This window comes from Sus scrofa, chromosome 3 (assembly GCF_000003025.6).
Source record: "Sus scrofa isolate TJ Tabasco breed Duroc chromosome 3, Sscrofa11.1, whole genome shotgun sequence".
NCBI classification, from domain to species: Eukaryota; Metazoa; Chordata; class Mammalia; order Artiodactyla; family Suidae; genus Sus; species Sus scrofa.
In genome coordinates this window covers 27,523,218-28,099,933 of record NC_010445.4, presented here as the reverse complement: position 1 = coordinate 28,099,933, position 576,716 = coordinate 27,523,218, and the positions used below count along the sequence as shown (strand labels likewise).

Genomic DNA, 576,716 nt, shown 5'->3' with positions numbered 1-576,716 from the left:
GGTGACAGATTCTCCAAAGTTGGCAAGCACACCAGCTGACAGGAATATGAACCAGCCTGCTCACCTGTCAGGTGGCAATAGGAAAACTGAGGGTTCGTCCCAGGCAGGGCTGTCAGCAGCCAGCATAGGGCCTTCCTCCTGTCTACGGCATGACATGGAGACTCAGCCACCAGGGCTTTTCCAGGAGGTGACAGTTCCCTGAGCTGATTACATCTACCTTGTGGAGCTAATATCCTCCCACTCCAAATGGACTTGGTTTGACCCGGACCAGCTGACTGTGATCTCCTGGAGACAGGTTGCTAGGGAGACACAGATGCAAAGCAGGCACCCAGGACGCCTTGGCTGTAGCTCTGCATGGAGGTCCAGATGTCCAGCTCATATCCCCATCTCTCTGTTTGGAAGATGTCCTCACCTCTAAAGTTGGAGGGGCCCTTAAAAGCAGAGCTGATGCTCACTGACATTCACTGGGGTGGAAGCACTTCCACACCACAGCAAATAGCTTCATCTCTCTCTGCCACCCACGCTTCCCACCTCCTCATGGTCCAGCATCTAAAGAGTTAATGCCTAGTCCAGCAGGGGGGGATCCAGGGTCTGCTCCCACTCCTTACTCTGATCCTCAGCATCCCTGCCACAGGGCTGTCATGTGTGGGAAACATCTGCCACGAGAAGCTGATCCTTAAGGTCTGAAGTACTGGGGACAGAGGAGGGTGAGTGTGGCAAGGTTGGCCTTGAAAGATCCAAAGCTAAGAAGGGTTTCAAGTGCTTGCCTTTGCGGGGCGAGGGCTGGACTGGGAGGGGAGCTGGAGCAAGAGAGCTTTGTTTTTCACTTCACTTTTTTTTTTTTTTTTTTAAATAACCAGCTTGTATTGGTTTGAAAAAATCATTTTAAATTCTTGAAAAAAAAATCAGAGCTAGAAACAATTTCCCTAGAGATGTTAACATAACAGTTAACAATAATTAATGCTATTTACTAATTTATATCAACGGTTCACTGTATTTCACCTAATTCATTTCTAATTCTCACTACAACCCAGGGTGACTGAGTCTTGGCTTGCTCAGGACTTTCCTGGTTTTAGCACTGAAAGTGTCATGTCCCTGGGAGCCCCCAGGCCCAGGCAAGCCTAATGGGATGACTGATGACCCCATCACAACCCCAAAAGGCAGTCATTACCACTTAGTGTGTTTTAGAGAGGAGAAAACTGGAACTCCAAAGCTCCTGTAACTTGCGTAATGATCACATAGCTAGTTAGTGCTAGACACAGTTAAGGCTCACACAGCTAGTTAGTGGTGGAAACAGTTAAGAGTCATAATGCTAGTTAATGGCAGACATAGTTAAAGGCACACTACTAATTTAGTGATAGAGCTTGGATTTGAACCAGGCACTTCCTGATTCCCAAACCTGTGCTTTATTTGTTATACTACATCATATGGAGCCCTTGGGCTGAAAAGACTTTAGGGTCACATGTCCAACCCCCTTGTTTGTAGATGGGGAACTTGGCCCCATAGTGGCAAAATGACCTTCACAAGGTCACACAGTGAGTTAATTTTGTATTTTGAAGGGACCAGTGGGCTGGAAGTTAGGGGAGATTTATGCCATGGCAGGCACCCATTAGGATTCCTGCCAGTTGGCTTTGAGAAGAGCGTGTCTCAAATCTCACACCTCGATGGAGGAGGATTGGCACTGGCAAGGTGGGTGTCTGGGGCCAGGGGCCTGTGCCCAGGGGTGGGGCTGGGGTGGAGGGAGAGGCTGCTTCTCTTTATAATTTACATATGCGGGCAGCAACAGCCTGGGGGAAAATAACCCAAACAAACTCTCAAAGGCTGTTTTGGACTTAATCCCAGGATTGGAAGCAAGATAAATAAGATAAAGTTGGTATGCCTCTAAGGTTGAGCGATCCTATCACTATTGCATTTGAAATATTCATGAGGGGAAGGGAGGTATAAGAAACAGTTACAGAAACATATTCTGCTTTGAAAAGGCAGAATTCAAAGGCATGAAAAATGAATCAGGGGAAACTAATTTGGGGGCGAAGGGGGAGAGGTGGGCTGCTGGGAGGACAATTATTGCCCAGAAGGAGTAAGGAAGGTGACGTGGAGATGTTTCAGCCTGGGCTGTGATCAGAATTCTCTCTCCTGCCTGGAATATTTGAAATGTCAATCGTCTCATATATCATTTGAAGTCAACACTTGGTTGCAAAATGGATGGGTCTAGTGAGAATTCAAAAGCAGGGTGGGGTGAGGGGGTATAAGATGGGGCAGGTGGTGCTGGGTGGGAGAAATGGAGAAAAATTAGCAAAGTGAACTAAATCCTGTAAATTATGGACGAATTTCTGGTCTCTGGAAAGGGGTCTATAGAGGAGCAAGATGACAAGAGGGAGGAATATCTAAACCTGGCTCTGCCAGAAATTTCTGCAATTGCTTGCACAACCCTAAGCCTCTATCTCTCTCTTTGTAAAGCCAGGGGGTTGTGTTAGATGCTCACTGGGTCACTTCACTCCAGAATTTAGGGGCTTTGATTTTGGGTGTGCATAGTGATGAAGGGTAGCTTATAGCAAAATGGTTGTGTATACATCAGTGGGTGGTGGGACGTAGTGCTTTTGGGTAATGGCCAGGCTGTTGGCTGAGCCCCTTGTCTGCACCATGCCAGTGAGTCCAGTGGGGTTTGGCCCATTTTAAAAGCAAGTCCTTGCAGTGTTGATTGGTGCAGCAGTTCTAGGGGAGGATCTGGCACTAAAGCATATGATGTCTGCATAGCCTCCGTGGACCAGCCCCATCACCATCTCTTAGGAACTTGAAAGAACTTTAAGTTCGCATATCTCATTCGAGAACCCCTGAGTCCAAATCTGCCTTTTAACAAGATCCCTGGGTGAATCACGTGCATGGTAACATATGAGTGGTATTATCCCAAGAGAGTGGCACTGTCTGCTCCTGGATTGACACCCCAGAGAAAGTTTTACAAATGAATGTTCAAGGAGGTGGCTTTGTGGTGGGGAGTTGGAAGCAATTGAGGTACCCGCCAGAAGGGGAAGATATAAATGAAACACAGTAGATGTACACTGTGGAACACTACCATGTTACAGTTAAAGAATAGATCTGATGTATACACTGCACTGTGGATAGATCTTAGAAAGTGCTGAGGGAAAAACATAAGGAGCAGACTCAGTTATATAGCATGACTTTTTTTATTGGTTAAAAATGCACTACACACAAGCAAGCATGATATATTTAAAACTCCATAAGGGCAGATGTCTATGTTTGTTTATTTTTTCACCACTGTATACCTGGCATACAGTAAGCACTCAACATTAGATGAACAGGTGCACTTTACAAGGATATGAATACATTCAAGAGAAAGGGAATATATATAGTGAGAGAGGATTTTGTTCTCTGTGAGGGCACAATGCTAGCAACTGAGGAGTAATTCGCTCAACCTTTTGCATCTGGCATGGAATGTAAGCTCAGACTCACATGAGAGGGATGCTGGCCAGGCTAGGTTCCATCCCCAGGGTTTGTCTCACTCACTTGGCTGTGCAGCCTTTGGCCTGTCCCAGGTCCTGCTTGCTCATCTTTGGCTTGCCCTCTTCCTGCTTTATCACTGAGGCTTTAGTCTGTTTGTTCCTATAGAAAGAGACTCTCCAAAGAATCTGACCCAAAGAATACAAAGAATCTGATATGTGTATCACCTCACTTACCCTTATAACACCGGACTGGTGGTTCTCAACTGGGAACAATTTTCCCCCACCCCAGGAGACATTTTTTTTTTTTTCTGCTGTACCAACAGCATGAGGAAGTTCCCAGGCTAAGGATCAAACCCATGCATAGCAGTGAACCTGTGCCACAGTAGTAAACAACAGCAGATCCTTAACCTGCTGCACCACAAGAGAACTCCAAGAGACATTTTTGAATGCCATGCCTTGGTGGGGATGGTGCTACAGGCGTCTAGTATGTAGGGGTCAAGGATGCTTCTAAACAGTCTATAATGCACAGGACGCCCCACAGCAGAGAATGATGAGGTCAAACATACCAATAGTGAGTGATGAGAAGCCATGCCCTATAGTTTGGTTGCTCTCCTCGCTCCATTTTTAAGGTGAGGAAACAGGCATGGAGAGGTTTGGAATTCCTTGCAAGGTCCCATAACTGGTGAGCCATGGAGGTAGGATATAAACCAAGTGAGGCTGGCTCCAGAGCCCCTGCTCCTACCCACGGTACATGATGGATTTTCAGAAGTAACCCAAACAGAGATGGAACTCCTTCACTCAGTTATGCTACAGCCAAGGGTGACCAGCTGTCCCAGTTTGCCCAGCGCTGAGTGGAGTCCCAGGATATGAGGCTCTTGGTGCTCAAGCTGGGATGGATGGCCACCTTAGTACCATCCAGGTTCTGTAGGCTTCTGAGCTTGAGACCTGATCACAATAATCAGTCTTTTGGGTTCATGCCATGTGCTGATCACTACTGATAGAAGGACCAAAACTCCTGTCCCAAGTTCACATAGTGGTTAAGGCCAACTTTACTCCTGTCCTAAAAATATTGATCTGTTAGGCCCTTAAATCAGCAAGTTTCCAGGTAGATCAGAATTCATCCTTAGAGGATTTCGAGGTTCATTTTAGAACTATATCAGTAGGGATAGGGTGGTAGAGAAAAAAAAATTCCACTGTTTGATGGAAAGGTCAGAGTTCCCGTTGCTTAACCTCTCTGGGCTTCAGTGACTTCATTGCAAAATGAGTCCATGATGGGAGCCACAGTTATGAGTAGTTACCTTGTACCAGGTGCTGTGTTTTTGAGGTGTTTACACATGGGCATCATAAAGTTATCTCATTTGATCCTCAACACTGGGAGTGGGTAGCTCCTTGGGTTAAGTGGCAAGCCCAAGGAGGCAGCTGGTGAGTGACAGAGTGAGGATGTAAACCCAGATGGCCGTACTCCTAAGACCACGCTTTTATAGCTATGTAACGTCATCTCCCAGGGCTGTTTTGGAGAGATGGGAAAATATGCCAATTAGGGCCGAAAAACAGGAGGTGGTCTCAAGGGCAGCACATTAAGTGTGTTTGCAAAGGCATGTGTTTTCTCCCTCACCTAGGATCCCTGAAGCATTCCTTGCTCCCCAACACCTACACAAAGGGTCACCATCGCCAGACCTCTCCCTCCAGCTTGAACACCTCACTGGCTCCCTGCCCCCAGCAGCATGTGTTTGATGTGATCAGTGGATCTGAAGTATGGCTCAGGCCCCAGGAACCTTCGTCTTTCATGGGGAAGTGGAGCTCCAGCCTCCCAGCAGCAGCTGGCCTGTCTGTTCTCAGCCCTGCTATATGAGTCTGGCTTGCACTGCAGGATTTGTGTGTCAGCTTCAAAAGCGCCTGAGGCTGCGTCCACCCAGTGAGGGTCCTTGATGTGGTGCTGTGGTTTACTGAGGCTTCCAAGGACAGGAGTCTGCTGGGAAGTCGACAGGCTGATTTTCTTCTTGTCTGCAGCGGAGTACCACGTTCTTGCATGCCAATCATTCCCAGAATAGAAGTGGCTGCTGTTTACTGAGCACTTATTCTGTGCCAGGCATCATGCAGAGAGCATTTCCCACAGAATGCTTCACTCCTTTTCCCAGGCCACTGGTTCTCCTTACCCTGCTTTACTTTGTCTTCTTTCCATAGCTAGGAACTGTGTTCCAAAAACCTTGAAAAGGGCCTGGCAAATGTCATTACTCAATACCTGTTGAATGAATAAATGAGTGATAAGTATGTGTTAGGCTCTATGCTAAGCCTGTTGTATACATTATTTCATTTAAATCTCATAATAATTCTAGGAGATAGGCACAATTTTTATCCCCAAGTAACAAAGGAGAAACTATACTCAGAGAGGCCAAATAACTCCCCCCAAACACGGAGCAAGAATGCAAAGTTAATTCTTTCTCCACATGCTACACCATTGTTCTATACTAGTGCCCATATGTGGAGGTTTACTTTCAGTATTTACACATTTATATCTCCATGTCACATACACAGATATTTATTCTACATAATACATACATGTGTAATATGTATACATAAACATGTGTAAATGTATCAGTCACCTATAGCTGTGTAACAAGCAACCACAGAAACTCAGTGGGTTATACAAATAAGCATTTATTTCTTCTGGATAGGTCTGTGGTTTGGCTGGGGAGAATCTGCTTTAGGCTGTAGGTTGCATTCAGGTCTGATTGCTACATTTTCTTCTGAGGCCCAAGCTGGAGAGGCAGGTTTCCTGGTGAAAGTTGGCAGCTTCTGAAGGAGGAACAAAAATAATTGATGCTTTTTAAGGCCTAAGCTGGAAACTGGTCCTCTGTCACTTCTGCCCATGTGCACTGGCCAAAGCAAGCCCAACTTTAATGGGGCAGGGAATTAGATTCCTCCCATGGTGGAGGGATTGGGGAGGAGTAAATATTTGCTGAACAATAGCACACACCAGCACATTGTATTTTCATTATATATGAATGTGTCTGGATGTTTTTTTTGCTCCCATGAACCCAGCTTCCACAAAGAGCTCTATTACGCTCCTTGCTTTTACTGGGCATTTAATTTCCTTGTTTGAAAAATGGGATACAAATGACTAAATTCTGTTCAGAATTAACTTTTGCTGTTTATTTGAGTTAAGCTAACACCCACTCAAGCTCCCACATGTAATAAAGCAACATGAATGTGGACTGGGTGTTGAGCCCTTCAGCCAGATTTGCTGGCTTGTCATGATGACCTGGTTGATTTTGAGAAGCCTCTCTGAGCCTCTGTTTCCTATTCTGTGAAATGGGGTTGGAACAAGCACCAATGGCACAGAGCGCTGGGAGAATTAAGCAGTAGGAGGCATCTACTTAAAATCTTAGGGCAGTGCCTGGCTCTAGAAGGTACCCAATCATTATTAGTAATTAATATTAATACAATTCTTGCAGTGAAACAGACAAGACAGTATTCTAATGCTATTCAATTATCCCAGCCTGTCCCCTGCTGGTTCCAGCCTATATTCCTCTGACCTGGTGTCTTTCCCCAATTATGAGCTCATTCTTTCCTTCTAGACTTGGCCTTAGGGTTTGGTCTCCCTGCTTTGCTCAAAACTCTCTCCCTATAGAACTGTCTGGACTGATTGATTTAATGCTTCCTTGGCTTCCCGGCCAGGTGAGACCCTTGGAGCACAGGGTGGGCCCCAATCCAGTACTCCCAGTTTGTCAGGGCATCACAGGCTGATTGTGAATTTCAATGAGAGAATGGGTTATGGGGGAACCTTCAGATGCCCACAGATAGGAGTAGGGAGTTTGTGAGCTGGGGAGTGAGGGGTGGGATTCTTTTCACCAGCACTCCTCCGGGAGCTGTCAAGCTTCGAATCTTTGCAGTTTAGGCAGTCTGTTTGTAATGGTCTCAAGAAAATCCATTCTGCCTACAAATGTGGTGACCTTTAATTTTTTTTTTTTTCAGAATTTTCCAAGATGCACATTGACTCTTCTGTCAGCGTGGAAGGCTCTAATGCTGCCTGGGGCACTTAGATTGCATTTGCCAATCGCTGACTGCTGTAGCCAATTTGTTCCTGATCTCAAGGTCGATTTTGAATAATTTTAGCTGGGCTAAGTCTCTTGCATTGAATAACTTAGAAACTATTAAGGTAGAGGTTGTGGGGGGCGGTATGGAGCTGTTTCACTTTTGTAGATGTTCTTTCATTTTGGTAAAAGAGAAGGGTCCCATTCATGGACGAGGCGACCTCAAAGGAGAGAGGCTTGGACACAAACCAGGTACCTTGATATGCCAGATATTGTACTGGGCACTTCACACACACTAGTTATTTAATCACCTTGTGCAGTGAGCCTGACACTCCCCATGATACTGGCAAAGAAACTGAGGCTATTCACTTTGCAAGGATGGGACCCGGTCTGATTCCAAAGCTCAAGTTCTGCCCTTATTAGTGTCCAGCGCCTACCAGAATACAGCGGGTGTGCAGGGTTATGCTGCCTCCCCATCTATTGCCTTCTCCTTTGGATTAGCCCCTCTAGGTCTGCTGCTTGTCTGGCTCACCTTTGTCTCCCCAGTGGGGCTCCGTGCCTGGCGTGGGGTTGGCATCCCAGCTGTTCCCTGATCCCATGATTCGGTCCTGTAGAAGTGCCATGGTTCTGCCCGGGCCTTTGTCTTTGCCTTGGAATTGCCCCAGTTTGAATCTCTGTGAGTTGTGTGACAGGTGGGCTCCTTAGAAGCCCGAAACACGGATTTGGGTGGGTGTGGCTTATTGTGGGAGGGCCCTGGGGGAAGGGACATGAGAGGAAGATGGCGAAAGAGAAAGAGCTCATGGCGGCAGCCTGGATTTATGTCCTTCCCTGCCACCTTGGAATGTTGAGTTTTACCCTCAAGATGGTTATTAGGAGGTGTGATTTTGGGACGAGGTCATGAGGGTGGAGCCCTCATATTGGGATTAGTGCTCTAATAAAAGAGGCCCCAGACAGCTCTTTTGTCCCTTCCTCCACGTTAGGATATGGCTAGAAGACAGCCATTTATGAACCAGACACGAGTCTGCTGGTTCTTGGATCTTGGACTTTCCAGCCTCCAGAACTGTGGGAAATGCAATCTATTGTTTCAGCCACGCAGTCTACAGTACTTTGTTATAGCAACCTGAGCTGACTAAGACACTCAGCAACGATGGGGTCTCGGGTCAAGTCCAGCCTTGGCCTGACCCTATAGGGAGCTCTGGAGTGTAAACTGTATTGTAGACCTGGCTCTGCCTTGAGGCAAGAGGACTGGAATTTGTACCCCCTCCTCCTCCCCCAGCCCTCCATATAAGTTAGTCACTGGTGGTCCCAAAATGGGATGGAGTGGGGTAGGGGTGGGTGATGGTATAACTCCCCTGGTGTGATAGCTTCTGTCAGCCAAGGAGAATTCTTTGCAGAAAGTGTCAGTATAAGCCAGTAGGGACAGACTGTCAAAGGCTGAGGGATGGATGGGTTGGCTGGTAAAGGGAATCTGGGCAAGGCTCCAGGAGCAGCCATAACATTATGTAACCTTTCTGTACCTCAGTTTTCCTCATCTATAAAATGGGAATGCTGATAAAACCTATCTCGAGCATTGGTGTGAGGAGTAAATGAAATAGCAGCATTTATATTACTGGCATAATATGCGCAGCACTAGCTTTGCCCAAATTGAGAGCTCAACAAGCTGTTATTATTACTGGCATTTGTGAAACAACAGCAATTAATGGTCACTCAATATCTCATTTAATCTTTTTTTTTTTTTTTTTTTTTTTTTTTTAGGACCAAACTCATGGCATATGGAAGTTCCCAGGCTAGGGGTCCAATAGGAGCTGCAGCTGCTGGCCTGTGCCACAGACATAGCAATACCAGATATGAGACTCATCTGTGACCTATACCATAGCTCACAGCAATGCTGGATCCTTAACCCACTGAGCGAGGCCAGGGATTGAACCCGCATCCTCATGGATACTAGTCATGTTCATTACAGCTGAGCTACAGTGGAAACTCCCAATATCTCATTTAATCTTCAGAACTTTTCAAAAATTTTTACTTATTTTTATTTTTTATTGAGGTGTAATTGACATATAACATAGCAATTCAAGATCTGTATACATTGTAAAATGGTCACCATAGTGAGTCTAGTTAACATCTATCATCCTACACAGATATGAAATATTTTTTCTTGTGATGTGGACTTTTAAGATACACTCTCTTAGCAACTTTCAAAGATGCAATATAGTATTTATTTTATTTTATTTGGCTTTTTGGCTTTAAGGACCGCACCTGCGGCTTATGGAGGTTCCCAGGCTAGGGGTCCGATCAGAGGTGTAGCTGTTGGCCTACGCCAGAGCTACAGCAATGTAGGATCTGAGCCGTGTCTGCAACCTACACCACAGTTCATGGCAACACCAGATCCTTAACCCACTGAGCGAGGCCAGGGATCTCATGGATACTAATTGGGTTCATTAACTACTGAGCCATGACGTCAACTCCAAAGATGCAATTCAGTATTAATCACTACAGTCACTCCACTGTGCCTTACATCCCTATGACATTTATCTTATAACTGGGAGTTTGTACCTTTTGACCATCTTCACTCATTTTACCCATCTCCTCTGGTGACCATCAGTCTGTTCTCTGTGTCTATGAGCTTTATTTGTTTCTGGTTTTGGTTTGGGTTTGTTAGATTCCACACGAAAGTGAGACCAGGCAATATTTGTCTTTCTCTGCCTGACCCATTTCTGTTAGCATTAATACCTTCAAGGTCCATCCTTATCCTTGATGAACTCTTATGAGGTAAGTTTCACTTCTATTCTATTTTATAGATTCTGCAGACCAAATGTTTGTGTCTCCTCTGCTAAATTTATAGATTGAAATCGTAACCCCTAAGGTGACGGAGGTAGTAGGAGGTGGGGCCTCTGGGAGGTGAGAGTAGAGCCCTCTTATTGGGGTTAGAGCCCTTGTAAAAGGATCCCCTTCCACCATGTGAGGACAGAGTTAGGATGTGCTGTCGATGAGCCAGGAAATGGGCTTTCATCAGATACTGCATCTGCTGGCGTCTTGATCTTGGATTTCCCAACCTCCAGAACTGGTGGTTATTTATAAGCCACCAGTCTATGCTACACAGCAGCCTGAACAGACTAAGTCACTAGATATGGAAACTGAGACACAGTGAAATGAAGTATCTGACTGAGGTGACACAGCTCGAAAGTGGCAGGGCTGGGATTGCAATTCAGGCTGCTAAGCCCCAGAGCTCCCAGGGAAGCTGTCCTCGGAGCCTGACTCTTCTGATCATGGGGCATCTGTTCTTGTCACTCCCGATTCCTTGAATTTGCCTCTTCTCTCTTGTCTCTGAGCTTTTGCGTATTGTATTTTCTGTGCTGGAAGCACTTCTCCTCCTTTGGCCTGATCTGCCCTGGTCATCCTTTGCGTCTGAGCTTAGATTTGGCCTCTTCCAGGATGTGCTCCAGACGGGCTCCTCCACTTGTACTCTCCTCAGTGCAAACATCTATTAGGATGCACTGCAATTGCTTGGTCACTTGTCTGTCCCCCTGACTAGACTGTCAGTCCAAAGCGGTGGAGATTTTACCTGTCTCGTGTATCGCTATAACTCCAGACCCTAGCATTTTGTCTGGCACGTAGGAATACTTGATAAAAATTTACTTAATGACTAAATGAGCACTCCAGAGTCAGAATGGAATACATTGGAGGCTTACAAAAGTTATTGTCCTATTGAATTAAGACTACATGGACTAAATTCTCTCTGGGATAGTTTTATAATCAAGTCTACAGGCTGGCCTGGCTAGAGTCTGCCAGGGTCCAAGGACAAAGCCCCCCACTCCATAGAACCATTGCCCTTGCCTGGGAGATTCCAGGAGTTAATACGAGGTTCCTGTGTAGTAGCCAAGAGTTCTTTAGAGACTCTTCTGACATTTTTATTTAATCACTGCTCAGTTCTTTTATTTAAAGTAATGCTTTTTTTCCCCTTTTCATTATGAATGCAGGAGAATCACATTGCTACAAATTTGGGGAACATAGAAAAGAAACCTACCCATTATCATTTGGTAGGTACATTTCTTTGGAGTCCTCCCCTTCTCCAAACATATGCTTTCTTTATTTCTTTTTTTTATTAAACATTCTTGCAACCATTCTAGAAATAAAATTTTGTATCCTGCTCCTTTTTTTTTCACTTAGCAAAATGAGATTTTTCCAAGTTTAATTACATAGCTTTAAAAATAACCATCACCATTTTTTTCCTTATTTTTCTCCCCTTTTAAATTTTTTATCAAAGTAATATGTGCACATAGTAAGAAGTCAAAGAACAGAAGGGCCTTTAATGAAAGCAGCAGTTCCTGGCCCCTTCTCTCCTCTCTCCCCTCCCCAAGTCCTGTTTCTCAGAGGCAACTGCTTGAAATGTTGTTTCCATTTTCAGGTCTTCTGTGTTTATCTCTGTAACTCCAAATAAGATGCTTATGCAGCTATTTTTTGATTTATCAATTTAAGACATTTTCTATTGACTCTGTGCCATAGAAGATGAGGATTCAGCTTACTGACGTTGTCCCTCCCCTCCTTCTTCTCTCTCTCCTCATGTTTTACTTGCATAAAGTGGTATATGCTCGTGGACAGTCATGCCAACAGGATGAAAGCATCCCTCTTACCCTAACACTTCAGGCTTCACCTGGCCTGGTTCCCGATTACCTGTGTGTCCATGACTGGAGTTTATAAAATGGCTGTGAACTTTCTGGCATTCCACCATTGAGAACTGGGCTCTGTCTCCCCTCCTGTGAACCCGGGCTGGCCTGTGACTGCTTTGACCAACAGAACACCATTGAAATGGTCCCACACTGGTTCTGGTCCTAGTCTTTAAGTAACTGGGCAGTTTCTATTTCTAGCTTCTTGGAACTCTTGTCTTAAAGCCCTGAGCCACTGTGGAAGAAGTCCAATGACCCTGCTGGAGAGACATGTGGGGAGGCCCTGAATGACACAGAGAGGGAAAAGGGTCCCGCTGAGCCCAGCTTCCAGCTGTCCCCACCAAGGCACCCGGCATGTCACTGAAGCCTGTTTGGAACCTTCAGAGTACCCAAAGGTCAGCTGAATTCCACTGAGGGACCCCCAGTGGATAGCATGTGGAGTTAATTTCCTACCTGCTTGCATTCCTGACCCTCAAAATTGTGAGCTATAACAACCATGGTTGTTGTTTTAACCCTGTAAGTTTCTCAATGAACCAGAGCAGTACCCTTATAGGGTTACCCCAGGAGTCACAGATTTGGGCAGAAGTTCTCTCCACCTAGCAATAGAGTCCAGTAGAAAGTGTATACACTGATGCTTTATGGGCTGAGAAAGCCCAAGGAAGGAGGAAGGAGGGAAGGAGGGAAGTGAAGCAGGAAAGGAGAGAAAGGAAATGCCAGGTGGTGCATATTACAGAATGGCCACAGCCTTACAGAAACACAGCCTGTCCCATGGGCCACCTCTGGGGAGGTTCTATAGAATGACTGCATCTCAGAATGGCCTGTACTGAGGTGGGAAGGACAAGTCCTTTGCCTGCCAGCTCCCTCCTGCCTCCTTTCTTTCATTGGTGAAAGTTTGTCCCACCCTGTTTTTATCACCCAGCCCCTCCTAGCAGCTGCTGGGGAATCTAGAACCTTTGGGAATTGGTGGATGTGCTGGAGGCCAGCCCTTGCTCCCATCCAGGGTAGGCTGAATAATTTTTGATCGGACGCCAGTCATTGTGAATTTTACCCTGTTGGCTGTTGGGGTAATTTTGTGCTTGGAACTGGCCTAGATCTGAGGACCCAACATTGAACAAAACAAAGATGCCTGCTTTGTTGAACTTTCATATTAGTGTGGGAAGACAATCAGGAAAAAATAAGCATAATTCATGTTTGCTATTATTATTATTGTGTTACATTCCCATCTTTATGAATACCTACTCCAAACAATTGCGATTTTTAGTGGTTGCATAACATTTGATTGAATGGTTTTATCACTGTTTAATGACACATTTCCCTGTTCATGGTTATTCAGATTACTTTCTCCAGTTGGAACTATCTGGTAGCTTAGAGGCTTAGGCTTCTAAGTTCAACAGACAGAGGCTGAGTTCATTCTGAAGTCCACTGGGGAGTAGCTACTCCTATACCTGGGACCACGGGTTGATCTTTCTTGTCCTGTGAACTGGAATTGCTGTGGATTGGACCATCTGACTTGCTGTGCCCCTTCAGCAAAAGAGATGATGGGCGATTTTAGGATGGCAGGAAGGATCTTACACACCTCCTTCCACAGTCTCCAGCTCTTTCACTACACTTGTACCCCAATATCCAATCAGTCACCCAGACCTAGAGTCAAGGTTTCAATATCTCTTGAGTCTATGTTTTCCCCTCTGTTCTCATGCTTTGACCTTCATTTGGGCTTCTGTTACTTTTTGCCTGTCGGTTTTGAATATTTTAGGGCGACACTCAAGGCATATGGAGGTTCCCAGGCTAGGGGTCAAATTGGAGCTACAGCTGCCAGCCTACACCACAGCCACAGCAACGCAGGATCCGAGCTGCATCTGTGACCTACACCATGGCTCATGGCAACGCCGGATCCTTAACCCACTGAATGAGGCCAGGGATCAAACCTGCAACCTCATGGTTCCTAGTTGGATTCATTTCCACTGTGCCACAACGGGAACTCCTGAATTGAACTTCTTGTTTCCAATTCCATTGATGTCCAGTTTCTAGTAATAATTATGTTATTTGCGTTGGAGAATGTGGCAGACGCCTTTGGTACCTTGCTCACATCCACTGGGTGCTCACTGTTTCTACCGCAGGCACCTGCAACAATTGGCCTTCTTGAGTGAGGAAATGTAGAGAAGTCCCCACCCAGGAGAGGATACCCCACCCACTGACGGGGGTTGTCCTGCCTTCCTCACCTTTAAGGCGAGCCTGCTCTGTGCTGGTTCCCAGTCCCAGTGGGACTGAGCTCCACTTGTCCATATTAACCTGTGCATCACACTCCGGATCTGCCCCTTCCCCTTCCCTGTCTCACTTCCCCTCTCCCATACCAGTGTTTTCTGGGATTGCTTCCCAGATAAGCCATGTGCTTTCCACTCTTCTCTTAGGATATACTTCTGAGGAAACCCATCTAAGGCCATTGAAGTCTGCCAAGAGCCCTGAGGATGTATATATAACACAGGGGAATCCTACCTGGTGTTGATATGTGGTGAAGCAAGACTTCCCTGAGCAATGTCTCTTCTGACCTGAGACATGAAGGATGAGCAGAATTAGCTAGCAAAGCAGGCACAGGGAGAATAGCAGAGAAGAATGTTCCAGGCCTAGGGAAGAACATGTGTGAATGTCCTGGGGCAGGAATGCTAGCATGGCTGGGGTGCAGAGAACCATGCTGGGATCATGTAAAGGTGAATTTGGGTCCCTGCCTTTACATCTCTTTCCCTTTCATTTCAGTTCTCTGTCTATATGTTTTTTTGAATCCTGCTGTGGTCTGGCTTCATTTAAATGCATCTGAAATGAAATCTCTAATGTTAACAGTGTTGTCAGATGCGAAGGCCTCATTTCTCTTTGGTTCTTTTTCACAGAATGCTATCTATGAATTTCAGGGGAGGATATGAGGATTTTGATTGTTTTGATTTTTTTTTTTTTGGTATGACCACATTATGTTAATTTCCCCATTGTCTTAGGGTATGAGAACATAAAAGCAATAACTCTTTTATATGAAGACTGAATGTGCGGAGAGGTTGTCATGGAAACCAGGGGAAATATTCACATTGGCTTGAGTAAATTGAATAACCCCCGTTAAAAGATTGAACATGGAACTTATTTACCCAATTGTGTGGTGTTTGGAAGAGATGAGAAAATCAACATGATAAATGAGATTTTTTTTTGTGGGGGGTGCTGTTGGAGGAGTGAGGGTGAAGAGGATGAATGAATGCTTGGGATGTGTTATTTTTAAAAATATTTATTCGCCCTCTCCTTCCAAAGGCTGTGTTTCTGTTGCTAAATGGGCGTGGGGTCATGGGGTGGTAGAGGCAGGGTCCAGGGGTAATGGCTGTGAGATCGCTCCTGGGAAAGGAAACCTTAGGTGCTGCATCACACTGGAGCCAGAGCCCGGGTCGAACTGCCCCTTCGGAAGTCATGGTCAGAGCCGTTGCTTGGATGTGAATGTTTTCAGCATTTCCCCCTTTGCTTTTGGCAGGGTTATTTACTGTGTTTCAAGTTGATTTAAAAAAAAAAATACTGGTTCTGTTGCTTTTTATTTTTTAAAGCAAATTCTTCAGCTCTTCCCAAATAACTCCTTAAAAATGGTTGCGGAAGACAGGTGAGGAAGCAGAGTTGGGGACACACTCACTCCTGACTATAGTGGCAGGAAGCCCTCTGAGCCCAGGGCGCAGTGTCCTGGAGGTGCTTATGGACCAAGGGGGTTATGACCTCTGGGTTTGTACCAGGCCAACTTGGAGAGCAGGTCCTGGGCTCCAGGAGACTCTGATGGCTGTTTTTCAGGGCCACTTTGATGTTGCATCTGTAAGTCTCACTCTGGGAAATGATTTTAAGAGGCGGGTTTCTCATTAGCAGCTTCCACCCCAAGGCACCGTAGTCCTGCCTCCTCATGACATCTTTCTCCTCGCAGTCTGCTCTGCCACCATGTCTGGGAGTAGGTAATGCAGAGCTCATGGTGGTAGGCCAATTGAAAACTAGGCCACAGTGATTTTTCTGCCTGGAACCACACCATCTATGTTTGGGCTGCGGTAACAAATTACCCTAGATTGGGTAGCTCGTAAACAGCAGGCTTATTTCTCAACTGTTCTGGAGGTGGGAAGTCCCAGACCAGAGTGCCAGCACGGCTGGGTGCTGGTGAGTGTCCTCTTCTGGGTTCTAGACTGCTGGCTTCTTGCTCTGTCCTCACATGGTGGCAAGAGTGTGAGAGAATTCTCCGGGGTCCCTTTTTTCATTTATTTAGATATATTTCAAATAAAAACTGTATATATTTAAGGTGTGTAACATGATTTGATGCACATACACGTAGTGAAATGATTATGATAGTCAAGGTAATTGACATAGTTCACATAGTTGTTTTGTTTTGTTTTGTTTTCTTGTTTTTTTTTTTTGTTTTTGTTTTGATGCATGTGTGCGGTGAGTGCACCTGAATTCTACTCTCAGCCTATTTCCAGTGTTCAATACCGTTTTATTAACTACAGTCATCATGCCTCTACATTAGCTCTCTAGACTTATTCATCCTACATAACCATAGGGTCGTAACCCTTGACCACCATCTCCCCATTTCCCCTACCCCTCTAGCCCCTGGTTACCAAAATCCTTTGAAAATGATGACACAAATTAAATTTGATATTCACAAAGGATCCTTCTCTGGTATTGTCCTTCTTTGCTTTGATGGGTTTAGAAAACAGAAGCCCAGAGAAATGAGGTGACTCATTTAGGGTCATGCACCTTGGATACGGCAAAATCAGAACCAGAACTTGGGTCTCTGATTCCTCATGAAGTACTTTTTTATTCTGTCTCAGGAAGCCCCTGGAACCCGTCTTCCCTGGTGAGGAAGTCCCCAGTATGCTACTTATCTATTCTGAGTAAATCTGACCAAAGCTCCCACATAAGGCATTTATTTTAGCATTGTTTAATTAGAAAAAATTGGAAAGACCCTGAATGTTCAACTAGAGAGGAATGGATGATACTTATGATTCTTTCATATAGTGGAATATTATGGATGATAAATAATATACACAATGACATAAGATGGCACATATATCCGATATCAAATGGAGAAAGAAAGCAAAACGACAACCTTGTAAATTAAAAGCACTAAACAAAAAAAGAAAACACACACAGAATAACAGTTGTCTCTGAATAGTATGTCAGTTCATATCCTCTGAGAAGCAGAAGGCAAAACAGGGATTAGTCGTGCAAGAAATTTATCTGAGAAGAGCCTGGGGAGGAAATGGGGAGGGCAGGGAGGGTAGGGAGAGCCTTCAGGCCGTGATGGAGATCTGACACCTGTTTTCACAAGAGGGGGAGAAGAAAGAAGTTTAGCTCGGTTTTGAGAACGTTTTAGCTGGGCTAATAGAGAGTTCTTGAGACAAAGTTGCCTGTTGGACAAATCCAGCACTGGACTAGAATAGCCTGGTTCTAATACTCTTGTTGTGCTCAGCCATTGGCTGGGAAAAGCCAGGGGAAGTGTGGTTTGGCATGAATACCTCGGTGGATCTGAAAGTGCAGCAGCTGTAGACTGCTGATCAGCTTGGCTCGTGAGAGTAGGGTTCCTCTGAGGGAAGATCTGAGCAGGGAACCACTATGGCTTCAGCTACTGTTGCATTATTATAGTAGAAGCATTTGGTGAAGGCACATCACAATGATCTTGAGAAGATTTAATCTTTGAGCTGACTCCTGCCTCCCCAAAATACAGGCTCATCTCATTAGCATCCATGCTTTCCTTTCATGTGTCCAGCGAAGGCGTGATGAATCATTTGGACAGGCAGAAGGGGCCTGTCCATCCATCTCCCACGACAGGAAATTGTAACAGCTGCCCCCAAAATGAATGGAAGGACTTTGCCAAGTTAATCTTCTCTGATTTACTGCCTGCACCGTATCCATTTTAGAAGAGACACTTAGTAGTGTTAATGGTCTAATTTTTTTTAGAAAGTGATTTTTCGATGAGCATGGCTGCAGAGGAAGGTAATTAAGGTCAGGAAAGGAACCTGAACCCCTTATATGCGGTTTTGAGTTCTCGCTAAATACTGTATGGTTCAAGGCTCCGAGGGAAGGGACTTGCTAAACACTGGATAGCCTTCACCTAAACCAATGCCTGGCACACAGTAAATACTCAATACTTTGTTTATTAATAGTTAAAAGGAAAGCAAATAGTATGTAGAATCTTAGGTACCTCCAAGTCAGCAAACATCAACTGAAGGTTTACTGTGTTTGGTCCTGCTCAGCAGTGAAGCTGCCTACCCTTTACCCACAAAAAGGCTTGTGATGGTTAATTTCATGCGTTGACTTGACTGAGCCATGGGGTACCCAGATTAAACACTATTCTAGTGAATCTGTGAGGGTGTTTTTAATGAGATTAGCATTTGAATCAGTGGACTTAAGTAAATTGCCCTTCCCCATGTGGGTGGGCAGCACTCAATCCACTGAGAGCCTGGAGAGAACAAAAGGCAGGAGAAGGAGGGGTTCACTCCTTTCCGCCTCACTGCTTGTGCTGGAACATCTCATCTCATCTCCTATCCCTGACCAGGATCTAAACCATCAGCTCCCCTGGATCTCAGGCCTTTGGACTTGGACTGAATTATCCCACTATCTTTCCTGGGTGTCCAGCTCACAGACAGTGGATTGTGGGACTTCTCAGCCTCCATAATCATGTGAGCCAATTCCTCATGAGAAATCTCAATCTCTCTCTCTCTGTCAGGAGATTTCTCACGAGGGATTGCAAATCTGTAATGTATGTGTAGTATTGATTCTAGTTCTCTGCAGACCCCTGCCTAATACAGGGATCTAGAAATTGTTTTTCTTTGTGGCCTTCCTCTTGTACCATATCACCTTGTCATTTCTTCAGGATCTGATATCAACTGTTCTTGAAATCCAGCCCAGCTTCTTGAGTTTGGTAGTTTTCCACTTGCACTACCTTCCCTGGACATCAAGATCTCCAAGCATAGACATGGGACCAACCTAAATGTCCATTGACAGATGAGTGGATTAAGATGTGGTATATATACATAGTGGAATACTACCCAACCATAAAAAATAATGAAATAATGTCATTTGCAGCAACATGGGTGCAACTAGAGATTCTCATACTAAGTGAAGTAAGTCAGGAAGAGAAAGACAAATACCACATGATATCACTTATATGTAGAATCTAAAATGTGGCAAAGGAGTTCCTGTTGTGGCTGAGCAGTAAAGAACCTGACTGGTATCCATGAGGATGTAGGTTCAGTCCCTAGCCCCACTCAGTAAGTTAAGGATCTGGCGTTGCCTTGAGCTGTGGTATAGATCACAGATGCAGGTTGGATTTGTGGCTATGGCTTATGTTGGTAGCTGCAGCTTGGATTCGACCCCTAGCCTGGGAAATTCCATATGCTGTGTGTGTGGCCCTAAAAAGACCAAAAAAAAATGTGGCACATATGAACCTACCTATAGAACAGAAGTAGACTCACAGACATAGAGAACAGACTTGTGGTTGCCCAGGGGGAGGGGGGGGGATGGACTGGAAGTTTGGAGTTAGTAGATGCAAACTATTCTGTTTCAGTGAGACCCTACTGTATAGCACAGGGAACTATATCCAATCTCTTGGTATAGAAAGTGATGGAAGAGAACATGAGAAAAAGAATATATATATATATATATGTATGACTGGGTCATTTTGCTGTATAGTAGAAATTGACAGATCTTTGTAAATCAACTATAATGTAATAATAAAAAAAGATCTCCAAGCATAGTTCCAGGCATTTGGTATACAACTCTGAATAAGCCAATGTTCAGATCATCTACTGCTGCAGAAACATGACCTGCTCACATGGTAGCTGGAAACAAATATTTGATATTATCTCTCAAGACTCTGTATTGACTGAGAAGTAGATGGTTCTTATTTCACATCTCTCACGTGGTGGCTGGGCTGGAGTCATCTAAGTCTTCACTGGGCTGCTGGTACAAGACGGCTCAAACGCATGTCTGGCAGTTGATGCTGGCTCTTGGCTAAGAGCTGTCAGTTGGTGTCATTGCCTGGGGCACCTTCCTGTGGCCTCTCCATGCAATCTGGGATTCTCATAGCAAAGTGGATGGGTTTCAAGAGTGTTCCAAGAGACAGGACGCAGCAACTGACCATCTCTTAAAACCTGGATCAGAAACTGGAACAGGGTGATTTCCACTATATTCTATAGGTCAAAACAGTCCCAGAATTCAAGATCAAGGGAGAGGAGGTAGGTCCCATCTTTTAATAAGAGGCGTATCAGTATGTGTGGCTGCTAGAAAATAACCACGGATTGTCTCTACTGCTAAGGAGTGCAGGGTTAATATAGAGACAATGATGATGGTGATAGAGTTAATACAGAGATAGTAGGCTGAACAATGGCATGCCAGCAATATCGGGTTGTAATTCCTGGAACTTGTAAATATTACTTGATGAGGAACAAGAGTCTTTGCAGATGTGACTAATTTAAGGGTCTTGAAATGGGGGGGGGATTATTTCAGATTGTCCAAGTGGGCCCTAAATCCAATCCCAAGTGTCCTTAAAAGAGGAGAGCAGAGGGAGATTGCATACACAAAATAGGAGAAGGCAGTGTGAAGACAGAGACAGAGACTGAGTGATGCAGCCACAAGCCAGGGACTACTTACAGCCACCAGAAGCTGAAGAGGCAAGAAGCAGATCCTCTCCCAGAACCTCTGATGGGAGCATAGCCCTGCTGACACCTTAATTTCAGCTCCATGGTACTGATATCAGCCTTCTGACCTCTGCAACTAGGAGAGAAAAAATGTCTGCCATTTTAAACCAGGTTTGAGGGAATTTGTTACAGCCACCTCAGGAAATTAATACAAAACCAGTCAATGACAAGAGAGTGTGAAGAGGGTTATAAAAGATAGGCATAGGAGAGACCTGAGACCTCGCCCAATGGGGAGAGAAGTGGGCAGGAAACGCTTCTTTAAGATCTGACTCTGGGAGTTCCCATGTCGCACAGTGGTTTAAGGATCCAGCGTTGTCACTGCAGTGGCTGGGGTTGCTGCTATGATGTAGGTTCAATACCTGGCCTGGGAACTTCCACGTGCTGTGGGCGTGGCCAAAAAGAAAAAAAAAAAACACAAGATCTGACTGTGAATCCCTAGGAAGTGAGTGTGGCACAAGGCAGGTGGATGAGGTCTGGAACCACGCTTTTCTGTTGGAATCTCAACTCTGCTAGATGTGGATTAAGGTTGGGGTGAGATTTCAGTGAGTAAATTGAAACTATTAAATACTTGACACACAGCGAGCCCTTAAAAAAGTGCTAGTTGTTATTATTATCATTATTTCCTCTGGGATTTGCTGAAGGATACTGCTCTTCTGATGCAGAATTTTGTTCCTATTTTAGCTATGATTTATGTCTGCTTCTGGCTATGTTTTCAGATTACTTCCCTTTCTGAGTTTTACACTGCCCAGTTCATTGCCAAGGTAACTCTGCCACTGTCAAGGAAGACCAAATAATTGTCACCCACGGGGTCAAGGCTTAGGACATGCTCTTCATCTATTTTTCTAGCATTCTAGACTTTATCTCTGCAGTGAGTCAAATCCTCAGGAATCTAAGCATCAGATCTTCAGGAAATCCTTCACTTGATATTCCCTTGACTTTTTCTTTCTTGTCATGAAGCATGACATATCTACACTTGTTATAAGTGTACAAATCATAAGTGGGTAGCTCGATATGTTTTTGCATATATATGTATATACATGCACACATATATGCATGTATATAGCCATGTAACCACCATCCCAATCTAGAACATTTTAAGCTCCCCAGAAAGCTTCCTTGAGCCCCTTTCCAGTCAATATCTCTCAAAGAGAACTGCTCTTCTAACTTCTTTCACTTAATGAATTTGCCTGTTTTTGAACTGCCTTAAATGGAGTCAAACTTGATGCACTCTTTTGTGCAACACATTTCTGAGATTCACTCATGTTGTGGCCATACTTCACTTTTAGTTGTGTATCTTTCCAATGCAACAACAAATCACAGTTGATAGACATTTGTGTTGTTATCATTTAATGGTAATTGCAAATAAAACTGGACTACTTTCTTATGGTAAGTCTTTTGGTGCATGCATGCACTAATTCCTATTATACATATACTCAGGAGTGAATTTGTTGGGTTACAGGGAATATATGAATAATTATATTAGATGTAGCCAGTTTTCCAAGGTCTACACTTTCACCAGCAGTGGTTCCCTGCCTCATTGTGGACACTTGATATTGACAGCCAACTTACCCAGCACCATTTACTGAAAATAACATCCCTTCTCACTGAGTCACAGTGGTGTTTTTGTCACATATTTTCTGGCTCTCCTCTTCTGTTCCATTGTCTGCCCTTGTGCCACTATATTGTCTTAATTATTTTAGCTTTGTAATAAATATTGATATATGGTAGTGTAAGTCTGTAGCTTTGTTTTTCTTCATGATGGCCTTGGCTATTTTTGGCTCTTAGCATCTTCGTATAAATTTTAGACTCGTTCTGTTAATTTCTCAAATAAAAAAAGAAAAAGGTCCTGCTGGGATTTTGAGTGGGATGGCATTGATGCTATAGACAGAAGAATTTCTGTCTGAACAATATTGTTTTCCAATTAACGAACTCTCTGTTACTTGTAGCCGTTAATTTCAGTCTTTAATTTCTCTCAACAGTATTTTGTGTTTTACAGTACCTGACCTGGCTGTCACCTGGGTTCGTTTTTTGGATTAAATGGTAAGATTAATGGATGGACATAACCTTTATGAACTATAAAATGCTATGCTCATTATTAACCAGGAGAAGAACACATTTCCATTTGGCTTTAATAAGGGCCCCCCACATCCCCCTTCAATTTTCTCTGATGACTCTGTATTGTATAATCAAGCTACTATGCTGTCTAAAGCCTCTAAGATCTCCCCTGAATATCCAAGTCTCTCTGGGCTTATTCTGCATGACTCTTGTGCATCCTCAGAAAAGACTGACCTTTTCTATTTTACCTTTCTTACTGAAAGTTGCCCTCCATTATTTAAATCCACTGACCCATGCATTCATCCACTGAAACAACATTTATTGAGTACATACTGTTGGGTATGTGTTGGTTGTCTACCCAAGAGCCATCCCCCCTTTTTCCTTGCTGAGAGTACCCTTTTGTTCATGCATCAGTTGGCTATACACCCAGGGAAGAGGAGCTCTTTCCTTACCCTGGTCTCAGGGCATGGACCTCAATTGGCCTGAGCCAGGTATGCTCATCTCTTTCCCTTTAGCAGTGACTGGCTTTGCATTGTCATGTTCTGTCCTTGGCAATGAGCTATAAGGAACAGAAAACCCCTAATGCTCTGGTATCATTGAATTAACCTGCCTCGACCACCAAAAACCAAAAAGCCTGGGTTTTTTGTGGAAGATATAATAAACCTGGGTCAGTGTCATTTAAGTCACTTTTAGTTCTGCTCCATTACTTGCAGCCAAAAGTGCCCTGAACAGCTAATCTTCTTAGTTTGGGTTCTCACTGAAACAGCCCCTGAGGTAAGGATTTGGGCGGAAGTGGTCTGTTAGGCTAGGCAAGATAGGAAAAAGGAGAGGGTCAGAAAGGGAAGGGAGCTTATGAAAGTTCATTATCAAGGTAATTACCACTGTTGGGTGTCAAACCAGTGTTAATCTCTCTAGTTAACTCTGGAAAATGGGAAAGAACAGGCATTTGTAGGCTCCAGTCCATGGCAAATCTGGCTTGCCACCTGTTTTTATAGATAAAATTTTGATGGAACACATTTACACCAATTCATTAATGTATTTATTGTCCATGGTTCCGTGTGCACTACAACAGCAGAACTGAGGCTGTAACAAACCGTGTGGCCCATAAAATCTAAAATATTTACTGTCTGGTCTGTGGTGTAAGAATTTTGCTGACTCTACTAGTGTAGGACATGCACTTTAGAGTGATCTTACCTGAGGAGCAGAGGAGCTGGGGTATGTATACAGCTGTCCATTGAGTCTTACCCCAAGGGGTATGTTAATTCCCCAGATTCTGACTTACCACGTGCACGGGCAGACCATTGGTGGGGTCTGCTTCAAGCAAAGAGATGTGGATATTGGCTATTGGTACTTGGGCACATGTGGACCCTAATGGTAAGATCCAACATGCACAGTGCCCCAACAGGGCTGGCCCCACTAATGCGTGTACATCAAGGATGGCTGAGAAATGTGCCCAACCTCCAGCTCCTCATGGGCCCAAGGCAAGGTTGGAAACTGCCAAGCATCTTATGACAAAGGAGAGTAATCTGGATGTCTGTCAGGATCCTCTTGCTCCTCAAAGATCTAGGTAAAACTTGCTCCAGCTAATTCCTGCTCACTCAGGGATGGGAGTCTTTTCAAGGTCCCCTCTGCCTCTGGCTCTGTGCTCCCCACGCTCTGTCTGTTTCACCCCCTACCCCATGAGCCCAGACACAGAACTTGGCCTCTTCCAAAATGCCTGCTGGGAACTGACTCACATTGCATGTTCATGGGACTATTGAAGACTGGGGGACTCAGGACGGAGAGATTTTCTGCCTCACACACATGCTTCTAGATTCTTCTTTTCTCTCTTCAACTCTGCCCCTCCCCCTGTTCCCATAGGGCTCCAAAATCTCCCCCCTTTGGTTATGCAGATCATTTCTCTTCACAGCTTTCACCTCCAAATTTCCTTTGCTAGATGCCTCTAGAGCCTCAGCAGAGCAGGGGACTCATCTTTGATCAAGTGCGAAAAAGGACCCAAGAAACAATCCAAATTATTTTTTGTGTTTTTCCTCCAAACCAAAACATGCATCTTATTTACAGCATCAGGTGAGGGTCCCCCCCTTTGGAAACATTTTCCTGCATTCTGCGATTCTGCCAAATCCTCTAAGTTTCATCTGTTCTTTGCCGGTGAGTTTCCAGGCTCATACATACAGTCAAGTGATTTGGAAGGTATCTCTGTCTTACTTTCTAAAAGAGAGACTGTGTGTCTTACCCCATGTGATGTTAGATCTGTGGATCATGATAGCATCACACTGGGTCAACTCTTTGGAAGAACTCTGCTTCACTTTCATGATAGCTAATTAAACAGGGCATCTAAAGACAATTCCTTTCATATAAAGGTTCCCAAGAGTTTAGATCTTTGCTTTAATTTTTTTGGGGGGGTAATAGTTGGAGTATAAGTGAAAATTGATTAATACTAAAGAAACTGAATAAGATTCAGCAAATTCTGCATGTGAATTGTGCTCAGAAAAATCTCACCAGCCAAGTATCCACAAGGGTCCCTGGGTTCTCCTCCCACAAGGAAAATTCCAGGTCAGTTTCACCCCCTGTATGCACATGGAAAGTTCAGGAATTTGATTTTGATTTTATAAAAATTGTTCATTTTCGGAGTTGCCTGGTAGCCTAGTGATTAAGAATTCAGTGTTCACTGCTGTGGTGCAGGTTTGATCCCTGACCTGGGAACTTTCACTTGCTGTGGGTGCAGTCAAAAAAAAAAAGTTGTTCTTTTTCATTCCTCTCAAATGATCTGATTTTTTTCTTAGCTCATTTAAAAGTAAAAATGGAAAGGTTAGACAATTTAAATATTTTAAATATATTTGTATTCATTTCCATGAAGTCACTTAACCCTCCCAGACTGGTGTCACAGTTTTGTCTTCCAACCCATCTTGTGTCTCCACTGTACGTTTTCCACATTTAAAATGAAATATTGCTTTTAATTGGTTCCCTAGACTTTAGAGAGAAATCTCTCTCTCTTTTAAGTCAGAGAATCAAAGAATGTCTCTTGCAGGCTTTGAAATCAAGTTGAATTACTGAAAAACAATGGGAGTCAGGAACTTGAGTTTATTTTATTTATTTTACTTTATTTGTTATTTTTTCCCAGCTATATTGAGGTTTCATTGACAAGTAACATTGTGTCAATTTAAGGCATACAGTGTGATGATTTGACCTACTTGCATCTTGTGAAATGATTATCACAATAAGGTTAACTAACACATCCATCACCTCACATAGCTCCCGTGTGTGTGCATGTGTGCATGTGTGTAAACTTTTATGATCTTCTCTCTTAGCAGCTTTCAACTGTATAGTACAACATTGTTAACTCTAATCACCATGCTGTACGTTAGATCCCCAGAATTTTCTTTTTTCTTTTCTTTTTTTTTTTGTCTTTGTAGGGCCACACCTGTGGCATATGGAGGTTCCCAGCCTAGGTGTCGAATCAGAGCTGTAGCTGCCGGCCTAGGCCACAGCCACAGCAATGCCAGATCTGAGCCTCGTCTGTGACCTACACCACAGCTCACAGCAACGCTGGATCCTTAACCCACTGCGTGACGCCAGGAATCAAAACTGTCTCCTCATGGATGCTAGTTGGATTCGTTTCTGCTGAGCCATGATGGGAACTCCAGATCCCTAGAATTTATTCATCTCGTAACTGGAAATTTGTATCCTTTGACCAACATCTCCCTATTTCCCCCATCCCTCAGGGCCTGGTAACCAGAAATCTATTCTCTGTTTCTATGAGTTTGAATTTTTTAGAGTCCACATATAAGTGATATCATTTGTCCTTCTTTGCCTGAAATATTTTATTTAGCGCAGTGTCCTCAAGTTCCATTCATGTGGTTGCAAATGGCTGGATTTCCTTCCTTTTTATGGCTGGATAGTATTCCATCACATATAAATATATTCTTTATCCATTCACCCCTAGATGGACGCTTAGGTTGTTTCCATATCTTGCTTTTGTAAATAATGCTGCAGTGAACACGGGCGTGCAGCCTGAGTTTAAAATAAGCACCTTAGACAGGACTGGTTACGTTATTTGTAAGGCCCTGAGCGAAATGAAAACATAGGGGCTCCTTGTTAAAAATTATTAGGAATTTCCAGACACTGGTAGCAGAGTGAGGCCCTCTGAGCACAGGGCTGTGTGTAATTGCTGGTCCTGCAAACAAGCTGGCATTGACCTCAGGAAATTGCTTTGTGATCCAGGTTTTGAAAAACTCTGCCTCAGGTTCCCTGGCTTGTGACATAGACATGAATAAAGAAATTATAACTGGTATTAAGTAGGGAATTTGGTTTTGCTGCTTTATGCGAATAAAACATGGGAGACTTTTTGAATGACTTTTCCCCAACTCTTATTTATGTTGTATATTTGCATATTTCTACACTCAAGTAGTTTTACCTCCCAGGGGACATTTGGAAATGTCTGGGGACGGTTTTGTTTGTCATAACGGGGGTTGGGGGTGGCTCCTACTGCCTTCTGGTTGGTAGAACCCAAGGATACCATTAAACATCCTGCAGTGTACAGAACAGCCTCCCAGTAGGGAATTCTCTGGCCCCCAAATAGTGCCAAGGCTGAGAACTTGGGCTGTCCATTATGTATACCTGGCTTGTACCCACTCTCAGGATGTGAAATAAGAGGCCTAGGGAGGCTAAGGATTTTATTCATTATTTCTTTGTAATAAAAAATAAATCCATCTTGTTCCAGGAAGGAACAGTCAGTATGATTTCTAAAGATACATACAGCATAACATAAAAATAACCAGGGCATCAGTGGAAGTGTGTTTTCAAGGACGCTCTGTAGACTGAGGACAAATATTCAGGCTTTAGTTTGTTCGGTGAGGTTAGCCTTGTGCACTGGGCCAAGTCACCCTCCTTTTAGTGGTGTCTTGTCTCCTTCCTGATTTAGAAAAGCCAAACCCACATGCTGTCATGAAAAATACCTTCTAGAAGCTGCCGGGTAATTGGGTGATATTTCTGGATTTGTCTCCCTGTCTAATGTACATCAGTTAAACTTTTGACTCTTCAGTGCTTTCTGGAGAAAGTAATAATCGGAAACTAAATCGACTTGGTTCTCTTCTCCCCCTTTGCCCCATATTTGTAAAGATTAATCTTCAGTATCTATGAGCGCTGGGTGCTTTGCGGAAACTGCAGCCGCTTTATCAATATCAACCTGGCCTCCATTGATCAAACCCTCATTTAGGCGCTTGCTGCGTCTGCTGGAAACAGCCCAGGGATGAGGGGGAAGGGAAAGGGCCCCTTCAGGAGGCCACCTTGCTTTAGTGTTTCTGCTGTTTTCTGTGATGATCTTGCATGGCACTGGTCAGCACGGTCACTTGGAGAGGGGCCTGTAGGCTGGTGCTGTGGGAGGCACCGGGAATAAAACTGACAGCGACAAAGACGAATAGAGCAGTGGTTGAACTGTCCTGGCTGGATTGTTTTTCTTCTTTGTTTCCCACACTGGATTCCCTTAGCTCGTGTCTGTGATCTGTGGTGGGCCTGCAAATAAAAGTGATGCATCTCCATTTCGTTAGAGGAGTTTGTGTGTATTCAGAGGTAAAATGTATAAATGAGGTCGTGGTTGTATTTGTCTTTCTGTGTCTGGCATTTTCTATTAGGGTACTGTTCTACAGGTGTCTCCCAGCCATCACAAATGGCAGGATTTCCTTCCCTTTTAAGCCTGAGAAATAATCCACTGTTTGTGTGTGTATCCATCCCTCCCTCCCTCCCTCCAGCATTTTCTTTTTTTTTTTTTTTTTTTTTGTCTTTTTGCCTTTTCTTGGGCTGCTCCCGCAGCACATGGAGGTTCCCAGGCTAGGGGTCTAATCGGAGCTGTAGCCACCAGCCTACGCTAGAGCCACAGCGGCGCGGGATCTGAGCTACATCTGCAATCTACACCACAGCTCACGGCAACGCTGGATCCTTAACCCACTGAGCAAGGCCAGAGAATGAACCCACAACTTCATGGTTCCTAGTCGGATTCATTTCCGCTGCGCCACGACAGGAACTCCCTGCATTTTCTTTATCCATTCATCTATCAATAGACTTTTTGGTTGTTTCCATGTCTCAGAATACAGCAAGGTATCTCTCCAAGATCTTGATTTCAATTCCTTTGGATAAATAGCTAGAGGTAGATCATATGGTGGCGCTATTTTTAGCTTTTTAAGAAATCTCCATGCTGTCTCCCATACTGGCTGAACCAATTTACAGTCCCACCAACAGTGTACAATTATCCCTTTTTCTTTATATTCTCACCAACACTTGTTATCTTTTGTTTTATTCATTTATTTTTTAAAAATAACGGCTGTTCTAACAAGTGTGATGTGCCATCTCATTGTGGGTTTGATTTACGTTTCCCTGATGCTGAATCATGTTGAGCACCTTTTCCTATGCTTGGTGGCCCTTTGTTTGTCTTCCTTGGAGAAATGTCTGTTCAGGTCATTGCCCATTTAAAGAATAGGTTATTTGCATTTTTACTGCTGAGTTGTATGAGTTCCTTTGTATCTAACTACTGTACTGTATACTTAAAATTTGCTAAGAGGAGGGATTTTCAGTGTCCCTACTATGCAAAATAATAACAATGATTATAATAAAGGAGATGGGAGGACACCTTGGGAGGAGATGGCTATGTTTATGGTCTTGATGGTGGTGACACTTTAGCAGGAGTGTACTTATTCCCAAACTCATCAAGTTGTACATTAAATATGCGTAGCTTTTCACATGCTTTAACAAAGCAATACAATGTTTCTCATTTTGAGGCCACTACTATATATTGGATACTTTACATAAATTAACTCTAATTTTTCTTCCCTTGTAATGGCTAAGGATTAGTAAGGTATCATTGCAATGGAAGGATACTGTTTCTTCATTTTGATCTCTAAAACCCTGCTCCATGGGACCCCTCATCACTTACTAGCTTCTTTTTATCCACTTAATTCTAGCCACATTGAACTTCTTCCTGTTGTTTGAATTGACTTTGCTCACTGTGCCTTTGGGTCTTTGCATGTGTTTTTGCTCTGGGCTTAGGACATTCAACATTCACCCACTCACCCTACCAATATCTCGTGTAGGACAACATCGCACATGCTTGTAAATACTGGAAAACTCTACTATAATGGCTTGAATGCAGGGTTTTATTGGCTCAAATAACAATAAGCTCAGTGGTAGACAGGCCACAGTTGGTAGAGTGAGTCAGAGATCCCACTTGGGACCCCGGCTTCCTCACCTTCCTGCTCTGCCATGGTTACACAACGGCTGCTTCACTTCCAGTTATCACATCAGCAGGCCCGGAAGCTCATGAAGGACAAAAAGCCAAAAGGCTCAAGGTACATTCTGCCTTCCTTTCCCTGGTTGGAACTGTGTCAGGTGGCCAGCTCCAGCTGCAAGAGATGCTAGAAAAGGAAAGTTTTCAGTTGGATAAATTATCATCCCCCCCAAGAAGAAAAACAAAACAACAACAGCAACAAGATCATCATTCGATGAATAAACACGATGGAGGAAATAGAGATTGAGGAGGCAATTCCCTCGCATCCATCAGTGATCAGCGTAGATGCTATTCAGTCTTTCCTGAACCCTAAGACTGACTGCGGAATGTATAGGCATTGGGTGATCTCATTGATGGCACTGAAGTTACATGAAATTGTGATTATGTTTGCCTATGTGTATTCCTTACTGGATTGAACGCTCCAGGAGAAGAGGGACCTGGCGCTGATATCCAGCGTAGTTCTCCATGGGTAGTGATTCAAAATGAATACCTGTTGAATAAATGAAAGTAGCTGCTATTTTGCCCACATTACAGTTGACACATTGAGCTTTAGAGAGATGAAATGCCTTGCCCAAGGTAACAGTATTTATTTATTAATTCATTCATTCAGTAATGTTTACTCTGTACCTACTATGTGTTTATCGTGTACCTCCTATGTTCCAGACATTTCATCAGTGAACAAAGGAGATATTCATACCTTTTGGGTCCATTACCCTAACATTTTATTATGAAAAATTTCAAATGTATAGCAGAATCGAATCATTTTCACAAGGGATACACTTACTACCTAGATTTACCATTTCTTGGGAAAGTTTTATTCCAGTGGAGGAAGACAGACAATGAGCAATAAATAAAAATAAACTACATAGCATTGTAGAAGGTGGTAACTGCTATGGAAAATATGGAGCAAGTAAAGGGATTTGGGGCATACAGGTGGTTGTGGGGGTGGCCAGATTTGGCCACAATGAGGTGGTGACATTTGTGCGAAGACATATGTATATCCGAGAGAAAAGCACTTCCAGGCAGAGGGAAAATCCAGTGCAAAGGTCCTAAGGTAAGAGCCTTGTGTTTAAGGGAGAACAAGGAGGACTGTGTGGCTGGAGGGAAGTGAGGGAGGAGGAGAGTGGTTGCTGAGGTCAGCATGGGAGGAGCAGCTTTGGGGGAAAGATCAGAAACTCAGTTTTGAACATGTTGTGCTTGAACTTGGATTTAGATCCCAGTTCCACCAACCCTTCCCATTTTGTCATCTCTGCTGACCAAGTGATAAGAAGGTCCAGGGCACAAGCCTGCAGGGCTGTAGAGAAACTTCAGTTTTCATGGCAGACTGGCGACCACTGATGTGGCAGGCAGAAGTGCGTTGGATTGAGTAATTTCACATGTGATGATTGTCTTTGTCTCAAGTAGGAAAGACCTAGCCTCATGACGAACAAGCATGTGCTTTGAAGTTAGGCAGGGCAGTTGATTCAAGTCCTGGCTCTGCTGTTTATTAGCTGAGTTACTTTGGGTGAGGGCCTTAACCTCTTGAACCTCATTTTCTTCATCTGTAAAATGGCAGCAATATATCCCTCCTCCAGAGGGAAGGATCAAAGGAGCTAATGCATGTATGTGCCTAGCTTGGTGCTGGCCCACAGGGATAGTGATGGCGGTGGAATGGGAGAATTCCAAAGGGAGCCACAGAGAGGGTGGGGCTGCTGCAGGGAAACACACATTCTCCCCATCTTCACACACACAGCGGTGCCTGGAGGAGCTCAGATACCTTGTTTGTTCCAGAAAATCCTAGGGAGGCCTCTCCCACAGGGACTGCAGAGTGAGTCCTCAGCAACCTAGGCTGACTTTCCAGCATCCTAGGACTTGACATTTTCCAGCTACCAGTCTTTGCAGGTATCTTTCCTGTTCCTTGATGCCTGGATATCTGTTCCTTTAGGGCCCAACTCAAATTTTACCTCCTTAAAAGTTCTTTTGTTACTGTTCTAGTCTATAGGATGGTCTGTCTTGTCCAGCAACCTGCTGCACTTCTTGCTGGGACTCAGACACAGAAAGGCCAACACTTTTGGGTAAGGTGGGGGGCAGGGCAGTAGCCACCTCTTGGAATGGTGGCAGGGATCAATACGAGATGGCTCTCTTGAGACACCTCTGTCAGTTGCGGCACCCTCAAGCCAACGTGGTTTTCTTTGTTTTCATTTGCTTTCTTGACGAGTCCTCTATGATTTCCAAACTGTCCCAGAGGAAATAGAGCTGTGACTGTTGTCCCATAGTTAAACACAGGTGATTTTATATACCCTTGGTAGTCCTATCACACTGCCAGGCATCACCGTCCTCTATCCATGCAAGTGATTTGGCACTTGCTATGGATGCTTGACATTCAAATACTGCCTCCTCCTTTGAATTATATTTTGTATCTTGGATTAGAGTGTAAATCCCTTGAGGGCAGGACATGGGGTCCATTCTAACCCAGCAGAAGTTCCATAAAGTCTTTTGAACGTTGTCAACCTCCCTAGAGTTTGGAATCCAGACAGCTCCCTGGAGAGCTAAAAAACCCAGCCTTGAAGCAACCCTACTCCACTTCCATCCTGATGGAGAGAAAAGCAATAAATTCTTGATGGCCAAGAGTCAGCTCTCTTTGTTTCTTCCCAGAAATGCTATTGATGATGGCTGGGAAAGTCATTTGTCTTTTTATCTTTCCCTTGGCAGGGTCTAATTACTCAGAGCCCCCAGAAATGCAGGGGGCAGTATTCAGAGGCCAGCATGCAGGTGGGGTTTGATCCATGACAGTATGATTAGAGCTTAAATAAAGAAAATTGGGTGGGATCACATGTCCAGGCCTCAGCCCTCACTTTAACTCAGGTGGTCCTTGAGCAGCTTTGTTTGGGCAAGCCTTGAAATCAAGATGCTCTCTGCAAAGCACCACAATGTTATTGACCTATTTGACTTGAAATAACCAAATTTTGTAATCGATTATATGCCAGGTTGGATACCACATTACTTTAGATTCTAGTATAGATTAAGTAGAAGTTGATGCCAAGGTTTAAAGAAAAATCAATGGGAGAGAAACATTTTTTTAACTGTTAAAATTTATGTATCTATTTAAAACACTTTTACTTTAAGGATCTATTCATTCTTACAGCCACCCATTCATGCATATATTTGTTTAACAAGGTTTAAAAATTATTTATTTATTTATTTTTATTTTTTGTCTTTCTGTCTTTTCGAGGGCTGCACCCATGGCATGTGGAGGTTCCCAGGCTAGGAGCTGTAGCTGCTGGCCTACACCATAGCCACAGCAACATGGGATCCGAGCTGCGGCTGCGACCTACACCACAGCTCACAGCAGTGCTGGATCTTTAACCCACTGAGGCCAGAGATCGAACCCACCACCTCATGGTTCCCAGTCGGATTCGTTAACCCCTGAGCCACAATGGGAACTCCTAAAATTATTTTTACACTGCTATTTATTTTAACATAAGTATTATATACAGCTCAAGATTTGAAAGCTATGAGAGATTGTAGAGTAAAAAGTTGTTTCCACTCCCACCCTTGTCTCAGACACTGTTCCCGCCCAGTAATGATGACCAGTATGGATAGTTTTCTATGTTACCTTTTTAGAAATATTCTATACTTGGAAATATATATCCATGCATCTCTTACCATCATCTATCCATCTATCCATCGATCCATCCATCCATCCCTCCAACCTTTTAGCTATCCTCCATCCATTTATCCATCCATCCATTCATCCATCCATCCATCCATCCATCCATCCATCCATCCTTCCCTCCATCCATCCCTCCATCCCTCCATCCCTCCATCCATCTGGCCATCCATCAATTCATCTAACTTTTTTTTTTTTTTAGGAATGAGGAAAAGGCAGCCATTATTTGATTTTAGATGGTAAACCATGTTCCATTGATCCAATGGAAAAGAGTTGGAGCCCCTGTCCTTGCTATTTAACCAGCCACACACACCAAGGCTGTAGTGTTGGGATGTCAAAGATCTGTCAGGGAAAACTGGGTATTTTTAAAACAGCTCCATGCAACTATTCAGATTTTATTCTGGTCTGGCCATATGGTTTTGTGTTTGATTCTGAGGGACAGGATAACTTGCAATGAATGAATAGAGAGAAATCAAAAGTGAGAGAGTGAGGTGCCATGGAAAGGGTGATTGGAATCAGTATTCTTAGACCCAGCCCTCATTAAGAACCATATGATGAGGTTATTTAACTTCTTGGCATCAATTTTCCTATCTGTGAAATAGGGATCTGTCTGTCTGTCTGTCTGTCTATCTATCTATCTATCTATCCATCTATCTCCTCCTTTGCAGGTTAAAGGCTATCGTAATTCCTAGATATAGTCAGTGTTCGTATCATGACTCTGCTATCAACATTATTAAGCACATGTGAGTCCCTTGTATTTTACAAGAAACTGAGATCTTTAGGTTGGCGATTTAAGATAGGGTATGACACAGTCAGAAGGTTGGCTGCAAAAAGTGCATGATGCAGGGCAGGGACGTGGGGTGTGGAATTTAGGGATGGCAGATGATATCTTCCAGTTTGAGTGGGATGGCTGCTGAGCTGCAAAGCTACTGGGGAACCTCAATTCTCTTATAGCAAGAGCCCTCATTCCCTGCAGTGTTCCTGTACAGCCTGGGAGAAATCTTCCTGTGCCTCTGCCTCTGGGCTGGATCATGGTCGCACTGCTGGCAGCCTCACCTTCCACCCACTCTCCCAGTTGCATCTGCTGAAGGTTTCTCATATGCTGATGTTGCCATTTTACTCCTTTGGTTAAAAGACCCCGTCGCTTTCAGGACAAAGTTAAATTCCTTAGCACACTGAACATCTGCTCTGGTCTAAATGTTTGTGTCCCCCTAAAATTCATGTGTTGAAGCTGAATTCCCAGTGTGATGGTATTAGGAGGTGGGCTTCTGGGAGATGATTAGGTCGTGAGGGAGGAGCCTTCCTGAATGGGATTAGTGCCCTTATAATGGAGGGCTCAGGGAGTTCTGTCACCCCTTCCTCCACATGGGGACACAATGAGAAGACGGCCCTCTGTGACTCAGGAAGTAGATCCTCACCAGACACCAAATCTGCTGGCACCTGGATCTGGGACTTTCCAACCTCCAAAAATGTGAGCAATGAATGTTTGTCGTTTCAGTCACTCAGTCTGTGGTTATATTTGTTACAGCAGCCCAAGCAGACTAAGACGCCTTCACCAGGAGACTCTTTCTAACTTCTCCCACCTCGGTTTTATCTACTTCTCTGTGTGCACCTAAGTTTTGAGGTTTGGTACCTTGTATGCACTGTGCTCTCTCCCTGCATCCCTCTTCCCTGTCTTCATTCAGTGCCCTCCCGTTCTTCCTTTAAGGCTCAGCCCGGACACCCCTCCTGCAAGGTTTCCATGATTCTTTAAGACCAGCACCTGGTCTCAGGTGACTTGATGGGGCACAGTGGATGCCTCCATACATCTCTTTCCATGAAGAGCTCACGGGGGAGAGGAGAGGCCAGAAGGTGAGAGTTGGGGCTAGGGGGGGTCTTATAAATCTGCCAGGGTGGGCGCTGAACCAGCAATATTCACAGGCTCTTGTCCTGTAGTAATCCCTCAGGTGGTGAGGCTTGGTGAGCCTTGTTAAGCAAATACTGAGAAATCTAGGTTTTTTGTCAGGGTTATTCCTGTCCTAGTTGATAGAGGATAGAGGATGGACAGCCATGGCATTTTAATTTAGTGTACTTTTGTTGTTTCTTTATGTCTTTATTGGGATTTTTAAATGAGATTTTAAAAAAAGATAGTGATAGGACTGGCTCTGACCTTCTCTCTGGACCTGGTGTTTCATTATTTTGTTTTCAGATTATTATGTCAAGTTTATTATTAGAATAAACTTACATTTAATTATTTTTATAGAAATTAATGTAAAACCCAGTGCAGTTTTAAAAAAATATTTATAATATTAAAAAAATTTAAATCGAAGTGTAGTTGCTGTATAATACTATGTTACAGGTACACAAGATAGTGATTCATAATTTTCACAATGTCATACTCCATTTATAGTTACTGTACAATATTTGCTATATCCCCATGTTGTGCAGTATATCCTTATAGCTTATTCTATACATAATAGTTTGTATCTCTTAGTCTCCTACCCCTATATTGCCCTTCTCCCTTCCATCTCCCCACTAGTAACCACTACTTGGTTCTCATGGTGGAATTTTTCATGGCATATAAAGTTTAAAAAATATTTTTCTAATTTTGAAATAACTTTAGATTTATAGAGAAATTGCATTTATAGTACAGAGAGTTCCCCTAATGTTATCCTCTTATGTTTCTGTGGTCCATTTGATGCAATTCCACCAACATTGCAATTTAACTAAATTCCAGATTTTGTGTGGATTTCATCGGTTTTTCTACAAATGTCATTTTTTCTGTTCAGGATCCAATCTAGAGGCCCGCATTGCATTTAGTCTCATGTCTTTTTAATCTCCTCTGGTCTGTGACCAAAGACAGAATTTCTCTATCTTCCCTTGTTTTTCATGATCTCCATAGTTTTGAGGAGTGCTAGACAGGTATTTTGTAGAATTGGACTTGGTGATTTTAACCAAGATTTGATCCCTCACTAGTCACACCCATAAAAGCCTCTTCTGGACATTTCAGATGAGTCTGCTGTCATCTGGTGCCCTGGAAAACAGGAGAGACCCCTTGTAGAGACAAAGATCTCACAAGTTCAGGTGTTTTCTCCAGAGGTGATTTTGCCTGCAGGCTCATCACAAAGTCAGATGAGACTCTGGCCAAGGCCAAGGTAGCAGAATCTGTGCTTAAAAAATTCCAGATTTACTTCCTTGCCATGGGAGGCTGAGTTCCAAATCCTAGCCTGTGTGCAGTCTGCTTCACCAAATAATGAGGCACTGGGTGCTTTTTAAGGCAGCTGACCTTTGGAGCAAATTATCCAAGGAAATCTGATTAGCTAGTTCACTGGGTTCCTGCAAAATGGATCTCGGTGTATTTCTGCAGCAGAAATGTCAGCATAATTGGAGTTCCTGGAGCTCAAAGAGCTTCTTTCTCATTGTTTCCATCCTTTGGAGAGAGAGAGAGAGAGGAAAAACAAAACAAAACAAAACAAAACAAACAAAAAAAAACAAACCCAAACAAACAAAACTCAAGCCCCCAAAGAATTATTCTTTGACTTATATTCTTTGTTTTGCACATGGTTCAGAAGCTGCTTCTGGCTGTATTTACAACTTTATTAATCATGGGAACAGCCCAAACATCATTTAAACAAACAAGCCAGAAAAAAAAAAAAAGAAAATCCATCCCCTAATAGATGATGTGAGCTTAATAGAGATGGCCCAGCCAAAGACCTTAAATAAATAAACTGACTTTAATTTGAGGGAAAGAGCATGGGGTGGTAATTACTCGAGGCTGTGTGCCATGCGATGTAACCAAATTCGAAACTCACTAATTTCATTATTTTAATGGAAGTCTGCATCCCATTCATTAGGCTGACATATGACCAGCCATTAGTAACAGTTCATTTCTAAAGCTATGGCGGAGAAAGGGTGATTGGAAATGAGTGAGGGCCAGGCCTGGTGGAAGTTGACAGTGCTCGGAAGGGAACGTTTGGATGGGATTTGTGGAAGGGGCAGGGAGCACAGGAGGAAGATTGCTGATTTGGATGGAGGCAGAAAACCATAGAGTCAAAATACAGACTGTGGATCCAGAGAGACCCAGTTTCAAGTTCTGGGTCTGCCACATACCAGCTGTGTGACCTTGGGCAGGTTACATCCTCTCTCTGAGCTTAATTTTTCTCATCTGTGAATTGAGGGTAATAGTGGTTCCTACCTCATAGAGTTGCTTGAGATGATTCAATAAGGTAGTTGTTTACAGGGCTTAGTTTAGGGCTTGGCCCATAGTAAGCCTTTTTCTTTTTTTAAATTGAAATATAATTGATTTACAATATTATGTTAGTTTCCGGTGTACAGCAAAGTGATTCAGTATGTATATATATACATACATACATATTCTTTTTCATGTTGTTTTCATTATAGGTTATTATAAGATATTGAATACAGTTTCCTATGCTATGCAATAGGGCCTTGTTGCTTTTCTATTTTATATATAATAGTTTGTATCTGCTAATCCCAAACTCCTAATTTATCCATCTCTCTTTTCCCCTTTCATAACCATAAAATTGTTTTCTATATCTGTGAGTCTATTTCTGTTTTGTAAATAAGTTCATCTGGATCCTTTTAAATTTTTTTAATTAAAACTTTTTTATTAGAGTATAGTTGATTTACAGTGTTGTGTCAATTTCTGCTGTAAAGCATAGTGACCCAGTCATACATATGTATACATTCTTTTTTTCATATTACCTTCCATCATGGTCTATCCCAAAAGACTGGATAGAGTTCCTTTTTTTAGATTCTACATATAAGTGATATCATATGATACACACACACACACACACACACACACACACACACACACACACACACATACATACACTATATATGCATATATAACACATCTTCTTTATCCAGTCATCTGTTGAAGGACACTTAGGTTGCTTCTATGTCTTGGTTGTTGTAAATAGTGCTGCCGTGAACATAGGGGTGCCTGTATCTTTTTGAATTAGAGTTTTCTCTGCATATATGACTAGGAGTGGGATTGCTGAATCTTTATGGTAACTCTGTTTTTAGTTTTTAAAGGAACCTCCATACTGTTCTTCATTGTGGCAGTACCAATTTACATTCCCACCAGCAGTGTAGGAGGGTTCTCTTTTCTCCATGCCCTCGCCAGCATTTATTATTATTTGTAGACTTTTTAATGATGGCCATTCTAACTGGTGTGAGATCCATACTTCGTTTTAGTTTTGATTTGCATTTCTCTGATAATTAGCGATGTTGGACACAGTTTCATGTGGCACGTAACAAGCTTTTAGTAAGTGGTAGCAAATGATGAAGATGATGATGCTCTTATTAGATAACAATGTTTTAGGGCTAGAAGATTTTGCTGAGGGAGAAACTGAGACTGATAGGGGAGGGTAAAGTAAGTTGTTCAAGTTCACCCATAACCCAGATTCCTGATTCCCAGTATAATGCTCTTAAAACACATTTTTTATTATTTCAATTTTGAATAGACAATTTATCCAATGATTCAAAAATTTAGAAATCGGAATATGTCAGTGTATCCAGTGAAAGTCGTCCTCCTACTTCTGACACCCCCACTGATAGCTGTTGCAATCAATTTCTTCTTAATCTTTGTGGAATTTCAGGCATATATAAGTAAGTGTTTAACTGGGACAAAGATCATAATGACTCATAACTAACCAGCTTTATATATTATATATACTATGCTGTATTAGTGGAGGATGGCTAGCATTTATTGAGTGTTTACTATGCATCTGGCACTGTGCTTACTGCTTCCCATAAACCAGTCCACTTACACCTCAGGACGATTCTGTGACGAACTCTTGTTATCCTCACTTAATGGATAAGGAAAGTTGAGTACCTTGTGCAGTGAAACACAGCTAGTATGTGGCGGAGTTTTTATTTGAACTGAGGTAGCCTGTCTGTGAAGGCTCCTCTGATCCCATTTCCTGATCTTTTTGATCCTTGCTTTGTGGGGAATGGGGAAACATTTATCCCTCAGAGCAGTCAGCTCCTTTCATAGCTCAGTGAGATCAAGTTTAGCTTCCTCATATCCTAGGCAGACACTATTCCAATCTGAAAGATTCAAGGACACTTCCTGGTCAGCTTCTCCTAAAAAGGTCCAAGACTTATGCTGTGTGACGAGTACCAAATCAGATGAAGATTTTAATCTTTATGCAAAGAATGGATACACTGCCCAAACAACTTCACTCTTGATTAAAGATACCCAAGATTCATCCCCTGAAAGTTGTATATTTCCTTAGGATCTTGGGAAAGTTTAAATAAGAATCCACTAAAAAGGAAGCTCTGTGAGGACAGGGATTTTTGTTTTCTTCGCTATTGTTAACACCAGTGATTTAAAAATGCCTGGCACCATAGGAAGCACTCATGCTAAATAAAGACATGGACAAATGCATGGATTCAAGAAAAAAAGACTGCCACAGAGTCCTTAGAGCTTTTATTGTTTTTGTTGCCATAGGAACCACACAATATTCCACCAAGCATGACACCACTCACAACCCATTTGCACGTGGTAGGAGAAAAAGGGACAGTTTTTCAGTTGGGGTATTTAGATTGGAGGGGTCTCTGATTCAGAATTCAGAGAGTGAGGTGGCTTGTTCTGCTTGAGACGCTCTTGGTGTTTGCTAATTCTTGGCATTTACTCATAAGTGTGGAAGAATTTGAGATTTACTTAGACATCTTGGCATGCAATGCCAATCTCTAAATTCCTAAATTTATTTACCAGTTAGGGGAAGCATATTCCCAGCCATAATTTTATTTACAAAGGGCTCTAATCTGGTGTGAAGTCTGAAGGCATGTTTGTTTAACAAGTTACCCAATTAGCCTGCAAGAAAAGAACAAAGGAAAGTCATTATGCAGATGTATGCCCATTCAAAGCCGTTGTTGCTTTTAAGATGCTTTCTTTGCAGTGAAGAAGGAGAGATTCCAAGTCTGAAAATTTTCTGTCTCTGCTGTGTTTACTGCTGATTCTCTTCTAATATTAGATCACAAATGATTAATAATATTGAGTTTCAATACTTAGACTTGTCCATTTTTTTTCAATCTAAAAGCATATAATTATAGATTATTTTAAAATCTGGAAAGGTAAATCAATCATGAGCCATATTCTAACCCATCCACAAACTCTTTGATCTATTTCTTTGAGTATTTTTCTATACACATACTTGTATTTTATGTATTTGTAATCCTAGTGCACACACAATTGTGAGTATTGCATGTTCCACCTATGGCATATTACAATTATTTTGACTTTTATTATGAAACTCAAACATATAGAAAAGAACATAAAATAGTGTAATAAACCAAACATAGTCATCATTCAGTATTAGCACTCTTTGTTATATTTCTTTTATTTGTGTGTTTTTCCTAAAATGTTTGAAAATAAATAACACACTTCATGATATTTAATTTTAAGTCTGTGGTTCTCAACTAGGGTGATTTTGACCTCTTCAGGAGTATTCGGAAATGTCTGGAGACATTTTTGGTTGTCACAAGAGGAATGCCCACATAGAGGGTAGAGCCCAGGGTTACCACTAAATGTCCTACAATGCACAGGGCAGCACCGTCACCCCAATAGAGAATTATCTTTTCCCAAATACTAGTTAGCGCTGAGGTTGAAAAACTTTGCCCTAAATTACTGATAATGCATTTTCTAAAATGTAAATTTCTACATAACCACATATCACCATCAGTTCTAACAAAGTTAAACATAATTCCTTAAAATCATCTAATTATGAGTGTGTATTTCCCCAGAATTCCCCTAGAAGGTCTTTTACAGCTGGTTATTGCAAACATTTTCTTTTTATTAGCACTCTTTATCTCATTCCAAATGACTGTAGAATAGTCTATTGAGTGCATTTGCCAAAATTTATTCAAAACACCCATTATTTGGGGGCATCAGTTTTGCTTCTAGGTTTTAAGGAACGATTTATGTAAATAACAACAGTTTTCTTCTTTTCAAACTTCATGCCTTTTGTTTTTATTTTTTTGCTTGTCTTTTGTCCTGGCTAAGGACGTTTAGTAAATATTGAATATAAATATTGAAATATTTAATGGATATTAAACGGTGATGAGAGTGGTCATCCTTGCCTTGTTCCTGATTTTATGAGAAAAATCTTTAATGTTTTACTATTAATTATGATATTAACTATGTTTTTCGTGGGTGTACTTTTATCATATTGAAGACATTGCTTTCTCTTCCTAGTTACTAGGTGTTTTTTATCGTAAAAGATTGGTGATTTTTGTCAAATGCTTTTTTCTGCATATTTTGAGATAATCAAATAATTTCTCTTTTATTCTGTTAGTGTGAGAAATTACAATGGTTGATTTTCGTGTTAAACTAAGCTTGCTTTCTTGGGAATAAAACCTACTTGGTCATACTTTCTATATATTGCTGGATTCAATTTGCTAATATTTAGCTTAAAATTTTTGTGTCTGTGTCCATGAGAGATATTGGTCTGCTATTATTTTCCCTTGTAATACTTTTGTCAGACTTTGGTATCAGGGTTATTACTGGCCTTATAGATTAAGATGGGAAGTGATACTTCCTCCTCCATTTTCAGAGTTTGTATGGAATTGATTATATTTCTCCCTTAAATATTTTGTAGAGTTCACTTGTGAAGTTCACATATACTTGAAGTTTTGTTTTTCGTGGAAAGGTTTTTGTTACAAATTCAATTTCTTTATTAGATACAGTGTTTTTCCTTTGTCTTCAGAGTTGATAATTTGTAGTTTTAACTAATTAAAATTAGTTGTTGAATTATTGTCATAATGTTTTAATAGTTCCTTATTTTTTAAAATATCTGTAGAATCTGTAATGATGTTCAATTTTCATTCTTGATGTTGATAATTCATGTTTTCTCTCTTTTTTTGGTTATTGTTAAGACTCTGTATTTACACTTTAATTTCAGTATTTTCTTTTTTTCTATTTATTTTAGGTTCTTCTACTTGATTTCCTTAAATGAAGAGTAGATAATCAATTTTATACCTTTCTTTTATACTTCTTTAAATAAATCTTTTAAGCTATAAATTTCCCTCTAAGAACTACTTTAGCTATATCCCACAAATTTTGATATGTTGCATTTTCATTATTATTCAGTACAAAGTATTTTCTAACTTCTTTTGTGATTTCTTCTTTAATTCATGGATTATTTGGGAAAGTGTTGTTTTATTTCCCATTACTTGAGGGATTTCTAGATATCTCATCATTAATGATTTCTACTTTCATTCTATTGTGTTCCTCTGAATGATTTCATTCTTTTATATTAATTAAAACTTGTTATATGACTCAAAATATGGTCTATTTTGTTGACCGTTCCATGCATACCTGAAAATAATGTGTTTTCTGTGGTATCCTATACTGCTTTGTCAATTTGGTTGATAGAGCTTTTCAAATTTTCTTTATCTTTTCTGAGTATTTTGTCTGCATGTTATATCAACTGCTGGGAGAAGATATACATTTTCCAACTAGGATTGTGATTCTGTTTATTTCTCCTTTAAGTCTACCAAATCATAGTTTTAGAACTATGCAGTTAGGTGAATGTACATATTTGTCATTGTTTTGTCTTCTTTATGAACTGATCCTTTTATCACTTTGATAGATCCTTCTGAACCTCCAGTAATGTGCTTTACCTTAAAGTCTGCTTTGTTTGCTTTAACACAGTCGTAGCATATTTCTTAATTTTATTGCTTTTGTGGTGTGTTTTTGCATCTTTTTATCCTTTTACTTTCTACCTGTCTATATCTGCATAATAAAATTGTTTCTTGGAGTTTCCATCATGGTTCAGTGGAAATGAATATGACTAGCATCCATGAGGGTGCAGGTTCAATCCCTGACCTTGCTCGGTGGGTTAAGGATCTGGCATCGCCATGAGCTGTGGTGTAGGTCACAGATGCAGCTTGGATCCTGCGTTGCTGTGGCTGTGGCATAGGCTGGTGGCTACAGCTCTGATTTGACCCCTAGCCTGGGAACCTCTATATGCCATGGGTACAGCCCTAAAAAGACAAAAGATAAAAAAAATTCTTTCTTGAAAACAGTGTATTTCATCTTGCTTTTTGTATTCAACTAGACAATCTCTGCATTTGATTTCAGTGTTTATTCCATGTACATTTAATGTAACTAGTAAAATGGTTAGTTGTGCCTCCCATCTTGGTATTTGTTTTATATTTATTTTATTTGCTCTTGACGCCTTTGTTCATGCTTGTCTTTTTTGGGAAAATTTTATGTTTTTTAATATTACATTTTATCTCCTGTGTGGATAATGAATTTATACTTCTCATGGTAACTTTTAAAGTTGCTGTAGAGATTACAATATACATCTTCATGCCATAAAGTAATATTTAACTACTTCACAGAGCGTGTAAAAACCATGCTCTAGTATAATTATGTTCTTGTTGTCTTGTATTTTATTTATTTATTTATTTAGGTATTTATGTATTTATGTATTTATTTATTTATTTATTTTAGGGCCACACCAGTGGCATATAGAAGATCCTAGGCTAGGGACTGAATTGGAGTTGTAGCTGCTGGCCTACACCACAGCCACAGCAATGCAGGTTCTGAGCCACACCACAGCTGATGGCAACACTGGATCCTTAACTCACTAACTGAGCCCAAGGATTGAACCTGCATCTTCATGGATACTAGTCAGGTTCGTTACTGCTGAGCCGTCATGGGAATTCCTATCTTCTATTCTGAAGTGACATAGCCATAAATCCCATAATACACTGTAGTTGTTTTTGATCTATATAGTCAATAGTCATTTAAAAATTTGAGAAAATATAGAAATAAAAATAAAGCCCCCCCCAAAGTATTTTCCATTTATACAAATATTTATCATTTCCAATGCTCTGGTGGTTTTATCTTGTCTCTCTGCCCTGCTTAACTCTATCCCCACATTTCAGGAAGCAGCTGTCTTGCATTTAATGTGGAGGTTCCATTTGTTTCAGGAGACACTCTTTCAGCTCTAGTTTTGATTTACTATCCCTGAGTATTGGTGAAGTCCTATCAGAAAGTGTTCAAATATGGATGGAAACTTGTTCTGCGACTGGGGATCCTTGGGATTCTAATATGTCATGCTAGCCTACAAATGGCCATTACTAACTTGGAGGAGTTTGGCTGTTTCCTCCTGTTTCATCTCCTGCTATTCTTTCTCCCGTAGTTCTAAATCCTCTTTTAGAATAATCAGTGGTAAATCCTCTTTTAGAATAATACTCACTTTCTGGAGTTCCTGTTGTGGCTCAGCGGAAATCAATCTGCCTAGTATCCCTGAGAATGCAGGTTTGATACCTGGCCTTGCTCAGTGGGTTAAGGATCTGGAGTTGCTGGGAGCTGTGGTGTATGTTGTAGATGTGGCTCAGATCTGGTGTTGCTGTGGCTGTGGCATAGACCAACAGCTACAGCTCCGATTCGACCCCTCATCTGGGAACCTCCATATGCTGCAGGTACAGCCCTAAAAAGACAAAACAAACAAACACCCCCCCTTCACTTTCTGGAATTCAGTTCATTTGGTTTTATCTGTGTCCTTAGCTCACTGAAGAGCTTTTAAAAACTGATTTTATAGCTTATCTGGCTTTATTTTGTTATTTGGATCAGAATGGCATTCTATGGTAACTTTCTATTTCTGAACTGAAAATAGAATGCCAACTTCATTAAAGATATGTATAAAGTTTTAAAATATTTATGATAACTTTCTTAGCATAGATTCTAGATGGTGGATACTGGGTTAAAATAGCTACAGATTTTCACAGTTCTTAATAAAATGTGGTCCTACATGGAAGCAACCTAAATACCCATTGACAGAGGAATGGATAAAGTAGATGTGGTACATATATATGATGGAATATTACTTAGCCATAAAAAGAACAAAATAATGTCATTTGTAGCAACATGGATGGACCTAGAGATTATCATACTAAGTGAATAAGACAAAGACAAAGATCATCATCATATGATATCACTTTTATGTGGATTCTAATAAAACTGATATGAAATGACTCATTTATAAACAGAAACAAACTCACCGATTTCAAAATCAAACTTATGGTTACCAAAGGGAAAACTGTTGCAGGGGAGGAATAGATTGGTAGGATGAGATTAATATATATGCATTAATACATACAAAATAGAAAACTAACAAAGACCTATGGTATAACACAGGGAGGTCTACTCAATGTTCTGTAAAATCCTGGTATAGGAAAAAAGAATGGATATGTGTATATGTGTAACTAATTCACTTTGCTGTACACCTGAAACTAATACAGCATTATAAATCAACTATACCTCAATAATATTAAAAAATAGGAGGTCCCATTGTGGCTAAGCAGGGAGAATCCAGCTAGTATCCATGAGGATGTGGGTTTGATCCCTGGCCCCATTCAGTGGGTTAAGGATCCAGCGTTGCCGTGAGCTGTGGTGTAGGTTGCAGGCATGGCTCAAATCTGGTGTTGCTGTGGCTGTGGCATAGGCTGGCAGCTGTAGCTCTAATTTGACCCCCTAGCCTGGGAACCATAAGCCACAGGTGCGGCCCTAAAAAAAGACAAAAAATCAATAAATAAAAAATAAAATGTTTTATTACTTAAAAAAAGGAAGCCATAGGAGTTCCTGTCGTGGCTCAGTGGTTAACAAATCCGACTAGGAACCATGAGGTTGTGGGTTCGATCCCTGGCCTTGCTCAGTGGGTTAAGGATCTGGCGTTGCCCTGAGCTGTGGTGTAGGTTGCAGATGTGGCTCTGATCCCACATTGCTGTGGCTGTGGCGTAGGCCGGCAGCTACAGCTCCGATTCAACCCCTAGCCTGGGAATCTCCATATGCCACAGAAGCGGCCCTAGAAATGGCAAGAATAAAAAAAAAAAAAAAAAAAAAAAAAAAAGGAAGCCATATTAATTTTCGATGAATGAGAATAACCATTTGGCTTCATAAGCTCTGAGCATTAGAATTCATTTTATTTTGCTGACTTATTGGGCAAAAATATTTTCATGGATTCCACATCTTTAATTTCAAATATTATGAAGAATCAAATCTTATGTTCATTTTTTTTTTTTTTTTTGTCTTTTGTCTTTTTGTCTTTTTGTTGTTGTTGTTGTTGCTATTTCTTGGGCCGCTCCCACGGCATATGGAGGTTCCCAGGCTAGGGGTTGAATCGGAGCTGTAGCCACCGGCCTACGCCAGAGGCACAGCAACGCAGGATCCGAGCCGCGTCTGCAACCTACACCACAGCTCACGGCAACGCCGGATCCTCAACCCACTGAGCAAGGGCAGGGACCGAACCCGCAACCTCATGGTTCCTAGTCGGATTCGTTAACCACTGCGCCATGACGGGAACTCCTTATGTTCATTTTTTAATGAAACTGATCTTATGTGAAGATTAAGTGAATCTATCAAGCGTCAGAATGGTTTGAGCAAGTATTAATAACGGCTACCATTTATTGAGTACTTATTTTGAGAAAAAGTGGCAGTTTGATCCTCAGAGTTACTTGTGAGGAAAGTATCATTTGATTTCTTCTTATGAGGATCTACTCCTTATACAGGAGGAAACAAAGGCTCAGATATGGTGAGACAGGATTAAACCCAGGGTGATCTGAGTCCAAATCCTCAGTCAACAACACAACTTTGATATGATTTATATGATATTTGAACCCAACCAGTATTGTTATTTGTATTAGTCAGCTGTTGCTACAATAATGCTGCGCAATAAACAACTCTTGAACTCAGATGTAAAACAGTAGCATTTATTTCCATTCATCTGCAGATCAGCTGTGGCAGTTCTGCTTCAGAATTCCTCAGAAGTCCCTTCTTAATCATTCATTCATTGAAGAAAAACATGTTGGATTCTTCTTTTTTCCACAGGCTCTCTTCTGGGCTCTGAGGAAACAGCAGTGAACAAAAAGGACACAAATTCTACCCTCATGGAACTTCTATTTTGGTGGGGGAAGACAGACAATAAACACATAACATAGACTCCACAGTATGGAAGATGCTGATAATTTCTAATTAAAGAAGTAAAGCAGGGGAAGAGGATGAGATGGGCTGTCAGGTAGAGGTGGGGGTTGCTATGGCAACGTGTTTTCTCCTGTTACCCCACTTCTCAGCATGCTGCCCAGCTTCAGCTTTTCTGTTCATTTTTGTGATGCAGAGCTGTTTAGCTACCTCCTTATTTCACTGTCTTCTTCTAAACTATGCCCTGGGGGGGCCCTCAAATTTCATAACTAAAGCTGCCTATCAAAGTATTTTGCTAAAGAAAATATATTTTGTCTGGAGAGAAATAGTGTCTCTCCCTTAGGGGCAGAAGCAGTACAGTCAGTAGTAGTTTTAAATGGCATTTTTTTCTTTGTCACTCATGATTGAGCTCTCTTCTTTATTTAAAGTTGGGGATCAGAGGTGAAGATGTGTAGGGAACTTACTAAGAAAAGGAAAGTGGTATTTGAAAGGCAACTACTAGGTGTTAGATCTTGTGCAAGCAGATGTCTTTTCAATAATGCTTGAATTGCACGTTATTAGTCCCATGTTCCTAATGAAGTACATCGGAAAATTAATCTGTCCCTTGTCACATGCAAGCTGCTGGTGCAGGATTTGATTCCTAAGTTTGCCGCCAACCTGCCTCAGCTCCCCCAACCACCTTTCTGTTCCTTTGGACTGTGTGAGAGATGCTTATTTTCTAAGTATTGTGTCTAGATCTGGGATGCTCACTTTGTGGTCCTGGGTCTCTTTCCCATCTCATTGTTAGTCTGTATGGTATGGACCCACTGCTGCCTCCAGTGATGGGAGGAGGCAGTCAGGGCTGGGGGAAATGAAAGAGTTCCCAGGGCGCCAGGAGAATGAATGAATTCCACTGATCTTGTTTAGTTCCTTGTGGGATCATCCATCATGATTTAACAACCTGAATCCCAGGGTAGCTACAGGCATGCTTCCTGCCCAAAGCCACAGATGCAGTGAAATTGAGGCCTGAAAACGGATGCATTTTTCTGTTAATATTACCTGTATCATGCCCATTATACTATATTATATAGTTTATTATCATATAATTTAGACTCCCTTCTGCTCTACTGCCATTTGCTTATAAGAAATCTTGGCTTTCCTCATTCTTTTGTTATTCACTAAGGAGGATAATTCTCTGGATGGAATGTAAGCAAATATTTGTTCAGGGTCCACTGTGTGCACAACAAACAGGGGATACAGAAAAGATCTGATTTTGTTCTTGTCCTCAGGAAACTTATCGTCCCATTGTTTTACTTGATTTATTTTTAGGTATTTTAATGCAATATTTAAAACAAACAAAAGGATATGTATATAAAGCATGTAAACTGTAAAGCATATTAATATAACGAGAACCCATGAAATGACTGCTAAAGTTATCGATACTACTGGATCTTCTTGGGTATTATTTACCTTTCTCACCTGCATTCCAATCAGAAATCCATTATTCTGTTTTTGGGTCTATCATTCCCTTGCCTTGTGATGACACATTTATTATATGTATTACCATATGTATTTGGTTTTGCTTGCTTTTGAACTTTATAAAAACAGTATTATAAGTAACATTTGAAATTTGCCTTTTTCATTCAAATTTGGCTTTCATTCCAATGTGGCTTCTAAGATTTACCCCATATTTTCTACACTTCTTTTCTCTCCCTTTCTTTGATGTTTTTGGTTTTTGTTTTGTTTTCATATTGTGTTCTCCCCTTATCACAATTTAAACATTCCAAAGTTTAAAGCTTCAAAATTCCAAAATAAAACCTTCCAAATTCTAATGCACCAAAAATTTTGTCTCTTCTTTCTTACTCTTCCCTTGATATTTTACTGTGAAGACCTAACAAAATTGAAGATAAATAAATATCTTAACTCCTTCCAAATAATATAAGAAATCAACCGTGTTTTAATGCCAGTAACTTCCTCCTGACTTAAATGTCAGTATTGTCAATTGCTTCAATTTCCTCTGATTTTTTTTTTTTTTTTTTTTGTCTTTTGTCTTTTTTTTTTGTTGTTGTTGTTGTTGTTGCTATTTCTTGGGCCGCTCCCTCGGCATATGGAGGTTCCCAGGCTAGGGGTTGAAACGGAGCTGTAGCCACCGGCCTACACCAGAGCCACAGCAACGCGGGATCCGAGCCGCGTCTGTAACCTACACCACAGCTCACGGCAACGCCGGATCGTTAACCCGCTGAGCAAGGGCAGGGACCGAACCCGCAACCTCATGGTTCCTAGTCGGATTTGTTAACCACTGCGCCACGAGGGGAACTCCCCAATTTCCTCTGATTTTTAAACCTCACAAGTTGGTATCATTAATATTTCATTCAGATGTAGATAAATACAGATTTTTCCTATCAGTTTAAGAGTTATTTGCTAACTGTTCATTTCTTCTTGTAACCTGAGACCTTCCTTTGGGGCCATTTTTCTTTTCCATTTCCTTTAGAATTCTTTTCGTGAAGCTCTATTGGTAGTAAACTCTCTCTGCCTTTTGTTTATATGGAAATATCATCATCTCACATTCATTCTTTTTTTTTTTTTTTTTGGTTTTAGGGCCGCACTCATGGCATGTGGAAGTTCCCAGGCTAGGGGTTGAATCAGAGCTGGAGCTGCAGCTACTGGCCTATACACAGCAATGCAGGATCTGAGCCATGTCTGTGAACTACACCACAGCTCACAGCAATGCTGGATCCCTGACCCACTGAGCAAGGCCAGGGATCGAACCCACATCCTCAAGGAAACTAGTCGGATTTGTTTGTACTGTGCCATAGTGGGAACTCCTCACACTCATTCTTAAAAGATAGTTTTGCCTGTGAACAGCTATAGAATGATGGTTGTTCTCTTTTAGAATTCTGAAGATATTAGTCCAGAGCCTTCTGACTTACATTGCTGTGGCTAAAAATTCAGTTTATGATTTCAATATTGTTGGTTACACTTAATCTTAGCCAAAAGGCCGAGAAGCGATTCAATATTGTTGTTTAGAAGATAATCTGCCTTTTTACTATTAGCTCGTCTATCTTTGATGTTCTGTAGTATTATTGTAGTATGTCTAGGTTTGGATTTCTTTTTATTAATTTTGCTTATATATATTGTGTTTTTGTCTCTGAGGCTTTATATATTTTATCATTTTTGTAAAATTCTCATTCATTATCACTTCAAATATTATCTGCTATCAATGTCTCTGTTCTCCAGTCCTGGGCCTTCAATTAGACATGTCTTAAATAGTCTTTCTCTTTCTACCCTCTATATAGAAACCTGTGTAGAGGTTAAATTAAAAAAATTTTTTTTAGTAGAAAGGCTCACCTCTCTATTTAGTATATAATAGGGTAACTTCTATTTAAGAGTTTTTATCTTCTTGTCTATTCGTGTTGCACTCTGAGTAATTTCTTCAGGTATATCTTCAAGTTTTAGCTTTCTTTACTGCTATTTTAAAATCTGAATTCAGTTTTTACTTTGAGCAATTGAGTATTCTATTCATAAAATTTTTATTTGGTTCTTTTTCAACTACACCCAGTCAGTTTTGATAATCTTTGATAACTTTCTAATTTTTTCTAATTCCCTATTTTATTTCTTTTTTAAACACAATTATTGTATATTACACATCTGGTTGTTTCTCTGTTTCTACTATCTGAAGTCAGTATTGTTAAAAGTATGTTATATATTCTTTCTGCTGATCCTCACTCATCATGGCTTATTTCCTGGTGGCCTTTGAGTGAGTTCATAGAGGTTTAATATTTACGGAAACCCTAAGGGCCTAGGTAGGAAGTTCTTTACAGTGAGAACGTTTGCATTTGCTTTAGCTTGAGCCTGGAGAGTACTTTGCCTCCCCCCCCCTTTTTTTTTTGGCTTTTTAGGGCCTCACCCACAGCATATGGAGGTTCCCAGGCTCAGGGTTAAATCAGAGCTACAGCTGCCTGCCTACACCACAGCCACAGCAATGTCAATTCTGAGCCATGTTTACGACGTATACCACAGCTCACAGCAACGCCAGATCTTTAACCCACTGAGCAAGGCCAGGGATCGAACCTGTGTCCTCATGGATGCTAGTCAGATTCATTAATCACTGAGCCATGACAGGAACTCCTACTTTGCCTCCCTTTAAGAGCACTGGCCTAAGGTAGGGTTCTCAGATTTTTATGCCTTGCCATAGTCACTGATTGGTTGTCATTTTAGTAATAATCATTTCTTACTTTTTAAAGCCACACATGGTCTTGGATGTTGCACAAACATTTATTTCTAACCTTCCCAGTAACACTGTCACCCATGTCACTGGTGGAGGAGATAAAGGCTCAGCACGGTTGGGAATGCTGCCTTTGTCCTGCGCATCCATGTAATCTCTGCTCGTCCGCATTGCTCTCTTCCTTCCACACATACCTCAAGTGCAGCCTCCTCAGAGACACCATCCTGTAGACACAGAGATGGACATAGGTTCTCATTCCCATGTGTTCTCATAACCATTTGGACCCACTGTTACAGCATTCAACCCATTTCATGGATGAAGCATCTATAGTCATTCACGAGTATTTGGGAGAATGGGCCAAACATTTATGTGAGTGTCAGGGAACTGATATTGTCAATGTGTGCTCCAAAGACCCCTCAAAAGTCTCTTCCTCATTGGGTCTGCCCTGTCTTCCAGTTACCTCAGGTAAACAATCTTTTAAGAGGGATTTTGTTCAGAGATTGCACTTGGAGTGTTTTTAGTGAGTCACCCTGGCTCTTCATGAAGTTCTTTGCACTTTTATAAACCAGATCTTTGATATTTTATTGACCTATGTTGTTTCTGTATCATGTTTAAAGAGATCTTCAGGGGGTGTTCTCATTGTGGCTCAGTGGAACAAACTCAGCTAATATCCCTGAAGATGTGGGTTTGATCCCTGGCCTTGCTCAGTGGGTTAAGGATTGGCATTGCCATGAGCTGTGGTGTAGGTTGCAGACATGGCTTGGATCCCGCATTGCTGTGGCAGTGGCATAGGCCAGCAGTTGCAGCTCTGATTCAATCCCTAGCTTGGGAACTCCATATGCTGCAGGTGTAGCTCTAAAAAAAGATCTTCAGGGAATTCCTTTATTTTTACCTCTTTTATATGTTGATAGAAATAAGCATTTCCACAACAGTTCAAGAACAAGTACTGTCACATATTTATTTATTGTTTCCAAATTAAATAAAAATTGCTTGAGTTGTCACCATCAGAATTGGCCAGAAGTCCTGTGTTACCTTACTGAGCTTTTCCTTGACCGTGGATCATCCAAGAATCCCAGGATTCTTGGACAAATCCCCAACTAACATCATTCTCAGTGGTGAAAAACTGAAAGCCTTTTTCTCTAAGACCAGCGTTCTTATCTAGTTAAGAAAAGAGGTCCTCATTACGTGTACTTCCGAGTAGGGAGAAGCTTTTTTTATCAGCCTGTTATTGTTCCTTCCTCCTGCAGATGGTGCTGTTGAACCCTGATCCTGTACCACTGGGCTGCCTTGCCATGCAGCCTGATAACTCTTTGAGTAACCTTTGACTCACTGGGGTCTCCCAGCTACAGCTCTTGGAACAAAATTCTTTCTTTCATATGTCGGTCCTTCTTTTTCAAGGATTCTCCCCTCAAGAAGTCCTGTTCCAGATCAGGTTTGTGTATCCATTCACCATTCGTCCCACAACTCCTGTGCCTTAGGATGATCAATTTAGGGCCAGACCGTTTTTATTTAACTCTGTGAAAGAGAAAAAGAACTTAATTTGGTTCCTTTCCTGGACAGCAGAGATTTACTGCCTCTAAATTAAAAAAAAAATATGCAGTGAAAAAGGAAATATTAGACCTGAGATCCACAAAAAGGGCAGCCATCCTTTGAGTCATTGAGTTCTAATTATATCCTGGCATCTCATTTCTTCCTATTCCTCTTAGTAGTAGAACCTCCCAAGCCTTAGTTGAATGCATGATGTTCCAGGTGGAGACTACATTTCCCAACTTCTGAAAGTTGCATGGGCATGTGACTAAGTTATGGCCAATGGAATATGAACAGAAGTGATATGTGTAGCTTCAAGCCACATCATTTTTTTTTTTTTTGTCTTTTTAGGGCTGCACATGTGGCATATGGAGGTTCCCAGGCTAGGGGTCGAATCAAAGCTATAGCTGCCAGCCTACGCCGCAGCCACAGCAACACCAGCTCTGAGCCACGTCTGCAAACTACACCACAGCTCATGGCACCACCAGATCCTTAACTCACTGAGCGATGCCAGGGGTCAAACCCTCATCCTCATGAATACTAGTTGGGTTCATTACCACAGAGCCACAACAGGAACTCCAAGTGTAACTTGGTCCCCTTGCGGTACAGTGGAAAGAAAAAAAAAAAAAGAAAAAAAGATATATAAGAGAAAAAAGAAAATGTAGAGGTCAGAGAGAAGAGAAATAGAAAGAAAGGAGAGAGGGAGGGAGGGGGAAGAGGGAGAAAAGAAGGAAGGAAAGAAAGAAAGAGGAGTTCCCATCGTGGCGCAGTGGTTAACGAATCCGACTAGGAACCATGAGGTTGCGGGTTCGGTCCCTGCCCTTGCTCAGTGGGTTGATGATCCGGCGTTGCCGTGAGCTGTGGTGTAGGTTGCAGACACGGCTCGGATCCCACGTTGCTGTGGCTCTGGCGTGGGCCAGTGGCTACAGCTCTGATTGGACCCCTAGCCTGGGAACCTCCATATGCTGCGGGAGCGGCCCAAGAGACAGCAAAAAAAAAAAAAAAAAAAAAAAAAAAAAGGAAGGAAGGAAGGAAGAAAGAAAGGAAGGAAGGGATCATCTAACCTGGAGAAAAAGAATAAGTAGAGAGATGGAGGTTTAGAATGCATCAATGCATACTTATGTGTGCATTTTTTTTCAAATAAAAGCATGAAAACATATTTCTAAAAAGATTAAAAAAAAAAAAAAGGAAAATCTTTGCATTCTGTCCTCCACCTTTCTTTAGGCTGGAATTTGATGGGTTTCTGGTAAGCCTGCTTCATTCAACCATGTGGATGAGGATAATACTCCAGAAGAAATAAGAGCAATAATATTGAAGAAACCTGGGTCTACGGATAATTTCAAAGGGCAGATGAACCTTGACAGCCCCACACTGTTTACCTCTGGACCCATATGTGAAAGAGAAATAGATCCACACCCCATTTGAGCCACTTTGTTTTGGGGTCTCTTGTTCCATCAGCTCAGCCAGTGTCCCAACCAAGTGACACTGGTGGGTGGGATTGGAGAGCATGTAATCTCTACCTCTCCAGTAAGCCAACCTTACTTTAGGGCAAACAAGAGGACTTTCATGTACTTCTCTTGATAAAGCAGCAACAAGCAAACACAAGTGGGACACTGGACTGCATGTTATTTGGGGCTCTGAAGCCTGTCTATCAAATGAAAAGAGGAAGAGGGATATAGAGTGAATCATAATCACAAATGCACAGAGGGCAGCCTCATCTGGATAGCATCCTGGTGTGGTAGGGAAAGGATGGGCTTTAGAGCTGATATTTTAGGGCTCATATCCTGTCTCTACCACTTAGTTGTGCAAGTCATGACTTCGTAACATGCAAGATGGGACTTGCAGAGTCCCATATTATGTACTTGTCGTAGGAATTAAACAAAAAATATATTTAAAGTTGTTGATACAGATCTGTTAAAAATTAGGTGTTAAATGAAAATAAGTTTCCTTCTGGCCTCTTCATCATTGCATCAAGCTGAGTCTTTAAGACTCTATATGAACTGACCCAGTTTTTACCTCCTCAGTTTTATCTTGGACCACCTTTCCCTTGCCCATGACTCTATGATTCTCCCAAACCCATGACTAGCCTCCTTTCAGTATTGTGATGACTCTAGTTCTTTCCTGCCTCTGAGTCTTCTTACTTTCTTTTCCTCCCACTTGCAAGCTCTTGTCATTCTCCTATATCAGAGGACCCCCCCGCCACTAAGGCCACCATACCTAAAACAGCCCCTTAATCATTGTGCAGGAGGATAACGACCTCCCAAGGATGCCCCCATCCGAATCCCTGGAACCTGCAGCCATGTTAGGTTTCATGGCAAAGGGGAATTAAAGTTGCAGGTAGAACCAAGGTTACTAATCTCCCTCAACTAGGGAGGCAGTTTTGGAGTATCTAGTTGGGGTGAGTATCTAGTTGACAAGAGCCCTTAAAAGTGAAAGAGGGAGTCAGAAGAGAGGCAGAGAAAGAAGTGTGACAATGGAAGCAGGATTGGAGAGATGCTGTTGCTGCCTTTGGGGATGGAGGAAGGGGCCATGAGCCGAGGAATGCTGGAGGCCTCTAGAGACTGCCAAAGGCAGGGGAATGAATTCTCTCCTAGGGCCTCTGGATGGAAGACAGTCCTGCTAACACCTTGAACTTAACCTTGTGTGCCCCATGTTGGACTTGAAATACAGAACTATAAGATAATACATTTGTGTTGTTTTCTGCCACTAAATCTGTGGTATGTTGTTACAGCAGCCATAGGAAACTAAAACCAGCATATTCCAGCCCAGCCTTAGCCCTCTAACACATCATCCATTTTATTTCCATCCCAGCACTCATCACAGTCTATAATCATCTCTAACTGTTCATTGGAAGACTCCAGTCAAATGTGCGTTTTACAAAGACAAAAATGTAGTTGATCTCATTCACCAGATCACCTAATAGATTCAATGTTTGATGAATGAATGTACAAATGAAAAAAAGTGCATGGGGCCTCTGGAACCCATTTTCCTCATCCATAGGGCTTCTTGTTTCAGGAGGGATATTTGGCATTTCTGAGAGTGCATGGGAGATCAAAGGTGATTATGGAGGGGACCATGCAGCAGGAAAAGCAGACCCAGAATTCTAACTGCTGGCCAAACCAAGCCCTAAAAGTCAAGTCTGTTTAGGAGGGAGGCAGGATGGAGGAGATTAAACCCAGCCTATTTTTAAAGCTCTTTCCCCAGCCTACTTTTAATCAGCTGTAAGTCTTTAGTGACCATCAGGGAGGATCTGAACGTTCCATGTGCTGCCTCTTCTCAGGAAAACTCAGTCTGGGACACTCCAGGTTCTGACTAGTATCTTCAACACTTGTGCTCATTCACAGTGAGACCCACGGCCCTCTGCCATCGCAGGAGCGTGTGTTTGTTTAATTAGGGCGCCGAGTACAGCCTCATCCGGTGGCAGATGTTGCCATGTGTAATATAATAAATAAAAGTCTTTATAGGACCCAGCAGGCAGTGGAGCCTTCAGTTAGCAGATGGCGAAATATTAAACTGGCAGAGCAATAACTTCACCGCCAGAATCAGCTGGTCCCTGCCCAGATTTGCTCCGACATGAATCAACTTCATATAGGATGTGTCACTCAGCTGCAGATTCATACCCTCACCTGCCCTCCTCCCTTTCCCTGCTAGCACATTCTTTCCTTGGCATCCCATTATTAAAGTCAGCTTCCTGGGGAGTGGAATCTTGTAACCCCATTAGCTGGTCGATGAGAGGAGCTGACTGGGTTGGACTGTAGGGTTCCTTTATAGAGGAAGGAAATGCAATAAACCTGGTGGATGTCCTCCAGTGCCAGTTTCTGCTTGGCTACCAATTAGCCAGACAGACTGTTCCTGGCCCCTGAGCCCTTGTGGTGCAGGAGGGTGATCCTACTTGGCTCCAGGAGTCCTTCTGTTTAGGGCAGGAGGGACAGGTCAATGGCTAAATGAGCTCAAGGGAACACCAGTGAATTGGGAAAAAAGCAGACCTTTTTGGTCTGAAGAAGGATTGATCGACATCTATGCCATTGCTGCAGGGGTACAGAGTGGGCCATTGGACTTGTTTACCAAACACCAGATTACACTGCTCCTGTTTGGGGAGGGTTTGCTGAGGCCCAGTCAGGACTCCACATATGGGCTTTGCAGGAGCCATGCTCTTCCCTCTTCACCACAACGCCCTGAGGTGGCAATAACAGACCTTCTGGCACTTTCCGTATGCCAGGCCCTGTTCTAAGAGGTTGATGTACCTTAATCCACTTAACCCTCCCAACATTAAGCCTTAGACTAATTTCTCACATGGGAAACCGAGGCTCTGAGAGGTGAAATGATTTGTTCAAGATCACAGGGCTAGTAGATGTCAGAGCTGGGATGCCACCCAGCTCTGTCTAAACTGGGAAGTGATGTTCTTAGCAGCTGCACTAACCTTGACTCCAGGAGACTTGAAAGTAAACTTTGACAGAAGATGGTGAATACGTAGGCAAAATACAACCCAGAACGTGGGCCAGAGAGCTATAGTAGGAAAGAGGACATGGCCCTGACATTTGTTGACATTTACTAAAATAGACTTGTCTACTTTTTGACAGGTATTTGAAAGAGAGTCTCTCCTTTAATCCTTATAAGCAACCATTTGAGGCAGCGATTATTATAATCTAACGTTACTTAGGAAAAAACTGGGATGAGAAGGATGATCCGACCTGTCCATGGCTGCACAACTACTAAGGAGAGGGGCCTAGGTTGAGATAGCATCTGCCTGCACAAAGTTCTTGCCTTATTCCCTCAACAGTTTTTCTTTTCTTTTTAGGGCTGTGCATGTGGCATATGGAAGTTCCCAGGCTAGGGGCTGAATCAGAGCTGCAGCCGAGGCCTACGCCACAGCCATAGCAACGCTAGATCCAAGCTGTGTCTGCAACCTATACCACAGCTCACAGCAACACCAGATCCTTAAACCACTGAGCGAGGCCAGGGATCAACCCTACATCCTCACAGATACTAGTCAGGTTCTTAACCCACTGAGTCACAATGGGAACTCCCCTCAAGAGTTTTTCAATATCCTCTTGAAAGAGGATTTGGAGATGTGAAGATAGAAACAAGGATAAGGCATTCTAGGCAGGGGAATTGTGTGAGCAAAGGCCTGGCCTGTGTGGACAATAGGGTGTGTGTGTGTGTGTGAGAGAGAGAGAGAGAGAGAGAAAGAGAGAGAGGGAAAGGGAGAGGGGGAGGGGGAGAGGGAGATTGGAGAAATAGGGCCAACTGCTGGAGGCAGGCAATCATAATCCTCCTGTCCAAAGACAATCATTAACACCGGGTGTATTTCCTCACAATCATTCATACAGACATACACAACACACATGCATTCCTGTCTCTTGTTTATGTAATTGAAATCATATTGGATAGATAATTTCACATTCCAGTTTTCTACTCTCATAAAATTAGTACCAATTTCTCACATCATTAAGCCTCTTTGTAAAAATGTATACATATGGGAAAACCCCTCAAAATAACAGTAAGGGGGAAAAAAGCAGGATCCAAATTCATAAATTTGATATGCTTTCAGTTGTATTAGATAAACACACACTCTTGCATGAAGGTTCATACACTGAAAAAAATGCCTCACAGAATGGAAGACATCCTTCAAAATGTTAATAGAGGCTGTCTCTGGGGGTGAGTTTTATTTTCTTCTTGGCATCTTCCTGTACTTTCCACATTTTCAATAATGAATTTTTATAATGAGAAAATTTTGTATATCTACATAATATTTCAATATATGACTTACCATCATTTATTTAATTATTGTCCTGTTGAGGACATTTGGATAATTTCTACATTTTTATAATTATAAGTAATGCTGCATTAAATATTCATTTATTTGTTCAACAAATATTTGAGGGTCTGTTATACACTGTATATTCTGGTGCATATATCTGCTCATGTTATTTAATTCCTATCATTTCAGTTTAGAGGAAACAGAAGAGCAAAGAAATCACTAAGCTAGCTGGGGGCAGAGGTGGGTCTGTGTATTCAGATCTTTCAAATCTGAAGCTTTACCTTTGCTAAGGTCACCTCCCCCTAACTTCTAGTCCTCCTTCTACAGAATAGTGGCAATTCAGGAGAGGCACTTTGGGTGTATTGAGTCATGAATCTTCTTTCTCCTCCTGTAGATTTATTGAGCCATAAATGACATATAACATTGTGTAAGTTTAAGGGGTACTATTTGATAATTTGATATCTGTATATGTGGTAAACTAATTTGATTAAGACAGTAATGTTAGTTGACACCTCCATCACCTCACAAAGTTACCCTTTCATTGTGCAGTGATGAGAACATTTAAGATTTCCTTAGTAGCTTACAATGCAGTCCCGTCAACTATAGTCTCCAGGCTGAATACTAGATCTCCAGAACTTCCTCATAACTGTACCCTTTGACCAACATCTCCCCATTTCACCCACCTCCCATCCCCCGGAAATCCCATTCTACCCTCTATTTATATGAATTTGGCTTCTTTGCATTTCGATTTTTAGGTTTTTTAAAAAATAGATATCAGTGAGGTTATATAGTATTTGTCTTTCTTTGTCTGGCTAATTCCACTTGGCATAATGTCCTCCAGGTTCATCTATGTTGTCACAAGTAGCAGGGTTTCCTTCCTTTTCATGGATGTGTGCGTGTGCATGTGTGTGTGTGTGTGTGTGTGTGTGTGTGTGTGTTACATTTTCTTTATCCATTCATCTATTGATGGACACTTAGGTTGCTTCCATGTCTTGGCTATTGTGAATAGCGCTTCCATGAACATGGGGGTGTGGATATCTCTCTGAGATCCTGTTTTCATTTTCTTTGGATATACACCCAGAAGTGAGACTGCTGGATCATAGGGGTAGTTCTTTTCTTTTCTTTTCTTTTTTTTTAAAGTTTTTGAGGAACCTCCAAACTGTTTTCCATAGTGGCTACATCAATTTACATTCCCACCAACGGTGCATGATGGTTCTCTTTTCTCCACCTCCTTGCCCGCACATGTTCTCCCTTGTCTTTTTGAGGATAGCCATTCTGACTGGCATGAGGTAATAATAGATCTCCTTGAATAATGTGTAATATAGTAACTACCTATTTCCTGCCTCACTGCCTGGTGGCTTCCTTCTTGTACATGCACTAGCAAGCCCATGTGTGTGTCAGAGTCTGTGCCCTTAAACCAGGAACACTTATTCTCATGGGAAGTTGTTCTTCTGCTGATTGCTGTACTTTCCACTGTGCCCACTGTAGGTGTGGCTTTGTGACTCCAGGTCTATCTGATTGAGATGGTTCTTACTCTCCAGCTTGGTGCCATTTGCAATGACACATTTGAAGCCCAGCTCAAATGTCACCTCCTCTCTGAAGTTTCCTAGATGCCCTCCAACAAAATTCACAGCTCTCTTTATGTTTCCTTAGTGCTTTGTTTATGGCCCCATTAAAGATCTACCATGGCTGTTGATGTACTTCCTTGTCTCATATAATAGGTGATTAGCTCTTTAAGGTCAGGGATTATCTGTTATCTACTTCACTACCTTGTCCATCTTGCTTCTGTTTTTTAAACTAGCCACTTCCCTCTATCTCCACTGCTACTACCCCTGGAATTCTGCACTAGTGTCCAAATGGGCCTCCTTGCTTCTGCTCTTGTACCCTTTACAGTCCATTTTCTACACAGCAGTGAAAAGGATCCTTTGAAATCACAAATCAGATGTGCCCGATACCTCAACAAGGTCTGGCCCCTGCCTGCCTCTCTGACATCATTCCACTTAACTCCCTCTCTTACTTACTGGGTTCTACTCTGTCTGATCTCCCCCAAATCACTTTTTAAAAATTACATCATTCTGTGTGAAATTTACATCATTGCCCAGCAAATGTTTACTTCCTTCTGGATGGAGTGGATGGAGTTTATTGAGTTTTCCCTTGAAAACTTGACCATATGACTCATTTTGGTCAATTGGTTATTAGTGGGTGTGACATGGCAGAGGCTGAAATAGGATGGAGTTGTTAGGCTTGCACTCTCCATGGCCATGGCAGCAGTGGGCCCTGAGTAACCTCCTGGTCCCTAGGAATGAAAGATGTATAACATGGACCTGGACTGACCTGATGGCCTGGAGCCAAGCCTTGCCTGGATCAGCCAAACCCAGGCTGAACCATAGATGCATGCTTGTCACTGGAAGCCACTGGTTGTGTGCCACACAGCACAGCCGTGGCATAGTAGATCCATGCATCCTATTCTTTTGCTTTTGGAATTCTGTCTTTTCTCATTGGGGCATAGTTTCCATTTTGCCTACTCTGTGACGCCAGTACTTAGCATACAGTAAATGACAAATAAATCCTTCTTGAATGACTGGCTACCCCAGGATGCTTAGCACAATACCTGTACCCATCAGTGTTTGCTGAATGGAGTCACTGAACCATCCAAATTAGTTTGTGTTGCGTCCTGACAAATATATCTTTAAACTCAAGTTGGCACATGGGCCGAAAATGGTTTGTGGTAACACTTCTCTCCCCTTTCCCACTCTCCCACCACACAAAAGATCCTCTTTGTGAGGTTACACACTCGGAAAACAGATGATGTGTCAACTCAGTAATTTAAATCGTGAATCTGTACTTGCTTAAAGATGAACTTGTTTGGAAGAAAAATGAGAAAAAGACTTGTGACCGTCCAACAGAATCCCCGGATAAGGGCATCAATTCTGGTTCTTGGCAGGTCCAGCACACATAATAAAAGAAAACTGCTGAAGTCAGCAGCAGAGAGAAGCCACACTTTTTATTTTCACAAACACAGTTTTGGGGATGGTAATCATATCTATTAGCAAGGGTGACAACACTGTGGGCCTGGCAGAAAAATGAGCTCTCCCACATTGCAAAATGAGCAAAGTGGAGATCGATAAATCATAAAATTAGTTGAGACATCATCTATCTTTTGCGGCTTTCCCTTTATTCCCGCCACGGTCCCTCAGGACACTAATTCATTTATTGCATTTTATCGTTGAGAAAACACGTCAAGGTTTGGAGGCTGCTTTCAGTTAGGGGAGCAGGGGCAATAATGTGTGTCATTAATTAGGCAAGATTGGGAGTCTCAATCCAAACTCCAGTCTCCACTGACTTCCATAAATTGAGTTTTAGGGCTGCTTCTGTGTCTTGTATTACTTCATCAAAAAGGAGTGTTATTGAAATATGCCCTGAGAGGGAGAGCGAGAGGGGCATGTCTGCTTACTCTCAAGAAGCAATAAATTTCAGGGCAAACCAGGTGATAAGCCAGATGCAATCTGAGTTGTCTAAAGATTCGTTCTGTTATCTGTATGTAATTGAAGTAAATGCGGGAATCTGGAGGATATGGAGCTTGAAGTACCTACGTGTGTCATCTAGTGGCCATGTTCTTGATTCTAAGACATACTCTGAGCAGATTTTTCTGGTAAAATCATGTTGATTTTTCATTTGGTGTGTGTGCGTTGAATGTAGGATTGTGACTTCATCAAAGGAATCCCTGAATGAAGGAAACAGGGTAGTTATTAGATTCAATGCCACAGTTACCGATTGCTGCCTATTAAACTGCCCCAAACTTAGTGAGTTAAGACTACTTTATTATTGGTATGATTCTGGAGATTTGCTTGGCTCAGCTGGCGAAGCTGCTCCACCTGACATTAGCCAGAGCTGTGGTCACGTGGCAACTTGACACGGCTGGGGTACCAACATGACTTGCTCACAGAGCTGATGACTTGGTGCTAGATGTTGGCTGGGAGCTCAACTAGGGAGCCTCAGTTCTCCTCCATGTGTCTTCCTAGATGGCTTGGGCTTCTCCCAGCATGGCAGCTGGTTTTAATGGGCAGGGAGTGAAGGTGAAGGTTGCCAATTCTCCTAAGGCTCGGAAGACTTGGCTTGTAACTTCCATCACATTCCATTGCCCATAGCTGGTAGTAATTCCAGCCCAGGCTAAAGGAGAGGGGAAATAACCCTACTTCTTCATGTGAAGAATGGCATGCATGTTGGGGGCCACCTTTGGAAATTAGGAACACAGTGGACTCTGGTGTAAAGTCTAACATAGACCCATCTTTGTTGTGGTCCTTTTGTGAATCAAAACAATAACTTTCTTTTCTTCTGTGTGCAAGGAATCTGAGCTTTGCTAAGCAATGAAGACATTTTTGCTAGAAGGGAAAGGGCTTGTGCTCTGAAAAAAAAGAGTGGTCAGTGGTTTCTAAAAGCTTGTGGTAAACTTCTCTGGCTCCTTGGTGCTCATTCCCAACCTCCACCCCCACTCAAGGGATACCCTCTGACTCTCCCTTCTCCGTAAATGCCACCATCATCCACTTAGCTGTTCAGATCCTTAACCCTGTAGTCATCTTTGCCTTTTTCTTTCTCCTATATTCCACATCCAATTCACCAGCAAATGGCCAAGGTCCACCCACAAGCCTTCTGTCTGCTTCTGCCCCTCTTCAGTGCTACTCCCTAAGCCAAGCCAGCATCTCATTTCCCTTGGAGCTGTTATCACTGGTCCTCTTGCTTTACCTCTTCTTGCCCTGTTCCATCTATTCTCCATGTATCAGGGAGAGTAATCTTTAGACTAAATGTAATCAGATGATGTCACTCCCCAGCTTAGACTCTCTCAAGTCCTCCCATCATAAACAAAACCTGCGCCACTCGCCGTGATCTACAAAAGCCTTTGTGATTTGGCCCTTGCATACTCTCTCAGCTCGTCCCCTGATCTTCTCCCTCTCGCCGCGCCAGCCTTCTTGCTGCTGTTTTAGCACACCATGGTCATTTGCACCTTCAGTTTACTCTGAAAAGCATTGGATCTGATGCTGCGTCACAGACAGACCCTGCTGTCATGGAGCTTTCAGAGAAGGAAGACAGCACACCAGTCAACATGGGGTTAAATGTCAAGCTAGTGCGCAGTGAGATGGTAAATAAAGTGGGGTAAAGGGATGGAGAGTGATGGGAGGTGAGGGAAGGCTTCTCTGAGGAGGTGCCTTTGAGCAAAGATCTGAATAAATGAATCATGCAGGTATCTGGGGGCAAATGGGGCAGAGAGAGGAGCTATTTCAAAGGCTCCAAGGTGGGCAGATACCTGGAGAGCAGGGAAATGGTGACTAAAATCATAAAACGCGTTGCAGTAGATGCTTGTGTTTAAATATGAAAGGCATGCAGCTGAGGCTGTGATGAGTTCTTTGTAGGGTGTCCACAAGGAGGGCGCTTCCGTTCAGGGAAGAACTCTGAGGCATGGCGTTCAAATGGACTGTTTATTGGCTGAATTGACAGGACCTATCCTCAGTTTTCCTTCTGCTCTGCCTGTGGCCTCCTGGAGTTAGATTCAGCACCTGAGGCTCTGCCAACATGATTTCCCTGGAAGAGCAGAGTCACATTATGAGGGTAAAATGCCAGTCCTGCCAATGGATGATGACATCTTTGTGTCCCTGTTAACACTTCTTAAGGGAATAGAAGAATTGCAAGTTCCCATTCTCGTTTTGTCCCCTCCATTCCCCAGCCCCCTCCACCCTCCCAAGAATGTCTATCAGAAAGCTTGTGGGATCCGGGCTCAGATGGACTTGAATTTGAATTACACCATGATTTTTATGTGGGATTTTGGTGAGAAGTTGCTGAAACCCGAATTAGATGGGGGTCCATGGTGATGGTTCTCAGATTTAGGTTATTTATGCCCACTATTGTAGCTCTTTTTGCTTTATTTTTGTACAAAATAAGAATGGTATTAAGAAGGTGTCCTGGGAGTTCGCACTGCGGCTTAGTGGATTAAGAACCAGACTAGTATCCATGAGGATGTGGGGTTGATCCCTGGCCTCGCTCAGTGGGTTAAGGATCCAATGCTACTGCAAGCTATGGTATAGGTCTCAGATGTGGCTCAGATCTGGTGTTGCTGTGGCTGCAGTGTAGGCTAGCAGCTGCAGCTCTGATTTGACCCCTAGCCTGGGAACTTCCATATGCCAAGGGTACAGCCCTAAAAAGAAAAGAAAAAAAAAAAGAAGGTATCCTGATGTAGTTCCCATTGTGGCTCAGCAGGTTAAGGACCCACATTGTCTCTGTAAGGATGGGGGCGATTCGATCCCTAGCCTTGCCCAGTGGGTTTAGGAGCCGGCATTGCTGTAAGCTATGGTATAGGTTGCATATGTGGCTCAGATCTGGTGTTGCACCAATTTGACACCTGGCCCGGGAACTTCCATATGCCTCAGGTGTGGCCCTAAAAAGAAAAAAAAAAGAGGAAGAAGAAGAAGAAGGTATCCTGAGAGCTGAGAGCACTGGGCACTGGGGGTACAAAGAAGGGGTGCTGGTGAGTGGTTGTCCTGGGGGACAAGGAGGATATTCTATTGCTGATATACGATAGTGGTCCTGGGACACTGTGATAATAAAAACCAGATGAGCTTTAGCTGCTTCTCCCCACTCCTTATTTCATAATGCATATTCATTCATATGCCATTCAGCATGTCTCAAAGATTTTATAAAACAAACCTTGTATTTTGGAATAATTTTAGATGTACAGAAAAGTTGTGAAGATAACACAGGGAATTCCCTTATTTATCCTTCATTCTGTTTCCCCTAATATTAGCATCTTGCGCAACCATGATACATTTGCCATAACTAAGAAGTTAAATATCAGTACAATACTCTTAACTAAACAATAGACTCCATTCATATTTCAGCAGTTTTCCCCAATGTCCTTTTTGGGGACCCAGGATCGAATCCAGAACACTGCATTGCATTTATTTTTATTTTTTTGTCTTTTGTCCTTTTTAGGGTCACACCCACAGCATATAGAGGTTCCCAGGCTAGGTCTAATCGGAGCTACACCTGCCGGCCTATGCCACAGCCACAGCAACACCAAATCCGAGCTGTGTCTGTGACCTACACCACAGCTCACAGCAACGCAGGATCCTTAACCCACTGAGCAAGGCCAGGGGTTGAACTTACAACCTCATGGTTCCTAGTCAGATTTGTTTCTGTTGCACCATGACAGGAATTCCTGCATTGCATTTAGTACATAGTTTTACTATTGTTTTTAAAGTTCTCTACAGACGGTGCTTCTGCTTGGCTGCATCTGGTGGGGTGGACCACTCCCACACTCTTTTCTTGGTCCTTCCTTCCATTCTTTGCCTCATTGAAAAAAGTTCTTTTTTTCCTTTTCCTTTTTTTGGGGGGCCGCACCCATGCGGTGTATGGAAGGTCCCAGGCTAGGGGTCCAATCGGAGCTGCAGCCACCGGCCGATAGCCACATCAACGTGGGATCCGAACTGCATCTGCAACCCACCCCATAGCTCACAGCAGCAACACTGGATCCCCAACCCACTGAACAAGGCCAGGGATAGAACCTGTGTCCTCATAGATACTAGTTGGGTTCATTACCACTGAGCCACAGTGGAAATTCCTTTTTTTTTTTCTTAATGGCTGCACCTTGGCATATGGAAGTTCCTGGGTCAGGGATTGAATCTGAGTTGCAGCTGCAACACCAGATCCTTTAACCTACTATTCTGGGCTGGGGATTGAATACATGCCTCTGTAGCGACCTGAGCCACTGCAGTCATATTCTTAGCCCACTGTGCCACAGAGGGAACTCCTCCATTGTTTCATATTTCTAACATAAACAAATACATTCATCTCTTTCCTATACAGAATCATGTACTACTCTTTTCTGAATATTGCTAATTTCATCCAAAAGATGATAAACTGGAGACTACTTCTTTTTGGACACAATGATCTTCCTCATTCTTTTAGTATGATTTCATGGCACTCTTTTGGGTGGATGTACCATGGTTTTTTCAACCGTTTCCGTAATGATGGACATTTGGGTTGTTTCTATCGATTGGGTATTATAATACTACAGTGAATCAACTGTGGTTCTCTTAGGGAAAACGAGAGACTGGGAGGGAGAAAGTGATAATTCCTTTGAAAACATAAAGAAAGGAACTGAAGTACTTGCCTCTTCTGTGGAAACCTAGGGACCCCTAAAACTTACCTTTCCTTTTTCCTAAGGGATGTCCCTCTGTGATGGCCTTGACTGGGAGGCAGGCTTTGAAGATGCAGCCTTGGTGATAAGCAAGGGATCCTATAAAGGAGGCATCAAGATTTGCACTTGTAACCGTTGCTAGGGAAAAATTATGCCAGCTCAGGAAATGGACTCTAGTCAATAAGGCCTTCAGTGCAAATATTCTCTTGGAATAATTTATTAACTCCCTGCAGACCTTGTGGTCAGGCACAATTAGAATCTTCTCCCACAGGGGCTGCCTGCCATTTAACAGACTGGGGCTATGGCCTGCAATATAAAATTGATGAGTCCCGGGGGCCATCTGTGAATGGAGGTGGGTGAAGATGGGATGGAGGAAACACCTTATGTAGGGGAAAGAGCCAGGGCTGTGCAGGTGGACGTACCTGGGTTCAAATCTTTGCTTATTTAAAAATTTTTTTTTCTGGTGTCCTTTGGGAAATACTCTTTACCTCTTTGAGCCTCAGTTTCTCCATCTGTTAGATAAGGGTAAGGATTTTTGTGAGGTTTAAGTGAGCTAAAATATATAAAGCTCTTAGCACAACGTACACAATAAATGTCAGGTAATTAGTCTGGGAAGAAGTTTCAGTTCCATGGGGTAGAAGCATGGAACCAGTTTTTCAATCCTATTATCAACTATCTCTACCCCACTGGGTGGCAGATCCTGTAACTTTCTTACTACCTTCAGCTATTAACAATCTCGGTCAGGTCCAGTTTAAACTTCTTAATTTCAGATCCAGTAGAAAGTTTTCTTCCTTTCCAATGGCAGGGACCTGAAGAGGTGGGAGGAGGGCGTTTAGATATGTTGAGGTGGGGAGGAAGGGGAGGAAAAGGGGACATTGGTTACTTAACTTGTCAAGGCTGTAGCCACAGTGTGGCACTTCTCATCTGGCATTAGCCTAAGTGATGCCAGGTCTGTTTGTGGTTCAAGACTTCTGAAAATGAGGTGGCCATGCCATTGGTGGTGGGCATTGTTTCAACTTCACCTGTGTCCTGTCTGCCATAGCCGTTGATTCCAGAACAATAGGACAATTCCCACTTGATGTCTTGTTACAGCATCCATGATAACAAAGTAGGTGATGGTGGTGAGGATGAAGTGAGAGAGCATAGCTATTAGCACAGTAGGTCCTCTCACCTCTGTTCCCCATTCCACCTCGTGGAGGCTCCATCTGACCAGTCCATTCTGAATTCATAGCCAAATGATAAGAACTCACATTCATTAATCACTGACTATGTGCCAGGAGCTGTGCCAAGTACCTTATATAAGCCTTACATTTTTCAATCCTAACAACAGTCCTAAGGTAGGTAAATATTACATCCATTGTATAGTTAAGACAGCTGAGGCTCAGATGGGTTAAATGCTTCCCCAAGGCCACACAGCACATAAGTGGCAGCGCTGCAGTAGAAATCTGGGCCTGCCTAACTCCATTGTCCATACCTTTAATCATTCTGTTGCATGAAGAATTGAGAGAGCATCAGTGTAGATGGGGGCCAGCCCTTTTAATTTATGAGCAGTCAAGGCAGAGATCCCAGGCCTGTCACCCAATGGAGGTTAGGACAGGAATTATCTCTCTGAGTTGGAAGTGGAGCCATGTGCAAGGCCGAGAGATCAAGAGACCTCTTGGACCTGTTGCTGAGGAGTTTGAGGTAGTTGAAAAGAACCCAACCTCATGGAAAGGTAGATACCCTATTGGAGCTAAGACTGGGAAATCGGACTCTGTGTTATCTGTTTTAGGTCCTCTGGAAGATGGAGGGCATTTAGAGCATCTGAATCTATAGCCCATCCAATTTAATCAGTTGATTGTCTAGTTTTACCTGAATGTTGACTTTGGTTCATTCCAGCATTTAGCTGAAATGCTTTGGGTTGGTTATGATCCCATCAAATGCCGACTGACACATTTTCTTCATGTGTCATTAGGTGCCTAGCTCTGTGATGGTCCCTTATGGGGACATGTGGTCTGTCATCAAGGAATTATTGCCTAGTTGGGGGAAGTCTTGATATGGGACAATTTACTCTATCTTAGCCCTGAAAACTGTTGCTTATATTTCCTTCTTTATGTTTTCCATGCTTTGGTTTTACCCCTTCACTTTGCATCTGGGAGATGTTTTAGCTTGCTAGTGCCAGGAATGTCACATAACAAACATATGACAATAAACATATACTTAGCTTGTGCATCTGGGGGATGGCTGGGGAGGCTCTGCTGAACTCACCTGGGCTTGCTTATGCAACTGTAGGCCAATAGGGGATTTGATGAGCTAGGCCAGGCTTAGCTGGGTGGTTCTGCTGCAGGTTGCAGAACTATGGGTTCTTGAGTCAGGCTGAGTCCACATAGTCCACATATCTCACCCTGTTTGGAGCAAGGGCCTGGCTGGGACATGTCCTTATGGTGATGGCAGAGACACAGGAAGGCCCATCCAGCTGCACAAGCCCATCTAAACTCCTGCTTGCATCTTGTCTATTTTTATCCCATTGACCAAAGACAGTCACATGGCCAAACCCAAACTCAAGGAGTGGGGAGAAACCAAGTTATGTGACAAGAGAAGGAGGTAGGGAGGAGAGAAAAACTCAGAGGGGGCTGTAAAAAATAGTCATGCAGGAGTTCCCGTTGTGGCACAGTGGTTAACGAATCTGATTAGGAACCATGAGGTTGTGGGTTCGATCCCTGGCCTCGCTCAGTGGGTTAAGGATCCGGCGTTGACATGAGCTGTGGTGTAGGTTGCAGACGTGGCTGGGATCCCACATTGCTGTGGCTCTGGTGTAGTCTGACAGCTACAGCTCCGATTCGACCCCTAGCCTGGGAACCTCCATATGTCAAAAAGAACCTCCATATGGCAAAAAAAAAAAAAAAAAAAAAGAAAGAAAAAATAGTCATGCAATCTCCTGGTGTCCTGATGCTGCCGAGGTTGCCTACTTTACTCCCAGTGCCTATCATGTCTCAGCATCAGAGAAAGCTGTGCTTCATTTGAGCAACTGAGGTATTTTTATTGAGTGGATGCCATGCATCTCATGCTTCCCTCTTTGCTATGGCCAACAGGAAACCCAGAGTCCAGTTTCAGCTCATCTCTATTTTATGGCTAGAATGACCATTCCTGATGCTTACCTGATCCCAGTCCACATATAGCTTCATCTTATCTTCTTCTGAGACACCTTCACTTTTTAATTTTATCCTGTTGTATTGCATAGTTTTTCATTAGCACTTGCAATTATTTTTTTTAATGAAGTGAGTATAAGCGAATACAGCTGAATGCCAGATGAGTGGTAGGAATATATAATCCATTCCTCTATTGTGTGGCAGGCTTTGTACCTGGTACTGAGGTTTGTGATTGGATCTTACACATTCTGTGCCCTTGAAGAACTCACAGGACAATAGGCTGTATTAAGGTTTCTCAATATCAGCACTGTTGACATTTTAGGCTGGGTAATTCTTTGTGTGTGTGTGTGTGTGTGTGTGTGGTGTGTGTGTGTGTGACTGTCTTGTACTGTAGGATGTTCAGCAGCATCCCTGAACTCTTCCCATCAAATAATAGTAGTACCTCCCCACCCCTAGTTGTGACAAATAAAAGTATCTCCAGATTTGCTCAGTCTCCCCTGGGAAGCATAGTCACTGGTGGTTGAAAAGCTCTGGTGTGTGTATGTGACCTACACACACACACACACACACACACACACACACACACACACACACAATTGTAGGAGGTTGGGAGCCCAAGGAAAGTTTGCCAGAGGAGGTGATACTGGAGTGCAGGCTTGGGGGCTAATTGCAGGAGCCAAATGAAGGACAAGGGAGAGGTCATTTCTGTGACATGCGGGAGCAGTTGTTAGTGGAGCTGTATGGGGCTGTGCAGGAACAGTGAGAGATGAAGTCAGAGATGCAGGCAGAGCCTGGCCCTAAAGGCATGGTCTTGGCTGTGACACGGATCTTGGATGAATTTTATTGTATAGGTCAGTGCTTCTCAACTTTCAGGATGTCTGAGAAGGTACACTTGTTTAAATGCAGGTTCCTGGTGCCTATCTCAGGAATTTTAATCCAGGATGATTGGATATTATGAATCATGCTATTGTGGATATTTGTGTACACGTTTTTACACACATGGGTGTTTTGAATTCTCCTGGATATGTACATAAGAGTGGAATTGCTGGGTCATGTGGTTAACTGTATGCTTAACCTTTGGAGGAACTACCGGCTCTGTTTTTCCGAAGCAACTGCACTGTTTACATTCCCGTCAGTACCGTACGAGGCTTCCGATTTCTGTGTATCTTCACTTACACTTATTGTTGCTTGTGTTTTTATTATATCCATTCCAGTTGGTGTGAAGTGGTATCTCATTGTGTCTTCCCTGATTTTAATGACATTGAGCATTTTCTCATGTGCTTGTTGGAGAGCAGTGTGTTGTAGCAAAGCTTCCCTACATTGTTCTCATGTGTGGGCAGAGTTGTGAACAACCTGTGTTGAGGGAAAAAAAGAGGTGCTTGTGGAGAGTGTAGTTGGGATGTGCTTCCTGGGGAAAGGTGAGTATCCTAGAGAGGTTAGACTAGCAGTGGTACCTGCTGAAAGCATGAGTTCCCCTGGAAGCCCCTGCAGGAGGGACTAGAGAGAGAAAAGCTGGTAAGCAGAGAGTCCAGACAGGAGGCTCATGCAGGAGGTAGTGGAGGGGGCCTAACTGGGGAGAGAAGAGGGAGGCATGTAAAGAGGGGGCTGGATGGAGGGACATGGAGAATGGACTTCAGGATAATGACGTACTGGAGGTCAGAGGAGACGCTAGAGAAAGGAAGGAATGGTGAGATTTGAATTTGTTCCACTTTAGTGGCAGAAACAGGGAATCCATTTGGGGAAGGCGGTGAGGGTGGGTCAGATCTGGAATAGGAGCAGAGAAGAAGTGGGGACTTGAACAGGGTAAGTCCCGGATATGTCCCCTTACCCTCTCTGAATTGGGGGTGACAATCTTTTGTTGCAGGGTGCTTCTGGGGATTAAGTGAAATAATTGATACAGGCTGGAAAGCTAGAGTACCTTGTTCATTCAACTAATGTATTATCTTGTTTTATTATTTATATTTTGTTCTCTCCTACAAGACTATCTTATTTATCTTTATAACTGTCTCACATGTTCGTGTAACCTCAGGGCCAGAGTTAGTTTCCTTCCCGTCCCCTAGTAACAGCTGATCACTCACTGTGGGCCAGGTGTTGTATGTATTGGATATATTCCCTCCGCTCCTAACACCCTTGCGAGGTTCCCATCCCTGGTTTACAGAGGAGTAAAGGAAGCTCTCTGGAGATACTTGTCTGTGGGCTAAGCCAATCTGTGGTGCAGTGGGGAAGGGAATAAAAGTTTTTTGATCCTATGTTATATGCCACCTTATGTAGATTTTCTTAACTTAATCCTCCCGTTACTCAGTGAAATGGGCATGGTTGTCCCCATTTTGCATATAAGGGACCGTATTGCCTAAGATCCCACAGTTAGGGAAGCGGCAGGGTCTGACCGCAAAGCCAGGGAGCTTGTTGCCTCTCCTTAGACCTTCAGCCAGTGAGACAAAGGGGATGGGGAAGGGAAGGGTCTGAAAGAGCACACAGGATGGGTGTTTGCAGTGCCTCCCTCTGCACCTAGATGGCGCTCAAGGCACAGCTTCCAGAACACACCTGGGGCTCCAGTCTACCTTTGGTAAACAGTCAGCTGGTTTTATGCAACAATTTATGGTAAGGAAAGGAAGAGGCTAAGAAAATTTGTTTGGCCTCTGTATTGTTTTTGTTTCTGTTTGTAAAATGAATCTATTACCTCTAAGCCTGCAGTTCATTTTCGTAGCTATGTCAGCCTAACGTGCTGGCAAAACTCCAGGAGTTGGGTAGGGAGGGCACAGGCCTGTTGAGACATTTCAAGCAAAAAATAAAGTGAAATGGCCCAATCATGGAAAGCCCCTCTCCTGACCTTCTCATCAAAGTTGCCATGGTTTGTGGATGTCAGCAAATTCCCCCCCCGGAAAACAGGGCCTCTGCCAGTCAGAAGGGAGAATATTGCCAGAGGTGGAAAGAGTCTCGCTTTTGGTATCTGACCCCTCATTTTGTGGGTCTAGAAGATGGATGGCTAAGTCATGGGTCCACATTCAGGTCTTTTGTGCAGTTTTGCTCACCCTATTCTTCTTTTCTCTCTGTTTAAAGAATTAAGTATCTGTTGCCTAGATTTTTTTTTTTTTTCCCCTGGTTTGGGTGGTACCACAGGGAGGGGGAGAATAGGGGGCAGCCTGAGTGGAGTGGAAAGTTAGGGGGCTAAAAGGGGCGTGAAGCTTCAGGTCAACACAGAAAGGACTTGCCTGGCCGGATGGAGAGGTAGCGTGGCTGGATTGTCAGCTGCTGAGACCCATATTCAAAGGAGGAGTAGGACTATTCTGAGAAATTGAGTCTCGTCATCTTTCCTTCCAGTTTTCTCTTCATGATTATTTTAAAGTCTAATGGTGGAAATTCTCTTCATACACATTGCGGATTTGGATACTAACTCTAAATCCCCCGCTCTCCCTATCCCCCATGTTAAAAAAAGCAAAAAGCTTTGGCCACTAGGGAGCTTCCCGTTGTAAAATGGGAAGCTTTGGCGTCCTGTTGGAGTCCAAACAGCTAAAAATTGTGCAGAACCAAGTGAATTGTATAGACGCATTTCCCCTTGGTCTTCATTTCTTGTCGAGTATATTTTCCCTGGCTTTGTCTTTTAATTACATTTTCCAATTTTATTGTGTTGTGTTCCTTCTCTGAAGCTGCCTCAAGTCCTTTGTGAAATGAATAAAAATGCTTTTGTAGTGGGGCATTGTGGCTGACTGAGCTGGGGTCTAGATGCTTTTACTGTGAGCACTGCTTCCCCCGCCTCTGTCCCCTGCCAGGCCCTCGGGTTTTTATTGTGGGAAGGAGGGAGCCCTCTTCTTGGCCTGAGGTCCCATGATTAGAGGAACAGAGATAGACAGCTGTTTTTCATGGGAGAGCTGGTGATATCCTAGGTAAAGTGAAATGGCCAGAAGTTGACAGAACTCTCAGAGGGACTTTATATGGTTGTGAGACATCAAACAAAGCAGCTTCAGGGCCTGAGTGGCAACTGATGACACAGGGTTAGTGAGAAGGCTGTTCTCCCAGGCTCTGCAGGGGAACTTACTATTTGCTGTTTTCAGGCAACTCAACAGACTGGAAGCTTTGGGGCATCTGGAATAATCTGCTAGCTAAAACAGCAACAGGGCTTCCCTCAATCTGCAGGCAACTTTGTGCCTGAGGAGCTGTCAAAGTGCTTGGGGGACTCTGATGGTTAGAGGCAGATGGACACATCTCAGAGGCTCTTCAAGTCAACTAGAGACTTGACTTGGGGGGAGGGTGCTAATTTCTGCAAACCACCCAGGTAAACAGTGTGTATGCCTTCATCATTTGTGTATAGAAGAAAGTATGACTAGATTGTCAGGACCTATCAACATTAGAAATGCACATCTCTGTTAATCCAGCAATTCTACTTGGAATCTATCCTGTGGAAATGTCCAGGGGGGTGTGGAATAACATAGGTTCAAGATGTTCATTACAGTATTGTTTGTAATAGAGACAAAGTGGGAGTAACCTAAATGTCCATCAATAAGGGAGACATAGTTATGGTGCTATTGAGTGCTATGTAGCTGTTGCAAAGATAAGAAACGTTTATATGTGCTAACATGGAAATCTCCTAAACATACCAAGTTTAAATAAACTATCTGTATATATAAAACTATATATGATGTCTCTATAATTACATATAAAACTATATGGGTAGCTATATGTATCACTATATATACACATATGTATAACCACACACACACTCATGTATATAGTATGTACATGTGACTTTATGTACAATAAATATCCCCTCCCCAAAGGAAGGCATCTGTGCTTGTAGATTGGCTGTGTGACGTGACTAAGGATTACAGAAAGCCTTTGCCTGTGCTCAGGATCATAGTCAAAATATTTGACCACCTCTTGAGCATGAGCACTGACTCATCTTAATGGATGCTGGGACAGGTTCTGTAGACCCCTTGCTGTGCCAGGTATTAACTCTTTTGTTCTTGCATTATGGGAGGTGGAAGTCTGGGAGATCCCAAGGGTAGTTGCTGACTAACTACTATAGAAAGATGTCAGTAACCAATATGACCACACAGATGCTCTTGGTTAAGTATCAGCCTTGCCGTTGGTAGTCGTATTTTAAAAATTCTGATAAAAGTGAAACGGGCTTCTTATACTCTGCTTTTTGAGTGGCCATCTGTGAAATGGCTTCTGGAAGTTGCTGGATTCTGACTTATGGACTCACTGCTTTGGGAACTGAATCCCTGCCCTGGATCTGACACTGCTCATGAGCCCTGCTGTATCACAAGCTTTAAGAGAACTAACCCCATCCTGCAGAAAACCTGGTATAATTAGCCGTTAATAAACAGAGCCCAGTGTCCCCACAGTGCAAATTGTTTCCGTATTGATCTCCACCTGCATTGTCAGCACTCTGAAAAGATTGAACTTTAAGTGCTTAATTCAGTCCTATTCAACCAATAATTTTGGTTTTGTCCTCCAAACAAAAGCACCCTTGTTTAGTCTTCTTTTTTCCTCCCACAAATAGTAAAATCAATCCATTTCCCTCTCTTCCCCCGCCCAAACCTAGTCTGCCCCTTTAATCAATATATTTTGAAATGTCAATGTATTCCTGGGTGAGGAGCTAGAAGGATCTGGGGAGGGGAAGGAGCTGATGGGAAGACAGCTTCAGCATCTCCAGGCCAGCAGGTTGCCTTTAAATTCTTTCAAGGTAAATCCCCTCTTGTGTGAAATCTCTGGGCGTCCATACATGCATACGTGTTGTAGGGCCTGGCCTTTTTGGTGTAGTTGGTACGAGTATATGTCCGACATTTGCAGTTTTGCTTCACGACCTTAAAACCAAACTGCTAAGCTCTCTGCTTTTTAAAAGTTACCAAGTAAACTGTGTGGGAGTCATGCTCACTCTCACCCCATCCCAGATCACTTGTCCTGATTCCCACCTTTTCCATGAAGCTGTATTGATAGGGGGCTTGAAGGGAATAGGGAATGTGGAGGGGGAGAGACTCAGAGCTGGTTTGTTGGATAAGCCAGAGATGAACCAGCCAACCAGAGGTTGACTTCTCCAATTGAAGAATTTAATAATGTTCCTGAAGAATAGGTTTGGACAAGTTGTCAGAGGTCATTGTTTGGAGGAAGAGGAATTAACATTGAGTGTCTATACTATGTGCCAATAATTTTATAAGTAGTATTTTTTTTAATGGCTGCACATGCAGCACATGGAAGTTCCCAGGCCAGGGATCTAATCTGAGCTGCAGCTGTGACCTATGCCACAGCTATGGCAATGCTGGATCCTTAACCCACTATGCCAGGCCTGGGATCTAACCCATGCCAACACAGAGACAAAGCCTGATTCCTTAATCTGCTGAGGCACAGTGGGAACTCCTACAAATAGTATTTTTAATGATCACAATGAATCTTTCCCCATTTCAGAGATGAGGAAATAAATGGGGACTCAGTGAATTGCCTTCAGATCACAGAGAAGGGAAATACCACAACTGTAAAGGCACTGTGCCTTTCTGACTCCAAACCCAAAGTGTGTGCGTGAGTATGCATATGAGACCCCACGTGCATCATTTGCCTCCTCCAAAAAAAGAACGAAATAGTACCTCCTCAAAGAGTGGCTAAAAGGATTGGACGAGTCATGCCTAAAAAGTGTTTAGTTATATTAAGCATTTAGAAATAGCTGGTATTATTATCATCATTACAATTACTCCCCTGATATGCATAAAACATTTGTTTTTAGAAAATTTCTGGTATCCGTACATTTGCAAAACCTTAATTTTTTCCCTTGATTTTTATTCTTTTAAAAATGTTTTTTTCTTTTATTTATTTATTTATTTATATTTAAGACTTGTTTATTTGTGGGTTTTTTGGTCTGTTTGAACTCTTTTTAAAAAAATTTTGATTTCCCCAATACATTATTTTTTTTCCTACTACGTAGCATAGTGACCCTGTTACACATACATGTATACATTCTTTTTTCTCACATTATCATGCTTCATCATAAGTGACTAGACATAGTTCCCAGTGCTACACAGCAGGATCTCATTGCTAATCCATTCCATAGGCAATAGTCTGCATCTATTAACCCCAAGATCTCAATCCATCCCACTCCCTCCCCCTCCCCCTTGGCAACCACAATTCTATTCTGCAAGTCCATGATTTTATTTTCTGTGGAAAGGTTCATTTGTGCCATATATTAGATTCCAGAGATAAGTGATATCATATAGTATTTGTCTTTCTCTTTCTGATTTACTTTGCTCAGTATGAGAATCCCTAGTTCCATCCATGTTGCTGCAAATGACATTATTTCATTCTTTTTTATGGCTGGGTAGTATTCCATTGTGTATCCTTTTATTTTTTTATTTGATTTTTATTCTTAAAATATGTCTGACATTGGAAATAAATAAGGTGGAATCTCTCCCTCAAGGAGATGACAATCTGATTTTGGGAGAATAGAGAGAGAAGAAAAAAAGATAAATAACAATCCTGTGACATACTTATTATAGAAGGAATATGCTAGAAGGAGCACAAAGGAAGGTCACCTTATATAACCTGGAGAGGGGATATCAGAAAAGGTCTGTAGGGGGACTTGAATTCATGAAAGATGATGATTAGGTTTTAGCTAGGTAGTTAAGGAGTGGATAGGAGTTTGGGACACAAGAAGCAGCATATTCTAAGGTATGGGAGTGTGAAAGGCATGTGAGGGATGCAGCTTGTTGTGAAGGGTGTTGCTGATAAATGGCCAGAGATAGGGCTGGGTAGGTAGGCAGGGCTAGATCATGGTGGGCCTTCCTGGCTAAAGAGCAGAGACTTTATTTTAGATGCTTTGTGAGTTCTTAAAGGTTTTTAAACAGGACAGTGGCAGATTCAGAGTCATGTTTCAGAAGATGACTTTGTGGTGTGTGGGGGAGGCTTCCCTGGGGAAGACTGGAAGGAGTGAGGCCATATCAAAGGCTGCCGTAGTGTCCTGGAAGGGATACTCTGAGCCCTGAGTATAAGCACAATCAGCTATGAATGGAGAAAGATGGGATGGGAGAGCCCTCCAGACCTGGAATCCTGAAGAATTAGAGACAAATTGGGTGTGGAGGGAGAAGAAGTCTAGAATGGTTCTAGTTTGGGTGGTTGGTGGAGGCTTTGATCAAGAAAAGGAGACAGGTATGTTTTTACAGAAAGACGGAAGGTTAGGTTTCAGACACTTGGAGAGTTTAGGTACATAGGGCATCCAAGTGGAGATGAGAGGATCTACAGTGCCTCCCTCTGTGAGGAGCACAGCAATTGGCAATCGATAGATGATTAATATTTGTTGAGGGAATGAGTAGGTGGCTAAAACCATAATGTGGATGAGATTGTCCAGTAGAAACATGAGTCAAGCAGGGTGAAGAGGAAAGGGTCCTGGAGGAACATTAATCACTCCATAGATATCAAATAATGAATTAAGAGAAGCTTGAAATTCAGAAGTCATGAGCATATCAATCAAGAGAAGAAGATTAAATGTATGGTGAAGGGTCATTTTCAGCCCTGATATTTACCTATACAATTTGTAGACAAGCTAATCTTTTTCTTTCTTAGAAATAATAGCCAACATTCATTGAGTATTTGCTGTGTGCTGGACCCGTTGTCAAGGGGTTTACCGGTATTTCTTAACTTACAACCTGCTGCCAGGCAGGTGCTATGTCTATTCCTTTTCTAGAGATGAATAAACTTGAATGTTTGGAAACATTAAGTAATTGCTCACGTCCTGTAGCTTGTATGCAGTGGACTTGAGATTCAAACCCAGGTCTGGCTGACTCAGCCAAGAATCTTCATCACTCTTTTGTCTCCTAAATTTCTAGTCATTAAAACAATCAAGGTTGAACATATCAGGCTGTGCACAAGGTGCTTTGTCTCTTGAGACTATCAGATCAAGAGACTAGTACTGTTTTGGAGGAATGTGGGATGTATAAGTTGTTCCACTGATGTTGTATATCTTTGGGTTTTTCCCAGGTGCTTTATCTGCCATCTGTCTCTCCTCATCTCTTATGACATTAAGTTAATGGCTTTTGAGAAGCTGCCAGCTTTGGTGGAGGGTGCTCAGTTTCCTAATCATGGCCTGGAGGACTTTTCTCCACCTGAATGAGCATTTAGATAAAGGGTAAGCCAGTCCCAAGGTCAAGTGGATGAACAGATTCTTTAGTTGGCTTGTGAAGACCAATTAATAATGGTAGATGAATGGATTCAATTAAATGCTTTCACTGATCTAGGTCCAATGGAGGTGTGATAAATTCCCAAATGGGGTGAGGGACCTATCTGGTTTAAACATATCATCGCAAGATGATTATCTGGCTTTGGTAGCTTCAGAGCAGCTCCTTCAAGGATCACAAAGAAGAAGGTCTACCAGTACTCTTGTTCATTTATTTTTTTTGAGCAGCTTGTTTGCCTCAATTCCCATCCATTGTAGTGGTAAAAGCATAGTCTTTAGAGTCAGGCAGACATAGTTTTGACTTCTAGCCCTGCTTCTTGCTAAACGCATGGACTTAGGGAATGATCTTCACTTCTCTGAACCTCACTTTTATTATCTGAAAAATGGGGCCAATAGAACTTTCCCTGCCATACCCTTCTTTTGGATATGAAATGAGATAGCACATTTAAGGTGCTCATCAGGTACTGTGAAAGTGCTCAGTATGCAGAGGCCCTTTTCCTGAAGGAAATGGAGGGTATACCCACTAGATAATCTATAGCTGGATACTTATTCCATTGCTTCTAGGCATTTTTGTATTTTCGTCCAAATAACATCTGGTATTAAAATGGCCCTCATGTTGTCACTGTGTTGTAAAAGTAATCAGAAATTGTCCAAGAAATTCAGATGTCACGACTACTTGTAAACCATTGCTTTTAACAAAGTTCCAGAACTCTTGATAGAGCCCAGGACAAATTCTTCCATATTATTTATAGCACAGAATCATATAAGCTGGATTCCAGGTTAAATGAAGAGCACCTCTCCCCCCTGGGAAAAAGTCATACTTGATGCAAAATGACATTCACAGGCTCACACTGACTGCAGTGAGGAGGCACAATACTTCCTGGAACCTCTGCTGGTCATTCTACGTGTCTTGAACATTTTGGATGCTGGTCACCTCCCACAAGTTGATTTCCAAGCAGCTCCAAAGCTCAGGATGTGTGATGTGATGGGCACCTGTGGGGCCAAAACAAGCACAGGTCTTTGCAGGATGACATGGAAGAGTGGGTCACAATTTGACAAGAACTCTGCAGAATGTTTTGTCATAGAAGCTTGGACTGTCAGAGTAGGAGGTGCAGAAGGTGCAAGAGGCCCAGAATTTAGAAACAAGGCATACTCTGTTGTTAAAACATAAAATTAATAAGTATTGGATCAGAGGAAAGAAATGCAAAGTCACGTAACAACAACAGCAGAAATTACATGTAATGTATACTACGTGCTTTGTGCTGTTCTAGGCTGGGGGTTCAACTACATTTGGGAAAACATTCTAATTGGGGTGAATGGACAATAAGTAAAGTAAATATGCACATTATATTGCTATGAGGAGATAGTGAGTGTCAATGTGAAAAATAAAGCAGATACAGAATGCAGGGTGGGGGCGGGGGGATGTAATTTCAAGTTGGTGGTTATGGAGGGTTTCAACAACCAATACTGAGCAAGACACACTTTTATAACCTGAGAAGGCCAGGAAGAGGGAACCCCAAAGTGCCCAGGCATGGAGGCAGGAACATTCCTGGCATGTTCAAATAAAGGCAAAAGGGCCGCTATAGTTGGAATGGAGCAAAGTTCAGGTAGGACCAAGGTGATGGGAAATGAAGGCAGAGAGCTAAAACACCAGAGATTCCAGGGACCACCACGTTGATACTTAGCCCATTGAAGAACATATTGTCATCACCATCCTTCTTATTCTCTGTCTTTTCTTTGCTCTGACATTTTCTAGGCACTTTGACAAGCAGATGACCTGGAGGGTCTTCTTAGCCCTCACAACACCATTTTGAGGCAGATCATTTATCATTCGTATTGCACATACAAGAAATCAAGGTTCAGGGAGGTTAACTAACTTTAAAAGGTTGCACAGCTCCATGGCAAAGGCTCAGCATTTTTTCTGTCATGCTATCTGGCCTCCATTTCCAAAGCAATGTTTATTTGTGTCGCATCTTCCAGCCTTCGCTCATAGCTCTTCACATATGAGCATCCAAGAAGCTCTTGTGTATTCCTGTCAATTCCTTTTTTTTTTTTGTAATGATTTTTAATTTTTTTTTTCATTATAGCAGGTTTACAGTATTCTGTCAATTTCCTACTGTACAGCATGGTGACCCAGTTACACATACATGTATACATTCTTTTTTCTCACATTACCATGCTCTATCATAAGTGACTAGATATAGTTCCCAGTGCTTTACAGCAGGATCACATTACTTATCCATTCCAAAGGCAATAGTCTGCATCTATTAACCCCAAGTTCCCAATCCATCCTGCTCCCTCCCCCTCCCCCTTGGACTTATATGCTGAGAACTATAAAACATTAATCAAGGAAATTAAAGAAGATGCAAAGAAACGGAAAGATATTCCATGTTCCTGGGTTGGAAAAATTAATATGTAAAAATGGCCATACTACCCAAAGCAATCTACAGATTCATTGCAATCCCTATCAAATTACCCATGACATTTTTCACAGAACTACAACAAACAATCCAAAAATTTATATGGAACCACAAAAGATCCAGAATTGCCAAAGCAATTCTGAGGAACACAAACAAAGCAAGAGGCATAACTCCCAGACTTCAGGCAATATTACAAAGCCACAGTCATCAATATAGTATGGTACTGGTTTCTGTCAATTGCTTTTGATGCTTCATCTTCCTTTGCATTGGGAGTGGTACAGATGGAATGGGCAGATGGTTTCTTTGGGACTCCCTGTTCTGGATTGCATGTATGTCTCCTTTAAATTCCTATGTTGAAGCCCCAACCCCTGAAGGTATGATACAAAGAGGTGGAGCCTTTAGGAGATAATTAGGTTTAGTTGAGGTCTCATTAGGTTTAGTGAGGGTAGAGACTCCACAATGGGATTAGTGCCCTTTTAAGAAGAGGAAGAAACCAGAACTCTCTCACTGTCTTTTGAGGATATAGCAAAACAGCCATCTGTAGACCTCATCAGAACCTGAGCAAGTTGGCACCTTGCTCTTGGACCTCCAGCCTCAGAACTTGAGAAATAAATTCCCATTGTCTAAGCCACCCTGTCCATATATTTTTGTTATAGCAGCCTGAGTGGACTGAGACACTTCCATTCATTTTGCACGTTATTTCCTTCTCGAGTTGTGATGTAGGACCTTGTTCATAGCATTGACCTTCCCCACATGCTTGCTGGTTCTTGATTGTTAAATCATCTTCCATAACCAAATTCTCCTATGGAGAGTGTTCCCTACTATTTTTTTTTTTTTTGAGAATTGCTACCTAGTTATGAATAACTATTTTCAAGTTTTCTCCTTTCTCTTTTGCTAGTTTGCAGAGGCAGGATTTACCTGGTGTCCGTTGCTGCCCACAGAGCAGTCTTTCTCAGTTTAACAAAAGCTGCTGTGGTCAGGACTTTAGGCACTCAGCCACTCCTGGTTCTTTCTCCTTCTGGTGGGGAGTTGCATTTCTCGGCCCCTTGGCCTTAGGTTGGGTCCTGCGAGTAGAAGTGATGCTGCCGCTTCTAGGCAGAGACATTCAATTCCTGATGTGAGGTCCTCAGGGCATTTTTTCCTGATTGAGGCAAACCCTGAAGCATCTGTTGAGCTGGAGGTTCTGTGAGCTCCATGAACATTGAGCCACCACACAAAGGACAGTGGTTACTGTCCTGGAAAGCTGCCAAGCTTGAAGAAATAACTTCTGTTGTATTGCAGTTCTGTGATTTTGGTGTTTGTGTGTGTTATTCCTGTAGTGTCACCTAGACTCTACTCATCAACACATCTTTTTCTGCAAGACCAGGTTGGAGTCAGGCAATACCTTGATTTTTACCCAGTAGCATAGTTCAAGGATAGGAGTCAAAGTTTACAGGCAGACAGACTTGTGTTGTATAACCTCAGGCAAATGACTTTATCTTTCTGCATTTTCTGTTTTCTTTTCTGTAAATTGAAGAGACTTATACCTACCTTCTAGGGTAGTTGCGAGAATAAAATGTAGTAACACATGCAACGTAGATGGCATGCAGTAGGCGTTTAATGAATGCTTGTTTTCTTTCTCCTTTCCCGCACATAAACTCAAAGATTATGTACCCATTTTTTTCTAAGGATTCCACTACTTGCTCATCAACCAGTGTTTCCTTGTTGCCAGGATTTAGTGCCAAGTAACCATCTCCCTTGTTGCTTCCTCTGACTTCTGAAAGATGAAATTGTCAGCAAGGCAAGGCAAAGATTGATCAGATGAGACGCCCAGCAGATGTCCAGAGAGTCTGAGTCCCCACTGCTGCTCCATCCTGCCTCTGTGCCAGTTTTGTAATCTGTATTAGGAAAACATGGTCTGCTTGATTGCTCTGTAATAGACTTTCACAACATTAGCACTGGCTTCTCTTTCTTCTAGTTCTCTACAATATTTGTTTTCATTTCCAATTTTCACTCAGTTCAGTTAGAAGCTTGTTTTGATTTGGGCACTGAGCTAGGTATGGGGCATACAGAGGTGGATTAGGGTGTAGCTACTGCCTGCAGGAAAGTCACTTAGGTGAGGGGGACAGATATGTTAGCCAAACCTACCTGTCCACCCACCTACCAATCAAGGAAGAGAATGAGAGCCCAAATACTGTGACAGCTACAGAAATGTAAGCAAGTACATGATACAGAGAAAGGACTAGGGAGGAACCGATGGATTCCACTGGGTCTAGGAGTGGGAGAAGGGTGAAGAAGTCTTTCAAAAGATTATGTTTCAGCAGGGTTTTGATGGGTGAATAGGAGTTCACTAAGATGATGATGGAAGAACATTTGGGAAAGAGAAACAGCCATTGCATTTTATGTTCTTGCCTCCTTTGTCAAAGATTAATTGACCATGGTGTCAGGGTTTATTTCTGAGTTCTCTATTCTGTTCCATTGGTCTGTATGTCTGTTTTGGTACCAGTACCATGCTGGGAAACCTGGACAGCTGCATGCAAATCAATGAAACTAGAACACACCCTCACACCATGCACGAAAATAAACTCAAAATGGATTAAAGACTTAAATATAAGACAAGACACCATCAAACTCCTGGAAGAGAACACAGGCAAAACATTCTCTGATATCAACCTTATGAATATCTTCTCAGGTCAGTCTCCCAAAGCAACAGAAATAAGAGCAAAAATAAACCCGCGGGACCTAATCAAACCGACAAGCTTTTACACAGCAAAGGAAACCAAAAAGAAAACAAAAAGACAACCTACAGAATGGGAGAAACTAGTTTCAAATGATACAACTGACAAGGGCTTAATCTCTAGAATATACAAGCAACTTAAACAACTCAACAGCAAAAAAAGCCAACAACCCAATGGAAAAATGGGCAAAGGACCTGAATAGACATTTCTCCAAGGAAGATATACAGATGGCCAACAAGGACATGAAAAAATGGTCAACATCCCTGATGATTAGAGAAGTGCCAATCAAAACTACCTTGAGATACCACCTCACACCAGTCAGAATGGCCATCATTAAGAAGTCCACAAATAACAAGTGCTGGAGGGGCTGTGGAGAAAAGGGAAGCCTCCTGCACTGTTGGTGGGAATGTAAGCTAGTACAACCACTGTGCAGAACAGTATGAAGGTACCTTAGAAATCGATACATAGAACTACCACATGACCCCACAATCCCACTCTTGGGCATGTATCCAGACAAAACTTTCCTTAACAAAGACACATGCACCCGCATGTTCATTGCAGCTCTATTCACAATAGCCAGGACATGGAAACAACCCAAATGTCCATCGACAGGCGATTGGATTAGGAAGATGTGGTATAGAAACACAATGGACTACTACTCAGCCATAAAAAAGAATGACATAATGCCATGTGCAGCAACATGTTTGGAACCCGAGACTCTCATACTGAGTGAAGTATGTCAGAAAGAGAAAGACAAATATGCTATGACATCACTCATAACTGGTATCTAATATGCTGCACAAATGAACCTTTCCACGGAAAAGAAAATCATGGACTTGGAGAATAGACTTGTGGTTGCCCAGAGGGCGGGGGAGAGAGTGTGAGGGATTGGGAGCTTGGGGTCGACAGATGCAAACTATTGCTTTTGGAATGGATTTACAATGAGATCCTGCTGTGTAGCACTGAGAACTATGTCTAGATGCTTACAATGGAACATGACAATAGGAGAAAAAATTGTGTATACATGTATGTGTAACTGGGTCCCCATGCTGTACAGTGGGAAAAAAAAAATGTGTGTTAGGGGAAATAACAACAAAAATAAATTAAAAAAAAGATTTTTAAAAAATCTTAAAAAAAAAAAAAGAAACATCCATTGCAAAGGTACAGTGATATGAGACCTGAATAGTTTGGGGCAATATATTAGATTTGATGTTTAGCAGAGCATAAAGCTCAAAGTGGGAAGTGGTAGATGAGGAAGAAGTTTTCGTGAGGCAGGCCAATAGGGAGAGTACATATTCTTGAGTATATGGTATTTATTAGAACTGTTTCTCTATGAGATTTATCCTTTATTGCTTCATACTAGCCATGCACTCCAGTTAATAAGATTGTCTTTGTTGCCCTGCCTGATAATGTTGGGTGGTTAGCCCTCATGGTTCTGGATGGAGTAGAGGGTTCTTGAAATATGCTGAGAAGAGCATGGCTTCAGGATAAAGGCAGGCTTGGGCTCAAACCTGACCGTGTGTTTTTTAGTCACATATTCTTGTACCTGAGATGTCCGTTGCCTCCTCGGCAGAGGGGGAAAATCATGCCTGACTCACTGGGCATCAGTGAGGATTAAAATGAAAGAAATACCCAGCCCAGGACTTGGTGTCCACTGGGTACTCAATACAGCTCCCAGTTGGAGAAATCAGGTATTTGTGTTTGGCAGTTGCATTAAGCTCATAAAGAAATAGCTGAAAATTGTTACAATTGATTTTTCAAAATACAATTATGCTTTTTTTTCATTTTTGAGAAAAGTTCTTGGTTTTCTCAAAGAAAAAACCATGACAAACCTTTCAGTGCCCTCAAAGGAGGAAAACAAACCTGCAAAATAAAAAAGAAGCTTGAAACAATATGACATTTCTGTTGTATCAAACCTCAAACGTCTTACCTTGAGATTATTTTGGTAAATCCATTTACATTTTTTACTCCCCCCTCCCTGTCCCCAAATGTCATGTGTTAGAACCTACTGCTATTTTGACGTCTCCATTGTGATATTTATTTTAAGCCATCAGTAGAGTTTTAAATATCTCAGCAGTGAACTCTGGCCTTTAAGGAAGGCGAACTAATTATTTTCCAATCCATTCTGTAAAGCAAGCTTCTGGCATTTGTTTCCTGGCAGCTTAGAAAGGAAATGTGAAGCTGGTGGCTTTTTAAGGAAGAGGATGTGCAGTCGGACAGGAGCTCAGAAACTTGGGATCTAAAGTCTTCTTGTCCACCACATTTCAAGAGGAAGCCCTGATATTCCTGGAGAACTGCTGGCCAGGGTTTCACACAGATGGTTTTGCAGTTGACACAGGCAAAACAAAAGCAATGGTAATGGATGGGATAAAGGTTATTGTCACAGATGTCAAGGGCCAACTGAAGTCTTATACAATCATTTTATGGTTCCAACAACTCTGCAAAGTAGGGACTTTTAGTCTGCTTTTGCAGTGTGGAAACTAAGTCTCCAAGAAGTTAAGTCTTATTCAAGGTCACAGGGCCAGGAAGTTGAGGACTTTTTTTTTTTTTTAACCCCTTAACACCAGTGTGATCTTAACCACTTAACCACTTGGCTCTGCTGCCTGGGCAGTCTTTAGTCTTTATGCTGTGTGACCTTGGGCAACTCACCTAACCTCTCCGAGCATCTCAGTTTCTTCTTCCATCAGACAGGGGTAACAATATTTATCTTAGTTGTGACAAACAAATATACTTACTGAGGAGGAAGTATCTAGAGAAAATAAGTGAAACATTGTAAGTAATTGGGTCTGAGTACACTGACTTCTATGTCTCATGGTTATACACCACCGCCCATCCCCGCTTAGCTCTGTCCTGTCCCATATCTGGTTCTCAGCTTCCCGTCATAGCTGGTTCCCCCTTGGACAACAGTACATATCCCTCATCCTCTTTATCTTTTCTGACCTCCTCATCTCTGACTTCTGTTCCTCCCTACAGGGTTCCCTGATTCCTGAAGTTCCTTCTTTGAGATATTGTAAGTTTCCTGGCAGACATTTCAGGGCACATAGAAGAGAGACCACTCATCAGCCTGGGGGTTTAGTAGAGCTTCCTAAAGGAGCTGACTCTTGGGGGACAAAGAGGATTTGGGTAAGAGGAGAGAAGAGAGGGAAGAGGGCTTTGCTGGCTTGTGCAGAGGCAGAGCATGTTCTGCGACCCACAAATCCAATGGATATGGGTGGAATGTTGGTATTGTTTGTTAAAATGTTATTTGCTAATAATAGGTGAAATGGGCAGCATAGTGACACAGAAAGACCGTGGACTTTGGAGTCAGATAGACATTATGGAAGTCATTTATTCTCTCTGAACCTCAGTTTCACCTGTGAGGTGGGGGAAAAGCATCCATGGCTCATAGGACTGCTGTGAAAATGAAATGAGACAGAATTTGTGAAGTGATGACTGGAGCAGGCTCAGTATGTGCAAGCTTTTTTTTTTTTTTTTTTTTTTTTTTTTAATGGCTGTGCCCTCAGGATATGGAAGTTCCCAGGCCAGGAATTGAATCCCAGCCACAGTTGTGACCTATGCCACAACTGTGGCAATGCTGGATCCTTTAACCCACTGCACCAGGCAGGGGATTGAACCCACACTTCCACAGGGACCTGAACCATTGCAGTAGGATTCTTAACCTAGTATACCACAGTGGGAACTCCTAAGTTCTTGTTTTGCTGACTCTTCTGTGAGTTAATCCTCACTGCTCATGGAGGCCCACCTTTGCTGATGGCAGCCAGGGATGGGTGAGTTATCTAAGCAGAAAGCTGCCAATGTCAGCCACAGTTCTAGTTAGCTCACCGCTCCTGCCACCCCGGGAGAGGCTGCTTTGCCATGTCCCTGTCATGGAGGTGGGAGTTTGCTTCCATGGCAGGGAAGATGGAGAACATGCGGATGCAGGGAGCACTTTGTTTCTTTAGACTCACTTCTGTCAAAATCATGGGGGGTTATTATAGGCTTATTGGATATAATAAGAATTCAGGCTTTACACATCTCTTTATCTACAGCCCTTGACCATCCCCTCAAGACTTCACCCTTTGCCTGCTACACTGTATGCCTCACAAGTTCAAGTATCTTTGTTGACTTTGTATCCCAAGAGCCTAGGACAGTGCCAGGGGCAGAGTAGGGACTCAGTCATTTTGCTGAAAGAATAAATGCACAACTGCCTCCCAAACTCTTTCTCTTATTTGCCTTCAAGGTGGAGTTGGGTACATCATGTGCTGTCCCATCCTATTATTTTTTTCTTCATTTGCATGTGCCCGTTTTGCTGTATCATTAGCATAGAGCAACCAGGAGTGGAGTTCCATGACATACAGAGATCCAGGAATTTCTCATTTACTTCCTGCCTCATTTGGTCAAACTTGACCTGAGTTCTTGGCCCATGTTTGTCTTGTGGTTCAAGAATGCAAGAATGCACATGTGCTGAGGTGCTTGGTCAGAGTGCTCCCAGGGACCACTGACTCATGTCTGAGCCTTTGATTCAATGACTCAGCATGCTCTCAAGCTACTAGCCCAAATGGAGAGATTTCTTTCCATCTAATAAAGGATCAATGTAATTTTCGAATTAATATTATTGATGGTTCCAGTAGCAAAAGTCCTTCCCCTTTCCCACCCCGAGAAATGGAGTCAGGTCATCAGGCACCAAGCATCTCCTGTGTTCATTGGGAAAGGGCACTCACCGTCTATTTTCTTTCCCTCTCCATCTTTCACTGGCATCAGTGGTCTTCAGATACACAAATATGTATATGAAACATATCCATATGTCTAACTGTGCCTGTGTCTTGAAAACTCTCCTGTCTAGCATTTTAAAATTAAAAACAATTGAAAAGATAGGAGTTCCCATTGTGGTTCAGTGATTAATGAATCTGACTAGGAACCATGAGGTTGTAGGTTCGGTCCGTGACCTCGCTCAGTGGGTTAAGGATCTGGCATTGCCGTGAGCTGTCATATAGGTGGCAGACACAGCTCAGATCCCACATCGCTATGGTTCTGATGTAGGCTGGAGGCTACAGCTCCGATTAGACCCCTAGCCTGGGAACCTCCATGTGCTACAGGTGTGGCCCTGGAAAAGACAAAATGACACACACACACACAAAGAAAAGATAGTAGCTGTACTTCCCTCAGAAACTTCATTTTGCTTTTCCTATTTGACACAACATGACCTTTTCTTTTGAAAGGGATATTCCAAGTTAGAAGCCAAAGTATGGGTCAGCACCACCATGATAAAAATAATAACTGGCAAAAAAGAATTTCAGAGAGAATTAGCGGATGCAGGCTGTCTGCCCGTGTTTTGCTATTAATTACCACTCTGCCATCCCTCATTCTGAAGGACTAACTCACTTTTGGCTGAGCTTCAATTTATAATATGAGGTTGATGATCAGACACAAGCTTCACCCAAAGTAAAGACATCAAGAGAAATGACTCTGATGGCTGAAGCTGGCCGTGATGGAGAGCAAAGAAATGGGAGCTTCAGGAATGCCGTGTGGAATCTCCACTGGCTTTCTGTTTTCATTTCACAATCAATAGAGCCATGAATGAGAGAGAAATATGTTGGTTACATTACTTTACAACAGCCTGGCAAAAATATAATTTCTTATTGATTAATTTCCCATTGAAGCCAAGGTCTGTGGATAAAAGAAAATTGACTGCTGAAAATTCTAAAATAAAGAAAGTAAATGAGCGAAGATGTTTAAATTTTTAAAGGAGAGAAAAGGGTATAATCGATATACCCAAATCAGCCACTTATAAAGTACTGCTGCAATGAGATCTGAGTTGTTCTTAATCTGATTGACTTGCTTTCGTTTGCTCCAGTATTTTAAAAATACGAAATACACTGACCAGTTTTGCTTTCTGAATGTCTTTCTATGTTTCAGGTACTATGAAAAGTGAGGAAGTGTAGGAGTTAACATTATTCCTGGAAATTAGGTAGGGGGTTTGTATGAGGTCATGACTCTTTGAGGTTACAAGCAATGGAAATCTGATGCAAGCTAGGTCCTACATTAGAAGTGCTTTTCCCCTAGGAAAAGGAATATCAATCACTTCCTTTTTCCTTTTGGAGAAATACCTTGGGAGGCATTTGGAAATGACCAGGGGCCTTTTGGGTTGTCACAACTTTGGGCTGAGGATGGCTGTTGACTTCTAGTGAGTAGAAGCCAGGGGAGCTGCTAAACATCCGCCAATGCATAGGACAGCCCCCATCCAGCCAAAAAGTCAATAGTTCTGGGGTTGAGAAGTTCTGGTTTACCATAAGAAAAAAAGTAAAATCTATTGGCCCATAACTGAAAAATCCAGGATAGATCTATTTGGACCCAGATGTTCCAAGCATGTCATCTGAAGCATCTTCTTCTCTCTGACCTGCTACTTTCCCTGTGAGCTTCATTCCTGGGAAGGTTTTTCTCCCTCAGAGTCACAAGATGGGACCTGGCAGCTCAATGCTACTATCTGCTCAGAGTCTCTAGTGAAAAAAGAGCTCATCTTTCTCAGTGGTCTCCTTAGGAATCCTGAGATTGGCTCTCCTTTGGCTCACCTTTGTCACATAGTCCATGAACCACTTACCCTGGGGTCTGGATATACTGACTGAGTTTTGGGAGACATACCTATGCCTGATGCTGGAGCTGGGGTTTGGCTTGACCCTTCTAAACCTTTTGGACTGAGAGGGTGGCAAGGTATTCCTCCAAAAGGAAAAATGAAGTGATTGATATTCATGGAATAATGGAGAATAGATGCCAAACAGCCAAGCAACAGATGTCCACTGTGTTTATTTTTGGAGGAAATTCAGAGGGGTGATGGTACAGGGGACACCAGGACCCCTCTCCTCCATCCCTCTTCTTCCCTGTCATCCACGATAAGTTATTTTTAATATTCCTATGATAGTCTTTCTATCTCTCTTAATACTCATGCTACCTTATAATAAACTTACTTATTTACATATTCATCTGTTTTCCTAAACCATGAAGTTCTAGATACAAGGATTATATCTAATTCATTTCATGTCTCCAATACTTTGCTCAAGGGCGAGCACCTAGTAGGTTAAACTAAAACTTTTTTCCATAAAGAAAGAGTAAAGGAGAGCTAAAAAAGTCAATTTGGACTTATTAGACTATTGATTATTCATTAATCAAATGTTTATTGAGAATCTATGTGCCCGACACACCATTAAGCCTGGAGACATGGCAAGAAACATGTGGGGTGTAATGTAGGGCACATGTAGGGTATAATATCTGGTCAGGTGGCAGCCACTGGACAAGTGATCAAAAGTGGAATGCATGCTGCCGAGGAGAAGTTCTGAAAGCTATGGGAAGCAGGGCATGGGTCCACCTTAGAGTGGGACTCTGTGGAAATGACACTTGAAGGGGGCGTGGGAGGTGAGTGAGAGCTTGCTTTGCAAAAAGTGGGTGGAAGAGCTTTCTGTGCAGAGGGAACGGCCTGTGCAAAGGCCTTGAGAAGTAGAGGGGCACACGGTCATGGTTATTATGATCTGTTTGCAAATGGGGTTTGCATTTCAGATCGAATTTAAGGAATGTTGGTCTCAGTTCTCCACTTCTGTAAGTCCTTAGCCAGCAATTGTTTAACTTAAAGGAGCAGAAACTCATTCAAAAAATTAAAATGAATAGAAAGTTTTATTGTCAAGACACAAAAAGTTTTCAGGAAATCCACCATAAGAGCTGGACCTCATGGGACATGGAATGTACTTAGCCTGCCATTCCCTTCATCTTGCTCTCTGGGGCTCATCTCTGCACATCTGTTCCACAGTATCCTCTCTGTAGGCTGGCGTCCACTGTTGGGAGCTCAGGTTTTTCTCTTGATTGCTTTCCATTTGCTCAGGGTTCTGGCTCTTCCTCTTCCTACTTCTAACACCTTCTACCCAAATCAACCTTCATCTCCATTTCAAATTTCCAAGCATAAGAATCTGATAGGCCCAGACGATGGTAGGTGGAAACAACTAAGATACAGAAAGTTGGACAAACATTGCTACAGATGTTATTTTTGTGAAATATTAGTTACCTAACATGTCTGGGTTCCAGCCCCAGGGGAAATAATACACCAAGTTAATAGTCTCAGGTCTCACCCCATTATCCTTCTTATTCCGATTACTCCAGCCATGCTGGTATTCTGGCTTCTCAAACATACAGCTTTTGCACATGCTGTTTGCTCTGCCAGAAATGCTCTTCTCTCCTACTCTTTATGTGGTTAAGCTTTATTATCCTTCAGGCCTTAGCATAGACATCGTTTTCTGAGAGAGAACCTTTCTGACTCCCTGAACAGCTTCACCCTCTTTCTTCTGGTTCATGGAACTCTGTCCTTTCCTCCTAGCTTTTTATCAGAATTTGCAGTTTAATAAGTTTTGTACACTTATTCTTCCCAGACTGTTAACTCTTTAAAGGAGAGGAGTCACATCTGCTTGGGATCTGGGAGATGTCCAATAATCACTGGTTAAATTGGTAAAGTAAATGAAATTATCAGAGGGACTTCCCCTTGAAAATTTTGTTTACAAAGAGTAAAATCTTAAGCTACTGTTTAAGATGGATGCATCTTTGGAGAAGGAGAACACCTCAAGTGGGAACAACTATGGTATTTGATGAAGATGCTAAATTGAAGATATCCAAATAGAACTCACATGAGTTAGGAAGATTCAGTCTCTGCGCCCAGGTTTTTTTCTTCTATTGTTTTAGGATTATTCAGAGGACCAACTTTTTCCAAAATTTTGGCAAAGAGAAGGGAAACTAACAATGGTCAAGCTGTGTGAGGCTCTTTGTAAACACCATCTCATTCAGTTTTCTCGACAACCCAGTAACATGGGTGATTCACCTTCTAAATAGTCTCCTTCAACTTCCATTCCAGCATCTGTCAACTGTGCCATCTCTACTGCAGAGGCTGAAAACCTAAAAAGAACATTCACAAGACTCCTTTGCAGCTAGGATCCTGGCTGTGACTCAGGTTTTGCAAATCAGATGCATCCTGTGAGTCTTGAATTCAGAACTGAGTTAGAGGGGAGAAAGGCATAATGCAGCCCACCTTGCTGGTGAATCACTGCAGAGTCACAGTGGTTCAATAGCCATTAGCTCCCTGAGTTGGTAAATTCTTGTAGCAATGGTAGCAGTTTTCCCAGTCATCATAGAGGTAGGGAGATTTGGGTGGCAGGGAGTTGTTCCTGGAAGCTCTGACTCTGAATGGTTCTCCTGGTTCTCTAACTCAACTTACACCTCGTAATACATTCCTTTCTGCTTAAAGTAGCTGGAGTGTTTCTGTTGTCTGCAACTGAGCACCACCTAAAACACTAGGTTTCTTGTACTCTGCCATCTCTCTCATTTAACAAATGGAGGACCCGAGGTCTGAGGATTGGGGTTCAAATGACCCGACTCAGGTTTGATAGCAGGTTAAGTGGCAGAGAACTTGAAAACAGACTGACTTTTACCAGTTGCCTATCTTCAGTGTTACCACTCACTTATTTTCTCTGGGCTGCGTTTCTCTCTTCTTTATTCCAATATCCTTTTCCCACAGAATGTTTTGTTCCAGACATATGGGGTCTGGCTGTCATATTCATTCCAAGGCCTTAGGAGAGTGATAGAACCCTTCCCAGGTGTCTCTGTATCTTTCAGAGGACCATGGGGACAGTGTGATACTGAGCCCTGACATGGCATGACTCACAAGTGGAATCCCAGACACCATGGCAACTGCTTTGGGGGGAGGTGAGGAGGCAAGGAAAAAAGCTGGGATGGGAGAGAGGGCAAAGGAGGTGAGAAAAGTAACTTGGGCTCTCATCTCTTAATTGTACTGGCCTGATTTCCTTGAGGCATGTGTTAATCTTCCCAATTTGCTGAAAGGAGCTTGTCCCAGGTGGTAAGCTTCCTAAAGCTTTGGATTTAAGTTTATAAGCCAGTTGGAGCACCCACCTCTTCTGACCCACTCCCAAGAGCTCTCCTTTCAGATTTTAGACATGCCAGCTAATTCCTTTCTATAGATTTGCCTGGCTTTATTAGGAGTAATGGTATCAAGGGTGTTTTTCTTTATAGACATTACAATTAGTAATTGTTTTGAAGGGCAATTGCTGTTAAACTACTTATTTTTTCTTTTCCTGGAGGACAGGACAATTTCCAAGACTGATTATTACACAATTGAAATTCCATGTCTCCCAGAGGTAGATTTTTATAGCAGTTGGTGGAAGCAAAATCCTCTTTTTTATTTTTCCATTACACATTCAGATGCAGACACAGAAACAGACACACACACAGACACACACATACACACACATTCTGGGGAAGAGAAGCGGAAAAATAAAGCCTCCACTGAGTGTTTGACAGCTTTTATAGACAGTTGCCTGGCTCTCTGGCTAATGGGATAGATGATAAATGCTCCCGAGATGCCATTTCAGTCAATTAATTAGTTAATGTTTAAAGATGGAAAGTGTCATGTAGATAGAGAACATTATACTTCTCTTAATAAAAAAGACTTAAAGTAAAAAAAAAAAAAAGAATGAGAGAATAGTGCAAGTTTTGCCTTTGAATTCTTAATTCCCCTCTCTGATTCTGTAGCCAGTCACAGTGGTAAGTACCTCCCTGTTGTCAGGTCACCTCCATAAAGTTCTTTCTTTGGGTCAGAAAATTTCAGTACAGTAAGCATGATGAGGTGAGTGATTTTTTTTTTCTTTTAAATGTAATGAGGGTAGGAAGAACTGGAGCTGGGTTTGTTGTTTGGGGCCCCAAAGCTGGGTTAGAGCAATTCCTAAAGTAGTCACACTCTGGAAGGGCTGGCAGATGAGGGTTCAGCATGCAGGCACTTGTTTAAGATGCTCCAAGCTTCAAGATCTAGAAAGTAAAAGTTAAACCTTTCTTATGAGGCTTTTGAGCTGGAAACAAGAAGGCGAGTAAAGGATGGGATGTTTGGGTGAGTGTTAACTGAAATGCAGATGGGAGTATAAGCAGTGGTGTTGATAAAAGGAGAGGGTCACAGAAAATGGTTACCATTGGGTCTGAAGGACCCAATTCCCATGATTTTTGTACCGCTGGCTTCCATGCTGGGTGGGCAGTCACTTTGGTGAGAATGTTGGGGGTGAGGGCAGACAGCCCATCTCAAATACATGTTCATCCAATCCATCCACTCCCAACCATCCTAGAGAGATGCCTGCATCACCCAGTCTACTGCTTGCACCTCATCTGCCTGTTGAGAGGATCGGAAGAAAGGGAGTGCATCTGAGAAGCACAGACACAATGGTTTCTTGAAATTCCATTCAAACCAGTTTTGAGAAGATAGCAGTGTTTGATGTGAAGACGCATCCCTGGTATGACATACTCATGATTGTGGGCTAATAAAAGACTTTTTCTTTTCTCATCACAGCTGCTCAGACATTTTTCATTAACAGAAGTTGGAAAACAATCGATTAAAGCATAATCTCCTGTCTTCACACACAGTAGCTAGTGGTGATAGAGATTTCAGAATCTGGAGTTAAACAGGTCTGTGGTCGAAGTCTGGCTATCCCTTGCTAGCTGTGTGAACTTCTGGTTTCCTTATCTGCCCGGAACCTCAACTTCCTCATCTGCAAATGAGGAGCATAGGAGAATTTATCTTGGGAGGATTGGAGAGAAAGTTATTTATTCTTTCCTTCCACAAACATTTATTGAGCTTCTATGATATGGCGGGCATGTACTGGCATGTTGGTCTCACAAGAGTAAGACAGGAGAGTTCCCTGCCTTCATGAAGTTTATATCCTCATGAGGAGACAGATGGTAATTGAGTAAGTTAGTTAAGATGGTGATGGACTCTGAAGAAAATACAGTAAAGGAACCAATCAATCAATGGAAAAATGGGCAAAAGACTTGAATAGACATTTCTCCAAAGAAGATATACAGATGGCCAACAAACACATGAAAAATGCTCAACATCACTGATTATAAGAGAAATGCAAATCAAAACTATCATGAGATACCACCTTACACCAGTCAGAATGGCCATCATTCATAAATCCACAAATAACAAGTGCTGGAGGGGCTGTGGAGAAAAGGGAACCCTCCTGCACTGCTGGTGGGAATGTAAACTGGTACAGCCACTATGGAGAACAGTTTGGAGATACCTTAGAAATCTATACATAGAACTTCCATATGACCCTGCAATCCCACTCTTGGGCATCTATCCGGACAAAACTCTACTTAAAAGAGACACATGCACCCGCATGTTCATTGCAGCACTATTCACAATAGCCAGGACATGGAAACAACCCAAATGTCCATCGACAGATGATTGGATTCGGAAGAAGTGGTATATATACACAATGGAATACTACTCAGCCATAAAAAAGAATGACATAATGCCATTTGCAGCAACATGGATGGAGCTAGAGAATCTCATACTGAGTGAAATGAGCCAGAAAGACAAAGACAAATACCATATGATATCACTTATAACTGGAATCTAATATCCAGCACAAATGAACATCTCCTCAGAAAAGAAAATCATGGACTTGGAGAAAAGACTTGTGGCTGCCTGATGGGAGGGGGAGAGAGTGGGAGGGATCGGGAGCTTGGGCTTATCAGACACAACTTAGAATAGATTTACAAGGAGATCCTGCTGAGTAGCATTGAGAACTATGTCTAGATACTCATGTTGCAACAGAACAAAGGGTGGGGGAAAAACTGTAATTGTAATATATACATGTAAGGATAACCTGACCCCCTTGCTGTACAGTGGGAAAATAAAAAAAAAAAAAAGAAAATACAGTAAAGGAACATAATGGAGAATGGTCAGGCATGGAAGGTGGGCAGCTTTCTGAGATGTCACTGCATTGAGAAATACGGGGTGACAAGGAGTGAGCCACACAAAGATCAGGAGAAAAGCATTGTTGGAAGAGGGCACAGCAAGCTCAAATTTAAGTGATGTGGGGGCCTGGGCAGAGATGAAATCAAAAAGGTAGGCAGGGGCTAGATCATATAGGGCCTCAGAAGTTATGATCAGGAGCAAAAATGCATTCTCAATCCAGTGCCTGGTACAGTTAGCACCCAGTAATTTGTTTCTTTAATTCCTTTCCCTTAAAATGGGGTTGAATTTCAGTTAAGGTATCAAATTCCCATTCTGGCTTCTTCCTCCTCTACAGCTGAAAGGATCTGTTAGTTTAATAACAAGATTTCATGTTTCTCACAATGCCGTGACCATGAGGAGGAGTCCAGTAAGAGTTCCATGTGTCTCAGAGGGAAGGGGAATGGGATCCAAGAAGCTCAGGAGACTATGAGTACACACTGAGTAGATAGAATATGAGACATTAACCTAACAGGCTTGGATTTAGACATCTGTTAAAGAGTCTCTACCATGTGAATTGGAATACAGCTTACATGAGGTGGACTTCAAGAATCCGGAACCCTCAAATAACCAGAATATGTACTCTATTCTTGGCTTAGAGGAAAAGGGTGAAGACAAAGATTATGATGATAGCAAATCATTTTTAAAATACAGTGCCACACTTCAAAAATCTCTGCCAATTCATCCTAATTTCTAAAACCATCTTTAGTCCTCTGGCCTGCCTGATGCTCATCTCTCTCAGAGAGCCACAATTTCTTCGTGGGGACAGCAAATTTTATCTACGGTGAATGGTGATGTGGGTTAACCTATTGATTCTCTTTCTAAGCAATAAGGGAGGAAATAAATGGCATTTTCAGTTTTATCTCTCAGCTAACCACGAGGAAAAACCCAAACAAACAAATAATAACACGAAAAACAAATGTATGCTGAATCCTGGTTAATCAAGTTTTTGTTGCTGTTGGCAGATAAAAGCTGAGCAGATTTCTTCCAGATTTCATGCAAAGTAGGGCTGGAGTCTTCTGTAATTTTGCTATTAGGACCAAAAGAAGAAATCACATCAATCAGAGATAATATCCTTGGGCTTCCCAGAGGGCTATGAAAGGAAGAGTGAACTCTCTGTTGGTCTGGAGTGGCAGAGAGTGACCATCCAACAGAAGAATCGAACAGATGGGATGAGGTGTCAGTGTGAAACTGATATGTACCCTGGTGATAGAAAAGAGGAAGCTGCTTAGAAAGTGACACAGAGGATGCATAGGGTAGAGATCTTGCTGAGAACTGAAGGCCTGCTATACCCTTGATGTGGCATCTGGAGAATGACAGAGTATAGGGAGACATTTGGCCAAAATCTCACAGCTGAAACAATTAACAAATAAATTCTTTACTTTAATAAACATTCTATACCAGATATTATGCTTATGTGATAAAATTAAGAAATATATCACGACTTTCCTCTCCTCAAGGTCTGCCCTTAAGGTGATGAGCCAGGGAGACATGGGAGAGGCAGGGGATGTTGATGATTAAATTCAGGGATATGAGAACCGTGACAGAGGGGATACAAGGTCTATGACCTGGGGATTCAGAAATGGCTTTTCGGAAAAGATGTCTGGGATGGAATATTTTCTAATTATAGAAGTACACTTGATCCTTGAACAATGCAGGGCTTAGGGGTGCTGACTCTTGCACAGTTGAAAGTCCACACGTGGAGTTCCTGTCGTGGTTAAGTAGTAACGAACCCTACTAGTATCCACGAGGATGGGGGTGCAATCCCTGGCCTCGTTCAGTGGGTTAAAGATCTGGCATTGCCACAAACTGTGGTGTAGGTTGCAGATGTGGCTTGGATCCTGCGTTGCTGTGGCTGTGGTGTAGGCTGGCAGCTACAAATCTGATTCGACCCCTAGCCTGGAGACTTCCATATGCCACGGGTTGATTCAATCAACCATCCAATGTGTAGTACCATATCATGTATTTAGTGAAAAAAAAGTGGGCCTGCAGTTTAAACAAACCCATGTTGTTCAAGGATCAACCGTATTACATGTTTTCTTATGTTGAGATCCTATATAAGTTGTTTCTTACCACATTAAAAAAAACACCCCCAAATCCAGAGGCTTAACACAAATTTATTATCTCACAGTTTTTTGGGGTCAAGAGTCTGGCTGTGAGTTAGTGGGATCCTCTGCCTCATGGTTTTGCACAAGGCTGCAATCAAACTTTGGCTCATGGTCTCATCTGAACACTCAGTTGAGAAAGTATCTATTTCTTTTTTTTTTTTTTGCTATTTCTTGGGCCGCTCCTGCGGCATATGGAGGTTCCCAGGCTAGGGGCTGAATCGGAGCTGCAGCCACCAGCCTACGCCAGAGCCACAGCAATGCAGGATCCGAGCCGCGTCTGCAACCTACACCACAGCTCACGGCAACGCCGGATCGTTAACCCACTGAGCAAGGGCAGGGACCGAACCCGCAACCTCATGGTTCCTAGTCGGATTCGTTAACCACTGCGCCACGACGGGAACTCCCAAAAGTATCTATTTCTAAGCTGCCTTAGTGATTGTTGCAGCACTGAGTTCTTTGCTCCTTGCCACGTGGGTGTCTTCCACATGACAGCTTGCATGCAAAATGGGAGGACAATACGGAGAGTCTGCCAGCAAGATATGAGTCATACTCTTTTCTAACCTAATTATGGAAACAACACCCATCACCTGTGACTTAGAAGCAAGTCACACTCCAGGGAGGGGACTGTACTGGGGCATGTGTAAGGATTACATAAGGAGATGGAGCTTGTTGGAGGCACTATCAGAAGCTGTATATCACAGATACCAGAAGCAGTTCCTGAAATAGGACTCTTGAACTGATCTACTAGAGGAAGTGTTTCCAGGAAAAACACAAAGACATATGTGATACCAAGCAGAGTCCTGCAGAGGAGAACTTTGGCTCAATTTCCAAGAGATTTTGGAGTTACCCCATCAGGGACAAGGGAATTGTACTATTTATACCCTGAACCTACCACTCTTTGGCTAATGGCTGCTTTGGAGGTGGCATAAATTCCCAGGAACTTGTGGTTCTCCCTACATGGAGAGAAAGTGGGTGTCAGTGGCCCAAGGCTGTTGGGAGTGAAAGCACATGGAGAGCTGGTTTGCGTGAAGATGTCCAAGAGATCCTAGGGGATGTGGGAGAGTGGTGATAGCATCTGCCACTCATGTTCATTCTAAAAAATTGTGAAAATATAGGGAAGTATCAAGAACAGATAGTTCTGTAGGAGTAGCTGCTCATGGGAATGAATCATAAAGGTTGAGTAGGAATGAATTCAGGCAAAGGAGATGGGGAGGAATGATGTAGGCTGTGGAGGTGAGTGAGCATAGCACATTATAGTAACACTAAGTAGGTTAAAAACAGAGAGATTCTAAATAAAGCATAAGGTAGGGATCTATGGGCCACAGATGGGCTTTGTCTGGCCTACACAGTGTTTAGAATTTTTGAGCCAATGTCAAAAAATGACAGATGCTGAAAAAAAAAACCACACACACACGCAAAAAAAAACCCTTGGTTTCCTGATTCTCCTGAAAATGAGGAAGAGCTTGCAATACTGAGTCTTTCCTGCTGGGAAAAGATGGTGGACCAATAAAAGTGCTGAGTTTTTAAGTTGGGGTATGCCCTTGTGGTCCTCTCCAGGCCCAGCACTGTCACCTGCATCCCTGCAGATCTTTGAGGTTGGGACCCCCGATCTGAATGTGTCAAGGGAACAGTGGAAGGTGAGGTCGGCAAGAGCTAAATACTTCAGGTCCTCAAACATCATGCTGAGGACTGAGAAAGATGTCCCGGGGGCACTGGGGAGCCACTGATGGTTTTAAATATCAGGATGACATCATGATCACCCCTTGGCCCCGCTGACATACCAAATCAGATCTGGGAATCGGCTGTTACCTAGATTAAACTTGTAAAATGGACCTCAGGATGTTCAGAATTAGGTTAATTATAATCTTTGTTCATGGCACACTGTCATCATTTCTCTGAGTGAATCTCTTATTTTATTTTAATTGATTAAATATTGAACGATTTAATAAATGGCTTTGCAATTACCATCCAGCTTGGGTGCTATAATGCTGACAATAGCTCCATTCTATTCCTATCTCATCCATTAGTGGGATTCTGTTCTCTTTGCTTGTTCCATAACCATTCCCCATCATAGTAACCCGGTAAAGGATAGATGAGACTAGGAGTCACCTAGTCCATCTTTTTAAAATAATCTTTCTATCCAGTCATGGGAAATTCTCTACTTCAGCAAGCAGCCATTTCTAGTCATTAGAAAGTTGGTTCTGTCCACTGTTTCCTGCTGTGCTGTCTGTTAACTTCTTCCATTTCACCTGGAATCCGGTAAACATAATCTTTATTCAACATGTATTGAGCACTTCCCTTGGATAAGGCACTGTAGGGAATACAAAGTGGTTAAGACAAGGTTTTCTGCCCCAGCAGAGTTTATAGTTTAGTAGAGGAGATAAGACAAATACACAAATAATTATAATGCAATGTCAAGAGTGTCCTGTACTCTAAGAGAAGAACAAGCAAACTGTTATTGGAATTCAAAGAGAGGGACAAGAGATTAATTCCAGGTAGAGGAGTTTGGAAAACCTCATGGAGGAGGTAGCAGTTGGGCTGTGCCTTGATGGGAGGCAGAGATAATGATTTTGCAAATTAGGGAAAGATGGTAGGATTGAGCTATCTGGGGAGAGGGAACAGCATGGGCAAAGTCATGGATGTGGAGGAGCACAGGGGTGCTGGATCGTAGGGAAATGATTATGGGTATAGATTCTCAGTGGCCAGGAATCTGGATGTAGAAGTCAAAGGTTGAGATCACTGCAAGGGGACTGAGGCTACAGGTTTTAAGGTATAAATTGTCTCCCTGACAATATTCCCTCACCTTTTATTCAGCTTTACCAATTCTTCCCCATCCATCTCCTCCTTCAGGAAGCCTTCTATGCCTCCACAGGTTAGTTTGGGTACCTCCCCAAGTACTTCAAAATCTCGGTAGGTTTACCTCTGTCTTAGGCTTCAATTCTGTCCTATCCTGTCATTGTGTATTTATGTCTTGATCTCCTCCATTAGGTCAGAGAGGTTTAGGGCTAGAATCATGACTTCTGTTCCACCATATCATGCACACTTAGCACAGTGCTTTGGCATATGGTAGGTATTCAGTGTATAATGTCAAGTGAGTTGATGCTTCCTATTCTGGTCTTATTGCTATGTCTTTCCTTCCTATCCTGCCCATTTGACTTAGAATGTGTGTTTGGTTCCTTCTACTTTGCCCTCAGCTGTCACTCAAAGTCTTTACTTTGCCTTCTTCTGAGAATATTTTCATTTTATGTATTACCTATGGACTTATTCTTTCATACTAGCCCATCCTGCAAAGACACAATTTGGACAAATACCATTTATTCAGCTAGTTTGCTCTGCTTTGATCCCTAATATATGGTCCCTTGGGCATTGTTTTTAATTAAGCTGTTATTTATTGAATGCCTACTACATGCCAAGAATACATGATGAGGGCAGCTCACTGATGCCGCTGGTTTGACCCAAATTTGGCTACATCTCTGAATATCTCCAGAAGAACTAAGAGGCTGGAGAAAGTGGCAAATTCCTATGGAGAAGAGAGGTCTCACGTGTCAACCAGATTAATTTATCCAGGGCCACAATTAAATGAGCGTTTGGGTCCATCAAGCGAGTCCTGATGGCAGCTACCTCTGATCATCAGGAATCTATTTGGGCTCCTACGGGGGGAATGAGAGATTGTAATTCTGAAGTGGAACAGAAAGAAAGGTAATTGGATCAATGGGCTGTTAATGATGCTATTGAGCAGCTTTCAGTCGGAGCCACGTTGTGGATGGGGCTGGCCGCAGAGAACCTGGCCACGCTGCGTGAATGCCCAACTTTGACACAAAGCCTTCTGAACATTGTAAAGTGTTTTCTGTATGCATGATTTCATATAATTTGTTATAATCCTCCTTGGCTAGAGATGGAGTTTTAGGGTGTCAAGGCAGGCTTGCCAGACAATTGGCTGTGTGTCTGGGGAGGGGAAGAAAGATCCTCATGGATATTCGTGCTTTACAGGGTGGTTGTGGGCATCATATGACTTTGTGTCTGTTGCTGTGTGGTTTCTGATGGGAGAGGAGTGTGAAGTGAGCCGAGTGCCTCTCCACAGGGGGGTGACCAAGTAAGTTACTCTGCAGGTACCTATTCATGGACTAGTCCATGCCCATCCCAGAGAGGGAAGAAGTGCTCCCTCAGGTGGCTTGGAGGGCTTTATGCAAGGAATTGATGTGTATAATATCCCATCTCTACAAAATAGACAGTGACCACCCATGCTCATTTAGTCTATATGTTGTCTAGGAGTGAATCGGGATGGAGAATATATGGAAGATCACAGACAGGGCTCCTTATATAGGGATTTCGGCCAGGACAGGTCACGGGGCAGGGGTGAGAATGGGAGGGGGCAGGGCAAAAAAAAAGCCAAAAATGATAAAGAAATAAAAGGGCTCTCTTTCACACACATATGTGTGGATATATGCGTAAGGCAAAATAATTGAAAAAATGATAAACAAAGGACTCAAGTGACATTTTTGTTCATGTAACATGAATTAGTGACAAACTGTGCTGGGCATGGGTGATGCAATGTTTAGACCCAGGACCTACCCTTTAGAAAGCACTTTATAAATCTATCAAAGTGCAATACAAACTAGAGTGATTTTTCAATCCTGACTGCACATTAGAGTCACTGCAGGAGCTTCCAAAAAACTTGACGCCCAGATCCACACCCTAGACTAATTAAATCTGAACCCAGAGTTTGGGCATGTGAATTTTAAAAATCTCCCATGATAAGAGAGTTGAGAACCACTGTCATAGGACCTGAAATATGGTACCTTAAGACATGTTATCCTGGTCCAAAATATCTATTAATAACTCTAGGCTAGCCTTTTCAAAGCTTGTGTTTATTTAACAAAATGCTAAAGCTTTTAGAGGAAAACCTCTAAAGCGGTATTGACCCTGGGGAGGTGGTCCTTAAATGTCTGTACCTGCTGTCATTCCAAGACTACTGAGCTAAAGGGGGACCAGAGGGGTGCTAAAGCCTGGATGGAGACCAAGAAGGGGGTGGTCTGACCTCACAGCCCCTCCCCGTGGGCTTCAAGTCCCTGCCATCTGCTGAAGCTCTTTTTTTTCTTGGCTTCATGGCATTCAGATAAAAGCAACACCACTTTGGCCTGCTGAAGCCATGCGGTTCTGGAATTAATTGGGGGCACTCCCTCCTCTAAGATGTTGGCACTTCCTAATGAATTGTTTTCTCACATAAAAATATACACTCAAGTCGCTTAAGGAGACTCAACAGGTGGAGCCCAATAATTACGGATCTCTGCAGGAAGAGCAGCAGCTGGTCCCCTGTAATAGCGCCATTAATCAGCCCCACCTGCGCAGGGAAGGGGAGGCACCCATCATGACATCAGCCCGGAGGACCTGGCCATCCTCTCCTCAGGATTTTCACTGTCTCATGTTTCAGGGCTGAGAAAGGGGAGGGGCAGGACCAGGCAACAGTGAGACCCTTTGGTTTTGTATTTATTTATTTTTAAATTTTTTAAATTTAAGTTTATATATATATATATTTTTTTTTTATTTTATTTTCCCACTGTACAGCAAGGGGATCAAGTTATCCTTACATGTATACATTACAATTACATTTTTTCCCCCACCCTTTGTTCTGTTGCAACATGAGTATCTAGACAAAGTTCTCAATGCTACTCAGCAGGATCTCCTTATAAATCTATTCTCAGTTGTGTCTGATAAGCCCAAGCTCCCATCCCTCCCCCTCACTCCCCCTCCCATCAGGCAGCCACAAGTCTTTTCTCCAAGCAACAGATGATTGGATTCGGAAGATGAGGTATATAAACACAATGGAATACTACTCAGCCATAAAAAAGAATGACATAATGCCATTTGCAGCAACATGGATGGAACTAGAGAATCTCATACTGAGTGAAATGAGCCAGAAAGACAAAGACAAATACCATATGATATCACTTATAACTGGAATCTAATATCCAGCACAAATGAACATCTCCTCAGAAAAGAAAATCATGGACTTGGAGAAAAGACTTGAGGCCCTTTGGGTGAAAAATGCAGGATAGTCTTTCAAGATGGAAGAGGCAAGGGCTGTGGGCCCATTGAGTCTCAAATTCCTGGAACATCCCTTCTGTGAGATTTTATTTGTCAAAGTAAACAAATTACATAGCCAGCTCAGAGTCAAGAAGATGGAGAAGTAGACTCCTCGCCTTTAAGGGAAGAGCAGCAAAGTGGCATTACAAAGGGGTGTGTGTTTAGGGATACCACTGCTTACTCTAGTCATCACTATAGCTCTGATTTGACTCTCAAGCACTATCAAGACCAATCATCACCATCTCCTAGTCCACATAGCAGTCCTTGCAGCAATTCAGAACAGGTAGACCTGTGAGGGATATGGCTCTACCAACATGGACTTGATGTGACTAATGGTGGGTCAGTGGGAGAAGCAACCTGCAAAATCCCAGAGATTCTCACATGCTTATAACTTGTATTTCCATATTTCCATAGAATTTCAACCTTCCCTCATCCTTTTCCCTTCTTTTGACCCATCCACTATGTCCCTAGGGTGTTTACATCAGCCCTGGTTAGTCCCACACTTCGGCCTATTTCTATGCCACTATTAGTCATGCCCCCATCTTTCTGTCTTAACACATTATCATGACACAAGGACCGGTTACCTTGGGGCTGGGCAGGCCCTTTTTGGTGATAGCCCATTGATTTCTTCCAGTTGTGTTTAGCTGTTATCCTTCTCCAATCCAAATCTTACAAACAAATAAATTCATATTCCATGATTTCCTCTAGATACCTGTTGGTGTTAAACCAACTAATATGATTTTACATTGTTTTGGTATTTTTGGTATTTTCCTCAGGTGTTAGGCCTGTCTACTTAAGAAGTACTGTTTTGGTATTTTCCTTAGGTGTTAGGTCTGTCTGCTTAAAAAGTACTGCTGAACCTGAAAACCCTGATCTCCTTTAGATCTTTATTCAAAAATTGCTTTCCAATGAGCCCTTCCCTGACTCTACTATTTAAAAATGGAATTCCTCTCTGCCAGTCCCAGTCTCCTCCCTTATTATTTTTTCTTTTCACAGCACTTAACACTAACAACCATTCTATGTGTTACCCTTATTGTTTTTAGTCTGTCTCTCTTCTTATAGGATGTAAGTAAGCTCCATGAAGGTAGGGAATGTTTGTCTGTTTTGGTCAACTGTTATATTCTCAGCGCCTAGAATGGTGCCTGACCCGTAGTAGATACTCAACACATTTATTTACTGTGTGAATGGGTAAATCACCTCTCTCCATCTCTATTTATCTCTATCTCTGTTTGTCCTTATCTAATTCTGTCTATATCTGTCTATCTCCATCCATCCATCATCCATCCATCCATCCATCCATCCATCCACCCAACCATCCAGTGAGTCTGCTTGATTAGCACACGAGCATGGCTGAAATTATGTTCAGAAGAATGGATGACTAGGGGCACATCAATTAATATTAGAGAGTTTCTGAGGCTTTGCAGGATTCTTGTTCTTGCTGAGCATCTATCTTTGAGGTGAGGAAAGTCTGTGGTGAACCTAAAGGCAATTCTTCAGCTGAACAGGGTCCAGGTCCTTCTAGATCTGAGAGGTATCATTAGGGAGCAAAGACTCTTTCATGCCTGAAACTTTCAAAAAGTGAAACTGCAAACATTAGAGAATGTCTTTTTTTAATCTGGGAAGCTTTGGAGCTGGGGGGCTGGGAGGTCATTGCAGGAGGGTGAGAATCGTTCCATCTTTAGATTATCCTTGAGGGGATTTGTGAGTTCTTCTTTGCCCCTCTGTACTTCTGTTTCTAAACATTTGCTGAGGATTTTTTTTTTTTTTTTTGGTGACCTTTAGTTGTCATACAGTGAAGCAGAGGTGAGAGAAAAATACATTCAGGTCAGTTTGCTGAGGGCAGTGCTGGCCTAATGTGAGGAAAGGGGAGGGATATCCACTCTGTCTCCCTGTCACTGGTGGCCATCATCTGCCTCATGGGGCTGCAGTGGGAGCATTCACAGGGTTTCTTTTGCCTGTGGTTGCAGCCCCAAGAGCAGCTGCAGCAGAATACACATGGCTACATCAGGTCAAACCATTGTTTTGTTTGACTCCTATAGTGTTGATTTGATTTGATTTTCTCTTTTGGACTACAGGCACAGGGCATATCCACATTGGTCTGTGCAGAGCTCCAGGCTAAGGAGGAGCTAACACAGCAGGCCTGAGGTTGTCATCTTTAGAAGGGGTTGCTTTGGCATCAAGGACCTTGGCTTTTGGACTATTCCCTACCATCAATAAGGCTTTTTTGTCCACCTGGGACACTGAGTATCTGCTTCCTTTTTTGCTTCCTTTTTTGGAGCCTAGAATTTCAATTTGTAACCAGCCTCCATTCACCTCCCCTAAACTTTGAGTCTTAAGTGGGCTTCCCTGGGCAGAAACACTGCACACATGTTGCTGAATTGAGAGGACGGAGTATGTTCAGTGTGATCCCTGGGGTTGGGGAGAAATGGGGAGATACTCGGAGGTTGTGCATGGATTCCTCCAGCCCTCCAGCCCTCGCCTGATAGAGCTTTTCCCCCTTGTGATAAACTATAGCCAAGAGCACAGTTGCCTCTCAGTCCTAGGGGCTGGTCTTCGTAGTGCATCACCGAATATGTCTCTTATTTTATTTATTTGTCTTCAGGCTCATTTGCTTTTATTGCAGCACCTCACTCACATTCATCTACATTCACTATCCTTAAGGGGCTACCATTTTGTGCTTAATGTATATTTTGTTTGTGCTCTTGCAGCATGCGTATTGTGTATATGTGTGTATATATGTGTATATATGTGTGCATGTTTTCCAACTTCACTGAGATGTAACATTGTGTAAGTTTAAGTGTACAACACGTTGATTTGATACACTTTCATATTCCAAAATGATTCCTACTCTAGTTTTAGCTAACTCCTCTGTCATGTCACTTAATTACCATTTCTTTTTTGTTGTGAGAACATTTATTTATTTTTAATGTGTTTTTTATTTTTTATTTTATTATTATTATTATTATTATTATTATTATTATTATTGGTCTTTTCTAGGGCCGCACCTGTGGCATATGGAGGTTCCCAGGCTAGGGGTCTAATTGGAGCTGTAGCTGCCAGCCTACGCCAGAGCCACAGCAACTCAGGATCCGAGCCGCGTCTGACCTACACCACAGCTCACGGCAATGCCAGATCCTTACCCACTGAGCGAGGCTGGGGATCGAACCTGCAAACTTATGGTTCCTAGCTGGATTCGTTAACCACTGCTCCATGACAGGAACTCTGAGAGAACATTTATGATCTACTCTCTTAGCAAATTTCTTTTTTTCTTTTTTATTATTATTAAAGTATAGTTGATTTACAATGTTTCATCAAGTTCTATTGTACAACAAAGTGACCCAATCACACACACTTCCCTGTGCTGTATAGTAGGATCCAGTTGCCCATCCATTCCAAATATAAGTTTCCATCAACCCCCCCCCTTGCCCCCGCCAATGCCCATCCGTCCCAGTTCCTCTCCTTTCCCCCTTGGGAACCCCAAGTCTGCTCTTATTGGCCATGATCTGTTTCTGTTTTTTGTTTGTTTTTTTTAGATAGGATCATCTGTTCCACATTTTAGATTCTACAAATAAGTGATATCATGTGGTATTTGTCTTTTTCTTTATGGCTTACTTCACTTAGTATGAGAGTCTCTAGATCCATCAATGTTGCTGCAAATGTCATTAGTTTGGTTTTTTTTGGTTGAGTAATATTCCGTTGTACATATGTACATCTTAATCCATCCATCTGTCAATGGACATTTAGGTTGCTTCCATGTCTTGGCTATTGTGAAAAATGCTGCAATGAACACAGGGGTGCATGTATCTTTTCAATGAAAGTTTTGCCCAGATATATGCCCAGGAGTGGGATTACTGGGTCATATTATAGTTCTATGTTTAGTTTTTTGAGGAACCTCCATACTGTTTTCCATAGTGGTTGTGCCAATTTACATTCCCACCAACAGTGCAGGAGGGTTCCCTTTTCTGCACACCCCCTCCAGCATTTGTTATTTGTTGACTTGTTAATGATGGCCATTCTGACTGGTGTGAGGTGGTACCTCATTGTAGTTTTGATTTACATTTCTCTGATAATTAGTGATGTTGACCATTTTTTCATGTGCCTGTTGGCCATCTGTATATCTTCTTTGGAGAAATGTCTATTCAGGTCTTCTGTCCATTTTTCAGTTAGGTTGTTGTTTTTTTTGTTGTTGTTGTTCTTGAGTTGTGTAAGTTATTAATATTTTAGTTTGTATTTCTGTGCATACAAATACATTTTGGCATCTCTTTGTTTATGATTAATGTTTTTTGGGTGAACTGTGTTACCTTACAGCAGGGCTTCTCAACCTTGGTTGGCACTGTTGACTTTTGGGGAAGGATGATTTGTTGCAGGGGGCAGAGTAGACTGTCCTGTGCACTGTAGAATGTTTAACACCATCCCAGACCTCTACCCACTAGATGCCAGTGGCATTGTGCCCCTAGTTGTAGCAGCCTAAAATGTCTCTAGACATTGCCAAATGTCCTTTGGTGGCAGGGGGCAAAACTGCCCTGGTTGGGAGTCAGTGCTGTCAAGGGACCAGTGTGAAGCAGACACTAGTTAAAGATAAAATATCCAGTGGTATTTAAGGATAGTGGAGTTTGAGGAGCATAAGAATTGGAGAATTGTTACATTTTCAGACCTAACTAGCTCCGACTGGCATCAAGATCTGGAGTTGCAGTCTCCCACATTTTACTTATCTCCCCATTACCCATAGATTTTTGTCTTAGAGATTTTCAGCTTGAGAGCCAGGCAAAGTTGGTTTACAGTGACACTCAAGAGGGCAACAATGGATTGAGAAGGCCACGTTGGTGGGAAATCCCCAGAGTGGCCAACCAGAGGGATATTCCAGCTATTGGTGAGGATAAATGAAAAAGCTGTAGGTGGAGCTGCAGTGCCTATCATTAGAGCCAAGATGGACCATTGAGTCTGAAGCTGGGTGGATTGATTGAGAAGCCTGAAATAGGGCTGGGAACATGGTGCTGTATCTTAAGAGTATGGGACACTTGCTTCTGAGGATGTGAGATGCACCACTGGACTTCTGGTCTCTTCCCTGAACACAAGGTTGTTTCTGCCTCAAGGCCTCTGTGTGTGGTATTCCTGCTGACCCATGTTCTTCCTTCCGTGTTCAAGGAAGCCAGGTCCTTCTCATCATTTAGGACCTGGCTTAAATATCACTATGAACCACCCTATTGCTTATTGCCATATCCCCAGCTCTACAACTGTGTTGACTAGATTATGAATTTACCGTGTTGATCATTTTGTAGATGAAAAAAACGTTTCAGAGAGCTTAAGAAACTTTTAAGGTCACACAGCCATTAAGTGGAAAAGCTGGGATTTGAATTCAGAACTGTATCAAGTCATGCACTTGTCATTACACTATACTCAACCTCTATCTGTGAAATGGGATGATAACTCTTGTTCACATTAGCAAATATTCAACTAGGAGTCTTGCAATGCCCTAGAAGCTGGGTACAGTGGGGAAGAAGAAGATAAGGCCCTGGCGTCACTGAACCCCACAGTCTAGTTGGATTGATTAACTCACGAGAAGATAATTTCCATAAAGTGATAAATCCTGTGATGGGAGATGCACCTGGTGAGTAGGAAGGAGTTGGCTGGGTTTCAAGAGTAGGGAATGATGGAGAGGGCTCTTCTAGGAAGAGAGGTATTGCACGTGAGAAGAACCTGGTGACTCTGAGGAGCTGAAAGAAGTTCTAGGGTCACTGGGTGGGAGGGAAACTATTGAGGGGGTAGGGGTCCAGGAGATAAGAACTCTAGGGACAGCAAATTTGAACTTTACCCTAAGGCACCAATCTGTATCAGTGACTCAGGTGGGCTATTGTAGACATCTGGGGTTAGGGTTTTTTCTTGGTGGATCTTGTTTGACTTGGTAACCCAGGCACCCAGCATAGGTTTTGATGTACTTTATTAGCCTGGTGGCCACACTGGGATAGCCATAGGAGTGGAATTAATTAACTAATCATTTAAGCAAGTAACTAACCAATTAATTGATTAAAGAATTAGGTATTGAGTGATTAATATGTATCAGACACTGCTCTAGGTGATTGGGGAGGCAGCCTTGAATGAAAAGTAAAATCCCTGCATTCACATGTCATGAGTATTACTTTGGGGAAGAGAGTAAGTAGTTGAGTAAAATGTGTGGAGTGTTGGAGTGCTGTGGAAGAATAAAGACAGAAGGGTGAGATAACAAATGCACGAGGAGAGGGGCTTACAGAACTAGATAGAGTGAGAGCAAAGTTCGCACTGAGAAGGTGACATCTGAGCAGAGTCCAAAGGGAAGTTGGGTAGAGAGCAAGTACACATGACCTTGAAGCATCCTCAACATGTCTGAAAAACATAAGGAGGCCTGTTGAGCTGCACTGTCGTGAGCCCAGGGATGAGTCTTAGGAGATGAGGTAAGACAGGAAGAAGCCAAGTGCACCGTCTCTGTAACTTGAAGGTGAGCATCCCCAACCCCCCTGGAAATTGGAATAAAGTTGTCCAGGCCTTGGACTGTCAGATGGAGCAACTGGTGCTGATTGGCTGGTGTTAATTATATGTCTTCAGCTCAAGTTCCCAGGCAGGGTGGCTTAACTTAGATTAAGTCTTTGATTTAATACAAGGTTTGTGTCCCATGTGCTTAAGGATATGGCTTGATTTAAATGTTGAATCTATAAACCAACCTTCCAGTTGGGGGTTTTCTTTTAATCTTTCAATTAGATCTAAAGATGCTAACTCTATTTGCAAAGGGATAGGTACTGTTGCACCTCAAGGACTTTTGCGTCTATACAGATGGTCCAAAGGGGATGCAGTTGATTTGGGCTAGCCTTAGAAGCAGCCCTAACTGTTTTGGGGTAGCTCTCTCCCTTGCAATATACACTATATACCTACAGGAGAACAGAAGAACTGCAAAGGAGAACTTTAAAAGAGGGAAAGCAGGAACATAGAGCTCAGTGTTCTGACATAACTGTCCATTGTTTTTTTTGTTTGTTTGTTTTGTGGCTCAGTGGTTAACGAATCTGACTAGGAACCATAAGGTTTTGGGTTCGATCCCTAGCCTTGCTCAGTGGGTTAAGGATCTGGCGTTGCAGTGAGCTGTGGTATAGGTTGCAAAAGCAGCTCGGATCCCACATTGCTGTGGCTCTGGCTTAGGCTGGTGGCTACAACTCCGATTAGACCCCTAGCCTGGGAACCTCCATATGCCGTGGGTGTGGCCCTAGAAAAGGCAAAAAAGAAAAAAAAAAAAAGGAATAGGAGATTAGGAAGAGATACCTCCAGGTTTGTCCATTTAGTCATTCAGAGGACATTTATGGGACATGCCAGGCACTATTCTGGGTGTTGGGGACATGTCAGTGAACAAAGTAGACAAAAACCTTGACTTTATAGGACTTGCATTTCAGTGGGGTTGTGGAAGAGAGAAAATAAAAAAAAAAATTTTTAATATGTTAGATGGTGGTAAATGCTATGAATAAAATTAAAACAGAGCCAGGGCATGTGTTGGGGTTCTGATTTAAAATAGGGTGACCAATTTTTTTGTTATAAAGAAAATTACTGGAAAAATTGGCGAGCTCTGAGTACACTTTGTACATTAAGATAATAGTATTAAGTCAAAATAAATTTCCTGACTTTATAGTTATCTAAGAAAATGATTTTGGTCTTAGGAAGTACACACTGAAGTGTTTAGGGGTAAGGGAATATTATGACCCCAACTCACTCTAGAATGGTTCAGAAAAAAAATACAGATATGTGTATACAGAGAGAAGATGATATAACTAGTGTGGTAAAGTGTTGACTATTTGGGGGAACTAGGTGAAAGGGTATATGAGCCTTCTTTATACAAATCCTACAACTTTCCTGTTAGTATAAAATTATTTCCAAACCAAAAGAATTTTACAAAATTAAGCAAGCCAAGTGGTTGGAGGTGGGGGCATCATAGTTTCCCCTGCTCATCTCCCACCACTCTGCTCCCCCTTGTTCTAACACCGTAAGGCTTCCCAACTTCCATATGACCCTCTTTTCTTTTCTTTTAAAAAATTTTTTTTTTAATTTTTATTTCCCCCAACACACTTTTTTTCCCACTGTACAGCACGGGGACCCAGTTACACATACATGTATACACAATTTTTTCTCCTATTGTCATGTTCCATTGTAAGCATCTAGACATAGTTCTCAGTGCTACACAGCAGGATCTCATTGTAAATCCATTCCAAAAGCAATAGTTTTCATCTGTCGACCCCAAGCTCCCAATCCCTCACACTCTCTCCCCCGCCCTCTGGGCAACCACAAGTCTATTCTCCAAGTCCATGATTTTCTTTTCCGTGGAAAGGTTCATTTGTGCAGCATATTAGATACCAGTTATGAGTGATGTCATAGCATATTTGTCTTTCTCTTTCTGACATACTTCACTCAGTATGAGAGTCTCGGGTTCCAAACATGTTGCTGCACATGGCATTATGTCATTCTTTTTTATGGCTGAGTAGTAGTCCATTGTGTTTCTATACCACATCTTCCTAATCCAATCGTCTGTCGATGGACATTTGGGTTGTTTCCATGTCCTGGCTATTGTGAATAGAGCTGCAATGAACATGCGGGTGCATGTGTCTTTGTTAAGGAAAGCTTTGTCTGGATACATGCCCAAGAGTGGGATTGCGGGGTCATGTGGTAGTTCTATGTATCGATTTCTAAGGTACCTCCATACTGTTCTGCACAGTGGTTGTACTAGCTTACATTCCCACCAACAGTGCAGGAGGCTTCCCTTTTCTCCACAGCCCCTCCAGCACTTGTTATTTGTGGACTTCTTAATGATGGCCATTCTGACTGGTGTGAGGTGGTATCTCAAGGTAGTTTTGATTGGCACTTCTCTAATCATCAGGGATGTTGACCATTTTTTCATGTCCTTGTTGGCCATCTGTATATCTTCCTTGGAGAAATGTCTATTCAGGTCCTTTGCCCATTTTTTCCATTGGGTTGTTGGCTTTTTTTGCTGTTGAGTTGTTTAAGTTGCTTGTATATTCTAGAGATTAAGCCCTTGTCAGTTGTATCATTTGAAACTAGTTTCTCCCATTCTGTAGGTTGTCTTTTTGTTTTCTTTTTGGTTTCCTTTGCTGTGTAAAAGCTTGTCGGTTTGATTAGGTCCCACGGGTTTATTTTTGCTCTTATTTCTGTTGCTTTGGGAGACTGACCTGAGAAGATATTCATAAGGTTGATAACAGAGAATGTTTTGCCTGTGTTCTCTTCCAGGAGTTTGATGGTGTCTTGTCTTATATTTAAGTCTTTAATCCATTTTGAGTTTATTTTCGTGCATGGTGTGAGGGTGTGTTCTAGTTTCATTGATTTGCATGCAGCTGTCCAGGTTTCCCAGCAATTCTTGCTGAATAGACTGTCTTTTTCCCATTTTATGTTCTTGCCTCCTTTGTCAATGATTAATTGACCATGGTGTCAGGGTTTATTTCTACGTTCTGTATTCCGTTCCATTTGTCTGTATGTCTGTTTTGGTACCAGTACCACACTGTCTTGATGACTGTGGCTTTGTAATATTGCTTGAAGTCTGGAAGAGTTATGCCTCCTGCTTGGCTTTTTTTCTCAGTTTTGCTTTGGCAATTCTGTTTTTTTTTTTTTTTTTTGTGGTTCCGTATAAATTTTTGGATTGTTTGTTGTAGTTCTGTGGAAAATGTCATGGGTAATTTGATAGAGATTGCATTGAATCTGTAGATTGATTTGGTAAGTATGGCCATTTTTACAATATTAATTTTTCCAACCCAGGAACATGGAATATCTTTCCATTTCTTTACATCTTCTTTAATTTCCTTGATTAATGTTTTATAGTTCTCAGCATATAAGTCCTTTACCTCCTTGGTCAGGTGTATTCCCAGGTATTTGATTTTTTGTGGTACAATTTTAAAGGGTATTGTATTTCTATATTCCTTTTCTAATATTTCATTGTTAGTATACAGAAATGTGTCTGATTTTTTTTTTTTTTTTTTTTGTCTTTTTGCCATTTCTTGGGCCGCTCCCTCGGTATATGGAGGTTCCCAGGCTAGGGGTCCAATCGGAGCTATAGCCACCAGCCCACGCCAGAGCCACAGCAACACGGGATCCGAGCCGCGTCTGCAACCTACACCACAGGTCACGGCAACGCCGGATCGTTAACCCACTGAGCAAGGGCAGGGACCGAACCCACAACCTCATGGTTCCTAGTCGAATTCATTAATCACTGCGCCACGACGGGAACTCCTGATTTTTGAATGTTCATCTTATATCCTGCTACTTTGCTGAATTTGTTGGGGTTGAGTCCTTAGGGTTTTCTATGTATAGTATCATGTCATCTGAATACAGTGACAGTTTTATCTCTTGTCTTCCTATTTGGATGCCTTTTATTTCTTTTGTTTGTCTGGTTGCTGTGACTAGGACTTCCAATACTGTGTTGTATAACAGTGGTGAGAGCAGGCATCCCTGTCTTGTTCCAGATTGTAGTGGGAAGGCTTTTAGTTTTTCTCCATTGAGTATTATATTTGCTGTGGGTTTGTCATAAATGGCTTTGATTATGTTAAGGAATATTCCTTGTATACCTACTTTGGTGAGAGTTTTTATCATAAATGGGTGTTGGACTTTGTCAAATGCTTTTTCTGCATCTATTGAGATGATCATATGGTTTTTGACTTTTCTTTTGTTAATGTGGTGAATGGCGTTGATAGATTTGCATATGCTGAACCACGCTCTTTTCTTCTCCCTCCATCCTCATCAAACCTGGTCTTGCACAGCTTTCTGCCTTTGTTTCCTGTCCCCCCCGCCCATAAACTCCCATTCGTTCTTTAAAATCCTCATCTGTGAAAACTTCTTGTCCACTCCCGTGATCTCCAGAGAGAATAAATAACCCCTTCCTCTGTATCTTGTTTTTCCTAACATTGTTGCATGGGAAACACATTTACTCTTTTTATTTTGGTGTAAGTGTTAGAGTGAGAAAGGGCTATGGGCTTGGGGCTGAAGTAAATAGAGGCAGGGAGTCCGGAACGTTCAGGCTTCAAACAGGTTTACTGACCAGCAAATGGCCAGGAGCACTGAAAGAAGGCTCAGGCCTCCCTGGTGTTGGGGGTAGTAGGTTTTATAGGGGCTTGTGGCTGAAGTAACCAGTGTCAGGGGTAGCGTCATGCTACGTGGGAGGGGTAGGAAGAGAGGATGCCAAAGTTCCAAGATAGGGTCACGGGAAGGGTAGGAGGAGAGGGCGAGAATGTTCCAAGATAGGGTGTGGGTTGAAGATTAACAAAGTCAAAATGTAGGGCAGTCATCATCCTGGAACGCTCAGTTTTTAGTAAGATAAGGGGGTCAGTGGTTTGAGGGGTTTAATCTGGCTCTAAGAGTAAGTTATTCACCTTTTCACTTTGACTGTGGGTGCCATGGATCTTTTAAGGCTGGTCTCATTCATCTTTCTATCCTCAGCCTATCTTGGTGCCCGGTCAGAGTAGAAGCTCAGCAGAACACTGTTGAAATGAACTCAGGGTCTAATTACAGCAGAGAAGTTTGGGGAGAGGAGGGCACAGTAACGGAGGGGATCCTGATGGAACAGCCCTGCGCTCCGCTCAGTCAGCAGAAACTCCTCTCTGTGGAGATAGACAACGACGCGTCTGCAGTCAAGGTGACGCTGTTCAAGGAATCCTACAGGGCAGGGAGACATCATCTGCAGACCATTTACATCCAGGAACTGGCTGACAGGGATTTGGTGCACAGAGGGTTGGGAGAGTAATGGCGGCAAGATAATAGATAGAATTATGACTGAGGTTGTTCTAAAAATAAATGGTAGTGGGATGTTGGCCAGTTAGCCTTTTTCATTAAAACATCAAGACTCCTTTTGTCCATGGTCTCTGTCAAGTTTCTTGCCATGCTGAACTCAAAGTCAGAGGAGCTCAGGACCAAACAGAAGCTCAGTGGTTATTAGTCTAAAGCTCATGGAATGCTTGCACCCCTCATTACTTTGATGCCCCAGTTTTAAGCTCAGGAGGAATGCAACCTGGAACGTTAACCTTCCAAGTGGAATGTGGAATACAAAATTGTTAACAGACCTACTTCTGTCTCACTGGGTGCCCTGGGAACAGATATTCTTTGTTGTACATGACAGTTTTTCGTCCATGTAGCTATCCATACAGGTCTAGCAAGGCTCTTCCTTAAAGCTTGGAGACTTGGGCACAAATTGGGGCAGAGTGGAGTCATGTGGGGTCTGTGGGAATCTGCTGACGAGGGAGCAGAAGAAAGTGTTGTGGAATAGAAGAGCGGGTGGGTAAAAGAAAGAATGGGTCTTGGAGACAGATAGTTCTGAGCTTGAGTCACAGCCCAGCCCCTCACCAGTTATGAGACCTCAAGCAAGTCACTTGGTCCTCTCTGACCCTCCGTGTCCTCCACACCTGTGAAAGAGAGATGATCATCATGCTCATGCCTAAAGGGTCCTTGTGAGGATTAAGTGGATTTGTGCCCAGAAGGTGCTTAGTGTAGTGCCTGACACATAGTAAGTGCTCAGTAAATGTAGTTAATAATGATATAGTAAAAATTATTAAAAATAAAAAGAATATATCTCATCTTCACATGTGCACTGAGCACTTCAGGATAGGGATTGTGTCTGTTTTACCTGTGATATCTCACACCTTCTACAAGGGCTGATGTAGAGAAGGTGCTTGACAAATGCATTTTTTTTTTTTTAAGGGCTACACCCATGGTGTATGGACGTTCCCAGGCTGGGGTCAAATTGGAGCTGCAGCTGCCGGCCTACACTACAGCCACAGATCTGAGGTACATCTGTAACCTACACCACAGCTCATGGCAACACTGGATCCTTAACCCACTGAGTGAGGCCAGGGATCGAACTCGTGTCCTCATGGATACTAGTCGGGTTCCTTACCGCTGAGCCATGATGGGAACTCCCATGAATGCATTTCTTTCTTTTCTTTTTTTTTTTAGTGAGTATTATTTTTTCCATTATGGTTGGTTTACAGTGTCCTGCCAATTTTCTACTGTATAGCAAAGTCACCCAGTCACACACACACGCATTATACATATATATATTCTTTTTCTCACATTATCCTCCATCATGCTCCATCACAAGTGACTAGATATAGTTCCCTGTGTTCTACAGCAGGATCTCATTGCTTCTCCATTCCAAAGGCAATAGTTTGCATCCACTAACCTCAGACTCCCAGTCCATCCCACTCCCTCCCCCTCCCCCTTGGCAACCACCAGTCTGTTCTCCAAGTCCATGAGTTTCTTTTCTGTGGAAAGGTTCATTTGTACCATATATTAGATTCCAGCTATAAGTGATATCATATGGTATTTGTCTTTCTCTTTCTGACTTACTTTACTTAGTATGAGAGTCTCTGGTTCCATCCAGGTTGCTGCAAATGGCATTATTTTGTTCTTTTTAATGGCTTGTGTATATGTACCACATCTTCTTAATCCATTCATCTGTTGATGGACATTTAGGTGGTTTCCATGTCTTGGCTATTGTGAATAGTGCTGCAGTGAACATACTTTTTCAAGGAAAGTTTTGTCTGGATATATGCCCAAGAGTGGGATTTCTGGGTCATATTGTATGTAGTTCTTATATTTAGTTTTCTGAATGAATGCATTTCTTGAACTGAGTTAGACCCGCCATCCTTGTAGCCCAGATTTTGTCTTCAGAGAGGGCACTGGGTCTGTTTGGTTCACAGTTGTATTATGAGCACCTAGCATGGCAGCTGTCACATAGGAGGCACTTAAACATTTGTTAATAAAATGAATGAGTGAAAGGGGCAGTAAACATGGTTTCTTTTCTTTTTTTTTGTCTTTTTGCCATTTCTTGGGCCGCTTCCGCGGCATATGGAGGTTCCCAGGCTAGGGGTCGAATCGGAGCTGTAGCTACTGGCCTACGCCAGAGCCACAGCAACGCAAGATCCGAGCCGCGTCTGCAACCTACACCACAGCTCACGGCAACGCCGGATCGTTAACCCACTGAGCAAGGCCAGGGATCGAATCCGCAACGTCATGGTTCCTAGTCGGATTTGTTAACCACTGCGCCACGACAGGAACTCCAAACATGGTTTCTGAGAAGTGTCCCTCCATAGAAATGCCACATGCATGCTCCAAAGACCAGGCAATTCTGCTGGCCACTTTGGTGTATATTTCACCACTTCTGTATAAATATGTACCATTGTATAAACATAATTTACCTACATGTACACAGTAAATATTGTGGAAGATTGTCACCAGCAGTTTCCTGGGGGTGGGAACAATCACCTTTTCTCTCCACTTATCTATGAATTGATAGTTCGAGGATAAGTTCATGTTACTTTGGTAATTAAAACACTAAATAGAATAAAGAAATAAAATGTCTATTTGTGGGTCACCATGCTGTACAGTAGAAAAAATATATAAATAAATGATAAAAATAAAATAAAATGTCGATTTGCACAAATAAAGGAAGAAGAAGAGATTGAAGATGAGGAAGAAGAAAGAGGAGCAGAATTAGTGGGTTTTTTAGAAAGAGAAATGTCAAGCACAGGTACAGCCACCTTTGGCCAAGCATTTTGTCCCTCGCAAACCTCAGATGTTAACCTCCTGTCCTGAAGGGTGCACTGTCCCTTCTTTGTACACCTTTAAAAGGCTAGGTCATACAGAAAAAGAGTGAAGTGGGCACATTTTCACATTTAAAGGGCAGTGTTGTGTTTGGGATGATGGTAACAATGAGAGCAGCTACCAATTATGAACATTCGCAGTATACAGAAGAGTATAATTAGGAAAAATTTTGCAACTGGACAGATTTGGGTCAGAATGCCAGCTCTATCACTTGCTACTTTGAAAAGTTATTTTGCTTCCTAAGCCCCAGAATTCTAATCTGTAAAAGGGGTCTAATACATACTACTCCCTGCATTGCTGAGGGGATTTAGTGAAGGAGTGTTTCCACATAGCCTGGTTCTTGGCACATGATAAAGAGCCTGGATAGCCATTCTTACAATGATGATAATGGTATTAGATGGTACAGATTGTCCATCAGCTATCACTCACATGTCTCCTACCTGTGCAAAGATTTATCATGAGACCTTGTTTTCAAGTTCTCAAATGCTTTTCTGGAAAGGACGTGTGCTGTTTTAAAAATGGTCTTCTCAAGAGGTCCCAACTTGGTAATCCTATGCATTTGGTAAACATAGGAACTTATGGTCAGTTTTACTGACCCACTCTTCTCTAATTCCTCTTAAATCTACTGTTTTAAAATCTATTCAATCATTTTCTTCGGCAATCAATGGCTATCTCTGGTTCTTGGATTTCAACTCATCCTGGCCTCCTTTGTGGCCTCTCTAGTATTTTGGTTTCTCCCAAAGTTGTCAAAGTCCAGGTCTTTGATGGCAGTTCCATGGACAGAGACACGAATTGTGATATTTTGTATCTCTTATGAGCTGCTTATTTATTCAGCTTAATAATATGTGTTCTTTCATTTTTGTGCTTTTTTTTTTTTTTTTTTTTTTTTTGCTTTTCAGGGCCACACCTGCGGCATATGGAAGTTTCCAGGTTAGGGGTCCTTTCAGAGCTGCAGCTGCCGGCCTACACCACAGCCACAGCAATGACAGAGCTAAGCCATGTCTGTGACCTACACTGCAGCTCAAAGCAATGCTGGATCCTTAATCCACTGAGGAAGGCCAGGGATTGAACCCACATCCTCATGGACACTAGTTGGGTTCTTAACCCACTGAGCCACAACAGGAACTCCACTCTTAATTTTTTTTTTTTTTAATTAAAGATATGGTCTTGCACGCATTTGTAATCTTCTCTTTTATCTGAGGGGATAACTGTTGTTTTGCTACCCAGTCTTTTCTCCTGGTACCTGCTTTTCTTCTGGAACAACATGTTTCAGATGGTGTTGAATCTACCATGGGCTCTAGGTTTGCTCTGTATCCCAGGCTGGCCAATCAGAGCATTGCATTCTCTTGATGCCAGTGATTGGTTCAGAGACAAGCTTGTGATCCAATCTGTTAGGAAGAGGCAGAAGCTCCTTTCTTCTAGAACTGCCTGTCATGACAGTGAAGTGAGCCTAGGCTTTTGGGAGTCACTACATGGCCCAAATTTTGAAGCCACACAGTGGAGGGCTGCACCAAGAGAGAGAAAGTAAGCCTTTCTGCAGGTGAACCTCAGAAGCAAGCTGTTCATGAAGTTAGTCCTTTCCCAGGGTTTTTCTGGGGTGGGGGGGTGTTAGTTTTTTTTGTTTTGTCTTTTGTTTTTCTGTTTTTTTTTTTTTTTTTTTTTTTTTTTTTTGCTTTTTAGGGATGCACCCGTAGCATACGGAGATTTCCAGGCTAAGGGTCGAATCAAAGCTACAGCTGCCAGCCTACACCACAGCCACAGTAACGCCAGATCTGAGCCTCATCTGCGACCTACACCACAGCTCACAGCAACATCTGCTCTTTAACCCACTGAGTGAGGCCAGAGATCGAACCCACAACCTCATGGTTCCTAGTCAGATTTGTTTCTGCTGCACCAAGATGGAAACTGCCCCCAGGGTTTTTCTTGGCTGCTCTGTGAGTGATCTTATCTGTGAGGACACACTATTTCATGCTGATAAGCCACCCTGACTCTTCAGCAGCTCCCTCTGGCTTTAATCCTATTAATAAACCTGTCGTCTGGCCTCTGAGGATATGCCCTTTATATCTTGCCCGTTAAGGCTGAAGCAAACAGCTTTTCCTAGCATTCTACCACAACTCAGTTTTATTACAAAACTCTGTTCTCTTTTGGAGAAATAGACTTGATGCTCATGATTTCAATCACCAAGGTCTTGCTGGCCAAATGGCTCATCTAGGATTTTTATGGGGCTCTAGTGATTCTACCAGATTGTGGATGTTGCAGGCCAAGGAGGAATTAACATAGGGCCACCCCCTCTTATGTGTAAACGCTGTGCTGGGCACATACCAGACACTTACATTCATAAGTGTGTATTGTTATTCCATGTTTCAGGTGAGGAAACCAAGTTCAGGGACATGAAGCAAAAGACTCAAGGACACAGGTTTGCAAGATGCAGAATGTCAGAATTTAAACCCAGGCCTGTGAGGTTCCAGGGTCTCAGCTCAGAATATGCCTGTCCACTGGGCAAGATGGAGGAATCTGATCTGTTATGGAGAGGATGGAGAGACTGAGTGGACAAACCCTGAGGGGGTCCCATGGCTACCAAACCAGGGTCCACACTTATAAGAGAGCGCCTGAGACTTGACCGTGGGAAGAAAGGAGCAGTTGAAGGCACCTGGACAACAGGGCTGCATGTTGCTCTGAGTCATAATTTGTCGCCGGCTAAGCTCGCCATTTAATTCACTCATTCACAAAAATTTACTGAGCTTCTTCCTGTGTGCTGGAAGTGTTGGGGTGCTGAGAAAACAGGAAGAGTCCCTGCTATTTTGGAGCATATATAATACTGTATTAATAATCATTATAATCATAGCAACCAACAGTCATTGAGCACTTAAATGTTAGGCGCTGTTTTAATTACTTTACGTATATTAATACCTTCAATCTTAACAATCACCCTATAAGGCAAGTACTATTATTACTGCTGTTTTACAGCTGGCCTGTGAGAGGCTCTGTGGGCTCCAGGACCTGTGACTATTGGCTTCCATAGTCTATAATCTGATCCACTGGACCCCTGTTTCCTTGTGTTGGCCACTGGCCATTTTCCTCAACTTCTTTCAGTAGCTTTTGGTAACTTCCAGTTTCATTTACAGTGGGTTGTGTTCTTAATTGTTCTCACAGGCATTTCTTAAAGAGTCTGCTTTTAAAATGTAAAACATTTAATTGGCCTCTGTGGTGAAAAGGCAGGCACCTGCATTTTGTAGAAAGTCATCTGTATGCAAATTACAAAACAGCTTCCTAGTCCTTCTGCTCTGTGGGCTTCAGGGGTGCCTAGAGACCCACTCTTGGTTTCATGGCTGACCCTTCCTGGCTCCTGTGACCCAAGATATTGATTTGGCATCTGTTGACTTGCTCGGTTCAGTATGACACATTTTTCTTTCCTTTCCTTCTAAGTGGGGTTGACCAAGACACGTGAAACAAGGAACCTGGCCTGGAGAAGTCTAGTCTAGCTGTTGAGACAGGACATACCCAGGACAAAATACTGAGATTATCACAGCAACACATAATTAAGTACTAAATATTTGCATTAAGGATCACCAGACGCTACAGAAGTTCAGAGAAGGGAAAGAGCATGGATTTCGTGAAGGAGGGAGATGAGTTAGGCTTTGAAAGATTTGGTAGGTAGATGTAAAAAGGGAGGTCATTCCCGGCAGGAGCCTCGCAAGAGCAAAGGTGGGGGGAATGGCTCGACCTCTTAAAAACATAGAGGAGATTGGATTCCCTGGAGCATAGGGTTATAGCTGTCTTCTGAAAGGTGAAAAGTTTTCAGAACCGACTGTGAAAGGAAAATCAAAATAGAGGCGATGTTGGTAAGTGAAGATGTTGCTCTCTTAAGATGGAGCTGGGAGGCCACTGAGGAAATGGACTTATGCATGTCTCAGCCCAGATGGAATCTGATCTTTTGACCGCTTATTGTCTTAATGCAGGCATTCAGAACATCTGCCAGAAACTCCAGATGCTTATCAGACCCTTGCCCTAAAATAACTGATGACAGCCTATATACTTGTCAGACCCTTACCCTAAATAACGCATGACAGCCTATCCCTTAAGGACAGATATTTCCTTTCTTGTGTCGGGGTCGATCATAATTCTTGAACAGCCTTGTGGCTTTTGCTCTGACTCTTTCTCTTTCCTGGAAGATTTTTTCAGTTTTACCCAAATCTGTGTCTCCTGAATCGCATTCTTAAGACCCCAGATAAAGCTCTTTGTTCCTTGCAGCCTCAATACCGATGATCGTTTGACACAACACTCAGCAACAACGGATCTAATGTTGAAGTGTTTATATGTGCAAAGCACCATTTAGACTCTCTCTTTTGATCTTCAAAACATTAGGTGAAGTAGGTACAATCTTCTCTGTACTTAGTGGAAAATGAAGCTCAGAAAGCTGATGTAACTTGGCCAACGTAACCACAGAAGTAACAAAGCTGAGGTTTGAACTCAGGCAGGCCAACCTTGACTTCCAGGCTCTGGACACCTATGTTATATTCCTCATACTGTTAACTGTTCTTCCCCCAAAGGCTCAGAGGGGTTAAGTTACCTCTTTTTGATTGCAGACAACAGAAGCCACTTGCTAGTTAAAGCAGGAAGGAATTTATCAAAGGCAATGAGGGGGCACACAGACTCTCTCAATGGGCCAGAGGTTCGGCCTGCCAGGAACTTCCATGCAGGGCTGGTCTTTAAAGACCACACTTTTGCTGTCTCTGGGCATGGGCACCATGCTCATGTTACTGAGTCTGAACATTGCCCTGATGCCCCAAGTGCCAGCTGCTGCCACTGCCACCACTGCCAGAAAGATGGACTCTGCTTCTTCACAGTGCTGTTTTCTGAACTGATGTGTTTCATGAGCGTACCCAATCCTCAGCAAACTGACCAAGTCATTCTTCTGGCTTCTCTTTTGGAGAGGAACGACTTGTAAAGCCTGAATTCCCCTAACATAGGAAAAGTTGTTGTCTCCAAAGTGCTAGGCAGCTGGAAAACATGACAGTTTTCTACAATGTTAGTAAATGTGGAGCTAGTGACTAGCTCTGGGTCAATCTAGCCCAAGACTATGGCTCCTAAGTAACGGTCTATGGTCTGTGGCTGGGCTGGCTGAGAAGGGTCACCCAGGAAGTCTAAAAAATACAGAGTCCCAGACCTCTCCTCCAGAGGTTCTGATTCAGTGATTCAGTGAGTCAGAGCAAGGCCTGGGAATATGCATTTCCCAGAACTCTTTACACGATTCTGATGTGTAGTGTAGCCAGGTTCAGAAGTTAATGACATTCTCAGTGACACTTTTTGCTAATTCCAAGGAGATACTTAACATATTAAAGCTACAGTTCCCCACTGAGGGGGATTTTGCCCCTGAGGGAACATTTGGCAATAACTGGGGATATTTTTGGTTGTCACATCTCAGGGATAATTACTGGCATCCAGTGGGTAGAGGCCAGGGATGCTGCTGAACATCCTATAGTGTACAGGCCAGGCTCTGAATGTCATTCGTGTATGAAAAGGTGCTCACTTCTGCTGAGATCCTACAGCATCATTCTCTCCAGAGGTGTTATGTTCCCACCGAGACAGAATGGCTTGTGAGACTTTGGAGATGCCAGTCCCTCTTTAAATCTTGACCATTTATAACCCCCTACGCTCATGTCAGAAAGGGAAGTTTCCAAAGCAATGTCACTGTGACCACTTGGTCACCTCTATTCTCTGGATTTTAAATTTTACTTGCTCTAACTATGACTCAGATCTTGGTAAAAGCCCAGGAAAAGTGTCACTGCTGGACCAGTCCCTGGCTCTCTTGCCCTAAAGGTTCAAGAAGGTGGCATAGTGTAGTGGTTTTGAGCATGGTCTTTAAAGGGAGACCTTAGTTAGAAGCCTAGCTCTCCTGCCTACCCTTCTCAGGCAAGTTACTTAGCTTCCCTAAAACCCTGCTTCTTCCTCCGTAAAATGGAGTTCATGGTGATGCTTCTGTCCCTGAGTTGTGGAGAGGGTGGAATGAGACAGTCACGTGTCTCACTCAGTTCTTGCTGCAGTAACTCTGTGTTACAAACACCCTCATAATTTCAGTGGTGAATCATAACAAGCAACTGTGGTGATTAATTTTGTCTTCTTCCTGGTGTGTCTGTAATGGTGTTTCTGGATGAGATGAATGTTTGAAAGGGTTCAACTGGTTTGGGTGCACCTCTTCCAATCAGTTGGAGGCCTGATTAGAACATAAAGGCTGAGCAAGAAGGAACTTTGCTGCCTGGCTGCATGACCTGGGACATTGTTATTCTCCTGTCTTTGGACAGAAACTCCCACTGTTGGCTCTCCTGGTTCTCAAGCCTTTGGACCATACAGCTATATCTCCTATTGTTTCTGCTTCTCTGGAGAACCATGATTGATACAGCATCTGTCTCCTGCCCTTGTACCTGCGGATTGACTGTGATTGGGCTGATCAAGTGTGGGCTTGCCTCCAACACTGTGGGTTGGGCCAGGTCTGTGCCACATCTCTCATTCTCCCTGGACCAGCAGCTACTCAAGCTATGTTCTTTACAGGGTGAGAGGCAGGCCTACAAGAGGGCAACCATGCCAGTACATTTCAGGCTTTTGCTTATGTCAACATTTGATCCCACTGGCCAAAGAAAAGTGACATGGCCAAGCCTGGAATTGATGGAGCTGAGGAGTATACCCTGTCCACAGTAAGGAGAGAGGAATGGTAATCCAAATCATCACTCATGCATGGTGAGGGCTCCACAAACATGTTTTGTTGTCCTTGATACTGTGAGTCATTACTATGCTGGCTCAGTCTCTGTTCTTCACCAGCATGGTGCTCCGACCCCTAGTTGGTCCATGTGTGGATTAGCTTCAACCTCTTGTTTGTGAACCTGTCTCAGATCTGTTCACCTGGCCCTCCCAGGGGGCCTAAGTTTCCTCGTCTGTTCCTACTCGTTTAGCTGTGTTAATAAGCAGCTCACTCTCTGTTACTGCCTGACATCACTGCCCAATAGCCCTGCACACTAGGCTTCTGTATGGTAGGTGCAGCTGACTTGAATTCACTGAAAATTTCCTGTTGGTCTCTGACTCTCTTTGCTGCTTGTCTTCATCCCCACCCCTTCCTTCTAGAATCTGGTCAACCAGTAAACCTGTTTCAGTGGGTCCAGCCTTCAGGAGTCTCTTCTCAGCATTCTTATTCTGTTCCCCAACTTGGTTGGGTGAGCTCTGATTCTGTAAGGTGGCTTGCTCTCATCTGCACATTGACACAAATGCATGGACAAGGGTCTAAACACACACAGGGTGTTCCACGGGTGCACAGGCAATGTTTGTTGATATTGGGGTTTAAAAATGGTTTATATCTCTCATTTGTTGGAGACAGAATGTCCCCATAGATTGTGAAGCAACATAGCACAGTGGTTGGGCACATAGACTTTAGAGCAAGTGTTCTCAGTCTTGGCTGCACATCGTAACTGATGGGACATTTAGAAAGTACTGGTGCCTGAGTCTTGCATCCAAGGATTCAGATTTAATTGGTCTGGGGTGTAGCCTGCACATCAGGATTTTTAAATCCTTCTCGTACAGTTCTGACGTGCGGTCAAGGTGGGAAAGTACCATGTTAGAGAAGGTCAAAATTTATTCTTAGACTTTGGCTTTGCACTTACCAAAGTTACAGTTTGGTCAAATCACTTAGCCTGTCAGAGGCTAATGCCCTCGCATGTAGAACAAGGGTAATAGTATGCATTTCATCGAGTTATGTAACATGGAATGAAATAGCCAGAGAACAAGCATTCAGCATCATTTTCTTTTAAAATGGAGGTTGAGGAGTCCCCTGGTGGCTCAGTGGGTAAAGGATCTGTGGCATTGGTTTGACCCCTGGCCTGAGAATATCTGCATGAGCAGGCATGGCTAAAAAAACAAAAACAAAACAAACAAACAAAAAAACAACACAAACAAAAAATTAGGTTCATTAATGAAAACTTGGGCAATATAGAAAATGAGGGGAAAAACCCACTCTGAGTCCTATTCTAGCAACTTTTCACGTATTGCCTTTAGTTCTTGCCTTTTTCACATTGCACATATTTTTGTTTAGCTTTTAACCAAGGTTGCAAACATCCTGAAATATAACTTCTACTTGCTTTTCTTCATTCAACTTTTAATGTGATGAGGTAATAACTACTGTTTCACTAAATCTGCTGAGGGTTCAGAATTCTGAATATCTCACAAAGCAAAGTGGGTCTCTCAGATTGAGAGTCATGGAGAATTGCTGGTCTGTCTTAATTTTCTTGGTGAAAGTTGGTCCCTGTGCAGCCCTTTAGCACGCTCTAGAGCCCTGTGTCCAGGGAGTGACCCTCAGGGCACGTGCTCCAGTCTGAACTGCCTTTTCATCTGGAAGATCCTGCTGCTCTTCACATCACAGGGCAGAGCTGGTGCTATCTTTAGCAGGGATTAAACTTTATTATTGCTAGGATGAGAGCATCTCCTGCCGGTTGTGACAGTGCAGGGATGTCTGCGTTCACCCCATTCTGTCAACAACCCAGTTGCTCTTCCAGGCCCCGGGGCTCACACCCTTCATTTCCAATTACACAGACACTCTCCTGACTCAGGGCAGAAAGAGGCAGCCCTATTTTCCATCCAGTTGCACTCATCTATAAACCTAGGCCTTCTGGAATCTCAGGGCTGCTGCAGAGGCAGTCTCAGGCATGGAGAAGCGAGGTCTTGGGATCTAGCAGCTCTGATTTTGAATCCAAAATTTGCAGTTTCCTTTATGATTGACTTTTAGTGAGTTATATGACCTTGCCCCATCACATGTGGCAACTCTGAGTGGAGGGATTAACGTGAAAACTAGTCCAAAGGGCTCTGGTGGGGGTGTACCTAGGACCACCTCATGGATAACACTGTCTCATTTAAGCCTCCCAACAATGATATGAAATAGCTATTATTAGCCCCATTTTGTAAGAGAGGAAACTGAAGCACAGAAAGGTTAAATAATTTGTCCAAAAATGCATATTTAGGAATAATATCTAAGGTTGGTGTCAACTCTGATTTTGGTGCTGCCAGCCCTCTTAGGATCTCCAGGAAGCTGAAGCTCCTTGGAGAAACTAACAGTGCAACCACAGCAGGAGTGGGTCTGTCCATCGGTAAGTCTAGAGATGCTTCATCTCCTTGTTCAGTTGCCTTTCTTCCCACATGTGTGCCTGCTGCTTTGATGACCTCCTCCAGCCAGCCTGAGGCTGCAGCTCTGTCCTTTCTCATTCACACTGAAGGGTGAGCTGACACGGGAATATTTTAAAGGTGCCTCAGCCAGGAAGGCCATGCTGTCTATCACACTTAGAGAGCAACAATGATGATGCTTCCCAGGAGAGCCATGGCAGGACCAGAAGCCCTTAACAGCCCAGATCCTGCCTTTAAAGCAGGTTCACCAGCAGTTGCCCAACTTGCAAAGGAAAACAGCCCCTGGCTCCTGTCTGAGGGCAAGACATGGCTTTGGTCTTTCTTTTCCAAGTGGAGGTTGAATGAATGGAAGTGACAGTGTCCACCAGAAATGGCAGCTCTGACTTACAGGTTTTGAGTTGGCTGGGAGTTCTGTTCTTGACCGGTTTGGACAAAGTGCTTTCGAAGGTGTTACTGGAAAGCATCCCAACAAGAATGGGGCTGTGACGCCTCAGATGAATTACCTATATGTTCCGGAATCTCAAGAGCTCCTGGAGGGTGAGACCACCATGCCTGGCAGATGGGAAAATACTGTTACTTGATTGGGAGGCTTCTGGTGTGGACCCCATAGGCACCTCCCTATGGTGTGAGTTGTGGGCCATGGAAATAAATGGTATATTGCTGGAGCCTAATATACCATTTATTTAATTTTTTAAACACACAATAGATTGTGCCCTACTAATAACCCTCATGGCTGCCCATTACCCTTAGGGTCAAGTCCAGAATATCTTGTTTGGTTTTCTGAGCTTAGGTTTGCCCAGAAGTGGGTCAATGAGATAACAGATGTGAGAATAGTCATTTATTTGGAAAAGATCTCAGGAAACAGCCAGACAGGGTATGGAATTGAAACATGGAGGGGAAAGCAACCAACAAAGTCACTATCAATTGGAGTGGCCCTGGGCAATTGGAGGGTGGTCTTCCCTTGGTGTTCCAGGGAAGGGTGTAGAACATGCACTGCAGAGTTTTCTGTCCACAGAGGTGAGGGATATGGGGTATTTATCCTCCAACTGTGGTCAGTCATTGATTGGGGGCTTCCGGGGTGGGAGTGGGGAAGCATGAATTCACTGAAACTTCTATCCTGCTGAGGGTGGGGTCACAGTGGGACTCAGACCCAGAGATGGCTCTCAGGCAAAGTGGTGTTGGTGCTGTCTTGGAGGCCAGCAGTCTTGCCTTGAAGAAGGGATATAAGTGGGGCTCCAATAGCATCTACCATGCCATCCACGGTCTGGCTCAACTATGTCAGTTCCATACCACACAACCCCTTACACAACCCCCATTCTACATACACATAGAACCCACAACTCCCTCCCACACAACCTACCATCTCCTGCATAACCCCAAACACACAAACACATGAGCTACAACACACACAATCCTCAATAACACACACAGCCCTCAACCCATCACACGACTTCCACAACCCACAATACACAGTCATATAAACACACACACACACACACACACACACACACACACACACACACATGCACACAACCCCTCACAACCTACAACTATATTATTACTCTATTTTATAGATGTGGAAAGTAAGGCTCACAGGGTTATCTGAGGGTAGACCTTCACTCTCTGGCCTGTTGGGACCAGACCCTGGATCTCCCCTTCCTGCTCAGGCATATTCCCCATTCACCCCATGAGAACAGGTGTGGATGCCCTTATAGCACTGGCCTTGGTGGGGATTCATGGCTGGTTCAGTAATGCTGCTGATTCTCAAACTATTTTCCCTTGTCTTTTCTTTTCTTTTTCTTTTTTCTTTTTTGGCTTTTTAGGGCCACACCCACAGCATATGGAAGTTCCCAGGCTAGGGGTCAAATAAGAGCTGCAGCCACCAGCCTGCACCACAACTGCAGTAAGGAGGGATCCCATCCAGGTCTGCAACCTACACCATAGCTCATGGCAGTGCCGGACCCTTCACCCACTGAGTGAGGCCAGGGATCAGACCCACATCCTAATGGATACTAGCTGGGTTTGTAACTGCTAAGCCACAATGGGAACTCGCTGTTTTTTAAAAAACTTCCTGTTTTTAAAAAAATATCTTGTTAAAGTAGAAAACCAATATATGCTTTTCTCCTCAAATATTTTTGGAAAAGGCCTTGAAAACAAGTTTAAAAAAATTTCATTTCAGTTTTTGACCAAAGCAGAGTTTTTGGCCCTAAGTTTTCTTTATCTGTAAAATAAAGGAGTTGGAATAGGTCAGAAGTCTTCACTGTGGGTCTGTGACACTCCATGGATGAGCTTTTGGGGATCTGTGAATCTTTGGAAATTTATGCAAAAAATTACATGTATACGCACTTTTTTTTTTTCTCCTGGAAAAAGGATTTATAACTTTTTCAGATTTTTATAGTTCTGTGACCTCAAAATGTTTCTCAGTCATTCAACATATTCCTTAAGGCTCTTCTGGAGGAATTGTGTTAAAATCTTTATGAAATATCAGCAGGTACCATAAACCTGAGGACCAAGAATTATTTTTTAAAAGTTGCAGTAGGAGAATGAGAAGGAGGTGGTATGTCTTGTATATTTTATAGCCAACATTCAATAGTCTAGTTAACTGAGATTTTAGCTATTAACACACAATGCTGGAGAGAGTTTATTTTCATCCACTTCTGGGGCAGGGGGTGGGGAGTATCAGTTGACCCAATCCTTTGGGGAAAGAGTTTGACAGAATGTATGAGGAACTCTAAAATGTTCGTATCTTAAGATCATCTTGGTAGATCCCTAAAAATATTTGATAAAACCTGATATCAATTATTGATAATAGGACCAATGAAATCTGAAGATGCATTTTAAAAATATAACCCCTCAAGTTTATACCTAACCAATAGTCAACCAATATTATGTCTGTAGATGTGAAGAGACACATCTACAGTGTTAGGAACAAACTACTCTCCTCCGTGTTTAGGAACAAACTACTCTCTCTTGTTGTTATTTACAAGTGCCCAGGAATTGCTTGCCAATGCAATTACAGAAGAAAATGAACTAAGAAGATACATATTGAAACGAACATGGAAAAATAGTTGTTACTTAAAATAACAGGAATGTCTACATAGAAAATCTCATAGAATCAACTAAAAACTACTAAAAGTAATAAAATAATTCAATAGTTTGAAATTTATCTTTTCTTTACCAGTGATAACTGGGCGGAAGATATCATCATTAAAGAGATTGCACTGGAGTTCCTTTTGTGGCTCAGTGGGTTATGAACCTGACAGGTATCCGTGAGGAAGTGGGTTCAATCCCTGGACTCACTCAGTGGGTTAATGATCTGGCATTGCCGTAAGCTGTGGTTTAGGTCACAGATGCGGCTTAGATCATACATTGCTATGGCTGTGGTGCAGGCTGTCAGCTGCAGCTCTGAGTTAACCCCTACTCTGGGAACTTCCATGCCACAGGTGTGGCCCTAAAAAGCGCAAAAAAAAAAAAAATTACTGATAGTGGTCACCAAGTATATAAGCCACCTGAAGTAGATGATTGATATGTGGGACACTTTAACATATATTTGTAAAATATACTTTAAATGTTGTAAAAGACTACTAGATGTGTTCTAGAATGGGATGCCAGGATTTCTAGACAAATCCTATTAGTCTATGAACTTAACATTAATCTATAAACTTAACATAAATTTTTAAATTTTTTGAAAAATTTTCCATTTGTGGCATATGGAAGTTCCTGGGCCAGGGACTGAATCTGAGCTGCAGCTGTAGCAGTGCTGGATCCTTTAACTCACTGTGCTGGGCCAGAGATTGAACCCGCACCTCTGCAGTGACCCAAGCTGCTTCATTTGGATTCTTAACCCATTGTGCCACGGTGGGAACTCCATAAACTTGACATAAATTTTTATGTGACAGAAATGATTTTAAATTTCATCTGTATGAATAAATAAGTGAGGACATTAAGTTCCACGGGTAGGGTTTTTTTTTTTTTTTTGGTCTACATTTGAATCTACATTTTCTATAACAGGCATTTTTTATTCAGTGATACTCAGCACTTATTTTTAGAAAATCATGGAAAATAGGAAGTGAGTGGACATGCTGAGTTCCTGCTGTCTTTGTGTTTGTAGCAGAGTGGGGGGTCTCAGTGTGACCTCATATCTTCTCATATATTTCTGGAGAATTTCTAGAAATCACCTGGATAAAGGTTGCGATGCTCCTGAAATAGGCATCATTTACACAGAGGGGGTCCTCTTAGGCTTAGTCACCTGCCTCACCCTCATCATCTCCCACAAAGTTACCCAAGAGTTGCACACAGGGAAATGTAGCTCATCTCTGGGTCTGGCCACTGGCAACCAGACTCTGGGGATCTGGAGGCAGGGGCAGTGGACAATGGTGAGCTTTTGCTTTGTTTTATTCCTCTCATCTCTTCTCTAGGATGGTATTGGGTTCTATGACTTAAGGAGAGATTTAGGCGTGCAGTGACCTAGTGATGTTAGATTTCAGGGCAAGGGAAGGCTGCCTGATATTCTATGTAATAATGACCTCAGCACTTCAGAGTCAAAAATATCACAGAATTCCAACTCTGAAAATGTTCTAAGACATCTAGACCCATTTTGTATTTGTTTCTGCTGTAGCATTCATTCGGTGTTTTGAACACCTTCAGTATCACCCTAAGTATGATGCTGTGCAATTTACCTTTTTTTTTTTTTTTTTTTTTTTTGGTTTGTAGGGCCACACCTGCAGCATATGGAGGTTCCCAGGCTAGGGGCTGAATCAGAGCTGCAGCTGCTGGCCTATACCACAGCCATAGCAGCGGGGGTATCCCAGCCACATCTGCGACCTACACCACAGCTCATAGCAATTCCGGATCCTTAACCCACTGATCGAGGCCAGGGATTGAACCCTCATGGATACTAGTCCGATTCGTTTCCACTGTGCCACAATGGGAACTCCAACACTTTTTTCAATTTTATTTTTCCCTTACTGGAATGCAGACCATACAGGCAGGAAACTCGTCCACCACAGATTTTTCAGTGATGTAGGTAGTGCCTGGCATGTTCTGGGCCATTAGTGGATATATATTGGATGAGTAGAAATGAAAAAAAAAATAGTCACTATCCCCAGAAAGTCACAGTTAAGTGAGGGAAAGAAGAGGAATATAAAAATACTACCATGCAAGGTGATAATTTTCTAGTGAAGTTGTGTACATGTGCAAGGAAATATAAGATGAATTTCTGCAGGGGAGTTCTGAGGCCTTACCAAGAAGGTGGTGCTTGATTTGACTTTTTTTTAAATGTACACATATTTGTTAGATAAGTAATGTACAGGAGGGCATTCTAGGACAAAAACTGTTATGGGCTGAACGGTATCTCCCCCAAACTCATGTATTGAAGATTTAACAGCTGGTACCTCAGCATGTGACTGTATCTAGGGTCCTTAAAGGTAATTCAGGTTAAATGAAGTCAACAGGGTGAGCTCTAGTTCAGTATGACTGGTGTCCTTATTAGAAGAGGAAACTTAGAGCCAGGTACACGCCTGGAGGGAAGACCAGGTAAGGACACAGGGAGAAGATGGTCCACTATAAGCCAAGGAGACAGGCCTCAGAAGGAACTGACTTGGTGTCACCTTGATCTTGGGTTTCTAGCCTCCAGACGGTGAGAAGATATATTTCTATGCATGACTCAGTACCCAGCCTGTGGTACTTTGTTATGGCAGTTCTAGCAGACTCATACAAGGTGGATAGCATGTGTAAGGGTGTGGGCAAGGGCATGCTTCCTCCAGGGACTCCAGGTTTTTTGGTAGAATGATACTACATGGTTCTAGAAAGACGGCTGGCTGGTAAAGAGGAAGGGCAGAGGGTGTCAGGCTCCTATGGCTACATGAATGAAACAGGCCTAGTGTAGGACAGTAGGGAGGGCTGGAGCCTGTGGTGAACTGGGGAGCACAGGCACCATCTCAAGGGGCAGATGCGTGTTGATTCTGGCTGATTGCTCCCAGGTGGGAATGGGGGGCCATATGTTGCTACAGTGCCCCTTTTTCAAGACAAGTCAGAAATCTGAATTTTTATGTATAATTTTGTGATTTTTAAAAGTTTTCAATTGATATATACATGTATACAAATATATGTATATATATTTTTTGGCCGCGCCCATGGCAAGCAGAAGTTCCCAGGCCAGGGACCAACTTGAGCCATAGAAGTGACCTGAGCCACAGCAGTGACAATGTCAGATCCTTAACCCTCTGTACCACCAGGGAACTCCTGCAATTAGTATTTTAAACTCTGTGTGTGGGCCACAAAAGATTATACACATATATAGGCTAGATGAAGCCCATGGGCTGCCAATCTGTAATCCCTGAAATGGCTAAGGGTTTATTCATAAAGGATGTTTGATATATATGACAAGGAATTTTAATTTCTCCTCTTTGGCAGGGGGAACAGTTGGTGAATCTTGAGTGAGATAAGTAACTTGAACTCACACTGGCCCTGGAGGTTTAGGGCAGAGCTAGGCAGTTTTTTTTAAAGGGCCAGATGGTAAATATTTTTTACTTTGTGGGCCACATGGTTTCTTGAAAGTACCCCACTCTGACAGTGTAGCATGAAAACAGTCATGGACAATATGTAAGCAAATGGGCCTGGCTGCCTTCCAAAAAACATTTATAGAAGCAGATGGTGGGCCAGATTTGGTCTGTGAGCTGCCATTTGCCGATCCCTGGTTCAGAGGGCTGGAGACTGGAACCGAGGGCTGGTGGTGGTGGGGGAAGAGTTCAAAAAATAGCCTAGGGTTGAGAGGAGCTGAGGCTGCGGTCATGGCAATGGAGAGGCTAGGAGAGATTCAAGAGCTACTGAGCAGGTAACATTGTCAAGACTGGCCGACTGATGAGTCCATGAGGGAGAGAGAAAAAGAACCTTAGACAATGCACAGGTTTCTGGCTGGACCAAGGGACTCGGTTTGAACCCCTTGTCGGGGAGGAAGACATTTCCTTCTACCCTTCTAGGTTCTCCTGGCTGGTCTAAGGATTAAACTGACATGAGACAGATTAACAGGAGAAAATCAAACAGTTTACTAACACGCATACATAGGAGACACCCAGGAGAACCGAGTCACTCGCCAAATGGCCTAAACCCTCCCCTTAAATACCATCTTCAGCTAAAGGCAAAAGAGGATGTTGGAATAGTGGTTTGGGACCTTTATGGGGAGGAAGGCAATTGACATGAAGTGGAAATAGAGGTGTTTGTGAACAAATGTTTGCTGGGCTGTACAGACATGGAAGAACACAGAGAGGAATTTTCACAGGCTTTGCTCCACACCTATTTCCTACTCCAGTGACCTAGGTGATGCTCCCTTCCTAAAACAGGTCCTCCAACCACATTCTTTAGGCAGCTAGGAAGAAGGTCAGATTTCTTCCTGAGTCTTTTGGACCTTGATTGTTTTCAGCTCCAAATAATCGGGGTACTAAAGACACATTTTGGGGTCAGATTTTGCTCCTCTACACCCTCTAGTGTCCACCACCTCCCAAGTCATCCCATTCCACTGTGGGGTGACCATGATGAATCCTCTCTTCCTCTGGACCCTAACCTATACTTCTTAGATCACAGAATTGTCCTGCTCTGCTGCTCCAGCTAAAATGGAAAACTTCCTTCTGTTCGGTGCTGAAGCCATGAGAAAGTCGAGTGTGTATTTTCTTCAGGTTATTATAGAGTCTCTGGCCCCTGGTCTTGGGATATGAAAATGGATCTCCAAACAATTAGAGTAACAAGGCACTCTGTGGGGATCAGGACATACTAGAACTTGGGATGCCAATTACCAAATCTCTGTAGGTCCCCACTTTCCGGAACAGTGGGAAAATTGTACTAAATTGTGCTCTGAGCAGAGATGGCACGGCCTGGCCAGAAGGGCATCCACCAGGCTCCAGTTCGTGCCTGCCAAGCCAGGAGCCCACTTTGATGTGCTCCATACGGCCCCTGGAGCCACCACAGGACATCGGGAGCTGCTGGACTCTCTCTCTTTTCTCCGCCAGAGCCCACAGATGCCCCGTGGAAGCAAGAGTGCTGAGGAGGGCGATCACCAGACCTGTTACCGAGCTAATGAATTCTGCTCACAGGTTTCCGGCGTCTGCTGCAGCTGCTGCTGAGAGGTGTGTGCAAAACGGTCCCTGGGCACTTAACAGGGAGAGGAGGAAAGGATGAACGGCCTGGTGTGCAGGGGGCTGGGCTGCCTCTGACTGTGAGGAAAGTGACAGAACAGGACTTTGAGAGAGTGGCCCTGGAGGAATCTATGTGGGTCAGACCATGTTTATTTTGAGGCTCAGGAGGCCTGGTGCTGCAGCCAGAGATGAACAAGACCTTGACAATCCAGGAGACTGATAAGGAAGGTCCAGAGTGGGAGGAAGGAGGCTCACACACTGGGCCCAGGCACATGTTTCACCCCAAAGCCGGGTATTATTAGGCTAGCACCCCAAAGCTGGGTATTATTAGGAATGCAATGTAATTAAGCTTGAGTATTATAAGCGCTTGACTTCATTTTGTGGTTTCCTTCCTTTGTTTTCTCTTCTACCTAATTTTCTCCCTCTTGAAATATTGTATTTTTTGTTGGGGGTAGATTGGATAAATCTAAATTGAGGTCTGGGAGTGTGGGTCTGTACACAATTGTCTGTGCATTGGTTGATTTTGCAGAGGGAAGGATTCTTCAACGAGGAAGTTTTGGGTACTGTGGCTGCATGAGAGATTCAAGATCCTCTGAGGGCTCCTATGATGCTGTGATCTGCTTCTGAGACCCACTCCATGGGCTAGGTGGGCTCTCAGGAGAACTGAGGTTCTTTGTGCAAGCTGAAGGTGGCCTTCTGAGAATTGATGCTCAGGCAGTTGGGCTGAGGGCCAACGTGACAAAGTACAGCGCCCTCTACTGGCAGATTTCAGGTTGGTTCCAACACAAGGACCCGGGAACAGGATTCCCATACCATTCAGCTTCCCAGGGATTTTAGGTAAGGCTGTTATGTCAGCGATAAGGAACCTTTCCTCCCTTTCCTGGGAGGAGAGCTAAGCACCAACCCCACCTCCCCTTACAGACAGACTAGTCCACCAACCAGCACCTGTTGACTGAGTCCAGTGGCGGTGAGGTGGGGCGGGGGGAGGGGGGGCTTCCTTTGTGCTTCTAGGGGGCAATCAGGAGCTGGCCAGAGAGATAGGGAATCAAACCTAAATCCAGATAATGGAACAGCTCAAGCAGTCCACTCTGAGGTAGGGAGAAGGTTTTGTGGTGGAGGAGGTCAGCTGTTGGTCTGGGACTTGTAGTGTAGATAGAGTTCAGATAGATGGATGGAGGATCACTCCAGGTGGGAGCACAACATAAGCGAAGACATTTGGGGTGGGGGCAATGAGGAAACTGGCCCAGTGGAGGCCCGAGTTTCCTGTTCAGGTGGACAGGGGGCTTCTCCCTCCATGCATGCTCTGTCCCATGCGACTTTGCAGCTCCTTGAACTAACAGAATGGAGTCTATTTCCCTGCCTCTGAACTGCGTGTTGGCCATGTGGACAGCTTCGGCCCATAGAACAAAGTGAGAGCTACTGCATGTCAGTTCCAAGCCTAAGCCTTAAGAGGCCTCCTCCATTTTGCCTGCTCTCATTTCTCTGCCATCACCATGAGAAGCATATACTTTGGCTAGTCTGCCAGAGCTAGAGGAGGGTGAAACACACATGGAGCAGGACCAGCTACCTCAACCAAGCCCAGATGAAATCAGCCAGCTAGGTTGAGCCTACATCAGTTGAACTGCAGATGCATGAGCTATATAAATTCTTATTGTTGCACTCCACTGGGATTTTGCGGTTGTTACACCACAGTAAGCAGTATTGTAGCCCTAGTTAACAGATAGAAGAGTGAAGGAATTTGTTGGCATCTCCCAATTCTGAAAGGAGGCACTTGCTTCTAAAGTCTGTGTGTACACATTTGGGGCTATTTATATTAGCTTGTTTTTCCCTCTAGTAAAACTTTCCCAGAGGGCTGAATTGATTTCCCCAAGGTCACACAAGTTAGCAGCAGAATCAGGGCTAAGAGAGAGAACATCTCTTACCTCCAGGTCAGAGTCCACTGCACCACCTGACCTTCCTGGTCTGTATTCACGCAGAGTATGGCATGGAGGTCGGGAAAACTTTTCCTTGCAGGTTGGCAAGGTCTTCGGGTTTCAGCAGGCACCGATGCTTCAGCTATTATCCAGATTGATGTGGCCATTTGCCATAACATTTAGCAACCTCTCTATCAAATAAATGGCCAGAGAGTCTCCTGACACTTCCAGTATAAAAGAAAGAGGAGCCATATTCTATAGCTTTACGAGGTTGCCTGAACAAGACCCATTAAAGGGATCATTGTGAGTTGAGGCTCTGGGGCTGAATCGGTGGTGTTTCTTTGCCTCACATGCCTTCAGAGTTTGCTCTGAGTGATTCTGTAGGATAAGGGGGACAGGGACAGCCACCCACAGCTGGGCAAAGTGGGACTTTGCTGGCCAGGAAGGACTACAGCTATGAAATCGTGGGCTAGCTAGAGAGGGCCTCTTTATAGAGAGCCCATTAAATAATTCTCCTAGGTTTAAATTTGAGAGTGGGAGAGGGACAATTTTGCAAACAATTTAGCCATGTATAACCAAATACCATCAGGATCATTATCTTAAGGCATTACTTACTTTTAAATTGCTGGTGCTGCTGCATTTTGCCTTATGGTAGGATTCTCCTTTTGGAGTTAAAGATGCCTAGTAACAATTCGAGTTTTCATTTGACATTGGAATGATCTAATATGAAATGTGCATAATAACCGCATGCCAGAAAGACATAAAAATTTAAAAGAGGTTGAGAGAGAGAGAGAGAGAGAGAGAGAGTGTGTGTGTGTGTGTGTATGTGTGTGTGTGTGATGCTGGTGGTGAGGCTGGAACTGGTGGGAGGCAGGTATAGTTTGGAAAATCTGACTCCAAAGAGCTAAAAAAATTGGAAATAATTCCCCGTCTCGATTCTACAACCTTAGAAGCCTCTTGATTCTCAAGTGGCAGAGTGAGAAACTATGGAGGAACTGAAGGACTCTCTCGTACATTCTTGCTATTCAAAGTGTTGTCTACACACCAACAGCAATGGTGTCACCTGGGTGCTTGTTAGGAATGCAGGATCTCACTTCCCACCTCAGCCCTGCCCTGCTGAATCAGAATCGGCCTTTAACAAGATCTCCAGATGATTCGTGTGCATAATAAAGTTTGAGGAGCTCTGTCTTACAAGACCAGGAGGTAGAGGGGGAGGTGGAAAAGATCTGGCTAGTTTTGACAGTGTATATTACAAGGGCTTGCCTGGTCTGTCAGTGTGCCATGGACTTCAGGGCTGGAAGATTTAGACTTCTATCCTGGTGCCCCTCTGTGCCTTGGGAGCATCCCTTGGCCTTGGCCTTTTAGAGCCCCACCATCCGCATACATTCAATGGGGTTAGTAGGATGTAGCACGCAGTATTCTATGCAGATTAAGAGAGTGTAAGTAAAGAATCTGGCACAAACCTGAGGGTCTATATTTGTAATTCTGTTCTTCTCCTAAGACACTGAGACACCTTTTTGAATAGGTGAGCAACTAGGAGGCAGTTCAATGGCAAAAGATAACCAAAATCTATTGAGCACTTCCTATGTGCCAGGCACACGGTGTTCACTAAGAGATTTTAGCCTGGAGACAGGCTGCCTGGGGCAAAGCCTGCTATGAGCCAATAGGCTAGTTATATAACCTCTCCATGCCTCAGTTTCCTCATCCATAGCATGGGGTTGATAATACTGCCTATTTCTTTGCGAGTGTTATATAAGTACAGTCATCCCCCAGCATCCCCAGGGGGATTGGTTCCCAGCACCTACTGTGAATGTAAGATCCTCAGATGCTCAGCTGACTTTTGTAAAGTGGTACAGTATTTGCATATAACCTGCAAACATGCTCCTGTCTACTTTAAATTACCTCTAGATGACTTATAGTACCTAATGCAATGTAAATGTTATATAAATCATTGTAAATATAATATGAATGCTATATAAATAGTTGCCATTGTACAGCAAATTCAAATTTTGCTTTTTGGAACCTTCTGGAATTAAAAAATTTTTGATTGATTGAAATCCTCAGATGCAGAACCCACAAATACATAGGTCTGACCGTAATACATACATGTTCAGTGCTTAGTGAAGAGCCTGGTATCTAATGAGTACTGAACAAATTGCTACTTTAAGACACTTATTTAACCCTCGCTGCAGTCCCTGAAGGAGAGCATCATTTTCCTTATTCCATAGTTGAAGAACTGTGAGGCTAAGGAAGTTGCCTAGGGCCACGTGGCTGGGAAATGGTGGAGCCAAGATTTGAACCCACATCTCTCGATGTCAGAGACCATCTATCTCATCAAATCATAGGGCTGTTCTGCTAACATTAAGAGGTCAGAAGAGCAACCCCTGCATCCAGACCAGCTGCCTCAGAATTTGCTCTTGGTTTCCTTCCCCTATGGGGTCAAGGCAAAACCAATGGCATTGGAAGAAATCAGAGTACGAGCCCCAGGAATTGGAAGGACAGACTCTCAAAGTGCTTGTGCTGATATTTAACACGTCCCTTTGAAACACCCTGCTCATAACCTGTCAAGGGCAATTTGGAGACGTGCTCCTGGAGGAGAGTGTTGGCTGCACTTTGATACTGTCCTTTCTATTATATATACAGCGACAGCTACACAGACTCACCCTGGACATGACTGTTTTGTTGTTTGTTTTTTTTTTTTTTGGCTGTACTCATGGCATGTAGAAATTCCTAGGCCAGGAATTGAACCCATGCCACAGTTGCAGCCTGAGCCATAGTTGCAGCCTGCACCACAGTTGCAGCAATGCCGGATCCTTAACCCACTGCACCACAGGGGAACTTCCTGGACGTGACTTATTTATGGGGCAGCCCAGCCTCAGCTGAGCTAGCCTTTGGTGCTCATGGTAAACTGCACTAGCAGAAGGGCATGCATAACTTGGGGGGGGGGTGTTAATTGCTCTTTTGTGTGTTTGTTAAAAAGAAGGGATTTTCCAGTTACCACTGGAGTGAGAGAAACATTTTAAATTAAAATTTCAGATTAAAATAAAGAAAGAACTTGTGCTAGATTAGAAACCAAGTGTCTTGGGTTCCATGTAGCCTAGTGTACCTTTCAGATTCCAATCCTGTCTCTGCCTCTTAAGAGCTGAGTGATCTTGGGTGAGCTGCTTTACTTGTCTGAGCCTCGGTTTCTTTATTGGTAAGACTGGCATTATGATGTTCTGGGAAGATTTTGCATGAGATATCGCATGTAAAGAAGTTAGTGCGAAACCTGGTACGTAGTAGATGCCTAATGTACATTTGCTATTATTAATGACAGTTGCAGAACTGGCTTTGTGACCTGGGGTAAGTTAATTTCTCTAAATGGCTTACTTTTTAAACATGAGAAGGTGGGGTAAGATTATTTTTAGATTCCTTCTAAATCATTCTTTGCATATTTTTATTAGATTCCTTCATGAACAGGAGAAAGAATACATCTGAATGGACTCCATTGCTGCATCTATCTATCTATCTATCTATCTATCTATCTATCTATCTATCTATCTATCTATCTATATCTATTGTCTATCTATAATCAGCCTACCTATCATTTATTGATATCAGATGCCCATTCCATAAAGACTAAGAAATAGGAGGAAAGATTTTAAAACATTCCCGTTTCTTGAGACCAAGCAGAATGTAAGCTTGCCATTTGTGTGGTTTGTGGGCAAAGCATTTTTTTTTTTAACTTGTTACAGCCTGTATAAGCACAGCAAAGATCTTGGTCTTGGCCTAATTGCTGGATATATCATGATTGTCTGACTTTTTCTCCCTGTCTTTGTTAATGGTTTGAAAGGAGTGGACTAAGTTTAATGAAATCCATCTTACTCTGAAATTGCCTCACAAAATATCTAAAGTCTAGGTTTTTACCCTTAGACCAACATCTTGAAATAAAATAGTTATTAATAATACTTTTATGGGAGGCATGTTGTCTGAAATATTTTAATGGGTTTTGATGACATTTTTTCTGTAAGGTCTAATGGAGAGATGTAATTTCCATGAGTAATAGTTATCCGACTATTATTATGCTCTCTAGGAAGGAGAGATGGAAGGAAGAAGAGAGGAGAGAGAGAGAATGAGAGCACAACTCAACACTGAGAGCCTGTTGTTATAAATGAGAGTAATTGTTCCTTACATTTGAATACTCTGTAATATCCGACAATAAAGTATGTAATATATAATATGTTATATAATAATATAATAACACACAACCTTTCTTATTTTATCCTCACAGCCACTTGGCAAAAACGACATTTTCCCATCATACAGGAGGCTCTGCCAAATACACCTCTGGTTCCCACCCACTTTTCTGGACCCCAAGTTCATTGTTTAAACTGTAACACAGCCCTCCTAGCATATACCCGGTGTGACATTTACATCCTATTTCTCCCACCCTCTCTCCCCACCCCCTTGTGCTCTGCAGGTGTTGAGAAGTGGCTGATTTGGGGGACAGAGTATCCACATTAACTGGGAAGTGCTCCAGAAGATGTACCCTTCTGGCTCATTTTCAGAAAGTTGGAACCCACTTTATTCTAAAACCCCATAGGGGAAAAAAAAATCTTTTGATTCAGAGAGCACTCTAAGATCTTATGAGGCCTGAGCATCTTGTGGCTAAGAGCATCAACTGTTCTTTTAAAAATCTGAGAAACCTTTCTGCTTGTTTTGAGTTCCCTAGTTGCTCGTATTCTGAATAAGCAGATGTTTGCTGAACTAACGCCTCGCTCAGAGTAAATACTCTCATATTGTAGAGGAAGCCTCTTCACTTTCTGTGTTTCCCTTGTGCTTTTCGGTTTCTTGCTGTGTTGGCATATGTATTAGTCTAGAGCAGTGCCACTTATTAATTAATTGATTATCTAATTTAGTCAACTGTATTAAGCAGGAGGATTTATGACTAAAGTCTCTGAGATAAGGTGTCGTGGCCTGCCCACGTCTTGGGTGGAAGATCAGAGGTGCCGACAGCAGCTCCCTCAGTTTAGGGGAACGAGCCTGGAGGCTCTTAGTTCCAACACAGCACCTCTGGAACTCTAACCAGGATTTCCAGGGCTGTGAGTTTTGGCTGTCTGCTCACCTACCTCCTCCAGAGATGCTGGAAGGAGGAAAAGGGAGGAGGAGGAGAAAGACTAAGATAGAGCTGGAGATACAGAGAAAGAAGAAGGAGGAGGAGGGCGCTGGGGAGGAGGAGGAGGAGAGGAAGGGGGATAGGGGTGGGGGGAGGAGAAGAGGAAGGGGGGAAGGAAATGGGGGGGGAGAGGAAGGGGAGGAGAAGGGTGGGCAGATGTGTGCAGGACAAGGACGCGTAGCATTTCCTCCTCAGCTTCCCCAAAGCCCTTTGTCCTTGCAACTGGCTGTCCTGCTTTGCATTCACAGCAGGTCTGTTTACAGGACTTTCTGTGCAGAGAGAAGGTAGATTTTATGCAGCATTTATATCTCTGCTGTGTGAGGGTAGTTCTAGGTGGATGTAAGTTGTGTAAATAAATTTGCTCATCACTTTAACTGCAAGTGAAGGAGTATATTAGTATATTTCCTGAACAAAATTGCCTCTGTCTCCCATTCTCCCTCCCTTTTTTGGGGGTAAGGCTTATATTTGTTTGCTTGCCTGTTTATTTGGTCAGTCTGTCGGTCTGTTAATCTGGGATAAAGGAAATAGAGAGGGTGCAAGAGGCTTTGAATTCTGCTTCCTAAAGGAAATAAATGTTAAGCCTAAAGAGCATTTTGGGAAATGTAGAGAAGGGCATTCTCGTCTTCAACACACGGAGGGGCTGTGCCTGCATCATCAAGAAACAAAGATGCTGTGGGGCTCAATTGGCAGCCAGAGGAGGAAGAGAGGCTGCACAGGTAGATTTCCCAGAGGCCCTTGACTCTGAATTCTAGTGATCAATGTGGAGCCTCCTGTAGTCTCTCTGAACGTCACTATTCATTCGGCCAACCTCACAGGAAATGAGAGGGTGATTGCTTGTATTAAGGCAGCATCTCCTGACATGCAGGATGCTCTGGGGTGGTTCCTGGGTGAACTTCAAAAACTTTCAGTTTTATGTTTATTTTAATGACTGTTAAGAGACAAAGTATAGCTGGCACATTGAACTCGTGTTCTGAGTAATAATATAAAGTTTCCTCTTAAAATAAATTAAATTAAAATGTAAAGTCTATTTGAAGAGAAAAAGTAAGCAAATAATAGGGCAGCCAATGTACCAATAGGACAGAAAACTGTGGAGGCAGTAGTAATTCCTGGGTTTAGGGAATCGGCTGCAGGCTGTCTTAGAGATGTGCCTGGCCTCTGCTTCTGCTGTAGAAGCTAAAAGTTAATTATTGCTTTCTGTGATCCCTGGAGGATGCAGTGTGAGCCCTCAACCTAAGTTCAACCAAAAACCTTTTCCTTCTTAGGACCTCGAATCCAGAGCTACCGACACAAAGGCACGGGCTGTGGGGAGGCAGAGGCACTCTTACTGGGCTCTTCTTGGGGTGAGATGTTAGCTGCAATTTCGGCCATCTGCTTTCCCTTGATTCCTTCCCATTTTCAAAGTCTAATTTTCTGTTTCCTCTGTGTGAGCTGTTGGGTACTCTTCTGACATCCCTTTCCTATTTAACTTAAATAGAGTCCACTTCTGTTGTTGATAACTTGGAACCTTTTGGCTGGCCCACTGATCCTGGGTAGAAGGTGGTCTACCCAGAGCTTATAGCACAGATTCTGGACTCTGGATATATGGGTTCAAATTCAGGATCTACTACTGACTAGCTGTGGGCTGTTAGACAGATTCCTTTTTCAACTTCTGCTTACCCATCTGTAAAGTGGGGATTATAACAGTGTCCATGTCAGAGAAGTGAAATGAGATGAACATCTAAAATTGAGTCTGTCGCAGAGCAGGCTACCTATTACAACGACCTGTTTGAGATCATAGAGGGACAAGAAAAATAAACTGCAGATGCTTTGTGCCCACTCTTTTGTTTTGTTTATCAGCTATTGTCTATTTCCTTTCAGGAGGACTTTACGTGGGAAGGGATTTTTGCCTGGCCCGCTGATCCATCCCAAATGCCTAGAATAGTGCACAGCACAGAGCAGGAGCTCCATAGATTCATGTGAAAGAATGAGTGCATGAAACAGTATTGGCCTTATATTTTTTTTGGTCACACCCATGGCATGCAGAAGTTCCCAGGCCTGGGATCAAATCTGCATCACAGCAGTAACAATGCCCGATCCTTAGCTGCTAGGCCGCCAGGGAACTCTGGGATTAGTCTTAATTTTAAATCTCCCTCTTTAACTCTGCTTTTGGATTTTGGGGTGGGAGAAGCTAATGTCTGGAGGAGAACAGGAATTCAGGCCAGCCAGCTTTAATTAAAACAGACACTCTTTGGGAATGGGGACAGTTCCTCTTCCCCTTCCTTCTGTGCCTGTCTTCTTTCTTCCCTTCAGATCCATCTTCTCTGGAGTTATTCCATCTTCCTTTCTCGCTCTGTGTTCCAGTCACTCAGCAGGACTTGGTGCTTACTCTGGAGGTCTGCCATCGGGGTCTTGAGGTAGCTGAACGAAGAGACAAACCAACATGCAAATCTCTTATTTAGGGAAGAGTCTTTTCCTAAGCTGGGCAAAGCTGCCTAGTTTATTCTCTGGAATAGAATTTATGCAAATGAGGCTGTTGTCAGAGTGATTAGAAACATGAATTCTGGCAGCGGACAAACCTGGTTTTTCATCTTTCTACCACGCCCTAGTGTGGCAACTGTTGGGAATTCCTTTCATCCCTTTAATGCCTTGGCCTTCACATATGCAGAACAGGAATAATAGTGGTACCCACCCTCCTAGGGAAGTGATGAGTACTGACTGTGATGATGCAGCTCTGGGTGGTCCTGGTACTGTGGGCTGATTGAGACAATGGAGGGAGGAAAGTATTGTTGATATTAATATCTTTCTCATCATTCACCCCTTTCTGAGGACTTGGGGAAAGTGTTTATATTTCCAATGGTCAAACGCATCTTGGGGAGTTCATTTTTTATTTTTTCGGACAATTTTAGAGAGAGAAGAATTTCGATGTCTTTTTCCTTCCCACTCCAGGTAATCATTTTGTTACTTTTATTTGTGTTGACTCTTTTCTGTGACCCTCCCTGCCCCGCCCATTTTTGATATAAGGGAGCTTTCTTATCCAATTAAAGCATCCCTGACCTAAGGCTTTGTCAGCAGCAAAATGACATGCTTATCTGTGTTATTCAATAGGAATCCTCAGGGGAGCTCCTGTGTGGCTCAGCGGAAACAAATCCAACTAGGAACCATGAGGTTGTGGGGTTCGATCCCTGACCTCGCTCAGTGAGTTAAGGATCTGGTGTTGCCATGAGTTATGGTGTAGGTCACAGACGTGGCTTGGATCTGGCATTGCTGTGGCTCTGGCGTAGGCCGGCAGCTATAGCTCTGATTAGACCCCTAGCCTGGGAACCTCCATATGCCTCGGGTGTGGCCCTAAAAAGACAAAAGACAAAAAAAAAAAAAAAAAAAAAAAAAGGAATCCTCAGCTTCTGGGGGAAATCTGATGATTCCATTTTTCATACCTAGGAATGAGGGTAGGCAATGAGCAAAAGCCTTTAGGAATCATAGAAAACTGGCTTAACTCTTTCTGGCCAAGGGTAGGCACAGTATCCTACGAGGTCTTGCTGATGTGGGGCTCTGGCTGTGCTCCTGGCTAGAACTTCATTTCACTCTGTTCTCTGCTTTCTTCTCTCTATTGTTTCCAGCTCCGCCCCCCATGCTTTTTCCATTTGCAAAATGACATTATGCTTCTCCTACTCAGGGCATTTTTGTATTCTCATACCTCTGCCTTGAGTGATTTACCCTAATTTTCTCCCTTTGATTAGTTGACTTCTGTGCATCCTTCAGATATCATCCTACAATCACATTCTCCCAAGTATCGTTTTGGTATCGTGAGAAGGGCATAAACTAGCACCAAACAAATTAAGCAAAGGACAAAGACTAATTCTGATGGAGACCAAAATATCACCCTTGTTGAACTGCAAAAGCTTCTGTTGGATAATATGGCTCATTCCTATGGTTGAGTGAGATTCATAATACTAAATGCAGAATTAGCTAAGCTCACAGACAGCGCTGAACCTCATAGGCCCCCATTGGTAAGCCTGCCTCTGTAATACCTAAACATGTAAAACTTAAATACCAAATACACAGGCAACAAAGAAACATAGATAATATGGGTTACATCAAATTCAAAAACTTTTATGCATCAAAAAACACTAGCAACAGAGTGAAAGGCAATCCATGCAAAAGATAATTTATTTGCAAACCATATATTTGATGAGTTAATATCTAGAATGTATAATAAATTCCTGTAACTCAACAACCAACAAACAACCTGATTTAATAAATGGGCAATAGACATTTCTCCACAAAAGATACACGACTAGTCCCCTAAGCATGTGAAAAGCTGCTCACCATCATTAGGGAAATGCAAATCAAGACCCCAATGAGGTGATACTCGATGCTCATTAGAATGGCTGTTATCAAAAGGAGAAATTAAGTGTTGGTGAGTCTGTGGGGAAATTGGAACTCTTGTGCACTGCTGGTAGTCATGTAAAATAGTACAACCAGTACGGAAAACAATATGATAGTTCCTCAAAAAATTAAAAATATAATTGCCACATGGTTCCGCAGTTCCATTTCTGGGTTATATATCCTCCAAAATTGAAAGCAGGAACTCAAACCAATATTTGAGCACTCACTTTCAGAGCAGCATTATCTGCAATAGCCAAAAGAGGGAAACAACCCAAGTGTCCATCGATGGCTGAATGGCTAAGAAAATGTGATATATACATGCGATGACATATTTTTCAGCCTTAAAAAGACAGGGAATTCTGACACCTCCTACGACATGGATGTACCTTGAGGATATTATGCAAAGTAAAGTAAGCTAGTCACAAAAAGGCAAATACTGTGTGATTCCTCTTATAGGAGCTATCTAAAATAGTCAGACTCGTAAAGACAGGAAGTGGAGTGGTGACATAAAGTTTATGTCAAACTCATAAGACGGGAAGTGGAGTGGTGGTTGTAAGGGTCTGGTGGGGAGGGGAGAAAGGAGACTTATTCAATGGGGACAAAGTTTCAGTCTGGGGAGATGAAAGAGTTCTGGAGATAGATGGTGATGATGGTTGCATGAGAATGTGAAGGTACTTGATGCCACTGAATTGTACAGTGGAAAATGGTCAAAATGGTAAATTTAATATCATCCACATTTTCCCCAAAATCAAAAGAAAACTTAAGCTTGGAGGAGCAACCCAACCAGATGTTTCTGCCATGGCTGCCTCCTAAGAGAAAGGAGAAGGAAACTTAGCAACAGTTGTCTCCCTAACTCACTAGTAGGGGAGGGGGACAAAAGGCAGGAGTCTCACCACTTGGGGAGTGACATAGGGCTGGAGAAGAAGCATCACCCCAACACCGTCCTGAAATCAGGATTTAATCAGTTTTCCCAATTTTTGCACAGAACCCCATGTATTTCTTGAGTGCCTCTCATCTCAGATCATAACTGTATTTCAGTTTGTGTCATCATTTAGTACGTATCCCTATTATTAGGTTGAAGCATATGAAATTGCCACTCTTTAGAAGTGAACCATGGTTGATTATCGGCAATCTCACATGGTTCTGTACTCAATAGAAAGTAAGCACCAGAAGGCAGAGACTGGGTCTGGTTTAGATAATTCATTCTACATGCAGGGCTTAGCACAGAGCTGGCATAATGTAGATACTTATGAAATTATTATCCTCATAAACATAACTCTTTACTGAATGAATGGAATGGATGTCCCCATCAAATATACTAAATTAAAAGATGGAAAGCTTTAATTCTTTTGAAAAAGAAATAGAGTGAAATGCCTCATGTGAATACCAATGTCATAATATTTAATAGTCAAATATATGAGTTATCACTCACCTATCCTGATTTTGTTGTCTCGACTAATAGAAAATAATAGAAGTAAAATAAATATCACTTTTTGGAATATGTAGGAATGAATGTTTTAGTGAATGGATAAGAGTCTGTCTCTGATTATTAGCTTGCTTTAAGGAATAACCACTCATTTCATCAAACAGGATTGGGGCTGACCTTCTTGTTCCCCAACATCCACCATGTTAAGTCTCAAGCGAGGATTGAAACCAATTCTGCTGGAATCCATACCCAAATACTTGTCCCTCTCCCTCTGTATCTTTGTCTTCTCCCATTGTGCCTGTTTTAATTTGAATTCAGTATTGCCTTTCTTTCCCTCTAATGTATTTCACTTGGGCTGATTTTTAAAAAGCAATATCTCAAGCTTCGGGGAGGTAGAGAAGGCACGTGCCTCACTGACCCTTACTTGCATTTCACAGGATCGCAGAGTTGAATTTGTCTCTCTCTCTCCTCTTATTTTCCTATTGCCTCACCCTGTACCCTGTCATTTGGATACAAAGTTTCTTTCTAGAAATGGAATTCTATTTCCATGGTTTTTTTCCTCATAGTTTATGTAGAGATGCAGAATAGCGTAATGGGGAAAAGTGTAAGCTTTGGAATTAGGCTGGGCATACCACTAAGAGCTACATGACTGTTGACCAGTTACCTAAGTTCTGTGCCTTAGTTTCCTGATTTCTGAAAGGAAGGTTAAAGATGCAAACTATTGCCTTTGGAATGGATAAACAATGAGAACCTGCTGTATAGCACTGGGAACTCTATCTAATCACTTATGATGGAGCCTGATAATGTGAGAAAAAAGAATGTGTACATGTATGTTTGACTGGGTCACCTTGCTGTACAGTAGAAAATTGACAGAACACTGTAATCCAGCTGTATGGAAAAAGTAAAAATCATTATAAAAATAAAATGAAGGTTAAATGGTTTAATATGCACAAAGTATAACAGGTTCTGGACTACAATTAAAGCTCTAGCAGTCTTAGTTGTTATTAATATCATCATTAGTAATATTATGAAAATTTTTGTATGAGTGAAGTCTCTCAGAAAGGATTTCTAGGAAATCAGAGGCCAAAAATAAAGAAAGAAAAAGAAAGAAAATACAGTCAACCAAAGTATCAAAGGGTTGTTTTGTTTTGAAATTGGTTCTAAGACAGAGGAGGCAGGGAGCAAATCTGAACATCAGTGGCAGGAAAAGGTGGTGGAAAATAAAGCGAGGAGAAGCTTAGTTACATGTGCTGCTGTACGGTACGAAGAGGGTCAGCAAGGTGCACTATTTCTCCAACACTTCAAAGCTGTAGATATTGCTTTTTAAAAATGGACTCAATTTTAAATAGCATGGGGAAAAATGACACCGAATCCAAATTAAAACAGGCAAATTGAAGGAGAAAATTCTGGGGATATGGGCAGGAGCACGCCTCCTGAGAGGGAGAAAGCATAAGACTTGGCGTGCCACAGGGCTGCACCAAAAGATTGTGGGATGGATTTGTTGAATCACAGCAAATTAGCATGTGGAATTTGGGAGCTCAGAGCTTATGGGCAAAAGTTGACATAACCCATCTCCAACAGAAACGTTTCCACCTCGGAAATGAGGTGGCACAGCGCCATCAGGTCCCACTCCAAGATTCTAAGACATCAGAGGGATTGTGGCTTCAGTGTGATACATGGAGATCCCTGGAGATACAGAAGGGAAGTTGCACAGCAATATCCCAGATCACCTTGAAGACTGCATGACACTCTGAGCCAGATGAAATATGGCTGAATCTTCTTAATAATAACAGTGCAAATGATGATAATGATAAGCCATTTCTATAGGCCAGGCAGTGCTGTAAGCGATTCCAGTGTATAAACAACCCTGAGACTCCGGTACCACTCTTAGTCTAATATTTCAGATGAAATCTTTTGTGGCAGAAGAAACCTAAGATGACCCTGGGTATAATGCCCTGGACAGGGCCTTCCCCTTTAGTGTAGAAGGACCCACGCCTTGACTCTAGCCAGTAGGATATGGGGCACAGGTGATGGATGAGGTGTCACTTCCTAGATGAAGCCATGTTATGTGGCAAGGGGGATGGCATGTCACTCCCTTAATTACGTTATTTATCTACATCCACACCTCTGTCTGTCTATATAGATTCTGATAGGTAGACAGTTAGTTTATACCTACATGACTCTGAGAGGCGTCATCTGCAAGTTCCTGTTAGCTTGGAAGAAACAAGCCACTATGAGTTCTACAGATACATGAAAATGAATTCTGTCGACAACATGAATGAGCTTGGAAGCTGATTCTGCTCTAGAGGTGTCCTCAAACCTCTAGATGAAAACATAGCCTAGTGAGACCCTGAGCATAGGGGCCCGCTCACCGTGTCCAGACTCCTGGCTCATGGACACTGTGAGATAATAAATGTGTAAGCTGTTTTAAGCTGCTAAGTGTATGGTAATTTGTTACACAGTAATAAAAAACAAATACATCTTTTGTCAAAGGATTAGAGCAATGAACTAAGTTCTATGATTCTGATAATCCATCCGTCATCTCCCAAGAGGCCCAAACCAGAGTAGAGTAAGTGAAAATAAGATTTGAGGCCCCCTCCTTCTCTGGAACTACCTTTGTCTCTTAAAAATCTCTATGGTTCCCTTGATGCCTCTGAGACATTCTGAGCTCCTTATCCTAGTTGGTTAGTTCATCCAGTTGCACTCAGTTCTTTACCATCATACCCAGTAGAACTCTTGATCATTTCTTTGTGACTCCCACTGAAATACAAGCTCAGTGAAGGTGGGGACCTGTATCTGGCATCTTCAGCATCTAGCCCAGTGCATGGTTCCATAAATATGTGTTAAAAGAAAATATGAATGTGTGAATGAGCAAATAACTAACTGATGGACACTGCCAATAAAGGCATTATAGCCCCTTGATTAAGAGTAGAAATCAAGACATTATGCAACATGCCTATGATATGACGATGAGACAGACTGGGGCCCAGGACCTGGGACCCTTTACTGCAGTGCTGCACCTGGGCAAATGCCTCCCTCTTGAGCAACAGAATACAAAGAAACCATAAGAATCTAAAAAATCACATACATATGAAGTTGGGGAAAATTATGAACAAGATATCAAAAGGCCACACCTCAACTGTCACTTCTAAGGTGCTGGGAGCTAAAAACAGGGTACTACTCAGGATCCCTGCACACAGAACCTCCAAGAGTGTGGGCAGACCAGCCTAGTCATCCTTTCAGTCTGACCCACTGACCTGCCCTGACCCTCACCCCACTGAAGAAACCAGCTCACACACACCCCCAACCCCGACCCCAAAGCAAGCAAGGGAAATTGTTGTTTTGTTTTTGATCCCTCATGCTATATAGCACAAGTCCCTATAAGGTCTTGCCCACATTCCTCTACTGGCTTCTTACCAATTTCTGTTGATTAAAGAGTCCAAGAACCCAGGTCTGTAACATACTAGAAAGTGGTATAGATCAGGGATCTGCAAAGTATGGTCCACTGGTCAAATCCAGTCCATCACCCATACTTGTATCAACCGCATGATGATGATAGTTTTTACATTTTGAAGTGGTTGGAAAAAAAAAATTACAATGTGTGCAAATTATAGGAAGTTCAGTTGCTGGTGTCCATAAGTAAAGTTTTATTGGCATACGGCCATGCCAGTTTGTTTACCTGTTGTCTAGTGGCCGCTTTTATGCCACAGTAGTGGTTGAGTGGTTGTAACAAAGACCATATGGCCTGGAAAGTTTACTACATTTGCTGTCTAGCCCTTTACAGAAAAGTTGCCTCTGGAGTCAATCTGTATGGATTCCAAATGCCAGCTTATTCCTCTGTTAGAATATCACTTAATTTTTTTTTTGGTTTTTGGTTTCTCATCTGTAAAATGGAGATTAAGTTTTACCTAACTCTTAATACAGTGGTGGTAATCACTCACAATGTAAAATTCTGGAGCACAAAGGCAGAATGAAATGCTTATGAGTCCACCCAAGAGCTCTGGAGTAAGTGACTTGTTCTCTCCGGTCAGCTCTCGTCCATCCCAACAAAGCTTGATCACAGTTTTCTCAAACTTTAGTGTGTCTAACAGTGGTTCTGCAGCTCTGAGGTAGTGGCTTCTTCTTCCTTTATTATTATTATTTGCTTTTTATGGCTGCACCTGTGGCACATGGAAGTTCCCAGGCCAGGGGTTGAATCTGAGCTATAGCTGCTGGCCTACACCATAGCCACAGCAACACTGGATCCAAGCTGTGTCTGCAACCTACACCACAGATCTTGGCAACGCTGGATCCTTAACCCACTGAGTGAGGCCAGGGATTGAACTTGCATCCTCATGGATATTAGGTTTGTTACTGCTAAACCACAATGGGAACACCCTCATTGTCTTTATTTTAATATATCAGGGAATTAAGCCTTAAAGAGGTTAAATGGCTTGTCCAAGTCCAGACAGCTTATAGAGGCAATGCCAGATGCCTAGGAAACCAGTTTCAAGTATGGGTTTTTTGTTTGTTTGTTTGTTTTTATCTTTTTTTATCTTTTCTGTGGCATATGGAGGTTCCCAGGCTAGGAGTTGAATCGGAGATGCAACTGCAGGTCTACACCACAGCCATAGCAACACAGGATCCAAGCTGAGTTTGTGACCTACATCGTAGCTCATGGCAACATGGGATCCTTAACCCACAGAGTGAGACCAGGGATCGAACCCTCATCCTTATGGATCCCAGTTGGATCCACTGAGCCAGGACAGGAACTCTGGCTTCTTCTTCCTTTAAAAGCACTCCAGATGATTCTGATAAAGTGGTCTTTGGCCCCTACTTTGAGAAAGTTTAACTGAGATGTAATTGACTTTCAAATTTTGTGAGTTCAACCACAGGTAGACAGAGATTGGCTTTTGCTAGTGTTCCTTCCTTGTGACTGGTGACCCTAAATGTGATACAGCCCAATCAGAGAGTCCACCTTGTATAATCATAGAACCAGTTAGCCTCAGGGGTCTTGTGAGCCAGGGTGTTGGAAGTCTAGCTATTGGGCTTTCAGGTCAGATGAATGTGCAGTCAATGGTCTGTACATCAAGCAACCTGTTCCAGGCATAGCACAGTGTCCTTGTGGTCTTTGGAAATGATAATTAATGCCTCCTGGTCTCTATAGTCTTCTTCAAAAAGGTCCTCAGAAGAAAAGTTTTGCTGAAGCAATGACCACTGGCTTCCATAAAGAGTCCCATCCAAGGGCCAGACTCTCACTTCTGGAGCTAAAACAGTAAGTGAAAGAGGCTATAAACTTCAAAATAAAAGATTCCTTGGCCTCAGGCAGGGAGGCATTATATATCTTGCTGAGAACTTGAAATGCTGGTTAAACTCATTATTTGCTGTTCAAGACTCTCCTCTTGCAGTTTTCATCCTTTGTTAAATTTATAATCTCTAAATCCTTAGCCAAGATCCAAGCCTTTAGGGAGAAAGCAGCCAGAAGATTTAAAACTTATCCTGTCCCCAGGGATGTTAATGGTGAAATAGAGTTTGGTAATACGTTCTTAATTGTCACCATAAATCAACATCGTACAATATGTTAAGTTTGCCCATGTAAATTGCCGATTGGAGAGGAAAATGCTTTGGAGACAGCTGTAACTTTGATTAGACAAGTGGCCTGTCTCTGGGGATGTGGCCCAATAAACATACTAATTCACTCCCGAATACCTGCCATGCTCTTTATCCTCTGATAAAGTACTCTGCTGGCTGGGGGAAGAAGTGTTGAGTGTTGCAGTTTCAACACACAGAGAGAAGGGCATTTTTGCCCCGGGCTAGAGTTTTTCACTGAGATCTTCTGTACCTTAGGGATTGTCCCTTTAAATGTGTCCTCTGGAATATGTTGGCTGGCTTATGCAGTCTTTGAGTGTTTCTCCAAGGAAACATCAATTATTTTTTTCTTTGCATGTGTTTCCTTTCCAAGTAATTCATTCATCAAACATTTGCTGCATACCTATTACATGCACTGTCTTGGCCTGCAGCTATAGCAGAGAACAAGATAGAAAAGAACCCTACACTTAGGGGGCTTATAATCCAGAGGAAGATGACAACTTACCTTTACAAATATCAGGCCCTTTTGGGTTGGATGGTTTAAAAGGTCTTGTCCCTGTTAGCAAATCAAACTTGCGCCCACTAGCCCACTTCACATTGTGGTGAAGGAAAGTACTCCGTTTATTGCAGGACACCAAGCAAGGAGAATGGGCAGCTCATGCTTAAAAGACCCAAACTCCCCAATAGATTTCAAGGAAGGAGTTTTAAAGACAGTGTGAGGGAGAGGGCTGCTGGGTGTGTGATCATCTTGTGCACAGTTCTCTGATTGTTTGGCATCAAGGTGAAGTTTTAAGCATCTTCAACTTTCTGGTTTCAACTGCTCTTGGGTCTATGGGCTTGTAGTCAGCAGTTTTCATCTGGTGGAGGTCTGCTTCCTGTAAAAACAACTTAGGAATGTGTGTCAGGCTTTATCTCTATCTTTCAGAGAACTGGGAGTTCACTGATTCTGCTATGCGGCAGATATATAGTCTAAACTGTTACCAGTTTCCTGGCCCAACAACTATTCTTTGTTTCTACATCTTAATACTTCCTAATCATTAACTCTTGAGCCAGCCTTTTGAGACTGAAAGGAGGCCTGGGAGACTAAAGCCAAAGCCTTTTACTTCAAATGACAGGGACACAGGCCTGTATACAGTTTCATCCAAAGAGTTCAAATCTGAAGCTAGACCTATAGGGAAGGAAGTAGCCAGCCACAATCCAGGGGAAGAGTAGTAGAGGTCAAGGTAAACCAAGGACAGGGGCCCTAAGGAATGAGATTGGCATATTTGATATACAACGAAAAGGCAAAAGTGGCTGAAGTATATCAGTAAGAGGGACAGTGCAAAGAGATGAGATTGGAGAGAGGGTCAAGGGTCAAATCGTAGGCGATGGACTGTATTATCCTAAGCATGAAAACGAGACCTTACAGGTTTTAGTGACATGATGTAGTTTTAATTTTAAAATCTATTCTGCAGAGAATAGCCTGTAGCAGGGCAAGTGTGGAAGCTGGGAGGTCAATGAGAAGACTCTGTAAGTTTTCCAGGTGAGAGATGACAACCAGAATGAGAGGGATGGAGAGAGGATGATGGATTTGGGGGAGTAAGTGGACTGGCAGTGGAAGGTTGAGAGAGTGAAGGAATTAAGAGGGACGTTTTAGTTTTGGGCTTGAGTGACTGGATGCATGGTGCCATTTACTGAAATGGGAAAGCAACAATTTATTTTTGTTTGGGGTTTTGTCTAGGGGATAGGAACTCAACAGTTCTGTTTCGGGCTGGTTAAATTGGAGGTGACTAGGAGACATTGAAATAGGGCTGTTGAAGCTCAGGTCATAAATGAGCCTGGAGCTCGAGGGACAGGTAAAGGGACAGAGTGAAAACCATTATGGGTGATTTGAAAGGCTCCCAGCTGAAGGACAAAAAAAGGACAGCTTCCGTTAGAATAGATTTTTATTATTCTAGGTGATTAGCCAAGCCCCCACCTCTTAGGCACATTGAGCAAGTAAGCAAATAGACTATTGAAGGCCCCAAATTCAGGCTCCCCCCACTGGTCTATCTAGCATCTTGTGTTTTTTCATGGTATTTTCAATATGCAAATTACTGATTTCTTTTATTCAACAAATATTTTTTGAACACCCGCTATATACTAGACACTGCACTGAGCTTTTGGAAGAATGTGTGTATATGTATATTTGAATATACTATATTAATGTAATGACATATAGTCTTATATATAGCAGGTCAAGATGACACATGTAGGGGTCCCTGCCATCTTGATCTGCTTTGTCAACTAAATTGCAGTTACCTTAGGGAGTATTTTTATAAGGTTCAAGAGACCAAGATTTTGATCCTGACCCTCAAGCTTGCTAGTGCTATATTCTTAAATTGAATTTGTTTTTTAATGTTATCATACAGTGAAAGTGATTTTTCTTTTTTTGGTATATAGTTCCATGAACTCTAACACAAGTATGTGTTCATATAACCATCAGCACAGTCAGGATATAGAACAGTTTCTACCCCCGGAAATTCCGTTTTCTAATCCCCCTCGACCCCCACACCTGAGTAATCTCACTGTAAGGGTCAGGGAGTTGTATTAAGTTATTTCTGCATTCTCTCCCACATCTCAGACTCTCTGATCTATGATCCCTGGTGTTTGGTTCATGTGGAAAAGGCCACAAAACGTGCGCCACTTGAATGAGAGGAGAAATACAAGAAGCAGCTGAATGTAGGAAAATACATTGAACAGGAATAGTGGTGGCTTCAGAGAGGAGAGGAAAAAAGAATGAATGTAGGCACTGCTCACCTAGAATATATGCTTGCTCTGATGGAAGGGCTGCATTTCACCCCTGTGCTCTCACCCAGAAAAGCAGGGCCTAGAAATGGGTTGGCCTGCATAAAGCGGTGAAGCCATACATGCACAAAGGTAGCAAGGTACCCCCAGGAGGAGGAGACCCCAAAGTTATTGAGACTAAGTTTCTACCTTCCATGAAATGAGCTCTGGAAATAAAAAGTAAGTTTAGTGTGAAAACTTATGACATATGCTCATCTTATGTGGACTCTGATTTTTACCCAAGAGAAAGAATAACTTCAGAGGGAAATATTAATTCCTTGTGGTTGATTATGAACCTGCTGAAGCAGGGAGTGGAAATACACATAGTTACAAGGTTGTCAAGTAAACTTCTGAGGCTGAGAGCTGCATGAAGTTATCAAAAGGGCCTTTCCACTAATACCTGAGACATAGAGAAGGGAGAAAGAAAGCAGAGGTACCGTTACCAGGCTTGTTTGTGGTGCTGAGCCAAGCACACCAAGGACATGGGTCGCAAGCCAGCCTTTCGCCTTTTTCCTTCTCAGGCTCCTTTCCCTGAATTGTATGGCACATTAAACTCAAACAATAACATCTTTCAGAATCCACGATGCATCATTAAATAAGTTAAGGAGCTAATTAAAGGGGGGCCCTGTCTCCCTGGTTTCATTGTACTAAATCACCTGTGCCCCATTTCAGCAAGTGTTTCCAGGCCAGAAATTTGCCCACAAAATGATCTCACATTAGTCCGGCATGTTGGGTTTCATTTCCTCTTATGCAATTATCTAGTAGTAATTGGAGAAGGCATTACAGTAGAATAAATACTTGAACATAAATTAAATGACGTTGGAGTCACACTTGGGCTGAAGAGAGGTGCATGTGTCATGAATTAAAGTCTTGAGAGCACAAAGCATCCTTTTCTGGAAGTTGTCCATTCTCTTCTGGAGGCATGGGATTCTCATTATTGCATATCCTCTTTTTATAAGTGAAATGCAGATAATGAAAAGGTCAGATCATCTGCTGAAATTTAAAAGAAGTTGGCAGCAAAGTCAAGGTGTCACCAGGGGAGTTTTAATTGTCTGATGATAGGCTTCACAAGGTGGCCTTTTGTGGGATGGGGGGCCGGGAGGGGGTAGATTTATCAACGTTCAGAACCTCCCAGGCTTGGAAACTTTCTTTCCTTTTCCTTTTCTTTTCTTTTTGGCCATGCCCAAGGCATGTGGAAATTCCTAGGTCAGGGAACCAGCAAGCCACAGCAGTGACAATGCTGGGTCCTTAACCCACTGAGCCACCAGGGAACTCTGAAACTTTCTACATCAGTACAGAGGAACAGAATATTCTCTCTTAGGGAAAGAGTGTGATTCAATCATGCTTGCAGACATAGAGAAAATACACAATTGCCAACACATTCATTTAAAAGGAGGAAATATGGCAGCCTGGAGGCAGGGTCTTTGCATTTAGTTGCAGAGAAATTTCCCTGCATAAATCCAGGGGGTACCATTCATATTGGGGTTTTTGCCTGGAGTACACTTTTGTTTCCTGGACAAAGCCTTGTACTCTATAAGGCAAGCAGCTACTTGGTTTTATAGATGAAGAAACAAAGGCCAAGATAAATTGGTAATATAGTTAAGAAATAGTGGCAGAACTTGGGCTCAAACCCAGGTCTTCTAGTTCCTAGTCAGTCTCACCTCTTACTTCATGTTGACATTTTAGGTTACATCTCATATGACTCCACTTACGTAACATTTTTTAAATGACATTATTTTAGAAAGAGAGGAGCCATGGTTTAGACATGGGGAGGTTTGTGGGTGGGGGGTGAGGTGAATGTAATTATAAAAGGCCAACCTGAGGTGATGGAAATGTTATGTATTTTTTTTTTTTTTTGGCCACACCTGCAGCATGTAGAAGTTCCTGGGCTAGCGATCGAACCCTCTCTATAGTTGTGACCTGTGACACAACTGTGGCACATGGGATCCTTAACTTGCTGTGCCACAGGGGAACTTCTAGAAATGTTCTGTATCTTGATGTGGATACATGGGGTAAAATTGTATACAGCTAAGTACACACACCCACACCTACCCCCTCCCACACACAAATGGGTATAGATGACAATGTGGAAATCTGAATGAGACCAGTAGATTTTGTCACTATCATTGTCCTGGTTATGATATCATACTATAGTTTTGCAAAATGTTACCGCTGGAAAAAACTGAGCAAAGGGCACACATGGTACTTCTTATAACTGCACAGCTACAGTTACCTTGATAAAGTTTTAATTAAAAGATATATGAACTAGAATTCAATATAACAACAGAGGTAAATCCCAACTTAAAGGGATTTAAAAGTACTGTCTACTTTTCTCAATTTATTTGAAAATTTCTTAACAATACAGTGGGTTTTTTTTTAATGAAACTTTTCAAACATACACATAGAAAACTAGAAAATACAATATAATAAACACCCATTTACCTGTCACCTGACATTTGTTAGTATTTTGTCATATTTTTCTAGATCATTTTAAAGTAAATACAGATATCACACTTCACTCCTAAATATGCAAATCTCCATCTCCAAAATGTAAGATCACTTTCCTTTATAACCACAATATCTTTATCACACCTCACAAAATGAGTATTGATTTCTTAATACCATATAATGTTGGTTCTTGTTCAAATTTCTCCAATTTTCTCAAATTGTATTTTATAATTATTATTTTTAAACCAGGGTCCAAGCAAAGAATAATGAGTTGTGTTTGGTTTTTATGTTCCTTACAACTCTATAAAGCTAGTGTCCATGTTCATACATTGATTACAGTATCTTTAATAACCTAAGCCTTGGGATGGCTATATTTTTGGCAACAGTGCTCCACAAGACTGTGTCACAGAGTTCTTGTTAACACTGCCTTGTCTTTGTAGGGTGCTCTGTATCTCATGAGTTTATTATCTCATTTTATTCTTTTTGCAACACTGGATGCCCCAGTTTTCCCAATTACAGACTTGAGATAATATTAACTTTCATTTCAGATAAGTAACTAATGAGGTGCTCCTTATTATCCTCAATTTGCAGATGGAGGAAACTGAGTGTAGAAAAGTTGTGGCTCTCTCAACGTCACCATTAGTGGCAGAACCAGACCCAGTGGTTCAGTCATCCTACTGTGCCAGTGCCAAGGACCACACAAGAAAAGAAAGACACCACACTGTACTTGAAAGTGCGGCAGGCTTTCTTCTCTTGCCACCAAAGGCAGAAACGGGGTTTACCCAACACTACTAGAGAGCTGGAGGGCTGGGTTCCATCCTCATCTCTGCTCTGACCCACTGTATCTGCGGATGCTGCTGGCCCCCCGCCCATATCCCTTTGGTTCTCACCACTTCTGGGGAGGCCGGCTTAATTGTCAACTGCCAGCGCCTAAGTCTCTTTGCTTGAGGGCTCTGTGTGGTCACTGGAGGCTACTTTGCCCTGCTCATGGGAGGCTAGAAGGACTGGAAAGTTAGTACCCCAGGAGGAGCCTCCAACTGATGATGATTGAAAGCTGGGGAACAAATACACCACCCTCAGGTGTCTCCATGTGTTGATTCCAAACGGCATATTCTGCCCAGTCCCAGGCACACCTGGTGGCCAAGCCTCCACTGCCATTGGTAACTTATCTGCCACCACACCCTTTGTGTTGGTTCCCTTCCCATCCCTCTCTCACTTCTCTTTGCACTACTCATGTGTTCATGGATCACCTCCTAATAAATCATGTGCACTCAAATCCTTCCTTCAGGGGGAACCCAAGTGAAGACACTTCCCTAAATCTTTGATTTGATCCATCAGGAGATGTGGCTATTGTTCTCTTGGGCACACAATTCACGTAGACTCATTACGAAAATGATTTGGGGAGTTCCCGTCGTGGCTCAGTAGAGACAAATCTGACTGGCATCCATGAGGATGCAGGTTAAGGATCTGGCATTGCTGTGAGCTGTGGTGTAGGTCATAGTCTCGGCTCGGATCTGGTGATGCAGTGGCTGTGGCATAGGCTGGCGGCTACAGCTCCGATTTGCCACCTAGCCTGAGAACCTCCATATGCCATGGGTGCAGCCCTAAAAAGACAAAAAGAAAAAATGATTTGGGATGAAGAAAAGATGGAGAACCCAGGATGAAATGTTTTCTCCTACGCTTGAAAGCTAAACAACCTGGGTTATAGTGAGTTATCCATGGTCAGATCTTTTTTCGAAGGAGAATGAGATTCCCTAAGGCTAGGACACCCTTAAAAGATATTTCACCATATCCGTTAGGAGAGGCCTATAAATTCTAGGGCCTCTCCTTGATTTGGGGAACTTTGCAAGCACAATATTCCTTTTTTTTTTTTTTTTCCTAGGGAAAAAAGCTTGCATAAAATTCTGCTTTTAATTAACAACATGTAGTTACATTAACATTGGTTCATTAGGTAGAGTGAGAGCTTCTACTGACGGCAGCTTTCAAAGGGAGAAAGTACACATCTGATCTCTGTTGTCTAGAAAGCATCATTTCTCAAGCAGCTTAGTAGAGGTAAGGCTGAGCAGATTTATTTAGATCGTTAACCTTGGGAAATAAAACTAGAGCCTAGTGCAGGGTTTGTAAAACGGCTGCCTTGCCCACACTGGGGTGCTTTGCTTTTCAGCAGAAAAGAGCAAATGATGGAAGAGGCAGGGCATTCGATAGTGTATTGCTGCCCGGAGGGCTTTGGAGGGTACAGGTCCCCCTGCGGCTTTATTTTCCTCTTCCTGGAGCTGGTTGGGGTTTTCTGTGGATTTGAACACGTCCCTTCTATGCTCAGACGTGCCTCTCTCTCCTTGGCTTGGGATGGTTTATTGGCCAGTCTGTGCAAAAATGCCACAGCAAGGATTTCTGACTATGGCAACAGGGTGGCAATTTAATAATCAGAAATCCCAGGCAGATCCACACAAAAGGGAAATAAAGAGTGCAAATAGACAAGGGGTTATTTGGCCTTTCCCAGGAGAGGCAGCAGTTGTGGGGGTGGCACTGTAGGTCTAGGGGGATAGCCACAGCTCAAGTGTATTACTTCATTGTCTCGTACGTGCTCAGAATGTTAAAGTCTGATATTTTAAATGCGTATTTTTTAAACTTTTGGAATAATTTTATATTTGCTGGAAATTTGTCGAGATGGTGCAAATCATTCCTGGATACCCCTTCCCCAGAGTCCTTTATTGCTGGCATCTTACGTTGTCATGGCACTTTTGTCAAATCGAAGAAACCATCATGAGAGCATTACTGTTGGCCAAACTCCAGACTTTGTTTAGGTATCACCAGTTTGTCTAGTAGTCTCTCTTTGTTTTTCATGACCTTGAGAGTTTTTAAGAGTCCTGGTCTGTCCCTTGATTAGGGTTTTTCTGGATTTGACACAATGTGAAGGATTTGGAGAAGGACACAGCAGACCGGCGTGCCCCTCTCGTTCTGTCGTGTTGGGGATACACGCACCATCAACATGACGTTAACCTGGTCACCAGAGTCTGATCTTTAAATATCTGTTTTCCATTTCAAGGGCAGGGACATGGCTGGTGCAAATGCTCTTTTAGGATGGGGGCTGGTGGTTAAAGTTGAGTCAAACATCACATTTCTTGAAGAAAATGGGGATAGCAGATCTGGGGCAATGAAGCTAATTCGATGAGAACTAAGATGACTCCATTCTACTTCTGGCCATCATGGATCCACTGGAAGCAGCTAGATAACTGGGCAAAATAGATGAAATAACCATTTTCCAAAACCGGATTTTGAATGTCCATAGAGACTTCGTGTGTAATACTCAAAAACTGGAAAAACCCAAATATCTCTCCACGTGTGATTGAATAAATGAGTAGTGGTGGATCCATATGGTGGAATACTCCTCAGCCACAAAAAAAGAACAAACTACCAGAACGTGCAACACAACTTGGTGAAGCTCTGCATCACTCCGAGTGAGAGAAGCCAGGCACAAAGGAACACACACTGAATCCATTCAAAGTTCAATCCCAAAACAGGAAAGCTAATCTATGGTGACAGTACTGACCAGGAACGGGCACCAGGGTGTTTGATTGGGATGGTGGTTGCATGATTATATATGTTTGTCACAATTTGTCATGAATACATTTTATTGTACATACACTATATCTTCATGATGCTGATGTAAAAAGAAAAGTAAAATAAATAAGGACAGAGTCGAGAAAGTAGATTTAAGTCTAAGGTTTAAAGAGAGGAGAGGGGATGACAATGGGAGCAGGAAGGCAGGTGAGAATGGGAGCGAGTCAAAGGCAGGATGGAAAGAGGAAGAGGGAAGGTCACCGGGAGAAGTTCAGACCAGGAGTGGGATCCCCTCCAAGAGTGAGGAGGCCCCATCACAGGTGGTACCTGGGGACAGAGGCAGTGGCTTATAGGCCTAGCCTCCCTAAACCTCCTTCCTAATCCTAACCAAATCTCCCCCTGTCCTCTCTTACAGCCCTCAATATTAAATTAGACTGTATCTCTGAATGTGCAGCGAAGGCTCATTTTCTTTTCATTTTATTTTTTTTAAATTTATTTTTTTTGAATATTTATTGAAGTATAGGTGATTTCCAATATTGTGTTAATTTCTGCTGTACAGCAAAGTGGCTATATATATATGTGTGTGTGTGTGTGTATGCTTTTTCATATTCTTTTCCATTATGATTTATCACAGGACATTGAATATAGTTCCCCATGCTATATAGTAGGACCTTGGTGTTTCTCCATCATATATATATATGTAATACTATATACTATTTATCTATCCTATATATACTAGTTTGCATCCCTTCCCCAACCCCCTCCCCCTTGGCAACCACAACTCTGCTTTTTGTGTCTGTGAGTCTGTTTCTCTTCGGTAAATATATTCATTTGTGTTGTATTCACTTTCCACGTATAATTGATATCATATGGTATTTGGCCTTCTCTTTCTGACTTTGCTAAGTATGATAATCTCTAGGTCCATCCATGTTGCTGCAAATGGCCTTATTTCTTTCTTTTTTATGGCTGAGAACTAGTCCATTGTATATGTGTACCACATCTTTTTTATCCATTCATCTGTTGATAGACATTGAGGTTGTTTCTCTTTCTTGGCCATTGTAAATAGTGCTGCAATGAACATAGGGATGCATGTATCTTTTTGAACTATAGTTTTGATCTTCATTTTTTAAATAAGATGATTAAATGCTTGTTTTTGGCCAACTAAAAAAATATAAACTAGAAATACAGATAAGAAAGTCAAATGGCTACTTAGATCTAATTTATTTAGTTTATATGCCAATTCCAATTTGTATGTAAAAGAACAGGTTATTTTAGAACATGCCTTTTTTTTCTCACACTCCCACTTCATGACACAATTTTATTTGGACTCTGTCTATGTGTGATGTCCATGTCTCCATCATTTTTTCGGTCACCCAGAAGAGTTATGCTATTAACTTTAAGAGCATTGCCTTATGCTTGCCTTAGTGGGGACCCCTTTTTCTCAATGCTGGCTGGCCCTGGACATGGCTGACATGCTAGGGTAGCAGGGGTGATTAGTTAGCCACTTGGCTGTGCAGCAGATTCAGCACAGTGTGGCTGGAGAGTCTGTCCACCCTAGTAGAAGGGTACCCACTCCCCTGAACTGTATGTAGCATAACCTAAAAGCATCCTTCAAGAAAGGCATCTCTGGGAGTTCCTGTTGTGGTTCAGCGGTAATCAACCTGACTAGCTATCACTGCAGTGTCTTTAGGTTAAGTTTAAATTCCATGCCCTGGGAACTTCCACATACCATAGGCATGGCCAAAAAATGGTGTGATGTGTGTGTGTGTGTGTATGTGTGTGTGTCTAGAACAGTGTAAGAGCATGTGAATGTATGCTTGACAATGAGCGCTGTGTGTGTGTGTTTGCAACATTATATGTGTGACAGAGTAGGGATGTGTTCGTGTGTATTGTGTAATATGAGGCCGTGTGTGTGTACGTGTGTGTGTGCATGTGTGCTGTGGTGGGCCATGCCTCTGTGTATGAGTGTGTGCCCTGCGCATGGAGATCAGGCCTTCCAGTGGATGTGGCCATCAGATAGATGTGACCAATTGCACCTGCAGGTTATTGTAGGGAAGTCAGCAAAGGGGTCTATGCCAGGCTCACTGGCAGTGGGGGAGGCATTGCTAAGTGGGGAACTGGGTCAGGGAGGAGCCCCAGTTAGCAAGGCAGTGCCTTGAGCAGCTGGTGAGAGGCTCTGAAAACCCAGCAGTGTGGCAGTCAGGTACCCACGTGGGGAGGCTGTTCTTGCAATTCATTTCTACCTTTAATGTCTTGGCAGGAGGGCATTGCGAAAAGATGGACACCAGGATTCTCCTTTCTTTAAAAACTCATTTCCTTAGTGAATTTTGCTTAGAGCAGTGTTTCTCAAAGTTTTGAATGCACCAGAGTCACCTGGAGAGCTTGTTAAGACCCAGCTTACTAGCCCCCCCTCCCAGAATTTCCTGACTCTGTACATTTGAGAAGAGGCCTGAAAACTTTTATTTCTAACACGTTTCCAGGTGCTCCTGTTCTGGGGACCACATTTTGAGGATCGTTGGTTCTTAATGTTTCCTGGGGTGTGTGCTCATTGGAGCCAGCTGTGAAGTTTAAAAAAAAAAAAAAAACCCATTTTCTAGTCTTTATCTTGGACTACTTTAATAGGAATCTCTGTGCGCATGTACGTGTGTGTACCAAGTAATGCGAGATTTCAAAACTCCCCAGGTGATTCTCATATTTAGCCAGGACTGAGAACCAGCCCGGCAGGTAAGCTTCATGAAGATGAAATGTTTATCTACTTCCGTTTTGTTCACTGGTATATCTCCAAGTGCCCAAGGATTGCCTGTCTCCCAGTAGATGTCCAGTAAGCATTTGCTGCGTGAATGAGTGAAATTTACTCAGCAGGTACCATCTCTCAAAGACTAAGAATTATCTGCTAATTAAACATTTATCTGAGTACCTCCTGTAGGAAAGGAAGTGTGTTGATGACAATTTCTTGAGGTTTTGGACCAGCTGACTGTTTTGTGAGGAGCATACAGAACAGCCTGGGTCTTCTAAATGTTAAAGCTCCAGAGTTCGGAGGATTCATGTCCATGTACAGGACCAAGATTTTACACTTTTTATCCTTTAGCTGTCAGGGGAAAAAAAAAATCAATGATGAAGAGAGAATGGGTTGGCCACCGCGGGTAGCTCAGCTCTGTCACCCCAAGCACCCTAGCCCCAGTGACAAAGATATGCCACATCCAGTTCAGATTTGCTCCTGAGAAGTTAGGCGTGATTTGTCAGGGCTGATGCTGCATACTTAGGTGCCTCATTAGAATTAGGAACTCTTTCATCATTATTTGTTCTTTCCCAAATTTATTCCTTACCAAATGTACTCATAACTAGATCTTGATAGTGCTGGATGTTAGAAAAAGGGACACATCTAATGAGGAGATGCTATACAAATGGCCCTCCATTTTTGTCCAGCTGCACTCACTCATGAAGAAGTCCCCAGCCTAGGGATCAAACCTGTGCCACAGCAGTGACAGCACTGGACCCTTAACCTGCTGAGTCACGAGGTCCTTTTAAAAAGGAGAACGTTTCCTTACTGTATTCATTCAGCAAATATTATTGAGTGCTTGTAATGTGCCAGACCCTAGGAAGCAGGGAAAACATGTGAGCAAGATAGCACTGTCCAGTAAGACTGCGATGATGGAGATATTCCATGTCTGCACTGTCTGCTGTCCATGATGATGGCCGCTAGTCACACACAGCTCTTGGGTGCTTGAAATGTGGTTGGTGTGACCAGCAAATAGATTTTTGTTTTGTCTTCTTTGAATTAATTGATACTTAAATTTCAATTAGCCCACCATGCTCTTTAAAGTGGCTCCCATATTCAGTAAGGCAGGACTGGTGAGGGAGAATGGTAAGTATCTAAATATACGATGACAGCATTTATTATGTGCTTTGAAAGAGAAACATAAAATGCTCTGAGAGCTTTTATCAGTGGCATGGGACCTCATGCGTGGAAGGGGGACACTTCCTGGAGAAGTGACGTTTGAGACCTTTCAATGTCGCCGAGAACTTTTCTTCAACCGGGGCCCCAAAATATCAATGTGAGGGATTAGATACTGTTTCATTGTACATCTCCTTAATTGTCCTTGCTTTCTTCTCTTTCTAGGACAACTCCTACCCTCGTTGCTTGCTCTTTAGCCCCAGGAAAGCATCCCCATACAAACAAACCCATAAGAGGGACCCTGGGCCTTTCAGCTCAGGTAAGTAAAAATTAAAACTTGCACCATTTATTATTTAGTGGCTATCATGTTACATATGCAATTTGTGACCTGCTTTCTATCCTATCATGGTGTGAAAATTTCCCATGTCATTAAACTTTCTTCTTAATCATATCTTCCATGGCTAGCATAATTTTCTATCCTATGGTTAATATACCATATTTCACCAATTTCTTACCTTTGGCATTTGGGAACTATTTTCTTTTATTGTTATTATAAATAATGCTGTGTTGAACATCCTTGTGCAGAAATTGGTGCTTGCATTTCTGATTATTTGCTTAGGGTAGATTTTTACAGGCGAGGAGGCTTACTGAATCAAAAGTTACGAGGTTTTTAATTTTAAGAGTTTTCAATCCATATTGAAAAATTGCTTTCTACAGAATTTGTATCAATTTATAATCTCTTCAGCAATGAATGAGAATTCCAGTGTATTCTCTTTAAAAATCATATCAAAGATGTCTACATGTTGCTACAGACTTTATAACCATTATTTGTAGTGGCTGCATGAAGCTTGATTGCAGTGATGTGCTGTAATCATCCTCTCTCAAAAGAGGTTGCTAATTGATGCTGTTCATGCTGGGCTCTCCCTGGTCCTGCCAAATGGAGCGCCTCCATCAAGTCACAGCTGTTTGGAATCCATCTGGCCCTCCAGGGCTGTTCTGTCAACTTTCCACATCCACAGGCAGCATTTCTTAGGCATGTACTTTCCTTTAATGATATTCCAATAAGCAGGGGTTTCTTGGAGCAAAATACAGCCCACAGTGGTAACATGGGTCTTTGGCTAGGACAAAAGATATCAACTAGGGTATTCATTTCCGCCTGATGCTTACTGAAATGGATGAGTACTGGAATGGGAGTCAGAAGATTTTGGATGAGACCTAATATTTTTTTGGTAACATTCTATGTGCCTTGACTACCAATCGGGTATTTTGTTTGTTTGTTTGTTTTGTTTGTGGACAAAAATTAACTCACACTTCTTAAAAAGGATAGCTTATTGTTTCATATAAATGAAGATATGAGGAAATTTCAGCTTCAGGTATGGCTGGATCCAGGGTTTCTGATCAGCCTCTCCAGTGTCTTTATTCTGCATATCGCTATATTGGTTCAATTCTCAGAAGACTGTCCTCTGATAGAGTATCACAAAACATGCTCTCAAATACCCTATTACAAGAGTCAGCAAATCACGACCCCTGGGCCAAATTTGGCCTGATGCCTAACTTTTTAAAGAAAATTTTATTGGAACACAACCTTGCTTATTCATAGATGTATAGTTTATGGATGCCTTTGTTCTAGAGCAACAGAGTTCAGTAATTGTGACAGAGATTGTATGCAGCCTGCAAAGCCTAAAGCATTTACTATCTGGCTGATTACACTTGCTCAGTCTCAAAAGCGTTTCCATGCTTGATCAATTATTAGCTTCCCAGCCATCCCCTCATTCTTGGTTTCATACTGTGGTCTTTACTTAACCTTTCAAATCCAAGGGCCTAGGCTTTGGAACTTCTAATCGTTTCCAGACTGTAATCATTCTAAACTAGTTTCCTTAGTTCCATCTACCACAAGACAAGGTAAGTGTGGTCCTGTTCGAACCCATTTCCAATCGTACTTCCCAGCTCCTGCCAGTCAGAGGGAAAGATCATCTAGATTGTTTGCTTGCCCCAGGGGTCCCCAGCTGTCCTCTCCCGTGTTAAGAGGCAGCTTCAGCTGTGCAGGTAGCATGTCTGCAGGTGTCTAAATGCTTTTTATTCATGAGACTATTGAGTTCCTGAAAAATGGCCTGTGGTGTCAGTCTTTGATGCATGACTTTGAAAGTTTTTTTATCAGTGATTTTTAAAACCTCATTCATGAATCAGACAAGGGTACATTCTGCTTTTTATTATTTTGAGTGAAGTTCAACAGAAAAAAATAGATAAATGTTTGATAAGTGTGTGTAAAAGTAGTTGAAATGTCAGCTGCCTTCAATCTCATTTTCCCCCTCCCCCAGAAGCTCCCCAGTCCTATCTCTAACCTTAACCTTAATCCTACCCTCAACTATAACTCTAACCTTAAACCTAACTCCAACCTTAACCCTAACCTAACCTTATCCTTAACCCCCCCAGCCCTAACCCTAACATTACCCAAATCTAACCTAAATTTGACATTAACCTTGACGCTAGCCCTAAACCTTAACCCTAAACCTAAACCTTAACCCTATCCTTCATCCTCAAAGAAGTCTAGGACTTTAAGTTTGATAACCCATTGCCTTTGAATAACTTCATTAGCCAAGCTATTCAGTGGAATTTTCTGGTTATTCTGCCCTGAAAGAGATTAGTCATCAGCTCCATCAAAAAGAAGGGATGGGAGAGTTCCCATTGTGGAGCAGCGGAAATGAATCCAACTAGGAACCATGATGTTTCGGGTTCGATTCCTGGCCTCAATCAGTGGGTTAAGGATCTGGCATTGCCGTGAGCTGTGGTGTAGGTCACAGACGCAGCTCGGATCCTGCGTTGCTGTGGCTGTGTCATAGGCCCATTAGACCCCTAGCCTGGGAACTTCCATATGCCATGGGTGTGGCCCTAAAGAAGCAAAAAAAGCAAAAAAAGGGAGGGGATGGGAAGAGTTATATTTATAATTTAAAAGGAAATGCGTTGATCTATGGGAAAACTCAGTATTCCATGGTCACTCTGAGGTAACATGACATGTTACTCTCAGTGACAAACATATTTCCTTTTTTTAAATCAAGATGCAGATTTCTGCCTCATTTTAAGACAATTGTAGAGTCCTCATGTTGGGTAGTAGTTTTGCAGTTTGGGTAATGTAAGAATGGAAAGTTATTTCCCTGAATCCTGATTGATGCTGGTAGGATTATGTGGCTAAATTCATAATTCTCTAACATCCTGAGTCAACAAAAGTTATGTAAATGGAAACTTTAGGAAAGGAAAGAACATATTTGAGAAGGTAGAGTAATGGAGAGAAAAGGATGGGATGGTGGGCAGAAAAAACGGGAAATAATCCAAAAAAGATGATAGGTCCCATGAGATATACAGATCTCATGCTGTAGGGTAGTCAGATCAGCCCTCTGCTTTCACTTCTTCAGTGGCTGCCCAGTGTCTACAGGTGAAGGCCAGGTTCCTTGGCAGCACGAGGCACACACAGCCCAACATCATCTTGTAGCACCCTGCTCTGGAATCCTATATTTAGGTACTATGTAATTATGTGAAGTTTCCCCAATGCACCATGCTCTGTCACATTTCTGTGTCCACGCTGTTTTCTCTTTCTGAAATGCTCTTACTCTTTTTATCTGCCTGGATAGATTGTCTCCAGTTATCACGCTCCATAAGGCTTCCTCTGACCCCTCCTTCCCCAACACTCCTCCTCTGTGCCCCTGCTCGCATCAGTCGCAGTACTCTTTTCTCTACTCAGCACTATCTGTTTCCACAACTACCTGGGATTGAGATGCTCTATTGACTGTCAATCGTCACCACCTAGCACAGCACCTGGCACAGAGTAGAGCCCAACAGGAACTACCCAACTACACCGTGATATGGGAGATTCAAAGGGCTATGAGCTCCTGGAGGAAGGCAGCTCCTCCAAGCCTGGGGCTGAGTGATCTAGGAGGGCCAGCAGCATGATGAAAGAGTATGAACATAGAAGGAATTTGATACTTGGAAGGCATGAAAGCAGCTTAGGAAGATTTAGTCTGTGGAGGGAGTTAGGCAGTAGCCAGGTCAGAAAGGGCTTTGCCAGCCATATTAAATATGTGGATTCCATCCTTAGAATTGCAAGGAAACCACTGAAAGTTTTAAGCAGGGATTCACATAATCAAATCCATACTTTGGCTACATTTCTCATTGTCTCCTACACTAGTAATAACCTCATCGTATAGAGATTCAGAGAGATTAATTAACTTGTTAGAGGTCATGCTTCTAACCATTAGAATAATTCTGCACTTCATAATTATCTAAAATCAAGATATTCATAGTTGCTACTTGAGAGAACTCAGAACACACCTTCTTATACGATCTTAATCATCTACTTGATATTTGTAGTACTCTGGGAAATACTTTGTTTCTAGTTCTTGAGTGATGACACTGCAGAAGTGATTTGGCCAGATCCTCCCAGGCTTAGTCTCAGTTACCTGGAAACTAGGCTCTCGAGGATTAATTCTGTATTTCATTAGTCTTCATGGTTTGGGCTCCACTGCACAGAAGGCATCAGGTTCTGCTGGTAGGATTATCTGGCTACCATTGCCAACCATATGATGCTTATGGTGAGCCCATGGTTACATTATTCTCTTCAAGCAGAAAAATCGAAAGAGTAAGGCTCTTTTCTCATCCTTGGAGGAGGAGCAGCCTGGGTGATAAGATGGATCAAGGGGGATCCCAGAGGCCATCTCCATTGTTGTGCTTGGCCTTGTTCCTCCAATCAGGAAGAGGATAACTGTTCTGTTAGGAGGAACAAAGCGCCTTGGGTTTGTGTTTGTGAGACCTGGTCATCTGTGAGTTGTAGTGGCTGCTTCAGGGAAATCCGCTCCTTTCTTAATCCTTCTTCCCTCTTTTCCTGTTTTCCTTCCTCTTCCCATTTTGTTTCTTCTTTCTTCATCTTCTCCACCTACGCCAACATCATCACCACCAACAAACACATCAGCATCTTGATCGCTGTTCATTACAGCCTTATCATTGAGTGGTCATTGTTGTCATCGTCATCATCATCAGCTTCTACCACATCAGTCTTCTTCTTCATCATCATCACCATTAGCATCATAAACAGCAGCAGCAACAGCAACGACATCTTCTACCACATTAATTTCAGTACATCGTGGTCTTTGCATCATTGTTTTTTACAATTATCATCACTGTAAATATTGTCATCATTGCCACCATCATCACTCCCTTTAACGAGTGCCTCCTCTGTGCTAGGCATGATGCTCAGAACTTCGTACATATTATGTCAGATCATTTACAAAACTATTTTTTTGTGCTTGATTATACCCATTTTATGGATGACAAATCTGAGTCTCAAAAAGGTAAAGTAATTTTCCCAAGCTCACAAAATAATAACCACAGTCAACATCGTTTCTTCTATAAAACTGATTTATCCTATAGACATCAGAGGTTTCAGTTTATTTTTAGGAATTAAGGAAATTACAAGGTTGAGCTCGTATTCTCTGTTAAGTGGGAATGCTGCGATTCGAATGAAGGAGATTTAGGGTTCTTATTCTCTGGTGACAGTTGTTCTCTGCTTCAGAAGAGCTGTCCTTCTTTTGACTAATTGTTAAATTTATGTTTATGATGGTTGTTTCTAAAGGGAAATTTAGCGTTGAACTGTTTCAGGTAATAAATCAAAACCATGATTCAAACCAGGATTTGCCTGATTGCAGAGCACCACAGTATCATGCTGTGTTTCTATTTGATGATTATGCCAAACACAAGTTCCATGATGCCCAAGCACATGGTTATGTACCTCAGCAGCACACCTTGTTTGGCTCCCTAGAGCCTAAAAGTACTCTTTGGCAACAGTGAACTCCAGGAAACCCTACCTGAACAGATGGCATCATCTTCCAAACTCCATCCCTTCCTTTTCCTTTTCCACCATCCAGCCCTTGTAGGAGAGAGAGTAATATGGTGGAAAGACACATGGGGATTCAAGTCCAGATTCTAATACTACTGGTTGCACGACTTGGGACAATTTACTGAATTTCTTTATTCTGTGTCTATAAAATAGAAATGACACCAACCACTGCATAGAGATGCTGTGAAATTTAAATGAGAGTCCATATAAACTGTTCAACTATATTAGATGTGAATACATGTTGGCGATAACTCATCAAAATGAACTCACCCTTTCTTCTCTTTTTATCTGCAGTAGCTTGTTAAATGGCTAGTTGCTAAATGGCTAGTTAATTTATAGGAAAGGTAGAGATGAGGCTGGTGGGTGTGCAAAGGTTCAGTGTGGCTAGCAGAGGCTCCTTTGGTAGGTCAGCCAGCTTGGCTAAGAATAATTTCCTCCATTACTTCAATATCCAGATGTCAACTATTCATTTATCCTATTCTTTGAGTCCACCCCCCCCCCAATAAAATCCGCTCACACAAGGGCCAAGCAGAATTTACTGACGAGGTTGTAGGGGAGACAGAGCAATGAGTTTATACCCCATTGCAAGCAAATTGAAAAATTCCCAAGATCTCACTTTTACATTATACATGTGTCTTTCTTCCCTGACACCTAGTGCAGTGCCTCTGGATCCCCTCCTATTTTCAGAGCAATTCTTCTTTGCCCCAAACTTGCAAATTCTACCAAAAACAGTGCTTGACAAAATAAAGGAACCCGAGGTTAACTATGGTTGTCATTTATCCAAGGCACTTTGATGTTCTGTTGTGACTTGTGTATAACTTTTTGGGCCTCATGCTTTACTTAAAACTGTTAATCAAAGTGTCTCCTAAACAAATACAGTGCTTTCTCCAAGAGAAGTTATCATGCCAGTGGGTAAGTGTATAAAATCTTGCTTCACCTCATTTCATATAAAATGAGGGTATTCGTGGATTCCAGACAGCTTCATTGTTTAAGTCTTGTTTATACTCAGTAAATTATGGGCTTTGGGTCTTACTGAGGAAGAGAAATCCCATGGAGGTTTCAATATTTGTTTAAACATAAGTCTCAGAACCAGACCCTCTCAGGCTTGGGTGTAATTCTATTCGAATTGGAGGTCAATATACATTATTTCTTTTTTTAAAACATTAGCATTTATTTATTTATTTTGCTTTTTATGACCCCACCTGTGGCACATGGAAGTTCCCAGGCTAGGGATTGAATAGGAGCTGCAATGCAGGGCTACACCACAGCCACACCAACACCAGATTCCAAGCTGTGACTGCGACCTACACCACAGCTCATGGCAATGCCAGATCCTTAACCCACTGACTGAGGCCAGAGATCAAACCTGCATCCTCATGGATACCAGTTAGGTTTGTTACTGCTGAGCCACAATGGGAGCTCCCTCAGTGTCTATGGTTTCTATATAGTGTCCATGTCTGGTTTTGTACAATGTAGACACATACAAATGAACTTTGGAATTTAGCCCCATTTATGATCTTATTTCAGCTTTTATATCTTGGATCTGTTTTATGTGTACACATTAATTATTTAAGCCACTAATTAATTATATTCATATTTATAGGGCAGAATCTGTGTGCTAGGCACTGTATTAGAGATTAGAAATAATGTGGCTTTGCAATTTTGTGTGTGTGTATGTATATGTGTATTTGTACATTAACCAAATAATTATGCAAATAAAATAAGGACAAAATTGTGGTAAAGGCAATGAAAGAAAAGCTTGTATGAGGAAACCTATCCAGTTGAAGATGTCAGGAGTTTCCTAACTTTCTTGCCTCCATTGCCTGTTTCGATCCCTGACCCCTCTCTCTGGACTTCAGTTTTTCAGGCGGTCACACCAGACTCATTTTGCATTCTGGAGGTTGGATGATGAAAAGCATGTAGCTAGATGGATACAAACAATATAAGTGGCAAGTTCAAGAGGCTGAGACTAAAGAAGGTGTTCACCTGGCCTCTAATTAATCAGAGAAAGCTTCCTAGTAGGGGTGATGCCTGGGCTAAGTTTTGAAGGGTGATTAGGAGCTAGACAGGCAAAACAGGGCAGGGAAGGAAAGGTGGTCCAGGCAGAGGCTATCACATGACAAAGTTTCAGGAAAGAGACATAATTGTGGTATACGGGTGTGTGTGTGTGTGTGTGTGTGTGTGTGTTTATACAGGAAGTTTCACATTGTGGGAGCATCAGTGGTGAGCAGTGAGGCTGAGAGGGCAGCATCAACCAGAAACTCCAGTCAGAGCTGAGCTCTCACGTAGAGCATAATCATAAAATTGCATGGAGGAAGCAGAGCACAGCCTCCCCCACCCCAGGGACCTCTGTCTCCCCCCCGCCCCACTTCATTCCAGGCATCTCTTTAAACTGTTATTTGTTGAGTTCCATTTTCTCATGGCTCTTTGTCCAAAGTCTTTCCCTGCTTAGCCAGGTAATCTTGCCCTTTTCTGACAGTAACAAGGATGTGCATCTTGGGAGAGACTGCCCGGAGTGGCCAGAATTACTCCAGGGGGTAAGACAATGGTGGAAGTGTAAATCACACAAGAAATATTGAACTTTGGGAGCCAGCAAACAATAATATGCCACTTTATTCCATTCCTGCCGGAGGTTTATATATGTTACTGTCACTTTTATACTGTTCTCCACCACTGGTAATTTTCCCTCAATCTAATTTTTATTTCCCAAGGGTCTACCAAGGTTAAAAGTGCTGGAAAACCAATGACTATTCTTTTGCCAAGGGATAGTAAATTAAATTAACCATTGCTGGTGGCCAGCTCTGGTCAGAACTATTTATATGTAAATAGGTAGAATCCCTCAAGGCATTTTTGCAATTATTAGTTGTTCATTCCAGATGTTGACCATAATATGAGAGGTCATGAAGAAAACTCTGGAAATAGGAGGAAGAATTTCTGCCTTGTCTTCCATTATACGAGCTGGCTTTCTGTAGCTCAAGCATCACTAATCCATAGTGAAACCTCTTCTGCCAGCTTAATGAGCTGAGAGTCTAAGTGTGAAACTATTCTTGGTCCTAGACTGACAGTGAAAATAGGAATGGAAGGGTTAAACCCTACTGCTCAGGCATTGTTTGGTATTTTCCCAGGCTCTGTCCAATGAGAACAGTCAAAATTTGCATACTGCTCCCTGGATGGCCAGCATAAATTATATCAACTACAGGCTCCTCCCTTCATGATTGGGGTATTCCTAATAACTTTTCCAGAGGGAGTATCTCCTTTGAGAAATATTTGTAGGGACAAGGAGCCCTCCCACTGAGTGGCACTGTGTTTATAGAAAATATAATAGCCTTATATGCCTACTAGGTATCTTTGGTTGGCTTTTCAATGTCAGAGGATTATGGAGGGTTGCTTCAAGGTAGCAAGGCCCAGAGCTTCAGTCCATTCCCTGGTTCCTCCTTTTTCTTCTCTAGTGCCAAAGAGACTCAATGCTGGCATTCTTCTTTAAGCTACTACTGCTCATGTCATCCTTTACTTCGTGTAACCAAATGATTTTGGGCTGCCTTCATAATCTGTAGCCTGTTTCTATGTTTTTGAGCCCACCTGAATGGCTCATTAAATCAAGCCCCAAAAGTGAGGGACTTTAAAGAAGGAAAGGGGGCTTATTTATTGAAATAAAAGAGAGAAGGTAGAAATTATCCCAATATTTCAGCTTTCCCTCCATTCTGCTATACCTGCCCCAGGGTGGAAGACCCTTACAAGTCCTGGCAGATCTATCCCTGTGCTAACTGTTGCTCTACTAATGGCTCTATTACTCAGCCAAATGTTTTACCAACTTCTCCGATGCATCCTAAGGTGTAACCAAATGATTTGGGGCTGCCTTGCTGAGAGAAGTAGGGCTTGGGAGGACTGGCTGAAGGACACTAGGTCCATCTGCCCTATGAGATGGTCTTGAAAAAGACCCCTGGATATTTTAAGACCTCATTATCTTGGCCGCTGTAGAATTTTTTTTTTCCTTTCAGTTTTCCTTAGACACGTTCTTGGCTTTCACCAACCCAACAATATTCCCATTGTTGACAGTTTGTCCATGTCTCTCCATGGTCCCATTCGAAGCCCTGCATGAAAATGTTTTAGAATTTAATCCAGGTCCTGTGCACAGTACCACCAAAGGAGTACACATGTGGAAGCTGATATCAAGCCAGACTTTGCTTGCCAAGCTGTTTTCCTTGACTCTGTCCTCCTGGAGGAAGAGAAGCCTTCTTCTTTGCATTATAGCACAGTCAACTTTGCTTGCTCTTACCCACAGGGCAGCTTCTACCCAGAGGGGTAAATTTATTGCTAAATTGCATACAAACACTGTGTGCACCACAAGAGGAGCACCACAAGAGGTGTGAGTGTGTGTGGAGGAGATGGTGTTGTGTGTGCAGGGCTGGGGGGTTACTCGCTCTTTCAGTGGCACCTTACAGGTTAGTGGTAGCCCTTGCCCAGGAAATGTCTGCTCCCCCTGGGGAGAACCATATAAGGGATGAGTTTCCCTTGATATCTTGACTGCCAGGGGGGCTCAGAATCAATTGGCTTCACTAGAATAACTATGCAGAGTGGAGATGTAATTCTCCGCATTGTATATTAACCCAACCCTGCCTAACATTGAGTTCTAATTTTGCATTTCAGTTTTACAGAATTGGCATCCTATATACACTTTGGCAATAAATTAAAAAAAAATAAATGATGCTGTGGCAAAAGTCAATAACGCACAGAATGAACGGACCAGGTCCTTTTCAGAACAGGATATTTAAGCACACAAGAAATGCCTTCACTCCTCTTCTGCTAGTTCCCAGCACCTTTACTGATCTGTTCCTCCAGGTTGGCCGGACACCTGGAATGTCACAAAGCAGTTCTCCTTCTGCCCACTGGTGTGGCATTCTACAATAAACAGGACAAAAGAGAGTAAATCTCATAGCCAAGTAAAGGGTTGAGGATGCTGGTAAACTTATATTAAAACCAAATTCCTTGGGGGAAAGTATTTTCCCACAGACATCATGAAATATTTCAGAAAGAGCGTTATGGCAGGGGAGGAAGCCCATGCATCTCTGTCCTACCTGAGAGCGCGCCCTTACCACCTCTTTCCTTCACCTGAACAGCAAGGAAGAAACTTGCACGAACATTCCCCAAAGCAAAATTCCTGCCCAAATTGCTTTAAACACTGAGTCAGTATCATTTAATTCTACATCCCTCTGCACAAATCACACAAACCAGCCAGATACATATGAGCATTCGTATAGGCAGTGGAAAGTGTTTATCTCTATACCAGAGAAATTGGTACCAATGAACTCTGGGCAGATCTTTCTTTAAAAGGTGTGCACGTGTTAGGCTGCAGGGTTCATAAATTAGCCTTTTGGGAGTTCAATCATAATCGAATATGCTTAATATTCACACATTGCAATTTGAACATTAAAGATCTTGAACAAAGATCACGATCTTGGAAGGTATTAAATTTTAAAAAAGTGCTCCCCCAGAATTGCATTTATTAGCTCCCGATTTCTGATTTATGTTTCATTAGCCTGTGGTGATAAGTATGGAACCGTATAAAAGAAAAGCACGAATCCCCATTTTGGAACATTAAATCCAGATTTTTGACGATAACCTATTTTTGTGCTGCTATTAGGGGAGCTCCAGCTTGTACCCACATCCAGTTATTAATCTGTGAAATGTTTTCTCTCTGGTGTGTTATGTTCTTTCTAAGTCTGCTGCACTTAACCGTCACCGACTAAGTGGGTTATTAAATGAGAGTGAGAAATGAATCAATCAAGTATATTCAAATGCTCAGTCTTCAGCATTGTTCTTTGACTTCATTATTTAGGCATTAAATTCCATGCAACAGCGGATGTAATTGTCAATACAGAGGGGCTTGATTTGTGGGGGATGTGTTCTCTTTGGCAGTTATGGTTTTAGGTTTACAAGCACACCAGAAATCCCTGCTACATGATAATACCATTAGCATGGATTCCGTAATCACATCTTTCAGTGGGATCACAGCTGGCAGTGTTGGGAAGCTAACATTTTCATCAGAAAATGGAGCTGGTCTTTGCAGTAGTACATGAAACTATTTGTATACCCAGCCAACTGGTTACACTGTGTGAAATCATGTCTTGGCACCATAAACTGATCTTACTCTATTTACCCAGATTAGTCAGAAGGGAAAACATAATCATGCATAATGTTCAGAGCTAGACTGTCTGGGTTTGTATTTTGACCCTACCACTTACAGCTGTGTAACCTTGGCCAAGTTACTTAACCTCTTGGTGCCTCAGTTTTCTCCTCTGAAAGTGGGATGATGATGATGGTGATACTGTCTCAGTTTTAGTTTCCTTAGAAGCAGACACTGAGACAAAGGTTGGGTGCAAGTGACTTATTTGGAAAGTTCAGGGAATATGGGTAAGTGAGTGGGGGAGGGAGACAGGGACCGGAAAGCAGCCCAAGAGGGTGTTATTACTAAGCCCGCTGCCAGTGAGGCAACACAGAGGACGGTGTTACGGACATTGCACAACACGCAGCAGAGTTATCAGAGTTATCCCTCCAGAGGGATGAGTAAGCTGGGGTCCTAGTCATCTCTTGAAGGATATTCCCAGGGGAGGGGAAGCAGTGCATGGTACACAGGAGGATAAAGCAGAGCAGCCCACGAAGCCCTGGCAAAGACACCGGGAGCTGGAGGCTGGGGGTCGGGCTCGCTTGCCCTTCAATATGAGTGTCTGCCCCCATGGCCTCACTCCAAGTACCTATTTCCTACCGTCATTTTTCAGGCTCAACAAGTGAAACTTTGTAAAACACTCAAAAGAGACTCTAGCTGCCTGATGGGAGGCGGTGGGAGTGGGAGGGATCGGGAGCTTGGGTTTATCAGACACAACTTAGAATAGATTTACAAGGAGATCCTGCTGAATAGCATTGAGAACTTTGTCTAGATACTCATGTTTCAACAGAAAAAAGTGTGGGGGAAAAATGTAATTGTAATGTATACATGTAAGGATAACCTGACCCTCTTGCTGTACAGTGGGAAAATTAAAAAAAAAAAAAAAAAACAAGCCAGCCTTAGCGTTCACTATCATCTACCCATGGGGCTGGCGTGAGCACTGAACAAGACTGTAAAGCCTGAACCAGCACAGTGCCAGGCACAGATGAGGTGCTCAGCAAATGCTTGTTGAACAAAATACCTACCCCATATCAAACTCTGACTGCGTGCCATTATTTTATTAGCTTCTTTAATCCTTTCAGGTAATCCTTGAAGGTGAGTGTTTGTATTGCCTTCTTGGAAGAGCCTGGTGGTCCCTACAGGAGGAGCACTGTGGTTGGAATCTGGCTGCTTCTGCTCACTAGCTGTGAGATCTTAAGGAAGTGGCTGAACTCCCCTTTGCCTCAATTTCCTTACCTGTGCAACGGATGCAATAAAAGTACTTTCTCAGAGGGCTGTTGTGATGATCAAATAAAATGGATGCTTGTGAAGATTGGCAAAGTGCCTAATAAGTAGTAGTGGGATCGACTGTTATCGTTATTCTCAGGAGTAGTAGTAATAGTAAGAGGCAGACCCAAGATTTGGACCTAGGTCTGTCTGACCATATCACATTCCGTTGCTTCTGACTAGATTACCTGATGGGGATGCTTCAGAAGATGTGGCAGGCATCCTCATGTCTCCCAGTGGTCCCACCTCCTGGTATTCATGCTCTTGTGTGATCTTCTCCCCTTAGCATGGGCTGGACCTAGAGTCTGGCTTCTGATGAATGGAACACAGCAAAAGGGGTGGATGAGGTCACCAAAAGGCTGGGTTGCCTCCATCTGGTCTGCACTCTCTTCCTCACTTGCTCATTCTGATGGAAGCCAGTTGCCATGATGCCTATTGTCAGGTGGAGAATGGAAAGACCCCACTGGCCACAGGTCTGACCAATAGCTAGAGAGGAAGTAAGGCCCCCAGTCCAACACCTGTGAGAAACACAGTCTTGCCCACAACATGTGGGTGACCTAGGGAGTGGAGTCTTACCCAGCTGAACCTGAGATGACTGCAGTCCTGGCCAGTATCTTCTTGGTTGTTTTTTTTTTTTTTTTGTCTGTGTTTTGGCCACATCGACAGCATATGGAAGTTTCCAGGCTAGGAGTCAAATCGGAGCTGTAGCTGCCAGCCTGCACCACAGCCACAGAAACACCAGATCTGAGCTGTGTCTGTGACCTATACTGCAGCTCATAGCAATGCCGGATCCTTAACCCATGGAGTAAGGCCAGGGATTGAACTCGTGTACTCATGGATACTAGTTGGATTTGTTACCGCTGAGGCATGATGGAAACTCCCTGGCCAGTATCATGAAGGCAACTTAAAACCTGATCCAAAGGACCAAGCTAAGCCATGCCTGGATCCTTGGCCCACAGAAACTGAAATAATAAACATTGCTTTTAGGCACTAAGTGAGGGGGAAATTTCTAATGCAGTAATAGATCAGTAACTAATACAGAAAGCATTAATTTCTTCTGAGGTTTCTCCTACTTCCAAGACTTGATAATAGGCAGTGTCCAGGCATAGTGTGTGGTTTGGTCAGTCACCACAGTATAATGGGAGACACAGTCCTTAGGTCTGGCTTCTTAATGTCCTAAAAGGCAATTCCTTTTTGTTCTAATGGCGTCTTGAGAGAGGAAAGTCAGAATAATGATGTTAAGGAGTTACCTGGTGGCTCAGTGGATTAAAGATTTGGTGTTGACAGTGCCATGGCTTGGGTCACTGTTATGGCGTGGGTTTGATTCCTGGCCCCAGAAATATCTGCATACCATGGGTGCAGCCAAAATAATAATAATAATGATGATGTAAAGCTCAAAAAATGGTGCTTTACACTAGCAGGTTTTTTTTTTTTTCTTCTTCTTCTTTTTAGACCCGCCCCTGAGGCATATGGAAACTCCCACGCTAGGGGTTGAATCAGAGCTGCAGCTGCCCACCTACACCACAGCCACTGCAGCACCAGAGCTGAGCCTCATTTGCGACCTACACCATAGGTGATGGCAACACTGGATCCTTAACCCACGGAACAAGGCCAGGGATCAAACCTGCATCCTCATGGATGCTAGTTGGGTTTGTAACCCACTGAGCCACAATGGGAACTCCCTACACTAGTAGTTTTTAAACCTTTTTGATCCATGGAACCCTTTGCTTGAATCGAATGTGACAGGAGGAGGTCCACCACAGAACCCAGAAAAATGGGATGCTGTCCCAGGGACCCTGGTTGGTTCCTAAAGGCTCCTGGAGCACAGGTCGAAAGCGATTGCCTAGACCTTATTCCACCGGAGAGACATGGATTGTGAGATAAAATAAGCACACACTTTGATTTACCCACCCCCTACCCCCACGTAGCAAACTGGTACATACAGTGACCAGGCAGGAAGGAAGCTGTGTCAGGGGGTCTGAGAGCCAGGAGGCCCTACTTTCAAGTGAAAGGACTTCCAGGGGTCGAGACTGCTCACTGTGTGGGTGTCAGGCAGAATGCAGACCTGTGAGCTCTGCTGTCTTCTCTTATGTTAGAAAGTTTTGAAGGCTCTGGTAAAGAGCATGAGAATGGAAAATCATCCCATGGTATCCGAAAGGGGATCAGTTCCAGGATGCTCAAATTCCTTGTATAAAGTTTTTTGTAGGTATGTAACCAATCCACACCCTCTGGTATCCTTTAAATCATCTCTGTGTTACTTGTGATACCTATTACAATGTCAGTGCTATGTAAACTGTTGCATGCATGTGGTAAACTCAAGGTTTTGCTTTTTAGAACTTTCTGGAATTTTTAAAATTTAATATTTGATAACCACAGTTGGTTGAATCCTTGAATGTGGAACCTACAGATTCTGAGGGCCAACTGTATAAAGCTGCATTTAGAAGGTTGAATGTCAGTGGGGCAGGAAGTGGCTAGAAGTGGAATGGGCATGTTTCTCATTTTGAATGTGAGAAAATTCATCTGCTGAAGATTATCCTGGGATGATAATGGACATTTCAGATAAGGATGCTTTAAATAGTTGGAGATAACACGTGTTCTCAAGCTTGCCTGATGATCAGACAGACCGAATTAGACTCTCTAGGGTGGGGCCTGAGAAGATATAGATTGAACAAGGGCCCTGATGGGTATCAGGTAAGTGGAGACACAGGCATTTGAACCAGGTTTAAAACATATGTCTATCTGTTCACTTGGTCACCTGCTCAACTACTTAATCATTCAATATAGTGACTAGTATGTGTCAGGCACTACAATGGCTCCAGGAATGCAAAGAAAGATGACAGGTGGAATTCCCATTGTGGCTCAGCAGTAAAGCACCTGTTTAGTATCCATGAGGATTCGGGTTTGATCCCTGGCCCAGGTGAGTGGGTTAAGGATCCAGTGTTGCTGTGAGCCCTGGTGTAGGTCACAGACTGGCTCAGATCCCACATTGCCCTGGCTGTGGCTGTGGCTGTGTCTGCAGATCTGATTTGACCTCTAGCCTGGGAACTTCCATATGCCATGGATGTGGCCCTAAAAGTAAGATGACACATTATCCCTACCCTTTAGGGGCCCACAAATGGGTCTGGAAATCAGCAAAGAAGGGTCCTATCTGATGGGGGAAGGGGATGAGATAGATCTACAAAAGAGGAAATCAAAATGCAAAGCAACTAATACATACCGATTGCCTCAGACCCGCCAAATTTAATGTCCAGTCACCAGTTCTCACTAGGTGGTCATTTAAAGTGAATATAATGTAGTTTAACTATGTCCTTGCACACTCCCTCTCAGGTGTATCCCTGTTCATCTGATTGTTCCAAGTATTTCAAAGGGACACACCATCCTGTACTCCTGGAATTCTGATTAGCAAGCTGAGCGGAATGGACTGGATTTTGGTACAGCCTTTCCCCAAGAAGGGCTTTGGCCACAATCTCAGTTTTCCTGCCTGCTGTGTTCCTTCCTCAGTGACAAGATTATCACCAGCCCCAGGAAATGAGCCCGTTAAAGGAAAATGATTAGCCTTGGCCTCAAACTGCTTTCAAAAGGTTTGCACACAATACAACTAGAAAGTTATGAGGAACGAGGTGGGTTTTCTTTCTTTTCCCTTTTAAAAAATGATTGAATCTCACTGTCTTCTGAAGATGAATACTTCTGCTGGGCAGATTTGCTTTGTAAATTATAGACTCGAGTGGCTTTTTTTCCTTCTTGCTGCTTCAGTGAACCAGGAATTAAACATATTTGCAATCAAATAAAATGTGAGAGCTCTTGACAGGGCTGGAATTCTGACAACTCTGGGGCTCAGATGTATAGAAAGAGTGTGATAGTGTTGACCCAATTATTCCACACGTGTTCGTGGGGATGCTCTGGGGGTCAAGGTGCTGTACTAGTGATGGAGTGATGTAGCAATGGCCAAGAGAAACAGGTGGCCGTCCTCAAGGCCTAAAGTCGAGCGGGGACATAGATTTTATATAGATAATAAGAAACAGAATATATAAGTGCTAAAATGAAGAAAGCATGCATTCAACAAATTCATTGTCCACTCCATAATGCCAGGCCTGTTTCTAGCAGTCACCAAAATAGACAAAAATCGCTGTCTTCATAGAACATTTATTTCTGGGTTCTATGTATATGTGCCTGTGTGGGCGATAAGTGCTACATTTTTTCCTATTTATTTTGATCGTCAAATGGTAAGTGGTGTGGAGAACATGAAATCAAGGAAGGGCATGTCTGTTTTGTGTGCCCACATGCATGTGTGTGTTTCGTGCAAATACATGCACATGTATACATTTGGTGGGGAATATAATTTTAGATTAGTGGCTAAACTCGTTTTCTATTGCTGCTCTAAGAAGTTACCATAAATTCAGTGGCCTAAAATAGCATAACTGTATTACATTACAATCCCAGAGGTCAAAAGTTTGAAATGGGTCAGCAGGCCTGCATCCCTTCTGGAAGCTTTGGGGGAAAATCCATTTTTTGGCTTTTTCTAGCTACTGAGGGCCACCTGCATTCCTTCACTCACGTACCCACCTTCCACTTTGAAGCCAGCATCATAGCATCTTCCAGCCTCTCTTTGTCTCTGACTTTGACTCTCTTGCTTTCCTCTAACAATTATTACATTGGGCCCCTGTGGATAATTCAGAAGCCCCTCCTCATCTCAACATTTAACTTAATCACACATGCAAAGTCCCTTTTGCCACATAATGTAACATGTCCACAGGTTCCTGGGATTAGGACGTGGACATCTTTGCGAGGTCATTATTCAGCCAACCACAATGGGCAAGAAAAATCTCATGAGGAGCTATTTGATCAAGGTCCTGAAGGAGATGGGGGGAGGGAATCATGGAAATAGCTGGGAGGATGCATGTCATAAGAAGAGGAAATAGCAGGTGAGTTTGGAGAGTGACTGGAGAGTTTGAGGAGCAGCACAGAGGCCCGTGTGGCTGGAGGAGAGTGGAGCGATGTGGAGAGTAGTGTGAAAAGGGTTGAAGAAATGATGGGGTTTAGTTATGTAGGATCCAGTATAGGAACTGGCTTTTACTCTGAATGAGACAGGGATCCACTGAAGCCATTGGGTACTGGGTTCAAGAGCTGCATGTGGGTGGAGCAGACTTAGAGGATGAAGGAGAATAAAAGCTGAGATCTGCAGGCTTCCCAGAGAAATCAGTATTAATTATAAACAGCATTGATTGAGCACTTTCTGTCATCTATTATGCTAAATACCTTCTAGACAGAACTCATGTAACACTTGTGGTAATTGCTTACCCCTTAAACAATTCCATAATGCCACAGACTATCTTGAGGCAGACAGACTTATTGTTATTTTACAGAAGGGGAAAGGGAGTATTGAGGAAAATCACCAATAAATATGACAGAATCTGAGCTTGGGTCCTTCCAACTCCAGGATCTACACTCTTTGATCTGTCATTTTATTTGGCTGCCTCTCAGTTTCCAGATGAATGAGGAACATGGGTCAGCCTAAGTGACCACTAGTTCTTGGAGTGTTGCAGGCCTGAGTCAAGAAGGAGCTTGTTTTTTTCTGTTGTTTTTGGAAATTTGAGTGCAAAGGGTGAGGTTATGGAAGCAGAAGCATCTCAGGAAGGATCAAGAACCACTCTTTCACGTCCCATTTATCTCTTCATTAATTGGGATGCCAGGCAGGGAATGTGCCAGAGGCAGGCACTTCTGCAGTAAGCACGCAGGTGAGTAATGCTGGGGAGAGCGCCAGGTGTATTCATTCATGGAGCCCTGACTATGTGCCAGGAACTAGGTGCTCATCACGGAATAAGATGGAAAGGTCTCCGGGATCATGATCCTTACTGTTCGGATGGAAGACACACAGCACAGTAAGCACATAAGATGATGAACAGTTCTGATTAAGTGATATAAAGGAGACAAGACAGAATGCATGATGGAGAATAATCAGGGACAATTTAGCTGGGTGGTCAAGGAGGGCCTCGGGTGGGGGGTGACCTTTCTTTGCAACCTAGAGAATGAGAAGGCAACCAACTATGGGAAAAGCCAAGGCAAAAGTGTTCAGGGCAGAGGGAATGGTGTGTGTGAAAGGTTTGGGTCACGGATAAGTTTGGAGTGACTGAGAAATGAAGACTGGCCCTCGTGATTGTGGCTGAATGAGAGAATGTGGCAATGAGCAAGCAGATGTCAACTCGAATAAGCATTGTGAGCATGACGATTGGTTTGGAGTTTGCTTTACTGGGATAGGAAGACCAGTGGTGGTTCAGGGCAGGGAACTGCGTTAATCTGGTTTACATTTTAAAAAGCTGACTTGGCTATTGAGTGTTAGGTGGTTGGAGGAAGGGTAAATGGACCTGTGACAGTCATACAGGGGAACCTGAGGCAGAGTGTTATGTCACTGGAGGTCAGGAAGATGCTGATGGAGTCAAGAAGTGGGGCAGGGGGTGCGGCGAGGGAGAAAGCAGAGGCAACTCTAAGTTTTTGACTTGAACATTTGGATAGATGGTGATGGTGATTGGGACAGACAGGAGGAGAAAATGGTATGAAATGGGGGGAGGCAGGGAGCAGTAAAAGGAAGAATTTGGAGCCCAAATGGAATTAGAAGACCAGATGGAGGGGGCAAGGCACACAGAGAGACAAGGCAGAGACGGTGGAGCCGAGCGGGGTGAGGAGTGTGTTGAAGGCGGCAAAAGAGGTGACCTACAATGTGGGGAAGGCTGACTGTGCTCTCAGCATCTGGCATTTCTGAGAACAAAGCTTATTTTTGCTGGGGCGGGGGCCTTCCCAGAGCTGCTTAAACTATGTCATGGTCTCTGTCTTCAAGGAATGGGTGCGATGGGGGAAGACACCTGCCAGTTTAAGGACTTTGGAGAATACAGAGTGATAAAATCTTGCCTGGAAGGTGCCTCTGAGCCCTTCGAGGCAGGCTGAGAGACCAAAGTCAGCAGATATCCAGGGAGCCCAGTGCCCTTTTGTTTTGAGATGGGGAGCAGCCTTTCCGAGTGAGGGACGGGGGTTGCTTACCACATGATAAAAAACATCACTACAGTAAACCTGGGGAGAAGTTTGGGCTTTCCAAAGCACTTTCTGTTTTCCATCGGGGTACTTTTCCTTTGCTTAAAAAACTCTTTATTGAAGTATAATGTACATTCAGAAAAGCACATTTACGTTAAGTGAGCAACTCAGTGAATTTTCACAAACTGAATACGCCTATATAACAGTCCTGCAGAAAAATAAAATAAAACATTTTCTGCCAAAGTATTTTTAAATTTCAAGACTAGATACTAGAATGAACTATTTCGTTGCGGTCTCTTCTGTCCATGACCCAGATCAGGCACCACACCCCGTTTTAATTGGCCAACCCCAATAATGTATGTCCAGGAAGCCTCTGTCCGCTCCGTGAATCTCCCTGAATCCCACGTCCCTTGCCCGTGTTCTCTTCACCTGCAGCTCTCCTAACTTGTCAGCATTCTCAAGTGGGGCACTAGCATTTAAGTTTCTTGGGTTTTTCCATTGACCAAGGTCAGAGCCTCCTTCACAGAGCCTCCTCCTTAATCAACTTTATCCAGAACATATAGATGTAAATATTTTACCATTCCCTTATTCACGGTAGCAAGAAGCATTCCAAAGAAGCTGGAATTTCTGGTAACAAGCCTTCAATTTTTGGGTCTGAGAAGATAATCTGGGTGAAGTGTGGACTGAATGAATAATGAGGTCAATTAATTTGGGGGGAAGGAGGGGAGTCAAAAATTCTTCAGTGTGCCAAGGAAATGCTTCTGTATATTCTTCTTTTCTTCTGAGATTTGAATATCCTGCAAGGCAGGTGGCATGGTGTGCCGTCACATGATGGCGAGGGGCAGGGGTCCTGGAGTCAGTCAGATGGGTTCAAATCCTGTCTCAGACTCTTGCCAGGTGTGTGAACTTGGCTATTTTCTTAACCTCTCTAAGCCTCTGTCTTTCCATCTGTAAAATGGAGGTCGTAAGATGTACCATCCCAAAGGGCAGTCGTGATGATTAAAGAAGAGATGTAAAGTGTTTGGCACAGTATTTCTATTACCACTAGAATGATTCTTATTATCATTAAATGAATAATAATTGGCATTAGAACAATGCTAAAATTACTGCTGTTGTTGTTACTATGGTCATTATTACTCTTGCCATTTGGCAGATGGCGAAACTGAGACCCAGATGAAGTGATTTGTCCAAGACCAAAGGACAGTGTCTGTCCTGAGGCTCCCAGGCCAGCGATCTCTGCACTCAGCACGTTTCCCCCATTACGTACACTCAGGCCCCTTTCCCAGACCATCTGGTCACCAACAGCAGCTCTGATGAAGCAACAGGGGCAGCTGCCAGCCTAAGAAGAGAGACTCGGCAGCCCTCTGTGCCGGACATCATTTAATTAGATGACCTCCAAAGCTGGCTTTTCCGGCTGACCGTCCAGCCTCCAGAAGAGCAGCATTAAGGAGTTAATGGGGCTTGGCGGAGGCGATGGGCCATCTGTTCTTAATTACCCAAAGTGCATGAGGCCGAGGGCAGGCTGGCGTGGGGCAGCCGGGCACTGCCAGTGAGGTCCAGTTGGCTGCCTTCTCTCAGCTGCTTGGCCTTGTGCCTCCCAGCAACCCCAAGTCTCCAAGTCCCCCACTTTGCCTTCTCCTGTTTCTCCTGCTTCTGAGGCTGAGAAGCAGAAGCTCATGTCCAGGAATTCCAAGTGAGCAGAGGCACAGATGGGAGCAGGAGGTGGGGTCTTTTAGGTTTGGTTTTCCAGATTCAGAGCTTGAGGCAGGGATTCTTGTGCGAGTGGTTTATTTGGGGGGAGCTGAAAGAGGAGTGAGGGAAGCAGGAGGGAGCAGCTGCTTAGCAGGATGGAGGCTAGCATCACACTGGCCCCAGAGGAGCTCTGGAGCTTGCATCGCAGGGGGAAGAAGCAGTTCTCTTGAGAGGGGGGCAGGGAGCTGTGAGTTCAATCAATTCTCACAGCAGCTAGTGGAGGGGTGCACCCCAGAAAGGGTACCAAGCGGTGAGGGGGGTACCAAGAGGAGGGTAAGGAGGCTACAATGTGGACCCTTGCAAAAGAATCCCCTTTGGAAAGAAAACAAGCCCATTCTCTGCTCTATTTTCCCTGACAAGAAGCTGGATGACATCCCTCACTTGCCAAGCCCGAATCCACATAAAGCCCTTTCTGCTTCCCCCCCCCACCCCCACCCCAGGCAGCTGCAGTAGCAAAGAGAATAAACTTTGCACACAGATGTCTGTTTGAGTCTTGGCTCTTCTCCTCATTAGCGGCTGACCTGGGGAAAGAAAGATACCTGACCATTCTGAGGCTTAAAGTGGAATAATAGTACTTCCTACCTTTTGTAGCCTTCTGTGAAGATTTAATGAGATGGTGCATGTAAGATACTCAGAACATGGCTGGCACTTAGGAAATTCTTAGTCAATGCTGGTGGTCCTTCCTTCTCTTCCTCTCTCCTTCCCCTCTTTCTTGCTACTCTTGTTGCTGTTGGTGGTGGTAGAGGGGATGGTGCTACTGTTCCCTGGGAAGGTAATGGGCTTGGTGTGGAGTGAGGCACAGTTCAATTTAGGTGAGGAACCAAGACTCATTCCCAGGTGATGCTGAGATATTTCTACGATAATCCTAAAGATCCATGTTTGCCAACAGGCACATGAAAGATGCTCAGCATCGCTAATCATCAGGGAAATGCACATCAACCCCACAATGAGGTATCACTTCATACCTTTCAGAATGACTGTCATCAAAAAGAACATAAATAACAAGTGTTGGTGAGGACATGGAGGAAAGGGAACCCTCACGCACACTGTTGATGGGATTGTAACTGGTGCAGCCACTATGAAAACAGTGTGGAGATTCCTCACAAACCAAGAGTAGGACTATCATATGATCTGGCAGTTCCACTCCTGGGTATCTATATGAAGAAAGTATAAATACTAATTAGAAAAGTATATGCACCCCAATGTTATAGCAGCACTATTTACAAATAGCCAAGATATGGAAGCAATCTAAGTGTCCATCAAAAGATGAATGGGTAAAGAAAATGTGGCATGTGTGTATATATTTCATGGACTACATTATGTAGTTTGTGTATGTATACACACACACACAAAATAAAATATTGCTCAGCCTAAAAAAGAATGAAATTTTGTCATTTGCAACAACATGAATGGACTTGGAGTATATTATGCTTAATGAAATAAGTCAGAGAAAGACAAATACTGTATGTTATCACTTATATTTAGAATCTATAAAATAAAACAAACTGGTAAATATAACAAAAAAGAAACCACCTCAGCTATTAGAGAACAAACTAGTGATGACCAGTGGTATGAGGGAAGTGGGGAGGTTCAAGAGAGGGACAGGGGATGAAGAGGTACAAACTGCTATGGGTAAAGTGAATAAGCTACAAGGATATATTGTCTAGTGCAGGGACTGTAGCCAATATTTTATAATAACTATAAATGGAGTATAATCTTTAAAAATTGTGAGTTGTACACCTTTTGAGTTATACAAAATATTGTAAATCAACTCTACCTCAATTTAAAAAAAATCCGCATTTGTGTTTGTGGTAGAATCCCTGGTCTCCCCCTGGGACCCCTTCCACAGGGACTGTGGTGGAGTAGAAAATAGGAAGTCAGACAGCACAGGTTCCTGTGGGTGCTCTACCTCCTGTAAGCTGTGTGGCCTTGGGCAAGTTACTTGTCCTCTCTGGGACACAGATTTCTTACCCATAAAATACCCAGCTAGTAGTGATATTGTAAAGATTACATGAGATGATGCTCTGAGCCTAGGTTCTGTGCACCATAGAAATGCACAGCCTGGGCATGCCTGGTGTTCTGGCACTTTGTAGATGCTTAAAAATTGGTTCCTTTTTTTTTTTGTCATCTTGTCTTTTTAGGGCCACACCTGAGGCATATGGTGGTTCCCAGGCTAGGGGTCCAGTCGGAGCTGAAGCTGCCAGCCTACACCACAGCCACAGGAATGCCAGATCCGAGCTGTGTCTGTGACCTACACCACAGCTCACAGCAACACCAGATCCTTAATGCACTAAGTGAGGCCGGGGATCAAACCCACATCCTCATGGATGCTAGTTGGGTTCGCTGACAGCTGAGCCACAACAGGAACTCCTGGTTCCTCTTTTTACTTAAAGCTGGTGGATGTGGATTTGGATTTGGAGTGAGTTCAGCCACCTTTGTCTTGGACTGTGGAACATTTCACTCATCTCTGGTCTCAGCCACAGCCCCAGGGCCCTTATATTTTGGAGCCTTGGGATCAAGATCTTTCTGATCAAGCCTCTGGTCACTCCAGGCTGTAGTGTACTCAGGTGTCAGGAAGACTTGGGTTCAAAGCCTTGTACTGCCGCTTGGTGAGCTGTTTACTTAATCTTTTGGATCCTTTGTCTTCATCTGTAAAATGGAACCGTTATGTTCTTTGCAACATTGTTGTACAGATTAGATAATGCAGTTCAGTCTAGGACCTATCATGTAGTGAAAGGAGAACCAATGCCAAATGATGTCATTTAATGATCCTGAGGAAGAACCCCACCCTTTTGGCTGTTTGATGAACACACTCAGGATGTTTAGTGATTCTAAAAAGTTAATTCAACAGGCAGAGATGCCCTGGCCTGCATTTGATGGCTGCAGGCTGGATCCATTTGCACCCTTGCAGATCGTGGCTGTCGAGCCCAGCTATCTGGTGCACACTGTGGACTGTGAAGACGAGCCTAACTGTGAAGGAGTGAGTGTCACATGTCCCTGTGATCAGGGCAGTGTTTGATGCCTGGGATCCTTGTGGTCGGATAGAGATGGTGTTTGGAGATGAGTGCTGGCCTTGTAAGTAGAGTGCTATAGATCTTGTCCGGCATTACAGCCCGATTGTAAATTCACTGCAGAGCCCCTAGTTGCTGCTCTGAAAATTTTAGCCCTCCTTCCTCTCTGTCTGGCAAGAGCTGAGGTTGTCATTAGTGCTGTTTACCAAATATTTCCCACTTTCCAATTTCCAGTCCTTGGATAGGATTTTATTTCCCCATCTATTTTAAAGTTAGATGTGGATGTCAGACCTGCCATGGTCCTGGTAAACCTCCATGGACAGATGGCGTGGATAAGAAGGCAGTGTTTGTTATAGCCCATTGAGATTTGGGGTTTGCCTATTACTTCAGCATAACTGATGTGCACTTGATGAATATGTACAGGACCCATGAGGCAGGGGACTCCGCCTGATTTTGTTCACTGTCCTCTTCCCAGGACTTAGCACAGTGCCTGGCACATATAAGCACTTGATAAATACTTGTTGAATAATGCAAGAAAGGCCTTGAAACCACCAGACCTATGTTTGATCCTGTTTTTGTCCCTTGGCTTTGTGAACTTTGGAAGTTCACCTAACCTTGGTAATCCTTAAATGTTCTTGTCCTTGGAATGAGAGTATCATTCCTTACAATATTACCATAGGATTTATGTGGAAGTTTCTGGCACATGGTAAGCACCCATTACCTGACTGTTAACAAAAGTCTTTTTTTTGCTGCTGTTTTTTTGTTTTTTTTTTTTTTTTTTTTGCCTCTTCTAGGGCCGCACCCGCAGTATATGGTGGTTCCCAGGCTAGGGGTCTAATCAGAGCTGTAGCTGCCGGCCTTCGCCACAGCCACAGCAACTCGGGATCCGAGCCTCATCTGTGACCTACACCACAGCTCATGGCAACACTGGATCCTTAACCCACTGAGCAAGGCCAGGGATTGAACCCGCAACCTCATGGTTCCTAGTTGAATTCGTTAGCCACTGAGCCACGACAGGAACTCCTAACAAAAGTCTTTTGCTTTGAACAGAGAGGGAAGGAGTGGAGGCTAAGGGACTGAGTCTGTGTAAGTATTTCTTTCTGTAAGCAGGGATTAAGGTAGGAAAGAAGTTGTAGGGAGCATTAACGGGGGAAAAGAGACCCCAGTTACAAGCAGCCCTGGAAACGAGGAGCCAGGGAGGGGAAGGATAGACAAAACAAAGGTCAGGCAGATCTCTCTCTCTCCAGAGTCCAAGAGAACTAATTCAAATGGCACAAAACATCCCCAAATATTTGAGCAGAAGCTATAGCTAGTACGTTTTTAATTACCCTGCCAATAAAGATTCCTAGGCAGAACGGTCTTCGATGCATAGTAATGTTTTGCAATGTTTTTAGTAATTGGGTTAAGATAATTTATTAGAGTACTGACTGGATGTATTTCAATAATTGCTAAGACTGGAATATTAGCCTTTCCTCCCTGAATGCAAATCACTCCCCAGTGGCCAAAACATTGGAGAATATAGTTCTGAATATGCAAATCACTTTGAGACAAATTCTGAAGGCTGACCGCAGCACCTACGTGAATATTTATTTTAAATCACACTTAGAAGCTCCCTGAACTGCGAGTCTTCTGTTGGGAGTCTGTTTTGTTGGTGAGGTCACAGGTGGTGGTGGTGGGTTGACCTACTACTGTTTCTGTTAAAATTAAAGGAAACCTGAGTGCAGAGGGGAGGTGAGGAGGGTCAGCAAGGGCCCGCTGAGGTCACTAGCCACATGAGAAACATAGCTAATGGCTACAACAGATTTTTCCCTCATCTCTCTTTTCCCTACTGAGCTTGTTGGGGAGAAAACAACCTAAATCTCTTTATGAAAAATAATCAGCTGAAGTATTAACAGAGGAATTGAGAGGATGAGAGTCTTGTTGGGGGTGAGGGGGGCGCCTGTTTACAATCAAGATTTAAAGGTAATAAGCTTCCTAAGGTTAATTTGGTTTATCTGGCATGAGCACAGCATCAGGAAAAAGAACTCACTTATAGAAGCTTTGCATTGTTGGGAAATAACAATAGCGGTGGGAGTTGCAACGAATGGACTGTTGACAGTGCCAGACAGGGTCCTAAGCACATTATGTGTATCCAATTCATTTAATCCTCACAGCAGCCCAATGAAAGAAGGTGTTATTATCCCCATGAAGATGTTGAGGCTTGGAGAAATGAAGCCTGTTGGCTAAGGTCTCCCTTTATGTAAGTGGAAGAGCCAGAGTCTGAACGAGGACCTTGGAACCCTGAGCTCCTGTGTTGAACCACCAAGCTATATTATAGCCACCATTTACTTCACAGCCACTGTGTTTTGGGTCCATTACACGCACCGGTACATTTAACTGTGGAAATATTCGTTAGGATGTGTGTCACTGCAATTTGAAAGACGAGGAATAGAGGAGCAGAATCTGTGGATGTCTGATTAGTGATGAGGTTGGTGTTGGTGAGAAGGGTGGTGACAGTTTTTTCTTTTTTTTTTCTTTTTATTAAAGGATAGTTGATTTACAGTGTTATGTCAATTTCTGCTACACAGCATAGTGACCCAGTCGTATGTATACGTTCCTTTTCTCATACTATCTTCCATCATGTTTTATCCTAAGAGGTTGGATATGGTTGCCTGTGCTGTAGGACCTCATCACTTATCCGCTCTAAAGGTAATAGTTTGCGTCTACCAACTCCAAACTCCCCATCTTAATTTCTCCCCACTTCCCCTTGGCAACCACAAGTCTGCTCTCCATGTCTGTGACTCTGTTTCTGTTTTGTATATATATATATATATATATATATATATATATATATTTGTCTTTTTGTCCTTTTAGGGCCATGCCCTTGGCATATGGAGGTTCCCAGGCTAAGGATCTAATCAGAGCTATAGCCTCCAGCCTAAGCCAGAGCCACAGCAACACGGGATCTGAGCTGTCTGTGACCTACACCACAGCTCACAGCAGTGCAGGATCCTTAACCCACTGAGCAAGGCCAGGGATTGAACCTGCAACCTCATGGTTCCTAGTCGGATTTGTTAACCACTGAGCCACGACGGGAACTCCTGTTTCTGTTTTGTAAATGGGTTCATAGGTTCATTTGTGCCATATTTTAGATTCCACATATAGGTGATATTATGTGGTATTTGTCTTTCTCTTTCTGACTTACTTCACTTAATATAAGACTCTCTAATTGCACCTATGTCGCTGCAAACTACATTATTTCATTCTTTTTATGGCTGAGTAGTATTCCATTGTGTGTGTGTGTGTGTGTGTGTTTATCACATCACATCTTTTTAATCCATTCATCTGCCAGTGGACATTTAGGTTGTTTCCATGTCTTGAGGTTGTGAACAGTGCTTCAGTGAACATAGGGGTACATGTATCTTTTTGAATTATAGTTTTGTCACAAAATCACAAATATAGATCAATGGAATAGGATAGAAAGCCCAGAAATAAACCAAGCTGCTATGGTCCACTAATCTATGACAAAGGAGATAAGAACATACAGTGGAGGAAAGATAGACTCTTCAAAGTTTTCCAGCTGGGAAAACCGGACAGCAAAAGAATGAAAAGAATGAAACTAGAACATTCTCTAACATACACAAAAATAAACTCGAAATAGGTTAAAGACCTAAATGTAAAGCCAGATACTGTAAAATTCCTAGAGGAAAACGTAGGCAGAATACTCTTTGACATAAATCACAGAAACATCTTGTTTGATCCACCTCCTAGAATAATGACAATAAAAGCAAAAATAAACCTATGGGTGGTGGTAATTTAAATGGGAATGGGAAAGCACATTGGATGTGAGAGACATAGAAAATTTTAAAAACTGTAGACCTAGAAAAATACCCATAGCCCTTAGCTTCCTCATTCACAAAATGGAGTTGATAATTGTGCCGACTTAACACTGCACTTGACACATAAGTGCTTAAATATAGGGTATTAATATTCCTTGTGGGGGATAATAATTGGAATTTTCTGAATGCTTAAGAAATGTGAAAGTGCAGTAATTGTTCACCACCATTCAGAAAGTCGATTAGCCTACATCTTCAAAAAGTAAATAAACCTTTACAAATATATTCACGACAAAGGAAAAAAACAAACAAAAAAAACCCCTGGCATAATAGTCACTGTGGGCCCACAAGAAAGGAAGGAGAGTCATCATATGCTGGTGTTAATTGCAAAGTAGCCATAATATGACCTTTATTCTTCTACTTTTAGATCTTGTGAGGCTGCCTGGTGATAGATACGTTTATGGGAAACAAGTCAAAAAGAAAAGTAAGCATGGGGTTACTGTGTAGAATCGCTCTTTCCATCACTCCAAGTGTTGACAGTATCTCCTGGTATCCCTACAACTGTGCAAAATAAGGGAAGGGAAAGTATAATACAGGTGAACAAGGAAGCTTAAAGAGGACAGAGGAGTTTCTTATGATCACAGAATGAGGCTCAAACCTAAAGTCTTCTCCATTTGGGCCTCCTGAACTTTCCCCATTGCTCCTAAGAATCCTAATGGAGGGAAGTGGGGCCTAAATTGGGAGCTGGACTTGTTGGAGTGGTCACCATTCTATCACCATCTCCATCGTCCCCACCACACAGGACCCATTGCCAAGGCCGCCACCACCATCCACATCATAGTCAAGGCAGTTTTACATCAGTTGAAAGGCTGTTAATCCCATCATCCTCTCCAAGTGAAGAAGGATCGTCTATGTAAAAAGAAGTGGTTATAGCTTCCCCCAAAGTTTCTTAATAGATAATAAATTATGAAGAGAACATTCTTTGCTATGTAATTAATGGAAATTTACCATTTTTAAGCTTCCTCTGGGAAATTTTCCATGTCAAATGAATTTGTCAATGGAGCCCGAGAGGGAGGATATCACAACTGTTCCAGTGTGTACTTCTTCATTACTCGGCTGCTGGAGGTTAAATTTTTAGTCACGTCTTCGGATGGCTTTGATCTGTCATGACAGTGTTAACTCTATTTGCTCCTTGGTATCAGTCTGGTATTTTAAAACAGTCTTTTGAGATAGTCTTGCTAATTATTTTGCTGGAAGTTTAATTAAATCTTGCCACAGAGGAATAGGCTATCTTGGGGAATGGCTGCTAAAATGTAAGTCAGATTGCTAAGAAAAAGGGAGGCAGAGCAGATCTATATGCCTACAAAGACCATTGCAGAAGATACATTTCAGTTCTAAAGGACATGGGATTTATCAAAGTTCAAATCCCTTAGTTTGAACCATATTCAACTTTTGGTGAGGATTCCAAGCCTGTCTTAATTTTACATTTGGAACTAGATGTATTGTAATCAATCAATTAATGTTTTTATTTACCTCTACACTGGGACTGCAATGTTAAATAGACAAGGTTGCCGTCTACATGGGGTTCATGGTCTTTGTAGGGGAGGAATACAGAGAGAGGTGTTGTGTTTTAAATACAGAAAGTCAGATATCCAAGGTTATTCATTGTGGTGTTGTTGGTAATAGGAAAATTTTGGAAAAAAATTATCCAAAGAATGTAAATTCATTGCATGATGTGGAATGTTCTCCAAGATATGTTTAAGATGAAAAAACAAAGTAACTGAACAGTATAGAAAGGGGATTGGCAAACTTTTTCTTAAAAGGCCAGGTATTAACTAATTTATATTCTGTAATGATTTCTACCCTCATCATGTGAAAGCAGACATAGACAATATACAAAGGGCTGGACATGTGTTTAAATAAATGTTATGCATCCTAAGATTTGAATTAATTTTTTTTCATATGTCTTGAAATATTGCTCCCCCATTTTCCCCAAACCATTAGAAATGTCAAAATCATTCTGGGCTTGCTAGTCATACTAGAAACAGGAGGGAGGATGGATTTGGCCTGCGGGCCATAGTTTGCAGATCCCTGGTGTAGATATAGAGCACATCGTCACTTGTGCATAAACACACTCTCAGAAACCACACACACTTATATCTGCTTACACCAAATATGATAGGTGTCAGTATTTGAACTATCTCTTGAAAAACAAATTAAGAGGATAGAAATTATTTCAAGCTTCTTTTCTGATCACAGTGGCATGAAACTAGAAATCAACCATAGGAAAGAAAAAGAAAAATTGATTACATGGAGCATACTACTAAGAATCCATTGGGTCAATGATGAAATCAAAGAGAAAATTAAAAAATACCTTGAGACAAATGGCAATGAAGACACAACCCTACGAAGTCTATGGAATGCAGCAAAAGTGGTGCTTAGAGGGAAGTTCATGGTGATACAGGCCTTCCTTAAAAAAAAAAAAAAAGAAAGAAAGATATCAAATAAACAACCTAAATTACTATCTAAAAGAATTAGAAAATCTAAGTCAGCAGAAGGAAGGAAATAATAGAGATCAGAGAGGAAACAAATAATATAGGGAATGAAGTACCTCTTGATGATTATTATTCCCTCAGAAGCCAGTTTCTTCCTTCACAGCACCCCTTGGGTTATGAAAGCTAAGCGACAAGGTTATTGTCTCAGAGAAGGGGGAGCCACATGGAATGGAACAGAGAGAAACAAGCTTGAGTCTCAGAGATGACTATACATAATAAATGTCTCAATAAATGGCAAGAAAATAATCTTGAAAGCCAAACTTCATCAAGAGATGAAGATTTTTTTGCCTTTGCTTGCTCTTTCTAAATTCCAAAAAGCTTTTTGCATACCAAGGTGAAAGCCTGGTCAACTTAGACCATAGAGTTTCATGACAATCCATGTGTCTTGTTTGGTGGAGGTGCTGGAGGAAGCCTCTGTGAGCCTGGAAGGAGCCATGGAGCAGGTGGGAAGAAGAAGGACATGTGCATCTTGAATGCCTGCTTTTTGATGGATACACCAAAAGTGGTGTTAGGAAGGTAAATCTGGGGGCTTTTCAGAGCATGGTGGGGTACTTTCCTGATTTCCTGCAGAGTGAATATTTTTATACCCTTGGTCTTTGGAAGCCCCACTTTTAGTTTGGTAGAGAAACAGCCAGAGAGGAAAGTGGATGAGTAGACTTCCTGCAGCCTGTGTCCAAAGGTCCCTACTAGTCCCTGCAGGGGCTATGGAGTTGTTGGGAAAACCTACTGACCATCTGGAGTCAGAGCCAGGAGGGCTCAGAAGACAGGGCTTTGCAACAAGAGGGAGGTAGCCAGAACCAGAAGTGGGTCCCAGTTTGATACCCTAAATGTCCAGAGATCTGCCATCCCTTCTAGAGATACCAGGGACAGACCAGCCCCAGCCATACTGTTGCAGTTGCCAGAAAAGTCCCAAAGGATGTCTGGTGGACCTGAGGCTTCCTTCTTCTACTCCAAGCAAGCATGTTCTTCTGCACCCATGTGATGTCTTGTGGAAGAGAGATGCAGTCTTGATCTAGAGTTTGAACCTGAGATTTGATTGAATATTTATCCAACTCAAGATTGTTTTAAACTTCCTGAGATGAGGATATAAAAATCTGGCATATTTACTGTTTTTTTTTTTTCCACACCAGCTGGTGGAATGAGGCTTTGAGCAACATGAAATCAGGGAGTATAAAGTTTGCTGCATTTTTTTAAAAGACTATTTTTGAAGCAGTTTAAGTTCATAACGAAGTTGAAGGGAAGGTACAGAGGTTTCCCATATTCCTCCTACCCCTACAGTGTATAGCCTCCCCATTATCACATCACTCAGAAACGTGGTACATTTTTTACTAAGGTTGAACCCATCCTGGCATCAAAAATCACCAAAGTCTGTAGTTTGCCTTAGGGTTCACTCTTGGTGTTGTCCATTCTGTGGGTTTGGGCAAAAGTATAATGACATGTATCCATCATTATAGGATTATACAGAGTATTATCACTGCCCAAAAAATCCTCTGTGCTTTGCTTATTCATCTCGCTTCCAACTCTACCCCTGACAACCACAGATCTTTCTGTCATTTCCATAGTTTGCCTTTTCCAGAACATCCTATGTTTGAAAGCACACAGTATGATGCCTTTTCAGATTGACTTCATTCATTTAGTAGTGTGCATTTAAGATTCCACCGTGTATTTTCATGACTTCATAGCTCATTTGTTTTTAGTGCTGAATAATATCCACTGTCTGGATGTACCACAGGTTATTTATTCGTTCACCTACTGAAGGACATCCCGGTTGCTACTAAGTTTTGGCAATCATGAATAAAGCTGCCATAGACATCCATGTGCAGTTTATATGCTGACATAAGTTTTCAACTCCTTTGGGTAAATACCAAGTCGTGAGATGGCTGGATCATATGGTAAGAGTACGATTCGTTTTGTAAGAAACTGCCACGCTGTCTTCCAAAGAGCTGTGCCATTTTGCATTTCCGTGAACAGTGAATTAGAGTTCCCGTTGCTCCACATCCTCACCCACATTTGGTGTTGTCAGTGTTGCAGATTTTGGTCATTCTAGCAGTTATGTAATATTACCCCTTTGTTGCTTTCCTGTGCATTTCCATGATGACATATGATGTGGACCATCTTTTCATATGCTATTTGCTGCCTGTGCATCTTTTTTGGTGAGGTGTCTATATTAAGGTCTTTAACCCATTTTTTAATCAGATTGTTTGCTTTCTTATTGCCAAGTTTTAAGAGTTCTTTGTGTACTTTGGATTACAGTCCTTAATCAGACATGTCTTTTGCAAATATTTTCTCAGTTTGTAGCTTGTCTTCTGATGCTCTTGTCTTTCACAGAGCTGAAGTTTTTAATTTTAATGAAGTCCAGCTTATCAATTTTTTTTCATGAATTGTATGTTGTGTCTGAAAAGGCGTCACCATACCCAAGGACATCTAGGTTTTCTCCTGTTGTCTTCCAGGAGTTTTATGATTTGGGGTTTTACATTTAGATCTATGATCTAGTTTGAGTTAATTTTTGTGAAAGGTGTGAAGTCTGTGTCTAGATTTATTTTCTTGCCTGTCCAGTTTTTCCAGCACCATTTGTTGAAGGGACTGTCATTGTGCCACTGTTTTGTCTTTGCTCTCTTGTCAAAGATCTGTTGACTATATTTGCTCCATTTTTAAAAGACATTTGAGTTGTAGTGGGTGAAGTTTGATTCTCTTGTGCATTATATATATATATATATACACACACACATATATAGTATATACACATATATGTATAGAATATATGTGTGTGTGTATATATATATATATATCCCACATGTCTGGAGGTATAAATAAGAAATATATTTGTCCCTGAGGCATGGATCCTAGGTGTAAGGAAGTGAGAGAGGACGTCCTATTTACTTCTTTTTTTTTTAATTTTGCTTAGAAATGATCACTCTAGTCCAGACAAGAGGTGGTGGAAGTCTTTCACATCATGGTTTGAAGCTTGGACTTGATTGTGTATATGAAGGGTGTGAGCAGAGCAGTGTCTTGGTGAGGCTTGTATAATTAAACAGATTTCCTAATCACTTATCTAGAAAAGAGGTCAGCATGGGTAAGGCTGGAGGCAGAAATGTCTTTCAGGAGCCTGTTGGCATAATCCAGGAGAGAGAAGGAGAGGTTGGGAACTGAGGCAGTAACAGTGGCATTAACACAGAGGAGGGAGATTTGGGAGATAATTAAGAAAAAGCTCAGGTTCACGTAAGACAAAGAAAGCATCAAAGAAACAAGGCATCGTCAGAAATTGTAACATAGATGTGAGTAGAATGAGAAAAGACAAAGTAATCTGGAGGCAGTGCCCATCTCTTTTATAGTCTTGTATGTAGTTTTTAAATCTATCTTTACTGCATCTCTTGAAAATGCTATTAGATGGTTATGTATGTAATGCATACACAAAAAAACATCTGTCAGTCTCTCTTCTTCCCCCTCCTTTCCTCCTCTTTCCTTTATTTCCTCTCTCCCTACCACCCAACTCCCATTGGCAGTTACCCCAGTTCCTCTTTATTCCTTTCAACTTCCCAGTCTTTCTTAACTCCTCTCCTCCTCCGTGTCCCTTAACTTCTAACATCCTGGATCTGTGCCCTTTCAGATACTACGTCGTCCTAACCTTTCTACCTCCTTTCCCTTCAACTTTGCTAAGTGATCATGTGAACAGGCTGAGAGTCAGAATTCCTGGGTCTGCATCCTGGCTCCACAGCTAACTAGTTAAGTGACTTGGACAAGAACCATTAACTCTGTGAATGTCTTCATCCTCCTGTGGGCAAAGGGGGCAAATGATCTTAGTACTCCTTTCATTGGGTTATTGTAAGGATTAAATGAGATGATACTTATGAAAGGTCACTATTGTGCTTGAAATATTATAAACTCAGACTCAGTGGTAGAAATTAGAATAATGATCAATACTGTCCTGATTAACACAAGAAATGCCCAGATTCAATCACTGGCTGCTTGAATAAAAAAAGAAACAGAGAAAAACTTGTAAAACGAAATCAAACAAACAGAAAATAAATCCTCAAGCAGAACAAAACAAAAACCTTCTCATAACATGGAGTAGAGAATGACTTTGAGTACTCAAACATCTTGTGTGTGTATGTGTTTCCTCTTTTAAAATATCATGACTCTCTCCCTGTATTATCTATTGCTGCACAGCAAATAATCCCCAAAATTAGCAGTTATAAACATCACAGTTTCTGTGGGTAAGGAACTCAGAAATGGATTAGCTTGGATCCTGTGCTTCATTCTCTCACAGGATGCCGTCAAGGTGTAGGCTGGAGTCTTAGCATCTCAAGTTCATCTAGGTCAGAATCTGCCCCTGAGCCCACTCAGTGTTTTTCAGTAGAACTCAGTGCTTCATGGGCTGTCAGATGGAGAGTCTCAGTTCCTTGCTGGATGTTGGCCAGAGGCCATCTTCCCTTCTCTGCAGTGCGGCTCCCTCTGCCAAAGCCAGCATGTGAGAAGATCCAGAGAGAATAACAGCAAGATGGAAATCACAGTCTTTTGTAACCTAATAACAAAAGTACACCTATCACTTTTGCTGTATTATATTTGTCAGAAGTAAATCTCCTGGTCTGGCCCACACATAAGGGAAGTTTCCCACCCTAGTCCCCTAATCTTTTCTCCAGTGTCCCATCCCTTAATCCCAGCTGTCTTCTAGGAATACATCCTACTGTACCTGAATCCCATTGCACTTGATCACTAATTGAACATTATTGTCAGATTTCAGGAGCTTCTCTTATCATCATCCTCCCTGGTGCCTAAAGAGAAGCCGTATCCTTCTGTCAGTTTAAATCAAGCCTGCTAGATATCGGGAGAGTGTATGTCCCACAACAGAGAGAGGCAGGGTACTGTGGTGCTATTGATGATTGCACGGAGTTCTGACTTCCTATTCTTAAAAAAAAAGGAGGGAATTGACATCAAGGTGCGTGGTTGAAGGGCCATTGCATATTTTTGGACCATGCTACAGTGAAATTTCCTTCTTCCACAATGACCAGAGATGGGGAAATGAAGGATGCTTGTGGTGAGAGGCATTGATTATGGAGAATGTATATTAACTGCCTATTATCATTACTGGTAATTACCATTGTATTATGAGACTGCTACTGGGAAGAAAAGACGAGCTTGTCTTTTCTCAAATTAGACTCATTTATTCCCCACTGGGTCTGCTGCTTTGGGGCTTTTCCAATGAATCCGACACCAGGAAGGGGAAGTTCCAAGTGGAATTTAGAACTGGAGCTAAAATAGAGACAACCCAGATGTGACTCTCAGTCTTCTGCTCAGACAACAAAGAGCTTAGGTATGGTTTGAAAGAGACAGCTGAGAAGAGAGAGAAACCTAAACAGGCATGCTAATGAGGAAAAAAATCTACTGCTGTTGTTATTAGATTAGTAATCTAGTATTACTAATGAAAAATGCTTTCAGGTACAAGTAGTAGAAAAATTCAAACCAGACTTAAGATTTTTTTCTTCACACATCAGAAATTCTAGTGGCATGTGACACCAAGTGCCATTGGTGTCCTTTCAATGGCTCAATAATGAAAGGCCAGAATTTTGTGACACACGCCCCCCCTCCTGCCTCATGGCCACAGAATAGCTGCTGTGCTCCTAGTATCACATCTACCTTCAAGTCAGGAAAAAAGGAGGCAGGGATGATACCAGCTGCAACTGTTGCTTTTATCAGTAGAACAGAAATATTTCTCAGAATCTGTCCCTTCCCTCTTTACATATTGGCTTACTATCTCATTACTGGGTTTGAACTAAGGTGCAAGAGGATCCAGGAAAGTTGAGTACTTAATTTTTCCCTGCTGTGATTGTGGAAAGTAGCAGGAGAACATGGGTGTTTGATATGGCTCTTGGGTCAGCCAAATAGCAATGCCTGCCACAGATGCTATTCCAAACCATATTATATCATAATGTATTCAAGTCCTGAAACTAATAATAGCTAATGATTCTGGAATAATAATAGTAAGTCAGGATTTGATTCTATGTTTGTCTATTGCCCAGAGCCTGACCTTTTCATCATGATACAACATTCTGCAAACATATACTGAGAGGCTCCTGCATGTCAGGCCCTGTGTTGGGTGCTAGAGACATGAGAATTCTTCTGCTTGAAGTGACATCGAATCACCAGGGGTGAGGAAGGGAAGGCCCTGCTGCAAAGATTAAATGAGGTCACCTGGGTCAGTGCTTAGCACATGCCTATCATGTCATCATTTGCTGGCATAAGCAGTGGCCAATTCTTTTTGCTAATTTTTTTTTAGATTTTATATTTTTAAGCTTTTTACACTTCTATCTTTCTTAAAAAAGCTTTTTCAAAAGATATAACTTACGTATTATAATTTACCTATTTTAGGTACACAGTTTAATAAAGTGTAAATTTATAGAGTTGTGCAACCAGTACCTCAACCCAACTTTAGAATTTATTTTTTTTTATTTTTTTATTTAGGGCCACACTCATGACATATGAAAGTTTCCAATCTACAGGTCAAATTTGAGCTGCAGCTGCTGGCCTACACCACAGTCACAGCAACACAGGATCTGAGCTATGTCTGCAACCGACACCATAGGTCATGGCAATGCAGGATCCTTATCCCACTGAGCGAGGCCAGGGTTTGAACCTGCAGCCTCATGGATACTAGTCAGATTCGTTACTGCTGAGCCATGATGGGAACTCCCTAGAACATTTTTTTTGTCACCTGAAAAGATCCCTTCTGCCCTTTTGTAGTCACTACCATTCCTACCCCCAACTCCAAGTAATCATAATCTTTGTTCTGTCTCATAGATTAACTTCCTGATATCTCATAGGAAATTATACAATGAGTGATCTTCTGCATTTAGTATCTCTCACTTAGCCTAATATTTCTGAGGCTCATCCATGTTGTAGCATATTTCAGTGTCTTTTTTCCTTTTTATTGCTGAATTGTATTCCATTGTGTGGGTATACCACATTTTATCTGTTCACCAGTTGATGGACATTTAGGTGGTTTTCGATTTTTGGCTATTATGAGTAATGCTGCTATGAGCATTTACCTAGAAGTTTTTATGTGGATGTATGTTTTCATTTCTCTTGAGTAGATACTTAGACATATCTTGCTTGGTCCTTTCTATATAGGTTAAATTTATATTTAACATTTTCAGAAACTGCTAAACTGTTTTCTAAAGCAACTGCATTATTATATATTTTGCATATGGCAATATATGGGGTTATATATATATATTCCATTTCTGATTCCTTTTAATTAACAAAGGTGGTTTAGAACAGTGATTAAAAAGCCCAATTCTGGTTTCATAGTACCCTGATTCAGTCTCTGCTCCACTATTTATGACTAGCGTGGCTTTGAATAAGCTATTTCAGCCTCAGTGTTCTGCTTTGTAAAATGGAAATAATAATACCTGCTTTGGAGATGGTGGTTGGGAGGACTCAATCAGATTACTAACCCAGCGTCTATCCTATAGCAATGTTTGTATTAGCTCTTATCACTATGAGTAAATCTTCTGTGTGTTGGTTGGTTGGTTTTGAAAAATAATTTTACCTGTGGTTAAAAAAAAAAAAAGGGAAAAAAAAAACTTGGATTCAGTAAATTAGTACAACTTGCCCACTTCTGGGGGAGTGATTAGGCACAAGCTTCCAGTCTTGAGAACATAAAAGGTATTGGGCTGGTTGGAATCTCTGGAAACAGAGTGTATGACTTCATGTCTCCTCTGTGCTCCAATTCCTCCAATTCTCAAGCCACATTCTTGGGCTTTTTTTATGCATTTTTTGACTATAGGGTTAGGGGGTCCCTGGGTGCTGCATTGTATTTTTCTGTAGCTGTTTTTCCTGGTGCAGTTTTCTGCCCTTTTCCCAGGCTGTACCTAGGGAACCATCTGTCTTTCATAATCTCTGCTCATCTTTGACCCAGGGACGACCCCCTCATCACTCAGGAAGTGCCATCGTACTTGAGTGCCAAAGCCATTTCTGTGCAACATGATAGTTAGAAAGTGATTGTACTGTAGTTCCTGAAACATCAAATGTGTTCTGCAACCAATGAGAAATAGAGCATCACGTGGCTCCAGTCATTTGGAATAACTAATCATGGTCTGTCGTGTGAACTCATTGACACCCACAGCTTTCGATTAAAGCAAACAAGCCAAAAGTGCCAAAAGTCTCAAGAAAATGCAATTTGAAAGTTGTTCAATATTTGTTTTGAATGTCTACCTTATTCTAAATGCCAGCTTGTAATGAGAGCACAATTTCCTCTTTCTGTCTCTCTCCCTTCCCCCTTCCCTCCCTCCTCCCTCTTTCTCTTTCCGATGGAGGTGAGAGGGGCTGTCTTGACATCCTCAGGGAGGTACAACCCGTGATGGTCCAACTTGGCTTCTGCTCAGCCAGAGGCCGCGGCTGGTCTCCATCATGCAGACTGGGTCACCCCAAAGCTAAGTAGGGTTTCCGGCTCTTTACCCCTTTTAAAGAGGGATAAACTGCACGTTGCTGTTTTTGAGAGACTCAGAATTCTACTTTTGGTGTAAACTCAAGAGAGCTGAGTTCAAGGCCCTGAGATGGCCCTGCCCATCCCAAGGGGTAGAGTTGGGGTGGTGGTAACCCGCTGAGGAACCTTTATATGTCCCACCTGTGAGTCTGTAGACAAATGTGTTCCTTCATCCCACAGGGTCGGTCCAGTCATTCTCAATGTGCCTATTTTGTCATCCCTGAGTTCCCATCTACATTTGTAATAAGCTTGCTGGTGACTGATGTAAGGGGTAGTTGCACATCCCTCTGACACACCCTGGCTTGGAGCCTCTCTCCTCACTGTGGTCCACAGACTGGCAATGCCTGCACCTCCTGAGGCCAGATCTGCATTTAGCTATAGCCCTGGTTACTTGTAGGCACTTTATACTTGGAGAGCACATCTCCAAGCAGAGCCAGGGCTGCATCTTTGGCCATACCTGGGAACTTGCTAGAAATGCAAATTCTCAGGCCTAGTGAATCAGAAACTCAGTAGGGTCAGAAGTCTGGATTTTAACAAGCCCTCCAGGGGATTCTGATGTAGACTTAAATCTGGGAACCACTGACTTAGAGGGTTTTTTGTTTGTTTGTTTGTTTGTTTTTAACAAAATGATTTCTCTTCAGGTGTGTCAAGCTAGATCCAACATTTATACCTGTGAATGCACTAACCTGACCTTTAAATTAGTGTATCAAAGAAGCTCATTCACCTCCATCTGCCCCTGAAAGTGTTGGGGCTCCATGAATAGGAGATAAGAATTGAATAGCATTGACGGGCTCTCGCTCAGCAAATTCAACTAGTCTGTGTTTTCCATCAAGGAGAGTATCCAAACAGCAGTTTTCTTAGAGAAATCGCCTTGTTCTGGGATGAAAATAGACAATGTCGGGAAGGAAGACAGTTTCCTCTACCCTTCCAGGTTCTTCTGGCAGGTCTAAGAATTGAATTGACATGAAACATATTAACAAGAGAAAATAAAACAAAAGTTTAATGACACGGATACATGGGAAAGATCCAGGATACTGGCTAACTCATCAAAGTGGCCGAAGCCCTCACCATAAATAACATCTTCAGCTAAAGCAATGAGATCCTGCTGTGTAGCCCTGGAAACTATGTCTGGTCACTTATGATGGAGCATGATAATGTAAGAAAAGAATGTATACATGTATGTGTAACTGGGTCACCTTGCTGTACAGTAGAAAATTGACAGAACACTGTAAACCAGCTATAATGGAAAAAAAATCATTATAAATTGTTAAAAAAATCTTCAGCTAAAGACAAAAGAGGATGTTGAGGTGGCGGTTCGAGACTTCAGAGGAGAGGAAGGTAATTGACATGGACATGGAAAAGCAAATGTTTGGTAAACAAGTGTCTGCTGGGCTGAGCAGAGACAGTGGGATACAGAGAGGAATTTTAGCAGACTTTGCTAGGTGCCTTCCTGTCCACACACCCGGTTCCTACTCTAGTGATCTACAGCAGTAATGCTCCCTTCCCTTCCTGGAACAGGTTCTCTGCCTGCCCTTTTTTTTTTTTTTTTTTTTTTTTTTTTTTTTTTTTTTTTGCTTTTTAGGGCTGCACTTGCAGCATATGGAAGTTCCCAGGCTAGGGTTCTAATCAGAGCCGCAGCTGCCAGCCTACGTCACAGCCATAGCAACATGGGACCCGAGCTGCATCTGTGACTTACACCACAGCTCAAGGCAATGCCAGATCCTCAACCCAATGAGTGGGCCAGGGTTCAAACCTGCATCCTCATGGATACTAGTCAGGTTCATTACCACTGCACTACAATGGAAACTCCCATCTCCTCTCATTTTACAGAAGAAATTAATTTCTGGGGAGATGGCACGACCTATACAAGGTCACAAAGCATGTCTGTGGCAGAGCCAAGACCTCTGTGAATTCTCAGCATGCAGCTCAATGCCCTTCCCCCTCCTTTCTCTCAGAGCGTTTCCAGAACCTTCAGCTGCATTCTGGACCTCCGTTACCCCTTGAATAGTACTTTCCCAAATACTGTTGAGGTCAACGTCTGCTAATCACAGTCTCCTGGAAACACTCATGGTGGGATTAGAAAAGGAATTGAACAAGGCTCCATGGTCCCCACTGGGACTGAAAACATAACATGCAGGGTGGGAAATTAAAACAGGGTCTTTGGGGAGAGAAAAAAGGGAGCAAAGAATGCAGTTTCTCTTATCTTCCGGCACATGTGAACTCTGTCATCGGAGCTTCAGTTTTTGATAAGCTCAGCACTTCTTATCGCTACCTCTGACACATGCATTGATCATTCTTTAAACTGTGCTCCAGGAGGCATTTTCTCCCTCTCTTTGGACGGCCCTCCCCTGGCCTTTTCTTCCCTCCTGCTTTATTGGTTGATGTTGATGTTACATGCAGGGAAGGCTGCTTTCAAAAATACATCTTTTTAATAACTTGTCTTCCAGGAGAGGAGGCAAGGGGTGTGCATCTATGCTTGGGTGGGTTGCTGAGATGTCTAGCATCTCCTTCCAGCACACGGAGCCTCTGACAAAGAAAAATGGGCCTTGCATTTGGTACTCACTTCCGGTCTCATCACTGAGGCTGGATTGCAGATTACAGTGATGAAAAGGTATGGATAAAATGGCTCAGTTGCAACTGGGGCTGAATTCTGCAAACACTTTAAAGCAACCCTGATGAGCCACAGATATGCCAGTATCATGGTTTTGTTTTCTGTTATTTTCTCAAGAAATTAAAAATCCTAGTCAAACATCTTATCATTAGTCAGGGTAGTGATTTTAAAATATCTGATTACTCCCCAGCTTGTGTGACCAATTCTGAAAGTAGCATAGTAAGGCACACATACAATTCATTTTATGCACCTTAGGGATGGGAGTGTTTGGCGCTTAGTCTAATTGATCAGGTGGAATGGGAGGGCTTCAAGAGCTAATTACCTTCCACATCGGAAACCCTTTATTGCTTAGATGACCTTTTTGGAAAACCAGGGACAACTAATGGCCATTCTCAGATTTTTGCTGGAAGACTACTGTGGCCAGAAACAGGAGGAACAGGAAAAATGGCTTTGGATAGAAGCATTAATGATTTCATTTGTTGTTTCTGTCTTTTTATGTGGTTACTGCTTAATATCCACAGATCATTTTATGTTTACCAAGTCACTCTACATTTTCTAATTAGAGATTTTAAACATCCCTGAGATCTTGGGGGTGTTGTTATGAATGCCTCCAATTTACAGATGAAAACCTCAGGGAGACCATGTGACTTGTCTAAAATTACACAGGTGGCAATTGGCTGAGTTGTAAATTCAACTCAGATTTTCTGAATTATTTTGTTGAAAATCCCACCATCTTTTTTTTTCTCTATGGGTGGTTATCAACTTAACTTTTTCAGATGGCCTTTTTTTATGAAGAAGTCATTGGAATGGGCTCAGTGATGAAACAGATATAAAGGAAAATAGTCAGGTATTCCTCAAAAAAAGCCTACGTAGCATCATAGATGGCTGTGCAGGTTGCTTACTGCACAGTGGTAACATTGAGTCCAGCCCATGGTCTGTTTGTCCAGCCTTGAGTGCTAGAGTGAGGCACATCCACCCAGAGGGGGCACAACTCTGCTCTAATTCACATAGGCATGGCACACCTGTTAAGTGGGTGCATCTGCAAGGAGGAGGTGGCTATTTTCTAATTTGCACAAAGATGCCCTCTGAGCTCTTAGTGACCTTGGTCAATATTAAATCCTGAGGCTACAGCCTGAAATGCTCAGAGTTCTATTTAGTGATTGAAACCGAGGTTATATTTATCAACCTTTGTAGAGTTAGAGGAGACTTGCTCCTCTCTAAAAATGGATTTAGGCTGAATGATGCTTAAAACTTATTATTTGCTTGTGGGGAATGTGTATTTCTTTTCCTAGAAGTTTGTTTTTAAGTGATCAGGGCAGCAGAATCCTTCCAGGAGGCAGTAAGGTCAGACCTGATCTCTTTACCTCAAGCTTGAGAAAGGACTTCGAACATGAGCTAGACTGGCCTTGGTACAGCCCTTCCAGGATAGTGAGTACCCGCAGACTTTAAGAAGTGTGCTAGAAATGTTTTGAATGCCTGGTTTGGACCTTGGAGAATGGAGCCCCATGTGGTTGTCATGGGGTTTCTTTTGAAAGAAGGGTCTGTTCCATGGTCAACATCCTAGGAGGGGAATTGAGAAGCCCTCAGGCTGGGAAGGGAACTCTTGTGTCTGATGCTGGGGAGAGGAAGGACCTACATGTGTAGAGTTTCCACTGGAGAGGCAGTGATTCTAGTGGCAGCAATGAGTTCCTCTCTGTGAAAAATTTTGTAAAGTCCCCAACAATTTGGTAAAGATTTGTTAAATTTCATGACCTAGTCTTGGTTCTGCTTAGAGGGTGGCATAGAGGGTCTTCTATCCAAGGTTGGAGAATAGAGTTGGTACAGAGGTGACTGAATAAATCTGATTAAATGCATCCCTCTAAAATTTATTCCCAAAGCTCTTCGACCCTTTACAGAGGGAATGACTGAGGGATCCTCTTGCCAAAATGTTCACTTTAATGTTGACATAATAGAGAGACATCATGCTGTGATGTTGGAGACAAGTTGGTCTGGCTTCAAACACCAGTTCTGTAACTTACAGGCAAGTGATTAACTTTCTGAGCCTCAATTCCCTCCCCTGAAACATGACCACATTAATCCTCACCTCAGAGGTGTGGGCTGAGGTTATCTTTGAGAAAGGAGCCTAGTGTCAGGCACACAGAGGTGCTCAAAAAAAATACTAGCTCTCTTCTTATAAGAGAAAGGAGGTCTTGGGAGTTGCTGTTGTGGCACAGCAGAAACTTGACTAGAAAGCCATTGTGGTGCAGCAGAAATCCGCATCCTCTTGGATACCCAGCTAGTGTCCATGAGGATGTGGGTTCAGTCCCTGGCCTTGCTCAGTGGGCTAAGGATCCGGTGTTGCCATGAGCTGTGGTGTAGTTTGCAGATGGGGCTCCAATCCCATCTTGCTATGGTTGTGTCATAGGCCAGCAGCTATAGCTCTGATTTGACCTCTAGCCTGGGAACTTCCATATTCTGTGGGTGTGGCCCTAAAACCCAAAAAACAAACAAACAAATAAGAAAAAGGACAGGGAGGGCTTTTAAAATAAAAAGGAAAGACACCCAGTGTTCCTTCAGCCACACCAAAGAGGCATAATGCTGACTCCACCTAGACCAGGGATTGGCAAGATTTTCCTGTAAAGAATCAGAGCTTAAATATTTCCCTTTTTTCAGGACATTTAGTCTCTGTTGCACCCACTCAGTTCTGCCATTGTAGCGTGAAAAAACCCCCAGACAATGCACAGGCAAGTGGGTGTAGCTATGTCCCAATAAAACTTTATTGACAGAGACAAGTGGTACGCTGGATTTGGTTCTCAGCGTATAGTTTGCCCTGGCAGTGTTCATTTCAAAAACTTCTGTTTTGATTCATTAGTTTTGTCTACTCTCTCATTCTCCTTTTGATGAGTCATTTATTTTCTCTGCCCATTTTCTCTCTATGGGACCATGCACACCTCAGTTCATAAACAAGGATGTCAAGGAGACCCTTAATTTTCAAATAAACAGAGAGGGTAAATGTCTAAGCCCAGACACACAGCAGAGGGGATACAGAGCTGGCCTAGAACACCCTTCCCCCAGCCCTTCCCCTCCAGCATCCATCTCTTTGTTTAACTCACTGACCCACTCTGCTTTCTTGGAAATCAACTGGATTTGAAATGGCACCTTTAGCATATTTTTAAATCTTTTGCCCTACTTTTCCACATTCATCCATGGATGGTAGAAAGTTTTCAAATTAAGTGTCACTGCTCAAAGTCAAAAATTAATTAATTAGTCAGTGGCCAGACATGTGCAGTGCCCAGAATGCTTATCAGTCAGCCTCAAAAGCTTTGCTAATTAGAAAGAAGTCAGGGTGGAACCAGGCACATCAAAGAGCCCCATCCCTCTCTCTTAGAACTTCTACCACATTGGTCCTGGAATTCTAATCAATTCCACCATTTTAATAAGTTCTATGGGCCAGGTCTTATTTTGTTGAGTGTACAGTTTTCAAATAGGGATTCATCACAGGTGTTTCCAGTTTGCAAAAGGACTTCAGTGCATCCTTCTAACACCATCCCAAAGGTAGGTACCATGTGCAAATTGCTCCACTTTCCCAAGTGTGATGAAAAACTTTGTATCTTAAAGTTTCCTCCTCTTTACTATAAAAGCATTTGCTCGACAACTTCATTTGAACAGGTATAGGACAGTGCATATAGCTTGACAGGCATTTTTTTTAGCTTAATAACATTTTATTTCATTAATCAGTGACAGCACTTTTAAAAACAAATTCATTGAAGCATAATTTGCATACCATAAAATTTACCTATATTAAGTCCACAATTTAATGATTTTTTAGCAAATTTACTGAGTTGTGCAACCATCACTACAATCCAATTTTAGAACCTTTTTCATCACTTCGGTAAAAACCCTCTTGCCCATTTACAGTTAATTCCTAATCCTAACCCCAAATCCTCGCAACCACTAAATCTACTGTTTGTATATATTTACCTTGCTGTGTCACTTCCTATAAATGGAATTCTACAATATGTGGTCTTTTATGTTTGGTTTCTTCCACTGAGTATAATGTGTTTGAGTTTCATCCATGTCGTGGCATAATCAGCATTTCATTTTTTTTAAATTGCCGGATGATAATTCATTGTATAGCTCTACAACATTTTATGTAGCCACTCATCTGTTGATGAATTTTTGGTTTGTTTCCAGGTTTTGGCTATTATAAATAATACTACTCTGAACATTCGCATGTGGCCATATATTTTCTAAAGGTGAAATTGTTGGGTTATATGGTAAATTTGAACTTTGAAAGAAACTGTAAGGTTTTTTTTTTTTTTCCCCAAAGCAGCTGTACCATTTTACATTCCCATCAGAAAAGTGAGGGTTCCTATTGCTCCAAGTTCTCACCAATGCTTATTATTGTCCTCTTTTTTTAAATCATAGTCATCCTGGTGGGTGTGAAGTGGTATCTTACAGTGGTTTTAGTTTTCATTTCCTTAATGACTTGATAGCTACTTAATTGAATAGAATGATTTATAACAGTATCTCCCATTGTGTTATTTGGAAGAACACCAAGGCTATGAGATCCCTCACAAGTGAAGGGGTTTAGGAAATACTACAAATTATTTCTGCTTCTATTCATAGTTTATACCTGCAAAGGATCTTTGCAGATGTATTGAGACCTCTGGCAAGTTCTGTAATGGAGAAACCTGTTCGAGTTTATGTAACTCAGCACTTCCTAGATTTATTTGAAAATATACATTTTGTAACCATGATAGAAATAAATTTTGGGAAGTGCTGATGTCTGCCATTTCTCAGACTCTGCCTCATTGGAGGGAGTCTGTCTCATTGGAATGACCAGTGTCTCCCATACAGGATTGTCCTGTAGGAAGCTGATAGACTCAGAGAAGAGACCAGGAATCCCTTTATTTTCCTGGAGTTCTATTTCATTTACCCACGTTCCTCCTCCACCAGGGTTAGACTTCTGCAAAATGTGAACTTAGAGGGCGAGAGTGGGAAGATCTGACTTGTGTAATAAAATGGAAGGCTCTCTCTAGGACTTGGCCTGTTTTGGTAAAGGAGTGAGGTGAGCTGGATGATGAAAGGAAGGTATGTTACAGCTTTCACTGGGCTCATTAGTATCAAGGAATGTTTTACCTGGAACCTGTGAATGTGACCTTCTTTGGAAAAAGGGTCTTTGCAGATGTAATCAAGTTAAAGATCTTGAGATGGGAACATCTTGGATGAAGATGGCCCCTAAATCCAATGACATGTGTCCTTTTAAAAGAAAGAAGAGGAAAGGACACAGAAAGAAGACAGAAGCAAAGACTGAGGCAGTTATGCTGTTACAAGCCAAGGAATGCCCAGACCCACCATAAACTGGAAGATGCCAGGAAGGAATGATCCTTAGCATCTTTGGAAGAAGGAGTGTGGCCCTGTGGACATCTGGATTTTGGACCTCTGTCCTCAGAACTGTGTGAAAGAATGTAATTCTGTTGTTTCAAGCCTCTAAGCTGTGGTCATATGTTATGATGGCCCTAGGAAACTAACACAGGTCTGATGCACAAGGAGCTTTATAACAAGAAGACATTTGGTGGAATGGCGGAATTCAAGTCCTTCCTTCCTTGCAGCCCACAATGGGTACTGAACCAGGATGAAGAAGAAGATAACATTGGACAGATCTGAGAGCTCATAGGTCAGAGTGCAACTTAATTATCCTGAAGGGAAAAAAAAAATGAGGAAGAGGCATAAAGGGAAGGGGTGGGGGGTGGGGCAAAGAGAAGAAATGGGAAGGAAGAAGAGATAGGATAAAACCAGCCAACCTCTCCTTAGGACCCAAGAGTAAATCTAGTGCAGTTTGAAGGTTCTTAGTCATATAAACTGAAAAGCAGATGGTCCCAGAACTGATGCCCAGTGGAGAAGGTGGCACATATGAGAAGAAGCCTGGGACAAGCACAGCCTGGGACTGCCTTGGCTGCTTTTCAAAACCTTACTGACTGCTTGTCTTTTCAGAGGCAGAGGAGGTGGCAGTGGCATTGGGGGTTGTGGATGGGGTAAGAGAGGGGATGGGATGGGATGAAGGGTGGTCGTTTTGTCCCAATAGTAAAGCTTCCATGCTCTGTTCTGATAGATTCTTGTTCATGGCTCTAATAGCTGCTTAGGTTGCACCTCCAAATGGCTAATGATGACAGTATCCATATTTATCACAGCTCCGGCCACATTATATGCTTTATACACAAACCACATTTTCCCCCCACCATAACCCTATGAGGTGGGTATTATTAGCGTCCCTTTTCTTTAAAGATGAGAAAACCGAGGCTCAGAGAGATTAATTGGCTTGCCCATGGCCAGTAACTAATACATAAGGGAGGGAGGCAGGACTCCAGTCTCACCCCAGTGTCAAGGTTTCAACTACTCTAGGCTATGAGACTAAAAACCCCTGGGTCCAATGGAAGGAAGGAGGCTGGGTCCACTCTAGCTCCAGAATTTCTAGCTCCAGAATTTCTCCCTCCAGACTAGAAGAAAGTCCGTGACAATAGGGAATTGTCACAGTTATCTTACCGCAAAATTTTGGTGCTTTGATGTATATGTAGGCCTAGATGATGTTTTTTGGTGTAATTATGATTGAGAAGCTCTGAGTTGGGTAGAACGTTCAGACAGTCCTGAAATCCAGTCCTGGCTCCAATGAAGACCGAGTGGCCATTGGAAAAATCACTGAGGCTCTCTGAGCCTTGGCTTTCCTATTCATGAAATGGAAGATTTGCCAAGATGTTGTGACTTAAACAACTATATCCATCTCTCTATCTAAGTATTTAGCAAAGAGCTAAACACCTTGGATCTGCTTGGTACACTGTAGACACTGAAGAAATAAAAGATTTTTTTTTTATTTTTTTATTTTTTAGGGCCACACCTGCAGCATATGGAAGCTCCCAGGCTAGGGGTCAAATCAGAGCTGCAGCCACTGGCCTACACCACAGCTATAGCAACGTGGGATCCCAGCCACACCCGTGATCCATAACACAACCCACCGCAATGCAGGATCCCCAACCCACTGACTGAGGTCAGGGATTGAACCCACATCTTCATGGACACTAGCCGGGCTTGTCACCACTGAGCCACAATGGGAACTCCCGAGAAATGATAGGTCCTAATATTACCCTTATTTTCATTTTTATTATAGCTTCAGCAAGCTGATGGGGTGAATATTTGTCCCTCTGAAATCACTGATCCAAACAAATGCCCCACATATTTAAGGGGTAAATTAAGTGTATTTTGAGGCTTGTTAGTTTAAAACATTAGTACTGGGTTTTTAATCTGGTTGAGCAAATTGAAAATGGAGTAAACATTTGCAGCCACATGAATACAATAAACAGCCCTGCCATGCCGCAAAGTAGGCAAATTTTATTGATGACTTGGTGAAGAAATTACCCATTACAGTGGCTTCCTTCTCTCTCAGGTTGGAAGCCACCCTGGCTCCAGGAGGCACTACCCTGTACTCACCAGCTTCCATTTCAGGGCTGGAGAGATGATGATGGGATGGGGGAATGGGGGTAGGTCAGATACTCTGGCAGGTGTGGCAGGAATCAAGCTGTAAATAACTCAGTAAATGTTAGAGAATGGGACGGGTGGCATTTGAAATAATAAGCGAGCCCTCTCTGAACAGTCACTCCTCCTAACCTTTTGGAAAATTACACTGACCTGCATCTTAGCAAAGAGTATTTATCAAAAGGAGAGCTGGCTGTCCTTGCAGAACCCACGGTGAGAAGGTATTTACATCAGGAGGTTGGAAGGGCTTGGGGACCTTGGGGTGAGCCCTCATGCTCTTGGAATTGCTTCCTGTTCAGACTTATATTTTGAGGAAGGCCTAGAGTGGAGAGAGCAAACTCAGACATCTTTTTTTATATTAGTGGGATTGTCGTAAATAAAAAGAACCTTGGTCAACAGGAAGGGGGATGTTCCCTCTAACTTGGTGGCAGCTACTCAGCTCTAGCCACTTGTAGCTACATGGGACTATAGACCCCATGTTGCACAACCTTCTGTTTCTTCGAGGCCACCCTCCCCCCACGAAAAGCTAGTCTTAGAATGTGCATGCCTCCATTTAAAACTTTTGGAAATTATTTAAAAAAAAATTTGCTAGCCAATGATGTGTCAAATTAAATATGTCCCTTGCTACCTGGTAGGAATCAGTTCATGATCTTGGAAGTAGCAAACTCAAGTGAATGCAAACTAGAAGGTGCTTTGTGGGCATATCAGAGTAATAATGTTTTTTAAACTTCAGTTAGGGACCCATTAGGATATCATGGCCTTAATTTAGTGAGGCACTTTTTAATTTTAAATAAAATAGAAAATGTCAGAATGTATCACATGCTATGTTGATGGTTAGTTTCATGTGTCAACTTGACTGGGCTAAGGGCTGGCTCAGATAGCTGGTATACATTATTTCTGAGTGTATCTGTGAGGATGTCTCTGGAAAAGAGGTTAGCATCCAAATCAGTGGGCAGAGTAATGAAGATTTCCCTCACCAAGGTGACAGACCATCCTCCCATCCCTTGTGGGCCCGGATAGAACACAAAGGCAGAGGAAGGGTAGATTGTTTCAGTTTAAGGCACCCATGTCCTCTTGCACTCAGGCATTCAGACTCAGATAGGGATTTACACCATTAGCTCCCCTGGTTCCGAAGCCTTTGGACTTGGACTTTATTTCCTGGCTTTCTAGCTTCCAGATGGCAAATTGTGGGACTTCTTGGTCTCTCTAACCACTTGGATCAATTTATATAATAAATCCCTATCTATCTATCTATCTATCTGTCTGTCTGTCTGTCTGTCTGTCTGTCTGTCTATCATCTCCTGTTGGTTTCTCTGGAGAACCCTGACTAATACATGCGAAACTCACATATTTAAAGCACTCCAGAATAGAGCTGCAGTAGTACAAGGACCATCCCATTTTACCTCCCTCATTCTTATCAGGTGACTTTTGAGGATCCTCAGAGAAAAATGTGGAAACCATGGGTCTAGATAATTTTAGGGGCTGTTTTCCATCAATGGTGCTGTGATTGGACCTCAGTGATGCTACTGTGCCCTAGTTACGGACATGGAAACCCACCTTGTTTTGGCCAGATGTTTGGTGAGAGCCAAGGGAGTGTGGTTTTTCAGCCCTAGAGGAGCAGAATCTGAATGCTGACTTCATCCAGGTGAGCAGACCCTGAGACATGGCTCATGACATCCAAAGACACAGGAGACCAGTTATGCATGTTTAAAACACCATTTTGTTCATGAGACTCACCTGGCACAGACACTAACCTGTTCATGCTGCCCATTAGGGCAATCCTTTCTGTGTATTACCTGTGGTCAGTAATTAGAAGGCGTTCAGTGGAACTCAAGAACAAAAGGAACTGGTACAGCTTTCTGGTGGTCGGGGCTATGTGTGGCTGTAGGAGGAAGGGTCAGCATTGCTCAGACATTGTCTGGTTGAAGCCCCTTTTTCCTTGAACAGTGGTGGGACAGTAGCCTTTTGAGATGTAATTTCTCTGTCCTTATTTTACAGAAGAGAAAATGAAAGCTCAGAGTGGTCACGTGTCTGGAAACAGAGACTTGAGTAATGTCAGAAGTAATTTCTGTTCATCTCTCATCTTTGGCTCTGGGCTGCACATTAGCATAAAGCTTTATGCAGCTCTCTTATTGCAAACAACCTTCTCCCTGGAGTTGAAAATGTAGATGTCAACAGGTCCCGTTGTTAACCCTCATACAGTTTTAACTACCTAGAGAGGTCATTTTGATTTCCTTTCTCCTGATTCTAAAATTCCTAAGGAAAGGGACTTGTTGGCCCAGCTCATTATAGGAGCTTACCCCTGAGGCATCAACTAAGGCCAGGGTCCTGCAATGCAAGGTCGTGGCAGCTCCAGTAGAAACCATATGTATGGAGTCAGGGGATAAGGTGACATGAATAAGGATGGGACTTGGGGGATGGTGCTGGATGGGAAAAATAAACCCTCAGATACTGGCTCTAAGAGCCTAGGACCATTCATAGTGCTTCACTTTCTCGAAAATCTCACAGTAGGACCACATTCATTCATGAATTACTTTACGCATTCATTCAACCATTATTTAATCACGGTCTAGAAGGTAACTGATATGTTAGAACCTGGCTTGTGATTCCAAAACATCTGGTCAAATTAGAATATAGACAGAAAATAAGGAGGGATGTGATGGCACTAAACAGAGAAAACAGTACACATTTGCTCTAAGTGCCAAATATGGTGTGTTCCATCTGTTTCTCTATTTCCCTTTAGGCTGGATATCCTATTAGGGCAGGATGTCATCTTAGTGATTCTCATAAAATCCTCCCAGAGTCATTAATACAATTAAGTGTAAACAGTATGATGGAGGAGTTAAGAACAGAGACTCTGAAGGTTCAAATCTGAAGGTTCATTGTAGGTTCAAATCTTGGCTTTGGAACTTTCTAGATGTCTAATTTTGGGAAAAGTTACTTAACTTCTCAGTGCTTAAGTTTCCTCATCTATGAAATGGGGATATTGATAGTTACCTCATAGGGTATGTAAATATTACATCAGTTAATATAGGTAAAATATTTATAATAGCATCATGATACTTAGTCCATGCTGGATAAATACTGAGTTCTTGTGACCTGTTAATCTATGAAGAAGGAATATGATAATCCTGATTGGGGGAAATGTTTGGCTTTGAAGCTGTTGTGGAACAAACATTCTTTTCCTTTCTTGGTGCAACAGGACACAGTCTGAGCAGCATTCAGAACACTGTCTAAGCTCATAGCATCACACAGAATGCATTTTTCTTGGCTGCCCCTTCACCTGGAGGGCAAGAAGCAATGAAGCAATCAAACTCCAAATAAAAGTTGCAATAGAATTTTCTTTTCCTCTTCAAAGAATTTTTCAGCTGTGGCATTCTGCACAGTTTCTGCATAGGGGGTATTGATGATATGCCATATTTCATTATATTCAGTGCTGTCCTTTGTGAACAAAGAGAGAAGGCTTTGCTAATGTGCCTCGGGGACACGCTCTCTCTTATCCAAATGGAGAGTATCCAGGTGGAAAGGCCACCTGTGGACAGAGCTGGGTTATAGCCAAGAGGGATGGTTCAGCTGGGTTCATCTTAAAGACACCCAAGTTTCTGCATGAGTCAGTTGGAACCTAGGGCTGCTTTTGGAAATTAACCTGCCACTAAGTGTAGACTCTAGGAGAGTGCTTTTTTTTTTTTTCCTCAAACGTTAACATGCCTACAGATCATCACCTGGGGATCCTGTTTGAATGCAGATTCAATAGATTTAGGTAGAGTCTGGAATTCTAACAGGTACCCAGGTGAGAGTGAGGTTGTTCCATGAACCACAGTTTGAGTTCCAAGGAGATAGCGTATCCTAGGTCTTCCTGGCTTATTTACATCCTATTTACTTATCCTGACATTCTTGCTTGGATTAATCATGTTGTAGGGCTTGATTATTCCTTTGTTTCTCTATACATGTTCAGAAAATATGTATGTGTGTAATATGTTCCTGAATTGTTATGACATGTGAATTCATTCCAAACCAGTGTTTCTCAACCTTGGCACTATTGATATTTTGGGTTTTGTTTAAGGAACTGACTTGTGCATTGAAGGATATTTAGCATCCCTGGCCTCTCCCCTCTGGATGTCAGTAGCATCCCCTCCCTCAAGCTGTGCAACCAAAAATGTCTCCAAACATTGCCTGATGTCCCCTTGGAGACAAAGATAACCCTGGGTGGAGAACCACTGAGTCAACTCAAAGTTGGTGAATTGAGACAACTGAAACTGCCACCATGTAAAGTGTATGCTTGTTCCAACAAAGTGTTACAAGTACAAAATGCTTTCATGTATATGATCTTGTCTGAGCTTTGCCAGGACACGGAGTTTCCCCCAGACAAAGGGGCTGCAGTTTCATAGTAGAATGGAGACCCAAATCCCAGGTCTTCTGGGACCAAGCTCTGAACTCTGCCCACTCCACCACACTGCCTTCTCCATGATTTCCTGCCTATCTTTAGCTTAGAGGAGCTGCCAGGCAATCTTGGTTTAGTGATTTTTCTATTTCAGATTATATTAATAAGACAATAATTAGAGTATTTCTTCATATACTTAAAGAGGTAGAATAGTACAATGATTAAGAGCCCTCTGTATCCAGCCTAGTGCCACTAATAGTTATTTTAACACCCTATGTCTCTGTCTGTTCAGGCTGCTATAACAAAGTACCATAGACTGGGTGGCTTATTAACAACAGAAATTTATTTCTCATAGTTCTGGAGTCTAGGAAGTCCAAGCTCACAGCACTGGCAGATTTGGTGTCTGGTGAGAGCTCTCTTCCAGACTGATAAACTGCCATCTTCTCACTGTGTCTTCACATGATAGAAAGGACTAGAGGGCTCTGTGGAGTGTCTTTTATAAGAGCACTAACACTGTTCATGAAGACTCCCCATGCCCCCCGACCTAATCGCCTCCCAAAGGACCCACCTCCTAACAGCACATTGAGGAATAGATTTAAATGTAAGAATTTTGGGGGGATGCAGTCAGTACATAACAGTCTGGGTCTGCACCAATCATATATGAAATGCAGCTAAAGCCAAGTAGCTCACAGTGGTGGTGGTGGCATTGGCAGGAGATAGAGGAGTGCCTAAGGCTGATGTATGTATGCAGGCTAATTTGCTACTTGCTTTGTGTAACCCATTGGTTTTCCTCACTATTTAAGACTTTTCCTATTGGCCAAATCTTACCAATCCCTTCCCTTCCCTTCCAGGATTCTGACTGATGGGCTCCCTCACAAAGCACATGGTTCCATTTGGTTGAAAGCTGCCCAACTCCTCTAAACACATCCAAAGCATAGTCTCTACTTAAACCTTGAATCAGAGCATGGCCTGAGGCTGAGCAGAGCCTCCTCCTCTTCCTCTTTGGAACTGAAGATAGTTGAGTTACCCATCCAGCTGCAGGGATGAGGCCCATCGGTCTGTGGGACACAGAAGATAGAGGGGAGGGATGTTTGGGCTGTTCAAAAAAGAAGTGGTGACTAGTGGGTCCTGCCTCTGAGGTGCCCCATCCCTGCCCTTCAGTAAACCATGACCCGGTCGGTGTTACACTCTGACCAACTGCGTCCATCCCTCGCGCCTTTCTTGGGGAGGACTGAGAAGTGGAGGCAGAGTTGGCAACTCCCTCCCCCAAGAGCAGAGAGCTGCTTTCTCCACCATGAGCCACGGAGGAAATGCGGGGTAAGGAGCAGGGTCTGCCCTTAACATTCACCTTGGTTTTCAGGAGTGAGATAATTGACCTCATTTTCCCTTTACCCAAGTCAGTTTTCATCCCTTTGGCATCTTGTTACTATTCACTCATTCGATCATTTAATTGCTTTATCCAGGTGGCTGGTGGGGATCACAACTGCTCCTCATTGGACCCCCTCTGCTTCCAGCAATTATCCCTGTCTCCCCTCGGAGCAGCACCATATGTCAGAGTGAGGCCTATGGGGGATCTGGGACAGGCTTTAGGAGAAGTTTTAATTTAGTGTTATCATTGAGCATGAGGCCCTTGTGTAAAATGCTCATGTAGAATACATGCACATTCAAAATAAGTTTTTATTGTTTTCCGTTTTTAATGCCATTCCATTTTTGCCATACATTTCCTTGCATCTTGCTATTCTCACTTCGCAGGACCTGTGTAACCCTACTGAAGAATTTTAATGGGATTCTAAGTACAACGGGAAACTGCTGGAAGTTTTTGAACATGGGGGTGTATTTTGTTCTTTAGAAGATTATTCCAGATTTAGTCCAATAGCATCTGTGATGAAACATCCCTAGACCCCTGTCTCCCAATCCCTGCTGAGACCTTCAGTTCAGTTTCTTACACTGATACCTAGACCCCCAGTGCTGACTCCCTCCTTCCCAGTGTTCTCACACCAGACTATCTCCCACCCAGCCATCCCCTCCCCAAAGTGCTGTCTCTCCTGTTCTCTTTGTACTTACTTGTAATTTCTATATCTGAAGAACTGATTTCCTTTCAACTTTACTTCTTTGAAGTCCTAGTCCTTTGAATTATTTCCACTTCTTTTATTCTTGTGGAAGATTCCTAATGGTTGTTTTCTTGAGCATCAGTAACAAGGAGTCTACTACTAGCAAATATATCCTGCCAGTGTTGTCTCAGTGAATGAGTGAATTCAGGGTTTAAAAGAATCCAAGGAGTCATATAATTGCCCAAGCAGGCCAGAATCCATTTTTAGGACTGTTAATGATCACCACATTAATACTTCTAGGGACTGGGAACTTATTACCTTTGAGGCCATTTTGTTTTATTGCTGGACAGTCTTTACTATTAGACTTTTTTCTCATATTTTACCTTCTTCTAAAGGGCCACCCTTTTCCATCTCTAACTTTTCTTCTAAAATCAGAGTATCCCCATTTCATTTTTTTAAATTAATTTATGTATCCATTTGCTTCTTAATATCTAGTTGTCAATTTCCCAGACCACAGTAACTGTTTCCTCATAAAGCCTTTGCTCAGTTTTTAATTTTTAATCACTTTATTGAGGCATAACTGACATATAATGCATAGCACATATTTAAAGTGTAGAGTTGGATGAGTCTTGACCAGTTTACACACTCATGAAACTGTCATCACAATAAAAATAATGAATATATCCATCACTCTCCCAATTTCTTCATGCCTCTTTATAGTGTCTCTTCCAGACTCCTCCCCTTTGCATACGCTAGGAAGACCTGATCTACTTTTTGTTGCTATGGGTTACTTTGTATTTCCTATACTTTTATATAGATGGAATTATACAGTATGTACTCTTCTTGCCTGGTTACTGAGCACCATTTCTTTGAGACTTATCCATGTTTTTGTGTTAATCAGTGGTTCTTAGCTTTTTATTGCTGAGTAGTATTCTCATGTATAGATGTACCACAATTTGTTTATCCATTCACATGTATAAGGACATCTGGTTGTTTCCAGTTATTGGCCATTACATTCTCTTGGATAAATACTTGGGGCTGGAATGGTTGGGTTATATAGCAGGTATATGTTTAACTTTAAAAGAAGCTGCCAAATTGTTTTCCAAGTGGTTGTGCCACTTTGCATCCCCATCAGCAATGTCTGAGAATTTCAGTCCTTCTCATCATCACCATTCCACCTAGATATGGTTACTCTTTTTTATTTTTAAGCTCTTCTTGTTTTCTATCCTGTTACCCTAGAATACACTGGCCACATCTTTACTTCCCCAAAGATCTGTGATAGGCTGGTTACCATTTTATGTGGTTTTAAATGGCATGATTATATTGAATTACTTATTTGGCAAAAGTTATTGTGAGCCGATAGATACCAAGCCTTATGTTGCTCAGGAGATTTAAATGAAGACAACTAGATCATTTTCTAGGAAACAATTCTAAGACTGGAGACACAAATTGTAATGGAGTGCCCACTCAGTGGAGTGGAGTTGGAGGCATGAAGCAACAATATTGGTTCTGATATCACAGTTGGTTCAATATCACTTGGATATGGGATGCAGGCAGCAGGAAACAAGGTGAGGCAAGTTCCTGTGAGCCGTACTGAAGGGTTGGAGATAGAGGAATTTCAAGGACTGTCATGATGTGATTTTATCTGCTCTTTTTAAAGTTCACTCTGACAGTGTAAATGAAAATGTTCTCTTGAGATACAGGCCATGCCACATCTCTCCCTGTTGATTTATCTTCTTTAGATTCCGTTGTGTGGTTTTGGAGCCTTCCTCTCTGTTTTAAATTTCACACACCTTTGGGTTTAAAAATCAAAGTAGTGTCACCTGTGGTAGGGTCCTGATGGCTGTGCTCTGTGGAGAGGACTGTGGTTTTCAAGGTGTCACTGCTGAAAAGGAAGGTGTATTCTTATAGAAATTGCCTTGGGCTTGGGCTGCTGTATTACCGGCCAGAGCCCTGCATGGATGCAGTTTCCTAGGGTGTCCATTTGGCAAGATGCTGAGAGAAGCCACCTGGATAAATAGAAGCAAATTGAGAGCCCAGACCTTGGTCTTTTATCTGTGTCTATGCAGTGCTGACATTCAGCAGGACACACTGGTATAGTTTTCCCATTGTTAAAATGTTAAAAGACTTCCAAATTGATTGGTCTATATGAGCTTCTTTGTGCCCCAATAACTTGGACCCCCAGCCTGCACTAAAGGGGTCCCAGGACCCTGTTCTAATGCTACAGTTGACATCTTTCTGAATTGGTCATTTCCTATACCATAATAGTTACTGTGGTTATTAAATATTTAAAATTTTTATCATCTTAAAAAAAAACCCAAATGTGCAACCTAAGTAAGTATTATGCCAGTCTGATCTAGTACGTATGCTGGAGGTGGTACTTTTGTGTTTAGACACGAAAACATACTAGAGTCTCTCTCTAATCAGCATAAATATTTTACCAATAAGCCAGAGGTGTCTGAAGGGAAACTGTATCATGGAGAATCACTCAAGCAGATCTAAATGAGCACTTCAGCAGTGGTTTATATTTTGTAGAAACTCAAGAGATTCAGTGTCAACTTCCAAGTCAGTGGCTGATTTTTCAGAGCAGGGGCCATTTCCTTTGATCCTCACTAGCATTTGTTTTGGAACCATAGTGAAGGATTTTTGTTGTTGTTGTTGTTGTTAACTTCAGTATAATTTTTTATCACACTTGATTTTTAGACACTGAAAATTGCCCATAATTATGTCTGTCCTATCTCTATGGTAATGTGGACCAATAAAATGGATTATCCTTTTGTTTTCCCGGTCATTTGTTGATGCCTTTTTTGTTGTAAGGATGTGAAAACATAAGGCAATTTTGTCAATTACTGGTAATGTTATTCAGATATTTAATTTATTTTATGCATGCATAATCAGCCATAAATACATTTTAGCTAATGAAGATGACAAGGGTATAATATAGTTTGAGCCCAAACAAATTCAAAATAACATTAGGGAGGAAACACAAAACCATGGGAAGGAAAGAAATAGGGGACTCAATCTGTCTTTAGTTTCTTTTATGCCAAATCTAATGTGGACCAGGTCTTCTGGGTTACTCTGTCCTTTGGGTTATTGTAAAATGATGAAAAGGCCTAATACAGGGTGCACAGTAGGTGCTCAATAAATAGTTTTTTCCTTCCTTTCTCTCTAAAAATCGAGTTGATGGGATACTTGGTGTTTGCTATGGATTGAATGTTTTTGCCCCCACCCCCACTCCAAATATCTTATGTTGAAGCATAACCCCTAATGTGGTGGTATTTGGGGATTGGGGAGAACCCTCATAGCTAGGATTAGGCCCTTTTAAGATGAGGCACCACAGAAACGACCTCTCTCTCCCAGCCATGTGAGGATACAAGGAAAGATGGTACCTGTAAACCAGGAAATGGACCCCCACCAGGCACCAGATCTGCTGGAGCTTTGATCTTAGATTTCCCAGCCTTCAGAACTATAAGTAAATAAAGACTTGATGTTTATGCCACCCAGTCTATGGTATTTTTATTATAGCAGCCTGAACTAAGACTGTTGCTTTATCTGGGACTGTTCAAACCCTTCCCTCTGTCCTCTAGCCCAATGGTCAAACCTCAGGGTACAGGAAAAAGGTACCACACCAATCACAGGAATATTGGAATTAGAGTGAGGACTTGAGTCAAAAGAAAAAAAAAAAGGTCCAAAAAATGGAACTTCCTCCCTCCCATCCATAGGAAGTGCCCTTAAAATAAAACAAAACCTGCTGTAACCTCATCTTATCTCAGTTGCACCTTCTATCTGACCAGCTGCCTGCTACAAATTTCAATTATGGGCTACCTTTCCACTTTGGTTTCTTGAGTTTGCACAGGTTTGGTAAATACAGGCAAATTTCTTCTTGTCAGAGAGGGCTCCCAGCAGCTGCCCAACTTCTCTCTAAAACTCTTCCTTCTGGAATACTGATTATGCCAGTGAGAAACTCATTTAGTTGCTAATCTGTCTTTAACACCTGCTAATCTCCATTTCTGTCAAAGAAACTGTGTAACCCAGTTCCTGGATGTCTTCCATCTGGGGTGGCACTGGGGAACAGGGGCAACCAATCCTCAATTCTGTAGGCACTCTTATTTTTGTAATTCCAGGAAGACTCACATTGGATGATTTTAAATTGCTGCCTTGCCCAGAGGGAAGCATGTGAGTGAATTATGAGCATGTGGCTCCATCTGAAAGAACTTCTTGCCACCCTGCCACTACTGGGCATTCTGTCTGGTTCAGTAAACTGTCGGGGGTGCCTGGTAGTGCTGGTGACTAATATGGAGGTCTTTCTTTGCCTTGCAATAAGAGAAGAGAGTCACATTTATATCCAGAAATAAGGAAAGATACGGGCATCTGGGGCTTTGGTGAGGGAGTCTGGGGTAACTTGGCAGTTACAGGGGAAGACAAAGAAAGTTGTTAAATGTTAAGGGAGCATTTTCCTTGCTTCCACTCTGAAACCAATGCTGTAACAGCTGCCAGTGCACCCATCCTCCACAGCTGGTTTCTTTTGCTGTTTGCTCTTTCTTCCACACATTCAGGCAAGAGGGCCTTGATGTCTGTCTCCATCTCTGGAAAAAGATTCATGTGTTTTAAGCCTGTCAAAAATTGCATGCCTGAGGGGCATTAAATGAGAATCTGGAGTTGCCAAGTGGCATCCTCAATCACATATTACCCCTCAATAAGTAAATATCTATTTGTCCCTTTACAATCTTGCTCAAGAAAAGCATTTTACATTCTGGTTGCACTTTCCAATATCCACACCACTTTGTGTGGCATCTTATTTGTTTTCTGTTTCCCATAGAGGGGAAGGAGGTAGCTGAGGGTGTGAAGGGCCTAGTAAAGTATCCATTTATAATTTTGTCATCTCCTGGGCCACTGGGACTGATGCTAAATCTTGTGACCCTTAGGATAGACCTAAAACAATGAGGTTCAGTGTAGGTCCATTTAATATATTGAAATTAGAGCTAGCTACCTGTTTACCACTAGACTCACGGCTCACAGAACTATTAAAAGAAGAGTGTGAAGTTATGGGAGGACAGAATTCGGACCTAGGTCTGCCTCACCTCCAAGCTGGCACTATCAACCTCAGTGATGTAGTTGTGACTGCTTGGTCACCAAATCATGGGGGTTGGTGCTGGTGGTTGGATATGACCCATGACATCATGGGGGTCCGGCCAATTACACAAGAATTGCGATAGTCCTCTCTGAATGCTTTCTTTTGTGGAGTAGCAATTATTTTGAAACATTGAGTTGCAAATGTGCATGCTTATATATTATGTGCTATATTTTTAATTTTTCAAACATTGTGCTCTTCTGTAAGGAAGAAATCTAAACATTGAACATTTTATTAAACCAAAATAAGTCCTGAACTAGACATTTGGAGTAAAAGACCTTCTTATGTTCATTGAGATATAATTAACATACAAGTAAATGCACTGATCTAGAGTGTTCAGTTCAATGAGTTTTGACAGTTGTATGCACCAGTGTAACCACCACTCAAATTGATCTGCACCATCCCAGAAGACTTTTGACTCCATTTCAGTCAGTTTCTTCCTCTTCTACCTCCCACTGCCTGATTTCTTATCACAGTAGATTCACTTTGTATATGGATTCCATATATATGGCTATTTTTATGGTTTGAATTTTCTGGCTTCTACTGCTTAACACAATAAATTCATGCATGTCGTTTGTGTTAATAGTTTATTCTTCTTATTGCTGAGTAGTTAACAAATCCATGGTAAGGATTCAACATTCTCTTATTGTTGGGCATTTACATTGTTTCCACTTTTTGGCAATTATCAATGTGGCTAAGAATATTCTCGTACAAGATTTTGGGTAAGTATTTTTTCATTTCTTCTGAGTAAAATTCTGGAGAAGATCTGTACATATCTGTTACATATCTGCTTAAATTTTGCAAGAAACTGCCACATAACTCTAAAAATGGTACTAACATTGGTACACACAAAATAAGATATGAGAGTTTCTGTTCCACATCTTTGCCAACATTTGCTGTTGTCAGTCCTTTACTTTAACCATTCCAGTGGGTGCTATTTGACTGTGGTCTTTAATTTACACTCTCTGAGGACTTAATGATATTGAGTCCTTTTAGAAACACTTGTTGGATATTTCTGTATTTTCTTTTGTGAAGCATCTGTTCAAATATTTTGTGAACTTTAAGACACTTGGTTGCTCATTTTTTAAATTGTCGATTTATGGCTTTTTGTATATTCTGCATACAATTCCATTGTCCCATACAGACATTGTAAATATATTTCCCAATCTGTGCCTTTCTTATTCATTGCCTTAATAATGACTTCTATTCAGAAGAAAAATTTTAACTTTGATAAAGTCTAATTTTTCAAAATTTACTTTATAGGATTTGTGTTTTTTTGCATCCTGTTCAGTAAAACCTTTGTCTACCCAAGGTCATGAGAATATTCTCCTATTTTTTTCTAGAAGTGTTAAGGTCCTGAGTTTCATATCTAAATTCATAATTCATCTTAAATTAATTTTTATGTGGAAAAAAAGGGTCAGGGTTTTTTCCTATATAAAATTAAGTAGTGTTTATTAAGAAGATATACTTTACCCCATAGAACTGACTTGATATTTTTATGAAAAAATTGACTGACCATCTAAGTTTTGGTATACTTCTGCATATTCTGTTCTTTTCCATTGATTTCTATCCTACTATCTGACTATCAAACTCTCTTTATTACTATAGCTTTAGAATAAGACTTGGAACCACACAGTATTTGTTCTCTAGATTTGTTCATCTTTTTCAATATTGTTTTGGTTATTCTAGATCTGTAGTTTCTCCATGGAAATTTTAGAATTATGTTGTATGTTTGTAATGAGCAGTCTGCTGAAATTTTGATAGGAAATGTGTTGAGTTTGTACACCACTTCAGGGGCAGTGAATATGTCTTGTGCATATTTTATTAGATTTTATACATAGTTGATACTTTTAATGTTGTTGAAAATTATATTTTTTTTTAATTTGGCGATAACTTCAAACTTTCCAAAAAAATTGGAGTACAGAACAAAGAAAGTTTTTCCAGGAGCAATTGAGAGTAAGTTGCCAACACTGTATCCTACCACCCCCTAATACTTTATATGTATTTCCAAAAATCAAGGACATTACCCTAAATAGCTACAATATAACCATAAAAGTTATGAAATAAACATGGATACATTATTAACATAATCTTCAGACTCCATTCAGGTTTTTCCAGTTGTCCCCAAAATGCTATTTTTAGGAAAAGGACCTGATCCTTTATAGGAAAAGGATTTGACCTATACTGTACTGAACTATACTGAAACAATTCATCAGTCATTCTTTGATTTTTTTATGACCTTGACAAATTTTATTTTAAAAAGTTTGGGTGGTTTTATCTTTTCTTTTGATTAGATTCTGGTTATTTATCTTTAACAGAAATATCACAGAAGTAAGGCTACATTTTTCTTATGGTGTCCTATCAAGTGTTACATAGTGTTGATTCCTTCCATTACTGATGAAGTTTACTTTGATCAATTGATTTAGGTGGTATCTGTTAGATTTCTCCACTGTACATTTACTATTTATCCCTTTGAATAAGTATTTTTGTGTAGTTGATATTTTGAAACTATCTTAATCTTCATAAAACTTTGAATTTATTCATCTATATGAGTATAGGTGCATTCATTCTTATTCACTTATTAGGCTTTAATCCAGTAATATCACTCTTCATTTTGATGCTCAAATTGTCCCAGGTTTGGCTGATAGGACAATACCCACATTTTTTTTTCCTTTGCTTTTTTTTCTTGGCTTATGGAGGTTCCCAGACTAGGGGTCAAATCAGAGCTGTAGCCCACCAGCCTACACCACAGCCACAGCAATGCAGGAAATGAGCTGCGTCTGTGAACTACACCACAATTCAAGGCAATGCCAGGTCCTTAACCCACTGAGCAAGGCTGGGGATTGAACCTGAGTCCTCACGGGTGCTAGATTCGTTTCTGCTGAGCCACAGTATGAACTCCTCATATTGGTTTTTTGACTACTTACTTTCTAACAAAAAAAGTTCCAGGCTATTTTTTTTTTTTTTTTTTTTTGCTTTTTTTACTTTAGACCTGGAATCAGCCGTTTATCCAAGAAGCTTTAAAACCTTTTATTTTAGAATAGTGTTCAGTAATCAACATGTGGGCCTTAGGTATGCTCATTACTATGTACATTGTTTATGTGGCTATCTATCTATATTTATTGAAAACCAATGTTTTTTATGCCAGTTCAGTTCCATCCAGTATCACCACAGAGTTCATTCTAATTTTCTCCCTTTCCATATTTGTAAATCCCTTTACTGACTGTGAGAAATCCAACTTCCATTACTCTTAATGTGTTTACTTATCTGATCAATCCACCTTTAGGTGCCAATACCCATCATTGGTGCCATCCTTGCACAGCCTACTCAGACCCCAACCCTTGTGCTAGGCTCCCCTCCCACATCGATGACCTGTTCAACCTGATGGTTTTGGTTGCCCTACTCCTGATCCCTCTCCCATGTGCAGCCAACCTATTACTCTACTCTGGTTCTGCACCTTGGCAGCCTTTCATGTAAATATCCTCTTCATTATGCTTAGGCATCAATAATGATGTACTGTCCTATAACAAATTCACCCCATTTCCCTGCAGGGATGCCTAGCCATGTTCAGCCCCATCTACTGCTGAATTATTATTGGAGTTATTATTGGACTGAATTATTCAGGAAGGACAGGGGGAAGGAAAAGGAAAGACCTGGTATGTTTTAAATTTTCAACTGTTGGAATTCCCATAGTGGCTCAGCAGAAACCAATCCGACGAGTAGCCATGAGTTTGCAGGTTCAATCCCTGGCCTTGCTCAATGGGTTAAGGATCTGGCATTGCCATGAGCTGTGGTGTAGGTGGAAGACTTGGCTTGGCTCCTGTGTTGCTGTGGCTTGTATTGCTTGGATCCTGTGGCTACAGCTCTGATTCGACCCCTAGCCTGGGAACCTCCATGAGCTGTGGGTGCTGCCCTAAAAAAAAAAAGGAAAAAAATTCAATTGTTAATTTCTTATTTTTTAACCAAACTACGAATTTGTTAAATTTACCAATAGTTTTAGTAGTGTAATAGATTTCTTTGGATATTCTACATGCACAACCATGTAGTTGGCAAATAATTAGAATTTTTTCTCTTTTCTAATGTTTAAAATAATTTTCTAATTTTATGCATTTTATTTCTTTTTATTTTTTTTTTATTGCACTATGTATGATTTCCAGGATAACAGCTGAATACAAACAATGAGAGCAAATATTATTGCCCTGTTTTTATCTGGGGAAAAGGGTTAACATTACGTATGGTGAGAGATATGGTACCTGTAGGTTTTTTTAACTTTTTAATTTTTTATTTTTTTGTCTTTTCTAGGGCCGCTTCCCGCGGCATATGGAGGTTCCCAGGCTAGGGGTCGAATCGGAGCATAGCCATAGCCACCAGCCTGCACCAGAGCCACAGCAATGCGGGATCTGAGCCATGTCTGTGACCTACACCACACACAGCTCACGGCAATGCCAGATCCTTAACCCACTGAGCAAGGCCAGGGATCGAACCCATAGCCTCATAGTTCCTAGTCGGATTCGTTAACCACTGGGCCACGACAGGAACTCCTGTAGGTTTTTTTTAATAGATTCACAGATTTGCTTTTCAGCTTGAGAAAAATTTTCCCACCTTATTCCTAGATTGCTTACATTTTTAATCATAAGAAAGTATTGAATTTTTATATCCATTGGGATGATTATATGATTTTTCTCTTTTTTCCACTAATATTATGTATTACATTAATTGATTCTTTAAAATGTTAAGTCAGTCTTACATTCCTAGGATAAATCCTACCTGGTCATGATGTATTAGCTTTTAAAAATATATTACTGAATTATTTTTGCTAAGATTTTCATAAGGATTCCCCTCCCCCCTTTTTTAGTCTTTTTAAGGGCTGCTCCTGCAGCATATGACGGTTCCCAGGCTAGGCGACTGAGTTAGAGCTGTGGCTGCTGGCCTATGCCACAGCCACAGCAACGTGGGATCTGAGCCATGTTTTCGACCTACACCACAGCTCACGGCAATGCTGGATCCTTAACCCTTGAGCGAGGCCAGGGATTGAACCTATGTCCTCATGGATGCTAGTTAGATTTGTTTCTGCTGAACCAGACAGGAATTCCCATAAGGATTTTTTAATCCCTTCATGTGGTATTTTGGTCTGCTTTCTTTGGGTAAATTGCAACTTTTAATATTTTATTTTCTGTAATTAAGTTTTAGCTATTCATTTTTATCTTATTATCAAGTAGTTTCTGTGATGATTACAGTATGCAATTTAATTTAATTTAATATATATATATATTTTTTGTCTTTTTAGGGCTGCACCCACAGCATATAGAGGTTCCCAGGCTAGGGGTCTAATCAGAACTGTAGCCACTGGCCTATGCCAGAGCCACAGCAACGCAGTGGCTGAGCTGTATCTGCAACCTGCACCACACCTCACAGCAACGCTGGGTCCTTAACACACTGAGTGAAGCTAGGGATCGAACCTACAACCTCATGGTTCCTAGTCGGATTCATTTCCACTGCGCCACGACCAGAACTCTACAATATGCAATTTTAAATGATCACAGTCTACCTTCAAATAATATTATATTACTTCACAAAGAGTATAAGAGCCTTATATCAGTTAAATTCCAATTACTCTCTTTCTCCTGCTTTCATTTAATATTTTACTATTATATATGTTTTAAGCCCCATAATTCTTTGTTATCATATTTGCCTTAAATAGTTAATGGTCTTTAGTGACATTTAAGAAACTATATAAAATAAAGATACTAAAATGAAGATGTTTTACTTTGAACAGGTATGTATCCTTTCTAGTGGTCTTCATTTCTCACTGATTTTCAGAGTCTCTTCCGGTATTGTTTCTTTAGCTTGAATCATTTTTTTTTTCATTTCTTATAGTGTATATATGCTAAAGATGAATTCTTTCAGCTTTTGTGTCTGAGCATTTCTATGTTTCTTCTTGAGTTCTGAAGGATATTTTTGCTTGTTATAGAATTCTAAGTTGATTTTTTTTTCCTTTCAATACTTTATAGATGTCAGTGCATTTTTTTCTGGCCTCCATATTTTTTTTTTTCTGTTAAAAAGGCAGATTTTTAGCTGTGGTTGCTTTTAAAATTTATTCTTCATTTTTGGTTTCCTGCAGTTTGACTGTGATGTGCCTGGGTATACTTTTCTTTGTATTTATTCTGCTTGGAGTCACTGAACTTCTTGGATATGTGGGTAAATATATTTAATCCTTTTTAGGCAATTTTCAATCATTTTCATTTTATACATTTTCTTCTCTTCTCTATTTCTAAGTTTCCAATTACGCATATGTTAGACTACTTGATGTTGTGTCACAGATCTCAAATGTCCAATTCTTTTTTCCCTACACTTTTTTTCCGTTTGTGTTTTAGTTTGGATTACTTTCTCTCAACACATCTGCTAATTCACTCACTCTTTCCTCCTTATGTTCAATCTGCTTCTCAGCAAATCTAATAAATTTTTTTCTACTTTATTTTTTCTAGCTTGCATTTCTAATTTATTTTTGTATATTCCATATGTTTCTGCTAAATTCCCAATCTTGTCATGTGTTTTATCCATCTTTTCTCCTAGATTGTTTAACTTTTTTTTTTTTTTTTTTTTTTTTTTGCTTTTTAGGGCCACACCTATGCCATATGGAAGTTCCCAGGCTAGGGTTAAATCAGAGCTGTACAGCAATGAGGAATCCAAGCCACTTCTACACCTAAACCACAGCTCACGGCAATGCCAGATCCTTAGCCCACTAAGCAAGGCCAGGGATTGAACCTGCACCCTCATGGATACTAGTCAGGTTTGTAACCTGCTGAGCTACAATGGGAACTCCTCATTTAACATTTTTATAATAGTTGTTTTGTAGTCCCTGTTTGGTAATTCCAGCTTCTGGGTCATCTCTTGGTCTGCTTCAATTTTCTGTTTTATTTCCTCATCATGATTATGTTTCCTTGTTGCTTGATTGTTTTGTAGTTTTTTGACTGTATGCTGGACATAAAGGAATAGTAAAGACTGAACTGAATAATATTTACTTCCAGAAAAGGATATGCCTTCTCCTGTGTTAGACTAACAAGGTAGGTGCTGATTCAGTCTGAGCTGTAGCTTTCGTTTAATTCAATTTACTCCTCACTTCAAATGGTTTGAGTGTAGGATCAGGACTCTCCCCTCAGCAGGACTTGAGAGCTGAGTGCTAGTGAGATTATGGCAATCTGTCTATGGTGCACAAAGAATTTGCCAGCTTTCAGAACTGTACATCTTCCCTTGATCTACCACCACCCTGCCTGCTTATCAGGCTTCGGAGGCATTTCTTCTCTCCAGGCCTGCTCCCTGCTTTTGGCCTTGGGAGATTTTTCAGCCCTGCTTTCTTGTCTTTTTCCTGAGAATTGTGGCTATATTCGCTGTATAAAGAACTAGAATACCTTCAAGGGAGATTTTGTCACATCTGTTCTCCTTCCCCCACTTTTTAATGATTGAAAGCCCAAAATGTCTTGTGATTTCTCTCAGTTCTACTTCCCTTCCTTGGTCTTTCTTGGGTGAAAATTCAGAGTCCATGAGGAGAGGTCATGCTCCTCTCTCTCACGCTGCCCCTTCATTCTTTAATATGAATATTATTGCATGTGAGGAGGGATGATGCATTTCAGGGGAGTCTTTCTCACCTCTTTCCCTGTTCCTGCTGTTGGTGCACAACTCCCACCAGGTAGACTCTCTGTGAGAGAGACTATCAGTGGATGGGTAGAAACTCACTTTGTGTCTGAGGCTCTTAGCAATTCTAATTTCTCATGCTAGCTTTCATGTGGCCATTTAAAGATTTTTAGAAATTTGATTTTTTTTTTTCCTTCCTGCCTTTTCTACAATGTCTCCAGAGATTAGGGCAGTGGTGAGTCTCTTGTTTGCATAGAGGACCTCTCGCTTCCTGGAGGTTATTTCTTTTGGGTATGTGTGAGTGTGTGTGTTGCGGGGGGGGGGTGTTCAGCTCTTTGGCATAACTTGAGTGAGTTGTTTTGATCCTTTGGGGTGATAACAGCTGCCTTTCATGACTTTCTATGTCTAAAATGGAAAGAACCCCCTGATTTTCTTCTGACTACTAAAATTTCCAGATAGATTTGAGATACAATACAAAAAAGGTTGATAATGCTGCCTCAACCATTGTGGTGCATTGGTTACAATAATGGCTTTGATTCTCCATCTTTCTCTATATCCACAACCTTTGCAATATGATGTTGTAACTCCTTTCAGAAATAGGTAGAACTTGTTTCCTTTCCCCTTAAATCTGTTCTCACCTTGTAAATTACTTTGACTAACAGAATGTAGTGGAAGTGACAGTGTGTCAGTACTGACACTAGAATTTGTACCTTCTGCTTTTTCCCTTGGAAATCTAGCTCTGGCTGCCATGAGCTAGCCTGATGGATGTAGAGATTCACAGGACTCAGTCACTCCCTCTCCTCCTGTGACGACCAATCAACCATAAGCCATAAAATGCTACGCTTCATCAAGTAATTCCTGATGAGTTTGTCAGCTGACTCCAAACACGAGGTCAGATCACCTAAGCATTGCTCAGATCAATAGAACTTCCCTGCTTACCAACAGACCCCTCAGCAATAATAAAGGCTTACTGCTTTAAACTATAGAGTACTAGTACATTTTGTAAATCAGGAATGGATGACTAGTGCAAATGATACAAACACTTAAATTTCCTTCCTGGGAGTTCCCATTGTGGCTCGGCAGTAATGAACCCAGCTAGTACCCATGAGGACACGGCTTCAATCCCTGACCCCGCTCAGTGGGTTAAGGATCTGGCATTGCCAAGAGCTGTGGTATAGGTCACAGATATGGCTTGGATCCTGTGTTGCTATGGCTGTGGTGTAGGCTTGCAGCTGCAGCTCTGATTCGACCCTTAACCTGGGAACTTCCATATGCCATAGGTGCAGCCCTAAAAAAAGAAAAAAAAATTCCTTCCTGCAAATGAAGATGGAATTATACTCTGTAATAAGGAGGGGGGTGAATTTCATGTAGTCCTGATAGTCTTGCTAAAGCATCTCTTCAGCTGCATGGGATAGGAAGAAAACAATTACTGTTTTCAACAGCCTGCATGAGAGTTCCACTTGGGGAAAAACTGTTTATTTAGAAAAATACAGTAGAAGCCTTCTTATCTGATATAATTAGAACTGGTAGTTGGCTGGTTAATCTAGCAGAAGAATTAGAGTTGCCCATTAGCCATGAGCTTTCAGCTTTCTGTGGGGAGCAGTCAGTATGTTTTGCAGAGGAAATGGAGAGTGTTGTTTATTTTGATAAAGTGAATTTAGTAGAAGTTGGTTAGGACCATTGTTTTCTGTAGTTTACGACTCCCCTCTTCATGGAAAGAGAGCACCTAGATAGTTATCCTGAGAAGAGAATCATTATTATGTATAAACGTCTGAGTTCCTAATCACAGATGTGGAAATGATGCTCCTCATTCATTTGTTGATGCAGAAGACTTTGCTGTATTTTTCCAAACAAATAAGGACTTAAGCCTCTTCTTGGGAGCTTGATAAAATTAGGAAATTGTTACATTCACACACTATCCCAAGTACATTAGTGCTTGGCACAGATTGGATAACATCTACTGGTTGAATTTATAAGTAGACGGGAACTTGTGTCATTTGATTGAAACAGGGTAAAATTAATAATTTAAAGTCTGGCATCTGAGTTTCTTCTAAGCTGAGACCTACTGCTATTTAGGAAAATAGATCACTTGGATTTAGAAGGCGGTAAGGTATAGTTAGGAAAGAGACAATGAAATAAAGAGACTGTGAAAACTGGCTTGCATAAGAGATTAACAGGAACTTGGAAGTTATGGCTTGCATGGAACAAAGAAAAGGCTAGAAGGAGGAAGGAGCAAGAAAATGGGACTGACCTGGGTGGTCCATGTAAATCCTGTCGACAGGCAGAGAGACTGAAGGAATTTTAACACAGTGAAGTTATTTATTGCTATGGTTTTGGCTGTGGTATAAAATTTTCTTTATTGTCCTAAACTTTCAGTAAAAGTCTGCCACACTTAAAGCCTGGGGTTAAGGGATAGAGAGCCCTGTCTGATAACAGTGCAGAAATGGGCAGACAGTGTGTTTATCCATAATTTAAATGGTTTCACCTGAATTGCGGGACTCTGAGTTCTAAATGATTAGCAATTGTGTCCCTATCTAGACAGCTCAAGAATCTCTACAGAGGTGGGCATTAACACTGAACTTTTCCATGGCATGTGGCATGTGGCTTGAGCTGACTTCATAGGAATGGGTGACTTGGGAAAGCTGAGAAAAGGACGGTGTGGATATCATTTTAGATATTAAGAAAACAGCCCCTTTAGGAGACTACCAAGTTGATGGGCATTTGGGCATTGCCAAGTTTGCTAGGAATAAGCAAATCTTCCTGAGAAGACTTCTCCAAAGGGACTTTTTACCTTCACCCCCTTTCTTATTAATATAACTGGATAAGGCATAAGGAGACACCCTGCTGGGTTTTCTTTCTCCTTTAATTAATACACAAGGTCTGTTTTGTAGCTTTAAGTGCATGTTAAAAAAACACATATATTTGTTTCTTCTCTGGTTAGAGATAATGATAAATTCTTAGTTTATCACTCTTAGTTAATAAAGTCTGTGCAAACACTGTTCTCTTTTATCTCTCTTTTTATTATTGTTCTCTATTTTCTTTCTCATGCTAAGATCTGAATAGTAGGGATTTCCAAAGAATTATTTTTTAGAATGTTTTTAGCAACATCGCATGATTTTAATATTTTTATGGTTAGAAAAATTTCCCTTGCCCATTGAGTATCACCCAAATTTCTCATAATGCACATAATTGAAGCATCAGTGTAGTTCTAGTTACTCAGTCGCTCTGGAGGGAGATGGTGAAAGGTAAGCCAACTTCAGGCAGCTTTTAAAGAGGTTTAGTTGTTGAAGAACCTGGTTCTAAAGGTCTGTCAGGATGGATGTCAGATTAGAGCAGGAGCCCTGGGGAAAAATATGTCTTATTCCTTTAGCCCCACCCCGGGCATTTATTTCTTGGAATAGGTGATTGAGGTAGCAAGGGAACCCTGATGCATGCCACACCTCTCCCCTGCCCCACAAATTGTTGGGGCTGCACCTTTAAGATGGAGGGTTAGGCAACTGTATTTACCCTTTCTTCTTTTGAGCATATGTACTTAAAGCTATGAATGTCACTGCAAGTCGTGCTCTAGGTCTGTCATGTCCCTTTCTGAGACATCCCTGAAGTCATTAGTAATGAGAAGTCCTCAGAGCAGGGAACCTGATTGTTCATTTTGCTTGGAAGGAGAAGCAACCGGACGTGATTATTTACCAATTCCTGGGATATGGCTGATGGTTTGGCTGCATGGCCAGGGACTTGGAAGGATCATGATTGGAAATTTGGTGACAAGGAATTTTGGTCTATGTGGATAGACCTTTCCTAATGGCTAAAAAACATGAAGATACTTGTGTCCTATGTGCATGCTAACCAGAGGGTTACTTCAGCAGAAGTGGTGTTTTAATTATCAAGTGGATGGGATGACCTGTTCTTCAGGTACCAATTAACTTATTTTCCCATCATCACCCAGTGGGCTCAAGAACTTAATGGCAGGGATAGAGGTTAGGTATGAACTCAGCAACATGGACTCCTTCTGTCTAGAAGGGAGAGCATTTTGTTCCTATTGGAATAGACATTTACTCTGGGTATGGGCTTGCCTTACCTGAACACAGTGCTTCTGCCAAAACTTTCACCCATAATTTACAGAATATCTTATTCATGGTGGTGCCACACACAGCGTTGTTCTGATCAAGAAACTTATTTCATAGTAAAGGAAGTGCAACAGTGGGCCCATGCTCATGGAACTCACTGGTCTTACCATGTTTCCTACCATCTTGAAGCAGATGGCTTGATAGAACAGTGGAATGGCTTTTTGAAGACTCAGAGTGCCAGCTAGGTGGCAGTACCTAGCAGGGTTGGGGTAGGGTTTCCCGGAAAGCTGTGTATGCTCTGAATCAGTATCCAATATATGGTACTCTTTCCCCATAACTAGGAATCACAGGTCCGGGAATTAAGGGATGGCAAGAAGAATGGTCTAAAGTGAACAGAGAATGAATATATTTTCAGACAACTAAAAACGAAGAGATTAAATTATGGCAGAATAGTACTAGAGGAAGTACTAAAGGGAATTGTTCAGGGAGAAAAAATGATACTAGAGAACCTGTGGCAACAGGAAGGATTGAAGTTTGCTGGATATTGAATATAGTGCCCTGTACTATATAGTAAGACCTTGTGGTTCAACACACCTTTTTTAAAAATTTTTTTAACCAATTTTGTAGTTATTATTGGCAGAAGATTTAGTGCGAAGTGAGCCACTGTCACAGAAAAAAGTAAAAGCTGGCTCACATTTCTTTTACAAGTCTCTGAAACCACATATTGTGAGAATATCTTTCTCCCTTACCTGGGTTCTTTGTCCTAAGGTAATTCTAACACTGCAGGGATGCTAATGCTTATTCAAGGAGACAGATTTGCTTAACCTGTATTGTGAATAGAAAAGGAAAAACAAAAACCCTCCTCACTTGGCTGAGGAATCATGTTGTTTTTGGCTTTGGTAGTCGTTGTTTTCACATGGTCACCCTTGAAACACTTGCTTTTCTGGCTATGCTGGTGTAATCCTTAAACTCAGGACCTGGGATTACACCGCTGCCTAAACTCAGTGATTCAGTTTATCTTCCCACTGGATAAAGTCGCTTGGGTCACTTATTGGACCTCTCTGAGTGCAGGTGATGAAGAGGAATTATATCTTTTCAGTGACATATTCTGTTATGGCCATTCTTATGCCAACATGTTCCTAGGCTCCCAAAGCTCTATAATGCACAGATCAAACATACATGTACACACACACACACACACACACACACACACACTCACTATTCTCTCTCACTACTTCTCTTTCTTTCAGTCATCTTCCAAGGTGAACCACATTTTCAAGACAGCTGGGAATTTCCAAACACAGCCACACACAGTGCCTCTAATCAGCTGTCCTCACCAACCTCAAAGTCTTGGCCTTCAGAAAGAAAAACTCCATGCTCTTTCAGGCCCCAGGCTCACCTCTTTTATCTTTCCTGGGATGAATGACATTTTTCTAGAGAAAACTCCAGCTTATTATATATCCACGCAGCTTTGTTCCTTTCCCCCTTCTGTTTTAAGCAAATAGTCTGTCTTACAGCTTTCTTCCTCCATGCCCCCCCCAACACTCTATCTTGTACTATGTTGGAATCTATAAATCTAGATCATTCTTCCATAAAATTGGCCCAATATTAATTAGTTGACCTTAGATTTCATTCCATCCCATTAGGAAAAGCAAGTGTGTTTCTCTCTTAGCGCTAGTAATTTTCTGACTAGAAGGAACAGGTGTCTCCACTGTTCAGCGTTGGTTGAGAATTTGAAATTCTAAGATGAAGAATAAAGTAACCTAAAAGGCAGTGTCATGTAATGGAAAGAACACTGGATTTGAAGTAAGGAGACGATGGGTTGCTTCTCCAAGTTTACACTCTTCCTCATTCCCATACTCCAAAGATGATCTTAAACATGAATCCTGAAGACCCTAACTTCATAATTTATACAATGAGCATAGTTTGCTTACCTTACTGCGCTTATGTAGAGTCTGGAATTTATAAGCCAGTAGTAGAATCTGAGACGTGGAGAATATACCCACGACAGGCTTGATTTCATCTGCAGAGCTTTTTGTTTGCTAGGCACAAATATGATTATTGTGAAAAAGCTTAATCTGGGGGCGGGGGGCAGAAGACCTCCATCATAACTATTATATAAAGTGACCTCTCTGAGCCTTAATTTCCTCATGTTTAACATTTCAATAATACCTGATTCAAAGGGCTTTCATAAAGGTCAAAATGAAATAGGATCCAAGGGAGTGCTTTGTAAACTCTAAATTACAATGCAGGGGCAAGATGTCATCTCCAGCTCCCCAGTATATTCATGCCCCAGCGAAGATAGGAACAAATTTGGTGAATGGTCTTGAATATCTTTATGGTGCTGTGTTATAATTTCACAGGAAATACTACCAGAATTTAAAGAAATATAATAAAACTCCTGATTTTAATAATCGTGCATTATATTAGAATTATTATTTCAAGAGGCTCTTTCATGTTGGGAGAGAGGTGTTGAGGTTCTTATAATGGATGAACTATTTTCCCATACTTGGTTCTCTGATCTTGCAAAATATTGACAATTATAGCTACTCCTTGCTTTGGTGTGAGGTTGGGGATTTACACAGATTCTGATAAACTGTGTTAGTACTGAGAAGGAGAAGAAGGAGGAAGAGAAGGAAGAGAAGAGGAAGAAGGAAAAAGACGATGAAAACAACAACAATAACAATAGCATTGGGGTTCCTGTTATATGTCAGGCATTGCTCTAAAAACTTTAAATGGACTCATTTAAACCTCACAATTCTTTGGAAGGTACTAGTATGCTTCATTTAAAGATGAGGAAACCAAGGCACTGAGAGGTTGAATTGCCAAATTCTAATAAGTTGAAGGTGGTGGAGTATTTAATGGCACATAGGTTAATTTACAGCCTGTGATCTTAGAAATAGGATTACTTGAGCTTGATAAGTATTAACAGAAAAAAGAATATATTATAAAAGGATAAAGTAGATCATTGAAATCAAGAGGAATAAAGTGGATGGACTTTAAAAAGAGGAACCAGAATAGAAACCATTAAACCAATCAGTCAACACGTCTGATTCTCTCTCTCTCATTTCCTTCATCTCTTCTTCTTTTGGTGGGTTTACAGCCTTCTCTCTCTTGCTCTGCAAACCAGCTTTCTCAGCTTCTGCATCTGTTTAATAGAATATGGCTGGCTCACAACCATAGATTTTGTTGTTACCCTTCCATCCACTTTTGGAGATCGACTTGTGGCAACCATCCCAATTTCAAATATCCGAGAGACTTGACTGGTCCAGCTTGGTGTCACTCATTGTCAATTGTTGTGAAGGGTAGGATGGAATAGAAGATCACAACATAAATAACATTCCTGGAAATCTAACCATGTATGGATCCAGGAGATGGCTCAAGAGACAGGAGTATAGGTTCATTGGCTGACCCTACAAGATTTCCATTCTCTAGGTTTTTAGTGGTAAATATGTTTTTATTTTTATTCATTTATTTATATTTTTTTGGGTTGCACATGCAGCATATGGAAGTTCCCAGGCTAGAGGTAGAAGTGGAGCTGCAGCTGCTGAGCCTACACCACAGCCACAGCAACATAGGATCCGAGTTTCATCTGTGACCTACACTGCAGCTCATGGCAACGCCAGATCCTTAAGCCACTGAGCAGGGCCAAGGATTGAACCCGTATCCTCATGAATACTAGTCAGATTGTTATCACTGGACCACAGTGGGAACTCCAATTATCTTATTTTTAAAATAATTGACTTACTGTGCAGCATTCTATGTTTTAATATATGTATAGATTTAATGGATGTATACATCATAATTGGGATTAGAATGGCATCTCAAACTTTCGTGCTATCCCTTTGTAATCACACCCCCAACTCCAATTCCCAGCGATCACTGATTTGTTTTTTATTATTATAATTACAGCAAAAGCTTTCTTGGGTGATTGCTGGATTCCCAACAATGTGTCCAAGTAGAGGTCCTTGTATAAGACATGGCTGATTTTTTTCTCATGGTTGTGGCATTGGTGTATATGTATATATACACCGATATATATACATACACACACACACACACACACGCACATGCACATGCACATATATATGTATATCCGTATACTCTTACCTGTGTTCCCCAAATATTAGTTCCTGATATGTAGTCCTAAATTAACAATCACTACCCCCAGCATAACTCAAATATGGGCTAGAAAGATTACTGGTTATCTCAATGCTTAGAAATTAATTTCTTTAATTAATGCTTAGTACATGTTTATTAGGTGCTTAATAATGTACAAGGAAAAAATTAGTGTAAATAACAGACAAAAATTCTTTTTCTCCTGTAGCTTAAATTATAGAGGAATCACAGTCTAACATGGAAACAATATATAACAAACATCAATCACTTATGTCACACAGAAGTTAAAGTTTCCATGTTGCTGGTCTTTGAGTCTCTTCTTGGGTGATCTTCCCAGAGACTCAGGTCTAGGCATCATGTTCGATCTTGCCAAGTCTCAAGGTGGATCCTAACACTGCACTTAATTCTTTCACTTATGAAAAATTGTCCCAAACCTGGTTTGAGACAGAGGATTTTTTTTTTCCTTCCATGATGTAATTCACAACGTCCTACTAAGAGGGAAATTAAGATTTGTGATAAAATGCTTACGCAGTTTTACACTAAACTTTAATGAGATTAAGACTTCTTTTGGGAAACTACCTACCCACCTACTTAGCTGACTGTCAGTCAAGGTCCAATGATCTTCTCAGCCAGAGTTCTTTTTACACATACCCTGTCTAACAAGGACTATCTCACCTTCCTCTTCCTCTCAAGTGTGTCTTCCAGGGTCAAGCAAGTTCTCTTCTTTTGCTACAAATATGTAATAAAATTTTGATTTATGGTCATAATTAAATGATCTGATAGCCATTTAAATTTTTTTTGAAATCTACTGCTTATTCTCCAAGCCTTCTGTCAAAAATAAAAGATGTGTGGTACACCATAGTTATGCAAGATGCTAAACTGGGGAAAATTAACAAGGGCATATGGAATTTCTTACAACTGTGTGTGAATCTACAGTTACCTCAAAATAAAAAATTAAAAAAAGAAAAGAGACATCTTTGTTTTCTCTGATCTTTCTCATCAATTTCCTCTGTGCTTTTATGGCATTTTCCTTAGCTGCCTAGAGAGTCAACTTCTGCTTTCCTTAGAGCCTCTCTTCCTATCAGTCTTCCTACTTCTTCCCTTCACTATAGTTTTTCTTATATGTTATGTTATATACTCATCTCTGTGCTTATATCATCCCTTTAGGATTTAGGGCCATGAATGATGATAAGTCATGCTTTGTGCTTCTTGGCTTTTTCTACATAGGAGGTGCTCATGAGATGTTTGCTGCATTAAATTTTTAGATAGCCAACACCCTGGATATCTTTTCGGGGAACTGTACCTCTACATTAATACCTAGGGAAGAGAAATGAGGTGGACCTGGAGAGTGCTTTGATTGCTTTTTGTTAAGGAGAGTGAACCAGCGCTTCTCAAGCTTCACAGTATATTGGAATCACCTGGGTGTCTCTTAAGCCATATCAATTCCCAGGCTGTACCCCCAGCAATGATCATTTAGTCCATCCAAGTTGGGCACAGCATCAGTATTTTTAAAAGCTCTCTGGTTGAGTTCAATGTGCAGCCAGGTTTGAGGACCACTGTTCCAGAGGAATAATTTCTAAAGCCTCTTTTTTCCTCTTAATATGCTTAAGATTATCTGCCGCTGAAAGTGACTGGCCACAGCAAGGATTTTCATCCAGAAGTGGGAATGGGAAGTGACTAAGAAAGATATGAGTAATTTGAAAAAATTCCCTGGGGATTACAATATGGCCTCTTAAGAATGCACTCATTCTCTGTCTACACCCCCCAGTAATGTGAGAGTTTCTAGAACATGTACTTATTTTACTAGTACTAACTAATCTCCTCTCTTTACAAGACACATCCTGGTGCAGTGGTTGGGAGCACAGACCTTGAAGTCAGAACCTGGGTTTGAATCCTGTCTCTATCACTTACTCCCTGAGTCAGTCTATCACTGCAGTTCACTAAGCCTCAGTTTCCTCATTTGTAAAACATGATAATAATAAAACCTATCTCATACTATTGTTATCAGCATTAAACAATAATTCATGGAAATTACTTAGACTATGAGGAGCCTATGATAAGTATGCAATACATGTAAACTGTTATCTTTCCTCCCTCTCTTCCTCATTATAATTATTTTTTCCAAGCACATGCTAAGTGCTATGATGTAGCAAAGAATCAGGCTGACTCAACACTTGCCCTCATGGAGTTCACTGGAAAAGCAGACATTAAATAACAGCACACAGCATCATTGACCATCAATATTCAATGATCTCTGTTTCAAAGGATGGAAAAAAAGTTTAGTTCTCAGTGTGCCACCTGATGTAGTCCAGTTGTTATCCTTGCAGTGGTTGTGATGAAAGTATCCTAACTTAGATAGCTGGTTTCCACAGGACATGGGAACTTTCAGGTTTGCAGGATTTCTTTGTCCCTCCCCAGAGATCAGAAGAGGAGGTTGGTTCAGACACTCAGCCTTTCTCAGTCTGGGCTTGGCTGGCATGCCCAGATCCCCAACTGAACACCCTCTCCTAAATCCAAGCTGGCGGCCTCACTGCTGCCCTGTCTCCTTTCTGTCATTAACCCAGCACACATACTGTACCATGAAACCACTGTACTTTGTCCTCAGCAAAGTTCTTAGCATGCCGGGACATGATTAGATGGCGTATAAATTGAAGTTGTTCCTTTGTCATAAGACTAAGGGTGGAAGAACATTTGCAATGCTGTGAAATAGATATTTAGCCGGTTTCACTCTTCACAAGCATGGCACAGTGCTAAATTTTTCAGAGTGCTGTGCCTCTGGGCAGTCAACTTGGGGTTTTCTATCTGAATTTATTGAGAGTACAGAATCACAGAAGGTGATTAACATAAATTTCAACCTCTATTTCTGCCTGTTGTTGCCTCCTATGTTGTATGGAATTTTTCTTTTTTCAATATGCACTCAAACTAGTTGTCTTTGAATCCTGACTCTGCCACTCACTTGGGTGGCCCTGAGTCTACAGTCTCGGTTTTCTTATCTGTTAAGCAGGTATGATGACAGTACCTAGTTCAGAGAGTTGTTACAGGACCAAATGAATTAATAAATATAAGTGCCTTGCATTGCTGCTGGCACATTGCAGGTATTCGATGACAGCCATTTCTCTTTTATTACAAATATGATTATTAGCTAGATCTCTGTAATTATTTTTAGAGAAAGGTAACAGGATGTAATTTTTTTTCAAGCTAAATACTGTGGGTCCCTTATACATAATGCCTTTCAGTTAGGTTTTTCAAATAAGGGAAGTTAAGCTTGGAGGGATCAAGTAACTACTTCAAAGTCAGAATCACCCAAAATGAAGTACAGAGTGACTTTGAACTCACACACCTCTGACTTCACAAGTCCACAGTTTTTCCTCTGAGATGCTCACCATCAAAACACAATTTGGGGCACTCTCAGGACAGTAGCCTCCTGGGACTCTGGGTTCACTGTGGGGACAAGTCATACTCTATCCTCGCTTCCAGTGGTTGAAACCTTGAAAGGAGTGGAGCACACTTCATATGTATGTGTGGACTGTGTATGCCCACATTTATTTTTCCAGTATTACTAAAACTGCACCTAATAAGTTACATTCAGTACCTAAGGGAAACTCAGAGAGGGTAGCTGCGGGATAATCATTGGAAATCTCCCCAGTGTCCAAGATTCTTTCCAAGATGAGATTTTCCTCCTAGTAACAGTTTCTAGAGGTTCATTTGTCAGTTCTGTATCCAATTTCCAAGTATTGTTGGTTTTTTCCTCCTAAATACTTCTCATGTCTGCCCTTCTTGCCCCATCCAAGCCCTTCTTCACGTCGAAGGCTAGCGTGATCACTGGAATATGCTGAATCACTGTCACCCCCCTCCCCCATACCATTCTCCAATGGCTCCCAAGTGCTCTTAGTGTAGTCAGGTCCTAACCATGGCCCTGCATACATGCCCAGGCAGCCCACCGTGTTCCAGGCTAGGAGTGCAGCATATGCAAAATGTCTCTGGCAACTTTTCCAGAACCTTCCTTTGCCTATACTCTGTTACTCTCCCAGCTCCAATCACACCATCTTTCAGTATCACTCTTACCTGGGAGCTTTGATGGATGATGTTTTCTTTGCCTGGAACATGTTTCTACTTCCTGTCCCTCTTCTTAACTAATTCTCATCTGTTAGTGTTCAGCTCAAATCCTACCTCCTCAAGAAAATTTTCTCTGATCGCTTAGTTTAGGTGGAGTTCCCAATGTTTGTATGCAAAGTTCTCTGAAGCATTTGTCACGATTGTGATTGAGTATCTAATTGCATAAAGCCTTGTTTGATCTCTTCCATCAGCATGGAAACCCTACAAAGAGGGTCTTGAGTCTTGGGTCTTTCTTATTCTCTACTGCATACATTGCTGTTCCTTTGCAGCGTGGGTCTTGGATAAATATTTGTAGAGTGAATAAATAGACTCTAGGGGCAAACTGGGTTTTTTTTCTTCCCTAAAAGGGGCTATGATCTGATTGATAAGCTTTCCTCTCTTAAATCAAAGTAGGATTCCAGAAGTGTCCACTTTTTAAGCAGGCTTAATCTCATTACTGGATATATTTTTGGGGAAATCCAATTAAAGCATGCCATGCAGCTTGGTCACTAGGGGTGGCCATCACTACCCAGGTCTAAAAACCCGCGTTACATGCAGTGGCCTTTCCAGCTGAATCTCTGCTTCAGGCCACTTCTCCAATACAATTATCTTGCTTTAATGTGTATGCAAGCTGCCTCTAACAAATTGCTTTAATAATCATCGTCTCTTGCAGAACAAACCTGTAAAGGAGGCATTTTTCCTTGACTAGTGTAATGGAATAGACCCAAGCCATAATTGGAAAAGCTAGAAATAGAGAACATTGGCTGTTCTTTCTTCCCAGAGTTTGCTTTGTTGAATCCTTTCCTCATTTTCAGTGATAAAAGTCATTTCTCTTGCATCCCATTTCTTGAATCATCTGGCAATAATCTTGGCTTCCAAAATGGATAGGCACAATGAGCTCATTCATCTCTCTCATAAAGCCCTCCCCCTCCCCATTGCTGCAGTCACACTTGGGGGCTCCAGGGGTTAAGAGCAGATTCATCAATGACTGTAAGTAGAGGCACTAATGTCCACATCATTCACTCCACCGTATGGTTGAAAAAAATACCTTTAGCTAGGAATCACCATCCTGCTTGGATTCTCAGAGGAATTAACTCATGATTCCTTGCTATTTCTGGGCAAATTTTAGAAGAGATGCTTTAAGTATATTGAATGGGATAAAAACAAAGACAGATCTGAAAAGTTTAATGGCAGTATCCCCTAATGCTTTTAAAACTTAGAAATAAGGAAAGGGAGGCATTACAAAAAAAAAAAAAAAAAAAAAAAAAAACCAGCAACCATAAAAAGATCTAGATGCAGAAACCAATACTTGCCTTCAGATATGAAATCCCTGATATTCAGAGCGTTGTGATGCCATGATGCTCTGACATACCTATTCCTTCAAGGAGAGAATCAGAAGCAGACAATGCCAGCTTTTTCATTATGGGTCACATCTGGCAAAGTTGCTCATCTTGGTCCCCTGAGTTGTGAGAAGGGATTGTGAACATGCTTTCTTAGAAGGAGGCAGGGATGTCTGATTGTCACCATTTCTGCTAAGGTTAGAAAGTAACAATAATAACATCATAATATTATTGAGCATTTATTAGACACCAGGAACTAAATGCATCGTATGCCATCCCATTCATTACTCAAAAAAGTCTATCACGTAAATTTTATGATTAATGCCATTTTACAGAAGAGAAGTTTAAAGCTCAGAGTGGTTCAGTAACTTTCCAATGGGCACATTCTAATGAGCAGTAGAGGCAAATTTTTGATCCATGTCGGACACTATGAAATGTCTTTATAAAGGTGGCAAGTAATAAATCAATTCCATTTAGTCAGGGGACCTCCCTAAACTCCCCTTTTTAAATAAATCTACAACTGGGAAATATAAGAACCTCCTTCCCTGGAATAATTTCCTTTTCCCTATCAGCTAAAATAATTGAGCCATAGGGATAGTTTTCAGTACCCAGAGCGAAAATCTCTGCGGTTCCTGGTGAATGTTAAATCGTAAACTAAGGGTAGCTTTCTTTCTCTGAAATTCAGAGTTGCAGTTCATGAGCTTACAAAGGAGTGAAAGTAAACAGCTTTTCTCACAGAACTGGTTATTTAAAGGAGTTTCTTTTTTCTTGCTCAACATTGTCATACATCCTGCTAGAAGGTCTTCCTAATAAAGTAAACTGGTTGTTTCCGTCCGATGGGGTTAGTTTAAAAATACTAGGAGTTCCCATCATGGCTCAGCATAAACAAACCTGACTAGTGTCGATGAGGACACAGGTCTGATCCCTGGCCTCGCTCGGTGGGTTGGGTATCCTGTGTTGCAGTGAGCTGTAGTGTAGGTCGCAAGATGCAGCTCGGATCCAGGGTTGCTAAGGCTGCGGTGTAAGACCAGCAGCTACAGCTCCCATTCGACCCCTAGCCCGGGAACTTCTCTATGCCGCGGGTGCAGCCCTAAAAAGATGACAAAAAAAAAAATGCTATAGTGATGAGTCCAAATGGCCTCAGACCCTCTGAGAACAAACTCACTACCAAGCAAAACTGCTAGGAGATAAGGAAGCCTGGGCTGTTACCTATTAAATTGACCACTAGAGGGGGCTGCACATGGAGTTCAAGCATATTGCTGAATGTACAGTTAAATAATTATAATATGTGTGCTCCTAATAAAAATCAGGTTTCTTGATTTAAGCCTCTTACACAGGATGGAAAGGAAAAACATGAGGGTTTTTTTTTTTAAAAAGTCTTTGTAACCTTTTATCACTAAACCATTCTTTTAAAATACAAATGCTGGGAGTTGCCATGCAAGAATATTCTGGTCTTTCATGAGTGGCAATGCCTCACATATGATCTGAGGTAACATCAGAGCAAATGACAGACAACTCATCCTGACCTGGCTTATCCATAAGGAGAATTCACGGGATCACAAACCCAAGCAATCAAGGGCTTGACTTGTCCTCTGGGTTGATGTGAATGATCCTGGGTTGAAGTGATATAATCAGAACCAATCTCTTTTCATCTCTCGTCTTTGTGTTGACCCCCAATTCCATCAGAAAAGAAAATATGATCTTCTGGGGGACTTTTCAAAGTCCTGAGATCGCAACTCATTAATGCTGATTGTGCTGTATGCCCAGCCTGACCCATTTATGACAGTCAAGCGGATGTGGCAGCCAGGCTTACATCACACACCAGGAGTTTGAGTTCCCCAAAGGTTACGGATTGAGAGTGAGAGAGGGAATGTACCCCTGTAAACTATGCCAGAAGAGGAGGGAATAGATACTAGGTGGTAGAAAAACAAAACAATAAAAACAAAAACAAAAATCCATTAGAACCAGCAGTGCAGGAGAAAGTTATGATTATAAATAATGTGAAATTTCTAGCTGAAGAAACCACCCAAAGGTTGAGGATGTCATTCAGCAGTGTTTGGAAAATGTAGATGAGAAATCCTAACGAATTAATACACAAAAATGGATAAGGCCTAATAAGAGAGTTCAGTAAGATTGCAGGATGTAAGAACAATTTAAAAAAATAAATTGTATTTGGGAGTTCTCACTGTGGTGCAGTGGGTTAAGAATCCAACTTCAGCGGCTCTGATTACTTGAAGGTGCAGGTTTGATACCTGGCCTGGCACAGGGGGTTAAAGGTCTGGAGTTGCTGCAGCTGTGGCATAGGTCATAGTTGCAGTTCAGATCCAATCCCTGGCCCAGTAACTTCCATATACTATGGGTGCACCGTTAAAAAAAGTAATAATAATTGTATTTATATACAGTATCAGTGAACAATCCAAAAAGAAATTAAGAAAACAATTCAATTTACAAAAGCATAAAAAAGAATAAAATACTTCAGAATAAATTTAACAAAGGACATATAAAACTCACAATGAGAACTGAAAAGCATCACTGAAAGAAATTGAAAAAGATTTCATCATCATGAGTTGATAGACTTAATATTGATGTTAAAACAATATTATATCGATATTCCCGATTGATCTATAGAGTCAGTGCAACCCCTATCAATACCCCAGCTCTCCTTTTTGCATAATTTGACAAGCTGTTCTGAAAATTCATATAGAAATGCAAGGGATCCAGAATAGCCCCCCTCAAAAAATAAATAAATAAAAAAGAACAAAGTCGTAGGACTCAGGCTTCCCTATTTCTAACTTACTACAAAGCTATGGTAATCAAGGCAATGTGTATTGGCATAAGGATATACATACAGACCAATGGAAGATAGTTGAGAGGCCAGAAATAAATCCTTAAATTTTCTACAGTGCTGCCCAGGTCAATTCAATGGGGGAAAGAATAGTCTTTTCAACAAATGATGCTGGACCACTGGGTATCCCCATACCAAAAGGGAGAATTTGGACCCTTACCACATATCATATAAAATAAATGACTGAAAATAGGTCATAGATCTAAATCTAAGGGCTAAAACTATAAAAATGCCTGGAAAAATATAGGAATAAATTTTATATTTGGCAACAGTTTCTTAGATATGACACCAAAGCAGGAGCAATATCTAAAAGCTTCTGTGCTTCAAAGGACACTATCAAGAAAGTGAAAAGAAAACTCAAGAATGGGATAATACAGCTGCAAATAATATATCTGATAAGGGATTTGTATCTAGAACTTAACTCTTATAACTCAACAATAAAAAGACAAATATACCAATTTAAAAGTGGGCAAATAATTTGAATAGAAACTTCAATCCAAAGAAAATATACAGATAGTCAATAAGCCATGAAAAGATGTTCATTCAAGATTGTTAGTCATTAGAGAAATGTAAATCAAACTACAGTTAAATACCATTTCATACTAGTTGGGATGACTATAATAAAAAATACAAGAGTAGGAAGTATTGGTGAGGATATAGGAAAATTGGGACCCTCATACATTTTTGATGGAAATGTAAAATGGTAAAATCAGTCATTCCTCAGAAATTAAACACAGATTTACTACGTGATCCAGAAAATCTACTCCATCTACCCCTAGGTATTTATCCACAAAAATTGAAAACATATGTCAACGTAGGCACTTGTACATGAATATGCATGGCATATTACTTTTGACATCAAAGAAATGGAAACAACCCAAGGTCCATCCATTGATGTTTAGTGAATAAACAAAATGTGATATATCCATGCAATAGAATAGTAATCATTCATAAAAGAATACTGATATTACTGTAGCACTGACTCATGCTTATAAAATAGGTGAATCTTGTAAACATTATGCATGAGCAAAAGAAGTGAGATACAAAAAGCCATATATTGTATGATCCCATTTATATGAAATATCCAGAATAGAAAAAAAGGTAGCAACAGAAAATAGATTAGTGGCATCCAGTGGTTGGGATCAGGAGAATGAGAAGTAACTACTAATAGAAGTAGAATTTGTTCTGGGGGTAATGAAAATATTCTGGAATTAGATATTGAGGGTGATTGCCCAACTCTGTGAATGCACTAAAAACTATTGAATTGTACACTTTAAAAATGTGAATCATATGGTATGTGAATTATACCTTAAAAAGTCTGTTATTTAGAGAAGTTCCCATCATGGCTTAGTGGTAACGAACTCAACTAATATCCATGAGGACGTGGGTTCGATCCCTGGGCTCACTCAGTTCAGTGGCTTAAGGATCTGGGGTTGCCATGAGCTGTGGTTAGGTCACAGATGCGACTCAGATCCTGCATTGCTGTGGCTGTGCTGTAGGCTGGCAGCTGCTGCTCTGATTAGAACTCTAGCTTGGGAACTTCCATATGCTGTGGGTGTGCCCCCCTACCAAAAAGTCTGTTATTTAAAGAAAGAGTATTTGGAAGATAACCTGATTAGTTCAATCCAATGCTGATTAGTGCAAATGAGTTTTGCAGACAGAGCTTGGAGTCAAATCCTATCTCCACTTCCAAAGCTCAATTACATCATCTGTACAATGAGGAACAGGAGAAATAATATCAGTATTAATAGCGCATTTGTGAGGATTAAATGAGGTAGTATGTATATAGTTCCCAGAGCATCACAAGTGACCAAAAAATTGGATTCCAATAATAAAGCAAAGCAGGATTTTGAATATAGTCAGATAAAGGAAGGCTCAGCACTTTCAGAAATATTTGGAAAAGAGCTGAGTGGTTTTGGTGATACATGGCTCCTGGCCTGACTTACAGGTGACAGGGCCAAGGGAGCAGCTGCATTCTCCCATTGTGCCCCAGCTCTCATTTCTTTGTGCTTGTCTGCAAGCAAAGCCATAATAGGCTCAATAGGAAGGAAGGACAAATTTCCGAAGAATTGTGGGGTCTCTGGCCACTGGCTTAAGGGCTGAGGCTAATAAATGAACCCATAGGCATAGGTCCGCCTTCCTACCCTTCTTTCCAGTAGTCTCTTTCACTTCACAGCAAAGACCGCTTCCTTGCATTGTTCATGGGTAAGAAATAAAGACTTAACATCCTCTGGTCTGTATGCTTCTCTTACCTCAGACACAGCTCAGATCTAGAATTGTGGATTCCACAGAAATGAGCAAGTTCAGGCAAAGAGCATGGTCAAGAAAGGCAAAGGAGAAGAAAGGCTAGCTGCATCTGGGTGATTCCACCCTAAGGCCATATCTTTAAACTAAAATTTATTTGACATTTCCCATAGTTTCTTATTGATTCTAAATTTTACCACTGATTTAATGACGACTTTTAGGGGAAAAGGTATGGGGTGGAAGGAGAAATACCATTAAGTTGTAGACAATTTTATTTTGCTCATCAAAAATAGCTTAACTCTGTCTTTAAAATCTTATTCTTTTTTCTTTCAAAATCACAATCAATTTTGAGTCAAACCTCTTCACAATCTGAGTCCTAAGGCTCTTCGGAATGACTTTGCTGACGTTCCCACAGAGTCCTCCTGATGGGCTGCTCTTTCATCATGACTCATGCTATTTGACCTCTTTCATGTTCTCAGTATTGATGATATAATTTTGAGTCAAACTATAGAATGTTGGGTTCTCACCTACAGTTTCTATTCAGTCAAACTTGTAATCCTTTATTGAATCCTATATTAAAGAAATTAAAGGGATCCTCTGAAAATCTTTGGAAGCTTTGTGATAAATAGATGTATAGCCCCTGACTAGTCCTTCATGGGCCATGAATCAATTAACACCAGTCTCTCCTGGCTTTGAAAATTCTGCAATTTATTATTCCAAGATATTTGGCTAAGTTAGCACATGCTCAGCAATGACAAGGTGATACTTACTCATCTTCTTAGCAAGTCTTTTTTGGCTTCTCTCATGGTCTTTTGACCTTTTTTTTTACTTAGGGTGTGGATATTCTTCTTACTTTAAGATATTCTTTTAGGAGAATATTCCTTTGTACATCCAGTAGGAAATACTGTATTGAATGTTAGGAACCAAAGAGATCAGATATTCCCTCTTCCCCACCTCCTGGCACCTGGAGTATAGTTAAATCATGCAGCCTTGGTCAATTAGGAGTTCAAGTCTATGACCTTGAATCTTGAGAGTCTAATAATGCCTTAGTGGTGGCAGTATTGAGAGTACAGTGGGCACTCCATTGAGTCTCCAGTGTTGGCTGCATCAGTGACAGTGTCCTCAAAAGAGTGTTTCTGTGGCGTGACCTCAGGTTTTGGACTGCTAAACCTCTCTGGGTTTTGCCTATTTTCTGAGTGTGGTTGCCAGCTCCACTCTTCACATCTGTGAATTTTCCATTGTCTTTTTCTACCTAATTAGCTCAGAGCTTATTTCTATTTGTTTTAAGAGTATCTGGGCTTTGCTTTAAACCTGTATGGTAAAACATGAAAATATGGAAATTACTGTGACAAAGGAAGAAATTTTTACTCAAAGTCCCCTAGAAACAGGAGGCACAGGGTGCTATGCAGGGCCACATGGGGGAGCACCATGGTTGGGCAGGAGGCAGAGGGAATGAGGGGAAAACATGGGCAAGAGCCTTCACTGTGATTTCTCTGGGAAGAAATAGGTGCAGCATGATAAGCAGTCTTAACTGGTTTTAATCATCTCAGCAGGCTGTAGGGTATAGGGGCTGTCCCTAGTTCTCTGGTACTTGTCCCTCGGGTGTTGAGCAGGTGGATAATGACCCAGGGTGGAGAGTCTCTAAAGGAGACATTTAAGGATGTGGGCTCTGGTTTGGTTAGTTTGCACAGGAAAGGCATGGTCTCAGGTGAATCATTTACTCTCTCTAGGATCTGACTAACCCTGGGAGGTGTAGTCTCTTCAGGATCAGCAGGGCTCTGAAATATCAAAGCATCAAATACAGAAACTAGAAAATGGGGCTATTACACTATTGAACTATTGATTACATCTGAGAACCCTGACTGTACAACTTTGATTTTAAAAAAGAGTTCTGACTTCAGAATATTAAAAATGGAGAATGAAAAAATGCATGCATCTTGCACCCAAAATGGTATGGAAAGTTCAGGCATTCTTCTACGCAATTTGCTCACATCTTGTTGCATCCTTGCAGCAACCCTATGAAGCAGCCGTTATTTTTATTCCAAATTCATTTATGAGGAAATTGAGTTTCAGAGGTTAATAAGCCATTGTTCCAAAGTCAGACATATAGAGGGAAAGCCAGCACCTGAACTCTTGCCTTTGTGACCCCATAGCCATCTAACTGCCCTGATCACAACATTTGCATTGTGCTTCTTTGTGGATGCAGGGTTGGTGGGCCAGGGAACAGAGATAAGACTAAGTGGGAAGTTCCGATGCTAGAATAGAGTAGAAACTGAGGGGACAGACACAACTGTGAGCTCCACAGGCCCCGCTGCACAGGGCGGGGGAGACAGCACCTTGTGTTATTTTCCGTGAAAAATTTCTATCAAATCAAAAGTAAAGAGAATCCTAAAACCAAGATCACATACCCATCATTATCACCATGAAGTCAGTCTTGTTTCCCTTTCACTCACTCTTAGGGTGACCACCTATCCCTGCTTGCCCAGGACTTTCCCAGTTCTATCACTGATGCCCAGCAAACCAACATGGTTGGTCACCTGGCCTCCTTCCAAGATCATATGTTACTTTACCCAGAAATATTGCAGACTATATTTCTAAAACATAAGAACCTTTCAAAACTTAAATACAGTACAAGCATCACATCTAAAAAAATTTTCTTGGTATCATGAAATATCCAGTTACTTAGCAAATGTCCTCAACTGTCCTGTATATGTGTGTCTGTGTGTGTGCGCACACATGTGTGCATGCAATACCACTGATTTTATTAACTAAGAGTATATATAAGGTTTACAAACTGCATTTGGTTGGTATATCTTGAGTTTGTTTGTTTGTTTGTTTGTTTTTAGGGCCGCACCTGCTGCATATGGAAGTTCCTGGGCTAGGGGTCAAATCAGAGCAGTAGCTGCCAGCCACAGCAATGTGGGATCTGAGCCATGTCTGCAACCTACACCACAGCTCATGGCAACGCCGGATCCTTAACCCATTGTTGGAGGCCAGGGATGGAACCCGCATCCTCGTGGATAACTAGTTGGGTTCTTAACAGGCTGAGCCATGGGAGGAACTCTGAGTCTTTTAATTTGAAGTTCCTCTTCCCATCTTTCTATTTAAAATTTTTGACTTGTTTGTCTGGTAGAGTTTCCAACATTCTGGGTTTTGCTGATTCATACCTGCAGTATCAAGTAACATGTTCCTCACCCTCCGTGTACAAATTGGTAGTTCAACTTTGGTTTAATTTTTGGATGGAGCGGGGAATGAAACTTCATATATGGTCTGTGCTTCCCAGTGCTTTACATCAAGATGCATGTCAATTCTGATGGACTCACTTTAAGATTTACCTGTAGATACATATATAACTGAATCACTTTATTGTACAGCAGAAATTATCACATTATAAATCAACTATATGTCATTAAAATCTTAAAAATGAAAAAATATATAGAAATTCTCAAGCAAGTCACATTAAAACAAAAACAAACAAAAAGATTTACGTGTATATATAGATGGTATCAGCCAGATGCACACATTATAAAGCTCTTCTTCAGGTTTTTACCGAGTTATTTTAGTCACTACTGATACCAATGCCTAGATCTGTTATTTTTTTAGGAATACAAGGTGATGATATTAAAAATCTATCATCGGAGTTCCCATTGTGGCTCAGTGGTAACAAACCCAACTAGTATCCATGAGGATGCATGTTTGATCCCTGGCCTTGCTCAGTGGGTTAAGGATACAGTGTTGCTGTGAGCTGCAGTGCGCAGACACGGCTCAGATCTGGCATTGCTATGGCTGTGTCATAGGCTGGCAGTTACATCTATGATTTGACCCCTAATCTGGGAACTTCCATATGCCATGGGTGTGGTCCCTCAAAAAAAAAATCTATCATCCATTCATTGTTAGCTGAAATTTTTCTAAAAGAATATGCCACCATCAAATTTTTGTTCACCCCTACGTAGGGTTTGTACAGAAATAATTAGATTGAACTTTTTATGTTTCCCTTTATTAAATCAGTTTTCAGATATGTAAGTTAGTATCTTACCATCTCCAGAGGTGACTGTTGAGTTTTCATTTTTTTTCAAAGTGTCATTCTGAACACATTCATTTCCAACATATTTAATTATTTTGATTCAGTATGTATATTCTTTTTGAAGTTAACATTGAACCACTTTGTGCCAATAGCAATATCATCTTAGGACCCCTGTTGAATCTTTTTGACCTGACCCCAGTGGTCTTTGTTTTCTTTCCTGCCCTCTGGTTAAATAGCATATTCTGGTGGCACGTTTACTATCTCCTAGCCTACGCAAGGAATTGACCATTTACCTAAAGAGCTTGGGTTCCCTTTAGTGGGACATGGTGTTTAGAAACCACAGTCTGAGCTACGTCACTGTTTCTAGGCTTTTTATGTAGACAGAGCTAGGAAGTGAACACTTTAAAAGGAGAAGCTCTATCATTGTTCTTATCGATATATGCCAGGTCAGAGGGTTTATACCCATGTTTTCTGATTCTGTACTTGGGTACCACTTCCCCATGACAAAATTCTCGCCCATTACAGCAACATAGTTACTCCCTCATTTATCCTACAACATTCTTACAACAGTTTCAGAATAACAATATCAATATTACAACTAAAAATATGATTTCTGAAAACAACTTGCAATTTCTTGGCAGTTATTTTTAACCTTAGGCTGTAGCCCAGTAGGGACATGCAGGCAAATTACTGTATTTTGGAATGGTTTAATGTAATTCCTCACCAAGTCACCAACTTGATAAACATGTTTAGTTCATTTACTTCATTGTGTTTTAGATTTTGAGGGATTGTTTTTTTAATTTTCATTTAACTTCATAACTTTGTAAAATATTTTTGTATGTAAAAAGTAAAATATTTAGAATAGATTGCATTTAGAGAAGTCTGCTATCCATCTCTCTCCCCTCCACATCATGTTATTTTTTTTAACCACTTTTGTTAGGTAACTTTAAAAAAGGTTTTGCTTATTCTCTCATTGCTTTTTTTACATATAAGCAAATAAATATCTATTCATATCTGCTCCCTCTCTTAGGTTAAAAAGTAGCATATTATTCTTCACCTTAGTGTTTTACATAAGAATGTATGTCAATATGTACATACGTTATTTTCTCTGCCAGGCACATCACAATTTTCCTTTGCTTAGAACCTCTTGATAGCACTTCATTATTATGTTTGGGGCCATTTTAAACAATGAAATCAACAGCAAAGGGCACAAAAAGGCAACAACCGTGGCACTAAATACTGTGTTAACATACTTAAGTTTACACTCTGAGAACTAAAAGAAGAAGGCAGAGAGTTGCCTTGTTTGACTTCAGCTGGGAACGTACGCATCAGACAACTCAGATTTTTGCTGTTACGCCTGGGAATGACTGCAAAAGTGCCAACAATATTAACTTTGGAATTGCAAATAAATTTTAGCTAGTACATTAATTTGCAACTACAGAATCATAAATAATGAGAATTGGTTGTATTCTTCATTTCATTTTTACGGTTGGTAATACTCCACCGTGTGGCTATACCATAGTTTTTTCAACTGATCCTCTCTTGATAGACATTTGTGTACTTGCTATTACAAATAATACCACAATGAATATTTCATTCATTTTTGACAGTTTCTCCTTGGAATGGAGTCCTCGAAGTGGGATTGGTAGTTAAATGCTAAATGCACTCATAATTTTTTTTAAAGCATAGACAGTTTCCTCTCAAAGTGTTGTACCATTCTGTATTGCCACCAGAATAAATGAAAGAGCCTATTTCCCTGCAACCTTACCAACAGAATATGTTGCCCATCTTTTGGTTATTTTTCAGTCTATGAATGGTTATTTCAATGTACTCTTAATTTGCATCTCTCTAATTTTGGCTGATGATGCATATTTTGTGCATATTGGGTGATCTTTGCATATTATTAGGGTGCACTTGTATTTCTTTTTCTGTAATTGTTGGTTCACAGATCTTATAGGAAGAAATTTCTTTTTGGCAGTGAAGATGAGAAGTAAAATGCTTTCAGAGTAGGTGTTCCTAATAAGGAGGCAGAAGAATGAAGGACACAAGGGAAGGATCTCTGAGGGCAAGCAGGTGGCAGTCTTCAAGTAGAAAACATAGTCATGCCTTTAAGGCAAGTTTGGTATGAAAGAAGGCATTGGCTCTCAGCCAGTCTGGAGCTTAAAGTGTTTTTGGAGTCATGGGGCAGGAAGTGTGGCGATGGCGGCTAGATAGGGAACCCATCAGATCTAAGAAAAGAGGGGCAAGCCTTGACATGTGGAAATGGTTCAATATGGTGGAGAAAGGAGATAACGGAGTCACTGTATAGTCAAGAGCACTGGCTCAGAAATCATAGAATAATTAGATCCCCTTTCTTTCCACTTAGTAGCTGTACAGTCTTGCCCAGGTTTTATCATCCTCCTAAACCTCATTTTCCCCATCTTATAAGGAATAGATGTGACCTCCTAGAGTTTCTGTGATGATTAAATGAGAATTTTGTATAAAGGATTTTGCATCATTCATGGTATACATTAAATGAATAATGAGCGATAGCTATTACTACAGTATGAAGAAAACTCCCTACCTTCACCGGGGCATGCCTTAGAAGTAGGGCAAGGAATGATGGTAGGAGACTTGAGTGGATCCTGCCACGAACAGCAGGGGTTGCTAGATGAGGGAGGAGGTGACTTCCACCCCATGTGTTGTGCTTCAAGAAGCAGAAGATAGCTCGTGACACTCCGCAGGGAAAGAACAAATGTGCAATTAACATTTTTCTCTACCATCTGATTAGATCTGAGGTCTTTGCCACCCAATACAGGCACACTCCTCTTTCTAAGTACACTCTGAACTGGTTCTGGATCAGTTGGTCCTCACTCATATTGACTCATATTTTTGGATTGTGAGGCTATCCTCCTCCCGTCTTCCATAACTACAAGAAAGAAGACATAAACAAGGTCAAGTTAGTTCACTCTTGGATCTACTCATTTCAACTACACAGTGGCTAATTCACAGATGAGATGAGTATGTGACCTAAACAGAGCCAGTGAAGCATAACAAGCTTTTGGCTGGTCCTTCAGGGAAAGAGATTCTTCACTCTTCCCACAAGGAATTTGAAATCGATAGGATGTAAGTTCTGAAAACATGATTATCTTTGCATGATGAAAGAATTTGTCAAAAAGAAAGAAAGAAAGAGAGAGAGAAAGAGAGAAAGAGAGAAAGAAAGAGAGAAAGAAAGAGAGAAAGAAAGAAAGAAAGAAAGAAAGAAAGAAAGAAAGAAAGAAAGAAAGAAAGAAAGAAAGAAAGAAAGAAAAGAAATCACCTTGAGGTAAGTTAAGTAACAATTAGAAGAAAAAAGAATTATATTTTGTGACAGCATTTTAAGCCCCAATCAAGCCATGCCTGCAGCTGGTACAAGCCCTGAAATGTTCAGTTATGTGAGTAAATTCACTTTAGACAGTGTCACACCAAATGAATATTAACTAGAATGGCCAACAGTTGTTGTTCCATCCAGTTTGTTTACTTTTTAAACACAGAGCGCCTCCTATGTTCCAGGCCAGTGCTTATCTCACTAGAAATTCAAAGCATCTTCCAGGCTCTAGGGAAATAGGCCCTTAATCCCCAGATGCTGAAAGGCTGGGAAACAAGCACAGAATGACTCTTGTGCACTAAATTTTTATTCAATCAATTCCACTTTGAAAGGCAGCAGGTGTAGTGTTTCATTAAAGGCACTCCGAACTCCAAGATCCTGTTCCCATCTCTGATCTGGCTCCAGCCTGCCGGCACTTGCATGGCCTATTGAGAGACTATTATTAAGATAGAATTTGTATAGATTATTTTCCAGCCAACAAAAGAATTTCCTTCTTATTTATTCACAGGGTCTAGTGGGCAATATAAATTTAGCCAATTTGAAGAGCCTAGCTTGCTGATCTTGTTAGGCAGAGCCAAAGGCTATTGTGCTGTTTACACTGATATAGCACTTCCACTGGCAACCTAATTTCTAATTGCACGAGGGTCAGTTTAGGATGCAGAAAGACCCCTGCTTTCCAAGCTTATAGAGCATAAGGAAGCAATGTATTCTGAATGCCTGGAGAGCTTATAACTTCTGGGATGCAATAAAACTGAACATTCACTTGGTCCACCCCCTGTAAAGAACACTCTGGAATGCCTTGTCTAATGCCTATGGCAGAAACATAATTGGAAGCTGGCCAGGAGATGTCCCAGAATTGGCCTAAGACTTTGCACTGAAAACATGCATGAGACCAGAGGCTCCCTGAGCCGAGAATTTTGGCTCAAGCTACCACCCCAAAAAGTGTGTCATGGGACTGTATTGGGTGTTTCCATGACCATCTCTGAATGGCAGAACTGTTTAATCAAGTATCCCAGAAATCCCAAAGTTACCATCCTGTTTTAAAAATTATACCTGTGCCTATAATCATGGGTTGGTATTTATATTCTTACATGTTTATTAAAATACCTGATAAATATCAAAAGGCATGAAGAAGAAATAGTCATACTACTGAGATGTAGTCATTATTTATTTTGAAAAGTACTTGGCATGGAGGAAGCCCTGTACTGGTGTAAGTTATTGTTGGTGTTGCTTAGAAAAGCCAACAGAAAGCCAACAGAAACTATTTACATTGTTTCATATATGGCTTTATTCCTCTAAACATCATATGCATTTTCATGCCATGACAAAGATTTCAATTGCTTTTAGTAGCAATGTAATAATTTCTGTTATATGGGTATACCATAGTTTATTTACTGAAATTCCCTGTTGGTGGGTATTTAAGCATTCACTCCCTCTCCTTCTCTCCCTATTTTGTTTTTGTAAGTGTGCTACGTTGCACATCTTTATAGAAAAAAAATCGCTGCCCATGTCTATTATGGATGCCAAAAGTAAGTGACTGAAAGTCATATCTCTGGGTCAAGGTGCATGACCAGTATAAGACATCTAATACCTATCACGAAATTGCCCACCAGGGACATTTTAGCATTTTATATTCTCATAAACGGTAGATGAATAACATTCCCTGTTTCTATGTACTTTAATTTACCATTTCTAAGTTCTCCTTGAAAATCTTGTTCTAAGATATTGTCATTCTTAGATACCAAAGATGTCATGTCATTTCTATCTTTGGTAGGAAAAACTATGCCATTATGATCACTCCAGTAAAAAGAAAACTGGCTTTGAAGTCACAGGGCCTGGGCTCATCTCTTCCAAGAGAGGCAGCATTTTGTTTTGTTTTATCTCTTGCTTCATAACAAAACACTCCAAAACTTAGTGGCTTCAAACAATAATCATTGTACTGTATCTTGTGGTTCTATGGGTGAACTGAGCTCGGTCAGGTGGCTCTTCTGGTACATGTCGCGCTGACCTAGATGGAAATAATCCAAGGGCTTGATTGGGCTGGAACAATGAAGTCGTATAACTGACAGTTGCTTCTGACCTTCATCTGGGGGCTTAGATGGGAGTGAATGTCTCAGTTCCTCAGGTAATTTGGGTTTCCACACCTGGGTATCTGAGTTTCACGAAGCAAGAAATAGAAGCTGCCAGTTATTTTAAGGCTTGAGTTTGGAAACCCAGAATGTCACTTCTGCCACATTCTCTTGGTCAAAGTCACAAAGCCAGCTAAGACTCAAGGACTGGGGAAACACACTTCCCCCCTTCATGTGAGCAGTGACAGCTCTGTTCAGGGTGGAGAGGGATTGTTGAGCGCTGTCTTTGGGGACTAATTAACAAAGGCAGCAGGAAGAATGGAATGAATACAAACTTTGGACTCAAATAGTTCTGGATTTCAATCTTGACTCAGACACTGCTGTGTTACTTTTGACATGTTATGCAAGTCCTCTGAGTTTTGTTTTTTTTTTAATTCAAGTTTAGTTGATTTACAGTGTTACTTTAGTTTTAGGTATACAGCATAGTGATTCAGCATTTTTTGCAGATTATACTCGATCACAAATTATAACGGCTATAATACTCTGTGCTATACATATATCCTTCTTGCTTATCTATTTTATACATAGTAATTTGTATCTGTTAACTCTGTACCCATCATTTTTCCCCCCACCCCTGCTTTCTGAGTCTTAGTTTCTAAATCTGAGAGAGAGAACAGTATCTATTTGTAATCATAAGAGCTATGTGTATAGATGCATATATACATAAATAAATCCCTACATGTGTGTATATATACATATGTCTGTGTCTCTCTTTTCATTTACCTATGAATCTCTCCATCTAACATCTATGGATAGAAAGCACAATGGTGTCAGATGAAGTTATTATTACAATTCCTGTCTTTGCCAATTTCTAGCCATGTGGCTTAGGAAAGTCACTTTGTCTCCACTGCCTCATCTATAAAAGGAGAAGAAATGATATCTCATAAGGTTGTTAAGAAAATTAAATGAAATAATGTACATAGATATACATTGTCACCTCTGGGCCTTGTTCTAAATATCTCATTTCTTTCTCAGGATATGGGAAACCAAAAGCAGATATAGGAGGTGTTACTAAATACTATTTATGATAATTTTTGGCTGATAATGGCAGACTTCCTTCCTGCTGGAATGAAAACCATAATGTCTTTATCTTTTCCACCAGGATACATAGACGATCCATGCAATTTAAATTTTGTGTTCATTTTGGAAATGAACTTACATATAGATCATGGCATAGCTGGGTGAGGGAAATTAATATCTTACCATCTGGTATCCGATGTCATTTTAGAGAAGAGACTATTACTTTTCAATCTTCAGTAAAAGTCTACTATATGTAGATGCTTTTAAGAAAGATATTTCCTTTGTATATGGGAGGAAGGGAGATGGTAGATTGAAATTACCAAAAAAGTCCAGTGTCCTAGATTAGAGTGATGCTAGGACAGATAAAAAACAAAATAAAACATATGCAGTACCTCTGAGCAAAGTAGAAGCGCCTTGTAAAAGTATGAGCTATGGGCGTGTTGGGAATCTTAGGGAGAATAGGATGTGAGATTGGCATTCAAGGTAATTTCATCTACATCTTTAGGTGGGACAGAGTGACTCTAGATGATTTCTGATACTCTAGAAAATGAAGCCTATAGAAAATGAATTTAGAAAATCAGAGAGAGGCTACAGGGAAGCATAGTCTCTGTATTTTTTCTTTCTTTTTTTTTAATATATATGTATTTTTTCCCACTGTACAGCAAGGGGGTCAGGTTATCCTTACATGTATACATTACAATTACAGTTTTTCCCCCACCCTTTGTTCTGTTGCAAAATGAGTATCTAGACATAGTTCTCAATGCTACTCAGCAGGATCTCCTTGTAAATCTATTCTAAGTTGTGTCTGATAAGCCCAAGCTCCCGATCCCTCCCACTCCCTCCCCCTCCCATCAGGCAGCCACAAGTCTCTTCTCCAAGTCCATGATTTTCTTTTCTGAGGAGATGTTCATTTGTGCTGGATATTAGATTCCAGTTATAAGTGATATCATATGGTATTTGTCTTTGTCTTTCTGGCTCATTTCACTCAGTAGGAGATTCTCTAGTTCCATCCATGTTGCTGCAAATGGCATTATGTCATTCTTTTTTATGGCTGAGTAGTATTCCATTGTGTATATATACCACTTCTTCTGAATCCAATCATCTGTCGATGGACATTTGGGTTGTTTCCATGTCCTGGCTATTGTGAATAGTGCTGCAATGAACATGCGGGTGCATGTGTCTCTTTTAAGTAGAGTTTTGTCCAGATAGATGCCCAAGAGTGGGATTGCGGGGTCATATGGAAGTTCTATGTATAGATTTCTAAGGTATCTCCAAACTGTTCTCCATAGTGGCTGTACCAGTTTCCATTCCCACCAACAGTGCAGGAGGGTTCCCTTTTCTCCACAGCCCCTCCAGCACTTGTTATTTGTGGATTTATGAATGATGGCCATTCTGACTGGTGTGAGGTGGTATCTCATGGTAGTTTTGATTTGCATTTCTCTTATAATCAGTGATGTTGAGCATTTTTTCATGTGTTTGTTGGTCATCTGTATATCTTCTTTGGAGAAATGTCTATTCAGGTCTTTTGCCCATTTTTCCATTGATTGATTGGTTTTTTTGCTGTTGAGTTGTATAAGTTCCTTATATATTCTAGAGATTAAGCCCTTGTCAGTTGCATCATTTGAAACTATTTTCTCCCATTCTGAAAGTTGTCTTTTTGTTTTCTTTTTGGTTTCCTTTGCTGTGCAAAAGCTTTTCAGTTTGATGAGGTCCCATGGGTTTATTTTTGCTCTAGTTTCTATCGCTTTGGGAGACTGACCTGAGAAAATATTCATGATGTTGATGTCAGAGAGTGTTTTGCCTATGTTTTCTTCTAGGAGTTTGATGGTGTCCTGTCGTATATTTAAGTCTTTCAGCCATTTGGAGTTTATTTTTGTGCATGGTGTGAGGGTGTGTTCTAGTTTCATTGCTTTGCATGCTGCTGTCCAGGTTTCCCAGCAATGCTTGCTGAATAGACTTTCTTTTTCCCATTTTATGTTCTTGCCTCCCTTGTCAAAGATTAATTGACCATAGGTGTCAGGGTTTATTTCCGGATTCTCTATTCTGTTCCATTGGTCTGTCTGTCTGTTTTGGTACCAATACCACACTGTTTTGATGACTGTGGCTTTGTAGTATTTCTTGAAGTCTGGGAGAGTTATGCCTCCTGCTTGGTTTTTGTTTCTCAGGATTGCTTTGGCGATTCTGGGTCTTTTGTTGTTCCATATAAATGTTTGGATTGTTTGTTCTAGTTCTGTGAAAACTGTCATGGGTAATTTGATAGGGATTGCATTGAATCTGTAGATTGCTTTGGGTAGTATGGCCATTTTTACAATATTGATTTTCCCAATCCAGGAACATGGAATATCTTTCCATTTCTTTACATCCTCTTTGATTTCTTTGATTAAAGTTTTATAGTTCTCGGCATATAGGTCCTTTACCTCCTTGGTCAGGTGTATTCCGAGGTATTTGATTTTGTGAGGTACAATTTTAAAAGGCATCGTATTTTTGTATTCCTTTTCTAATGTTTCATTGCTGGTATACAGAAATGCAACTGACTTCTGAATGTTCATCTTATATCCTGCTACTTTGCTGAATTTATTAATCAGTTCAAGTAGTGTTGGGGTTGAGTCCTTAGGGTTTTCTATGTATAGTATCATGTCATCTGCATACAGTGACAGTTTGATATCTTCTCTTCCTATATGGATGCCTTTGATTTCTTTTGTTTGTCTAACTGCTGTGGCTAAGACTTCCAAAACGATGTTGAAGAGCAGTGGTGAGAGTGGGCATCCCTGTCTTGTTCCAGATTTGAGTGAGAAGGCTTTCAGTTTTTCCCCATTGAATATTATATTTGCTGTGGGTTTATCATAAATGGCTTTGATTATATTCAGGAATGTTCCCTCTATACCCACTTTGGCGAGGGTCTTGATCATGAATGGATGTTGGACTTTGTCAAATGCTTTTTCTGCGTCTATTGAGATGATCATATGATTTTTGACTTTTTTTTGTTAATGAGGTGTATGATGCTGATTGATTTGCATATGTTGAACCATCCTTGTGAACCTGGGATGAACCCATCCTGGTCATGGTGTATACTTTTTTTGGTATGTTGTTGGATTCGGTTGGCTAAGATTTTGTTGAGAATTTTTGCATCTATATTCATCAATGATATTGGGCGATAGTTTTCTTTTTTGGTGGTATCTCTGTCTGGTTTTGGAATGAGGGTGATGGTGGCCTCATAGAATGTCTTTGGGAGTATTCCTTCTTCTTCAACCTTTTGAAAGAGTTTAAGGAGGATGGGCACCAATTCCTCTTTATATGTTTGATAGAATTCACCTGTGAAGCCATGTGGTCCTGGACTTTTATTTGTAGGGAGTGATTTTATGACCTCTTCAATTTCATTTCTAGTGATCGGTCTGTTCAGTTGGTCTGTTTCTGCTTGATTCAGTTTTGGCAGGCTGTAAGATTCTAGAAAATTGTCCATTTCTTCCAGATTGGCAAACTTGTTGCCATACAGTTGTTCATAGTATTCTCTCATGGTTTTTTGTATTTCTGCTGTATCCGTTGTGATTTCTCCTTTTTCATTTATTATTTTGGTGATTTGGGTTCTTTCTCTCCTCTTTTTAGTGAGTCTGGCCAGGGGTTTGTCAGTTTTGTTCACCTTTTCAAAGAACCAGCTCTTGGTTTTATTAATTTTCTCTATTGTTTTTTGAGTCTCTATTTTATTGATTTCTTCTTTGATCTTTATAATTTCCTTCCTTCTGCTGACTTTAGGACTTTTTTGTTCTTCTTTTTCTAATTCGTTTAGGTGGAGGGTTAAGTTGTCAATTTGGGATCTTTCTTCTTTTTTGAGAAAGGCCTGTATTGCTATAAATTTCCCTCTGAGCACTGCTTTTGCAGCATCCCATAGATTTTGAGAGGTTGTGTCTTCATTATCATTTGTTTCAAGGTAGTTTTTAATTTCCTTCTTGATTTCCTCATTGACCCATTGGTTTTTTAGTAGCATGTTGTTTAGTTTCCATGTAGTAGGTTTTTTTCTCTTTCCTTTTCCCATGGTTGATTTCTAATTTCATGGCATTGTGGTCAGAGAAGATACTTGAGATAATTTCTATGCTCCTAAATTTATTGAGGTTCGCTTTGTGTCCCAATATGTGGTCGATTCTTGAGAATGTTCCATGAGCATTTGAGAAGAATGTGTATTCTGCTTTTTTTGGATGTAGTGTCCTGAAGATATCAATGAAGTCTAACTTTTCTATTGTTTCCTTTAGGATCTCTGTTGCTGTATTGGTTTTCTGTCTAGAGGATCTGTCCATTGATGTGAGGGGGGTATTAAGGTCTCCTACTATGATTGTATTCTCATCAATATCTCCCTTTATGTCTGTTAATATTCGTTGTATGTATCTGGGTGCTCCTATATTTGGGGCATATATGTTGATGATAGTAACATCCTCTCCTTGGATGGATCCCTTAATCATTAAATAGTGTCCTTCTTTGTCTTTCTTTATGTCTTTTGTTTTAAAGTCTATTTTGTCTGATATGAGCGTTGCGACTCCTGCTTTTCTGTCTTGTCTGTTGGCATGAAATATTTTTCCCCACCCTTTCACTTTCAATCTATATGTATCTTTTGTCCTAAGGTGAGTTTCTTGTAGGCAGCATATTGAAGGTTTTTGCCTTTTTATCCACTCAGCCACTCTGTGTCTTTTGATTGGGGCATTCAGTCCATTGACATTTAAGGTGATAATTGATAGACGATTATTTATTGCCATTTGAACCTCGTGTTCCAGTTGATTCTATGGTTCTCCATTCTTCCTTTCTTTTTTTCTTTTCTTTTTTTTTTTTTTTTTTTTTTTTGGTTGGATGGTCTCCTGTTATTATCTGCTTGAGTGTATTTTTTTTTTTTTTGCAAATGCAATATTTGGTTTTGGCTTGTGGTTGCCCTGTTTTTTAAGTATGCTAACCCCTTCCCATAATTGTGTGTTTTAGCCTGATGGTCCTGTAAGTTCAAACACTTCATTACTATTTACTTCCTAACATCCCTTGCCCACATTTTATGGTTTTGATGACTCTTTTTTATTTTTTTTCTTTTTAATTTTATTTTGTTTGAAGCATGTTCATGATTAAATCTGTATGCCGGCTTATTTGAGTGACTGCTCTCTGATTGCAGTTTCCTCAGTCCTAGTTCTTCCTCTTCTTCTTTTTTTTTCTTTTCTTTTTTCTTCCCTTTCCTTCCTTTCTTTTTGGTTTAGAGAAGCCCTTTCAATATTTCCTTTAACCTGGGTTTTGTGTTGATGTATTCTTTAAGTTTTTGTTTGTTGGGAAAAATTTTTATTTCCCCTTCTATTTTAAATGATATTCTTGCTGGATAGAGTATTCTAGGTTGCATATTTTTTCCTTTTAGCACTTTAGCTATCTCTTGCCATTCCCTCCTGGCCTGTAGTGTTTCTGTAGAGAAATCAGCTGATATTCTTATGGGGGTTCCCTTGTAGGTAACATTCTGTTTTTCTCTTGCTGCCTTTAGGATCCTCTCTTTATCACTAACTTTTGCCATTTTTATTATGATGTGTCTTGGTGTGGGTCTGTTTGGGTTCAGTTTCTTTGGGGCCCTCTGTGCTTCTTGCATCTTGAACCCAGTATCCTTTAGATTTGGGAAGTTTCCATCGATAATTTCTTCAAATATATTTTCCATCCCCTTATCTTTTTCTACTCCTTCTGGAATTCCTATTATGTGTAGATTGGCCCGCTTTATATTATCCCATAGGTCTCTTATATTGCTTTCCAGTTTTTTGATTTGGTTTTCTGTCTGTTGACCGGATTGAGTGATTTCCATTATTCTATCTTCCATATCACTGATTCGTTCTTCTGCATTATTCATTCTGGTTTTTACTGCCCCTAGTTCCATTTGCATCTCTGCAAATGAATGTTCTAGTTTTTCTTGGCTCCTCCTTATATTTTCTAGTTCCTTTCTGAGGGTATCTGCATTACTGTTCATATCTTCTCTTAATTCCTTCAGTATTTTCACTATTTCTCTTTTGAACTCCAGGTCTGTCAGACTGCAGAGATCTGTTTCATTGTTGACTGTTTTAGGTGAGTTCTCCTGTTGGTTTGACTGGGGGTGGTTTCTCAGCTTCTTCATCTTGCTTGTTGTTTTCTTTCTCCTGAGGGAGTTGTACTCTCCGTTATCGGGCAGTGTTTGCCTTCTCACTGCCGTGGAATATTTCCTGAGGGCTGGCGTTGTTGGTCAATCTTTTTTGAGGAAGTGTGGCTTTTCTGAAGTGTTGATGGGGCTAACAGTGTTTCTTTGAAGCAAAGGAGGACTTCCTGAGGGCAGACAGGACTGGGAGGTCCACACCACGATGGTAGCAGATTTCACTTGGTCATGCAGAGCTTGCTCTGGTGTTTTTAGGCTGTGGGGTTCTTGCAGGGGGTTGGCGGTGTTGGGCAGCTGTTCCTCAGGAGTGCAGCATCCCCTGGGGGCTGGAGCAGCTGTCTGGGTCACTGAGAACCTAAGAGGCTCTTCCCTAGGGCAGCCCTACTCAGAAGGACGGCCTGAGAATGTAGGCGGATCTTTTCACAGTCTGGCCGAGCTTGTTGCAGCTTTTCTGGGCTGCATGGGCTCTTCCAGGGGGATGGTGGTGCTGAGCAGTTATTTGACGGAAGTGGGGCACCCCTTGGGGGCTTGGGCGGGTAGCAGGGCCGTTGGAGATCCAAGAGGCTCCTCCCCAGGGCAGCCCCACTCAGAAAAACCATCTGAGATCTTTTCCGACTCGGCCAGGCTTGTTGCAGCTTTTCTGGGCTGCAGGGGGTCCTGCCTGGAGCTGGCAGTCCTATGCAGCTGATCCACTAGGGCACCCCCTGGGGGCTTGGGTGGGTAGCAGGGCCGTTGGAGACCCAAGAGGCTCCTCCCCGGGGCAGCCCCACTCAGAAAAACCGTCTGAGATCTTTTCCGACTCGGCCAGGCTTGTTGCAGCTTTTCTGGGCTGCAGGGGGTCCTGCCTGGAGCTGGCAGTCCTATGCAGCTGATCCACTAGGGCACCCCCTGGGGGCTTGGGTGGGTAGCAGGGCCGTTGGAGACCCAAGAGGCTCCTCCCCAGGGCAACCCGACTCAGAAAAACCATCTGAGAATTAGGCCTATCTATTCATGGCCTGGCTAAGCTTGTTCTAGCTTTTCTGGGCTGCAGGCCTTTTCTTGGGGGCTGGTGGTGTTTGGTGCTGCTCTGCGGAAGTGTAGCCCCTCCAAAGGGCAAGCAGGCCTGTGCAGGGACAGCCCCTACGGTGGTAGGCTTCAGGCAATTGTTGAGGCCAGCCCTCCTGGATGGCAGGCAGCCCCAGGTCCGGTGAGAGCGTAGAGGGTGGCGGGGGTGGGGGGAGGGGATGCACTGGGAAGCACAGCTTTCTGCTAGCTAGCGGGCCTGTAAGCTTGCTGTGGCGTGGGGGGTATTCTATGGGGACCCTCCCCTCTTCTCTCCCCTCCCCAGCACGGGCGCAGACCAGGCTCTTCTCCCAGGTTCCCTCTGATGCGGCTTTCCACTTCCCCACCCCTAGAGTATTGCTCCCTTCCTCTGCGACAGCTTTGTTTTCTAGTCTCCCAGGCAGTCTCTGCCCCGTCAAATGGTTTCTAGACCTCCCAAGCAGTTTCCGCTCTCCCCCGCCCCCCTAGCCCGGGGACTAACCTCTCGAGCCAAGGATTCAGTGCCCAGCCCCCACCCAGGCGTCTCAATTTTTGGTGACTGTGCCCATAGTTCAGATGTCCATTGGGTTCTTGATCGGCTTTTCCATACTCCAACTTACTGCTACACTCTTCTCTGCATCTGGAGATTCCTCCGGTTTGTTTGATCTTTTCCCCGGTAGATGACTTTCCAGGGAGCGGGATCCCTTTCTCCTCCGCAGTTCCCTTTCGGGAGCGCCCGTCCCGCTCGGATTCACCTTCTCTCACTCTCCTCTTTTCTCCCATTCTGCCCAGTAATGTCACGAACTTCTTGCCGTTATTGGAGTTTAGGTTCCTCTGCCAGCGATTGGTTGCTGTTCTGTGCGAGTCATTTATTCTGTAGATGTGCTTTTTTTGTTGTGTTTGTGGGAGAGGGTGAGCGTGTCCCCCTACTCCTCCGCCATCTTGTCCTCTCTCCTGTATTTTTTCTTATTTCACCCACATACAGAATTGTTCACTGAAGAAACCCCCATAGACTCCAGTTAAACATCACAAATTGAGCACACATACAGAATCGTTCACTGAAGAAACCCCCATAGACTCCAGTTAAACATCACAAATTGAGCACATTCATTTATCTCCATTCCACTCTGGAGACTCCCACTTAAATGACACTGAAGGGATAAGATGGTATAAATAGAGTGAGAAAATAAAATGAAAGAAGAGACAATAACAGATATGATATGTCAACCAGGTTTTGAGCAATGGCATGTGGATCAACGAACAGTAACCAAAGTAACAGAGTAAAGAAAACTAAAATCTAAGGGCTTGTCAAGGGGGAATATAAATAAAAATCAAGATGACTTGGGTCACAGAACCTCAGAAAGTGTCAGGAATTAGAGGTCCCAGCTACTTCAGGAAGCATAACACTGACAATAGGAGTGTCCATTGATAGGCTTCCAGGTACCCAACCCCATCATCCTGTGAAGCCAGGCAGGGAAGGGGGAGGTGAAACTTTGGAAACATTGAATCAGGATGGCTCCTTATTCAAAGTGCCAGGCACAGAGAATGGTGGGCCTGTGAGGCATGAAAAGAGAGATATTAAGTCAAACTCAGTATACTGAATGGAGAGACTGCCCAGCCCTCTTTCTCTGGGCTCCTGCAATGCTGGCAGCCAGGATTATACCTCCAGATAGAAGATTACAAGAATCTTCCAGAGAGAAATAGGAAAGACCAGTAAAAAAATGGCAGATACTAAATTTAGGATTATGCCAATAGAGTGGCTTTCCATGAGACTGAAATTCTTTCATGAATTTCAATTGATGAACCCCATGCACAAATCCTTAACATGTGTGTGAGTGTGCATGTGCGTGTGCGTGTGTGTGTGTGTGTGTGTGCACTCATGCTTCATTCAAATACTATTGCATAGTAGAGGCTAGTCAGCCATTCAAGAAAAGTCTTCCACATGGGGAAAATGTGAAAACACACATAGTAAAATGCAACTTGAGGAAACAGAGACAATATAAGAGGCAGAAGAAAACTTCAAATAAATGAAAATTAAGATCTTCACAGAAATTAGAGAAAATATATCATTGATGCAACAATAGAAAGTTCTATAAAAAATGAACTGTAAGAGAATAAGAAACAACTCTTAGTGGAGTTCCCATCGTGGCTCAGTGGAAATGAATCTGACTAGCATCCATGAGGATGCAGGTTTGATCCCTGGCCTTGCTCAGTGAGTTAAAGATCAAACTTTGTCATGAGCTGTTGTGTAGGTTGCAGTTGTGGCTCAGATGCCATGTTGCTATGGCTGTGGTGTAAGCCAGCAGCTGCAGCTCTGATTCAACTCCTAGCCTGGGAATCTCGAGCGTATGCCATGGTTGTGGCCCTTAAAGACAAAAAGAAAAGAAACAACTCTTAGAAATTAAAAATATGAAAGCTAAGAAAACCTTCAAAAGCATAATTGAAAGAGAAAGATCAGGAAATTTCCAAGAAAGTAAAGAAACAGAACTCAAAGAGATTTAAATTAGGGAAGATTTTAGAAAACTAAAGGAATAGTTCAGAAGCTGTAGAATTTAACTGCCAGAAATTGCAGGGAGAGGAAAGAGAAAATGGCAGGGAGGGGATTATCAAAGAATGAGCACTATAAACTCGCCCAGAAGTGAAAGATATGAAGCTCCTGGCTATAGAGATTTACGGAATACTCAGTAAAATAAAATTTCAAACTCATTGTAAAGCACATTATTTTTTAAATCACAGAATGCTGAGGATGCAGAGATAATCCTGAAAACTCCAAGGGAATAATAACAGGTCACATGAAAAGGATTAAGAATCAAGGAATTGACATTGGACATCTCAACAGGAATACTAGACGCTAGAAGACAATAGATCCACACTATCAAAATTACAACCTATAATTTAGTACCTACTCAAACTATTGCTCAAGAATGGGGATATAATGAAAACTATTTTCAGACATGCAAGGACTCAAAATTTTACCTGAGAAAGCTTTAAAGACTCTGACTTTCTAAAAAAGAAAGAAAATCAAGAAAAAGAAAAATACGGAAGTATGAAAATGAGATTCAATCAAGCAGAAAAAATAAAGAAAATCTCAAGAGTGGTGAAGGACAGAAAGGACGTGGGATGACAATTATTTAGCAGATCTGGAGAGCATTCAGTTCATATTGGAGAAGGTGGCACAAGTGTCCTGGAGGGGTGGCTCCTCAGTAAAGGACTGATAGCTTCCTAATGAATTTGTCACATTATTTTTTTGAGTTTTGGTGAATATTTATGAAAATAATTCATATTAGGTGCATAGAAAACCAACCCAAGAGGGAAAAAAAGGCAGTAACTTTGGGAAAACTACACCTGTAATGAGGAAGAAATTGAATCATTGTACGCTACTTGGCTGCTCTGCCACAATGATGCACATGTTGATTATGGATTTACCCCCAAATTGTGGCATCACTGAACTGGTGGGATGTGAGCATGAGTGGGGACAGAGCAAGAGAGGGAGGATGAGGGAGAGAGAGAGACAGGGAAAAACATCTTCCAATATCTTAACAAGAAGTAAAATTGATAGATTAAGAAACAGCAGTGTGGAGTTCCCTTGTGGTGCAGCGGGTTAAGGATCTGAAGTTGTCACTGCAATGATTTGGGTTGCTGCTATGGTGTAGGTTTGATCCCTGGTCTGGGAACGTCCATATGCCATGGGAGTGGCAAAAAAAGAAACAACAGTATGTATAAGCATATTTTTTAGAAATATGGAGGAAAACTACTACAGATGGCTAAAAATTGCAAGTTATTTCCTCTGAGGAGCAGTAATTTTTTAGTGATGGGAGGAGTGAGGAAAGAGACTGCCATTTCATTGAAGTCCTCTAATTCTCTAACTTTTTAAACTATAAGCACATGATACTGTTAGCCTCAATTTGCAGGAGCCGAGACTCAGGGAAATTAAGAAACCCTGTGAGTAAATCTCAGAGCAAGGATTCAACATTTGTCTGATCCCCAAAATCATGCTTTCCCCATCAGCCCGGGCTACCTTTCTGCAGATGGTCCCTGTTTATGCTCCAAATGCACCACAAAATAACAGAATTTTAAATCTAGAAGGAGTATCACAAATCATCCAGTTCAAAGCATTTCATTCTGTTGGTGGGTAAATTGAGGTTCTGTCACTTACGTGGTCATTAGCACCCAACCTGGCCCAGTTTCCACAACTTATCTTCATCTACATGATACCATCAACATTGTGGGAAAATTTCAGGTAATTAGGACTCCTCCAGTGAACAGAAATCACAGCTATTTATTTTTCCCCAAGAATAACCAAACCTGGCTATTTTAAAAAAAGAGAAAAGTGAAATTCCAACATGGGGAAATTTCCAGGACCTGACAGTCTGGGCATGCTGGCCACAATCTTGCTTTCTCTGAACTGTATTTAGTTCCCCACATAACTTCTTGGCGAAGTCCTCTTAATCTTCATGATTAAGGGAACAAGGACCCCTGGGAACAAGGGTCTCTAAGGAAAGAATTACCTGCTCTTCCTGTAGGGGTTTCCTGGCATAGGTCAAAACATGCACTGCATTACAGCATCTGGGGCAGAAGCAGTCCAAAATGAAGCAGCTAAAAATAACGTAACTTTACTGAACACCATCTATTGCCAGGAACTGTGTGAAGAACTTTATATTCATTATCTCATTTTATGTTTAGAGCAAGTCCTTAAGTATCATTAGTACTTCCATTTGACAGATGAGAAAACTGGTCAGAGAATTTAAACCTTAAGAAGGGTCAGGGCTTGGATGAATCCCAGATGACTTGACACCAGGCCTCCCACTTTTCATTGTTATGCTATGCAGTTGATTCCTTTTTCTATCATTCAGGGTACCTCTGAAACAAAGCAGACCAGTTTGAAGCAAACATCAAAGTCAATGAAGTAGAAACTGCTGTGATGTTTGCCTGGAGCATCCTCTGTCCCTGGACTTCCAGATTTCCCGCATGCTACCTTCCTCTTTTACCAGTTTGTTTCCCATTAATCCTTTGAAGCTAGCTTTGGGTATCATCTTCTCTGGGGATCTTCTTCACACCCACTAGCCTGGGTTAGAAGCCCATCCTCTCTCATTCATCATCTCTTGTCATTTATGATCATATTTTGTCATCATTCATTTGTATACCTCTTTCCCACCAAACAAAGATTGCTGCAAGGGCTGGAATAAGTCTTAAATGTTGTTGTGGTCTGTGGTGGGCCAAATATTGTCCCCCCTCTCCAAAGAAGTCCATGTGCCAATCACCGCCTCCTAGGAGTATGTTACTTCATGTAGCAAAAGAGACTCTGTAAATCCTGAAATCTGGAGACTACTGGATTATCTGGATGGGCCCAGTATAATCACAGGGTCTTTATTAGAGGAAGGCAGGAAAGTCAGAGTCAGATAAAGGAGAGATCAGAAGATTCTGTGAGCCAAAGAATGCAGATAGCCTCTAGAAGCTTGGAAAAGGCAGGCAATGTATACTCCCCTGTAGCCAGCAGAAGATACAGCCTTTCTGATACTTTGACTTCAGGACTTCTGACCTCCCAAACTGTAAGAGAATAAATCTGTGTTGCTTTAAGCTAGTAAGTTTGTGGTAATTTGTTACAGCAGCCACAGGGAACGAATACACAGCTCAAGGGCTTATATAGTGTCTGACATATAGTAGGAACTTAATAAGTACTTCTTGAATAAATAAGTCATTTGCAATGCAGTGTATGTCTCTATTCCACATACATCCCTCCATAGGTAAAGGTTTATGAGTAAGCAGTAAACAAATTGTAGAAAGGACATTATTTTAGAAATCTATAGCAGAGATTTCCTATTATAGCCAACCGACACTGGCTTGGGCAGCTTCCCTGTGAATAAATCCAATAGATTTACTCTGAGACTTAGGAAAACTCATTTAATTTCTCTGGACCTCTGTTTTCTCTTCTGTAAGAAGGCAAAAGTTAGTCCAGGCTTCTTCCTGACAGTGAAGTTCATAGAGAAGAATGATGTAATTCAGCTGGAGCACTCCTCAGAAGACAAGATGCTATATAAATACCGGATAGTATTATTGTTGCATGAATAATAAATATTTAAGAAATAAATCCATGTTTTCAAAAACAAATAAAACAAGACACCAGAGTCACCTGTCACTTAGGGAAGGCTGTGCTCTCTTCCTGAATTAAAACACTTAGTGCTTTTAATAGCTTTACTTTTTAATAATCTGTAAGTTAAAATGCAGCACATAGCTGTAGGATTAAATATTAAAATATTAAATATTAAATTGGACAGTAGAAATCCATCACATTCTTGAACCTGCCTGGTTTACTCCAGGTCTCCTAAGGTGCTCTAAGAAGTCTAAGCACTGTTTATATTCACTGAGGTCATTTCTTCCTTTCTTTCTTTTTTTTTTTTTTTTTTGCCAGACACTCAGGCACCGTATACATCTTTTTATTGATTAATCTTGAAGAGTTGAATGAAGTAGACCAAATACTAGTGTCTGTACTTGAAACAGCCTATGTAGCATGATGAATCTAGAGCTTACATTTAATAGACATGGCCAATAATTCTGAATGAGAGAATGGGACATGCTTTGTCTCTTTGGTCCATGCCTGTTTCTTGTTGACTCCACATGACAGCAGCTTTATGAAGCCTGAGTTGCAGCCCTGGGCCTGCTCTTTGTGTACATTTTGACTGCAACAATGGTCTAACAACCCTCTGGGTGTCATCATCATTGGAGCTTCAGTGCTCAATCAAGACCCTGAAATCCGTTTGCTTGATTTATGAAGTCTGGGGTTTCTCTATCCAAGGAAAACAGCTTTGAAGTTTATCTTCACTATCTGCTTCACTTGTCTGAATTTCAAACCCTTGTTCAGACACTCAAAGACTTCTGACATTCAAAATACATTCCTAGGAAATGAGTTGGTGCTAGTCATTTATAATTCATTCTTCAGGTGAACCATGTAGTGAAAAGACAGAGAGAACTGACTCTACTTTTTAGCTGGGTAAACTTGAGCAAGTTATTTCATCTTCGAAACTATTTCCTTTACCTGTTAAAGAGGAAGGGGCAATTAAATGTAATAATGTTGACATTGCCATGTTACCATTCACAAGTTTGGAGGTATAAATTGAGTCACATTTCCTTTAGTGACCAGATTAACATCACCTCAACCCCATTGCTGGCTTGAGCATGTATTGGAGGGTGTACAAAGTTGGAGGAGGAAAAAGGAGAAAGTGTTTTTTCTTAATGTGATGCTTAATGACGTTTGCTCCATGCTCTTCTAGGTTAGCGCTGGAATCTCAATTATAGGTCTTCCATTTATATGCACATGCAGCCAGAAATCCAAAATACAACTATATTGCTCAGGGAGTTGGGACACCTGGAGTTTCCAGGCTCAGCCACAGTCTATGTGGAGAATCAGCTCCTGTGACTGTTCAGATCTTGGCACTGAACCAAGATAACAGGCCAGGTTCCCCCTTTATTTCATGGTGAGTTTCGGGGGGCCTTTTATTTTCTCTTCATGTTCATTGCTCATTCAGGACCATCTTTGCCATCAGAGATAGTCTACTATCATTGAAACTCAAAATGATAAGCGGTCAGTTCTCCCTATGAGAATTTGCCTGTATTTCTCTTCAGTAACCATTGAATTCCATATCCCAAAGAGTCATAGAGTGAAGTGGTCTCATTTTATCTTCCTAACCTATCCTGCAAGATGAATTTTTCATTATATGCAATACTTATGAGGAAACCAAGGCTCAAAGAGGCAAACTATCTTTTCCAAGATGATTTAACTAGTACTTTTCTGAGGTGGCAGATAAGACTAGAATATGTTTGGTTTGTCAGAGGCCAGTACCTCTGTGTTCTTGGAAAGAGAGACTAGTGTTCATGTCTAAGAGCTAGTGTTCTTAGCTCTGCCCAAATCGAATATGGAAACCTCTTCTGCTACCATATTCTTTCTGGAATACTATTAATTCACCACAGAGGAGTTGGGAAATGATGTTTCAAGAAAAATCGTATTCAGGATAAGGTAGGAAGAGTGGTGGTCTTTAAAATTACGAATCTTAGTTTTATTCCTCTTTGGGTCTCAGAGTCTCTAAACGTAAAATATAGCAATTGAATTATTTGACTTCTAAAATTCTTCCCAACCTGAAAATTCTTTCCAGTTGGATTATACACATTTCTTTTTATCTCTATAGTGGCCATATTATAATTACTGACCAATAGAATAATAATTAAATATTTAATTTAAATGTTTTGTTTTAGGAGGGTATAAATTCCTAACCATACCTCTAAAAGTCTTACTTATTCTTACTCTTTTTTTTTTTTTAAATGGCTGCATTTGTGACATAGGGAAGTTCCCCATGCCAGGGATTGAATCTGGCTGCAGCCGCAGTGACACAGCTGTGGCAATGCCTGATCCTTTAACCCACTGCACCTGGCTAGGGCTCAAACATGCAACTCTGCAGTGACCTGAACCACTGCAGTTGGATTCTTAACACACTGCTCCACAGCAGGAACTCCAAGTCAAATTATTCTGTTTGAAGGGTTGTTGGCATTATTTCATGTTGTTCCAACTTGTACTTTGTAATAAGAAGGGTGAAGACTCTAAGACAACCAGGATGAATGGTGACCAGTTCCTAACGTGAGCCATTCCCCCCAGGATATCCAAAAATGACAGCACCTCAGCCTGCAGTCTTTGTTCTGGCCTCCAACCAAATTAACAGTAGCTATTTGGAAGTGTGTTCTATGCAATTGCAATAGAGGATGAGCTCGCTGAGGTATCTGACTTATACCTACCTGACCCAAGTAGTTTACAAGGAGATACTTACCCATCTGTATTTTATAACCCCTTTTCCAAACCTGGTTCTCAATATCCTGCTTGTCTGGATCAGGTGGTTTGAGACACATTTGGGGAACTGAGAGGCTTACTGTTTAATGGAACAGATGATTTGTATTCCCAGATATTTTTGAGGATAATGGCTCTCTGTCTGGGCTGTGTATTAGACTCATCCAAGATGCTTTGAAAAATGCCAAGGCCTGAGTCTCACACTCAGAGATTCTAATTTAATTGATCTGCATGGGCAAACATTTTAAAAGCTCTACTGTGTGCATATGGGTTTGAGAACTACCATTCTAAGAAAAGGTATATGTTGATAAGGTGACACAATAAGATATCTAACTCTGAATTGCCTGATTTCAGACTCAAACTCCTATGCATTTATATAAAAAGAAGATACATTTAGTGTTTAAATATTTGAGCTTTCAATGTATAAAAATTAAGGTTTTATGGACTCTCTCAAAGAAGAACTACAGAATATGTTTTACAGGGCTTTTAAAAATTAGCTCATTTTGAAATACCCAGGCAAATTTGAGGATAGATGAACATGGATTACCACCTTTTGGTATTATTTCTAGATATTTACAGAGATAATTCAGTTTTAGTCATGTTTAAGGCTTTTAAAAATCATACTTTGGGATAAACATTGTTTTAAAATATTGTTTTAAAATATAGATTTAAAAAAATTTACTAATCTTATTAATTTTTCTCCTGGTTGAAATTTCCTTTTCTTTCTCTTTTTGTTTAATGCCAGGCTGCAACATTTTGGTGAACTACACAGCATGTAGGAAAAGAAAAAAAATTCCTTGCTTTTGCCACAAAATAACATTTGGTAATAGCAGAAACTGTGGCTTTGGCAGGCTTCACTATGTTTCTGGTAGAACTTGTTCCCAACTTTGGATAAAGGGATGCTGAGGACTGGGGCAGAGCAAGATTGATGTTGTGGGCAAATGGATTCTGATCTCTCAGGAGATGGGTATCAAAACTACCTGTGACACCATGGTAGCACAATCTCCAATTGTATTACCTTTGGAATCAGAAGAAAACAAAAGAAGGAAATGGCCAGGAATTGTGGTCATTCCGTTTCTAATGGAATGTATGATTCCATTAGACTGAAAAGCTAGGTCAAGGGCCTATTCAATAATAAAAAATGGCTCCAAGAGCAGCATTTAATACCATCATGCAGGCCAGCACACAGGTTTATATTCGAAAGCCCCCACAGAGGTGACTCTGGTTCTGCAGAGGCAAGACAGTGATAGAATTAAGGAAATGGGCTTATTTTTAGAAAAGAGTCCCCAAAGTGGCTTGTGATTGGGGCACATTGTAAAGGCATGGCTGTAAGCTCATTGTGGAGTCCTGGTCTCTTGTGGAAACAGTTAGGGCTTAAAACAAATCAATATATACATGATTTTATTCTGCAGATGACACTGTCTTAATTCGATTCAGCAGACATTTATTGGGCATTTACTATGTCCCTAGTGCAGAGTTAGACAATAGAGATAAGGGATGAACTCATAGACCTTGACCTCAGTCTGCCCACAGCCTGTTAAGGAAGAAATCTCTAAATGACAAATTGCAATTCAATGTGTTAGGAGGACTCTGTGTGCAGGGAGCAAGTGTTGGTTGTCTGTTGGGTGTGCGGGAGTGACTGGACAAAGATAACTTGGTTTGTGGGCCAGAGACACACTCAAAAGAGGATAATTTGGAAGTGAAGCTATTGTAAAGATGCAAAGAGAATCTCACTGAAACAAATGCAAGAGGCATCATGAACATCTTAAAATCACCATGAACCTTCATTCTATCTCTCTAACTACATCATCTCCTCTCTCTTAGTCCAGCTTCTCTTCTCATCTATCTACCTATTTATATAGGTCTTTTAACCCATCTGGTCCAGCCTCTAGTTGCATCTCCAAGTCCCATTTTCAGGCACCCAGGAGAGAGAGAGGTGATTTGTTCAACTGAGGTCATGTGCCTGCTCTGGCCTGGGTAACTGAGGCCTAAGAGCAGGGTCATGAGGTGACTACTATGGGTTTTGGACAAGGTAGATTTTATAAAAGCCACTGTAGTGAAGGAGAAATTGATGGAGAAGTCACTACCTGGGGTGCCCATGCCACTGGGTTTTTGGCATTAGACTAGCACCTAAACCATGAAGTGACCAGAGAAGAAATGGTTTATACTAAGTCAAATGTATGTGCACAAACTTAGAAGTTAATTGTTTTAGTGTCTGGAAGGACCCCATTCTAGCAAGCTCAGGATGGGGAAACGTTTTTTCCATTTGATGATGATAGAAGTCAGTGATGGTGCATGCACCACCCTCCTAATCCCTCCAGAGCAGAAAAATGGGTTAGATCTCAAGTAGTTTGAGAAAGTTTAGAGTTCTTGTTTTGTTTATAACACAGGGTAGCATAGAGTTCACCATGCTATTGTGAATTCAGTTAGTATTAACTGAGCTTCTGTCTTGTTCAAAACACTGCAGGGACTATAGGGTGAGCAATATGAAGACCATTGTATTTCCTTAGAAGTTGTTATGAAAACTCCACTTGACCAGAATATAGGAATCGTTTAGAAGAAAAGTTTCGACAAATGATTTGGGCAACAGTAGATGCTCCAAGAAGTAGAAAGGAGGAGATTGCAATGAACTTGGGGGCTCTTTGGAAAGTTAGGGAGAGAGAAACACAGTTTCCGGACAGTATGCATGAGTGGCCTTTGGTTAAAAGAAAACTCAAAGATTTTAGGCTGTTGAATTTGGCATGCAGTGTAAAATCTTATTTATCCCATGGAATCTTCACAAAATATAACATTAATCATTAATGCATTTATAAGAATAAATTCTTTTGAGGGTCCTTTAAGAGGACATAATGGACAGCTCATATCTATACTACCTAAGTATAGAAAAAAACATGTGCCCAGTTCTTGATTTCTTTACAATGCTTAGGTGAATTTCATCAGCCTAGGTGAGTGACTTTGGATTTTCTGGTTACTTGTCTATCAATCTTGTAAGTTAGCAAAAGCATCAAGACAACACACTGTTGGGTATAGGACCATCCTAGGATCATCAGAACCCAAAGGCACTGACTACGTGTTTTGAACTATACACCTTTTTCATGTTGGGAGCACAAAGTGGAAAAATACAGAGCTCTTGTCTCCTAGGGACTCACAGTCTGTTGGTGAAAACAGACACATAAGAATGTAAAAATATGACAGAAAATGAATCAATATTATACCATAATTGAACTTCTGTAAAGAAAGACTCTTCAACAAACACTGACACATTCCAAGGAGAGCAGAAAATCTGAACCGAGAGCACTGAACTCAGAAAGCCCCCTGATGTGTGATGATTAGTGGACATTTCTGACAGCATCCCTATTAGCTCTATTGATAACACTTGGGAAAGGTCAAATTTTGCAAAGACTTTCTGCCCACTAAGAATAGCAAGGAATCGATCAATTCTGAGCATAAGAACAATGTCAGGACCCAGATAGAAGTGCAGTTGCTATCACTGGGAAGCCTTCCTTCTTTCAAATAAAGGCCCTGGAAAATTCACATCAAATCCTCTAGGTAGACCCTTTGACTCACTGAGTGCCTTGGACACCCAGCTTTTTAATAGCCAAGTCTTTTGCACCTTCAATTTTAGTTCAAATCTTGATCATTGGGGAGATTTTACTGACCAGTTATTAAGTAAGGTAACACCCTTCCCCCATTGCTGCATTAACTTCACATTGTTCATTTCCATCTCAGCACTTGGCATAATCTGAAATCATCTTGAATATTGTTAGGTTACCTGTTTACACATGGATTCTTCAGTACATTTCACATTATTCAATGATACATTTATGAACATATATTCTTTTCAGGGTCCTTTAAGAAGATATGATACGGTAGCTCATATCTAGATTCCCTAAGTATGGAAAAATGCATGGATCCACTTCTCAAGTTGCTTACAATGCCTATCTTCTGTCCCTTCCTCATTCCCTTCTAGGATAAAAGCAAACACTATATGTCTTGAATACAGAGTAGAGGTTAGTGTAGATTGTGCCTTTGTGTGAGTTAGAGGAAACTCCTCTTTAAACAGATGGATGAGAAAATGTCACACCATCTTGGCACAGTTGTACAAGTTCACACCTCCATGAGTAGATTTCAAACCCCCACTTTCCTTCTGTGTGTAGTACAAGAACTTCAGAAACACAGAGGACAGCCCTGGTTGTCCAGTACCATTTGGGAAGTGTTCATTAATATTTGGTGAATGAATGAGGCACCCCAGGATCTACCAAACAGACCATATTATACAGTGATATTCTTGTAGGGAAGCCTTTTGAGACCCAACTGGTTTCCTTCACAGCCCGGGAAGGGCCAATCAGAAGCTCACAGTTGGAGTTACAGCAGCACTTCAAGAGCCCAGTCACCAGTTGAGGGTGACCTCTATAACCTTCTGATAGTTCATAAATGCACCAACCTCAAGGGCTCTTATCTAAGTACCACTGTCAGTGTCCTGAATGCAGCCAGGTTGGGGGGATTGAAACCTTCTAATGGAGCACCCCTTTCCAGAGGTCCTATAAGCCCTGGCAAAGCCAGTATCCCACCTTTTAAATAGCAGAGTCAAAATCTTGCTGATGACTTTGGCCGATGCATGGGAGCCACGCCAAGGGATGTACCTCAGATGGAGATGTGAGGGAACTAAAGAAAAAGAAAAACCCATGTTGCTTGCTTAAATAAAAACTTCAAATAAGAACATGGCTTTGACAGTTCATCCCCTGCAGAATTAACCTTTGTTTCTCGGCAGGCTGCTTCTAAGAAGACACATCGTGCCTAAAAGGATACGGGGAAGAAAGCTTACAGAATGGCTTGTGTGTTTAACCACAAAGGAGGAAAAGCTGAAATGAAAGCAAAGTTGAAAAGGAGGCTTGTTCCTAACTAACGCAGCCTCTAGACAGGAGTCTTAAGATGCAAAAGCAATTACCATAAACATGAATTTGAGTCCCCGTTCACAGATGCACAAACACCGCTCCTTCATCTGCTGTTTCTGTAACTTATTCCCAGCAAGGATAACAAGATTCTAGGGGCAGGAAGGCAATCACAGAGATCATAGTCTAGCTTCTTCTATTCTTTTAGAGCCAACTTGAGACCTCATCCTGGAAGCCTTCCTAGATTTGATAAGTGCTCCTCCTCTGTATCCCCATAAAATAATATGAGTTTCTTTATTTTTGAATTCATTACACTGTAGTATAGTTACCTGTTCATGTGTCCAAGACAGGGGTGTTTTATTTGACTTAAGAAATCTTTAAAGTCAAATACTTAGCACTTCGCCTGGAATAAAATGACATCTCAGTAAGTTCTTAATGAAATAGTCAATGGGGCATTCTATTAACAGTTGATTATTGAACTCATACATCTGTCGTCCCTTTGCCACACACTAAGGCAGTACACAAGAAGTAAGCACAGTGTAATCACAATGGTAGCTATTGTTTTGTGTGTCTGTTATGAGTCAGGCACTCTGCTAATTGCTCTGCAAATTGTTTTCTCATTAATACCTCAAGTCAACATTATGACCTTCATTTCATAAATTAGACTGAGACCTGGAGAGACAAACTAACTTTCCCCGAAAGCTGCTCAACAGGCAAGCAGAGAACCAGCATTTGAATCAATCTCAAAATCCCCTGATCTTCACTTTACAGTAGGTGGTTTCTCTGACCTTAAAAAACATGTGAGGAGCTCCCATCGTGGCTCAGTGCTGATGATCCCAACTAGTAGTCATGAAGACTCAGGTTCAATCCCTGGCTTCACTCAGTGGGTTAAAGATCTGGCATTGCCATGAGCTGTGGTATAGCTTGCAGATGTGGCTCGGATCCCGCGTTGCTGTGGGGCTGTGGTGTAGGCCAGCAGCTGCAGCTCTAATTCCACCCCTAGCCTGGGAACTTCCATATGTCACAGGTGCAGCCTTCAAAAGACAAAAAAAAAAAAAAAAGCATCTGTTATAATGGGGAGAAAGTGGTCAAAAGCACAGTGCACTTGAGGCATTAGAAAATCAAGTTCCAATAGGAAATAGGAACCAATGCAGTAATAGTTCTCTGTGGACTGGATTAATCATGGAAAGACTTAGGGAGGGTCTAGACTCAGACTTGAAATAAAAATGGGATTTAAATATATGGAGGACAAAAAGTAGAATAAGGAAACTTAACATTCATTTAATATAGCAGAGCATAGTGGTTAAGAGCTTGGGCTTTGAAACTGGCCAGAACCTGAGACTACATTCTGACTTTGCTATTTAAAAGCTATGAGAACTTTTGGAACTTGCCTTTTGAGTCTCTTCATGTCTATTTGTAAAGTAAGTATAGTAATATCCTTGGTGTCAGTTAAGAAAGCTTCATATGCAAGTAACAGAGACATTGATGAAAAATGGTAATCACAGAGCTCTATCCAATGAGAAATTATATAAAATAAAAAACATATGCATCTCCAGGTTTGTTCAGAACCCAGTGGTGCTATCAAGGGGACCCAGGCCTATTTCTATATATTTACTCTACCATTCTCAGCTGTAAGCAGCTCATCCTCGTGTGTGAAAGATGGTTGCCACAGCACCAGTTATCACATCCACATTCAAGGCTAGAAGAAGAAGGAAAGGAAGTGCCCCTAAGACTTGACTATTTTATCAAAGCCCTCCCAGACACTACTCTTCAGGAATTTTTCCGGTTACATTTCACCAATCAGAACTGAGCCACATGTCCACTCTGAGCTACAGGGAGAATGGGAAAGCAGCTTATCTGGTTTGTTTTCATTCTCTTATAGTGAGAGATGAGGATACAAGGGTTGGGGATGGCTTTGGGGACAGCCAAATGAGAAAGTCTCTTATACCTACCTCACTGGCAGTTTAAGGTAACAAGGGAAGATAACAAGGCGGTAAAAGGGCAGTAACTTGCATAGGAAACCGCCAGAACACGCTGCTATGAAAAACCATTGGACAAAATATGAGTAACGGGGAGTTCCCGTCGTGGCTCATTGGAAATAAATGTGACTAGTATCCATGAAGACCCAGGTTCAGTCTCTGGCCTCATTCAGTGGGTTAAGGATCCGGCATTGCTGTGAGCTGCGGTGTAGGTCACAGATGCAACTCGAATCTGGTGTTACTTGTGACCATGGCATAGGCCAGCAACTATAGTGTCCATTCACCCCCTAGCCTGGGAACTTCCATATGCCCCAGGTGCAGCCCTAAAAAGACAAAAAAAAAAAAAAAAAGTTCCATTTGCACATTTTACTTCATTCAAAGATGTCAAGCCAGGTAGAGGGATTTTGACGTGCTCTAACAACTCTGATGACAACAATAGCACTTATTAAATGCCAAGAAAGTGCTGAGGAGCCTATTCATTGTATCGCCAAACACTTCTAGGTACCACTGTTATTATTTCCATTTGCAGATGAGGAAGTGAGAGGTGAGGTAACTTGACCAAGGTCCACATTTAGAAAGTAGCAGAGCCAATAGTTGAGCCCAGGCAGTCAGACTCCAGGTACCTTGCAAGATCTTGATCCTTGAGTGACAAAGTGGAACCATAGGACGGCCTGTCCCAACAGGATGGGCTTGTGTGAAATGGAAATGCAGAAGTGAGAGGGCAAGAATTAGGATTCCATTCTCACCTCTCATTGCATCAGAATGCTCATTTGAAGTCACTGCCCTCTTTCCTGACGGCAGAAAGGCATCTGGTTGTTCCTCGGTTATGAAATGAAGGCCTGTAGGCCAACACAAGTGACTTGTTCAAATCAGGGAATAACACAAAATGTGACCACAGTAGGAGGCCTCAGCTGGATCTCCTTCCTGCAGGAATACAAGTCAGCTGGATGCATCTTGTCTTCTCCCCTTCCCCTTCTTTCCCTTCTGGCCCCTTCTCTTGGATTGACATCAGTCGGGCTTCACAAGAAAACAAAATCATGATGAGCATAATAGGAATAGTTATTTCTTATAGGAATCAGACCTGTGTGAGGGTCTGGGAAACTAAGGTCTGAGAAGGCGAGCTAGAGCATTAAAAAAAAAAAAAAAAAAAAAAAAAAAAAAAGTCACCAACCAGGAGTTCCCATTGTGGCACAGTGGAAATGAATCTGACTAGGGTCCATGAGGATGCAGGTTCAATCCCTGACCTCGTTCAGTGGATCAGGGATCCAGTGTTGCTGTGAGCTGTGAGGTAGGTCGCAGGCTTGGCTCAGATCTCACGTTGCTGTGGCCGTGGTATAGGTTGGCAGCCATAGCTCCAATTCAACCCTTAGCCTGGGAATGTCCGTATGCTGTGGATGTGGCCCTAAAAAGCAAAAAAAAAAAAAAAAAAAAAAAAAAAAAAAATCACTAATCAGTGTGCCAAAAGTACTAGCCTGGTGGCAAATAGGAGACTTTAAGCACGTCCAGCTGAAGAGGTAGGGCCAGAAAGGGGTGCACTGTGGGGACCAGAATGTGTGTGGCTCTCTGTGAGTTGGCAGCCAGGCACCTGGCTGGGAGTTGGTCACCAGGGCCAGCGATCAGGCAGACAATCTCACTGTGTAACTAGGAGAGTGTGGGCAAGCTGGAGCCTCCCAAGAACATCTGTGACCCACAGCATGTCGGACCCAATGACCTTCTCAGGGTAATGGCTGCTGCTTAATCTCCACCTTCAAAATCCCATAAATTCTTTTTTTGAAACAGAACTCTGCAAGAAAGAGGATTGTGGGAAACATAGTTGCCAGCTTTCATAAGGAAACAATGGCACAAACACAGTCAGTCACAGACATACTCAGGCATCGAAGTCCAGATGAAATATTAATTAGCCTGACTTATTTCCAGGCTTTAGGACCCTGTTCCTTCTCTACTAATCTGCTTTTCAAAAAGCTGGAGGAGAGGCGAGGAATGAGAATTTTTTTTACTTTGACACACTCCAATCTCTCATTCTCTTTCCCCTTTACTTTCTATACACTGTTCCTTTAGTTCCTCAAACATGCTGAGTTCTTTCTGACCACAGGACCTTTGCACATACTGCTCATTTCCCTTGGAATGCTTCCCTTTCAGATGTATCATGCCTCTGTTGTCTTCCAGCTTCTTCATTGTCAAATCAGTTCCCATAGGTACCTCATAGAATCTTCTGTTTCTCCTATAATTCATAAGTGTCACCATCGAATAACTTAAAAAAAAATTCTAATGCCTTTCTCCTCAACTAAAATGTAAACCACACAGAGGCAGGACTATACCTTTCCCTTTCAGCACTGTAAACCAGTGTCCTGCCGGTGTCTGGGCAGTAGAATCTCAACAAATCTTTGTGGAATGATGAGATAAGTGGATGGATAGGTGAGTGAGAAAACAAATAAATGAACACATAGGGGATCCAGTTAAGGTGATGTGATAGAATGGGCTGGCACACAAATAGGAGAGATATTGTCATCGGTGTTGCTCACGGATATTGTAGAGAAATTCATGCACCACATGAACATTGATTAGAAGACTTGGGAGAACCACCCGAATGCTGAATCTCTGGTTTTATGCAGGTACCCTTGCAGTAGAACATAAGGGTTAACAGCCAGCCTCTGGAACCTCGAAGAGAAAGGTTCAGTTCCCACCATGATTCTTACCAGTGGGGTGACTCCAGATCAGTGATTTCACTCATGTCTGGGAACCTCAAGGTTTTCATTGTAGAATTAAGATAATGATGTTCCTCTCTCAGAGTTGGTATGAGGATTAACTTGATATCAGAAGGAGCGGAAAGAGCAAGATACCTGCTTAGAGATCATTCATGAGCTTTGGATGAATGGGGAAATACTACTACTGGCCACCAGCAAGATCATCACCCGTGATAATGATGATAAGATTCTCAGGCAGGTGCTAGTCAAAGGGCACAAGCCTTGAGCTATAAAATCCTGGGGTTCTAATAGAAGCACGGCCATTCTAGTTAGTAATGACTGTGTTGCATCCTTGACATCTGCTGGGAGAGTAGATCTTAAGCATCCTCACTGCACAAAACATTGGTAACTATGTGAGGTGATGGATGTGTTAATTAACCTGATTGTCATAATCATTTCACAAAGTATATCAAATCATCACATTACACACTTTCAATATATACAATTTTGTCAATTATACCTCAATAAAGCTGTAAAATTTTTATATTTTTGAAATTATTTCTAATGATAATTATAGCCTTTATGTAGCTGGACACACGGTCACAGTTGGTGTTTATATACCCCTTTTTCTACTACCCATTTTTTGCCTTCAGCAAGCACCTGGGTAGTGGTTCTTTAGTTGGTGGAGTGACTCAAACTACCTTCCAAATTTTAAAAAATTAATAGTACATGCTTAATAAAACTGATGGAATACCACCTCTGTACCAAGTACTGTGCACACATTGTGTCTTGTATCGAGCCCAGCAGTCTACATGCATCTTATTGAATCCTCTCCAAGCCCTAGGAGCCGTGCAGCTTCTCTGGTTCCTGAGCTTCTCCAAGCCTCAGTTTTCTCATCTGCAAAGTGGAGAAGCAACTATCTCATCAGGCTTTGTGAGGAATGAATGAGTTTGTCCACTAAGAGGGCTTATGGGACAAATCACAAACGGAAGTGATGTCAATATTCCATTTCCAGATGGGTAAATAGAGGCTTAAGAGGTTCCTCCATCACAACTCTAGCAAGCACGAGACTGGGCTTCATGCCCAGCCTACTTGACTGCAGCTGTAAGCCGTCTCTGAGCTGTGTCACCTTTGACAAACCATACACATCGGCCCGTGTGCCCGATGACACTTGCTCTGCTCAGGGCGCAAACTGCCATTCAGCCAGGCCAAACTGTCAGCCTAGTGACAAAGCAGACGGGAATTCAGAGACCTTAGCTGGACACGAGCCTGGCCAGAGCCCCTCACAGCCAGGAACAGAAGTCTTTGCAGGGATTAGTGGTGTCTCAAACTCCCTGGAAGCTGGGATGCGTTGGGGATGGGGGGTGGGGGGAAGTGAAGCAATCAATCATGCCAAAGTATGGTAATTACGAACCCTGCGCAGGTCTGCTCAAGCCCTGGGCAAATCACACCCCCAGCAAAACGGAGTTTAGTTCCCTAATGGGACCTGCCATCCATTCCTATCAGTAGCCTGTTAACAATTCCTTAACAACAGTGATTAGAATGAAATGCCAGGACAAGAGAGACGACTGGTGTTTTAACATGTATTATAATAAATAAACTAATGTTATCCGGCTTCTAGCACAGAAGTGTCTAAACAGTGTTCCGGAGACCTATCAATCAGCTTTCAGTAGCTTGAAATCAGAAGAGGTCCTCCCCCACCCCCACCGCCAGGCCCTCAGTTGCTATAGCAACCCTAAACCAGGAGTGGTAGCTGTAAACTTAAAAAATATGACTTTTTCCCAGCCAGCCATGCTTCTCTATCAATACTGAAACCTTTGCCTGAATTCCAAGGGAGTGGGGGATTTTTTCCCCTCTATCCAGTCATCAGTCTGACTTGGAATCTATAGCAACCAAAATTAGACTATAAATCATCTTAATGGTGCTTTTCAGAGAATTCTTTACTGGATCAATTCAGATCATACAAGGTGGCAAGCTTCTGAGCCCAGTCACTAATAATGGTCGTGTCAGAGATGTATGGCAAGGGAAGCAGGGACTGGGGTAGATGCTGTTAGAGTTAATCTCTTTGATGATTGGCCACCAAACTTAACTGTGTATCCCTTGTCTCAGCTCAGACTGCCTTTCAGCTGCTCCTTGGAGTCATCTCTCCAGAGCTGCCTCCCCAGAAATTATAGAATCCCACAAACTCTGGGATTCTCCAGCAAGTCCAATAGATATGGGGCCATGAGATAGCATAACATAGGAGTCAGGAATTCAGACTGCTACACCAGCTCTAGTTTGGATCTAATGCTAACTGTTTGAGTTTGGAAAGCGATGTTAACTTCTTTAAGTCTCAGTTTCCTCATCAGAGAAATGGGAAGAACAGTAGCTCTTCTGTTCTATGCTATTTGTCAGAATTAGAGAAACATTTGCCAAGCATCTAGCAGGGGCTTGGCCTATAGTAGATGCCCAAAGAATGTTTATTATCATTTATAAAACATAGGACATAAAATATGAACAGTTATTGAATCTAAGTAGCATTCATTGTATTCATCTTTCAACTTTTCTGCATATTTAGGAAAATTTTATGATGAAGTTACAATGAAAAGAAATAGAATCAAAATGGCCATAGAGTGGACTTCCGATTCCACAAATATTGTACTGAGATCTTACCATATGCCAGGCACTCTGCTAGATGCTAAGATGACAGAGGTGACCAAGACAGGGGAGGTCCCTGTCCCCATGGGAGAGACAGGGGGTAAACTTAAGCACTTAGTACACTATGGGAGAATTATTCCTCAGTGGTCAGCAAAGGTGCTTTAAGAGCACAGATGAGGGGCAATGAACTCAAGCCAGAGTCAGACCTACATTGACACCTGGAGGACGAGAGACCAGGAGGGTTAGCTAAACAAAGTGGGGTGGGGAGGCAGGCTAATGCTGGTGGCAGACAGAACCGTGTGGGTAAAAGCCTTTGGTATGTTTGAAGACCTGAAAGAATTCCTTCCCCTCTCAACCCTGCCCAGATCTACTCATCAGTCAAGGTTTCATTTTATTCCATTTTATACAACAAATATTTACACTGCCTACTCTTTTTTCCAGGCTCTGTGCTAGGCTCAGGGAATTGAGTTGAATAGATGAACATCATATTTGGCCCATGAGCTATAATTGCTGATCCCAACTTTAGGGCATACCTGGTACCACTGAAATATCAAGAGGGTTGGTCTTCTGTACCTCTGTACCTTCTGTACTATTGGCTGGGCTGTTTCTGGGCAGATGAAAGAAGGGAGGTGATTAAAGCAAGGTAGTTTCTATCAGCTTCTGGCAATTTTCTGTGTAAGCATTAATGGCAAGCCATTAGCAGCCAACATTCACAGCAGCTAGTGCATGGGCACAGAGAATGGTACAAGGGATGCAGGTGGGGCAGTAACAGCATTTGCTCCTGCCTATAATGTTCCAGACATGGGATGCATTGATGTATAAGACAAGTGCCTTGACCTCATGGTCACACCCATTCATCTGCTTTCTTGCTCAATAGCAACAGAGATTGTATGGCCTACAAAGCCTCACATATTTACAGTCTAGCCCTTTACACACAGTCTGCCAACCACTGCTGCAGAGTCCTCGCCCCATGGGTCAGGCCAAGTTTAGATTCTACCTGGGGCAACAGTCATGGTCTGGTCTTTCTCCTTCTCTATTCTGTTTTACTTTCTTCCTTTGAGATTTTTCTTGAAGACTTCTTCCTCAATAAATCACATGCCCCCATATCCCTGTCTCAGCTTGGCTTCAAGGGACCCCACCTAAGATACAGACAAATAATAAACATTTGCTGAATGAATGAATGCTGTCCTGAGTTGCATGGGGAAGATGACAGGAGATGGATTAAAATGTGAGGGAACATGCCCAGAAAAGCCTGGAGGAGTATCAAAGAGAGGGGGCGGGGCTGTGACTTTTTTTTTTTAATTGAAGTATAGTTGATTTACAATGTTGTGTTAGTTTCAAGGGTTCAGCAAAGTGATTCAGTTATAGTTTTTCAGGTGCTTTTGCATTATAGGTTATTATAAGATATTGAATATCGTTTCCTATGCTACAGAGTAGGACCTTGTTGTTTATTTTATTTATGGTAGTTTGTATCTGCTAATCCCTAACTCCTAATTTATTCTCCGGCCCTTTCCCCTTTGGTAACCATAAGTTTTCTATGTCTGTGAGTTTATTTCTGTTTTTGATTCCACATATAAGTGATATCATATGATATTTGCCTTTCTCTGTCTGACTTACTTCACTTAGTATTATAATCTCTAGGTCCATCCATGTTGCTGCATATATACATAGAAGTGGTTTTTTTATCCACCCAGATCTGACCTTAATTCATACACATACCTGGTCCTAGGATAAAAGCTGACTCAACATATGCAGCCGAGGAAGCTATTTTGTGCTACACTGGATAAAAGAAGAAATAAATGAATGAAGGACATTTTCTAAGGTCTGCATTGCCCCTTCAGGAAATCACTTCCTCTGTACTTGTTCTGATATTTGGAACTAGAGGAGGGAGAACAAATTTTATTTTATATCCCTAAAACGGATCACTTATAAATAGAGCTGCTTATTAGTAGGGAGAGGTCTCTCAGTAGCCTTGATGTCCCCATGCCCAGAAGCGTCCTCAATACATCCCATCCTAGCTCCCATCTCTAAGGCAAGAGGAAAGGACATGTGATGACCCAAAGTGGAAATCCTTCATGGAGAGGGGTGGTGCAAAGCCAGTATGTTAAAGACATGTACTAAGCTCCCTCTCTCCTCTTCTGTCCTAGCATCTGAGTGGATGTATTGAACTAAGGGCCCAAACCAGTCATATCTTCTCACTCCATACCTGTTGACTGGCCCCAGTCACACTGGGTGGTCTATCTGATGAATTACATCAGCCATATGCCCAGTGTCCAGTGACGCTCTTCACCGTGGGCATTCAAGATTCCAATCTGGGTTAAGACGAAGATGACTGTCAAGTCCATGCTGCGCAGACTAATCTATTCCAAAAAGGCCAGCATTATAGTCTTGGGCATTGACCCAACTTATAGCAAAGCAGTCTTTGCTTCCCTTCAGCCAAAGTTCCTTGCTTATATCTCCTATAGGAATTCCACCAAGAGGAGGAATAAAAGGTGGGACATATCTGGGTACATAACTGACTCCTTACCACCAAAACAGCAACAAAATGCATCTTAAGTCCTGATAACCTGTTCAGCCCAAGGTAGGATGGGAGAAAATGCTTAGAGAGCAACGTCCCGGTAAACATGCCACTCCCTCCCTTTGTGAGAGGCTGTTGAGCTCTTCCGTGTCTTCTCCATTCCTGTTTAACTACATATGGTGATTGACCGTCCTCTCCAGAGAACAGTGGTGATTTCCACTTGAGGTGCTGGGCACCTTTGCAAAATGAGCTTAAATTAGCAGCACTTCCTCATCAGCATGTCTGCAAGCACTGGCCATGAGGGCTTCGCTTCTGTTTTTGAATCTGCCAGCACACAGACAGTTCCTTGGAGGCAAACTCATTTTCGTTTGAAAGTATTTAAAAACAAGCTGTCAGGGAGACCACCCACGCCCTATTCCGATGCTGCAGTGCTTGCTTTTCTCCGTGTGCACTGGTTGACCTTGTAAAGACTTCATTTTCATCCTCCCTCCCTCTAAAGGGGGAGACTTGAAAGTTCAAGGAGCCTTTGGGTGTGGATGGGGTCAAGGCAGCTTGCTGATGGGAGAAAAGCCTAAGAGTTTCTTCGTTTGCTAGTGATGGCAATCAGGATCTTAATAGACAATAATCTTAATAGATAATAATAAGACAAAGGAGCAAATGTTCTCAGCACAGGTTCAAAGAGGCACTGGGCCATCCTTGCTCTCTGTTCGTGGATCTACTTACTATGGATGGACTTTGTTCTGGGGGCCCCGCCAGTGAGTCCTGTCTCAATGTTAACTTTCCATCACATGAAAGAAATAAGAATAAGGACTTTTTGAGAACCAGTTATGTGCTAGGCACTGTGCTAAGACCTTTATGTATTATTTCATCCTCATATAGACAAGAATTAGACCCATACCACAGATGGGAGGACAGAGTCCCAATGAAGCACAGTGGCTTCCTTAAAGTCACAAAGCTATAAGGGGTAGAGGTTTAGATTTGATCCCAACTTTTATCTGGCTACCCAGATTTTCTTTTACTACACCATGCTAGTTCAGTTGTTCCCAATTAGGGGTTACTTGAATCTAGTGGGTAGAGGCCAGAGAAGCTGCTAAATATCCTACAAGACAAAGGACCGGGCCACCCCCACAGAATTAGCCACTCCCAACGTCAGCAGTGCCGAGTTGGAGAAGTTAGTTGAGACATTCTCAGCTAATGCTTGTTGAGCATCTCTTTTGTATTGAGTTAAATACAAATGCCTTTGGGGATTCCTAAGGAGAGCTGTCTGGGGCAAGTGGACCCCACCACCATGTGCAGGAAAGGTGCTCATCCCTGGCTGGGTGCACCCGTTCATTGTCTCTGCTCTCTCCCCTTTCCCACGTTATCAGATGGAGCCTGGGGAAGACTGGTGGGTCACCTGGGTGCATTCTTATGTTCAAGCTTCCACATATGGGCCAGGATGGGGAGGGCAGAGGAACGCTAGGCCACTTTTCCAGAATCGCCAATGTGTGTGAGGGAACCCACATCTATACTCAATCTTCTAACGCCCGGTTCAGAGTGTTACTCCATCTGCCTTGCACTCCCTGGTGTTTTGAGACCTCATTCCAGTGCAAATGACACTGCTGCTGTCTTCTTCTGTCAGTCCCTCTACCTCCAAGTGTGGTTATTGCCCCCATGGGCTACAGGCTATATTTAAGACCCTGTGGGAGGTGGGGGTGGGGGCTACTGCCATCTCCATTTTACAGATGAAGACACTAAGGCACAGTGATGTTGAGGACTTGTCCAAGACCACACATTGCAACTGAAGTCCTGGACTGCCCAGTTCTAGTGCTACAGTATGCCCAGGGTTTCTCACCCTCAGCACTATAGGCATTTGGAGCAGGATAAATCTGTGCTGTGGGGCTGTCCTGTGCATTGTAGGCTTTTTAGCAGCATCCCTGACCTCTATGCACTAGATGCCAGTAGCATCCTCCCTCCCAGTTATGACAACCAGGAATGTCTCCAGATGCTGCCTTATGTCCCCCTGGGGATGGACTCACCCCCAGTTGAGAACCACTAGTTCAGACTCTGAGGCAAAGAGAACCATCCTCACCCCATCTCATCCTTAGTGATGGGTTTCTTGTGGTTCTGTGATGCAGCAGCCACCCCTCCTGAGATACCCCTGCCTATGTTTACTCTTCCAAATCCTGCTCCTCTGGGCAGGGCAACCCCTCATCTCACATGATATCATTTTTTTCTCAGATATGTTCATGTTGATGATTTAACAACACTCAAGAAGCCATTCCCATGGATCACTCCTTCCTTTTACCATCCACGTATTTCAATAGCTCAGCTTTCTTGAGGATCTGCTTCTTTTGCCCCCAATTCCTGGCACGTTCATCGCCCCTCCCGTTACTGCATCTCGCTGTTTCATCCTTCACAGAGCCTAGCATAATGCTGAATTATTGACCCAACCTCAGGAGTCTTTAAAATGCTTAAATCAGTTCCTGTCACCCCTCCACTTAAAGCCTTTCCAGGAGCTTTCCTGCTGCACTCAGAATAAAATCCAAACTCCTTCCCACATTCTGTGAGCTCCTGTCTGAGCAAGGACTTCCTGCCTCCCTCCTGGACCTCACCTTCCCCCTGCTCGACCTTGCCCACTGCATCCCCATTCAAGGACCTTCTTTGTGCCCACTGGACACTTCCACCCGTGCCTTCCTTCCAAGTCTTTGCACTGGGGAGGACACCTCCCTGGAGCACTCTTTCTCTGGATCCTCCCTGATCGGCTTAACTGTCACCACTACAGAGAGTGTCACCCAATCTCCACCAAAAAGTATTCCCTCAGCTGCTCTCTCCTGCACCACCCGTTTAATGTGCTTTAGGGCACTTACCATTGACCATGGTCCCTGTGTTTGCTTCTTTGTTGCCTGCCTATCTGCCCACTTACAACTGGATTTAATCTTCACAGGAATAGAGGTGTCACCTCTCTTGCTCACTTTTGCTTCCCCAGTATCCAGAACAGCACTGGCTCAGGGTTGGGACTCAAAAGAAAATTCATGTTGAATGAACCTGTCCTGTCAGTGTAGCATGCAGATTTCATTAAACAGAGATACCTTAGGAATTCAAATTGTTATTATGGGTAAATAAAGCACTCAAGTACATATTTGGCTCTCCCTGTCCAGTTTCTTTCCAGCTCTTGAGAAGCAGCATGAATAATATATTCTGATTTTTTTTGATTGAACTGTCAGCATGATTTATTTCATGGCATCTTCCTTCCTCTCCCTTTTGTAAATAATGGTGCATCTGCAGAGCTTTTTGCTAACATTTGTCTTGCTAATTTGCCTAGGGGGTGGGAGGATGATGGCATTTTTTTTTACCCCCTTATAATGGGTTCAGAGGAAAATTTTTTTCTGCATGGTATGGGGACTCTAAAAAAAAAAAACCAAAAAAAAAAAACCAAGGTTATACGGTGCATTGACTCCTTGCCATTTCACAAACCAGCTCAGACTCATTTCACAACTTGAGTATAATTCAAATTGGAAATCACCTCCTTTAAAACCATCAAATTAATGGTATTCCCATTACACTCCCTACCCAACCATGTGAACAATGGGGCCTGAGCTGCAGCTGCTGGAATTCTGCATCAAAGTAAATAACGCCCTAACAAGACAGCAATTTCATTCCTCCCGTGGAATTCCCCAGGCATTTCTCCTTCAAGAGTCCAGGATGGGTTCAGTGCAAATCCCTCCCGATCCTGCAGGGTGACGGAAATGAATGTGGGCCCCCGAGTATTGAAGGTAGTGTTTGCAGCATGTGCTGTGCTTTCTTGAATTGTTGTAATCTTTTTGGTGTCTCACAGATAACCACTATGGGGATGGATAGCATCTATAATTGCTGGGTAAAATCTCTGGAAATATTTTGTATATATTTGTGTACACACACACACACACACACACACACAGAGGCGTATCTTGGAGATATTGCAGGTTTGGTTCCAGACCATAGTAATAAAGCAAACGTAGCAGACAAGCAGGTCTCACAATTTTTTTTTGGTTTCCTAGTGCATATAAAAGTTACATTGACACTCTGCTGTAGTTTGTTAAGTGTATAATAGGATTATGCCTCAAAAAGGATGTACACACCTTAATTAAAAGATACTGTTGCCCAAAAATGCCAACCATCATCTGTGTCTTCAGCAAGTCATAGTAATAACATCAAAGATCAGGGGTAACAGATCACTACAAGAAATATAATAATAGTGAAAACATTTGAAATATTGTGAGAATTACCAGAATGTGACATAGAGACAGGAAGTAAGCAAATGCTGTTGGGAAAATGGCGCCAACGGACTTGCTCCACCCAGGGTTGCCACCCACCTTCAGTTTGTTTAAAAAAACACAAAATCTGTGACTTGCAATAAGCCAAAGAGAAATAACACGAGGAACAAAATAAAATGAGAAATATATATGTATATTTATATAAAATGGAGGGCCTCCTCCCATCCACCCTCTCAGCATCCATACTTCAATCAAAATTGTCGATTTTAGCTCCTAAAATATTGTTGTTTTGAATCTGATTCTTTCTCTTCATCCAGACTCTACTTTCTCCAGCATAAGCCCTCTAAACCAGTAGCCTGAATCCTGGCTGTTCGGTAGAATTGCCCAATGAGCTGTTCAAATACACCAGTGGCTAGACTATACTTCCAAAATGTCTGAATTAGTTGGTGAGGTATGAGGTCATGGATTTTTAAAAATATTCCCCTGTAGCCAAGTTCAGAGCCACTACTTTTAGCGGCATGCATGAGAAGGCCTGTTTGACTATATCATCCTGGCTCGGAATCCCAGACTGCCTCTCAGTGGTGCCTTCATGGTCCAGTGTGGGTCCAACAGAGTGACTGGACCCTAGCCTGCTCAGGAGTCTTGTTCCTTCCCTGCCCCTCACTCACACGCAGTTCTCCTGCTCCAGCAGAACTGCCACTTGTCTTCCCTGAGAACAGTGCGCCTGTTTACACCTCTGCGACTGAACATGCTGATCTGGCATCTGAAATGCCCTTTCTCCCCAAATCTGCATGTAAGGATTTATTGATCTTTAGCAACTTGCTTTTAGGTTTTGCTTCCTCCTCAGAGTCTTTCTTGAGTAACACTCCCCACCAGCACTTCCTCTGTATTCTGTTTTTGTTGTGCTCTCATATTTTACTGTATTGTTGGGGCCACATTTGCCTCAGTCTTCCCGTTAGACACTGATGACCTTGAAGATAAGGGCCACATCTTATCTGTCCCCCCAGTACCAGTACCACACACTGTGCTGGGCACACAGTAAATGCTCAGAGAGTGCATGTGCCTGAATGTGCTCCAAACGACAGCCCCCGAGGAGTGTGCCCATCCCTCTGTTCTCAGGTAAGACGGCCTTAGATTTCCCTAAGTGCATAGCCACAAAGATATTTGGAGACAGAAAATCCATGAGGAGTGAAATTGAATTAGCACATTGTTGTGAAGTGTATTTAAAAAAAAAAAAAAAAGAAGACAGGTCACCCTGAATTGAAATATTGGCTTCACTACTTACTACTCACCAGCTATGGGACCTTGGACAAGTTACTTAACCTCTCTGAGCTTCAGTTTCCTTGTCTGTGCAATATGGGTACTCATACTTAATTCACAGGGTTATGATAAAGGTTAGGAGATAGAACGTTAATAAAGTACCTACCAAGAATTGTGTCACCAAATAGGCAAGTGTCTAATAAGTGAGAAATTAAGGTCCCTTATCCCCACTTCCTTTCCCAGTTTTCCTTTAAGCTTCTGGGAAAATTTAATTATTAAAACCCAGGGAAAATTATCCCTAAATAGCAATTGTAATCACAGCCAATATCAGCTGAGCTCCTCATTCTGGTCTTGGCAGTTTTTCTCAGGATTTGATGTTCATGTTGCTGTTGACTTCCCAGGAAAGCCCCATGAAACTGGCACTGTTTTTATTCCCATTTTATAAATGGAAAACTGAGGCTTTGAAAAACTCAGTGAGAAAAATGGGAAAAATGAAAATCTGAACAAAAACAGGAGTTTTCTTTTCAGAACTCACCCACTCTACCTGTGCTATCAGTCATTTCCTCTGGGGCCCTATCAGATTTTACTTAGCTGACAAAGAATAATAGTGGAAGGGCCACTGGACGGGATGTCGATATGAAATGAATCAATATGTTCATTGTATTATCATTCTACCCTCATGCCAAACTTTGAGAACAAGCCTAGAAGCATTCCTCAGGTTCTGGTGAACAGGATGGTGAATTGACAATACTTAGGACATGATAATGTGCTCTCTTGATAATTAGTGCATTAATGTAGCATGGATTGTATTGCTTACAGTGATTGAAAGGTATGGAAGCTCAGAGCATTATTAACATCTGATGTTGTGAGCTTTGGGATGGTGGTGTTGTGTGGATGGTGGGAGAGCTGCAGAGAAGGCTGGAGACCTGGCTTCTTGGCTTGACTATGCCACTTCCGTGCTGTGTGGCTTTGGGCATGTTGACACCTCTCTGGACTTCAGGTCCTTCAGAAGTCAAATTAAGAGATCAGATTCTGGTGTGTGAAGAGGAGAGGAGGAGGGAGAGGGGAAATGCTAATAGTGAAGAAAAAAAAAAAAGAGATGAACTTGATTTATCCCTGTGTCCACCACTGAAAACACAAAGAACCCCCAGGGAGTGATGGAATCAGGATGGGCTAGCCTGTGCCATAACAACAGACCAACCCAGAAAGGTGGTGGTTTAGCACAACAATGGTTTATGTGTCACTCATGCAAATGCCACAGTTGGTTGGGCAACTCTCCAGGGCTGCCTTCCTAGTGGTGATTCAGAACTACAAGCTGCTTTGAGCTCACAGTTTCCAGGTTGCTGCCATCTCCTGGAGCATCTTTCCCTGGCCCCTAAATGCTCCAGCCAGAGAAGTGACTCAGAAGATGACCCCTCACATTTCACTGGATGGTACTAGTCAATGGCCATGTCCAACTTCAAGAGATTGGAAATGTGGGGAAACTCATGGCTGCTTAGTGAGCCAGAAGTAGTGTTTCTGACAGGGCGACTATAGCAGCATCCCAAACCCTTTGAAGCTACAGGGTAAGGAGAGGAAAGGAGCACTTTTGAAAGCACTTCCTACATGTCGAGACCTTTCTACATAGACTATTCCATTCGTTTTTCACTGCCCCTTCTACTGCCATCCTCATCTTTCACGTAAGAACCTTGAGTCTCAGAGAGATAAGTGAATGCAGAAATTTACACTGCTAGTGATTTGCTGAACTGGAGTTGTAGCCCCAGTGTCTGATGCCAAGCCCCTTGGCATCTCATTACAACATTTAAGTGTAGCAATAGGACTCTCCTACGCAGAATCAGCACTGGGTCTCCGTGTCACTGAAACTGCACCTCTCATGTCCTAAACACAAAATCCCTTGCCAAAATGAAAAACAAAACAAAACTAATTCCCTTGGTGAACCTCACTGACACTGACTGCAACTCTTGGGCTTCAACCAGGTACCCTCTATATGGAGATGTATTTTATTTCATATGTCTTCCAATTGACTTGAAGTACTTGCTGCCTTATCAAAATTCTTTGTGATGTCCTATAAGATTGGGAGAGAAAAAAAAAGAGAAAGTCCATGCTTGGGCTCATTAACCTCTTAGCAACATACAGTGCGTTAAAACTGGGGCAGAAGGAGAGAATGTAATTTTCCCAATCATACACTGATGAGAAATAAAGCATGGTCCTTCAGATTTCCATCCTCTGCTCTTCAGAGCAGGCAGCAGTGTCCAAGGTGCTGGGACAGGGGTTTCAAAAAGATGGTTCATAGGATCAAATACCATGGACAGCTCTAGAGATGGCAGGAAGCCACTGGATGTGGTAATAGAGTGGTCACTGGTGACTTTTTGTAGAGTGGACTTCAGTGGAGTTGTGGGAACAAAGACCCAATTTTGGATGAGTGACTAAAGGTAAGGAAGTAGAAATGATGCGTGTGGGATACGATTACAAGAAATTTGACATCAACGAGAATCAGAGGAAGATGGGGAGAGCCTGCAGACGAAGTAGGTGCTAAGTAAATTTGTTGATTGAGTGCTCCTTTTTTTTTTTTTTTTTTTTTTTTTTTGGCTTAGCCAGCTTAGTTCTTAGTTACTTCCTGTCCATTAGTTTGATTGCTACTTAGGGAACAGGGATTGGTTTTGTCATTGGCTATTTCAAGCGGTAATTTACGAAGGTCAATCTACTGAAAAAACCCCATATGTATCACTGAGTCCACCAGGGATTTTCTTTTTGCAGTTACTCACTGTTTTGGAGATGCAGGCCACTGCTTTAAACCATTAACACAGATAATTAAATGCTGGCTCCAACAGATCAGGTTTTCTTTCTTTTGTTATTCATTATAGCTTGTGGTTGACAGCAGGGACTATAGAACTCAATGGTTCCACTTAGCCCTGGACATGTTATCAAGCCTGTTTGTGCCTCAGTTTACTCATCTGTAATGATGGGGATAAAAATAGAACCTGGTGCACAGGGATATTGGGAAAATTGGATTGGGTAACACATATAAAAGGATTAAAAGGATATCTGGCACATAGAAGGCACTCAGTGAAGTGTTAGCTATTTTGTCAATATTTATGGAGTGCCGACTGTGGATCACCATTGTTGGGCCACCAGGGATATAAGTGTGGAGGATAAGTGTGATCCTCGCCTTCACAGAGCTCACACACCGGTGCTGTTATAGAGGAGTAAACAGGAAATTCTAATATACTGTGATGTGTGCAGCGTATCACAGGGCATACGTGGAGCAAGCATCTCAGGCAGACCTGCCGCTGCAGAGCCAACTTTATAGGGGTGATACCCAGAGTGTGTGTGATGAATTGGGAGATGCTACTTTGTGCCTGGGAAAAAAGGAGAGGCAGCCTCCACTTTTAGCCCTCCGCAGTTCATTTCCCACACTGGTCAGAGAGATTTTTTTAAAAAACCACTCAATTTGAGCCTACTTGTAGTATTTTAATGATGTCCCATTGCTCTTGAGCTAAATGCCAACACCCTTAGCATGATCCTGAGGAACCTGGGTCAGGCGTCTACCTCCTCTGATCTCTTCTCTCACTAGCCCCTCTGGCTCTGGAAAATTCTGACCATTTTTGTATCCCAAAGGTGTCCTGTTTCCTCTGGTCACGTGTTTCCTCCCGCCCAGCCTTCTTGGCTAAGTTAATCTCCACCCATCCTTCAGGTTTCAGAGGAATGACACTTAGTGGCCTCCAGGAAAAAAATGTCCCTATTATAACCTCCATGCATTTCTCTGTCATGGTGCATAGCAGTCTATGGATTTCTAGGTGATTCTAACCCACCATGTCTGCCTCCGCCAGTGGGATGTGAGCTCCAGACAGACATTGATCTCACATGTTTGGATCCCCTTAAATTCTAGCACTTAGCACTGGGCTGTGTATAGTGACACAGGTATTTACAGGAAGACTAAAAGAGGCTCCTTGAAGGTGGGCCCATTCTAAACCTGCAAAGCCAACAAACCCAAGGCCCACACAGCTCACCCCTGATTTCTGTGGCCAGCAGCAGTGTCTGCCTTCCTGGTGGTGGGTGGGATGGCCAAGGCAGCCAAGGGCACGGCTATCCACTCTGGCCTTGCCAAGTGCTGGGGCTTCCGTGAAAGCAGAGTGGGTGAAGGAAAGGTACCCTGAGTCATTAAATGCCCAATCTTGTATATACAGCCCCTTGTACATGTACACTAAGCCAGGGGAAGTAGTAATCACTCAGAAACATCTGCGATGGGACAGTGAAGTGATAGAAGCTTGTTATCTTTGTGTCAAGAGAGCTTCTGCCTGTGGAATTCACTAGAATAATCCATGGCCAGGTGAGTACTAGTAGAAAGAATAAGAATACTAGAGTCATGCAGCTGGCTTTTAATTCACTCTTATCAGCTGTAGGACTTGGGCAAATTTCTTTGCTTTCTCCATATGCCTCAGTTTACTCACCTGAAATATGCAGATAAGGACATTTTATTTATTTTTTTTTTTGGTCTTTTTTTTTTTTTTTTTTTTTGCTATTTCGTGGGCCGCTCTCGCGGCATATGGAGGTTCCCAGGCTAGGGGTCAAATCGGAGCTATAGCTGCCAGCCTACGCCAGAGCCACAGCAACGCAGGATCCGAGCCACGTCTGCGACCTACACCACAGCTCACGGCAACGCCGGATCGTTAACCCACTGAGCAAGGCCAGGGATCGAACCCGCAACCTCATGGTTCCTAGTCGGATTCGTTAACCACTGCGCCACGACGGGAACTCCAGATAAGGACATTTTACTCAGAAGGTTGTTGCAAGGATTAGAAATAATATGTAAGTAGCACAGGACAGGCATACAGTAAGTGCTCAATAAATGGTAGCTGGTGGCTGTTAGGGGCTTTTAGCAATGTATAAGGAGGTCCCACCTATATTTTAGAAATATTTCTTATGAATGTCCTTTAAAAGGAGAGAAGATTGAAAATTCTGCAAAGAAGATACAAAGTTAAAACCAAATTAATCATCCCCGCTTAGCTTGGAATGCTAAATATTAATGTTCCTCTTTAGCATGTGTGGCATATTATGTACAATTCATCTGAATATAAATAGTCCAGATTGTGACATTACATTATTCATGATGAATCAACTGTCCATGCTCTGCATGGTGCATCACTCAGATATAAACACTCTCGCTAATTAATCAGCAGGTAGAAAATAGATTGTATACTTCAGGAAGGAGGAGTGAAAGCGTCTAATATTTATTGAGCATTTACTATGTGCTAGGTGCTTTATATAAATCATCTCACTTAATCAACAGCTCTTGAGGTTGGTAATGGATGTGACCATTGGCTCTCTTTCTCCTCTCTTTCCTCAGACAGCAAGACCCTCCCTCCTCCACCCTGCATCATCCCTAGGCACTTCTACTCTTTGGTGCTCAAGCAGTCAGGGAACTGGACCTCAGCCTCACTGGAAGTGCATTCTTTTTCCTTTCATAATTAAGAGAGTGGGCTGGTGGTAATAGAAAAATGAAGAGCTTGGGAAGAGAGAAACAGGTCATGTGATAGCGGCCAAGGTAGAAAGTCTACTGATCAGTTTCAATAATCAGGTTTTTTTCTTATCTTTGGCAATTCCTATGACTTTTCCTGGGTCATTTAATGCCAGTGGCCTCTCTACTGCCTGTGAGAAGAGGTGTAATGGAGTATCTGCCTGGTCAAGTACTCTTTCAAATACATTGCATTAGAGTCTTAGGAAGTGATCTTAGCTCTCAAATACAGTGTCTGTAGTCTCTAGGAACTCATTTTGGTGACTTGTAGATAATTAGCTTTCAGTCATATGTGAAAACAAAAGTCTGTGGAATTGTGTGCCATTCCAGAAAAGATGTGTTGTTGCATTTTAAAAATTACGTTAAAGGTTATTCTAATTTTGATTAGTTTATAGCCCATGGGGAGACTCTTAAGCTGAGTGCCAGAGCATGGATGTGGCTCCTTTATTGGATGTGAGAGCCTAAAGAGCCACTTCTCATCTGCTTTTGGGTGAGAAACTGTCTACAGCTCATGAACTCTAAGATGGAACATAAAATAACACTTGTAACCTTATTCTGACAACCCTCCAAACTTCGTTCAGTTATCAGGCATAGAAAGGGGGAAATAAAGGATGGATGTCCCTCAAACAATTTGGAAACTCCACTTGAGCTTCTTGAATTAGGAGGGAGGGAAAAGATGTCAGACAACAGATGCGTCTGAATAAACTCCATCTCAGGACTGGACGATAAAGTCAGGTCCTTTTCTGGGAATCTCCCATCGCAATCAATCTTCGCAAGTTTTTAGGAAATCTGAGCCTTTACTCGATCCAGGTAGAAGTCCCTCTATTTCACAGCAGGCTATCAGGTTGCCAGTGAGCAGGAGTGAGGAAATGTCAAAATGGCAGCTGACCTGGGTCGGACACTGGTTTCTTGAATCCTCCAGGAGAGGGAGCTGCTGAGCTTGGGAAGTCTTCCATCTTAATGGTGGGTTGACCTATGGTTGCAAAGCATTTATTTTTTTTTTAATTTTTGTTTTTAATTTTTTGGTCTTTTTGCCTTTTCTAGGGCTGCTCCTGTGGCATATGGAGGTTCCCAGGCTAGGGGTCTAATCGGAGCTGTAGCCGCTGGCCTATGCCAGAGCCATAGCAACACAGGTTCTGAGCTGCGTCTGCGACCTATACCACAGGTTACAGCAATGCCAGATCCTTAACCCACTGAGCAAAGCCAGGGATCAAACCTGCAACCTTGTGGTTCCTAGTCGGATTCGTTAACCACTGAGCCACGACAGGATGGTGGCTACAAAGCATCTTTGATGCTGAGATATTTTCCTTAGTACTTCATAACTATTTCTACTGCCATTGCTATTTTTACTATTACCTCTATGGTAACTGTTACTATTGCAAATACTGTTACAGATGCTATACTATTCAGAGCCATAGGGCAAGGTCAAATTCTGTCTTCTTTAGGTATCAAGTTTGTAATCTTTGTCGAATCTCTTTCTTTTTGTTTTCTCATCTGTAAAGTGAAATAATAGTGCCTTCTCTGTCTGTCAAACAAAGATGAGAGTTTGATGACAGAGAGAGAGAGAGGAGGGAGAGATGTGTTGACTGAGAGAAAGGTTGAAGGCCTTTGAAAACCACACAGTACTGTGTAATGTGAGGGGACATTGGTACAACTCATTTGATCATCTAAGTAAGAAACATTTGCAACATTTTATGGCAAAGGGAGCAATGTGTGCATTATAACCCCGAAACTCCAGATTCCTGCCCCATGAATTTCTGTTAGCGAAATGAATCATGAATCAATTGCAGCCCAATATCAACCAAAAGACCAGTTAACTTAGTCATTTATCTTGAGTCTCCAAGTTCTAAATCAATATTTTATACGATTCTCTTGAAACTAAGTATGTGAATCTAATTCTCAGCCTCATGGCAAAGCGTTCACAGAGTTCCTATTAAGGTTATACATTGATTTAAGGAGTATCCCTAAAGGTTTGTCCATTTAAACAATGCTTTCTTATTTATTAAAAAAAAAAAAGCCAAAAATACTGTTCACTGTTAACATTCCTTGAATAAGAATATGGCAGATTTCTACAAGGAATGGTAGAAATATGTTAGATTCTTGGCCAGGAAAAAAAATGTTCACCCCTGCAGATATCTTTGTATGCTGTCTTTTATCTGAAAGCAAGGACTATGGGATACGAGATGTTTCCCCTTCTCTCTCTCCCTTTTTTTCTTTCTTTCTTTTTTTTTTTTTTTTTTTGGCCACCCCATAGCACATGGTGTTCCTGGGCCAGGGATCAGGCCTGAGCTGCAGTAGTGACCCAAACCAGAACTGCAGTGACGCCAAATCCTTAACCCACTGTGCTCAGCCAGGGATCGAATCTGTGCCCCAGGGCTCCCAAGACACCTCAAAGCCCATTGTGCCACAGCAGGATCTCCGAGAGGTTTCCCCTTTAATGTGGCTTCCAAGAAACAATGAATTCAACTGCCAGCTACAGAAATTGGTTGATCTTAGGTTCCTTCCTGGTGACAATTGCTATGCTTTCTTCTAGATGTATCCCTGATTGTCTCTTCTGACATTGTGTAGTGCATAAAAACACAAGATGTGTTTGGGAAACAGGGAACAAACCAGCCCACAGGAGTTACTAGAGGTAATGATTGAAATAGGTGGGGGTATTTCAGTTTTTTATTTATTCATAATTTCAGTAAAACCCTTAAAACTAACAACTCTGCTCAAAATGTCTAGTCATTTTTCACCCTCTAGAATCAGAGATTCTAGAACAGAATCTTAAAGATCATCTTTTATTGCATGTTAAAATGCATGGGCTTCAAAATCAGGCACACCTGGTTTCAGGTGCTGGTTTTGCCATATAATAACTGTGCAATCTTAAAATTTCTACAACTGCTTGAACCTTAGTTTCCTCATCTGTAAAGCAGTGATAGTGACTTCTAGGTTACAAGGTTGTTTACAATAATAACGATAATTTCTGAAATCACATAGCATAGTAGCTGGCACACAGAAGTTACACAAAACATGCATGGCAGTTACTGTATTTAAATATGAGGAAATAAGGGAGGCAATGGGGACATTTAAAAGGTAATTAGTGAATGTTTAATGAATTATTAGATTAAAATATAAATTCCCCAGTGTGAAGGTCACTAATTTAAAGCCTTAACGAGTTCACATGTGTTGATTTTTTGGTTTATTTAATGGGACAGGATGCAGGGAAGGACCTTGAGCTTTCAAAAGGCATAATTCAGGGATTATGTTTTTTTAGGTAGGAGGCAAAGTGTGAAACAAAGTTTAAAATGGGCCTAAATTAGAAGGTGGAAAGAGGCTGGTGACACATTTCATATACCAGAGTTACTTGATTCAAAGGTGTATTCTCCTAATGCTTTCTTAGGATAATTCCAACATATTTAAAGATTGAATTGTACATTGAAAATCCATGTACCAAGTACCTCGTTTCTACAATTATATTTAACTCTACTTGCTTTATCACATATCCATCCATTTATCATCTCTTTAAAATCCATGCTTCTTTCCTTCCTTCTATCCATTCATCCTCCTTATATTTTTGATGCATTTCAAAGTCGATTGCAGACATCACCATGCCTATCATTAGAGCTCAATGTTTGTTTACAGTTCTTTTTTTTTTCCTTGAAAAATTTATGTGCAATGGAAAGCAGAATTCTTAAGTATAGCATGAAATGAGTTTTGACAAATGAGTACACCTGTGTAATCCAAGTACCCATCAAGACATAGGACATTACTGTCACCCTAGAAAGTTTCCAGGAATCTCTTTGCTATCAATCCCACTCATTCTCCTCCAGAGACAGTAACTGTTCTTTTTTTCACATCATAGCTTAGTTTTGCCTGTTCTAGTTTCATATAAATGGAATCAGATGATACCTACTTTTTTGTGTTTGACTTATCTCACTTAGCACAATGCCTGTGATATTTATCTATATTATTGCGTGGATCAGTAGTTTGTTTCCTTTGCTTATTGAGAAATACTCCATTGAATGAAGATACTGTAGTTTGCTCAATGATTTCCCTGTTGACAAACAATGGTACTAGCTTTAGATTATTATGAATAGAGTTGGTACTGACATTCCTCTTAGGTAACTGCATAGGAATAGAACTGCTGGGTCATAGTATAGTTGTGTGTTTAGTTTTACGAGGAAACATAAGAACTTTTTACAAACTTATGAACCCATTTTACCTTCCCACCAATGATGTTTGAGTTATAGTTGCTGTACATCTTTGCCAATGTGTGGTATTGGAAATATTTTTAATTAAGTAAATAATTAATTAATGTATTTACCTATTGGCTGCCCCCCCCACGGCACATGGAAGTTCCTGGGCCAGGTATCGAACCTATGCCACAGGAGTGACCCGAACCGCTGCAGTGACAACACCATATCATTAACCTGCCGAGCCACAAGGAAACTCCTAGAAATCTTGTTTAATGTTAACCATTCTGCTGAGTATATAATGGCATCTTGTGATTCAAAGATATACTTTTATTTTTTTTCCACAGTTAATATTGTTTGGGATGCGTCTTACAGCCTATGTCAGTATTTAAGTTGGTTTGTTGCTTTTTATTCTTCTCCTCCCGCCTGAAACAAAATGTCCCATTACATCCACTGTACTTGTTACAGTCAAGAACATCTTTTATTGAGGCATTCCCATTCCCGTAAGGTCGCTAGTGTGATGAGCTCCAACGCAGGAAGCCATCTTTGTGGTGTTCGTACAAAGGAAAATGCCTGGCACATAGTATCTGATGAATGAATGAATGAATGAAAGAAAAAGTAGTAAGTCTTTGCATTAGGCCACTTTGGATCTTCTGGGCTCTTCACTAAGCCTGAAAAATTGAGACCAGACGCTCCCCAGAAGGCCTCTTAATTATTTTGTGCCACCCAGACACCCAAATGAACACATACAATGAATCCCAAGTCAAGTCTTTGGGAGGTCAAAAGGCCCTGGCTTGATGGGAAATCAAGCAAACTTCATGTAGACATTGAAAACCTAGGTCCGCGTTTCTGGAACCAGTCAGTCAGTACTTGGAAATGCTCAAAAGAGTAGGAAACTAATCACTTGGTTTTGATCCATTAGCTCAGCTGTAATGTAGCAGAGCTAATGCAGTCATAGGCAGCGGACAGCGGACAGCTTCTCTGGCAGGGAAAAAAAAAAAATTAGGGAGAGCGCCTTTCACTTTTGCAATGAAAATTAAATGTGGAAATAATTTCCTGCTCCTTTTGGAATATTACTGTGCTATTAACTAGGCTAAGATCATTAAAAGGTAATGGCATGAAGTCGCATGCATCATTATTTTAAGAGAGATTGAATGAAAATATATTGTCGATCTTTTCTGCTTCTTGCCTCATCCCTGGCTTAATAGCCATTGGTACAGACCACTGTGGACATATATTTTCATATTAAAGTTATGGCTTTGGCCTTGAAGAAGGGAACCTGGGTCATTATGAAATAACTTCTAGCCTTTATGAAATAACTTCTTGATTTTTTTAAAATCAAGTTTTCATTCATACAAAATTGAGTTGCTCTCAAAAACTGAGTTGCTCAGAAAATGAGTAAAAAGTTCATCATAGGCTTGAAAGAAGTACACTTTCCTCATTGCTGTTTTCAGGGGGTAAAAATTCAGTGGAAAGTTACATGGACCTTGTTACAATCACCAGGACCTATTTATGTGTCATTGAAGTTATGGCTTCTAAAGTCCTAGGGAAATGTAAAATGAGGTAGACACTCTGCCCCACAGAAACTTGGGATATTATACTGGCCACTTGGCATATCCCATATGCATAATGTCCAGATGGGAGGAACGGGAGGGAGTTTCGACTCTGAAAAAAGGCGTTCATAAAGATAGCGTGAGATTGGGAGTTCCTGTTGTGACTCAGTGAGTTACAAGCCCGACTAGTATCCATGAGGATGCAGGTTTGATTCCTGGCCTCGATCAGTGGGTTAAGGATCTGGTGCTGCTGTGCGCTGTGGTGTAGGTCACAAACAATGCTCGGATCCCATGTTGCTGTGGGTGTGATGTAGGCCGGAGGCTACAGCTCCAGTTTGATCCCTAGCCTGGGAATTTCTGTATGCCACGGGTGCAACCCTAAAAAGGAAAAAAAAAAAAAAAAAGATATCATGAGTTCAAATTGCAGAACTTCCCACACCTCTTCCTCTCTCCAGCACACTATAGTAACTACCCCTGTGACAAACAGGGTGGAGGTGCAGGAACAGAATCAGAAGTGATTGCAATATTAATATTTGTCCAGTGAGTTGTTTCCTGTGCCCAGCCTGAGTACAAGCATCAGACAGAGAGAAAGAAGACTTCTCTTCCTCTTCTCTCTCCTGGGATTGGGAGGAGTTCTGTAATTAGCTCCCAGGCCTTGAGATATGTTTGTTTAACACAGATATTTGAACTCCATCATCTTTGAAGAAAAGGAACAGCGAAAATATACAAACAAAATGCTCTGTAATGGTGAATGGACACGGCAGCAAAATCTGAAAGCTTTATTCTCCTTTCAAGTTGACTACAAATATTATATATCATATAGATGAAATATCCATGTAAAATTTAACATTCTAACCTAACAGATTGTAGTGACTTAAATGTTTACTTCCTCCATGACAAAAGCAAATGTTTTCCTCGAGGAAAATTTGGAGAATTTAAGAAAGTATTTAACAAATTAAAAATCTCCATAAAGCTACCTATCAACAACTATTGTTAGCATTTTGGTGTATTTATCTTTAGGTCCTTTACCTCACATGCCTTTTAGATAATTTACATAGTTCTGATCACACACAATGTGCACTTTCGCAGTTAACTCTTTTTTCCTTCACATGCTTGCATGAGAAAGTTCCCATGTCATTAAAAATTCTTCATGAAATTTAAATGCTCTTTCAAACTTCATACTCTAATTAAGGAGTTTTGCATAATTTTTTCTGCGTACACAAGTAAACATCATGTTATTTGTTTAGGGTTTCAGTCATACACTTATGGGAAATTCTTAGCACTTAAAAGCCACACTGGTGATTATTAGCATTCATTAAAGAATGTGTCCTTTAACTGTCCCCAAAGACAGCCAGAGCAAAATCTCTTATAGATCTTTCTCCAATAGATTTTTTTTTCTTTCTTTTTAGGGCCAAACCTGCAGCATATGGAAGTTCCTAGGCTAGGGGTCAAATCAGAGCTGCACCTGCCAGTCTACACCACAGCCACAGCAACGTGGGATCCAAGCCACGGCTGAGACCCATACCACAGCTCACAGCAACACCAAATCCACAACCCTGCAACCCACTGAGCAAGGCCAGGGATCGAACCCGCATCCTCATGGATACTAGTCGGGTTTGTGATGCACTGAGCCTCAACAGGAGCTCCTCCAGTAGAGTTCTGACCCAGACAAAGCTGGATTTCCAAATCAGGGCAGTTTTTGGACTGGATAAGGAGTGGCTTCTCTGGACCCAAAGGCCCAGAGGGATCTGAGGCTGAGGGCTGGGGCCCAGGATTGGGCCTTTGGGGTCTTCACCCTGGCCCAAGCAGGAATGAGATCGTTTAGGACGTGCAGTGCAGGAGAGTTAGCTGCTCTCTGGACAACTGCTAAGAAAATCTATAAATCTTTGCATTGATTGACTGATAAAGAAACATTGTTTTATAACATAAGTTTCATGTGAGCAACATTATATTTCTACTTCTGAATACACTTCAGCATCCTCACCACCAAAAATCTAGTTTCTATCAGTCACCATATAGGTGACCCCCTTTAGCCATTTCACCCTCCCTGCCTCTTTCTCTCTGGTAACCACTAATCTATACTCCGTATGGATGTGTTTATTTTTGTTTGTCTATTTTGTTTTTTATATTCCACATATGAGTGAAACTGTAGATATTTGTCTTTCTCTGACTTATTTCACTTAGCATAATACTCTCTAGACCCATGCCAGTTGTCACAAATGGCAGGATTGCATTTATATATATATATACTGAATATATATTTAGAGCTGAATAGTATTCCATTATATACATATATCACATCTTTATCCATTTATCCCTTGATGGGCACTTAGGTTGTTTCCATATCTTGGGTATTATAAATAATGCTGCAGTGAACATAGTGTACATGTGTCTTTTCAAATTAGTGTTCACCTCATGCCCGTTGGAAAGGCGATTATCAAAAAGGCAAGAAATAACAAGTTTTGGCAAGGACATGGACCAAAGGGAACCTTCATACACTGTTGGGTGGCAACGTAAACTGGTGCAGCCACTGTAGAAAACAGTGTGGAGATTCCTAAAAAAATTAAGGATCTAACATACAATCCAGCATTTCTGTTCCTGAGTATTTAGCCAAGGAGACTGCTGCTTTGATGCCAAAGCATCAGAAAGTTATGAGCTCTATTTCTGATTCCACCCTTTCAAGCTGTGTGTGCTTAGGCAGGTGCTTAATCTTGCTGAGCCTCGCTTTTCTCATCAATAAAATAGGGAAGACAGCTATACCTGCTGTGATTGTCAGGCTAATGAAATAAGGTCATAAAGAGCTAAATGAAACAACGTATGTTGAGCACTTCATATGCCAGCAATAATTGGTCTTTGCTGCTGTTGTTTAGGATTAGAATGATCATTATCCTTCCCAAGTTCACCTCATGATGGAGACCTTTGAATGGTGTTACATACAGTGATTAAATACATAAGCTTTGGGATCAACCTTTAGTTCAAACCCAGTTCTATCTAGCATGTACCAGCATGTGCCCTTGAGAGCTTATTTCTTAGCCTCTCTGAAGGTCAGTTTACTTCAATCAAGAGTATATATAATGAAGAGTTGCTTGCTGTGAGGTTGTGAGGATGGAATTATATTCTGTAAGTAAAAGGAAGAGAGATATTTCCTTTAATAGAACAGATGGAAGTAGCAGAAGTGGACTTATGTGCAAGCTAGGGATATAGCTGTTAAAAGGGAAGCATTTTTGCCCCCTGAAATTTACCATATTTGTGGGGTATTTGTTCTATGTGTTTACATTTCTGCATATTTGTTAAAATGTTCAGGTCTGACAAGCTGTGCAGCTTTTCAAAATATGTACTTGGGCTTCCATTTGGAATATGGAAGGGAACATGTGCCTTATTAGAAATTAGGACATCCTAGCAGGGGCTCTGATGGAGACAGGACAGGGCACCATAGGAGAACATAGGATCCAGGAATTAGATTGTGGGAAAAACTTGTGGGGTACGTGACAGCAACACTGAAAATTCCTCATATCCTTTCCCATATTGCCATTCCCAGCCATAAGCGGTCGTGGGGCCTCCCTTGCTGATACAGATTTTCCTGAGCACTAAGTAAATTTTAATTTGGTTTTCAGGATACTCTTTTTCAGAAGCATACATCATTTCCGGATAAGTGTCATTCTCTCAAGAACAAGATCAGTAAAGAGAAAAGACTTGTCTAAAACTGCAGCTTAGCTGAGAAGCAATGGCTGAATAATAGGGTGGAGTAAATATTCCAAATGAAATATTCATGGATGCAGGAAATAGGACCCATGCTTAATAAAATGATGGCATTAGCTTTCAGGCCTTGCCCCACCCCCTCCCATCACCACTGTGCCTCTCTGCAAATTATGCCCCCATCACCTCTCCCATGTGAGCATTAAAATATATAATTAATGTTCATTGTTAATAATACATTTCTAATTTCCAGTTGCAAAAATATAGCTTTTCCTTCTCTTGGAGGATCACCTATATTTTGTCATTAACATTTTGTCATAAGAGGAAAGAATGATTTAAATAGACAATAAATCGACACACAAGCTGCTGCTTTGGGCTTGGGCCAAACTCTTTGGGGAAGGGCTTCATTTATCACCTTAGACTTAGTATGGGTCTTCTACTGATTTATGTGGAAGGGAATGAGAGAGGATCCTGTGGAGGGGTCTCAGGGCCCTGGAGGATTAGTAGTAATAAATAGAGTACCTGGAGGACCAGCTGTCTGAGTCAGAGCAACTGCAGCCGAGAGAGGGATGAAATGTCTGATTTCTGCTCCTGTTCCTGAGAACATCTGGCTCTGTACGTCTGACTATCCAGTGGCCCACTGCACATCTCCACTGGGATACCTCACTGGCACAGGACACTCAGTGCCACCCACGCTGAACACTTTCTCCTCAAATGTGTTTTTCTTAATTTGTATCCTATCTCATCTACCTGGCTTCTCAAGCCAGAAACCTGGAAGTCATCCAGCACTCCTTCTTCCGTTAGCTCATTTGGTCCCTATAAAAGCCTTGGGATGCAGATGGGGCAGGATCTTTATCTCCCCCCTTTTTTTTTTGAATAAAAGAAACTAATAAACCCACTTATAACTACACTTGCGATTAATGACTATCAAGATTTATGTCAAGTGTATCTAGTCAATGGTCCAAGGTTCTTCCCAGTACACCACAATGGATCAGGAATTTGTTTCCTTCTTTTTTCCCCACTTCTCTTTTATGCCTTACATGCCCTTTTGGGTCCTCAAGGTTGCTCAGCCTTCCTGCTATGAGGAATTCTATTCTCCCTCAGGAAGAAAAACACTAAGACAGTGATCTTTTACCTTGTCTCCATCAAAGCTTATCTCCCTGTATCCCATTCTCTTAGGTGTCTTTTTTGTTTTTTTGTTTTGTTTTGTTTTGGTCTTTTGGCCTTTTCTAGGGCCGCGACCCCAGCACATGGAGATTCCCAGGCTAGGGGTCTAATTGGAGCCGTAGCCACCGGCCTATGCCAGAGCCACAGCAACACCGGATCCTTAACCCACTGAGCAAGGCCAGGGATCGAACCCGAAACCTCATGGTTCCTAGTGGTTAGGAACCACTGAGCCACGACGGGAACTCCTTAGGTGTCTTTTTTGAATTGGTTATTGTGATAATTTCATGGAGATAGGTTGGCAGTGATCAATGAATTAATTTCCTTCCCCAGATAACATTTTCGTAGTGACATCTGCCCAAACCTCAAATCTGTTGACTCCTAATTTTGACGTTTCAGTCTTACCTAGGGAGAAAGACACACCTGATACTATGGTCAGGTCAGACCTGACCTGGAGAATTAGATGAAGATTTATCTCAGGCACATCAGGAAAATTAGCATCTTTCACTTTGACCTTTGGAGGAAAAACACAAAATGTTGACATTTCAGAAGTGATTGTGTCCTTTTATGAAAACATAATCCACTTGGCCCCATCTTGGAATGATGATGGATGAATGACTTCAGGGTCTTCCATTTGTGGATTAATTTGTTGTGCAGTGCACGTTCTTGCATGTAACTTCATTCGGGTTGCACAAAAATCTCTTCCATGGGACATTTTCATGAATACAGAACCTGATTCAGAGCAGGTAAGTAATTTTCTCAAGATCACACACACCACATCCATTGCCAGAATCCAATTGTTTGGATTCCTAGATACACAGTATTGGAGAGGGGATCAGAGTTTAGGGGCACGAAAGTAAGATATTCCAAAGAAGTGTGGTATGGCTGGGCTCAAGGAGTAAACCCAGACACACCTGGTTATACCACATATGAAGCATGAGATCTTGGGAGGAGCTAATTAATCTCTTAGACCTTCTGTTTCTTATCTATAAAACTGTAATAACATCAGCAGTCCTCCTTATTTTTAACCTCATACATGCAAAAAGACTCCTAATCAGTGTAGCTCTGCTAGTGCTTGTGGACTGTGAAATGCCACACACATGTCTGGGAGCAAAAACATAATTACGGATTTTATTTCTTCAAATGGAGGCTTACGTGTTGTAGGCATTTTACAGTTTGGGAAAGAGGATGTGATGATGAAGACCAGCTTTTTTTCAGGTCCTCGAAATTGCGTCTTTTAAAGTCCTTTGGCTGCAAGTAACAGGAACCAAGTACAAGCAAAATGTCAGTTTATAGGAAATGTGGGGGCATCTCAGGACATGGGTGCAGATTATCGGAGTATGAAACAGACAGAGACCAGGGCAAAGTTGGAAGAAGCAGTGGTACTGTGGCGACAAGGTTGGTGGATCAGTGATTCCTTTTCAGTGTGTCAGACTCCTGGGCACCCATGTTTCCACCCCACCTTTCAATATTACTCAAGGATCGTTTTTGGTTTTTGTCTCCACCCTGGGTTGGGAATGGTTTTCCCATCTAGGAGTAAGCATGAGATGGATTATACATTAACTGTTCTCAGCCTTAATGTCCCTTTATAGGTTAATGTACAAAGGTGGGAATATTTATGCACAAGTGTTTGTCTTTGTAACATGATTGAACTTCTCCAGTGGGTCAGAGCCCCTTTTTCACTGAAAAGACTAATTGGCCCTCGGGAATGTCTGAGTTCCTTTCATGGGGTTGCCTGTTCCTTTCCCTGTTGAATGGCCCCCTCCTGTAAACAGACCTGTCTGGCTCTCTAGCTCTGAGACTCTGTCCTCTAGATGGATTTGCGTGGAGTTCGGTGTCCTCCTTCCCTTAATGAACCGGTTGTCACTCAAAGGGTCTATACCACAACTGCTTGATTGGACCAGTTTAGTAATCAGCATGTCTAAGACCATCCCATCTGTTGAGTGCACTATCCTGGTCAAAATAATGCCTGAGGATGTCCTTGTATGGTCCTCCAAAAGTCGGAACCTCTGGTCTCCTCAAGAAAATGGTCTAGCCCTCAACTTGTGCGATTCAAATTTCCCAGAGTCTAAATGGTCTAAAGTGAATCATTTATCTCTAGAGGCAAAATTGCCGTGAATTTGGTGAAGGGGATTTATTTACAAGATGATGACTTACTTCAGGTGAGTGATCCTGCAGATGAAGGTGTAGGTTGGAAAACCTGATGATTCACCTGCATTTCTGTTCTGCCTTGAAAGCTCCGTGAAGCAACTTCTATGAGGGGATGCGCGGTAAAGCTTTCTAGTGGTTCTGCTGTGTGGGCTTCTTCAATGGCTGTGTCTTTGCTGATGTGCGCTGTTCAGTTACTTATGCAAAAATTAAAGTGTTTGGGCTCAATGGCTACTGTTATTTATTATTGTGTACCTTGGGAGGATTTGTGTTATCATAGGGGAGCCAAAGATTTGATTCTGTCTATGCTGTTGAGATAAGAAATACAGCCTGGTGGGCCAGATAGATAGTGTTATATATGAACATACTAGCTCTTTGGGGAGGGGTTCTCTGGAGATAATATAATATGGGAATTTACATTTAAAACTCTCAGAGAGGCAGGCAATATTTTTATCCCCTAGCTTTTAAAACGACCAGATCAAGCCTAGCTCGTATCTCTTATTGGTTGTCAAAGTGAGCCAAAAACCACACAGATTTTGTAGGCCAAGGTCTTCTATTTGTGCCCAGACACATTTTAAGGTTCTTCAAAATTTTCTGGAGGTGTTTCTGGAAGAGGGTGTGTGTGTGTTACAGGGGCCAAGTGGCCTGGGGCTTGGATCCCAACTCCCTTCTTTTCCAGAGATATTCTGAGGTATTTTGTTTTGTTTTCTATCTGTGTTAAAAATAGTTTCAGGTATCTTATTTTAGAATAATCTTGTGTCAATTTTTAAGACAGAGAAACAGGCCAGCTTACTTAGGCATAAAAAGTACTTAGGTAAAGAGAAATGAGGGGGGAGTTCCCGTCATGGCGCAGTGGAAACGAATCCGACTAGGAACCATGAGGTTGTGGGTATGATCCCTGGCCTCGCTCCATGGGTTAAGGATCTGGCATTGCCATGAGCTGTGGTGTAGGTTGCAGATGAAGCTCAGATCCCACATTGCTATGGCTGTGGCCTAGCATAGGCTAGCAGCTATAGCTCCAATTAGACCCCTAGCCTGGGCACTTCATATGATGCAGGCGTGGCCCTAAAAAAAAAAAAAAAAAAAAAAAATTGAGGTAGTATACTGACACTAGTGATGAGACTATATTGAAAGTTTTAAAAAGAAACTGGACCTCAAGATGCATGAAAAATTATAAAATCACAGCACCATATTTTTGTGCTCATATCCCTGCAGGAGACAATTTAATCTCTGCTGCCCCTCCTCAGCCCACCCCTCCAGGTTTACCTGCCGCTTCCCTTCGCTGGTATTAGATTATAGCAAGGCTTCTCCATGGCTGGGATCAGGCATCCACTCTATGTCCAGGGATGAGTGGAAATACCATGATTGACATTTCCACCAAGACCGAGTGGGAGGAGTGCTTCATTAAAGGAAGGTTGAGGTGATGTGGCCAAAGGATGGGACCATGGATGCTGACGGGGGCAAACAACCACCAGGACAACAACAGAGAGGTCGTGCACAAAAGGATTTTCTGCTAAAAAACTCCCAGATCACAGATCTGAGCATTCATGCCAGATATCCCAAACCAGTGGTCTGGGCCAATGGTTCTTAAAGTGTGGCCTCTGGATCAGCAGCATCAGTACCACCTGGGAATTTGTTAGAAATGCAGCTTCTCAGGCTCTACCCAGGCCTTCTGAAATGGAAACTCTGGGGACAGGACACAGCAGTCTCTTTTTTAACAAGCCTTCAGTAAGATTCCAACACATACTGATGTTCGAAAACCACTGACCTAGTCAGTCATTCGGAATGTTAAGCAAATGTTCAGAAAGTCCTTTACTTCTCCACCTCCTGCGTATTTGCTTTCTCTTCATTTCCCCTCACTTGGTCTGCATTTTTGGCCCAGTGAAAGAATTGGAACTTTCAAAAGCAACACTCTCCCTAACCTCACATACATTTATAGGATCAGTTCTCCTGCAAGATTTCTGTATTAAGTTTACTGCATTGGCCCCAGAAATATCCTATTATCTGGGATGGAGGGAATAATGTCATATCCCAGTTTCCAGAGAGTTCCATTTTTCTCAGAAATGAGAAATATAGACATAGGCTTAGGAATGCAGAGGTTTTCAGGAGTCACTTTGGCAGAACTGGTTTGCACAGCACTACCAGATCACTAGGCAGAATGAATAAGAGTGCTTTTTCCTGCTGAACTTCTAAGAACTTTTAATAAGCTAGAGAGAATTGAGAATCTCCAAGAAAGAAGTATAGTATGTAATGTTACCCAAAGGCATCTAGCCAGTGAACATATTCTACCTGAAACATCAGCTTAGTATCCCAAGACACCTGCTGTGACCTGTCTCCTAAATCCTTCCCCCGGGGAGGGTCCTGGGGAGTTTTCTGATGAGCATGTTTCTGAACTATTTCACGGTGTCAGTGAAACTTGACATATGGGTAGAAGTTAAGTTATCCATCATAAATATTTAGTTCTTACCTTCCAAATTAGTGAGTGATTTCACTGGCTTGAGTGTTAGGAAATTGGAGTTCAAGTTCTGGATTGTGCCTCGATTTCACTAATTTTGGGGATTTGGAGATGAGAATGTTGGCTCCGTGTAGTTTTGATCCTCTGAGAATGTTAAGATTCTGAAAGAGGCTATCATATTTTATGGCATTTCAACTGCAGCAATTTATCTTTAACATTCACCTTTCCTTTTTATGACCATTACTGTTTGACATTTGGAGTGCTTTAGAACATTCCAGTACAATCTTAGCACCTTTTTACCTCCAGAGCAAATTTCACTGGACATCTTTAATCGCCTATCTCTATTGCAAGCAAAATAAAGTAAAATTTAGGCTGAAAATCTCTGACCTCTGGCCCAGAAGAGACCAAATTATAGAAAAGCTGCTTTTTTCCCATAATAAATATCAGTAGGTCATATCATACATCCTGGTTGCGCTGCGTGTTTGAAGGGTTAATTGACCCCGCAGCTGCTTAGGGTTGTGTCCATATCTGATAGGACCTGACCTAGAGGAACTGGTTATGCCAGTGCATCAGCTTCTCTACTTCAAGTCCTCAGAAGAAATCTGAGGCCGTTTTCTTCAGGAAGAACAACGACTAGATGCCTCCTCGGAGCAGTACGGGCTTGTGGGGTTGCTTCTGCTTAGAAGTCACATTGGCCTAATTTGGTACCTACTCATTGATCACTGGATGTGCAGAGATGAGCTTTAGGGCCAGTAAACTGGTTCAAACCCTGTCTCTTCTGTTTACAAGTTGAGTTTTTAATTTTTCATTTATTTATTTATTTTTGCTTTTTAGGGCTGTGTGGCATATGGAAGTATCCAGGCCAGGGTCCAAATGTGAGCTGCAGCTGCTGGCCTACACCACAGCCATAACGTGCCACAGCCAAAACGTGGGACCCGAGCTGTGTCTGCTATACACCTCAGCTCATGGCAACACCAGATCCTGAACCCACTGAGCGAGGCCAGGGATCAAACCCACTTCCTCAGGGATACAAATCAGGTTCGAACCCCCCTGAGCCACAACGGAAACTCCCAAGTTGAGTTAACTTGATGATATTAATTAATATAACTTTTCAAGCTTCATTGGCAGGGAAATAAGTGTTCTGGAATTCTGGAAGGCTAAGGGGAAAATTTTTTTCAGGGAAATCCAAGAACTCACTCTACTTTTTTCCACCATTACCTCTGATGAGGGCATGGCCTTTTCAATAGTGATTTGAGTTTGAGAACCAAGAAGAAACTTTTCTAAAATTTTTTTGACAAAAATATCCTTAAGTGGGTATTCCCGCTGTTGCTCATTGGGTTAAGAATCTGACTGCATAGAGTTCCTGTTGTGGCTCAGCAGATTAAGAACCCAAAATAGTGTCCATGAGGATGCAGGTTCAATCCCTGGCCTTGTTCAGTGGGTTAAGTATCTGGCATTGCCACAAGCCGTGGAGTAGGTCACAGATGGGGCTCAGATCTGGTGTCGCCTTGGCTGTAGCATAGGCCTGCAGCTGAAGTTGTTGCTATGGAGGTAAGCCAGTCTGATCCCCAGCCTGACACAGTGGGTTCAAGGATCTGTTGCTTCAGCTGAGGCTCAGATTCAGTTCCTGGCCTGGGAACTTCCATACAGTGTGGGTGTGACCATAAAAAAAAGTCCTTAAATGGAAATCTATAGCTTCTCAGTGAAAGTTATTTTGCAATTCTTTTTTTTTTTTTTTTTTCCCACTGTACAGCAAGGGGGTCAGGTTATCCTTAGATATATACATTGCAATTACAGTTTTTTCCCCCAATATTTTGCAATTCTGATGTGCACCTTGAGTATGAAAAAAAAAATCAAGGATTTTTAGGTAAGAATGAACTTTCCAAATGTAGTGCATGTAAATGTGTACTTTCAGAGACTCTGGGGGTCAAGGGAAGCTAAAATGAGAAAAATTACAAAGGCCTCTGTTCTGTGTGGCCACCATGATAGGTTTCTATATGCTTAGCTAAATAAGTTAGTTATATCAAGGAGTAGGGAGGTAGAAAAAGAAGGAAAAAAGGAAAAAGAGAGATAAAAATATATGTATAAATATTTCACAACCTTAATATATCTCACAAACCCTAACCCACCCAAATACTCGACTTATGCATGGGACTATGAATACACATTGTAACCTACATCTAACTATGGCCCTATGTGGCCCTGTCTTTCATAAGGTCTCATTTTCATCAGGAAATCTGATTAAAAATAAAGCTTCATTCAAACTCTTGAGAAAATGACAAAAAAGAGAATAAACTCCAATTTCCTACCTGTTTCTGAGAAACTTTCTATTTCTCTGTCTCAGCCTCTCTCATACTTAGGAATGATTCCTCACGGAACTGTCTTTCTCATTTCTCTTTACTGCCCCAAATGCTTCTTGATCTATAACCTAGAAAGTTCTTCTGTTTTTCTACTTCTCTTCCCACTTTAGTTATTTTAATGTATGTCAAATAAGTTTCTCTCATGTCTTTAGTTTTCTTCCTTATTTTAGCATTATTTGGATTCTATCTGTATTGGTCACATTTCTCCTGAGAGAGAGTGAGAGAGTGTAAGGAAACAGTTCCCACAATTATGGAGCCCGAGACGGGCCAAGATCTGTAGCAGGCAAGCAGGAGACCCAGGAGGGCTGATGGTATAGCTCCAGTCCAAGTCTGAAGGCCAAAAACCCAAGGCATCTGATGTTGTAAGTTTCAGTCCAAAACTTGGCAGGCTCGAGATCCAAAAATGAACCAACGTTTCACCAGTTCAAGGGCCAGAAAAGACCAATGTCTCAGCTCAAAACAATCAGGCAGGAGGCATTCCATCTTATTTGAGAGAGGATCAGCATTTTGGTTCTATTCAGGCTTTCGGCTGATAGGATGAGGGCCCCTTAATTGGGGAGGGCAATCTGTTTTACTCCGTCTATGGATTCAAATGCTAATCTCATTGAAAAACACCCTCATAGACACACACTCAGAATGTTTGACCAAAGGTCTGGCCACCCCAAGCCCAGTCTAGTCGACACATAAAATTAACCCTCACACTGCCCCACAGACAAAATCCCATGCGCTGGAGAAAGATTTTCCCCCTTAACAGGCCGAGAGTGGGGAGGGGACAGACTACAAGCATAATTTATCTTTATCTCTCGTTCTGGTCCAAACGTGCCTGGAAAGAGCACTACGAGAATGAGAGATGATGTATGTAAAATAGCCAGTGCATAGCCCAGGACAGGGACTTGGAAGAGGGAAATTGTATTGTTCAATTATTCCTGACTTTGCTCAGATTTGTGTCGATGCTCTTATGCATCTACGTGTTCTTATTTGTACATGAAACAAAAGGGAAACAACCAGCGAGTCTACTCTCCAAGACATGCTCCCTCCTAGTGATTGGTGGTCGTGCAGATGAGTGATTAATACAGCTTAATGCATTCAACTGGCAAATAATGGATTGTCCTACACTGTGGTGGGACAGCATTAGACCTTCTGGAGACACACAGAAATAAGAGAAAGCCATTTCCCTGGAGGAACTCACTTTCTGAGAGAAAAGATAGTCTGGTAAAAAGATTTTTAAATATGAGAAAAGTACTTAAGAGAGAGAGAGACACAGAGTTCCCAGAACACGGAAATGCAGTAACAAAATCCACCTGTGACAAAATGAGGAAGACTTTGATTTGGGTTTTCAAGGATGAGTCTGTGTTCTTATGAAGTCAAGGGAAGGAGAATAAGAATTACTTTGTTTCTTACATGTTAGGCACTTTGATGTCTTCCGAATTTTCATGCATAATATTTTTCATTTAATTTATTCCTAATGAGAACCCCCAGGAAACAGATGTTAACGCCCTCATTTGACAAATGAAGACAGGAGGTTAAGTGACTTGCCCAAGTTTACACAGCAGGGAGGAACAAAGCCTAGATTTGAACCAAGGATTTTCTGATTCAGTTCCTCTAGAGGGGAAGGATTGAAAAGACAGGTATGAAAACGCCTGGACACACTTTCAACACGTTTTAAGAGCACATGGCCACACTGAAGGAAAGTTGCTCTCCTTTCGATGTGATCATAGGTGATGGGGATAGAGAAATGTATTGAGGAGAAAATGTACAATCTGTGAATGACAATGAGACATAGATGGGAATGGAGACAGTAATAGGTGTGGGGAGTTTTGAGGGTCACCTGTCTCTACATACATGAAAGTACAGGTGTGTCATGATTATAGTGATGTGACCTTAAGAGTGTGGGGCTCACGTGGAGCTTATTTTGAACCGCAGCTCTGCCAATCACCAAGTGGATAACTAGGCAAGTGACTCAGCCTCTCAGTTTTTCTGGCTGTAAAGTTCGGGTGGTTATAGTATCTGACTCAAAGGACTGTTGGTGAGGAAAATGAGACATTGTGTATAAATTTCTTAGTAATGTGCCTGACATCTATTAATTGCTCAATAAATATAATTGTCGTCATTGCTGTTATTCATTTCCTTGGCAGAATATAGACTCATTTTTCTGGTGTGCCTAATTTAGGGAACAGCCATCATGCATTCTTGATAGGTTCTATTTGTATATCTGTGCAATCATATGTTTTAGATATACTTTCCAAGGTCCCTTAGTAATTTATGCCAGGCTGCTGATCTCATAGGCTACTTGTGTTTGTTCTGCTATCATATGAGGCCTGTCTCTGCAGCATGATCATTTTTTGCAACTCATCTGCAAGGCTGATTAAAGCAAATCCCTGTTCACCAATGTCTGTAAGGCAGGTGGAGGTGAATGCAGTCGTCACGATTGTATGCAACTCTTCGCCTATGCGTGAGGCTGAAGCTGCTTACAGGGCTTCAGTTCCCTGGAGTGCAGTCCACTAGATTGCACTTGCCATGTGCTCAGTATTGTGCAGGGGCCCCACACCCATGGACCTGCGTGTAAATCTTCATATGGTCATTTACTGTGTGCTCTTGGGTGCTCCCTTAAGTTCTCTGAACTCAGTTTCTGCGCCTTTAAAAGGGGGATGATATTTATCTTGTAGGGAATTTGTGTGAATTCAAATAAGATTATGTGATTAAAGCATCTGTCATATAGTCCATTTTCAGTGTATGGAAACACTCTGAAATTCACCTGCTAGACTTTAAATTCCAAAGGCAAGGAACTATGCCTTTTAAATATTTACATCCCCAGTGTCTATCACATAGTAGACACATACATGTGTTTGTTAAAAGAATAATTAGGCGTTCCCAACGTGGCTCAGAGGTTAATGAATCTGACTAGCATCCATGGGGATGCAGGTTCCATCCCTGACCTTGCTCATTGGGTTAAGGATCTTGAGTAGCCGTGAGCTGTGGTATAAGTTGCAGAAGTGGCTCAGATCCTGTGTTGCTGTGGCTGTGGTGTAGGCCAGCAGCTACAGCTCTGATTGGACCCCAAGCCTGGGAACTTCCATATGCTGAGGGTGTGGCCCTAAAAAGCAAAAAAACAAAACAAAAACAACCAACAACAATAACGAATCAACTAAGGAAGTTCTGGTTGTGGCTCAGTGGTAATGACAAACTCAGAGAAATGAAGTACATTATCCAAGTTTACACAGTTACCAAGTGGAAGAGAAGGAATTTGAACTTGATTTCTAGAGGATGTCAAAGACCACATTCTTTTCTCTAAAACTTGAGTCTTGGTTCTGCTAGATTTTGATGAAAATTAGACTTCAATGTCGTAATTGCCTTCAACTGCTTTCTTAAAGGGATATTAATAAGAGTAACATTTCCTGAACATCTGTCATGTTCCAGGGAGGGTGCTAGATGATTTTACAAATGTTACTTTATTTAACTTGCAAAAATCGCACTTTGAAATAAATATCGATGTTCCTGGTGGCCATTTGAGGAAACTGAGGCCCAAATAAATTGCCTAATATCACAAACAAGGAAGCAAACAAAGCCAGGTTTCCACCCCCAGCTTGTTAAATGTCAACGTGATTTTAAAATTCTCTTCCATATCCTTGTTTGCTTTAGCCAGAGTTCTGTGCTCAGCAGAGTAGAATCTTTTGAGATGAAGGATTTCTAGCAGGCTCGTTAAAAGAACTCAAGCAGATAAACTCAGAAAGGCAGATGCCAATTCCGAATCAACATGTATATGATGATCTCCTTGAAAAGTGGTGGTTCCTCCCACTCTAATCCCACCAGGACATGGCCAAACTCCATTGACATGCTAGGTAATGGACATATCCTCAGGCAGAATTATTTATTTAAACCATCAGGTGCACAAATAAGGTTTCAGTTAACCAGGAAAAGTATATTGTATATCTATTACTTTGGAAAAGTCAGAGGGTGAAAACCTTGATTAACAGTTAAGGCAGTGTGTATGTGTGTGACTAGGTCGCTTTCTGCACAGCAGAAATTGACACAACATTGTAAATCAACTATACTTTAATTAAAAAATTCATGCTTATCTCACTATCTTCCACCATTGTTGCTATTTGAAAATTCCCAAGGAGAATGTGGGGGGTTTTCCTTGATAGGAAGAAGTCCTTGCAGAGTGTGAGATGCTTGGAGATTACTGTAACTCGGGGTACCCAAAGTGCTTTGCTCTGAGAGTTCAGAAAGATAACAATCTGACATTGACTTACTCTTTTTCCTTATTAAAATAATTCCAATTTTGTGCAGGATAGAAATGTAGCAAACTAAAACTCTTAATTTCTCAGATTCCTTTGAAGCTAAGAGTATCCATGTGACACAGGCATGGCCAAGGGAGATGAAAACAGTTTTCTCACTGGAGCTTTTAGGAAAGTTTCAACTTGAAAAAAGGGGATAGATGTTCTTTAACCCACCACTCTTTTTTTCCCTTCTAGTTTTATTGAGATATAGCTGATACACAGGTGCACATTATGATTGACCTTATCAAACATCATAAAATTATCACCACAGTACATTTAGTGAACATCCATCATTTCCTATAGATATGACATTAATTTTTTCTATTAAAGAAATATAAAAAAATTTTTTCTTTGTGATGAGAATTCAGGATTTACTCTCAATGACTTTCATAAACACTGTATAGCAGTGTTAATTTTATATATATATATATATATATATATATATATATCATGTTGTGCGTTACATCCCTATTACTTATTTATCTTATAACTTAGAAGTTTGTACATTTTGACCACCTTCATCTGATTTCCTAACCCTCTATCCCCACCCCTGATAACTACAGATCAGATCTCTTTTTATATGTTTGTTTGTTTGCTTTTGAAGTATGATTGGCCCCAAACACTATGTTAGTTCCTGATACCAACATGGTAGTTTGATATTTCTATACATTTCAAAATGATCACCAGGGTGAGTCTAATTGTTATCTGTCACAATGCAAAGATATTACATAATTATTTACTCTATTGCCCATACTGTACATTTCTTACCTGTAAATGAACATTAAACTATGACTCTTACTACTCTTCACATGCACAGATACAGACAATAACACACACACACGCACACACACTCTTCCTGCTTGATGTTATGTATATTTGGATATGACGCCTGAAGTAAAGCAGACCATGAAGGAAAAGCTAAGGGAATTGCAGAGATGCTGGTCTGAGACCACTTGACCATTGGACCAATGTCCGAGACCTTGTTAGGTGATGGAAGGACCTGTCTACTAATTAGCCATTCTATGACTTGGCAGCTGAAAGCATCCCCAAATGAATTATATGGGTTTTCTGTCTGAGAGCATCTTGCAGGACTCTCAAGGTAACGCACTAGTGTATGTCCTGTAGTGCGGGTGGTACAGGAGGGAAGCAGGGTAGCCTTGTCCTCATCTCCTGAGCTGGCCTGAAAGTTTTATGTTTGAGTCTTGTAATGAACCTAAGTTTAAGGCAAGAGCAAGGCTCTCCCTGGCTGCATTATACATCAGGGAGCTACAAGATCAGCGAGGCATAGGATGGGCCCAAGAGGAACGCTGGCAATGTCTCAAATGGATAGAAAAGCTAGAGATATTTATCACCTTCTTAAGAGATGTGAATTTCTCGGAGGGAAGGCAATAGGTTTTTCTCTTTTCTTTTTTTTCTTCTTTCTTTCCTTTTTTTTTTTTTTTTGGAGAATGATGAATTCAAAAACTAAGCAGCATGGTGGAAGGCAGGCGTAAATAAATAAAGATGATCGCTTCTAAGGTGGATTCATCAATTTAATCCATGAAGACTCTTGGTTTTTGTGAAAAGTTACCCCTTGCTCACATCACGGTCCTTTCTTACTATTGGAAGTAAGGGTTTGAGAGCTATCTAAAGTGGTGAGAACCAATATGGTAGTTGGAGAGGAGTTGCCCTAAAAGAGTAGCAAATGGTGAAAGTACATCTTCCACCATTGGCTCTTAAATGGATCTGGTACATCTGTGAAGAAAGCTTGAGAGCATTTAGAAACCCTGGCAAGACACCAATTACAGTTGCCTGGGTTGTGCCCTGGGCACAGCCAGGAGGCATCAATTGCATAAGATGACCGTAAGTGATAGCTCCACGAGAAGTGCCTGGTGATTTTAACTGCCTCTGATGCACGTCACAGCTTCTCTAGCACCTACCTTTGCTTTTTCCTCATTTCCGTTAATCCATTCATCTTCCAATTTAAAAAAAAAAAAAAAAAAACACTTTTGGGCTTTTACTCTGTTCAGACACTTTCCTAGGAACTGAGAAAACAATGGTGAGAAATAGGCAGAACTGGCGTGTTCTCATAAAGCTAATGCCTAATGAGGAAGATAAATACTAATTATATAAACCCAGAAATAAATGAATACAAACATGATTAGCATGAAAAGGAGAGGTGTATGATAGTAAGAACTTAAAATGTAGGGTTTTCAGCTGGTCTGGAAAGTCAGGGAACACTTGAGCTGAAGTTTGAAGGAAAAATGGAAGTTACTGAGGCAAAGTAACAGTATGTTGACAGAACAGCATGTCCAAAGCCCTGTGCTGGGAGGAGCTATGCTGAGTAAGAGGAACTGAGAGCCAGTGTGGTGAAGGGGAGCGGGGGTGGGGACCTCAAGCTCTAAACCTAATTCATCTGTCTGATTTTGCAAACCTGTTTGGATCTACTTATTTGCCTTCTGCTCTAAGCCTCAGTTTTGCCTCCTTACCTCATCCTCATCCAAGCCCCATTAACCAGTCCCGCCAAGCCATACTAGAATTTGGAAACTCGCCTCTCACTTGTCCTTGAGATCCATAGGATGAGAAACTGGGATATAGCCAGAGCATTGTTCTGCTTCCCAGCATCCAAAGAACCCAGGACTCTAAAGCAAACTGGTCTTCCTCCAGATGGGACCAGAAGGGCTGTCCAGATATTCTCCATTTTCTATCTCCAGTAAAATACCAAGATGGTATAAAAATGAGTCCAGCTTTTCCATTCTCATGCCTCATCTTAGCATGTGGACCTCAAATCATTCCCACTGATGATGCTTTCAGAAAATGAAGAGTTGAAAGAGCCAAGAGGGAAGGGAGGAGAGAAGAAAGAATAGCTGAGCTCTTTCTTAAGAGCCGTAGTTGGAGGAAAGGACTGTGTTTGCTCCGTCCTTTGGGCATGATGGTCAACAGCATATGCTTCACAGAGCCAGGGACTCATCTCAGCTCTTTATGCATGTGATTCTGTTCTGGGCGCAGCTTTCCGTGGTGCTGCGTCTTTTTCCTCAACTCCTAAAAAAAAGGGATACTTATGCTTACACTCAAGAATTGTTTTGAAGATTAAGTCAGATAATTCATAAAATACTTAGGACTTATGATCAGTTGTAAATGAATCTCAGTTGGTGTTATTTTATTATTATTAACAAATGCAAGAAAGAGAAAGGCAGACTTTTGTTTATCAGTTTTAAACATCGTTAAAAATTGCTGGAGCATTTTAATAAAAGATGATAAAAAAATCTTTTGAATCTGTCAACCTTGCATACTTCCGACATTGACTATCACAAGAATGAACATGTGCCAGGGGTGCTGTAGAGAAGATTCCCACCTTGAGGGCCATTCCGTGAGGGGTTGTGTTAAATCATCAGGATGCTCCTTTGCTACCAGATACTCTGAAGCTGTGGTACTAGATACTCTGAAGTTGTGGTACCAGATACTCTGAAGCTGTGGTACTATCTTAAGAGGTTATTCAGACTCTGCTCTTTGGAGATAGCTTGGTGTCCTCCCTTCCTCCCTCCCTCCCTCCTTTCCTTCCTTCCTTCCTTCTTCCATCATCTATCTATCTATCTACCTATGAATCTATGTATCACCTATCATCTATCTATCATCTATTTGTTATCATCTAGCTAGCTAGCTACTGCCTGTCTGTCTGTTTACCTATATACCTATTTATCTATGAAGCTATCATCTATCTATGAATCTATTATCTATTATCTATCTATCTATGTAGCTATTATCTATTATCTATTTATTATCATCTACCTCCTTATCATCTGTTTGTTATCATCTAGCTAGCTAGCTACTACCTGTCTGTTTGTCTAGTTACTTATGTACCTATTTATCTATGAATCTATCATCTATCAATGAATCTATTATCTATTATCTATCTATCTTGTTCTTGAGATAAAACTAGAAATTCTGGATGATACATTTCTTGGGCTGGTGGAAGATCCTTATCTAATGGAATTTGGAACCTCTACTGATGCCGATGAAGCCCAATTAATAAGCCAACTCTTCCTATCCCTTCAGTCCACGCCCATCAACATCTTATTGTCATGGATAGAACTGAGTTTGAATCCCTTTTAGCTGGCTCTGTGACTTTGAGTAAGTTGTTTAGCCTCTCTGAGCTGTTTCCTTATTTTTTTAGGAAACGATATCCACACGTGAGCAGTGTGGTTTGGTGGAGGTTAGAGATAATGTATATTAGTGTCTAGCACGACATCTAACACAAAGTTGGGACACAGACCTGGAAATTAGAACAATCAACAGAAAAAATAATGGTTATTATTATTACTACTATTTACTCAATATATTTTTAGACAATAAAAAGAGCTATTCCATTTGAAACAGTCAGCCACAGAGAAAGAATAAATATCCTGCAGTTAGAGAAAGGCTTGATCTGCAGACTTTGGGCTCTGTGTGTGTGTGTGTGAGTGTGTGTGTGTGTGTGTGTGTGTGTGTGTGTGTGTGTGTGTGTTTTGTAAGATTGGCAGCCCTAAAAAGAAGTTACAAGAGTAGCTACCAGGGAGAAACTGATCACAAAGCCCAATGTAAGCAAGAATTACACTTTCCTTCTGTGCTACAGGAACGGCGCACCCTCTGGGGGCTGGTTTTCATTTGTAATCTTAGTAACTCAGCCAAGCTGCCGACAGCCAACCCCTTGCATCGATTGGGGGTCCTGCAGGGGAGCTCAGGCAGCAGGATGCCAGGGACTGTAGTTTCACCTATTAGTTACCACTCTAATGTTGTGGGGGGCGGGCAGGGGGCTGGTGGTGAAAACTGCAGAACTCTGGGCACGTGCGCACACACACACACACTCACAACTCCATCCAAACAAGGCTTCCAGCAGCAGAACCCTGTCCCCAGGATGACCCCAGGCCCGCAGTTAAAACACCTGCCCGAGCACACTCAGTGTTGCTAGGAAATTACTGTTTGTTCTAGTCGGTACCTCAAGACAGGCCCCTGACCTCCATTCCCTAGACTATTGACTAAAAAGGACTTACAGTTGTGAATATGTATCTCTTACCTCTCAAGTGTTTCTCTCAAGGACCTGAAAGCCTTTCACTTACATGCACTCATCAGAAAGGACAAGGCATCCATCTCCAAGTCACTGTGGCAGGATGGGAATCCGAACTCCCATTGCCGCCGGCCGGCAGCCACAGCTGGCCCAATGGCATTTATCCTGGCCAGCCCTTGCTAAGTCTTCTCTACTCTGACTCAACTGAACTCCTACTCTTCCCCATTCTTCCTTTAAAACACTCTAATCATCTCTTCACAAACTGGTATGAAGTTCAGCTTTTTCCCCTGCTCTCAGTAGTTACAGAGTAAAATCTGTGTTCACTGCTTTAACTAATGTCTGGCTGTGTTTTCTTTGATGGTGGAAAGGTTTTCACAGGGCAGAGTGAATGTATTTCTTCACTGTCTGGTCACTGACAGGGGGTCAAGGGCTGTTTCTCTTCTTCCCCCTCTCTGGAACAAGAGACTGTTCCAAGCCATTGTTATACTGCCTAGATAGTAAGACCTTAGGCATAAAATGGGAATGCTAATTATAATAGCCACCTAAGGGAGTTGTCTTGAGAATTAATTAAGTTAATGGGGTTAGTTGGTCTGGAAAAACAGAGCATTTCAGGCTCCCCACCCTCCCCTGAGATACACCATGAATTCCAGGAATCTCCTCAAAATCTTGTAATTCTCAGGACACAGACCCTTTGGGGCTGGGGGAATGTTAGGGGCTGTGCAAGGTGAAGCTGAAAGGCATGGTGCAGCTATGGATCATTTAAATATATGCTAGGTACCAAGCAAGGGATTCCACATTCTTTATCTTAGGTAGGTCTTCAAACAGAACTTCTGTCTACAAAGTAAGGGGGAAAAGGCCAATAGGCCACGTGAGTTTATCTCTGTCTCTCCCCAAACCCCACTGGAGAGGTAGCAAAAGGGAAGGAAGGAAGGGATGGAGAGAGAGGAAGAAAGAAGGAAAGAAAGAAGGATGCTGAAAAATCCCTCTCTCCCTCCTCCCCTTTGAAAGCGAGACATCATCTTACAAAGCTGGAGCACAGGAGAGGAGAGAGCAGACCAGGAGAGATTTAGAGGGATTCTGGAAGGCGGAAAGCAGAGGAAGAGGTGATAAGTGACTTCACCAAGTGGAGACAGCTGTAATCCAGGCATTCCGAGGCACAGGATGAGTCAGACTTAACAACCACACGGAACTGTTAACTCTCAGAGTCCCCTGCCTGACAGAATCAGACCTCCTCCCCTCTTCCCTTCACCCCTGCCACACAGAAATGGGATTTCTGTGGTAATAAACAAGCAAGCCTCAGGACTCGAGGCATCAGTGGGGACAGGGTGTCAGACAATTGAGAGGTTGGGCAAACTTGGGGGCTGCTCAGCCCCTTCTCTCCCAGGCTTGGGGGATTCACCTCCAGGCTTGGGGGATTTTTATCTGGAGAAACTGGCAGATCCAAGAGAAAAGAACATCAAGATACTGAAGTTTGTATGGTTCCCAAATGAATAGGCTGACTCACATGGCCTTATTACCCTGCAAGGAATTCCATCAGCCAACACCCTGCCCCCATGCATGGAAGTCAAGGAGGGCTTCCTGGAGTTCTGCTCTTCCATCCAGACCACACAGGGCGGGTGGAGTATCTCCAGTCTGAAGCAGAAAGAACCAAACAAGTCAGAGCCAGGAGAGAGCAGGGGAAATCTTCAGTATTTAAATATGTAGAGGTAAATATTAGAAGAAAGAACCTAAGAGGGGGAGAGTGGCAGCCCCAGGGATCAGGATTCGGGAATGAGGAGGGTTGAAATTGTTGACCTTCATTATAAGATTTTCAGCACTCTTTGATTTAAAAAAAGAAGAAGAAGATCTGTGTGTATTACTCTGGCAAATATAACATTTAATTTTAAAACAATATTCTTGCAAGGAAGGAATGCTTCCCATTGAACAGTCGAGTAAACTGAGGCTCAGAATGATGAGGTCACTTGCTCAATATCACTTAGCAAGTAATCATAGAGCCAGATTTGAATCCTCAAGTGTCTGTCTTAAAACCTCAGGGCATTCCTATTCCTTATGAGTGATCCCTTGCTGTCTATGTAAAATTGGCTCAAGAAAACCAGCAGATAATGCCCCTGTTATGATAAGCCTCCTATGAGGTGACTTAGCATGAGTTGTGCAGTAAACTCTTCAAGTTCCTCATTAAGGGAATGAGACTGGGGGCCTTGGGTACGACCTAGTCACTGCATGATTTTAGGCATGATCTCCATAGGGGTTAAGACCATTACTGCAGAAACTCAATAGGGCGGCCCCCAAGGACGACCGGAAGACAGTAAGGAATGGAAAAAAACACCTCCTTAAAATACATTATTGATGTCTGACTGCACTGGGAACTGGAGAGTTTTGAGATATTCTTTTAGAGATTTTTTAAAATCTCCTTCCCTTTAAAATAAATAAATAAATAAAATGGGCTCAATGCCAGAAATCCAAGGCTTTGTAAAGGTTGATGTTTCAAGTGTCAGCAGGATTTTTCACAGTTTGGGCAGCCCCAGAGAATGACAGCCTCATATTTTGTGTACTGCCATTAAAAGCAGCAGTGTGAGACAGCTAGACGTTTAATCTAGATGTTTATTTTTTTTTTCTTTTTATGGCTACACCTGCAGCATATGGAAGTTCCTGGGCTAGGAGTCGAATCAGAGCTGCAGCTGGGGATCTATACCACATCTGTGACCTACACTGCAGCTTGTGGCAATGCCAGATCCTTAACCCACTGAGCAAGGACAGGGATCAAACCTTTATCCTCACAGAGACTATGTCAGGTTCTTACCTCACTGAGCCACAACGAGAAGTCCTAGATTTTATAGAGGCTGATAGATTAGGGGGGTGAAAGAGGTTGAGGAAGACATGCTGTGTCCTACTGAAGTGCAGTTGGAGTTGAGATTGGGGAATTCAAAGATGAGGCTTTTGTCGTCTCTTTTTGGTGGAAAGCACCCTTATCCAGGTCAGTTTGAAATACTCATTCTGTTTATCAAAGGCGGTTTCCTCTCTGGGGCCTCCTCTGACTACCCACTGACCACTATGGGTAGGTGAGGTGTCCAGCTCCTATGGCAGCCCCCTCTACATTCCCTGTGTTAGCACCAACCATCCTTACATAGAATCGTTGGGATTATCCTTCTACCATCCTTACCTGATTGTAAGCTTTGCAAAGCTAGGGACTGCCCTTGTCTTGTGCACAATGTCTCATCATCTGGCAGATTACCTGGCACACAGCAGCCTTAATAAATATTTCCTTATAGGCCAAAAGAATAGAGGGCTGTGGCTCAGCAGTACAGTCTCTGAGGAAGGAAGGTCCTCCTTCCCATCCTTATTTAGAATAGCTGAAATGTGACGTTCATGCTGACCACAAACTGTTGTTGTTGTTGTTGTTTAAAACAATCCTAGACAATGTATATGGATTATGCACAAGGTAGAGATAACAGGCATATGTTAGAGTAGCTGAGACCATCTCAGCCTAGAGAACAACTATCACTCCCTGAACCGCAGCCACTGACTGCTTTTCCCGAGTGGATTTTTGGTGTGTGTCACTGATTAGTCTTTCAGCTTTCTAGATATTGGCATCATCAGGAAATGTCTTTGTTCTGCTTGACTCGATCCCTTGTTGCAGTAGGGGGTACCAGGACTTCTGTGTTGCTGAGTCTTCAATCCTTTCTCTAGTCTCTTTTTAGAAAGCCACCAGCCTCAGGCTTCAGCCAGTAAGAGGGGAACTTAATTTCTCTTGTTGGCTGCCATCTTGTTTCTCTCCTCCTCTTCTTTATTTTTCCTAAAATAATAATGTGTCAAATTATTTTTATTGAAGTATAGTTGATTTGCAACATTGTGTTAATTTCTAGTGTGTAGCAAAGCCTTTATATATATGTACACATACATATATATTTACATATATATATTTGTTCTGTAAGTGGCATATATATATGTGTGTGAGTGTGTGTTCTTTTTCATATTCTTTGCCATTATGGTTTACTATAGGATATTGAATATAGTTCCCTCTTCTATACAATAGGACTTTGTTGTTCATCCATCCTATGTATAATATTTTGCATCTGCCAATCCCAAACTCCTAATCTATCCTTCACTCACCTTCTCCTCCTTGGCAACCACATGTCTGTTCTCTATGTCTGTGAGTCTGTTTCTGTTTCATAAATAAATTTATTTGTGTCATATTTTAGATTCCACATATAAGTGATATTATATGGTATTTGTCTTCCTCTTTCTGATTTACTTCACTTAGTATAATAATCTCTAAGTCCATGCATGTTCTGCAAAGGCATTAGTTCATTCTTTTTTATGGCTGAGTGGTATTCCATTGTGTATGTGTGTACACCCGTGTATACCATATCTTCTTTACCTATTCATCTATCAATGGGCATTCAGTTTGTTTCCATGTCTTGGCTATTATGAATAGGGCTGCTCTGAGCATAGGGGTGCATGTATCTTTCTGAATTATAGTTTTATCCAGATATATGCCTAGGAGTGGGGTTGCTAGATCACATGGTAACACTTATTTTTAGTTTTTTTAGGCAACTATGTACTATTTTCCGCAGTGCATGGACTAATTTATATAATTGGAATAATGTTAAAATATTGTTTTCATCTTCTACCGCCAGAATCAAGACAGCCATTGTATCATTAGATCCCCAAGGAAAACAAGAGAGGGGAAAAAAAAAAGACCTCAGAAAAAAGTAGGATAAAATATAGCCAAAATCCTCACATGAGAGGAAAAAGTGAGAATCCGCCCCCCTCTCTTTTCTTTTCTGGCTCAGAGTGGATTGAGCTAAGGAAAAATAAAGACATTGGGAAACACATGAATCTTTCCCATCTCTTTTCAGTATTAACCCTGGAGGTAGATTGGGACTTAGGGACTAGACACCTCCCAAGCTGCCCCTACCCCAATACAGAGACATCCACATCAAAGTGGTAATAGTGCCGCAGGATTAGAGGGAAGCAAGTAGACTACACTAGCATTCTCGAATGACCCCAGAGTCCCCTGGTGTAGGATGGACCAAGACGTTTTCCTGTGCATCATGATGAGAATGCAAGAGGGTAGCTAAGAATCTTTTATCTGGGGTTTACCAGGATAAGATATGTTACCTGCTGCTGGAGGCTACATTATAAGATTCCTGGAGTTGGGGCCACTTTAAAATAAAATACATCCAGCCCTGGCAACAGGCAATATGGGATTGAGTCAGAATCTGGGCCCATTCATGCCCAGGGGAACACAGGGCATGAATTCAGCAGACTTTTCCATCAGATCCTGATAGTGACCAATGACCAGTGACCAGTTGGGCACCGTGCTTTGCCACAGAGAACAGGGAAGCCAGAAGTACAGAAGAATGAAAGGTTCTCCTCTTCCCCTCTTCCCAGTGTCCAGAATCTCTCTCAGGACCTATCAAGAGGAGGAGAAGAAGGAAAGGGAAAAGACAACATTATATAAAAAAAGCAGAAGTTACCTATAAAATTGTTTAGATCATTAAACAAGACTAAGATTACTGTATTTGGACTAAATTTAGCCCTCCTGCCTCCCATTTACCCACCTACCCACCAAAGCACATGAGGGAATTCCTAAAGAAGGTGAGACTAGTCATAGGAGATAAACAAGGTACACATTTCTTTGCACACCTCAGTGCACTGTGAACACATTTGCAACCCAAATGTGTTCAGTCTGGTGACAAAGGCAGGGGCTCACTCAGAGGCATTGCTTATGGGTGAGGCTTATTGGTGATGCCATGAAGAAGCCATAGGTGTCCAGAAAATGAACATGTGAAAAAGGATATCTGATTCAATCTTTGTGTGAATGAGCCTCTCTAGCCCTGCCATGTGTTGACGGACAATTCAATGACATCTTCCCTTCCTAGCACCTGGGAGCTTACATTGAAGGACAACTCCATGTTCCCCTAATGTCACTGCTGTTCTTAGTTAGAGGGGACTTTAAAGATTATCCACTCCAATCCCCTCACGTCACTTGGGGAAACCAAGGCATTGTGAGGCAAGGTGGTTTTTTGCCCATGGGCACAAAGAAAGTGGCTGAAGCAAGGCCACTGGTGTTCTTGGTTGGTCTGAACTACATTTTTCCACCTCTCCTGTACATAAAAGATCCCACCCAAAGTAAAAACCATCTGGAATACAGAGGATTTGCCACTGGCAGACTGGGCCAGGGGGGATCCTGATGGTCTCTGGGAACTGTAGCAACTCTCTGACCCCTGAGACACGGTTCCCTTGAGCTTTGGCACATCCCAAACCTGACTCCCCTGAAAGAGGCAGCAACACCATCCCTGGGACTTGCCAAATCCCAAGAAAACACTGACATGTGGATGGCAGGATTCACAGTGTTCTCTGTCTTCTCCAACGGAATCCACAGGATGCCAAAAAGACAAATGCATTTCTCTCCTCCAAATTATTCCTCCTACAAATGCTAAGTATCTCCATCTGGGAGGCATTTAACATTTCAAGCAGCTATCTCTGATCTGTAGGAGGACTCGCCAAGTATCAACTGTCTCCCTAAAATAACTCCCCCTATTGCCGCAGGAGCCGCTGAGATCCAGCCCAGGCAGGAGGAGAGACAGAGTGTGTCTGAGGAGGCCCCAAAGTCAGAGGGAAGCAAAGACGACCATCCCCTCACCGGAGCCCCCTGCCCCCTGCTCCCTTCAGAGGTGTGTTTCAACGAGATAGTGGAGATAGTGTACAGGTGGCATTGCATCCCTCTCCTGGAACGAGGCTTTCCAGAAAGAATTTCATCAATGACATTCCTCCAGATGACAGTCTCACATTTCTTCTGACACCTTAAGTTCATTCAGATACTTACAGGAAACCGTACACACTTCCTGCTGGGTCGAGTTAGAACATGTCCCAGAAAAGATGGCAGTGATGGGAATAGCTGAGCTCTGAATAAGATCTAGGAACGTTGCTTTAGGACTTTCCCCTTCTGCTCAGAGCTGCCAAATCCAACCACCAGAATGAACACTGGGCTAATATCTCCAAGCTCCTAATCCTGCATCTGCCCATTTACCTGACTTCTGTTTATTCATTAACTGCAATGTGGTTGTCACGGGGAGGGTCCCCAAGATAGAGGGGACACACAGCCTCTGTCATCATAGAGTGCATCAATTAATGAGGGGGATATAAAATATGCCCACAAATATCACTAAATTTGGGTAGGATGGTGTGAGAAACCCTGATAAAGGACCATAGAAATTGGAAGAAGGCATCATTACTGACTGAGGCCAGAGCAGACTTCGTGGCATGGATGGCATGTGTCCTAAACCTTTAAGGAGGGGCCTTGGAACACATGGGAGTTAGAACGTGTGGGAGTCAGTGGAGGGAAAGGCATCTCAGGTGCGTGAAGCAGCTTGAGGAAAGGCAGTTCAAGGCTGTAAAAGTGATGGGAGCAGAATTTCATCTATTCATTCGCTCCTTTCTTCGTTCATTGAAAAGGACCTATACTAACTGAGATCAGAGTATGTTCAGGGCCAGATGCTCAGCTAGGAACTGGGCATATCAGGCCACATTAAGCATGACCTCAAGGAGTTTTATCAAGTGGCCTAATCAGAGAAGTTGAGGAGAATGTGCATATAGGATGACAAGGATAATAACCAAAGAGCCATTGGATCCTGTGGAAGAACAGAGGAGGGGCTATTGGCTCAGACATGGGAGGTCAGGAAAGATGTCCTATAGTGGGAGAGAGCAGTCAAATGCCAGTGATGGAAGGAGAAGTGAGTTTCAAGTCATGCTTGGCATGGGCACAAGCTCTGTGGTCAGAGATGAGAGGGTAGTGTGCTAGGTGGGAGGGTGGCGGGAGAGTGTCACTCGATTAAGTAGTCTGAATGCAGCTTCTTAGCACAGGGAGTTCTGCTAGCCATCCTTCTATTCCTGCTGCTGCAGTGGGAGGAGGGAGGAGGGCGTTGATTCAAGGCCCCAGTGGGCGGCCTGCTGGCAGCCCTTGATGGGGAGGAAGGTCCAGATCTGAAAATGTGCAGAGCCACTGTCTACCACTCATTTGTCAGTATTCTCATCCTATTTTGTGCTTTGGGTTCTCTTTTCCCCATGTGTTGGTCTCAATTAGCAATGACTTTATTGAGGACAGAGAGTAAGCCCTGGAAGCATCCAGCACAGGGCTGAACTACATGTTAGATCCTCAGTGCGCCCTTGATGACCTGTTGGAGAGTGTTTTGTGTGTGTGTGTGTGTGTGTGTGTGTGTGTGTGTGTGTGTGTGTGTGTGTGTGACTGAAGGGGTGCTAGGTGTGTGGTTCTGTGGGGGCTGAAATATGGTCTCGTTCTTATATTTAAGAGACTAAAATATTTCCCCAGCTGTTATCATCATTGTTCAATCTTTCTTTTTTTTAACTTTTTAAAATTTTTTATTTTTTTATTTCCCCAATACATTATTTTTTTTCTACTGTACTACACTAAATCCTCTCTTCTCTTCTGTATGAATTATAGTTTATTGGTGAGGAAGATAACTTTTGAAATAAGACATTTTTAGATAACATATGTGTTCATACATGGCCAGCAGCAATGACGTGTGATTCAACCTGAAGGTGAAAAAATACAAAAGTATCTCTCGCCAGTTTTTGGAAATTTAGAAATTTGATAAATCCTTGTGTATCATTTAGAGCAAAAAAAGTATTACTTTATACTAAACATTTACTTTATACTAAACATATATTAAACATTTAAAAAGTATTACTTTATACTAAACATTTAAAAGTATTGTTGAATATTCAGAAGAAAGAAAGATTAAAAAATAAAATATCTAGTATTGTTGTTAATATGTTACCATGCTGTTGCATATCTTTTTATTCCTTTATGCATGCATATATCATGGTTATATACTGATTGACAGCACACCTTTAAAAATGATGTAAATAGCACATAGAGATTAAATCCTTTTCTATAAACATAATTTTTAATATGTAGCTGCATAGTCTGAGAACTTAGGCCTTGAGGGGAGAATAGGCATTAATCCAATAATGCCACAAATAAACGAAATTTCTCTTATGAGAAATCTTGCAAGGGAAATGCTCCAGTTAAGAGTACCTGGAAGGGGATTGGGCCTGGAGGTCAAGAAAAGCTTCTGTAAGAAGGATGGGTGATTTGAAGTCTAAGTGATAATTCTGTGGCGTCACCTGGCAGGGATGGGGCAGAGATGGGGCAAGCATGTGCTCCAGCAAACATGGCAGTATATGCAAAGTCCCTGCTCCAGGTGGCGGGAGGCCTTTGGGGGCACTTCTATTTTCTAACTGATTTTCACTACTCTTTGTATTTCTTCTCTTGCCTGTGGGCATTTTATTGAATTCTCTGTACTTCTAATTATTTTTCAGTTGACTTCCCTGGGTTTTCTAGATCTACAGTGATGTTGTTTGCAGGTAATAAGAGTTGTCATGACTTCAGCCTTTGCTGTGTGTCAGGCACCATGCCAAGGGCTCTGCTTGTGTCTGCTTGTGTAATCCTTTCTGTCCTTTATGAGGCGGGCTCACTGTTCCTCGTACACAGGAAACCAACACTTGTAGCAGCTCAGTAATTTGCCAAAATGGTGCTCAGTTGCTAGTGAGAAATGCAGCCAGGATCCAAATCCAGACCTAATGCCGTGTGTGTGTGTGTGTCCAACCTGGCATTAAGTGAATTTTTTAACATTTAAATAATTTATATTTGATTCCATACCCTTGTACCAAAAGTCTAAGCATCCAAGAATTTCTGTTTTCTTTTATTAAATAGGGGTTATCTTCTTATTGTGGAAAAACACAGCATGAGATCTACTATGTTACCATCATAATATTGCATGTGGCAGAATTTCCTTCTTTTTTAAGGCCAAATAATATCCTATAGCATATATACCATATTTTACTTATTCATCCATTAGTGAACAGACGCTTAGGTTGTTTCCATATCTTGGCTGTTGTGAATAAGAATGTAGTGAACATGAGAGAAATGCTATATCTCTTTGAGATCCTGGTTTTAGTTCTTTTGGCTATGTATTTGGAAATAGAATTGCTGGATCACTTGGCAATTCTATTTTTAATTTTTTGAGGAACCTCCATCCTGCTTTCCATAGTGGCTGCACCATTTTGCCTTCCTACCAATGGTGTGCAAGGTTTTCAATTTCTCCACATTTTCTGACACTTATCTTTTGCTTTTTTGATAGTAGTCATCTAAAAGGTGAGAAATGGTAACTCATTGTGGTTTTGATTTTTAAACTAATATTTTTTCTTCTTTCATATCCAAACTATTGAAAAGCAAGGACCCTCATTTTGTCCAGGATTTAAATGGGAGTGTTTCTGATGTTTTGTCATTGGATAAAGTGTTGGCTATTGGTATGTGAGAGCTACTCTTTACAAGGTTGGCAAAATATTCCTCTATTCTAAGATTTCTGCCCCTCTTAATAAGTCAGAGATAAATATTGAATTTTGTCAAAAACCTTTTTGTATTCGTTTATGGTCTTTCTCCTTTGACCCATTGATATGATAAATTATGTTAATAGATTTCTAAACATTTAATGGTTCATAATATTAAATCATCCTTGGTTTCCTGGGATAAAATCTCCTCAGTCATGGTACATTATTCTTCCCAACCATAGCCAAGTTAAGTTTGCTGGTATTTTATTTAGCATGTTTATATTTACATCAATAAGTAAGATTGGACTGGATTTTTCTCTTTTTTGGCTGTTGTTATTAGATCTTAGCAGCTGACTCATGTCCCCCTCACTAAAGAAATCAGGATACATTTTTTTCTTTTAATTTTCTCCTCAACAGTTATCTAACATAGGAATTATTTATTTTTCAATTTTTTGAAATAACTGCCATTTGAAATAATTTAGGCCTAGTAATGTCTTAAAAGATGATTTTTGACTTATTCAGTTTCTACCAAAGTTAGCATTATACTCAGATTCCCATTGAGTTAATTTTTATAATTTATGTTTTCCTAGAAAGTTATCAGTATAATTAAGCTTTCCAAATTTATTTAGTATATGATTATATTTTTATCTTGTATTATCTTATAAATTATTAATTTGTGGGGTTTTATTCTGTTATTTCTCCTAGTATTGAGAGGCAATGTAAAGCACTAGTTAGAATTTAGTCATGGAGCAGGATGGTAGTATTTTAATCCCATCTCTGCTTCTCGCCGCTTGGATTTAGTTCTTCTCTATTTCCCTCAATTTCTTAATTTGTAAAATGGAACTAATAACAGTACCCTCTCTGTAACATTGTTAATAACTTAATCTTTTTCTTTCTTTCTTTTCTTTTCTTTCTTTTTTTTTCTTTTTTGCTTTTTAGGGCATACATGCAGCACGTGGAAGTTCCAGGCTAGGGGTCGAATCAGAGCTACAGCTGCCGGCCTACACCACAGCCACAGCAACATGGGATCCAAACCACATCTGCAACCTACACCACAGCTCATGGCAATGCTGGATCCTTAACCCACTGAGCGAGGCCAGGGATTGAACCTGCATCCTCAAAGACACTAGTTGGGTTCATTACCTCTGAGCCACAACTGGAACTCCTAATTTCCTATTTTTTTAAAATTTTGTGTTCACAAAGAAAAATAGCATTCAGATTTGCATATTAACTATACAGGTTATTCATTTTCTTTCCTACATTATTGGGATTTTAAAAATATATCCTTCATTTCTTTGTTACACTTTCCTTACTTTTCATTTGCTGCCTTTGAAGAAAACCTCAAATCTTATTCATGTATCTTCCTTAGTTAATTTCTTTTCATTATTTCCAGTTTAATAATAAAATTTCAGGCTGAAATCTTGACCATCAAATTTTTATATTCTGGGTAGCTGTGGCACAGGCCAGCAGCTGAAGTTCTGATTCAATCCCTAGCCTGGGATCATCCCTATGCCCCAGGTGCAGCCATGAAAAAAGAACCAAAAAAAAAAGAAAAGAGTTCCCATCGTCGCACAAAAGAAACGAATCCGACTAGGAACCATGAGGTTGCAGGTTCGATCCCTGGCCTCACTCAGTGGATTAAGGATCCAGCGTTGCCGTAAGCTGTGGTGTAGGTCACAGACATGGCTCAGATCTGGTGTTGCTGTGGCTGTGGCATAGGCTGGCAGCTACAGCTCGGATTAGACCCCTAGCCTGGGAAAGCTCCATACACCACAGGTGCAGCCCTAAAAGGACAAAAAGACAAAAGAAAAAAAAAATTGTATTCTGTGTTTTCTCAGGTCCTTAATTTCTAAATACTTTATAACCAAAGTTTTAATTTTCTCTTGACCAACATGTCATTTAGGAGAGAGATTTTTAATTTGTAAAGGCTAAGTTTATTTTTTTTAAGTTTATTTATATTTTGAAGAGTATTTTCTATTATATATACCCAGAAAATAATATTTTGTGTATATTTCTATACTTTTCCAAATTGGTGTTTTCTATGCTTGTCCAGAGAATGTGACCTGAACTAATAACACTTCGTGTTTTGAGTGCATGTGACCTAATATTATATAAATTTAAGAAATTATATTAACTGATCTCTTGAAAGAAGTTCCATTATCTTTTGGACATAATGTTTAAAACTCCATTGAATCAGTATTAATTAATTATGAACCAGTATTAATTATATTCTTATTTGTTTTTGTCTACTGCATCTGTCAAAAACTCTGTGTTAAAATCTCACAGCACCAATGTGGTTTTGACATTGGTCCCTTCTATTGCTGGTAATTTGAGCTCTAGATAATTTAATGATTTCAGCAAGTAAACATTTATGATTGTTGATCTGCCTTGTGAATTGCATATTTATCAGTATAAAATCATTCTGTTGTTCTATCTTCAGATTTTTACTTGAATTATTTTGCAGCTCCTGGATTAACTTTTGTTTGTGATAGACTGGCACTTCTTTGCTCATTCTTTTACATTTTATTTTTTTCCATTATAGTTGGTTCACAGTGTTTGGTCAATTTCTACTGTACAGCAGAGTGACCCAGTCATACATATATACACATATACATACACACACACACACACACAATATATTCTTTTCCTCACATTATCCTTCATCATGTTCCATCACAGGTGACTGGATATAGTTCCCTGTGCTTATCCACTCCAAATGCAATAGTTCATATCTATTAACCCGAGACTCCCAGTCCATCCCACTCCCTCCCCCTTCCCCTTGGCAACCACAAGTCTGTTCTCCAAGTGCATGAATTTCTTTTCTGTGGAAAGGTTCGTTTGTGCCATATATTAGATTGCTAAAGCATATTTCTAAAGTTGTCCTGTCTTGGAGTTTTCCTTTGGGTATATTTTTGCTGGCTCCCCAAACATAAGTGCATAGTGGAAAGTAGGTATAGAATGCTTTGGAAAGATGGAAAAAAGAGAGCCAAGAAACAATCAAATGTAGACAGTTTGTGGACTGTGTTTTATACCCTTTATCCCAAGAGAGTCTCAAAATAATCCTGCCAGATAATAGGTGGGATGGGGAAACTAGGACATAACAACAACACGAATTGGACCCTTATTGTATAAGTGCCAGGAATGGAATTTGATTTCCAAATACAGAGGCTTTATGTTTCACTTCGTGGCTGCAAAGCACTTCTCACTCCATCAGTGTTCTGCTTTGCTGATAACCAGAGTCGTTATGAATTTTAAGATGATCAGAGTTATCTTGAAGGTTATCAAGTAGATTTTCTGTTCTTTGGTGTGATGTCTATCAGGTAAACCTTGAAACTACTCAAAAATGGCGGACAAAGTTGTTCTCTAGGACTTGAGCTATAAATGAGGCCTGAGTATTTCTTTAAAAAGAAGGAGGAGGAAAATCCAATTCAGAAAGCTCCCCAGCTTTCAGACTCATGGAGTTTAATTCCAATGAAGAATCAGATGAGAAGGGATAGATCCATAGCCTGTCCCAGCAAGCCCTTGGTGGGCTCATCTGGTATTCCACACTGATAGCACCCACCTGTGACGACCCTAAGCATGGCCTCCCTCAGAGTAGTTGTGATTAAAAGTCCAAGAGGCAAGTTGAAGCGGGAACATGCTGTATTTGACAAACCAATTTAATTAACCTGAGTAGCTGGGAAGCTCCACTCAACTAGCTGGTCAGCGGGACAACATGGTTAACCAAGGATGAAGCCAAATTAGACCAGGACCCCCAGAGTCTAAGTCTCAATTCCCAGCTGTGAGACTGTTCACCTTTTCACATCTAATTGCAGCCATCAGTTTAATCCTTAAAGAATTATGTCCAACTGGTTTCTGTCTGTCTGCATTTGTAAATGTCATTCGCCCAGCATGTGTTGTAAAGATTAGCTGTGCTTTATCGTTTTGTTAGCATGAATCAATAATGTGGGATTCTTGGCTCACTGAATTTTTAAAGTCATCTGTGAATCAATGTAAGCGATTTGTGCAGCACCCCTTATAACATGCTAATTTGACATCATTGGGTAAGATGCCTAGTTTTGGAAGATGGTTATTGAAAATTTTCAGATTAGCTTAAAAGGCTAGCTTAAGCTAAAGAAAAGAGATGTTATGTTATGTTACTTTTTTGATACACATGCATGGTTTCCATTCCTGGGAAAAGGCTAAAATTACATTATCAAAACTGATAGTAGATTATAAACAAATGCACACGCTGAGAAAATGCAAAGCAGAGGCCCCTATGTGGAATATTCATGATGGACTCTTTAAAGTATACATTAATGATTCAAAAATGACTCGCTCTTGGAAGATGTACCAATGACTATGGAAATTACAACCTATATAATTTCTCCTATGAAAAAAAGGGGAATGTAATGCTTTTCCTGAAAATTGCACCATAAAAGAGGTTCATCTTTCCCCAAAGTAGGTGAAAAGCAAGCAGTATTTAGGTGGTAATTCCACAAGGTTGTTTAATTTTTTTTCCATTGCAGAAAATCCACAGCCAGATTACATTATGGTCTGAGCTTTAATGTAGCCACACTCTTACTAATTCTATAGAAATGGGCATTGATGTAATCAGTAAAAGATGTCCTATAAACTTCATTAGTTTAGAAGACAATGATTTAATTCCTCAAATTTGTAATACTGAAAAAATATTGAAGATGTTGAGGATGAGTAATTTACTGCTGGGAACTGTATAAATTATTGCAATCTTTCTGACAAGCTATTTCATGAAGCTTGTGATTTTAAATGATTTTACCCCTTTAACATAATAAATCCACTTTTAGGGAACATTCAAATTGGTGGGCAAATATTTATACTTAAATATGTCCATCATTGTGTTCATTCAAATAACAAAAAAATGTGGAAATGACAAAAACATCTAAAAAATGAATGATTGTAATAACTATAATCTCCCCCCTTGGTAAATTACCATCAATTCATAAAAAGAGGGTTTGCAAAGAATATTTAATTTCCCCGAACATTTTATTTCCTTGTAAATGTAATGTTAGATGAAAAAACCAAGATATGAAGATATATGTATCATATCACCTCACTTATGTAAAGAATATATTTTGTGAAAGATACTGGAAGTTAATAAAAGGGGAGGTTAACAGTCATTCAATACATGTTTATTGTCAGCCACTACTTTTTCAGGCATTTATCTGAACCAGATAATTGATGAACCAGATAAGTCCCTGCCCTTATGAAGCTTACATTTTAATAGGAGACAGGCAAAAAAAAAATTAAGGCACTATCTGGTGGTGATAAGGGTTATATAGAACTGATAAGTTATGAACTTCCCTTGTGGCTCAAAACATAAAGAAGTAAGTTACGACAATATACTAGATGAAGTCAGCATTGAGGAGCATGGTGGAGGGCCTCCGGTGGAGTGTTATGGAAGCTTTGCTAAGGTGTAATTTTTTTTTAATTTCTTTAAAGTATAGTTGATTTACAGTGTTGTGCCAATTTCTGCTGTACAGCAGAGTGTATACCCAGTCATGTATATTTATATATATTCTTTTCCTCATATTATCTTCCATCATATTCTATTACAAGAGATTGGATATAGTTCCCTGTGCTATACAATAGGACCTCATTGCTTATCCATTATAAATTCAACAGTTTGAATCTTCTAACCCCAAACTCCCAGTCCGTCCCACTCCTTCTCCCCACCTTGACAACCACAAGTCTGTTTTCCATGTCTGTGAGTCTGTTTCGGTTCTATAGATAGGTTCTTTGTGCCATATTTTAGATTCCAGATATAAGTAATATCATATGGTATTTGTTTTCTCTTTCGGACTCACTTCACTTAGTATGATAAACTCTGAGTGCTACAAATAGCATTATTTCATTCTTTTTAATGGCTGAGTCATATTCCATTGTGTATATGGACCACGTCTTCTTAATCTATTCATCTGTCGATGGACATTTAGGTTATTTACATGTCTTGGCTATTGAGAATGAATAGAGCTCCTGTAAACATATGGATGCCTGTACATTTTTGAATTGTAGTTTTGTCCAGAGAGATCCCAGATATAGGATTGCTGTCTCATATGGTAGTTCCATGTACAGTTTTCCGAGGAACCTCCATCCTATTTTCCATAGTGGTTGTACCAATTTACATTCCCACTGAGATGTGATATTTAGGCTGATCTAAAGACAGGGAGTGAGAAATCTGGTGATCTAGCCAAAGAGTGCTCCAACTAGAGGGATGAACACATGCAAAGGCAAGGACAGCTGGATGTATTCTAGAAATATAAAGAAGAACTGCTGGAGCTTCCTGAGGGCTGAGTGGGCACAGTACAAAGCAAGCAGATCTTGGAGGCTAGGGTGAGGTATTTAATCTGTCTTACAGTTTTATTGAGATATAATTTTTATATAGTGCTGTATACATTTGTGTACAGCACAATGATTTGACTTACCTACAGTATGAAATGATTGCAAGGTTAATGAACATCTGTCATCTCATCTAGATACAATATTAAAGAAATAGAAAAAAAATTTTTAACTTGTGTTGAGAACTCTTAGGATTTACTGTCTTGAGAAAAATCATATATAATATTAATTATTAATTATACTTATAATGTTGTGCATCATATCCCTAGTTCTTATTTATCATATAACTGGAAGTTTGTACATTTTGACTGCCTTCATCCAGTCCTCCCTCAATCCACACCCTGCCTCTGGTAACTACAAATCCCCCCCTGCCTCTGGTAACCACAAATCTGATCTCTTTTTCTATAAGTTTATTCGTGTGGTTTTGAAGCATAATTGATCTACAACACTATGTTAGTTCCTGTTACACAACATAGTAATTTGATATTTCTATACATTTCAAAATGATCACTAGGATGTTTAGTTATGACCTGTTACATAGTTATTACATAACTTTGATGTTAAATAATTATTGACTATATCCCCCAAATTGTACATTACATACCCCTGACATTTATTTTGCTACTGGGAGTTTGTTCCTTTTAATCAAGACGAGATGGGATCCAGAGCCAGGTGGAAAGGTTGGCCTTTCTCTTCTCCCATTGTCAACGTGGTTGTCACTGGAAGGTCAGGCTAGTGGCATTGCTATTTACTCACTTCTCATCTGAAAAATGGTGAATATATGGTACAAACCTCATGAGATAAAATAAATAACACTGCCTAGAAAGTAGCATATTCTCAGTAAATATTAGTCATTTTCATTATTCTATGTATTCTATGTGTTTCCCAAGTATTCCATATTAACAATTTGTTAAAATAATGTTAAAATATATATTAAGGTCCTTATAAATATAATAATAAATGTATTAATGTCCTTATAAAATATATTGTAATATTCCCTGGTCAGTGTGAGTGTTGGAAGTGCAAAGTGACCCAGCAACCCTTAGCAATGTGAGACTCTTTCAGCACCAAGGACAGCAAACTTCTAGTAATCAGCACACACAAGATTCCAGTGTAGGATTGCCTAGGGCCCAGTCCCTCTCATAAATATATAAAGGAGGGGGAAAGAATGTAGCAAGCCTTAGATTCAGCCCTGTGGGAAATTCCACTTTGCATTTGCAAAGTATAAGGCTGGGCTCTTCCTTTGTGGTGTTTCTGCCACTTGCAGACAATTCTGGCATTGTATAAGACACTGCTCCCAGTCTCCCGGGAAGCCAGTGTGTTTGTACCAGCTTAGAGAAAAGCAAGGGAGAGTGGCAGAAATCAGAATCCATGTTTCAGAGGCAGCCTTACAAGACACTTGCAGTGCTGGGAGAATGGCAGATTATATTGGGATGCGACGTGGCCTGAGTTCTGAATATGTTGACTTTATCTTTTAATAATACATTTCATTAGGAACAGGGGCTATTGATGTACCCAGCAAATAAAATTCATTCTTCACAGGCAGCCTCACTCTTCAGTAGTTTCTTAAGCAGAGGGAGAATAAGCAATGCTTGACAGCTGTTTCTCTTGTTAAAAATTGTCCATCTGTGCTTTTTGGGGAGGGGATCGGAAATGAGGAGTGAGGAAGGGAAAAGAAACTAATCCCACCAGGCTTGTATTTTGAGCCAGACACTTCACATAGCTTAGCTCACGTAATCTTCTTCACTGCCTTTAAGGTAGCACCAACCCTATTTGTATAAGGAAAAAATCTCTGAGAAATTTGGTAACTTACCAATAGTTGTACAGCTAATGAGTAGTAGCCAGTTGATATTTGAGCTCAAGATTTTCTTCCTGTGTTAATACTTGTTCCTCTGAATCAGGGTTTCTCATTCTTGGCACCATCAACGTTTTGTGTTGGATAGTTGTGTGTGTGTGTGTGTGTGTGTGTGTGTTGGGGAGAGAGGATATTTAGTATTATCGTATTATCTCAGGTTCAGTAGCACCCTCACCCATAGTTATAATAGCCAAACATATCTCCAGACATTGATAAGTGTCCCCTGGGGGGAGCAGAATCTCCCCAGTCTGAGAAGCACTGGTCTTACATCATGCTGCCTGAGGAACGCTTCTATGGCTCACGGCTCAGCAAAGTAATCATAAATCATATTTCTGTGTGTGCTGCGTACAGTCGTTCTTTCATTCACTCAGTCCTTAAACTGTCCATCGGTAGTTAACTGAGTGTCTACTCTAATCTAGGCACTCTACTAGGTACTGGGGTAAGGAGATGAACATTGCATGGTCCCTTGCCTTGTGCCATGCAGTCTGATGGAGAGACAGAGAAACACCACATCAGTGTGGTAAGTACAATGCCAGTGGAATCTCAGAGAAGAAACCCTTGGGATTGGGTCTTTGAGTAAAAGGAATCTATTAGATATTCAGAGTCTGTAGGTTAACTTAAAAGATAACCTTATTTGGGGAGTTCCCGTCGTAGCTCAGTGGTTAACGAATCCGATTAGGAACCCATGAGGTTTCAGGTTCAATCCCTGGCCTTGTTCTGTGTGTTAAGGATCCAGCGTTGCCATGAGCTGTGGTGTAGGTGGCAGATGCGGCTTGGAGCCCACGTTGCTGTGGCTCTGGTGTAGGCCGGTGGCTACAGCTCCGATTAGACCCCTAGCCTGGGAACCTCCATTTGCCACGGGAGCGGTCCCAGAAAAGGCAAAAAAGACAAAAAAAAAAGATAACCTTATTTTAGGGGCTTTTGCTTAGGGATTATTCTGATTTTTCTATTGAATGAATCCTTAGTGATCCTGCAGATAGGATTTGGGGTTTTTTAAAAATATTTTATTATGGCATACATAGAGAAAAGTGGATATTTCTTAGGCATAAACTTTGATGGATTGTTACATATGCTCACACCCATGCATGCATTATGCAAGATCAAGATACAGAAGTTTTTCTCATACCATTTAATAAGTAGGAACCTTTGCAATGATAAACACTAGGCAACTTCTATCACCACAAATTAGTTTTGCCTCTTCTTGAACATCATATAAATGGAATCATTACAATGTGTTTTCTGTGTTGTCTGTCTGATTTATCTCATCATTACATTTGTGAGATTTTTCATACTGTTATATATAGTAGTATTTTATTCTTTTTTATTGCTGTATAAAATTCCATTGACTGAATATTGCCAGAATATATTTATCTCTTTTCCTATTGGTGAGTATTTAGGTTGTTTGCAGTTTTGTTTGTTATTGATAAAACTGTCGTAAACATTTTCACTGATGTCTTTTGATGGGCATAAATACTCCTTTTTCTTGGGCATAAACCTAGAAAGAGAATTACTGGGTCATAGGGTAGGTAAATGTTTGGCTTTAAGAGATGCTGCATCACTTTTTTCCAGAAAACCTGTACCGGTTTATACCTCTACCAACAGCTCTGGAGAGTTCTGGTTGCTGTCAGGTTTCTTAAGTCAACAAAGGCTAATGTCATACATAAATAAGGCAGTTTTTGTTTTCTTTTTAGGGCCACACCTGCAGCATATGAAAGTTCCCAGGCTAGGGGTCAAATTGGAGCTGCAGCATCCGACCTCCACCACAGCCACAGCAATGCCAGATCCAAGCCATGCCTGCGACCTACACCACAGCTCATAGCAACACTGGATCCTTAACCCACTGAGCAGGGCCAGGGATTGAACCCGCATCCTCATGGATACTAGTCGGGTTCACTACCAGTGAGCCACAACAGGAACTCCAATGAGGCAGTTTTAACTCTAATGCTGCAGGCAGCCGGGAAAGGGTTGGGAAGAAGAGTGATATCACTTTTCTCCACTGGCTTAGCTTCTGTCACAATCCCCACACCTGTCTCTGGAAGAGAGACTTATGGGTCAGGCCCACTGATCAGGAGCTGGATGCACTATTCTCCAACCAGGAGATGCTGGTGAGTGATAGCTGGCGTCATGGGGTTTAAGAGAGAAGTCCAGGTGAAAATGTGGGCTACCCCAATTTATTTTCTGCCTAGAAGAGACATAAATCTGAGGCTGGTTATGTGATGCAGCAGACGCAAATCTCTTTGAGGTACCACAGTGAATGCAAAGAGCTCCAGGGGCCCTGCTCACCTCTACTGTGGGACCAGGGAGAACCAACCTAAACTGTCCGAGATCATTTCCTCACTCGCTGTACCTTGCCACCTCCAGGGGTTGCTGAGAGACCAAATGATAATATGTACAGGAGGAAGAGTGTGCATGAAGAGAGGATTGTTTTTCTCAGGTTGTACTGTGGCCACCCCAGCTGTTGGTCCCAGCGGGCAGGAGTCAGGGAGAGGCTGTGTACATTGATGGAAAGGATGTGGGACCCATAGGAGCGCCTTGATCCCTCACCACTGGAGGGTCTGTGTTACTCAATTCACCTTTCTGGTCCCCAGCGTCACCATCTGTGAAAGCATGTCTTCGACAGATAATCCCTGAGAGCATTCCACTGGAGGCATTGGGTGAGAGTGGAAGTGACCTCAAACCAGTCCCTGTTATTTGCTCAGACCCTGTTAGAGACAACCACACTAGCTAACTTTTACTGCATGCCAGGAACTGTGCTAAGCTCTCTACATGCATCATGGTGTTTATTTCTCACAACCAATCTTGTGAGGAAGACACCATTATCATTCCAATTTTACTGATGAGTCACAGAAAAATTAAAGAAAACTTAGATGAGGTTCCATAGCTAGTTGGTGGAGACAGTGTCTCTGTTTCTGCAGACCAATTCCTAGGCCAGGTTATTAAGGCTGTGGTAGGATACTTGAACAGGTGGTTCCCTCTTATGGGAAGGGCACGAGTTCAGTGAAACAACTCTGGAATCGGACAAACCTCTTTGCCATTTACTGGCTGTGTACTCCCAAGCAAGTGCCTTAAACTTGCTGGGTCTCAGTTTCCTCAACGTAAAAAATGGGGATACTATTTTCTCTCACAGGAATAACGTGTAGGAACAATATGGTGCTCAAGACAACATTTAGTAATTGCTAGTTCTCTATCACTGCCTAAGTCAAGGTAGAAATGAAGAATGGTAATTGGACATGACCTTACCTCCCATCTTCTTGCCCCAAGAGAACATTCTTGGAATAACACCAAGCTAAAAGCCAGCGCGTGCTGTAATACAACAGAGCAGGAGGAAAACATGAGTCAAACTGGACTTTTATTTTTTCTTAATTGTCCCCACTCTTCCCACCCTATCACAAAAGTAATAACTGCTTATTTGGGGAAACCATAAAATATAGGAAAAAATGAAAAACAGGTATCCATAATCTTGGCATCCAGACACAACTGCTGTTGATATTTTCTTATGTTTACTTCCAATCTTCTTGCCCTTTTTTTTAGTAGATAAAATCATATTGGGTATAAAGTTTCATAGTTTTTTCTAACTAAATAATATAACATAAGCATTTCTCTATGATAACTGAAATCTCTTTGTAATCATTATTAAATGTAAATCATCATCTATCTATCATGACTTACTTATTCCCATACTGTTTCTAAATTTTCCACAATTACAAAAATGCTAAGATGACCACAATTTCATACATAGTATTATCAAATTTCTAGTCATTTCCCTAAGGCATAGACATTTTTATTTATTTATTTATTTGTCTTTTTGCTATTTCTTTGGGCCGCTCCCGCAGCATGTGGAGGTTCCCAGGCTAGGGGTCAAATCGGAGCTGTAGCCACTGGCCTATGCCACAGCAACGCGGGATCCGAGCCGCATCTGCAACCTACACCACAGCTCACGGCAACGCCGGATCGTTAACCCACTGAGCAAGGGCAGGGACCGAACCCGCAACCTCATGGTTCCTAGTCGAATTCGTTAACCACTGTGCCACGACGGGAACTCCAGGCATAGACATTTTTAAAGGCTCATATACACATTGCCAAATAGGTTTACAGAAATGTTTAACCAAGTTATACTTCCACCAAAAGAATGAGAGGGTTTTAGGGTTTTTTTTTTTTTACTACATACACACTAACGATGAGAATTGTAGGTTTAGAATCCTTGTTATTTTGTTTAAAAAAAATCTTATCTAATTATTTAAATTTATAATTCTTTGACCCAAAACATGGTAGAATATTTAAAATTGTTTCATTTTTTAAGTTTTATTTCTATCTGCATATCCTATTTTTTAATTTTTATTGACATATATCAAAAGTATGTATATATAATTTAAATTATCATCATCATAATACAATAAACACTGATTTATCCACTACCCAGCTTATGAAAAAGAACATTTCCACACATTAGAATTCTCCTGGTTTTCCCAAAGTGTATCTTCCTCCTGCCTTCCTTCCAAATGTCCATAATTCTGACATTTGTGGTAATTATTTCCTTGATTTTCCATATGGTTTTAACACCCATTCATGCATTCCTAAAACAAAGTTTATCTGTTTTTGAACTTTATAAAAATGGAATAAATGATGTAAGTATTATCCTGTAGCTTACTTCACCCCACACTAAATATCAATTCAACCCCATTAATGTATACACTTGAATTCATTCCTTTCCCTTATCCCATCATATGCACCTGTTTCTCTAATGGATTTGATGAGTCACCAGTTCTGTACAGCTTCACCTTTACTTGGTAGTAAGTTCAGTTTTTAAGTTCATTTGAATACATGTTTTAAGTATACCTTTCAGATTATTTGGTTCCTAACTTTATGTAACATCTCTCTGACAATTAGAAATTACTTTTATTCCAGTAAATGAATTTTTTCTTTTGGGACCTTTTTTCATTACTTCAGTGTCTAGAAAGTTCTCTATAACCCTTAAATGGAATTTTTTTCTCATTATGTTCTTCTGTTTCATTGTTCTTTTCCTTTTCTGTCTTTGAGTATTTCGGTATTTTGGTTTAAACCACTTGGAATTTGTTTTCTTGTACAGCATGAAATGGAAATGTTTGTTTTTGCTCAGTTGCTAACCAATTGCTTTTCAAAGCATTATCAAATAAACCCTCTGTGCCAGATGTTGTTCTCAGCCCCACACCTGTCCTTATATAATACTCTACTGCATACTGCCACACCTGGGAGCCTGAAAACTACATTTCCCAGAGTTCCTTGCCAGCTGGTGTTAGTGTCCACCAGTAGGAGGCAGTCACAAGGAATTAACAGGTAGGAAAAATGCGAAAGCTGATTTTCTGCTGTGGCAGCAGTTTCAGCAGGAATGAAGACTCCTACCCTTTTTTACCTGTTTTAATTCTCCAGCCCTAGAAGAGGTAGTTTCCATCTCTGGGCAGCATGACTCCCTCTCCTTGTTCTCCTGGGTTCTCTATACATTTGTAATAAATGCCCTGTATTAAGTACCTCTCTGCTTGAAATACCCGGAGTATTTTCTGTTTTCTTGTGTGTATACTCTTTGATAAATATTCCTCTCCCTACTTATTTGCAGTGCAACATTTGTGTGTGTGTGTAGAAAGAAGAGGAAAAAAAGGAGTTTCCTGGTGGCTCAGTGGATTAAGGGTCCAGTGTTGCCACTACTGTGGCACAAATTTGATCCCTTCGATCCCTGACCCAGGAATTTCCATGAGCCACAGGCAAGGCAAAAAAAAAAAAAAAAAAAAAAAGAGGAAGAAGGAGAGAGAGAACAGGAGGGAATATATGCTATTTGTTTTGGAGCTATATATTTTGATTCAGTTGATCCTTGTGCTAGTTTATGCACATGCATATTTATCACTAAAATTATCTGAGCTTTAATGTACATTTCAGCATCTGACATTGTACACTTTCCCTCATTCTTCTTTTCACCTGTGGTTTGTCCTCACTATTCTCATCTACTTATCAAACTGGGCTTTTGTATAAAAAAAAAATCTTTGAAAGGACAATCCCTGAATCTTGGTGAAGCTAAGAGTATTGCTTAAGGGAAGGTAGCATTGTTTCACTGTGGAGAATCACAGAAATAGTCATACCTGCACCTGCACACTCAGTGCCTCCCCTTCCCGTAGGCATAGCGGACAGCTGTGTCTGGGTGCACAGGTGATCAATTATCGTCTATTCAACGCAGTTCTTCCCTGCCACCTCGGGGTCACCCGACTTGGAGAAGAGGCTGCAGAACTGTCATCTCTAACAATGAAAGGGGATCTTATTTTCTCTGAGTCAGCCTGACTAACAATGCCCAAGGTCAGAAGAGATATTTCCTGCAAGACCTTGCAATTTCTCAATAATCCTATTTGGGCTCATTGGATGAAATGGCTGTGGGAAAATGATCTGATCATTATTTTAAACACCAGGGCAATCATAGCAGGAGACGCCTCTGAAACACACTATTTCTGCTTTGGTAACTGCTGAAAAGAGGAGAATTGGAGAAGGTCCCTCAAAGTGCTTCTTTCTTTTCTTTCTTCTTCTTCTTTTTTTTTTTTTTTTTTTTTTTTTGTAACAGGAGACTCTCATAATATTCTGAAACACCCCCAAGATCTCCTCACCATGCACTTCTTTTAAGCCTGGTTTGGTTAGAGATAAAGGCTGCCCCCATTTTGGTCCCAGCTTGGGGAAGCCTCTGGCACTCTCCCCTGCACTGCTGGCTTTGCATGCAGGATTGCTTTGGAACATGAAAGCACTCTCTGAGCCCCTCAGGGCTTGGGGCCCTGGAGAGTCAGGCACATTGAGTGTGAGGAGCAGTGAAACTGTTCTAGAGGGAACAGAAGGGCTGTGCCGAGGCTCGCCTGACAGGGAAAGCTAGATGAAGGGCAGTGTGACTTTGCACAGACTTGGAGCAGAGAAGGAATCCACCCTCCACCCCATGAACTTTAGAATCAGACTACCTAGGTTTGAATTCTGGTTGCTTTGCCCTCTGGTTAGCTGGGTACTTTCTGGGACTCAGTTTCCTCCTCTGTACGGTGTTAAAAATTTTAACAATGACTGTGTCAAAGGCTAGATAGGATTAAATGATGTAATCCATATAAGGGCTTATAAGAGTGCCTGGATGTAATAAATCATGCATATTAACTTCACCTCCCTACACTCACTCCCCAACCCTCTCTCCTCCACCCTTAACTCTTAGGGGCTTAATTGTCTAGGCTTGAGAGCCAGGCTGTCCATTTTGTATCTTGATTCTGCTAATTCCTTACTGTGTGACTTTCTGTGAGTTGCCTAACCTCTCTCAGAGCCTTACTTTGCTCATCTGTAATATATATTTAACAATATTACCTCCTTATGGCATTGCTGTGAGGACTGAATTAATTCAGGGTAAGCACCTAGACCAGTGGTTCTTAAATGGGGTCATGCTTGCCTCCCAGGGACATTTGGTAATGTCTGCACACATTCTGATTGTCACAACTGAGGTATGTGCTCTCGGCCTATAGGAAGAGGCCAGGTGTGCTGCTAAACATTCTACAATGTACAGGAAAACCTCCCATCCCAGCAAGGAATTATCCTGCCCCAAAAGTCAAGAGTGCCACGGCTGAGAAACCTTGATAGAGCTGTTAGACCAACTCGTAGCTGGAAGGAGCATTCAGTGAATTGTGGTTGTATCATTTCAGCAACAGTTTTGTGCATATACACTGTGCCAGAAACTACACTGTATTCTAGAAAGAAAAAGATGAATGGAATGCAGACCCTGCCTGCAAGTGGCTCCTTCTGGAGTGGGAGACAGTGTGAGTGAGGCTCTGGGATTGGAGAGTGGTACAGGGGACTTAGATCCTGGAAACCATGCTGAGCAGCTGGCCAAAGGAGGTCTGCTTTCTATTTCGTTGCTCCTCTAATTGTAGAATGAGACACGCTTCTGGTGGGACTCCAGGTAGACAGTTAATTGTGAGACAGGAAGAAGTGCGGGATCCCGAGGACCCATATGGCAAGGCCTCTCTCCATTTCAGTTGGAGGAAGCGGGCACTGATTTCCGAAAGGAAGTGATGCTTGTTGGTGCCTCGTGGAAAATGAGCAGGATTTAGGAAGGCAAATGTGGGCAAGGGAAGGGCAGAGGAAACCTCCATGGAAAGGGACAAAGGTATCATTTATTCAGGAAGTGTCTATTGAGCACCTAATGTGTATCAGGCACAGTTCTAGGCTCAGGGAATACAGCAGTGAACCAAAGACAAAAACTCATGCCTTCATGGAGCTTCTTTCCATGTAGTGGTTGGAGTGAGCACAGACAACAAACAAATACACAGGTAATGTGCCAAGTGGTGACAAGTCCTGCAAGCAGAGAGGGGGATAGACAGTGCTTGGGGAAGGGGTATTCCAATATTAAATACATGAATCAAGAAGGGTCTCATTGAGGATGTGATCTTCTTCAAGCAATGACCTGAGGAAAGTGAGGGAGGAAGCCATGTGAATATCTATGTTTGAGCACAGGCAGCAGCTTATGCAAAGGCCCTGAGGCAGGAGCCTCACTGGTCTGTTTGAGGATCAGCAGGAGGATCAGTGGGGCAAGGGGAGGAATTGGACTAAATTAGGAGCAGTTGCCAGGCCAAGAAATCTTGAATGCCATTGTAAGGAGGATGGATTTTCTTCTAAGATGACGGGTTATTTTATGAACCACAGAGGAAATACCCAGATATCTCCTATTGGACACCAACACTGCCTGAAGCACATAATACTCAGGATGAAGAGGCTGTTTTCTAGGCAATTGTGTCTATTGAGTACAGCTCTTATTACCCAACACAAACACTGGTACCTATTTGCCTGCAAGGTGTTTCTAACACAGGAGGACCCTTTTTGTATCCCCCCCAAATCAAGTTTCTTGGTGGCAACTGAGCCCTTAATTTCAGTCCCAGCTACATGGCTTTGGGCATGTCACTCTGACCCTTTGAATCTCAGATTCCATACTCAAGGAATGAGGGGACATTCAGTGATCACTAGCTTCCATTCCAGTCCAAAACTCTATGAAAGCCTCAAAGTTCTTCACAGAATCCTGTAGAACAACTACTAAAACTTGTGGAGTACTAACTGTACACCAAACATTTCACACATATTGGCTGAGGAAATGCTCAACATCGCTGGTAGAAGCAGTAATGTCCGATTTAGAGATGAAGAAACAGAGGCACAGAGGAGCTGAGCAATGCACCTAAAGTTGCACAGCTTGATTATGACGGTCAGACCCAGCCCTGTCTGCAGTGCCCATACTCTGTGAGCCCCATGAACAAGAATATCCAAGATGGCATCAGAGTGAGACTCCCACATTATCTAGCACACCCAAGAAGGAGAACCCTGCCTTCTGCTTCTCCTGTCTCTGCTCTCAACTTCCTCTGCTGATGTACCCAAGGGACCCTGAAGACCTGACCAGGGTGGCTGGGTCTTTTCAGCAAAGACACAACCAGAATTCTAAGTCATTGAATAAAGGCTGAAATTTTACCTAGCACCTGCCCATAGGACATTTGTGAGCAGTGGATTGGAGGCTTACTTGGGGGGGTCTGCACCTGGGCATCCCAAGCCCTGCTGCTGCTGAGGAAGACCCAGACTTCAGCCCCAGCTGCCAGGAGACTCGGGCCACAAGATGGAAAACACGGCTGACACGTCTGCCCTACCACACAGGGTTGCCTAGCAACCACGAGTGACAAGCTGCCAACTCAGTGATACAATCGCAGCAGGGAGATCAGAGTCAGCCAATTAAAACTTTTATTTATTTATTTTTTCATTTCCCTTTTTATTTTTTCTGTTTCCATAATTTCATTTCGTCCTGACTGCCCTTAGCCATGGCTGAAGAAGCCTGCCAGAGGAGAGTGGAATTCATGGGTCTGACACAGCCCTTCTCCCTCCCACATAGTCGGAAGACATGCTCATCACATGAGCCATGGAGTGGAGGGTGGCTTTATTAAAATGTAGGTTTGTGTACCTCTCTTAGGTACTAGCTCCTCCACTGTGAAATTTAAATTTTCCTTGGCTATAGGGTAAAATCTGATTTTTCTGGCTCCATGTCAGTGCTTCCCCACTGCCAATTCCAATGCTCAAGGAAATGCCTGTCACTTAGTAGGTGCTCAATGGAACCATTTACTGCATGGTTGAATGAATGAATAAATGAATGGAACACACCATGAGGAAAATTGTGAAGCTGATAGCCATGTAGGTGAATCCAAAGTCACTGAATTATCAGTTGATAAATAAAACCTTAGTATCATTCACTAGGTTTTTTGTTTTGTTTTGTTTTGTTTTGTTTTGTCTATCCTATCTTGTAGTTCTGGGCAGAGTTTAAGGAGCAATAGAAAGAGTCCAACTTTAGACCTGAAGGATGGGCAGGAGTCAGAAATGTTGCCTGTTTCCTGCATTACTGTTCTTCTCCCCACCCATCCGCACACCTCCTGTTCCCTGGCACACCTTTGCCCTGACATCACAGCCCCCCTAGCTGTTCTCTGTCTCTTCTACCTGTCCCTCTTCACATCACACAGACAACACAGTTACTCCAAAGGAACTGGTGCAATTTTTTCACATAGCTCATTTATTTTATTTCCAGAGAGTCACCTCAGTGGGGAATATGGGTTAAAGGGATGTGGAGACTTAGGCTCTGCTCACAGATATATTTATTTTTGCATGAAAAAAAAGTGGAACATACATTGGTCTAGGATCCAAACACCTGTGTCCATGTGAAGCTCTTTTACTCACTCTCTTGGGCAGTTCTGAACATCTGGGTCCTTTAGGAGCCATCATAAGATATTAGGTGCAGGAGGTGCTTCCTTGCAGCCTCAGGAATCTGTGGTTTTAGAACAGTGTTTCTCAACTTCTCCTTCCTTTTTCCTTCTTCTCCTTCCCCTGCTTCTTCTCTCCTCCTTCTCCTCCTCCTTCTTATTACTTCTACCTGCAAAGTTTTTTTAGATACCTTTCCCTTAATTGTTCCCCCATAACATTTTAACATCACTGATATACTGTACATCTGTTTATGTACTATATGTACATCTATGCTTTATACATAAAAAGCATGAGATTATTTTTCACCTCCCCCCAAAGAACTAATTTCCACCTCCTTGGAGATGATACAGTCTTTTTCGAGAAAGCATGTTTTAGAGTAAAGGCCTCAATCTTTTCCTTTGACTTCTGGAGTTCAGTAAAATAAAAAGCCGTCGGTGCTATAAAAGACAACATTCACTGTTGGAAAAAAACGAAAGCAAACCAAAAAATAAACTAACTCTTCTTTGGAATGAGGCCATTGTAACCTTTCTATGACACTGCCTTTAGAGCTCAGCGTCTTACCTCTCCCGGCCAGTATCACCTTCTTTATTCTTGGTTCAGCTTCGTCTTATTTATTCTTACTGGGTATGGTGACCAGGAGAGTGTGATGGTCAATTTTACATGTCAACTTGACTGAGCCATCAGATGCTCAGATATTTGGTTAAACATTATTCTGGGTATGTCCGTGAGGGTGTTTCTGGGTGAGGTTAACATTTGAAACTGCAGACTGAGTAAAGTAGTTTTCCCTCCCTAGTGGGATGAGGCCTGAATAGAACAACCTGTCGAGGCCTGAATGGAGCAAAAAGGGAGAGTAAGAGATAAATAAGGGATTCAGGGGGAGTAAGAATCAGGACCTTTTCCTATGAAAAGTGGGAAACCACTGAGTGTTTCTTTTTTTCTATATTTTTTTAATTTTCCCACTGTACAGCAAGGGGGTCAGGTTATCCTTACATGTATACATTACAATTACATTTTTTCCCCCACCATTTCTTCTGTTGCAACATGAGTATCTAGACAAAGTTCTCAATGCTATTCAGCAGGATCTCCTTGTAAATCTATTCTAGGTTGTGTCTGATAAGCCCAAGCTCCCGATCCCTCCCACTCCCTCCCCCTCCCATCAGGCAACCACAAGTCTCTTCTCCAAGTCCATGATTTTCTTTTCTGAGGAGATGTGTTTCTTTTAACTTACTTCATTCATGTATAGTTGATTTACAATGTTGTGCTAATCATAGCAAAGTGATTCGGTTATATATATACACACAACACATCCATTCTTTTTCATGTTCTTTTCCATTATGGTTTATCATAGGATAGTGAATAGAGTTCCCTGTGCTCTACAGTAGGACCTTGTTGTTTATCCACTCTATGTATACTATTTTGAATCTGCTAATCCCAAACTCCCACTCCATCCCTCCTTACTCACTTGGCAACCACAAGTGTGTTCTCTCTGTCTGTGAATCTATTTTATAGTTAAGTTCATCTGTGTCATATTTTAGATTCCACATACAAGAGATATCATATGATAGTTGTGTTTTTTCTGACTTATTTCACTTAGTATGATAATCTCTATGTTCATCAGTGTTGCTGCAAATGGCATTATTTCATTATTTTTATAGCTAAGTCATATTCCATTGTGTATATGTGTGTATATATATATACGTGTGTGTGTGTATATATATGTGTGTGTGTATATATATATGTGTGTGTGTGTGTACGTATGTGTATATACATATATCTCACATATTCTTTGTCCATTCCTCTGTTGATGGACATTTAGGTTGCTTCCACGTCTTGGCTATTGTGAATAACCACAGAGTGTTTCTAATACAAGAGTGAAATTCTCAGATTTGAAAACTCCACCTCTTAGTACTAGAGTCATTGTTCTTGACTGAATGAGGCTTCTGCCTCCCCTTCTCTGGAGTGAGTAGACAGACCTCTTGAATATTCTCATTTCCTAGAAACCAATGGGGTCCTTGCAAACTTGGATTCATGTGTGTATTTATGAACTTGAGTGGCCTACTCTCAGACCTCCATCTAAGCCATATATATTAATCTTAATATATGTTAAGTGATCTAAAACATTTCTTTGTTATGTGTGTGTATGTATGTGTCTATTAGGCACTGCTCTCTAAACATCTCGTCTTAATTTCTTGAACCACCAAACTACTTACTGTTAAGCAACCCTCATCTTTGGACCCAAACATGGTTCTTTATATCTCTTGCATGACTAAGGTCTTCAGAAAGTTCCAAGCACACTAATAGCATGTAAAGCAGAGTTTTGACAAAATCCTTCCATAGTACCCATAGTGAACCTCCCAGGTGCCTGGAGTAGACCTCATCTTACTTTCATACCTTGTGACTGGTTGTCCTATAGGAAGATGCTGATGTTATAAGCAGTGCCAGAAGAACTTTTCTCTGGATATCGCTGAAGGGAAGTCTAAGAATAGGATGTGCATGTATACCACCCAGATGCTCAATTTATATTTGTTTTGTACTATCAAATAAGTACAAACCCCTCCTTAAATTTTTTTCATAAATTCAGTGGTGCATTTGTCTGTTGTTCTTATTTGTCTTTAAGGCATTGTGTGAAATAAGGCAGTTTGTAACTGTCCCAAGACTTAAATTCCTTCGCTATAGTCCCTGCATGAATTATAAGGATTTTTAAAAATTTCATTTGCAGTACGGTGAATTTGCTTATCACCTCTCTTCATCCCCACCTCAGGATCCTGAAACAGTACAACAATGCCCCACAATAAATATTTCCTCATCAAACAGTAGATATGTCCCATTCAACCCTGATTTATCCTTCTACATCTGCCTCTTGCCTAATGATTTAGGAATGTGCAGATTCTATGGTTCTGTGCTGTAGTGCTAGCAGCTTCTTGTTTTTCAGGGAAGAGCAAAGCATTAGAATGACAAACCATTCTGACAAGAGTTGACAAATATCTGTCAAGACCATGGGGAGAGTGAAATCTTTTTGACAACTCTATTATTTTTCTTTATCTCCAAGTCTTTGGGGGGTAATCTTTCCTTCAGAAAGATCAAATGCTCCCTCCTTTCCACGAGAGAATGGGGGGAAAACCTGGATGATTTGTAAAGATCTTTCCAGACATAACTTCTTATAAGTCTGTGAGATTTGTAGATATTCTTTCCAGATATAATTTCTTGCAAGTCTCATGCAAGAGAGAGAAAGGGGGTTTTTATGAAAAACTGTATACATCCACAAGTCAGGTGGCCAATACATGATGATCCCATGTTCTCTATGAGATGATTCTCAACCGCCCAAAATTTTTAGCCAACTTACCTTTACAATGTACAGTTATGGGATACAGAGAAAACTGTCTCGTATTTAATTAGAATAATGAGTTTATGGTTTAGCTAAACACATATTTAAAATTACACATAGAACTGTAATTTAGAAACAAGATTTACTTTTTCTTGCATTTTAGGAAACAATTTCATTCACTTTTCATGTGCATTTCCTATGTAATTCTCTCTGGCATGACTGGTATCACTTTCGAGTCATTTCACAGCTTCCCCAAGCATGCCCGTTTCACCTCCGAAGTATTTGAGAAACGGGAGTTTTTGAATTCACACGTGATGCTGCAACTAAAAATTTTAATCCAAGCCATCAATTTAGGACACCTCTTCTTTTATTGTAAAATGTAGCAAAGTGCAGAGATATGCATAAAACATGTGAATGGTTCAGTGAGTAATTATAAACCAAACACCTTTGTCATAGCTACCCAGACAGAGAAATAGGGTATTTAAAGATACTCAAAAGATCGAAAGACATTTCCTCTCACTGTAGGTAACACTGTCTTAACTTTTTTTTCTCGTTTTTTTAAGTTTTATTGAAGGAGAGTTGATTTACAATGCTATGATCATTTCTGCTGTACAACAAAGTGATTCAGTTGTACATACACACACATCCATTCTCTTTCAAGTTCTTTTCTCATATAGATTATTACAGAATATTGGGTGGAGTTCCCTGTGCTCTATAACAGGTCCCCGTTGGCTATTCCATATACCTCAACACCGTTTTAACTTTTGTGACAAGAAAAGCATGAGCAGTTGTTTTCTTATTTGTTCTGTGTATATCTGTCGACTGCACAATCCAAGCTCTTAGTCTGCTTCATTTTAAAGTGGCTTTATTTATAATGATAACCAACACTTGCAATGGTAAGGCCATCCTCCCAGGAATAATTGCTAAATGTGTGTTAAATTTACCTGCTTCCTTGTTTACTGATGCTGTCATGGGACCTCTATAAACATCCAAAGCTTGCATTGATTGAGGTCATTTCAGGATAATGTGTTTTCTCCCAGAAGTACCTTGTTCTTCAAAGTAGTAATTGGCAAATGTGTCCTGTAATTTGAGAAACTATGAGAGGACATGTATAAGGTGACTCACACTTCTCTGAGATATAATTTTGAGCCAATATCCTTCCATTGTATGCTGGCCTATGTGTCATTTTTTTAAATTCAAATTTTCTTTAATAATAAAGTGTTATAAACATGAAAAAATAAAAATAATATAAGATTCACCCATATACTCAGTGATACGCAGATAGCACCACATAATCAATTGTGAAAACAAGTAGAAAAAAAAAAACAACTTCAAAATAGTGGTTACCCGGGAGTTCCCATCATGGCTCAGCGGAAACGAATCCAACTAGCATCCGTGAGGTCATAGGTTTGATCCCTGGCCTTTCTCAGTGGGTTAAGGGTCCGGCATTGCTGTAGCTGTAGTGTAGGCCGTCTACTGTCGCTCAGATTCGACCTCTAGCCTGGGAACTTCCATGTGCAGCCCTTAAAAAAAAGACAAAATAGTAGTTATCCTTGTGATATTATTTTGTGTGAACTAGCTTAAATTACATCACAGACCTTATTCTGCAATTTGCCTTCTTTATTACTCCATATACTATTTTTGAGATTTATCCATATTGTTATATATAGAGATAGAGAGGTGCATATAGATACGTAGTTCCTTCATTTTAAATGCTATAGAGTAATCCACTGTAGAAATATATTATAATTTACTTATTGGAATTCCTACTGTGGCACAGCAGAAACAAACTCAACTAGTATCCATGAGGATGCGGGTTTGATCCATGGCCTCGCTGTGGGTCAGGGATCTGGTGTTGCCATGAGCTGTGGTGTAGGTCGCAGACGTGGCTTGGATCCGTGTTGCTGTGTCTGTGGTGTAGGCGAGCAGCTACAGTTCTGATGTTACCCCTAGCCTGGGAACCTCCATATGCTGCCAGTGTAGCCCTACAGAGCAAAAAAAAAAAAAAAAAAAAAAAAAAGATTTACTTATCAATTCCCCTATTGTTGAACATTTAGGTTGACTTTGTTCCAACATTGTATTGACGAAAATTTTCAAACATACAGACAAATTTAAAGAGTTGTGCAGTGAAGAACCATATACCTTCATTCAGATTCTATTATTAATACTTTATCATACTTGCTTATCACTCCATCCCTTCATCCATCAATCTATCCATCCATCCAACATCTTATTTTTTGATGCTTTGCAAAGAAAGTTAATATGCTTTACTTAAGAATGGAGAGCAAAGTAGTGGTTCCCAGGGCTTAGGGTTGGGTGGAGGGAGCAAGATGCATGTGACTGGAAAGAGTGCCATCCAGGAAATCCTTGTGGTGATGCATAGTTTTCATCTTGATTGTAGCAGTGGCTTTGCATATTGACATATATATGATAAAATGACTTAGAATTATGCACATGCATATTATACCAACGTCAATGTCCTGATTTTGATATTATATTTCAGTTGCATAAGATGTAACTTTGGGAGAACCTGGGTGATGGGTACACAGGCACTTTGTAAGATCTCTGCAACCTCATGTACCTCTATGATTATTTCAAAATAAAAGTTGAAACAAAAAGAAATAGGAATAAAGAGTAAATTTGAAGCCCCTAGACATTATTGTAAAGGCAGAGGTGTTGCAATCAAGAATGTATTGGGGAAATAACAATAAACAAAAATTTTTGAGAAAAAAAAAAAAGAAGTGAACAAGTATCAGCAAAGAAGTAAAAAAGCCAATCATGGCACAGCCAAGAAGTAGAAAGGATCTGGGTTCTTGAGGTCCTCAATGAGTCACGAAATTAAGCAGTTCTTCTAGATTTCCCATAGGAGGTAATACATTTTTCTCTAATTTAACTTACTTTACTAGTGACAGCATTCGTATTGACATAAGAATTAAAAATTAAAAATGTTGCAATGAGCAACATTGACTATATCTTATATATACATGTGAGTTTCTCCAGAAACATATCTGAGAATCAAATTGCTAAATCAAAGAGTGGGATCGTCTTCAACTTTATTACATATTTTATTAAAGTTGAGAGACCATTTAATATAAGTGGCACCCAAAGTGCTATCCTTCAAAATCTTAAGACACCAACAACTGTAATATGGATCTGGATTTCAGAAATGTTAAAATGTAGGGGTAGGTGGTGGAGGTCAAGGAGAAGCATCTTTGAATCAATAAAATGCAGCAGATACCTCCAAATTCCTTTGCAAAGTAGTTGTAAAAACTTTCCCTCCCATTAGCAATATAAAAAATTCAAATTTTCCATACCCCTACAAAAACTTTGATAGCTTGACCATATGGCTTAAAAAAAAAACTCCAGTTCCCTATGAACCTTTTCAAAATGTTTATAGTTAATTTGTGTTCCCACTAGTGTAAATTGCTGTTGCCATTTTTCTACTCAGTTTTTCCTTTTTCCTATTGATTTTAGGAGCTTTTTAAATATTCTAGCTTTATTCATTGTGTGAACATTGTTTCCAGCATTCAGGATTGTTTTTCTAACTAGTTTCCAAATTTTTCTAATTATTTTTTTCACCAAATCTGCTCTTTTATTTATTTAAAATTTATAACCAGTCTTACAGGTGTTTCATCCCTGTCTTTATCAAACTTGTCTTGCCTATTCTTGGCATCAGCATTTCTTTCTGAACACTAGGGTCTGCTTATCATTTTATGAATGATGGTCTTTGAAATTACATTGATTGTATACATTAATCCTGAACATTCCCATCTTTATTATAGTGCATTTTCCCATCCATAAACCTGGTATACCTTTACCAGTGGTCTTCTTTTATATCCTCCAATAAAGTATTGTATTTGTCCTCAGAAAGGATTTGCAGATCTTCTGTCAGATTTATTCTATAGAATGTTATTTTTGTGAGCTACTTGAAATGACATTAAAATTATGTTTCCTAACTTATTGGTGGTGGTGTTCAAATACATGAATTTTATTCGACTTTGTATCCATAATTTAAAAAATCAAATAGTTTGCCTTGACAGTCTCATGACTTTCTTATGTAGATATCATATCAAATGCAAATGTTTCTTCAAATACTAAGGATTTTTCCTATTATTTCTAGTTTGCTAACATTTTTAAAATATATTAAAAGATATAGATTGTATTGAATGTTTATGTTGCCTTCATGAAATGGTCATCAATTTTCTTTTCATCTGGTATGTAGTATTTTCTAATGTTACACCATCCTTAAATTCCTGGAACAAACTCTACTTGTTTATGGCTATCTGATCATTTCTTTTTATGCTACTAGGTTTTGTTTAGTACATTTTTTTTGTTTTTCTTAAGATTTTTATACCTAAACCTATAAGTGAGATGAACATAATTTTCCTCACCTAGTTTGGATGTCAAAGGTTGTATTAGCCTTATACAGTCACACTACCTAACTCCTCTTCTTCTATTCTTTTAAAAATGTTCTATATTAAAAGGATTTTATATGCCTCAGAAATTTGTAAATTTTGCCTACAATAAGCCAAGCATGTCAGGTAATTATTTTATTCTTTCCTTTCATCCCTTTTTTCCCCTCTATTTCATTACATTCTCCTATTTAAAACTATTCTCCCTACTTTCTTTGAATTTACTGCTTATTTTATTTTTCATTTGAATATTCTACAGTTTTGTATTTTTTTAATGAAGTATAGTTGATTTACCATGTTTCTTCAATTTCTGTTGTACAGCATAGTGACCCAATAAGACACAGTTCCCTATGCTGTACAGTAGGACTCTATTGCCCATACAGTCCAAATGCTGCAGTTTGCATTTTCTAATATTCAAGCTAAGTGTTTAGCTCACATTCTTTTTTTCTTTTGTAAGAAATGTATTTAAGGCTATTAATTTCCCTTAAAGTACCTCTTGGATAGAATCGCGTAAGTGTTAATATGGCCTCACTCATTTGTCCGCTCATTCATTCATCCATTCACTCAGCATGCCCTTATAACGACTCAAACTATGTCCTATCTATGTGTTGCGAGCAGCGTACTGAACATAGTTCTTTGGACCCATGGAACTTGCATTCATATAAGGAAGGAGAAATGTACACACAGAAGTTAATCATGTTAGGTAACATTTGAATTATTTAGAAGCATGTTTTAAAATTTTCAAACATATAGTGAGTTTTTCATGTGCTGTCAAATTATTTGAAACTTTTTGTTTTTCTATGTGGTTTTGAAATGTGTTCAAAATGCTAACAATGCTTGCTTTATGACATCTAGATATAAAGTCAATTTCATAAATATTCCATATGAGCTAGAAGAGAGTACATTATGTAATTCTGAGGTGTAGGATGGTTAACATTTTGCCATATTTAAATAATTTCTTCTTCTCCTCTAATAGATATGAGATTCACTTATGCCCTGATACTGTGGGATGCTTTCAAAGACTTCCCTGCCTTATTGCCATTCCCAAGAAAGAGTAAATCGCATATTGAACTAAGCCAGGAGAGCAAAATATAAGGCATATGTGGCACTAAGTCCCCTCCTTCACCTGGCAGACATTATTAATCAATCATGGAGCTTAAACCAGCAATCATTAGTTAATCAAAGTTGGCATGTCTAATAAAACTTTTTGACAGAAGTGACAGCTTTGGGGGGGGGGAGAACACTTAATATTTTGCCCCAGAATTTTTTTAACTTCTTCTTGAGATTTCCTTGTAATTATATCTGATAGACATATCAGAAAAAAGATGTGTATTGATTTGTACCAGAGTTAGCTTTTTTTTGTGTGTGTGTGTGTGTCTTTTTGCCATTTCTTGAGCTGCTCCCGTGGTATATGGAGGTTCTCAGGCTAGGGGTCAAGTCAGAGCTGTAGCCACTGGCCTACACCACAGCCACAGCAAGGCCAGATCCGAACCGCGTCTGCGACCTACAACACAGCTCATGGCAACACCAGATCCCTAGCCCACTGAGCAAGGCCAGGGATCGAACCCACAACCTCATGGTTCCTAGTCAGATTCGTTAACCACTGCACCACAACAGGAACTCCCAGTATTTTTTAAAGTGAATAAATGTTCTGCCATACCTCTATATCAAGCCCATGGAAGATGTTACTGATCCAGTCTGTACTCATCCTCAGAATCTTTCTCACCACAGCCTGCCAGATAACCCTGGCAACTGATCTGACTTGACATATAAGGTGAAACCATGGATTATCCTTGAGTAACTGGTGTTTGATTTTAATAATAAGCTCCCCTTCATTTGTGCATTTGTGCAACTTTCATCCTTATAATCAATGATGACCAATTTCCTCTAAAATGAAAATGGGGACATATTCTTACAGGTATATATATGAAGAATTTACTCCCTTTCTCCTTAAGTAATATCCTTGAAAGGGATATTAAGTAAATGTGCTGGAAAGAAAATCTTAGTCATGTACTAGAAACAACCGAAGATAGCAAAATCTTATTTCCAAGGACGAAGTTCAAAAAAAGAGCAAAAGGCAATTCAGCACAGGAAAAAAAAAATTTAAAAAAAAGCATGCTGTCACTTCTCAGTGGTAAGGGTGATAATCTGAAACAGATATTAAAAGGGCATAAGACATCTGGACATCAGAATTGCTGAAACTAAGTGAGGAGCATGCCAATCTCTGGGGCAGAATAAAAATCCTTCTCCAGAGGGGGAAGATGAAGGACAAAGGTGGGTGTAAAGAGACATCTTACTGTAGTTGAAGAACTGGGATACCCTGATGAGGCTGACTGAGCACTAGTTGAGTTAACCTTTCCATTTTAAGTGATTTTCATATCAGAACATCCTGGATTGGCTTTTTGAACTTCATTCGGTAATAAGGGATGGGGGAAGGAAGAAGGAACATCAGGCTAATTTAGGAAGAGGCAATTGAAGAGCACACAACATCTGTCGTGTCCTTGACTAACTACTTAAGAAAGACCACGTCAAAAGGTATGATGCATCAAGCAAGAGTAAAAATGAAGGGTTACAGGGGACAATCATTCAATGAAAGGAGCCCTGCTTGAAAAAGAGGAGCTGAATTAGAGGGAAAACATCCATGTCCAGGCCACCCTACGGCCACTGAGGGAAGTAGGAGGCAATAAATAGAGCCTCTTTCCTTAGGACCTTCGGAGCATATCCAGAGCAGATGTTACTCAAGAGTCCAGTCTCAGAATTAGATTTAAGCGTGGGCCCCCCTTCTTCTGTTTCTAGTTTCTCCATATTTCATGATGTATTTTGGGGGAAAAAAAAACACTTTTAATGATGCCAACTTGCCTCCTTTCAGCACATTAAAAAAAAAAAAAAGGGAACGATTGGCTGAGGCTGTCATGATGATGGGAATAATTTTGTCGCTGTGCAATTTGGCTCTTGCTCTTTAAGTGAAGCGCACATTTTCCTCCAGTGTATTTTAAGCTGGAGACTTCTAAGTATATGGGAGGTGGCTGATTTTATTTCTGTATGCAGCCACAGCCTTCACTGGCACGAGCTCTTGATTTGGCCCAATCAATTTTGTATTCATGCCGGGAAGTGGGTTGATCAAGTTCAAGGAACATCTGTATGCATTTATCTGGATTGGGTGCAAACATGGGTGCTGCTCCCCTGAAAGGTTCCCAGTCTTCCAGAGACGGCTGCAAGACACATGGACAGTGACCTTTACAGCTTGGGCGATTCCATTCCATCCTTAAATAACTGCAATGACTCTTTAACATGCCACCTTCTTTGAAATGTATAAGGTTGTTGTTAGGAGTCTGGCTCTGGCAAGTTTGAGAGTTTGCTAAGTAAATCTTCATTAGGTAGTTAAGTAGTCTCCAAAAAGTTACTCCACTAAGTGTGCCAGTATCCGGACGTCAACCCATATATTAACAAACGCGACATTTCCGTAGCTGCATCTGTCTTGGTCTTCCCCTTCTTTTCATTTCCTCTCTCCTGGCTGTTATAAATTTTGTGTGCCAGCAGCTCTATGGCTTGAAGAGGGTTATAAACATCTTCTTGTTCAATTACATCAGGATTTTTTTGTGTGTCAGCAATTAAATTTATGAGGAAAAGAAAGTTCACTCTCTCAACCTAAAGAGACACAGTCAAGCTCAAAGTAAATAAAAACAGAATGCAATCAACTTATGGTTATAAAGTATAAATGAAGCAGCGGAATCCAAAAGACCTAGTTCCAAAGCCCAATGCTTTGACTGGCTTATCACTTTTGGAAGAAGTCATCCTTCCTCTTTAAATTATAGTTTCCTCCTCCCCAACTTGGGTGAATGATCGCAATTTTATGGAAACTTTGGGAGGCGTAAATGAGATACAGGATATGAAGTGGACAGCTTAAAAATGGTCCACCCCCTTCTCCTTTACTTCTCTATTTGTGTTGGGGGGCTAGCTGATTATGTTACTGAATGCATGTTTCTGTGCCTGGTGTTTGGTGAACCCAAACACTGTTGAAACATCATAGAAAGGATCAGAGAAACATCTATTGCAGGGCCATGCAAAGAAATGAGTGGTTCATGACCCCCAAACCCCAAACTCCCCAAAGGGTTTCAGCAAGGCATTTTTAAAGTCAAGGTGAGGAAGGGGCATGGTTGGTTGTTGCAAACTTCTTGGTGTGTAGGAATCTTTTTTTCTTGCAGCTCTCCAAGTAGGTCAGGTCACTATGTTAGTGTAAACCTCTAACAAGACAAATATGATTCTCTGTTCTGCAACTTTTATCTCTATATGAATGGGAAAATGTTATATCCTTAAAGGTCAGAGCCTTGAGAATGGGCTTATCTGTATATTTCGGGTTATAGACAGCACTCTTAAAGCAAAACCAGTAGAATACAAAGGTTAAAGTAAAAGAAACATCTAATGTGGAGTCATATTTGTTCTTCTCTGTTTATACGTCTCTAAGTATGGGGCCTATGGTATATATATCATTGTTTTCCTAAGACTTAGGATATAATAGGTAATTACAGAATATTTAATGGAAAGATGAGTGAATAAGCCAATTCACTAGAGATGCTGGATTACATGCTTACTCTTGGTTTCGGTAATTTAGTTCTCACGATGATGGTGCTCTCAGTGGTTCGAGGTCTTATTAGCCCTAGGTGGTCTCTGGGCATCACTCGTTGGGGGGTTGGTTAGAGAATCTCAGGTTCACCATAGTCCTACTGGGAATCTGCCTTCTTTAAAGCTTTATTTTTATTTTAATTCATTCACTCTTTAAAAAATCAAGTGTAATTGTCATATAACATTATTTTACTTTCAGGTGTACAGCATAATGATTCTCTATTTCTGTATTTGCAAAATGATCATAATAGGTCTAGTTAACATCCATCACCGTAATAGTTACAATGCTTTTTTCTCGTGATGCGTTTTAGCAAGATCTCGGGTGAAATGTGTGCACAGTGAAGTTGGAGCAGTGCTGGTTTAGAGCCCTTGATCATGAAGCCAGGAATATGGGTTGGTTTCCCATGTCACCTCTGTTGACAACAGACGAACTTAACCTTGTGTTTGATCTGGAAGGGATCCCTGTGTGGAATGAATCAGTTTGAATCCGTGCAAACAAATCCTTCCCACCAAGGGGTGGGGGAAACAACATGGTTCATCACAGATAAGTAGTGTCCTATTTCCCCTTTCATCTAGCGTATGGTAATATCCTCCTAGGTGGTATGTCCATATCCAGACCCAATAAAAACGACAAAACTTACAGCCACTTTCTATATGGTCCTTGCAGCAACCCATTTGGCAGCTAAGGCTCTGGGAAATCCAATCAGTTGCCTAAGGTCATACAGGTAGGAACTGAGAGCTGAAGGTCAAGCTCAGAGCTGTCTGATTCTCAAGACTCTCTCTCAACAGATCTGCTACCCTCCCTCCTAGCCAACCCTCTGCACTTTTGCTAGGAAGCTTTTGAAAGTACTGCAGGGAGAGATCTGCCAAGCAGCCCGTTGCTTTTTTGAACACGTATCAGCTTTGCAGAAGGCAGATACCCAGTTGTAGAAATGCCTTAGAATACCAGAGCCTCCTTTGTCTTGCTGATCTACCCTTCTCGTTTCATCTGTCCTTGCCCTCCTGGTGCATCCATGCTTCTGCACTCCCCTGATCAGCCTGGCTGTCTCATGCCTCCTTCCCTCAGCGCACCCACCTGGCTTACAAATGCATGAAAATATTTCAGGGTCTCTTTCCAAATGATGTTCTCCCCGATGTCCCCAAGTAGAACTCAATTCTTTCTCCAGGGATCTTTCACACTTTAAAAAGAAAAAAAAAAAAGACATTTGTTTCTAAATTCCTTTTTTCTGCTGACCGATGAGCTAGAATAGCAAGACCCTGTGAGAAGTAGTGGAGAAAAAAAGCATGGTGTTGGAGCCAGACCTGCCAGAATTCAAATCCCAAAGGCTTCATGACTTTGGGCAAGAAAATTAAACCTCTCTGTGCCTCAGCTTCCCCTTCTGTAAAATGGAAATAGTAAGGAATCTAGCTCTTGGGGTTTTGTGAGCATTGCATGAGTTAATACAAGCAAAATGCTTAGAACAGTGCCTGGCACATAGTAGTTTCTATGCAAATGTTTGTTATAGAAAAATTTGTTTTTATTTTCACATCCCAGTCTTCTACACAGTGACCATTTCAAAACGTGATTTTCAAATGAACGAATGAGTGGATGCCTTGGGGATGCTATTATTGGCTCTCTCCATGGCCAGAAAAATCCAGCAGAACTTTTAAAACTTGAAGAACGGAAAAGTATTTGCAAAAAACATCTCTGGTTCCTCAATATTTCTAATCTCTTCCCACAAATCTTTTTCTAATACAAGAACTTGCCTTTTCATCCCTTCATTTTCTCTCCCTAGTTGTTGATTAATGATGGTATCAGTATGTTCTTACCATAATCCCTCACATTTTCCTAAGTCTGTATGAAAACATTCAGTTTGTGGAGATTCTTCCTTATTAGGGTAAGACGCAGACTGAGCTGCTATACCCAGGGTGGGTAGAGTCAAGCCCTGAGTAGAGCTGCCCACTCCAGGGGCTCCTGAATTAATAGGCTGGGCTCTGCTGGCGGCCGCACAGGTATCTCGCTCCACCGAACAGCTGGCCTTTATTTCTGTCCATGCTGCTTCTCTTTTCATTTTGAAGGGAAGACAACCTGTCAAAGCAAACCTGAGAGCCTGGCTGGTTGCAAGGATTTGAAAGGGCAGAGTTTTTATTTTTCTTCGCTTCTTTGGCATTCTTTGAAGAAACACCGAACTATCTTAGTATTTGGAAAGAGGCAATAAAGCATGGTGGTTAAGTAGTTTGAAGACAGATGCACCTTGGTTTGAAACCAAATCTGCTACTTATTAGCTATGCAACGTTGGGTGACCGCCAGAACCTCTGTGAGCCTCAAATTTTCCCCTTAAACAGTAAAATGGTTCTAATTTTTAAAAAGTAAAGTTGTGCAAAATACTTAGCACTATGCCTTATCCATAGTCAGAATTCAGTCCTATTATTTTGCAAGCCTGTGTGTGTGTGTAATCACATGTCCTGTTTGATATCACTTATTTCAATCAATTCTATTTCTCCCTAACCTAAATATCTCTTACATAATAAGTAGACAATACATGTTTGAACGGATGGATAGATGAATGAATGCATGAAATAAATCATTTTATACCATGCATATATACTATATATCACTCAGGATGAGCTAAGTTACAGTGTAGCAACAAAAATCCCCACACCTCTATAGCTTGAAAAGAAGTATATCATGGCTCAGCTGGAGTTCCCCTCTTATCTCCAGAATCCAGGTAGACAGAGCAGTCACTCTGGGGTGTTGCCAGTACTATGACATAGGGGGAAAGTGTACAGAGATCACACTCCTAGCTCTTAAAAGTTTCCATTCCGAAGTGACATATTCTATTCCAGCTCACATCTAACCTAAAAAAGGTAAGGAAGTGCCCTAGGGAAGAGCTGGCAGCCTTTGGTGGAAACACGATCTGATGAACCTGTTAAGACCCTTGTATCCATTAGACCTCAGCCCCATTTCTCATTGTCATGACTAAATGCTATACAGATAACGAACTGTATGTTAAATCCACCATTTATAAGTGCAGACATGACATTGCAAAGGGAGAGATTAAACTATAATGCCCATTAACTGCTCTTTCTAGGGCTAAGGGAATATGTAATGGCATTGTATGGAAAGTTTCCTCGTCCAGAAAGCCAAATTTCTTATGTAATGGGGATCCTATTTACTGCTCAGATTTGAAAGAGTAATAAGTAGCACTTCTCACCCAGACACAATAACTAGCCCTCGGTGAGTTCTGGAATATTGATTCTGCAGGAAAAACTCTAATGCTAATGAGGACAGGACAGAAGTATGGCAACAGGGCACTTAGATAAAGAACAAGAGAGAGAGAGAATGAATCAATGAGCTGTGATTCTGTAACAGACTGATTGGGAGGAAAAATAGTGTTTGCTATGGAAGTATACTACTCTGAGTACATTCAGAATCAAAGTTTGGAGATTTAGAATAAAAGCAGGACTTTAAACTAAAAGCAGGAGTTCCCATTGTGGCTCAGCGGGTTAAGAGCCTGACTAATATCCATGAGGATGAGTGTTTGATCCCTGGCCTTGCTCAGTGGGTTAAAGATCTGGCATTGCCACAAGCTGTGGTGTAGGCTGCAGATGTGGCTCGGATCTGGCGTTGCTGTGGCTGTGTTGTATGCCAACAACTGCAGGGATGATTCAACCTCTAGCCTGGGAACTTCCATATGCCGCAGGTGCAGCCCTAAAAAGCAAACATTTTTCTTTTAATTTTAAAAAATAAAAATAAATAAAAGCAAGAAATGACTATTCTACCAGAATAAAATGATGTGGGATCCCTAAAGAGCCAGACCAGGATCATTCTGTTACCCACACTCATGAGGAATCCTTGTCACTTCCTTAGCAAAGAAGAGGTGGAGGCTGAAATCAAGTTGGGTGCCTGCTTAATCCATATGACCTTTGGAAGTATCCACTTGCCACAGAACCAATCTAATAGTGCTATTTGTATAGCATGATCTACCACAGCTGATTAGACCAGGGTGAATCCATTTGATCCAAGATGAATCAGCCATAGTCTGAGCCAATCAGATTGTTTTGCAAGATTCTAAAGTAAAAAACATAGAGAAAATATATAGCTCCCTTAATCTGAAATTTATATAGAGTTCATTCATTCTTTCAACTCATTTTTGTTGAATACTCACCTGGAGATGCAGGGCCCCCAAATCCTGACTTCACAGTTTCCATTTCCATTGGGCCCAGCTGTCCTTAAGTCTGTACCCCAGGTTGTTCATAAGATTGATAGGATTGGTGGTTCTCATTCCATAGTCATGCTCTATTTTTTTCTTAATTATTCTACCTCTTTAATAAAGTTAAAATTTTTTAATTAATAAACTTTTCCAGGTAGGTACCATTCTATAAAGACATCTGGCTTAAGAGGCTGTCTTCTCATGATTTCAGTGGAGGGGTCAGAGGAGGGAATATCAGGACACCCCATTGAATCCTCCAATTTCTTGCCAGAACTCTGCCTTCTGTATTCCAAGCACACAAAGGAGTTCCTGGGTTCACATCCCCCTTCCCTGTCTATCACAGAGCACGTATGAACACAACTGCTGACAGATGTGTGGACATGTGAGAAATGCACAGAGACAGATGCTAAAATCGCTTGACAAAATACAGGAGCATGAACCCCTATGGCAGTTGTCATAAGCTTACACCCCAGATTTTCTGGGGGAGTTCCAACTGAAAATAGACTGTCTTACTGTCCCCACAGGCACCTATTTTCGGTGAATTGTGCGTCCCAGTTTTTGATCTAGGAAACACTGTCACTTTATGTGTACTGAACACTGAAATGTACTCTGGGAAAGGTCCCAATCCAGCCGGATTAGGTTATTTTACCGCGAGAGACATTCCATCTTCTGAAATGGCAGGGTAATAGATTAAATAACAGAAAGAAAGGAGAGGGGAAGATGGGGGAGGGTTAGGCTTGAGGACCCCTCCAGTTTTATTGATCTACAAATTTCAAATCCCTGCCCTAGAGAAGGGTTTCCTCAAGATCTTGAAACTGCCACTTATATAAAATCTTATGTATCATATTAAGTGAAGTAAATCAGACAGAGGGACAAATATCATATGATATTGTTTATGTGTGAAATCTAAAAAAAAATTATCCTTATTCACAAAACAGAAATAGACTCACAAACATAGAAAAACAAACTAGGTTACCAAAGGGGAAAGTGGGATGGCATCCATTAGGAATTTGGGATTAATGGATACACTACTATATATAAAATAGATGAGCAACAAAGACCTACTGGAAAAGACAGGGAACTACATTCGATATCTTGTAATCACTTATAATTTAAGAGAATCTGAAAAAAAAATCTTTTAAGTTTATATATATGTTTATATATGTTAGCATATATATATATATATATATATATATATATATATATAAAACTGAATCAGTTTGCTGTAAACCTGAGATATTATAGATCAACTATACTTCAATTTTAAAAAATAAATAAATAAAACCCTTATGTTTCTGGCCAGGAGCATCTGTCAAATGATTTCCAGTTAATGGCATTCACATCAGCTGGAATCACCAGATAATGCAGCATGATGTGTCTTTAGATCTCAATGCTTGGCACATAATAGATGTTCATTAAAGGATTGAAGAGCCTGAGGTCAAAGCATTAAACTGAATCTTTGAGTTGAAGAGGCAAACCCCACGTGCGGACTCTGCTCTATCTTTCTTTTACCTTTCTCTGTTTGTGGTCATCTTTGATTCTTGCTTCTTTCTGTCCTGTGTTCTAGACTAAGTTCATTTTTAGTTTATTGGTCAATGAACCAGTTTTGGTAGTCATGGCTCTTTGGGGTCCTTTTGGGAGCAATAAAGAGAAGTCACTGACCCTTGTGGCTGGAAAAGCAGACTCCATTCCATGCACAGAGAACACACAAGCAGGCAGCTTATGATAGGCCTCCACTGCTGTATTTAAGATGAGCATTTTTAGATCACAAGAAGTCCCAGCATCGTATTTATGGTCCTGTCCCAGGAGCAACTTATGCCCTCTTATTACTTATGCCCTCTACTTGGTTCCTCAGCCCTGAAGGACCCAGATGTTAGAAGACATCATAGCACAAGCATCCAGATAATATTAAAATTATTTCTATTTTAAATTAAAAATCATTCCAAACAGTGGGTAGTATGGATTCTCCCCAGGCAACTTTATTACAGAGTTGCCCAAACCTTGGTCACTCTCATGACATATCTGCATTCCATAGTGGTTAGAAATTAATCATTTTTTTAAAAATTGGCTTATTTGGGAGTTCCCATTGTGCCTCAGCAGAAATTAACCTGACTAGTATCCATGAGGAGGCAGGTTTGATCTCTGGCCTTGCTCAGTGGTTTAAGGATCTGGTGTCACCTTGAGCTATGGTGTAGGTCAAAGACATGGCTCGGATCCAGCATTGCTGTGGCTGTGGTGCAAGCTGGCAGCGGCAGCTCCATTTCAACCCCTAGCCCAGGAACTTCCACATGCCATAGATGCAGCCCTAAAAAAAAAGACCCCCCGGAGTTCCCGTCGTGGCGCAGTGGTTAACGAATCCGACTAGGAACCATGAGGTTGCGGGTTCAGTCCCTGCCCTTGCTCAGTGGGTTAACGATCCGGCGTTGCCGTGAGCTGTGGTGTAGGTTGCAGACGCGGCTCGGATCCCGCGTTGCTGTGGCTCTGGCATAGGCCGGTGGCTACAGCTCCGATTCAACCCCTAGCCTGGGAACCTCCATGTACCGCGGGAGCGGCCCAAGAAATAGCAAAAAGCCAAAAAAAAAAAAAAAGACCCCCCCAAAATTGGCTTATTTGATTTTCTTATAACACATTTATTTTAAAAGGAACTTTTGTATTGCATCTGTGTTTTATTTCAATAAAAATTTACTTTGTTTTTTTAAAAAGGAAACTTTATTTCAAGATTCCAAATGTCAAATGAGCATCACCTATCATTTATAGAAGGAGTGTAAAAATAAATATAATGGCATTTTTATTTATGCTTGTCCTAATTGAACAGAATAATTCTTTCAAGAACAGTTTCCTCTTCCTGCCTCTAGATGCCTGAGGGTCTTTTCCACCCTCCATCTCCATCTGCATAAAGTGTGAGGCATCATATATTTAGTAAACATCTGTAGAGCATTCACTATGTGTCAAGTACTCTTTAAACAGCTTTATAAATATGAGCATTGTTAATTCTTTCAATAATCTTATAAGGTAGGATAGTTATTATCTCCATTCTATGGATAAGAACACTGAAACACAGAGCAGTGAGGTGACTTACCAGAGGCCACACAGCTAATAGGTAGCAGTGCTAGGATTTAAGCTCAGATCTTAGTTTAAAAACTTGACTCCGGTGTTCCTTGGAGAAATGGCCAGTTCCAGGTCTGGAGCAGGGAAGTATGAGGCGAACCTGGGTCATCTCTTTGCTCCAGGAAGCCAGGAGGCGTCAAAAATGATGGAAATGTGTCAAAAGAGCCCCGAATCCAGCTTTGTGGGACTTGTAATGGCCAAATCTGGGACAATTTTAGCATGGGAAATGACAGAAATTGATTGTTATACCTTGGATGACTAAAAGTCTGTGGGTTCATAAGGAACCCTTGAAGGAGAGAGGAATGGAGATAGGAGGAAAGGAGAGAGAGAAACAGAAAGCACGAGCTTCTTTAAGAATACCAGCTCATATAGACAGGGTAACAGAGTGACTTAGACCAAGTGTCATGTTTAAACTTCCCACCTAATAATCACTGCAGGCAGGGATTGGCAATGGATGCTTCCAGCCCCAGGAGGGAGCTTATTTGGGAAGAGAAATTCTGTCCAGGGCCAATGCCTCACCCATGGAGGGCTTGCTAAGTGGGTGCCTTGGCAATGGGAGAGCTGGTGTCACCACCTCAACCAAAGGATAAACTTCTCCTGCACTGGTCACAGGACACCTTAATGTTAGATGCCCCCTGACGAGGTAAACTGTGAAAGACAAGCAACATCTGCAAATGATCCTTGTCAAAGAGGTAAAATTTGAATCGAATTTGAATTAACTAGAATCAAATTTAGCCTGAATCCAATTCAGACCCAAATTCCAGCCTACCTAAAACATAGGGCACAGAGACACAGGTCAAATAACAGCATGGGAAAGCAATCAGACAAATACAGGAGGTGGGACATTTGGAAGATAATTCTCCCAGATTCTGAAAAGTATGTGTATGTGTTTCAGGAGGTGAGGGGCACTGGCTGGGTTAAAAGACAAACACAGTGCATGGATCTTGATTGGATAGTGTTGCAAACATTTCTACAGTGTACTCTTGAGACAAGTGAGGCAGTTGGAATTAAGACAGTCTCTTCAGCAAGTGGTGCTGGGAAAACTGGACAGCTGCATGTAAATCAATAAAACTAGAACACACCCTCACACCCATGCACAAAATAAACTCAAAATGGCTTAAAGACTTAAACATAAGACAAGACACCATAAAACTCCTGGAAGAGAGCATAGTCAAAACATTCCCTGACATCACCATACACATGTTTTCTTAGGTCAGTCTCCCAAGGCAACAGAAATAAAAACCAAAAATAAACCAATGGGACCTAATCAAACTTAAAAGCTTTCACACAGCAAAGGAAACCATTAAAGAAACAAAAAGACAACCTACGGAATGGGAGAAAATAATTTCAAATGATACAACAGGCAAGGGCTTAATCTCTAAAATATACAAACAACTTCTACAACTCAACGGCAAAAAAACCAACAATCCGACTGAAAAATGGGCAGAAGACCTGTATATGTTATGGAATCTTGTTCACTGTCTTAGGTTCAATAGTGATATTGTGATTATATAAGGGAATTCCTTGCTCTTAGGAGAATGAACTCTGGTGATGAAGAGTCATGATGTCTGAAACTTTAAATAGTTCAGAAAAAAATACAAAGACATACCATCAGATGATAGACAGGCAGACACATGGCTGGACAGATCAATGATTGAATAATCGTAACAAAATATTAGACTGTTCAATCTAGATAGTCTTTATTGCATTACTTTTACAGTTGTGTGTGTGTGTGTGTGTGTGTGTGTGTTTCTAGGGCCGCACCCATGGCGTATGGAAGTTCCCAGGTTACAGGTCTAATCAGAGCTACAGCCACCAGCCTACACCACAGCCACAGCAATGCGGGGATCCAAGTCTCATCTGTGACCTACAGCTCACAGTAATGCCAGGTCCTTAACTCACTGAACGAGGCCAGGAATCGAACCTGCATCCTCATGGATACTAGTCGGGTTTTTTATTGCTGAGCTACAACGGGAACTCCAACAACTTTTTTGAATCTATGAAAATGTTTGTAGTTGAAGAAAATAAAATAGAATCTGTGCTCTTCACAACCCTGCCCTGCTGTCTGAAGTTAGATGGAAAGGCTGCAGTGCTCCGAGTCTGTCACTTGACGTCGCCTCCTGTACCACTGCTGGGCCCGCAAGGCACAGATCATGGACCACAGTGGCCCCACGATGAGGACATGTGTGCAGTCTGGGGGTTGTGCCATTATTCATTCCTGGAGCAGTGATAGCTCCCGGTTCTCTGTGCTTATGCAGGGAGCCCAGAAACTCCCTGTTCTGCTGAAACACCCTAGCTTGCTCTTCCTACTTCCCCACCCCGCAGGTATCAGCACCACCTGTAGACTCAACTGCAGGGTCACCCTTGCCCCCACCCAACCCTCTAGCTCCAGTCTGCACAGCACAGCAGGTTAGAAAGGGGCTCAGAATCACCTGGATCCTGTAGCCTCCTTTTCTCAACTGCCCTCTTTCCCCCTGAAGCACAAAAATCTGCTGTGACATTCATTTGCAGATAATATGCTGTAAATCTGCCCCATCTAAGACCCAATGCAATGCCATTCCGCAGGTAAGAGGTGTGTGCCGCAGGGCTCTCAGAATTGGAAGTTAAAGCCTAGTGTCTGCAGCCCGGATGACTATCATGAATCTTTCTATCAGAACACGTTTCTCTGAGATTAGGCTGCATGCCACCAAGCATATGCCTTCCCCTGAGCTGCTCAGTCAGATTCGGCCTGAGCATCCTCCATAAGCTGCTGATGTCTGGAATTTGGAAATGTGCTGCTGGCTCTGTCTAGGATGATGGTCACAGGCGAATAGAGACCGAGCTGCATCCGTCACAGGGAGTAACCAGCAGCCGACACAAACATTTCATCCATAGAGAGATGCTCTTGCCTTTCTCCTGCCTACCCCAGAGCTCTGAACTTCCTCCTGGGTTGCTAAAGGGTGTGCCCAACTTTGCCTTTCGTTCAGTAACCAGGAAGTCCTGCATAAGATCTAACCTCAGTTAGTTGTGCTATAGCTTGAATCTATTTGTTTTCTTTTTGACAGACTTATTTTAAAGAATTAAATCATGGTCCTTTAGACTTTCCTTTAGTAACTCATCTTGATTTGCCCTGAACTTTCCTGGTTTTAGCACTGAAAGTCACATATATTAGGAGACTCCTCAGTCTAGGGGAAACCAGGATTTTTAGTTATCTTCCCCTCCCTCCCTTCCTTCCTCCTATCCTCCTTCGTATCCCAAGAGGAATCGTTTCTATTTGTTTCTCACTCCTCTCTGACCCAACACCACCCAGGAGGCGGTTGTGGGTGTCAGCAATAACTGTGAGTATGTATTTCATCAAGGCAGGCAGGGTGCTTGGTGCTTTTCATGCTTATTTCAGTCAGTCCTTACAGGCCCTCTGGGGAGGTTCCTGTACCTCCATTTACAGGTGAGAAAACCCAGGCAGACACAGATTGGGAATTGCCCAAGGTCATGCGGCTGGAGAAGGGGGGGAGTTGGGCTTCTAACGCAGATCAGAGGGGTCTAACCCCAGATCCTTCTCACCCAGCCAGCTCCAGACAGAAGGAACAGTTGCCTGTGGTTTCAAAGAGCCAGACCCAAAGATTCAAATAATAGGAATTGCAAGGAATTGTTTTTCAGAATGTTTTTAGCAGCATCACATGATTTTAATATCTTTCTGGTTAGGAAATGCCCCCCTTGCCCACTTAAGTATCAGCCAACCTTCCCATAATATGCTTATTGGAGCATCAGTATAGCACTCGGTACTCAGTCACTCTGGGAAGAGATGGGTGAGAGGAAAGCCTACTTCAAACCATTTAAAGAGCTTTAAATCATTGAACGACCTGGTTCTAATGGTCTGCAGCATGAGTGTCAGGACCAAGGACTGGATGTCAAGAGATCTGCATTCTAGTTGCTCCCCATCTCCACGTGGGCAGAGAATACAATTCTGAATAAAGCCCCAGCCTTCCACATGCCCTCCAGAGCCCTTGTGTCCTGGCCCTGCTTACCCTTCCGTCCTTAGCTCTCCCCATTCCCTCACGTGTTGCCCACACCACCTTGAACCCGGTACCTTTTCCAGAAGCCCCACTTCTTTCCTGTCCCTGCTCCCTCCAACCAGAACACCCTCTCCTTGGCTGACATCTCTTTGAACCTTAAACAGATCTCTTGCCTAGCTTCCTGCACAGACCACCTACCCTTGCCAGCTCCAGAGCACCAGGTTAAACGGTACCAGATAAACCTAGTTCCTCAGATAAGTCACTCTCTCTCTGTCTCAGTCTCTTCATCTGTGAAGTAAGGATGATATAAGCATCTGTAAAATTGTGGTGGAGTCTGAAACAGAGCTTACACTCATGCAGGGGAGAAAATCAAAAACAAAGTAATAGTAGTAGTGAAATCAGTCCAGCGCTTGCCTTATGCCAAGCTCTCCCATACAAACTACATTTACAAGCTCGTTTAGACCTCGACAGAATTCTGGGGAGTAAACATTATCATGCCCATTTTATAGAAGAGGAAATGGAGGCACAGATGTCTCCAAGCTATTGAGAGATGGCTCAGAGATCTGAACCCACATGCTCTGGCTTGAGAGTCTAGGCTCTTAAATACTAGGTTAGATGGCAACAAGGCTTTGTAGAAAGCAAATGGGGTTTTAGGGAGTTGTTCAGGGAGAAGGCTATCAGGGAAGACTTCATGGAGGTGGTGTCCTGGTCTAAGCCTTGAATACTGACAAGAAGACAAGCAAGAGACCATCTAACTCAGCAGTTTTCAGTCCTGGCCAGCTCATTAGAATCACCCAAGGGGAGTTTTAGGAAGTTGGGGCGGGGGGGGGCGAGTCAAGCAGCACCTCTGGGGATGAGCTGAGGCCTCTGTATTTTTTAAAACCTCCCAGGAGAGGACAGCATGCAGCCCAAGTTGAGAACCACAAGTCTGGGGAGGGGAATGGCATTGTAGGGGCCAGGAACCCACATCCAGCCTTCCTGGGGGTGACACGCGCCCCAGCTCCCCAATCCTTGCCTGCTGCCTCCTATTCTCCCTGCAGCCCTACTCTGATGGGTAAACAAAGAGAAGGAAAAAGGAATTAAGGCTCCATTTATGGAGAAGTTTAAGAGCTGCTTTGCCTCCTAAGTTAACGGGAGGCCAGGAGGGGGCTGAATCAATGCGGTTGCCCGTCAGGCCCCTGATGACAAATGACATTCTGAACCAGTATCTGCTCAGATACTCCTAAGCTGACCCTTGGAGATAGCTAATAAAAGACCAACCTGTCCTCCAAGATTAACGACTCGGGAGAAAGATGGAAGGAGGGAGGGCGCGTGAGCAGGGCCTCTTGAAACCTTTGCTGCCCCCAGCCTCCTGGTGACAGTGAGGAGGCCACAGCAAAGGGAGCTGCTGGGCAGAAAACATCGCCGGCTCCGGGAGTTTATTTGCAGCCTGCCCTTCTGCGGGTAGCAGCCCATGTGGGCTTCTTCCCCTGCCCAGTGCCCACACGGTCTCGTCTCCCTCCCTGGCAGCCACCCCCATGCATCTAGGCTCCCTTTCCTTGGTTCTCCCTTGGGAACTGTGTTTCCATCATGCCGAATGCTCTTCTCTGAGCTGTGGTCTCTGAGCGTCTTCACTGCCTGTCTGGCGGTGCCTCTCCTAGCTTTTCCTTTATGACTTTCTCTGTCCTCACTCTTGTTTTCATTTCCCTCTGTTTGGGTTTTTCTTCATCTCTGTCAGCCTGTCTTTCCTCTCTCCCTCAGGGATGTGGGTTACTTGTGTTTTTCAGTCTCACTCTGAGCTCGTTCTCTTTGCCTGTGTCTCTCTGGGCCTCTCTCTGACTCGCCAGCATGTCTGCGTGTGTGTCTTCCCCTCTGTCTCTCTGCCTCTTTGACGTCCCTGCGTGGATCTCTTTCCGTCCTGTACCTGTCCCTCTGCCTCCTCTCTCTCTCTCCCTGTGTTTCTGGGTCTTTCACGGCCTCTCTCTCCTCTGCCTTCCCCCGCTGTCCGTGGCTCAGCAAGCTTCTCACCCTTGCCCTTTCCGGGGATGCTGATGGTCTCTGGGAGCAGAGCCTCTTCTTACTGTGGACATAACCAGTGATGGCCAGAGCTGGGGTGGAGAAAGGCAGCCCGCCCCACTCCCACTCGCCCACCAGCATCCTGGGCCCACTTGCCGCCCTACAGAGGGGGTCCCTGAATGTGAATTTGTCCCATTGATTGGCCCCCTGCAGGATCCTCATCACTTCCTACTCTCTACTGCCTTTTCCATTAAAAAACAGTAATTAAAAATAAATAAATAAAACAGATAGGACCCCTCACTCCTCAGCTTCACTTTGTCCCATCGGTGCCAGCAAGAGCCCATGTTCACAACTGAGAAATTCCAAGCCAGTTGTGAATCGTGCTTATTGCTTGATAATCGCAGCTATGATTGGTTAAATACAAGTGGCCTGCCAGGAGTCTGTGTATGTAATTCATTTCTGCAAACAACCCTGCAGCATGGGTGTCATCATCCCTATTTTTCAGATGAGTACACTGGGGATCAGAGAGGTTAAAATACCTGTCCAAGATCACACAGCTAGTAAATAGTAGAGGCAGAATTCAAGCCCATTCTGGGTGGGGCCCAAGGGTCATGCTCTTTGCACTGAATCTTTTAGTGCTGTGCTGTCCAGTTCAGGCGACCACTAACCACGTGTAGCTATTTAAATTCACTAAAATGAAGTAAAATTTAAAATTGAGTTTCTCTGTCATACTTGCCACATTTTGAGTGCTCAGTGGCCATGTGAGGCTAGTGGCTGCCATGTTGGACAGCAAAGATATAGACCATGTCCATCCATGCAGAAAGTTCTGCTGGAAAGTGCTGTGTTAGATAATGTGGAAGAGTTTTCTGAGTCACTTTTGTGGGAGAAAAAAATGAGAACAGGATAGTGAAATAACCCCAGTCCATGTGAGAATTTCCATGGAAGAACTTGGATGGAAATAGCAATCCTGTTTCCAGATACCTGTGGGCAGTGGCACCTGTGCCACACAAACCTGCCTTTACGACCCTGTTGATGTCAGGATCACCACTGAGGAACACTCTGCTTTCATTAAGGGGAGTGAAGGGGTGGGATGTGTACATTCTTCTGGAAGTCAGAAATAGCAGAAATTGAATTTTCCTATTTCAGCTGGTGTCCAGGGCTTTGAACCCTAACATGAACAGCCTATCTTGTTCCACTCAATCAAAAACAGTTCATAATGCTGGCTCCTTCCTCAAGGTCACCTTGAAATCTCTTCCCTGCTCAAAGCATCCTGACTCTTCCTTTCCCTAATAGAAACATTCTTGAAATCTGAGTAAAATGGACTTGCCCAGCCCTGTTCCCTCTCCAAGAAAATTGTATCTCTCTTCTCCGGAACAAGTCACTTAAAAGAAGGAAATATTTACAATTTCCTGCAAACTCACCAGTATGGGCAGTCCCAAGACCCCAGCATCCTCTGGCCGTTCTTGCTTACATTGGAAGTCTTGTCCTCATGCAAATTTCTCCCTAGGTGACTCTGACCCTGCAGTCAGATTGTCCCAGAACGCACCCCCTCCCGCAGCTTCCACGCACCCCTCTGCTGCTGTATTGGGCACGAGTCATTCCTGCCCTAGGGTCTTCTCCCCTGGGCGCTCTGCCTCCTCTCTGGGCCCCAGAGTGTCCCTCCAGCTCTGATGGCTGCCATTCTAAGCTTTTAGATGCCAACGCCAGTTTGTAATCTACAGGAGAATGGTTCTCTCTTCTTATTCTTATTTTGATACACAGAAGTGACTCAAGGCAGTGTTGTTTGGCCTTAAATTCTGGTGTTTCCTGGCGCCTTTCTTACAGACACTTTTTTTTTTTTAAATAGAGGTGAAAAAATAGTTACTACACCCAGAAATTCACAGTTCAGTGGGGAAAAGAAGGGGGATATAAAAATATGAGAATGCAAGGTGATAGTTTTCTAGTGAAGGTGTATACAAGTTGCAAAGAAGTGTAAGATGAATTTTTTGCAGGGGATTTCTGAGGCCTCACCAAAGGTGGTACCTGATTTGATTCTTTTTTTTTTTTTTTTTTTTTTTTTTTTTTCTTTTTTGGCCACCCTCATAGCATATGGAAGTTCCTGGGTCAGGGGAATCTGAGCCGTAAATGCAACCTACTGGCAATTCTGGATCCTTAACCCACTGTGCCACAGTGAGAACTCCTCGACTTGATTCTTTAAAAAAAAAAAAATAGTACGAATATTTGTTAGATGAATAAAGTACAGGAGGGCATTCTTGGAAGAGAAGTGTTATGGGCTGAGATGTATCTGCCCCAAACTCATATATTGAAGCCTTGAATCCCAGTACCTCAACACGTGACTGTACTTGGAGATAGGGTCCTTAAAGGTAATCAAGTCATCAGATGACCGGTGCCATTATTTATTAATTTAATTTTTATTATATATGCCATTATTTATTAATTTAATTTTTATTATATATATTTATAAATATACAAAATTTTATATATTTATTTATAAATATACAAAAGGTTATATACATTTATATTTATTTACAAGGTTGTGTTAGTTTCATATGTACAGCAAAGTGATGCCATCATACATAAACATATATCCATTCTTTTTCAGATGCATTTCCCGTAGAGGTTTTTATAGAACATTGAGTAGAGTTCTATTTGCTATATTGAGTACCTGTCCATGTGGGACAGGTTTTGGGGTTTTTCTTAGGTGTAACGGGGGAGTGTATGTGTAATGGTTTAGAGTGTGTTCAATGGAACCAGGTGACCTTGTTTGAATTCCAGCTCTGCCACGTACCAGTTGGGTAACCTGACATAACTTATGTAACCTCCCTGTGCCCCCAGTTTCCTCCTTTGTACAATGGGAATAACAACCATCGCCAGCCTCCCAAGTGTGAAGACTGAACCAGTTGCTGTTATTATGACCTCAGTCTGCCCTTAGGGCTCAGGAGTGCCTCCAGGTCCGGTTTAAGCCACAGCCATGTCACTATGCTCAGATCTCTACTCCCCACCATGGAGCGCTCTGTCCCTGGATTGCTGGCTGTGGCTGCCCCCTTCTGCCTTGTCTTTCTGGGAGGCTTTTCCATACCATTCCTGCCCTAGAGTAATCAATCTTCCATCCAACCCTCCCCATGGGTTCACCCGATATGCCCACATGAGTCTAAAGTCCAGGGCAGGTGACAGAAGGCTTGGCCCAGGTGGACACACCAGCTCCTCTCAGCCACACCCCTGCTCCCCTTTTAGAGATGAAGGGAATGAGGCAGAGCGGTGAGGCAGCTCCTCAAGCTGACACAGGTGTTCATGGAAGGGATCCAACCCAGAGCTGCTGTGTTTGCAGCAGAGCCTCCTTCCCCCCAGATCTCAGGTTATCTCAACGTGAGACTTCAAGCAGCGTGGGTCTTGGGACTGAAGCATGGAAACTTGCACTGCTGCCTCGGTTGACTTCCCTCTGCCTGTCATCTGCCTCTTTATCTGAGTCCTTCCCATGTGAGCCTTTTTAGATGCATCCAACTCACCCTGACAACCTGCAGTTTATTCCTGCTTCCCCTTTCTTCCCAGATTCTCTGGCCACAGTGAGATTCCTCACTCTGAGATCCCCAATTCATCTTCTCCCCCTCCTCACCTCAACTCCTACTTGGCTGGGCCCAGGTGCTCCTGTCACTCAAACTCAAGACCTTACTTTGGACACACTATCAGCATTTGCCCACAGCTCAGAAAGGCCCCTCCTGCTCCTGGCCTGGGCCCAATGGGATGGAGGCACAGACCCACCCTCTCTCGGATCCTGCCTGTGCAGGAGGAGAGCACAGGGGTAGGCACAGGGACCGCTGGTTCCCAAGGTGCTGGCGACCTCAAGATTTTTTACAGTAACCTCTAAATCCCTTTCCAGGCTGGAGGGACTCATGACTTTTTATTTAATATCTGCTCTCCCTTTCGGTTCATTGGCTCCAGACTTATTATCTGCCATTTGTCTGCATTACGCTGCCTTTTCCTCTGACCACCTGAGTCACCCGCAGTAACCCCAGCCAGCTCCATCCATTTCTGGGTGTGTGTGCATGCTTGTGCATGTGCGGGCCTGTGAACTCACTTTCACTGCTCCTGTCAGACCAGGTCCTGGGACAGAGAGGGTAAAGAAAATTGCCTTACAACCCCAGGCCAGCTTGGGGATGTAGAAGAAAGAGGCCTGGTGTTGCAGCAACTGTACTTCTGCCTCCATTTGCTGCTGTAATAAATGGAAATAGCAGCTACATCATAGCTATCTTGTGGACCAAGTAAGGTGGGTATCAGGACAATGCCCGCACTGTTCCAGTGTGTGGTACCTAAAGCATACGTATATATTACTGTGTGTAGAAACCAATACTACATAAATACTCGCTATCATTACTGTGGTCATGACAATTGTTTGGGCAGTTGTAGATGAAGACCTGAGATTCCATGATGATAAAATAATGGCCAACATACCATACTCTATGCTAAGTACTTCTCTTTTTTTTTTTTTGCATTTTAGGGCCACACCCATGGCATATGGAGGTTCCCAGGCTAGGGATCTAATCGGAGCTACAGCTGCTGGCCTACACCACAGCCACAGCAACACCAGATCTGAGCCATGTCTGTAACCAACACTGCAGCTCATGGCAGCACTGGATCCTTAGCCCACTGGCTGAGGCCAGGTGTTGAACCTGCAACCTCATGGTTCCTAGTCGGATTCATTTCCACTGCGCCATGATGGGAACTCCTAAGTACTTCATTTTTAACAAAGAAAAAGCTCCGTATTTCCCTGCCCTGATTACAATAATAATGCTAATTGTAGGGAAAGAGATACATATAGAGCAAATTACTAGATCGAACTGAACAGTGTAACTGCCTAGCAGAGTGTCTCTGATTCACGTTGAGAACATAATAAACATTCATGAAAGAGTATCAAGGCGAAGGGGTGATGAGGTTAAGTTCCGTGTACACTGCCCAGCACAACCATGCAATATTTTAATGTGTGTGTTTCCATACCTTCTTCTATACATATGGTTATAGACTTTTTAAGTCACTTTACAAAGTGTGATTATATTGTACATGATGATTCGTGAACACTTTTTATTCCCACCGATCAATTTATTGTAGTCATATTTCCATACTGGTCCATACTGGTCACTCTGGTAGGAATATCCTGGGTTTCTCCAGTGCTGGTCTCATCAGAATAGACCAATGGGAAAGAGGTTTTCTTAAACTTACAGCCTTATTAACTCTCTAGTTAAAATAAGAATATAGAATTTAAGTTTTAAAAACTCCAAATAAGCCCGTACTGGTGATTACTGTGTGTTATTTGACTTATGTTATTGATACCAAGCTTGTGTGAGCACACACGCACACACAATGGGTGTAAAGACTTTTGAATAAATACACACCGTCCCATTAAGTGGATATACCAACTCGTGCTTAATTCCTATTTGATGGATACTTAGGTTATTTCAAACGGGTGACCCATTTGATTGACAAACCCCATCGTGAATTGGGGAAACACTGTGTTATTGATGGAGAAACACAGAAGAATTTCATTTTTCTAGTAACTGCTACTAACTCTGCCCTTCAGGTTTTCCCTTTCCTGTTACCTAGCGGGCTTTTTCCAGGAGATCTGTGACCTCGATCAGACAGACACGTTCCAGTATTAAAAGTCTGGCCTTGCTTTTTAAGATTATGTCTTGCTCATTTTGAAATCTCAACCTCATGCACTATTTAAAGCCCCGTCCCCACCCCTTCCATCCTGGGACCCTGGGACCTGAGAGAACAAGGTGGTTCTTGTCTCCTCGGCCTGCTGCTCAGTCTGCACCATTACTGCATCCCAGTGCCTTCCCAGTGTTCAGCTCAGGATGCATCAGATTCTGCCAGCAGGGAGGGCCCTGCTTTAAAGAGCTCCCAACTGGCTCTTCCCTCCCTATCTTTTCATATTTTCTGTGAGGCTCTAGCTCAGGATATGCTGAAGCCCGCCCACCTTGGCTTGTGAGCGCCAACTGTTAGTCTCCCCTCTAAACCCCATGCCAGTGAGGGCACACTGGTTGCTGGAAATCAGCCCTGCTGGGAATTTTGCACCACAGAAATCGGTGTGATCTGACAAACTGCCCCCCAACCCCCGCTCCAGAGCTGTTTGTTAAATATTTATGGCACATCATTGCCTCTCACTCACCCAAGAGTTGGTGGTCACCGCACATAAAATACGGGATGCTCACTACATTCTCGTTCTCAGCCTGTAGAGGCCAATTACAGGATCACACCATCATAACAAGCATTTCATATTATAAACGGTGCTTCAATGAGCAATTTTTTTTCATTTAACATGCCCATTTGAGTGATTATTTTCTTTGGCTAAGTTCCTGGAAATGGAAATGCTGAATCAAAAGGTACGTCTAAGTTTAAAGTTGCAGATACCTATGGTTCAATTGCCCTTCAGAAAAGATGGGCCAATTTACACTTCTGTCATCAACACGCTTTGCATACTGTACTTTTGTCATAACTAAATATGATCTTAAAGTATATCTTTTAGTCTTTTATGGAAGAAAGTATTTTGTTTCCACCTGTCTTTCTTTGACCACTAATATGTTTGAATGGTTTTGTGGAATGTTCATTTATTGATCAAGAGAGTTTCCTACATATCTTCTTCTTTCGTGAATTTCCAAAAAGGCAGGTGAGAGGGACCCCAGCAGGGAAGGGTGGGGAGCAGAGGGACTGCTCTGTCAAGTGGCCCTGATTGGTCCCCCACCTGCCCTGAACTCTGCCTAAGCAGGGCACCAAGGTCTGTGAGTCTTCGACACCTTTTTAGAGGCCACACTTTAATTAAAACCTTTCTTGCATGATGCATTATCTATAAAAGCAATTTGGTGAGAATATCGATTTTGCTCTGTGGTTACGGAGTTCCCATGGGAAGTCTTATTCCACTATCTGCAGCTTCTGGCCATGGTATCTGCAGCTGCTTTGTGAGGACTGCACACTCACCCACACTCTTATGCCTGGACACACACACACACACACACACATTCAGATGCACACATTCACACTCAGACCTCTGAACACATATAGATACACACATGCACTCCTACGCAGACACAAACATGGACACACATGCATACTCACACACTCACCCACACTCACGTGCCTGGATACACACAGGCACACTCATACACACACGCAAGGATACACATGCACACTTTTCTGCCTTTCACGCTCAATGCTGTTGCCATATTCAATTACCTCCACCTCTTTGTACAGGCCACATCTGCTCTTTTCCTGAGAACTCTCTGCACAGAAGAACTATTTCTTCCTTGCTCTTGTCATCTTCATGTCCTAGACTCAGATTCACTGCTTTCAGACACCATCCTTAGTTTCCTGGGCCACCTTGGGGCTTCTTGCCATCACTGCTGTTGTCCACGTATCCACCCCTTTTGTAACACTCACTGCATTTTGCTAAAATTATTCTACAAGGGCAGAGATTTCTGTCTGCTCTGCTTTCAGCTGTGTCCCCAGAGCCTAGAAAGTATGCATGGTAGGGGTGCAAAAAATATCTATTCAAAGAATGAATAGTATGAGGAAACTGATGCTCTGATTGATTATGGACGTGTAGCTAAGAAGCAACAGAGGCAGGACTCGAATGCCCAGGTTCTGACTCCGGAGCCCACATTCTTTATCTTCCATCTTGGGACCCTTCCCTTCACCGACACGGATTTTTCAAAGCATTCTTTTGACTGTTAGTAAATATGTGTCCGGAGTTCCCATTGTGGCTCAGTTGTAATGAACCTGACTAGTACCTATGAGGATGCAGGTTTGATCTCTAGCCTTGCTCAATGGATTAAAGATCCAGCATCACCACTAGCTCTGGTATAGGCCACAGATGCGACTTCGATCCAAGGTTGCTGTGGCATAGGCTGGAGGCAACGGCTCTGATTCAACCCCTAGCCTGGGAACTACTTTATGCCATAGGCACTGCCCTAAAAAGACAAAAAATAAATAAATAAAATAAACACATGTGCATAGACACACATACACATCAACCAAAGAAAAGGGTGTTTGAGCTTCCAAATGGGATCTTCTTCACCCATCAATCCATTCCTCTCCCCCATGACCCTAGCTTCCTGAAGAAAGGGATTCTCCACTCCGTTTACAGTGGGAGAAACCTCTGAACATAACACAGTGTCTGGCCCACAGCAGGCACTCAAACATATGTGTTAAATGAACAGATGAAGCTGTTGAATAAGCGTTCACTAAACATCAACAAGGACCCCGACTAAGTGCTAATGGGATTGCACAGCCCTTGACCTCAAATAGCTTGCTGTCTGGTTTTTAGATAAGTCTTTGCCCTTACAGATACGCAGACAGTCTGGTTGTTTCCTGACCCTCACTCAAGCCTGTGCACAGACAAAACAAAAGCACACACACAATGCCATGTATGTGATGGCAACTCCAGAGACTCTACACACATACACCTGCACACCCAGGCCTCCTGTCCACGCTACGAATAAACAGGCTGCGGTATTTGCAGCCCAACCTGAGTTCAAAGGAGTTTATTAATTTGAGGCCCTTTATGTGGAACTTGCAAAGCCTCCTATAAGGAGATACCATAGCAACTGTGGTGACCATCTGAAAAGGAAGATGTTAACCTTTCAGAAGCCGCTGCCCACTTTGTGTGTCCCCCTTAGCATGTTTGCAGTGTTTCTCAGAATCTCTGAAATAATGAGGCTATCTGACTGGGAGAAGCAGCTGCCCCAGAGGCGGTGGAGTCTGGGGCAAGTGGACCCCTCCTTCCTTAGCCCAGGACCGGTGCCCTGTGCACACTGGTGCTAATGCGGTAAGCCTGGTGCCAGCTGGGGTTTAGAGCTGGAGGTGGAGTGAAGGGCTCTGGTGATGTGGGCATTAGCCTCAGCTTTGCCCCCAAGCTGCAGGCTGAACTTTCTGAAATTGCCAAAAGGTCTCACCCTGGGTCCTGCTGCCTCCAATCTGACCTTTTCAGAAAGAGTAAAAAATGTTCGGTGCCTCATCTTTGGGTCCAGAATGGATTGTTTCTTTAAGCAGGTCAGCTGTTTCTACTCATTTCCTGACCTTTGGCACCCCCCTCCCAATTTTCTGATCTCATCTGTGAGCAAGGAATTCATTGAGAGTAGAACACCCTTCTTCCCAGGGGGATGGGAGTGCTGGGGTACAGAACAGCTTGGGAAGAAAGCACCTCATTTCTGGCTTTTGGAGGAATGCTCGGTGAAGGAAGGGAGATGTTTAGGGGCCATTCCGACCAAGTTTAAACCCCAAGTCCATTCACATATTTGCTGTGTATCTTTAAATGAGGTCCTTCTCTCTAAGCCTCAGTTTCTTCGTCAGCAAAATGAGCACAGTGATACATACTTTACAAACCTACTGAAAAGTTGGAAGGGAATCATATGCGCAAGCAGACAATGAAGGTAGTGGCTAATTTGACAGGAAGGCAGAAATCTTCCCAGAAGAGGTGACCTTAACTCAGGGCAGAGTCACCAAGAAGACTGGGGAGGGGGATCTATTTCCTGTAGAACAGTGTTCTCAAATGGGGGCAACTTCACCTGCAGGGGACATTTGGCAATGTCTGGAGACAGTCTTGGTCGTGTCAACTGATGACAGGTGCTACTAGCATTTAGTTAGCCAGAGATGCTGCTAATATTTTACAAAGCATAAGGCAGCTCTCCGCAGCAAAATATTTTCCAGCCCCAAATGTCAATAGTAACAAAGTTTAGATACCCTGCGGTAGAGTATAATCACATTCTTCAAAAATTATAATTACTGCTGATTATGGAGTACCTACTGTGTGGCAAACATGGCACTGGGGGCCTTCTACCTGCATGATTGCATTTAATTCTCAAAAAGCAGTTTATGAGATAATTCTCATGAATCTATTTTAAAACTAAGGAATCTGAGGCTCACAGGGCTTAAGACACTTGCCCAAGACCTCCTGGAATCACAAGTCAAGTCTGGAATTCAGGTCTGCCTAACTCCACACTCCACCTTTGTCAAACCTCAATAGTCTCAAATGTCTATTGTGGGAAGATCGGGGCTCGCCTTGACCACCCACTGGACATGAGGTGTGTAAGGTGGGTCAGACTAGCTTGCAGATTCAAGGAAGTGGGACTACTGCTTCCTTTGAAAGTACCACCTGGGCCCTGCCTTCAGGCAAGGAGGGTAACTCTGGCCCAGCCAATAACATGGCACATCCGTGGGTGGAGAATAAATAGAAACGGAGCAGCTGGTCCTTCCTGCTACATCCCTTGGGTCTTGCCTTAAGTTGTGCTACTGATGCTGCTGCCACTATGATCACTACCACTGTTTCAGCTAATAATTAACGAACACTCAACCAGCTATGCCTTCTATTCACTGGATACAGTATAGTCTCCTAGCAACCCAGTGAAATAGGTACGATGCTTCTATTCCATGTACACAAAACTGAGGCCCAGAGAAAGGTCACACTTAAGAGGGAGGGCTGTTAATTGAACCCCTATTTCCCCAAATTAGAGAGAAATTTCTTCCCAGGGCAAGGGGTGGGGGGATAGTATCTGAATATCCAAATATTATCCGGAGACCGTTTTGATGGTTACCACTCAAGTATGTGCAGTGGATGCTACTGGCAGTTAGTGGGTGTGACCCTACACTGCCTACAATGATAGGACAGCTGCCCGCAACATGCAATTTTCTGACTCAAAATGTCAGTGGCTGAGAACCGTGGTTGGGAACTTCAGACTCTACCTCAAAAGCCCCTCCTGTGCTCTACATGAATTAGCTCTTCAGCAGGCAGTGGGACTGATGGACGGTTTCTGGTTTGTGTTGAGTAAATGTTCATTTAAAGTTGCCTATGGACAGGAGTTCCCGTTGTGGTGCAGCAGAAACAAATTCGACTAGGAACCATGAGGTGGAGGGTTCGATCCCTGACTTCGCTCAGTGGGTGAAGGATCCGGTGTTGCCATGAGCTGTGGTATAGGTCGCAGATGTAGCTCAGATCCCGCATTGCTGTGGCTCTGGCGTAGGCCAGCTACAGCTCCTATTAGAACCCTAGCCTGGGAACGTCCATATGCCACGGGCACAGCCCTGAAAAGCCACATAAATAAATAAATAAATAAATAAATAAATAAATAAATGTCGCCTAAGAACAGAAAACTCCTTGCATTGTGTCTGGAAGCATAGAAGAGCAGCAAGAACGTTACAAATTCTTTTTTGATTTATTTTTGACAGTGGGATGACTTTTGTGGCAAACCTATAAGAAAGGCCAGGCACATGAACATTGTAAATACATCTGTATGTGGCTGTGTGAGGGTTTGTTTTTTGTTTGCTTGTTTTAAGGATGAAGTTGAGAAGGCTAGCGGTGAGCTCTAGTGAAATATTCATGACCCCCATCTAATTTCTTATTCGATTAAATGGTGATAATGTCATTAACTGTGACAACAATTATTTTTGTTAATGAATATATTTAAATGCTTATCAGCAAAGGTGATAAGGAGCACCCACAAGATCCAGCTACAAACTTGAATTTCAAATTGGCTTCAAAGTTTAAAGGTTGTTTTCAGAAAGCTGTGAACCAAATTCTGAATTTACAAAATGGATAATTTCAGAATTAGTTATTCGGTTCTAAAGGCAGCCTTCTATGCTTTTGAGGATTCAAGACAGAATTCTTTTAAAATGTAAGTTCCTCAATTGCATGTGAAATGGGATTTGATTTATAAAAATTCAAATTATAGTGACTTTGCAAGAAAGAACCCAAGGACAAGACACTGGAAAAATCCCAGTGTTTGTTGCTGAGCAGAAAATGGAGTTTCTCTGCCTGGAATGTTACAGGATTGTTCCAGGAATGGGAGCTTATGTTCTGGGACCCCTTTCAAGTAGAACTGAATAGCATCTCTTCCTAAAAATTTGACTCGTTCCATGGGGTAGAGGGGTGAACAACAGGCAAATATACTGGAGCTGGTATACGAGATGTCTAGACAAACTCTGTTGTCCTTATACTGACATTTAAACCATGGACTTGAAATGGCCTGGTTTTAAACACAGTCATCAAAATGTGAAATTGCCTGTTTAAAATTTTACAGTGTTTGCGTGACTTTTAAAAGATGGGTTTCAAGCTTCTGGATGAAAAATGTTTCTTTCCATATCTTTTACTGTTCTGTTGGCCACAATAGCCACAATGATAGGTGTGATCAACAGCTTTGATTTTGACACCCAGTTCCACGCATGACTCACTAGCTGTGTGATTTGGGGCAAATCAATAAACCTGTGTGAACCAGTTTTTTTCATCTATGACGTGAAGATTGTATCTTGCATACCTTGCCAGGTTGTTGGAGGGACTAGAGAGTTAAGTGCTCAACAATGTAAGTACCTAACATTGTCTTGACACATAAATGCTCACTAAACGGTAGTGATCGCTGTCATCGTATTAGCATAGTATTAGTTGATGTGGTTGCTGTTTATCCCAATGTACTTTAATCTCAAAGCATCCTAGAGAGTAGATAACATTATTTCTATTTTATTGATAAGGAGACAAACCTAGAGAAGCTTAATTGCTTGTCCACCGTCACACAATTGGTAAGTAGTGAGATTAAGATTTGAACCAGATTTGTTTGACCCTAAAGAACATGCCCTGTTCACATAGAATTGTTCCTTCTACGTATAATACATATTCCATCTCTCCTCAACTAGAATGAAATCTCTGCACACCTTATAATGCCTAACACTTCCAATTCACTTCTAGGTCCTTAACAGACATCCTTTACGAATAAACAGTTCTCAGAGATCCCGTTGTGGCTCAGTGGTAACAAACCCAACTGGTATCCATGAGGACGTGGGTTCAATCCCTGGCCTCCTCAGTGGGTTAAAGATCCTGCATTGCTGTGAGCTGTGGTGTACATTGCAGATGTGGCTTGGATCTGGCATTACTGTGGCTGTGGTGAAGTCCGGCAGCTATAGCTCCTAGCCTAGGAACTTCCATATGCCATGGATGCAGCCCTGAAAAAAAAAAGGGAGGGGGAAATAAACAGTTATCATCATTGCTTTGAACAGAAATCCCTCATTTCCAGTATTTTTACACTGATTTATTCTCTTCAAGATAATGCAGAAAATAGGATGAAAAGTTGTGAATATACATCAAGCAGTAGTGTCTTTGATGCTATTTGGAGAAGGATCCAAGGCACTAGTTTCTTTATGTAGACCTCACTCTAACCATAGAGCTCTCTTGGGTAATGTCTGGGGTCATTGTTTATAAATCTAACCTTCTTTCCAAATCTGGCCAGGCACTGGAAAGCCTCAATTCTTAACAGAGGTAGGAATGACTTGAGTATTTGGTTGGTGCTGTTGATTCTGTACAGAGAATCCTCGGAGGACTTTGGGCTCATCCTCCTGGAAATCCCAGGAGTAGCCCCGCCCAGAGCTTTCAGTGGAGATTCCAGGGAAGAGGAAACATACACTATCCAGCTGTTTCCAGTAAGGCCTCCAGGCAGGAACGCTGGTGGGGTTCCCAATGCAAGAAAGCCTGAAGACTTAATTCAAAGAAGAAATCTGCCAAACTCATGTACTGAGCAACAGAAGGTAGTTTGAAAAGCCACTCAAACCCCAACAGCCCATGAGCCTTGAAAGCATCATGCTGAACGAAAGAGGCCACTCAAAAGAGACCACAAATTACACGACTCTATTCATATGAAAGTTCAGAATAAAGAACTTTATATAGACAGAAAGCAGAGAAGTGGTTGCTCGGGGCTGGGAAAGGATGGAGGACTAGAAGGGTGATAGCTAGAGAGGACAGGGCTGCTTTTGGAGGTGATGAAAATGTTCTAAAATTGACTGTGATGATGCTTGCAGGTGTATGTGGAAAATACTAAGAACCACTAAACGGTACACTTGAAATCTGTCAATAGCATGGTCTATGAACTGTATCTCAGCAAAGCTGTCTTTAAAAACCTCAGCAACCAGCACAGGTGATCTATAGCCTGTGGGCATGCCCTTGTTCTCAGGGCCCAGCCACTGTTTTCTCAAAGCCTCCGTGGTCCTGCCTCCTTTAATCCTCCCAACTTAGCAGAGTGATATTACCCATATGGTCTCAGAGTACACCTCATGATACACATCCTGAAAGCCACAGACTCATTCCTTTCCTTTTATAGGGCATGCTGATTTTTCCAATGACCTGAATTTGTTTTTTTGTGTATTTTGGATACACATTCGAAGGCTTTAAGGAAGTTGATTTACCACCACCCAACACCCATCTGTTCCCATACTTTTTGGCCTACTCTAGGAATCACTGGAAATTAAGAGGGGAAATCTCTTCAACCTCATGTTGAACTTCCTACTCAGTATCCTCAAGGGAGGCAAAGAAAACACATACATAGACCTTGGGAGCTCATTTTCTAACAAAATCTGCATGTTCCCACATGTGAGAGTCAGGGAACATTACTTAACCTCTCCGAGTCTGCTTTCGCATCTGTAGAAAGAGGATAAGTATAGTACCTGGTGGGTTTGCCGTAGAAATGAAATAAAATGGTGTCCATAAGTCACTTATCCTGACACATAGTAGACACTCTGTGGATCAAAGCTATTCATAATTTCTGTGGTTACATTGCAGTTGGAGTGTGCATACTTCTGAAGTTCAATCTCATTGACTCCCTTGGGACCTGTACCCTAGAGAATACGCTAGGAATACCCACATTCTTGTAGACACCCCCCTTTCTTGAAGTGACTACCCTTCCAGCTGACCCAGAATTCAGATAAATGAGAGCTTCCAGGTTACCAAGGAAATCTTAATAGCCATGATGGGGTTTGTTGGAGGGCTGGAATTTTATTTTTTTAAGTTGTGCATTTTTTTTAAAGATTTTTTATTATAGTTTATTTACAATGTTCTATCAACTATACAGCAAAGTGACCCAGTTATACATATATGTACATACACATTCTTTTTCTCACATTATTCTCCATCATGTTCCATACAAGTGACCAGATATAGTTCTCTGTGCTACACAGCAGGATCTCATTGCTTATCTACCTCAAATGCAAGAGTTTGCATCTACTACTGGTTGCATGTGTTTAGATTTTGCAGACCCACTGACCATTTGGTAGCCAGAGATGTATATTTCTTTAATCCTTCTTTCTTTATATTTTGATAGTGATTTCTGGAAGAATCAAACCAGAGAGCTCGAACCAGGGGCACATGAGGCAGAGAGCCCACAGTGTGTAGGGTTTGCACTCAGAAGTGTCCCTGTTTTTTAATTAGTTACCAGCACCAAGTAAAAGTCAGGTTTCATCTGTTGTCTGGATCTCTGATTCGTCTGGAATGACTGCACACACATTTCTGCATGGCAAGTCCCAGCTGGAACTGAAAAGCATCTGCTCCCTTTTCCAGCCTCTTCCAGCTCCTCCAGTCTCTACTGTGCTTCCTGACTTATTTATGTTACCTATCTAGTGTCTGGATGCACTCGAGTTTATGATCCCCACACTAAGCCTCTGTGAGCCACAGGAATGAGCTGCTCATAGCAGAAGAGATATTGATAGGCTTTCTTGGTGTCCCTAGAAAAAAATCACAGTCTCTGAGGCCAAGTACAAGGATTAAAGTACTTTGTTTAGAAGTATAAAGAAACAGGAGTCCAGCAAGGGTGAGAAACTTTGGCTCAGTACCCCATCCTAAGATGTATGAGGGTAGGAGATGGAGCTTCCGGGACAGAGAAAGTATACTCATTCTCTCCAAGTTAAAACTTTTTTTTTTAAGAGCTGCACCCATGGCATATGGAAGTTCCCAGGCTAGGGGTTGAATTGGGGCTGCCACTTCCAGCCTACACCACAGCCACAGCAATGCGGGATCTGAACTGCATCTGCAACCTTCACCACAGCTCATGGCAATACTGGATCCTTAACCCACTGAGCGAGGCCAGGGATCAAACCTGTATCCTCATGGATGCTAGTCAGGTTTGTTACTGCTGAGCCATAACAGGAACTCCCTCTCTCCAAGTTTAACACAACATCATTAGTAAATCAAACCCCCTCAAGGACAACATCGGGGAACCTGCCTTGGTCTCCTCCTTCCTTAAATATGTCAGAGGCGGAACATCTCTGCAGCTGTAGGCATCGCTATGCATCTCATGCAGGTCTCTGAGGCCCTCTCCTCCTCTCCAGCCCAGAAGCACATCAGCTCACATTTTAAATTCTCTAATAGAAGCACAAATGAGGTTTATGAACCATTAACCTTAGGTCAGTTTTCCAAAGTCTCGCAAAGCATTTTAAAACAATTAATTACTTTGCTTCACTGGAAGCAGATTGTAGATCAGTGCAATTAGGCAGAGGTGAAACATTTCACTAAGATGTACCATAAGCTCCCACCCCAGAACTTTCTGAGGGGAAGGAGATGCTTATTTCTCATATATGCTCCCCCCTCCCACCCTGCCAGTGTTAAGATCATTTCTAAGCAAATCTGTTTGCATTTTCCGAGTCCCTTTCTTCTTACAGTTTTGAAGTAGAAACCTTGATTTTTCACTGTGCTTGGAGAAAGGACCGTTCTGAGTAAATGAATGTGTAGGTTAAGAGGAATATCCTCTTAAACTGATTCAGTTCTTTTGAAAATTTATTTTAGAAAGCCCGCCATTATTTTGTTTTAGGAGGAACCTAGAAAAGAGGTCATCAACAAGGCAGATATCATGCTGTGCCGAGGGGATGGATGAGTGGAGACCTTGGCTTTCTCTTAGAATTTCTCAGGGCTCTTGGAGCAGAAGACAGAAGTCAGAGGCCCATGTAGGTGGGGAGTGACTTCCTTCTTTGTCCTATTCTGCCACCACCATTCTCTAAAGGCCTGGGTGAGCGAGTTCCCTTCCATTAGTCCTACTCTGTTCATCTATAAAATGAATGGATTGGACTGGATCTCAGATTTCCTCTCCAGCCCTGACATCCCACGATTCCTTATAAAACTTGCTCTGTAGACACAGAGGCATAAGAAATCAGACTACCACTCTCAGTTCAAGACGGCTGATTGAGCAGAAGAAATCTTGACAGAAGAAGTATAAGAGCAAGAATAAATCAAGGGAAGAGCTGGAAAATGGGGACTGTTGCCATCACAGGCCAAAAATGTTGAGAAATGTGTGGAAGAGATAAAATATACAGCATCAGATAAATGGCGATTCCTTAACAGCCTTCATGAAACTATAACCCCACGTAGATAAAAGAGGAGACAACTGTAAAACAGAGTTCGCCCAACAGAGCTCTGGAGAAAAATCAAAATCAGAGAGATAGCAGTCTGGGAGAAACAGTAGTCTGTGGGTAACAAATTAGAGAACAGAATAGTTAATTTCTCCTTCAAAAGAGAGGGGAGCTATGGCACTCACTCCCAGGTTTACTGAGAAGTCAGTTTTCTATGCAAAGTTGGAACTGGAGCTTAGGTGGCTACAAGAGAAATGGGTCACTGCTCTAAGTGACCTTTGCTGAACACAACTGAGATAGAGACCCCACAACTAGAAGCCAAGCATCCCTCCCTCACATCATGAAGGAAAGAAAGCCCACTGAATGCACCTCTTCTCCACTCAAAGCAAGGGGTCAGTGACTGTCACATGTTCAGAGGAAAGCCATTTTCACCGCCCAAACCGATTAGGCCAGACCAGCACCATGCAGTGAACAGTGTGGCAATAGAAGTGCTTTATACACCTGTGCTGCCTAACCCCACAGCCGCTAGCCACATGATGCTCCTGAGCACCTGGAATGTGGATAGAGCAACTGAGGAACTGCATTCTAATTTCATTTCAATTCACTTCAATCGAAATTTAAAATGGACATGTCGTTAGCGGCTAACACCTCTGGCGATTGAAACTGTTGCCATATTGGACAGCACATTCTCCTACATTCTTCTTTATACCTATAAACAGCCACACCACCCAAATGTGAGGGAACTAAATCTCATCAAAGAGAGACAAGAAAAACTGAGCATCCCGAGATTGTAAATCCTCACCAAACTTAATACAGGAAATAGAAGATGACTTCAAAGCATGCCGATTAGGACCCTCAGATCTGAGAGGATCTACCATCCATACAACAGCCTGGGGTTATTCATAAGACTAGTTTAATAATACAGACTAAATCATGGAAATTAAAATGTGATTTTTTTGTCTTTTTTTTTTTTGTCTTTTTTTTTTTGCTATTTCTTTGGGCTGCTCCCACGGCACATGGAGATTCCCAGGCTAGGGGTCCAATCGGAGCTGTAGCCACTGGCCTACACCAGAGCCACAGCAACGCGGGATCCGAGCCATGTCTGCAACCTACACCACAGCTCACGGCAACGCCGGATCGTTAACCCACTGAGCAAGGGCAGGGACTGAACCCACAACCTCATGGTTCCTAGTCGGATTCGTTAACCACTGCGCCACAACGGGAACTCTGATTTTTAGCTTTAAAAGCTAAGGGCTGAATGGCAGAATTAAAAATTAAAGAAAAGCATTCATTTAGTCATTTGGAATATCTAACCATAGCATTCTCCCAATCCACAGAGTAATGACATAAAATTCCAAAAGAAAAGTTGACACACAAATGGCGGAACCAAGAGCCCTAACAGTCATCAAAGAATGACTCTAGAAAGACAGTAAAGATATAATGGAACTAAGGGATGAGCTGAGAACATAATGAGGAAAAAAAATCCAAATAATTTCTGAGAATACAGGTGTAAAATTTCAATGCATCTGTGAAGTGGAGGCATGCTGTATTGTTAAATATATAAAATCCCTGCAGATCTACAACAAAATATTAATCTTAGACCAAAATTCTAGGTACTAAGACCTGGGAGGTGGCAAGCGGAAGGTAGAATAAATGAAGGGGTTCTGCAAGAATTGTCTTTTCAAAGAAGAGGCATTAGAATACTGACTACTTTGTGACACTGCTGAGAAAATAGCATTTGAAATGTATTTGTTTTTGTAAAATATATATAAATTAACATACAAGTGCTTTAAAAAAGGAAGACCTCTATTTCACTGGTCAATTAAGAGCAAGAAAGAATATTTGCTCCATCAGCTAGAATCTGGAAAGGGAAAACTCAAAGCAAGAGGAAAAGTAGACAATATAAATTAAGATGACAAAAAAACCCAAAACATACAGTGATTTCAGTAAAGATAAATAACAATGTCTCCTGTTAAAAAACAAACATTAGGATTTTTTAAAAAGAGAAATCTATATGTTGCTCAGGAAAACTTAAATAAACCATAAAAATATTGGCAACAAAGGGTTGGAGAAAACTATAAATATTGAAATAGGTTCAACTATCTTTTCTAAGGAGTTTTTCTTTGTTTAAAGACCAAATGTCCCATTATTTTTTATTCTTATTCTGTTAAAGTGCTCTTATTTTATGATACATCGACCTGAGGTTAACTGCTAAATTATTTTGAAAATTTCACTCTTGTAAAAAAGAAACTCAAAATCTGGCCTCATCTGAGTTAGAATGATAATAAATCAAGATCATATCAGGGATTAAAAAATAATAAAATCTACTAGTTCCAGATTATGTTCCAGGGACACAATTATTTTAACCCTTCTTCTCATATTATTATTATCATTTTATATTACAAAAGTCAAACTTGGTAGTTGGAAGAAGTTCAAATGGTTGAAAGGTATGTACGCACTGCTACCAATTAGCTCTTAATTATTGAAATAGTTTGAAGAACCAGTTCCTTCTGAACACTTCAGATATTCATTTCCCTCCCTAGAAAGCATTCTTGACGCATCTGCTCTAAGTCATCTGATTGTCCTAAGGGTCTGAATTCAGAAGGTTCTGCCTCTCTTCCACAAAAATCTATGTTTAAACAATAATTCCACAAAATGCCAAAGCAAAAACATCTGCTTCAACTAATGATGTCATTTCATAGCTGAGAAACCTAGATTCAAACGAATAAAGAGGGCTGCCCAAGGTCACCTACTAGTTTGTGGCAGAGTTGGGACTAGATTGTAAGTATATAATTCTTCTTTTTGTTTGTTTAAGGTGTTAGAAAGCCCCACCCAACTGGCTTTGATTCCTGTAAAGGACAAGTTCAGGATCAGACCCGGGTTCAGGTGAGGCCTGACCCAGGTGTTTAAATCATGTCATCATACTGAAGTCTCTGTCAGAACACTTCATTACATGTTAGCCTGGTGGTCAGATCCATGGGGTGGCAAAATGGCTACCATCAGAACCAAACGTAACTCCAAATTCAAGTCTAGCTATTAAGAGCCTGGACCTTTAATTGTTACCATCAAAACTATCTTTATGTCTCATTGGCTCAGTCTGAATAATGTGACCATCCCTGAACCCATCACCATAGCCACAGTAAAGCCTGCACTGATGGGTCTGGTCTGAGCCACATGTCCATCCCTAGAACAGGAAGTGAATTCAACTCCACCCAAAGTACATGGACTAAGCACCAGAGGGGAATATTCCCTGGAGGAAAATCTGGTTACTGGAAACCAAAAAAGGATGAATGTGTGCTGAGTGGCCAAGTTAAGTCTCCTTCCTCCTGGTCCAGTTAGTTTAATTACACAATAACTGAAGCCTGTAAATTCCTCCACTAAAGGAAGAAACTGTTACCAAACCTAGTTATCCAGCTTCAGGGGCAGAACAACCAAGCAGTAGAAATTGGACTCTTTTTTTTTTTCCCCCTTGAGTGCTGTTCAAAAGGCAGTGGTGAAGGATGACAATAATAAAGCCATTGTTCATTGTTCTATCATCATCTATTGAAGAGTCCAAATCAGCAAAAGCAACAGCTGTCTGGAGTGACAAATTCTTTGATAAACTGAAAGATTCCTCATTGCCAAGCACTGACCCTGTTCCAGTCATTAATTGTGAAAAAATCAATGGAGAATATGGAACCTGAGATAATAATATTTTCAACTCTATATACTAAAAATTGGCTAGCCAGAATATCAAATTGAGATACCTACCAGTCCTAAAGATGCTGTTTGTAGACAACATCCAGTCTTGGTGGTGAATTTTATTAAGATATATAGGAAAGGTAGTGCCAAGGATCCCAGCCTCTCTTGAACTTGGGATTGTGTTGGAAGACTTCCGTAGTTTGTGACTTCTCAAAATCATTGATCTCCTGGTGGCGAAAACACCTTCCCTAATCACATTCCTTAGAGAATGTATTCCTCCTTCACTACAACCCTATATTTTGTATGAATTTGAAAAGCATAGCTTCTTGCCTATAGGACATATGATGGACCCAAGATTGGGCAATTAATGGTTCTATTCCTCCTGGTCACAGTGCCTGGACCCTAGTTGAACCAATCAGAAAGCTAAATTAAAATTTTTATATGAAAAAAGTGGTAGGAAAAGTTACCTTTTTTCTTTAGAGTTGAGGTTGTAGGTACCTGGTCCCATAACTTTTGATGATTATGGGGACCAGGAATTAGAAAAGATGTGCAGAGGGAGGGATAGGAGGAGTCAGAGGAAGAAAGAATGTCCTTCAATATCTAGTGAGACATTTGCATACACGTTTTCAGTTTTGGATAAGCCTTATTAGTGAAAGCTTCTCTCTGATCCTAACAATAGATTTATGCTGTGTCCTTATGGAATGGAATAGCCAAACCAGATTTTTTTCCTTCTTCAGCTAAAGAAGCTACCAGCTGCTGTTCATTCTAGTGGGGATAGAAGGTCAATTTAGAGCAGATGTTTATACTCTGTCTTTAATATGCAGATATATTCCAAGCAGATTCATATTTGAAAACTACTAAGAGGAGGCCTTTGGTTTAACTTAAGCTACCTGTACACTCCCCTTTATAAGGAGAAGACAGCTACTTTGCATATGGAAAACATGGGTGTTCTGGGAGGGAGGATGCTAACATTCCCACAATACTTGCCCCTGATAATTTTACTTAAGAAGCCTTACTGGAAAGGACTGGAGTGAAGCTGGATAAGATTCAGTGAAAGAGAAGAGAAATGAGGCCCTTAATTAAAGTCATCATAATCATAGAGAGATACAAGACCCATGATCCCTTTTTTGGGCACCAACTCAGCAAAGAATAATAGAAGGTGGTTCTGGGTTTCGGAGAGTAAATTTTTAGGATATACTTTGATTTAGCATTTCTGTTATCAACTTAAGGTGGGAAGCAGTGGGGTGTTAGCTAGTGTTAAAAGCCAAAGCGCCTATTGACGCTTCCCCTATGGATGAGAAAATTGGAGAGATGTGAATAAGACCATTTTCTCGCATTCTGGCCATCATCCATGCTGCAGCTACTAAGCAGCTGTGTTCTCTGAACCGAGCAACCTTTGGGTACCCAATGATGTTCCCACACTTCTAATTTGTGGTGCTGATAGACCAAGAGACTACTTAAACTAGAAGGAGTCCCAATCCAAGGAAGCATATCCCTGCATCAAGTGGGACTTTGCATGGTGCTATCACGGCTCCCTATTCCACTTTCCAAGATAAGAAAGGTAAAGAAGGTTATGTGTGTGCCTATGTTTGTGTGTTTTCCTTATTGTAGAAAATCTAACTGTTCAAGTTGCATTCTACTATAAGATTTAAGAGTGCCTGGTCAGCTTCTATAATCTGTAGATCTTGGCTCCCTAGGGGTTATTGGCTTTTTATTTGAAAAACTGCAATAGAATCATTTGCCATACTCATTGCTACTGAGTTGGACGTTTTCAGGAATTTTCAAAAAATAAATTATAATATAATTAATATAATATCTCTTGGATTCATATTGATACTTCCAGGTTTAAATGAAGACTTATTTAACCTCTTTTCATTACATCAATGTATCCTCTCTTCCGTTCCAAGAATACTGGTTTTCAAGGGCACAGGGTGTGACAAAGCTGGAATATACCATATTTTCTCATCTGTTTTATCCATTTTTAAACGCATAACAGTCTGGGAATAATAAGACTAACACCACCTCCACTACGATTGTTGAAAACATTAAGAAATTTTGGTATATGTTCTTCTCATTCCCCCTCCTTTTTTTCAAGTTTATTGAAAAAAACCTAAGTAGAGCAAAGGTTACCTGTTTTAGGTGCCTGGCTCTATAAATTATGAGAAACTTATAAAGACCCGCAATTCTTAATAATTGTACCCTAAATACATGGCTAGAGCATGTAGCCATCTCATAATTCACTTCCTCCCTCAGGTCCTCATTTGCCTTAGTTTTCTCTGTCTCAATCAGTATTTGTTTAATGCTCATTAGCAGTAATTTTGTCACTGGCTCTTTAGTTATTTTTGGTTGTCTAAAACTCATTCCATGGTGGATTGCTCAGAAGGGGCTCATGGGAATCGTATTTCTTGAGTTCTTGTGTTTTGATAAGTTTGTCTATGCCTTTTGCACTTAAAAAATCAATTTTGCTGCATGTAAAATCCTTGGTGCTTTCTTTCTTGAGTACCTTTAATATATTACTCAATTTTCTTCTGACATAAAGCATGGCTTTCAATGCCTAATAATAATCTAATTTTCTTTCCCTTAAAAGTCACATACTCTTTTTGCTAGATGCCAAAAGGATTTTTTAGTCTTTGGCCATGCTACCCTGAACGTGCCCATTCTTGTCTGGTCTCAGAACCTAAGCAAGGTCAGGTCTCCTTAGTATTTGGATGGGAGACCGCCTAGAAATACCGGCACTGTAGGCTTTTTTAAAAAAAGAAAGAAAGAAAAGAAAATGAATTTTTTAAAATCCCAGATCAGGACTAGAATATGTCTTGATAGTGATCATTTGGGGTCCATCCATATTCTCATTTGTGCATGGTATTCTTTCAGAATGTGATTTCAAATTATTATTTTTTAATTTTGGAAATGTTTTCTTGAAATACAGTTTTTAGTGTTTCTTCTGTTCCTTTGCTTTGGAACAATGCATCATCAGAAATTCCTATTACCTATGTATTTAATCCTCTTTGTCTATTTTCAATACTTGTCTATTCTCTTTATCCATTTCTTCTTTTGAGATTTATTTGTATTTATTTGTTTTAATTGTGGTGATATATACCATAAATTTTAACATTTTAACCATTTTTAAGTGTCATTAAGTACATTCACATTGTTATGCCTCCATCACCACTTTCCATCTCTAGATGTTCTTCATCCTGCAAAACTGAATCCCTGTATTTAAAAAATGACTCCCGTTTCCTACTTCCCAGCCTCTGGCAACTACCATTCTACTTTCTGTCTCGATGAAGTAACTATCCAAAGTTCCTTCTCTGAGTGGAATCTCACAATGCTTGTCCTTTTTTTCTTTTTCTCTGTTCAGGGCAGCACCTGTGGCATATGGAGGTTCCCAGGCTAGGGGTCGAATTGCATGGAGCTGCAGCTGCCGGCCTACACCGCAGCCACTACAACTGCAACCTACACTACAACTCCAGGCAATGCTGGATCCTTAACCCACTGAGCAAGGCCAAGAATTGAACCTGCAATCTCAAGGTTACTGGTCGGGTTTGTTACCGCTGAGCCACCGCAGGAACTCTGCTTGGCCATTTTTCCCTGGCCTATTTCGCTAAACATGTCTTCAAGTTTCATTCATGTTCTAGCATATATCAGAGTGCTTCCCTTTTAAGGCTGAATACTATTCCATTGCATGGCTGGGCCACCTTTTATTTGACTATTCATCTGTAGATGGGCTTGTGGATGCTTTCCACCTTTTGGCTACTGTGAATACTGCTGCTCTGAACATGGGTGTATGGATACTGGTTTGTATTCTTCATTTCTTACTGACTTTTGAATTTTTCCTCCTCTTCCCCTTCTGTTTAAGCCATCATCTCTCTTATTCTTTCCAGTTACCTGTCATGGTGCTCTCTTTCTCAAGCCCATCGGTTTCTGCCTCCATTGCTTCTTTCCTCATCCTCTGCCACAGACTTCAGTACCAGGCTGCCCTGATATCTGTTAGTGGTCTGTCCCCACACTCCTGTCTTTTGTTTCTGGGGTATCTTGCCCCCTAGATCTGTCTTGGGGTGTTGTCCAGGCATTTCTAGATTTTTATCTGGTTGCTCTGTTTTTTTGTGTGTGGGGAATTGAAAGAGACTGAAAAACTAAGCTGCCACTGCTACTGTCTTCCAAGAATCTCACAGTTGTTTCTCTTTCTCTTACTTTCTGCTCATTATGTCTCACTTCCTTTGTGCTTAGACATTTGTTACCATGCACTGCTCATTTTCCTTAGGAATTTATTTGTGGCCATCCCTTGAGAACTGGGAAAAAAGTTTCATTCCTCCAGAGAGCATGTTCATTTGCCTCTGCTGGATACCTGGGGGCTCATATGTGAATGTGTTAAACTAATTCGTGCTTGGAGGTTTGGGGGGTTTATTTTAGACTATAACAGTGATGATGGCTTTGGGGGGAATGCATTTCTTTCCCTGCTCTACTCAGTCCTAAAGGATTGTTCTTGTGACTCCAGGGGTTGGGGCCATGTAGGTACAGTGGTTTCACCTCTGGTTCAACTTTGCATTGAAATTGTAGCTCTTTGGGTCCCCTATTTTGTGGAGTCTTAAATTTAACATCTCACTTGTGAAAGATCCTAGGTTTGGTATTTAGTCTCTTGTGCCCCATGAGGTTGTAAAAGCTCAAGCGTACGTTCATCAGGTGTGTAAAATACTTCAGCACAAAAATGGTTCCATCATGTGCTCACCATTACGGATTTCTGCCTTCCTTAGGTTTTGACTTGATAATTCTTCACCATCAGCATTTTTGGTTGTTTTCAGTGGGAAGATTGGCCTTCCATTTGATCAGAAGTGAAGATTCAAAATGATATTTTTATATTTCTGTTTTCTACAAACCTATCTCTAGGTTTTTGTAGAAATATTGTGACTCTTGGCAGTCATGGGAATTGCTCTTTCTTTCGGCTAGGTATCAGGTGTCATGCCTGGTGTGGTTTGGCTGTCCAGATCAAGTACTGGTGCCCAAGAGCATCTAAGAAGGTTCAAAGAGGCAAAATCCAATCCTAGAACCTAGGTTACAGCTAAACACAAGGCAAGTCATGTTGTAATGGTCCTGCCTTGCCTTTTTCTCTCATAATATAGTCTCCACCTACAGAAAACTCACCTTAATTTCTTTTTTTTTTTTTTCTTTTTAAGGCACCACCTGCAGCATATGGAAGTTCCAAGGCTAGGAGCTGAATCAGAGGAGCAGCTGTAGCCTATCCCACAGCAACAGCAACACCAGATCTGAGCCTCATCTGTGACCTAAGCCCCAGCTTGCAGCAACGGTGGATCCTTAACCCACTAAGCAAGGCCAGGGATTGAAACCACAACCTCCCAGAGACAACATCAGGTCCTCAACCCACTGAGCCACAACAGGAGCTCCTCACCTTAATTTCTGAGATGGATTAAATGTGTTTTTCTTAGTCAATATATTGAACACAGGAGATGGGTTCTGGAATAAGACTGCCTGGGTTTGAATCGAGGCTCCACTACTGTCAGTACCATGACTTCGAGCATATAATTTAATCTCTCAAATCTACTTCCCTCACTTCAAAGGGAATGAAAGAAAGAACATGCCTTATTGGGATGTTCTGAGAATTGCATGTGACGAAGTGTTTAACATAATGCTCGGCACATTTATAAGCCCTCGGTAAAAGTTAATTGTATTCTTGATATTCCCAGAGTGAAAAGTTTTATGGTGTTTTTTTCCCCTCATTTTTTTTTTCTCCTTCTTGAGCCGTACTCCAACCATCCCCTCATAATTTCATCCAGAGGGATATCTCTTTTGTTGACCACAGTTACTATGTGTCATAATAAAAATGCTAAACTAAAGCTTTAGGAGGGGAGATGGGAAAGCAGTTTGGAAGCCCAAGGACAACGAACTGTCTGAGTGAATGGAGAAGGCATGGAAGTGGGGAGGGAGGGGAAGAAGCCAGCCTAGAGAGACCAGGTCCTACTGCAGCCATCCATGAGGGTGAGGGTGCTGAACAGAGAAGAGCCAGGTAGAGCTGATGTAAGAGGCAGAGGCGCAAGACAGATATGGACAATCCTGAGCATTCAAGAGACTGGGTCACTAAGTGATTAACATGGAGTATATCTGAGTAATGAAGTCTCATATTTACCACACTATTGATTGCAAAAATTCTGTAAACAGTAGGATTGAGTGGGCTAACGGAGAACTGACCCCTTGAGTTTGTATCTGGGTTTTCAGAGTTCCTGAAGTTTGCTTTTGGCTGCTCTCTATTTTTTTTTTACGTTACACCTTTGTTCTTCCCATAAGGAGATCCAGAATTCTTGGTCAGTTGTGCTGCAACAGTCCTAGACAACCGCCTAAGCTTTTCTGAACTCCTCCCGCTGTATCCCCATCAAAATTCATCTCTCCCATGGTCTGTTCTCTCTGAATCTTCTCTGCCTGGCTAACCTGACATACATCCATTTTATAGTGTGGTGTGCTGGTGGGCTAACTTCTTCTCCATTCTAGGGACATTCTAATGAGGGTTTTCTGAAAAGCTGGTTGCTTCAGCCAAGAGTAGCATATTGATTCTGTTGGGTATGCCAACTCCACCTAATGCTGGTGAGAATGCTGAGACCCAGGATCGCCCATACACTGCTGGTGGGAATGTAAAATGGTACTGCCATCCTGGAAAACAGTTTGACAGTTTCCTAAAAAACTAAACATGCAGCCATATGATGGCCCAGCAATTGCACTCCTGGGCATTGATCCCAGAGAAATGAAAATGTTTGTTTACACATAAGTACACAAATGTTTATAGCACTTTTGCTCCTAATAGCCCCAAACTGGGAACAAGTCAGGTGTCTTTCAGGGACAAAAGGCTAAACAGTGGAATATCCATACCATGAAATATTACTCAGCAGCAAAAGAAACAGAGAATTGATTCATGCAGCAACCAGAATGAATCTCCAGAGAAACACAAGTTGACTGAAAAAAATTCAACCTCAAGAAGTTACCTCCTGAACAATTTCCTTTATATAACATTCTCAAAGTGGCAAAATTCTAGAAATGGGAAACAGACTATTGATAGCCAGGGACTGAAGCAGGGGTGGGGCAGGTGGGAAATGGGCAGGACTATAGAAGGGCAATATGAGGGATCCTTCTGGCTTTGGGAATGTTCTCTATCTTGACTACATGAGTGTCAATTTCCTGGTGGTGATATCGTGCAACAGTTTTGCAGTGCATTGCTGCTGGGGGAAAGTGGGTAACAGGCACATGAGCTTTCCCTGTTATTTCTCACAAGTGCATGTGAATCTGCAATGATCTAAAAATAAAAAGTTTAATTTTGTAAAAATGGTAATATACGCTAAGTACTCAGAACAGTGATTGGCACAAAGCCAGAGCTAATTAAGCATTTGCTGTTCTTCATAGTGATAGTGTGTTCATTGTTCAGTTCTGTTGGGTTCTAATCCCATGGATGATAGGAAGTGAAATGGTCTCTACACATGTAGAATGAAGGTGAGGAAGTGGTTAGGTGGGCCACCCCGATGGACATACCTAGAGAAAGCTCTCTAATAGCCTTGAACTTCCCTGTCTTGGGGTCAAGAGGGCTCATCCCTTCTGTTCTCCTTCTTGGCCCCCAGAGGGCTTTGCATATCACTATAGACCAATATTGGCCTTCCCAAAAAGTCACTCACCTTTAAGACACCCAGCATCTGCTGTTTAAGTCCAGAAGCTACAGGGCTCATCCAGTCTTTGGAGAAGAAATCTCTCCCCTACTTCTCTCTAGAAGGACTGAAGCAGAGCCCAAGTTGACATCTTTTTCTACCCACACTCAAATGATGTCAATAGCTTAGACCTGTGGATAGACCAGAAAGACATCTCATTCAGGTTCCCATGCTCCCAGAATTCAACCCAATCTCTCTTTCTTAGGAATGTCAGATTCTCAGAACCTCCCTCAACTTTCTCTCTCTCTCCCCTCTCTGGAATGCCATCATGACCCATGGTTCCAGCACCTCCTTGGCCCACTCTCTGGACTGCCATTCAGATGCTCCCAGATTCCCTTTGGCCCTCCCTCTGAAGGCCCTCATGCCTCAATAATGCTTGTATTTGGGCTAGTGGTCCTTAGGAGGTGGTGATACTATCCTCTAGTGGTGGTGGTGGGGTATTTGAAAATGGTGCCATATTTTTGATTATCCAAACGAAAAGTCAGCTCCTCTACCACAGGGTGCAGGGCACACAGAAAACAGTGTGCCCTTCTCCTGTTCCTTGGTGTTACTGCCTAGCATGTTTCCCTCTAGCTTTGATCTTAGTTATAACCACACTGTGATGTAATTAAAAAGCCATGAACTCTGCACACACATGGGTGGAACTTCTTATTGGCATTAAGTAGAACTTCTAACCAAGGTGATGGCATACCATCACCTAAGGATAAGCATCACTGTCCCCATGCTGCAGAGCAGTTAGGCACACATCACAAGCTCTTCTGGTAAATGAAAGCGATTCCCCTCTTCAGAACGCCAGACCTCAGGATCCTAGAGTTAAGGGAACGCAGGCACTGGGAAGGGGTCTCGACTTAGCAAAGCCTCCATTCTCACTGGAGGAAAGTGTTTCCCTCCCCTTCCCTTCCTGATCCTCACCTGGATCTGATTCTCATGCTCCTTAAACTCTAAAATGTAGACCTAGGTCAAGGCCACCACATAAAGTCTTGTGAGCTGTGCACTGCATAAAGATGTCCAACCAAGAAGTTAAGTGGGGACCAAGATGTAGCCGGGTCTGCGCTCTCCAGGCTGTGTGCCTTTTGATGTTGGATGCCCTTGGAGGGGTACTTTTTCTAGATTAATCACAGAGGTGGAAATAGCGCTCTAATTTTCTCCTGGGGTGGGGGTGTTGGTGGTGCAGTATTTCAATTCCTCTCTCCAGAGGGGGCGCTGTTTTCTCATTCTCACAAAGGCCTCTGTGTTAGCAGCCGCCTTGTTTGAAGTGAGGGCGTTCTCAATCATGTCGGGTAAATCATAGCCCTGGATTGAAGTTACACCGTGTCAGTAACTAAGTGGGCACAGCAGCGGGGCTGTGCCGTTTTGAGGGAAAGACACCTGCAGTTCTCCCCAAGCTGTCACTGGGAAGTATCATTTGCATATTAAACAAATATTTAAAATTAGCCATGCAGCAAACAATCTGAAGCTGGCATCACAGACGTCACTCTTTCAAAGCAACAGCAGGGATTGAAATATACCTCTAGGTGTGCTCATCTAGAGGGGGTGATATGACTAGAGCCTGGATCAGTTTCTCTGACAGGTGACATTTTCAAGTAGAGAAAGGGCAAATAGAATGAAATAATAAAATGAAATGAAATCATAAAAGAAAACATCAATTCCTTTATACTCCAATCGCAGAGGGCTATTTCGAGGGTTAAACGTGGTAGTACATTTAGCACAGCGCCTGGCCATGTTAAGGACTCAGCCATGTGAGCTACGATTGTCATTATTCTGAAGTGACAGCCAAAATATTTACAAACGGACCAGTCAGAATGGACGACAGCTATAGACAGTCGGCGTCGTCATTACCTGACCTAATCTTCCTCTCTTGATCATGACGTATTATTCAAATAGTAGCCCGATGCTTTTTGAGTAGGCCAAGAGCATTACGTGTTTCCTTTTGCTTAATCCTTGTGAGAACCTCATGTAGCAGGAAATAACATTGTCTCCAGATACAGATGAGGAAACGGAGGCAAAGAGTGGTGAAATGAGTTGGCCAAAGTCACACCGCAGGCCATGGAACTCACGCCACAGCTCACACCTTGACCCCTCTGCTAGACCATTTATGTCCTCCATTTATGCTTAAGGTGCAGTGTAAGGACACACCCTTCAATTTAGCGGGTAAGCCCATTTGGTGGTGTAGGCATTGTGCCCCAATAAGTAAATTTTATAACCACTCTAATGCTTTTCTCTATTTTCCATTTTTAGCACAGTTGTCCCTGTATTTTTATAAGTGGGCAAAGAGTGATAACTAAAATTAAATGCTGGCTAAATTTAAAGAAGATAAATAAATCCTTCCCACCCAACCGATGAGATTATCAATTGGTGTCATTAATTAGAATGCTTTCTTAAGCACATATGCTGCATACCCATTAGCTCATTTTGCCCTCACGGAGTGTTGGAGGGGGTGCTTATATCCATATTTGAGTGAGACTGAACATCCCAGAAAGAGGTGGATGCAGGCAGTGTCATGACAGGCAGCACCGATGCTGGAGCCCCAGTCTCCAGAGGCTCAGTCACTCAGATCCCCTGTATATGCAGGCAGAGCAGATAGCAACTCACTCTTGTGAGCTGAAACTACTGTTGATTCTTTCTCCAACTAGAGCAATGTTTGTTTTTAATTTAGTGAACATAGGAATGACATAGGAGTACTTGTTGAAAATGTATATTCTCAGACTAAGAAACACTGCAAGGACAGTCCCAGGACTCTTCATCCCACAAAACACCTTAGAAGATCCAGCTGGGGAGTCCCGGTTGAGGCTCAGTGGGTTAAGAACTGGACTAGTATCCATGAGAATGCAGAATTGATCCCTGGTCTCACTCAGTGGGTTAAGGATCAGGTGTTGCTGCAAGCTACAGCGTGGGCCACAGATGCAGCTCAGATCTGGCATTGCTGTGGCTATGGCATAGACTGGCAGCTGCAACTCCAACTTGACCCCTAGTCTGGGAACTTCCATACTTCCATATGCTGAGTTGCTGACCAGCAAAAAAAAGGGGAGGGGGGAGAGAAGAAGATTTAGTTGAAGTCTCTCCTTCCCCTTGGCATTGGGTAGGAAGTGGGTGGGGTCACAGGGAGGAACAAGCTCAGCACTTTCTCTGGGCTGGGGGTGGGCTGAGCATTCCAGAAACATTTTCTCATTTAATCCTCAGAACCACTGCTATCATTAGCACCATTTTACAGATAAGTAAACTGAGACTCTGAGAGTTTAACCTAGACCCCAGGGCCTGTCTTCTTGTCTAGCATGTTTACAGTCATTTCCAGACCCTACCAGTTGGTCCCATTGTAGTCACTGACTTTCGTTAAAATATCTGTTCCCACACCCACCCTAGAATCACTGAATCAGAACCTGCATTCGGGTCCTAGGTCCTGAATTTTTAACAAGTGCCCCAGGAGGTTTCTGATGTGTCGATAGCCTTGCACCCCTCTTTCTCTCCAAACAGGGCTGTTGTTCACTCGTGTGCCCTGGCACACTTACCCAGCTCAGTTAAACATTGAAACACCTCCATTCAGGTTGGTAGAAACATGCTGTCTTCGCTCTCGGGGGCCCAGCCTCCTCCTGCACCATCCCATCCCCTTGTCCAGGGCTTCACACCATCCAGCTAATGGAAAGCTATTGCCCCCCTCACTTGGGGTCTCAGGGGTCTGCTCCAGTGCTGAAGCCATTGTACGTGGGTGCTCGTACATACCTGTTATGGAGGATTTTGAATATCGCCCTGCACAGGAGCACACCTCCCTCCTGCGATCACCCACCCCAGAGGTCAGGAAAGATGACTTCCACGTCTTTCCATTGCAAATAGGGCCCTAGACATCATCAAATATTCATGAAATTGAGTTTTTGAAAAATCCTAACTGTACAATTTTGGTTCTTATATGTGCTCTAAGACGAAGGCTGCACAGAAGGGGAAACCGTGCCGGGGGGGCGGAGAACTGACTGCTGGAGGCTGTACGGGGTCGGGGGGAGGACCTGGGCAGCTTGGGACAAGCTTCCAGGGGCTCGGGAAGATGAGCAAGCAGTGCTAAAGAGAAAACGGGGTGCTCAGCAGACAACGGGCCCTCAAAGAGACATTTGCTCAGTGTTAGGTGAGTGAACATAACAGGAGAATTGCAACTGGGCTCATTTTTCACATAATCTAAGAGAAGAAAGGACCCGCGGGTAGAAGTATGTCAGTTTCAATTCTTTTGTGGCCGCCGCATGTAGAAAAGACATTAAATTCTCAGGAAGGAACCCATTAAGCCAAATAAACGTCACAGTAGCCAAACATTATTGGCTCCCTGACTTCCACAGATAACTTTAGCGATGGTTATTTCCTTAGTTGAGAAATCATGGCCAGGTATTTTCAATGGAAATGAGTTTCGCCACCTCTAACATGTTTGAGGAAAAGAAATATTTTTGACACTCCATTCCAATAATAGATAATGCAGAATAATCTCCCGGGTAAATCAGCAATGTGGAACAATTTGCTTCATCAGAGAAGAGCTGTTTCTCCCCCCACCCCCTTCCTTCCTGGAATGTCTGTATCATCTCCCATGCTGCTCTCGTGCTTCAGAAAAGTAATGAGAAATTTAGGATAATATACTAAATGTGTTTGTAGCAGAGAGCCGCATTTCTGCACCGCTGGCACGCCCACAGGCTTCCTTGGCATCTGGTCAAGTTCACAGACCAGGGTGTGCAGTGGAATCTAGAGGATGTCTAACTAATTAACCCCTGATTATGGCAAAATGAGGTTCATAATAGAGAAGAGCGCGCCGAGGCTACATTTGGGAGACGCAGAGCAAAAATAAAAAGTCAAAATGTAACCAAGCCAGCTCAGAGCACGAGAAAGAAATCAGAGCAGAACGCAGACACAGACGGCCAGACTCTTCCCTGCATCTCAGCTGCAGGATTTCCAAGTTGAGGTCAGCTTTGAAAATAAATTCTCCAACCTGGTCGTTGACTGCAAATTCCTAACCGTCCAGGGGCTTCCTGGTTGGAAAATGGATGCAATGTCTCCTCCTGACCGCAGAGGTGGTTCCCAAGGCAGCTGCTAGACTCTAAGGAACAGCAGCCCTCGCGGAGAAGGGTCATTGGTGCCCCAGGTCTCTGCTTCCTGCATTTCCATTTCCACTCCCCAGTGGAGGAACTAAAGGCATGAGCCTTTTTGGCAAGAACGTCTCTCCATTCCTTGTTACAAAAATGAATCCAGTATTTTCATGTTCTTCCTTCAGCAGTGGGTTGGTGGTGGAAAATGAAGTCATGGGGTTTGCTAACGTCTTAGGAATCTCTTGAAAAGATTTCTCAACAAGATGTCACCGTCTTGGGAGTTCCCTGGTGGCCTAGAGTTTAAGGAACTGGCATTGTCACTGCTGCGGCTTGGGTCACTTCTGTAGTGTGGGTTCAATCCCATGTCTGGGGACTTCTACATGCCACGGGTGCAGCCAAAAAAAGAAGTCACCATCATTTTCCAGAGCGACTGATGTCAGGGAACTATTAACTAAAGATAAAATTAGATAGATAAACTATATATATATCTATATTATACAAATACACACACACCATATATCATGTTTATACTAGAAACTATATAGTGTGTATATCTATCTCTATATAAACTACACTATAGTTTATATAGATGGATAAAGATGTATAGTTTGTATAGACAGATAGATATATACTATATATATTTAAATATATAAACTGTATCGTGTATATCTATCTATATAAATTGTATATTGTGTATATCTATATATATGTAAACTGTATATATTTTTCTCCTTCCAAATCCCCCCATTATATGGTTTTATCTCTTAGAATCAGCAAAGAACTTGTGCTTTGGAAGATCTGAGTTCAGATCTCAGCTCTCTTGAGTGATGCAGAGCAGATTTACTTTTTTTGTGCTTCCATTGTCTCAACTGGAATATAGGGATGGCCATTTCTGACCAAGGACACTCTAGAGGGCTGCATTCCGAGGAAAGGAGCATGGCCTCCCCCCAGCCTTACCTTACACTTTGTCATCTGCCCCTAAGAGAACTCTGAAAATACTCAGAGCCCACAAAGTGTAAGGACAAAGCAGATTGTAAGCTTTGAGCACATATAAGAAAAGGGCAGCCCCAGAGGCCGGGGGAAGGTAGACATCACACATGCCCCTCACGCGTGTCCTCTTCCTCCCTTTCAGCTCTGACAAAATACTGGTCCCCAGTTCTTCCCTGATTATAAAACAAAAGCTTCCATATACATCAATAGATGTGCATAAATTCCCGAGGAGGAAGGAGAGAAAAACTTACAACATTCTACATCTAAGCATGGTTGGCCAAGATGTCCTGACACTTTATGAAGTACTCTCACCAACACCAACTAATAATTCCTGATTATTAGTGTTATGATTAAAAAGACATGCCTCCACCTTGCTTTTGGCTGAAGACTGGGGCAGAACTTTTCAGAACAAAGGGACAAAATGACATTCTGTTCTTCAGAAAACATTGTTTTTCAAAACTGAACACGGAATGAACATGAACATATTTTATATTTTCACAGTGAATTTTATAATAGAAATTGCCAGACCAATCCAGCACTGTGCTGATTAAACTGGAAACTCTAAAATAGTGATTTTCACACCTGGCCATACATTAGAAACATCTGCAGAGCTTAAAAACGAACAAACCGAAAAACAATGTCCAGGCACTCTCCCTACCCTGAGAGCCTGAATAGACTGGTCTGGGAAGGGACCCAGGCATCTATGATACCACAGTCCCCATGGGGTTTTATCCTGTGGTCAGGACTGTACAGCTCATCTAAGATTGTTTCTTTGGTGGGTTTTTGAGGCAATCAGGGCGAAATAAAGACCATGTGCTGATGCTGATGTAGCCGGAGACACCTCACGCTTTCTGACTCTGCTATCTAAGAAAAGCTAGCGAGGGTGCCCCGACCCCCAAGGAATATTGGGTGTGGCTTCACATTCAAAGAACTGGATGAAAGTAGTAAAGCTTATTTATTTCAGGAAGTCACGAATGCAGACTCACTGGGTGATGGTTTCTTTTCTTTTCTTTTTTTTTTTTTTTGGCTCGACAACTTTTAGTTTATTTCCTGTGTATGTTTGTACATGTTTCTCTGTTTTTTAAAATAACATGTGTACAGTGGCCTATGCTCAAGGATAATAGTAAAATAACATTAGCCCTCATAATATTTGTCGAATATGTTATACTGAAGTCCTTGACTCAAATACTTACTGAAATGTAATATAGTGGTGTTTCCAATCTATTGGAGGTTGTTCAAAATTCTAACAACAAATCTAGATAACTCGAAAGGTTTTTCTTTCACCTCATGCATTTGGATGTTATCATATATATTGCAGATTTATGAAAAATATCTGAGTCATAGATCAGTTCACAAAAGATTATGTAACCATTTTGGAATTTGGAAAATATAATTAATATTGACAAGAGTTAATCTGAATGTGTGTGTGTGTATATATATATTTATCTCCACATTTAGTATTATCTTTAACATGAAGTCACATTAGGTCAAACATGGTACTTTTAATTTTATTTAAGAAACAAGATAAAATACTGGGTGATAGTTTCTAACAGGGAGCCTGCCTTTGGCCATGGCTGTATTCTCTGGTAAGAAGAAAAAACTGTAAGAGTCTTGTTCAAGGAGAAAGAGGTGGAATTGGTAGGGAAACACCATCACTCTGTATCACAGCATGCTTCCTCTAAGGAACAGACCTTAACAAAGCCAGTGCTATAGGTAGACACGTTCTGAGCACAAGCTTAAACATCTGCTGGGCTGGCCATGATGGGTCCATAGTAAGGTGACCTGAGAATTCTCAGAAACAGAAGATGCCTAATGATCTATCTATCACCACTAACATTGCACCTTTATTAGTTTATAACTGGCCTGAACACAGTTTTTTTGTTTGTTTGTTTGTTTTGGGGTTTTTTTTGGGGGGGGGTTGTTGTTGTTGTTGTTTTGTCTTTTTGCCATTTCTTGGGCCACTCCCGTGGCATATGGAGGTTCCCAGGCTAGGGGTCCAATCGGAGCTGTAACCGCCAGCCTACGCCAGAGCCGCAGCAACGTGGGATCCGAGCCGCGTCTGTGACCTACACCACAGCTCACGGCAATGCCAGATCCCCAACCCACTGAGCAAGGCCAGGGAAGGAACCTACAATCTCATGGTTCCTAGTCAGATTCATTAACCACTGAGCCACGAGGGGAACTCCTGAACACAGTTTTGATGGATAAGTCTTGAGTGGGTCTTTCCCCTAGACTACCTTACAAAAAGCCATGGCCCATCTGCCCATGTTCAACAAGACCTGGGAAAAGCAACCCTTCCCCGCATTCATCTCCTCTAGTATCTCATATACCTGGTCACTCTATAGATCTTTCCCCGTTTTCCTTCTCCAATGCCAAGGATGCTGTCTCACACTCTGCCTTTCTTTTGGAGACAGATCCTTATATCACTAAAAGGCAAAGTTCACCTTGGGGCTTGTAATAGATTTAATTAGTAGTCTTAATTATGCCTTTCCTTGGAATAGTATTAGATACCCACCTCCTTGCCATAGCTTCAAGGGGGGCAGTGTTCCCCTCCCCTCTGCCTTTGGGCTTGGTCATGTGAGTTGCCTTGGCCAGTGGGGTGATACCAAATAAGATGCCAGCAGAGACTTGAAATGTTCTTGGGTGATTGGACTTGCTGTCTTATGCTTTTGTCATTGCTATGACATACATCTGCTCCGGCTCACCTGCTGGTCTCAAGAGAATGAGAGACATGTAGAGGTGACCTGAACCCAGCTTACAGCTTGGAGCAGAGTGTAGCCTAGATCAGCTAAACCCCAGCTGGCCCACAAATCTGAGCCAGAAATAAATACTTGTTGTATGTAACTGAGTTTGGGCATGGTTCATGACATACTATTATTGTGACATAAACTGTCTACTATAAGACCCCTCTAAGTACATTGTTTTCAACCTTTGGACCTTTCCTTCATTGATATAGAAAAAAAAATCATCCTTTGGTGCCCTCTCATTATTTACAGTCTCTGTTCTGAACCAGTGTCTTCAACCAGCTAGCTCTACTTGTTGACATGTTCTGCTTCTTGCTGACCTGTTCCTTGACTATTGGTAGACTTAGCTGTTCTATGGAAATTGTGTTCTTAGCTGCCTCTCTGATTTCCCTCCTGCTCCCCTCAAGCATGGATTGCATGTGGTCTCTGTGCTGGTACTGGTCAAGCATCTTTTGTGGATGCTGGGACTCCACAACCATGCTCAGAGCCTCAAAGGCATATCCTGTTCCTGTGGGGCTCAGCTATTCCTGTGAGTTGGGTATAGATACATTTCCGCAGTTTTCTCCCAAGCACACAGTGGAGAAGCAATACAACCTAGGGGTTGGAGCACAGACTCAGGAATGAAGATACATGAACTCAGGCAAGCATTTTCATGTCTTACCTGTAAACTGGGGAGGACAATGCCTAGCTCCTAAGATGGCAGCGAGGATTAATTCACAGAAAGCACTTCACACAGAGCTTGAAACATAGAAAGCACAGTATAAGTTTTTGCTCTTCTCATCATCATCCTTCATCTCCCTCCAATTATTGCATTTTACATCCAACTCTCTCAACATTCTATGATAAGACTGGCACAAAACACATGAATAGCCAACCAAGAGTTGACTCTCTGAGATGCAAGTGGTGCCTTAGTGCTTTAGTGCCAGGCTTCTCAAATTGAAATATACACATCCCTATAGTATACAATTCTGCTAGCAAGTACTCTGAGCCATGGAATAAATATGGCACAACTTTCTAGAATGTTCATTTTGCTTGAAAATAAATTATTAGAAACACTACTTTCAAGTAGTGAATTTATTTTTAAAAATTGTATTATATTGAATGGAATTTCTCTTGGGGGAAAAAAATTCCAATGTTTACTCAAAGGCTTTCTTAGCCTTGGGGTAGAAAGTGAGGCCCCTGAGATGAGTCAAACATATATAAAAGTGAAGGATATTTTTGGTTTCAAATAACAGAAAACTCAACTCAAATTGGCCTTAAAAACAAAGGGGATTTATTAGCTCTCACACCTAAAAATCAGGAAGATCTGGTTTCAGAGAAGACTTTGTCTAGTAGCTCAAAGGATCTGACCAACAACCCAGGTTTTGTCTGTCCTCTTTGCTTTCCATAGTGTTTGGCTTCATCCTCAAGTTCTGGTAGTTTCTCTTCCCCCAGCTCTGAGTCATCTCCTTTGGATAATAAAGTGACTGGAGCAGTTCCTTTCTTACAATACATTGTCCAAAGGAAAGGAACCTATCTTTTCTGATACCTCCTCCCTAAGTCCTGGGTTTCCCTCTCTCTCATTGGCCCACACTGGGTCATGTGTTCAACTTTGAACCACTCTCTATAGCCAGAAATCTGGGAATGCTGATTGGCTCAAGGCTCTCAGAGCCAATCCCTGTAGCTTGGGAAGGGTTCGTTCTGCTCAAACAGTAACACTGAGAACACAGGAGGGGTGCCTTCCACAATGAAGGTGGAAGGAATATGCTGTTGATGGGAGAAAGGGACATGGATGTTTGGATGGTAACACAGAAATGTCCAATACCCCAATGAAAGAGATAATTAAGTAACTTTGCAGAAAATAAAGAGAGTAATTAGATCTTGCACCTGATAGAGAGGGAGGGAGAAGAAAAATTACCCATTTTGAGGTGAGAAAAAAACAAACATTTACTACTTAACATGTTTGCATTATTATGATATAAAGCCTTCTGAGTGGTGGACTGGGAAATGTTTAACAACTAGCTCTCTGGGGAAACATATATGAGTTTATTAAAAAATTTACTGATGTAAAGGATATGGAGCACACAGTTTACAAAAGAGAACAGAATATAGGCTATTCTTTATTATATAGCCACTTGATTCAAGAATACTCTCTTGGGGAGTTCTGTGGTGGTTTATCAGGTTAAGATCTGGTATTTTCACTGCTATGGCACAGGTTCAATCCCTAGCCATGGGCATGACCAAAAAAAAAAAAAAAATGCTTTCTTGAACTTTGCAGAATTTTGTATCTATAGTTGATCTATGATCACAATATAATCATGATTGACCAAATCAGCTAAAAATAAGTACTTGATTATAAGTGTAGTTCTGACATGAATATTGGTTGATATTTTCATTTATGTTGATGAATAAGATAAAAGTGAAACAAGGGAAGCAGACCTGTCAGAACTTCACTCATTTGTCAATGCCATGAGTAACGACTTTGCTGAAACAGGTAATAGTTTCCAAATACTGACAAAAAAATTTCTTCAACTTTTTATGCTAGTCACAGATTTGACACTCTTAAGTTTAATTGGCATTATTAACCTAGCCTCCATGAATTTTTAAGTCTAGACAATCAACGAAGCAATAAATCAAGTTTGGTTTATAGCATTTGCTAATTTATGTGGTATAAAGACTCTCACGATGGCCAGTTTCATTCTTCAGTGTGATATCACTAAACACCAAACTGGGGAGAGATGCAATAGCAGCTCATTTTATAACATCTCTGCCACACAACTATAGTTAAGACAACTCCAAAGGTTTAGATAATAATGAAATGTAGTGAAATAATTAGTAAGTCGTGAGTGTTGAATATTCATCACCTTTATTAATAATATAGTTTAACTATAAGTATATATAATTTAATTTTTAGTGATGGCTGTGTTTAATAACCAGATTGCAAAATTCCTGAACATTTCACAGCTGGCTCTTATGAACCTGCATGATCCTAGCCCAGCACATCACTGCCCCTCCTCCCTTCATTCCTCTCCTGTTCTCCCCCAGATAATCATTATCAGAGTGGGCTATACAGACCAATATCTTGTGAGAATGGATTTTAGTGGAAATCAGGTATTAGTCCCTTTACATGCATCAGAAAGTAAATATGATATCCATGGAATGGTGAGAGGATCCAGAAACAAATTTAATGGAAACAGGAATTCAGAGCCCAGAGATGAACCTGAAGCTAAAAGCACCTTTCCTACCCCACCAGGAATTTTTAGAAATCTTGGGAAAATCTGTGTATGTCCATTGCCTAGAGCATGGGCTGTTCTAGGAAATGTAACAGTCTGGAACCAGCTAATATCTGGGGTAATAATACACACACACACACACATATGTACAAACAGAAATATTTGCATATGTTTATATAATGGCTATTATTAAAGTGGAATTCAAAGTTATATCACTTTTAGGATAAAAAGAAGACTTCAAAGAAATTCCCCTGTAGCAACCATCTAGGCTAGAAGCTCCAGTCTCTTGGGAGTATGCTTCATTCTTCTCTGCTGTTTGGGACACCTAACATGTTTCTCTTCCCTGAAAACTTGTGTTTGTCACCTGGTCTTGACATTTTAATCAGATGACTCCCACGTCTGACTAGTCATCAGAATCTGCCTGGAGGCGTTTGAAAAAATACAGATTCCAAGAGCCCATTCCTAGAATGTTCTGATTCAGTAGATGGAGGCTTGGGATTGGGAATCTGAATTCTGAAGACCCTGCCAGGTGACCTGCCAGGTGTGATAGAGAAACCATGAAATGGGTCCAGGTCTAGGATTGAGGCACAGCTCTGCCCTTCATTGTGTGACTTAACGTGTCCCATCTCCTTCTGGGTCAGCTTATCTTTCAAGCTCTGACATTCAGGAGAGTGCTATGCAGCACTGCAGGGCAAGGAGGCCTCTCCCCCGCCCCCGCCCCCACCCCATGGAAGGTCCTTTCCACCTGCACATCAGCCCAGCCCCGTCTGCATGCCAGCTTCCATTTGATGAGGAGAAAGAATTGAGTTCTCCTTTTTGCAGTGAGATGTCTTGATTGCAGTACACTTTTAAAGCTTTTCTCTAACATGGAAAACTTTCACTCCCAACTCATTTGCCTGGACCAGAGGGACTCTGCAAGTCAGACTTCCTTCTAGATGGAGAAAACTTGGTGTGGACTTTTAAATCAGTTTAAAAAAATGATTATTAACCTGCCTCATGGGATACAGCATGCTCTGACTGAAGGCAGGAGGAGTAAGGGGGCCCCCAAGTATCTAATTTAACACCTGAAAATTCCCGAGGATGATTATACCGTGGAAGGAAGACATATTGAGGATTGTAAGAAAAGGTTTAATAAAAAAATGTAAATGGAAAGGCCATAAAATTCAAATGAGGCTCATTCCCTGGGTTGTAACAAGCTCTGTGCTCAGACCTTGTTAATAGCTTTTAAAAAAAAAAAATAATTTGATTGTAGCTTCTATTTTTTCTGTCAGTGTAATTAGAGCTTAATTAATTCCCCCCTAAAGGGGAAAAAGAGGACAAAATGGTATTTGATCTGAGACATGTACAGTGGGCAAAGCAATTAGGATCAGCAAGTTACTTTCTGTTACCTTTTTTCCTAGTTAGGTCTTCGGGGAGGGAGAAGGCTTTGGACAGAGGTCTCCAGGGTCTCTCCCTGGACCAGATAATCAGCAGTGCCAGGACATGCAATAAGGCTGAAGGATTTTATTTAGATAGATGTAATGAAGTTAAATATATATGTATATGTATATTCCACAACTGTGGAAGCCTGCTGCATCAATTCTTTGGCAATAAGGAGGCTTAGCTAAGTTTTGGATATAAAATATAGTTCAGAAACAAAGGTCATGGAGAAATAATGTGATCTTGGTAACAATATAGACATGGGATGGAATCCCATCTCCATCACTGAAGCTGTGTGACTTTGCACACCTCTCTGGGCCTTTGTTTCTTAGAATCTGTAAAACGAGAAGACCAGTAAGTATTATTGTACCTAACTGATGGGCTGACCATGAAGAGTAAATGAAGTCATGTTAACAAAAACACCAGGTGTAGGCAGTTGCTAAGTGACAGTGTGAATTTCTTTTTTGGGTGGGAGGGGTCCCAATTTCACAATACAGTTTAGTGGAATTAGTCTCGAGCAGTTCCCAGTATTAGAATTAATTACATTGAGCTTTCACGGCAATGACTTATTATACCAAGCCTGTTAATGCGACCTCTGGTGGCCTCATAGGCTCAGGAGAAGCCACCGGCAGTGCAGGTGTGCTGGCTAATTAGAGGAGAAATAACACTCATGAACCTCAATCAGTTCACACTCAGGAGTTCAGGGAACTGTATGTTGAAAGCCAGGTGCTTGTGGGACCCACTGAATGGCAGAAAGTGATCTAGGGTGGGGGTGTGTGGGTCACAGGAGGATAGGGAGAGAGACATCTGTCTTCCAAAAGCAAGCAAGTCATCTGCCAGCTCAACTTCAGCATCATGCTGGGGCCTCCAAGGTGATGATGAGAAAAGAAGCCAAGGAGTAGCTCTCTCTCCAGTATCCCAAAGTGCTCTGAGATGAAAGCTTGGGGGCAGAACTGAAGTCTGCTTTTTACTTCCTGGCCTTTGCAAGTTAGTTTCCTCTACCTGAAATGTTCACTTCGCCTGCTTCATCAAATTAGCCCCTCCTCTTTCTTCTGGGCAATGAACTCTGATATTAAATCCAATACAGTTATCTCCCCCTGTAAACACTTTTTTTTTCCTTTTTTTGGTCTTTTTGCCATTTCTTGGGCCGCTCCCACGGCATATGGAGGTTCCTAGGCTAGGGGTCTAATCGGAGCTGTAGCTGCCAGCCTACACCAGAGCCAGAGCAATGCAGGATCCGAGCCGCATCTGCAACCTACACCACAGCTCACGGCAACGCCGGATCGTTAACCCACTGAGCAAGGGCAGGGATCGAACCCGCAACCTCATGGTTCCTAGTCGGATTCGTTAACCACTGCATCACAATGGGAACTCCTAAACACTTTTTCAAAGGATAATTTTATTTGGTTACCCTCCACTAGAGTACAGATTGTTTTGTTGTTTCTTTGTTTATTTTTGCTCACCTCCATATCCTCCATTTCCAGCTCAATCTAATATTTTTCAGACAGCTTCTAATGGCTGCCCACAGATCTTGGCTTGTGGCTGCAGTAATCCAACAACAGCCTCTCTGTCACATCTTCTCTGATTCTGACCCTTCTTCCTGCATCTTATACAGGAAGATAATCCAGAATCACTTTCTCAACTTAAGAATATTAACTTAATCATATCTATAATATTTCTGAGGTAACCTATTCATAGGTTAAGGAAATTAGAACCTAGATGTCTTTTTGGAGGTTTTACTATATCTGCCACACTCTCTAAAATGATCTACAGGTTTAATTCAATCCTTACCACTATCATAGCTAGATTTTTTTCAGAAACTAGCAAGCTGATCTGAAAATTCATATGACCCAGAATGGCCAAAACAATCTGAAAAAGAATAGTAAAGTTGGACTTATTTAAAGATTTCAAAACTTATTTGAAAGCTATGGAATCAAGACAGCATGATACTGGCATAAGCCTAGTCATATAGATCAAGGAAATAGAACTGAAAGTCCAGAAATAAAACTGCACATTTATGGTGCATCGACTTTTGACAAAGGCACAAAGACAATTCAACAAGGGAAAGAATAGTCTTTTCAAAAAATGATATTGAGTAACTGGATATTTACAAGTAAAAGATCGAAACTAGATCCCTACCTCACACCAAAAATTAACTCAAAAATAAGATTGAAAGTATAAAACTCCCAGGAAAAAAAAATAGGAGTATATCTTTGTAACTTTGGGTTAGGCAAAAGCTTTCTTAGATACAACATCAAACACAACTGACAAAAAAATTAGATAAATTGAACTTCATCAAAGTTAAAATGTTTGTGCTCCGAAAGACAGCATAATAAAAGTTAAAAGGCAACTCACAGATTAAGAAATAATATTTTCAACTGTTGTATCAGATGAGAACCTTGTATCAAGAATACATGAAGAAGTCTGAAAACACAACAATTAAAAAAAAAAACAAAACTCAATTTACCATGAGGAAGAGAAGTTCCCATCGTGGATCAGCAGAAACAAATCTGACTGGCATCCTTGAGGATGTAGGTTTGATGCCTGGCCTTGCTCAGTGGGTAAGGATTCGGCATTGCCATGAGATGTGGTGGAGCAACACAGCTCGGATCCTGAGTTGCTATGGCTGTGGTGTAGGCTGGCCGCTACAACTCTGATTCACCCCCTAGCCTGGGAACCTCCACATGCCTCAGGTGCAGCCCTAAAAAGACAAAAAAAAAAAAAAATGAAGAATGGATTTCAATAGCCATTTCTCCAAAGATAGTAACAAATGGCCAATAAATACAAGAGTAGATGCTAAATATCATTAGTCATTAGAGAAATGCAAATCAAAACCTTAACGAGATACCTCTTCATATCCAGTGTAATGGCTTTAATCAAAAAGACAAACAAGGAGTTCCCATCGTGGCTCAGAGGTTAACAACTCTGACTGTATCCATGAGGACACAGGTTCAATCCCTGGCCTTGCTCAGTGGGTTAAGGATCCGGTGTCAACGTGAGCTGTGGTGTAGGTCACAGACATGGCTGAGATCTGGTGTTGCTGTGGCTGTGGTTTAGGCCAGCGGCCACAGCTCTGATTCGACCCCTAGCCTCGGAACCTCCGTGTGCCTATGTGCCAAGGGTGCAGCCCTAAAAAGCAAAAAAAAAAAAAAAAAAAAAAAAAAAGATAGACAGTAACAAGTGTTGATAAGAATGTAGAGAGATGAGAACCTTAACATATTGCTGATGGGATTGGAAAACAGTTTGTTAATTTCACTAAATGTTAAGCGTAGCTACTATATTATAGCAATTCAACTCTTTGGTATATATGCAAGAGCTTGGAAAACATACAACCATACAAAAATGTGTACATAAATGTTGAGAGCAACACTATTCACATTAGCCAAAAAAATTTGAAACAACCCAAGTATCCATCACCTTATGACTGGAAAAGTAAAATGTGGTATAGCCATACAATGTAATATTATTCAATTATAGAAAGGATTGACATAGCGATGCATGCTATTCAACGGATGAGCTTGGAAAACATTATGCAAAATGAAAGAATCCATCACAAATGGACACATATTTTGTAACTTCATGTATGTGAAGTGTTGAGAACAAACAAATCCATCAAGACAGAAAGTAGAATAGTGGTTGCCATGGGCTGGGGAGGGTAAGGAGTGTGGAGTGACTGCATAATGGGTATTGATGGGCTTTCTTTTAGGGATGATACAAATGTTCTGGAATTTGACAGTAGTGCCGGTTGAACAGCACAGAATTTACTAAAACCTGCTGAGTTGTACACTTTAAAAGGCTGAATTTTATGGTATGTGAATTATATCTCAATAAAGCTGTGATCTTAAAAAATGAAATCATAAAGAATACTCAATTAATCCAACCAAAGGAAAAAACAGAAAGGAAACAGAAACAGATCTAATAAAAAATGGCATGATGATAGACATGAACTTAACTCTATTAATAATCGTATTAAATTTAAATGGCCTAAATATCCTTATTAAAATGCAAGAAGACCAGTTTGGATAAAAAAAATAAAAAGGCTTAACTGTATGCGGAAAATGCAAGCAATGCTCTTTAAATATAAATACACAAATAGGTTAAGTGTAAAAAGAATGAAAAAGATATACCATGCTGGCACTATTTTTATAAAAAGCCAGAGCTGTTGTATTACTATCAGAGAAAATAAATTTCAGAGCAAAGACTAAAGAAATTTACTTCATAATAATAAAGCAGTGAATTACTCCAAAGGATACGTGTCTATTCACCAATAACAAACCATGAAAAGACACAAAGCAAAAACAGGGAAATGCAAAGAAAAACAAAGAATTCCATAATTCTAGCTAGAACAATCAAACTCTTTTCTCAATACTGATAGAGCAAGGAAATGAAAAATCAGCAAGGAAATAAAAGACTTGGACAGTACAGAACTGTCACTGAATTAATGTTTCCAGAACACTCCACTCAACAGCAGCAGAATACACATTCTCTTCCTTGTTTTGAATGTCCATGCAGCTATATCCTGCACCAAAATACAAGTCCCAATATAATTAAAAGGATTCAAATCATTCAAAGTGTGTTTTTTGGCTATAAGGAAATTAAATGAGTTATGAATAGCAGATCTATAGAAAGCCCCAAATATTTGGAAATTTATTAGCATACTTCTAAATAACAGATGGAAAAAAGAAGAAATGAAAAAGGGGAATTAGAAAATATTTGGAACTGAATGAAAATGAAAACATAGCACATAGTAAGGTGTGTGATATAGTTAGGGAGAAATCTATAGTATTTAAATGCCTTCATTGGAAATCTATGAAGGTCTCAATGACCTCAGGTTCCACCTTAAAACTGAAAATGAAGAGCAAATCAGACTCAAAGTAAGCAGAAGAAAGGATGGAATGATATAAGAGAAGAAACCAGATGAAATGAAAAACAGAGAAAATGCAACTAAATGCTGATTCTTTGAGAACCTCAATATATTTGATAAGCATCTAGCCAGACTGATCAAGAAAAAGAAAGAAGATACAGATACCAACATCAGAAATGAGAAAGGTGATCTCACTGCAGACTCTGTAGATTTTTAAAGGGTTATAAGGTGAATATTATATACAGCTTTTTGTCCACATTGTCAACAACTTGGTTGAAATGGACAAAAGCCCTGAAAGATAGAAACTATGAAACCTCATTCAGTATGAAATAGAGGGAGTTCCTGTCGTGGCACAGTAGTAAGGAACCCGATTGGTAACCATGTGGGTTTGATCCCTGGTTCCATTCGATGGGTTGAAGATCCAGCATTGCCCTGAGCTGTGGTGTATGTCGCAGACACAGCTAGGATCTGGTGTTGCTGTGCCCATGGTATAGGCCAGTAGCTGCAGCCCCAAGCGACCCCTAGCCTGGGAAACTCCACATGCCTCGGGTGCAGCTCTAAAAAGACCAAAAAAACAAATAGATAACCTGAATAGTGCTATCTATTCAAATGAAATTGTAGCTTAAAAATTTCTCACAAAGGAAACTCTAGGCTCAGATGTCTTCACTAGTGAATTCTCTGACCCATCTTAGAAGGAACTAATATCAATTCTATACAAAGTCTTCTGAAAAATGGAAGAGGAACACTTCCTAATTCATTCTGTAAGTCCAACATTACCCTGACACAAAAACTTTATCAAAGACATTACAAGAAGAAGAAATTACAGAGTGAAGTTATGGTCACTCCCAAGATAGAGGCTGTGAAAAGATGGAGGACCAGGCTGGATAAAAATTCTATGAGAGAGTAGTGAAGAGGAATCATTTAGTCAGAGCCAAATCTAGGATCAGAATTCTTTCTCTGATACTTACCTGCTGTATCACATTGAACAAGTTGCTTCGGCTCTCTAACTCTCAGTTCCCTTATTTATAATATCAAGGTAATAACAGCACCTACGGCTGAGGATTGGGGTGAAAATGCAATTTGCTAATATATTCACAGCACCCTCAAAGAGTGCCTGGGATATAACAGGCAGTTCAATAATTGTTAACTGTAACAAGATAATATTCTTGTTAAGATAAAGGAGGCTTATGCCTTTTGTGGTGTAAATAAATGTTTGCAGCCAGTAGTTATTTTTTGATCAATGAAGCCATTTCAAAATTATTGTTTTTCTTTGCATTTAAAGGAAGAATTAAAATCACCTAACGACATAGCTTTCATAATAACTTCTCTCTGAAACAGGAAGCAGTGGCCTTTTTTTTGTGGTTGTTTTTTTGTTTTGTTTTGTTTTGTTTTTTCTGTCATTTGAAGAAGGAGGACTTTTCTGCTTCAATATAATGTAAAAATTCCTCTTGGCCATCTAGATTCCTGCTAGCTGAGGACCTGACTTCCCCAAATAGCAGTCACTGTTTAAGCTGAGATAGATTCCAAAGAGGTCTGGCTCGGTAGAGTCTGATGGTCGCCCCAAGTCCATATAGCTCACAGCCTTACTTAAGGAAAAACCTGTTTCCACTCCCCATAGGAATAAAAACAAAGAGATCGCCCTTATCCTTCTTTAAGCCTCACCCCAAGTCACCAAGACACCCAAATGTGAAGGATTCACACCCCAAATGCATTCCTCTCCCCCTCCTGGGTGGTGGGGAGTGACACACGAAGCTGGGACCATGAGCTGTATATGTACTAGCGTTTCCATGAGCTTCACTTATGGTTCGCACTCTTCCACCCCCATCAGCACCAAATCCTCATCACCCCTTAAAACTGTATTATGCAGAGCATTGCGTTTAGAATGGAAAAGCAATGAGGTCCTGCTTTACAGCACAGGGAACTACATCCAACCCTTGGAACAGACCATAATGGAAGATAATATGAGAAAAAGAATGTATATATATGTGTGACCGGGTCACGTTGCTGTATAGCAGAAATTGGCACAGCATTGTAAATCAACTATACTTTAATTAAAAAAGAAAAACCTGTATTATGGAAAATGGCTTAAATGGGGGCTCCCAGGCCTCCCTCTCCCAAATTTGAACACTGAAAAGGACGCACCTTTCACATAGGAAAGCATGACAAAGCATCCACCACAGGCTTGGGGTCCACCCTGGCAGACATCGGTGAAAGGCTGTCTCTGCCCTCATCCGCTGGCCTCGGCAGGGATGCCCTGCTTATTGTTTTGACTGCAGGGGTCGGCAACAGGCCAGGAGAAAGAAGATTTACTATGTCTGGGGGCAGATGAGACCAGAGGAAGCAGACAGCCTGGTTCTTGTTTTTGAAGCTTTGGAGCCCAAAGACCCTGCCTGCTTATTAATGTGCCTCAATTCTGACAAACAGGATTACTCACCCCGCCCCTTTCTTTGAGAGGACAAGTACGTCCACAAAGAAAGAGACTGGAATTACCAGGAATTTTTTTTTTCTTCCTCACAGTTTCTGAACTGCAGCATGACTGACATTTTGAACCAGATCACTCTTTGTTGTGGAGGCTGTTCTGCATACTGTGGGATTGACCTCTACCCACTAGAGGCCCAGAACAGCCCCCGCCCCAAGTCCTTTTAACCAAAATGCCTCTAAACATTCCCCAATGGCACCTGGGCAGGGAGGGGGCAAAAAAACCACCAGGGTTCCCAAACCACTGACCCCCACCAAACCATGGGAGTAAAAACATTGTTCATTAGATCTACTCCAGCTTTCTCTCAGAAGAACGGGAGCAGGAGGCTAACTCCTGCCGTTCACACAGCAAATCACTGGCAATGAGAGAGGAAAAATGGGTTTGCAAATGCTGCTTGGGCAGGTACCCATCACTTCTGTATGGCCAAACTTTGTCTGAGTAGGAAATAAATCACCCGTTTATTTAGTTAGATAATTACAAGGATTTGCTTTGCAGGGCTCTCCTGGTGAGGGCTGAGTTGGAAGATGCAGGATGACTGGACAATATTTCCTAATATCCTAGCCCCCCTGCAGCGTAGGATGTCCGGGAATGCAGCGCAGACCAGCAGACAAAGAGCAGGGAGGAGGGGAAGGAAAAGCACGTCGACCTTGAACGAAGTTCTCTCCCCAGGAGTAAATATGACCCTGAAGGGTCCTCACCCCTTAGCAAAACTAGGACTGGGGCCAGCCTGAGAAACAGGCTTAAAGAAAGGAGACGTGGTCCCCTCCTCCACAACAGTAGTCACCCTACATCTGTGATGCAGCAAAAACGGGCCGAGGCTAACAAATCCATGCCCTCGATAGTGAAAAGGATAGAACCGTGGTTGGCTGAATAGTGATCTCCCGAGCATGTCTGCTCCCCAGAACCTGTGACTATCTTACCTTATAAGGCAAACAGGACTTTGCGGATATGATCCAGTGAAGGATCTTGAGATGGAAGATTATCCTGGATTATCCTGGTGGCCCTGATATAATCACAGGATCTTTAGCCTGAGGGTCAGAGTTAAACAGAGGTCGGCCATGTCATGACAGAAGCAAAGAATGAGAGATGGTTTGAAAATGCTGCGCTGTGGGCTTCGAGGACAGAGGAAGGGGTCATGAACAAAAGATGCAGAGGCTTTGGAAGCTTGGGAAGGGCAAGGAAATAATTCTCTCTCCCCAGAACCTCCAGAAGGAACACGGCCCTGCAGATCCATCTTGGACTCCCACCCTCCAGATCCGTGAGATAATCAATGTGTGTTGTTTAAAGCCACTAAGCTTGTGACAGTTGGTTACAGCAGCCGTTGGAACCAAACACAGGACCCTCCAGAGAATCTCTGAGAATTCAGGGTTGGAGACTGAGCTTTCAGAGCAATTTAGCCACCAAGTAGCCGAGGTCCTGGACATCCCTGTCTCCTTTCATATATCTGTAAAATAACAGATCATTATGCTCTGGAAACACGCAGCTAGTTCCAAGAGGTATGCTGGGGTGACAGAGAAAGCAGGAGTGGTGGTGTCAACCTCTGCCCTGGAGGTATGTTTAAAAAAGAAGAAAAATCTGATCTTTGTCCCTGGTTCCTGGCACAGAGCCTCAAAAACCTTTAGGATTTCCTGAGTGGTAGGAAAATCTTGTTATTTATAAGGAGCTCCTTTTGAACACACCTGAGTTTACATGAAGAGGTGTGTTCAAAAGGACCCTTTGATAGTTTCAAAGGAGGGTCTGGCTACACCAGAAACACCAAACATGCGATCAGAGGGTTGGAACTTTCACCCCCAGTCTTTTTGTTTTTTTAATTGAAGTATAATTAATTTACAATGTTGTGTTAGTTTCAAGTTTCAGTAAAGCAATTAATACATTGCTTTACTATACATATATACACACATACATACTCTTTCAGATTCTTTTCTTTTATAGGTGATTACAAGATACTGAGTACAGTTCCCTGTGCTATGCAGTAGGTTCTTGCTGGGGTTTTTTTTTCCTATATAGTAGTGAGTATCTGTTAATCCAAAATTCTCAATTTACTCCTCCCCCTAATTTCTCCTTTGGTAACCATAAGTTTGCTTTCTATATCTGTGAGTCTGTTCATGATTTGGAAATAAGTTCATTTGTGTCACATTTTTAGATTCCACATGTAAGTGATATCATATTTGTCTTTCTCTGTCTGACTGACTTCACTTAGTATGACAATCTCTAGGTCCATCCATATTGCTGCAAATGGCAATATTTCATTCTTTTTATAGCAGATGTACCATATCTGTACATATATTTCATATTTCAAATATCTATACAATATTTCATTCTTTTTGTAGCAGATGTACCATCATGCATATGTACCATATCTTCTTTATCCATTTCTCTGTCAATGGACATTTAGGTTGTTTCCATGTCTTGGCTTTTATAAATAGTGCTGCTGTGAACATGAGGGTGCATGTATCTGTTCGAATTAAGAGTTTTCTCTGGATATAGGCCCAGGAGTTTCAGCCCCATTCTTGCCCAGACCTCCTTGGGCTTAGAGAGTAGTTGAGGGCTGAGTTCAGTCACGTGGCCTATGTGTTAATCAATTGCACTTACATAATGAAACTTCGACAAAAACTCTAGACAAAGAGACCCAGAGATCTTCCTGGTTGGTGAACTTGCAGATGTGCGGGCAGCATGGTGCAGCACTATGCTGCAGACCAGAAGCTCCTGCACCAGGCATCCTTCCAGACCTTGTCAACTTATGAATATCTTCATCTAGCTATTCATTTGTATCCTTTATAATAAAACAATAACCACAAATATAGCACTTCCTGAGTTCTGTGAGTCCTTCCAGGTAATTATCAAACCTGAAGGAAGATTGTGGGAACCACAAAATTTATAGCCAAGTTGGTGTGGTTGACCCTGGGGACTTGTGGCTGGCATCCGAGGCGATGCAGTCTTCTGGGATAGAGCCTCTTAATATGTGCTGTTTGCTGCTACTTCCAGGACATTAGTGTCAGACCTGAATTACTGGACACCCAGTTGGTGTCAGAGAATCAGGAGTGTAGCCTTGGCCGGTCATGTGGCCTTGGGGCCTAGCTATCCTCATCCAAGCGAGTAAAATCAGTGACATTCATGACTTTTAGCTGCAAAACCCTTTTTTCTCTAGATAACACCTCACCCTGAAACCCAGTATATACAGAGTTGACCCTTGAACAAAGTGGGGATCGGGGCACCAACTCCCACACAGTCGAAAATCCACATACAACTTTATAGTCAGCCCTCCATGTCCGTGGTTCCCCATCCACGGATTCAACCAACCCAGATCACATGGTATTTTAGTATGTATGTGCTGAAAAAAAATCCATGTGTAAGTGCACCCACACAGCTTAAACCTATGTTGTCCAAGGGTCGGTATAATAAATTAAAGCAAATTTCAGGCCCCAACTCTCTTCCAGAGCTTCTGCCTCCTCGCCCCTGAGCTATCTTTGTGAACACAAGGAGCCCAACTGAATAATTGGAGAGCCACTGGCCTAGGTGAGCCAAGAGCCCCTTTTCTCTCAGGAAATGCTCTTACCCACTCTCCAACTCTCCATGTCTAATAAACAGCCGTGTTCTTTTCCCCAAGGCCCTGAACACCGCTTCAGAGGCCCCTTCCTCACTCAAGCAGCTGACAGAAGGTGCCTGCTTCTTGACTGAGTTGGAAACAAACCCTCTCTCCTGCTCAAGTTCTCCACCAGGGACCAAGGTCAAACCTGTGTGGTCTCAGAGCCCAGCTCTTTCTTATCAGAAATAAAATAAATCCTGCTCTGCGCTCCTCCCCCCATGCCAGGCAGCAGCTTGCTCGGCCCTATCTCCGGTAATATCAGGTTTATAAGAACAGTTTCTCACTTTTATTCATTTGAGAATTGAATTAGCTTTCACATTTGCCTCCACAGCTTCAAAGAACATCTCCCAGCCATCATTTACCACACTATTAAATCGAGAAGCATCTTGTCGGCACATCTGATAATTTGATTCTGAGTGATGTTTGTGTTGTTGCTAAGCAGTTGAGCCAGCAACAATACCGTTAGGGATGTGTGGCTGGGCCTTTTAACTACCAACTCAAAAGAGATTTCGACAACTGGCTATAGCACTGGTAATGAAGAGACTAGATTACTTTAAAAGTTATTATGTTTCAACAGGAGGAACTGGATTCAATTTAAAGATACTCCCAGGTCTGGCCAAAGGAACATCTTTAGTTTCTCACAAGAAACTAGGTAAAAATCTGCTGTGGGAGTGGTGGGAAATCTCAAGCCCCTAGTAAGTAGGTTCAGGATTGTCGCTGTAATCTTCCCTATTTGGCTCACCCTTGTAGGTAGGACCTGCCAAGAGTTATAAGCTAGACAGTAAGAGCACAGGGTTTTCGCCCAAAGACTGAGGTTCAAATCCCAGCTCTGCTACTTGTGCTACTTGGGCAAATTACATATTCCTCAGTTTTCTCTCCAGTGAAATCAGGAAAATAGTAATAATAGGGTTGTAGACAGGATTCATTTAGGTCAGAATTTCTCAACCTTGGCACTATTGACGTTGGGGCTGGGCTGCTCTTTGTTGTGGGGGCTTGTCCTGGGTATCATGGGATGTTTAGCAGAATCCCTGGCCTCTACCAGCAGTCAACTACTTCCACAGCAACAATCTCAATTGTGTCTGGACCTTGCCTGATGTGCCCGAGAGGCAAAATCACCCCAATTGAGACCCATTGGTTTAGATAATGTTGTCAAAACTCCTAGATGGTGCCGGACACACAATAACTGTTATTAAGATTTGTTTTTAAAAGGTATCTGAGCAGCCTGGGCTCCTCTCATTAATACTGGATTGAGGGAGTTCCCTTTGTGGCTCAACAGTTAACGAACCCAACTAGGATCCATGAGGATGCAGGTTCAATCCCTGGCCTCACTCAGTGGGTTAAGGACCTGACATTGCTGTGAGCTGTGGTGTAGGTCACAGATGTGGCTTGGGTTCTGCTTTGCAATGGCTGTGGAGTAGACCAACAGCTACAGCTCCAATTCGACCCTTAGCCTGGGAACCTCCATATGCCACAGGTACGGCCCTAAAAAAGCAAAAAGAAAAAAAAAAAGAAAAAAAAATCCAGAAACAAAAAACACTGGATTGAATGTCCTGGGTCTCTGCTATACCTGCTGGACCAGGATTATCTGTGAATCCAAGTCAGAAGAACATCTAAGGAGATGTGAATTCTGGCAGCTTTTGTGTGATGTAATAGCCTAAATTCTCTAATCTTTGGGCTCACAATGCAGAAAGTCAGAGTAATCACACATCCTACTCAGAGCAGGATAAGGTCACTCTGTGGACAAAGGAGGTTGGCCAACATAATGTGTCCTTTATCCATCCATCCATCTGTTTACTAAACATTTACCAAGTGGCTTTTACATGACAAGTTGATTAAGTGTTCATCTCTGACTTCTAGAAGTTACAGTATGGTAGGAAACACAGAGAAGTAAAAGACTAATACAGCAGAGAAGGAAGGAAGGAAGGAAAGAAGGAAGGATAAAGAGAGAAAGAAAGAGAAAGAAAGGAAGGAAGGAAGCAAGAAATGAGGGAAGGAAGAAAGAAGGAGGGAGGAAGAGGAGAGAGAGAGAAAGAGGAGAGATAGAAAAAGAGTAGAGAGAGAGAGGAAGGGTGGGAGGAAGGAAGGAAGGGAGGGAGGGAGGGAGAAAGGGGAGAAAGGAGAGAGATAGGAAAGAACTTCACCACCCAATATAACCCAGAATATTAGGGAAATACTATTTTATGAGACCTGGGTTTTGAAAATTTAGGACTTGATTTTTCCTTTCCCAAAACTGATGTTAAGGATTTATTTAATATTTAAGAGCTCTTCACTTTTCAGATGAGAAAACTCATGGAGAAAGGAAATAACTCTCATTCAAGGAAACCCAGTGAGTTTGTACCAGAGTCGAGTTCAGGTTTCTTCACATTGTAGGTCTCCTTGTAGGAGGCAAGTCAATGCAATAGAGTAAACTTGGCCAGCAAAATGTTCTGTTCCCTAAAGGAAAATAAAGTGATTTCTCAGTTTCTAGTAGTGTGTCCTGGTCTGTGTGTGTATGTGTGTGTGTGTGTGTTGAGAGACTGGGAAAATCCATGTGGTATTTGTCCATTGCTGGATGTTTCAAAGACAGCAGGTGCTGTCATGGGCATGAAGTGGTCTAGAAGCTCCTGCATGCTGTTCAGCGGGGGACTGAGAGCCTCTCTAGCAGAGGCATTGATGGAAGAGCATGAGGGAAACGTATCAGCAGCTGGAGGGAGAATCTTTGCTTCACACTAAACCCAGGAAATGACCAGGACCTGACAGATAGTGCTTTAATTAAGTGTCTGGTGTTTGAATGAGTTGATGCATAAGGGGAGATGAATAAATGAGTATTTACTCCCAGGCGAGAAAAGTACCCTCTATCTATGGTTTTGTCTGGTCTGCGTGACTCTTTTTCTGGAAACTTGCCTTCTGCCTTCTGCCTACAACATCTGGGGACCATGTTCTCAAATGACTGGGCATCTCCAGCCACTGGAAATTGGTTCAGGAGTAGGGATCTGACCCAGAATGGGCCCATCATACTATGCTCCTCTGCATTGGAAAAGGCTGATTGGCCCAAGAATGGGCACCTGACCCACCTAAGCCAACAAGTCCATTCATTAGGATGTTTGGACTGGCATTGTGGAAATAAGCTCAGCATCTCTTGGAGGACTGAGGTCATAAGCAGAAACTTAGGAGTTGTCAGGAGCCATGTTTTTGGCTGTGTAGCCAAAACCCATTTGCAGTGGGAGAAAAGAATAAGAAAACAAGCAATTAGTACAGGAAATGGAAGAAGAATGGTGGTGTGTCTGAACCCATGGTTTTACAGTTCCCGAGGCCCACCCGCATTCCTGCCTTTCCCTTGGCTTGATTATTCCATTCTTCATTAGATTCCTTCACATCCTTATAATTCCATTGTCCCTGAAGCTATTCTGAGCTGTGTGTCTGTCATTTGCAATTCAAAGAGTCCTGGCTGAACACATAGGCCAGACATCACGATAGGTTCATTCCCTTTGCCTGATCTGTCACTTCTGTGGATGGTACCAGGCAGGCCCATGCCGCCGTGCTGTAAATCATAAACCCAAGGTCCGGTGTCTGTAGTAAAGCAACATTCTCCTTCAAATGCATTCAATACACCTCCATGAGAGTGATAGACCAGAAGTTGCTTCATAACAAAGATGCCGATATTATAGAAGCTCAAGGTGGAGAATTTACTGGAGAGAGAAGAGTGGTCTATTGACCTGCTGCAAATGTTCTGGCTCTGCCATTATTCAAATATTTCTATTGCCTGGACTCCTGAATTTTTTTTCTCCATCCTCAGAACATTCATCTTCAGCTCCTAAGCAAAAAAAAAAAAAAAAAAAAAAAAAGTAGAGTCTCTCAACTAAGCCTTCCCTACCTGTATTATTTTGAATTAATGCTACATTGTGGAGATGGCTGTTCATAGTGTAATAGTTCATGGCAGCAAATAGCTTAAGCTGATGATGAATCCACATAGTCTGGGTGCCTCCATTCAGAGAGGAAGGAAAATCAGCCTTTTTTCACTGCCAACCACTTTTCCAGGCACTGTCCAAATGTTAAGCTATCGTTTGATGCTCAGAGGCCACCCAGGGAATTATCGTTCTCCCTCCTTTGTAGACGAGGAAACTGAAGCTCAGATTAGTTAGGGAAAATGTCCAGCTGGTGAGCCGTGGGGCAGGGATTGGAAGTTGAATTGTCTGGTTCATCTGGCTCCACAGCCCATGTTTTTTCCTTGTTGAGATCCTTCAGGGACACAGGGAGACCACCTGGGGAAACTTCTTGACTGCCCAGAGTGGAAGAAAGTCATGGTTCATTCAAACCAGGCTCTCTGCACTAAAACATGGGCACCTACAGGCAAGGAGGGGTCCAGGCCCAGTCTGGAGCACCAATAACTTCCCGATGTGCTTCTTTACTCTTCCCAAACTGGGGACTCCATGCCAGGAACCTGAGGTTTTTATAAAATAACAGAAGAAAATGTTTAAGTACCTTTGGTCCCATAATTCTGGTCACTGGCTTCTCCTCCCAGCTTCTGCTAATATATCCACTCTCTTTCCCACTCAGGCTGGTCCAAAGCCTTGGAAACAGTTTGTTGACTTCTTTCTTTATCCAATTTTGATCTTGTACCCCAGAGCAAAAAAAGGAAAAAGAAAAGAAAGAAAAGAAAAGAAAAATTAGATCTGAAAAAAAAAATCTAAACCTACCTAGTATTTCTACTTTGCCTAAAGCCTTTGTCTCCATGACTCATCCTGACTCTCAGAATAAAGTCTAAAATCCTGAGCGGGGGTTTACCAGATCCTCTAGGATCATCCAAGTCCTTCTCTTGTCTCACCTGTCACTGTGCAGCTTTGCTCTGCCCCAATCCTAATCCAATTATGTTTTTCTCATTTTCATTCTGCTTACTCTCCCTCGTCCACCCAAGCCCCTTCTCCCTGGAGGCCTGAGCATAAAGGGCTTTCTCTCTGAGAAGTGTTTTTTGACCCTTGAGACCAGGTAAGGCATCTGCTCTATGGTCCAGTGGCATCGTGTGCTTCCCTTTGTGACACTCCATTAGTACCTGTTTTTCCGCGTCCGTCTTCCTTTCTAAATTGCAGAATGATGGGCACGTAGCTGTCCTATCCCCAAAGACAGCCCCTGCACTGGTCGCTTATAATCATCAAACTCTTCTTCTTGTAATGAATCCTTGGTATTCATTCTTTCCTTTCCATTTATCATCATCCCAAGTATTTTCACAGAGTACCAATCGTTCCTGGGTCTCCCCTCTCCAGTTCCTTTTGTGCTGGATGACCCACTCAACTGCTTAACACACTGCTTTGAACTTGAAGCATCCTTGCTCTGAAATGTTCCTTGGCTTCCTAGCCTACCCCAAGGACAGCAAAATAATATTCGCATCTTTTCACGTATGGTCCCAAATTAGGTTTTCAGCCTCAAGAGCAGATTTCTCTTGCGAGTCCCAATCTAACAAGAGCTCTTTCCTTTCCTTCCTTTTCTCCCCTTCTATTACTTCTTCTCCCTGTATTTCCTTCCTCTCTTCCCTCCCTCGATTACTCACTCTCTCTCACTGTTTCCATCCCTTCCTTACATTCAGCCAACAAAATTTCAATAATTGTCACCCACTTCTGTGATTATCCACCCAGATGCACAAGAGATTCACTTGGGTAGTTTTCTTTTTTTCTTTTTCTTTTTTTTTCTTTTTTTTTTTTTTTTTTTTTGTCTTTTGTTGTTGTTGTTGTTGCTATTTCTTGAGCCGCTCCCGCGGCATATGGAGGTTCCCAGGCTAGGGGTTGAATCCGAGCTGTAGCCACCGGCCTACGCCAGAGCCACAGCAACACGGGATCCGAGCCGCGTCTGCAACCTACACCACAGCTCATGGCAACGCCGGATCGTTAACCCACTGAGCAAGGCCAGGGACCAAACCCGCAACTTCATGGTTCCTAGTCGGATTCGTTAACCACTGCGCCACGACGGGAACTCCTTTTTTTTTTTTTTTAATGGATGCCTGGACCTCAATCCCTCCACCCCATCTCCTCAGAGATTCCTATTTACTTACTAAGAGGTCAGATCATACATAATCATTTATTAAATTTCCCTAAGTGATTCTAAAATGCAGTTGATATTGAGAACCCTGTATCTACACTTACCAGGCATCAAATTGGTTTCTTTCCTCAAAGAATCTCCAGTACCAGACTGTAGAGCAGTGATTTTCAGTGGAGCAATTTTGCTCCCCACCTACCCAGGAGACCTTTGGGTGATGTCAGGAGACATTTTTGGTTGTTCCAATCCAAATGGGGAGAGGGTGCTCCTGTCATCTTGAGTGTAGAGGCCAGGGATGCTGCTAAATATCCTACAACGTATAAGGCAACCCCTTCCCACACACACAACAAAGAATTATCTGGCTACGAATGTCAATAGAGCCAAGACTGAGACCCCTTTCTGTAGAGGAACATCCTTGATGAAATCATCACTCAAATGAACCTGTTTATTTACTAACTGAAAGAAGGGCAGTAAAGATAAACATTGGGTGACTCTGGGTGTGCATCACAGGGAAATCTAAACTGGCCTGGCAGGAGTGGTCTTCAGTAGGAATATATATATATATATATATATATATATATATATATATATATATTCCTTTTCTCACATTATCCTCCATCATGTTCCATTATAAGTGACGAGATCCAGTTCCCTGAAGAATTGTACTCTTGATAGAACAACGGGAAACTTGTTGAGAGGGGAGGAGGATATCATCATCACCAGATTTGTATTTGAAAAAGATCATTCTCACTGATGGATTGATATAACACGTGTCAGTGTCTTGGTTCCTTGGTGCTTATGTGACCAAAACGATCCAATAAGCATCAGCCCCTCGATGTTTCTACACCTACTGGTAATGTGGGGGTCCTTACTCTGTTATGGTCACTAAGCAGGAAATTCTGGGGGCTTCTGGTCAGCCCACCTGAGAATGAAGCCAACCCGGAGGGAAGCAGACATGAGGGCTGGAAAGGAGAACGCCAATGACATTGTCTGGGCAGCTGCCTCCCTCGTGCCTGGCTTCGCAGCTCTGTAAGCCAATGCCCCTCGTGGTGCTTGAGCAAGTTTGAGTTGGGTTTCTGGCGCTGGCAACTAAGGGAATCCTGACTAAAACCACAGCTCATCGTTCAGGTCTAAGGGCAGGAGTTTCGGCCATGTCTCCCAGGTCCTGGAACTGGGAATCCAAGAGACCAGATGCCTATCTCTACCTCAGGGTTGTGGCTGGCTGGGGACACAAGTTCTCCCCTCTGTATCTTTCTGCAGGCTCATCTGCATCATTCTTCTCTCTCTCTCCGTATATCAGCTGTGTCTTTCTGAGCCAGATTTCAGAATTATGTGGCTCTTCTTACAAGTGTCCGACAGCAATGGTACAGAGCTCCTGAGCCACATTCTTTTCTTTTTTATTGAAATACAGTTGATTTTAAATATTATATTCATTTCAGATGTACAGCATAGTGATTAAATAATTTTATAGATTATAATCTATGAAAATTATGATGAAATAATGGCTATATTTCCCTGCGTTGTACAATCCATCCTATTGTTTATCTATCTTACACTCAGTAGTTTGAACTCTTAAATCTACTACCCCAGTCTTACCCCTCCTTCCCACTCTCTCCCCAGGAACCACTAGTTTGTTTTCTGTATCTGTGAGTCTGTTCCTTTTATTTTTACATCTGTTTCTTTTATTTTTTTAGATTGAGCCATCACTTCTCAATTTCCAAGTGATGCCATCATTATCCAAATTTAGACTTAGGTTTCAGGGCCCAACCTATGGTCAAGAGGCAGACCCACAAAGTTCATCATCCATTCAGCAGACTCCGGGGAAGCCCACTGAGAGATGAGGGGAGGAACAGGAGACCCAGTGATTAACACACTGCTACATGAATGACTCCAATCCACCATTGATTGAAGTACAGGAAATCATACAGAGTTACACCAGCTTCTACTCCAAAGCTAAGATATCAGAGAGAAGGAGGGCTGTATTCTGACATCTTGGTTCTTTTCTGTGCCAAAATGATGAGTCCATGGTAAAACCCAATGACATCTTCCTTTTGCCTTACCGAAGATCCAAAGTCCCTTCCCCTTCTGTCCATGGGGACACACATAACAAGCAAAGCAACCAAGCAGGGTCCCTAAAAACAGTGCTTTGACCTGGGTTTACACCAGTATCACTTGTCTGTCCCCAGCGGAGCTGTGCAGGCTCCCACCTGGCAGGGTGCAGCCAATCTGGTCCTTATCTCTGCTGAAGAACATTTCCCACAGTCTTCTGCTCTTGTCTATTCCCTTGAAAAGGGAACAACTAATTGTGGGGCTGTGACAGAAGCCCTTACAGCAGATTTTCCCAAGAATCCTGCGTGATAATCCCCTAAGGCTTTGAGGGGGCCTCTGGGGCCCCACTTGAGTCTGGGAGGGTCGAGGGCACATAGCTCCAAGATGGTGCCTCCAATTCCAATTAGCAGCTCTTATTTCTTTTATTTGTAGATTGGGGTTCCACCACCTTTAAAAAAAAATCTGCAGGAGTTCCTGTTGTGGCTTGGTGGGTTAAGAACGCGATATAGTGTCTATGACAACACAGGTTCGATTCCTGGCCTCCATCAGTGGGTTAAGGATATGGCGTTGCTGCAAGCTATGGTGTAGGTTGCAGATGTAGCTCAGATCTGGATGGCTGAGGCGCAGGCCAGCAGCTGAAGGTCTGATTCAACTCCTAGCTTGGGAACATTCATATGCCCCAGGTGCAGCCATAAAAAGAGAACCAAAAAAAGGAAAAGAGGAGTTCCCATAGTAGCGCTTCGGAAACGAATATGACTAGGAACCATGAGGTTGCAGGTTCAATCCCTGGCCTTGCTTAGTGGGTTAAGGATCTGGCATTGCTATGGCTGTGGTGTAGGCTGGCAGCTGTAGCTCCGATTAGACCCCTAGCCTGGGAACCTCCATATGCCACGGGTGTGGCCCTCAAAAGACAAAAAAAAAAAAAAAAAAAGGAAAAGAAAGGAAAAGAAATCTCTACAGGGAAACAAAGCAAATGAATGGCCCCAGGGGCTGAGGTGGGAGATGGGTATGGACTGCCTTTGAGGGTGATGCATATGTTTTAAAACAAACAGAAGTGATGGTTGCACAACTCTGTGAATGTGCTAAATGCCACCAAATATACTCTTTAAGTGGTTAATTGTTAATCTTATGCCAATTTTACCTCAAAAAAAAAACTCAGAAACTTCTAGTTTATATCGTCTTGTTTAGAAGTCACTTGTTATGAGTTCCCATTGTGGTGCAGCAGAAACAAATCCAACTAGGAACCATGAGGTTGTGGGTTCCATCCCTGGCCTCCCTTGGTGGGTTAAGCATCTGGCATTGCTGTGAGCTATGGTGTAGGTCAAAGATGAAGCTCAGATATAGCATTGCTGGCGCTACAGCTCTGATTAGACCCCTAACCTGGGAACCTCCAGATGCTGTGGGTGCAGCCCTTAAAAAAAAGAGTGAAAAATGAAAAAGAAGTCACTTGTCAGCCTGCATGAATCATTTTACCTCCCTCAGTTTCCTTCTCTAAAAAAGAGGTTAGTGATTATTCCTGTATCATGGGTCTAAGGTAAAGTTGAAGTGAGAAAATGATCTGGAAAGCCCTCACTACATGGATGGGCCTCTCCTCCATATCTCTTTTTGTCCTCCTTTCTCATAATTCTTTTGTGTGTGTGTATGTGTATATATACATATATTTTTTAGCACCAAACCTGCGGCATATGGAGATTCCCAGTGTAGGGGATGAATCAGAGCTACAGCTGGTGGCCTACGCCACAGCCATAGCCATGCCAGATCCGAGCCGAGTCTGCCAACTACCCCACAGCTCAGAGCAATGCCAGATCCTTAACCCACTGAGCAAGGCCAGGGATTGAACTCTGGTCCTCCTGGCTACTAGTTGGATTTGCTACCTCTGAGCCATGATGGGAACTCCCCTTTTTCATAATTCTGCCTTGATCTGTCACTCACTGGGAAGGTTGCTGGGATCTGAGCAGGGACAAGACATGATGCCAGTGTTTTATTCTCACTTTGCACTGAGGTGGAGAATTGTGCCTGCTCTCTCTCTCTTTTTTTTTTTTTTTTTCCCCTGCCCCCAGAGTCTCTCTGGAGGTCCAGCATGTAGAGGCCAACTTTTTCTCTCCTAACCTGCTTCGAAGACTGTCAAAGAGTCTTGATGGAGGGATGCAAAACTAGGGATGGATTGCCAGGCTCTAAAGTCAATACCTGTTCAGAGGCTACCCTGCAAGTGACTGATGGCTGGCGGGGATAACTTGCCGAAATGGGCTGATGAATTGGGACCCATACAGTCACAATAAAGATTGTGATGCTGTTAGGAGACCAGATTAGATTTTTCTGGGCTACAATAGGCTGCAATCATCCTGTTATGTCAGCTTGTTTATTGTTTGGGATCCTGACTTATTTTCTGAGTGCAAGGTGCATACAAAATAACTTGGCTGCAAACACTAAAATAATCTGGGCAGCGACATTTAATCCCACTAGTGTCCTGCATTAATTAGTGGAATGGGTCGCCCGAGGGGGATGGTTACCCTGTGTTGTTCAGGAATGCTTTATCGTGGTAGAAATTTCACACCCAGTAAACTGCTAATGAACATGTCATTTTGCTGCTGAGTTTACCTGACATACTATTTATCTTGCCATTGCCATTAGAGATAGAATTACTGTCAGATCTACTACAAAAAACAGAATTGATTTTTAATTAGGGTTTCTAGAACTAAAGGTTAAAGATGGTTTAAAGAAATGGAGCTGCGGTTTTCTCCTTAAGTATCCCCAAGATTGCTTCCTTAGTACGGTTAGAGGCCAGAGCCATCATCCGCAGAGAGAAGGCTTCGTTGTTAACCCTTTGTGCTTCCGCTGGCAACAGGAAAAGGAACAAGTTCCTCTCCATCCCTGCCTCCAACCCTTCTGCACGCCAGGGTGTCAGAGTGTCAAAGTAGAACAGATTGCTTTGGTTTATGTAACAAGGGTTGCTAAAATTGCAATCTTACCTTCGCAGACGATTCGGGAAAGACTCCGATAACCCCATGCAGGCATTTCATATACAAGCAATTATAGGGAGATAGATTAGAGTGTCCAGAAGAATCATAACTTCCCTGGGCCTGATTTATAAGCCATATCCTTGTTTTTTATAATACCATTTATAATATCCACACCATCGAGACAGCTGTCTATGGGAGTTGGTTTCTCCAAAGCATATGCTGGTGCCCAGCTGGCACAGGAGATCGACATCCTAGAGGAAAACTCCTTAGGAGAGCTGGTCTCATGGTTCTGAGTTCAGGTTCTGGATGTGGGTCTGACCTTTACCACTCACGTGCTGCGTGAGGGTGAGCAAGTGGCTGAACCTCTCTGAGCCTTGGTTTCCTCTTCTGTAAACATGGGGTAACAATAATCCCTACAGTGTAGGATTGTTGTCTGCGGTAAAAGAGCTGAATCTCGTAAATGGATTAGCATCGTAGCTGACACATAGCATTCAATAAATATTAGCTGTCCTGAGAAGGGCAGAATACAGTGATGGAAGTAAGACCTAAAACTCTGTGTTCCTAATGCATTCTCCCAAAGAGTTTGTATGATGTCACTGGACACCCACTCTTCATGCCACCTTCAGGTGGTCTCAGTTATCTTTGCCATTGTATGAAAGACCCTTTCCACTGCCTGTTCTCTCTTAGTTTTTATGTTTTCCACTTCTTTCCCTATGACCAGGCTGCATGCCCACTTGGCCCACTCTCAGCCTGTCCTTTCTCACCTTGATGCTCCATCCGTGAAGCCTGGGTCCTCAGTGACCCCTTCCCTTAGTCCCCAGTCTGTGCAGATGAGATGAAGAGGAAAAGGATCTCCACTGCCCTCAGCATTTGGGTTGGAAAGCCTGGATGCCCTGGGGCAGCAGAAATCCTATATGAGTCTCTAGGCCACCCTTTGGCCTGCTTCCCAAAGGAAACCACCCACGACTTGCCCCGCCTGATATGTTCTTTATGCTTTAAACAAAAGAGATTATTGGAAGGAAGGACACGAGTGTCTCAAAGTGGTATTTTGGTACTAAAGGATGTCTTAAAATAGCATGCTGACGCTTTCCACTGGGGCAGGAAGGACCTGAGGAGAGAGAACATTAAGTCTGGAAAAGCCAAAATGATTGCCAAGCATTATCGTCCCCTGATGGGTAAGAGGGCTCTCTGTGAGAAGTGGCCATGCACTCGGCTGCTGAGCTGCTGGGAGCAGAGAGGACCCCGTGATTAAGTGGAGGCAGGGACACGCCCTCTCAAAGGACAGTGCCAGGAAGACCCAGCAAGCAGGAGCCACTTAAGCAGTAGGACAAGGAGGAAGGTGATAAGTTTGAGGCATTCATCCCAAGCCTGAGACCCTGCAGACAATGAACAAGGAGGCCCTAAGTGGCCAGATGATGGCTGCCATCTGGTACCCTAGCCTCTGCTTCTGCATCCCCTGTCTCTGTTCCAATAGACACATTGAGTGCCCTCCACCCCTCCAACAAACCTCACAAGTCTCATTACTCACAAGTCTCAGAGGCCAATACAGACATAACATCGATTCCCCCAGGGGATAGAGAGGAGGGATGATATATGGGACACCCCATGGTAAGCAACTGGAGTTCCCATCGTGGCTCAGCAGTAACTAACCCGACTTATCCTGGAGGATGGGGGTTCGATCCCTGGCCTCCCTCAGTAGGGTTAAGGATCCAGCATTGCTGTAAACTGTGGTGTAGGTCACAGATTCAGCTCAGATCTTGTGTTGCTGTGGCTGCAGCGTAGGCCAGCAGCTACAGCTCCAATTCAGCCCCTAGCCTGGGAACTTCCATATGCCACAGATGCAGCCTAAAAAGCAAAAAAAAAAAAAAAAAAAAAAGAAAAAAAAAATCCATTGTAGACATGTCTATACCTCAAATTCTCTCTCTGAAGTATTCTTTCTCTCTTTTACATCAGGGATTAATAAATGTTTTCTTCAATCGTCATGTATAGAAGTATCTTGGGTTTTGCAAGCCAAGAGGCAAAATCAGAGATATTATACAAGTACTTAAATATAACCATTTAAAATGTAACCACTAAAAAAAAAAAAAAAACAAATGGAAAAGCCATTCATAGCTCAAGGGCATCAAAAATAGAGCTGGATTTGGACTATGGTTTGCTGAACTCTGCCCTATGTGATTCTCAAACTTGGGGCTCGTTGCTTGACCTCGATAGCTCTGACAGACTTCAGATCCTTAGCCCTGCCCCAGCTTATATCTTTAAGCCAAACCCATTTTGCAAAAACAAACAGACCTCACAAGAAACAGTTAATGATCTCCCAACAGTTAACAAGAACAAACGTGTTTGAAAATGATCAGGATTACAGATAGTTTTTCTCTTCTTGTCATAGGAGGAAAGATTGGGGACATTGGTGGAAAGGGACCAACATCTCAGGATTTCTGCCCATGAGTCAGTAAAATTAGGTCATGTTTCAAAGTGAGGGTAATGCCTCTTGGTCTGCTCTGAGGGGAACTGGCCCAGTGATTTGTGGAGGAGAAGGGGATCTGCTATTGCCATGTCTGTGTTTATGTCCAGTGCAGATACAAGGTACATACATCCATCGGGCAAGATAAGACTCCTTAATACTGAACGTATTTTTCTTCAGAGGCCGTCAAAGACAAATCACCTAGCTATCAAAGTACGGAGAAGTCTGGATTTCTCCAGACGTAGCAGTCGGCACAACTCGGCTATCATGTATTCAGTCATTTGTTCAGCAAACATTTATTAGACACCCACCATCTTCAGAGATTCTTTAAAATGCCGCCAATGGGAGTTCCCATTATGACTCAGCAGGCTAAGAACTCGGCTAGTATCCACGAGGATGTGGGTGCCTTGCTCAGTGGGTTAAGGATCCAGTGTTGTTGTGAGTTGTGGTGAGGTCACAGATGCAGCTTGGATCCCATGTTGCCGTGGCTGTGGTGTAGGCTGGCAGCTACAGCTCTAATTTCAACTCCTGGCCCGGGAACTTCCCTATACCTCAGGTGTGGCTCTAAAAAGAAAAAGAAAAAAAAAATGCAGCCAATGAATTTATGGAGCTTAAGTCTAGGTAGAGGAAAGAGTTACAGAAATGGATAAATTCCAGTCCATGTAGTCCAGAATAGCTACAGGAGTGCTGGGAGAAAGATCTGCCCAGACTAAAATAGGAGGGTACAGGAGTACGTGGGAGGATGCCTCCCCAGACTGGGAAGGACAGAGAGGCTGGAGTTCCCATTGTGGCTCAGCAGGTTAAGAACCCAGCTGGTATCTGATGATGCAGGTTCAATCCCGGGCCTCACATAGTGGCATAAGGATCCAGTGCTGACTCAAGCTGTGGTGTAGGTCGCAGAATCAGCTCAGACCCAGTGTTGCCCTGGCCCAGGAACTTCCACATGCTGTAGATTTGGCTGTGGAAAAAAAAAGAAAGGAGATAGAAGGGGCTTTCAAAAATGGGGCAGTTAGTCCAGGGGGATGTATCCAGGACAAGGGCAAGCATATCAAAATGCAAGAGGACCCAGTACCTAAGAGAAGTGAAAAAATGTAGAAAGGGAGTTCCCATTGTGGCACAGCAGAAACGAATCCAACTAGGAACCATGAGGTTGCAGGTTTGATCCCTGGCCTTGCTCAGTGGGTTAAGGAACTGGCGTTGCCATGAGCTGTGGTGTAGGTTGCAGACACAGCTCAGGTCTGGCATTGCTGTGGCTCTGGCATAGGCCAGCAGCTATAGCTCCAATTAGACCCCTAGCCTCAGAACCTCCATATGCTGCAGGTGAGGCCCTAAAAAGACAATAAGTAAATAAATAAATAAATAAATACAAAATGTAGAAGGGATAGACGATAGAAGGAGTGTCTGATGTGTGTGTTTGTAAGTATTGAGATAGGGACAATGCTGGAACAGGGTTGTAGAAGATTAGGCTGATTAGTTAGGTAGGAGAAAGAAAATGAAAGACCCTCTTGGTTTTACTTAGTGTTTGTCCTTGATGCTTGAAACAATGAGAGGCCATTGTGAGACTTAAACAGAAGAGTGCCCAGACTTGTGTCACTAGAGATGAAAAATGCACAAGCCTTTTTGTCCCATTTTGGGCTTCGTTGCCATCAGAATGAAGGTCAATTCCTAAGTATGCATTTTAACCCTTATCTGACCTTCCAGTGTCTCTTCTTTGCATTCTTTTCCTCCCCCTCTGCTATGTACCCCAAACACCAGCCATTCTAGACCATTTACTCCTTCCCTCAACATGACGTTGATTTTGTATTATTTATCTATTGCCGTGTAACAAATAATCCAAAGCTTAGCAAAGCTTAAAATAGAAATATTTATTATCTCAGTGAGTTTCCAATGGTCAGGAATCCAGGAAAGACTTAATTGGGTGGGTCTGACTCAAGGTCTTTCATGAGATTGTGGTTAAGATGTCATTTGAGGCTTCAGTTATCTGAAGGCTTGACTAGGGCTGGAGGATCTAATTCCAGGATGGTTCACTCCATAGCAATGGACTAGATGCTCAGGTCCTCCCTGGCTGTAGGCAGGAGGCCCTGGTCCTCACCACAGAGACTTATCCATAGGGCTAGTTATGTGTTCTCATGAGACAGTGGGTAACTTCCCCTAGAGGGAGCAATTTCAGAGAGAGAACAAAGAGAAAGCTAAAGTGCCTTCTCTAACCTAATTGCATATACCCCGATGATGTCCACCATATTTCCCCTTATGAGAAGCAAGTCACTAAGTCTTCTTCATACTCAGGAGGATGGGAACTAGGTGCCAACTCTTGAAAGGAAGAGTGTGAAAGATTTTGTGGGTATATTTTAAGACCATACCTGCTTTACTGTTGATGTCCCTTTCTTAAAGCTCTCAATTGGGAGACATTTGCCAGGGGACAGTTGTCAATATCGGGAGATATTTTTGGTTGTCACAATGGAGGGGAGTGTGCTACTGGCATCTAACATCTAGAGACAGTGTATATTGTTAAATATACTAGGATGCACAGGACAGCCCTCACCCCCAACAAAGAATTCTCTAGCCCAGTAGTGCTGACGCCAAGAAACCCTGGTGTAAGCTGTTAGTACCTGTGTGACTTTGGAGAAGTTTAATTACTCACTCTAAGCCTCAGTTTCCTCAGCTATAAAATGGGAACACAATATAATCCACCTGGTAGAAAAATGAGATAAACCATGTAAAGCACATTTATAGTCAAAGGAACACCTTCTCTGTTCTAGGCCCTACGCTTGATCCAAGGCACTTGGAGATAAACTAGGCAAGGAATGGCCCCTGACCCCAGCATTTGTCATTGTTCCATTTGTCTGAGAAAATGTTGGAGACAGGAATGGTTCCCTTTCCACGTCAAGCCCACCTTGATGCCTAGCAATATGCCTTGCCTTGAAAAGATACCCAGTGCTTGTTGAATTCCACCTGCTTGTTTCTTGAAATGGCTACTCTTTGTCTGATTTCAACGTGTAGGAGATTTAAAAATGTAAAATCTATTTAATAACAGCTTTCAATTTTGTCATAAAGGTTTGTAGAAAAAACACTCCCTTAACTTTCTTCTTCAATTGTGAGATACATCCTTATTTGAGAAAGGTTATAATTTGAAAAACAAAATAAACATGCATAACAAAATTGAGGAAATATGGTTAATGTTTGTATTCTGGTTTATGAATTCTGAATAAAAGAAGGCTCCATGTTGGTCCCTCTATTATTCTTTCTACAGGCATGGTTTTAGTGTCAGTGTATTAGTTTTCTGTTGCTGCTGTAACAAATAACCTCAAGCTATGTGACTTAACATAAATGTATTTTCTTATAGTTCTGTAGGTCAGAAGTCCCAGAAAAAAAACTTCGCTAGTTTTAATCAAGGTGTTCACAGGCCTGCATTCCATCTGGAAGCTTTCAGAGAGACTCTATTTCCTGGTCTTTGCTGGCTTCTAGAGACTGCCAGCATCCCATGGCTCATGGGCCCCGTCCTCCATCTTAAAAGCCAGCACTGGGAGCTCAAATTCTTCTCCCGGCACATCACTGTGTCTTCTTCCATAATCACACTTTCCTCTGGTTCTCCTCCTCTGCCTCCCCTCTGATTTTAAAGGCTCTTGTGATTATACTGGACCCATCTGGAGAATCCAGGCTAATCTCTTGGTCATGAGGTCAGCTGATGAGCCACTTAATTCCTCTGCCTGTTGCTGTGTCCCCTAACATAATTACAGGTCCCAGAAATTAAAACACGGGCATCTTGGGGAGGACTGTCACTCTGCCAGCCACAGTCAGTGATACCAAAGGAACCAAAGAACCCCTTTAGACTCGTAAAGGTAATCCAAACCCCACCTCATCACCTAGGGAAACTTGAACGTGAGTTACTTTATCCCTTTGGATGGATGAATTCCAGCTTCTGCTTTCAATTGGCAGGATCCATAGAAATACTGCATTTCCGTGCTCCTTGCCACTGGGTGAAGTGAGACTCAATCCTTTTCTACCTAAGCAAATGGAACCTATAAACCTCAATTTGGCTACTCCACTGTTCCAACAGAACATTGCTTAGTGTCGTGAAACGTGACTCTTCAAAAATCTATTATGTGACAAGCTGGGTGGTTTATGACACAAATATTGTATTTTGCACACTTCATTTGCAGTTAAATTATTGAACATCTGACAACACAGGCCATGTTCTGTTTCTTAGTGCAAATCCATTAGAAGGTTTTTTTTTTTTTTTCCCTTCGGTTGTTGCTGTTAAATTAGGGCTTTAACATTTCTAGACATGAAGAGTGAATTTATTTTACAATGATTAAAAATCATTTTGTAATTAGATTTGAATGAATAGGGAGTTATTGGAAAAGCTAAGCCTAATGTTCGGCTTCTAAAGGAAAAATTCCAGTGCTCACGTTTTTATAATACTTACTGTTGTATCACTTGGCTATGTTATAAAAGGAGAAATTAAGGCTAAAGGGAAATGACCAATAATGGTTGAAATCACCAAAGTAAATCTCCAGGAAGATTATAATTTTTATTTATATTTTGACCTAGAACAATCTTTGGATTTTTAAAACCTTGGACTATGCCAACCTGCCTATAATTAGGCCATTTATTGCCTACAACTGGGTCATAGCATCAACGTCTGTTATTGTTAGGCAGTTAAAGACAGTGAGAGAAATGATACTGGTGCATTAGGGAGTAGTGGGGACTGTGGAAAACTGGTAAGTCTATTTCCTGATAAATGAGTAGCTGCTATTCAGCTCTTATTGATTTTTCCAGAAGGGTACAGGATACTGGTCTTGCAGAATGTTCCAACTTTTCACAAGAAAATAATATTCTGGATTTTTATGTAAAATCATATTTCAAAATATAGACTATTCATACAAAAATATTTTTTCAAACTATTCAGTTCAAAACATGTGTACAGTTCCAATATAGCCCAGCAGGCCACTTGTTCTAGAATTCTGAGTTTTAATGTGCCAGACAGACCACATGCAGTAGCTCGTCCAAGGCTACAAATTCTGAGGTAAGCAATGTAAGGACAAATTTGCCTGTTTCAACCTAACCTAGCTACTAACTAGTAATGCGCTCGGGCAAGCTACTTAACATCTCTGTTTCCATGTTGGTTTTTTCTTCATATCAAACGTAAATAATATCTATCTCATAAGGTTATTGTGAAGATTTAGAACTAATGTCTTTTTAATTCCAGTCACAACTCGTTAGAGGAAGTGCTTGTGTTTTGTTGCTGTTATTACTGATAAGGAAACTAAGCAACTCATGCTCAAGGTCACATAGTAAGTGCTACTCTGTACATTGCCTCTGGTGAAAGTGTCAATGACTGTCTCATAGTTAAAAGTGGGAAAAAATTAAGTCCATGATTCGGATGCTAAGATTCCCAAAGCCTATTTCCTTAATACTGATACGTACACCACATGAATACAAATAAATGCCCTGAGCCTCTGACTCAAGCTGACTGCCTTGTTCTGTCATGGCTAGAGTTTGGACAAGACTAAAAACAAAATCATATCACTTGTAATTCTTCAAGAACTCCCTGTGACTTTGGGATAAATATTGATTATTTAGCATGGCTTTGGGGACCCTCATGATTTGGTCTCTCCTTACCCTGAAACCCACCACTCTCTGCCTTACAGTGTTGGCTCCAGCCCTACCAAACTCTTTCTGTGCCCAGAATGCATTACATTTCCCCTTTGCCTCTGGAAATCGTACTTGTTATTCTCTCTACCTTTATTCACCTCCTTTTTTTGCTTTTTTTGATTGATTGTTTGTTTATTGGATCTCAGGAGCATAGAGCTGAATTAATCACATTCCCTAGCCCATGGCACATCATCATACTTGGTCAATGGATGGCCTTTGTCTTATTTTATTATTCATTTCTTTCTTTCCCTCTACACCTAGTCCCCAGTATCATTTGCCTCTCTCATGTGTTTGATAGATGCTTGTAAATATTGTAAAATATGCAGAGTTATTTTGATTGTGAATGTTTTTAATTAGCATAAATAGCATTGTGTTATAAGCCACATCCTGAGATGTTCTTCACTCAACACTGTTTTAAGATATATCTGTATGGCTTTCTACACATTTCGTTGTGAATTCCTCATGCTCTATGATTTTCTGTAATGTGAGTTTATCACATTTTATTTACTCAGTTCCCTAAGGATGAGCACTGGGGTTCCTTCCAACTTCTTGATATTACAAACAAACCTTAATACTTCAAACTCATCCCTTTCTGCATCTGTGTGAGAACTCTCCCAGGATAACACACAGAGAGGTTAACAGTTGATAGGACACACACATGCCTAAGTTCACCAAGTCCCACCGGACAGCTGTGCCAAATGGCTTTGCCTGTTTACACTCCTACCAGGAAGGAAGGAGAGTTCCTGGAGTCATGCTTCCTGGCATTTGCCACCTATCTTAACGTTCTGCCATCCTGACAGAGAGGTAGCCTCTCGTTGTTTTATTTTGCATTTCTCTAGTTTTGAAAGAGTGTGAGCGCTGCTTCCTATATCACAGAGCTATTCAGGTTTCTCCATATCCAAATCATCTGTTCATGGGCTGTTTGTTTTTATTTGTTTGTTTGTCTTTGCATCTTTCCATTTGGGTTTCCTTTTTGGTTCTCGGTGCTGTCACCACCTCTCAGGCTCTGTCATGCTTACCTCCCTTTTCTTGGGCTACCTGTCTCCATCTCTTCAGGATTCTTCAGGATCAGCCTAGACATCTCATCCCCCATGAGACATTGCACAAGCTCCCTGGATTCTGTGTTTTCCATCTCATGTACGCTCCTACTGGCCCCTCTACTTCTGTCTTTGTGCTTATCAATCTATCATAATCACCTGCTTGAGTCCCAGTTTCCCCAATGTGAGGCTGGCTCCTTGAGGCTACAGATTATATATCATTCATTGAGGCATCCCTTGCTTCTACCTCAGGGCTTGGACTGAAGGACCAAGACAAATATTTGTAGAATCAGTGAGATGTAAACTCATTCATGAAATACTTCCTATGCATTAAACCACAACATATGAGCACAGCAGGCAAGATCCATTAAAACTATCTCCCAAACCTTGAAATGGAGGCTTTTTTATTCCCATTTTACAGATGAGGAAGCAGAAGTGGTGTGTATTTCAGGGAGGATGCAGAACCACAAGCATCTGCCAGTTCCCACACTCATTGCATATTGCCAAATTAGAGTTTTCAAAGTTCTTGCCCAAAGTATAATCTTTTACTTTCCCTCGAGTATTTCTTTTTCCCTAAGCATGGCTACAAGAATCTGATGTGGTTCAGCCTCATCTCTACCATCACCACCTGTCCTTTCCCTCCAAGTTCTTGAGACACTCAATCCTCTTGGCATTCCCTCGGATCTGTCCTTTCTCTTCCGGGTGGCACTTCTCAACCTTCAATGCAAATATAAATCACCTAGAGATCTTGTTTAAGGTTTGGGTTCTTATTTACTACATCCAAGAAGGGGCTTGAGATTTTGCATTTCTAACAAGTTCCCAGGTGATGCCGCTGGTCTGAAGACCACATTTAGAGTAGCCAGAATTTAAAGCACTCTTTACTCAGCCTCCCCTCATTCCTCCCAACTATTCATGCTTCAGTGCTCAGCTTAGATATCACTGCCTCAAGGAATCCATCCTTAATCGGACTAGACCAGGAAACATATCCTCTTTGCTCTCTGTCCTTGTTTTTTGAAACTCTTCACACTATCATATTAATGAGTCACCAAAGGAATCATTTAATGCCTGTCTCCCTAACTCACACACAAGCTCCATAAAAGAGGGAGCATCAGTCTAGTTCCCCATCATAGTCCGTGCACCAGACCACGACTCCACTCGCCCATAGTAGGATCTCAGTTACTATGTGTTAAAGGAAATAAGGGCTGAATGAAAATGAACATCCTAACATTTGATTCAGAGAACCCCACAACAATGGTTTTTTAACCTCTTTGGAGCTACAGATCACTCTGAGAATCTGAGGAAATATAACCTCAGGAACACTCTCTCTCAGAAAATCAGGGCCTGTAAATAAAGTTTTGCCTAACATTGTACTGCATTTCAGGAGGTGAAGAATCACTGCCCTATGTCAATATAATTGGGGCGCATCTCTTCCAAGGAGCACCAGGAACCCACCAGATCTTCCCTCCTTCCCTTTCATTTCAGTCTCACATTGGAGAACATGCTGGGAACTCCCTGTGTCCTTACTGCATCTTCACCTCTAAACTCAATGCAAAGATCAGGTAAACGTGGCCAGAACAAGGCAGGGATGTGTGCGCTGTTGAGGGAGAGAACTAAGTTTGCCAGGTCAACGAATGAATCAGTCAGCCCCAAATTAATGGAGACACATCATGAGCTAAAAACCACTTCACCTAAAAGTCGGCTCATTTTTTTAAAATTTAATTTTATTGGAGTGTGTTTAATGTATCAGCAAAGTGAATCAGTCATACATATAAATACATCTATTCTCTTTTCTCATATAGGTTATTACAAACTGTTGAGTGGGTTTTCCTGTGCTATACAGGAGGTTCTCATTAATCATCTACTGTATACTGTGGTGTGTATATATCATTCCCACCCTCCCAATCCTCCTCTCCCCCCAGTGATTTCACCTATGGTAACCATAAGATTTGTCCAAAACAATTAAGAAAATGGCAATAAGTACATACATATCCATAATTACATTGAATGTAAATGGATTAAATGCTCCAACCAAAAGACATAGACTGACTGAATGGATACAAAGATAAGACCTTATATATGCTATTTACAAGAGACCCACTTCAGACTTAAGGACACATATAAACTGAAAGTGAGGGGATGGAAGAGGTATTATATGCAAATGGAATTCAAAGGAAGCTGGAGTAGCAATACTCATATCAGACAAAATAGACCTTAAAATAAAAAGGTCACAAGAGACAATGAAGGACAGTACATAATGATCAAATGATCCATCTAAGAAGAAGATATAACAATTGTAAATATACATGCATCCATCATAGGAGCACCACAATATTTAAGGCAAATGCTAACAGCCATAGAAGGAGAAATTGACAGTAACACAGTAATAGTGGGAGACTTTAACACCCCACTTACGTCAGTGGACAGATCATCCAGACAGAAAATAAAGAAACACAGGCCTTAAATGACACATTAGATTAGGTAGACTTACTTGATATTTGTAGAGCATTCCATTCAAAAGCAGCAGAATATACATTCTTCGCAAGTGCACATGAAACATTCTGTAAGATCAATTACATCTTGGGTCACAGATCAAACCTCTGTAAATTTTTAAAAATTTAAATTATTGTCAAGCTTCTTTTCTGACCATAGCATTATGAGACTAGAAATCAACTACAAGAAAAAAAACAGCAAAAACATGAACTCCTGGAAACTAAACAATACACTACTAAACAACCAATGAGTCACTGAAGAAATCAAAGAGGAAATAAAAAAATACTTATAGACAAATGACAACAAAGATACAACAATCTAAAACTTGTGGGACACAGTAAAAGCAGTTCTGAGAGGGGAGTTTATAGTGGGCTCATTTTTAATCCAGGGGCTCCAGCAAATGAACATCCTAAAATACCTCAGAGATCTATCTCTCTTGCCGTCATTTCTGTGCCTCTCTGTCTCTTGGTGACAGAAACATCTTGTTTAGAGGACTAGTGTGGACCTCAGTGATTGCTTTTGAGACCCGTTGGCAAGCAAGTGAATCTCCCTGTACCTCAGCTTCCACGTCTGTGAAATGGGTCCCCATCAGCATATCTTCTGAAGCCCTGAAACATATTTTCCAGGGCTGAGACAGTGTCTGCCGATTATATTGCTCTTGCTTTTAAACAGAGGCTCCCCCACTCTGTCCCACTACCCCCAAACCCCCTTATAAAAGAGCCGGTTTAGAGAGGCTTGCTTTCCCTCTCAGGCCTGTTATCTAATCTTTCTGCTCACTCCTCTCCTCCCAGGCTTCTGGGGATAGAGCACATTAAAATCTGTTATTGGCACTGCTATTTATTTGGAGCCAGGGACATTTTATCCTTTTCCAACTTGTACAAACCTGGGCTTGGCTTCCATCCACAGCCAGACCTAGAAATTATAATGCATTACCAGGTAGGTATTCATTTCCTGATATTATTCTAAAAGACTGCTGGGGCTCAGGAGATTCTGAGCAGTGAACCTCAGGAAGACACCCTGTAGGTTGCAGTAGAAGCGTGTGTAGGTCATATTTAAGGTTTTTTTTTTTAAGTTCTTTAATATTCTTTCAGAGGTTCAATTATTTACCATGCTAGCTTCAGGTAGAGAGTAATTTGAATATCACTGTCGAGAGGAACTGGTGGAGGAGAAGGTTTGCAAATCACAGAGGTCAGCCTTGGCTTTGGTGAATACCACCAATATGCAGAAATGGAGGCTTGCATTACATCCCAGGTTAAAGTTTATTGATTTTTTATTAAAAAAATTACATTAAAAATACATGTCTTGGAGTTCCCGTCGTGGCACAGTGGTTAACGGATCCAACTGGGAGCCATGAGGTTGTGGGTTTGGTCCCAGGCCTTGCTCAGTGGGTTGACGATCCAGCGTTGCTGTGAGCTATGGTGTGGGTTGCAGACGTGGCTGGGATCCTGCATTGCTGTGGCTCTGGCGTAGGCTGGCAGCTACAGCTCCAATTCAACCCCTAGCCTGGGAACCTCCATGTGCTGCGGGAGCGGCCCGGGAAATGGCAAAAAGACAAAAAAAAAAAAAAAAAAAAAAAAAAATACATGTCTTAGGGGTGATATTCAGAAGACACAACTGTAATAGACAAAGGATCTGGGCCTTAGGCTGGAGCAAGGATCTGAGCAGCCAAAACATCAACCCTTTCCCTGCTGGATCCTGGGGAAGGCTGGAGAGAGGGAGAACCTAGGAAAGGATCCAGGATGGTCAGGATAGTAGGGACGTTCTTTCACGACTGGTAAGAAAATAATTTTGTATTTTTCAACTGCTATAGCCTAAGGTTGCCGACCTGCTGATGATCATCTGTCTTCGCTGTAACATTTCAAAAGGAAGAAAATAATGATGAAAGTGATTACTCTCCCCTTTAGGTCCCACTTGTCCTTAGTCTGGTGCAAGGCCCCTCAGTCAAACAGTAGAAACATCTACATCTATGGGTAGGGTTCTTTTCCTCTTTACTTAACTGCATCACAAAAAGTGGAAACATATGTTATGAATAATAATAGCTCGTGACTGTGACCAGGCAGGGTTCTAAGCAATTTGCATGATTAACTCTTCTAACATCCCCAGTAGTTTTCTCATTGACAAAGGAAACTGAGGCACAGTGAAGTTCATTAGCTCGCAAGTTAGTGAATATTGAGGAGAGAACCAAATCCAGGTAGCCTGGCTCCAAATGTCCACCCTCAGGATTGTGAACTAAGCTAAATAAATCTATTACCCTGCGCTAAAAGATCTCACTCGTTCCTTTAACTGACGCCATCATATTATCTTGTGGAGTTTTCTGTCTTTCACTAACCCATCTTCCTTGTGATAGACATGCAGAATGGCTCTCAGCCTCTCTTGCTGTCTCTGTCTCTCACTCTCCCATCTGACTCTCTTTTGCATTTTTCTTTTCTTTTCCCTGAAGGGGAACACGGAAATCAATGTTACAGTGCGCCTATATGTCCTCATATAAATAAGCCTTTACACAGCTTTTATCTCTGGAATATGTGCTTCAAAAAAAGAATTAATGGCCCTAATCATATGAATATTTTGAATTTTAATAAATACTGCTAGAATTATGTTGCCAAAAAAGGCCTATGCAATTTCAACCAGTTGTACATATGACCCTGTGATTGCCATTCCTCCACACCCTTACCAGCCCTGGAGGTCATCAATCTTTATAATGTTTTGCTACAAATGGAAGAAGGACAGTGCCACCTGGTTGCCTTCACTTATCCTTTTCTGATTATCAGTGGGGTTGAGCCAATGTTCATAGGTTTAACAGCCTGCTGCTCACAAATTGCTTGTTCCTGTTCGTGTATTTTGCCCAATTTTAAACTTATTTAAAAAAAACTCCACTCTTATCAGTTTATAGGAGCCCTTTAGCTATTAGGAATATTATCCCTTTATCAATCACATGTATTGCAAATGTTCAGTCCCAGTCTATCATTGCCTTTTGTTTTTGTATGGTCTTGGATTGAACAGTTTTTTAAAAATTTGTGTGATCAGTTTGTCAGTTACTTTACAACTTCTGGACTAATTTTAAGATGATCTCTCCCATCCCAAGTTTACACATTTAGTCTCTTCTTTCCTTTCCTATTTCTTTTTCACATTTACATGTTCAATCTATTCAAAATTGATTTCTATATCTGATTTGATGTGTGAATCAGTGTTTTCCTCCAGACGGAGAGCCAAATATACAGTTCTGTTGATTAAATTAACCATAGCCTTCCCCATCGATTGAGATGCTACAGCCAGCACGGAGGACAGAATTACAGGCCTGCATGGAACCTTAGAAAGGCAGAGTCAGACCATGAGTCCTAATTCCTCTGATTGGCCACATGTGTGCAGAGATCCGCCCAGGGTCTCCTTGGAAAAATGCTTTCTACAGCCATCTGCTCCTCTTTAAAACTCAGGCAGTGTCTAGAGTGAGAATTAAGGGAAAGGGGGCCACTGAGTCTAGACAAAAGGACTCTCTACCCTCAACACCTCCCCCAAGCCCAAAGGATTTGGTCCAGGTCCGGAAGTCTTGGACCTCAAGCCCATCGCTATTAAGAGCATCTGTTGGGCTGCACCCTGAAGGCCAGCAAGCCTTGTAGTTGCCCAGCCTCAAGACCAAAGAAAAAGCCTGAAGACGGCAACAGAGACACCAACAGTTGGCTTATTGAACAGGGGATCTTATACATCTGAAACAAAAGTTCCAGGGTGACACGGTACCAAGTACAGTCGGCAGCAATCAGGGCACAGCAACAGTTTTCCCTACTCAGGGGAGGAGGAGGCTACCATTTATAGGGCAAATTGACACCAGGTTGGTTCAACAGTTACCAGGGAAACCAGGAGCTGGGGCAGGGGGCAAGCCCATAGGCAGTCCCCAGTTAAGCCTTGTAATGAAAAGGATTGGACAGTTATGTGAATGAAGCAGGGACTGGTCGAACAGGGGGTATACAGAGGGCATGAGAACAGCCATCTTGAATGGCCTGGCCAACAGCATTGGTGAATCCAAATCTCATCCTGGATGATCACACGCCAGCCTGGCGGGAAGGCCACCAGCACCCTGGAAGAGCTAGAATTATGCAGTCAGTTCCTGCCAGCTGTTTAAAATATGCATTGACAGCTAAAAACTTGTGGACACATGAGTTGGCAGTAGCTTCCTGCTTTACCTGGGAACCACTACAAGCAAAATCAGGGATGACACTTCCAGTCAGGTCTTAGCATGCAGAGATCTGGATAAAATTTAGCCAAAGGCTGGAAGTGCTTGGCATTTGCCAACCAAACTAGAAAGCTGGTTTGGCCCCTTTTTCTTTCCTTTTCCTTTTGTCCTTTTCTTTCTCACCCCCTCTTCTCTTTCCTTTTCCTTTTCTCCTCCCTGTCCACTTCCTTCCTTCTTTCCTTCCTTCCCCCTATCTACCTCCCCTCCATCTCTCCCCTTTTCTGGGAAGATGAAATCCAACCTGTCCTACTGAGGGCTCATCTCCAGGACAGAACTCAGCAGCCTGCTCTGTGTTTGATCAACAACTGAAGTGGCTGCAAATATTCTCACTTCTCATTTAAATGTGTATCGATCTCCCGAATGGAAAACAGGCAACCAAAATAAATTATATTAACAGAGTTAATCAGGAAGGAGCTAGTGCACGAAAGAGATCTGGTGCTGGGACCACAGATTTTGCTGATGTGGAAAAGCTGCAGGACCAAAATATGGATGCTTTGGAGAGAAGAAAATATACAAAAGCCAGTCCCAAAGAAGTCAGAATTACTGAGAAGTGAACCAGGCTTTTACTGAACAGACTTGCTCCCTGGCTGGCAGTTCTAGAGGTGGGAACACATGGATCATTAAGGACCTTCTCCTTCTTGAGAAGAGGCTGCAGAAATCCTATATGGGGAAGGACATATCTGCTTATAATAGGTATATGGTTTTTGTTTTTGTTTTTGTTTTTTTTTCAAATCAAGCCATTACAAATCAAACAAGGCATGGCTCTAGGAAGAAAAAAAAACCCGCAAAGAGCCTTGTGTTATTAGTCTTTTCAATTTGTGCCTCATATCAAGCATCTGTAGCTTTTGTCTAAATTTTCCTGATTTTGACTTAAGAAATCATCTCAAGAGAGGTGGAGTTGCAGTGCGGGTTCAGCCGGTCAGCTTTCACCTCCACTCCCACAGAGACTGGTTCAGAGACTGGTTGATGATCCAATATCATCAACATCAATGTTCTGTTTTGCCAGCGCTATTTTGGTTTGTTGGTTTCAGTGATTTAGTTGCCAATATTTAAATAATTGATATATTTTATGTAAAATCATGGCCTGATGGCTTCCCTTTAAAAAGCAGATGATCAGGTAATTCTGGGCTGATGTCCATACCTGGCAATAGGCACCTGGAGTTACGCAGATGCTGTGCTCTTTAGACACACCTGGGCTTCCCGGGCTGCCAGTTTCTACACCCAGCCCACGTCACTCACTTACCCAATTCCTACCTGGCTTTGAGTTTCTAAGACAGCAGTTATTTCATTTCCCATCAAATGTCAAGAACAATAGAGACCTCAGACATCATTTGTCCTAAATTCTCTCCATACCACTGGGGAAACTGGGTCTTGAGAAGGGAAGTTAAGTTGCCTAAGGTCACATGGCAAGTTGATAACATAAATGGGAAAAGGATCTGGGACATTTTTATATTAACTCTCAGGAGCAGACAATAGTTCTTACATTTCCTGCCAGGGAAGGGCTAGTTCCCCAAGGATGCCTCCAAAGGTAATATTCTATGATGCAACCCATTTAGGTGTTAATGGTGGAAATTCAGATCCAATAGATGGCAGATATTTTTAGACAATGGGCCTGCGTTCTCTCTCAAATTGCTTTTCACAGATGGATGCCAGCTCTTCTTATGACCAGGGTTGAAGCCTGCCTGGATAGAACTGTTCTGTTCCTGACCATTAAAAAAGATATGACAGTATCCCTCAGTCTTTCTGAAGTGGATGTGATGTATAAGCTTACAGATGGGAAAAAATAGCTGTCTTTATTCATTTGTTCATTCAATTGTTTGTCTATCCATTTACTGAGCATTCGCTAATACCATGCACTAGGCTAAATTCCAGAGACACAAAGAATGGCCTATGAAGCTCTCAGTTGAGCCCTAAGCAATAAATGTAGGCACAAAGGAGAGATGACTTTGCTGAGGAGGTGCCATACTACTAACCTATCCAAAACAAGGAGTTTGGGGTAGGACTCAAGGGTTAACATCTGTGATCTGTGCTTAGAGACCAGATCCATTATGGTGCCCATGCCCCCCATCTTAAAAATTCAATTTTTTAAAAAATTTCCCATATTTAAAAATTGGAAGATTTCAAAGAAAAATTCAGATTTCCAACTTCTCTTGAAAAATCATGGATCTAAAAACACTGAGCCTACATCCCCACATACCACAATTAGATGTTGCTAAGTAGTAACTGCACCTTTTAGAGAGGACAGGCCTTCTCCAGTTTGTCATAGTCCCCACCACTCCCTATCGCATCATTCATGGCTTCCATCATAAAGTTATGTACCTGGCCTATTCTCTCTAGGGATTGGAATTGATAATTCCTAATCTAGCAGCTCAAAGAACACATGATGATCACAGGGCAGAGGCTCAGAGTTGGGAAACAGAGAATATATTCAAGGGACTGCATGTCATTTCATGGGGCAGGCAGATGACATAGTGGGACAGAGGGTAGGGGGAAACGAAGCTGGAGAAGTAGGCCAGATTGCCTATGGAAGGCCCCATGTGTCATGCAAAGGACTTTGTACTGAATCCTATACTCAATGAGGAGCCTTAGGATTCTCAGCAGGAGAGCAGTATGATGATATATGCGGGTTTTTTTAATAGCTTTATTGAAGTGTAGGTTGATTCACAAGGTTGTGATCATTTCTTCTGTACAACAAAGTGATTCAGCTATACATGTACACATATCCATTCTCTTTCAGATTCTTTTTCCCACATAGATTTATCACAGAATATTGGGTAGAGTTCTCTGTGCTATACAACAGGTGCCCACTGGCCAATCATTCCATATACCTCAGTGTGCATATGCCAATCCCAAACCCCCAGTCCATCCCCTCCCACACCAACCCATCCCCTTTGGGAACCATAAGTTATTCAAAGTCTGTGAGTCTATTTCTCTTCTGCAAATAAGTTCATCTGCATCCTTCTTTAAGAGTCCACGTATAAGTGACATTATATGATGTTTGCCTTTCACTGTCTAACTTCACTTAATATGATAATCTCTAGGTCCGTCCATGTTGCTACAAATGTCATTATTTCATTCTTTTTTATGGGTGAGTAATATTCTATTGTATATATTTACCACATCTTCTTTGGCCATTCCTCTGTTGATGGACCTATATAGGTTGCTTCCATGTCTTGGCTACTGTAAATAGTGCTGCAATGAACATTGGTGTACCACCTTACACCAGCCAGAATGGCCATCATCAAAAAGTCTACAAACAATAAATGTTATAGAAATGGGAACCCTCCTACACTGGGTTCCCTTACTGGTGGGAATGTAAATTGGTGCAACCACTCTGGAAATCAGTATGGATGTTCCTGAAAAAACTAAAAATAGAACTACCATATGATCCAGAAGTCCCACTTCTGGGCAACTCTCTGGAGAAAACCATCATTCAAAAAGATATTTGTGTTTTTGAAAGACATTTGTGCGATCATGGAGAGACTAAAACTAACAGAGGTGGTGAAAGAGGCAGGGACACCATTTGAGCAACAATTGCACAGACCAGGAGAGAGATGATAATAGGCATACGGCACCTGGCAAATGATTTTCAGTGATTGAGAGATGAGGGATGGAGTCTAGGAGTCACTTGCCCCTTTTATCAATCAGGGGTCACCACGGCTGCCCTCTAGGCTTCCTGTGGCCAACGTTAGGCACAACTAAGTAATTTCTTGTCTGGAAAATGCTTTTCAGCAAGGACATAGGCATTTAGGCTTTCTTAGTAGTAATTACACTGTGCTCCCCCAGGTACCCCCAGGGCGTACTCAGAGAATTAATGGGCCTACCAGCCTCATTTACTTCTTAGGGTCCCAGGGTCTCCTTCCATAAAGAAGCCTTCCCAGTGCACTGGATGGGACCCTGGAGGGCAAGAAGAGTGATGGCTTCTCTCAAAGGTGAGCCAGAGGTGACTGTCAGCCCCTGGGGGATGCCTGTGGTCCACTGACTGGGAAATCCTGCAGTGACCGAGGCAGAAGGCGTTCCAAATGTGAAGACCATTATTCCAGGCAGATGAGGGAACCCAGCAATTATTTCCACTCAAAAGTTGGTAATGAATAGGCATGTTATTTATTCATTCATTAAACGTAGGCAAACAAGCAACCAAAGAGGAAGCCGTCTAGCCATTATTTTAATGAATCTGCCCCATTTCTGAGTGAAATGTGGGCTGTGCAGATGAAATGCTGAACTCCGGAAATATATTACCCACTCAGGAAGCCATCCTTCCAGCCTTAATTAAAGAAAATCAACAACTCCCACTCGCAATGGATGATGATGGAAATCAAACTGAGGAACTGAAATAGAGACTTGCCAGGCAGGCCAGGCTGGGCTTGGCGTGGTTCCCAGAAGCCTGGGAAACTCCTGAGTTGGTCTGAAAGATTGTGCCTTGGGCATCCAGGAAGGCTGGAGCACCAACGTTGGCCAAGGCATTGCAGGGAATTGATGTCATTCCTGGACACCAGGTCCTTTTGGATGAAGCTTTGGTGATTCGTTCATTCATTCCTGCAGTTTTTTATTCATCCACTCAGGAAGCATTTTTGGAGTACCTACTATGTGCCAGGTGCTGCACCACATAAATAAAATGCTAAGTAGAGATCAACATCGTCTTGGTCTCCTACTCTTGTATTTTAGTAGAAAAGAATTTATTTATTAAGTAGATGATCATGTAAATATCTAATTATAAATTGTGACCAGAACTCAGGGGTAAACATATAAGATCCTAGGCAAACATGTAACAGGGAATTCTGAATGAGCCTGGGGAGTCAAGTTCAATAGCCCTGGGGCATTGGCACTGGGGCTGGAACCCTAAGGAGGTCAGGAGGAAACTGGACAAGGACAAGAAGAGGAAAAGGCAGAACAATCCAGGTAGGCATGGCGTGTGACAATATTCAAAAATAAAGAGAGCTCTGTAGCCAGAGAAAATTCCCTTTGGGGTATGGTGTTGCCTCATTCTTATATACAAATAATGGGACTCTTTGTAGGTAAATTAGGAAATGCTTGTGGGCTGAAAACTGTCATTCTAACATAAGGCTTGGTTTCAGTGTGTTGGTTTAGATACATAGTGGCTAGTGGGAACCTTAGTTTCATCCTATTAGCCTCTTTAAAATTTTTTTTATTAAAGTGTAGTTGATTTACAGTGTTGTATCAGTTTCTGCTGTACAGCAAGGTGACCCAGTCATATACACACACACACACACACACACACACACACACACACACACATTCCTTTTCTTATATTGTATCCTATTGGGTCTATCCCAAGAGATTGGATATAGTTCCCTGTGCTATACGGTAGGACCTCATTGACAAAACGACAATTCAAAAAGATACATGCATCCCTATGTTTATTGCAGCACTATTCGCAATAGCCAAGACATGGAAACAACCTAAATTTCCATCAACAGATGAATGGATTAAGAATATGTAGTACATACATACAATGGAATACTACTCAACCATAAAAAAGAATAAAATAATGCCTATCAGCCTCTTAAAAAGAGGACTGAGCTCACTTTGATGCAGTATGAACATGACCTCTAGATCTCTGGGCATGCCAGCACCTCTGCCAGTGAGCTGTCCTCACCTTGGCTGAGCCCAGAGTCCTAGAGACCTTCTCTCCATGCAGCAGTCAACAGCATGGACTCCAGAGACTGATCATGTAATTAAAACCTGCCCCTGCTTTACATAAGTTCTATAACCTTGACCAAATCATTCAACTTCACTGTGGCTTGTCTAAGTTTTGCATGTAATAATAATGCCCGCCTTAGAATAGAGGACTGATATGAGGGGGTACCATATGGAAGGCATGGAGCAGTGCCATCCTATAGTAGTAGCAGCAAAAATACTTATATGATTATTATTTAGGGAACTCTCCTCACTCCCATTTCAGGCCAAGGGGCAAGAAGCTTATTGTTTAACATCAAAGCAGGTGCATGCATGTGTGTACTTGTGTCTCATGTTGTTATGCACAACTGAGAGGTAAACACTCCTGAAACAGAGGTTAAAAGGTATGTAACTCCAGCAGTTGTCTTTGGCTATGTCTAATGCAGGGGTCTTTGAAGGACTGCAAAATCAATGTGACTGGACTCCACAAGACTTGAAGTTTCTTAATAGGAGGCTGCTGATGGCTTCTGGGCAGCAGCTTGGGACTGTCTGCCATATGAATGTGTGAGCCTAAAAGATGGTGCTATTCCCCAACTCTCCATTCTTCAACAGCTCCACCTACTTTTCAGGCTTAGCTAGTCACGATGTGCTGAGTTCTTCACTGGTAGAACTACTTATCACCTCCACTTTATACCCAAGCTGTTCCTTCTGCTCTGGCAGCCCTTTTTCTCCTGCTTCCTCTGCTTCCTCTCTTGCGCATAGCCATTAGGCAAACCATTCATCTTCTAATACTAGGCTTATGTGTCATGCCCCACAAAGTATCTCCTGTGCTCATCTTCCATCCCCACCTTCATTAAGTCAGCAATTTCCTTCTTTATTCCAAAATGAAATGTATGTATAACTGCCTTGGCATCTGCAATACTGTATTAAATGTGTGTCTCATTAAATATGTGTCTACACATAGAGTAGGAAAAAACCTACAAGGCAGAGCCCTGTTATGTCTCTTGCATGCCCAGGATCTAGCACTGCTCAGTATGCAGTTGGTACTTTTAAAATATTGGTTGGATTATTAAACAGATGAAAGAAAATGTGGAAACCTAGCTTATCATCCCTTGAGTATAAAAGAAATCAATGAAGCCACTATAAGTGATTTTTTTTTGGAATGAGTGCTTGTTCTCTTTTCAAGAGCTCTTTCATGGAATGCTACCCAGGAATTAAAAGGAATGATTCTGATACACGCAACAACTTGGATGCCCCTCAAGGGAATTATGTTAAGCATCTTTTAAAAAAATCTCAAAATGTTACATACTGTTTGATTCCAAGTATATAGCATTCTTGAAATGGCAAATTATAGAGATGGCGGACAATTGAGTGGTTACAGGGAGCGGGTATGGGGAAGGGAGGGAAGCAGAAGCAGATATAAAGTGTAGCAGGAGAGATCCTTGTTCTAGACTGTCCTGTGTCCTGACTCTGGTTGTGGTATTGTACTGTAGTCACACAAGATGTTACCACTGGGGGAAGATGAGTAGAGTATCTGGAATTTCTTTGCATTCTTCCTTACGACTGCACATGAATCTTCAGTTATCTCAAAATAAAAGAAACACACATAAATACACAATAAGATCCCACTATAAGTAAAAAGACTGATAATATCAAGTGTTGGAAAGGATATGGAGCAACTGGAACTCACACTATTGCTGAGAGTGTTAATTGATACAAACACTTTGGAAAAATATTCAGCAGTTTCTACCAAGGCTGCAAATATACACACCTTATGACCCATCATTTTCATTCCCAGGAATATAATCCAACAGAAAGAAAAAACATACATATGAGATGATTTGAATCACATTTTCATAATAGCTCCAAACTGGAAACTGCCAAATGCCCACTGACAGTAGAATGGATAAATCAATTATGGTATAGTCTCATGTCTCAGTCAATTTGGGCTGTTACAACAAAGTATCATAAACTGGGTGGCTTAAATAACAAGTATTTATTTCTCACAACTCTTGAGGCTAAAAAAATCCAAGATCAAGGTGCAGGTCAATTTGGCGTCAGTGAGGGCCTTCTTCCTGGCTGTCTTCTCCTTATATCTACACATGGCCTTTCCTTGTGTGGGCTTGAGGCCTTTTTTTTTTTTTTTTTTTGTCTTTTTGCCATTTCTTGGGCCGCTCCTGCGGCATATGGAGTCTCCCAGGCTAGGGGTCTAATCGGAGCTGTAGTCTACGCCAGAGCCAGAGCAACGCAGGATCCACAGGATCCGAGCCCCATCGGCAACCCAACACCACAGCTCACGGCAACGCCGGATCGTTAACCCACTGAGCAAGGCCAGGGATAGAACCGGCATCTCGAGGATACTAGTCAGGTTCGTTACCACTGAGCCACAACGGGAACTCCACTTGAGGCTTTTTTATGAAATATTAATCTGGTCATGAAAGCAGCCTAATTACCTAATCCAACCCTAATTACTCCATCCAACTCTAACTATTTCCTTAGAGCCCCACCTCCAAATACCATCACACTGGGGATTAGGGCTTCAACATATGCGGGAGGGAGTGTTTGTGAAAACCACACATTCAGTCCAGAGCACCCATAGTAGAATACTCTATCACAGTTAGAATGAACACGTTGCAACTCCATGCATCCATAGGAATTTCAGAACTGTAATGTTGAGTGAAAGATGATAGTCTCAGAGGAAGACGCATTGCACGATCCCACTTATATAAAGTTCAAGATAAGCCAAATGAGTCTGTGCTGTTAGACGTCAGGATAGTGATTATATTCGGCGGATAACAATGGACAGCAGTGTCCTGTTTCTTGACCTGGGTTCTGGTTACGTGGACGAATTCAAATTTGTGGAAATTCACCTCACTGTATATTTAGGATGTATGTACACTATTATAATTCAATAAAAAATTTCAAAAGAAAATAAACATTTATTTTGTTCCGGGTCAACATTTACTAAGAGCTGACTCTGTTCTAGATGCCCTACTAAGCTTTGGGGAGATCCATACATATGAAGGCACCCCCACTCTGGGGCACCCGCAGTCTATGGAGAAGCTACTTATTTTCCTTTTTCATTCTTCTCTTGCAAAGAGTCCCAAGTATCAGATAAGATCAGGAGAAACTTTTCTGTTGGTGGTAGTTGTGATTTAAATTAGTTATCGAACTGAAAGAACTTGCATAAGAGAGACTTTTTCTTGTCTTTACAGCAAAGCAGAGAGTTCTTTTTTATAAAGTACTTATTGAACTCTAAATCTTGAGCCCAGCATCCCTCAGATAATTCCTTTTAAGATCTCCTCAAACTAATTCTCAATCAAAAGAAGAAAAAATAGCCAAATGAAATTGCTGTAGTAGAAAAAAAAATCCCCTTATTAGGAAATCTATAACTGCCCTTAGGAATTCAAAAATAAAAACATTCATGTGAAGGAATCATTGCTTCGTTTTGCCTGGAAATATCTCAGCTGAGAGGAAATTCTACCTGTGTGTTTGCAACCCTCCAGCCTGGGTGAAGAGACCTCTACCCAACCACCCCAAGACAGATGATCCTCCACCATTTAAATGAAAGGCGGTTCATGCCTTCGCTGTGATTTGGTGAAAACAGTGTTTCTTGTCATTCCATCCATCATAATCCTGTGATTTGCAGAACACAGGAGGCATTCAAGCTTGGATAGTATCACCTCCCAATGCCAAAGATGGAAAAGAGAATTAATGAGATCAGTAAAGCTACTCTCGCAGGAAAAGCAGAAACACAGATGGGAAATGGTACCAGAGTTGGCAAGCCTGAGAGAGAAAGCTGAGGATCTGCTTATGGCCCTGTCTTAAAGCCAGGACTGTTAGATGAAACACGCGAGCTGGCTGACCTCACCGCCACACCTCCAGCAGAGCCCCACCTTGGCAATGCTCGGGGTCCTGGCCAGGACACAAAATCAATCAGTACAGTCAGCGGGTATTGATGGAACACGACCATATGCTTGGCACCAGGCAAGCATCACAGGGATGTGAAGAATTATGAAATATTGCCCATGTACCAAGGAGCTTATGTTCTACTGTGAAAGAAAGTCAGATGCCCTCACCTTTCCCCCACCATCACTCAAGTAAACAAATTGTATGGAGATAGACATCCTGAGTAATATTTGCAATAAAAGTTGGTGTCAAAGTTTATCCAAGCTTCTCAAAGAATGGATCACAAAAGGTAGTGCAATGGAAGCTCCAATCAAGGAAATAAACATATAACCTAATATATCCATGAGGTCCTCAAAGCAACCCTTGGAGAGATAGATGTAATTACACCCTATGTGTGGATGGAAAAAACTGATGCTCCAGGGATAATATGAACTTTGCCCAAGGCCCCACAGCAAGCGGTGAAGCCAAATCAGATTGTAATTGGTCCAAGTCCATGCTTTCTCACCCCCACCTCGTTTCCTGTAGCAGGAAGAGAGAGACAAGTGGCACTTGGATCAACATTTTCAGTTGGGTCATCATGCATTTATGTTAAGATTTATAAGAAAAAATACATGTAATTAGTAGAGCAAAGCCCTGAGTTCAGATATTTTTGCTTCAGATAAGGCTACAGTATTTAAATACTCTAAAAAATACTGCAATTTCTTAGAGCCATATTAGGGAAATCATCATGCAGGTGATTAAGTGTACATAGCAAAAACCATGGACGATTAATGTTGGGACAGTTTTCATTGCAGAAAGCAATGAAATGTCCCTATCATGGGGAGACTTGAGAATGTTCTGGGGTCCTAGACAGGGACTGAGGAATCTGGAAGTGACTAGGACTCATAATTCCTGCCTGAGGCAAAGGGGGTAAAAGCGAGAGGGAGAAATCCCAGAGTAAAGGGGACATTGCTTCCAGAAGGTCTGGGTCGATATGAAAAGCCCGAATAGCAATCAATATCAATTAGCGTCAATTAAAAGAAGCTCAAGCTTTTTACTATGGAGTCAAGGAGACAACGAAATATACACAGAATTTTTGAGCACTTGAAGCGAGGGACATCAAGAAAGTTGTCACCAGCGACAGCCTGGGTGGGCTCACTGTGGTAGGCTTGGCAGCCGACTCAATGGGCAAAGATGAAGGAGAGGGGACCAGGCTTGGGCAGATTCTAATTTTTCATGGGAGGAGTGATGATGGCTCCGAGTTTGTCACTGCCCCTTAGGAATTAGCACACACAGCCTCATCACCACCTCTGAGATTAGCTTCTTGTTGGCACTTCCATCTTCTCTATCTACTATTTTTCTTTTTGATATTTTAATTTATTGCATTTCATTGGGCCCTCTTTCCCTTTAAGGCATTGTAATTAATGGACCAGTCTAATTTCCTTTGAGACAACGTTCTTAATTGCCGTAATTCTCATTTACGTCTTATAGGCATCCCTGTTGGCGTTGATTCATTCGCATTTGCATTCTCCACCTCTTCAATTATAAATACACCGTCGATACAGGGAGACAGTTTTCCTTCCATCCAACACAATGCTTCGTAGGGTGTGCGAGCTTCAGGGCCTCTGTCTACCTTTTAACGTCTCATTTATAATTGAAAATCCTCTCAGTCTTGAAGCACATTGGAATTTTTATGAACTTCTGCAAAAAGGTTGGGTTGCTTTTTTTTTTTTTTTCCCTGAAAAACCAGTACTGTGTTTTAATAACTTTTGTGGGTGTGTTTAAAGTTGCTTCGGTTTTCCATTTTTCATTTGTAACCAGTTTTTACAGAATTTGGCAAGGCATCCTTCTAGATTAAGTGCCCTTAGTGACAGAGAAAAAGTAGTGAAAGTCCCTTCTTTTCACAGGAAATTGACACTGATATAATAGCATCAACTAGCACGCCCTCCTCCCATCCCTAGCCCCTGGCAACCACTGATGTTTTTATCAGTGTCATTTTGACATTTTGAGGATGTCATATACCCAGTGCACTTACTTGTTGATTTACAATGTTGCATTAATTGCTGCTATACAGTAAAGTGCTTCAGTTATATCTATATGTACATTCTTTTTCATATTCTCTCCATTATGGTTTGTCACAGGGTATTGACTATAGTTCCCTGTGCTCCACAGTAGGACCTTGTTGTTTACCCCTCCTACATATAACACTTTGCATCGGCTGATCCCGAACTCTCAGTCCATCCCTCCCTCATCTCCCCTCTCCCCTCAGCCACCACAAGTCTGTTCTCTCCGTCTGTGAGTCTGTTTCCTAGATAACTTTATTCATGCCATATCTTAGATTCTACGTATACGTGATATCATATAGTGTTTGTCTTTCTGTCTGACTTTACTTAGTACAATAATCTCTAGGTACATCCATGCTGCTCTAAATGGTGCCCTTGTCCTTTTTTTCTTTTTCTTTTTTTTTTTTTTTTTTTGTCTTTTTGTCCTTTTAGGGCTGCACCCGTGGCACATGGAGGCTCCCAAGCTAGGGGCCTAATCGGAGCTGGAGCCGCTGGCCCAGGCCAGAGCCACAGCAATGCGGGATCTGAGCTGCGCCTGCAACCCATACCACAGCTCATGGAAACACTGGATCCTAACCCACTGAGTGAGGCCAGGCATGGAACCTGTAACCTCATGGTTCCTAGTCGGATTCGTTTCCACTGCGCCACAATGAGAACTCCCCCTTGTCCTTTCAATGCTAGTTTTTGGCTATGCCTATTTCCCACTTATGTCTACTAATTTCAAAGCATCCTTAAAGCTACTTTTACTCAATAATATGTGATATAATATTAATATAGAATACGTTATCATGATTTTAAATGATATTATTATAAACACTATTATTATTTTTAATTTTGAAACAATTGCTGATTCCCAAGAAGCTGCAAAAGTGATAAAAAGGGTTGCTGTGTACCCATCTCCAAGCTGTCCTCAATGATAACCTCTCACATAACCAGACTACACCACCAAAATCAGGAAAGTGACTCTGGTACAGAACTGTTAACCAAAGCACAGACATCACTTGGATTTTGCCCATCTTTATATGTTTTCATTCGTGTGTGGATGTATAAAGATCTATGGAATTTCATCAAATAAATAAATTCATGTAACGATCACAGTCAGGGTACAGAACCATTCCATCAGCACAGAGAAATTCCCTCATGGTACCGCTAACGTCCTGCCACCATTGATTTATCTTCCATCGTAAGAATTTTAACATTTTGGAAATATTATATAAATAGTGCTCTTGTACTTTTTATTCTAGCTTTTGGTTGTCCCTGCTCTCCCAGTTATATCTACAATTTCCAAAGTGTCCAGGAACTCGCTATTTCATTTTCTTCCCCATACTCCCCGCCTCCCCCCATACAAGGCATCCTTCTCTCATTTAGGGAATATATAAAAAAATTTGGTGAAACAAAACAAAAAAATCAAAAGTCAACTAAAATGAAAAGAGACGGCTATTAAGTTTTCTAAATAAGAAAATAATCAGAGACTAGTAATATCAGCAATAATAATAGCTTGCATTTATTGGGCCCTGACCATGTGCCAGGCACCATTGTAGGTACTTAATGAACACCATCTCATTTAATTCTTACAACCCCCTCCATGAGGTAGATGCTATTTTTATTTTAGTGATGCTACTAATTATTTTGAGACACAAGGAGATTATGTAAATTGTTCAAAATTGATGCCGCAAAGTGGTGAAGCCAGGCTGGAATCAGGCAGAATTCACCCTGTCCCCTAAGACCCACCACAAAGAGGGATTTGCTTGATTCCCTTTATCCTATAGCCAGGACCCTCCCAGGCAGCTTTAAGAAGCTGTGAAAAGGAGTTCTCGTCGTGGAGCAGTGGCTAGCGAATCCAACTAGGAACCATGAGGTTTCAGGTTCAATCCCTGACCTCGCTCAGTGGGTGAAGGATCCAGCGTTGCCGTGAGCTGTGGTGTAGGTCACAGACGCAGCTCAGATCCCGAGTTGCTATGGCTGCGGCGTAAGCTGGTGGCTACAGCTCCAATTAGACCCCTAGCCTGGGAACCTCCATATGCCACAGGGGCAACCCTAGAAAAGACCAAAAAAAAAAAAGTGAAAATTCATAAACTCCTTAAGAGTGGTAGTCTCAAAGCTGAAGAGGCATCAGGAATCATGTGACTCAATTTCCTAACTTTTCACTGAGGAGGTTGGGGCTCAAATAGAGTCACTGAGTGCTTTAGAGACACAGCCAGGGTTAGAACCTTGTGTGTCTTTTCTTTTTTTAACTTTTAAACACATGCTTCTTTTTTCACCTTTATTGAGGTATAAATGAGAAATAAAAATTATATATATTTAGGGTGTACAACGTGATGATTTGATAAACATATACAATGTGACATGGTTACTACAATCCAAATAAGTAATATATCCCTTACCTCACATGGTTATCTTTTTTCTTTTTTGGTGAGAACAACTAAGATATTAAGTATACAATACAGTATTATTAAGTATAGTCGCCATGCTGTACATTAGTTCTCCGTAACCTACTCATCCTACGTAACTTAAACTTCATAGATTTGAAGACCTTTGTAGGGATTTCCAGGGTTTGGGCAAAAGTCAAGGTGTGTGGCCAGTTACCTTCTGGCAACTTTGGTTTTTATATGAAAATTTTCCTTCACTTGCTCTTGTCCTCTCCCAACTAGTGCACTTTTTATGATCGGTATAACTCTGTCATTTTTATGATTGGTCACTAAAGGAAGTCAATTCAGTTGCTATTAGTCAGGGTTCTCCAGAGAAACAGAACTAACAGGATGGTAGTATATACAGAAAGAAATTTATTATGGGAAATTAGCTCATGCAATTATGGAGGCTGAGAAATCCCAAAATCTGCAGCCAGCCAGCCAGATTACACACGAACACACACACATATACACACATATATACATATACACACAGGTACAACACACATACATACACATAAACTTCTACTGTTACAGCCATTGTTATTTGGGGGTTTATTTGTTATAGCAGCAAATAAATTAATTAATTAATACACGGCACCAGGTCTGATTCACTTTAATCCAATTCACCCCAACCACTAGTTACTGAGCATCTATGCACAAGTGCTGAGCGGGGCAGTGGAGTCCTAGCACCTATGGTGCAGATGTGATTCCTGCCCTCAGAGGGCTTTCAGGGCAGGGGTCTGGTGCCCTACCTCTGGCATCCCCCAGTGTTCTGTGCTTTCATCTATCCTAACACTTCCCTTGCTGCCTTTATCAGCGTGTATTTATTTGCCTCTCCTGTGAAAATGTGAGTTGCTTGAGAGTAGGAAACACATCTTAATTGTGTTTCTAGCACCACAGTGCCCAAAACACAGGGCAGGTTGGTAAATTAATGAATAAATTCACCACTCACTGCTCTCAGGTTTTGCCCTCTTAGCTCCTGGCCAGTGGAGAAGGACCCTCTCTATGTCCTTTTTGCACTCTGTGACTTACTGGCTCTTTTCAGAACCACACAGACTTCTTGCCACAAGCAAGGAAAATTCATTGAACCTGAAGGGAAATGTTATGCTTCATTCCATGGCTCCCCACCACCAATGAGAAAATAAAATATTTGACAATTTTCTCCATTGTCCTCCTACTTTGTTTTGAATTGGGCTGCAGTTTGAGATGTTTTTCCTGCTCAGAAATGATGCATACCCTTTAAACCAACACAGTGTTATTTGCAAATGAACTTAAAGAGGAACAAAATTGCACAGGGCCAAAGTGGGCTCCAGCAGCAGCTTGGAAAAACACATTTTTCAAGGTACCAACCAAAAGGAATTTATCCAATTTAATTTTCAGGTAGGTCTATAAAATTAATAAGTATTCTGACTGAAAAGCATAATTAAACCAACGGTGAATGTAAATGAGGAAGCAAAGTATCGTGCTATGACTGGAATATCGTTTTGCAACCGAATGGCCCATACCAAGAAAACAAATTATTAATTCAGTCTTATTTCTGGAGAATACTTGGGGAAACAAGAAAGCTCTTGCTGCTTTGCATAATCATCTTCTTGGGAATGTATGAGCTAAGAACAGCAGGCTCAGCTGGAACCAGTGGTCGTTTCCACAACACAGAAGCCAAGAGAGAGCTGCCATTTTTCATATCCAGGTGGAGACAGTTTAAATAAAACCAAAGCCTACCTCCCACCCTTTGACAGACACTGTTCAAAGCTAGGCCTCCTACTAAGAACATCTCAATTTTGTTTAAGGAAGGCAACATGCAAGCCCCAGGATGTGGATCATGACTGGTCTAAGCCGTTCATGCACCTCTACTTGCCTTTGCTGCATATCTGATTTCTTAGCTCACCTTGCAGGATAGTGACACTATCCTGGCCAAGGAGACATCAGAAGATATCTTCTGGGAAACTGGAAAATATTTCCTCCCTAGTAGAAGGAGAAAGAAAAAAAGGATCCTCTCTCAACATTCTGGCTCCCCCAATCCTAACTTCTCCTTCCTGTCTTTTAATGTAACCATGATGCCTGGAGCCATGGCACTTATTCTGCAACCATGAGACAACAACCATGAGTATAAAAACCCAACAAGCTAGAGATTGGAGTCCATAGTCCAGAATAGATTTGGCTCTTTCATGGCATAATTGAGTTGCTGAACCAAACCAGGAGTGTCTGCCTCTAGCCTTCTTGTTAGCCAGATAAGAAATGTCTATATTGTTTAGGCTACAGTTGATTAGAATCCTATTACTTGTAGTCAAACAGAGCCTTAATTATTTCAAATTCAATCCCTCTGTAATATCCCTAGGAGCCATCTCGTCCTCACCAACCTCTCCTCTGCTTCCCAGTTCAGGTCTACTCAAATTCCATCTCAACTACTGCCCCAGTCTTTTAACCAGCCTCCCTGCCTCCAGTCTCACTCAGACCATCTCTTGCATAACAGCCTATGTAATATGTTCCTCCCATTTGTGCATCTGACAAATGCCTATTCATCCTTTAGGATCTTTTAGGGTCAAAATCAATCACCACCTCCTTTGAGAATCCATCTCAGTTTTCCAAGGCATATTCATTGCTCACTTCCTTCTCCTCTTCCATAGGTAGTACTATTTCCATATGTATTTCAAAGTATTCCTTCCACCTTTCCTTCCTTTATCAGCATTCTATGTACCAGAAAACACATTTGGTTCTTTCTCTTCCACTTATAGGGGTTTTTTTTGCTTTTTTTGTTTGTCTTTTTGTCTTTTCTAGGACTGCACCCGTGGCACATGGAAGTTCCCAGGTTAGGGGTCTAATCGGAGCTGTAGCTGCCAGCCTACACCAGAGCCACAGCAACTTGGGATCTGAGCTGCGTCTTCGACCTACACCACAGCTCATGGCAACACTGGATCCTTAACCCACTAAGCGAGGCCAGGGATTGAACCCACAATCTCATGGTTCCTAGTTGGATTCGTTAACCATTGACAGGAACTCCCACTTATGTTTACATATATTTCAATAGAGATGTTTGTCCAGCTATCTTGGAAGGTCAGAGACTACATCTTCTTCTGTTTGTATCCCTAGCACCTAGCACAGCCTTTGGCACTTCCTAAGAACTCATAAATATTCACGCAATAAATTCAAGGCACAGGGAGATAAAGTGGTGAGCAAGATAGAATGGTCCCTTCCACCCCTATGTTCTACCAACTCCAGCTAGAGAGTCTCAGTAAACAAATAATTGCAGACACACTCAGGCTTGGAAAGTGTGAGGGATGCTTCAAAGGGGAATTAGAAGATGCTATGAGGAATATAACCTCGGGATCTGATTTAGTTTGTGGAAGAGGGAATCAGACTAGGGCTCTCTGAGTAAGTCCCTCGTGTATATTAATGCCTTCAAGGCCATGAAATGGGAAGAAAGTTAGTTTTTTCAAAGAGCTAGAAAAGAATCATCATGGCCTCAGCACAGTGAAGTGGAAGGGAGGTGGAGGGGATGCAGGGAGGAAACAGGGGTCAGACCGTGTGAAGGTTTGTTTTTAATATTAAAAAGTGTATTTTTCATGTTAAAAATGTCCACTTGTCTCACATATTGTGTATGTCTTAAATAAATATCAAATAATCCTGATACAGGAGTTCCTGTCGTGGCTCAGTGGTTAACGAATCTGACTAGAACCATGAGGTTGCAGATTTGATCCCTGGCCTGCTCACTGGGTTAAGGATCTGGTGTTGCCGTAAGCTGTGGTATAAGTCACAGTCGTGGCTCAGATCTGGCGTTGCTGTGGCTCTGGCATATGCTGGCAGCTACAGCTCTAATTAGACCCCTAGCCTGGGAACCTCCATATGCGGCGGGAGCAGCCCTAGAAAAAAGGCAAAAAGACAAAAAATAAATAAATAAAAAATCAAATAATCCTGATATACGGAAAACATTGATCATCAAATCATCACGTCAATAACACTTTTCCGGCATTGATTATCCTATTATTGGAATAAATTGGTAAGTGTCCATTTCTCAGATGAAACGAAGAACACAAAATACTGGCCATTCATCTCAAATTTCAGTTTTAAAATAATTAGTAGGGGTGATATTTGATTTAATTCTTTTTTAAAAAATGACTTTACAGTGGTAGGATGACTTAAGACGAGATCTATCCTCTTGACCCAGTTGGAGGTGTGAAGTAGAGTTTGGCTGACTACAGGTGCAATGTTGAACAGCAGATTTCCAGAGCCGATTCACCTGACTTCACTGAAACTCACAGCCCATTGATTAGCAGCTCCCCATTTCCTTCCCCACAAGCCCTGGAAGTCATCATCCCATTTCTCGATTCTATGAATTTGCCTGTTTTCAATACCTCATATACGTGGAAGCGTGCATCTTTCTGTGATGGGCTTATTTCATTTGGCATCATGTCCTTGAGGTGCATCCATGGTATTGCAAAACTGCAGAATTTCCTTCTTTCCTAAGGCTGACTAGTATGGCCAGACATTTTCTTTGTCGGTTCATCTGTTGATGGACATTTAGGCTGTTTCCACATGCAAAAGATTTTTGATGTGTCTCCCAAGTGCAGTGAGAAGTGACTGAAAGCTTTTAAGAAGATGGGGTGACAGTTATCTAATTTACATTTAAGATGGTCACTCATCTGGCTCTGATGAAAAGTTATTGAAAGGAAACAAAGAGTGGAGCATGAGGGTCGAGTTAGGAGTCTGTTTCAGGGAAAGATGGCAGCTGGGATTGGGGAGAAGGCATGAAAAGGAATAGGCAGGCTGGAGGGAGGTTTGGGAGTTAAACTGACAGGACTTGGTGACAAGTTAGACGTGGGGGCTTGGGGAGCAGGTGAGACACAATTTCAGACACACAGAGCTGCCTCTACCTCCATCCTCCTGCCTGACTTGTCCCCACCTCCCTCGGGGCCCGGGTCCAGGGTCATCCATCTCCCAGTGGCTGCCAGACTCCTCATCCCAAGCAAACCCCCTTAGTGGGAACGAGGTCAAAGAGAAGCCTTTCCTTCTAGAAAAATCAATGAAACTCATAAACCAGAAGAAAAAAATATTCAACCTGCCTGCCTTTCTTTCCACGCATCTGTCCCTCCAGAAAGGTGCATGTGGCATTTCCCAGTAATTAAATCATATGGTTGAGAGGAAATGCAAGGGATCATTTAATTCTCCAAAGTCCGTTTCCCCTGGAAGCTGCTTCTTCTCTGGCCCCCATACGAGTGAGGTTTGTGCAGACTGCTGCCAGCCTCCCGCTGCAAGCCCTGCCCCGGCTGGCTGTGGTTTCCTTTGACCCAGACTCGGTCAGGACTTCCTGTTACAAACCCTCAGAGCCCCCTGCACCTTATAGCACTCATCAGTCTGCATTTAATAATTAATCGTGTAGGCAGCTGTGTAATGTCCCATTAGGATGAGGGGGTGTGCTGGTTTTGTTCAGCCTGCTTTCAGATTTCAGATGTGTTTAACAGCACTAAATTAACTCACCCCAAGGGTTCACCCAGACATCTCACCATCCCCAGGATCATCTCGTGTCCTTGGGAAGGGCATCCAAACCCCAGCTCACAACTCAGGAGAAAGTCTTCCCTCTTAAATGGCGTCTCTCATGCTCACAAGCTATGTGACTTTGCCCAGTTAGTCGATCTCTCCACGTCTCTGTTTCTTTTTTTCTGGCAGTGAGAATTGTACCATCCACCACAACACAGTGGTTAAGACCCTGGAGTCAGTGGGCCTCAGCTTCAAATCCCGGCTCTGCCACTTCTTTGCTGTGTGACCTTGAGCAGGCCACTTAACCTCTCTGAGTCTTTCCTCACTCCTCTAAATCAAGACTCCTAAGAATACCTATCTCATAATATTGCTGTGAAAATTAGATAAAGTAATGCATTTTTAGAACGCCCCAAACTTGGCATTTATTACTCAATAACTGCCGTTATCATTATTATATCTTGTTTACCGTCTCACAGAACTGTTGCAAAGAAAGTGCTTTAGTACACAAAATAGATGCTTAAATGACAAGAACAACAATGGCTAGCACTTGTTGAGTGCTTACTATGTGCCAGACATGTTCTCAGTGGTTTACTTACCTTAACACAGCAACCTTGAAAGGCACTGATAATATCCTCACTTTAATCTAAGGAAATTGGAACAACTCAACAAATACGAGATAATAATAACATCAATAAACATTCAGTCAGAACCTGCTATCTGCCAAGTACTACACCCAGCCCTGAAAGCACATTCTTTCCTTCTAGAAACCCACAGGCCAGCAGAAGAGGTAAACACATGACTTACTTAAAGTGCTGTGCTCCTGGTATGAATAAACTATATGCAAATATTGAGTTAATAAGCATTTTTTTTTTCTGAAGCAGTAGGGGAGAGGATTAAGTCAAAAGTATAGGAAGGGACTATGTAAATATGAAAGCACAAAAAAGTGGGAGATAGTATCATTAGCAGTTAGAAATAGCTCCTTACCTACCTGCCCAGGTGAAAAAGAACATGACTCAGGTGTGAAGAGAAGAGAGGGGGGCAGTTTAAATGTCTTTACCTCTAGCATTACCTTTTTATTTTTTTTTTTTACCTTTTCGGCTGCACCCAGGGCATATGGAAGTTCCCAGGCCAGGGATGGAATCTGAGCCACAGCTGCAACCTATGCCACCGCTGTGGCAGCCCTGGATCTTTAACCGACTGCGTGGGACCAGGGATCAAACCCATGCTTCTGCAGCGACCCAAGCCGCTGTAGTCAGATTCTTAAACTCTGGCACTACTATTTTTAATTTATTTTATTGAAGCATAGTCAATATACAATGTTGTGTTTCTGCTTTTTTCTGCTGTTTTTCATTATGGTTTATCACGGGACATTGAATAGAGTCCGTATGGCATACAGTGGGACCTTATTGTTTATCCATCTTATATATAATAGTTCGCTTCTGCGAACCCCAAACTCCCAATCCATCCCTTCCCCATCCTCTCTCCCCCTTGGCAAGCATAAGTCTCTTCTCTATGTCTGTGAGTCTGTTTCTGTCTTGTGGATAAGTTCATTTATGTCATATTTTATATTCCACATATAAGTGGTATCATATTATATTTGTCTTTCTCCATATGACTAATTTCACTTAGCATGATAGTCTCTAGGTTCCTCCATGTTGCTGCAAATGGCATTATTTCCTTCTTTTTTATGGCTGAGTTTTATATATATAGATATACATCATATACACATCTTCTTCACACATTCCTCCATCAATGAACATTTCTTTAGGTTGCTTCCATGTCTTAGGTATTGTAAAGAGTGCTGCAGTGAACACTGGGTGCAGCTTTTTGAATTAGTTTTGTCCAAATATATGCCCAGGTGTGGATCATATAGTAATTCTATTTTTAGTTTTTGGGGGAACCTCTGTACTGTTTCCCATAGTGACTGCACCAATTCCATTCCCACCAGCAGTGCAGGAGAGCTCGGTGATGAGACGGCCCATGTTGGTTCAGTCCTGAATGTAGACTGATTCATCTCAATCCAGAGTGGTGGCCTGAGGTTAATAATAACAGTGGCTTCCGTGACCTTTATGAAGTAGGAAAGCATTTTGATTAGAAACCTACCATTTCCTTTCATTCAGTGAACAAATATTTACTGAGTGTAGGACTCTGGTCTGAGGGCTGGTCAGTCTACACTCTAGGCAAAGTCTATGCCATCACAACATGTATATTCCAGCAAGGAAGATGGACCATAGGCAAATAAAATAACTTGCTTACGTTTTATAAATATTTAATGGACTTGATGGTGATGAGTGCTCACAGAGGAAAATAAAGCAGGGAAAGGAGGGGAAAATGAGTCTTGGGAAGGAGAATGGAATTGTTCCATGTATGCGGTATTGTATTCATCTGCTAGGGTTGTCACACACACACACACACACACACACACACACACACACACACACACACACCCCTCTCATACCGGGGGTCCTAAACGACAGATATTTATTTCTGACAGTTCTGGAGGACAGAAGTCCAAGATCAAGATACTGGCAGGGTTGGTCTCTCCCGAGGCCTGTCCCATTGGCCTGCAGATGGCCGCTTCCCACATTTGTCCCTCTGCACATGTGCACTTCCCAGTGTCTCTTTTTGTGTCCTAATCTCTTATGATGATGATACCAGTTGGACTGGATTAGGCCCCAACCTGATAGCCTCATTTTAACTTCATCACCTCTTTAGAGACCTTCTCTCTAAATACAATCACATGTTGAGGTACCAGGGTTTGAACATCAACACTGAATTTGGGGGGAAGAGGGTGGACACATTATAGTCCATAAGGGTTGCAGAAGGCTTTACCTATTTATCTTATATTTGATTGTATATGACTGGAACTTGAAGGAAGTGAGGAGTCAGGTGGACACTCAAAAGAGCATTCTGGCAGCACAACAGCCAGGGCAAAGGCCCTGGGGCAGGCCCTGGGTGAATTTGAAGAACAACAGGAAACAAAGGCGACTCAGGCTCATACCAGAGTGATGCTCTCAGAGACAGTAAGGGTGGATGAGTCGTGGAGTCCATGTTTGAAGAGTGAAATTTTTTCTTTTTCTGTTTTTTTTTAATAAATTTTATTGGCTTACAAAATTATGTCAATTTCAAGTGTACAGCAGAGTAAATCAATTATACATATGCCACACCCATGACACGTGGACCTTCCCAGGTCAGGGATCGAACCTGCACCATAGGAGCACCTCGAACCACTGCAGTGAGAACCCCAGATGCTTAACCCACTGAGCCACATGGGAATCCCAAAAGTGTGAATTTGATTCTTAGCAAAATGGAAAGGGTTTTGGAGAGTTTTAAACAAAGAAGCAGTAGGGATTGCATCACTCTAGGTTTTAAAAGATTATTCTGGCTGCCACGCTGAGAGCAGACTTGAGGGAGGCAAAGGAAGAGAAAGAGGACTGGTGAGGAAGCTATTGCAGTTATCTGGGTGAGGGATGGGGGGCCCAGGTGTCAGCCCTGCCAGTGACAGGAAGCCCAGTGGAACACGGATGCTTTGCAAGTAGAGCTGACAGGTCCTCCCGATTGGTTTGATGTGGATGAAAAAAAGGGAGGAGCAGGGGAGACCCCACATGCTTTGGCCTGGACCACCAGGGGGATGGAGCCTCACTTACTGAGACAGGTGAGACTACAGTCGGACAGGTGAGAAGGGGGTAGATTGGAGCCCCCCTGGACCATTTGCTATGCGCTGCCAGCAAGACGCCCTGCAGAGGACTTCCCACTGTGGTGCAATGGGTTAACCATCTAGCTCCTCTCTGTGGAGGCACTGGTTGGATCCCTGGCCCAGCGAAGTGGGTTAAGGACCTGGCATTGCCACAGCTATGGCGCAGGTCACAACTCCTGTCCAGATTCGATCCCAGGCCTGGGAACTTCCATATGCCAAGGGTGCAGCCAAAACAGAAAAAATAATAATAAAATAAAAAGACACCCTGGGCGTTGCCATGAGCTCTGGTGTAGGTTGCAGAATTGGCTTGGATCCTGCATTACTGTGGCTGTGGTGTAGGCTGGCAGCCACAGCTCAAATTCAACCCCTAGCTGGGGAACTTCCATATGCTGCAGGTGCGGCCCTAAAAAGAAAAAACAAAAAACAAAAAAAACCCAACACCCTGCAGAGCTGCTGGAGGTGTTTCTGCAGAGAGATCCCAATTTGGAGGCAGAAATTTGAGAATCATCAACTTATAAACAATTACTTCTAAACACATGAGACGGTGGAGGGGATGAATGCAGAGAGGAGGAAAGCTCTGAGGAATTGCTCCCTGTACCACTGCAGTGTTGAAAGCAGAGGTTTCCAGCCAGGAAGGCCATGAACACAGAGGGGAAAAATAAAATGCGTCTTCATCGTCACTGACTCCTAACTGAAATCTGATATGTCCCTCAATTATGAATGAGAGACTAAACCACAGCAGCATTAAGTATTAGTGTAGCTTTGACCATGAGTCCAATAGGAATCACGGCTCATTGTCATGTCACCAGTGTTGCCAATATTGCAAAGTATCATTTACACTTTTCACTATTTAAAAATTATGAAGCCTTTAGACCTGCCACTGGATCTGTTTTTTTTTTTTTTTGATGTGTTAATAAAGAAGCCCACATATTACCATTTCACACATTTGTTTTATTAAATATTTTGATAACTCTTTTTCAGTGAAATTAGTTTCTTTGAAAAGGCAATGCATTTTATGGATTTTTTAAAAATCATTATTCTGAGAGGGTATCCATAAGCTGCTGCTGCCTGCTGAAGGGGTCCAAGCCACACACACACACACACACAGAGAGAGAGAGAGAGAGAGAGAGAGAGAAAGGGGCTCAGTCCTCTGGTTTAAAGGTTAAAGCATCAACAAAGGAAGTGGTGAGGAGCCAGGCTCCCAGGCTGACTCTGCAAACCTGGTTCCTGTTCCTGCCTCCACCCTCCCTCCCAGATGACCACGTCCTACTTGTCTGGTCCTGTGCTCAGTGCAACTCAATTCTAAAATGAGCAAAAAGCTGAAGCCTCTTCCCCCAGTGACCCTGTCTTCCAGAAGGGGCACAAGTACCCAAACAGACATTATCCTAGTCAGACAGTCCCGCAACCTACAAAGGATACTCAGCCACTCTGTGCAAGTTCCCAAGACTATACTTTATACTTTTCAAGTGCAGATTTTTACTGCCGAGGAGCAGAGAATTGACACTGCCATTGTATTCTTTTGTGGCTTGCTTTCTTCTGGAAGTATTCAGCTCAGAGAGAAGATCTCTTTGGAGAGAACCTTCTATCTGTGTTGAGTCCATCACAGGAGGAGGCAGTCCCTCAAAGCACATCCCGCCTCACAAAGCCACTCAGGCCGAGAGTTCCCTTCCACTGGTGGCACCCTGTGTTTTCTCCTCACTCACTCAGGTCCCTCCCTGGCCCAGGCTAGAGTCAGGGGTGGGGAGGAGACCAACAGCAAGAGCTATTTTCATTGTTCTTTTGCAGATTTTCGAGCCAAAATCTCGTGGGTGCCTTTTATCCCACTGCACCTCTGAAAATAGAAGCACCAGAATGTTCAGATCCACATTTGGGGGCCCTGTAGCTTGAGGCATTCTATCTCACTGATGCTGTTTTTGGAGGTAACAAATGGCTGAATAGATTTTCTTGGATCACACCCACTGTCTCGAAGCAGCCGTCAGTGGGATAGAACATTTCAGAGCATCATCTGCAACCCAAGAGGAAACCAAGAGCGTCAGAAAGCATCCTCCTGCCTGTGTGCTGGGGAAGTCTTCATCTCCCATTTTCATGGTTTGCAAAGGAAATGTAGAAAACAGTTTGCTGCAAATATATGTGTCTATTAAAAAGTTTTAATTAAGAGACACTTGGAACCAGCTTCATTCCCTCCCCCCCAATTGACAAAAAGGGAAGATGATCCCTAGAAAATGAAAGAATGTGTGTATAAGGGGAGGTATTTTAATATGAATTCATCTTAGTTGCGAGGAGACTATCTCATCTTGGGGAAAATATCTTGACAAGTGGTTTAGATTTAAAGGGCAAGTGTGGAAGGCGTGAGACTGCAGAAGCTCAGGTGACAGAAGACTTGGTTAAACTGCATAGTCTAATACAGATGGCCAACAGGCACATGAAAAGATGCTCAACTTCACTAATTATTAGAGAAATGCCAATCAAAACCACAGTGAGGTACCACCTCACACTGGTCAGAATGGCCATCACCAAAAAGTCTACAAATAACAAATGCTCTCGGAAAAAGGGAATCCTCCTACACTGTGGGTAGGAATGTAAATTGATGTAGCAACTATGGAGAAGAGTATGGCGGTTCCTTAAAAAACTAAAAATAGAATTACCATATGATCTAGGGATCCTAACTGGAAAAGATGAAAACTTTAATTTGAAAAGATCCATGCACCCCAATGTACATAGCACCACCATTCACAAAAGCTAAGACACGGAAGCAACCTAAATGTCCATTGACAGATAAATGGATAAAGCAGATGTGGTATGTATATAAAATGGGATACTACTAAGCCATAAAAAAGAACAAAATAGCACCATTTGCAGCAACATGGATGGACCTAGAGATTATCGTACTAAGTCAAGTCAGGGAGAGAAAAAAACAAATACATGATATCACTTATATATGGCATCTAAAAAAATGATACAAATGAACTTTTTACAAAACAGAAATAGCCTCACACATAGAAAACAAACTTATGGTTCCCAAAGAGGAAATGGGGTGGGGGGGACTAGAATTTGGGGATATTCACTATTATATATAAAACAGATGAACAGTAAGGACCTACTGTGTAGTACAGGGAACTATACTCAGTATCTTGTAATAACCTATAATGGAAAGAATCTGAAAAAGACTATATGTGTACACATATATAACTGAATCACTTTGCTCTACATCTGAAACTAGCACAACACTGAAAATCAACTATATTTCCACTAAAAAAAAACAGACCAAAAAAACCTCCTTGGTCTAGAAATGGGCAAGAAATAGATGCACTTTTTAATAAACAATGGGAACTTTGTTTTAACAACATAAAGGCTTTTCTAACCATTCATCTATTCAACACACATTTTAAAGTTCCAGGCAGTGTTCTAGGCCCAGGGAGCCACAATTTTGTCTGACCATCCGAGAATATAAGTGGGTATTGGAACATTTGGAATGTTTGTAAAAATAAGGCCTCAGGAGCACTAAACAATTCTATAACTTGGTGATTGAGGGCAAGGGCTTTGCCATCAGCTAAACTTGCTGGGGTTCAAATCCCAAGCCTTCCACCCACCAATCATGTTACCTCAATCAAGTCACTAAGTTCTCTGGGTGTCTGTCACCCATAAGATTGTTGTAAGAATGAGATAAGGAGAGTTCCTGTTGTGGTTCAGCAGAAACAGATCCAACTAATATCCATGAGGATGCGGGTTCGATCCCTGGCCTCACTCATTGGTCAGGGATCTGGCATTGCCGTGAGCTGCTGTATGGGTCACAGACGCAGCTCAGATCCCGAGTTGCTCTGGCTGTGGCGTAGGCTGGCAGCTGTAGCTCTGATTCGACCCCTAGCCTGGGAACTTCCATATGCCGCGGGTGCAGCCCTAAAAAAGAAAAAAAAAAAAAAAAAAAGAGAGAGATGAAACATTTAGTACAGCATCTTCTTATAATATATACTTCCCAATGATAGCTCCTGTCATTAAATAACCCCCCTTGCTATGTTTGTTCCCAGAGAAGTTAACCTGCAAAAGTGTAATTTCATAATAAACTGGTATTATTAGTAACATTCAACCATTAAAAAACACACTTTTCTCTGCCTCCCTAGAAATAAGAGCTGGCATTTTGTTTATCTAGGTGCCCTCTCATTCAGTCAGTCATAATATTTGGGGACCGTTTGGGTTGTCACAACTGAGGGTGGGAGAGCTGTCAGCATCTGATGGGTATAGGCCAGGGACACTGCTAAATACCCTACTTTGTATACAACAAACCCCACAGCAAAGAACTGTTTGGCTGGCGATGTCCATAGCATTGAATTTGAGAAGGAGTCAGCATTATGTACATCTGTGTACACACCCACTCAGACATGCATGCTTTAAGCCAATATTTGTTGAAGCCACACTTTGTGTCAGGCACTCTGCTAGGTATTAAAAAGAGAATGGGGAGTTCCTGTCGAGACACAGTGGTTAACGAATCCGACTAGGAACCATGAGGTTGCGGGTTCGGTCCCTGCCCTTGCTCAGTGGGTTAAGGATCCAGTGTTGCCCTGAGCTGTGGTATAGGTTGCAGACGCGGCTCGGATCCCGAGTTGCTGTGGCTGTGGCATAGGCTGGTGGCTACAGCTCCGATTAGACCCCTAGCCTGGGAATCTCCATATGCCTCAGGAGCAGCCCAAGAAATAGCAAAAAGACAAAAAAAAAAAAAAAAAAAAAGAGAATGGTGGCCAGGGAATAGTCCTCGTTTTCATGGATATTGCATTTTAGGAGTTTCCCTTGTGGCTCAGCAGTATCCAAAAGGATGCGGGTTCACTCCCTGGCCTCGCTCAGTGTGTTAAGGATCCAGCATTGCCACAGGACGTGGCTCAGATCTGGCATGGCTGTGGCTGTGGTATAGGCTGGCAGCTGCAGCTCCAATTCAACCCCTAGCCTGGGTACTTCTAGAAGCTGTGGGTGTGGCCCTAAAAAGCAAAAAAAAAAAAAGAGACAGAGAGAGATTGCATTTTAGCTGAGGAGATGGAGTAACTGCACAAATAATTGCTTTACAGTTGTGGTGCAGATCACCAAACAGTACGTGGTCAGGTGACAATGGGACAGCAGAAACCATCCCGGTGTGGGAGCTGGGAAGGACTGCTCTGTGCATGTGGCATTTGGGCTCATGCTTGAAGGACCTGGGGGGATTTAACCTATGACCTTGGTTCCAATCATTGTGTGGTGGGCCACTGGACTCAGCAGTCCCTGGGGCATTGCTATGTGTGAAATGTGAAAGAGGTTGAACAGCATGGCAATTCAGAACGTGGTTCTGGAGCCAAACAGCCTTGGTTTGTAACCACAGGGGTGACCTCTCTGCCTCAATTTTTTCATTTGTAAAATGGAGTGAAAATACCCCCTGCTTTGTTGGTTCAAAGACCAAGAGAGTGAAATAATATAATTAAATAGTGGGAAACACCCATGCAGTGAACACTACGAAGTACCGGCAATTTTTAGAGTTAATATTGTTATTTGGAATGAAGGATCAGGTCTTCTCCACCGGAACATTTCTCACTTATCTGGGAAATGGTGAGAAAACTCATGCCAAAAATGAGCCAATCAATCCAATCCCACCTGCTTACATTTTTCTATGCAATCCCATTTTTTTGGGGGGGGGGAGCAGGCACAGGTGAAACTTATAGAAGTTCCCTGGCCAGGAGCAGAATCGGAGCTGCAGCTGCCAGCCTACACCACAGCTCACAGCAATGCTGAATCCTTAACCCACTGAGTGAGGCCAAGGAAACGAATCCATGTCCTCATGGATACTAGTCAGGTTCATTTTCCACAGAGCCACCACAGGAACTCCTGCAATCCCATTGTTTTGAAATAAATTCAGCCATCTTCCTTTGAAAGTGACAGCCTCTGAGGCTGGGAATGGGACCTGCCTTCTTCTTAACAAAGTGAACAATCCACGTGAGACTGCAGTGGGAAGAATGTCAAACAAAGATGCAGAATCCAATTGTTCTCCAATGGTGGTATTTTCAACCCACCTTCATAGTCTTGATTCCTTAAATCCCTAGTAAACTCATCCAAATCCTCCCTTCTATGAAGCTTCCTCTCCATAAAAAGGGAGTGAAAATGTTATTTTTATAGTTGGAATGAAAATACTCTTTAGGGGATCCTATCTTGTTTAGAAAAACATCTTAATAATAATGCTTTAACTCTAGAAGAGCAGTTTAAAAAGTGAGACAATGACCAGGCTTATACCCTAGACATTTTGGAGCAGGAAAATCGAGAAGAAAAGGGAAAATTTACAGAATAAATCCAGCAAAGAGGCCAGGAATGGTCAATTAAAAAAAAAATCAGAAATAGGACTAGCCGAAGGATTTTTTAGATCATGTGCCTAAAAATCAATTTTCAAGTTGTATTCTGGGTAGAAGTCATCCATCAACTTGAACCTTCTTTTAAGACTTTTATACATAAAATAAAGGTCATTTGTGAATTTGGGGTGCAAAAAAATCAAGGGAAATTTTCTGATGTCCATATTTGCCTTGTTACCTTCAAAGTGAGATTGTGGTGGGATTAACAGGAAATTAGAGCCAAATGTGACCCTCAGAATATAAAACCCTGGAATCTGCCGAAATCTCGGAGCAGAGGTTAAATTTTCCAGCTGAGTGTGGGATGGGCAGCTTGTGTCAATTTTGAGAAAACAGAACAGGGTGTTCTCAGAAGCCCTATGGGCTACACGATCCTCTCCTTTGTACTATTCGGGGGCATGCATGGATTGCTGGAGGAACTGGTTTATGGATCATTCTTATGATTTGGGCAGCGGGTGGGGCAGATTAGACATAAAAGACAGTAAACGAAGTCATTAGCTGCTCAAACAAAACAAATGAAAACATTTAAATTTCAACCTAAAAACTTATAAAAGAGCCTAATTAACCTTAAAATAAAAAGTCTTACTACTCCAAACACGGAAATCAAAAGAAAGGCAAAAATGCAGTGGTTACATTAATTTAAGCTTCACTTTCTCTTCTAGATTAAAAAGGTCTGTTTAAACTTATACTTGCTTCTCCTGAGTCACTCGGAACTTGTTCTTGTTTGGAGGTGTCTTGTTTTGCCTGAACTCATAACCCTATAATCTACCTCCTTCTGAGGTGGGAAGGGATGAAAACGAGAAAAAGCTACAGGCATCCCTCATTTCACGGAGCTTCATTTTATCACATTTCCCAGATATTGGGGATTTTTTTCAAATAAAGTGAAGGTGTGCGGCAATCCTGCCTCAAGAAAGTCTATCAGCACCATTTCCCCAACAGCATTTGCTCACTTTGTGCCTCTGTGTCACATTTTGGTACTTCACGCAATATTCCAAGCCTCTTCGTTGTGATTATATTTATTATGGTGACCTGTAATCGTGTTCATTGATGTTATCATGACTCACTGAAGGCTCAAGTGATGTTAGCATTTTTTAGCAATAAGTATTTTTTAATCAAGGCAGGTACATTCTTTAAATAGAATTCTTTGCACACTCAATTGACTGAAAAACTCAACTTAGGATACTCACTCTATTGCATTGGTTTGGAACTGAACTCACAATATCTCCAATGTGTGCTTGCACTCTAAGTAAAAATGAGATGCTTTTGAGTGTTCAACATGAGTCAATTCAATCAGCAGATTCTAGAATCAGCAACATTTTATAGAAAGAGCCTGGCCAAACTGGATTTGACTTCTAACTTGGCATGACCGGAGGCAAGGTGCTCAGCCTCAGTGTCTGCAACTGTTAAGTGGGTGGCACAGTTGCAGGCTGCTGGGAACATAAAATGAGGCAAGAAAAGGTGCATGTGTGTGTCTGCAGTTGATTCTCAGTATTCACAAGAGTTAAGGACTGTAATCATGAGAACACAGATTTAGCGAACGCTGAACCATTGCGCTTAGGGGCAATACAGGTTAGGTTCCTGCAAGCCTCTGGTCACAGCATTTTCATCAACTAGTCAATGTATAACTCTGTTCTAAGAGTGCTTGTATTTTAAAACACTTCAGTATTAATGTTGATTCATTAATGTTTATCTCGGGGCCAGCAGCACCATGCCCCCTGCCTGTTTCTAGCTTATCTGCTACACCTGTCTTCTCCCTAAGGCACATCTCAGCCTTCTTGCCCTTAGAAACACCAGACAGCACTTCTATTCTACAACTTGAGGGCTATTTTAAACAGCAAAACCACCAATAAAAAGTACAAAAATGCAAATCACAAAACCTTGTTGTTTCATCAGAGCCATGCACATCAGCTGGCAATGTGCATGTGGAGTGCCTGGAAATTTTTGCAGCTCTGTGCATGGCTGCAAATAACCACCAGAGAATTGCAAGTGTTGATTTGGGGATGACGAATAAATTGTAGAGAGTGGGCAAATTCGCAGACACAGAATCTGGAAATAACAAGCATCATTTGAAATATATACGCTTAGAACTGGATAAAGGCTTAGATTCCCTATTTTTCTCTTTTCCCAAGAATGTGCTAGACATCGTAGGGAAGCCAAGGAAGTTTGAGACAAGCAATGTAGAATCTTACTTTGTCAAAAGAAAAAAAAGAAAGAAAACACTGAAAATTAATTAAGGTGAGAGGAATAAGCAGCCCCTCACAGCCCAAGAGGTGCCATGGGTAGTAGGTGATTAATGACCATCTACCTGATTCAGGCAGTAAGTTCCACAGCTGTAACAGAAGCAGGTCTTCGTATAGTCCTAGGCTCAGCCCTAGCTACCCAAGAAACGTGGTCCAGGACAAACAGAACATCAGCAGGTCCTGTGACTTCTGGAGGGGAATTTGTCTCTGTGGTCACAAGCAGAGCTCCTCTCTCACTTAGCAGCTGTGTGACCTGAGGCCCATAGCTTAACCTCTCTGAATGCTGGAAGCTCTACCTTAGATATTAAATTCTGCTCTCCTCTCCAAAGGAAGCTTGACCTTTTGGAAAAGCCCTGATGCATCAGCAGGGCATCTTGTTTCCTGAGCATTGAAATCCTCAAAGAAAGCACTTTGAAAAGACCCTGTGAGTTAAGGATCTGGCATTGCCGTGAGCTAAGATGTAGGTCGCAGACGCGGCACCATCTCACGTTGCTGTGTCTGTGGTATAGGCTGGCAGCCACAGCTCCAATTTGACCCCTAGACTGGGAACCTCCATATGCTGTGGCTGCGGCCCTAAAATAAAAAGACAAAAAAAAAAAAAAAGAAAAGAAAAGAAAAGAAAAGACCCCGTGAACAGCCATGTAAGCAGTGGACATAGGAGTGCTCTCTGTGACCAGCCCCTCACATACAGGTACTGTTAAGGACTGAAAGTTTGTACCTTCCCACAAATTCTTAAGTGGAAACCTAACCCTAAAGGAGATGCAGAAGGAGGTGGGATCTTTGGGAGCTGATTATGTCTTAAGGGTGGAGCCCCACCCATAGGATTAGTGCCCTTACAATAGGGACACCAGGAAGCATCCTCCCTGTTACAGCAGCCCTAACAGACAAAGACAGGCACTCAGTGTCCTCCTCTGTGTAGCAGATGTAATAATAAGACCACCGCAGGTGCTTGGTGGAGTTGTTGTCAGTCATTGCATGGAAAGCTCTAAAAACAAGACTCCAAAATATCACAACAAACACTGGTCGTTAGCAATAATCATAACAACAGTGACAACAACATTTGATGGTGGTGGTGTTGTCCTCTCCCTTTCCATGCTCCAGCTTGTGTCCCCAGATCTAGGAACAGCCACTCCCGTAGTTGGTTAAACTCCAAAAATTTTCTAATTCCTGTACCCTTTCCACGAGCCAGGAGCAAGCCAGATCTTTTCAAGCATTGTCTCATAACATTTGCTCTTTACACGAGGCTTTCTTAAGTGCAGCGCTACTGACATTGGGGGCCAAACAATTTGGTGTTGGGGGCTTGTCCTGTGCACCCAAAGATGCTGAGCAGCATCGCTGGCCTCTACCCACCAGACGCCAGGAGCAACTCTCCCTCCCCCACGACAGTGGCCATCACAAATGTCTCCTGACACGGCTGCCTGTCCCCTGGGGATCAAAGTCTCCCCACTGTTTTCCATCATCTTTACAACATTGTAATTCTCATGCCTGCTTTTCAAATGAATAAAATGACGTTCAAAGAGTCAAGCCAGCTGCTTACTTGCTAGGAAGTGCGTTTATGATCAGAACCTCTTTTGCATAGCCAGGGTGAGAATTCATGAATTCCTGATTTATCTGCCTTTCTGCAGAGCCTTTGAAACTGCTCACTGTTGCAGAACTTCAGGGTTGCCAACACGTTTCTGAGAGACAGCGCCCTGTTTCAACGGACCTTTCCAGAAGGCCAGACAGCCTGGCAGCAGGCTCCTTCCTTCTCTCCGGTCCCAGCTTGCCTACCAAGAGTTCTCACTTTCTTTCAGCAGTCTGCTCACTTCCCAAGCTGCAGCTCTTCCAGCTGTGGGAGAATCTGTGACCCTGGGGTTTGATTTCCTCTCCTGGTTGATTGACAGAACGTGTCTATTTCCTTTGCAGCAGCTAGGACAGCGCTTCAAGACTCTAGACCAATGTTTGTCCTTTTTTTTTTTTTCCTCTTTTTAGGGCTACATTGGCAGCATATGGAACTTCCCAGGCGAGGGGTCAAATCAGAGCTGCAGCTGCAGGCCTACACCACAGCCACAGCAACACAAGATCTAAGCCATGTCTGCAACATACACCACAGCTCACGGCAATGCCGGATCCTTAACCCACTGAGCAAGGCCAGTGATCGAACCTGCTTCCTCATGGATACTAATCTAGTTGGGTTCGTTATGCCTGAGCCAAAATGGGAACTCCTGATTGTCCATCTTATCTAATCCAATGACTTTTTTTTAAGTTTTATTTAAGTGTAGTTAATTTACGTGGTAGTGATAATTTCTCTTTTTTTTTTTGTCTTTTGTTGTTGTTGTTGCTATTTCTTGGGCCGCTCCCGCGGCATATGGAGGTTCCCAGGCTAGGGGTTGAATCGGAGCTGTAGCCACCGGCCTACGCCAGAGCCACAGCAACGCAGGATCCGAGCCGCGTCTGCAACCTACACCACAGCTCACGGCAACGCCGGATCGTTAACCCACTGAGCAAGGGCAGGGACCGAACCCGCAACCTCATGGTTCCTAGTCGGATTCGTTAACCACTGCGCCACGACGGGAACTCCGGTAGTGATAATTTCTACCGCACAACCTAGTGACCCAGTTATATATTTACACATACCCATTCTCTCTCAGATTCTTTTCCCGTGAACATAGATTTATCACAGAATACCAGGTAGAGTTCTCTGTGCTGTATATACAGCATGACTTTTTTTATAATAAATAATTTTAATGCAGTCCTTACTATCCCAAACTGAAATCCACTACTAATAGAGCCTACCTCTACTCAAAACTATTAAAAGGTGCCATGTTACACTAAAATAATTTATTAGACTGTGCATTTTCTTGTGTCAATACTCAGGCATGATTATAACTGGGAAACTTAGTGAAATAATGAGATGGGGGGACTTGCATGTAGAGTCCTCACGACCTCGATGAGCACAAACACCGGTGCAAGTGGGGTTGTGTTTGATGATTCAGATCCACGCGCAGTGGCAGTGTTGTCAGGGGTAATGTGATTTGCTGAGATGGTGAACAACTCTTACTGTGGTTCTGAACATGGGAGGTACACACCTGCCTTGATTTTCATAGTATTTTAAGAGAGTTTAAAAGTTTAGAAAATGTGGTGTGTATTAAAACTGCAGGAGTTCCTGTCGCGGCTCAGCATGAAGGTGTCAGCATCTCAAGCCCTTCCTCCCGAGAAGGGGTCTCAGCCCCCTAAGGCACTGTGCCCGCCTCCCCATCACAGCCCCGTATTAGTTTCCCGTTGCCGCTGTAGCAGGTGACCACACATTTAATGGCTTCAAACCAATGTATTCTCTTACTGTGCTGAGGGTCAGACGTCTGAAATGAGTTACAGGCTAAGGTCAAGGTGTCAGCGAGTTAGTTGCTTCTGCTGGTGCTAAGGAAGTGTCCGTGTGTCTGTTTCCTGGCCTTTTTTTAGCTTCTAGAGGCTGTCCTCTTTCCTTGGCTTGGGGATCCGCTTCACACGGCCTTTTCTCCCTCTGTCTCCATCATCATCTCGACTTGTTCCTCCCTGGACTTCCTTCCCTCCCCTTTATGAGAACTCTTGTGACTGCCTTTAGGGCCCACCCACAACCCAGGATAATCCCCTGTCAAGATTCCTCATCAGTCCTGCCAAGTCTCTCTCACTCTATAAGGGAACATTCACTGGACCCAGGGCTTCGGACCTGGGTATCTTTGGGGGGTGAAGAGGCATTAAGCAGCCCACCACACTCTCTACCACTTTATAAAGGAGAGTGGAGGAGTTTCCTGGTGGCCTAGCTGTTAAGGATCCAGCACTGTCACTGCTGTGGCTTGGGTTTTATCCCTGGCTCCCCAGCCTAGGAATTTCTATATGCCGTAGACTCAGCCAAAAAATAAATAAAAGTGAGAGAGGGAAAATTGGAGTGTTGAGGTTATCAAACTGAAGAAGAAAGATGTTTACATGCTGTTGTGTATACACTTTCTTCAGAGCCAGCGTCACGTCTTTGGGTCATGAGACCAAAGCCACCACTGAAGTGGCCCTTGGTGATTCAGAGACCTCTCTCCCCCAGTGGTCAGAGCAGGAGCTAACAATGTTGCATGGAAGTTTCTTGTCCTGCACTAATAACCATTATCATACTGTGTCTGAGCTGCTAAGAAGGTATAGGATTCTAACAATAAATGGAACACATACACCCAGTGCCAAGTCTATATACAAGCTTTATCTCACCAGATTACCTTCAAAAGCCTATTCGTGAATACCTCCATTCTCCCCATTTTCTGGACACAGTTACTGAGGCACAGCTAAGGAAATTTCTCAAGTTTCCTGAGTTAGTGAGGATCAAATCCACAATTGTGAACTACACCTTTGGACTCCAGAGCCTGTGCTTCAAATAACTGCAGATCCTGTTGCTACCCAGTTCTACTACCAAGTTGCTGTGTGACTTAGAGTAAGCCCCTTTCCCTCTCTGGACATTGGTTAAAGCAGAAGCACTGAGCTAGGCCAGGGTTTCTCAACTCTAACACTACTAACGTTTGGGACTAGATCATTCTTTGTGGTGGGGGGTGTCCTGTGCATTGTAGGATGTTTAGCAGCATCTCTGGTCTCTACCCACTCTTTGCCTGCAGTAACCCTCCCTGCTCCCCCACCTCCTTATGATAACATATATGTCTCCAGACATCACCATATGTCGCTTGTGGAGGATGAAAATCTCCCCTGGTTGAGAACCAGTGCAGAGTCACCCATTGCCAAGTTTAAAATATCCTGGGATTTCTTTCATTCTTCCTTTAGCTTCAGGTTAGGGATCACTTATATATTCAGGAAGCTCTCTCAGCAGGCAAGAGTTCAGATGCAATGTGCAAGCTAACCAGTCTCATAAATTAGCACAAACATATGTCATTGGTAATTAATTGAATACCTCCATCGCATCACTAATAGCACCAGCTGAAGACAATGTTACCATTCAAAGTCACCATCACCCATTTCTTAGTTTCACATCACATGAGGTAGAAGAGTAAACAGTTTGTTTAGGGGTTTCAACAAAAGTTGTTGCTTTTTCATTTTGAAAGAAAGGAGGAAACTAACCAAATAGAAATAGAGTCTGCTCATCCTCCAATTCTGCCACTTTCTGCAAGATCTCCTCCAGGATCCATTTATACACGGTGGACAAAACCCAAAAAAAGACGGGTCCCCAGTGCTGAATTATCTTGTTCCCTCTCCCTGTTGTCTTAGGATCATGAATTTGCCTCTTAGGTTCGAGGTCTTCCATCACATAGGAGCGCTCCAGCCCAGTACCTCTACCTGATACATAGATGATGTTTCATATCATGTGACTTTACCCTCCACTTTTTTTTTCAGTTTATGACTGCACCTGAAGCCTGTGGAAGTTCCCAGGCCAGGGGACTGAATCTGAGCCACAGCTGCAGCATCGACGGAACCTTTAACCCACTGTTCTGGGCCAGCGATAGAACCTGCACCTCGGCAGTGACCCAAGCCACTGCAGTCAGATTCTTAGCCCACTGCTCCACGGCAGGAACTCCCTATCCTCCACTTACCTCAGTATTTTTTGACTTTTATTTTTATTCTTGGTACCGAGTGAAACCATGAAAAACATAGACAGATATCTGATTCTGTATTCCAATGCTACCTCTGGTTGTGTGAGCCTGGGCACAGGGTTTAACGCCTCAGTCTCAGTTTCATCATCTGTAAAACAGGAGTGGTAACCCTTAATTCAAGAATAGCCACGAATGAAACTAGACCATATATACTCAACACCTGGACAGCTCATGTCCATGAACCACCTAGTGGCTCATGTCTGCCAGAGTGATGAGTCAGCAGGGAGAGAAGTGGCTTTTGGCTTCTCCTTTAGCTTCCTGCTGTCACAGTGGAAGAGCAACCTCATGTACATGAAATGGCCTAAATCTATACTAAGAGAAGGAAAGAGGTGGAATAATTAGCCCCTGAATAATGAACATCTGACTATGTATAATCGCTTTGGGAAACCCAGCTCCTAAAGGCTGAGTCCACGCTGGCTTTAAGTAGGATCAAGTGTCCTTTTGACATGAGCTCAGTCTGGGAAGCGCTCTCTCTCTCTCTCTCTCTCTCTCTCTCTCTCTCTCTCTCTCTCACACACACACACACACACACACACACACACACACACAGAGTCAGCCTGAAAAATGAAATGCACTGGGCCACCAGTGGAAAGAGCAGAGGCAATATTCCACAGGACTCGATTTGACAAGTTTAGCATGAGAAACCAATCTCTGGCCTCTATTATAATGGTGAATGATCAGCTCTTTGGCTAATGACCCCTCTCACCTCCTATATCAGTTAGCTTTTACTAGGTTATGTGGTATAACAAGCAACACCCAAATCCCTCAGCAGCTTATGACTTAGGTTTATTTCACCATCTCCTTATATGCTGGTAGTCACAGGTCTACTGCAGCTCTGCACCACAGACCTTCTCATTTCAGGATCCAGGCTAAAGGAAGAGTCCCTATCAAAGTCCCATGACCATCACAGGGCCGAGGGAAGGAGAAAGAAACCTGATAGAAACACACAACCTCAAAACTTTTGTTTGAACATGGTTTGCATGACAACTACTCACTGGCCAGAGCAAGTCACTTAGATAAATGGAACATCCGTGGGGTCAGAGACGTATAATCCTCTTACAGAAAGAACACATCTCTGAATTGGGGGTGGGCGGAACATCAGTTCTTCCTTTGGTGTCTGAAATTTCCCCACATCTAAGATACATAGATCCTAGTTTAGAAACCACTCTCTCCATCCAAACTTCAAACCAACTGCAACATCGTTCTCTAAGAATGATCCTTTCCTTATACCACTCACCCTCTCCATGGCCACTTGGGAAGGAGCTCCCAAGTTGTCCTTCACTAACTCTTCAAACTCAGGACCCTTTCCTTCTGACTCACCAGCACCAAATCCCATTGCTCATCTTCCTAGTCCTCTGATTTCCCATTTCTTCCCAATGGCTTTACCTTGGAAAACTGTGCTGCCTTTGGCTGTCGAAGTCAGCATTCGGAACATCCTCGCAGCAGTACAAATGTTCGCACTGAGTGTGTATGTCCCATTAAAGGAAAAAACTCACCCATCTTCTTTGTTATCACCAGTAACTATCATACTGGCCATTTATGTGGCCCTTTATAATGTTCTGGGCTCCACGCTCTGTGATTGTCATTTCCTACAAGCTCTCCTGAGTACTGGAGAAAATATATAACGACCCCAGTTGAAGAGGGGAACCAGTGGAGGCTCGGAAATGTGAAGTGACTGCCCCAAGGTCACAGAAGCCAATAACTGGCAGAGTAAGAATTCAAACTCAGTTTTGCCAGACCTCCGTGTCTACGCCTTCCTTCCACATCACGTCTCCTTCTACTTCAATAAATGCTGAATGAAACCAGCAGTATGAAGGGCACGCCATGCTGAGCCGGAACAATGCCCATTAAGTTGAATTCACACCTACCCTGTATTTCCTGCACACTCCGATTCACTCAACAGACCAAGGAATGGAACAGGAGACACTTATTCCTCTCCAGACAATAAATCATTGGCTTTCTATCTGTCACCAGCTCGATTTTCCAAAGATTTGTTTTCGTCAGTTTAATGAATTATTGGATCACCTGGAAATTGCTCAGAATTAACCTGTGGCTGACATTAATGGATCCGCAACACAAGTGTCAAGCTCTCTTTAACCGGTCCAATCCATCCTTTAGCAAGGGGGCCAGCTGCCTCGCACGAGGCGATTCATTTTTTGTGATGCTGCATCTGCCGGGGTCTGTGGCTGGGGGGTGAACAGGCACTGGGAGAGCCTGGTGCGAACGAAACTGCAGCCTCTTCTCCAGAGGCATCTGGGTGCTGTCTGCTGCTTCCACCTGCCTCTGTGCTTGGGCAGGAGGTGGGAATCACGACACATCACATTTCCACTCTCCACACCATCCTCAATTCTTTGGAGAGCTTTGGCAAGCTGTGGGCTTCTTTGCTAGAATCCACTCTTTATCTTAACCATCTTAACCACAGTCCTCTTAGCTCTAACTCCAGATTTAACCAACCCTAAACCAAACAGTTCTCTCCATCACCCTTGTTACCAGCCTTTTCAAGCTACCCCCACTTCATGCCTCAATAACTAGCAAAAAGCATCCTCCTTGTGTTCCCTGCTCCCACCCTGCCCTTCAATAATTCATGTCTACAGAATGGCCAGAGTGATCACTTTAAATCAGCTAACACCACCGTCCACCATGCTTAAAAGTTCTCAGTGCCTTCCCAGTCTACTTGGAACAAAATCCCCCAAAAGCCTCCAAGACCTGGCTCCATCTCCCCCCACCCCAACGCCAGCCTTATCTAGTCCCTTGCTCCCAGTTCTCCCTTGACACCCATCTCTTGGGCCTTTGTCTCTCCCACATTCCACTGTCTTTTTTTTTTTTTTTTTTTTGGTCTGCTTTGCTCACGTCTCTATCCACAGCACTACGCCTGAGCTTGGCACATAGCAAGTACTTGCTATGTGGTCTTGATTAATTAATCAGTTATTCTTAAGGTCTTAAGAACATCGTGGAGAATGGGGAATGGTGAGCTGCTGATCCCTTCTGAGTGGTTTTACAACAAAGCTCCACTCACTGAAAGTCCCAAAGCTCCCTGAGCTCCCCTCCCCTCTCCCTTTATGCTCTGGTGTTCAATTTTTTTCTTTTCTTCCTTTTTTTTGCTTTTTAGGGCTGCACATGCGGCATATGGAAGTTCCAGGCTAGGGGTCTAATTAGAGCTGCAGCCACTGGCCTACACCACAGCAACAGCAACACCAGATCCAAACCATGTCTGCAACCTACAGCACAGCTCACAGCATTGCTGGATCCTTAACCCACTCAGCAAGGCCAGGGATCGAACCTGTATCCTCATGGATACTCACTGGGTTCATTACCACTGAGCCACGACAGGAACTCCCTGGTGTTCAATTTCTAAGGTACCTGTCAGTCAACTTCAGACTAGGAAGTACACTATTTCTGCAGAGGGATAAATAGTCAATATTTGCAGACCATTCCATCTCTGTCTCGACTACTCTACTCTGTGTTGTGGTGCAAAAATAGTCAAAAACAGTATGGAAAGGAAGGGGCCTCTTCTGTGCCTGATAAACTTTATCTATGGCAAGATGCAGCTGGTCCACTGGCTATAGTTTTTACACTGTGCTTAAAATCTAAGTTTCCTGAGTAAACCTTGCCCACTATTCATGAAGGGCCCATTGAAGGAGGTCAAGGGTAGAGATAAGAATTCACCCATGGCAGTGGAAATCAAGAAAGCCCTCTATTGCTTTCCATTTCTGGGACCAGCCCTTCACATTGTGAATATTGGAATCAAGCCTGTCATCCATCATGCTTTCCCTACTGACAAGTTGTGGCGCCTGAGACAACTTCCCAAATCGTTCTGTCTTTTCTCCTATAAAATAGGACTGAATCTCTCAGGATTGCTTTAAAGAGCAAAAGAGATCGTGTAAGTGATTCCAGGGGAGGTGAGAATCACCCAACACACAGGTACACATGCCTACATGCATATGCGCTGCAAAAGTAGTTTTGATTGTCACTGTTCAGCTAACAACCTGGCTTGTCCTCCTGAGTGATGTTTACAATCTAGAGGCACAGCTGAATTGCTCAGGACAACAGAAGACATACTTTGTAATGCTTTAGAGGGGAGGAGAGAGAAAGATGAGGCAACTGGTGAGGAGAGAAGATTTTGGTGAAAAAAACAAACAGGTGTTTGAAGGAGATTTTCATGCTGTATGCAGTGTCTGATAGAAAACCTCTCCCTTCACTACCCACAGGACTCTAGTAAAATATCCCTTCCTTATTACTGCACTGGGGCGTTGGGTCCATTTGTTTTCAGGAGGGGCTAATCTGCTGAGGAGCTGACCCCTCCTTGTTTCAGGCATGAGCTGAGAACAAGGGCTCCTTGCCTGGCACATTTGAGGTTCAGTAAACGCTAGTTTCTTCCCTTCTTATCCTACCTGAATCATTTCATCCTTACAAAAAGCTTCTTGTTAGTTCAGACTCGATGCCAAGAATCAGAAAGTCTCAAGTATGGATGTTTGTTGAAGGAAGAGAGTAATTCGAAGGAGGCTTACCCAAGAGAGATCCTCCAGGATACACAAGAATGGCTTGCAATCAGCATACTCATTCTTAATATATAAATGGATGCTTCTGAAGTGCTGAAGAATGCTTAAAATCAATTTGATTATCAGTAGTTTAAGCATTCTCTTTGCAATCTTTCCTCTATGCTGTAACATTCCCTGCAAACAAGTGAAACCAGAGGCCAGCCCTTGCCTGAAAGATAACAGATTACAAATGAAGAATTGTCTGAGCACACCCTGGGAGTAATTCTACTTTGAGTTCCCTGGGAGAGAGAAATCAACTGGGCTCCAATGGATATCTCCCCATATGTTAGTTGTATGATCGTGGATAAATCACTTATTCCCTCTGTTTCAGCATCCTAATACATTCAAAAAACCTCCTGTGGACTTTGATCAGAAGCCGTAATACTCTTAAGATGTCAATATACTGAAAATGATGTACACATCTTTTTGGCATTGTCTCACATCGAAACTGATTCATCTCCTCAGTGAAGGTGCTCTAAAAAGTTATTATTGTTGTTCTTCCGTCCCTAATCCTGAAGATATGTACACACATGCACACACACACAATTTACTTCTTTTCTTGCTTATGTTTTTAGCATCATCTCTAAGAATCTGACTGATCCTAAATCCAAGTGAAGGTTCACCCTAAGTTTTATGGTTTTAGCACCTATATGTAGGTCATTGATCCATTTTGAGTTAATTTTTGTCGAAGATGTGAGGTAGGGGGTCCAACTTCATGTGGAAATCCAGTTGTACCAGCACCGATTGTTGAAAAGACTGTTCGTTCCCCACTGAACAGACTTGGCATCCTTGTCATAAATCAATTGGCCATAGATATATAGGTTTATTTCTGGACCCTCAATTCTATTGCATTGGTCTCTATGTCTATCCTTAGGCCAGTAACACACTATTTTAATTACTATAACTTTGTAGTAAGTTTTGAAATAGGGAAGTTTGAGTTCATAAACATTATTATTCTTTAAGATTGTTTTGGCTACTCAGGGCCTGTTGCAAATCCATAGGAGTTTGAAGAACGTCTCTTTCATTTCTGCAAAAAGGGCCACTGTAATTTTGATAGGTCATTGAACCTGTACATTTCTTGCTGTATATCTTAAAAATATTAAGTCTTCCAATTCATGAATACAGATTTTTTTTCATTTATTTAGTTCTTCTTTAATTATTTTCAGCAACACTTTATAGTTTTCACTGTATTGGTCTTTTATCTCATTGGTTAAATTTGTTCCTAGGCATTTATCTTTTAGATGCTATTTTAAATGATACTGCTTTCTTAATTCCCTTTTTGGATTGTTCATTGCGGGTATATAGATTCAACTTGTGTTCATTTTGTTCCCTGTAACTTTGATACATTTTATATTAGCTCAGTAACTTTCTTATAGAGTCTGAGCATTTTCTATGTGTAAGATCATGTCATCTGTGAACAGAGCTAATTTTCCTTCTTCCTTTCCAATTCCTATGCCCTTCATTTCTTTTTCTTATCTAATTGCTCTGGTTAGAACTTCCAGTACAATGTTGAATATCAGTGGTAAGAGCAGGCATCCTTGTCTTGTTAATGAGTTTTTAGGGGAAAGACCCTCAGTCTTTCACTGAGTATGAGGTTAGCTGTGGGTTTTTCATAAATGCATTTATTGTGTTGAAGAGATTTCCATTATCACTTGTTTTATGAGATTTTAATCATTAAATGGTGTTGGATTTTTTTCAAATGCCTTCTCTTTATCATCTGAGATGATTGCATAGTTTTTCTTCATTCCATCAGTCTTGACTGATTTTCTTACATTGAATCACCCTTGCATTCCAGAGATTAATCCCACTTGGCCATGGTGTATTGAGTATGCTGTTGGATTTTCTTTGCTAGCATGTGTTGATTTAAAATAATATTTTAGGAGTTCCTGCTGTGGCACAGTGGGTTAAGGATTCGGCGTTGTCTCTGCAGTGCTTGGGATCACTGCTGAGGTGCAAGTTCGATCCCCAGCCCAGTGTAGTAGATTAAGAATCTGACATCGCTGCAGCTGCAGCATAGTTCATAGCTGAATTTCAGATCTGATCCCTGGCCTGGGCACTTCCATATGCCATAGGTACAGACCAAAAAAAAAAAAACAATAATAATAATATTTTTAATAAAATTCAATCCTCAAAAGTTCCATTGTAGCCATATTGTAACCAATAGTAGACCTCTCTCTCCTGCCTACATATAACTAAACAGTCTTCATAGTGATAACACTAGATTTTTACTTTGATTTTGTGTTTGCTGTATAGATGAGAGCTTAAATAACTGATCTTTTACATTCTTAAATGTGTGTATATTCCTACATGTGTGTTTTTCCGTGTGTGTGTGTGCGTGTGTTTGGTTGACACAATACTCCAGGCTTTGGGAAAGATTTGCACTCAGCTCCCAGTTCTGTCATGCACTATTTGTGGGAACCTGGACAGTGTCTTAGCTTCCCTGGGCTTCAGTTTCATCACAGGGATTATCTTCAGCTCCCAGAGCTGTTTAAAAAAAAAAAGAGAGAGAGAGAGAGCAAATGAGACACTAGATGCAAAATGCTTAGCATGGTGTCTAGCATAAAACAGAAAAAGTCTCAATAAGAAGAGCAATTTGCTTATCAAGATTATTTAGATTTAACAAATTACAAGTGTTATGTTTATACATTTTTCCCCCAGGAAGTTTGTTTTGTTGGGAAAAATTGTTCAGTTAACAAGAGCTTGAAGTGGCGGCTGTGGTTACATTTACTCAGCCAGATGTACCATGAAAACAATTCCATCAGGTATCCAGATGTGCTCACAGGGAAGACTGAAGTTATGGACATCTATCTCACCCAGGATCTGGGTGCAGTATCCCAGCCTACGTGACGTTCCTTGCTCCCCTGCTTTATCAGCTGGGAAAGGGGGATGGGTATTCAACCTCATCCTGCCGCATCTCTGTGATCTCCATCCTAGGTCCAGGGGAGGGTGCAATTCCTCATTCCATCACGAGGTGGCGGGTGGTGGCTCCCAGAAAAGAAGTGTGGCTGAGTGAGTGCCCTGAACCAGAGGCTGAGTCACCTTGCTGTACAGCAGAAATTGACACAACACTGAAATTCAACTCTACTTTAATAAAACAAAGAAAGATCAGCTACTTGAGCCATGGCCTAGTCAGAGCCTTGATTACAACCCAACAGAAGAATTGCTAAGGCCACTGCTTTGTTTCTCTGCCTTTTCTCAAGAAATGATACTGTGTTGAAGGTAGACTCAACTTTCCACAACACCCCATATGAAAGAAAAAGTTATGTCTGATTCCAGAAATGATGCACCAGATGTAAAAACTGAAGTATGTGCAAAGAATCATTGCGACAAAAGTCCCCACAGTGGGGCAGGATTGTATGCTGGCAAAGAACAAAGTCTTAGGAGACAGAGTGCCCCTATGGAGGCCCAGAATGTTCCCCCAGTGACCAGCTAGCTGTGTGCCTTAATCCTCTTATCTATAAAATGATATAATAATAAAAGCTTACTGGGAGTTCCTGTCATGGCTCAGCAGTAACAAACCCAACAAGTATCCATGAGGACAATTGTCAGATCCCTGGCCTCACTCAGGATCTGGCGTTGCCATGAGCTGTGGTGCAGGTCACAGACGCGGCTCGGATCCCACGTTGCTGTGGCTGTGTCGTAGGCCGGCAGCTATAGCTCTGATTCCACCTCTAGCCTGGGAACCTCCATATGCTGCGGGTGCAGCCCTAAAAAGATAAAACAAACAAAAATAATAAAAGCTTGCTCTGCTTGGGGGAGAAGTACGTGAGACCACGTGTTAAGCTCTGAAAACAGTGCCCAATGCGTGGTACGTATTCAATACATAAGAGCCATTATTCATTTAGGCAACATTTATGAGAGTTCATGACAATAACTCCCCCAAGAGTGGTTGTGAGAAATAAATGCGATTACACAGGTCAAGTGCTCAGAACAGAGTCAATGCTCAAATCAATGTCTACTATCAGAATAGTAAAAGGAAAAAGTTGACAAAATCCTGATGTAGAGCATGATCCCATTTTTAAATATACAAAGGGCTGCGGGGACGGGCATGCCACCTTTCCTTCCCCTGTACCCTTGGTGCTACTCCAGAAAACCTTCAATACCTAACAACAAATTCTACCCTGAAGTGTCAGAAAGAGTATTTTGCAGGTGGTTAAGAGGCCTTCGAGGCCCAAAGGAAAGAGTTTCCTAATGGGATTTCAGGCATCTCCACCAGCTGAACCCAATTCTGACCCTCACTCAGGACCCAGTTCTCCTAGAATAGGGGTCTTAGCCCTTAATGTGCCAGGGACCCCTTTGCAGTTTGAGAAAGCCCACAAGCTCCTTACAAGGATGATTTTAAATGCATAAGATGGATGGACTACATTGGATTACAAAAGAACCTATAAGTTGATACGAACTATCTGTGATTTCCAGAAGTGAAAAGTCAGAGATATTATTAATACCATCGTCTTTTTTGTTTAGGTTCATAATTGACTGAAATGCTAAAATATAAGTGGAAGTTAGTTAAAACAGATATGTGAATTTTTCCCATCCAATGCACAAACTCCTGAATTCCAACCACAGATACTGTGGGTCAGAGGGCCCCAAACGAGGACCCTTGTGTGGACAAATTTGTCCACTCAGGCATGCTGCCGGAGTCATCAAGATTTTGTTGTTGATTTTAGGAACAACAGACGTTCCATTATGCTCCTTGAAACCCAAGTGAATTGATTCAGAACACATAGCTTATCACCTTCTTTTAATTATAAGATTGAGAAAAACTGCAAGTACACCTTATGTTCAGGAAAAAAAATCCATCTGATTGGTATTGAATGGTATCAACAGCTAATTCTTTTTTTAACACAGAAGTTCTACATAGAGCAACTTGGTTTGGATGATCAATGGAAAAGAATAGTGTTTGAGGGCTTAATGAGAGTAATTCTGGAGTTCCCACTGTGGCACAAAGGGATTGGTGATCTCTTGGGAGTGCTGGTTCGATCCCTGGCCTGGCACAGTGGGATAAGGATCCGGCATTGCTGCAGATGCAGCTTAGGTTGCAACTGTGCCTTGGTCTGATCCCTGGCCTGAGAACTCCATATGCCCAGGGGGCGACGGGAAAAAAAGAAGAAGAATAAGAAGGGGAAGAAGAAGAATTCTCTCTTTCCTTACAAAGTTCTCACTCATCTGTAGGATGTCCCTCTCATCAACAAGTTTGGAAGTGATACCACATTGTTTTTCATTTTAAAAAGAAAAAAAAAACTTTCCTGAACATTTACACTGCCGTGGATGTTTGTATGTATGTACACGTGTGTGTGTGTGTGCATGCCTAGTTGTGGCATTTTATCCCAGCGTTAAGGAACTAAGATAAATAATGCTGTACCTAACAGAGAAAGCCTTTTGAGATTGTTTCCAGAAAGAAACAGAAGAGGTGAGGGATATAAGAGACTAGAAAGAGAAAGAGAGCAAAGATATTCTTCCTGATTTCCTGACTCCCCTGAAAAAAAAACTTGTTTCTTCCTTCCTTCCTTCCTTCCTTTCTTTTAATTTCTTTGGCAGTGCCTGCAGCATGCAGAAGTTCCTGGGCCAGGGATCAAACCCACACAACAGCAGCAACCCAAGCCTCTGCAAGCCACTGCAGTGACAATGCCAGATCCTTAACATGCTGAGCCACACAGGGACTCTAGACGGTTTCCCTTTTTCTCTTCCCTTATCAGCTCAGTTATGGCAACTTTGTGAGCAGGAAAACCATCCTTATAACACTTATCCTGGTTTTCAAGGATCAGAAAAATGAAAAAGGTATAGAATGTTCCTCTTCTGATTTTTCCCCGCCTATGATTACCTATTGCTGCTCAAAGCAGAGCCCCAAATAGAGTCGTTTCCTACTGTATCTGCAGCACATCCCCAATGCCAGTACTTTTCCTTAATATAATCCCAATAAAGCAGGCTACTTAACAGTTCAGCTAAGTAAGGGCATATCAGAATAGCCTGGTATAGGTTGAGCTAAGGTTATTTCATCACAAAATAAGCCATGAGCTTGATTTGGTCAAGACAGTCAATTCTGGAGTTCCCGTTGTGTCTCAGTGGAAACAAATCTGACTAGTACCTTGAGGACACAGGTTCGATCCCTCCCTGGCCTCGCTCAGTGGGTTAAGGATCTCGTGTTGCCGTGAGCTGTGGTGTAGGTTGCAGACACATCTCGGATCTGGCATTGCTGTGGCTGTGGTGTAGGCCAGCAGCTACAGCTCCTATTCGACCCCTAGCCTGGGAATCTCCATAAGCCACAGGTGCACCCTAAAAAACAGACCAAAAAAAAAAAGACAGTCAACTCTAAGCAGAAAAAAAGGGAAAGAACTACCTAATAGGGTGAAGATCCTTGCTTCTTTCCATTAAATGCCAAGCTGTTGGTGTCTTTCAATTTTATCTTCCAGGACAGTCTAAACAGGTGATTGAAAGCCTACTTGAACTGGAGTTCCCAGAGTGGCTCAGTGGCTTAAGAACCCACCTAGTATCTGAGAAAATGTGGGTTAGATCCCTGGCCTTGCTCAGAGGGTTAAGGATCCAGCATTGCCACAGGCTGTGGCGTAGGTCACAGATGCAGCTCAGATCTGGCTTTGCTGTGGCTGCAGTGTAGGCCAGCAGCTGCAGCTCTGATTCACCCCTAGCCCAGGAACTTCCATGTGCCATTTGTGCAGCTCTAAAAAGAAAAAAGAAAAAAGAAAAAGGATTTATCAAAGTTCCCGCTGTGGCACAACGGGATCGGTGGCATCTCTGCGGTGTCACGATGCAGGTTTGATCCCCGGCCCAGTCCAGTGGGTTAAAGGATCCAGGGTTGCTGCACTGCAGCATAGGTTGCAACTGTGCCTCAGATCTGATTCTTGGCTCAGGACTCCATATGCCATTGGACCGCCAGGAAAAAAAAAAAAAAAGAAATAGGAAAAAAAGAAAAAAGCCTACTTGAAACTACACCAAGAAAGTGAATGTGATAATGGATGTTTGCCTCATATGTGTCTACATTGTGTAAGTATATATATGTTTGTTTCTTGTGTTGTATGTGTTTGATTTTGCATGTCTGTGTGTTAGTATGTGGGTGTGAGTATGTAAATGCTGAGGTGCATTGTAGGTTAAATAACATAACAGTTATTTAACCTACAATGACATAACAGTGTCTAGGATTATGATTTGTGTGTTGCTTAACAAATGCCACCAAAGAAAGCTCAGTCATTCTTAGAATATGCAAGGGCCCTCGATATGGAGAAACTCCCTGAGAAGGAAAGCAGAATCCCCAAAACTGGGGTGTTTTGGCATTCCATTTAGATGAGTGAAGGTGAAGAAGTTGAGTTATAAGTTAGAATTCTGGCAACAAAAATGTTCTTTTCCTGTTCCACTAAGCAAGGCTCTATAAAGGAGTTGAGTACAACTTTGGGATGGATTTTTAAGATAAAAATTGAGATATTTAGTTGAATGAATTAACATAAAGTAGAAAAGTATTGGAGACATAGATGTAAGCGCTGACTAGTACCAGGCTGAGGAGGACCCCGAATGCAAGGTTGAGGCAAATGGCCTTGGGAAAGCCATCAGTGGCTCTGGCCAAGATATGGCACGAAGTGGGCAGGTATACCATCCCCAGAAAAGTCCTTGCCTTGGCCAAAATCCCTGAGTCTTCCTCATGGGCCAGTATGGGCATATTCTAAGGGGTACTCTGGGCGGTTCTTCATGGACATGGAACTGAGTCAACGTGAGCCTCAGTCCTCCACTGACCTTTCAGCTCCAGACTCTGCTGGGCACTTGATTTCTAGAATTGCCTAAATGCTATACTTTGTTAGTTCACTTATAACTTTATTAGTTCAAGAGCTCCCATCATGCCTCAGCAGTAATGAACCCGAGTAGTATCCGTGAGGACGCAGGTTCAATCCCTGGCCTTGCTCAGTGGGTTAAGGATCAGCATTGCCCTGAGCTGTGGTGTATGCTGCAGACATGGTTCAGATCCTGTGTTGCAGTTACTGTGGTGTAGGCCGGCAGCTGCAGCTCTGATTTGACCCCTTGCCTGGGAACCTCCATATGCTGCAAGTGCAGCTCTAAAAAGACCAAAAAAAAAAAAAAAAAGCTGTATTAGCTCGTTTAACCAATGTTCATTATGGGCCTACCATGTTGCAGGCTCTGTCCTCAGCCCTGGTGTTTGAGCAATAAACAGAAGCGACAAAGCTTGTCATTGTCCTTGTGAGGCATTCGTTCCATTTGGGAGGAGAGGATCAAGGGCATACATTAACCCAGTAAATCACATACTCTGTGAGATAAGAATAAGTGCTTGGGAGAAAATTATTATCACATAGACAAGGGAGTTCGGAAGAGACAGGCCATTCAGAACTTTAGGTCACGGAAGGCGGTGTTCTGGGGGATCTGGGAGTGTGAGGAACAAGCATGTGTCTGGAGAAGGAGGACTTTGAACAGAGGGAGCTGCAAGTTCAGAGGCGCTGAAGTGGGAGCTTGTCTGCCGTGTTCCAGAGATTAAGAAGAGACCCGCATGTCTGGAGGGAATGCAGGGGAGATGAGGTCAGAGACCAGAGACGGAGGCAGATCGGACTAAAGGCCGTTGACTCAATCTGACCTCTAGAAAGAATGAGCCCCAGGAGGTCAGAACCAAAGCTAACATTCTCAGAGTTCCTGTTGTGGTGCAGCAGAAATGAACCTGACTAATGTCCATAAGTATGGGTATTTGATCCCTGGCCTCAGTGGGTTAGGATCCAGCATTGTCGTGAGCTGTCCCATAGGTTGCAGATGCAGCGCAGATCTCGCGTTGCTGTGGCTGAGGCGTAGGCCAGCAGCGGCAGCTCTGATTCAGCTTATACCCTGGGAACTGCCTCATGCCCTAAAAAGACCAAAAAAGAAAAAAGAAAAAAAAAAGCGAGTGTTCTTCAAACCAGCACCAGGACCAATATGGAAAAAAGGAAGCCTCCGGCCATTGGTATGTTTCAGATGCTCAGAGCCCTACACAGTGTGTAATAATACTGAAAAGCTGTAAGGTGAGCTGGGTTCCTCATTTGGCTTCCAGATGGTCTGGATTTAGAGCCCCTTAAAATGCAGAAGCCAGTTTGTTACAATCTCTGTTCACCTTGGAAGCCCTGTGGTCCGTGTTTCACTCTGCAAACCCTTACTCTCCAGAGAATGGACTCCCATCCACAGTTGATTGAATCCATCAAGCACTGAGAACCCAGCAGGGGCAACCAAAAATACCCAAAACTCTATTTTGAGGGAAACTAGGAGACCCAGGCGCCCCTTCATTCTGCCCTTGTTCTGCCTTCTTTTTCGAATACATCTGGATTTCAAAAGAAATTGAAGCCGCATGCTACCAATGAATCACAGACACTGACCCCATCAGATGGATTTTACACAATCCATTTCCTGGAGATTCTAATAGTTCTTTATCCTTCCTTTCCTTTCCCTTTTTTTCCTCCTTCTTCTCCTTCTTATAAATATTCTTCTTATGTGCAGAGAAAAAAAAAAAAAAACAGTGTTTTCCTTGTTTTGTTTTTCTGGCCAAATATTTTACCTGCAAAGCCCAGGGCCCTAACTGCCTCTCCCTGTTGATAACACTTGGCAAATCCTCCCAACTATGGCTTCTTATTTGGCCAATCCCTCCCCTTCACTCCATCTTTCATCCTTCCAGTCCCATGTCTGCTGGACCCGCAATAAAGGGTAGATGGGAATCCTTGTGGGTCCTCTAGGAGAAGTTGTAATTTGATAGATTTTGTAATTTGGGGGTTTTAATCTTTATTCTGCAATTAGCCTTAAAATGAATGTCACAGAGAGACAGTTTGTTAATAAGGCTCCACAGAATGGAACAGGCTACCTCCAGTCACAACTTGCCTGCCATGCTCAACTGCTATTCAAAGAGAAACGCTGCTTCTTTGGAAGTGTATTTTGGCATGGTGTATATATTTTAAAAATCCCGATTCAATCTAGTTTGGCATTACTTAGAACTCTGGCTTGAAAAGATTTAAGAATAGCTATGGGTTTGGCCCTGTCCACCTAGTCCTTGGGTTTGGTGAGACTTGATGAACAATGAAAAGTTGTCCCTCACCAAAAATATCTCCTTTATCATCCCAATAGCAACTGATTTTCTGTTGCTCAACCTCAGAGGTCAAATACATTCATATCTCATTCTTGTTTGCAGTTAAACACTTAAACGTCTTTACCAGTGAGCCATCAAACACTCCACTGGAGTTGGTCCTAACACATAGATGGCTTTTCCAGTCCAAACGGAAGCAGGCATCTTCAACAGAGCGCAGAGAACAGTGGAGCCTCTTCAGTATATTACTGCTGTTGCTTATTGTGGCCACAAGGTGTCGCTGTTGAAGATTAGTTCTGCACAGTTCAGTGATGCTCCGCCTTGTAACTTAAATCCCAACAGAGGTTTTGGGGTTCTTTGAAAACGATCCCACTTCCCTGAGGTTCAGCATAGCTGATGGTGTTTTGTGCTTGCTTTTCTAAGATTGCAACTCTTTAACACTCTGGAAATCAGCCACTGATCTTGGGAACAGAGCATAGAATTAGAGTGTCTGAGTCTGCGGGAGTTTCCTACATCAGCCAAGACGATACCCAAAATATCTCTTCTCTATGAAACCACAGACTCTATTGTTGAGTTGCACACTATAATTATCCCAGATCTATAATGGCAGCTAGGACTTCCTCTTTCTTTAATCTAATTTCAGCAGTCTTGTTGCCCTTCCCTGCCTTTTGCCTTGATCAGAGCCTCCTGGTCAACCTGAACAGATCTGTTTAATTGCAAATCTAAGAGTGAAGGAAAGGCAGAGATTTTCTACCTACTGCATAACACACACACACACACACACACACACACACACACACACACACCCCTAAGTCAGAGGAGCACCCTGGGCCAAAATGAAAAATCACACTTCTCAGCTTCCCTTACAAGCAGGAGCAGCTAATGAGAAATGAGTGAGGCCATCAGGTGGGGTTTGCAGAAACAGCCTTTTTTTTTTTTTTTTTTTGCTTTTTGGGGCTGCACATATGGGGGTTCCCCGGCTATGGGTCAAATTGGAGGCTGCAGCCGCCGGCCTACACCACAGGCACAGCAACTCAGGATCCAAGCTTCGTCTGAGACCTACACTGTAGCTCATGGCAATGCCAGATCCTTAACCCACTGATCGAAGCCAGGGATCGAACCCACATCCTCATGGATCCTCATTGGGTTCATTAACCAGTGAGCCACGAAGGGAACTCCTGCAGAAACAGCACTTGATCTTTTCTCCTTGCTTCGTTCTGGAGGCCAGACTTGTGGGGAGAACCCCAAGAAGTTCTCTTGGACCATGAAGTGACCTTGATGATGGAAACCATGAGATAAGGATGTTGGAGTAAAAAGATGGGAAGAGTTTGAGTTCCTGATGACAAGGAACTTCTACACTATCCCTGGATTGCCTTTAATTCGTGTTGTAGCTGGACTTTTCAAACTTTAATGTGCATACTAATCATCTGATAAAACACAGATTCTGATCTGAGAGGTCTGGGTGGCCTGAGATTTTGCATTTCTCACATGATACCAGGTTAGGGTTGCCAGATAAAATACAGAGAACCCAGTTAAATGTGAAATTCAGATAAACAACAAATAAATTTTTAGAATAAACATGTTCTAAATATAATTGCATGAGATATATTTATGCTAAAAAAAATAGTATATGTAGGACCCAAAACTCACATAGAGAGCTAACTGGTGAGCTTCCTTTCAGGTGCAATAAAAATGCATATCAGGAGTTCCCATTGTGGCTCAGTGGTAATGAACCTGACTAGTATCTATGAGGACGCGGGTTCGATCTCTTTTGATTGAAATATAGTTAATTTACAATGTTGTGTTAGTTTCAAATGTACAGCAACATGATTCAGTTACACTTTTTCAGATTCTTTTCCATTTCAGGTTATGACAAGATACTGAGTCTAGTTCCCTGTGCTGTACAGGAGGTCCTGGTTGTTGACTGTTTTATACAGAGGAGTGTGTATATGTTAATCCCAAACTCCTAATTTATCTCCCCTCATCCCTCTTTGGTAACCATAAGTTTCTTTTCTCTGTCTGTCCTGTCTATTCCTGTTTTGCAAATAAGTTCATTCAAGGCCACGGTGAATGGCTGTCTAGTGTGTGGACAGCAAAGCGGCGCTGAAATGAAGCCAGTGCACAGGCAGGACGGCCCTCAGCCAGCAGGACACTGCCTGCTGCCCTCCACCAGAGGGCGCCTCCACCATCCCAGAGGCCCCATACAGACCACACTGACCCCAAGCCCGATTGCCCAGGTTTGAGATCCTGTCCCCTGGAAACTTAAGAGTTTTTATTTTTACACACACAAAAAAATTTTAATGTCAAAAGTTATGTGCGTAGTATTTTATATGATGAAGGGCTATAAAAGGAAAACAATTGAGGGAGTTCCCATCATGGCTCAGTGGTAACCAACCTGACAAGTATCCATGAGGGTTTAGGTTCGATCCCTGACCTCGCTCAGTGGGTTAAGGATCCAATGTTGCCATGAGCTATGGTGTAGGTCACAGACACGTCTTGGATCTTACATTGCTGTAGCTGTGGCATAGGTTGGCAGCTGTACCTCTGATTAGACCCCTAACCTGGGAACTTTCATATGCCACAGGTGTGGAAAGGAAGGAAGGAAAGAAGGAAGGGAGAGAGAGAGAAAGAAAGAAAGATAGAAAGAGAAAGAGAGAGAGAGAGAGAGAGAGAGAGAGAGAGAGAGAGAGAGAGAAAGAGAGAAAGAAAGAAAGAAAGAAAGAAAGAAAGAAAGAAAGAAAGAAAGAAAGAAAGAAAGAAAGAAAGAGAGAGAGAGACAAAAATGCACATCAGCTCTAAAGAACTTAGAGTTCATGGGGCCTGAGGATTTCTAATGTTTTTGGTTTTTTAGTACTGATGGTAAGGAAAAAAAAAATCATTCAGTCTAAGTCAAATTTTTAGAAAGTCAATGAAAGATTTCCCCAGAGGCCTAGCAGTTAAGGATTCAGCATTGTCACTGCTGTGATTTAGGTTCGATCCCAGGCTTGGGAACTTCTGAAACCCCTGGACTCCAAGACAAGGTGGCCAGCAGGTCACCGTGAGCTGTGGGTGCTGCAGCATCAGCACTTGAGGGCAGAGGACCCTCTCGGCCTGTGTGCCTGAGGCTGATTTTTGTCCTGACCAGGCCTCTGTCTGCTCGCGATGAACCAACATCTCCTTTTCCTCTCTGGTTTCTGGTCCTTCTCTTCTTTCACCTTGCCCAGAGTTTCACCACAATGCCGGTCTCGGTTCTCCTGGAGTAGAAGAGACGTCATGGTTCAGGGCATGGACTCAGAGTCACACACTGCTGCTACCACCGTTGCTCCAATGGTGGGGATTTTGTCATCCTCTCTGTGCACCAGCTTTCTCGTCTGTAAAGTAGGGAGATAATGGCCTTGCAGGATTGCTGTGAGCTTGAAATAAGGTGAAATATGCAACAGGCCTGACACAAAGGGAGCGCTAAATAAATCCGTGCTGGCTGCTACTATAGTGTTGCCTCTGACCTCAAGTTCCCATAGGCTCTGGGCCTCTTCGTTCAAAATCTCCAGAGGAGCAGGATGTGCCTGGCCCAGGTCTGCGGTGTGGTCATTGCAGAGGCTGTGAGGGGCTTAACGGTGTTTGGGGAAGAGAAAGTGAGACCCTGGTGCTGTGAAAACCTGAAGGAGGAGCATCAGCCTCACCTTCCTTGGGAACATCTTCCCAGAAAGGTGCCACTGAGCATCCTGAAGACACATGAAGATTCCAAGAGGGAAAGCGTAAGAGCATCCCAGGCAGAGGGGAGACATCTAAACAAAAGGGACAGAAAATGTGGGAGGAGAAACCCTTGTGGCTCAGCGGGTTAAGAACCCCACGTAGTCTCAGTGAGGACACAGTTTGATCCCTGGCTTCACTCAGGGGGTTCCGGATCTGGCGTTGCCACAAACTGTGACAGAGGTCACAGATGCAGCTCAGATCTGGCGTTGCTGTGGCTGTGGTGTAGGCCGGCAGCTGCAGCTCCGATTTGACCCCTAGCCTGGGAACCTCCACATGCCACGGGTGAGGCCCTAAAAAGACAAAAAAGAAAAAAAGAAAATGTGGGAGAGTCTGATGCCCTCCAGGAATTTTGAGAGCCCAGCAGTAAAGAGGTGCAGGGGGAGGGGGGCTGCAAGAGGTAAAGATGGGGGGTCACCAGGCAAGATGAAGAAAGTCCTTTATTGGCAAGCTCAGGAGTCTGAACTTCAGTCAGCTAGTGATTGAACTAGTGATCCCAGACCAGAACCCATCTGGATCCCTTATGCCGGATCAAAGGTCTGTGACTTCACCGTGAGAATTTTTCCTAGAAGCCTTCTGATGGGATGAGTCAGAACAAGTTCCTGTGACCTCTCTGAGCCTCATTTTTCTCATCTGTAATATGGCAGTAACAGCAGTGCCTGCCTTATAGGATTAAATAAGTTATTGTATGGCAAGTACTTAGAACGATGCTTGGCACATAGTTGTTGCTCAATAAATCCTGGTTATTATTATTGTTCTTATTTCAATGAAATGTACAAGTTAATAAAGGGATTTTCAGGTGGCCCACTTATGACCTGGCACAGCAATGGTGTTACAGTGCCCACGTCTGCATTAATATCTATGATCCCACTGGCACCAATTAGCATGTCTTTCATTGTCATGGACTGATGGGAAAGAACATAGGTGGATTTGATTCTTCAAGGGTGGTTTTTTTTGGTTTTGTTTGTTTGTTTGTTTGTTTGTTTAGCTTTTTCAGAGCTGCACCCACGGCATATGAAAGTTCCCAGGCTAAGGGTCGAAACAGAGTGGCAGCTGCCAGCCTATACCACAGCCACAGCAACGGAGGATCCAAGCCCTGTCTGCAGCCTACACCACAGCTCATGGCAATGCTGGATCCTTAACACATTGAGTGAGGCCAGAGATTGAATCTGCATCCTCATGGATACTAGTTGGGTTCATTACCGCTGCACCACAGTGGGAACTCCTTTAAGGGTGTTTTTGTGGTAAGTGAGTTACAGCAGTGTCAGGGCACAGTGTTCAAACAAAGGTATCCCAACTTGTTCAAAGAGAAGAAAGTGATGGGAGAACCCAGCCATCTCAGGACCAGAGCCAAAGCAGACTCTGTGAAAAAGAACCTACATCACAGCAGCCAACAGGGTACCATAATCACTCTGCCAGGGGCACTTTAATTTTGGCAAAACAACCTCATCCATCCTATTAAATTAATGTTGTTCATTTGAATTTTATTGGTTGTGTAATCTTTTTAATTTATAAATTTGGCTTTATTTTTGTATTAGAGCTATTTGCATAGACTTTATGCCAAGTTTTATGTTGGTCCATATTTAAACAACGGTATAGTAAACATAATTTAAGTCAATGCTAGGAGTCTGCAATTTTTGTATTCTCATTATTATTCACATTTGAGAATACCATAGACGGTCAGAGGGCTTTGAAGGGCTGAAGTTTGGGGATTGGTGTGGTGTTGTGTTTCAGAAATCTCCAGGAGTGGAGGGGTGGGTGGAAGGTCCCGTCGTCTTAATAACACAGGTTGCTATGAGAAACCAACAACGTTGTGGGAATAACAATACATGCTTTCTTGCCTGGGTCTCCACATCTGGAGAAGGGGAAGCAAATCTCTACAGCAGTCGCACTTTGCCTGGGAGCAGGGCCAGCTTCCTGAGCCTGCAACATGCGCAGGGCCCCATGCTCAGAAGGACCCCACGTTTATTCTACTTCCCTGCTGTCCCAGTTCTGAAACCCTTTGCATATTCTGAGCAAGGTCCCTGCACTTTGTTTTGCATCAGCCCATGCAAATTTCATCGTTGGGTGTTCCTGCACTGAGGGGGTTCCCCAGACATGTGGCGTTCGGTGCCAAAATTGGGACTGCCCCAGGAAAACTTCGATGGTTGGTCACCCCTGCTGGTAGGCAGGGCCCAGGCTGGGAACAGAGGAGGTCCCCTTAGAGAGCATCTGGTGGCTTCACTTCCAAATTCCGAGCTGCTCCACGGAGCCACCAGGCAGAGCCCCCAGCTCTGGACGATGTGCTGGTGTGTGACAGACCGGCTCAGGGTGTACCTCCGAAGCAGGCTGGGCCGTTCCCCAAGGGGGGGGCTGCTTGCCACAGAACTGGCAGGTGGCTGGGGAGGGTTGGGGAACCAGCTGGATCTCATTTGGCCCAAGGAATAAGTGGGTTGGGGAAGAGGTGGCCTGGACATGCCAAGGGAAACAATATCTGTACACATCTCCTGGCAGGCTTGCTTTTTCCAAAGCATGAGCCATTCACAGAAATCCCCTTGAGAAGTAAAAGGCACTGCTTCATTTGCAGCAAAACCCCCAGCAATATAAGGGCCTGGTGCCTTCACAGCCAGCTCCCAAATTCAGCTCAGCTCTACCGTCTGCCATTTAATCTCAGGTGATCCAAGAAGAAGAGAATAAAAAGTTAATCCTTTGGCTCTCAGACTCCCTCGTGCAGCTGAAGGGAAGTTCAAGGAACCCAGAGGACAGAAATGCCAGAGTCATGGGAAGCAACAGAAGTAGAAGCCTTGGGCCAAATATTTCTCTGCCTCTGAGGCCAAAATGCCTTCCTTTCCCCAGAAGATACCCATAGTCAGCCCATGGGAACTAGAAAGAGCTAGCCACCATTGGAGGTTAAGCCAAACAGTTTCTAAAATAGGGACAGGCTATGTGACCCATTTGGCCCCTGGATGAAAACATCTCTGTTCATATTTGTATCTGTAAAGATCATATTTTTCACGAGCTCTTTTCCATATGTGCATTGTCATTGGGTGAGCATGTATGCAGTTCAGCATATACGTTGTACATACATGTGATTATGCTAATGATGGAGTGCCCGTCCATTTTTTTGGAAGGAGGTGTCCATGATCAGACGTATTTGAGGACCATTGGCTTAGATGTTTTGGAAGCAAAAGAGACTGTCATTTCTATGTGGACTCTTTCTCTCTTCCCACAAGTCGGCAGATCATGTCCCCCGGCTGGGAAGACGTCACACAGGTGCAGTGAAGAACCACACACGGCCTGCGTCCCCCAGGGATCTGCAATCTGATGCAAGAGAGAAGGAGACACGGAGAAGGGGTTTAATCCGTATTTTTGAGTAAAAGATGGAGGGTGAGATTTAAATGATGGGTCAGGAGTTATTTGGGTGGATACAAGGCAGGAAGGTATTTTAAGCAAAAGAAAGAGTTTGAGCAAAAATACAGAGAGAATGGTATTCGGTTTGTGGGTTAGAGAAGACCTCAAGTGGGGAGGGTAGAGATGGGATGTTCGCTCAGCAGATGACAGGGAGGAGGAGAGAGGGGGTAAAGGAGGGTTGGTGGGCTGCTGCCTAGAGCAGTGCCTAGAATGTGGTAGGGGTTCAAGACATCTTTTTCGAATGAATGAAGAAAGGGATGAATTAAGGACGACCTTGAATGCCAGACTAAGGTCATGAAATTTACCTGTAGCCAATGAGAAGGCATAATAATAACACTAATTAAAATGTTTTATCTTTAATAGTTTTGGGAACTGGGGGTGAGTTACTCAGATCTTCACTCTGGGAAAACAGGGCACAATACATAGTATATATTATGTTGGATGGAGAGAGATGTTAAAGTCCAACATTGTACCTACCACAAGGGAGCTTAAATTACGTGGTGGAAACTGAAACTGAAGAAACATCAATGCCAGGGAGGTCCCTGGTGGCTCAGCTGGTTAAGGATCTGCCTTGTCAACTGCTGTGATGCAGGTTCGATCCTTGGCCCAAGACCTTCCACATGCTGAGGGTGCAGCCAAAGAAAAGAAAAGAAAAGAAACATCAATGACAGAAAAATAAGTAAATACAGAGCCAGGAAGAAAAAGAACAGGGTGGCGTGAATGAAACAGGGAAGGTTTCCCTGAAGAATCCCCACTCCAGGTAAAAACTGAAGCCTCAGAATTAGTTAGCCAGGCAAAGGGAGCATAAAAGTGCATTTCAGGCGGAGGGACAGCTCATGCAAATGCCCTGAGTTGAAAAGGACTTTGGTGAACTGGAGAAGCAAAATGAAACAGAATAACAAAACTAGTGTGACTAGAGCACTGTGAGTCATACAGAGAGAATGGCTCACGATGAGGGCAGAAACAGGCAGGCTCCAACTCAGGCTGGCCTGGGAGGTTTTGTTAAGGGTTTTGATCCTCATCCAAAGAGCTGGTAAGGGTCATTGCAGGGTCTAAACAGAGGAGTATGAGCTTCTATTTATGATTTTTAACAGATCACATCAAAGGGCCTGGATTCAGATGCTTTGCACCGAAGGCCTGCTTATCTTTCTTTCTGTAGAACAGTCAGATGTTGTGCTTTGGTTTGCTACTAATAGAACTCTGGAACAAAAGTGTATTAACCATATCCATTTTTTTGTACTTATGAAGCAATCAAGAGAAAGTTGATTCCAGCACCGACTCAGCAGCTCCACAATAGCTTCTCAATGATTCTTTGGCCCTTTCCTCACAGCCCCAAGGTGGCTGCCACAGCTCCAAACATCACATTCTCACTTGACAATATGCAAAGCAGAAAGAGAGGAGAAGGCCTTCTCCATGCATCTCCTCCTTTATTACTGACAGGGGGTATATTTTCCAGAAACCCCTCAGCAGACATCCTCTTTATGGAGACTGGGTTACTGGCCATACCATCTGTAGGCTAGGAGCATGAGTGACCACCAACTTCTGATTCTGTTGTAAGAAAGAGTCTCTGCTGGCACAGAAGGGTGTTGGGCAGGCAAACAAAAGTGATGCCAGTCCAGCTTCTGGATGAGATGTTTACTTTTCCCTGGACTTTTGGTGATTTTCTGATTCCGTCTGTGAAGGGAAGCTCCTCTTTCTTGCATGGAAGCCGTATAGAAAGCAAACTGTACTCTGGAATATGGGGGCCACCTGGACAACTTGAAGGACGGCATCAAGGGTGATGGTAGGACAGTGGTCAGGGAAGGAAGGAGGGAAAGATAAGGTTTACTTAACATGGCATTTCACCTCTTCCCTGTGTTGCACGATGTGGTGATGACCCACTTTTTGGACAGCTTGGTCCATTGGAAGGAACAATGGACTGGGAGTTAAGAGGCAGCTAATACTTGTCCAGCTCCATCCGTAGCCTTCCAGTTTACCTTAAGCAAAGTACCATCTTTTTATAAATGAAGTATTTCCTTTAGGAAAAAAAAGTATAAAACAACGTAATAAACACTCATCTAGCTTAAGGAAAACATCACAGCAGCCATGAAACTCCAGGTTATTCTCCACAGATCGTTTCCATCTCTTTGACCACAACTGGGAATTTGGTGCCTATGATCTCTTTAATTACTTTTTTTTTTTTGGCTGTGCCTCGGCATGTGGAAGTTCTCAGGCCAGGGACAGAACCTGAGCCACAGCAGTGACAATGCCAGATCCTTAACCTGCTGAGCTGCCAGGGAACTCCAGCCCCTAAATTTTTAAAAACTGAAGAATAGTTGATTTGCAATGTTATGTTAGTTTCAGGTGTACAGCAAAGTGATTCAGTTATGCTTTTTCAGATTCTTTGCAATTGTGGATTATGACAAGATATTGAGTATAGTACCCTGTGCTGTACAGTGGATGCTTGCTAATTATTTTATATATAGTAGTGTCTATCCAGTATCTATTAATCCCATCCTCCTAATTCATCTCTCCCCTCTCTTTCTCATTGGTAAACCTAAGTTTGTTTTCTATATCTGTAAGTCTATTTCTGTTTTGTAAATAAGGTCTTTTGTATCACTTTGTGCAACTTAAATGTCCATGGGCAGCTGAGTGGATAAAGAAGATGTGGTGGAATATTACTCAGATATTTAAAAAGAACTAATAAAGCCATTTGCCACAGCATGGATGGACCTAGAGATGATTATACTAAGTGAAGTCAGACAAGGAATCATATGATATCACTTATATGTGAATCCTTTGAATTTGACCAGTTATTTTTTTGTTTTGTTTTTTGTTTTGTTTTTTGTTTTTTGCTTTATAGGACCACACCTGCAGCACATGGCAATTACCAGGCAAGGGGTCAAGTCAGAGCTATAGCTGCTGGCCTACACCACAGCCACAGCAACACAGATCCAAGCCACATCTGTGACCTACACCACAGCTCACGGCAACGCTGGATCCTTAACCCACTGAGCGAGGCCAGGGATCAAACCTGCATCCTCATGGATACTAGTCAGGTGCATTACTGCTGAGCCACAATGGGAACTTCCTAAACATTTCTGTTACATGTTTGTGTCCTAATGATACACGGTAATGTTTGATACATTTTTGAACCTTGATGTACAATGGTGCTATGCAATATATCTTTGGCAGTTTATTATTTTCAGCCACACTTTGCTTTTTCCTCCATGTCAAAGGTGATATGAATACCTCTAGTTCATTCAGTTTGACTGCCATCGACTATTGCAGTGTTTAAACACTCCAGTTTATTTGGCCTTACTCCCACTCGCAGACCCTGGGATTAATACCTTTGATTTTACTCTTATAACCTGGTATGTTTGTATATGTTTCCCTGTGCACATGTGTAGGTTTCTCCAGGATACTCAATGGGACCGTCGCTGCGTGGGAAAAGCACAGACGTGAGAGTCAAACCCGCTAGGACTGGATTCTAGTTCTACCCCTGCCCAGCTTCAGGACTGCAGGTGAGTCCTCTCCCTGCTGTCCCCCAGCCTCTGCCTCTGTGAACCACGGCAAAATGATGTCGTGATGAGAGTCATCATGGAAGTTATGTTAAATCATATCGTTTGAACACCCCACGGCCCAGGCATGGGGTGGGTTCGTGTTCCTCTACTTCTGCCTTGGTTCTTCTCTTACTTCGTGGTTTATAACATGGTGATTATATTCCTCATTTTGCTCGCCACCCAGAATCAAAGGGGATAAGGTAGTAGCTAAAAACTGGATTAAATTGCTGCTTTCATAAGACATAAATGTTGCACTATCAGTGATTTCACACAATTTGATATAACACATCAAAATGCTTTGAAAGTGGAACCCTATCTTCATTCATTCATCCATTCATCCTGTGTATTTTGAGGTCTACTGCACCCAGGCCCTGGGTCATAAAGATTGAACAAACAGACCCAGATATGGGCTCCTAAACCTGCAGAGAAAAGAGGTGAACAATTAGCTTACAAATAAGTGTAAAATATGGTAAGTGTGGGGAAAGGAAACAATAGCTAGTAATAATGATAATAATGGCAAAGAATAATCTTTGCACTAATGACACGTCCTGCACTGGAGCTAATTTAATTCTCACAACAATCCTGTGAGGTTGTTGCTGTTATAGCACAGGCAGAATTCTGGCAGGAAGCAGATGCCATATTCCAAAGGGCAACTGACTTGAGTGCAATGAAGGGATAGTTACAGAGGTGTGGATGGGGCTAAAGAAAGCCAACCAGGGAGTTCCTATTGTGGCTCAGTGGGCTATGAACCGGTCTAGCATCCGCAAGGAGGCGGGATCGATCCCTGGCCTCAATTGGTGGTTTAAGGACCTGGCGTTGCCATGAACTGTGATGTGGGTCGCAGACTTGGCTCAGATTCTGCATTGCTGTGGCTGTTGTGTAGGCTGGCAGCTGTGGCTCTGATTTGACCTGTGGCCTGGGACCTTTCACATGCTGCAGGTTCGGCCCTAAGAAAGAAAGAAAGAAAGGCCAACCAGGATGGTAAGGAAGGCAGCCGGGGAGCTGTGACCCCCTTGGTGCTGAAGGACCCCAGTGGGGAGCAGTTCCTAGAACTTAGCACATGGCTGCTCATCAGGAGCCTGGGGAGGGAACAGAGATGCCACTTTGCAGGGAGGGAGCTCCTGAATAAATTGCCAGATGGCCTCCCCGCCTGCCTCTCACTGACTGAATCCAGCTGGAGGACAGAGGCAAGACACTGACCAGTCCCAGGAAGCACAGAGGAAAGTGAAGGCTGACCAGATAGAATGTGCGGTAGGATCGTTATCCTTGTTGATAAATGAGGAAGGTGAGGCACAGGGAAAGGAAAAAACAGTCTCAAGATCAAGAATGATCAAAAGCAACCTCGGCTATTGTATGATCCAGGAGTGCTTCTCTGAGGAGGTGACCCGTTCAGTGAGAAGGGGAAAGAATGTCCAGAGAGGATTTGCATGGGTAAGGATCCCAAGTAAGGAAGGCTGCAGGGGTTTAGGAGAAATGGGAAGAAGGTCAGATCAGAGCGGCTGCAGCGTTTGAGCTGCTGGATAGAGGCACGTGGAAAAGAAATCACATATTAGTATTGCTAGCAAACTCCATTCGGCTTCCAAGGAGCAGCAAGGGCCTTCACGGCTTGGCTCTCTAATCTGGATTCACAACCAGCTCGCTGTGGACACCAGGCAGTTTTCTCCTCCTTGGGTCATCCTCTTGGTGCACAGTGACCTAAGAGTGGCTGCCTCAGTGCTGGAGGTTCTTGGCAGGATGCCTCAGCCAGACCGGCGGAGCTTGGCTTGGGGCTGGAGGACCCTGCAAGGCGGCCATCAATCCGCTGAGTGATGAGCGCTGCCTAATGGCGCGGAATGTGTTCAAAATGCAGTCCAGGTAGTGGGGCCTACTCTACATGCAGTCCCATTAAGGAGACTCCGTCCTTGGCCGAACAGGACTCCCATATCCCCAAGGGCACCGCTTAGAGTGAGATGGCACTGAAATTGACTTTGACGGGAGGTGGCCCCCTGAGTGAGCGGCAGACAGAAGGGAAGCAGAGGGCACCTCTACCCTGAGTCCCAGTTACTGCCATTCTGTGCTCTGCCAGGACCCACCAGGGTCCAGGCACCCTTCTGAGGGGAAAACAAAGTCTTCCAGCTGATGGCATGCTGGAATCCAGGTGTGGGCCTTGTATACTTTACATATTTGTTTGCAAAATTTTTATCCATGTATGCATGTATATATCTCCACTCATCCATCCATCCACCCATCCATCCATGCATCTATGCGAGTGTGCGTGTTATCTATCCATCTGCCTATCACAAACAGATAACCTTAGGGCTAAAAGTTATTGATCACTTAATCCATTCAAGGAATGATTACAAGAACATTAACTTATTTCATCCTCACAAAACCCGCGTGAGGTAGGTACTATAATAATTCCCAAGATGGTGACACTGAGTCACAGAATGTTTCTATAATTTGCTGGGGGTCATTGCTAGTAAGTTGAAGAGTGGAGATTTGAACCCAAGAAGTCTGGCTCCAGAGGAAGGCCGAAGGAACGGTACAGTTTCCAACGGCATATCTTGTACCTTAAATTTAAAATTGTTGCCACTTTGCAATTTCTTCCCTTTCTCCCGCTTCTCTCCCCCTGCCTCTCTCTGTCCATATAATACAATGCTATATGTCAATTACATCTCAACAAAGCTAGGGGGAAAGGAACAGAATTCAAGGAGAGTATATTTCTCTTAGGACATGCATGCTGAGATATTAGGGTTGAAGTATCATGATGCATACAATTTACTTGCAAAGAGTTCAGAAAAACACGTATCTGTGTGTGTGTTTGCATATGCATGTGAGGAGAACTTTTAAGATCTACTCAGTACCTTGCAAACATACACTATAGTATTGTGAACCACAGCCACCGTGCTGTGTACTGCATCCTCAGAATTTATTTGTTATGTAACTGGAAGATTGTACCTTTGGACTCTCTTCATTCCATCTCACCTTTCGCAACCACCAATCTGCCCTCTGTTTCTGCCAGTTCAATTACTTTAGATTCCACATATAAGTGAAATCATGCAGTATTTGTCTTCTCTGACTTATTTCATGTAATATAATGCCCTCGAGTTTCATCCATGTCATCACAAATGACAAGATTACTTTCTTTTTTTATTTTATTTTATTTTCCCACTGTACAGCAAGGGGATCAAGTTATCCTTACATGTATACATTACAATTACATTTTTTTCCCCACCCTTTCTTCTGTTGCAACATGAGTATCTAGACAAAGTTCTCAATGCTACTCAGCAGGATCTCCTTGTAAATCTATTCTAAATTGTGTCTGATAAGCCCAAGCTCCCGATCCCTCCCACTCCCTCCCCCTCCCATCAGGCAGCCACAAGTCTTTTCTCCAAGTCCATGATTTTCTTTTCTGAGGAGATGTTCATTTGTGCTGGATATTAGATTCCAGTTATAAGTGATATCATACGGTATTTGTCTTTGTCTTTCTGGCTCATTTCACTCAGTATGAGATTCTCTAGTTCCATCCATGTTGCTGCAAATGGCATTAGGTCATTCTTTTTTATGGCTGAGTAGTATTCCATTGTGTATATATACCACCTCTTCCGAATCCAATCATCTGTCGATGGACATTTGGGTTGTTTCCATGTCCTGGCTATTGTGAATAGTGCTGCAATGAACATGCGGGTGCATGTGTCTCTTTTAAGTAGAGTTTTGTCTGGATATATGCCCAAGAGTGGGATTGCAGGGTCATATGGAAGTTCTATGTATTTCTTTTTATGGCAGAATAATATCCCATTGTGTATACACACCACATTTTCTTTTATCCATTGATCTATCCATGGTGAGGTTGTCTCCATGTCTTGACTATTGTGAATAACACTGCAGTGAAGACAGGGGTGCAGGTATCTCTTAAAGATTCTGATTTCGGAGTTCCCATTGTAGCACAGCAGAAATGAATCCGACTAGTATCCATGAGGATGCAGGTTTGATCCCTGACCTTGCTCAGTGGGTCAGCGATCTAGCCTTGAGCTGAGCTGCGGTGTAGGTTGAAGATGCAGCTTGGATCCAGTGTGGCTGTGGCTGTGGCGTAGGCCGGCAGCTATAGTTCCAGTTCAACTCCTAGCCTGGGAACTCCCATGTGCTGCAGGTGCAGCCCTAAAAAGCTATTTTTTTTCCCTTTTGGATATTTATCAAAAGGTGGAATTCCTGGATCATATGATAGCTTTATTTTTACCTTTTTTTTTTTTTTAAGAATGCCCGTACTGTTTTCCATAGTGATTTACCAATTTATATTTTCATCAGCAATATGCAAGAATTCTCTTCCGTCCAGCAGCACTTGTCTCTTCTCGGCAGCACTCATCTCCTGTCTTTCTGGTGGTGACCATCCTAAATCGTGTGAAATGGTACCTCACTATGGCTCTGACGTGCATCTCCCTGATCATTCGTGATGCTGAGCGTCCTTCCCTCTACCTGCTGGCTGTTTTGAATATCTTCTTAGGGAAAATGTCTATTCAGGTCCTTCTCCCATTTTTAACTGCATTATATGTGTATATATATATATATATATATTTACTACTAAGTTGTATGCGTTTGTGTCCTCAAGCCTTGCTCACTTCAGATGGACACACTGTCGTGGTGATTTCTTTTTAGCTAATGATCAGTTAAACACTCAGGGAGGGGGACCTTTAGGTGGTCGGTGGGAGAGACTCAGGCAGTCTGAGGAAGAGCAAGTCCTTTGCAAGAGACAAAAAGGAGGGGAAGGAGTTCCCGTCATGTCTCAGCAATAACAAACCCGACTAGGATCCATGAGCATGCAGGTTCGATCCCTGGCCTTCCTCAGTGGGTTAAGGATCTGGCGTTGTGGCTGCAGTGTAGGCTGGTGGCTGCAGCTCTGATTCAACCCCTAGCCTGGCAACTTCATATGCATTGGGTGTGGCCCTAAAACGACAAAAAAAAAAAAAAAAAAAAAAAAAAAAGGAAGTAAATCTCACTTTCGCTGAAGGTGAACCCCCTCTAGCTGAGTGATTCTCCACTTTTCACCCTGATTATTGAAACTTGCAGTGTGGGGAGGTAAATTTCAACCCAACCTTCCTCTTCCCCAACCTTAAAAATTCAGCTCACGGAGTTCCTTTCAGCACAGCAGGTTAAGGATCTTGGCGTTGTCACTGCAGTGACTCTGGGGACTGCTGTGGCACGGGATGGATCCCTGGCCGGGGAACTTCCACATGCTGCATAGCCAAAAAAAAAAAAAAAAAAAAATTCAGCTCATTCTGCCATCTCCCCATCAAGGTACCCACAAGCATCAGACACTCCTTTGCCTTTGCTGATCCATCTAGAAATTTCTCTGCCACGCTGCACTCAGAGCTGCACTCAGGCCACTCAGAGCTGATTCTGTTTCCTTCCCTCAGCATCTTTTACATTTCCTCTAGCCATGAGCGGAATATTTGTCAAGTCCTGTCTGCTATTTTTTTCCCCTGCCCCAAGCCCGTCTTCCTCTTCCTGATTGGTGGCATGAAAGCTGGTCTTTCTGACAGCTGGATAGACTTAAATAGATCACAGCCCATAATGGGACCCTACAATAAATAGCTATATTGCTCTGAGTGATGGCCTCTCTCAGAATGAGTTATAAAGCTGGCTGACGTATTAGCATGGCACATTTGTACACCGTAAGTCCTGTTCGGTATATTGTATTCCACAGGGCACATCGTGAGCCCAAATAGAGTATTTTGCAAAGTCCTACAAGAGGTATTTTTGCAGATTTTTAGCACAAGCTTCTTTTCGAGGCTTGCAGGGAGCAGGGGTCTTTGAAGGTTATAATAATTGTAATAGCAACAATAACTACCAATTATTGAGCTCTTACTGTATGCCAGGCCCTGTGCTAAGTTTACATGCATTCCTCATTTAATCCTTGCTCTGGATCTCTGAGATAGAGGTACTGCTGTGATTCTAGTTGCACAGATGAAGAAATTGACAGTCGGAAAGGGGAAGTCATTGGCCTTACCCCCAGAGTTTCTAATTCAGTAGATCTGAGAATTTGCATTTCTAACTAGTTTCCAAGGGCTGCTGCTGGTCTGGGCCACCCTTTGAGAACCACTGAGTTTCCGAGCAGCTCTTCTCATGCCAGTGCTTCACCTGTTCACCTTGTTGACCCCACCATGCCCCAGACCATGAGTTGCATTGTCCCCAGCTAAGAGCTGAGGTCCAGAGAGGGACGTGGCTTACTCGGAAGCACACGGGTGTGGCTGCCCTCACATCCACCACTCTGTTCTCTAACCTGCAGCAACCTTCTGAAGTAAGACGTGTTCATGGACTCAGACACATGGAAGGTTTCCAAAATAACTTTTGTGGGAAGATTATTGACATGAATTTTAAAACCTGTAGTCAAGTAGATGGAGTTCCTGTTGTGCCTCAATGGGTTAAGAACCCGACGAGTATCCCTAGGGAGGTGGGTTCAATCCCTGGCCTTGCTCGGTGGGTTGAGGATCCAGCATTGCTGTGAGCTGCAGTGTAGGTCGCAGAGGCAGCTCGGATCTGGTGTTGCACCTGTGGCTGTGGCTGTGTCTGTGGCGTAGCCCAGCACCTGCAGCTCTGATTCAACCCATAGCCCGGAAACTTCCATGTGCCACAGGTGCAGCCCTCAAATGAAAAACAAAAAAACCAAAAAGCCTATAGTCAAGTGGACAGTCCTGGTTAGGGTTTGCTGGTCCCACTTTGCTGTCCCAGGATGCTGCAAAGAGCATGAGGGAGGCACTTATAGTGCTTCTTAATCTGGATATTTTCCCGAGTAGAGCTGGGGAGGAAGGTCTCAGACACTTCTACCTGCGTATTTGTGGGTCCCTGTCTCCAGTGCCTCTGCCCAGAAATGATTACCCTGCCTCTTCTTGGTGCTGTGAATGGCCCTCTGGTGGACTGAAAGAGTTAATGCAAGATGGGAAGCACACAGTGGTAGAGCAGCCCTGGCTGTGCCTCGACCTCACCTGAGGCAGGTGGGAAAACGCCAACAGCCCCAATACCAGAGCTGCTCACGAAATTGGGCTGGGGGAATCTAGCATCCCAGGCGTCATAGCTTTCAAAAGAGTTCCAGGCAAATCCTAAAATCAGCCAGGAGTAAGAACTGCTGAAGCATGAATCAGAAGCCCCTGGAGGGCTTGTTAAAACCTAAGTGTCAGGGCTTCACCCACCCAGAGATGTCAGTTTCCTGGGTCTGGGGAGGAGGATTTGCATGTCTAACCCACTGCCAGGTGATGCTGACAACAATCCCCTCAACCTCCCTCCGAGGAGCAAGCTCACTCCTCTGTGTCATTTTCAGAGAACCAGACGCAGAATGTAGAGGAGGGATTGCTTTTAGTCATGCAACAAGTTACTGGCACGTTCAGGATAAGAATGCAGGTCTTCTGATTTTATTTGGGACATGCTTTGCTACTCAGCCTGGAGCTGTTATTCAGCCATTCAGCAAACATTTATGAAGGACCAAATTAGTACTAGAAGTTTTTCTAGGTGCTGCAGGCTTAGGATGAGAAAGGCAGACACACATCCCATCCTCCCAGAGCTTATAGTCTAGTTGAAGTGCTTTCAACCAGGGTTGATTTTACAGCTGCCTCCGCCTGGGACACTTGGCAACCTTTAGAGACATTTCCGGTTGTCACAACTGAGATGGAGGAGGAAGGCTGCTGCTAGCCTCTACTGGGTAGAGTCCAGGGATGCTGCTAAACATCCCCAGATGCACAAGACAGCCCCTGAAACACAGAACGATCTGGCCCAAAATGTCAATAGTACTGAGGTTGAGAAACTCTGAGAGAGTAGGTAAGACAGCACGTACGTGAACAGGCAGCCGATACACTGGAGATGGAAGCTGGTGGCCAGGATGGCAGAGCAGGAGGGCACTGAACTCACTTCCTAACAGGGACACACCAAATTGCAACTATTTATGGAGCAACTACCCATGAGAGTGACTGGAAAAGATTTTTCTACCCCTGAAGATGTAAAGAAGGAAGTGCAATGAGATGAACAGGAGGGGTAGACACGTGATACGGTCAGACCCACACCCCAGATCAGCAACCCACAAACGGGGGAAATATCACAGCTCTAGAGGTTCTCCCCAAGGAGTGAGAGGACCAAGCCCCACACTGGGCTCCCCAGCCCAGGAGGTCCTGCACCAGGAAGGGGAGCCTCCAGAATGTCTGGCTTTGAGAACCGATAAGGCTTATGTTTGGGAGAGCTGGAGGGCTGTGGGAAACAGACTCCCTCTTGCTCTGAGTCCCAGTGCAGAGGCAGTAGTTTTAAAGGAGCCTGGGTCAGGCCCACTTACCCATCTTGGAGAACCTCCTAGAGAGGCTGGAAGCACTGGGACTCCCCCTGGGGACATAGAATAGACACTGGGGCAGCCATTTGGGGGAGCTCATTCTGCTGTGATAACATTGGCCCTGCAAGCACTGTTTAAAAACATTCCCTTTAGTGAATTAGGGATGGAGACTCAGCCCCACCTACCAGTGGACCAGCAGCAGCACTGAGCGCCCCAGGCTGCACAGACAGCCACCCAGGGACCTGGCCATGCCCACCGGTGGGTCAGCAGCAGACCTATGCTCCCCTAGGCCACAGTGCCAGCCATGTAGGAGGCCAACTTGCTCCTCCAGTGGGCCCAGAGTCATTGTACGGGGCACAGCCTCACAGCCAACTTGGCCAGGGGCCTGTCCTGCCCACCCGGGTGCCCACAGAAGGGCACAAGCAGCCCACCTAGGGGATACCACTAAAGCACATAGCTCTGGTGACCAGAGGGGAGCATTCTCCTGGGCCCCATAAGCCATTTCCCACATAAGGTCACTTCTTCAAGATTGAGAAATGTAACTGACTTCCTAACACAAAAAATAAACACGGAGAATTGGAAAAATGAAAAGACAGAGGAATATGTTTGAAATGAATTAACAAGACATATATAACCTTAGGGGAAAAACTAAACAAAGCAGAAATAAGCAATCAACAACACAGTAAAAGGATCATACACCATGATCAAGTGGGATTTATCCCAGGGATGCAAGGAGGTTCAATATTTGCAAATCAATGTGATACATCACCTTAACAAACTGAAAATAAAAATCATATGATCATCTCAGTAGATGCAGACAAAGCTTTTTATTTTAGCCATGCCCACAGCTTGTGGAGATTCCCGGGCCAGGGATTGAACCCAAGCTATAGCATTGACGATGCCGAATCCTTAACTTCCGAGCCACCAGAGAACTCTCAGACAAAGCTTTTCACAAAATTCAACATCCATTTATGATAAAAAAAACTCTCAACAAAATGGATATAGAGGGAACATAGCCTCTAATATGGCCATAACATAATAAAGGCCATATATAACAAGCCCATAAGATCACACTCATTGTGAAAAGTGGAAAGTTTTTCCTCTAAGATCAGGGGCAAGATAAGGATGTCCACTTGCATTACCCTTATTCAACGTAGTACTGGAAGTCCTAGCAACTGCAATCAGAGAAGAAAAAGAAATAAAAGAAATATGAATTGGAAAAGAAGAAGTAACACAGTAACTGTTTGTAGATAACATAGTACTATACATATAGAAAATCCTGGGAGTTCCCGTCATGGCGCAGTGGTTAACGAACCCGAGTAGGAACCATGAGGTTGCGGGTCCGATCCCTGCCCTTGCTCAGTGGGTTAACGATCCGGCGTTGCCGTGAGCTGTGGTGTAGGTCGCAGACGTGGCTCGGATCCTGCGTTGCTGTGGCTCTGGCGTAGGCTAGTGGCTACAGATCTGATTCGACCCCTAGCCTTGGAACTTCCATATGCCGCAGGAGCGGCCCAAGAAATAGCAAAAAGACAAAAAAAAAAAAAAAAAGAAAAAAAAAAAAGAAAATCCTGAGGGTGCTACCAAAAAACTATTAGAACTATTAAATGATGTCAGTGAAGTTGCAGAATACAAAAATAATACACAGGAGTCTGTTTCATAGAAATACACTAATAACTGACAATCAGAAATTAAGGAAATAATCCCATTTACAATTGCATCAAAGAATAGAATACCTAGAAATAAATTTAACCAAGGAAGTAAAAGACTTTACTCTGAAAAGTATAAGATATTGATCAAAGAAATTAAAGATGATTCAAATAAATGGAAAGATACACTATGCTTGTGTTTGGAGAGAATTAATATTCTTAGGATGACTATACTACCCAAGGCAATCTATAGATTCAATGCAATCTCTAACAAAATATGAAAGACATTTTTCACAGAACTCAAACAAATCATCTTCAAATTTGTGTGGAAACACAAAACAATATTGAGAAAGAAGAACAAAACTGGAAGTACCACATGCCCTGATTTCAAACTGTACTACAGAGCTACAGCCATCCAAACAGTATGGCACTTGCCCCAAAACATACAGATCAATGGAACAGAATAGAGAGCCCAGAAATAAAGCTGCACTTACAAGTTAAATTAATCTACAACAAAAGAGGCAGACTACACGATGCGGGGGAAGACCACCTCTCAATAAATAGTTTGGGAAAACTACATAGCTACATGCAAAAGAATCAAACTGGACCACTTTCTGACACCATATACAAAAAAAAAAAAAAAATAAACTCAAAATAGTTTAAACTCGTAAATATAAGACCTGAAACCAGGAGTTCCTGTCATGGCTCAGTGGTGAAGAACCCGACTAGTATCCATGAGGACACAGATTCAATCCCTGGCCTCACCAGTGGGTTAAAGTATCTGATGTTGCCATGAGCTGTAATGTAGGTCACAGATGTGGCTCAGATCCCACAGTGCTGTGGCTGTGGTGTAGACTGGCAGCTGCAGCTCCAATTCAACCCCCAGCCTGGGAACTTCCATAAGCCACAGGTGCAGCCCTAAAAAGTAAAAAGAAAAAGATATCAAGTAAAGACAAAAATCATCACAGAGGGAAAAAAAAGACATGAAACCATAAAACTCTTAGAAAAATAAAATAAGCAGTGTGCTCTTTAACAGTGATCTTAGCAATATGCTTTTGGATTTCAGCTCTTGGAGAGGACAGCTGGAGGGAAGTGATCGTGGCTGTAAAAATGCCATGGGAAGGATGCTTGTGATGATGGGACTGTGTATCTTGAACTGTACCAAGGTTGATATTCTAGTCTGCATGGACCACAGTTCGCGTAAAGCACCCATGGGGTCACTGTGTATAATTTCTTACAGCAGCACATGAACCTGAAATTATTTTGAAAAAAATTTTTAATTAAATTACACACTGGGGATAACATCTGTGATGGAGGAAGTTGAGGGTGCTCTTGGGTCCAGAAAAAGGCATGGAACCCACAGATATGGGACCTGGAAGGAGTCCAGGAAGAAGAAATGTCTAAAGAGAAAACTGAAAGAGGAGTCAAACAAGGGAACATGGGGTTGGGGCAGAAAAGGAGACCCAGACAAAGGAAAGAGCCTGTGCCAAGAGAAACCAGCACAGGAGAGGGTCATGCTCCCAACTTACCTCTTCTGGACACGCAGCGTCCACCAACCAGTGTTGGAAGCCCTATAGAGTCATTAATGCATTTCATACTCACAGTCACCTTAGGAGGCAATGCTTCTTTATTACCATGTTATAGACATGGCACCTGTGGCCCAGACAGGTCAAATGACTTGCCCAAGGTCACACAGCTGATACCACAGTGGACCTAGAATTAGAACTAGCCTCCCAGACTCCATAATTTTGAGCACTCTGCTATGTGTGTGTAATAATTCACTATATTGGGATGAAGGAAAGGGGGCTGGGGGTGTAGCTGGGAACAGGGTAGACAAGTCAGAAGGTAGGAGACAGGCTAATATGGCCATGCCAGGCACCTGAGTGGTTTAGGCACCTCCTAACGGCAGTGGGAAGTCGTCGAAGGATTTAGCTGGAAACAGAACATATTTAGATATTTGGGGAGTAGCGTAGATCAGGGAAGAGCCCAGATTAAATAAGAGTGAATTGAAGTAGAGGAGCCTTTTAAATTCATGATCCTGCAGGAAATACTGGTTCCCTTTGTATTCCAGGGGGGGAAATGTGTGTTTCTGGGCTTCTTAAAAAAAAAAAAAAACTCATCTGCCCAGTATCTCTCTCCAGGAGCATCAGTGGATCACTGGTCAGCTTGGGATAAGATCAGAACAAAGTGGGGAAAAAACATGGACTTCATTGCTGCATTTCAGGAGGCATCTTGCCCGTAGCTAGCCCCTGAGTGTCATTTAGGCAGCTCTCTAACTAGAAGCTTTAAAATGACAGAATTGTTTAGTAGTAGAAAAATACAGTTATTAACGATGATTATAGGGGAATCCGATTGAGCCCATGAACGTACTCTGCCTGTCTTCCTCCCAACTGGCAATTTCAAGCCTCCTCCCTTCCCCAAATTTCCGAAAAGGTGGAACCCAAACCTTGCAAGCGGCTCTGCATTGTTTATTTGTTATTTTTAAACAAATCAAAGGGAAATTGATCTGCCTTCTTGGGAACGCGGTAGCTGCCAAATGGCCTGGCTTTCCTACAGGTTTTTGTGGCGCACACCATCCGTTAGCCACGATCACTCCAATTGTGAATAATCAGGGAACTAATTACTGGGCCTGGTGGCGTTGCCCTCACCAGCAGGTAACATAATTCACTACTAAGCGGGGTGAAAATGAGCCTCCCATGCCTCGGAGGAAGCTGTCAGACCCTGTAACATTCCGACAGGTAGGTTACCCCAGGGTTCCCTTGAGGAAGCTGGGATGTAGCGACCATCGGTTTTACTGAGAACCCTGTCTGCCCACCTGTCTTTCCACCTGCCTGTCCCTTCCTTCTCAACATGTATTTTTTGAGAATCTGAGTTTCAGACACCAGCCAGTGGAGCTGTCGCCCACGAGCCAGGCGGATGATCAGTAAGTAGGTGAAGGAGATCATTGTTTAATGGTGGGAAGGGGAGGGAAGGAATGCAAACGCATGTTCCGTTAGAATAGGCTGCTTGGCGTGAAGGCTTCTCTGAAGTGGCAGCATCTTCCAGAGACCTGGCTGATGAGGAGGATGTGACCCTGCAAAGATGTGGCCTCTGTGTTGGCCAGAAGATCCCAGCCAACACGGAGGCTCAAGGAAGGAGCAAGCTGGAGGTTCAAGGGCAGAGGCAGTGTGGCCAGAGTGGCTTGAAGTTGGAAGAGAACCTAGGGGGCTGGGCAGGTGTTTTCAGCTTTGCAGCCAGAGCCAGGAGCTTGGATGTATTCTGAGGGCATCAGGACACCCCTGAGGGACCTCAAGGAGCAGGGAGGTGGGATTAGAGTGAGACCGCAGAGGAAAACAGGGAGAAGGGCAGGGGTCCTGGGCTGTTCAGAAGGTAGAGCCCCAGGAGCCGATGATGGCATTTGGATAATGAGCATCCTAGGTTGCTGGATGCATCACTGTTTCCGTCTCAGACCAGTAGCCAGAGGTTTCTCTGCAAAGCATCCTCTTCCCCATCCTCTGCTTCTTAAGCGCCTGCTGAGCATACGGGTTGGGGCTCTCTTTTAAGTACTCTGTCTGCTGCCATTTTCAAACGCAAGAGACTTTTCTTAACAGAAAACCACGGTGGTTTCCAGAAAGCCAGCCATACAAATATGCTGTTTTTGGTTTGGGTTTATCTCTGGGTCATAAGGACCTTACAGATTCTCCTGAGAAGTGACATGGGCTAACTCCCAGAGAAATGCGTACGCTCATGAAAGTGCTCATACCTGCATCCCCTAAAGACTCTCTGTGAACACTCTGGGGACCCATGAGCCTCGAGTAAAGATTTCTGTCCATCAAGTGACCAGACACTTAGCCCCTTGACCTGGAAAATATTTAATATCCCCATTTCTAGCAGGCCTGCCCTGCAAAGTCCTTGCCCATCATACATAACAGAATAAGGGACAAGGCCCCCAAAGGCATATATTATCTTTAAAAGTTTAAAATGTAGATAAAGGAATTCCCATTGTAGCACAGAGGAAATGAATCCAACCAGTATCCATGAGGATGCAGTTTTGATCCCTGGCTTTGCTCCAGTGGGTTAAGGATCCGGCATTTCTGTGAGCTGTGGTATAGGCTGGCAGCTGCAGCTCTGATTTGACCCCTAGCCTGGGAACTTCCATATGCCTCAGGTGCAGCCCTAAAAAGAAACAAAAAAAAATGGAGATAGACTCCCACTGTTGAAACCAAATAAGTTCATGGGGGATAAAAGAGTCAAGAGCCAGCAAGGATGTCCTGGCCTGTCTTGGCCCCACACAGAGCAGACTAGTGGTCACCAATGTCACCTGAGATCAGGCCTCAGGGCATCAAGTCCAGCACTGGCGCTCATTAGCTCCATGAGCTTGCCAAGGCAGCATGTTTTCTAAGGTTTTGGTTCATCTCTGGAAGGGGGAAGTGCATGGCACTTCCCTCCCAGGTTTGGGGGAAGATTACATAAGATTATGTCTATAGGGTGAGCTTCCCATGCAGTGGTGGTTTTAAGCTAAGCGGGTTTAGGCGAGTCAAGGTGCCTCAGAGCCTCACATAACAATGCTTCTGCCCCATGGAGCTGGATTATTTGGAGAATCCAGTGGGACAACATACAAGGAAAGCCCCTTTGCATCCCTAAAAGATAACACGTCCAGTACTATTGCTTTGAGTGTTCATCTAGCCAGGCTTCCGAAGCTTACACCCTCAGAGAAGAGAGAGCCTAGGATTTAAAACAAACACAGTCCTGCGCAGCAGGTTAAGGACCCCCAGTGTTTCCACTGCAGTGCCTTGGGTGAGAACGTCCATATGCCACTGACATGGCAAAAAAAGCAAATAGATAAAAAATAAAACAAACAAACATATCTTCCTTTTAGTCTGTTGCAACAGGCTTTGAGATAACTAGTGACATCCTAAGGAATTGGGGCTGGAAATTTTTCGCCTACACTCAGAAAGCAGGTTGAATTAAATGATTGTTGAATTCAGCTAAGAAGCTGATGAGCCGATGAATCACCGAGCGTCGCTGGGTACGGTCCAAAATGTGGTTTCATCTGGATGAGCTGGAACTGCATGGGGGCAATTCTGCTCCACTGAGGCCGGGTTCCACCAGGTGTGCCTTTTGGTTCTTGCCTTTGCATTAAAAGGGTTTTGGAAGTACCTGAGTCCGCTGTTCTTCGTCAGTTGGAGGCAGGGGGCAGCGGGGGAACTCTGGTGATTCAGCCAGCATCGCTGTTGTCCACGGTGGCCTGTGTCACTCACTGCCCAGGGCTGGACAAGCACAGGGCACAGGTTGCATTATTCAGTGTAAAGCAAGACTGACTCCTGGACCTCTGTATGCCCACAACATAGACTATTTTGTTGCCAATAAAAATAACTTTTTTTTATCTTTTTTTTTTTTTCAAGGGCGGCACCCATGGCATATGGAAGTTCCCAGGCTAGGGGTCGAATCAGAGTTCCAGCTGCCAGCCTACACCACAGCCACAGCAACTCAGGATCCAAACAACGTCTGTGACCTACACCACAGCTCATGGCAATGCCAGATCCTCAACCCACTGATCGGGGCCAGAGATCGAATCCACATCCTCCATGGGTACTAATTGGGTTCGTTACCGCTGAGACACAATGGGACCTCCCAAAACAATAATTTTTTTTTTTTTTTTGCAGCTTTGGTTCTCACTTAAGACCCAGTAAATTTATTTATTTATTTATTTTGTTTGTTTGGGTTTTTTTTGTTTTTTTTCTTTTTTTTTGTCTTTTTGCCATTTCTTGGGCCGCTCCCGCGGCATATGGGAGGTTCCCAGGCTAGGGGTCTAATCGGAGCTGTAACCACCAGCCTATGCCAGGGCCACAGCAACTCGGGATCTGAGCCGAGTCTGCGACCTACACCACAGCTCACGGCAACGCCAGATCGTTAACCCACTGAGCAAGGGCAGGGATCGAACCTGCAACCTCATGGTTCCTAGTCGGATTCGTTAACCACTGCGCCATGACAGGAACTCCCCCAAAACAATAATTGATGGCAGAAGAAGTTAAGAATAATGATCTGTCCTTCCCTCCAAAATAAAAAGATATGTTGAAGTTGATACTCTCAGTATCTCAGAAGGTGACCTTATCTGTGTAACAGGGAAGAACAAACCTGACTCCACATTGGATCCCTTTCTTTCACTTTAGCCTTTGTATTCTATTGCTTTTGCTGCAAGTTAATCACTAAAGGGATTGTAACTTTAGCTTTATACGTAATGGCCCATCTCCTGGAACCCTGCCTCCCTTGCCTGAAGGTTAAGCTACAATACCTTTGTTTAAGCTCACAGGCCCCCCTGTGTAGCCGCAGGTAAGAGCAAAGGAACTGCATCCCCTCCAGAGTCTGGCCAGAGTCAGGAAATATTTGCAACAACTTATGGCCTTTTCCGCTTCACCTCCTCACCTCCTTCTCTCTGCTCTGTAAAAGAAACCAGCATCCAGACCCTGCAAGAGCGTGCTTAGGGACACTAGTCCACCGTCTTCTCGGTCTGCTGGCTTTACAAATAAAGTCACTCTTCCTTGCCCCAACACCTCCTCTCTCGATGTATTGGTCTATCTCTTGGCAAGCAGTAGGCACGTGGACTCTGTACCATTTGCACAGCAAGTTGCTGCTCTTTAGTGGGGAGTCAGACACGACTTGGCTAGGTGCCACCAAAACTCTCATCAGACTTACCATCTAGCAGGCTGATCCCTTCCCCAGCAATGAGCTGCCTTGGAGAGCAGTTAAACAGTCATTTGTCATGGGGTGTTCCTTTACAGCCTCCCAGTACCCCCGACCCCAAACCATTACCCACAGTCCTAAGGAGATTGCCTCCCCCTAACCCGTGAATGCTGACTTAGCCCAAGAACAACGCTATGCTAAAAATAGAAACTACCCCTTTTCCTATGTAACTAACTGCTCCCTAAGCAGCAGGGAGCCTGAGTTGTGTCTCCGTGCTCCTGGCCAGTCTGTTAGTCGATAAAACTCACTTGAAGTCTCAGTGTTCTGGCCTCCTGCCTTTTCTTTGATTTTTCTGCTCTAACAGTTGCAGGTGTGCATAGTCTAGATGAGGTATACCAGAGTCAGGTGGTCCCCCACTCCAATCTGACCGGCGTCCTTCTGAGAAGGTGGCCATGGGATGACACAGACACATGAGGAGATGGCATACTGTTGCCAGGACTCGGCCTCTGCTCACCGGTGCTGAATTGAAATGCAAAGACAGAGTTTTGGGCAAAGGAGAAAAAATAGCTTTATTGCTTTGCAAGGCAAAGGAGGGTCACAGCAGACTAATGCCTCAAAGACTGTGCCCCCTTAGGAGAGATTGGGAGGTGGTTTCATAGTTTGGGGAGTGAGAAATAGGGCTGCAGATAAGGATCAGGGCAGAGGCCAGCTTGCATTGTTTTCAAAGCTGGTGTTCAGTGGTCTGAGGGTCTTCTTCCCAGAATAAAGAATGTTTCGGAGTTCCCGTCGTGGCGCAGCAGAAACGAATCCAACTAGGAACCATGAGGTTTCAATCCCTGGCCTCACTCAGTAGGTTAGGGATCCCACATTGCCGTAAGCTGTGGTGTAGGTCAAAAATGCAGCTTGGATCCTGCGTTGCTGTGGCTGTGGTGTAGGCTGGCGGCTGCAGCTCCAATTCAACCCCTAGCCTGGGAACCTCCATATGCCACAGGTGCAGCCCTAAAAAGACAAAAGACCAAAAAAAAAAAAAAAGAATGTTTCATTAACACCTTCCACGTGTTGGGATTTAATTCAGTAGAACAACTCAGAGATATTGTTACCCATGTTCCTTGAGGAGAGACCAGGACCCTGGCCCATGGCTGCACTATTATTTCTTGATTTCCCTTCTCCAGTCTCTGCATCCCCTCCCTTCCCTGATTAGCGACTGTTTGAAACTGCCCTTTGGAACTCAGGGAAGGTCACAGAGGCTAAAGTTTATTCCCTAAAAACAAGAAATGGGGGACACAGAAAGGCTTGTGTGCCAGGAGCCCACAGGGCCCTGCTTGGTTTCAATAGGATGACAAAGGCAGAGATTGCAAGGGTGCAGCTCTAAGCCAAGGTGCACCAAGAACTGGCAGCAATGACCAGAAGCCAGAAGAGCCGAGGAAGGATCCCCTGTGGGTTTCAAAGGGAACAGTCTCTGCAGGCACCTTGACCTCAGGCTTCTGGCCTCCAGACTGTGAGACAAAACATTTTTGTTGTTTTAAGCCACCCAGGTTGCGGCAGCCCCAGGAGACGTATGCAGATGCTGTTAATGCTCTACGCTAAGTGGGAAAGCAGCTGAGAAATCAGTGTGGGGACTGTGATCTCGTTTATGTAAAAATCACGGTTATGTCATTTTAAACAACAGGAAAGATATAGAATAAAATATGAACAGATTTATTGCTAGGGGATGGAATTGCAGGTTTAAATTTGCTTGCATTTTTCTAGCCCATATTTTCCAAATTTTCAAAGCAAAGAGATTACTAGTCTAAGAGGAGAGAAGGTTATTTTTTACGAGAGAGATAAATTGCCCCTGGAAATACACTCCCTACACATACACCTTATACCAGCAAATAGCATATTGACTTTGCTTCCTAAAGTCTCATCGTTAAACCACTTCCTCTCTCGCCCACACATGCTCAGACCATGGCTCTTCACTGAGAGAGGAGCAGAAGGTGGGGGGTATATCGCTCTCCCTTTTATCATCAGTGGCTCCCCAGTACCATCAGAGAAGAAGCCGTGTAAGATCCATCATGGCCAGACCCTGCCAACATCTCCAGTCTCAATCCCCACCCACAGCCCCTCTAGGACTGATCGGCTTATACACCTGCCCCCTTCACAAACACACACACATCCCTTTTACATACCTGTGTGGTAGTTTTCTGCCTTATCCTTATAAATTTTTTTTGTTTTTATTTTTTTAGGGCCTCACCCACGGCATATAGAGGTTCCCATGCTAGGGGCTGAATCGGAGCTGTAACCTATGACCTACACCACAGCTCACGGCAACACCAGATCCCTAATCCACTGAGTGAGGCCAGGGATGGAACCTGCATCCTCATGGATCCTAGTCAGATTTGTTTCCACTGAGCCATGATGGAAACTCCTCTGCCTTATTCTTTCATGTGACTTCCCACATTAAACCATGCTGTGCCATGCATAAGTCATCCTGTTTTATTTGCCAAAGATGCCCTCCCCAGCCAAGTCCCAGGCATCTTTTGATCCTCGGCTTAAATGCCATTGCCTCCAAGAAAGCCTTCCTGGACGCCTCTGCCTGTTCAGATTTTATTGGGGTTCGCACCTTTTGTTGTCACATCATCTGGGTATTGTGATGTCCTGTCCCCTCATAATTGCTAACTTCCTCCTTCCCTCTTCCATTACAGCTTCAGTTCTAGGAGGGCAGGAATCACTCTGATCATCTTTGTACCCAGAGTGCCTGGGCTAGTGCACAGGAGCAGCTCGATGAGGTCTCATTGAACTACTTGGAAGCCCAGAGAGCTGAAGGCGATGAGACTGTTGGACTGTGGTGTTTAGAGACTGCATCTCCTTGCTCCTGCTTTTTCCCCCTCCAGGCCACCATCCACCAACCACAGTAATTATTTTAGCTTACATAAGTTTAGACCAACCCTGCTCAAAACCCTTAGGTGGGTTCCCCTTACTCAGAATAATCTAAAATTCAAATTCCTTGTTGTGGCAAATAAGGCCCTTCAAGACAAAACCCTAACCTTGGTTTATATGTAGATGTGATATGAAATTTGCTGAATGATGAAATGGATAGATGGGTATATGGATGGGTGGGTGGGTGGGTGAGTGGATGGATGGGTGAGTTAGCTTATAGGGAGTAAGTTTGAGTATTTATTTGTTTCTCTTCAAAGAAACCCTTTGAAAACATTCCATAGCAAGAGAAAAGTGGAAAGGACATTTTAGTTTTGGCTTTGCCACTTATTATCACTTGCCTTTTCGCAAGCATTTTTCTGCTCTGGGACTCAGCAGTCTTGTCTTTTCACAGGGCGTTAGGCCAGATCATTCAGCAAAGTTCACTGGTCCCCAGGCCATCCACAGTGCCTTGCCTGATGTCTGCCTCACTGACTCTCTCTCCTGTCTCTTTTTTTCTCTCCTCCAACCCCACACCAGGGGAAATTCTGGAGAACCATTAAACCTTGCTCTAGTTGGCTTTGTTTCTGCTGACTGATGACTTCGAGGTGTCACTTTTCTTCCCAGCTGCCCATCAAGGTGTCTTCCTTAAAAACAAAAGTTTTATCCCCAAGAGGGGTTTTCAAGCCAGCCAGCAAGATCATGGAAATTTCCCTATGAAACATCCTCACCAATCGCTGAGCAGAGAAAATCTGAAGAGTTTTTCCCATTCCAGAATTCAAATCTCCCCACTATATTTCACTTCAAATCAAACCACAACTACCTTTGTGCACATTTTCTTTAACATCTAGAATTTCATCTGACATTTTCAACTGTAACTCAGGAGATTCTAAAACAGTCTGGAATCCATCCTCTTTTCTCAGCCATAGTCCCCTCCTACCTGGACAAAGGCAGGAGCCTCTGAATTGGTCTCCGTGCCTCCTTCACTTCCTGTCTATGATCTTTTGTCACACAGCAGCCAACAAATCCCTTTTTTAAAAATGCAAATATAAGATAGGGTGGCCATTGTGGGAAATAGATTGGCTGTTCCTCAAAACGTTACACATAGAATTACCATATGACGCAGCACTTCCATTCCTAGGTAGATCCTCCAAAGAACTGAAAACAGGTATGCAAACTAAAGCTTTTCCAAAACGTTCATAGTAGCATTATTCACAATAGCTGAAGTATGGAAACAACGCAAAGGTACATTAACTAATGAGTGCGTAAGCAAGATGTGGTCTCTCCATACAATGGGATATCGTTCAGCCATAAAAAAGAGTGAAATTCTGATCCAGGCTCCAACACGGATGAACCTTGAAAACATGATGCTAAGTCAAAGTAGCCAGACACTAAAGGTCATATACTGGATGACTCCATTTATAGGAAACATCCAGAATAGGTAAATGCCTAGAGACAGAAAGCAGATTAGTGGCTAGTAGGACTGGGGGAAGGGGCATTGGGAGTGACTACTTAAGGTGGACATTCTTTCTGGATGATGCAAATATTTTGGAACTAGCGATGGTAGTCAGCCAGCGTTGTGAATGTACTAAGTTCATTGACTTGTGTAATTTAAAATTAATAGGTTGGAAGTTCCCATTGTGGCTTAGTGGGTTAAGAACCCAGCATAGTGTCCTTGAGGACCTGGGTTTGACTCCTGGCCTTACTCAGTGGGTTAAGGATCCAGCATTGCCACAAGCTGGGGTGTAGGGCACAGATAAAGCTCAGATCTGGCGTTGCTGTGACTGTGGTGTAGGCTCCAGCTGCAATTTCCCTTCCACCCCCAGCTCTGGGAATTTCCATATGCCGCAGGTGCAGCTGTAAAAAGAAAATAAATAAATAAAATAAATGAGTTACTTTTATGTTATGTGAATCTGACCTGTATTTACCAAAAATGCAAATTGGTGTATGTCACCTGATGGCAATTCTCCAATGGCTTCCCCTGAGAATGAGAGTCAAATGCATTTCACTTCAAATCAGACCACAGCTACCTTTGCACAAATTTTCTCTAACAGCTAGAATTTCACCTGACATTTTCAGTTGTAAGTTAGGAGATTCCAAAACAGTCTAGAATCCATCCATGCCAGGTCAGTTCCCTGGATCTGGTTCCTACCTCCCTCCCACTCTCAGCTCTATCCTTGTCCCCCTTTATTTATTTATTTATTTATTGCTTTTTAGGGTCACACCCACAGCAGATGGAGGTTCCCAGTCTAGGGGTCGAATCAGAGCTACAGCTGCCAGCCTACACCATAGCCACAGCAACTCCAGGTCCGAGCCTTGTCTGTGACCTACACTACAGCTCATGGCAATGCCAGATCCTTAACCCACTGAGCAAGGCCAGGGATGGAACCTGCATCCTCATGGATCCTGGTCGGGTTTGTTAACTGTTGAACCACGAAGGGAACTCCAGAGCTTCTTTATTTTTTTAAATTTTTATTAGAGTATAGTTGATTTACAGTTTTGTGCCAAGTTCTGCCATATAGCTAAGTGACCTAGCCACACACACACATTCTTTCTCTTATATTATCTTGCATCATGTTCTATCCCAAGAGACCTGATATAGTTCCCTGTGCTGTATAGTGGGACCTCATTACTTATCCATTCTAAATGTAATAGTTTGCATCTCCTAACCCCAAACTCCCAGTCCATCCCACTGCCTCCCCTCTCTCCCTTGGCAACCACAAGTTTATTCTTTACGTCTATGAGTCTGTTTCTGTTTTGCATACAGGTTCATTTGTGCTAAATTTTAGATTCCACATATAAGGGATATCATGTGGGATTTGTCTTTCTCTATCTGACTTACTTGACTTAGTATGAGAATCTCTAGTTGCATCCATGTTGCTGCAAATGGCATTATTTCATTCTTTTTATGGCTGAGTAGTATTCCACTGTGTATATGTACCACATCTTCTTAATCCATTCATCTGTCAATGGACATTTAGGTTGTTTCCATGTCTTGACTATTGCACATAGTACTGCTGTGGACATGCGGCTGCATGTATCTTTTTGAATTATAGTTCTGTCCAGATACATGCCCAGGAGTGGGATTTCTGGCATGTGTGATAGTTCTAGATTTTGTTTTCTGAGGAACCTCCATACTGCTTTCCATATTGGTTGTAGTGTCTGGCTCCTTTCACTGAGCATGATGTTTTCAAAGTTCATCCATGTTGCAGCAGGTATCAGAACTTCATTCCTTTTTATAGTTGAATGGTATTCCATGGTGTCGATAGACCACATTTGGTTCATTCAGTCATCAGCTGATGGACCTTTGAGTTTTTCTACCACGTGGGCTACTGTGAACAGTGTTGCTTTGGACATTTGTTTGAATAGCTCTTCTCAGTTCTTTGAGGAATAGAACTGCTGGGTCATATGGTCCTTCAATGTTTAACTTGCCAAGGGACCCAACTCTTTCGCACAGATACTGAACCACTTTCCTGCATTTGTAATGTCTCCCCATCTAGAGTCCAAACCTGGTTCAAAACGGTGGTCTCAGCATCTAGAAAACTGGGTGGGGCACATAGTATGTCTACATTTCATTCTAAAATGAAGAAGAAGAGCGGCGTGACTCTCAGGCTTATCCAGGGAGGAGAAAATGGCAGTCTTCAGCTCAAAGCAGTAGCTCTTTAATGAGGAGCCTCTCCCTAATCAATGTCCTTCTAGTCTACCTCCAGGTTAGACAAAGTTCTTTCCCAGAACTTCTTGAAAATAGCTCACTTTACTGAAGGAATCGGTTTATAGGAAAATGTTTGGGGAAACCCACAAGTCTCAGAGGATTCAGGAGAAGAGTTTGGCCAGGCTATGGCCACCATGACCCTCACCCAGCTCCGTGGAGCCCCCACCCCGCTTCACCATCACCGTCCACCTACCCCAGGGGTGAGAGAAAGAACAGCCTTCTCCATTCCAGGCTCAAAGCCCTGCAATCAAGGATGCCGCCAAGATAATACTCACCCTCAGGACCGTAATCTCCTGGTGGATGAGAGCAGACTTAATGACTCCAGGACCAGAATTAGAGCCCAAGCTAATAAGTGCTTCATGGCTCTGGTGAGGGAACAGATCACTTTGTCCAATTCTATTAAAATTGCAGAAAATTATATCAGCCAGTAATGGCTCCAGTATGGCAACTTTAGCAAAAACAAAGAGATAGACATTTTACAAGTGGTTGTTTGTTCTGTCTCTCTTTCTGCCTATTTCCCTCCTCGGCTCCACACACACACACACACACACACACACACACACACACACACACACACACACACCTTTACTGGAGCCCCATGTTATTTTATTCTTCAGTGAGGCCATGGAGATAATATGAATATTTAATTTTTTTAGGGGAGGATCACACCCATGGCATGTGGAAGTTCTCAGGCCATGGATCAAACCTTTGCCACGGCAGTGACCCAAGCCACAGCAGTGACAATACCAGGTCCTTGACCCACTGAGCCACCAAGAAACTCCAGAATATAGATATTTTAAAGTCAAAAAGAATTGTGTCAGCATCCCATCTTTTCCACTAATCAGCTGTGTGACCCCAAGCAGCTAGCTTTACCTCTCTGAACCTCTATTTCTTTCCCTGTAAAGCAGGAATGTCAATAACACTTAGGCCACTCACCATGATGGGCATGACACATATTGGTGCACACCTGTGGTTTGTAGGGTGAGTAAACCTCCTTTTTCATCCCAAGAAACTTAGATGTCAGTGGCAGGAAGGGGCCGAGGGCTCAGGCCATCAGGACATTTTTCAAAGTCATGGCAGCCATGTCCTGGGAAAGTCATCTCAAAAATAAAGTCAATCGGGGTGTTCAGTGATAATTAAAAATCACAAAGAACACCATGTAACCCAGTAATCTTTGCAATACCCATTAGCACAAATCCTTAAGGAAAAAGCAAAGAGAGCCACAGCAGAATTCAGCACTAGATTTCAGACCGACACGCTTTAATCCAGCTCTTAAATTTTTAATTATGTCCATCTAATTTTAGACAGTAATGAGATTGTGGTGCACAGTATTTATTTCCATTTCAGGTTGTCTTCTTTCTCTTTCAATCACCCGCTCTCTCCAACAGTGTGCGGTGCTGGAGCCAGCCAGCTCCCTCTTCCTCAGAACGCTGGCAATCACTGCCCACGGGGCATCTGCTTGGCTGCTCAAAGTACTGACGGTCTGCCCACCAACAGCAGAGGCGTCAACTAGAAGCTTATTAGAAAGGCAGAGTATCAGGCCCTTCCCCTGAATCAAAATCCACACATTCAAAAGATCCCCACGTGTTTCTTGAGTCCATGAAAGCATGAGGACTCTCTAGACTCCAGGCGAACTTTCTAAACACGGCTGGTCCACGTATCCATGGGCCATGGCAGGCTAAGCCGAGCCAAGTCAACTCTCATCCTCCCTGGGTTTCTGTAGTTATCCTCGTTCTTATGTCAGCTGGGCTTGGACAAATGATACAACACACAGTCCAGTCCCTTCATGATCAGTTCTGTCCCTGTTGGCAGCAGCAGCTAACGGGGTCCTGGTCAGAATAAGCCTAGTGCACCTTTATTCTGTGTTGATGGTGTGCCAGGCCCTGTTCTCAGTGCTTTGCAGGTAACAGCACATGTCATCCTCACAGCATCCCTGGAAGTGGGTGCCACTGTTATCCCCATTTCACAGATGAGAAAACTGAGCCCCATGGATGTTAGTGACTTTCCCAAGATCACAGCTAGTCAAGATTGGCACCCAAGAGACTGACTCCAGAGCCTGAACTCCTATTAGTTATATGCCCTGGGGGGACCTCAACCTAATGAGACCTGATTCCTCCACTCAGCAGATATTTCCTGAGCACCTACAAAGTGCCAGCCACGTGGGAGGCACTGGGGGTAGAACTGTAAACAGAGACAGAGGTTTCATCCTGGGACCTTAGTCTAGTGAAAAAGAAGACTATTAACCAGGTAGCTACATGCACATGCACACACGTACACACATGTACGCATACATGTGTCCCTGCAAATAGGGAGGGTACACGGTGCTCTAAGAGTCACCAGAAAGCAAGTGTGCCCAAGGGTGCCGGGGTGGGCCTCCCTTGGAGTTCTTTGAGCTCAGGGCTCCTGGAAGCTTTAACTAACAGTGGTTTTGAACAGTCTGGAAATAAAGGACATGTGAAAATGCCCCGAGGAAGGGATACTTGGGATGCGAGGGTACAGGAGGCAAAGGGATGGCATTGTCCAGTGCCAGGAAAGAGAGAGACAGGCCCCACCACCAGGGCCTCAGAGGCCCTGACAGGAGTACCCTCATTCATGGCCCCCTTATCTCTGCACTGTCCCTCTCAGCACCCCGGGATGTTTCCCTTCTCCTGCCTCAACACATCCCTGCGCTCTCACCCTGATCCAAGCTTTCCGCTCTGCCTCCTTCTCCTTTGTCATGCTCCAGCCCTGCTCCATGTCAGCACAGGTTTCTGACTATAGGCAGCAGGTCACAGTTGGTTGCATATGACAGAAACCCAACTCCTACAGGCTTAAGCCTAATTGTCTAGCTTCAGGCAGAGCTGGATCCAGGTACTCTACAATGGCATTGGGAATTCCCTCTCTTCACCTTTGGACTCTAATTTCTTGGGTTGGTTTCATCTCTAATGGGTTTGGTGGCCTCCTGCACCTCTGGACCTGGACATCTCATTGGCATATTGCCAGCCAAGGTGACCTCTTTCCTCATAGTTCTGTGACCTTTCCAAGGAGAAGTCCCAGTGGCCCAGCTTGGATGATGTGCCTGTCCTTCAGTCAATCATTGTAGCTGGGATGTGCTAATGCTTTGGTTTCCAACCCAGGGGACCATTCCTGGAGCCTAAAGTTCCTTTGGGCTCCTGAGAAAGAATTTGAATAATGAATATTTCAGACATAATGAGCATAGGAGGAGGGGGCTAGAGGGAAGAGAATCATGGCTGGCTTCTGGGTTCCCTTCAACACCTTTGTAGTCATTCTAAAGTCTAAACACTGTTCCTAATAGCAGGGGCTACTTGGTCATTCTTTCTTATGGGAATTTACTTCAGTTATAAAGTGCCACTGGTGAGTTCCTATTGTGGTTCAGCAGATTAAGAATCTGGCTGGTATCCGTGAGGATGCAGGTTCGATCCCTGGCCTCACTCAGTGGGTTAAGGATCCTGCATTGCCACAAGCTGTGGCATAGGTCACAGATGTGGCTCAGATCCCACGTCACTGTGGCTGTGGTGTGGGCAGCAGATGTAGCTCTGATTCAGCCCCTTGCCTGAGAACTTCCATATGCTGCAGGTACGGCCCTAATAAGAAAATAAATAAATAAAGTGCCACTGGTTAATTTTAAAATATTGTATCAAAAGTAGACTTTTATCATTGATAACACGCTGGCTTTAGAAATGTCAGCATGGTAAGAACAGCATCTTAAAATCAACCAGATGGAATTGAGTGCTTTAGTAAGCATGAGGTTTGGGGTGAGGCACCCAGAACCCCTAGATAATAAATTCTTGTCTCATTTTCCCAGAGTTGCCATGTTCTGCTTCCTCACCCCCAGCAAGGCTTCTTCTGATAACTAATAAGGTTATATTCATTATCTGCTGAGGAGAACATTTTGTATTTTGGTGGAGGAGAAAAGGAGACACACAACAGAAACACAGTGGACAGAGACAGATAAATGGAAACAGCAAGAAAGTAGAAGTCAATATATAGTGAGTGGGCTTAATAGTTCAGGGAAATGGCCACAAGCACGAGTATAAAATTAATTAGAATTCATTTGTAAGTGGATATGGTTCTTGGGCCAAAGGATAGGAAGCACTTTGACCTGGAATCTTCTTAGAAACTGTGGACCATTCCTATGCATGAGGAGGGAGAGAAAGAGGGGAGCTCATATGTTCCTGATGTGGCTCAGTGGTAACGAACCCAACTAGTATCCATAAGGATGCAGGTTCAATCCCTGGCCTCGCTCAGTGAGTTAAGGATCCGGTGTTGCCATGAGCCATGGTGTAGTTCACAGATGTGGCTCAGATCCTGAGTTGCTGTGGCTGTGGTGTAGGCTGGCAGCTATAGCTCCAATTTGACCCCTAGCCTGAGAACTTCCATATGCTGTGGGTGCTTCCCTAAAAAGCAAAAAAAGAAAAAAGAAAGAGGGGAGATCAGAGATGGGAAAGGCAGGCCTTCTGGGAGCTTATTCCTCTCCCCAAGACAGTGCAGGCAATCGGCCTCCACCCCCAGAAGGAACTGCTTGGCCCAGGCACATGGTATCTGCAGGCAGTGCACACACATTCACCGCCATACTGTTGTTGATAAGACGTTTACAAATTCAGTGAGAGAAAAATGTGGCCATTTATACTGCCACGTTGTAAAGCTTGACATTAGTGGAGCTACTGGAGCCCATGAATCACAGAAGGAAGTAACAATTCGAATGGATATAAATGTCCATTAATAGTGGAAAAGTTAAATAAATTACACGTCATCCATATCATGGAATATTATGGAGTCATTATAAAAATGAGATAGACCTCTACTGAGTGCTGTGGAAAGGTCTCCAAGAAATACTAAGTTACAATAAAAGCAAATTGCAGAACAATATATAGAATATGATTCCATTTATTTATGTTAGAAAAAATATCTATGCATATAAATGCCCAGATAAAGGATTTGTACCAAGTAATACCCATGATTATCTCCTGGGAGGAATTGAGCAGATAGGATTGAGATTTCCATAATTTTTAAAATATTCATATTCCTTACATGTTTTCTACTATTGGGCTTTTTTTCAATGAAAAACTATGTATGCATATTATTACAGTATATATATGATACCATTGTACCTACTGTGTAAGAAATAATAATGAAAGTTAGTGATATGGGGAAACAAAAAAACTACTTAATTTACTTACCTCCAGCCTCATTAATATCTCCTGCCCCCACCACCATAACCACTGATATTCTGTTAGCGCTGGCCACTGTGGTTCTCCTGCCCAGGCTGGAATACTCCCCAACTCATCATATTCCACCATTTTGCTCTATCTCCAGGGCTGGGCTCATGAAAACACATTTTGTTCAAAGACACGTAGAATTCAGAGATGATACTATTACCATAATTACATAAGACAGTGTATCCGGGAGTTCCCGTCGTGGCGCAGTGGTTAACGAATCCGACTAGGAACCATGAGGTTGAGGGTTTGGTCCCTGCCCTTGCTCAGTGGGTTAACGATCCGGCATTGCTGTGAGCTGTGGTGTAGGTTGCAGACGCGGCTCAGATCCCGCGTTGCTGTGGCTCTGGCATAGGCCGGTGGCTACAGCTCTGATTCGACCCCTAGCCTGGGAACCTCCATATGCCGCGGGAGCGGCCCAAGAAATAGCAACAACAACAGCAGCAACAACAAAAGACAAAAAAAAAAAAAAAAAAAAAAAAGACAGTGTATCCGTCAGGATAGGCATGGTTATGCTGCAGTAACAAAAGAGCCCCAAATCTCAGTGCCTCAATGCCACAGAGGTTTGTTGCTCATGCTTCATGTCCATCACTGGTCAGATCCAACTCTGCTTAAAATTATCTTCAATTCTGGGGTTCAAGGTTAATCTCTGGAGCACCCTCTATCTGGGAAGTATACCTCTGATGGCATAGAAGCAGGCTGGCAATCTGAGGCTGGGAAAAAGAGGATAAAGATGCCAGAAGCAGGAGTTCCCATTGTGGCTCAGCAGGTTAAGGACCCAACATTGTCTCTGTGAGGATGAGGGTTTGATCCCCAGCTTCACTCAGTGGATTAAGGATCCACCCTTGCTTCAAGCTGTGATGTAGGTTGCAGATACAGCTCAGATCTGGTGTTACTCTGGCTGTGGTGTAGGCCTGTAGCTGCAGCTCTGATTCAATCCCTAGCCCAGAAAATTCCACATGGCACAGGTGCAGCTGTAAAAAGATACCAGCAGCAGAAAGAAAGACAGCCTTTATATGAGAGGAATCTCATTTCTCAATCCTCTGCTGATGCTGTTTTTAGAAAGACTCCCTCTCTAATCATACTTACACTCCCTTAAAGTCTTGGAAGAGGGATCTTACCTGATGCCCTGCTATCATGCAGCCATGCATCTTGGATCTTTCTTTTTTAAAGGATTTAATATGTTTTTGTTTTCATGCATCCCTTCATTTCTTCATTTGGCAAATCATTCTGTAGTGCCAGGCATTCTGATAAGTGATAAAGACACAGAGGGGGCACAATCAATACAGCCCTTGACTGCACAGAGCACATCATTGAGTAGAGTGACCGATAATGAATAAGTCATCCAACCCATAAACAGCGGAACGCTGTGGTCAAGAGGATATGGACTTCAGGGCCAGCTGCTCGCCGGAGGATATAATAAACTCACCGAAGGTCTTGCTTACCCGGTTTCATTGCTGTAGCAGCTGGGTTTTGTTTTCATTTTTGTTTTTCAGAGTTATCTTTTCCTTTGTTGTCTACTTTTGCTTCCTATGGAAGGCTCTGCAGTTAGAGGCAAGTTGCATGATCTGGCCCCCGCCACTCTCCCCGCTGCTTCCTTCACCCCAGCCACACTGCTTCTCCACTGCTTCTTAAACACGCCAGGTATCATCCTTCTCAGGGCTTTTGCTCATCTGTTCCCTTCTGCCTGAAACTCATTTCCCTTGAAACTGACGTGATTCACCTCCTCTCTTGATTGATCTTGAGCTCTTTCGCCCAAATGTTGTCTTTTCTAAAAACCGTTTCCTGACCACCCAGTCTGCAACAGCAGCCCCTTCCCCTCACTCTTCATCTTTTTACCCTGCTTTATTAGCAAAAAGCACATCACTAACCAGTATAAGTTGCACATGTATTGGTTTATTTAATTTTTTTTATAATGCCTTCTAAGTAGAACATAAGTTCCACAAAAGGGGGTGTCTTTATGTTTTGTTTGGTGCCAGATCCCTAGTGCCTAGGATAATTCCTGGCACGTAGGAGGTGCTCAGTAATATCAGCTGAATGCAGAAATCATATTGTCACTAATAGTTTAAATATTTTCCCTCCCCCACTAGGATTTAGCCATTTCCAGGAAATTATTCAATCTTATTATTCTGCACTCTCCCCGGAACCTAGCCAAGTGCTGAACACATAGTGGCCCCAGGAGTATTTGCAAGAGGAGTGGATGGCTAGACCAGCACATTCACACTCATGTTAAACCCACACACTGGGGTATACGATGCAGGACTCTCAAGTGGAGATTTCCCCTAATGGTATTTCCCACCTTTAAGCTGGCATCCAGTATCCAGTATAATTGGATCTCTCTCCCTATAGCTATAGTCTTACCTACAGACAGCCAATGTGTGTGTGTGTGTGTGTGTGTGTGTGTGTGTGTGTAAGAGAAGGAGGGGAAGAGCCTGGAGACCAAGTTAAGAGAAGCATTTGTAGGAAGAGGAAGCATAATTCTCAAAGCCCTGCAGGAAGTCCTTTGTGATGGGAGCTCAGTGGGCAAAGAGTGGAGTGGTGAGGAACCCAGATAAAACCAGGCCACCTTGAGTTCAGTTTCAGTGTGACATTGTGCCAAAGAAAGACAAACCTAAGCCCCAAGTAAAGCTGGGCAGAGGAATATGTATCTTTCCCAAAGAACTCTTAACCAAATGAAGAAGGAGCCACCAGCCACCTTTGCTGAAATTCTCCACCAGCCATCTTTCCCCAGGGCCCCAAGAGCTGCTGTGCGAAAGAGAAAACAATGCTCTGATTCTAAATGAAAGGTAGAGGAGGAAGGATGTCTGTAGGAGTCTCCTCTCTCATTTTAGTTTTAAATACTTCTAAATAGCTTTTTTAAAAAATCAGACATTTATTGCTGTTCAAGAATCAACCAACTAATGACCCTGAAGTTCTCACATGTGAGATCCATTTGCTGTCACCCTCTCCTCCAGCATTGTCTGCAAGCATGGCAGGGACTGAGTATGGTTTTAAATAAATTTTATTGGAGTATGGGTGATGTGCAGTGTTGTGTTGGCTTCAGGTAGACAGCAAAGTGAATCAGCCATACATATACATGTATATCCATCCTTTCTCAGGTTCATTCCTCATATCACGGAGTATTGAATAGATTTCCCTGAGCTAGATAGTAGGAAGGACAGATTATTTCTAACCATCCTTTCCTGACCTTTTCCACTAACTTGACATTGAAGAGGGGGCATCCTGATCAGTGTCCCTTTCCTAAGTTCTGCCTTGCTCCTCCTCACTCACTGCAGAAGATGAGCAAAATACTTATACAGGGCCCTGCGGGCTATACTATGAATCTTGGACTTTTTCCTAAAAAACAGTAGGAAGCTGGTAGAGGATTTTGAACAAAGGAGAAAAGTGATCAGATTTGTGATCTGAAATAAGAGCATCTCACCTTTCTTGACTCGGTGTGAAGTTTTCCCAAGGCCAGCTGACACTGCCCTCCCTAAGGGTGCAGACGTTCCTTCTCAAAAGGGGACACTGTGCTGGGCTCCTTGCTCTGGGGGGCAGTTTCTCAGCACTGTCAACGCTGTGGGCCTGATGATTCTGTCTTGTGGGCAGCTGTCCTGTGCACTGTAGAATGTTTACCAGCATCTTCAGCCTCTAATCACTAGATGCCAGTAGCACCCCCTCCAGGCGTGACGATCAAAAGTGCCTTCATCTTGCCAAGTGTCCTCTGGGAGGCAGGGCAAAACCGTCCCTGTTAGGAAGCTCTGCGGTATGGCTTAATATCCACATTTTTTCAACATTCCCCTTGTGGCACCACAGAAACGAACCTGACTAGTATCCATGGGAATGTGGGTTTGATCCCTGGCCTTGCTCAGTAGGTCAAGGATCCAGCACTGCTGTGAGCTGTGGTGTAGATCGCAGGGTAGCTCGGATCCCATGCTGCTGTGGCTGTGGTGTAGACCGGCAACGTAGCTCCAATTTGACTCCTAGGCTGGGAACTTCTATATGCTGCGGGTGGCCCTAAAAAAGCAAAAAATAAAAATAAAAAAAAATTCACATTTTTCTCACCATATCATGGGGTTATCATCTAAATCACATCTATCCAAGATAATATACGTGGAAGGGTCAGTTTCCTTGGATATAGCATTTGAAACTTCCTTTTAATCTTCTGTGGATTTTCTTCTTTCATCAAGACTCAAGACTCTCACGGACCCTTCAACCTCGTTCTGCGAACAGTGTCAAGCCCCATCCCATTCACCTGATTTGTCTCTCCTTGACTTGAATGGGCTCCCCTTTCTCACAGTTTTGTGGGCATCATTCAGGATTCAGTGGACATAGACAGACTTGGATAAAGAGGGCATTGGGTAGCCATGAGATAACAAACACCTTTTCCTGTATTTGGAACTGTGAGGCTTCTTTATGATTTGCTGGGATGTCTCCAGATTCCTTTATTGTTTGAAATTTTTAAAAAATGACCTTGAACATAAATGATCTTTGGATAACAGGTGAAAGAATTCGTGTTTCTAAAGCATAAAGCCATCCTAAGTGCTTTCCAAAAGGAGGTGTATTGTATTCGCCAGGGCAAAGGAGGTTCAGGTGTTATACCCGCAACTGCATGTGTTATTCATCCGTTTCAGAACTCTCTGAAAAAGGCACCAGGCTTGGGATTCTGTATTTCCAAGCTCTCCATGCTCACTAATTTCTCTATAGAAGAAGAGAAGGTGGTCTGGCTGCCACAAAGTACCTAAGAAGGAACTTGTCAGAGTTTGGTTTATTGGAAGAGAAATGACAGAATGTCAATTTCCTTCCTAACTGCATGTCATCGTCAGGAATCAAAGAAGCAATTACACAAGGCTAAATTGAATTCATCTTAAATTCAGATGGGCAGCCTGCACTTAGGATGCCCCACCAAGGGGGCACAGCTTTTCTGACAATGCCTATAGTAATAGCAAAGCCATGGGTGATAGGCATTTGAGGCATGCTACCTACCCCCTGCTCAGGGTTGGCCTGAAATTGTCACTTGCAGCTTCCCACCTGGCCTTTCCAAGTCCAAGCTCCTGATCTGTCATGCCCTGGCTACTCCAAGCCTAGAGCTATATAAAGTGGCAGCAATGCAGCTCTAATGGCGGAATCGTAGGCATCAAGTCAAAATGTGGGGATATGTCCATATAAGATCAACCCCTCTGTGACTCCTCCCAGGGGCTCTAGAGAGCATCTTTTCAGTTGCTCCTGCCAGGTAACATGGCTGAGAAAAAGAGGAAGAGGATGAATGAAAGGCTCATTTTCTTTGGGATATCAGTCATTCGATGACACATGATTAAATGAACTTGTCCATTTTAGCTCATGTAATGCTAAAAATAACTCTCTGAAATAGATCTAACTGTAGTTCTCTCTATTTTTACAAAATCTCAGTTGACAGAGAGTCTCGCCATACATTCATGCTCTGGACTGTATTTCCTTGCCTTGATTGATACTAGTTTCAGACCACGTGACTTGTTACAGCCAATGGGCTGTAAGCAGAAGTGATCCGTGTCACTCACTGGCCAGCACAGCTGAGATCTCTTCTCCTACAGCAGCAGACACGGAGGCCACGGGGTCCAAATGGTGATACCAAGTATCAGGATGGCGGAGGGTAGTGTTATTTATGCAGAGACATCATTTTTGAAAGGCTCTTTAGAAGACCGATACGTCTCTGACATCCCAGCCAAGCTCATTCCCTCTTCCAGGATGCTTTCAGTACCAAAGAACTCACCACCTCCTGAGCTCCTTATAGGTAATTAAGCTCTGTCTCCAATCATCCTTTTTTTTATATCCTTGGGAGCCTCGCAGACCAATTATCCTCGCTTGTAAACAGAACATCTGTCTCAGTATTTAGACAGAGGCACTCTGTCCTCTGTGAGTTTTCCTTTCCCCAGGCTTGGTTTTTTAAGCTGTTCTTTTCTCTTGCTTGGTGTCAAGTTCACTCATCTCTCCTCTCTCAAGCAGGAAAGCAGATGCCTGCAGAAGGCAAGTGATGCATCGAAGTGTAAATCAGTGCTTAACAACAGAACCTGGCACTGAATCCTCTAAATCCGTGAGGGAAAGGATGTGTGTCCATTTGGTCCACTCACTGTTGTGCCTGGACAGTGCCTGGCACATAGCAGGGGCTCTGTTAATATTTGTTGAACAAATGAATGAATCCAAGAATTCCAACACCCAGCCATTTTTTTTCTTTTTCCTTTAAACAACATAAAGAAATCAACAGTCAATCATAAATTCCATGCTAAATTCGTTTTTTGGAACCCTTGGGCACAAAACACTATGATAACAGATCTCTAATTCAAAAACAAGTATCAGATAGGCTTGGGCTTATAATGTACTTAAACTTGGCAAAAAAAGATTGTGAGTGAGTCTGTGTGTGTGTCTGTCTGTCTGTATCCTTTTTTTTTTAGCCACACCCATGGCATATGGAAGTTCCCAGGCCAGGGGTCAAACCTGAACCACAGCTGTGACCTATGCACCAGCCGTAGCAACACCGGAACACTAACCCACTGTCTTAGAGACAATACTAGGTCCTTAACCCACTGCCCCACCACAGATGCCCTGCATTCTCATTCTCTCCCCCAATATCATGATCATCTCTAAAGTCTTATTAAGACATATTTTGAAGCATATTTCAATAGTTTGGATAATAGCTTCATGGATTAGAGCTAAGTACAATAACAGAATGTACCTAGCTTTTGACATTAAAATTGTTATTTACATTTTTTTTTTTTTGCTGCAATGTGGCATTATAATGAGGGTAAATTTTTCTTTTGAAAGGATGAGTATGATTCTGGGATGAAAATGCACACTAGTTAATAAAACCACAGATAAGTATACTCTTGCATCATGCCATTCTGTTGAGGCAGTAATTTAAATATGTCTGCCTTGTCTGGACTCTCACCCTCTCCAGTAGATGAGGCAACATCCTCCTGAGAAAAATGTAGTTGGGGGATGGGTGCAGATGCCAGCTCTGTCATTAGCTGTTGTGAACAAACTTTGTATTGTGTGTAAAGTGAGAATAAGATAAACTTCATTTATTCATCCATTAAAAAATAATTTTGGAACTTCTAAAACATGTCATGTGCTGAAAGTTTAATTGCTTTCTGTAATAAAGGGAGGAGCAGTCACTAGCTAGTTATCAGAGTGACTGAGTGGATGGATGGATAGATATGTAGGTGGACGGATGGATGGATGAACAGATGGATGGATGAACAGCCTGGCAGATAGAAAGGATGGTAGCGAGACTTTATTTGCATTTCCAGCCTTATCGCCCCCCCAATCTAGTGATTTCAATGCAATTCTTCTTAGGGACTCACTCTTCATCCTTCTCTGCCCATATGTTTTAACATGGATCTGGCTGTAACCATAAGACCGATGGACCCATCCTGGGTCCACTGGGAGTGATTCAAAGCTAGACAAAGCCCAACAGCTCTAATTCCAGGACTAGGGGAGGCATGACCTAGAGAGAGGCAACGCTTTTCTACCGGACTTGGATTTGGGCTTTGCCTAGCAGCTTGTGAATGCACACAAAGAGAGCTTACCTAGGAGTGAAACCACCAGAGAGGAAAGCAGAGTGTGGGAAGGAAAAAGTGGAATGTTTGGGAGTTCCCTCGTGGCTCAATGGGTTAAAGATCCAGTGTTGCCGCTGCTGTGGCTGGGGATGCTACTGTGGCAAGGGTTAGATTCGTGCCTGGGGAACTTTTGAATGCCATGGGTAAGGCAAAAAAAAAAAAAAAAGTGGAATGCTGATTAAATGATTTTAACAGCTGATTTCTGCCATGCCTGATACTAACACCCAGGAAAGGGAGTTCTAAAAAACAGCTAGCCTGGGAATTCCCATCATGGCGCAGTGGAAATGAATCCGATTAGTGTCCATGAGGATGCAGGTCTGATCCCTGGCCTCACTCAGTGGGTTAAGGATCCAGTGGTGCCATGAGCTGTGGTGTAGTTCGCAGACAAGTCTCGGTTCAGGCATTGCTGTGGCTGTAGTATAGACTGGCAGCTGCAGCTCAGATTCTACCCCTAGCCTGGGAACTTCCATATGCCATAGGTGTGGCCCTAAAAAGACAATAAAATAAAATAATAAAATAAAATATTAAAATATTAAAATAAAATAAAATAAAATACAGCTAACCCAGGAGATGGATCCAGTTATTTACAATGGGCTATGGAGGATGGAAAGTGGAATCCATCACAGCGTCCCATACACTACCTCTTGGATGAGTAACCACAGCCTGTGGACCACAGGTGACCTGCCTAAACTTTGGGATACAGGCCATAATCTCATCTCACATTCAACAATTTGAAAGCCAACTCCATGGGGCTACTTCTCAAATATTTGACACTTAGTATATCAAATATCCAAAGATTTGCTTTTTCGTGGCCCAAAAGCAAGGCCAAATCTCTTAGTGCTGGGGAGTGTGAGTTTTGAGAACATCCTCCTTGCCAGAGAACTCAATAAAAAAGGATTTCACTTTGAATTCACTCTGAAGGAACCAAAAGAATGTAGCCAGTAAACATGTTTCTTTGCCCCGAAGCAGGCCTTGTGTATAAAAAGTGGCTCAATATTGTTTTTGATAGATGATATCCTCTCAGGGTCTTTCCAGCTTTAAAACCCTGAGACTACATGAAAAGAGAGCAGTGAGAAATTTCTCTTTACATCATTGCATAATATCCTCAGAGCCTAGAGCAGTGCCCAGCGCAGAGAAGTTCTCAGGAAGAAGTTGGTCAATAATTAATGAATATATTTTGACGCCTACAGAATCCTCATCCCTACCTGCTCACTGAGGAAGACCCCAATAGAGAAGGTGCTTAAGAGGCAATTAGTTTCCAAAGAAACAATCACAAAGAGTCAAAACGTCCCTTAAGATCCCTCTAAAGTCACCCACCCTGTGAAGCAGTAGATCGTTTCTCAGTATGTCCAGCCGAGTCCATTTTCCTTCCATCTTGAACAGACGACTGTGTCTTGAGCTGAGTCAGTGATCAAGAGGCTGATTTGGGTTTAAGCCAATCAGAGGGACTAAAAACAGCAGCTTGGCACACAGCATGGGGAAACACCCATACTCTCAGAGGCCAAGAGATGAGAGGAGGGCTCTGTAAAATCAGATTTTCCATCTTCTGCGTTCTAAAGCTCTGAGTGGATGGAGGTTAAAATCATCTCATTGATTTAAAAGATTCTCTGTCCTCTTCCCCAGCCTCCTTCTCCTTCTTCCCTCCCTCCTCTTCTCCCTTCCCTTCTCTTCCCTCTCACTCCTTCTCTTGCCCTTCCCACTAACCACTTCACATCGTATGATGTGGATAACGAAAACATCCTTGTCTTGGCCACACCCACAGCTTATGGAAGTTCCCGGACCAGGGGTCAAATCCGAGCCACAGCTGCAGCAACCCTGGATCCTGAGCTCACTACACTGGGCCGGGGATTCAACAGGGTTTGCAGTGACCTGAGCCACCGCAGAAGAATCCTTCACCCACTGCGCCACAGCGGGGACTCCTAAAATATACTTCTGATGCAACTATGTTGTTCAACTCTGATGCAACTATACTTTCACAGACTAAAGAATATCCCCAGTAAAAAGGCACAAAAAAGGAGATGTCTCTGTGTCTCCTGATGCCCATCCCCACTCAAAACATTCCAGGGTTGATAGGAAGTATACTTTATATTCTGTCTCTACCCATATGCCGGTGATCTCGAGGAAGCAGAACCATCAGAGTGAAATGCTTCAGGCAGGCTCCACATTAGACTCTCAAACCACGACCATTCATTCTTTTTCCATCCAAATAAAATCCCCGTCTTTACAGTAAACGTGATGAATGGAAACAGCATCCTTGGAGATTTATATACATCTTGCAGGCTTTTTTTACCCCTTTCTCTCTCTTCTTCCCCATCTTTTCATTTTTGCAGCGCAACAAAGTTTCACAAGGGAGGGTTTTATAGAAAATCCATGTCTGGGGATTTATTCAGGCCTTTGTCATAAATTATGGCAACACAGAACCAGTCTCTTGTGATACAATTCCAAATATTTCAACAAGGTGATTACAATAAAGTCCGCAGCTCTCTTCGGCTGGAGTAGGATGTGTGCGTGCAGCTGCTCTCCCAGATATGAGGGATACAAACGCCATACAAAGCTTCCTTTGATGAGAAGGCAAGGCTGAGTTCTGGAAGGGAAGGCAGTCTTTTCCCCCAAAGAGTACTAGGTTGAAATAGAATTGTCTTTTTAAAACCCAGATCGGCATCTAATCTAAGGCGCCTGGAAATGACAGCAGGCAAGATGAAAGAGTTTCCCCGGATGAGAAATGACCTCGTCCCTTGATGCATCTTTGCAGTTAATATAATGACCTTTAAAATCGAGTTGCTGAGAATTGGACAAAGTTTTAAAAAAAAAATCAAGCATGAAAGCCCTGAAAAGATGATAAGGGATTGTTTAAATGCCTGCTAATCGGGCGCCATGCCACCTGTGACCTACAACATAAACCAAGGGATACGTGAGCCATTTTCCTTACCGGTTCTGAATAAAAATCTAATGAAAGAAATAAAAGAACTTCAATGATCAGTTTCCATTCTGAGCCAAATAGCTGCGATCCATCCAACCCTAGATTCAGTCTCCGTGGAGGCCATCAGGGAAGGTCGTGGTCCAGCTGACCATCTCAGACAGGCAAGATGATACTGTTGATTCGCCTCAGCTTTGAGCAGGAACTTGTGCATCCTTTCAGTGTCAGCAGATGGAGTTTTATCTGCAGAAGTCGAGATCGTTTTTGTTTTGTTTTGTTTTAGGGCCGCACCCGAGGCATGTCGAGGTTCCCAGGCTAGGGGTCAAATCGGAGCTGCAGCTGCCGGCCTGCACAACAGCCACAGCAACTCAGGATCTGAGCCACATCTGTGACTGACACCACAGCTCATGGCAACACTGGATCCTTAACCTACTGAGCGAGGCCAGGGATTGAACCTGCAACCTCGTGGTTCCTAGTCAGATTCGCTTACACTGCCCACGACAGGAACTCTCTAGATTATTTTTCATTCACATCTCAACATTACTGCCACCTCCTCCAGAGGACTACCCTGGCCACTTCATCAAAAGACTCTTCCTAGGGAGTTCCCAGTTATGGCTCAGAGGTTAAAGACCTGATGTTGTCTCTGTAGGATGCGAGTTTGATCCTGGCCTCACTCAGTGGGTTAAGGATCCAGTGTTGCTGTAAGCTGCAATGTAGGTCACAGATGCAGCTCAGATCCCACATTGCTATGGCTGTGGCGTAGGCCTCAGATGCAGCTCCCATTCAACCCCTAGCCTGGGAACTTCCATATGCTGCAGGTGTGGCTGTAAAAAGGAAAAAAAAGAGTCTCTTCCCAGGAGTTCCCTAGCGGTTCAGTGGGTTAAGGATCTGGTCCTGTCACTGCTGTGGATTGTTGCTGTGGTGTGGGTTTCCTCCTTGGTCCAGGAACCTCCATATGCCATGGGCATAGCCTAAAAAATTTTTTTTTAAACAGAAAAGACTCTTCCGGTACCCTAGTCACCAGCCACCCCTCCCCATTTCATTTTCTCCCTGTGTTTTAATATCTATACCTCCTCATTATCTCATTTACTTGTCTGAATATTACCTCTCTGCTCCCGGAGAACTCAACTCTGAGGATCTTTCCCTCGTATTCACCATGGTGTTGGTACCTAGAACAGCATGTGGAGCCTTGCCACTGTGAAAAAGCAATTTTGTATAGAGAAGTGTCTGTCCTTTCTAACAATAATTTTTCCACGTGTACCTTATTTTGTGTAAGCCAAATATATTCTTTAATAATTTAGAAGATTCTGGATTTCCCCTCGTGTTTGAGTGGTAACAAACTAATATCCATGAGGACGCAGGTTCAATCCCTGGCCTTGCTCCATGGGTTAAGGATCCAGCGATGCCTTGGGCTGTGGTGTAGATCACAGATGCGGCTTGAATCTGAGCACAGGTATGGCCCTAAAAAAAAAATAATTTAGAAGATGCTTTCATTTGAAATTCCATGAAAGAATCCCACAGCCAGCTCCACCAGGGCGTGAAGGGACAAGTTCACCTTCTCTTTTTTCAAGAGCACAACAGATACAGCTGGAAACATGAACCTACTTTGGAAACTGCCATGGCACCTGGAGCAGGTCCAGGTTCTGGAAGCAGATGTTGACTGGGTCTGGGGTATGAGATGTTTACGATGAATCAATTCCTGGGAAAGGAAGCAGGCTGGAGAGAGAGGTGGAAAGAGGTGGAATCGCAATGCAAGCAGGTCTTAGCTCTGGAGCAAATACTGGGTGACCTTAGGTCATCCCGCTGCTTCATTAAATCACAGGCTGTGGGCTGACCTGGCGCCTGGATCTCTGCAACCAGGGCTGACCCCAAAGGAGCTGAGAGCTGGAGGTCATCTTTCTGCCACCCCCTGGAGCTGGGCAGAGACTCCTTCCTGAGAGGGGTGCCTGGACAGGACGCCTCCTCCGTGTTTTGCTGTTGCAGACCTCAAGTTCAAGGCAGCACTTTCAGGAGTCTGGCTACCCGGTGTCCACTGAGTTCCTGCTGTCTTCGAAGAGGAGCCGCAAATAGTGCCATTCCTAAATTAGAAGTCACGTCCTGTAAGTGCTTGCTGACTTGGCAGCAGCAACACTGACATAATTTCACAAATAATGATGTTATCCTAGGCAAAAGTTGCATTAGATCAATTACCACTCTATTTCAGGGCCATCTCAGTAGCTTTCAGTGTTTATTTCAGTTCACCTATTTTTAAACCAAAGCGCTCAGGCTTCTGAACCGCAACCATGAAGGTACCTTCCTTTTCTAGTCCTTGACAGCATCTTGCTCACATTTTGAACTAAAGACAGTGATTTGAATAGCCTCCCCTCAAATCTCTCTTCTCAGTTCCCTTTCTTGGTGTCTTTTTATTTGAGGGGGTGGGGGAGTGGTTGTCCAGCTACAAGGAGAGTCCAAAACATAAGGCTCAAAATAGAAAGGAGAGAATATTGATACCTAAGGAGAACAAAAGGAGATGAATTTGAACTACAACAGGAGAAATTTGGGGTTAGATTGGGATTTATTTCCTTTTGGAGAAAGGTGTTGAACATAGGTGGCTGTCAAGAGAAATCATTAGAGCTCATGGAGTTCTCTTTGTGGCTCAGTGATTAACAAACCCGACTAGGATCCATGAAGATGTGGGTTCGATCCCTGGCCTCGCTCAGTAGGTGAAGGATCCGGTGTTGCCGTGAGCTGTGTTGTAGGTCACAGATGTGGCTCAGACCTCGTGTTGCTGTGGCTGTGGTGTAGGCCAACAGCTGTAGCTCCGATTCGACCCCTAGCCTGGGAACTTCCTTATGCTGTGGGTGCAGCCCTAAAAAAAAAAAAAGAACAACAACAACAACAACAAAAGAGGATCCTAGTGCTCTTATCACTTAGGACATTTTAAGAGTTTTAGGAGCTCTGTGCCAGTTTCCGAGAGCAAAGACCAGTCCATATATTTTCTATTATCTCACACCCACAGATTATATGTCGAAACCCAAGTGCCTAACTTGATGGTATTTAGAAGCAAAACCTTTGTTCAAGTTGCTTGGGTTCTGGTCCTTTGGAAGGTGGCCCTAGCAACTAACCCAGCTGAGTGAGGTCAGGTAAAGATGACATAATCCTTATGAACTGTCCTAGCGCCCCCATGAAGGAGGAGTCACTGAATCTAAGAAAGCAGGGAAATGTATTTATTTATTTTTTTGTCTATCAAGTGACATATTATTTTATTTTTTACTCAATGAATTTTATTACATTTATAGTTGTACAACGATCATCACAGCCCAATTTTATAGCATTTCCATCCCAAACCCCCAGCCCATCCCCCCCCCAAACCTGTCTCCTTTGGAAACCATAAGTTTTTCAAAGTTCGTGAGTCAGTATCTGCTCTGCAAAGAAGTTCACTGTGTCCTTTTTTTATTTTATATCATTTTAGCTTAGTTTGGTTTAGTTTTTTAAGGGCCACACCTATGGCATATAGAGGTTCTCAGGTTGAATCGGAGCCATAGCTGCCATCCTACCCCACAGCCACAGCCACACCAGATCCAAGCCATGTCTACAACCTACCCCACAGCTCACAGCAACACCAGATCCTTAACCCACTGAGCAAGGCCAGGAATCAAACCTGGGTCCTTATGGATGCTAGTCAGATTAGTTTCCGCTGAGTCATGACAGGAGCTCCCATTGTGTCCTTTTTTCTGGATTCCACATGTAAGTGATAGCATATGACGTTGGTGTCACACTCTCTGACTAACTTCACTTAGTGTGATAATTTCTAGGTCCATCCATGTAGCTGCAAATGCATTATTTCTTTCCTTTTAATGGCTGAGTAATACTCCATTGTGTATATGTACTACATCTTCTTTATCCACTCCTCTGGCAGTGGACATTAAGGTTGTTTCCATGTCTTGGATATTGCATACAGAAGCAGAGAAATTGATTGGTTGATTGATTTTGCTTTTTAGGGCCACACCCATGGCATATGGAAGTTTCCAGGCTAGTTCCCAGGCTTTGGGTTGAATCAGAGCTACAGCTGCTGGCCTATAGCACAGCCACAACAATGTGGGATCCGAGCTGCATCTGCAACCTACACCACAGCTCATGGCAACACCAGATCCTTAACCCACTGAGCAAGGCCGGGGATCGAACCTGCATCCTCATGGGTCTTAGTTGGGTTCATTAACTGCTGAGCCACAAAGGGCTCCAGAAGCCGAGAAATTTAAAGGATATCTGCTGTCATGCTGGGCCCCAAGAGGATATGATAAAATCACCTCCTCCTCCCTTGACCTCGCCCACACTCTAGTTGCCTTTTCATTCTTTGCCCTCGATTCTCTGAATCTATTAAACAGCGGATGTGCTGGCTGTAACACGGGGCTCCCTGCATTTCAGGGCCCTTGAATATCCAGTGGGCATAAGAAGATAATCAACATTGGAGTTCCCGTCGTGGCACAGTGGTTAACGAATCCGACTAGGAACCATGAGGTTGTGCGTTCGATCCCTAGCCTTGCTCAGTGGGTTAAGGATCTGGC

At 42.3% G+C, this 576,716-nt stretch overlaps 1 long non-coding RNA gene across 1 annotated transcript; it reads left to right on the top strand.

Moving 5' to 3' along the window:
- On the top strand, positions 167,729-533,402 carry LOC110259922. Its single transcript, XR_002342402.1, has 3 exons — positions 167,729-167,871; positions 169,130-169,223; positions 533,116-533,402. It is a non-coding gene; the product is annotated as an uncharacterized LOC110259922 (long non-coding RNA).